This window comes from Atractosteus spatula, chromosome 22, assembly GCF_055471065.1.
Source record: "Atractosteus spatula isolate fAtrSpa1 chromosome 22, fAtrSpa1.hap1, whole genome shotgun sequence".
Taxonomy (NCBI): domain Eukaryota; kingdom Metazoa; phylum Chordata; class Actinopteri; order Semionotiformes; family Lepisosteidae; genus Atractosteus; species Atractosteus spatula.
In genome coordinates this window covers 3,497,729-3,917,735 of record NC_142727.1, presented here as the reverse complement: position 1 = coordinate 3,917,735, position 420,007 = coordinate 3,497,729, and the positions used below count along the sequence as shown (strand labels likewise).

At 49.6% G+C, this 420,007-nt stretch overlaps 10 protein-coding genes and 2 long non-coding RNA genes across 15 annotated transcripts; 6 read left to right on the top strand and 6 right to left on the bottom strand.

Moving 5' to 3' along the window:
- Positions 1 to 1,839: 1,839 nt before the first annotated feature.
- On the bottom strand, positions 1,840 to 8,898 carry tifa (TRAF interacting protein with forkhead associated domain). The gene is made up of 2 exons (XM_088939938.1): positions 8,441 to 8,898; positions 1,840 to 4,280 (listed from the first exon to the last, which is right to left on the bottom strand). The coding sequence occupies exon 2, from the start codon at positions 4,260 to 4,262 to the stop codon at positions 3,678 to 3,680; it is 585 nt and encodes a 194-aa protein (XP_088796064.1). The 5' UTR covers positions 4,263 to 4,280; positions 8,441 to 8,898; the 3' UTR covers positions 1,840 to 3,677.
- Positions 8,899 to 12,944: 4,046 nt separating this feature from the next.
- alpk1 (alpha kinase 1) lies at positions 12,945 to 33,304 on the top strand. The gene is made up of 14 exons (XM_088939932.1): positions 12,945 to 12,978; positions 15,496 to 15,740; positions 18,114 to 18,268; positions 18,424 to 18,622; positions 19,044 to 19,103; positions 20,003 to 20,089; positions 21,369 to 21,445; positions 21,755 to 21,850; positions 23,000 to 23,104; positions 25,150 to 27,325; positions 29,191 to 29,338; positions 30,377 to 30,539; positions 31,692 to 31,878; positions 32,681 to 33,304. Exons 2-14 carry the CDS (start codon positions 15,614 to 15,616, stop codon positions 32,866 to 32,868), a joined length of 3,768 nt encoding a protein of 1,255 aa, XP_088796058.1. The 5' UTR covers positions 12,945 to 12,978; positions 15,496 to 15,613; the 3' UTR covers positions 32,869 to 33,304.
- A 611-nt stretch (positions 33,305 to 33,915) lies between these two features.
- Positions 33,916 to 55,503, top strand: pnkp (polynucleotide kinase 3'-phosphatase). Of its 2 annotated transcripts, none has more exons than XM_088939933.1 (18): positions 33,916 to 34,297; positions 36,267 to 36,393; positions 39,097 to 39,143; positions 39,884 to 40,126; positions 41,552 to 41,836; positions 42,860 to 42,939; positions 44,275 to 44,332; positions 46,035 to 46,142; positions 46,794 to 46,865; positions 48,178 to 48,226; positions 48,799 to 48,869; positions 49,166 to 49,258; positions 50,421 to 50,517; positions 50,961 to 51,022; positions 51,992 to 52,101; positions 53,050 to 53,137; positions 55,038 to 55,105; positions 55,264 to 55,503. In XM_088939933.1, exons 2-18 carry the CDS (start codon positions 36,267 to 36,269, stop codon positions 55,382 to 55,384), a joined length of 1,779 nt encoding a protein of 592 aa, XP_088796059.1. In that variant the 5' UTR covers positions 33,916 to 34,297; the 3' UTR covers positions 55,385 to 55,503. The 2 variants fall into 2 exon arrangements, with proteins under 2 accessions (XP_088796059.1, XP_088796060.1); XM_088939934.1 differs by lacking the exon at positions 33,916 to 34,297 and adding an exon at positions 34,768 to 35,199.
- A 2,327-nt stretch (positions 55,504 to 57,830) lies between these two features.
- On the top strand, positions 57,831 to 71,932 carry LOC148816638 (E3 ubiquitin/ISG15 ligase TRIM25-like). 2 transcript variants are annotated; one of them, XM_088939935.1, is made up of 10 exons: positions 57,831 to 57,901; positions 61,318 to 61,398; positions 61,884 to 62,466; positions 63,825 to 63,920; positions 64,832 to 65,065; positions 66,224 to 66,383; positions 66,789 to 66,845; positions 68,157 to 68,213; positions 69,674 to 69,748; positions 70,584 to 71,932. In XM_088939935.1, exons 3-10 carry the CDS (start codon positions 61,945 to 61,947, stop codon positions 71,117 to 71,119), a joined length of 1,737 nt encoding a protein of 578 aa, XP_088796061.1. In that variant the 5' UTR covers positions 57,831 to 57,901; positions 61,318 to 61,398; positions 61,884 to 61,944; the 3' UTR covers positions 71,120 to 71,932. The 2 variants fall into 2 exon arrangements, with proteins under 2 accessions (XP_088796061.1, XP_088796062.1); XM_088939936.1 differs by lacking the exons at positions 57,831 to 57,901; positions 61,318 to 61,398 and having other exon boundaries at positions 61,825 to 62,466.
- A 1,775-nt stretch (positions 71,933 to 73,707) lies between these two features.
- LOC148816637 (uncharacterized) lies at positions 73,708 to 83,971 on the top strand. Its single transcript, XM_088939930.1, has 4 exons — positions 73,708 to 73,867; positions 75,466 to 75,576; positions 76,453 to 76,501; positions 82,802 to 83,971. The coding sequence occupies exons 1-4, from the start codon at positions 73,814 to 73,816 to the stop codon at positions 82,927 to 82,929; spliced, it is 342 nt and encodes a 113-aa protein (XP_088796056.1). The 5' UTR covers positions 73,708 to 73,813; the 3' UTR covers positions 82,930 to 83,971.
- A 971-nt stretch (positions 83,972 to 84,942) lies between these two features.
- On the bottom strand, positions 84,943 to 249,362 carry dscaml1 (DS cell adhesion molecule like 1). Its single transcript, XM_088939931.1, has 33 exons — positions 249,175 to 249,362; positions 230,491 to 230,808; positions 218,438 to 218,584; positions 139,811 to 139,957; positions 139,006 to 139,284; positions 136,143 to 136,418; positions 135,419 to 135,715; positions 131,876 to 132,148; positions 130,239 to 130,517; positions 129,158 to 129,277; positions 128,683 to 128,859; positions 124,882 to 125,081; positions 124,104 to 124,200; positions 122,022 to 122,150; positions 121,033 to 121,200; positions 120,380 to 120,450; positions 118,839 to 119,079; positions 116,370 to 116,516; positions 114,936 to 115,091; positions 106,784 to 106,923; positions 104,121 to 104,274; positions 100,845 to 100,962; positions 99,306 to 99,469; positions 99,052 to 99,150; positions 97,950 to 98,138; positions 96,009 to 96,296; positions 94,402 to 94,557; positions 93,642 to 93,672; positions 92,659 to 92,777; positions 92,256 to 92,408; positions 90,857 to 91,051; positions 89,775 to 90,086; positions 84,943 to 88,111 (listed from the first exon to the last, which is right to left on the bottom strand). The coding sequence occupies exons 1-33, from the start codon at positions 249,215 to 249,217 to the stop codon at positions 87,654 to 87,656; spliced, it is 6,141 nt and encodes a 2,046-aa protein (XP_088796057.1). The 5' UTR covers positions 249,218 to 249,362; the 3' UTR covers positions 84,943 to 87,653.
- Positions 249,363 to 253,060: 3,698 nt separating this feature from the next.
- LOC148816635 (uncharacterized) lies at positions 253,061 to 254,941 on the top strand. The gene is made up of 3 exons (XR_016094688.1): positions 253,061 to 253,349; positions 253,443 to 253,546; positions 253,855 to 254,941. It is a non-coding gene; the product is annotated as an uncharacterized LOC148816635 (long non-coding RNA).
- Positions 254,942 to 277,278: 22,337 nt separating this feature from the next.
- LOC148816634 (uncharacterized) lies at positions 277,279 to 279,372 on the bottom strand. The gene is made up of 3 exons (XR_016094668.1): positions 279,327 to 279,372; positions 277,731 to 277,766; positions 277,279 to 277,366 (listed from the first exon to the last, which is right to left on the bottom strand). It is a non-coding gene; the product is annotated as an uncharacterized LOC148816634 (long non-coding RNA).
- Positions 279,373 to 285,266: 5,894 nt separating this feature from the next.
- fxyd6 (FXYD domain containing ion transport regulator 6) lies at positions 285,267 to 312,348 on the bottom strand. Of its 2 annotated transcripts, none has more exons than XM_088939539.1 (9): positions 311,832 to 312,348; positions 299,401 to 299,454; positions 297,216 to 297,239; positions 294,847 to 294,882; positions 294,075 to 294,149; positions 292,549 to 292,585; positions 291,570 to 291,619; positions 290,718 to 290,760; positions 285,267 to 288,954 (listed from the first exon to the last, which is right to left on the bottom strand). In XM_088939539.1, the coding sequence occupies exons 2-8, from the start codon at positions 299,447 to 299,449 to the stop codon at positions 290,732 to 290,734; spliced, it is 300 nt and encodes a 99-aa protein (XP_088795665.1). In that variant the 5' UTR covers positions 299,450 to 299,454; positions 311,832 to 312,348; the 3' UTR covers positions 285,267 to 288,954; positions 290,718 to 290,731. The 2 variants fall into 2 exon arrangements, with proteins under 2 accessions (XP_088795665.1, XP_088795666.1); XM_088939540.1 differs by lacking the exon at positions 311,832 to 312,348 and adding an exon at positions 311,125 to 311,144.
- Positions 312,349 to 316,740: 4,392 nt separating this feature from the next.
- Positions 316,741 to 346,875, bottom strand: tmprss13a (transmembrane serine protease 13a). Its single transcript, XM_088939537.1, has 13 exons — positions 345,542 to 346,875; positions 337,812 to 337,977; positions 336,910 to 337,023; positions 335,632 to 335,766; positions 333,296 to 333,422; positions 330,237 to 330,332; positions 329,595 to 329,638; positions 328,499 to 328,661; positions 327,349 to 327,527; positions 324,165 to 324,263; positions 323,286 to 323,428; positions 319,693 to 319,845; positions 316,741 to 318,835 (listed from the first exon to the last, which is right to left on the bottom strand). The coding sequence occupies exons 1-13, from the start codon at positions 345,557 to 345,559 to the stop codon at positions 318,821 to 318,823; spliced, it is 1,452 nt and encodes a 483-aa protein (XP_088795663.1). The 5' UTR covers positions 345,560 to 346,875; the 3' UTR covers positions 316,741 to 318,820.
- Positions 346,876 to 371,283: 24,408 nt separating this feature from the next.
- Positions 371,284 to 383,127, top strand: il10ra (interleukin 10 receptor, alpha). Its single transcript, XM_088940138.1, has 7 exons — positions 371,284 to 371,647; positions 376,067 to 376,187; positions 377,004 to 377,188; positions 378,016 to 378,176; positions 379,027 to 379,174; positions 379,890 to 380,005; positions 380,555 to 383,127. The coding sequence occupies exons 1-7, from the start codon at positions 371,584 to 371,586 to the stop codon at positions 381,467 to 381,469; spliced, it is 1,710 nt and encodes a 569-aa protein (XP_088796264.1). The 5' UTR covers positions 371,284 to 371,583; the 3' UTR covers positions 381,470 to 383,127.
- Positions 383,128 to 405,027: 21,900 nt separating this feature from the next.
- On the bottom strand, positions 405,028 to 413,894 carry LOC148816630 (uncharacterized). Its single transcript, XM_088940137.1, has 6 exons — positions 413,884 to 413,894; positions 410,412 to 410,578; positions 409,928 to 409,966; positions 408,962 to 409,078; positions 407,993 to 408,017; positions 405,028 to 407,201 (listed from the first exon to the last, which is right to left on the bottom strand). The coding sequence occupies exons 1-6, from the start codon at positions 413,892 to 413,894 to the stop codon at positions 407,132 to 407,134; spliced, it is 429 nt and encodes a 142-aa protein (XP_088796263.1). The 3' UTR covers positions 405,028 to 407,131.
- Positions 413,895 to 420,007: the final 6,113 nt, after the last annotated feature.

Below are 420,007 nucleotides of genomic sequence, written 5' to 3'. Positions count from 1 at the left end.
GGGACAGGTGACCTCTCCCCTCTTCCTGTCCCCCTGTCTCTGTCAGAGGAGGGACAGGTGACCTCCCCCTCTTCCTGTCCCCCTGTCTCTGTCAGAGGAGGGACATGTGACCTCCCCCTCTTCCTGTCCCCCTGTCTCTGTCAGAGGAGGGACAGGTGACTTGGCATCCTAATGGCGTCCTAAACAAAAGAAAGATTCATTTTTCATTTTTCTTTGAATGAAGGCCAACAGCTCTCAGGTTTCCTTCTCTGCAGTTTCTTGTGCTTCAGCTCTTTGTAGGTATTCTCTGCAGGTACTTCGGATTTGTCCACAAAGTAGGATCCTTTTATCTCTTTACGTTTCAACCGGGGACCTCGGGCATGGTCCTGTTTCTCAGCTGCCTGTGTGTACTGCAGCTCTGCCCTTTCAGAATGCCTGACCGCTTGGAAGCTTCCCAGATCAAGCTCTACTCATGACTCGCTGGAAACTCCAGCCTGATTCCCTGCAGCTGGAAACTCCCTGGTTCTTTCCAGGTTTTTCCACACAGTCAGTAACAGCTCCAGCTTTATTCTGCTGGTCAGGTGCCACAAGCGGACTCTTCAGTAATGTCCTGTCGAGCAGTTTCCCTACAATTTTACCAAGCATGTATAAGCTGAGGTCCCAGTTTCTTGTATGTCTCAAGACTGGAGATCAACCTCTTCTAACTCAGCAAAGCCTCCTTGCCATCCACCAGGCTGAGCTCTTTGATTCTCGTTTGCCTTCCTCCCTTCCTCTTCTTCAGCCTGTGGGCACTTTCATCGGTCGTTCCTTTCAGAACACCAATTGTGCCGACTCGATCCGGAAGTTTATTTTTGTGTGATGAAACAGATGCAAGTGCGAGATGCAAAATTCAAGCCATCTTACTCATGCAGATAGTTCAGTTGAGCCGTTACTCAACCACCCCGCTGGGAAGAGTCATCTACCACTCTTTATGTTAAGTAGCTTTTCCTATTCTCCATTCTAAATTTGAGTATACTACCTCTTAGTAGCTTATACACCTGAATCAAGTCTCTTTCCAAATCTCATTTGGTGCATATATCAATATATACATCACAATTCTCCAAGACCAGGAATCACTCATAATGATATAACATAATATCCTTATTATATACAGTATTCAGACCAAACCTGAGAGCAGTATTGTGAACTACATTTCCCAGAAGACCATGGGGGCACGAACTCCTGAACCTGGAGTCTGTGCTGTATGTTCTCCCTGTGTTCACGTGGGTTTCCTCTGGGTGTTTCCATTTCCTCCCACAGTCCAGACATACGGGTAGGTTAACTGGCTTCTGGGAGAACTGGCCCCCTGTCTGTGAGCCCCGCGATGGGCAGGACAGAGCGGATCCTGCTTTTTTTTTTTATCTGCTTGCTGGGATAGGCTCTAGCTCCAGCAACTACAAGGCAAGGGCAGAAGGGTGCACAAATATTTGACAGAAGTCAAATCTGAGGACTCTGCTTGAGTGCTTAGTGAATTCATATCCCCAGTTTACAAGCTGGTATTAAAATACTAATAACTCCTTTCATGAGCTGCGCATGACAGGCCAGTAGCCCTACTGGACAAAACCAGCACAGTGAACTGACTTACAGCATGCTATTCCTGTTCAGTATTAAAACTGTGAATTTGCAGCACTTACAGGGGATGCATTTTGCATGATGTTCACTATTTTTTTAAAATATCCTTATAAGAGTGTCAGACAGCTTCTCTTCAGTGCAAACTTTACAAACGGCCCCTTTGCCCTTGGCTTCTAAGGTTATTTTATTCCTTGTTACACAACCGACTGCACAGACCAGCAAAAAAGCACTCACTCGAACACTCCTCTCCATCTATAAAAATCTTTAATGATGAGGATTTCTGAGAGCCCATTCAAAAGAAAGAATTTCCGGATCGCAGTTGACCTCAAACTGTACTGTCCGAGGACACCCGATTCATTTCACAGTCTGTATAAAAATAGTAAATAAAACGTACATACTGCACAAGAGATATACAATCGAGAAAGTATGTACAGTATACATTAGCATTCCTGTAATCAGAAAACTGTCAGCAGAGACGGGGATCACGTTGAATACTTTTTCGTATTCACTGCTTAACACGCTGAAGAAAACTACATTTCAGCATGAAATACACGTTGGGTTGTGGTCACGTAACCTTTGAATTGACTTCCAGTTTAAACAGGAACTTGCCTAATACACTGGATGATCAGTGGTTCTTTCATTGTAGATATTTTTAGCCTTTACTTGGCTATTTTTTCCCCCGGAGGAACAGGGAAGCACAAGAACCAACAGTCTCACTTCATCCCACTGGAACTGTTCGGTTTTTGTTCAGAGAATCTCTTTTACAGGTTCAGACCAGACGGTCCATACCACAATACTGTTCGCTACACTGTAACTCTTTCATTCCGTCGTAGGAGATCGTTAACGCCAATTTTCCCCAATGTTTGTTTAAAGCTCATTTCAACAAATGAAAGTCAACAGTCTGAAACTCAGTACAGCAATACAATCGGATTAATATTTTACAGCAGAAAAATACAGAAAGTTACAGTAACAGCCATAGCTGTATTTTTAGGGCGTTCAAAATCTCACATAACATACTGTGATACAAGACAGTGTAAAAAAAAAAATGTTTGGAATAGCGAAAGATTGTAAAATATTATAAATACTGACGATTTCAATAAAAACAACTTGTCACGAAAGAATTTGAAACAGTGGCTGGATTGCTCCAGTTCTGAATGCTCCTTTCATTTTCTTGTGGCATTTACGGGCCTTGACCAAACTTGGTTTCATCATTTCAGCATCACTTTGTCGAGTTTTGCTCATTTTGAAAACAAAAGAAAACAGGCCAGCACATCCCTATTACACGTCTCTTCCAAGAAAATGGTTTTGAAACGGCGATGATCTCTCCCTGTTGATCGAGTCACAGCCACAGGCGTACCAGTCTGTTTTAACAATATTTTTACACAATGTTAGTCTTCGCTACAAAATACAGGTGCCGCTATAAAAATTATTCTAACAAAAAGCTCTGCTCTAAGAAAAAGTGATCCTCCCTTCTGGTCCTACAAAGTCAAGTAAAAGGAAGACCAGAAAACCTTCTAATGACTCAACTGAATCTCTTATTAACACGGTGGTGCAGTGGTGAGCATTGCTACCTCACAGCGCTGGGGCCCTGGGTTCAATTCCTGCAGTGCTGTCTGTGTGGAGTTTGCATGTTCTCCCTCCGAGTTCACACGGGTTTCCTCCAGGTGCTCCGGTTTCGTCCTGAAGTCTCAAAACATGCCAGTGGGTTAACTGGCTTCTGGGAAAAGTGGCCCTGGTGTGTGTGTGTGTGTGTGTGAGTCTGTGTGTAATGCGATGGACTGGCGTCCCGTCCAGGGCGTACCCTGCCTTGTGCCTGCTGCATGCTGGGATAGGCTCCAGCTCCCCAACGCAATTGTTTTAATTTACAACCATTTCCAAGATCGTAGGTTGTGAACTGGTTGAGACTCCTCTAAGCTCTGTGGCCTCCTGGGAACAGAAGAGAGGATGGATGACTTTTGTGCGTGCGTGCGTGCGTGCCCTGTGATGGACTAGCCCTGGTGTGCGTGTGCGTGTGCGTGTGCGTGTGCGTGTGCGTGTGTTTTAAATCTAACTCACAGTCGTTCGGCCCCGCACAGTCATTCAAGCTCTCATTTAATGAGCATCCTCTCGTCGTTCTCCAGGGGCCCCTGCAGGGAGACGCTTGCTGCGACCGCACACTCTTGGCTGTGGAAGCCGCTGTCGACAACGGGGCTCCCGCAGGGCACGCCCTCGCCGACCTCCTGGCAGGGGGGCGCCGGGCAGGGCTCGAACACGATCTCGAAGCTGTCCCGGGACTCCCCGGGTTCCTTGAGGATCAGGAGCTGGAAGTCCGAGAACCTGACCAGGGCCTTCTCGGGCAGCTCCACCTTGTGGAGATGCTGCAGCGCCAGGCCGTTGACCGCCATGCTGCCCCTCTTGCTGACGTGCTTGATTTCGAAGCACAGCTCGGAGCGGTCGAAGGACCGGAAGGCCTGGAGGGCAAACTGGGAGCGGGAGACGCGGGCGTCGTAGAACGCGACGTCGCAGGCCTTGGCGTCGCGGCCGAACAGCACGGTGCCCTCCGCCCGGTACCTCAGCTTCCTGTGGAACTGCAGGTGGCGGAACACGTCCTTGGCGCTCTGGTGGGGGTGGTAAACCTGGATGCGCAGGCAGGTGAGGGTCTCCTCGGTCTCGGCGTCCTCGAAGCTCGCCATTTCCCCAGGATTAAAAACCTTGAAGGAAAGAGGGGGGCGATCGGTGAGCCACAGCCAACCATCCACAACAACCAACAGCTAAGACATGTGAACTACACAGGAGTATTCAGACCAAAAATCCTTAGAGGAACATATTATTATTATTGTTGTTGTTCTTATTATGATAATAATATCCAATCTAAAATATTTAATATAATATCCAATATATAGTGTTTTTCCAGACACTCCAATCAAAGCATTTTACAGGAAATGGGGAATCCCACCGCCACCACCAATGTCCCACAACAGAGTGATGAAGCCAGTTCAGAGAGGGGGATTATGAGGAGGCCATGACTGGTAGAGACTTGTGGGAAATTTGGCCAGGACACCGGGGTAACACCCCTACTCTTTTCGAGAAACACCCTGGGGTTTTTAATGACCACAGAGAGTCAGGACCTCGGTTTAACATCTTATATGAAGGGTGGTTCCATTTTTATTAAAGTCTAGTGTCACCATCACTATAGTGGGGGGATTAGAACCCACAGGGAGAGCGCCCCCTCTGGATAAATGCATTAGTAGATTTACAACAGCACCTCCATGTGGCGGGATTGTGAACTACTTTCCTGATAATCGGTTTGTGAAACTAAGCTTTTACTTGTGGTTCTTTTAACTGGTGGACACTTCTCATCCAAAGCAGGTTACATTTGTACCCCTTTATATAGATGAGCATGGTACTGAAGCAATCTGAAAGGAGTACCCAGCGGCACATGTTCTCAGTTCAAGTGCTGAGCCTTACTATACACTCTGCTCCACAGAGCTACCTTCAGACTGCATCTAAACCCAACTGGTTAACATGAACCACTATCCAATACTAACAAGAGCAGTTTAGCGAGTCCCTTCTGCCACTAGAGGACCTCATAAGACCTGTAATGAGTTCATTTGGAGATAAAGCCACTAATTGTTTTAGTGAATAATGGACTCATTTTCACATGAGTGTAATTAGTTGCTGTGTATATAATTATGTGTCAGTGAGCAAAGAGATAGACAGTGTGGGCTGCAGATGTTTGGATCTGGGTTCTGGGTGCCTGAATTAGTTCAAAATGTTAGCGGTACCCATGCTAATGCAGTTTAGTTGCATTTGTGAAGAAGACCTTTCGGAAAGTATTTTAAAGGCATCAAAAATGTCTTCTATTTTGTGAGCATTTCATGTGCGAAGATCCCTGAGATTTTAAGAGTGAGATCTTTCACACTTAGTTAAAGATTGTTTGCTCCTGCCAAGTTGGAGAACAAGACATGCAAACCTCTTGTTTTGCAATGCTGCACTATTCTTCCAGGTCGCTCTCCAGCGTCACGAGAGGCTCAGAGTGTACAGCAAGTCTAAGCCTCACTTCCAGGAATCCAGACTCTACACGGACAGTTCAAAGATAAGAAGACAATAAAAGTTCGCTGGTCACAGACACGCAAATGTCACTTTCGGTTTCGGGAAAGACAAGTTTGAGCGCATTGTATTCCACGAAGAATTTCCAGCTTTGATCATTTGTGAACCTAAGTTCTACTTTAATGGATGAAAGCTGTTCTTGTAAAACTTGGCCCTACAAAGATACTCTTGCCCCTTCATCCAGGTGAGGGCTGAGAGAGAGGCTTTCCATCTGCGCCTGTAAACTACCTTTCTCATGCTAAATTGCTCACTCCTTGCCTTTAACGCTGTACCACAATGCTACAGTCGAGAACACAGCTCTCGGCAATCTGCAGAAAAGACCCCAGCCATCCATGCTAAATGTCGCAAAGTCTAAAGCAGAAAACCACTGTAATTCCTAGCTGAAGACAGGAAAAGAAATGCGGAAAATGCAATCTGGAATAGCAGTTTTCTTAAATGGACACATCAAGAAAAATAAGACTGAAAGTTGGGATGTTTCTGTAATGTGGCTTCAGAAGAAAATTATACTCTTTTTTTTTTACTATTAAAGTTTGGAAATTTCCCCCTAGGCCTTTTTGAAATTGTAGACCTTTGACCATCGTGAAGACAATCAAATGTAGAAGCATAGCAGAACTGAAAAAGCAAAAGCAGTGCTTATTGGTACTAAATACCGTAGACATGAATCTGCCCCCAGCCCTGCTGAACAGCTGGAGTGTCGCAGGAGGGGAGAAATGACTGATCCGACAACTGACTGGCAACCTTGTGATACTGATCTTCCTGCTTGTGCATGATCAGGATTACAACTCTGCACTTAGGTGACAACTGTTATTTTTCCAATGGATTTGGACCCTAAGAGAAGCCCTGAAGGACCTTTCAGTCACCTCAGGGTGGGTGCCGTCCGAAGCCGTCCGAAGCCTGTTAAGACTGCAGGCAAGCAGCCAGGAAATCCCCAATCAGACCTGACAGCAGAGAGGTGAATTTTCCTTGTGCACAATGGGAGCTCCACAACCAGGAACCTCAAAGACTGGGAACAAGTGCCTGGTATTAAATACACGGTCAGTGGGGGGTGGCTGCCTGGCTAACTACTGCCTACTACTGCTTACTACTTACCTGTTGTACTACTACAACTCAGCCAGCACCCATATCACCCTGCAGCTCCCAGCCCCCCTGGAGCTCAGCAGGGGTGACCCTGGCCAGTACCTGGATGGGAGACTCCTGGGAAAGCTAAGGCTGCTCCTGGAAGAGGTGTTAGTGGGGCCAGTAGGGGGCGCTCACCCTGCAGTCTGTGTGGGTCCTAATGCCCCAGTATAGTGACGGGGACACTATACTGTAGATAGGTGCCATCCTTTAGATGGGACGTAAAACCAAGGTCCTGACTCTCTGCGGTCATTAAAAATCCCAGGGTGTTTCTCGAAAAGACTAGGGGTGTTACCCTGGGGTCCTGACCAAATTCCCCCCTGGCCTTTCCCAGTCATGGCCTCCTAATAATCCCCATCTCTGAGCTGGCTGCACACTGGTGGAGGGGATCTCCAGATCTTTCATCTAAAACAGCCATTTTAGACAGCAGCTATTTATGTATTCTTATCCAGTTTCTACCGGCTTTCATCTACATGTTCTGGTATTGTGACCCACTCATTTTTTTATCTTCTAAATTTTATCTTCTAAAGGTTCAGGTAGTGTTAGCATACAGGAGAGTACAGTAGCTTCATATAGTTTGAGGCAAAGGCACGAATGAGACTAGTACAAGGGTAATCCAGATAAATGAATATCATAGTGAGCAATCATAAGATAGTCAATTGTAATCAATCAATAAATCAATATCAATGATTGAATAATCTTATGGCACATGTACCCCAATCCTTCAGTCCCTTTACAAATCTATAAAGAAAGGAAAAACCTACAATCAAATATATCATCTTACATATCAAACACGAAATTTGCATGTCCTTTAAGACTAGTGTGTGGGAGTATTTTTATAGTAGGGGATACACCGTTTAACTCGTTACAGAGTCGAGCTCTCCAGCTACAGGAGGCCCGGCCTTTGGACATAGCGGAGTTCGCCGCAGTGCTGGGCGTGGCGACCCGTGTCCGCCGCTCGCTCTGAGGGAAGAGCTGCACCGGTCACTAATACTTGAGCGCACACACAGGCGAAGAAGGTCACGAACATCCGTCCGTGGCTCGAAAACTGCGTGGCGACATACAGTAACAAAGGTCTTGCCACAAGCAACCCCGGTAGCGTCAGTGTATTGGACAACACGCCCGTTATTCTGCACCGGTACCGGTATGTGTGCGTCATGAGTTTAAAGTAACAGACAGGGCTTCGTTCTCCGCAGGGTCTGCATCCGGTGGGGGCAGCTTTGCAAATCCTGTTCCTCAACTTAAATCTCGTCGCTATCTCATCTGTTAAGTGTCTACACCCCGAGCGTCTTTTCCAAATGCAAACTTCAAACTCGGTTTGCGGTCTTCTGTACCGGGAATAACCGGTATTAATTCTCCTCCATGGATAGAAACAGAGCTCAGATTCGTCTGTAGCTCCCATTCCACCAGAAATTTAGCCCAATAAGCAGCGGAGAGGGATCCACCAGTAAAAAGAGTCATTAGTTTCAAAAACATATGTGATAAGAAGCACGGACACTTTAGAGAAAGTTGAGGACAACTACTGTACATTGCATCGTCCGCGCTTCCTCGTTTATTTTCCCATTTTTCAGTTTCATTTTAAGACCAAACTTTTATTGTAGTCGCTCTTGAACTCAAAAACTTATAAGAAAAAAAAATAAGTTACCTTAAAACTGTGCGTCTGCTTCACGCCTTGGCCGATTCCAGAAACAATCCTTTGCAGAAGACAAACGAAAAGCTAACGAAGTTTAAAGGGTCGTCACTGCTCACAGACGCTACTATCTTATCTCTATAAACAAGGAACACTGAAGAAGCGCCCCCGGAGTGATACTTATCCTTCAGGCGTGCGGGAGGGGTGCACGCCGGGCTTTGTAGTGAACTGAACGTGCGATACAGTCGAGTTCGCGGAGCAGAAGCCAAATTCCTACAATTCCCAGAAGGCAGTTGGGCCCCTGTAATTGCAGCCGGTTTCCTTCGGGGAAGTTCCGAAACGGGGCAATTCCCCGTCTATAGATGTCACTCGGGTAATTCACCACGGTAAAGTGGACGCTTTTAGCTTCAGGGTCAAGCCTATAAATTGTTAATCCAGTAAGCCACTAAAACGTTACATATATATATATCAGGAAGTTTTTTAATGCGATTCATTTCCTGGCGTGAGTGTCGTATGCTTTGCCTGTCTGTGATCATTTCTCAAACCATGTACTGGGAAAAGGGGTGGCGGTTTGAAACACAGGGGGACATAAAGCGACATCGTTTGAAATATAAACGACCTCTATTCTACGATCATGCCCTGCTGTGCTTTATTTTTTTGCAAATGATCTCACAGCACAGAGAGACACGCCCTACCCTCGCAATAACCCGCTGCTCTCGGGGATGTTACAGTAGTGATGTGTAATCCACGACAGGATATATCCAGCACAGTGCCTGTACGAAAGCATGCTCCTTCTTGAAACCTCTCGCATCCTGGAGTTTCAGTGCCTCCAGAGTTTCGCGTATTTCAATGAGCATTTTCTGTGTCACGCCGTACTGCACACATTTAAGGGGGGGCCGGAAAATCTTATTGAGGAAACACATTTTAAAATACAAAACTGAAATATCAGAATTGTGTACTAGTCCCCGCCTCCCTGAGTTAATTCAGGGTGTAGTCTCCTTCGGCAGCAGTTACAGCTGCGAGTCTGGAGATAAGATCACTTTATTAACCCTATACAATTTCTTGCATTAGGAATTGTCTTTTCGCAGACCCCAGCTTGCTCTCCATGAGACACAGACAGGGAGAGAGAAGCTGGGGGTCAGAGCGCAGGGTCAGCCATTTATACGGCACCCCTGGAGCAGCTGGGGTTAAGGGCCTTGCTCAGGGGCCCAACAGAGTAGAATTCCTCTGCCAGCCATGGGATTTGAACCGGCAACCCCCCAGCCACAGGCACAGATCCTCAGCCACAGAGCCACTGCAAATAGAGGGAGAGGGTGGAAGAAAGAGGTAAATATTAAACCAGAGCAGTAGGTAAAATTCGAGGCATGAGAGTTCTAGAGTAGAGAAGTGCATTGTTCGTGTACACTGGTATTCCTGTTCGCGCCGATCTCTAAACGCAGGCACAATACAGCAGGCGACACATCACAACAGACAACACCACACAATGTAGACAGTATATTACAGACATAATAAATCATAACAACCAGAACAATAAATACTGTATGTTGTGGAGAACAATAAAAATGTGGTAGTTAAAAGCAAGAAATATGTGTTCGTCCGTGCAAAAAGTGCATAGGGAAGAGGTGCATTGAGTTCTGAGGTATTGCATTACTATTAAGAAGCTAATAACACAGCAATCTATATAACACAGAACCTTAAAACAACAACACATATACCACTCACACTACATACAAAACTATGCTTTTCAGAAGTCTTCCTTCTACAGACCCAAACGTCCTGCTAGCCCAAATCACTGTGCAGGAAGCCTGTCCTAAATCAAGGAATCTGACCCAAGACTACATCTGCCTTCCTGCAACATGGATGTCCAAAAGTGAATGGGAATCTGTCTTCCTATTCTAGAGGTGCGCCGCTAAATTAGGAGAGCACGATTTTAGCTTGAGGATTCCACAATCAAGGAAATTAGAATTCCCTTATATCTCTATATCTACATATCTCCCTTGCTCTAGAAGAAGGTTCAGGTTACTTAGCCGGAATCTGGTCTCCCAAACCGATCAGAACAGGGTCTTCTCGCAGGGCACAGGCTCAGAGGAAGAGGAGGGTGACAGTGACACTCCTGTTTCTGTCTCCTTCTGTTCACTCCTGGTCTTTTCTGTTGGTTTTTTTTTTACACTGTGTTCCTGTGTTGAAACATCTAATGACGTCTCTAGAAGTTCATTAACTAAAGTAAACCAGAAAAAAAATATCTTTGATCGTTTGTGTTTACCAATTTCACAACCACAGCTATAGATGGCAGACACATCAAATGACACCTATTGTTTTTGAGTTTTCTGTGTTACACACACCTTCATTTTCTCACCTCTTTATCCAGTACAGGGTTGCAGGGGAGCTGTAGCCTATCCCAGCAAGCAATGGGGACAAGGCAGGACACACCCTGGATGGGACACCAGTCCATCACAGGGCACACACACACTCACACCATGGTAAATTTTCCCAGAAGCCAATTAACCCACTAGCATGTCTTTGGACTGTGAGAGGAAACTGGAGCACCCGGAGGAAACCCACACAAACACAAAAGAGAACATGCAAACTCCACACAGACAGCACCCCAGGGACTGGACCCAGGGCCCCGACGCTGTAAGGCAGCAGTGCTCCCCAGTGTACCACACTGTCAAATAATCCAAATTGTAAATACATTTAATAATTTAAAGAAGTTCCAAATAACATAATATAACAATACAAATGATTATTATAGTATTTTTATACAGCCAAGCAATTAATGCTGTCTTCGCACTGCCCTGGGTTCAGTTTCTGTTTTCATCTGAAACCTCGTTGTGCTAAAACACAAAGGTTAGATGTGTCCTGTGATGGACTGGTGTCCCGCCCCTGGTGTATCCTGCCTTGCCCCATTGCTTTCTGGGATAGATCCGGGCTCTCCTGTGACCCTGTACTGGATAAAGTTGTAAGGAAATGCCTGGGAAATGTCCTTTCATTCGAGCACTTGATGGCACCTGGATGGTGGATAATTTGTTGCCCCTTCCTGTAGAGTGCCAATTACCAGAATACACCACCACAATACAGAATGTCTTAATCAACAGATCTCCAGAACCTGCAGTTTAACTATCAGGATAAACACTGCGAAATTGTCTATTAACCAGAGACTTTTATTGCAGCCACATTTCGAACTGTGATCCACGGTGCAGTTATGATTTTTCCTGGAGTCACTCCACAGAAGTGATAATATAAACTGTATACGATTTTCAAATTGTGAAAGAAATCATTCTTTCCGTATTTGTTAATGAATGTAGAGGTAGTAGCAACAGGACACAGGACAGGGCTTCTGTTTAGAACCACGACAAGAGCCTGAACAGAAAATAAAGCCAAATTCTAAAAGACAAATCGCACAGGTCTGAATACATGGTCATATTCCAACACTGGAGCTGGAACAGAGTGTGGAAAACGCGGTCGGTTTCATCATTCCGTGACCTCGTGAGTCCACCAGCTGACTCGTCGCGGGGGGAAATCACAGCTGTGTTTAAATTTGGAATGATCTACAGCGCAATAGTCAATGTTTGTTGGCTCAGCATGTTAAATTATGTCAAGTCTGAGAATGAATATCACTATGGTTTTGTTCAAATATTACTGGATGATATTCAAATCATTTACCGTCTTGTAATATCTATTGTACTGTGCGCGTCCCGAAAGAATCATCCTTGTACTTGTACAGTACACACAGTATGACAAATAAACTCCGTTAGCTTTCAAAATATCGAGCACAATCATTACAACTAAAAGTAACTCGAATGAGGGGGTCCTAACTGAATGTATTCTGAACACCGTACTTTCAATCTAAACAGTAGGCTTACAACAAAGACTTTATTTTTTTTTAAAATGAAAACGGTGCTACTTCCCTGCGCTTGAAAGAGTGGTACCGTTATTACCAGGCCTCTCTTTAAACTTAAAAGGCGAGAGAGAACAGTTCAAACCGCCATCGACCGTCCTTCTTCGATCTTAGTATTTTCATACGATTCAACCGGGCGGGGGGTGACGTTCATTAGCGTGACAAGAACTCATCAGAATCCCAAGCAGAATTTGTGTGCATTTATACAGGTTTTGTCAGGTTCGAGTTTCACACCTGCAGTAAAAAAAAACCAACTGAATTCTGATTCTAGACGAATTAATCTGTTCTCAGAGGATCGGAAGGAGGAGACGGGCCGTGCGAGCACGCAAACTATTATTTTTGTTATTTACAAATTATTTACGACTAAGTTACTTTGTACAGTACATCATTCTTCGCACGATTCCTTTTGAACGAATCATACCGAAAAGATACGGCTCCAGATTTTTCACTCTAAAGGGGCCTGATCACTTATTTACCTGTATCGGATTTTGTTGGGTAAAAGGATTTTTAATTATTAATGAACAAGACGAGAAAACCGCAGGAGCTCTCTCCTCCCTGCGCACAGGTGCGGTCCCGTCAGTCCCTCCAGGCTCCAGACACTCCACAGGAAGTCCCGCCTAACCAGGAAGAAGAGTCACCTTGCGAGCCGAGCCGGGTGAGTTGAAGGGAACTTAAGTTTTGTTTTTTAAAACTACTTGCAAATACGGTACCTGGACGTAAATACGACTTGAAACTCGTGTACGGAGAACGAATCTGAAACGAAACGTGCGTATCTGTAACAAAATAGGAGTTTAAAACGCTGACCAGAATCTATGAATACCTAGGTAACTTATTCGATATAAGGTCAAATCATGCATCTTATTTCGGGTTTATGTGTGGCGAATGAGGACTTCTGTTGTTATTTGTTGTACGATGATTAGGTGTCGAAGAATGCCACGGGTTATTTAGCCAAGAAGTTGAAATAACTCGTTTAAACTCGTGTCCGAGTTAAGTTAATCCAGAACTGAGGAAACTACACATTGTGCAAGAGTATAGCTGCCCCCGCGAGTTAAATCATTCTGTTTAACCGATGCTGTTTTGTTTTTAAACAATAGGGTACATTTGTTTCGGATTGTGCCTTTGAATCCACTTATTTTCCTTTTGACGGCTCAGGTGCCGAGAACCTACAGTTCTCAACAGCCGTGCGTTTTTCAAAACGCCCAGCGGTGTCGAAACACCTAACAAAGACACGGCCGAAAACGAGTTAGTTAAATGGTCCGAGCAAAGCTATTTAAACATGGAAAAGCGATACAACCTGCTGGTTTTCATTCCAGCACAAACAGTTACCTTCATGAGACAACTGAAGCCTTACGGGATCGAAGAAGGTGCTTGAATAGAAACTTGGTTTCTAGTCGCAAATTGGGGATTTTATTTAACTTACACTACACAGCGGTTAAAGTTTCAGCATGCTGAAGAGCTGGGAGCAAGCAGTTCACAAGATTCCGATCCTGATGAAGCCGGTGAGGGGTTTGATGGTGGAACTGGGGGAAGAAGAGCCGACAGGCGTGCGAGTCGGACTAGGACTGGGAACCAGTGGGCTGCGGGTTCAGTCTCGTTCGGACAATGAGTTGATAAGTCTCTGTCGCCCACGGCCGTGGATATTTTGGTCTTTGGGAATAATAATAAGAAAAAAACGGAATCGGAAGAAAAGGGGGACTGCACGCATTGACGACGGGCTCAAGGTTTAAAACGGTCTGGAGCGGAGCTCAGTAATTTGTGCGCGCAGGGGAGCCTGACTGTCTCTACAAAAGAAAGCAAAGATTTCCCCTCCAATGAGATTATCTGATGAAAGAGCTGCCTGATCGTGTCTTTGCTGTGATATAAAAGCAGGAGATGTCCAAAGCAGATTTATATAGTTTTTCAGTACATCCTCAATGTCTATGTATTGCACTACTAGATCGATTGGTCTGTCATGTAACCAGTAGATGGCGCTATTGCATTACTTCTGGGTTGGTAAAGCATTTTTTTTGTATGCTGTGAAATGCTCAGCTCTGTCAAATGGCTTATGGGATAAAAAAGCTTGAATTGAATTGTTTCGGGACTGGGGCCGCACGGTGGCACAGCGGTGAGCTTTGCTGCCTCGCAGAGCTGGGGCCCCGGGTTCAACTCCTGGGGTGCTGTCTGTGCGGAGTCTGCATGCTCTCCCCGTGTCCACATATGTTCGTAGGATCCCTTCACTTCCACATCCGCCCGGAGCTGCAGGGGAGATCCCAGCAAGCAAGGGTCCACCTTGGGCCGGATATCGGTCCGCCCCAGGACACACAAGACACAAACACACACGCTTGCATAAGGGCCCAATTTCTTTAACCCACCGGCGTGTTTTTGGGCTGTGGGAGGAATCGGAGTACCCGGAGGATGCAGATGGCAGGTATGGAATTCAACCCGGGGGCCCCCAGAGAACCCTGTGCGTCCTTGAGCCTCATAATTACACAATTCATTAACATTCGGCTTCCATAGAACAATTAGCAACATCTCAGAAGGCGCACGTTGGTGATTTTGTAAGCGTGGAGGCCTGGCGCCGTGTTGCTGGCGTGACATTCTGTTGGATTGTTTCCGGTCATGTTCGTGCACTACGGTGCGCACTTTTTCACACAGCCGTGCAAGGCTGCTTTTTTGTTTTTTCCCTGTGGCCGTGGAAAATGAAAACCGCCTTCCAAAGTTAATGATAATGATAATAATGATAATGTTTCTTTATTGGCCCTACACAATTTCTTGCATTAGGAATTTGTCTTTTCGCAGACCCTAGCTTGCTCTTCGTGAGACACAGACAGGGAGAGAGAAGCTGGGGGTCAGAGCGCAGGGTCAGCCATTTATACAGCACCCCCTGGAGCAGTTGGGGTTAAGGGCCTTGCTCAGGGGCCCAACGGAGTAGGATTCCTCTGCCGGCTGTGGGATTTGAACCGGCAACCTTCCAGCCACAGAGCCACCGCTCCGCCCAGGTCTGCAGTGCGGCATGGGGTGAATTTACACCCCTCCCATCTGCGAGATGCCAGTGTCTCTCTTGGCGGTGATGTGCGTCTGTCTTTGTTGCATTATTGCCGTGTTGGACTCTACTCTTGAACAAACAAAGCTTGAATTGAATCGTTTTGGGCCTCGTGATCTTCTTAGTTTACATTTTTCTGTTCTTTTCCAGATACTGCATCCTCCCTGCCCCCGGTGATCGCCACTGCTGGGGCCTCTTGCTCGTGGGAAAAGCCCACAGTGTAGCGCTATCTTCTCCAGTGAGCACCCGGTGCGTCACTATTGACACTATGGATCTGGACAAGGACATGAATAGCCAGGAGGTGGTTGCGATGCTGGAGGAATGCAGACAGGCTACACTGGCCGGACCAGCTGAAGTGTCCGAGGACGTCCAGGAGCTGTGTCAGAGGTGTCAAGGTGGGATTCAGAAGAAGCCGATTTAAGTGCAGTAGAACCAGGTTCTCCTGTACTCCCATGGCTGTTAACCTGCTTAATTTGGACAACTGAACTAAAACAACAATTTGGATTAATAATAATAATAATTACTTATACTTATATAGCGCTTTTCTGGACACTCCACTCAAAGTGCTTTACAGGTCATGGGGATCCCCTCCACCCCCACCAGTGTGCAGCCCCACCTGGATGATGCTCCAGTCCTCTCCCCCCACACACCAGCTCTCAGTGGGGAGGAGAGCAGAGAGTAATGAAGCCAATTTATAGATGGGGATTATTAGGAGGCCATGATTGGTAAGGACCAATGGGAAATTTGGCCAGGACGCCGGGGTTACACCCCTACTCTTTTTGAGAAACGCCCTGGGATTTTTAATGACCACAGAGAGTCAGGACCTCGGTTTTACGTCTCATCCGAAGGACGGCACCTGTTTACAGTATAGTGTCCCCATCACTATACTGGGGCATTAGGACCCACATGGACCGCAGGGTGAGCGCCCCCTGCTGGCCCCACTAACACCTCTTCCAGCAGCAATAATATATTGTTATATATTTTACTCTAGTTTTTCATTATATACACATCTAATGTATCAATCTCGCACAATGACCACAATTTCATGTCTTTTTTCAAATTTGCAAGGGTTACCTAAAGCTGCTAACTTTTCTAATTTCATGCGCGTACTGTAGTTGTATTGTCCCGCTGGTAGTTGGTGTTGGGCTGCGGAGAGCAGGTGTTTCTGTTGTGAAGGGTTGTAATCAAATACATCTCTCTCAGGCGGCAGGGCAGTTCCAGTATTGTATACTGGACCTGCTGATTCTCAGTCTGGTCATTAACGCTGCACTTGCATGGACCGGCCTGCATTCCAGGCCTTTGGTTACGGCCCGGTCAGCCACTGTTGCTCTAATTTCAGATCATGGCGTGCCATTGGTGTTTATCTCACCAAGATGCTGTCCAGACCCCGGCGAATTGGGAACAGACCCAGGAAATCATTCATTCCTGCTGCAGTCTCACTCTAAAACAGTGCAAAAGAACTCTAAACTCCTGTAACACTGCGCTACTGTCTGCTTTGGTGGTGACGCTTGTCCGCCTTTTGTTGTATTGTTGTGTTTGACCCTGCCGAAAAACAAAAACGTACACAGTACACAGTACAACAGACAACACCGCGCGACGCAGACAACAGGAACGATACGTGTGTTGTGGAAAAATAAGGATGTAGTCTTGACATTTGCCAAACCGCTTTCTACCGTACGGTGTCGCGGGAAGCCGGAGCCTGCCCAGCAAGCAACAACCACAAGGCAGGGTACACCCTGGATGGGACGCCAGTCCATCGCAGGGCCCGTGCAAGCCGATCATACATGGGGACAATTTGGAGGCCACGGTAAAGACAGAGGGGGGAAATTTGGCCTGGACACTGGGATAAGTCCCTACTTTTATCGAGAAATGCCCGGGGATCTTTAATGACCACTGAGACTCGGGACCTCGGTTTAACGTCTCATCTGAAAGACGATGCCTACTACAGTATAGTCCCCGTCACTATACTGGGGCATTAGGACCCACACAGGGTGATCGCCCCCTACTGGCCCCACTAACACCTCTTCCAGCAGCAGCCTCAGCTTTCCCAGGAGTCTCCCATCCAGGTACTGGCCAGGCTCACGCCTGCTGAGCTCCAGTGGGGCTGCCAGCTGGGTGCTGCAGGGCGATATGGCTTAAATATGTAATTGTGAGACCAAAACATGGTAGACCATGCACAAAGTGCACAGTGCAGAAGTGTATTGAGTCTGAGGCCCTGCAGTTAGCGGTTGAGGATGTGTACTGTTGGGTAGCAGCTGTTCTTGAGTCTAGTGGCCCTTGCTTTAATGGTGTGTTACCGCCTGCCAGAGGGTATGGGGGAGGACAGTTTGTGGCTGGGATCCTGAGTGATGGATGGGGATTTATTGTGACAGCAGATGGTGTGAATCTCGCCGATTGGTAGTAACTCACATCCTGTAATCCTCTGCTGTTGCCACCACCCTCTGTAGTGCGTCTCTGTCACGCGTGGTGGTACTGCTGCACCACACAGTGAGGACACTGTCTATGGTGCTGCGGTAAAAGCATCATTTTTCGCAGAGAGTGCCAACAGGCAAGTGCAAGAGTATGGCCACTCCTCCTTCCTCAGTAGCTCCTCCCCCTGTCAGCCTGGCAGAGCCCGCAGTCTGACGAGAAACGCCCTGGCGCTGCCTTGGGCGTCCTGCTCCTCCGAGCGATGTTGTCGCCCCCTTGTGGTTCCAGTCCGAACTTCAGGGGGCCGGCCTGCCGCAGCTGGTCGTCCTGGTCCCATCGGCAAGCCTTCTCTCCCGCAGGCTCTCTCCCAGCCGACCTGAGGACTCTGCTTCAGGAGGCGGGGGAAATGAAGTGGCCGTTCGTGCCGGAGAAGTGGCAGTACAAACGGGCCGTTTCTCCGGAAGACAAAACGGACCTCCAAGACCTGATCAGCAAAAACCTTCCAAAGTTACTGGTATGAAACCGTGTGCTTGTGTTTTATCCCTGTCAAATGAAATTAAGAAGTCTCTTGAACATAACTAATGCTAAACTCATTAAATTTGTATTATTTGCTCTAATATATAGACATGAAAGGTGATCTCCTGTTCTCTCTTTCTTCTTCTCTTGCAGAATTATTTGAAAGCTGCCATCGTGGCTGGGGACGCGGTTTCAGCACTCTCCGGTGCCTTCTTGATCGACCGTTTTCTGTACTGGGTAGATGCTTCCCACAAGCTCCTGCAGATAGCCAAAGCCCTGCACAAGCGCTATCCCACAACCCCCATCGCGCCCCAGCTGGTGATCCGGCTGGCCCGGCTGTCCGTCAACACAGGTGACTGTCCGCCTCTTGGCTGACCTCAGTCAGGAGAGCCTGGATTTCGTCGGGACAGATTCCGAGGCGATTTCCATTGGCACTCCCTCTTATTACAGTGCTTAATTGCAGTGCTTAACTGCGGCACTGTGGGTGCCTTGCACAGGAGGCCAACAGCTGTGCCTCACCTGGGGTTTGAACCCGCAAACCCTTTGGGTCAGGTGCTTGTCCCCCCAAACCAAGGGGGATCAAACCAAATGTGATTTTTTAAAAAAATCTTTGTTTTATTGAACGTAACAATGTCTCTTCTTGATTGGGGTATGGTCTGTGTCTGCTGGAAGTGTGATCCTGGGATGTTACTTACAGAATCACTTACAGAAATGTGCTCTATCAAGTGCCTGATGACACAAGATAATCATCACCTTGTTGCCTTTTGCCACAGGCAAATTACAAAAGGCGGAGTTCATATTGAGCAGCCTGATAAATAACAGCGGGGCAACAGGTAAGTGAAAGTTTTGCTATCTGCGTATTTATGAACCGAAACAGAACATGTCTCATTGTCATACACGTTCCAAAGCTAATACCTAGATCTGTTAAAAATACGAACTGAACTGAACAGCCGAGCATTTAAGGAAAGTGTCAGATATTTCCGATCTGTTTAAAATATTTTCCCTTTTCAAAAAGATTAAGAGAGCAAAGACAAGAGGCATAAAAGTGCATAACTGCAGAGCGAGCTCTCGCGATCCTCTTCTGCTCTTCCATCTATCTGTTTTCTAAGCGCATTACCCAGTAGAGGGTCGCGGGGGAGCCGGAGCCTATCCCAGCAAGCAGTGGGCGCATGGCAGGACACACCTTGGATGGGACACCAGTCTGTCACAGGGCACGCGCACACACAGGCACACACACACACACGCAAACACAGGCAGACACACACACACACACACACACACACACACACACACACACACACACAGGGCAGATTTTCCCAGAAGCCAGCTAAACCACCAGCACGTCTTTGGGCTGCGGGAGGAGACTGGGGCAGAGATTATTATGAGGGGGGATTGATTCAAGTATGGGTGGCAGTGGTTAGCGTGGCGGGGGTCAATTCCTAGGGTGCTGTCTGCACGGAGTGTGTACGATCCCCCCGTGTTCGAGTGGGTTTACTCTGGGCGCCCCCCTTTCCTCCCACAGTCCAACTCCGTGTTACGTAAAGCAGTTATCAAACATTTGGATGATTCAGGTGTTCTTTGTCAAAGCCACGTCAATGCAGAGGTCTTCAAAATGGGCAGTAAGACACTGGCTACCCTCGTGTATCTGGGACCCTTCCGACGCCTGCTGGTGTAGAAAGTGTCAAACGTGACGAGATCACTCTGACAGTGGTGTGGTGTGTCTCTGCGGCAGGATGCTGGGTTTACCAGCAGGAGAGTGACCGGACCCTGGTACAGGCCGTCAGCATCCAAATCAGGGGGCAGATTCTGCAGAAACTCGGTGAGCTCTCGAAACCCGGCGTCGTCTTGCGCTGAACGAGCCTGTGTGAGCCTGTGTGATCCAGCGACGTGGCCAGTCGCTGGATCTTGTAGGGCAGGGGTCTCAAACTCCGTTCCCGGAGAGCTCGGCCTAATTATTTAATTAGGTGATTAATAGGGGACTGTAGTTTGGATCACATCACTTTATTGGCCCTATACAATTTCTTGCATTAGGAATTATCTTTTCGCAGACCCCAGCTTGCTCTCCATGAGACACAGACACACAGACAGGGAGAGAGCCTGGGGTCAGAGCACAGGGTCAGCCATTTATACAGCACCCCTGGAGCAGCTGGGGTTAAGGGCCTTGCTCAGGGGCCCAATGGAGTAGGATTCCTCTGCCGGCTGCAGGATTTGAACCGGCAACCTTCCAGCCACAGGCGCAGATCCTGAGCCACAGAGCCACCACTCTGCCCTGAATGGAGAGAACGTCTTGTGTCATCCGCTGTAAAAGGGCTTTAGAATACTGCTTTATGCGTCTAATGTAGGAAGAGGGTTCTAATTGTTTAATTGATAACTCCGACTGGAATAAAAAGCAGAAGATGAGGCCCCCACAGGGGCTGATCTAGAGCTGATCTAGACCCCCTGTTCTAGAGTAGTTATAAGGAAAGACGCAGGATTGCCTGGTTTTTTCAGATGAATTGAAACCTTCTGCATTAACGAGTCAAGGTGAAGTTGAACAGTAATGCTATTCATAATGACAAAAAATTGTTATTCTGCAAGTTGAAAGAAGCACAAAGGTTTTACAAAGAAGTTAGACGTTTTAATGCCAGTTTTTTTTTTGGGGTGGGTGGGCAGGCATATTTTAGAAATTGCCCTGGCTGAACTAGAATTATAAAACCAGTCCAGTTCTTATAGACGCAGTCCCACCAAGCACGAGATTATGCAAACGTGTTTTTCTGTAAGAGTGTAACCAGGCAGCAGGATCTGGAGTGTCAGGTGAAGGGTTGAGCCAGCAGAGGGCAGTGGTGAGACACTCCACAGCCAGAGGGAAAAACCACAGATTCCCAAGGTTACTGGGGAACTGGCCAGTTTAAGTATTTAGGCTCGCGTTTAAGCTTAGTGAGTAAAAGTGTCCTGGTCGACTCAGGTTTGGGTCAGACCCTCACTGTTATACCGGACAGTGAGGATCTGATTTCCAAGAGTCTCCTTGTGGTACGTGGCTCCTCACTGCCCGCCTGAAAAAAAAAATGCAGGACGCTGTTTCACCCTCATTGCCCAAACCATGTTTTCCGATCTTCCAGGACTGTGGCGTGAGGCTGCGGAACTGGTCTGGGCTTCTCTGATCGGATTCTGTGCGCTCCCCCAGCCAGATAAGAAGGTTTAAAAACATATTTTTTTTCTGAATTGAACAGTTCTTCAGGGGTCTTAATCTCAAGAGTTCTTGCAGCGTAAAGTAAGCCTGGATGGAAAAAAAACAACCGGACAGATGATTTCAGGGTAATCTGCTGTAGATGTGTTCCTCTAACGGTGGATGTTAGTGTGCTGGGGTGTTCCAGGAGATGTACTGTATGATACAGGTTGAACAGATGAAATGCACAGTGAATAATGACAGGTGGTTTTGCAGAAGCTTTTATACTGTAATGTGCCAAAGACACTTTCACTAACCCCCTCATCTGGTTTGTTCAAGGGCATTGGAACATCACTGGGGCTGCTGGCCAATATTCTGGCATCAATGAATGATCAGGAGTACGAAGCCTTTAAGACGAGCCCCCATGTTGACTTTGTGAGTCAGCGTCCATCCACTCTTACATGGCAGACGTACTGGATACTGTACTTTGCAGTTCTCTTCCACTGCAGCGTTGTGCACGAACTCACAGCGCACACGCCAATAATCTCGAGCTTTATTAACCAGCCCTGTTTGAGCACTGGCTGAGGGTAAGGCGTTATATCTGTACTAGTCTGATATGTTGGGTTATTGAATTATTTAGAGTATAAACATGACAGGGGTGGCGCATTGCTGCCTTGCGGCGCTGGGGTCCCGGGTTCAGCTCCTGGGGTGCTGTCTGGGTGGAGTTTGCATGTTCTCCCCGAGTTTAAATAGGGTTTCCTCCACAAGTCCAAACAGTCCAAAGACATGCTGGTGGGTTAACTGACTTCTGGGAAATGTGGGCCTGGTGCGTGTATCTGTGTCTGTGACGGTCCTGTGATGGACTGGTGCATAAAGCAGTTAGAAAATGGGCTGGTAATATGTATTACATACAGTTTACTATACTGAGTTTCAGGGTCAAATCTATAAAAGTGTTTCCCATGTCATATTCAAAGCCTGGTGACCCACGCACTTGTTGGCTTGTGTTCCAGCCAGTCCCTCAGTTCCACCATCAAACCCCTCACCAGCTTCATCAGAATCAGACTCATGTGAACTGCTTGCTCCCAGCTCTTCAGCATGCTGAAACTTTAACCACTGTGTTGTGTAAGTGAAATAAAATCCCCAGCTAGAAACAAAATGTCAAACTATTCAGTTGAACCAACTTCTCTGATCCAGTAAGGCTTCGGTTGTCTCGGGAAGGTAATGATTTGCACTGCAATGGAAACTCACAGGTGTGTGAGGCACCAGAACCAGGATTTTTGAAAACGGATGAGTGGTGGATAGATGCTTGGCAGATACGCCAGCGGTCAGAGCAAACCCTGTGAGACGTACCCCCCAGGAGCCGTGAAAATGAGACCCCGCCGCTGACATTTCACGGTGACGCGGGCAGCTGTGTTGCCGTAAAAAAAAAAAAATTAAGCAACTACACAATCATAGCGAAGATCGATTCCAATGTTTTGTCATGCCACTTCTGGCGAAATGTAAGAAAATCGGGCAGTAGAATTCAGTTTGCAGTATCAGGGGGTGTGATCGATTGTAACTGTCTGCGGGTTTTGTCTTCCCCAGAGCTGTCTGAAAGAGCTGGGCCACCGGCTGCTCTCGGCCGCTGAAGCCGCCCGGCGGGCCGTGGTGTGCAGCCGCTTCTCCCCGCTGTTTGTCCTGACGAACGCGGTGGGTGGCCGTCCCCCCCCGACAGCGCCTCTGACCACAGGTCGCCCCCCCCCCCCTGGGAAGCCGTAATGCCAGCAGCCACGTCACCCTGCAGCTCCCAGCTGGCAGCCCCCCTGGAGCTCAGCAGGTGTGAGCCTGGCCAGTACCTGGATGGGAGACTCCTGGGAAAGCTGAGGTTGCTGCTGGAAGAGGTGTTAGTGGGGCCAGTAGGGGGCGCTCACCCTGCGGTCTGTGTGGGTCCTAATGCCCCAGTATAGTGATGGGGACACTAGACTGTAAACAGGCGCCGTCCTTCAGATGAGACGTAAAACTGAGGTCCTGACTCTCTGTGGTCATTAAAAACCCCAGGGTATTTCTCGAAAAGAGTAGGGGTGTTACCCCGGTGTCCTGGCCAAATTCCCCCCTGGCCTTTACCAGTCATGGCCTCCTAATAATCCCCATCTCTGAACTGGCTTCATCCCTCTGCTCTCCTCCCCACTGAGAGGACTGGAGCATCATCCAGGTGGGGCCGCACACTGTCCAGAAAAGCACTATATAAGTGCGAGGAATTATTATTAATAAAAAAGCTGAACATTTACACTGGCTCTCACCATCACGGGTGCAACACCAGGCCGATCTTATCGAAGAGCAACTGTAAGGAAGAAACCACACCAACTAGTAATTTCCCGACATCTGCTAAATGTCAGTTAGCTGTAACAAAGAACATGCTTGTTGCAGAACATGGACCCCTGCTGGCCCCACTAACGCCTCTTCCAGCAGCAGCCTCAGCTTTCCCAGGAGTCTCCCCTCCAGGTACTGGCCAGGCTCACACCTGCTGGGCTCCAGTGGGGTCACCAGTTGCAGGGTGATACAGCCGCTGGCCGACAGGAGGGGGTGAGAAAACCCCCTGCTGAGAAACTCGAAATCCCCCTTTTCAGAATCCGAGCTAAGGTTGGCAGTGACTTTGTTTTAGCACACAAGGTTGTTATGAGGTCAGTGCTTCTACACGTTTTGTAATCGAGTTCGTTTGGGGCTCCTTTGAAAGCAGCTTTGGGCTGTGAGGCCCGGCCTCCTTTAAGCTGTTGATAACAAACTCGTGTATCAGCACTCACGGCTCACCCCCTTCATAAATAACGCTGTTTTCATCGGAGATTAACTTTGCTTCTTTCTGCTGAATTGGCCGCAAACGTCATATCTGACGGATAGATAAGACTTTATTGATCGCAAAGAGAAATTGAGGTGTTACAGCAGCCCAGCCCAAGACAAGCAAAAAAAACAAAAAACAAAAAACAGACATCAGAAGAGACGAAAAATTAAAATACGTACAGCAATCCAAAATTCCATCCAGGAATTTCCATCCAGGAAATATACAACACCGGGAGTCTGAAAAAAGCCACCAAAATTGTGTCTGACCCCACTCACCCCAGTCACTTGTTTGTTCCCCTACCGTCTGGCAGAAGGTTCCGGTCACTCCAGTCGCACACAACTAGACTCCAAAATAGCTTCTTCCCCAGAGCTGTCAAGCCCCCACTCCCTCCTACCATATTATGATCTCTCCTCTCTTCTTCCTGTACCCACAACGACTGTACTCCTACACCACTACACACACATGTAAGCCGAAATTGTACTGTACGATAGCCCAGTAAAACTGCACCGGTCGTAATAATATTTAACATTTATTAATTAACCATACTATTTTTGCACTGTTCCAAGAATTACCTTGCACCGTTTTTGTCCTGTTATATTTTCTCTGTTTGCGGAATTTTGCACAGTTTTGATTACTTGATTACATGTTATTTGTGTTATGTTATTACATGTCACTGTTATTGCTATTGTGTTACTGTCTATTGTCCTATCTTCTGTCCTATCTATATAAAGCACCTGAGTGACTAATGAGAAACACTTTTCATTATACTATGCACCTGTGTAAGTTTAATGACAAGGAAGTTGAAAGTTAAATATAAAACAAGTAAATAAAAATACAGAGGTGCGTGCAAAATATGCTCGTAGTCACTGTAAAAACAGTAAAATGTGTGCAAGGTTGACAGCGGTTGTCTGTATTGCAGGTGATACAAGGGACATGCCTGTTGTCCTACAGTCTCTCCGAAGACTGCCCGGCCGCAGAGAGGCGGGCCTTTCTGACCCGGGCCAAGGAGGCGTTCGAAATCGGCCTGCTGACCAAGACGGCGGACGACTCCGTCGCCAGCCGGCAGGAGCTGCACACGTTCGTCAAGGCTGCCTTTTGCCTGACGGCCGCCCGCCGGTGGCTGGGGCTGGGAGAGGAGGCCGCGGCGCGGGCGGAGAGGTCGTGCCGGGAGGCCACGGCCCTGCTGTACGCCTACGCGGCGGCGAGGGGCCGGGAGAAAGATGGGCTGTCGCGAGGCGTCATGGGGCTCGTCGGCGGCGTGAAGGCCGCGCTGGGGGTCGCGGGGTTCCCCAAGTCGGACGGGAAGTCGTACGTCCCGGATAGCTACCTGGCGGGGGAGGAGGAGCTGTTAGGGGTCCAGCCGGACGGTTTCCACGGCGTTGTGAGGAGGTACGCCCAGTACCACGCCTCGGTCTGCGAGGCCTTCGAGTCCCCTTGCAGGCACCCCAAAACCGGAACGGGGGCCTCCGGGGGCGCCTGCATTACCGCCCTGAAGACGGCGACCGAGGCCCTGGAGACCGAGTGTGGCCCCGGGGGGCGGCGCGGCGGGGCCGAGGCCAGGCGGAGGGAGTTCGCCAAGACGCGGGGGCGCGGGCACGGGGCGGGCGGCCCGGCCGGCGCGGGCGGGAGCTCGGGGTCCTCCTCCTGGCACGTGGTGTCGGGCACGGGGTCCTCCGGCGGCTGGGAGGACCTGGGCGACGAAGCGCGCGGGACCGTCGGGAGAGACGCCGGGACCCCCGCTCGGGGAGAGGGAGACGCCTGCCGCGGGGGTCCGGGCAGCGGGCCGGACTGGGGCGCCTCGGCCATGCGGGAGCTCCGGCTGGACGGCCCGGGCGACGGGCTGGATCTCGTCCAGCCGGCACGGATGACGACCGCCGCGGCCGGTACGGACTCCCCGGCGTCCGCGTCGGATTCCGCAAGGCCGGGAGCGGCGGGGGCGTCCCCGTTCGGCGCAGACGGGCAGACGTTCGCGGCCGAGGGGAGCGGCGGCGCCCCCGCGTGCCGTGAAGACGCCGAAACTAAGGACCCTTCGCCGGGCGAAACCGATGACGTCTCTCCGCTGCCTCTGGTCTCCCCATCCGAGAGGCCGGATCTCGTGCCCTTCGACGGAGCAGCTGGTTCCAGGCTGCGGGATTTCTACGATATGGATACGGAGGCCGAAACGGCTGACGACCTGATGGATCCCCCCGTTGCCGTCGCTGGGGATGGTGTCAGTCGACCCCGGATTTATTCCCCGGAAGATTGCGCAAGTACCAGGAGGGCGCTGATGCCCTGTGGCGTCCCTGCGTGCCGTGAAGACGCCGAAACCAAGGACCCTTCGCTGGGCGAAACGGATGACGTCTCCCCATCCAAGCGGCCGGATCACGTGCCCTTCGACGGAGCAGCTGGTTCCAGGCTGCGGGATTTCTACGATATGGATACGGAGGCCGAAACGGCTGACGATCTGATGGATCCCCCTGTTGCCGTCGCCAGGGATGGTGTCGGTCGACCCCGGATTTCCTCGAAAGCGGGTGCTGAGCCCCACCGCAGGCCGAGCCCTTCGGGATCGCCCCCGTCGACGGGCACCGGCAGCTCTTTTGAAATGATGGAGAGCGACAGGGAAGGAAGATTCCAGTCGCCCGATCCCCAGGGAGACGCGCGGGCTTCCCGGACGTCCTCGGAGGCGCCGGATGCGGCCGGCAGGGACCGCGCGGGCTCCAGGGGCGCGCTGATGCCCGCCAGCTCCACAGAGGAGCAGCGCTTCTTCGAAGAGGTTACGGAAGAAGGCGGCGGCGAGGAGGGCGAGGGCGAGGGCGAGGAGCAGCTCGCTCTCCTGCTGAGCAGCAGCCACAGCTCCGCCTCATCCGGACGCTCGTTTTTCAGGTCCTCGCAGTACTCCAGCAGCTTCTCCGACGTGGGCAGCCCTTCCCTCCTCAGCTCCAGCGGCGATTCGTTTGTGCTCGTGCCCGGGCTGACGCGGGTGGAAGTCCTGAAGGAGCGCACACTGAGCGAAGACGACTACCGGCGCCTGCTGTCTGGCGTCGGGCACACTTGGCTGCTCAATCGTCTGAAGTACACGGGAGTATTCAAGCCGAAAATGCTCAGAGGAACCCACAGTAAGCTCTGAACGGTGTCCCTTTCGCTTTAATCTGGGGGGGCACAGTGGCGGCAGCGGTTAGCGTTGCTGCCTCGCAGTGCTAGAGCCCTGGGATCAATTCCTGGGGTTGCTCTGGGTGGAGTTTGCATGTTCTCCCTGGGCTCGTGTGGGTTTCCTGCAGGTGCTCCAGTTTCCTCCCACCGTCCCTAGACATGCTGGTGGGTTAATTGGCTTCTGGGAAGACTGGCGCCTTGCTGTGAGTATGTGTCTGTGTGTGTGTCCTGTGGTGGACTGGCGTCCTGTCCAGGGTGTGTGTGTTTGTGTGTTTGTCCTGTGACGGACTGGCGTCCTGTCCAGGGTGTGTGTTTCTGTGTGTGCCCTGTGATGGACTGGCATCCTGTCCAGGGTGTGTGTTTCTGTGTACAGAGATTGTGATGGACTGGCATCCTGTCCAGGGTGTGTGTGTCTGTGTGTGCCCTGTGATGGACTGGCGTCCTGTCCAGGGTGTGTGTGTCTGTGTGTGCCCTGTGATGGACTGGCGTCCTGTCCAGGGCGTATCCTACCTTGTGCCTGTTGCTTGCCGGGATAGACTCTGGCTCCCCTGTGACCCTGTATTAGATAAATGAATGGATGTTTACATCGTAAGTAAATGTACAAAGCTGAATCAATCCCAATTGGATACAGATTCCAGTGGATAATTATGTATATTTGATTACAAGAAATGATGTTAACCAATGTAGTTGTGTTCACAGTATGTCGGTTCCCATGAGGTTCTTAGGTTCGAATAGCTTTTCTGTCAGGAGGTATTGTGAAGTTAAAATCCTGAACTGTCATTAATATGAAGAGTTCAAGAGAGTCATCACTCTCAAATATCAACTAAAGCTTTCATGAGACAGATTGTGCATCAAATTAATATTAAAATAGTGTCAATGAACTGGAACTTGTGTACCTTAATCCATCCATCCATCCATCCATCCATTTCCTAATCGCTATCCAGTTCAGGGTCAGGGGACAGCTGGAGCCTATCCCAGTAAGCAACAGGCACAAGGCAGGACACACCCTGGCCGGGACACCGGTCCATCACAGAGCACACACAGATACAAACACACACACACCAGGGCCAGTCCATCACAGGGCACACACACACACACCAGTGCTAGCCCATCACAGGGCACACACAGATACAAACACACACACACCAGGGCCAGTCCATCACAGGGCACACACACACACCAGTACTAGCCCATCACAGGGCACACACAGATACAAACACACACACACCAGGGCCAGTCCATCACAGGGCACACACACACACACACACACCAGTACTAGCCCATCACAGGGCACACACAGATACAAACACACACACACCAGGGCCAGTCCATCACAGGGCACACACACACACCAGTACTAGCCCATCACAGGGCACACACAGATACAAACACACACACACCAGGGCCAGTCCATCACAGGGCACACACACACACACACCAGTACTAGCCCATCACAGGGCACACACAGAAACAAACACACACACACCAGGGCCAGTCCATCACAGGGCACACACACACCAGTACTAGCCCATCACAGGGCACACACAGATACACACACACACACACACACACACACACACACACACACACACCAGGGCTAGTCCATCACAGGGCTCACACAGACACAAACACACACACTCACACCAGGGCTAGTCCATCTCAGGGCTCACACAGACACAAACACACACACTCACACCAGGGCCAACTTTCTCAGAAGCCAGTTCGCCCACCCGCATGTCTCGGGACTGTGGGAGGAAACCTGTATAATGTGACGGGAGTGTTACACGCTCGGTCTGTAGAGGGCGCTTCACCCGCCTGTGTTTTGCTCCAGACGCACTGCTGCTGAAGTACTCGAAGGCGTCGGACTCGTGGAGCGCCCGGGAAACCCAGGTTCACATCGGCGCCTCCACCGGGAAGAAAGGCAAACAGAGGTCAGCGTTTTGGGTCCAGTTTCTACATCAGGAAGAAGTACTGGGCAGGTAAACCAGTTCGGGCAGTTTCTCTCTGTGCCAGTTGAAGCCTTCCCCATCAGATCTTAGATTGTTCCAGTTATCAAAACGTGGGTGGGTGACACCCAAAAGCAGTAGCAAGAACTCCAGTTCTCCCATAGACACTGAAACACATTTTAATAACGAAGCAGAGACGTCTTTTTCTCTTTCTCTCAATGCTTCATGCGAGCTGTAAAACACTGCCTTTCATGTGCTCCAATATGAGATAAAACTAGTGAAGGTGCACTCGATTACTGAGACGACAGAGGTATGTTTCTAAAGAGAATTGAATGTAAAATTACTATAATATCTGAAAGAAAACAAAAAGCTTTACTTCATTTTTGTAGTGGGGGTTGTAATGTAACTAGTTCAGAGAGCTCCGCGGGTGAGATACTTCGAGATTCCAAAATCACACCAAATCTATCACTTGCATGCGGAGGACAGCCGGGGTCGAGGTATGAGTTTGGTAACTGAGTAGTTAGGCTTTGGAGTTATACCTGAATGGCAAATGTGAAATCTTTATCAAGAAGAGCTTCCTTTCGTTTTATTGACCTTTTGGATGTGCCTGGCAAGTTTCTAAAGAGGCGCAAAGCTCCATTAGATACGTTCTGAGACTTGAGGTTTGTTAATAAGTTTGGTATTGATTGGCCACAGTTACACATTGAGCATTATGTCCAAAAGTCTATTTTAGTCTGTCTTGGCCACAATACGTCTAAAATCCCATTTTTCAGCTCTAATGGAACAGCTCTGAAAAGCGCAACAGTTCTGAAACTGTGGCAACATGTACACCTGCTGTGTGATCTGTCACAGTTTTCTCCTGTATTCGATATTGACCTTTTTCATACCATCATGCGTTTTATATGCCATTTAAAGAAATTGTTTCGCCTGCTGTTCCTGCCGAGATCAACGGAAAATTCTGGATTGCGAAATGCCCCGGGCTCTGCTGGTTTGCGGATTGGGTGTCGGTTGTTACCGCGGCGACAACTCTGCTGGCACAGTCTAACCCCCCTGCGGTTGTTCCCTCTCCAGCTACGTGGGCAAGGAGTATCAGTCTGAGAAAGAGCTGCGTTATCACCTGAATGACGTGGAGCGTCAAATGACCGCACAGTACTACGTCACCGAGTTTAACAAGAAGCTGTACGAGAAGCAGATTCCTATGCAGATCTACTTCATCCCTTCAGAGGTCCTCCTGGTAAGGCTCTTTGTGGAGCAGCTGCAGACGAGAACAGGCCCTTCACAACCCATCCAGCCCCTTTGGGCAGTTAACGGGGAACTGCGACCCTATTTTTATATTAATCTCCATAATCTCCAGTTTATGTCACAGAATATAATTTCCATGTCTGCGCAGCGCCATGTTTTGTGATTCAGAATGAGGCAACATCCGGTGAGGTGAAGCGGACCTGATTACACTGTGAACAAGCAGGCTCGTGAATCCATCTCTTTCAATCCAATAGGAATATTGCTCTCGATTTTGAGACGGTTTCCCAGACAAATACTGCTTACTTGTTATCTCTGCACATGCCGATCACGGTGGGACATTTCTGCGGTTAAATGTCAGCTTGTGCTTATTCGCTCGTCCACCCCATTACATCGGTCAGTACGGGGACTAGTGAGCGGGAAGGGCCGCCTCACGTCACAGTTCTCACAAACTCTCGCTCTCGCCCGTGGTGAGACCAGGGGTTTGTAACAGCATGGTGACTTGCAGTACTTTCACAAAGTTCACCATTTCGTGCTTCATGCGAAATTCGGCCTTTTTTTCTATAGCGTCAACAAATTTGTTACAGAGATTGAATAACTTTCTTAAGAGGACCACTGATAACTGTATTAACATTTCCTCAACTTGATTATAAAAATGTCATTTCTTTCTAACCATGAAATATTTAAATAGTGTTGCAGTTCCCCTTTAATAATAATGATCATGATAATTCTTTCAATTATTGTAGCGTAACACTTTGTTTTTATAAGCTTCGTGGTTTCTAGCCATATAGTTTTCAGCTATGTGGATGCTCTGAAGTGGGCATAAATGTTACCATTTAACAGTTATTAGACTTAAGGTTAAACAAACATCATGACTCCTAAATACTCTGATGCAGTCAGTGCTCAATATGAGGGGCTGATGGATACTTAAAGGGCCAGTTCTTAAGTATTTTGAATTTGAAAAAAATATATAGAAAAATAATAGATACCAGTCTGGAATTAGGCAGGATGAGTGATATGAGCGTGTAATGCAAAAAAAAAACCCCGTTATCTTTATGCTCTTAATTTTTTTCTTGGTTTTTAATGACCATTAAAAAAAGTTTTAAAAATGTGACTGACTTTGAAAATTTCCCTCGTTGGTGCTTAGATTCTCGAAGACAGGCTCATAAAAGGATGCGTGAGCGTGGAGCCGTACATGCTGGGGGACTTCGTTAAGCTAACGAACAACAAGAAGACCGTCGTGAGGGACTACAGAGCCACAGACTACGGAATAGCGTTCGGCCACTTCACCTACGAGTTCTCGGGCCGTACGGAGATCGTGGTTGACCTGCAGGGTGAGTTGGGGGGAAAATGCTGCTCTCGTGTGTTAAAGGAGAACTGTAGCGCTATTTTCATATTTCGGGGTTAGAAAGAATCAGCATTGATGAGGGCATTTCAAACCACAGTACAAGGAAAATGTACACAGTGACTTTTGAAACCCCCTGATTCACATCACAGAATAGACTGAACGTCCACGTCTGGGCAGGGCCATGTTCAGAACGAGGCAACGAAATGTCAAGCGAGATGAAGCTGGTCTTCTGTTCTGTCTTGACAAAATCTATCGTCCATTGGGGCAACCTTGTTGTGAAAGGCGCTATATAAAAATAAATTGAATTGAATTGAAGAGGCCTCACTATTACGCTGCAACCAAGCAGGCTTGTGAATCCATCTCTTTGAATCCAATAGAAAAATCGCTCTCCACTTTGAGGTGGTTTTGTGACAACAACTGCTTAGTTGTTAACTCTGCCTGCAGATCACTTTGGGACATTTCTGGGGTGAAATGTCTGCGGCACGACCTGTACTTATTCGCTCGTCCATCACAGTGCATTAGTCATTTCAGGGACTAGTGAGCAGGAAGGGCCGCCTCGCGTCACAATTCTCACAAACTCTCGCCCGTGGTGAGACCAGCAGTTTGCAACAACACGGCGACTTGCAGTACTTTCACAAAGTTCACGATTTTGTGCCTCATTGGAAAGTTGGCGATTTTGTCCATTACGTCAATGAATTAATTTGTTACCGAGATGTTATCACTGGTCTGAGAAATTGGGGACTGGAGTTCCCCTCTAAAGCCACTTTTTTGTGCGTCTTTTCTTGCAGGCTGGGTTACAGGAAACGGAAAAGGATTGACCTACCTCACAGACCCACAGATTCATTCGCTCAAGAAACCCAAATCGTCCTCGAATTTTTATCAGCAAGGCATAGAGTACTTCCTTCAAGATCAGCATGGAGCCGACTGCAATGAAATCTGCCAGATGCTTTCGCTCGGGAAACTTACAGGGATGTAGGAATCGTCCGAAAACGAGAACTACTCAAGAGAGCAGGCCGTCGGCTCACCTGGCCTGTCAGGGAGCTGTCGGCTTGTTGATTCTAGGATCTCAGCCAGCTGTTTCCTGAAAGAAGCCAGGAGTTTTGGATTTGGCAACTTGTTCCATACTCCCACTACCCTTTGGGTAAAGGAAGTACTTTTGGTCTAAAGAAGTAGTGCCAATTGCTCTGGTTCGTGCTTCAGTGTTGATACCCAAGAAGTCCACTGTCTTGACTCTTGTCAGAAACACTTGAGGAGAGTTTCATCTCTCAGCAGGTTAAACATGTGGAAAACCTGGACACGTTCAGTTCCTGCAGTCCTATACCTCAATTCATGAATGACGCACTTTATACTCAAGCCTTAAACTAAAATGTAATCTCAAAGTCTGTAATGTATCAACTTATGTAAATAACACTGTCCTGTCATGTTTTTATTGTGTTGGGGCCCTGGGTACAAGTGTTGGTTGTGCTGTCTGTGGGGAGTTTGTATGTTCTCTCAGTGTTCAACTCCAGGTGCTCCACTTTACTCCCACAGTCCAAAGACATGCTGGTGGGTTAATTGGTTAATTGGTTAATTGGCCCTGGTGTGAGTGTGTGTGTGTGTCTGTGTGTGCCCTGAAATGGACTGGTGTACTGTCCAGGGTGTATCCTGCCTTGTGCCCGTTGCTTACTGGGAGAGACTCCAGCTCCCCCCTGTGACCCTGTACTGAATAAACATGACATTCAGTAACAGCCTACTGAGCTTCAGACCTCTGCGAAGTTTGGAGCACAAAATTCCAAAGATCCCCAGTTCTGTCAAATGTTCAATAACGCAACCAAAACATGGGATCTGCTGGTGTAGTTCAGCATTTGAAAATAACAGCAGAATAAAATAGTCATTTTGAATAATTATTCAAGTAATGATGCCTCTCCTGAATTAAGTCCAAGTAACAAATACAGTAATTCCTATGGGAAGGACAATGATTTAAACACATAAAACTATATAGTATTCTCTACATATATACATAGTTCAAAATTGAGTAAATGAACTAGTAAATAAGTTAGTTTGCTATTGACAATGACTGTGTGGGTCGATAGCTGCATACCAACGCCAACAGAGGGTCGCCGGAACCATCGTGCGCTGAGCCGAGGGAGGAGAGGGGACAGGTTTCCAGGCGGACCCAGTACAAAGCTGGTAATGGGGGGGGCGTTTCAGTAGCTGTGGAGTACCGATAATTTGTACTCTGGCTTGTTTTTGTCAAAAATGTCTGCGAGTTTAAAACTAAACATATCGAGCAGAATCTGAAGTAGCATTATTGGCTCTCAAAAAGTCGCCGGTAGTACTGCATAAAGCCTGTTGTTGACAATTTTACTCGCCTCAGGGGCGTTTCGCGTTTTTTCGCGCTTTCCCGTGGTAATTGAATTGAAAAGGTGAGTACAGCGCATCGTTACGAGACGTTTCTGACCCAGTTTTGCGGTCAGCGAGTTGACTAAATTACGTGTCGCTAAAAAATATTGCCAGAGGCAAAACGGTTCGTATCGGCTCCTAACATTTCCGACAACTGGGGGCATCGTGAAGATTTCATACATTTCATCTTTGACAAAGAAGAACAGTGATTTTTACTAGAAAAAAATAAATTTGTAGAAATCGTTTTATTGTTAGCAGTAATGGGGAAGGGTGTTTTTAGCGCTGTGCACCCAGATTGCGACTGTGAAAAGTAAGCTACGAATTTTAGAATCGCCAGGTTTACATAAGCAAGCATTCAGGTGCACAATAGTGCAGTTTATCTGGTAAAACACTCGCATACAACGACACGACAGTTGAATAGTTTCGCGGTTCAGGTACATAATGTCAAAATAAAATTATCTGCATCCTGGGGACTCCACATTGCTGGTTTTCGTACTTCTCGAGCGCCTTACGTAAATATTTCATCGAAACGAGTTCTTTCACTTTGATCTCTTAACGTTTTTCGTCTGTAAAACGTAAAATTTAACCGTATGCTTCGAAAAATTGCATTCCCGTAACTTAATATTAACATGAAAGTATTATATTTTAAGTTGTTTCAATTATAAAGGCAACCCTCAAACTACTTAGGAACTGAAGCCAACCATGATAGTTGAATTTAATTTTGTGACTAAGTTAGGGGTTCAGGTTTAGTGAGGGGGACACTATACTGTAATAAAGGCGCCGTCTTTCGGATGACATTTACAACCGGGGTCCCGAGTCCCTGGTTAATAAAAATCCCAGGGTGTTTCTAAAAAAAAGTAGGGACGTCCTGGCAACATTTCCACCTGGTCTTTACCCATCATGAGAGGACTGGAGCATCACCCAGGTAGGGTGACACACTGGTGGTGGTGGAAGGGATCCCCATGACCTGTAAAGAGCTTGTACCGTAGTGTGTAGAAAAGCTCTATATAAGTGTAAGGAATTATAATTGTTATTATTCTTGTTGTTGTTACAAATGGGTGATTAAAAATGGTGAAAATCAGGAAATTAACTGAGTGGTTTAGTCAATACGTAAAATAAATATTCATAATCCCCAATTTATAAGTTGTGTATATATATACCCGAGCACTTGGTATAATTAGAGGCACGTGAATTCTTTGTTCTCCGGCAGAGCTTTGGTGAAAAGAGTAATAATCCAGGCACTTTTGGTTAAACAACTGTTTCTTACAATGGCAAGACACAAGCTTCACTACACACAACAAAACATGAAACCCAGAACAGTACGCTCTGACAAGGGTCAAATACTTAGCTCCAGTCGGGGTTGGTTTGGATGAAGTCGGGGCTCTCGCCCGGCGCAAGCTTCGAGTTCCGACTCCTCTCCTCTCAATATTCTTCTCCTCTTGTTTCTTCTTGTGATCTGAAATTGTGTGTTTCTGAAGTGCTCATTAACAGCCATTAACCCACGACGTGCCTAGGTATACCAAAGTCAACTTAACAATGGCTTCTGAGCAGGGGACCCCCAGATCTCAACAAACATCCTCTCTGCATTGAGGCTGGAAGTGTTTACTCTGCCCAGTGTCACAAACTTCATCTAAAATCTCAGAGACACTTCTCGGTCACCTAAACCTGTAATGATGTGTAAGAAAGGGTACTGGGTACAGCCCGGATGGGACAGCAGCCCATTGCAGGGCAGATGCAGACACAAATATTCACACCAGGGCCGATTTTCCCTGAAGCCAATTCCTTTGGAAGGGAACCGGAGCACCTGGAGAGAAAACCTCATGCAAACCAACAGAGAACATGCAAACTCCACACAGAACAGCACCCCCTTCCTCAGTCCTATCTCTCTGTGGCTCTCCCCATGCACAGATGCCTTGTGTGTTTTTTCACTGTTTCGAGTGCTCTCCCTCTCGGTGGGTTTCGGCCGCTCTCACCCTGTTTCTCCTTTCCCAGATGCTCTGTGAGCTGACCAGTCAGTCCGAGGGCGGCCTGTCTGTCCCGCTGGCTGACGGCCGTGCAGTGATACTGGGCCGCGGGCCAGAATCAGGAGTGTCGGACAAGAAGTGTTCCCGACACCAGGGTGAGTGAAAGCTTCAACTGGGATTGATAGATGGGGGGGGGGACATTGTGGGGTTCTGCAGCACTGATATCCATGTCTCACATTTGGGATAGGGGAGACAGCCTCCCTAGGCTTATATGTTGTAGCTAATTTAGCAGTAAAGTGACTTTTCTTTCCCCATTAATGACTTCCCTATTTAAATCTTCTTTCATTAGAGATAGAACTGTGATCTACAACAGCACATTCTCTAAGTAATACGGCAGCGCACGGAAAGCTCCTGTCTAACTCCGCGTTTTTGTAATGGAGCGTGCAGAGACGTTTTACGGTTTCCTCTTCCTTCCCAAAGCTATCCGTTTGAGGTTTTATCTTTCACCTGTAAGCTTTTTGTGAAGCTGCGTGATGTGGGACGGGCTTGGCTTGTTTCCCCCGGCTCCTGTTGCTTGTGGGAAGAGATCTGGTAAGTTAGTTAAGGTCTGCTGTTGAATTTACCAAGGAGTTCGTTACGATATAGGTGATCTTCTGATTTAACAACCAGATTCCAGAGTGATTTGATCTGTTCTTTCCTGGGCTGTTCTTTCAGTATTTGTTCTGTATGTAACTTCTGTAGTTAAGCAGTTAACGAGCACCTTCTGACTGCCAAGCTTACAAATAAAAGATTTTGAGTCTTGAGTATTTTGTTTTGAAAGATCTGAGCTACAGGTCCGTGCAGGCTACATAGATCTTTAATGTCTTTATTATTAAAGGCCACGGGGTTAATTCTCAGAGCTCTGTGTTGTCATGCCTGCCTCTGCCATATTAAAGTGATTCAAAACCAGGCAGTGTCATTTTCAGTGTATATTAATTCAGTACAATTAGGGGAACACAGGGTGAACATACAAACTCCACACAGACAGCGCCCCAGCATTGCGAGGCAGCAATGATAACCACTCTGCCACCCTGCCATCTCATGTAACATTATTGTGTTCTTAAGACTTGACAGGTTCTAAATAAGACACCATGCTTCCCTACTGACATACATTTCACATACCATCACAGCCCGCCGTTAACACCGGTAAATATTGTAACCATGGCTGGTCTATGGAAATGGACTTTGGACAGCTGTGTCTCGTGTTATGTGTTGCTTCGTTACTCCTATCAGGACGAAATTGGAACGTGTTTAAATGGCAGTGGTGCATTGTGGGATGGGCCATGTCTAGACAGGTAGGAGGAGTGTTGCATGGGCTTGGGTCAGAGGTCAGAGGTCGTGAGTAGTTGGGGTTTGTTGTTAGTCATGCGTAGAAAAGGGACCTCCCTGTTGGGTCTCACAGAGTTGTTGGACTTGTGGTGTTTTACATCCATTGGTGTCACACTGAGTTTCCACTTGCGCGATCAGATCAGATCAAATTAAATCCCGAGGGTACTGAAATACTTGAGGGATATATATTTTATTTCCAGAGTGAAAGATCGCTCACGACCCTGCATTGGAAGAAGGGGCTAGAAAATTGACGGATAATATATTTCCATATGTAAAGCAGAATCCAGTGGGAAATGTCATCTTTAAGAAATGAACACATCTGAGAACACGAAGCCAAGATGGCCTGTCCAGTGATACAAGATCTGTTCTCTTGCCACTTAAGCTAACATAAGCATCACATAATGACACACATCAGGTGTTGATTAATTGGCCTCAAAGGCCACACTGCTGTGTGGGTGCACAAACCTTCACAAACGTTGGTAATTTGGAGTTTTCCTATTAAGAAGGAATAACGCATGTCGACCAGGTTGTAACGTTAACAAGCTGTAACATCAGTACTAACGCCAGCAGTCATATCACCCTGCAACTCTGCACTGGCAGCCCCACTGGAGCACAGCAGGTGTGAGCCTGGCCAGTACCTGGATGGGAGACTCCTGGGAAAGCTGAGGCTGCTGCTGGAAGAGGTGTTAGTGGGGCCAGCAGGTGGCGCTCACCCTGCGGTCTGTGTGGGTCCTAATGCCTCAGTATAGTGACGGGGACACTACACTGTAAACGGGCGCCGTCCTTCGGATGAGACGTAAAACCGAGGCCCTGACTCTCTGTGGTCATTGAAAATCCCAGGGCGTTTCTCGAAAAGAGTAGGGGTGTTACCCCAGTGTCCTGGCCAAATTTCCCATTGGCCCTTACCAATCATGGCCTCCTAATAATCCCCATCTCTGAACTGGCTTCATCACTCTGCTCTCCTCCCCACTGAGAGCTGGTGTGTGGGGAGAGGACTGGAGCATCATCCAGGTGGGGCTGCACACTGGTGGTGGTGGAGGGGATCCCCATGACCTGTAAAGCGCTTTGAGTGGAGTGTCCAGAAAAGAGCTCTAGAAGTGTAAGCAATTATTATTATTATTATTATTATTATTATTATTATTATTATTATTACTGAAGCTGTGCAGATGTAAGGTGTGGAAGTGTGATTCACAGGGCTGTGAGAGTGGCATCTTATTCGCCCATTGCTGCGCTGTGCTGCTCTCTCTTCTGACAGTGCGGTGTAATGTATACCGCTATATAAGCAGCAAAAGTGCTGTTTTTTTTTTCAACCATTCTAGACTAAAAGCAAACAAATAACGTTTGCTTTTAGGATATGGAGTCTCCTTCCAGAATGTAATACAGTGACTGCTCCCTTGTCAAGTTCCAGCTCCTGTTTCTGATATTATCTTGAGGGTGTAGCAGCAGATCCGTTCATCTGTATAAAACCCCGTTTCTTTCTCTGTTTCTAGTGAAGCTGGTGGCCTGTTATGAGGACCGGACTGTCACCGTGACCCAGGTATAGTGTTCCTGAACGTTCAGTAGGCAGAGCACTAGATCCCAGCAGATACAGGTATGTGTGTGAGTCCTGTGAAGGACTGGTGTCCCGTCCAGGGCGTACCCCACCTTGCACCCGTTGCTTGCTGGGATAGACTGTGGCTCCCCTGTGACCCAGAACTGGAAGACGTGGTTAGAAAATGGGTGGATGGTTTAAGCTTTTGTTTCCATTTGTAAAGAAGAATAGGGCAACAGTTAGATCTTTCAGGTTGAACAGTATCACCCTGCAGCTCCCAGCTGGCAGTCCTCCTGGAGCTCAGCAGGTGTGAGCCTGGCCAGTACCTGGATGGGAGACTCCTGGGAAAGCTGAGGCTGCTGCTGGGAGAGGTGTTAGTGGGACCAGTAGGGGGCGCTCACCCTGCAGGCTGTATGGGTCCTAATGCCCCAGTATAGTGACGGGGACACTGTACTGTGAAAAAGACGCCGTCCTTCAGATGAGACGCAAAACTGAGGTCCTGACTTTCTGTGGTCATTAAAAATCCCAGAAAAGAGTAGGGGTGTTACCCCAGTGTCCTGGCCAAATTTCCCCCTGGCCTTTACCAGTCATGGCCTCCTAATAATCCCCATCTCTGAACTGGCGTCATCACTCTGCTCTCCTCCCCACTGAGCGTGCGTGGTGAGTGTACCTATTGGGTCATTTTGTCTTCTTTTCCTGAACTGATTGTCTGCTAGCCGGGCTGACGGATCTCTCTCCCCTCTCAGCTGGGACCCAACCCCTCCTCTCTGGGCTCCGCAGCCCTGGGCAGAGGCCAGTCGGGCTCTTTGACCGAGCGGGACACTCTCTTCCTGGTGAACGGGAGACACCCCTTCAGAGTCTCCTTCTCGGACACCCAGAACGGAAGGAGGTCGGTCCCCACTTCCCCCCCAGCGAAGAGGCAGAGGAAGGCGCCGGCATCGGGTCCCAAACGCAGCATCCTGGACTTTTTCGGCTCTTCTCCTAAACAGGTGCGGTGAGGGAGCTGGGGCCTGCTGTTGTGTGTTACTGAATCAGCGCTGGCGGTGGCTCTGTGGCTCAGGATCTGCGCCTGTGGCCGGGAGGTTGCCGGTTCGAATCCCGCGGCCGGCAGAGGAATCCTACTCCGCTGGGCCCCTGAGCAAGGCCCTGAACCCCAGCTGCTCCAGGGGTGCTGTATAAATGGCTGACCCTGCGCTCTGACCCCCAGCTTCTCTCCCTGTCTGTGTGTCTCATGGAGAGCAAGCTGGGGTCTGCGAAAAGACACATTCCTAATGCAAGAAATTGTAGAGGGCCAGTGATCTGATCTTATGTCAAGGTTGAAAGCCCTGCCACAGTAAATAGAGCTCCTCCCAAAGACACACCCCTTGTCTTGCGTCTCACACCCCAGAGAGGTCTTGTGCCGGAGTTTCTTTGCCAGGTCCTGCAAGGTATATAAAGCCAGTTAACCCACCAGCGTGTCTCTGGACTGCAGGAGGAAACCCACACCAACACAGGGAGAACATACCAGGGCTGGGGAAACTGGGCCTGGTGTCCCTGTGTGGAATGTGAAGGACCTGCAGTGTCCGGAGGGATTGAGCTGGTTGACTAAACTGGCGGTCATTCAGAACAGCTGAGCAAAAGCTTTGGAGTCTTGGAGTTGCAGCTCTCGGGCTGACCTTGCTAAGAGCTTTCCGCTCATGGCAGCACTTTCCCTTGTGGGGCTGGAGGGAGGCTGGAGATGCTGTGGTGAGGGAAGATCAGGGTAGGAGTATAGATCTGTGGAGCTCTCTGTGGTCGGTTCTTGACTAAAACAGCCGCTTCTGCCCCAGGCTGACATTTCTCTGCAGCTGCTCTCCTGTTTCACTTGTGCAAGGTGTTAGAATGATCGGATATCTCCGCCCTGGAGGACACCGTTGCCCTGTGCTGCTGAGCTGATGTCTTTCCCTCCGAGCTCCATGCTGACCTCGCCTTACACCCCAGTGTTCATGAAACACCAGCAGGTTGAGCTCTCTTCTTCTCCGCAGCTCTGGCCAGACCATGACGGAGCTGCTTTTTTTTTTTTGTTTCTGATACCTTCTTCGCTGATGCATAAACATGACGTTTTGTTTTTCCCTGCAATTTTCCTGTTGACTTTATTATCCCAAGTCCCTCCCTTCCAGACCGCCCCTCTTCCCCTCTTCCTGTTCCTGCTGCACCCTTGTGCCAAGATGGCGGGTACCCCTCTCGTTCACTTCTGTACAGGGCTCGCTTCTGCAGAGGCCCCCAGTTCTGTTCGATGCCTTTTCCTGGTACAGGATCTCCCTCTCCCCCTCTTCCGGTCCCAGGTTCGGCACGAGGTCAAAACTCACGCACGGCGGCGTGCAGTCAAGCAGTCGCTCGGCGTCTCTCCCAGTGCGCCGGCGTGCCTGTTCATCTCTTTCCCCTCCCCCCATCAGGCTGGCAGCGGTGCTGTTCAGGTGCCCGCAGGGAAACGGAGGCGCAAGGAGGGCTCTCTGAGCAGGGAGGAGGAGGAGGAGGAGGAGGAGGAGGACAGCGAAGAGCTGGTCATGCAGAAGCTGAGGCAGCTGCAGGAGACGGCCGAGGCCTCCCACGCGGCCACTGGGGTCCCCCAGGCTGCGCCAGGGCAGTCCCCCGGTGTCTCCCCCTGCCCCAGGAGCCGCTGGGAGGAGGTGGGCAAACTCTTGCTGTTCACCTCCGCCGGGGTCCCTGCCAGCGCAAAGGTAAGAGCCCCCCCTCCTTCTTTTATTACAGCGATAATGAAACAGATGTTATTACTTTTCCATCCAATATGCAAAGCTAACTCGAACCCCACCCCTGCCGAAAGACAAACAACCATGAAACAAACCCCCCCCAAAAAAACACAGATGCATACCCACACCCACCCACACAAGACCTCACACTCAAGCTCAACTCTTAAAGTCTCCAGAGCTATACAGTATACAGTAGCTATACAGTTTACAGTATAGTGACGGGGACACTAGACTGTAAACAGGCACCGTCCTTCGGATGAGACGTAAAACCGAGGTCCTGACTCTCTGTGGTCATTAAAAACCCCAGGGTGTTTCTCGAAAAGAGTAGGGGTGTTACCCCAGTGTCCTGGCCAAATTTCCCCCTGGCCTTTACCAGTCATGGCCTCCTAATAATCCCCATCTCTGAACTGGCTTCATCACTCTGCTCTCCTCCCCACTGAGAGCTGGTGTGCGGTGAGTGTTCTGGCGCACTATGGCTGCCATCGCATCATCCAGGTGGGGCTGCACACTGGTGGTGGTTGAGGGGAGTCCCCATTACCTGTAAAGCGCTTTGAGTGGAGTGTCCAGAAAAGCGCTATATAAGTGTAAGCAATTATTATTATAATTATACCTTCATACCCCAGAGCACACATCATGCTTGAGTACATGTACTGTATGTATCCTGTATCTATTCATTGTCATGCACATAAATACACTTGTGCTCAAATAACGTTAGTGTTTCAGTGGAAACACTAAATATATTGTCCATGTCCATGTGCTCAGCTGTGAAAAAGGCTGGTTTAGTAATAAACATGCAGAATCTGTTTTAGTGCTCTTAATTCCTTTCTAGACTTTTACCTGATACACTGAAACCACGTGACCGCAAACAGGACTGTTTGTTTCTTTTTTCGTGAGTTCCCGTGCAACATCCTCGGGTCCCGGGTTCGATTCTGTGTTGTCTGTCTGAGCAGAGCGTCAGTCTAGGGCCGGTCTCTCACTCTTCGCTGTTGCCAGATTGCAGGATTCGACATTGACGGGACCATCATCACCACGAGGTCTGGGAAAGTGTTTCCGACCAGCCCCGATGACTGGAGGTACGATTTCAGATCGGTCTGTATCCGTGTTTGCCTGTGTGTCTCTGTTCTATTCAATTCAATTCAAGGTGCTTTATCAGCATGACCGATGGGTATAATCAGTGTTGCCAAAGCAAATAAAATAATGAAATTCACATGAAACAAAACAAAAAATAAAAGTAATATAAAATCTACAGACATATTACAGACATTTACAACAAAGACATATTATAAAATATTGACATATACTGTAGACAGATGGAGCACTATTGGGAGACAGACTCACTGTTCCTCAGGCTGTGACAGGAGATCACATACTGGGCTGCGCCAGTTCCACTAAGTTCCCTCCTCCCTCTCCCAGTAGGATTGGGACCCGTTGTGATTCTGGCAGGTGTGGGAACTCTGGGACTAGATTTCAAATGCCAAGGAAACGTATCGGTAACACGAGCCAACTTTATTTACCAATTATTGCTACAGACTGTACGACCCTCTACCATCTGGAAAACGGTACCGGAGCATCCGGGCCCGGACTACCAGCCTCAGAGACAGTGTGTACCCCCGCACTATCAAACTGTTCAACTCCCAGCCTCTCTCACCTGTGATCTGAACCTCACAGTGCCTTCTTTCTTACCAAAAACACACATTGAAATCTACCTCTACCCTACATGTCAAAAAGCTCACTCCCCATAATTTCTATCCCCTTATTTCATTCTGTTGATGCATATTTTTGCACATAATCTGTTACCTTTTTGTTGTTTTGCACATTGCCTGTTGCTGTTTTTGCACATTGTCTGTTGTTGTTTTTTGCACACTGCCTGTTGTCTCTGTCTTTCTTTTGTTATACAATTGTACTGTTGTTGTTGTTGTTTTTTTCTTGTACTACTTATCGTCCGAGAGCTAGCTAAATAGCATTTCGTTATACCATATACCTGTACATGAGTATAATGACAATAAACTTGAACTTGAACTTAATTAGAATCCTCTCCGAACGGCTGCACAAGATTTTCTTTTGTCGTGTTTGTTTCCTGGTTGGGTTTTAGCTGGTGAAGTGTCTGGGCAGGCGAGACCCTTTGCAGCTGAAATGTTGCGTTTTCTCTCCCTTTCAGCCTGGCATCAACCTTCACCTGTTTCTCTGCAGCCCGTGCATGCTGACGCAGCTCCCTGTTCCCATCATTCCCACGCTAAGGCGCTGCTAAGCTCATGGGAATTATGTCCCACAAAAGGGCATGGAAATGCGACAATAATTATTGCAGATATTATGTTGGAAAACCCATGGAATTCTGCTTTAGCTGGCGTTCATGAGCACCCACTGTGCCTCTCCTAGCGCTGAAGCCTGTTGGTTTGTGTTTTTGTTAGGGTTCTGTACCCCGAGGTCCCGCCCAGACTGACACGCCTCCTGAAGGAAGGGTACAAGGTGAGAGCTCTGCCCCGGGGGCACGGTCTCGCTCTCTAAGCTCTGTCCCGGCCCTGTGGGAACCCTCTCCCTGCAGAGCCGGCAGTGCAGACAAAACCCACTGCGTCCTGGGCTCCAGCGCTGACGTTTTCAGGAGTCCCAGATGGACGTTTTGCTTGTGGGTAATTTCGTGCATGCTTTCGGTGACGTTCGCACAAAGGCACGCTGTGCGTCTAGCCTGGTGGTTTCAAGTGAACATTCGCTGCAAGTCATTGTAAGAAAGTGTAACGGTCAGTATACGGAGTGGTGGCTCTGTGGCTAAGGATCTGCGCCTGTGGCTGGAAGGTTGCCGGTTCAAATCCCATGGCCGGCAGAGGAATCCTACTCCGTTGAGCCCCCTGAGCAAGGCCCTGAACCCCAGCTGTTCCAGGGGCGCCGTATAAATGGCTGACCCAAAGCTTCTCTCCCTGTCTGTGTGTCTCATGGAGAGCAAGCTGGGGTTCCAAATTCCTCATGCAAGAAATTGTATAGGGTTAATAATAAAGTGATGTTATATGCCTTTGAGGCAGTAACTGCAGGAAAGCAGTGATCAGTTTGAACTCTACGGACTCTGTGTGTATCATCTAAGACAGTTCCCTGCTGCCATGCAGATCCCCTGCCTGTTATTGGGTTGTCAGCCTGTGCTGGGGTACGGTCATGCTGCATGTGGAAGTGTTGCCTGTAAAGGCAGATGGGATCAGAGCCCCTGCTACAGAGGCGAAGCAATTATCGGGCCTGAATTTCAGCTGAAGTTAAGGCACCATGCAGCAGCATGAGAGGAAGGCAAGGTTTTTCTCTCCTTTGTCTTTCACTGCCTGTTTTCCCTGGCGGAGAACCCGGTATCGGATGTTACAATCCTCATTCCCACACAACCCCCTCTTCCCAGCAGCTGGATATCTTTCCTTTCTGTTAGCAAAATCTTCATTTGTAGCCGCCCGTGGTCTGTGCATCATCTCAAAATCGAAAGGACGTGTCGTTCAGAAAAGCGTTTTAAACACGAACACCTTTTTACAGATGCGAGATCATGGATGCTTTGAGTAAGCACTGGGCTACACAGAAAGTGCAGACGCAAGGTTACAGGTGTTATAATGGCAATAATTGTCAGATTATCACGGAGTTATATACAAGATGTATAAAAATACAGCCCTTCGCCCAAAAGGTATGGGAGCATTTTCTCCACCGCCAGCAGACAAGTGTTTCCATAAACCACGAAACTCATTCTGCTGCTGCTGCTTCCTGTATCAGCGATCGCGACGGGCGAGCCGTTTCCAGAGACGCCTGCTGGATCTAGAATCAGGAGCCTCCTACAGGGAGAGCAATGATAGCCCTGTGTTAAGTAAAACCGGTTCACACCTCAGGTATGCTGTAGTTGACTGTAGTTCAGTGAGTTCCTCCTTTGCCTCGCTTACTTTATGAAATGTAAAAATGTCATATGAAATTAAAGCAAGTGTGATAGGTTAAGACTTAAGGGCCATTGAGAACAAGTCAACCAGTTTAAACCATCAGCCGAGGGAGTGATCAGGAAGAGTATTCCAGAGACGAAGGCCTGAAGTGCTCGGACCGTCGATGTGTATGATCAGTAGAGGGGGGGTTTGAGAACAGTCCAGCTTGTTCCCCGCGGCCTCCTGGGTTGCGATGCGAGCGAGTTACTCCGTGTCTGCCTTCCTGCCCCTCTCTCTGCCAGGTGGTGTTCTTCACCAACCAGCTGGGGATTGCCCGGGGGAAGCTCAGGCCCGAGGTGTTCAAGGCCAAGGTGGAGGCTGTGGTCAAGGAGCTGGGCCTCCCCGTGCAGGTGGGCTAAACGCTCGGATTCCAGTTCTCAACACCTTCCAAAGTCATATTATTATTGTCAGCATTCCTTGCTTTTCTGGACACTCCACTCCAAAGCACTTGACAGGTAATGGGGATCCCCTCCACCACCACCACCAGTTTGTAAAAACCCTAGGGTGCTTCACGAAAAGAGTTACCCCAGTGTCCTAGCCAAATTTCCCCCTGGACTTTATCCATCATGGCCTCCTAATAACCCCCCTCTCTGAACTGGCTTCATCACTCTGCTCTCCTCCCCACTGAGAGCTGGTGTGTGGGGAGAGGACTGGAGCATCATCCAGGTGGGGCTGCACACTGGTGGGGGTGGAGGGGATCCCCATGACCTGTAAAGAGCTCTGAGTGGAGAGTCCAGAGACACGCTCTAGAAGTCACTGCCAGAGAGGCAAAACATGAAAGTGCCGATTCCACGTGCTAAAACAAGTGGCCGTTCCAAATCGGATATACTGCAGCGGAAGTTGCCGAGTTCACGATGTCGCCTGCTGCCTCCAAGTCCTGGAACGGATCGAGCTGCCCTGCAGCGGGACAGCAGGAGAGTCGTTTCCATCCACCCTCCGTGTCCTGCCACCTCCTTCAGGCATCCCTCCGGCACCCATGGGCCTGTTGTCCCGTTTTCCAGGTTTTCGTGGCGACGGGATCGGGGATCTTCAGGAAACCGGTGCTGGGAATGTGGGATCACCTCTGTGGAAAGGTGAGGATGCGGCCGACCGGAATGGGAGTCAGGGTGTCAGTAGCCTGAGTCAGCTCGTGTTTAGGTTCAGGTATTCTCCCCTAGATTTGGGTGTCTGGACGTGTGGTCATGGATTCATGGTGTGACCTGTTTCCTCTTGCCGTCGCATTTTACAGGCCGTCGCATTTTACTGATGGTGTCACAGAAACATTTCATGTGTCATTCTTTAACATACCTTGGTATTTAACTTCCAGAAGGCATGATCATCTCAAACAGTCTAGCACATACGCTGTGAAACTAGACCGGCCCGTATGAGAGTAGTTTCTGTGCAGATTTCTGAAATCGATGTATTATGAAGTATGCGAAGGAACAGGTCTTTTATGGGGTACCTCGATTTTGAGTTACTCGATCATTAGACACTGAAGTTTTCTGCGCTTGGATGCATTTCAGCGTAACATTTTAGCAGCATGCCTGGACCGGGACTGACTTGTGTCCAGCATCCCTACGAGCTCTCAACCTGTCATTCAAACCAGGCGTCAGTTAGGCCTCGAGTTGTTCTGTCAGGCTCCCGATCTCTTTCCCAATCGCTGTGATCAGTTCCCTTATTTGAGTCAGACCACTGAATCGTTGCTCTGTCATTAGAGCTTCTCTCCGTTGTTCGCCTTTCTCTTACTCAAAACACAAATATTTCTGTTCTCTTCCGTCTCTTATTCCCTGGAGCAACAATTCAGAACAATCGTTTCCGTTGAGATTTTTTTTTTCTCTTTTCTTTCTAGTTTGGCGCGTGAGAGAACTTTTTTCCCTGGTTTTTATTTTCCTTTCACAGCACCGACTCGCCAGCCTGTTACTCTTCTGTATTTCGGCTGGGAGGCGTCTGCCCTACTTTTGTGTGTGCAGCTTGCTATTGCAGTAATATCTTAATAATATAATAATCTTATCAATAATATTAATATTATATCAGATCATACTATATTCTAATTAGATTAGTATAATTAGATAATTAGATTGTAATTATATATTATAATATATATGTGATATATTATAATATTATATATGATATATTATATATTATAATATATATTATATGTAATTCGATTATACTATATAATATTATATATTATACTTAATAATATATAAAAGTGCTCTGAGTCTTGCACCTGGGCTTCGGCATCTTCTTCTGCTGCAGATTCCTAACTCCTGCAGTATTAAACACCCAACAAACCGAATACGAGAAGAAGGTATTGAGTCCTTTTGCTTATTAGTGCCCTGTTATTAAGGACCTCATCAAGAGGGTGACTGTTCTCTAACCAGTGGGCTGTCTCCGTCTGCTCAGGCTAACGATGGCGTCACAGTGGACGTGTCCCAGAGCTTTTACGTTGGGGGTGAGTCTGATCGCAGTGCCGCTGTCTGCCTGTACCTGTGTGCGTCTGCACATGCATGTCTGTCTGTGTGATGGCAGGTCTCTACACTCTCATGTCTGTGTGTGTGATGGCAGGTCTCTACACTCTCATGTCTGTGTGTGTGATGGCAGGTCTCTTCACTCTCATGTCTGTCTGTGTGATGGCAGGTCTCTACACTCTCATGTCTGTCTGTGTGATGGCAGGTCTCTACACTCTCATGTCTGTCTGTGTGATGGCAGGTCTCTACACTCTCATGTCTGTGTGTGTGATGGCAGGTCTCTACACTCTCATGTCTGTCTGTGTGATGACAGGTCTCTACACTCTCATGTTGGACTGTTTTATTGAAACAGTGACTATGAGGTGCACAGAGTGTTGTCTCCTCCTTGCTTGCCCATCCTGTCTTTTTTTCTCCTGTGCCTGAGGGCAGCATTCATGCTCTTTGGTCTGTTCTTAACCTGTGTGTCTGCGTTGTACGGGGCTAATGTTCATTCAAGCCGTCCATCTCTTCAGATTTGCTAGTAGCTTCAGGTATTTTACCCCCTGTGCTTTCTCAGACGCAGCAGGCCGGCCAGCCAACTGGGCTCCTGACAGGAAGAAGAAAGATTTCTCCTGCAGCGACAGACTGGTGAGGCTGTTTTTGTGTCGATCTCCTGCGAGGCCGAGCCCTGCAACCTTTCTTCAGCCCCTCTTCTTGGCTCAGGGATCGCCTCTCTCCGGCTGCTGTCCATTTTGATTTCCACATGTTGAGATTGTGAGCTGCAGAAAGAAACTAGACTGAACGGGTGGGGGGGGGGAGGGGACATTATTTCCCCTGACGATGCAGTTGAAGTGCGGAGCTGTCAGTGTAAAAAACGGATGGATGATTGGACCTAAAATGTACGGAGTGTATTTTAACACCTCAACATATTTTTTGTGTGAAAGTTTGCTCTCAATGCAGGACTGCGGTTTCATACACCAGAGGAGTTCTTCCTAGGATGGAAGAGCGCCCCTTTCAGTTTACCTGCATTTGACCCAGTAAGGAACAGTACTAACCGTGTCTGTCTGTCTCCCTGGATGTTTTGTTTTGTGTGTCTGGAGTTTGTCATTGCTTAATGTACAGGAAACAGAGGGGTCGTGAGTAGGAGATAAGGAGTGAGTGCTCCGATGCGGGTCATGTAATTAGTGGTGTCTGTTTTAGGACACTTCCTCATTTTCATCAGTAGTCTAGATGCTGGTACAGCTGGCGAACCAGTCAGGGTCTCAGATGATGCCTTAGCAAACACTGTAGAAGCAGCAAAACATTTCAAAAGGTTTTACCTAAGCCTGGACAAACAGGACCGCAGCTCCTTGCAGATGAAGTTGAATGTAGTTACGTATCGGAAAGATATGTTAATGTAGACATTTACCTCTTCTAGCTAACATTCAAGCTAATGGAATTTGTGCTATATGAATAGAATTTTATTGGAAAATTGTGCAATGCAGTATTGTATTAGAGTATTATTCAGAGTACTGTGTCCGGTTTTGGTCACCAAAATACAAAAAAAAAAGATATTGCTGCTCTAGAATCTGTTTGGGTGTGTCCTGGGCTTAAAGGAATACCTTACACTGCCAGACTAGAATCTAGACTAGAAGACTAGAAAAGACCTGAGTCTTGAACAGAGAGGACTATGAAGGTACCTCATTCAAGTATCCAGATTCCTCAGATTGCAGTAGTGTTCAATTTGTTACACTAGTGACACAAGTGGGAACTTTGTGGAAGTGCATTTGAAACTGAGAACAGGAGTGAACCCTTTCCACAAAGAGGGGTGGGAGTGTGGAACAAGCTGCCGAGAGCCTTGTTGTTAAAGCTTGTACTCAAGTACAGCTTCGTTCAAGACACGGCTGAATGGGATCCTCCACAGTCGGGACAGGAGGCACCACTTTACCCAGACGGTGGCGGGGGCGTGGAACAAGCTGCCCAGCCATGTTGCTGGTGCCGGTCCCCTGGCTTCTTTCAAGAAGCTCCTGGAAGAGATGCTTGAACCTGTGGCTGCTGAAAAAAGAAATCACTGAGCTAGGTGGCTCAGCGGTCAACACTGCTGTACTCTGTGTCAGTCAATGTGTTGCCATGAGCTCCCCTGTCCCTCTGTGTGTGGTAGTGCAGTGTGAAATTATTCTTTGGTCATGAGTGTTTTATTATCCCCTCCCCCCCCCCCAGAGGAAGTGCGACCCCGGTGCCCCTCTGTTCAGCCCCCCTGACGCCTCCCTGACCTCCACAAAGCAGGAAGTCATCGTCGCCGTGGGTTACCCTGCCTGTGAGTCTGCACGCTCTGTACTGCTCGCGGTGTCTTTAATCCGCAGATCAGCTCTGGGCAGAGCTCTTCTAGAGAGGACTGGCCCGGCAAGGAGAGAAAGCTCAGGGGGGCAAGACTGAATGCGAGAGAGGGAGAGACCGACGGGGACACAGCTCGATGAGAGACGGAGATAAACAAGTCTCATGGAATGAATTTTAATTCCTTGTTCATTTTCATGAATTTGAATAATGGAGTAACTAAGGAAATAGTTACCGGGCACATTTTTAAAAGTCCAAGTGACATTCGATGTAGCAGTGAGTTGCACATTTGACATACGTTTCTGTCTTTGTGAAGGACAAACTACAGTAATCAAGCGTTGCTCAATCATGCTTAATTCGTTTCCTCCCTTCTTTTTGCTCTCTGTCCGTCCGCCTCTCTCTCTCTCTCTCTCTCTTCCTCTCCAGCTGGGAAATCCACCTTCTTCCAGAGCCGGATCGTCCCCCAGGGCTACGCCTACGTCAACAGGGTGAGCGGAGGGGGCCGCGAAACTGTGTCGGTGCCGCGTCCGCCCCCAGGGGGTGTGTACGGACCTCCTGCCTCTCCCCAGGCGAAACGTCCCGTCATTCGCCCTGTCCGCAAACCGCTCGAAGAGACGCCGTTCGTCAGTAACACCAGGGTTCTCAGCCGTACATCAGTGTAGTTTGTGGCACTGTGCTGCCTGGCTTGATTTGGCGGAGAGTTGGAGCTTGGATCCTGTCTCAAGGTCGGATTGACCAGGAATTTGGGTTCCCGATGAGCAGGTGGCATCGTTACGCCGGGCAGAATTCATGAGCCGCGCCTTCTCCAAGATATCGGCAAAAGATTTTAGCCCAGTGATGCCAACCCTGCCGAAAACCCAAACACAGACGCGCCAGGGCATTAAAAGGTCACCGGCTTAACGATCTGCGTTGTCAGCTGGTCCCGACGGCCATCCTTACCTGATCATTCGACGTTTGAAGCTTGAAGTTTGTCTGATGCACCAGCGCAACGAAATGCTTCTTCGCACGTACGCTCGGGTACCAAGACGTTCAAGGAGCCACCCGAAACATAAACGCAGAACAGCAGCAGCAGGAGGTTAAATTAGCGTGCAGCTCAGACAGGCAGTGCGGGAAGAGAAAAAAGCTTCGTGCCAGTCGGCGGTAGGGGTAGAGTTCGGTAATCCGACAGCCTGCGGGAAGGAGCTGCCTCCGAATCTGACGCAGGAGACTACAGAGGCTCAGGCCCCTTCGGGATGGGGGCCCCTCGTTGTTTCTTGATGGGAGGGGAGAGGGCAGTGAGAGTGCTTGGGGAGTCCGACGGCTTCATTCACGCTGATGCAGCCAGCGGGGCGACAAAATTTCCGCCTCTTTGCGTAACCGGCTCAGCGATCCGCGATGCCGGTCGGTCCCAGTAGCCGTCCTGACCTGCTCTTCCCACGCGAGAGACTAAAGAGGTTCTCTGTCCCCTCTCCTTGCAGGACACCCTGGGCTCCTGGCAGCACTGCGTCTCTGCCTGCGAGGGCGCCCTCCGCCAGGGCCGCAGCGTCGCCGTGGACAACACCAACCCCGACCCCGAGTCGCGCAAACGGTGACGTCCGCGAGCGTCTCCCGCAGGCCGCCCGGCTCGCTGCCCGACGCCCTCTCGCCATCTCTCCCGCCTCCCTGTTCTCTCTCTCTATCTCCTGGCCGTCTCTGGGCCACGCTTGGGGGAGGGGGGCCCAGACCCTGCGCCCTTATTTCCACGTGGGGTGCAGCTTTCCAGTTTTCTGGAAATTCAGATGCAGTCCTGAGGGGTCCTTTCCTGCTTTCAGTAAAATCCTACCTAAGAACTACTACAGTTAAAGCTCCGGAAAGATATTTTTTTGGTTTATCCAATCCAGCCATTTTCTAACTGCTTCATCCGGTACAAGGTCACAGGGGAGCCGGAGTCTATCCCAGCAAGCAGCGGGCACGAGGCAGGGTACACCCTGGATGGGACACCAGTCCATAGCAGGACACACACAGATACACTAGGGCCAGTTTTACCAGAAGCCAGTTAACCCACCGGTCACTGGACTGTGGGAGGGAACTGGAGCACCTGAAGGAAACGCACTTCAACATGGGAGAACATGCAGACTCCACACAGACAGCACCCTGGCAGTCGAACCCAGGGCCCCACTGCTCAGAGGCAGCAATGCGCACCACTGTGCCACTGTGCTGTCCCTCTCTGTTTAATGTGGTGTCAATGATGTAATGTAACAAGATCACTATGTTTCTTTTTAATGTTATGTGGCATAACTAGACATGTGTTGATTAAAATGATGTCTTGTGAAACACGCTGTAGAAGTGACTTTGTGACAAAAGCAGTTAAGATACTAAAGCAGATGCCTTGACAAATTAAAGCACTGTCTTCCCTCTTTCTCTGCTCCTCACATGCAGACGTGTATTTCTACACCTGCTCGTGCTTGTTCCCTCCCGTCACTGTCTTAATCTCTTTCCTCCCCTGTTCTTGTTCTCGTCCGCTTGTGTTCTCATCCCTTTTCCTCTCGCCCCGCAGGTATATCGATGTGGCCCAGAGAGCGGGCGTCCCCTGTCGCTGCTTCCTCTTCACTGCATCGCTGGAGCAAGCAAAGCACAACAACAGGGTCGGTATCCCGAGGTCAGAGGTCGGGCTGCTCTGCGCCCGGCAGACACGTTCGCCTCAGGCCTGCCCCCCTCCGCCATCCACCCATTTTCTCACCATTTTATCTAGAACTAGGTCACAGGGGAGCCAGAGCCTTTCTCAGCAAGCAGCGGGCTCAAGGCAGGGTACGCCCTGGGCAGGACACCAGTCCATCGCGGGCCACACACAAATACAGCACAGTCTCGATTATCCGACAGTCCGTTTTATCCGACATAGCAATCAACATGCGATGCGCTACGTGCTGTATGCGCGCGCATGCATGATATTTTGCCCAATCCCATGCTGCTTTGTCAGATAGTGCCATTGACGTAGCTTCGCCTGTTCGTCTGCGCTCGTATATGTCATTTTATTATTTGAGGAGAAACATGACAGGTGCAAAGAGAAATAAAGTGATCTGTAGATACCAGGATCGAACACAGAAATTCGATTCAGCAGATGATAACGATCGTCAGAGTGAGGCGCCTCCATGTTAGGAGGTCAATGAGGAGGAACAGGTAGTGTCACCCAGCTTGCTACACGGAGCCGGTGTTATGGGTGCGCGCAGGATCGCTTCAGCCCGTGAGATCCAGAGCATGTCTGTGCGTGACGAGAACAGGCAGCACTTATCGGTGCTGTGGTCTGCCAGACAATTTCAAATTTGAGGATAAAAACGGGGGGTTCAGACAGCCAATGTGATTGGTGCAGGAGCCCTATTTCTCCATGGCTTCAATGCAGCGCGTGGCTTCTAGAATTATATGTAACATTAAATCACGACCGGTCTTGCCATGCGGTTTGGTGGACACAGAGGCATGGAGTCACAAACCTACACAGAGGTGGCATGTAAATGCTTTCTCCAGAATCATTCGAATATTTTTTGTCTCCGTTGACACCAGGATCCCAGTCTTCACCTGTCCTTGAGGTGCGCTGGGGTGCTCTCTGTTGCAGAATCACGCAGGGCCCTTTTAGGAAATGACCTTGCTTGCTTTTGCGTCTCTTTTCCCTCCGGCCCATCAGACTTGATCATACGTCACCTCCTTTTTTAGTGACAGTCGATGTTTTGGCCCAGAGAGAAAAGAAAAGCTCTGACAGACAGAGCAGGACAGCGCAGGGCTGCTCCTGATCCGGGTGATCCCGGTGATCCGAGTGTGGTCAGTGTTTTCTTTTTTCATTGGTCTTCAGTAGTGGAGAGTCTCAGTCTGAGATCATCGAGTTTGTTGTCGAGGGATCGGACATTGGCGAGTAAAATGGTTGGTAAAGGATGTTTGTTCTGTTCGGTCTCTAGTCTTGTTTGTTTGACCCTCTACCATCTGGAAAACGGTACCGGAGCATCCGGGCCCGGACTACCAGCCTCAGAGACAGTTTTTACCCCCGCACTATCAAACTGTTCAACTCCCAGCCTCTCTCACCCGTGATCTGAACCTCACAGTGCCTTCTTTCTTACCAAAAACTCAAACACACATTGAAATCTACCTCTACCCTACATGTCAAAAAGCTCACTCCCCATAATTTCTATATTTCATTCTGCTGATGCATATTTTTGCACATCTGATTTTGTTTTTGTCACATAACCTGTTACCTTTCTGTTGTTTTGCACACTGCCTGTTGTCTCTGTCTTTCCTTTGTTATGCAATTGTATTGTTGTTGTTGTTTTTTCTTTGTACTCCTTATCGTCCGAGAGCTAGCTAAATAGCATTGCGTTATACCATATACCTGTATATGAGTATAATGACAATAAACTTGAACTTGAACTTGACTTGACTTGAGACTGTGTGCCATCTTGCAATGTAGCTCTGTGGCCAAATTTCACATTTCAAATGAACAGTCAGGAAGTTGCTGCGTCTCGTATGAATGCCTTCTGGCCAATTTCTCCCCCTTTCTCACAGATCCGGGAGATGAATCCCTCTGGGAATACTCACGCCGCGGTCAACGACGTGGTTTTCAACAGCTACAAGTGAGTTTCTGCGTCTGTCCCCCTCCGCCGGTCCTAGCGTCTCCCTGTACCGTATGTGCTGGTACAAGTGAGTTTCTGCGTCTGTCCTCCTCCGCCGGTCCTAGCGTCTCCCTGTACTGTATGTGCTGGGATTAACCACGCTCTCTCTCCCCTCCCAGGAGCAAGTTTGTTGCTCCCACGCTCTCCGAGGGCTTCTCCGAGATCCTGCAGGTCCATTTCGTACCGAACTTCCCAGACGAGCAGTCGGAGGCGCTGTACAAGCAGTTCTCTGAAGGGTGATGGGGTCCTCCTCCCTCCAGTCACTACACGTTTTAGGTAGATTTTTAGCGTCCGCACTTAACAATGTCTGATATTTACTAAACACATTTTTTTTGTTCATTAAAGTCAATAAATCTCAACTTCACGCTGTTATTTTGTTCCCTATGATGAATGAACAGTAGCGCGACTTAGTACAAGGATGTTGGTGTGGAGATCTGGGTTGGGCTGGGGGAGCTGGGAAGACTGGTCTGATCAGAGCAGCTAGGGGCCGTGAGCTGCTGGGCCGGCGTCGGTCACAATGGAGGCAGTGTCTGCTCAGAGCAGCACTTGGCTGCCAGGAAATACTGCAAAACCAGTCCAGCTGCCTTCAGATTGCATTTCATGCCAACAGACACCTCCAGAGGCTGGGGGGGGGTGAAGTGATGAGCACTGCTGCCTCTGAGCTCTGGGACCCTGTGTTCAGTTATAGACCCTGAGGTACTGTCTGTGTGGAGTTTGCATGTTCCCCCATGTTTAAGTGAGTTTCCTCCAGGTGCTTCAGGTTTCCTCCCACAGCCCAGAGACATGCTAGCAGGTTAATTGGCTTCTGGGAAAATTGTCCCTCGTGTGAGTGGATGTGTGTGTGGCCCTGTGATGGACTGGCGTCCCCTCCAGGGTGTACACTGCCTGGCTTTGCAGGGATAGGCTCCGTCTCCCCCGGAACCTTGAATTGGGCAAAGCGGTTAGAAATCAGAGGAACCCTGCACGTCACCGCAGAGGGGTACAGCCCAGGGATACCCCCAGTGGGATACCACCAGCTGTGCCTCCTCTGGGTTTGAGCTCGGTGGCAGGAGCAGGAGACTTGGAGAGGGCCAGAGGGACTGAACCGGACGCCAGAGACCCTCCAGAGAAGCCATACGTGACAGATGGATGATGATGATGAAGACGGAGAAGAGTGATGTAAGATGCGTCTCCTTCAGCCCTGCTCCCTGCTGTGGCTGTGAATCAGTCGGTTAGGCCTGGGGTCCTGGGGGTGACAGTCCGACCTCCACGCACTTAAGAAACTTCAGCAGAGCGAGCGGGACATGTGCTCATTCATCAAAGAACGCGGAGTGGCGTTGAAGGGGAAAAGAAAAACAGTTTTCATTAACCACAGGGGCGAAGTTCGTTAAGGGTAACCAGCTTTTCTTGCTCATAAAAAAAAAAACTCAATACAGAAAATAAAACTTTTAGAAATGAGTTGAATAAAAATCATTTCAAAAGCTGGAATTGGGAGTTTTATGCTCGCACCAAACGTAATCACCATGATGTTTAGTCTCATTAATAATAATTCCTTTTCTGGGGGTTATTTATATATAAATTAAGGTTGATATATAAAATATTCCTCTCGCCTCTCTGTAAATAAATCCTCACTCAATAATTTAGTTCCTATTATTGTGAGTAAGTGTGGGTGCATTTTATGTACTCTAAATGTGTTGTGTTTCCAGACAGTGGACTCAATATGCAGCGACCCAGTGAGATTCATTTGGAAACGAAGGTACGCAAGAGTATAACAAGAGCTGTTGCTGGAGCAAATGGTAGAATTCAATTGACCATTTTTAGCAAAGAATACTGAAAGAGTCCTGAAAACATCCAATGCTAAATTACAAGATTAGTTATGCAAAGGCAGCACAAAAAGTGCGGGACCTCGCTTCCAAAGGTATCAGTTTATTTAATAATCATAATAATTCCTCACACTTCTAGAGCTCTTTTCTGGACTCTCCATTCAAAGCTCTTTACAGGTCATGGAGATCCCCTCCATCCCCACCAGTGTGCAGCCCCACCTGGATGATGCTCCAGTCCTCTCTCCACACACCAGCTCTCAGTGGGGAGGAGAGCAGAGTGATGAAGCCAGTTCAGAGATGGGGATTATTAGGAGGCCATGACTGGTAAAGGCCAGGGGGAAATTTGGCCAGGACGCCAGGGTTACACCCCTACTCTTTTCGAGTAGTATTTCTGCTACTGACTGGTGTGAAGTTCAGGCTTGATGCTTTACAGCAGATGATATTGCTGGAGCTCCCAGACTCACCCTTCGCCTTCCAGCTGTGGCCCTCTCAGTCCGGGGCTCCAGAACGGATCTTGGCCCGTTCAAGTGTTCGCGGGCACAGCGAATTTAACTGCAGCAGCCGACAGGCGGGGTTTCTCTGCGGTCCAGACGGTGACTCTCAGCAGTCTTTTCGAGACCGCCTGGAAACTGGTTCGATTTCCCCAGGTCGTAAAAGCAACAGCTTGAAATGAAAATGCAGTACGGTTAAGATTTTTCACGGCAGTCATCGTGCTGGTTCAGTTCACATGTGAGCTGTGGAGAGATTGTAGGCAGACTTCTGTGATGCTTTTTACTCGCTCCGGGAGCTGGGATTGGCCAGTTCACCGTGTTCTTTTCTTGGTTGTGAGCAGGCAGGCCAGATTGGCAACGCAGCCATAGCATGAAGAAACAGAACCAGTTAGAGCAGCAACCAGGGCCAGTGGACTTTACCAATGCAGTAAACGCAGAAGACAATCTGAATCATCGATACACAGGTGAGTGGAAGTGTGGAAGTGTGCACGTTAGCGGACCTCGCTAGAGATCAAGAGAGGGAGAGTTTGTCTTTGTGGTGCCCATATTGTCCTGATGAGCACATAGTGGAATCCACATCAACGCCCAGAGCCCTGCATCTGTGACTTCCTGAAGCTCAGAATCATCCGTGTGATCTGTCTGATCTGTGGATCTGTTTTGATCAATTTCATTGGGCGGAGCGGTGGCTCTGTGGCTCAGGATCTGCGCCTGTGGCTGGGAGGTTGCCGGTTCGAATCCCGCGGCCGGCAGAGGAATCCGAATCCGTTGGGCCCCTGAGCGAGGCCCTGAACCCCAGCTGCTCCAGGGGCACCGTATAAATGGCTGACCCTGCGCTCTGACCCCAGGCTCTCTCCCTGTCTGTGTGTCTCCTGGAGAGCAAGCTGGGGTCTGTGAAAAGACAAATTCCTAATGCAAGAAATTGTATAGGGCCAATAAAGTGATCTGATCATGTGACCAGCGAGCAGAAATGGCAGTCCTGACTTTCAGTTCCCATGGCCAGGCCCCCCTCTTTTCATGGGACGAGCTGGGATGAGGTGCTCAGGCCCGTGAACATGCCTGTCCCGGCTCTAAGAAAAGAATGAGACAGTGTCCCACAACAGGGTGCACCCACAGGTGCTGCAGACAGCGCGTCATGGGTGCACAGATCGTATTAGTTCCAGTCCTATGGGCCTGTGACTTTCACAGGAGACCCCGACTTGATAAACCAGCGTTCATCAGCACAGTGAATTTACCTGCGCCATAGCTGTTCAATTAAACATCCAATCTCCTGCTACCATTATCAAAATACTCGTTTTCCTAAAGTAAAAACCTTTGTGAATACGTTGCCCTTATAAAGGATACTTTGATGTTCAATACATATATTACACGCATATATCATAAGTTATTTCAAGTAGGGGGCTGCGTCAGCATGCAAAGACTGCAAAGCAACAGGTAGCGGTTTTATTCCATCGTGAAAAGAAAGGAAGCAAGGTTTCGGCTGCGGAGCCTTCTTCAGGTGCATCACAAGTTATACTTTAGATGCTAGAGGGCTCAGTCTTAAAAGTCCTTTCGCAGATCTTTTGATCATTGTGTGGTAGGATTGAAGCAAAAAATCCACACAAAAGGTTATCCATCCCTGCTGTAGAGGGACGTTAGAGAGTGAGGGGGGTCAGGTTGTGGGCTGGAGTGCTGGGTCAGTCAACGAGCACCTGCCTGTGGAATGTGTAGGACCTGCATTGTCAGGAGGCTTTTAGCAGGTTGACTAAATGAGACTAAATTGGCTACAATTCAGAACACCTGAGCAAAAGATTTGGCGTCTCTTGATTTGAGGTGGTTCTGCAGCTCTTGGGTTGACCTGATGGCAGTACTTTCCCCGTGTGGGGCTGGAAGACATTGGTGATGCTGTTGTGAGGAAAGATCAAAGTAACTGCAGGGTAAGAATATCATTCTATGTTGTGGCATTTGTAGTTAACACAAGCTGTGATGTCAGACAGTTGTGTGTGTTGACAGACAAGCTCGATCCTAAAAAGTAGGTTCTGAGCTCTAAATTGAGGAGTTACTGAGGACTAGTCTCATCTCTCGTTAATCTCCCGCAGCTGTTTCGATGACGCACAGATCAGATCGGAGATTTTAGTTTAGATCTGAGGTGGGTGATAACGTACGGGGACTTGCTGGTCTAAAACCGAACTTTATATTGAACTACGCAAAAGAAAAAAAATGCATCTGATTTCCTCTGTGTTTTTTAATCGTCAAAGCTGAATCGGCTTTTTTAAGGGTCGTAATTAAATGAGTAATCAGTGATGTAGTTTTAGATTGAATTCTGTTTTGTGTGTTGTACTTTCTGTAATGCCTAAATGTTTTAGGAATTTGTAAAATCCTTAAATTTGCTGTTATTGGTAAAGACCATATTACCCCCCCCCCCATTTCCTTGGCTTATTTTCCTCTTTGTTTCTCTAACCTTTGCCGTTTGCTACTTAAACGGATTTCTGAGATTTTAATACCTCTGCAGCGCACCGGTGCCTGTAAAACTTAAGATGTCTTTGGATATTTCATCCGTCCACTTTCTGTTTTATCCAGTACAGGGCAACTGGGGGGCAGGAGTCTAGCCCAGCATGCATTGGGCACAAGGCAGGGTACACCCTGGATGGGACGCCAGTCCATCATGGGGCAGATGAAATGCTAACCACTGTCTCACCTGGTTTTGGATAATACTGGTGCTAATTAGCTCATCCCTTTTTTTTCCTTGTGAGGATATTAGCGTTCCAGCTGTTATTTTAAGTCCAGACTCTTTAAACTTCCTTAGATCTCCATTAGGCATTTGAGCCTGTAAAATATGACATTTTACTCCTTCTGTTGGTGAGTTTCTCCATAGTGCGAGGTACTGGCCCCTCTGCTGTTCTGTGCTAAAAGTATTTCCATGTTTGTGCATTTAAAAGTGCAAACCAGAGGCTCCCCTTTACACAAAGGGTGGCGGGAGTGTGGAACAAGCTACCCTGCCATGTTGTGGAAGCCAGTACCTTCACATCTTTCAGGACAAGTTTGTCCATTGACTGCCATCTACTTGTCGGGCTAGTTGGTAGAAGGACCAAGGGACATGATGATGATGATGGCTTACACTTATATAGCTTTTTTACAGTATACCTTTGTACAGTATGATATCTTTTTTACAATGCCCCATCACTGTACTGGGGCATTAGGACCCGCACAGACCGCAGGGTGAGCGCCCCCTGCTGGCCCCACTAACACCTCTTCCAGCAGCAGCCTCAGCTTTCCCAGGAGTCTCCCATCCAGGTACTGGCCAGGCTCACCCCTGCTGAGCTCCAGTGGGGCTGCCACCTGGGAGCTGCAGGGTGGTCTGGCTGCTGGCATAGAGGCCTCCTCATTAACAGCGCGATGTTACTGTCTCGTGCTTAGTCAGTTACTCCAGCCCCATGGTCTGAATGGCCCATCCCGTGCAGCCTGAGCTCAATTCTGCCCCCCGTCTTTTAGAAAGATTACCTCTTCCGGATTCCTCTCCCCTTCCTCCCCCTCTCCGCCTGGAAAAGCGCCCCCGAGGCGGTCTTCCCCATCTCGGGAACGTCGCCCGACCGGTCCGGGCGCATGCCGCTGGCGTGAAGTCGGGGAATCTCGCTTCCCCGGGGAGGCTGGGCGAAGAATGGCATTGGAGTTCGCCGTTGGGGAATTTCCTCGGAGCCCCTCCCGAGCTTGGCTTCTGCCCCTGCTCCGAATTCCTAATGCGCTGAAGCGGTCTGAAAGGCTGTCGGGCCAGTTTGAAGACCCCGTCTCCACCCCCTCTCTCTCTCTCTCTCTCTCTCTCTCTCTCTCTCTCTCTCTCTCTCTCTCTCTCTCTCTCTCTCTCTCTCTCTCTCTCTCTCTCTCTGCTGGGCCTCCTGCCCTTCAGCCCAGCCCGGTGTATCTTGTCGCGAGTGCTGCAGTGCACCTGGGCGCAGCTGGCCGTGTGCTCCGAGACCAAGACATTAAGGTAGGGTGACCGTATTTTGGGGTTTTTTTTTAACTAAACATTTTGAAATATAAGGAGACAAGAGAAACAGTGTTACTTGTCATGGCCACACACGCCCTTTTCAAGCTACGCTGCGTACGCTGTTCAAAACACCCACCGGTAATGCGTGGAACGAACGAACGGACAGGCACAAACATATTTCTATGTTTGTTGACGCAAAATCCTGGCCAATTTTTGGGGAATTTTATCGATCCCGGTTGGACGGATATTTCAGGTCTCAAATAGAGGACGTGTCCGGGGAGAAAGGGGAGGTCCGGTCACCCTAATTAAGGAAACCCCCAAAACAGCAGCTTAAATACAGGTCAGCACGAGCAGTGGGCAAAAAACAGAACGGTGGCAGAGGCAGAATTGAATAATCTTGACATCTTGCAGGAGGAAACTGTGAATCTGTAAGTACATGCCTTTCTGCTCTTTATTCCCTTTATTTTGGCTTTTTTTTCCCCCAGCAAGAGCGCCTGACCCCTGCCTGACCCCTGCCTGACCCCTGACCCCTCACTCGCCAGCGCCATGGCCTCGGGCGGCTGGGGGGAGGAGCAGTTCTCCTGCTCGGTGTGCCTGGAGCTCCTCCGCGATCCCGTGACCATCCCCTGCGGGCACAGCTACTGCCGGGGCTGCATCGAGCGCCACTGGGACGGGGGCGCGGCGGCGGGCGTCTACAGCTGCCCGCAGTGCCGGCAGACCTTCTCCCCGCGGCCCGTGGTGGGCCGGAACACCCTGCTGGTGGAGGTGGTGGAGAGGCTGAAGGAGTGGGGTCCTCCTCCTCCTCCTCCTCTTCCTCCCGCCGGGCCCGGCACCGTGCTGTGTGACGTCTGCCCCCGGGACAAGCTCCCGGCGGTGCGGTCCTGCCTGGTGTGTGTGGCCTCCTACTGCCAGGCCCACCTCCAGGCCCACCGCAGCTCCCCGGCCCTGCGGCAACACCGCACCGCGCCGCCCGGCGGGCAGCCGGACCAGCCGGAGCAGCAGAGCCCTGATCAGAGGCGGCGCGGGCACCGCGCGGTCTCGGCCGCTACGGGGAGGGCGGAGAAGCAGGTGAGAGGGGCCGGGGCCGGTCTCGTCCGAGACGCTCTCTTTCGGCTGGTCGCCATCCCTGGACGACTGGGGTCTGTTTGATGGGGATTATATGGAGAGCGGCGCTTTTTTAGAATTGATTCAAAGTAGTAAGAGAGGGTGCGAGGGTGGGGTGGGGTGGGGTAAGAAATTAAAAAGCATCTTTCTAACGTGGATCTGTCGTAAAGACAACAGATGTCCGGGTGCTGTATTAGAGAATGCTATTGGCAGGTTTCGCAGCTCCTTGGGGGATAGGGACGAGTAATGGGTTAATTCCAGGCTGAAAAGAGGAGAAAGGAAACGTTGCGTTTCCTTTCTCCTCTTTTCAGCCTCGAATTAACCCTTTAACTACGCAGCCTTAAAAAATGCCATCTCATATCCACGTGAAGCTTATTGTATCAACACTGATTTACTTGTAGGGCTGATCTTGATTCGTTTCTGAATTTGCGCCAGGTCAGCTGGCACACAAGCTGTCTGATGGGCTTCAGACCCCAGTACCCAGTTCTGAAAATCTGTTCTCTCTTTGTTCAGAGGTCCTGCGGTACCCCACTTTTAAAGCAAGGACCACTAGACTCGAGAACAGCTTCTATCCCACTGCAGTACGAATCCTCAACAGCCAACTGCAGGGTTTCAGACTCAATACACAGCTTCACTATGCACTTTTTGCATAGTCTACCATGGTTTTTTTTTCTACTACGTATTTAATAATAAAATTGTAAGGAATTATTACTATAGCTCTGTTCTGGACACTGCACTCAAAGCTCTTTACAGGTGATGGGGATCCCCTCCACCCCCACCAGTGTGCAGCCCCACCTGGATGATGCTCCAGTCTTCTCCCCACACACCAGCTCTCAGTGGGGAGGAGAGCAGAGTGATGAAGCCAGTTCAGAGAGGGGGATTATTAGGAGGCCATGATTGGGGAAAGACCAGGGGGAAGGTTGGTCAGGACACTGGGGTAACACCCCGACTTTTTTTGAGCAACGCCCTGGGATTTATAATGACCACAGAGAGTCAGGACCTTGGTTTTATGTCTCATGCTTTTTGCAGTATAGTGTCTCCGCCCTGGACATATCTGTTGTTCTGGTTGTATTATTTATGTTTGCAATGTACCGTCTGCATTGTGCGGTGTTGTCTGCGCGTGTCCCGAGGGATCAGCGCGGTTAAGAATTCCACTGCCTGTGTACAACTGGCAATGGACTCCTCTACTCCGATGGTGCAAAGGCGTGGGCTGCCCTAGGGGCCCGGACACGGCGCTGTCTAATATGTGTATGTAGCAGCTGCACACTGCCTTTCCAGAGGGGCTCGGCTCAGGCGTGTCCCCACGTCTCCCCTGTCCGCAGGAGCAGCTCAGGGCAGCGCAGGAGGAGACCCGGACGGCGATCCGGCGCGGAGAGGGCGAGCTGTGGGAGCTGAGGCGAGCCGCGAGAACGCACAAGGTGAGCGCTCGGAAACGTGCATAATCCGACCCATTTTTTTTGGAAGCTTTTTCCTCACTTGTGGCTCCTGCGTACCGCAAATCGCCCACGTTTCCTGCAGGCGACTCCTCCCCCTATCACTGAGTACCTCTCAGCTACACCAGGACTCGGTGTCCTGCTGGGCTCTTCTGGCAGGCATGATGAGCCTTTTCCTCATGTGAGAGGGAGATGGAGGTGTCCATTGCTGCCAAATGTCTGTTAAATCAGACAACGATCTTTTTCAGCCCCCCCCCTTTCAGTAATAATTAACTTTATTTTATATAGCGCCTTTAAAGGTGGCTTCTCAAAGTGCTTTACAGGATGACAACAACAATAAATAAAAAGAATACACAAGATAAAACACAATTACAACATACAGAGGAGACCGTGGATGGTGGTAGTAAGAGAAGCAGAGGGGTGAAGAATGGAACCAGTTCAGTAAAGGCTCTTCTGAAGAGTCTGGATTTGAAGGAGTTTAGAGAAGGTGACTCTCTGATATCCTTGGGGAGAGAGTGCCAGAGCCTGGGGGCATAACAGGAGAAGGCCCTGTCACCCATACAGTGCAGACGGGCTTGGGGGACAGTAAGGAGAGCAGAGTTAGAAGAGTGAAGGTTGCAAGGTGGGGAGTAGGGTGATAATAGTTCAGACAGGTACTGAGGTGCCAAGCCATGCAGAGCCTTATAGGTGAGCATGAGGATTTTAAAGTCCACGGAATTTGACAGGAAGCCAGTGCAGGGACTCCAGGATAGGAGTAAGTTCTCTAATGCAACAGCCAAGACGCTTTAGACCTGAAGCCAGCAGGAAGTGTCGTATTCGGACTAAAGTACCCAGTTCCTCCAGCTGTCAAGCCTGTAGATTCTGCCATGGTGATCGCGGTCTGTCCTCTCGATCAGAGCTCTTCTCGCGCAGCCCGGGAACAGAGCGGGGAGGTCTTCGAGGAGCTGATCGGTCTCTTCCAGAGCGCCCGTCTGAAGGTGGACGAGCTCCTCGTGGGGCACGAGGAAGACGCTGCCGGCCTAACGGAGGCCCTCATCCAGCGCCTGGAGCAGAAGGTCTGCGAGCTTCAGAGGAGAGAGGCGGAGATGGAGCGGCTCTCTCATACAGAGGATCACAGCCGTTTTCTGCAGGTACTGGACCTTCACTCAATGAACATGCTTGCCCTTCTCCCTTTATAATAATAATAATAATTGCTTACACTTACTGTATATAGCGCTTTTCTGGACACTCCACTCAAAGCGCTTTACAGGTCATGGGGATCCCCTCCACCATCGCCAATGTGCAGCCCCACCTGGATGATGCAACGGCAGCCATAGTGCGCCAGAACGCTCCCCACACACCAGCTCTCAGTGGGGAGGAGAGCAGAGTGATGAAGCCAGTTCAGAGAGGGGGGGTTATTAGGAGGCCATGATTGGTAAGGGCCAATGGGAAATTTGGCCAGGACGCCGGGGTTACACCCCTACTCTTTTCGAGAAACGCCCAGGGATTTTTAATCTAATTTAATTTTTAATCTTTATATGAGCTGGATCTTGAAAACGTAATTGCAACAGCATTCCTGTCTTATTTCTGTCCACAGTATATCCTTGTTTCCCCCCCCCCAATGAGTTATACTTGGAATCGTCCTGCCGTGTGGATTGTGACTAAGTCACTACAGCGAAGATGTGCCATCAGATCGCCAGCCTGTCCTAGAAATAAACTCTTATGGTGCCGATAATGAGGCTGAGTCAACAAGAGGCTCTTGTGAGGGCGGGGGGGCAGTGCAGGAGGGGGTTATAGTTGTATAAAGCAAAGTTGGAGCCCCCCCCCCACCCAGATTCAGGATTTGCGTCATGAGAGCATTTCTTAAATGCGACCAGCTTCGTAAGCGAGATGCTGGGGGGGGAGCTCAGTAGTTTCAGTACAAGGGGAGCAAAGGGAAGGGATTTAGTTATCGGTACCTCTTAAATTTCCACTTTTGTGCGTTTGTAGTCCGAATAAAGAAGAAGAAAGCGAGCTGTAACATTACCTCCCACACAGCTCTAAAACCTGTCCAGCTCAGCACGCCTGTTTTTTTTTTTTCCATCCCTCTGACCTTAATTCCGTCCTTAAACTAAGGTTTTTTTGATAAGGTCATCTTGATCAGTTGCAGCTTGAGAAATCCCTCTAATACGGTACCTTCACGGAGATTTCCCGAACGATCCTGGGGCCCTGGGCCGCTGAGCGACCGGTTTAGCACAAGCCCGAGCCGAGCCCTGTGGTTTCACTGGGAGGGGGGGGGAAAAACCCACTCTCTCTTTCTCTCCCTCCAGAACTTCCACACTCTCTGCGCTCCCCTGCAGCCTGCGGATCTTCCCGGCATCGTCCCGGGTCCCGACCTGTCCTTCACGGCGGTGAGGAGAGCGGTCTCCGGTCTCCGGGAGAGGGTGGTTGAGGTCTGCAATGAGGAATTGGCCAAGATCTCCGAGACAGGTGACCCAGAGCCGTTCGGGACTGAATTTCTCCCCCTCTTTTGCAGTAAAAGGGACATTTCTATTGGTGGAGAACCTTTTTGTTATGTGATTTAGATGTAAAAGGCAGCCGGTTTTGGAACATTATGAGAGATGTCCAGGCTCAGATTTCTGCTTTGGCATCTGAAATTCTGAATCGTGCTGCTCCGTTAGTTGGCATTACTCTAAATGAATAAGAAGAAAACCACAGAGGAGGTCTGCTTTTCGTTGCTCTCGCTGTGGGCATGCTTTTCCGCATGTTGAGTACAGCACGCCTGATTTATAATCCCAGTTGACTTCGGTTTTTTTTTTTTTTCAAACTTGCAGAGAAATGATCTTTCCCTGGAAAAATGCTAAGGTTGTCGGTAAATCTTGTCTTTTCATCTAGTGAAGCAGACGACGGTTTATACCCTGAGCCCTGGGGACACGGACGTGTGTGCAAATGGTAGGACTTCCGGTTTGAGTTATTTCTTCCTGCAGGAAATCTGTATTTTTTTTTTAAAAAAGTTCTGTTCACATCCAGTTCGAAGGTGCAGTTTTCCTGCCGATTCATTGAACCGTAATGAAAAGACCTGATCCGCAGGAGGTAGGAATGGTAACAGTGGAACTCAAAAATGTGAGTTCCGTTCTGCCGCTCTCTTCAGCCTGGGTTCAAGGTTTCACTTTAGAAATATCTTGTTCAACTAACAAGCTTTATTAAACTGCAACATTTTGTTCCTAAAAATGACCGTTTAACAGAAAGCGTTATATCTACTGTTTTCATAATGGGTATCATGATCCTACTACATATACTACAGTGTAATAAAAACATCTGTAATCAAAGATTCCTTCAGTACCACACGGGGAACTGGACTATTAAACAACACTACAATTTTACAGCCTTTCAGGAAATCCTGAATGCCATTTCACACAATCTTTCATTTTCAAACCGCTTACGAGCACTTAATTTCTTCATTACTTCTAAAACGATCGTCTAGTTTTAATGATCTGTGAATTCATGGCGGATTTCAAACGCTGTTATACTGATGAGCCCGTAGATGACATGGCAAGAACGTTTTTTTTTTCCTTGAATCGGGAGTGTCGGAGCTCGAAAAGCACAGCTGCAAGGTTTTTTTTTTTCCCCTTCCATCGCAAAACCGAAACGCATCTGAAACGAGACCTGTTAAAGGTGAGCAGTGGGGGAATTGGAGAAAACTGCTCGACTCTCTTTCTCTCTCTCTGAAGCACAAAGGTGGGTCTGATGGAGAAGCATCACAGGGGGCGTCAAAGGATTCAAGGTTTCCAGAGTCGGAAAATCTGGAACTTCACACCCCTGGGTTGTTAAAGCAGAATCGCACAAAGTGTAATGGACCGCAGAGATGTGTCGAAATGCCTGCTGATTAATATGTACTGTGCCTTGTGCGCAGGAGGAGGCTAGTTGGTGACCTCTGGTGGTCAGCATGTGAATTACCAATTGGGTCTAGCAGTGGGGAGGGATTGTGTCTTTTTCTGTGCAATTAGAAGCTCATTCTCTGTTCCTAGTGAATTCCCTCCCATTCCTGGAGAGGTTCCTGAGGGTGTTTTCAATATTAATGGTGCTTTACACCCCTTCTGTTCCAAATCGCTTGTGTCCTTGAACTCCATTCTGTTGCCTGGTCATAGTGTACAGAAGGTGACAGTTCAGGGCCCTGTTGACCACTTTAGGATAGACCTGTCACTACAGGACAGTCCTGGGAGTTGAATCCCAGCTCCTTCCTTCTGCTTTTTCCCCTCACAGGGGCCTGTGATCCAGCTGGGACTGTGGACTCCGGAGCCTCGGCTACCTGCACGCCAGGTGACTTTTTCCCCAAATCCTCGCTGAGTACATACGAGCCTCCCAGTTTCCAAAAATCGGCTGCAGTTCGCTCGTGACTTGTCAGCGGGGTTTTGGAGGCCAAAAAAGGGCTTTTCACTGAAGAGGCTTGGGTGATGGGAAGGAAGTGTGGTTGCAGTAGGTAAAGACGGGCACAGGCTCCTGCCCAAGCCTGTTCACAGAGGGGTTTTGTGGCATGACGCGGGGGCGTGTTGAGCGCGGAGGCGTTGTCTCTGTAACCATGGCTGATCGGGGATGAGACGCACTGAACGCCTGCAGCTTCCAACGGCAGTCCCAGAGGGGTCCGCAACCAAGCGGTTTCTCCCTCATTTTTTTTCTTTTCTTTTTGTCTGTCCCGCTGCGCGTCTCCGCCGGGACAGACTGACCCTTTTTCAAGTTCTATATTTGGCCCTTAGCGCTGCATTTTTCTCTCTTCCTGTTTTTCGTGTTGTTTTCGGGGCGTCAAGTTATACCGGTGCTCCTCGTGAAATCTCGCTGGACTGCGCCCTATGCTATCACTAACTGTGGCTGAAAAGCTGATCAACACATTTGTGTTCTCTCGAATTGACTACTGTAATGCTCTACTCGCTGGGGTATCTAAATCTACTCTGAACAAACTGCAGTATGTCCAAAACTCAGCAGCCAGGACCCTGACCAGGTCTAGTGCAAGTGACCACATTACTCCTATCCTGGAGTCCCTGCACTGGCTTCCGGTCAAATTCCATGTAGACTTTAAAATCCTCATGCTCACCTATAAGGCTCTGCATGGCTTGGCACCTCAGTACCTGTCTGAACTATTATCACCCTACTCCCCACCTCGCAACCTTCGCTCTTCTAACTATGGTCTCCTTACTGTCCCCCAAGCCCGTCTACACTGTATGGGTGACAGGGCCTTCTCCTGCTGCGCCCCCAAGCTCTGGAACTCTCTGTCCAAGGATATCAGAGAGTCACCTTCTCTAAACTCCTTCAAATCCAGACTCAAAACCCTCTTCTTCAGAAGAGCCTTTACTGAACTGGTTCCATTCTTCACCCCTCTGCTTCTCTTACTACCACCATCCACGGTCTCCTCTCTATATTGTAATTGTGTTTTCATCTTGTGTATTCTTTTTATTTATTGTTGTTATCATTCTGTAAAGCTCTTTGAGAAGCCACCTTTAAAGGCACTATATAAAATAGTTTATTATTATTACCTTTGAATAATCAAAACCAAGTAATAGCCTAATGAAAACTGAGACCACAGGGGAATAAATCTGATGGGTTCCATCATTTGGCAGCCTCCTAAGATCTTTTACTACTTCTGATCTGATTCGGATCAGATTTAGTTTTTAGCTCTACAGGGAGCTCAGGTGGAGTCTTGGTGACTGGAGAAGACAGATGGACTCCTTTGCGTGTCTGAATCGAGACATCGGTGCTCTTATCTGCTAATGCCCGTTTCTTTTTAGTATCCCCAGCGGAGGAGGACGCACTGTGCGGTTTGAAACTTCAGGAGCCCAGAACCAGAGAAGAGTTATTAAAATGTGAGTCTGTTTCTGCTGGAATTTGGGCTATTCTAGAAATGATACTCAAACAGCAAAGTGGCGTTGTGGTGAGCACTGCTGCCTCGCAGCGCTGGGGCCCTGGGTTCAGTTCCTGGGGTGCTGTCTGTGTGGAGTCTGCGTGTTCTTCCCATGTGCTAGTAGGTTAATTGGCTTCTGGGAAAGTTGGCCCTGGTATGAGTGTGTGTGTGACCTGCGACGGACTGGCACCCTGTCCAGGGGGTACCCTCCCTTATGCCCGTTGAATGCTGGGATAAATAATCCTTATGCTTATATAACACTTCCCATCACCTGTGGATCCCCTGCACCCCACCTGGATGATGCTCCAGTCCTCTCCCCACACACCAGCTCTCAGTGGGGAGGAGAGCAGAGTGATGAAGCCAGTTCAGAGATAGGGATTATTAGGAGGCCATGACTGGTGAAGGCCAGGGGGGAATTTGGCCAGGACACCGGGGTAACACCCCTACCCCTTGCATTGCCTAGTGGTTTGAAAATGGATAGTGTATATCCGTACGCTATACTGCATGTACAACCTTCCTTTACTGGTGTAAATATAAGCTTTCTTTAATGCAAGCTCACTGTGTACGTGAATTAATTGGATCGACGTTAATCTAGCTTTTAGTTTTTTAGTTTCAGAAGTGAATCCAGGCACACCCTGCTGGGTTGCAGGTACAATGAATCCAGTCAGAGCAGGGACTGCATGGTCTGTGGTCTTTCACAATGGGCTCCTGTCCAGGGCCCGTTCCAGCGCAGCCGGGCCGCGGATCGGGAAGAAGTCTCTCCCGTCCCGGCTCACCCAGGTTTTCTTTCCGGACAGACGCCTGCCCCCTGTCGCTGGATCCGGACACCGCCTTCAGACACCTGGGCCTGGCGGAGGGCGACCGCAGGGGCAGGCTGAGGCGCGAGGCCCAGCCCCACCCCGAGCACCCGGACCGCTTCGACTACTGGCGCCAGGTGCTGTGCCGGCAGGGCCTGGCCGGGGGGCGCCACTACTGGGAGGTGGAGTGGACCGGGCCCAAGGTCTCCATCGGGGCGTGCTACCGGGGGATGGGCAGAAAGGGGGCCGGGCCCCAGAGCCGGCTGGGCCACAACGACAGGTCCTGGAGCTTGTACTGCTCGGGCTCCGGCTGCTCCCTCTGGCACGACGGGAAGGAGACGGCGGGCGGCCGCGCCGGGGGCCCCCGGGTGGGCGTCTTTCTGGATCACGGGGCGGGGGTCCTGGCGTTCTATGGCGTCGCGGAGGGCGTGACGCTGCTGCACAAAGTCCGGGCCGCGTTCGCCGAGCCCCTGTACCCCGGGTTCCGGTTGGGCTCCACTGTGGGCTCCAGCGTGAGCCTTTGCCCGCTGGACTAGGCCCCCCCCCCCCCCCCCCCCCAAACTGGGGATCAAGCTTCCCTGGAGAGTGAATCCGTCCCTCCAGGTGGGATTCCGGAGAATCGGCACGACTCATCCCATCCGGGCGCAGCCTAGGCTTGCGAGACGTTCTTTTCGGCACTTTTTCGTGACGGGGGTCTGCTCGGCAAAGCTCCAGTCGCGCTGTCTTGCTGCCGTTTCCCGCGTGCGCCTTTCACGAGCTTTTATTCTAGATACTTGAAAGCCACTCACTCTTGCTCTTGCGCCGGATGTCACTGTAGCTCTTCTGTACTTGTGCTCTCCTTTTCGTCCTCCATTCTAATGATTTTCGGAGAGATGATGAGAGAGATTCCGCCTTTTTTGTATCTGTACTTGCCTGGTGGGTTTCATACGAATCCGTGCTGTGGGTAGCCTGTGGTTGTGGTAAAGGAATCTCTACACAATCAGCTTTGTGCTTCTGTGGGGATTCTGAATTATGCGTAGGTTAAACTAAAGGCTCCGTACACTATACTGCATGTACAACCTTCCTTTTACTGGCATAAATATAAGCTTTCTTTAATGCGAGCTCACTGTGTACATGAATTAATTGGATCGACGTTAATCTAACAAATCTTGATTCATGTACACTCGCTGTATTCCACCTGCAATGGAGCTGACATGTCCGTGCTAGCAGAGATTGTTATGGAGAATTTGAATGTGATCAGATGGTGTGATGAAGGACTATATTCTGATTTTGTTTTTGTTTTTTTTATGGATGTGATTTTTAATGCATGCCCAATAAGGAATAATAAAGGTTTTCTGGTGTTGAAGGATTGTTCGCGTGGCCTGCGTGTTGCTGTTTATTATTAATATTCATCCGACAACATCAAAGGGTGGGTCTTTATTGAAGTGGGTCGTTAATGGAGAAATTAGGGGGATTGCGTGCGAGAGCTCTGAAATGCGGATGAAAATGGGTTCGCAGCTGAGAGAGGATTTGCGTGGTGTAGCCCCGATGTCTAAGTTTGGTGTCCCCTTGGAGTCTGGTCTCTCCACACAGGTGTCGCCCTCTGTGTGGATGCTCTTCGCCGCCTCAGTACTGAGCTCTCAAGTCTGTCCGCGGGAGAGGCGGAGAGGTCTACGCCAGCCCTGCACCGGTGAGGTGAGAGAGGTCTACCACCATTCGTTGACGGTATACAAAAAAAAACGTTACAGATTTCGAACTGAGCACAAAATGGCGAACACTGCGAAAGTACTGGAAAAGTGCGAAAGTCGACCGTGTTTTTGCAAACTGCGGGGCTCGCCGTGGAACGAGGGCAAGAGTCCCCACAGATAATTACGTGAAGCGGCCCTTCCTGCTCACTAGTCACCGTAGTGATGGACGAGTGGGGGAAAAAGCACAGGTTGTGCAGCCTGACGTTTGCATGCAGAGTTGACAAGTAAGTAGTGTTTGTCTGGAAAACCGCCTCCAAGTGGAGAGCAATATTTCCACTGGATTAAAAGAGATGGATTCACAAGCCTGCTTGCTTACAGGGTCCTAGGACTGCTCACTGCACGTTTGGTGCCTTCTTCTGAATCGCAAAATGGGATCTAATGGGACGATTGATTGAAATTTGATTTAAGGTCTAGAAAGTGGCAAAAGAGCTGAATATTTTGACGACTCGGAGATCCCTTCCAACTGGGAAGACCCCTGGAGTCACTGGACCGGGCCTCTCCTGGACCAAGGTAACGAACCCCTGGAGTCACTGGAGCGGGCCTCTCCTGGACCAGGGTTACAGAACCCTGGAGTCACTGGACCGGGGTTACAGACCCCTGGAGTCACTGGACCGGGCCTCTCCGGGACCAGGGTAACGAACCCCTGGAGTCACTGGAGCGGGCCTCTCCGGGACCGGGGTTACGGACCCCTGGAGTCACTGGACCGGGGTTACAGACCCCTGGAGTCACTGGAGCGGGCCTCTCCGGGACCGGGGATACGGACCCCTGGAGTCACTGGACCGGGCCTCTCCGGGACCGGGGATACGGACCCCTGGAGTCACTGGACCGGGGTTACAGACCCCTGGAGTCACTGGAGCGGGCCTCTCCGGGACCGGGGATACGGACCCCTGGAGTCACTGGAGCGGGCCTCTCCTGGACCAAGGTTACGGACCCCTGGAGTCACTGGAGCGGGCCTCTCCAGGACCGGGGTTACAGACCCCTGGAGTCACTGGAGCGGGCCTCTCCGGGACCGGGGTTACAGACCCCTGTTTTAAGCCAGTTGGAGTACAGTTGATCCGGCTCCTTCCAGCCTGTCTGCAGGTCTAACAGAAGAGCCGCCGCTCACGGACAGCTCAGTCCAGTCCGTCTGCCAGCCACGAGCTATAGGTGTGTCACCGAGTCGTCCGGCTGTTGAACAGGGAGGCAGCGTGTGGCGCGACAGCTGCTAGGTTACAAGAGGTGGAGTACTGTGGGATTAGCAACGCCAGAACTGAGTCAACGACTACGCAGGAGTGCTGCTCTATTCTGGGGCCGCAAAGCTGATTTGCAGGAATTAACCTGGCGTGGGCGTGCTTCAGTCTGCACCAGCTTGTGACTCTCTCTCTCTCTCTCTCTCTCCCCCCCTCCTCCACCTGCCCACGTCGGCTTCCCCTCACCCTGCTGCGCGAGGCTCCTCTCCTCTCCTCTCCCGTTCCTGGATCTGCGGGATCGCTGCTTGGCTGCTGTCCGTCCAGGTGCGTCAGGATGCTGGCCACGATGCTGACCGTGATGTACTTCATGGTGCGAGCGGCGGAGCAGGTGAGGCCCTCGACGAAGCACGGCGACGCTCTCCTGAGGTCTGGCAGGGTAAACTCCTTCAGCATCGAAGAGGGGAAAAAAAAAAACAGTAAGATTTTAGGCCTTCTTAAAAGTCATCACTGATGGAGAGAGGCTCCATCTAATGTGATCAGAATGAGATCATTCTCTGCGGGACGGGGAAAAGACTGGAGTGTCTCAGTTTTCACGATGGCTTGCTCTCGTTTGCTGATCGGAAACGATGTCCCCCCCCGTGCCCTGCTCTCCTGGAAAGCAACGTGCAGGAGATCCAGGAAGATCTTGATACCTTTGCTGCCTGAGGGATGAGACCGGGATGATGGAGATAAGGCAGATTTTGGATGTGGGCGTTAGAATTCGATCGCGTCGCCGTGATAAACAGGTCGGGTCCAGACCAGAGCCACACGACACTGCAGGCTGGGGTTGATGGTGGCTTCTGTAGTGTTTATCGGACTAGACCGCCCCCCACCTGATCACCCCTAATGAGGAGGATCCACAGGGCTCATGGGGAGGCAGGGGGGGCTGGAGCTACTGGGGTACATAGAGAACCTCACTCGGGGTCAAACAGCAGCACCTGCAGTGAGTAATCGACCCCACACCTCCTCCTCCTCCTCCTCCTCATCATCATAACAATAATTGCTTACACCTGCATAGTGCTGTTCTGCACGCTCCACTCAGAGCTCTTTTCAGGTCATGGGGATGGCTCACCAGTCTGCTCACTCGGTGCCTCTCTGCTGTGTTTCTCTGTTGCTGTTCCACGTGCTGCAGCTGTGGGCGTCCTCTCTGCAGGACACGATGGCCACTCTGTGTGCCCGTGCGGCCGGCCGCAGTGCGATAGCCCACACCTCAGTAGAGGGAGACCCGTTGAGATGGTGGAGCGGTGGCTCTGTGGCTCAGGATCTGCCCCTGTGGCTGGGAGGTTGCCGGTTCAAATCCTAAAGCAGAGGAATCCTACTCCGTTGGGCCCCTGAGTGAGGCCCTTAACCCCAACTGCTCCAGGGGCGCTATAAAATAGCTGAACCTGCGCTCTGACCCCCAGCTTCTCTCCCTGTCTGTGTGTCTCATGGAGAGCAAGCTGGGGTCTGCGAAAAGACAAATTCCTCATGCAAGAAATTGTATAGGGCTAATAAAGTGATGTTGTTGTTGTTGTTATTATTTGATGTACCTGGGAGTCGTCCCAAAGTAAACTGTACCAGAACTGTTGTCTGCACAATCCCTGAAGCAGTTACTAATGCCCTGGGTACAACGTGCAGCTCCTTGGGTCTCTTAACTAAATTCACGTCTCCAGGTCCAGCTCCCCTCTCTTGCTGCCAGCAGCTCTCCGTGCAGAAGGACGTACACAGCCGGAATTCGCCCTTTTCCTTTAGACCCTAGAGCCCCTGTTCCCACTTTATGTAGCGAAATCGGACGCGAGATGTGAAACCGTACTGCTGTACGAGGGACCCTGGCTGTCGGGGTCCCGGAAACGAAGCTTGCAGAAGCTGCTGATTTTTTTTAAATTTTGCAACATGAACTCTGATGGACTCCGGGCTCTTCTGCCATCCCGCTAACCCCCCCCCCACCTCTGTCTCTCTGGTTCCCAGGTGGGCTCGGGGTGGCTCCGCCCGGACCCTCTGCCCTACATGGTGTACCAGCCGCTGCCCTGGCAGGTCCAGTACGTGTCGCAGAACCGCCGCGGGAGCCGCGTGGACGAGGTCAGGACCGCCGCCGCGCTCTGGGCCGCCGCCGCGCTCTGGGCCGCCGCTCTGGGCCGCGCCGCTCTGGGCCGCGCCCTGGGCCGCGCCCTGGGCCGCGCCGCCCTGGGCCTCCGCCCTGGGCCTCCGCTCTGGGCCTCCGCTGTCGCCTGCCGCTCTGGGCCTCCGCTCTGGGCCTCACCGCTCTGGGCCTCCGCTCTGGGCCTCGCCGCTCGGGGCCGCGCTCTGGGCCGCGCTCTGGGCCGCGCTCTGGGCCGCGCTCTGGGCCTCCGCTCTGGGCCGCGCTCTGGGCCGCGCTCTGGGCCGCGCTCTGGGCCTCCGCTCTGGGCCTCCGCTCTGGGCCTCCGCTCTGGGCCTCCGCTCGGGGCCGCGCTCTGGGCCTCCGCTCGGGGCCGCGCTCTGGGCCGCGCTCTGGGCCTCCGCTCGGGGCCTCGCTGTCGCCGGCCGCTCTGGGCCTCCGCTCTGGGCCTCGCTGTCGCCGGCCGCTCTGGGCCTCCGCTCTGGGCCTCCGCTCTGGGCCTCGCTGTCGCCTGCCGCTCTGGGCCTACGCTCTGGGCCTACGCTCTGGGCCTACGCTCTGGGCCTACGCTCTGGGCCTACGCTCTGGGCCTACGCTCTGGGCCTCGCTGTCGCCTGCCGCTCTGGGCCTACGCTCTGGGCCGCGCCGCTCTGGGCCGCGCCGCTCTGGGCCGCGCCGCTCTGGGCCTCCGCTCGGGGCCTCCGCTCGGGGCCTCCGCTCGGGGCCTCGCTCTGGGCCTCGCTGTCGCCTGCCGCTCTGGGCCTCCGCTCTGGGCCTCCGCTCTGGGCCTCCGCTCTGGGCCTCGCTCTGGGCCGCGCTCTCGCCCGCCGCTCACGCCCTGTCTCCTCTCCCTCCAGAGAGAAGGCGGCTCGCAGAGGGACCCTGCCCCCGGCGGGCACCGGAAGGGTAAGTTCCAGAAAAACACAACCCCCCGCCCTCCCCTCTAGAGATTGCATCCTCTGTGGAGCGGTTTGTGCGATAGGCAAACTGGAGAGGATCCAGTGTTTTTGGAATGCTGGCTTTAATGTGTGGAATAAGTCGTTTTTCAAAGCACTTCATTATGATGGGGGTTTGTGCAATAGGGCGGTACTCGTTCAGGCATGTGGGGGCTGATTTTTTCGGTACTGGCACGATGGTGGTCGTCTTGAAGCAGCTAGGTACAGTGGCCTGGGCCAAGGACAGGTTAAAGATCAGCCATCTGCCAGGCACATGTTCTGAGTACCAGGCCAGGGATACCATCAGGTCCAGCAGCTGTCTGTGTGTTCACTCTACTTGGTGATTTCCACACATCTAGCTTGGACAGTGTGGGGGGTGGGGTGGCAGGGGAGTCGGTGGTCCAGGTGGCTGGTTCAGGGTTTTGAGCTTCGAAGCGTGCGTAGAAGGTGTGGAGCTTGTTTGGAAGAGAGGGGTCAGTAGCGCTTACAGGGCTTGTTTTGCTCCTGTAGCTTGAGATTGTATTTATGTCTTGCCACATGCGTTGGTGTTGTAGTGGTGTTCTATCTGGGATTTGTACTGTTTCTTGGCAGATTTTATGCCAGCTCTTAATTTTTTCCTAGCCCCTCTCAGTTCTTCCTCATTAGCCAGCAGCCATATCACCCTGCAACTCCCAGCTGGCAGCCCCACTGGAGCTCAGCAGGTGTGAGCCTGGCCAGTACCTGGATGGGAGACTCCTGGGAAAGCTGAGGCTGCTGCTGGAAGAGGTGTTAGTGGGGCCAGCAGGGGGCGCTCACCCTGCGGTCTGTGTGGGTCCTAATGCCCCAGTATAGTGACGGGGACACTGCACTGTAAACAGGCGCCGTCCTTCGGATGAGACGTAAAACCGAGGTCCTGACTCTCTGTGGTCATTAAAAATCCCAGGGCGTTTCTCGAAAAGAGTAGGGGTGTAGCCCCGGTGTCCTGGCCAAATTTCCCATTGGCCCTTACCAATCATGGCCTCCTAATAATCCCCCTCTATGAATTGGCTTCATCACTCTGCTCTCCTCCCCACTGAGAGCTGGTGTGTGGGGAGCGTTCTGGTGCACTATGGCTGCCGTCGCATCCTCCAGGTGGGGCTGCACACTGGTGGGGGTGGAGGGGAGTCCCCATTACCTGTAAAGCGCTTTGAGTGGAGTGTCCAGAAAAGCGCTATATAAGTGTAAGCAATTATTATTATTATTAATTACCAGATTTGAAGGCTGCATCACGGGCTTCGAGCAGGGAGCGGATCTCAGTGTTCATCCAAGGTTTTTGATTCGGGAGTTTGCGTATCTTTTTAACGCTCACATTTGCTGATGTAGCTGGCGACTGCTGATGCATGCATGTCAATATCGGTGTGGGATCCGTGGGAGGCTGCATCTTTGAACACACTCCAGTCTGTGCACTCAAAACAGTCCTGAAGCATTGATTCTGCCTCTTTGGTCCATGTTTTTACAGTTTTAACTGGAGCCTTGGTGCGTTTGAGAAGTCATCTGTAGGCTGGGAGTAGGAACAGGGAGATGTGGTCAGATTGCCCAAGAGGGGGGTGAGGTACTGCTTTGTAAGCACCAGGTACATTAGTATAAACAAGGTCAAGTGTGTTGTTTCCCCTGGTGGGGCAGTCAACGTGTTGGTTGTAGCTAGGCAGGACTGATTTCAGATTTCCCTGGTTAAAATCGCCTGCAATAATAAAAACACCATCAGGGTGTGCTGATTCTTGTTTACCAATAGCTTTGGATAGCGTTTTGACTGCTTCCTTAGCATTAGCGTTAGGAGGTATGTATACAGCGGTAATAATGACCGACGTGAATTCCCTAGGTAGGTAGAAGGGTCGGCATTTTACCATTAAATATTCTAAGTCGGGTGAGCAGTGGATCAGCGCTGTTAATTGTAATAGGTGGGGAACTGGGGGAAATCCGATTGGCGTCAGTATGCTCTCCACACACAGAGGGCTGTAAAGAAGGCCGCGTGCATTATGGGAAGTGTGGCTCACTGTGAGTTTGCACTTCTTCCACCTGGGAGACGCCTGAGTCCCCAGGTGTGACAGCAGCAGACTCCGAAAATCTTTGACCCCCCCCTCCCCCTGCAATCTCTCTCTCAGACAATGTAAAGCAACACTCGTATCTCCTGTAACACTCCTGTACTGCCCTCTCTGTCGGCGATGTTGGTCTTCCTGGTCGTCTTCTGCCAGGGGAGAAGAAAGCTCGAGCTGTATAAATAAAGAGGAGATGGGTGTCGCCGCATCCCTACCGAACATTGCTCTCGCAGTTAAAATAACGTCCAACTTTTAAAAGCCCCCATCAGTGTGAGTGATGGGGTAGAGTTCAGGAATCTGACGGCTGATCCCTTGATCCCACACGCGGGCACACTCTCAAGAGCGCACCCGGAGGACGTGGGACGGGCATTCGAAGACCGACCGTATTTTTTTCAGCTGTCGGAGGAAGTAAAGGGGCCGTTGAGCCTTCTTCGAAGCTCCAGTTGCATGCTGGGACCACGCTCAATCATTAGCGAAGAAGGTGAAGCTGCTCACCCTCTCTACACCATTGAGGGGGGTAGGGGTGTGGTCCCCACCCTGCTTTCTCATGTGCCCTTGAGTTCAGTATTGTAAGCATGAGCCCCTAAAAAAAGAGTGCCCACCTTACTGGGACACCCCTTTGTGGGTGGGGAAAATAGACACCAGAGGGGGGTGGTCAGTCACTAAGGTGAATTTTTGACCATAGAGGTAGTAATGGTGGTATCCATAACACCCCACACCAGGCTCAGAGCTTCACGGTCAATTTGAGCATAACCATGTTCTGCTTTTTGTCAAAGAGGCGGGGGCTGGTCTTTCAGTGCCGTCTCTAAGCTGATGCGACAGTCCGGCAGGGATACCGTCCTGCGGAGCGTCGCATGTCGGTCCGATGGGCAGAGAGCCCCAAGTTGTCCCATCGGAGTGATGGGGGCTTTCTTTTCGTTTCTCGGAAAGCTGTTTCGCTTCTTTCAGACCAGTTCCAACTAACTCCCGTTTGGAGAAGAGCGTTCGGGGGGGGATGAAGAACTGGTGACAGGTTCGGTAAACTGGCGGGTCTGTGTCATACGTGTGTCATTGGAAGGACTAGTTACTTGGCGGATGTTTATCACTTCACCATTCTTTTGCGTGTACGCGCCCGCGCATTGATCTCACGGTTAGTGATGAGTCGGAGAAAGTTCTCGCGAAAGGCGCGTTAACGGGCGCCCTGTCTCTTACGGTTTGTTTGTTGTTGTTTTTTTTTTGCGTAGTTCTGTAAGTGAATAAACAGAAATTGGCGACGAGGATGTTCCTCAAGCCGTCGGTGATGAAAGGACGCATCAGTCTTGCTGTATGAAAGAAAGAAACAGACCAGAGATGGTGAAGAGAAACGTGAGTCACTGTCGCGGATTTCGCGCTTAATTGCAAGGGAGTGTGAACAGTGATTATTTACCCGAATAAAAATGATAATGGCGGGTCGTATTTGGAATGAATAGTAATGAATTTGCTGACTTGAACGAGGATTGAGCTATATGTAGTGAAAGGGCGGGACATTAGTGCGAGGCTGACGACGGGAAACCGCTTGTCGGGTAGTTTGCGAACCCCGCCAAAAACCCTCCGAAAAGACCGTTATAGAAATTTTGGATGCCCTGCATAATCATTTAAACCCAAACCATTGTTCCTACTTGGGGAATATGGGTTTCATGAGCGAAACCAGTCACACAATGAAAGCGTATGGGGAAAATTTCGCCGAGTTGCGCAGATTTATCGGAGCGTTGTCGGTTTGGCGCCGGGCTGGAGCACTTACATAGGCTTTAAATAGTGCAATTTCGGTGGAAACGGTAAAAGAAGCATCTGAATGGCAGAGTGTAATGCACATACGATTTTCTGTTAAGGTTACTGGGAAAAGGCGGCCTTAGTGTCGCTGTGGCAAGTGCTGTCATGACCGCGGCGAGCGTTGGTTTAAACACGCCGAGAAAGGGTGTAGAGCAGCTACAGACAAAAGGAAAAAAACCTCTGAAGTACAAAAAGTGACCGAAGTTGAACAAGACTCATCAGTAAGTGATGCAAACTCGGCTGAGGGTGATCTGGGATCCTTGGAACTGTATAGCATTGGGGAGGAGGATGGGAGAAAAATCTGGACCGTAAAAGTCAAAATGGAGCTGGTCGCAGGGTCAGCTCGTTTAGTGATTTCTAAGGCGGATTACAAAAGACTGTTTGAAAAGCTGCCATTGGAACAAGCATCACTAAAGCTTAAAACTTACACTGGTGAGACTGTGCCCTTTCCTGGAAAAATTGAAGGTAGCCTACATCGGAAAAACACACAAGATAGGCCTTTTTGTGCGGGCAAAATAGGGTCTGTAGTGTTACGTTGTGAGTGGTTGATTCAGTCGTTTGATTGGAGCTCCATCTAGGCACTGAATATTGGGTCTTAGAGCAACAAACCCCCTGAACAGAGACGTTTGCAATTACTGGCTGATGCAGAGATGTGTTTAAGGAAGGCATTGGAACCTTGAAGGGTATTAAGGCAATAACTGAAGTTAATGAGAGGGTTCGTCCCACCTTTCACAAGGCAGGTCCTGTACCTTGTGCAGTTTGTCCCAAGCTGGAGGCACAATCACAACATTTAGAGAAAGGGGGCATCTTGTCTGAAATTGAAAGGAGTGACTGGGCGACTCCACTAGTTCCAATCCCAAAGAGAGGAAAGGCTGGTGTCTTTTGTGGAGTTTTTAATGATGCCAGAAATCCTGTACTTTACAGTGTTCATTACACTTGTAGAGAAGGTGTTTTAGTGGCATTAGCAGAGGGTAGTGGTTCTCCAAGTTTGAAATATGCCTAGGCATATCTTCAAATGGAGATTAAAGAATCATCAAATAAATATTTGACAATGAATACTCACAGAGGCCTGTTTCGATACAGTCACCTAATTTTGGGGGTGCCATCAGCCCCAGCTATATGGCAGAGGGGAATTCCAGGTACACAGAGTTATCTGAATGATATTATTGTGATGGGCAAACATGATAGAGAATACTTGGAAAATTTAGAGAGAGCACTTGCCAGGCTCAGAGAGTGTGGATTGTGAGAGAATAAGACCACGTGCAAATTTCATAAAAAGTGAAGTCTCATATTGTGGTCACAGGAAAAGTGGAAGCAGCATTGAGAGCACCAGAGCCGCAAAAGGTTCGATCTTACAACTGCAGTCATACCTGGGGTTGGTCAACTATTATCACAAGTTTCACAGAACCTGCCAACAGCTGCACCTTGGGTATCGGTAAATACAACTGACCAGATGCACTGTAGGTTGTACAGAACACTGACACGTTGAAGACTCTTTCTTCCACCGTATTGGTCACTGTAGAGTATAAATGCACTGATTGTGCGTAGCGGTTTACAACAGGATGTGTATAAAATATCACCACACTGCAGTATTTAGTCAGTGCACATTGTCCACACCCTAAATTGAGACATCTGACAACCAGCGGTTCTCCGTCTTCATCTCAAAGCCTGATAAAACAGATTGCCGTCATCTGAGCTAGAATGACGATGCTAATTGGATTGCTGAGTCTCCATCCTTAATCCCTAATTCCCAGCCCTTGTGTCCCAGCCTGGACCGATGCCTCCTGGGATTTCCTTGCTGTGCTGTCGTGTCAAGTGTAGTGCCGCTCTGCACAAGTATAGTGGCATCTAAGGGGTGTGAGGCAGCCTTGTTATGCCGGTTATTTTTTTCAAAGAAGGAAGTTTTCAGGACGCTCTCAAGTAACGAGAGATGTACCAGATAAAAACCAATGGAAAAGCACTCTGGGACTTCGGATGTGTCAGTGCAGGGTTTAGCAAGAGGCTGGAGTTCCTTGCACTCGCTGCCTCAGGTGAGCTGGAAGTCAGAGGTGGTCTTGTAAGTGATCTTGCTGCCCCATTATTGTGGTTATTAGGAAAAATAGTTGCTGTAGTTAAACCAGAGAAGAAAAAACAGTCTTGGAAAGGTCCTTCATGGTTACCAGTGCTTTTGAGCAAAGCTTACTGGTATGGGTGGCCAAGGATTCATGTATCTGCCATTCTCGCTGTCATTGTCTCATGGTGCGTCTCTGATCTTCATTCGCACTCAGTCTGCCAGCGTCCGTGTGCCTCACTTTCACACCTGATGGAGTGTCTTTGAAGCAAGCTGCAGAATTGGTTTTCAAACGCAGGCTACTGCTGCGCCCCATTTTCATTTGCAACCTGTCCCCCTCCCAGTCCTTGCTATGATGTCTCTCTCTTCTCTCCCGCAGGCTCCGGCAGCCGGCAGAACGGACAGTGGCACGCGGGGGCCCCCGCTTCGCCGGAGAAGGCGGCCGTCACCATCCAGACGCAGTACCGGAAGTACCAGCAGAGGAAGCAGCACAAGGATGGGAAATAGGCCCGGCGTCAGGCGCTGCGCCGATGTGTCCTGGCAGAGCACGCCCGTTTCCATCGTGGGTCCGCTCGCCTGTCCGCCACAGTCGCAAGAGCTTTGAGCAAATATTCCCCATCACAGGACATCCGCCCCACACAAGCACCAGTTTCCCCCCCAGTCAGTCGCACCCATACTTGGCTACCGGGGTTACCAGCATTCTCCCATTCTGAGGCGTGGAGCCAAATCACGCCTGCGCGTCCTTGATGATCCACAGACTGACCACCCTGATCCCCTGCACATAGCTGCAGACACACTGCACTGTACAGCAGACTCGCAACTTGTGCTCTCAACTCGCATGGTTGGCTCCGGAAAACAAAAAAAAGTGTGTGTTGGGGGGGTTCTAATCTCTGAAAGATGTATTAAGCATGCCTACCAGAGCTAGTTAGTGACCCTGTACCCTCATCTTACTTACTGTAATTTACTGTTATGTAATATCTTGTGTTACCATAAGAGATTAATGGGGGGGAGGTTATAAACTAGGGTAAAATTGAACTAGACAGTATGTGAATTTGGCCCTAGTGCTGTTCAGAATCCCTCACCCCAGCGTAAGCTGCGAGTCAGCTGTGTGTACCACATGGCAGCAGTGTGCATTTCGCCACCCAGTTGACTTGCTCCGCAGCTCTCTACCAGTGGCTGGAGCAGACGGCCTGCCATCAGCCTGTCTGCTGGAACATGCTGAAGGGGCCTGGTGTACCATGAGCTTTCTGCCTCAGCGTGGGCTTTGCTCCCCTCGGCTGTGACGCCCGGTAAGTCAGGTCCCGCCACATCATCGCAGGAGCATTGTTTTCCCCACAGGCGAAGGGCAGTGATGCTCCCTGGCTAGAGTCCAGTGCACACGCTAGTTAGAGCGAGACTGTGGGAAGAATACGCACACGCTGCACTGCTTGATCACCGGTCCAGAAGCTTTCACTCTGATGGACTCATTTCAGGTATTGAAACGTTGTCACTGGGGAAAGGGCTTTCTCTCCTGATGTACTGTATTGTATACATAGTAAAAATTACCAACTAACTTCAGTCTGAACCAGTCTTTTTTTTCTCCCCAACAGTGGGAAGTTACAGTAGATGGAGTGGTGATGTTATAGTTGGTTTGTTGTTTTTTTTTTTGCCATGGGTGCTGATTTTCACAATTAAGCATACCCCTGTGTTCTGTGACTAGATGAGTATGCCAAAATAATAGGAACAGCTGAAATTGGTTTCACTGTATCAGTCATTGTTAAACAGACGACTGAAAAAGTGGATCATCATGACATAAGCTCAGTGGCTAGAGGGTGGCGTGACTGCACATTGGTGTCTCGCAGCGCAGGGGCCCTGGGTTCAATCTGAGGTGCTGTCTGTGTGGAGTCTGCATGTTCTCCCCATGTGCACTTGGGTTTCCTCCAGGAGCTGCACAAAATGTTGTCTTTTGTAAACGCAGAATGAATATTCCATTAATATATTAGCAATTTCCAGAGACTCGATGTTTTGCCTTTTTTCTAGGCTCTAGATTCAAGTCTCACACACACATTTTATGCATATTGAATGTCATTTGCTTACATGACCTAGTTATGCAAAAAAATGTGTAATGGTTTTGTTTTTCAAAACGATGTGTAAATAATTATCGAGCTGGTTCTTGTATAAAGCCAAAGTATCAGTTCAGTCACAAGGCTGGGTAGCCTGTTCCACTCTCCCACCACTCTTTGTGTCCTGATTGCAGGATCTCATTCAGCTGTCTTGAGAGAAGCGAAAACAGCGGCTTCAACACATGGCTGAGCAGCATGTCCCACACCCCTGTCACCCTTTGTGGGGGAAAAAGGTGCCTCCTGTTCTCGGTTTTAAATGCACTCCCACTGTTTCCACCTGTGTTCTTTGCGTCAAAATTTCTCCCACACAGATCTGTGCTGGACAAACACTTTTAAATTCCCTCACCCATTCCCCACTCCCTTCCCATTCCTGTTCATTTTCCCATGCGGATGATCACAAAACTGGACACTGCGCTCATAGAAAGATAGCCTTTATTGCACAAGGTGTTGATTACTCTTTTTTTTGTTTTGTTTGGTTTTATAGAAAATGTCTCATTAAACACAAGCATTTGCAAATAGAAGCAACTTTTCAAGAAGAGTCAGGAATCCTTTCTGTTAAGCAAAAGTTTTAAGAGCATGCACCGCCTCTTCAATGAGAGAATCCCAAAGAAAGTCAACAGAAATTCCCAAAAGTTAAAAACGATCAACAACACAAAAATAACTGTGAAAAAAACAGAATAAAAAAATTCAACAGAAAAATCTTTTAAGAAAAAGGAAAGTTAAAAGCCAAATCTTAGAATTTTTTAAATTTACTTAGATGGCATTACTTGCCTCTTTCATAAAGCAAGGTTAATGTCTTAATTTCCCCCCCGTTATTTAACTTACAACAACAAAGCTTTTTGTGCCCTGGATAATTCTGAAGATGACGAAAATAGTTATTATTTATACAAAAGAGATTCGTATATACAAGAGATTGTTTTGTAGTTTATAAACGATGGTGGGAGGGGCTGCAAGGGCAGGAAGTGAAGGGGGTGGGTGTGGTCTGATGATGGGGGGAGGGGCTAAGTCAGGGGAGGAGTTTCCTGACTCCTCCTGCACTCTTTTTTTGCACGACAGGTTGGAGTTAAGGAGTCCCTGATTGCAACTGGCTAAACTGGCCTTTACGAGGCCGTGACCTCCCCTGCACCCCAGGAGTTGAACGGCCTGTACTGTGCTGTCTCGTAGGGGGGACGTGACCTCTGCAGTGCTACGTCTCGGGTTCCAGAGGTCCTGTGACCTTCACTAGGCCGGGGGGCAGTGATTCCACTGGCAGTTCAGAATGGGTGTAGGTCAAACGGACAGAGCTTCCAAGTCTAATAAGCAATGTTCCAGTTTCTGGAAGGGATTAGAAATAATTATGCATTTTGGCAGTAAAAGGTTTATATAGCTATAAAAAATAAGGTGAACTTTTTTCATATTGTTATGAAAATGTTAAATACCATGTATATTATAGTATTTCTGTAGTGTCAAAAATATGCCATCCATAGCACTATTAAAAAAAGTCAAGCTTCTAGCTTGCTTACTACCAGTGAGCAATCCAGGTGTTGCTTAGCTGATTGCAAGACCGAACACAGGATCTCAGCAGTGTAGTCTGGGGAAAAAAACACTAATTTACAGTTAGGGAGGGTACTGGCTTACAGCACGTTCCATGGGGAATCCTACAAATACATGTCAATTGGGTTGTGGTGGGAAGAAACAATGTTCTGTGTGATCATCAAAGCCAAAGATGGTCTTGTCTTTCTCCAAGCCCTGCAAAGTGAACCAGTTCTGTGTTCTAATTGTTAGCTTAGGCCTGGATATAGGTATAACAATCTGTACGCATATAAACATATATATAAAATATACATGTATCTGAATATAACAATCTATACATGCATAAACATGTATATAATCTACAGATGCATACACATGTATATCAATATCGCAGTCTATACATGTGTTGTTATAATCGGTATGGGCATGTACAGTATGTAAAAAATCACACGTGTACATGAATATAACAATTGCGCTTACACACGTAGACGATCCCCATCAGGCTTGTGATCAACTCCAAACGGACAAGTAGACCGTGCTGAATTCCAGGGGCTTTGGGGACAGGTCCTAGGCGCTAGATTTCTTCTCTCGCTCCCTCCTCTGGGTTCCCTGAAACTTGACCTGAGGATGGGGGGGTCAGGAGGCAGCAGGGTAACACAAAAACTAGAGAGGCTACTACACAGCACGTCTCTGAGGGAGACTCTGCCGTGCGATCACAGTGTGCAGATTGAGCGATGACGGGAAGGATGGGGGGGGGGTGAAGCTGCTTTTAATGGAGCTTTTGAGCAGCTGGGTCCGTATGTAATGTGCTTCAATATCTCAAGCGGTAGAGCAAACCTTAAAGAAAACAACTGATCATAGACAACAGTTCTTACTTGTCTGCCCTGTGCTTTACTCTCAGCGTCAGTGTTCCTGAGGAGAGCAGCAATCCGACCTTGGGTTTCCAGAGTCACATGACACACTCTCGCTCCATTACGCTTGTGTTTAGTATCCTTTCAGATACAATGCAAACCCTAACTGCTCCCTTAATGTCATGATAAAATGGGAATGGGAGTTATGAATGTTTAAATTAGTTAAAAAAAACCTCAGAGGGGTTCTTTGATTGCCTGTGTGTACAAACACATATATATCTATATATATGAATCAGAATTTGGAGGTTGGGTTAACTCCAAGTAGTGCACGTGTTTCATAAAAAAAATAATGAAACAATTCATATCTCATCCATTTCAAATACATTTGTTTTCTTCCCATTATAAAACAATACTTCAGATTATAGAGTGGGGAGAAAAGCCACTAAACTCCAACATGGCTGTTTAAGATGAAGTCCTTGAAACAGTTTTCCACATATTGCTGCAAGAGAGCAGAAGAGATAAGGGACCTCATATTCCACTGGGTCCAAGCTCCCCCGAGATTCATACACTAGGACGTGGGTACAGTTTCCCATCACGGAAAATTAGGAGTGATTCATTTCTAATGAAGAAAGAGGGTAGCTAGGGGGTTTGCATGTTTTTCAGAGGGAGGTGACAAAGGTGAGAGAGTGGAGGAGTCTTGGTGTAAAAGATGACACCAGTGGCGTAGATCATAGCAATGTCTGAAGATTACACCAGTAGTAGTCGCCTACACTAGTGTATAAGACTTGGAATACGCTCCGGCTCCTTGCTTCTGCAGTCTGCCCAAGCCAGCTGAGTTGCCCTCTAATAAGGAGTCTCTAGAACCACCTATTTTGGCGGCAGCGGTGGGATTGGTGCCGGACGCACTGGCTGATGCAGCCGCGGCAGCGGCGCTGGTACTGGCCGCCGCCGAGCCTGGCATGGTGAGAGTCCTCTGGGGCAGCGTGGCTGTGCCCGAGCTCCCTCCCATGCCCACCCCAGGATGGGCCAGGGTAAGCGCTTGCTTGCTACTGCTGCCTGGGTCCAAAGTCATGTGACGTGCGGCCTGCGTGTGATAGGCCCTTGCCGCCAGGCTGCGGATGGAGGCCTCGCGGGGCGGCACCACGGGGCAGGGGTCATGCAGCTCCGGCTGCTTGCGGAAGAAGGGGTCCGTCTTCATGTAGAGGGGGAGGTTGCAGTAATCGCCTGGAGGACAGGAGAGGGGACAAAAGAGAAAGTGAATCGCAAAACAGATGCAAACAAAAGACAGTCCCGGGCTGGTTCGTAAATGTGTGATAGCCATTCTTAAGGACAAAAGCCTGATTTATATATAAACAGACACATGGCACAGCAACCCACTATCATTACTTTTACGGTATAATTTGGGATATTGAAACAGTCTTTTTAAACATCAACCATCCACTCTACAGCTGCTTCTTACTGATAAAGAACACAGTGAATGTGTAAAAAAAAAAGGCCATAAACCCGACAGGACAGACCAAGCACAGGGCCCTGTGTGTAGTGTGAAGCTCCCTGAAGCGATGCAGAATGGCAGACAGTGCTTTCTGTGTCAGCACGGGGACTGAACATGCCCATTTTTTTGACAAGATGAAATTCTCGCCGATTAGTTTGAATAAGTTTATAGCATTCTTGTCATATTTATACAGTCTATAATGTGTAACACGAACACTCTTACCAGTCATTTTGTATCATTTAAAACCTGTTTGCTACTGTTATTTGCAGAATATAAGAAATATATAGAAAAAATGTATTGTGTAATTTACAAGCAGAAAAATCAATATTACCTTCAGTAAAACAAAACCACTATTGTAATAGAAATAATAAAACAATTGATATGATGCCTAGAAACATCTCTTTACAAACAAAATACCTTTAAAAACCAAATACAAGTGGAAAACTAGAAGCTTAAAGCAATATCCAACATAACCACTGATGGCAACAAAAAACAAAATAATGTACATTTTCTAGCAGTTAATTCAGTGACTGGTCTTGGGTGGATGTCACTTGCACCTCACTCTTGAAAGAGAAGGTCAGTGTCATGTGATCTCTGAATGCTGGCACAGAGACACATTCTCAGTTATCTAACATCAGGGGCCTTTATAGTAACTGCTTTCTATGTTATCAATACATTTTTTAAATCAATTCTATAGCATACTGGAAGCCACTGCAGCGAAGCCAACCTTTGCTTTTTTGCCATTAGACCTCTAGCAGCTGCGTTCTATACAAGCTGCAGACATGACAGAGCGTGAATCCTCAGCAACCAACCTCAGCACTGCCACCGTCCAGTCACGGTAGAACACAGATGAGATCTCACTTTCTGCTCCCAGACAAGGCAAGAAATTATCTGATTTTAGCAATATTGCTCTTGATGAGAGACCTTAATGTAAGATCGAAGTCTGAGGTCCGAGTCGGATGAAGTCCCATCATTTCTCTGTTTGGGTTTCACATTTACAGTTTCCCCAGATCTATTACAGTTGCTGACATGATGTGAACGAGCTCACACTTGTATCTGGTCATGCTTTCATTGCAGAAACATTTAAACGCTCCTACTAGTAGTAACAGCAAGAGACTCAAATCTAGGCTGGAGGAAGCAGCATTGGTGCCACCTGGTTTAACACGCATCCCATCTTTGGGAATAATCTCATGCATAACAGTGATTTCTGAAGAGACGTTATTTTAGTTCACTGTTGGTGAACCACATGACGAACGCATACTCCCAATACTAATAAAAATGCCAAATGCCATTATCGGGTAATAAGCACTCCCGCTAATGGAATTCTGGAACGAGTGACAGCAGCTCCGTGACGAGGTCATCTGACGAGCTTCACAGACCGGGGGCGGCACTCACTCTTGTTGGCGCGGTGGGGGATGGGCACGGCCACGTTCTTCCCGCGGTCGTAGTCCTGCGGCTTGGGCGGCGAGGCGGTGAAGCGGCAGATGCCCGGCTCGGAGGGCGTGCTCATGGAGGTCATGCTGTCCGCGTTCTCGTTGGTGCCCGTGGTCATCTGGTCGGAGGAGCTGTCGGAGATGAAGCACTCGGTGATCTCGAACTTGGCGTGCTGCAGCTGCTCCTCCAGCTTGGCGTGCTCGTAGGCGCGGGCCAGCTCCTCGTAGGTGGAGGACGCGCTCTCCGTGGACACCATGCTGTTCCGGCCCTTGTCTGCAGGGGGCGACACGGAGACAAGGCGCAGGGCATGAGGAGAGGTGCTGAGAAAGATGGCGAGTGGCGGAGTGCTTGTGTAGGGTTCTGGGTTCATCATACGTTTCAGCAGCACCACCACCTTGTAGCCTGATCTTGTCAGGTCTCGGAAGAGTATCCGAGCTGGTCCTGGTCAGTGCTCAGAGGGCAGTGTAAGGTTTCATCTGTGTGTGTGGAAGGGCTCCTTCTGAATTGGCTCTTTGCATGCAGCAGGAGGGAGACACATCTGCTGAAAATGCACATGAGATCCAAGTGTGAGATGTGAGATCAGTCTGTTTAAGAAATGTCAGTGTTGCCTATATGGAAATTTAAAATTTAAAAAGAGCTGGGGCCCTGGGTTCAATTCCTGGAGTGCTGTCTGTGTGGAGTTTGTATGTTCTCTCCAAGTTCACTTGGGTTTCCTCCGGGTGCTCCTGTTTCCTCCCACAGTCCAAAGACATGCTGGGGCGGTTAACTGGCTTCTCAGAAAATGACCTTTGTGTGTGTGTGTGTGTCTGTCTGTGTGTGCCCTGCAGAGGACTGGCACTCTGTCCAGGGTGTGTCCTGCCTTGTGCCTGTTGCTTGCTGGGATAGACTCCAGCCCTCCCGCCACCCTGAATTGGATAAAGTGGTTAGATAATGGATGGATGAAATGGAGGAAGTTCATGACCGCTGCCAGTCTGACGTCTGTTTTCACAATGCAGGGAAATTCTACGTGAGGATACCGAGGGCATCGGGGCGGCGACGGGCACCTGTGTCCTGGGACAGGCTGGCGCTGTAGCTGTCGCTCTCGGTGACGGTGATGCCGTGCTGCGAGCCCACGGTGCGCCAGTCGGAGGTGAGGGTGCGAGCCGGCGTGGAGGCCTGGCACTTGGTCAGCGTCCACTGGCTGGAGTAGCGGTTGCGGGTGCTGTGGGCGGACTTCACGCTCTTACGGGAGACCGGATCTGGGAGAGGGAGAGGGAAGCAGGCGGCATATTGACAAATCCCGTTTCAGCGCACCGGGAGCGGGGCAGTGTGGCATGCTGGGCAGGGCTCCGGCCCTCCTGTTGGCAGGCTAGGGGTTGAAATCGGTGCTGATTAAGACGCACTTCTTCGTGGAGTTTACTCACTACTGCATCCTCTCTCCAGGGGAGGATCGCAGCTCTCTGTCTCAGGCCTGAGGAGCTCACACACTCGGGCCCAGATCCCCGCGAGCGACTGGGGCTGCTGCTCAACAGGCCTGTAGCCAGCGAGCTGGTCCACACGGGGATATACTGTAATAAGAGGGGCAGGAGACAAACTCTATAATAGAGAATCTCAATGAAAGAAGTCTGTCCTCTAAGACCGGTCACTGTGGGTTTTTCAGCACAGGAGAAATATGTTTGGACCTTTTACACTTGGTCAGCACTTGATTAAAAAACTAGTTTCTGAAGTCATTTCTTGGGTGATCAAGCTAGCAAAACATTGCAGGAGTCTAGGCCTGAGGAGACGACAGCATGGGCTAATTTCTCAACATCAGTTAGAGAAAGAATTGGTCTTAAAAAGGTTGTTTCCTAAATGGAAGAAGGATGTGTGGCAGGTTTTGCAGACATGTTTCGAAAGATGGGTACGAGTCAGAAAAGTACCCCACACAAGTTTTCACAAGTTTTTCACAGAATTTGAGGGGAAAATTTATGCATCACTGAGTTTTAGACGGTCCAACATCACCTCGGTCTTATTGCTGTTAACCTAACCGAATCCTGAGTCACCCACAACTAGAAATCTTAGACATACAGAGTGAACACTAGGATTGGGGGAAGTACGCAGGCAGATCACAAAGGTAGGGCTGGGGAAGCTCTACTAAAAGCTGTGGAGTGGGGATTCCCAGGAACAAAAACTTGCTCCGTCTTTAATTTATCATTCAACCTGTTGCACCTCCCCTCCCGCCCGTGTCTAGGGGTCACCCTGAACGCTTAGCCTTCAGTTTTGTAACCTAGTTTTCATTTAACATTTTTGGCATTATTGTTATTAACATCGTCATCATTATTATTATTTTCTGTTTATTGTACTTCCTTCCATATTTAATTTGTAGAGAGTGCCCTGAGAATGCCCTGGATCGAGAGGCGCTGTACAAGGCTTGAGACCGATGGCATGAAGTCGATGGAGTGGCCGCGGTGCGGTCGTACTCACTGGTGCCGGGCCGGATGTCCGACATGTCGATCAGGGGGCCGGTGTTCTGGATGAGGGCGGGGTGGTGCAGAGACACGCCCGTGCAGAAGCTCTGAGGGTTCACCGATTGGCTGAACTCGGTGTCCGTCACGGGGATGGTGGCTTTGTCTTCACCTGTCAGCGTCGGGGGACGGGGAACAGTGTTAGAGAGCGGGATTGGCTTGGCGTGTGGAAATGCGCACAATGGTATGGACACAGAGGGAAAGCAGGACCTTACTGCTCTTGAAGAGCAGCCCTACAAACACCGAAGCAACTTATAGACATATCAGCTGGCCGGCAGATTCCCACAGATCAGTCAGATTCCTGAGACATCGACAGACGGGCGAATGGACACATGACCAGCTCTCAGGACGGACAGACTTACCCAGCTGTTTGATGCCCTCCTTGTCCTCGATCAGCAGCTGCACGCGGGGGATGTCGATGTGAAGCCTGGGGCCCTGGGGGGGCCCCTTCACTGGCGTGTCGAAACTGCGGTTATTCTTACTGCTCCAGGGAGGGAGAGAGAGGAAGGCGGAGACATAAGAATTTTTCACCACAGGTGATAAAAAGCCCCAGGGGTGGAGACAGGGCGTGTTATTGGGAAGATCTGTCCTATCCTCAGTGCAACATGGAAGGTTATAATAGCAAAATAAGTTTCCTGTGTAGCCAGGCTTCTCCACAGTTAGGACTGCCAGTGTTCCACTACACTTGAGTTATACATTTCTGTACTCATTCAGTCAACTGCTTAACAAGACTGATCACAGTGACCTTGCTTCCTGCTTTCTCAACGCACTGCACACGAGGTGAACGGGTCAGCCACTTCAGAGCTTGTACAAGCCACATGCTGTTTTTTCTGCTGATTCCTCAGTGCTGCTGAGCTCCAGGATTAACACCAGGCATGTCCGCAGGCAGAACTACTGGAGTGACCGCTTCCCCTGACCAAGGCGGAAGGGCTCTGAATTCCTTTCTCCTTGGACAGCTACAAAAACATTTCAGCTTGCTTGCACATTGTCGCCTGTGCGTGAATCAGTTTTGCGACAGTGAAAAGCAATCCATTAAAGGTTAATTACAATTTTAACGGCAAGTCTGAAAGAACTGACTGCGCCAGTGGCGTGATGGTTTAAGTGACTGACTTATAAGCGCGAGGTCGGGTGTTCAAATCCAGCTAGCGCCACGAGTTTTGTAACCTCAATTTTGTGATTTTTGTGTTTTTGTGAATTTTGTGATTTTTGTGAGCTCGCAGAAAAGACATTTCATTGCCAGCAACTACTGCTGCACGCTGTATTGTTGTGCATTTGATAAATAAACTTTGATTTGATTTAGAAAGCTGGCATTTACAACCAGTGATCATAAGACAATATACCTTACCTAATCAGCATTTCAGCCAGGCTTTTAGCATCTGAAAAGGAAAATAACAACAGCATATAATAATGCAAGTAAAATGCATTACACATAACACTGTAGGAAGACTGAGGGTCCAGTGAGAAACAGTGTGACACAGTACTGCTGTGCACAGCTGACTCCAAGGAAAGTGTGTTGGGAACTGTCACCCAAAATTGTCTCTAATGCCAAAGGTTTGGCTGACTGTGTCTTGTTATTGCACAGTATTCATTGTGTGACTGGGTTGTGGAGCTTCACCTGCATTACACTGCATTGTAATGTTTTAATGCTCTACTTCCTGCTATAATATGGTGTGCTGTGCTGTAAGTGAGTGGAAAGGTGGTGCAGTGGTCAGCTCTGAGGCCCTGGGTTCAATTCCTGCGGTGCTGTCTGTGTGGAGTTCACATGTTCTCCAGTCCTCCAGCTGCTCCAGTTTCCTCCCACAGTCCTAACTCATGCTGATAAGTTAACTGGCTTCTGGGAAAACCGGCCCTGGTGTGAGTGAGTGAGTGTGTGTGTGTGTGTGTGTGTGTCTGTGTGTGCTCTGCGATGGACTGGTGTCACATCCAGGGTGTATCTTTGTGCTCCACTGCTTGCTGGGATAGGCTCTGGCATACTGGATAATGTGGCTACAGAACAGGTGGAGATGGATGTACTAAATTCTTACTATGCCCTGATTACGAACTGCTGTCACAGACAAAATCCCCTCATTGTGAACTGTGCTACAGTGTGCAAGTCCCTCTCTCACCCCTCAGCCTCTTCAGCCTCTTCTCCTTGCGCTTCTTGCGGATGATGAAGAGCAGGGCCACGCCCAGCGTGACCAGGATGACGGGGCAGGCGATGCTGAACAGCTTCTTCACATCGTCCCCCTCCCCCCGGGCCGACTTGATCGGGGGGATGGTACCTGGAGAGGGGGGCAGAGGAGAAAGGGATGGCAATGGAAACACATGTTGCACAGCCACACTGGGGACAACCGGACTGCAGTGTTGCCAGACTGTGGCCCCTGTAGCACCTGTAGGGCCAGTGCCTAGTGCCGATCTGAGCTGTCCTCAAGACGCTGGGCTCGACCATGAGGCACTGCCCTACTCTGCCGTACAGTATTATACTCTTTAATACGTTCAGATTTCTGTCCCACCCAACGGTGTGGTTCCCTATACAGAAGGGTAGAATCGGCTTGAAAAGGTTCTTGTTGTGGTTTGATTAGACAGATTTATAACACCTCTTTACATACGAACTGATCTCAAGGCTGCATTTTACAGAAGTCAGAAATGTGGTATTGACAAGCTTGTAATACAAGACACTACGCCATTACATATGATGGGATTTTTCTGTTGCCCTTTCACGCCTGGTATGACATTTTGATAAGTGCTTTTGCAGGTTCATCACTTGACATGGGTTGCCCTGCACGGTTCGGGCACCATATTTTGTCATCTAATGTGCTCTTGTTGGATAATGTCCATTAACATGCACAATTCCTTTGAAGGATGACAGGGAATGAGAAAAGGGGTTCAAAGGTCAAACAGCCACTCAGTGGGAAGGTTAAATCAGGGGAACCAAATTCCTGACCTCGAATTATATTCGCCTTAAGAACAGGGAAAGGCTTCAGCTTGTCCAATTCATTTCAGTTATGCAAATTAAGTGCTCAGGTGGAAAGGAAACCAGAAAGCCTCCAGCTGTCCAGGACTGGAGCTGTGGTTTAAGTACAGATATTTGTCTAATGGTTGCCATATGAGGTTAGATGTCTTGTGATGGCAGCAGTTTGCAGAGCTGAGTCTGACCTGTCTCACTTCTGCTCTGGCCTGCGCTGTCGGCGGGTGAAAGTGACCTAGAGACTGTGCTCTTACTGACATTTCTCAACACATGCTGACTGTCAGGGTTTCCAGACTTGGCGCATTTGCAAATTCTTCAAACCGACAACAGGAAAGAGAATCTTGTGCAAAAACAACACAGGATATATATCAAAGCAATGGGTGCAGGCATACAGCTCACAGTGTAAGTGTTTAGTGTTTTCGGTTGTGGGATGTGGAACTGCAAGTCTGGGTAGTGTGATGGGTGGCACGGTGGTGCGGTGGTTAGTGCTACTGCCCTGCAGCACTGCTTTCTGTGTGGAGGGTGTGTGTTCTCCCCGTGTCTGCACAGGTTTCCACCCAGAGTCCAAAGACATGCTGGGCGGTTAAATGTCTTCTGGGAAACACAGCCCTGCTGTGAGTGCGTGTGTCCAGCAATGGACTGGCGTCCCATCCAGCGTGTATCCTGCCTTGTGCCTGCTGCTTGCTGGGACAGGCTCCAGCCCCCCCTCGACGCTGTACTGGACCAAGTGAATGGAAGACGGATGGAAGCTGGGTGGTTACTCACTTCCATCGTAGTCCAGCGTGGCAAACTGGGAGGTTTCATTGCCACAGCCAGCACTGTTGCAGGCCTTCATCTTGAGCTCGTACCAGGTAGCCTCCCGCAGCTCGGCAAGGAAGACGTCGGAGGTGATGTTGGTGCGCAGGGCGTGCCAGGCCCAGGTGCCCTTGGGCCGGAACTCCAGGAGGATGGCGGTGATGGGGCAGCCGCCGCTGCTCCAGCCCTGGAGGTTGAGCCGCGCGTGGGTGGAGTTGATGTGGGTGAAGAGGTGCTGGTCCTTGTTGAACTGAGGCTCTGGGTCACAGACAGCGCAAGGAGAGGCAGCGTCAGTAAATGGGTACTCATACAAGGCAGTGGCTCAGGGGCTGAGGGGCAGTGAGTCAATGCAGGCACACCTAACTTGTGCAGGCTGCCAGGAAAATGCAATGTGAAGTGTCAAAGAGCCACAAGCAATTATTTAAGAATAGTTAGATCAATTATTTTTTCGTACAACCTCCCCCCCCCCCAATTGTGCGTTCTTCACATCTCGTCTCGGAGCCACTAAAACTGACAGTACACGGGAGAGAGTGAGGAAGAGTGGCCAGACAGATCCGCCCACCTTCCAGTCACTCATTGCTTTACCTGTCACAGACGGAACAGTACTGGAGAAGCAGTGCTGACTGGAGGAGAGGCCCCGCACTGACTGGAGTAAAGACTCAGCCCTCACAAATAGCCCCAAACTGACTGGAGGAGGGGAACGTCCCTCACAGAAATGCAAACTTGCAATTGTCTGACAAGCCTCTGCTGTTACTGTCTGTTACTGTTTCACCAAAAGAGCCCTGGCCAACTACTCCTGCCCTCCCCTTGGTAGAGTGCGGCCCCTTGGGAGTCAGAACTGACAGCTGACACTGATTCTGTCACAGTGTGTCAGTGTCAGTGTCTCGGCGAGTGTAACATTGTAGCATATTCATGTATCAGGGTGTCTGGCAGTATATCAGGATGTCTGTCAGTGCGTCTGTCAGTGTGTCAGAGTGTTTTTCAGTATATCAGGGTGTCTGAAAGTGTGTCAGAGTGACTGTCAGTATATCAGGATGTCTGTCAGTATGTCGGGGTGTCATTATATCAGGATGGCTGCCAGTGTGTCATGGTGTCTGTCAGTATATGAGGGTGTCTGTCAGTATATCAGGGTTTCAGCATGTCTGTCAGGTTGTCAGAGTGTATCAGTGAATCATGGTGTCTGTCAGTGTGTAAGAGTGTGTCAAGGGTGTCTTGTCAGTATATCAGGGTGTCTGTCAGTGTGTCAGCTTGTCTATCAGGGTGTTTGTCAGTATATCAGGGTGTGTGTCAGGGTGACTGTCAGTGTGTCAGGGTGTCCGTTAGTGTGTCAGGGGTTTCAGCGTGTCTGTCAGTATATCAAGGTGTCTTGTCAGTATATCAGGGTGTCTCAGTGTGTCATAGTGTTTGAGTGTCAATGTGTCAGAGTGACTCAGTATATCAGGGTGTCTGTCAGTGTGTCAGCTTGTCTATCAGTTTGTCAGGGTGACTGTCAGTGTGTCGGGTGTCTGTCAGAATGTCAGCGTATATCAGTCTGTCAGGGTGCCTGTATATTGGGGTGTCGGTGTGTCTGTCAGTATATCAGTGTTTCAGTGCTTCAGGGTGTCTCTCAGTGTGTCAAAATGTGTCAGTGTGTCAGGGTGCCTGTCAGCATATGAGGGTGTCTTTCAGTGTGTCAGAGTGTGTCAAGGGTGTCTTGTCAGGGTGTCTGTCAGTAGATCGGGGTGTCTGAGTATCTGTCAATGTATCGGTGTTTCGGTGTATCATAGTGTCCGTCAGTACATCAGTGTGTGTATATCAGAGTGCCTGTCAATCTATGGGTGTGTCTGTATATCAGGATGTGTTGCATTTTATGGTGCCAGTGGCTCTGATTAAAATCACTTAGTATACAGATGTGCGGGAGACAACCATCACCTCGGCCGTGGGTCTTGGCCTCAATGATCTCGCTGATGCGGCCAGCGCCCACGCTGTTCTTGGCAGCCAGCTTGACCTTGTACCAGGTGCCACAGCGCAGGTTGTCGAGCTTGAAGGAGCGCTCTGTGGAGCTGATGAAGACGTCCTTCCACTCCTCCGTGTTGTCAACAGAGTACTGCAATACAAAGCCTAGAGAAAAACTAGAGCTTCAGTATGGCCTGTTACACACACACACACACACAAACACACAGCACACCGCTGCTGCTGGAGAGACACACAGGGTTACACACTAACAGGTCAGAATGGCCTGAAGACGGCCATGACATGTGGACAACACTGGCGTCCTCATCAAACCTCTGGTCGAGCACATGTTCTCTGTGGACGGGGGCCTGGTCACCCTGAAAGACACCCCTCCCATCCACATGGAGTAAAGTGTACTGCAGTCTGACTGTGGGTTCCTGCTCTGTGGAGTTCTCAGCGGACAGTTTTTGATGTCTTCTCGCCTGTTTCACCTTGCAGATGTTAGAATGATCAGGTATCACGGTCCTAGAGGACACTGTTCCTCCCACTGTTGCCGTGTGCTGCTGATGTCTTTCCCTCTGAGCTCCATTCTGACCTCACCTTACACACCAGTGTTCATGAAACACCAGCAGGTTTTCATCACTGAATCTCCTGCCAAAAGTGCCCCAACATGTTTTGCAATAGTCAGTACAGTGCTGTTGTTTCCGAGTAGCTGAGGCGCTAGATTCTCTGGTGGACACTAGATGGAGGTGTTGCACTAGAGTTAGCATTTATTACTCTGTTCTAATTCACACAGGCCACTGTGATCTCCCTATTTTACAGCCTGTTCGCCATTCAGCCTGTCAGACTAAAACAGTCAACTGGACACACTCAGTGAGAGGGCTGGCAGTCGAACACGTCAATGCAAGTCGGACAGATGCAATCAGGCAAGTCATAGACAGAGGCAGAGAGACTGTACCTCTGACAAGGACTCCAACATTATCTGCTGGGGTCAAAGCTTGCCGGCTCACTGTGACTCGTCACATACAGGCTAGACAATCAGACACACGGGCAGTCAGACAGACGGGCAGAGAGACTGTACCTCTGATGGAGCTGCCCCCATTGTCTCCAGGGATCCAAGCCAGGGTGATGGAGGAGGTGGAGGTGGTGGAGACAGTGAGCCGAGGCTGGTCTGGAGGCACTGTGAAGACACAGACCCTTGTCACAGGTCACCCTGGTACTGTTGGGCTTGCATGTCTGCAAATTCAGTGTGCCCTCCTATGGTTATCCAGGCTTCCAGTGTGCGTTGTGCGCTTCACTCAAATGACAGCATGACAGTAGGGCGAGGTGCGTTACCTTGTACCAGCAGGTTGACGATGATGGTGTCGAAGCCCAGCGTGTTGGTGGCCGTGCAGGTGTAGTACCCAGAATCCTCTGCCTTGACAGCGCGCAAGACCAGCGTGCCATTGGCCAGAATGAGGCGGTGCCCGTCCACAGTCACAGGAATGGCCAGGTCCTCACTGCAGTGACACGTCAACAAGACAGCGTGGGTAAGTGGCTGGGCGCTGGGCACAATGCCTCACAGAAGTGTGGAAAAGCCACACAAAAGGACACCAGGACAGATCATTACAATATTACTCTTCTCTTGTATTACCACAACCCTTCAAATTATCCACACAGCAAGCCCTTTGTCTTCCAGCACCAGCACTGATGGGGGGGGTAACGATGTGACCCTCACAGGCAAGGCTGAGCAGCTTACAGGCACCCCAAAAGTCAGAGGGCTAGCAGCAGAGAAATCACTTGTCCGAACCTGCGCATACACCCAGTAGCGATATGATATTCTGTCGGTGACTATGTATGGATAGAAGACATCTATCACCCTCAGAAGAGACCTTGCTCTGGTTCCTTGTGGATTTCGGACAAACGCTTAAAAAGCTGCTGCAGAGTTTGAAGGAACTGAACGTTCGGGCTCCTGACCCGAGAGAAGTACTATCACCCTCTACACCTCCACACTACACACTGCTGGTGGGCTCTGGGCCTCTCCCAGGTCCCAGGGGACCCCAGGGACTCAGAACTGGGGGACCAGGCAGTACGTTACTGCCGCATGGCCATTGAACCACAAATTACTGTACATTCTTTTCAGCAAAAAAACGCTGTTATTACAGCACAAGCACAGACTCGAGATTACTGTATCTGAAATTTTTTAAAACGTTTTTTTAAAAAATCGATGTAGTCAAAGAAAACTGTGCCTTTTTTCTCACAAATACACTTGCTCTTTATTTCATTTGTCTGCATAAAAAACGTACTGTTTAAATAAAATTCGCGAAAGTACACAAAACACAAACCACCCATCGCAAACGGCTGATCTGCCCCTACAGGTTACCGCTGCTATTTCTGTATTTTACAGCTATGTCAATATTTATCTTTACCTTCTTCACTATTTCTGCATTTCCCCCATTACTGCAGGGAAAATCCGGTCTTTCCGACTTACCTGAAGCGTATTCTGTCAGTTAACTCCGAAGTCCGTCAAGCTGTTGTTTTTAAGTGTTTAATCTATTGTGATTGCCTGTCTCTTTTGACTGTTTCATTGGATGACAAGGTGAAAAGTGTGTATGTATATGAATCTATATTATAGAAACCAAAGACTCTTCTCATCTTCTCCTCCTTCCTGTACGTGTTGTTGTTAGCGGTCCGCCTGCACCCACGTTATGGCTTTGGCAGAACTGGGCCAGGGTGCACAGGACCCGGTGACGATGGTGATCCCACTGCAGGGCGCAGGAAACGAGAGGGGGGAGGCGAGGGAGGGCAGAATGCAGGGAGAGGACAGGAGCCAGACGGAGAATTTGGGAGCACACGGAGAAGAGGAGGACTAGCGATGAAGAGAGAGGCACTGACCTGTCTTTGGTCCACTTGATGGTAGGGGCGGGCTCCCCTACGGAGGTGCAGGACAGGCGCACGTCCCTCATCCAAGGAGTGGTCACTGTGCCCCCGAACGAGATGATCTTCGCTGGGGCTGAGGCACCAAACCCAGGAGAAAGAGACACAGGACCGAAATGAAAAGCAGTTTGGTGGATTACATACTGCCTGTCAAAGTGCAGTCACACTATGCGTCAGAGGCAGCTGTTCTAAATTTAATCCGCTCATTAGTCCCAGCCAATCCATGTAGAACCGCACACATTACTGGCACACCACGCCCGAAGCTGGTAACTAGTGTTTGCTAGTTGCATAGCGCTATAGGACAACTCTAACCAACAGCGCTGGTTCGTTATGGTTAAACATCGCCCTCTAGAACTACTGTCCCTACGTGTCCCAGCTCGCTCACTTCCTAGGCTCCTCAACGCTCCCAGGACGTCACACTGTGCGTTGGCAGCCCCTCGTCTCTGGAATGACTCCTGCCCTCGTCAGAAACACCCCCTCTGCTCACGTTTACAAATCTCGCCTCAAGACTGACTTCCAATAGCTTTTAATTCTTTTAATTTGGTCTTTATGCATTTGCTCAATTATTCTTTTTCTGCTACTGTACATTTGTTATGTCTAGTTTATGTAAAATGCTTTGAGAACGTTCTGATTGAAAATAAGTGAGAATAAGACTGATCTATCAATCGATTTATTCTAGCTTTGCAGATATATGGATATTTGCAACAGGATTCAACACACCATCTAGTTTTTTTAGAGATGGGAAATATTTAAACAAATTACTGTGTTACCGTGCCACAAAATGGTGTTATGGGAGAAATGTGTAATTGTGCAGAAAGCTTAAATATGCCAGACGTTTGCTTAGGTAGGAATGGAAAAGGAATATGCAGTCACAACCGGTAAAATGCACTGGAGGTTTCCTAACAGGCCTAATTAAAATGTCAGGAAAAAACAGAAATCAGCTGCACAAGAGATCTTGAAAAAAACGGCCAGAGGAGGCCAAGATGAGAGAAACAACATTAATTAAGACATTTTCAAGGAGAGCAGCATCTCCCAGCTTTTTTAATTACATGCGAGATCTGGTGAGGAAAAAAATACAGAAATAATTTGGTTGTTTGTGTGTGATTTTAGTGAAATGCTCACTAAATGCAAGGTTTTCAGTCTCCTACATAATCGATTTACAAGCAAACATGCAAAACACACACTCAGTTGCACTCTACACTAACACACATGTAGAGACCAAACATAACCACGGACTAACACAAACATGGGCCTTTGTCATAGGCCATAGGCTTCTCCCCCTAAGTAATAAGCAGTAACCAGATATGCTGAGGCAGCCACAATCTAATCAGAAGAGTAAGCACACATCTTGTGATATCACACATAGACTCACATACAGCCTCACACAGATGCACACTGACTCACACAGAAGCGCACAGATGTGCACTGTCACACGCAGCCTCACTGAGGAAGCCACTATCTGACCGGGAGAGTAAGCACACCTCTCATGATATCACGCACACACGCAGACTCACACAGATGCACACTGACGTGCACTGTCGCACGCAAAAGCGCATAGACGCGTGCAGCCTCACTGAGGTAGGCGCTATCTGGGCAGGAGAGTAAGCACACATCTTGTGATATCATGCACAGACACACACAGACTCACACAGACGTGCACTGTTGCACGCAGACTCGCACGGCCTCACACAGACTCACTGAGGTAGCCACTATCTGATATATTAATGGTGCTCTCTCTGTTACTACTCCTGCCTGCTCAATGAAGTATTGAGTGGGCCTGCCTGACAGAGGCTCTTTTACAGCTCGTTATTAACTTCAGAGAAAAGAACGCTATCTGTATTGTGCTCTCTCTCCATGGGCAATCCACAAGATATTGATCCAGTCCTTTCCCCTCTCTCAAATACCTTGTCTGTTGGTGAAGACATTTCTTGTCTCGACTTGGAAGGAGGCTGGTTAATTTGGCCGACCCAGCTCAAGTGAAATAATTAACAGTGGCCCCTTCCCTACAGCAAAGCCCGCTGTCAATTGAACACTGACAAAGGCTGTTCGAGAGGAGCGGCGGCGAGGAGACGAGAGAGGAGGAAGAACGGCGAGTGGGGAGACGGGGATGGAGAGAGGCAAACGGACGAGGGGGAATAGAGAGCAGAGGGGAAAAGAGAGAGTGCAGAGCAGGGAGACAGAGAGGGGCGGATCCACACAGCAGCCATCACTAGATTCCAGAGAGCGGTCCTGCGGTCCTGACCCAGCCTCCGCACAAACACAAAGGCAGTCTTGATCAGCAAGACAACGCGATGAGAGGAGGAAGGTCTCCAGGACGGAGGACAGACCGAGGGACCCAGTAAAGAGAGAACGACAGTGAAGATGAACGCGGTCAGAAACCAATTCGTGGAGACAGCACCAGCGGAGAGGTGTGTCCTTGCTTCACTGTCCTGACCCTGCGCTCATGGGATAGCCTCCTCAATGGCACAGGTCACTGACAGAAGAGGAGCCGTAGAAACGAGTGAAGGGAACTGGTTTAATCTACAGTATCTTGGAGATGCACGCCAGCCCATTCAACCACAGGCCCTGAGCAGCCTGGGCTCAGGGTCCCGGAGGGGAAGGTACTGTAGGGTGCAGCACACAGCCGACGCAATGTCCTTTCACAGCTGACAGATTGAGGGCTGGGGTCCAGCTGGTGCTGCGCAGGCCAATGTGCCCGCTGGTTCTCAGTCTGAGTCCTTCATGTGAGCGAGGAGGAGGGGAATACCTCGAGATCTGATGAAGTCAGACCTCAGAAGCTCAGCACAGCCGGGTCTGATCTGTACCAGCGCCGGAGATATCAATTCCCCAGCACGCTGCCAGAGGGCGCTTGAGGCAGAAAGTGGGAGACTCCAACAGGAGCCCTGTCCACATTCTGGAAATTGCACGGTAGTTTTTTTCCCCAAAATCAATAGTCTTGTAATATACTTGCATAACTTCACCCACCCTACCTTAAATTGGGCTACTACCCTGTCTCCTTCCCCACACCTGTTTTCCCTTAAATAATGTGTGAAAAACAACTGAAAATATTTGTATTTACATGCATTTAAGTTTTTAAAACTTTTAAAACAAAAAAAGTTGACTCAGAGGCAAGTAAGAGCTGATTCCGAGGACGAAAGACAAGCCCCAGGACCTGGAGGGTAATGCTTGGATTTTGGGAATCATTTCCGCACGGTGTGAGGCAGGATGTGGTTTCAGGCCTCCCCGGGGACTCACCCTTCCCAGCAGGCTCCACGGTGACCTTCTCACTGATGTTGCCACGGCCAGCGGAGGTGACCGCGGCCGCCCAGATGAGGTACTGCTGGCCTCGGGTCAGATGGGCTATCCGGTAGAACAGCTGCTCGGGGCTGGATTCGTACTCGCTGGGGGCCTGCAGGAGACACACAGACACAAGGATGACCAGGGATATACACACCTGAGCACCCGGAGACACACAGACTCAAGAGCTAGACACACTGGAGCACCCAGAGACACACAGACACAAGAGATATACACACTGGAGCACCCAGAGACACACAGACACAAGAGATAGACACACTGGAGCACCCTGAGACACACAGACACAAGAGATAGACACACTGGAGCACCCTGAGACACACAGACACAAGAGATAGACACACTGGAGCACCCAGAGACACACAGACACAAGAGATAGACACACTGGAGCACCCAGAGACACACAGACACAAGAGATAGACACACTGGAGCACCCTGAGACACACAGACACAAGAGATATACACACTGGAGCACCCAGAGACACACAGACACAAGAGATAGACACACTGGAGCACCCAGAGACACACAGACACAAGAGATATACACACTGGAGCACCCAGAGACACACAGACACGAGAGATAGACACACTGGAGCACCCAGAGACACACAGACACGAGAGATAGACACACTGGAGCACCCAGAGACACACAGACACGAGAGATATAAACAGGAACTGCAGCATGTTCCATGATCTCTGTCAGCATATTCTATTGCCAGCAGCTACTGTATATCAATCTGCAACTCAGCACTGGCAGCCCCCCTGGAGCTCAGCAGTGTGAGCCTGGCCAGTACCTGGAGTGGAGACTCCTGGGAAAGCTAAGGCTGCTGCTGGAAGAGGTGTTAGTGGGGCCAGTAGGGGGCACTCACCCTGCGGTCTGTGTGGGTCCTAATGCCCCAGTACAGTGATGGGGCATTGTAAAAAAAATATCATACTGTACAAAGGTATACTGTAAAAAAATAAACTCTGACTCTCCTGACTCTCTACGGTCATTAAAAATCCCAGGGTGTTTCTCAAAAAGAGTAGGGGTGTTACCCTGGTGTCCTGGCCAAATTTCCCCCTGGCCTTTCCCAGTCATGGCCTCCTAAGAACCCCCATCTCTGAACTGCCTCATCACTCTGCTCTCCTCCCCACTGAGAGCTGGTGTGTTGGGAGAGGAGTGGAGCATCATCCAGGTGGGGCTGCACACTGGGGGTGGTGGAGGGGATCCCGGTTACCTGTAAAGAGCTCTGAGTGGTGTCCAGAACAGCGCTATAGAAGTGTGAGGATATTATTATGATTATTATTATAATGCTCGACTCGCCAGATTAGCTTCTCTGCATTTGACTCATTTGATCTCTCGGGCCATCTGCCCCCCGGTCACTGCAGTCAGAGCACCAGCCAGCCCCGTGGATTTCAGGAACTGCATGCCCTGTGTGTATGGTGTGTAGTGTGTGGTGTATGTGGTGTGTATTGTGTGTGTGTTTGGTGTGTGTGGTGTTTGCGACGTGTGTGTGGAGAGTGTATTGCGTGTGGGGTGTGCGGTGTGTGTGTGCGTGTGTGTGTGGAGTGTGCGGTGTGTGCGTGTGTGTGTGTGGAGTGTGCGGTGTGTGTGTGTGGAGAGTGCGGTGTGTGGTGTGTGTGGAGAGTGTATTGCGTGTGGAGTGTGCGGTGTGTGTGTGTGGAGAGTGCGGTGTGTGGTGTGTGTGGAGAGTGTATTGCGTGTGGAGTGTGCGGTGTGTGTGTGCGGTGTGTGCGTGTGTGTGAGTGTAATTCACACCCTCTCTGATCTCACTGCTGTTCCTCAGCCTCCCTGATGAACAGATGAGGTTGTCGTGGCAACATGATCAGACACAGATATGCAAATGAGCTTGAGAGGAGACTCACAGAAACACTATACACACACACAACTGGATACGCACACTCAGAAGAGAGCACACACACACACAGATAACACAACATGCACTATGGCACAGTGGGGCCAGTGTGCAGGCCTCTCTGGTCCTGAGGCGGTGATTTACTGGGGACACGTGTGCACAGAGGCCGGGGGGCCAGGGAGGCTTCACCGGTTGAATTAAGGTGCGACGTCCGGAAGGCTCCTGCAGCACAGGCCCCCCCGTCCCCATACTGGGAGACCGGACTGGAATTTCTGCTATGGGGGGGGGGGGGGGAGAGCGCCACCTACTGGCAGCCTGGAGTTATTGGAAAGCCTCAATGCCGAACATGCCCAGTTCACTATATTGGGGCATTAGGACCCACACAGCCCGCTGGGTGAGCGCCCCCTACTAGTCCCACTAACACCTCTTCCAGCAGCAGCCTCAGCTTTCCCAGGAGTCTCCCATCCAGGTGCTGGCCAGGCTCACACTGCTGAGCTCCAGTGGGGCTGCCAGTGCTGAGCTGGAGAATGGCACAGAGAAGAAGCCAGGACGAGCTCAGCTGCGCCCACATGGTGCCCCCGTACACCCTCACTCTCTGCAGATGCACCCTGGCTATAGCCACACACACAGGCCATGAGCAATGTGGACACACGAAGGCACAGGCTTACAGAATTGCACTTAAAAGGTAATCACATCCAGGAGCTCTGCTCCAGAGAGGACCAGCTGCTAGGATGCCCTGTGACTTACAGGCTGCCCGGAGCCGGGGCTGGAGCAGAAGATGGTGTATTTGAGGATGATGCCGTTGGGTTTGGTCGGGGGCAGCCAGGACACCACCACGCTGCTGGCAGACGAGGGCACAGCCTTGATCCCAGCTGGCGGCCCTGGATCTGAAATACAGACAGACAGACAGGTTAGGCTCCCGCCAACAGCGTCAGTTTCCCACAATTCCTCACCAGAAACTTCGGTCAACTGACTTTTCACGCAATGACACTTGAACACATTACTCACAGAACATTTCCTAAGGCCCTACTGTATATGGAGGCATAGCATATAACCCACAGCCAGTTCGTCTTCACCTGGACACATCCGTAACTCAGGTCGAGCCCTAACCCAAACCACACAGAGGGCACCCATCCTCTGAACCGAACCCTGTGCCCCAGAACACCTGGCAGGCCAATTTTGTTTGGTCTCAGAAGCTGGGTGTTTGTGGACCAGCAGGTGGCGCTCATCCTCCCAGGACTTGAATCACTAAACCAGGGCTAGATTCTTGCAGAGAAACACGGTGTTGACGGTACCGTCATTCGGATGAGAGTTCAAACCAAGGCCAGGCCTCAAGTACTGAACCGATAAAAGAGAAGATGGCACTGTGGCCAGCCCGCTGTGGGTTCGCCTAGTACGGCCTCCCTGAATTGCCAACTTACGTCAGGAGGTAAAACTCTGCCAGGAGAGGTCTGCACTTCAGCGGCAGATGAAGTACTGCAGGTCTCCTTCCTACATGTTAGTGCTTAAGGACAATTTGGGTTTGCGATGCAAGAAATGGTTTTTCTTTTGCAGTGCTGCCACTCCGTGTCTTCCACTGATTCGTACAGAAAACAAGATACATACTGTACATATAATTGTGCGTTTACTCTGCAGCTTCGCTCTTAGGATAAAACAGTGCTGTACACTCAACGGCAGAGATCAGATTGAAAGTAAACACTGTTCCCCAGTCATAATCCCTCTATTAAATACTGTGGATGTGCTCCCCTTGTTAGAAGAACTACAGAGCAATCACTATACCAGGTCTGACATGGTTTGTCTTGATTTCAGCCTTGACATCAACAAAAGCTGAAATTCCAACAAGGCGTGTGTAGACTTTGTCGTGCAAAAAACTGCGCCATATTGACGGAAAGCACACAGCTCAGTTCGGCTTAGTGGAGCCGAGAGCACTTTGTTCTGCGCAGCTCAGGGTGAAGCAGCACCACCGCAGCACGACTCTCCTCCCCATGTGCTGCTCGGACTGGACAGAGGAGGGCAGCAACATCTCAGCTGGAACTTGTACTGTCCTCCTCCAGCCTGAGGCTCAGGGCAGCCCGAGCGGCAGGGGGCTGGGGGTTTGCCCCGGGCCGGTGAGGAGGGCGGATGTGGGATGTGTAGGGGCAGGGTGCCGAAGTGAGCAGCGCTCTTCCTGGAGCCGACGCCCAGAGCTGAAACGCTCTCCACAGCAGGCACTCTGCAAGGGGCAGAGGGAGGGATCGGGAGCTGAAACTCCAGCCTTCGCTCCATCCCTCCTGACAGCAAAGCCACGCGGTCGCTTCACACTCCTATCGCGAGGTTTGTCTAAATTCCCAGGTCCCATCACTGTCCTCATGTCCATCCAGGACTCTGTCGGACTGCAGTGAAGAGCCCCAGTCTGGGATCTGAACTTGTGTCCGGACAGCGATGGGCTGGGATATTCGGCCCTTCTGACAGTAACCCCTGCATGCTCTCGAGCGTACAGTCACTGAGCCCGAGCGGCCATGATCTGGAAACTGCTCCCGCCGCAAAGCAGGAGCGGGAAAGTCTGTTTGGCGAGATGGACACAGCCCGATGGGTCCTTCCTGAAAACCCCAGGGCCAGGGGGAAGACCCAGGACTGAGGGGGGAATGACCTGCTAGCCAGTTTCTGTCTGCTCAAAGCCTGGACAGACACGCACTGCACGTGCATTTCTTACGTTAGGCACTGCCTCCCACCAGAGAGCAAAATCCTCTCCATCTTTTTCAAAAAGTAGATTATTTTCATAGGACACAGGATATAGGATCAGGATAGAAACCACCCGTCTCTGGTTGGTTTGGGGCCTGATTTCGCAATAGGCCTCACATCCCACTGTCCTGCTTAACACAGCGCCCAGCAACCTAATTGCAACACACGTGGACACACTGGTCAGTACACACACACAAACTACAGTGCAGACACACTCACACGGTACTGCTGTAACGCTATTAGTATTTGCTACACCTACTGATACCCCGTCTATAAAAAATACACCAGTCTTTGAGGAGAGAGAGAGTGGACACTGATCTCGTCCCGGTGCTGTGTCAGAGACAGGGACTAGAGGACAGCCAGGAGAGGGGACAGAGCAGGGACAGAGGGACGAGGAATGACTGAGTGAAGGGGGTCAGTAATTCTCCACCACAGACAGTTATTATTATTGCAGCTTTAGCGCTGTGACAGGGAATCTGCGAATCTGGAGCAGAAAGGATATTTAAGGCTCTAGCAGGAGGGGTTTGGATGGAGTTTAGGGAAAAATACATCATCATCATTATTATAGTTTAATCCCGCAGGGCTGTAATCTGCAGCCTGGGCACCTGTCACCAGGCAGGCGGCGAAGCTGTCTAATCCATACCCCACAGCGAGGATACCATACACTGCTCTACTGCACTGGGCTGGACAGGCTCTCAGCTGAAGCCTGAGCATGTAGGGGGGGAGGGGGGTCTCAGGTGCCCCCTAGACCTACTGGCAGGTCAGAGCTCAAGGGTAACTGTCAAGTATATAGGTGCGGGGGTGAGGGGCTCGTTAGCTCATAATAATAATAATAATAATAATTCCCTACACTTATACAGCACTTTTCTGGACACTCCACTCCAATCGCTTTACAGGTAATGTGTGACCCCCAGGTATGGATGATGCCACGGCAGCCAAAGTACGCCAGTCCTCTCCCCACACACCAGCTCTCAGTGGGGAGGAGAGCAGAGTGATGAAGCCAGTTCAGAGAGGGGGATTATTAGGAGGCCATGACTGGGAAAGGCCAGGGGGAAATTTAGCCAGGACACCAAGGTAACACCCCTACTTGTTTCCCTACTTGGAAACGCCCTGGGATTTTTAATGACCACAGAGAGTCAGGACCTCAGTTTTACATCTTATCTGAAGGACGGCGCCCTTTGTTTATTGTCCTGTGCCCCCATCACTATACTGGGGCATTAGGACCCACACAGCCTGCAGGGTGAGCGCCCCCTACTGGCCCCACTAACACCTCTTCCAGCGGCAGCCTTAGCTTTCCCAGGAGTCCCCCCTCCAGGTACTGGCCAGGCTCACACCTGCTGGGCTCCAGTGGGGCCGGGAGCTGTGGAGATATATACCTGCGGAGGTATATACCTGATTTACCTACCAGCTAGGTAGCTTGGTGTGAGTGTGTTTGTCTGTGTGTGTCCTGCAAAGGACTAGTGTCCTGTCCAGGGTGTACCCTGCCTTGGGCTCGTTGGATGCTGGGATAGTCTCTGGCTCCCCTGCAACCTCATACTGGATAATGAGGTTAGAAAATGGATGGAGTTTCGAGTTTGAACCTCAAACCGTTGACTGGCAGACATGGCAATCTGCAGAGTGTGTCCTTCTCATTGCAAGGACCAGAGATCAGTTCTTAAAAGGCTGGACTAAAACTAACTTGTGGAGCATGGCTCTCTCCCAGCTGGTCATGATCGCTGCACTTGCAAGAAGTTCAGGTTTATTTGTCATTCCAGCCATATACAAGTATACAGTGGAACGAAATATCGTTCCTCCTGGTCCACAGTGCAATTCCAGATAAGACACTGACACAGACAAAGTAGACAGGACTAATAATACCAATATTAATAAATGCAAACTAAGGAACAGAGGCAGTGTACACAGGATATGTACATAGTGCAATCTAACTGTTACAGAATAGTACAAAAGATACATCACACAATATACACTAAACACTGGGGGAGTTTAAACCTTGTTTCTGGAACTGGAGTGGGTACAAGGAGGTACCAGGGCCTGACAGAGAAGCCTGACAGCCTGAGGGAAAAAGCTGTTCCAGAATCTGGTGGAGCTGGCCCGTACACTGCGATATCTTTTTCCAGATGGCAGGAGGGCAAAGAATTTATGGGAGGGCTCATCTACTATACTGTTCCTCCAAATCCCCCATTTTGGAGGGGTATTTAAAAGGTGACATGGAGACAATCAAAGCAGAATGACCTAATGGGAAACCAGAGACGCTACACCAGGACATGAGAGTCTGCAGACTCTGGGCTCCTAGGACTGTCACCTATCGGCGTAGCGTTGGTCAGGAAACACATGCTAAATCTCCTACACTGGCAGGCAGAAGGAACTGAATCCTTATAGTCGTGAAGAAAGACTATTAGGAGAGGGTCTGATCCCAGCTCCGAAATTCCTCAAAGGCACTGACAGTCATCCCAGCGGACTTCTTCAGAGCAAAGAGTGAAACTCGAACCAAGGGGCACCAGTGGAAACGTGGTGGAAGATCTAAGATCTTATTTCTCTCCACAGTGAATGGCTTGACTGCAATATGCGAGACATATCTGCACATTTTAAAATTCTCCAAAGGTGGAACACAGAATGCACTTTGCAAAAAAAAAGACACACATATCAACACTCTGGAGTGCAGATATTAACATCTTATCTTCTCCTTTGGGTTGGAAATTGACAAATGATCCGCAGAGAATTGGCTCTAAACTCAGAGTAGTTCCCTCTCTATCTGCTATCATACAGCACAGTTGACGTCTACTCTCTGCATCACATCTAGCTTTACAGACTGCAAAACCTACTAGATAGATGGATATCACCCTGCAGCAGAACAAGAACCACAACAACCAGAAAAGACAAATGAAATCCTAGAGGCTGTGCCTTTCACTTGGGAGAGGATTTGCAGAAACCGTCTCCAATCACCCCTCCATATGTTAGCAGGGCGCTGAGAGGGGAGAGATGTCATGTTCGCTGTGTGTTGTGTGGAGACCAGCCTGCCTCCGGACACGCTGACAACACACATCACTGAGGCCCTGCGCTGACACAACTGGACTGGGAGAGGGAGGGGCAGAGAGAGAGAGGGGAGAAAAGTGTCGGAGTGAGGGGGGGGGAGGACACATCAAGTGAGAGCACGCTTCCGAGAGGCAGAGAGAGAAGACCGGGGGGGGGGGGACGAGGCAGGAGACCGTGAAATGGTTAAATACGGGAAGGAGGCAGAGCAAGAGATGGCAGAGAGAGTCACAAAGGCGGAGAGGAGGAACACAAAAAAGAGCGGGCCAAACCGATAATAAACCGGAATCCGCAACCCCGAGCGACAGTGGCTTCTAGATCCAGCAGGAGAGAGAGCGTCTTAATCTCACGGTGCAGTCCATAATTAACATGATTAACATTTTAATTTTATACGACTCTCCGGAAGAGCCAGGGAGAGCCAGGGAAGAAGCCACACACACACACACACTTGCAGAGAAAGTGACTCTGTGTGTGTGTGTGTGTGTGTGTGTGTGTGTGTGTGTGTGTGGCCTTTTGAGCAATGCCAGGGCAGCAGGTGTGGGCACACCTTGAGCTAGCCACTGTCTCGATCGCATCAAGCCCTCAGGGTCCGTACACCTGAATTCTGCTATTTCATACACTTTCCAGAGCTCAGGGGAGTGATTTTGTTGAAGGGACCAGTCTGAGACTGGTAGAATCTCGCAGGTACGGATGTTGCCAAGGGGAGGACACAGAGACCAGATCCTACAGGACACGCAGCAGCTTGCAGGCTGGTGGCCAGACGTGTGCAACCTGTGATAGCGGAGCTGGAACACATGACAGTGTGATACAGCCAGCAGCAATATCATAGGTATGAGCCTGGCCAGTACCTGTCCCAGTCAATAGCGTTAGTAAGACCAGTAAGGGGCGCTCATCCTGCGGTCTGTGTGGGTCCTAATGCCCCAGTATAGTGACGGGGACACTAGACTGTAAACAGGCGCCGTCCTTCGGATGAGACGTAAAACTGAGGTCCTGACCCTCTGTGGTCATTAAAAATCCCAGAGTGTTTCTCGAAACAAGTAGAGGTGTTACCCCGGTGTCCTGGCCAAATTCCCCCCTGGCCTTTCCCCAGTCATGGCCTCTTAATAATCCCCATCTCTGAACTGGCTTCATCACTCTGCTCTCCTCCCCACTGAGAGCTGGTGTGTGGGGAGAGGACTGGAGCATCATCCAGGTGGGGCTGCACACTGGTGGGGGTGGAGGGGATCCCCATGACCTGTAAAGAGCTTCGAGTGGAGCGTCCAGAACAGAGCTATAGAAGTGTGAGGGTTATTGATATTCTTTATCTACAATACAGGCAACGTGTATCATGACTACTTTATCATGAGGCAAGCGTGCAAGTGTTTCAGAGCGCGCGTCATGGCCAGCGTTTCTTGTTCCGATGCCCCATCTGCAGCCCCTTCCCCCATTCCCTTTTCTCTGAGGCCAGGAGACACAGATACAACCCTAATCCAAACCTCAACAGTGTAAGCACAAATTAATTCTCTTTAATCCATGAAGAATTAATCCCTTCTTGTATAGGCGGTAAGCTGTGTGAGACCCCCCTTCGGCCATAAGCGCAAGCTTCTTAATTCTCATTAACACTGTTAATGGCACATCAGCCCACAAATAAGCTTTAATCACCCTCCTCCCCTGACCGCCCCCCTCTCCCTCCCTCAGCAGCTCGCCCAGGGGCACGAGCCTTTGTTCAGATCCCACTTCCACCTCCTCCTTCCTCTCCTCTCTCACTGCTCTGCTGCTGCAACTGCATATACAGCCCCAGTACCTACCCTCTCCCCTCCCTACAGCCCCAGTACCTACCCTCTCTCCTCTCTACAGCCCCAGTACCTGCCCTCTCTCCTCTCTACAGCCCCAGTACCTACCCTCTCCCCTCCCTACAGCCCCACTACCTACCCTCTCCCCTCCCTACAGCCCCAGTACCTACCCTCTCTCCTCTCTACAGCCCCAGTACCTGCCCTCTCTCCTCTCTACAGCCCCAGTACCTACCCTCTCCCCTCCCTACAGCCCCACTACCTACCCTCTCCCCTCCCTACAGCCCCACTACCTGCCCTCTCTCCTCTCTACAGCCCCAGTACCTGCCCTCTCTCCTCTCTACAGCCCCACTACCTACCCTCTCCCCTCCCTACAGCCCCACTACCTACCCTCTCCCCTCCCTACAGCCCCAGTACCTGCCCTCTCTCCTCTCTACAGCCCCAGTATCTTCCCTCTCCCCTCCCTACAGCCCCAGTACCTACCCTCTCTCCTCTCTACAGCCCCAGTACCTACCCTCTCTCCTCCCTACAGTCCCAGTACCTGCCCTCTCTCCTCTCTACAGCCCCAGTACCTGCCCTCTCTCCTCTCTACAGCCCCAGTATCTTCCCTCTCCCCTCCCTACAGCCCCAGTACCTACCCTCTCCCCTCTCTACAGCCCCAGTACCTACCCTCTCTCCTCCCTACAGCCCCACTACCTACCCTCTCCCCTCCCTACAGCCCTAGTACCTACCCTCTCTCCTCTCTACAGCCCCAGTACCTGCCCTCTCTCCTCTCTACAGCCCCAGTATCTTCCCTCTCCCCTCCCTACAGCCCCAGTACCTACCCTCTCCCCTCCCTACAGCCCCACTACCTACCCTCTCCCCTCCCTACAGCCCTAGTACCTACCCTCTCTCCTCTCTACAGCCCCAGTACCTGCCCTCTCTCCTCTCTACAGCCCCAGTATCTTCCCTCTCCCCTCCCTACAGCCCCAGTACCTACCCTCTCCCCTCTCTACAGCCCCAGTACCTACCCTCTCTCCTCCCTACAGCCCCACTACCTACCCTCTCCCCTCCCTACAGCCCTAGTACCTACCCTCTCTCCTCTCTACAGCCCCAGTACCTGCCCTCTCTCCTCTCTACAGCCCCAGTATCTTCCCTCTCCCCTCCCTACAGCCCCAGTACCTACCCTCTCCCCTCTCTACAGCCCCAGTACCTACCCTCTCTCCTCCCTACAGTCCCAGTACCTACCCTCTCCCCTCCCTACAGCCCCAGTACCTACCCTCTCCCCTCTCTACAGCCCCAGTACCTACCCTCTCCATTTACCGTTTGTATAGTGTCATTGGGTTTGAAAGGCGCTATATTGACAAGTGATTTTTACGAAAGCACAAGCGTGTACTCACTGTCCTCCTTGGTCTGGACGTTCAGCATGCGGCTCCTGACCCCGTCGCCGGCCTGCGTGTACGCCAGCACCTGCACGCTGTAGTTGGTGAATTTCTCCAGCCCCTTCAGCTCCACCCTCTCTCGTGTCGTTGTGATGTTCTGCATCTCTCCCCACTCTACGGGAGTGAGAGAGACATGAAGAGAAAGAGATTGCCTGCAGGTGCGGACAGTACAGATCTGTCACACGCGCTTGGTCCCGATTCTTAAAAAACGCACACTGAAGAACATGTCCACACACACAGAGCTCTGGAAGCTTTTCAGCACACAGAGGTCTACATGGCGGATCGGACACAGATGCAGCTAAGAGGCAGAGAAACAGCAGTACTGCACAGTGAATCTCAAACAAGCTGACACTAGGGTAGGTCAGCCATGCTGAGACAGGCACTACCCCCAGATGGAAACATAAAAGCAGCATAAGAAAAGTTAAAGAAACGAGATTGGGACACTCTCGTCTTGGCAACACCTTGAGTTACTGCACCATACTGACACACCAGACATGGGATCATACTGTCTCAGACTGACACACGGTAAGGCCACTACTACAATCTATACTATACTATAATCTAAACTATACTACTATAATCTACTAGTGTAGATTTACACAGTAAATCTACATTGAACAAACTGCAGTATGTCCAAAATTTGGCAGCAAGAATCCTGACCAGGTCTAGTGCAAGTGTTCACATTACTCCTGTCCTGGAGTCTTTGCACTGGCTTCCTGTCAAATTCCGTGTAGACTTTAAAATCCTCATGCTCACCTATAAGGCTCTGCATGGCTTGGCACCTCAGTACCTGTCTGAACTATTATCGCCCTACTCCCCACCTCGCAACCTTCACTCTTCTAATTCTGCCCTCCTTACTGTCCCCCAAGCCTGTCTTCATTCTATGGGTGACAGGGCCTTCTCCTGCTGCGCCCCCAAGATCTGGAACTCTCTCCCCAAGGATTTTAGAGAGTCACCTTCTCTAAACTCCTTCAAATCCAGACTCAAAACCCTCTTCTTCAGAAGAGCCTTTACTGAACTGGTTCCATTCTTCACCCCTCTGCTCCTACTATACTTAGTGCCACCATCCATGGTCTCCTCCGTGTATTGTAATTGTGTATTCTTGTTATTTATTGTTGTTGTCATTCTTTAAAGCGCTTCGAGAAGCCACCTTTAAAGGCGCTATATAAAATAAAGTTTATAAAATATAGTTATTATTATTACTACTAGTAAGACTCTGGCAGACCCCCCACCCCACACAATCACACACAGGAACAGGCTGAAGTCAAGAAAACACAGACTGACACGGTTGGCAGCCCACACGGACGCAGTGCAGTGACCTGCACACGCGCATGCCCGGAGCCAGGGGCTCGGCGCGGGCAGACGGACGCAGGGAAGGGCGAGGGCACCCACCTCCGTCCGGGAAGATCGACCAGTAGATGATGCGGTACCCTTTCAGCACGCCGTTCAGCGTGATGCGGGGGGGCTCGGACCACGACAGCACGGCCACGTCGGAGGTGATGGACATCACGCGCACGTTCTCCGGGGGCTGGCTGGGCACTGCCACGGGCAGGGGAGGAGGGAGAGGAACGTTAGTTCGGCGCCGCAGGCGGAGAAGAGGCGCGATTCGAGTCGTGAGCTGTACCGGCTGCGAAGGAAGACAGGACATCGGGGACACTGGGGCTGTGGGTACCCCCCGCGGTGGGGGGAGGGGAGCAAAAACTAAACACAAATGCAAGTCCGAAAGAAACGGGGGATTTACTGCATATGTAGGCGGGAGAAAATGGGTGAGATTAGGGTCTGACCTCCTTCTGAGCTTCTGTTTGAAACCCAGTGTTCCACACCTGTCTATGGCAAGAGGTTTAAAAAGCCAAAGACGTGTGTCTGACGGACAGCTGAACTCGAAGCTGGGAAAAGTAACAAGTGGGAAAGAACGAGAAGAGAGGGGGAGAAGGGCCAGGGTGAAGAAGAGCATTATGGGATTGTGCAGCCAAACTGGCATCTTGGGAAGAAAGGAATTCGAGGTGCTGCTTTAGGGAAGCATGTTTGCTTAATCTCCCTGTGTTTCTTGCAGTGCAGCAGAATGCACATCTCTGCCGCAGCCCCGCCATGGATACCCGCTCTTTCGCCTTTGTAGAATGGATGTCTCTCCGCCGTGAGATTTACTCATTTCCACCTCCCCCAAACCATCAGGCAACGTTTCACCTCAAAGAAGACCTTGCTTCTTAAGAAGGCAGCACAGTATCTTAGCCTTGGCAGAAGTTAGGGGTTCTGAGTTACTACACAATTTACCGGAAGCAACTGTGTCTTTTGTCTAGGGGCTTGCTTGGTTAGTTCGCTTAGGGTGTCAGAAAGGAGGCCGCTACAGCTGGACTCGGAGCTGGTGAGCTCTAAACTACAGGCCCTCGCCCTTGGCTCACTCAGCCACCCAGCCTCGCCCAGACGTAGCTGAGCCAGTATCCATTTCCCACGATGCCAAGGCTGGAAGGGGCAGTGGCGTCGGCTCAGGTCAAGTTCTGCTCCTGGGGGTGGCTTACGTCCACTGCTCGTGGACACAGCGCGGGGGAGAGAGAGGCGGACTGGCGCAACAGTGCTCAGCTGCAGCTAACAACTGCGGAAGAGGAATGACGGTGTTTATTGAGGAGACCGGTGGGGCTGAGCTCTGCAGACCCCCAGACAGCCTTTACACTAACTGCCACTTAGGTAACATCATTACCAGCCTGCTGCAGCAGAATCTAATTGATTACTGTTTGCAGACCCTGTAGCCATGAGAGAGGAGGGAGGGGGGGGGAGAGGGAGGAAGGGAGCGAGGTAAGGAAAGAGGGAGGGAACAGACAGGGATACACGGAGCAGGCAGGGCGGAGACGGAGGAGACGGACAAGAGGACACTGCGGATGGGGAGGAAGCGAGCGGGAGAGAGGGGGGAGAGTGGGAAGAGAATGCTATCCCAGCTGTGTTTAACTGCAGCTGGAAGAGCAGGAACGAGAAGACACACTAATGATGACTATCATCTCTATCGCTGTCATCACTGTTATTATTCCTATTCTCATCACGAGCGGCAAACAGTAGGATCTCATTGTGCTCCGGCTTCCTTTAGGTCTTTACGGTATTTCTGGTGATTAGTTATGGGATATGAAGGGTAGGAGGAGGAAGCAGTCATGACAGAGAGCGCGGCAGATCGGTCATACAGAAATAAGCACTGGGGAGAGGGCAGAGTGGGCAGGCGTTTGGGGCTTTATGACAGTAATGGGACTCTCTCACCCCGGTTGTGACACTTTAATGAGAGGGCTAATTAGGGCTGAAGGATGGAGGAGGAGCTGAGTGGATGAGTGTTGGTTTGTGATTGCAGTTGTGTGTCCTGATGGATCAATTAGGGAGCAGCACAGCGCCCCCCATCACAGAGAAGGGTGCAATACACTGTAAGCTGAACCTCACACACTGCACTTCATACACACAACTCATTGAAGTACAGTGTGAAGTGAGAACCAGTGTGCAGTGAGGATCGGTGTGCAGTGTGGCAGTGTGTTTGGGACCAGTGTGCAGTGTGAATTTAGGACCAGTGTGCAGTGTGTTCGGGACCATTGTGCAGTGAGGATTGGTGTGCAGTGTGTTCAGGACCAGTGTGCAGTGAGGATCGGTGTGCAGTGTGGCAGTGTGTTTGGGACCAGTGTGCAGTGTGAATTTAGGACCAGTGTGCAGTGTGTTCAGGACCAGTGTGCAGTGAGGATTGGTGTGCAGTGTGGCAGTGTGTTCAGGACCAGTGTGCAGTGTGTTCAGGACCAGTGTGCAGTGAGGATTGGTGTGCAGTGTGGCAGTGTGTTCAGGACCAGTGTGCAGTGCTCTCTCAGGCTCAGGGATCATGTCAAGTCTGCTGTGCCTCACCGTCCTCCAGCGTAGTGCAGTTGATCTCGGTGCTGGAGGGCCCGGTGCCGGCTCGGTTCAGCGCCTGCACCACCACTCCGTACTGGGCAAACTTCTTCAGGTTGTCCAGGGTGTACACCTCGCTGTCGCCCGTCGCCTTCATGTTGGAGATGGTGTACTGTCCGTTGCTGCCGGGTCCGTTCTCCCGGTATCCGATCTGGTAGCCCCGGATCACCCCATTCTGAAGCTCCTTCTTTGGGGCCTGGGAGAGGGAGGGAAGGAGAGGAGAAAGCCTGTTGGAGGGGATCCACTGGGATTTCACTGGCTGTGCTTGCCCACACTGTAAGGTTTGGGCAGAATGACTCCCAGCTTTGAGGAGTGAGAGAGTGGACACTGAACTAGTCTCAGTGCTGCGTAAGAGACAGGGGTGCCCACAGAGACTAGAGGACAGCCGGGAGAGGGAACACGCTGTATGGTTCGGGCAAAATGACTCAAGCAGCGTGATGCCTCACTGCTCCTAATATTCAACCAGCACAAAACACAACAAAACCATTCACGGTAAAAAAAAAACATATTTAAAGCTGAATTCAGTTACTTCTGCATGTGTTGTACGATTGCGACTTGTAACAGTTTAAGCAGTTTAACATCACTGTAAGATAAATACACTGCATAGCCGCTGCAAAGAGGTGCAAGCTTGAGATGACGTCTCTCCATGTCTTTTATATCGCCCCCCCCGGCCAAATCTTGACACAGTTAGTCTGCGCTGGGAAGGTGGGTTCAGACAAGACAGCAGCTCTTGCCTGAACTACATTCCCCAGAATTCCACCCCGTCACCTCACCAGATGGAAGAAGATCACTGGCAGGGTGACAATTCAAAAACCAAGGATGCTGAGGCTTCCAGCTGGTTCCACACCTGCTGTCTGGAGAGAGTGGGGCCGCTATATTGCATGGCTTCACTGCACCTGACTGATGGGTCCATGGAAATTTGCGTTGTTTGGGAAGATGTATATGTAAGAGTTATGTACTATATATGTACTAAAGAGCATTATTTTTAAAGAGCACTATTTCCACCTTATTTCTACTGATGCAGCACACAGAATCACTCCCACTGTGGGTGTGTCTGATACAGTATCACTTCCACAATGGGTGTGTCTTATTCAGTGACACATCCACTGTGGGTGTGTCTCACCCAGTGACACACCCACTGCAGGTGTGTCTGATAGTGTCACACCCACTGCAGGTGTGTCTGATAGTGTCATACCCACTGTGGGTGTGTCTGATACAGTGTCAAACTCACTGTGGGTGTGTCTGATACAGTATCACTCCCACAGTGGGTGTGTCTGATACAGTATCACTCCCACTGTGGGTGTGTCTGATACAGTATCACTCCCCCTGTGGGTGTGTCTGATACAGTATCACTCCCACCGTGGGTGTGTCTGATACAGTATCACTCCCCCTGTGGGTGTGTCTGATAGTGTCCTCTGAGACCGACCCATTTAAACAGGTGTGTCACAGGTCTGACAGCAGGCCTAATGCGAAGGGGTGCAAGAACAGGGGCTCACCTTCCAGGTGACCCGGATGCTCTGGGAGGTCATTGGCTGCAGAGTGACGTCCAGCGGAGGCCCGTCGGGTGCTGTAAGGTAGGAGACAGGTATCGGGGGCGTCAGTCAGTCCCGGTGAGAACAGCGCTGATCCAGTGACATCTGTCAGCTCATCCTGTCTCACACTTTGGTTCAGTTTGCTTGTCTCCCTTACCGATAACAAAAAAATCGCCCAGAACAAATCTTACCAGAAGCCGAAATTTAAGATGAAAAATTCACCTTTAGGAGGCATGTCTCTTCACAAAGGGGGTGGGAGTGTGGCACAAGCTATTGAGTCATGCCATGGAGACTTATATGATTGGCTGGATGTGATCCTCCAATCAGAAGAGCGGGTGCTTCTTTACCAAATAGTGGTGGGAGCCTGGAACAAGCTGCCCAGTCATGCTGTTGAAGCTGGTACGCTGGTTTCTTCCACAAAATGGCTTCATGAGAGATCCTTCGATCAGGACAGGAGGCGCTACTTTACGCAGAGGGCAGCGGGAGTAGGGAACAAGCCTACTTGCCATGTCGTTGAAGCCGACACCCTGGTGTCTTCAGAAATGGCTGGATGAGATCCTGGGATTAGTTTACCAACGACCGAGCGGGTGGGCGGACAGGAGGGGGGTGCCACCTACCTGCCTCCTCGGTGCTGATGGTCAGCTCCTTGCTGGCCTCGCTGCGGCCGATCTTGTTGAAGGAGTACATGCGGATGCTGTAGACCCGCGCCGGGTGCAGCTCCACGATGTTGGCCTGGTTGATGGTGGGGGAGATGTTCCGGGTGGTGTGCTTGAACTCCCACGAGTCTGCGGGAGAGAGAGAGTGAGAGAGAGGCGAAGGAATGAGTCGGGGAAGGAGGCCCCCTGGGACACGCGGAGGGCGGAGGAAGACCAGGGCAGGGGACAGGGGGGCTGCTCAGTGCAGTGTTAATACAGCCCCAGTGTGCTCAGGGCAGTGTTGATACAGCCCCAGTGTGCTCAGGGCAGTGTTAATACAGCCCCAGTGTGCTCAGGGCAGTGTTAATACAGCCCCAGTGTGCTCAGGGCAGTGTTGACACAGCCCCAGTGTGCTCAGGGCAGTGTTAATACAGCCCCAGTGTGCTCAGGGCAGTGTTGACACAGCCCCAGTGTGCTCAGGGCAGTGTTAATACAGCCCCAGTGTGCTCAGGGCAGTGTTGACACAGCCCCAGTGTGCTCAGTGCAGTGTTAATACAGTTCCAGTGTGCTCAGGGCAGTGTTAATACAGCCCCAGTGTGCTCAGGGCAGTGTTGATACAGCCCCAGTGTGCTCAGTGCAGTGTTAATACAGCCCCAGTGTGCTCAGGGCAGTGTTAATACAGCCCCAGTGTGCTCAGGGCATTGTTAATACAGTCCCAGTGTGCTCAGGGAATTGTTGATACAGCCCCAGTGTGCTCAGGGCAGTGTTAACACAGCCCCAGTGTGCTCAGGGCAGTGTTAACACAGCCCCAGTGTGCTCAGGGCGGTGCTGACACAGCCCCAGTGTGCTCAGGGCAGTGTTAAGCCCCAGTGTGCTCAGGGCAGTGCTGACACAGCCCCAGTGTGCTCAGGGCAGTGTTAAGCCCCAGTGTGACGGCGCAGGGCAGTGTGAGGACTGCTGTCCCGCTGTACCTGACTTGTTCTTGTACTCGATGTCGAAGCTGGTGATGATGCTGTTGCCGTCGAAGCGCTGGGTCCAGCGCAGGTTCATGCTGCGGGCCTTCACCTCCTTCACCTCCAGCTCGGGGGGGTCGGGGGGCTCTGGGAGGGAGAGCACTCACTCAGCACTGGACACACCTGGACAATACTCACCCACCCGTGTCGTTGATAAGTCATTTGCAGTTTTGGTTGACAAAATGTGCCTTTTGGGTCGATGGGAAATAACTTATTGTAAGCTGATTATTTCAGAGTGACATCAGTATTGTCTCCAGACAAACTACAACATCAATCCCTAAATTACAGCTTTATAGTCATAATAATAGTGAGTTCTTCTCTATTGTATTTTATTCTCTTCCTAACTGCCACCCAGCAAATGAGAAAGTATACTAACTTTCATGCTGGGGAAAAAAACAGCACCTACAAAAGGAAATAATTATAACACACAGGGTCTTGTCTGTGTGCGCAGGAGTAACAAAGAGGACACAGGCTCGTACATCTCCAAACAGCTGTGTAAGGTGACTGGCTCCATGTGACAGTAAGAGATTCAGCTGTTCACAAGAGCACAAACCCAGAAGCAGTAAGAAGAGAAGAAATTCTACATGGAAAGGTTGTTAAAGCACAGATCTGTGGCTGGACTATTTTTTTTTTTTCAGATTAAAAAACTCAAATGTCCAATTGATTTCCTGAAAAAGACTGAATTTGATTGTCCAGGTCCTGTTTTTCGTGTGGCCTTTCATGTGTGATGGTGGTCAGGGGTATTGTCCAGTGTCCACAGTGTCCAGTGTCTGTGCTGGGCTGGTGGTCAGGGGGTATTGTCCAGTGTCCACAGTGTCCAGTGTCTGTGCTGGGCTGGTGGTCGGGGGTATTGTCCAGTGTCTGTGCTAGGCTGGTGGTCAGGTGTACTGTCAGTGTCTGTGCTGGGCTGGTGGTCAGGGGTATTGTCCAGTGTCTGTGCTGGGGTGGTGGTCAGGGGTATTGTCAGTGTCTGTGCTGGGCTGGTGGTCGGGGGTATTGTCAGTGTCTGTGCTGGGCAGGTGGTCGGGGGTATTGTCCAGTGTCTGTGCTGGGGTGGTGGTCAGGGGTATTGTCAGTGTCTGTGCTGGGGTGGTGGTCAGGGATATTGTCCAGTGTCTGTGCTGGGGTGGTGGTCAGGGATATTGTCCAGTGTCTGTGCTGGGCTGGTGGTAGGGGGTATTGTCCAGTGTCTGTGCTGGGCTGGTGGTAGGGGGTATTGTCCAGTGTCCACAGTGTCCAGTGTCTGTGCTGGGCAGGTGGTCAGGGGTACTGTCAGTGTCTGTGCTGGGCTGGTGGTCGGGAGTATTGTCCAGTGTCTGTGCTGGGGTGGTGGTCAGGGGTATTGTCCAGTGTCTGTGCTGGGGTGGTGGTCAGGGGTATTGTCAGTGTCTGTGCTGGGCTGGTGGTCAGGGGTATTGTCAGTGTCTGTGCTGGGGTGGTGGTCAGGGGTACTGTCAGTGTCTGTGCTGGGGTGGTGGTCAGGGGTATTGTCCAGTGTCTGTGCTGGGGTGGTGGTCGGGGGTATTGTCCAGTGTCTGTGCTGGGGTGGTGGTCAGGGGTATTGTCAGTGTCTGTGCTGGGGTGGTGGTCGAGGGTATTGTCCAGTGTCTGTGCTGGGGTGGTGGTCAGGGGTATTGTCAGTGTCTGTGCTGGGCTGGTGGTCAGGGGTATTGTCCAGTGTCTGTGCTGGGCAGGTGGTCAGGGGTATTGTCCAGTGTCTGTGCTGGGATGGTGGTCAGGGGTATTGTCCAGTGTCTGTGCTGGGCAGGTGGTCGGGGGTATTGTCCAGTGTCTGTGCTGGGGTGGTGGTCAGGGGTATTGTCCAGTGTCTGTGGTGGGGTGGTGGTCGGGGGTATTGTCCAGTGTCTGTGCTGGGCTGGTGGTCAGGGGTACTGTCAGTGTCTGTGCTGGGGTGGTGGTCGGGGGTATTGTCCAGTGTCCACAGTGTCCAGTGTCTGTGCTGGGCTGGTGGTCAGTGGTATTGTCCAGTGTCTGTGCTGGGCTGGTGGTCAGTGGTCAGTGGTCAGTGGTCAATGATACCTTGCACAGTGAGCTGGATGAGGCCACGGCTTTCGCCGTAGGAATTGATTGCATGGCAGGAGAAGAAGACCGAGTCACTGCGGTCTGCTGGAATCAGCTGGAGGAAACAGAGCAGGAATCACAGTTAGAGAAGCAGAACACCTTCTACAGTACAGTAGCGTCACACTGATGCACACTGCCCTACTGTGCTGAACTGTCACATTGAAGCACACTGCCAGATACAGACACAGTGACACACTGTACTGTACAATATAGACACAGAGACATGCTGTGCTGTACAATACAATAGACACAGTGACACGCTGTACTGTACAATACAGAAACAGTGACAGGCTTTACTGTACTGTATAATACAGACAATGAGACATGCTGTACTGTACAATACAGACATAGTGACACTGTACAGTATAATACAATGAGACACGCTGTACTGTATAATATAGACACTGACACTGTACAATACAGAGACACACTGTACTGTACAATACTGACAACGTGACACACTGTACTGTACAATATAGACACTGACACTGTACAATACAGACACAGAGACACGCTATACTATACAATACAATACAGACAGTGACACACTGTACTGTACACTCCAGACACAGTGACACTGTACAATACAATCCAGACCAAGAGACACGCTGTACTGTACAATACAATAGAGACAGAGACACACTGTACTGTACAATACAATCCAGACCCAGAGACACACTGTACTGGACCATACAGACAGAGACACGCTGTACTGTACCCTACAGACACAGCTGACCTTGAGCGTGGAGACGACCTCTTCGGCGTTGTCCTTGGTGGTGATGGAGTAGCGGGTGTTGCGGTCGGTGTCGATGACGGTGTCCCCCTTCTCCCAGCGGATGATGATGGGCCGCTCGCCCCTCGCCATGCACTCCAGCTCCTTCTGCTGGCCCTTGATGGCGATGGTGGTGTTGGGGTGAGAGGTGATCATGGCGGGGACTGTCGGGGGGGGCGAAGGAGACACAGTTTGCGTTAGGGTGCAAAACACAAAAGGATGCGTCCCTTCAAACATGCGAACACTTTAGCAGCTAGCACATGAGCTAGTGTTGAGACAGAGGCATCACCATACGAAAGGGTACGAGAGAGAGAGAGGGCCATCGGGCCCATTGGTGCTCGTGATCCAAAGATCTCCTCCGGCGGGCCAGTGCGCTCCACACACCAACAACTCTCCGTGTAAACTGTACAATAGTGTGTACTCAGACGTAAAAACACTCCTCCCATCATTTTCACTGGCGTCCTGTCGCTTGTGCTTCCCTGAAATTCGGAAGAGTTTCTGCTGACGCCTTTAAGGATTTGGAATGCTTGAATCTGGCCCCAATCCTCCCCAGTTGATACCTTCGAGTGCCAGTGAAAATTATGTGGAAACTGCGTGAAAACCTACAGCTTTTCTTTACACACCGAGTTGCGGGAGCATGGAACAAGTGAGAAAGGCCAATGAGCCAGACATTTTTTCAGAAAGAGCTGGGTGCGATCCTGCGATCAATTAACTAATCAACTACCAAACAGGCTGGAGGGACTGACTAGCTTCCTGTGGTTTGTCACTGGCTTGTCTTTATGTGTGTAAGAAAACATGCATCTGTTGCAAAGCACATGTAGCGGAAAATGTGCTAAGTTGCTAATTTGGCTCCTGTTCTGGCCATTCACCCTCCGCTCTCTCTCCCTCACTCTCGTAAATCACCTCCCATCTCTGCCAGGTAAACAAGACAGCCCCCCAGCCCCCTCCTCCCTCTCTCCCTCTCGCTCATCGATCCATGTGGGGGTTCCGCTCTTTTGTTTTCATCATTTATTCATCTTGCTCTCTCCCTCAGGTCTCCCGCGTGCGGAGAAGAGACAATTCAGAGAGGCAGAGGAGAGGAACGCTTCAATCAATAAGACTAACACAGGCTAACATTCCTCTCCTCGCCAGAGAGAGAGAGAGATGGAGAAACAGTGAGACTCCAGGTGAACTGGAGACGGACACTCAGGAAGACAGCGAAATGAGCAGACAGTAGCTGCAGGGAGGGGAGAAAGGGCGAGAGTAAATGGACAAAGGAGAAATGGACTGAGACAGAAGTAGCTGTGTAGTCACTTCTTTCTTATTCACACTGCTGTGCTCCATGTTCTAATTGCTTCTTCAAGCACAGGGTCACTGGAGCCTATCCCAGCAAGCCATGGGCGCAAGGCAGGGTGCAGCCAGGACCCAGCCCATCGCAGACACACACATGCAGAGATCAACGAGGTCGTCTGTGTCTGTCTGAAACAGGGCTGCACTTTGCCCCTTTTGGAGGAATAAAAGAGCAGAGGGCACTCTGATTTGCGACAGTAGTGCACAGTCATCTCCTTTAACACCCAAGCTGTCTGCGACCAAAATGAGACACAGGCAGGTCCTGTAATAATCAGTCCTGATCCCCAGAGACCTCAAACTCTGCCACATTTCTGTTTCAGAATACATTTCTAATGAATGTTTTTCAGTTTTCAAATTCCAAGCCATAGATATTTCATCTTTTGGACAAATTCCAAATTATTTTGTTCAGGAGCATAGGAGCTGTTTCAAAGAAGATAAAAAGAGAATAAGGTCCATCTTTTTCATTTTTAATAACTACTGTGTATCATGTAGAGGGCTGTGAGGGAGCTGGAGTCTATCCCAGAAAGCAAGGCAGGATACACCCTGGACGGGACGCTAGTCCATCCCAGGGCAGACAGGACACCCCGTTAGGTCTTCCCATTCCCCTCCTTTAAACAGGTAACATCAATCATAAGTGAATACATATGTGTGGGTAGTTTAAAGTACTATGAAAACAGTAATAGAGCAAATACAGTACTGTACACAATACAAAACAGATCAAATGAAATTGAATGATAATAAAATGCAGGGAACACGATGCACAGCTCTCACAAACAGCCTTCTCTCTGTCTCTAACTGCACGAATCGAAGATTCATTCTTGCCATACAAACACGCCAAACTGGTCACCGATATCCTACCTCTAAACTTCAAAATCTCAGTTTTTAACTCCAAATCAGGGAACTGTTCTTGACTTGTCTTTCCCCTCCGTGCTTGTTTTCAGTTGTCGAGCCATACTGAGGGAGATGCCGTGCGATATGGAAAGCGCTGGCCTGCTACAGGCTCTGTGACTAGTTCCCAAAGCGTAGCTCGGGTCTGCACCATACCACATTTGAATTGCCTTCATTTCCTGCATCGTTTTTCATTTTTCATTTATTTTTTCGGCGCTGACCGCATGTACACAAATCCACGTCAATATTTTTAGTGTAAAACGCGAGCCTACTGGACACGTGCTGGATTTCGTATGGATCACAGGCGGCGAGGACTTGACTGCAGTAGATCATGCAGGTCAGTGAGGATTTTAAGAGGTTTAGAAGACAAAAGCCCCCGGAGTCACCTAATTAATCACACAGAGCCCCCCCTGCACTGATCCCGAGTGCTCTGGCCCACACACTCACAGACTCTTTCAGTCTCGCAACTCTCTCACACTGTCTCTCCCTGTCCGAGACTGTCTTTCAGTCTCACAACTCTCTCACGCTGTCTCTCCCTGTCTGAGACTGTCTTTCAGTCTCGCAACTCTCTCACGCTGTCTCTCCCTGTCCGAGACTGTCTTTCAGTCTCACAACTCTCTCACACTGTCTCTCCCTGTCCGAGACTGTCTTTCAGTCTCACAACTCTCTCACACTGTCTCTCCCTGTCCGAGACTGTCTTTCAGTCTCACAACTCTCTCTCCCTTCCTCCTGCCCTCCTCCTCCTTCATCTGCCTCTCCTCTTGCCTGCGGACCAGCGTGGGAAGAGCGCAGGGTGCTTCGGGGTGCGGAGGAGTGTGTGTGTGTGTGCAGAGAACCATCTCAGATTACAGGACGAGAGGGAGCAGGCTGTTTGGGGTCTGAGGTGGAGTGAATACATGTGGATGTGTGGGAGTGAGGGGTGTGAGCGCATGTGGGAGTGCGAGAGTGAGGAGGAGTGTGAGAGTGTGATGTGTGTATGGGAGAGTGAAGGAGTGTTTCAGAGCGTGTGGGAGAGTGAAGGAGTGTTTCAGAGCGTGTGGGAGAGTGAGGGAGTGTTTCAGAGCGTGTGGGAGAGTGAAGGTGTGTTTCAGAGCGTGTGGGAGAGTGAGGGAGTGTTTCAGAGCGTGCGGGAGAGTGAGGGAGTGTTTCAGAGCGTGCGGGAGAGTGAGGGAGTGTTTCAGAGCGTGTGGGAGAGTGAAGGAGTGTTTCAGAGCGTGTGGGAGAGTGAAGGAGTGTTTCAGAGCGTGTGGGAGAGTGAAGGTGTGTTTCAGAGCGTGCGGGAGAGTGAAGGAGTGTTTCAGAGCGTGTGGGAGAGTGAAGGTGTGTTTCAGGGTGCACAGAAGAGTAAATTTATGTTTCAGAGTGTCTTGTAAGTGAGAATTGTACTTGAGGTGATGGACTGTGCAATATTAATACAAACACTGGATGTGGCCTCAGTCTTGATGGCCAGGAGAACAACTGTTGGTGATATGAGACTCTAGTGGGAAGGCTGAGTGCTGGAAGGCAGAGGAGCCCGTCCGCGGTGGGGGGGGTGTCGATGGTACTCACTCTTGACCGTGAGGAACATGCTCTTGCTGATGTCCGTGCCAACTCCGTTGCTGGCCTGGCACAGGTAGTAGCCGATGTCTTCCTCCAGCACGTGGCGAATGAGCAGGGAGCCGTTGGCCAGGATCTGGATCCGGCCCGTCAGGGGAACAGGGTGGTACTGCTGAGGATTCCCACTGCCTGCGGGAGCAGGAGAGGGGAAGGGGGGGTGAGAGGGAGGCCCGGGTCCAGATACGCAACGGACACGCGACAGAGGAGGGAGACGGGTACAGAACAACGGGCAGTGAGAGGCAAGGTAGTGGGGGAAAGAAGAGAGAGATGCAAAGGCATTGGAAAAGTACGGACAGAGGGATAAAAACCCGTTCGGATGAGCTAAGCAAAGGAGTCAGAAAGTGTGGAAGGTGGGGAGGGAGGGAGAGCTCAGGGGCATGGGAGTCAAAAAGCGGGTGAGCCAGTGGACGGGGCCCAGGAGGGTCACCTTTGGCGTGTTTCCACATGACTTCGGGAGGAGGGTAGCCGTCCACAGAGCAGTTCAGGACACCAGCTTTGCCATAGATCCCATCTTGGTTGTTGGGCTGCACTACAAACCGGGGTGGCACTGCAGAGACACCACAAGGCACAGAGGGAGAGAGTGAGAGACTGGCTCCGTCCTCGGCACCCTCCCTACCCATTCCACTCCCTTTCTTGTTCCAGCTTCCTGGTCTTCTCCATCTGTCTCCTTGCCCTAACTACACCCATTCTTGTCCCCACTGCTCCAAGCTGCCAGAGGTTCCAATCAATCCCTCTGCCTGGCTCTCCTGACCACACAGCAAACGATGGCAGGTCCCCCACAGTCCCTCTCCCTACATTGAGAGACGGCAGGTCCCCCACAGTCCCTCTCCCTACATTGAGAGACGGCAGGTCCCCCACAATCCCTCTCCCTACACTGACAGAGGGCAGGTCCCCCACAGTCCCTCTCCCCACACTGAGAGACGGCAGGTCCCCCACAGTCCCTCTCCCCACACTGAGAGACGGCAGGTCCCCCACAGTCCCTCTCCCCACACTGACAGACGGCAGGTCCCCCACAGTCCCTCTCCCTACACTGAGAGCTAGCAGGTCCCCCACAGTCCCTCTCCCCACACTGACAGACGGCAGGTCCCCCACAGTCCCTCTCCCTACACTGAGAGCTAGCAGGTCCCCCACAGTCCCTCTCCCCACACTGACAGAGGGCAGGTCCCCCACAGTCCCTCTCCCCACACTGACAGACGGCAGGTCCCCCACAGTCCCTCTCCCCACACTGAGAGACGGCAGGTCCCCCACAATCCCTCTCCCTACACTGACAGACGGCAGGTCCCCCACAGTCCCTCTCCCCACACTGACAGAGGGCAGGTCCCCCACAGTCCCTCTCCCCACACTGACAGACGGCAGGTCCCCCACAGTCCCTCTCCCCACACTGAGAGACGGCAGGTCCCCCACAGTCCCTCTCCCCACACTGAGAGACGGCAGGTCCCCCACAGTCCCTCTCCCCACACTGAGAGACGGCAGGTCCCCCACAGTCCCTCTCCCTCGGCTCCGCTCACCTCGCACTATGAGCTGTCTCTCGCGGCTGACCGTCGCCGCGTCGTTGCTGGCGATGCAGGTGTAGTTGCCGTTGTGCTTGAGCGACACGCTGGAGATCTGCAGGGAGCTCATGAACTCCTTGGTCTCGATGGTGACCCCCGACCCCGACATGATGACCTGGCCGTCTTTGCGCCAGGTGATGCGGATGGGCATGTCGCCCGAGGAGACCACACAGGGGATGTACAGCAGCTGGCCGATGGAGGCGGGGGGGAACTCGAAGGGCTGGATCAGGGGAGGCACTGCAAGGCAGAGAAGGAGAAACGGAGGAAGGCGGGGTGCAGGGGGATCAGAGCAGAGGGAAAGGGGGGTGCAAGAAGGAAGTGGAAGATAATAATTGGGAGAGAGACAGAGGGCGAGCTCTTAATCAAGTTTTACTGTTGTGTGGAATACTCCCCATGCCCCTCTCACTTCATATGGCTTCACACATGTTTAATAATCCATGAATGTCATTTAAAACCCACATGTGACCAACGCATGGAGACACGTCTACAATAGTCTATAATGCAGGATATCTTGTCACGGAAAATCGGAAATGGATCAAGCTGCTGTGCAAGGGGAGCCCCAGCTTCCAATAAATCAGCCAGTCAGTCACAGATAACGGGGCTGCGCTCCTCTGTGCACGCTGGGCCATAGTCTGGCCCCATTCATAACTCTCTTAATTAGAGGTAGCTGTAGCTGGCGGCTGAGATAATGGTATTTCCGTGAACACGGCGTAGCACAACACAGACAGCAGGGAGGCTTGACAGGGGTTTGAGCGCCCAGTGAAGACATCGGGGGAATTTAATGTGGGGCCTTGCTGTAATTCATCTAATTAAAGAAGATCCGTGACAAGACCAGGCCAGGGCATGACGCTATACCGCACACTAGACCTGGAGACAAGCACGCAAGCACAGACGCTGCAACAGACCGATCTGCACACACTCACACATCGGGACACACCGCACGACCAGGTCAACAATCTTCGACTACACATTTTGTTCTTTTCTTGGCGCAGAATCTGAATGAGGTGGATGTGGCAGGGTCCTAAGGCTGGGGTTGATCTAGGGTAGTGCACACACACACTGGGGGGGGGTTCTGATTGCTAACAGGCCGGGCCAAGGAACAGCCGTGACGCAGTGGTGGACTCTCCACCTTTGCGTTAGATGAGCAGGGAGAGCTGGGGCACTGTCTTTCCCGTGTAGCTCTGCCCTCTCTGGACAGATGACCACAGCAATGCACGCATGGACAGCTGAAGGATGTCAGCCCCTGGCAGACGTTTCACTCCCCAACCAGTGTCACGACCATCGAATGGTCGGGTGGTACCACCCCGCCAACGAGTGTGCCACACCGCACCCATTCCAGTCCACAGGTCTTCAGAGGGCGGCTGGGGAGGTGATGGGAGGCGCTGTACCTTTGGGGGCACAGCCAGGGAGGTGACGGGAGGCGCCGTGCCTTTGGGGTACGGCTGGGGAGGTGACGGGGGGCGCTGTATCTTTGGGGTAGGGCTGGGGAGGTGACAGTGACGGGGGGTGCTCTACCTTTGGGCGGCTGGGGAGGTGACGGTGACGGAGGGTGCTCTACTTTTGGGTGGCTGGGGAGGTGACAGGAGGCACTGTACCTTTGACGGTGACGTGGACACTCTGGCTGATGGAGAGCTGAGGCTGGATGAGGACGCTGCAGAGGTACTCCCCCTCGTCCATTCCCTTCTGCACATCCATCAGCTTGAGCGTGCCGTTGTCGTACACCATCTGCCGGTGATTGTCGGGCAAGAGCAGCGAGTCCTTGTACCACTTGATGGAGTAGTAGGGGTAGCCAATCACGCGGCAGTTGATGAAGGTGTCCCTCCCGGCCACCGCCGTGATGTTGCGCATCGCTCGGATGCTGGGCGGACCTGCAGAGAGAGAGAGGGAGGGGGCAGAGAGAGACAGAGAGGGACAGGGAGAGTTAGAGGAGGGGAGAGAGGACAGCAGTAGGTGGAGGGACAGTGAAGAGAGGAAAAGCAGAGGAGGGTGGAAGGAAGAGAGTGGGGACAGGGATGAGGAAGGTCGGGGTAAGAGGCAGAGCGAAGCAGGGAGAAGGATGTTAGGATGCCCTGGCGCCTAGCCGCCTGCTCAGGCTGTGATTGCAAGGGGTTGTGGGTATGGTACCGAGTGTCTTAGGGTTATGTTTAAACTTCCACGGGTTCGGTGTTTCTTTGCCAACAACAGTCCCCTCTCCTGAATGCAATTAGCAGTCATTGTGCCTTCACTAGATCAAAATGTGGCACTCCACCTGGGCATCACGGGACTTTACCAACAAGCACCTCATCACACGCCCAACCCAACAACCTGCCAGCTTTCACCATCCAAGACAGGTCCACTCTAAACTGCTCTAGGACTGGTCCAGGTATTGCCAGCCTCTACAGATGGGGAATCAGTGCAGCCATCTTTAATGCTGTGGGATGACGCAGACTATACAGCCCCTCCTTGCTGCCCAATTCACAGACTCAGTGGGGAACCACGCACCATCAACACAGCCAGAGCTATCGCTGGGCTCGGGGAGTTTGCATGGGCTAAATACTTGTAAATATCTCAGCTCGGTTGAAAAGAGCATGGTCAGGGTGTCTCCTTCAACAACAGGCAGAAAATATAAGTGCAACCCCATGCCCTCATATCAGTAAACCACCGAACTGAGAAGAAGGGGTGCTGGGGTCACTGATCGGCAAACTGCAAACAGTGCTTGAGGGATCCACAAGGCACAACACTCAGCAGCCGAGTGTGAAGTGAAAAGCAGAGTATTAGGGTTTTAACTGGGAGATCAGAAACAGAATCAGCCTAAGGCAAGGTTAAAAGGACACCAAACATCAAAAATGCAGAACACTAGTTATGTTGTGCTCAGGACAGTAAGCTGAGATATGAAAAAACTCTTCAGCTGCTTTGCTGCATCCTAACTTGACAGGATGCATTAGAGACACTGTGGGCCAGTCAGTGTTACACTGCTCACCCTGAGAAGCTCTCTTTAACTTCCCTCCTACTGCGATCTCCTCGCTGCGGGACAATCTTGCTTCCTTTTTTATAAAATCTCACCAATCTGTAAGGATTTTGGACACGCCAATCTCCGTGTTGTTCAGGTCATGGCTGCCTCTTGTCTCAGGTACTCTGAATGTCCTGGAATGAAGACTTGCATCTTCACAGGACCAAATCTAGTCTTTCTTGACTTCCCCAGCAAATGCTACAGTAAAAACTGTTGGTAAAACACATTCTTGTACTGGATCATTAGAGTCTGATGATAATAGGTCACCGCATGCTGGCGCGGTGGTTGGCAGTGCTGGGGTGCTGTCTGTGTGGAGTTTGTATGTTCTCTCCATTCTTAAACATGTTCCAGAAGTCCAAAGACTTGAACTGGCTTCTGTGAAAATTGGCCCTGGTGTGTGTGCCCCGAGATGGACTGGTGTCCTATCCAGGGTGTACCCTGCCTTGTGCCCACTGCTTGCTGGGCCAGACTCCTGATCCCCTGCAACCCTATACTGGATCCAGCAGTTAGAAAACGGACGGATGGTTTGATAACTTGTTCTCATAGTTTTTGGGTGCTGCTGATCACATTCTGACCCGCATGGCTTCCCGTTACTAGTGTGCATGGTGACGAAGACAGAAAAAAGAAAGAAAGAATGTCCTCTTTGCATCTGTTATCAAACCACCCATCTTTCTTCCGAGGTGCTAGTTCAAACGAGATCCAATGCCATGCATGCATGCCTGTGATGGGGTCGGTCCGAGAGTGTGTGTGTCATGTGTGTATGTTAGTTTCACATTCCCCAGTCTCTGCGCCTCCCAGTGTCTCTTTGACACGAAGGCTTTCACAGTGACACATGCTGTACGGCCCCCTCTCACTTGTAGCCTTTCCTACAGAATGTGCTTATATGACGCACTACCACAGAAACCCAGAGGACATGGAACGATCCCGTAACGATACCAATTCCTCTCAATGTGAAAATGTGAAAAGGAGACGTTCCCAACTGATCCGTTTTTAGAAAAACATCCACATCTGTGTCGTTCCTCTGCGATCAGAGGGAGCCAGGAAGCATTGGTGCAAGCTCGGTAAGAGCTCACAAAGATCCTGACGTGCTCCGCGCGCCGACGCTAAGAGCTCCTAATCGTGTGGGCAACGCTCCTGCCCCAGTCAAGCCAGTCGGACGTGTCAGAGCTGAGCTGGCATTGCCGAGGGTCGGCCGCGATGGGGCTCTCCCTGTCACCGCGGCCTGCCCGTCTCCCCCGCCCCCTCATCGCGGAGACAGCGATATTACTGCCACTGTCACTTCCGCTGAGCCTCACGCAGGCAGACAGCTGCTCTCCGCGACGGCCGGCCCCAGACACGCGGCCCCTCCCGCGAAGTCGTGCCGCGCTGAATCTGCGCTGCCAGTGCCATGGGGGGGCTCTGACCGCGTTGTCCAAAGCGACAAAGGGGGGGCGACTGCCACCCTCGCCCGCCAGCTTCGAGCTCCTCCAGCTTTAGCGGAGCTGCAGTTTGGGGGAACCCTGTCAGTGACGGAGGGGGCCCAGGCTGGAACCGGTGACCCTTCCTGAGTGGAGGCCTTAGCTGGCTGAGCTCTCCCCCTGCGATCAGCTCCTCCTGAGCGAGTGCCGAGGGAGGGCAGGAGGCGGCCGGCGCTGTCACAGGAAGTGTGGGCACGAGAGGACGTGAGCTACAGCCCCAGAGGGAAGGAGGAGATCCGGATTAAGAGCAAGGGAGGAGCAGAGGAAGACTTGGGAAGCGGGAGTCCAGAGAGGTGCAGCAAGAGGAAGAGACAGTGGTGCAGAGACAGGGTGAGGACATTATGGACTTCAAACTTCACAACAGAGAGGGACAGACAGAGAGTGCAAGGAAGAGAAAGAGGGAGCTATGCGGTAGGAACGGCACAGAGAGACACAGCCAGAGAGCCGAGAGTGTGAAAGGCGACGTGACGTCCAAAGAGAGACAGAAACAGTGAAAAATGAAGGATTATAAACACAGGGAGGAGGCAGAGCACGAGAAACGAGGGTGAGACGCAGAGAGACAGGAGAGGTGAGGTGGAATTACAGAGGGCAGCGGGAACTGCAGGTGCTGACGATGGCGAGGAGGGCGATGAAGACGGCCACGACAGCAACAGATTCCTTTCCTATTCTGATATTGAAAAGTAGACAGGCACCTCTTACGTTTATGCGCGCTTGGTATTCGGCGCTGCCGGCGGAGTTGCGGGCGACGCATCGGTACACGCCGCCGTCGCGGATCTGCGGGCTGCTGACGTTCATGTGGCTCACGGTGCTGCCGTCCGACAGGGTGTACTGGTTGCTGCGGTGGCCGCTGTCGCGGGTGATGGGCTCGTCGTCCAGGGTCCAGGTGACGGTGGGCGGGGGGGCGCCCTTGGCGGCGCACATCAGCGAGAACTGCTCCCCGGGGGCCACCACCCGCTCGCTGAAGGACGACACGATCCGGGGCGTCCCGTCTGGGGGGGACAGGGAGAGGAGATAGAGGGAGGACAGGGGGGGGGGGGAAGGGAGTTTAGAGAGAGTGTGGGGGACAGGGAGAGGAAGGGGACAGGAAATAGGAAGGGGACCCAGAGGCAGGAGGGAAGAGAGTTGAAAAAGGGAAAGAGGAAAGAGGGAAAATAAGCAAAGACGGAAAAGTAGGAGTTAATACAGGAGTGAATAACTGAGTGGGAGGTGCAAAGGGAGATGTAGGAACTACAGAAACTCAATATTTCCAGCACTCCCTTATCACTGATCACTGCCAGAACACGTCGGCCCTCTTTGCCCTGTCCTGTCACCCAAATCTCTCCCTCTGTATCCCACCGCTGCCACCATCGTCCACAGCTCCTCTCCCCCCGTCATCAAGCGTGTGCCCCCCTCCTCCCTGCGCCCCCATTCCCTCACCCTCCAGCAGGATGATGGAGAAGTCCTGAGCCGTCTGGCCCTTGCGGGTGGCGAAGCACTGGTAGGCACCGGAGTGGCTCTTCTGCGCGGAGTTGATGAGCAGCGTCTCGTTGTTGATGCCCCGGATCGAGATGTGGTCGTCAGGGACGACCAGCTCGGTGTTGCGGTACCACTGCACAGTGTAGTGAGGCGAGCCCTGGACCGCGCAAGTCAGGATCACCGTGTTGCTGATGCCTGTCTTGAGGTTCTTTGGCGTCAGGGTCACTCTCAGAGGGTCTGCGGGAGGCAGGAACACCAGAGATTGGGAAGTCACGCATGGGGACAGCTCCAGAGACACATCTACAGCCAACAGTTTGGCCCAGTTCTCAAAAAAGCATTCAGAAAAAACTAAAAACGTGTGATTTCCACAGTCGACATGCCTAGGCCCTTCCGATCTATTCATTTCACAGGTGAAACAGGAAAAAGAATGTCATGAGTCGAGGAGACTGACAGGTTGGTTGCAGTCTTGCTTTAAAAAAAGGTGTATACTGTAATCTCAGCAGTTTTGCGAAAAGCATATTTGTCATATGTGCCATTAATTGATTTCAGAAAAAAAACAGTGGTCACTGGATCATTAGAGTCTGATGATTACAGGTCACAGCATAGTGGCACAGTGCTGTCTTGCAGTGCTGGGGCCCCGAGTTCAATTCCTGGGGTGCTGTGTGCGGCTGCAACCCTATACTGGATCCAGCAGTTAGAAAACGGATGGATGGTTTGATAACTTGTTCGCATAGTTTTTGGGTGCTGCTGATCACATTCTGACCTGCATGGCTTCCAGCTAGTGTGCATGGAGACGAAGACAGAAAAAAGAAAGAATGGCCTCTTTGCATCTGTTATCAAACCATCCATCTTTCAAGTGTTAAGTTCAATTTATAATGTAATAATTTTGTGAGCAGCTAAGCGCTTCTTTGTGGATGTGCGACTTTGGATCAGCGTGAGGCTGTCCATCTTCTGTTCCCCTTGTTTGAACTAGAGTTCCAATATCTGTGTGAGTGTGTTTTCATGGGGTTGCGTGTCCAGTGACTGTGTATAGTTAGGGGTTTGTGCCAGTGAAGGTGTGTGTGCCAGACTGTGTACACCAGTGTGAGTGTGTGCTAGTCTGTGTGTACACCAGTGTGAGTGTGTGCCAGTGAGTGAGAGAGAGAGAGTGTGTGTGTGTGGACTTAAATGTCAGTGAGCAATAAGGCAGCTGGTGCTGTGTGCTGGGGGCTGTGTGCTGTCCCCTCTCTCGGTGCGGTGTCAGACCGAGTGTGCGCGCGCAGAGATGATGTGCCCAGTGGGCAGGCTCCCTCTCTCCTTCTCTCCCTCGCTCTCCCCTGCATGGTGCTGGCCTGTCAGCCTGTCTGTCTCTGGCTGTGAGGAAGGCTCGCTGTGACAGAGCTGTCAGAGGCAGACATCACACCATCACACAGGGTGAAACCGACCTGGTCTCTCTCTGCCTCCCTCGCGATGCTTTCTCTCCCCATTCCCTCCCTCTGTTCCCCTCCCTCCTGCGTCTGTCCCCCTCCCCTCACCTCGTCTTCGAGGCTCAGTTACACAGACTGTTGTCATGTCCGGAGTGCGCGCTGTCTGCTGGCCCGGGCTAACATGAGTGAGCAGCAGGGAATCGCTGTCACAACCGCATCCCGGCACCCAGAGAGCCAGACAGGACACCGCTGTCACCTCGTATCAGGGCGCGGGCCAGCGTGTGTGTATGTGTGTGTGTGTGTGTGTGTTGCATGCTCTTGGAATGCAAAATTTAAAAGACAACCCAGCCATTATGCAGAGAGCACAAGTCAGAGACTGCACACCCATCTCGCCACCTCCACACTGGAGCTCAGCAGCACGGTAACAAAAGGTAGAGGGGATTCTGAAGAGCTGAACCGGGTACGTTATCACACAGTGCTACAATACAGCAAGGCAGCAGCCTGCAAAGTCTCTTCATTACTCATGGGCTGAAACCGAAGGGTCCAGACCTTCCTGCAGCCCTGTATTGGATCAAACAGAAAAAAATGGGTGGTGTAGATGGGTGGTGGTGTAGATGGGGGGTGTGGATGGGTGAGGGTGTAGATGGGTGGGGGTGTAGATGGGCACTGTGGATGGATGGGTGGTGTAGATGGGTGGGGGTGTAGATGGGTGGGCATGTAGATGGGAGGGTGGTGTGGATGGGTGGTATAGATGGGTGGTGTGGATGGGTAGTGTAGATGGGTGCTGTGGATGGGAGGGTGGTGTGGATGGGTGGTATAGATGGGTGGTGTGGATGGGTAGTGTAGATGGGTGGTGTGGATGGGTGGTATAGATGGGTGGTGTGGATGGGTGGTATAGATGGGTGGTGTGGATGGGTAGTGTAGATGGGTGCTGTGGATGGGTGGTATAGATGGGTGGTGTGGATGGGTGGTATAGATGGGTGGTGTGGATGGGTAGTGTAGATGGGTGCTGTGGATGGGTGGTGTGGATGGGTGGACGGACCTCAGTCCAGTCATGTATTGCTTCTGTTGTTTAATCAGTAGTAGAAAATGGACTTTGACGATGAAAGTTTAAAGCCTTTAAAGTTTAAAGATGAAAGTAACGCGCCGGATCGCTGTTTAGCTTCTGGCGTGCACTCTGTTCCACATCTCTCTCGTACGGCCGTGGGCGGAGAAAGTGTGAGAAAGTGCGACGTTTAGCCATCAGCTCGACCGGAGCATGGGGGTTTGCTGGGGCACTGTCCCACGGAAACGCGCCGTGACAGTGAGAAGATGGGGATCCCCTGGCAGGGCGGCAACACAGTGAGCCACAGAGACACGGGGGGATGTGGCAAAAGAGCAAGAGGGGGACCCGGATCGGCCGGTTGGGTGTCTCTCACCTATGACATTGAGGTGACCCCTGACCTCGGCTGACCCGAAGCTGTTGGTGACCTCGCAGATGTAGTTGCCGCTGTCCTCTGGCCTCAGGTCGCTGACGGTCAGCCCAGACAGGCGGCGCGTCCAGCGGGAGTCCGCCGGCAGGGGCCGCCCGTCCTTCAGCCAGCGGATGGCGGGGTTGGGGTATCCGGAGGCGATGCAGGGCAGCTCCACGCTGAGCCCTGCCCACACCTCTCCTGACTGGAATCGATCCAGGATGCTGGGAGGGTTCTCCATGGGGTCTGAGGGAGAAGCAGGGAAAGAGAGGATCTGTTTTCTCAAGGCACCTCACCCATGTGTGTAACCACTAGCAAACTAGAAAGGATCTCCAGCAGTTCACTGAAAGGAGGGAATCCGCCCCTCAACAACATGGAACGTAGCTGGTTCCAGACCCCCACCACCCTTAGCGTAAAGAAGGGCCTCCCCTTCGTAGATTTAAAAACCACTTACTTGGTTTACTCAAAGCCGTTGACGGTTTTGAAGACTTGATTTGAGTGCCTTCACAGTCTACACAGACCAGTTTTACTGGCCTGTCAGTGTGGGGAGCACAGACAGAGGGCTGCATTCTTACCCAGCACAGACAGACAGAGGGCTGCATTCTTACCCAGCACAGACAGACAGGGGGCTGTGTTCTTACCCAGCACAGACAGACAGACAGAGGACTGTGTTCTTACCCAGCACAGACAGACAGACAGAGGACTGTGTTCTTACCCAGCACAGACAGACAGACAGAGAGCTGTGTTCTTACCAAGAGGGCTGTGTTCTTACCCAGCACAGACAGCCGCGCCCCATTGCTCTGCCTGGTCTCCCCACTGTATTTGTGCTTGGTGATGCAGCGGTAGGTGGACAGGGCATCCTCCTTCTGGACATCCGATATGTACAGAGCTCCATAGGAAGTAATAAAAAACCTATTGCCTGAAAGACAGAGAGGTGGGGAGAGGCCAGGTTACTCCACTGGCTGGTACGCCCCTCCGCAGCAGAGAAACTCAAGCCTGCAGGTTCCTGTTCACATTGGACCGATCAAAACGCAATCACAACAGTGGACTGGAATCCTCTATGGGTCCCTTCTCGAACCCTGCGTCATCTACCGCACGTGGGGCTGTGTATCCGAGGAAGGGCTTTCGAATTGCCCTCACGCAGCCTCTGGGCATCCCACCCCTCGAACCGACGGACAGCACTGACAGGATGTTTTTAGGACCCGCTCACGAGTGTGGACAGACAGCGAGAGGCCTATTACTCGCCTGAGAGTAACTCAGGAACCAATCAGAAGACCTTAATGGCCTTCCACCACTGTACCCCAGTGAGAGCTCACTATGTTTATCATCATGTCTGCTTGAGAAGGTTCATGAAATTATGTGTCTGCAGGAGTACAAATGTAAATGTGCACACACAGAAGTGTAGGTTTCATATACGCTGTATATAAGGACATACAGAAGTGTAGGTTCTATAAACACTGTATATATAGACTGTATACACACTGAATATAAGGACAAGCAGAAGTGTGTATATAAGGACACAGAGAAGTGTGTGCGTACAGTATATACACTGTATACAAGGACATGGACATGGAGAAGAGTGTGGACATGTACAGTATAAGAACAAGCAGAAGTGTGTGTATATAAACTTTAAATAAGGACACACAGGAGTGTGTGTATTTACACACTGTATATGAGGACATGGAGAAGTGTGTGGACATGTACAGTACAAGCAGGAGTGTGTGTATATACTCTATATATAAGGACATGGAGAAGTGTGTGGACATGTACAAGAACAAGCAGGTGTGTGTGTATATACTCTATATATAAGGACATGGAGAAGTGTGTGGACATGTACAGTACAAGCAGGAGTGTGTGTATATACTCTATATATAAGGACATGGAGAAGTGTGTGGACATGTACAAGAACAAGCAGGTGTGTGTGTATATACTCTATATATAAGGACATGGAGAAGTGTGTGGACATGTACAAGAACAAGCAGGAGTGTGTGTGTATATACTCTATATATAAGGACATGGAGAAGTGTGTGGACATGTACAGTACAAGCAGGAGTGTGTGTATATACTCTATATATAAGGACATGGAGAAGTGTGTGGACATGTACAAGAACAAGCAGGTGTGTGTGTATATACTCTATATATAAGGACATGGAGAAGTGTGTGGACATGTACAGTACAAGCAGGAGTGTGTGTGTATATACTCTATATATAAGGACATGGAGAAGTGTGTGGACATGTACAGTGTGTGTAAATGAGTGCACAGGAGCGGCAGGCTGGCCAGCCCAGAACAAGGCCTCTGACAATGATAAATCCACAGGAGATCCCCGCTCTCCCGGGCCTGGGAGTCCCGGAGTGAAGAATGACGATCAATAGATTTTATAGCTGCTGCTCCATCCAATCCAGATTTATTGCGGCAGAGGGACAGGCCCCGGCTCCGGGCAGAGAGGAGCACTTCATCAAACTAACAAGCTCCTTCTTGCTCTCCTGCCTCTCTGGCTGCGCGCTGGGCTGCTGCTCTAAACCGCGCTGCTGATCAATAACCTCTGCGTCTCCCTCTCCGGCTTCCTGGACCCCTCCGCCTCACGCTTTCCAGCCCTGGTCCCAGCTGGTCTTCCATCAGGGCAGCGCAGTGGTGCAGCGGTGAGCGTTGCTGCCTCGCAGCGCTGGGGCCCTGGGTTCGACTCCTGGGGCGCTGTCTGTGTGGAATTGTGGACGTTCTTTCTATTTTCACATGGGCTTCTTCCCACAGTCCAGAGACACAGTGGAGGGTTAACTGGCTTCTGGGTAAACCGGCCCTGGTGTGAGTGTGTGTGTCTGTGTGTATCCTGTGATGGACTAGTGTCCCGTCCAGGGTGTGTGTGTCTGTGTGTATCCTGTGATGGACAGGTGTCCTGTCCAGGGTGTGTGTGTCTGTTCTGTGTCCTGTGACGGACTGGTGTCCCGTCCAGGGTGTGTGTATATCTGTGTGTGTCTTGTGACGGACTGGTGTCCTGTCCAGGGTGTGTGTGTGTGTCCTGTGATGGACTGGTGTCCCGTCCAGGGTGTGTGTGTGTCCTGTGATGGACTGGTGTCCCGTCCAGGGTCTGTGTGTGTGTCCTGTGATGGACTGGTGTTCTGTCCAGGGTGTGTGTGTGTCCTGTGACGGACTGGTGTCCCCTCCAGGGTCTGTGTGTGTGTCCTGTGATGGACTGGTGTCCCCTCCAGGGTCTGTGTGTGTGTCCTGTGACGGACTGGTGACTGGTGACTGGCATGATAAACACTCATTCGCTGTTACACGTGGATCTGGTCGCCTTCATCAATTCCCACACTAGTATTATGCTGCTGCCATCACTACAGCACTTCTTATGCTGTTGAAACTCCCAAGTGCCATGCTGTACAGCCCCTTCCGTACTGGAAATACAGCTTTTGATATACGCCCATGCTCAAATGCACCAATACAGTTTTATCTGGAAATCTGGGCACTCAGAACAGACCTTTTAAATTCTGGAAAATGAAAACCAGACACTGAAATTCAGAAATTCAGAGACCGGACGACTACATTTCATATCCTGTGAAAGGGACGTGTCTTGTACTTGGACGTGTTTTGTTGAGGATCTGCGAAACGACCACACCAGTAAAAAGTCTGCAAGATTAGATGTACTGTACACCATTTAGAAATACACACCGAGTTCTCCTCACCTCACTCGTCCGATCAAATGGCGATTCGGGTGAACATACAGTAGGTCTTTTCCCTGTTCCCTGTTTTACAATTTATGGTAAAAGGAGATCGCTCCTTTGATAGACGGATTTCATTTCAGGCTCTCTCCTACCATTTACTGTGCGTATTCCACCTGTCCACACCTCTCCGCCCTGCGTTTGGACACGCTCTCACCCTCTCCACCCTCTGATCCCCTGCGTGCCGTACGCCGGCCCCCGTCCCCTCACACCTGAAGGAGGAGCAGCAGCCGAAACCCTCTGCCTCTCCCTGCTTTTCAGTGTCGAATTGACCTTTACTTGTTCCTGTGCGACCGGTGCTCCGGCCGAGAAACTCGAAGGATTGAAATCTTGGGCGCTCTGCGCACGCTCCCAGCCGCACCGTTCGCTGAGGCCCAGCTGTCTCTAACCCTTGACCCTTGACCCCTGACCCAGCAGCTGTGTGGAAATCCTCAGCCCCAGGGTTAAGCAGGGAGGCAGGCCGCGCGGCGCGAGTCACGCCAATCCTCTCCTGACAGCTCTAGCAGAAGCCGCGCGCAAACACACATTGCATTCACCCCACGCCAGTTCAGAGGCTCGTTTCTCTTCTTGCTCCACTTTTTTTTTCTCTCCCTTAATTTCCCACCAGAGAGAGAGAGAGAGAGAGAGAGAGAGAGAAAGAGAGAGGACTCTCGCTGGGTAAAGAGACGCGCAGCGTGTAATTTAGAAGTCAGGAGCGTTCAGCCTTCGAATTAAAGTCTTACAGGATAATGTACACTTTACGAATTACCTAGCCAACACAGGTACGCCGCTGTCATAACATCGCAGCCTGCGCCCCCCCTGGCAGCTCTCCCCCAGGGAGGGAGCGGGAAGGGGAGCGATCGTACACGCCGAGCGACGGAGGAGGAAAGCAGAGAGGGAGACAGCAACATCGGCAGAGGGAGGAGGAGGAAAAAATAACCAGGAACAGAGAAGCGCCGCCCTGCTCGGAGAAGGATCTCAAGGTCACGCTGCAGGAATGCCAAGTCCCGGGACGACGGTCCCACACATAACTCCCATAAGAAAACAGCCATCTCCTCCTGCTTCTCTCCCCCCGACTGTGCTCTCCTTGCCTCTCTCCTTCTGGGTGGACTCTCTCACCTGCCTCCGGCTCCCCTGTCGTACACCCGCCCCCTCCTTCAGTCAGCAGTGTCAATAAGGAGTCTCACCCCGCCGCTCCGAGCGGGCAGAGCGCCGGGGACGCGAGGAGTCGCAGCGCGGCCCAGCGGAGGTCTGAGCCGGGAGACACTGGGATGAAAACAGCCCCTTCCGAAGGACAGTGAAGGAGACGAGGTGCTTCGCCCTCGGTGACCCCAAGTCGTGCAACAGTCATACGGGGAGTCCAGCCGTGCTCACTCTGTGGCATCGCCAGGAATGGGGGGTTTAGGAGTGACCACTGCAGTCACGGCCCAGTGGCTACTGCTGACGAGGTCATCCCTGAGGTGTCACGTACGACAGCAGGTGCCCGTTCAGAACTCCCTCAAGCCAGATCAGGAGAAACGACCCCCAGGCAACAGCCAGATGTCTACAGCCGCCCCCCCCCCCAGCAGTGGTTAGGGCTCTGGCCTCAGCACTGGAAGGTCGGGGGTTCCCGTCCCAGGTGACCCTGCTGCTGCCGTTGCCCCCGGAGCGAGGGGATCTGCCGAGGGGATCGTGGCACCAGCTGGTCTGGCCGGCGCAGGTGTGTGGACTCCGCGCCAGGCCACAGAAGCAGGTGTGTGGCCTTCGATCGCGGCCGGACGCTCAAGTTCTGCGGAGATTGGATCCATCACGCGGAAAGGGTGAATGCATTAGCCCGGCGGCTCCCGTGAGCTTATTTACTGACACACAGATGTAGGGCGAAGGCAGCTACGACAACAACACATGATTCTTTCATATTTAGCTGTCACGCTGTTTGGGGCGGGGGGGGGGATATTAGCGGGAGTTCATTCGGGGCCAGAGGAGGCAGAGCCCTGCGGAGAAAGGAGCTGTGTCTGGGCTGTGGCTCCACTCCAGACCTGTTTGAGCGGTTACAAGACAGCGCAGTGATTTCTCCCCTGTTTCACCCACCACGCCGACATTCCCAACACCGGTTTTCTTCTGAATTAAACATTGGGAACGTTTCTCTCGCTCGTGTTCAGCGATGTAACGACCAGCCGCGTGGCAGACTGTGTTAAATATTCATCTGCTCTCCCTTGCTCTGCGTAGACAATGTGTTTTTCTTTCTTACTGTATGTCGGACTATGCACGTATTCAGAATGAGAGGGGAAAGAGGATCTATGCACACACAGAAATGACTCCTTTTTAAGGTCTCTGCTCTCTCTCTCTTTTTCTGCCCCTCTGCAATTCACACCTGCAATCTCCACACTAACAAGCTGAGAGCAATAGTTTGGCCAGAATACTTGAACACCATCAGCACCAACTTGCTCGAGTCAGATCTCCTGTTCTGCCCTGCGCCTCAGCCTTCCTATTTCCCAGAACAACAAAGAATGTCCCGGGCGACCCCAGGACCAGATGTCAGGCGTTGTCTCTCAGGCTGTTCCAGGCAGCCAGTTTCTCTCTCCCAGTTTTCACGGAGCGCGGAGCCTGCTGCAAGCACAGACCCTTTGTCTGGGTGAATAAACACTCTCCATCTCTACATGCATTTCCTCAAGTTCAAGTCCCAGTATTGGTGCTGGCTGACAACTTGAATAGGCATTCAAATACGCAAGACAACTCTCACCTTCTCTCCACACTGTCCCTCACTCCCTCTTTCCCATCCTCACCCCCTCTCCCATCCTCACTCCTTCTCCACACTGTCCCTCACCCCCTCTCTCCCATCCTCACCCCCTCTCCCATCCTCACTCCTTCTCCACACTGTCCCTCACCCCCTCTCTCCCATCCTCACTCCTTCTCCACACTGTCCCTCACCCCCTCTCTCCCATCCTCACTCCTTCTCCACACTGTCCCTCACCCCCTCTCTCCCATCCTCACTCCTTCTCCACACTGTCCCTCACCCCCTCTCTCCCATCCTCACCCCCTCTCTCCCATCCTCACTCCTTCTCCACACTGTCCCTCACCCCCTCTCTCCCATCCTCACCCCCTTTCCCATCCTCACTCCCTCTCTCTATCTCTCCCCCATCCTCACCCCCTCACTCCATATATCTCCCATCCTCACTCCCTCTCTCCATCTCTCTCCCATCCTCACCCCCTCATTCCATATATATCCCATCCTCACTCCCTCTCTCCATCTCTCTCCCATCCTCACCCCCTCACTCCATATATCTCCCATCCTCACTCCCTCTCTCCCTTCCACTCTCAGATTCTCTCCCCCTGTTGATTGATGGCTCTGACTCTGTGCTGCAAGAGGCCTTCCTCTATAATGGGATACAAATTATTCATTTGTGTGTGTGCAGCTGGCAGGCAGGACGAGGCAGGCCCTAACCTCCCAGCTGTCACTGCCACACACCCCCTGCACACGCTGGAGAGAGGCTGTAATTAGATGTAGAGAGAGGGAGAGAAGCAGAGGGAGGAAGGGAGAGGAAGACAGTGAAGCTAGAGCTAGAGACACTTTGAAGAAATGGGAAATTAGGAGGATGCAGAAGAGGAAGAGAAGAATGAAACAGAAACAAACATCTTTCAGCAGAAAAAACAAACAATTGTAGGAAAAAGAACTGAGAAAATGAGTAGAATGAAATTGGGGAAAAAAAAGAAAATGTCTGAAAGAAAAGGGAAGCTGAATTTTAGCCAGCAGCTAGATCACCCTGCAGCTCCCAGCTGGCAGCCCCACTGGAGCTCAGCAGGTGTGAGCCTGGCCAGTACCTGGGTGGGAGACTCCTGGGAAAGCTAAGGCTGCTGCTGGAAGAGCTGTTAGTGGTGCCAGTAGGGGGCGCTCACCCTGTGGTCTGTCTGGGTCCTAACGGCCCAGTATAGTGACGGGGACACCATATTGTACAAAGGCGCCGTCCTTCGGATGAGATGTAAAACCGAGGTCCTGACTCTCTGCGGTCATTAAAACTCCTAGAGCATTTCTCGGAAAGAGTAGGGGTGTTACCCCAGTGTCCTGGCCAAAATTCCTCCCTTTACCCAGTCATGGCCTCCTAATAAACCCAATCTATAAACTGGTTTCATCACTCTGCTCTCCTCCCCACTGAGAGCTGGTATGTGGGGAGAGTACTGGAGCATCATCCAGGTGGGGCTGCACACTGGTGGGGGTGGAGGGGTTCCTGGTTACCTGTAAAGAGCTTTGAGTGGAGTGTCCAGAAAAGAGCTATAGAAGTGTGAGGAAGTATTATCATTATTAGTAGAGTAGTAGTAAAAGTTGTGGATACCAGGAGCCTATCCCAGAAGCACAAGAAAGACAAGACAAAACTACTCTTTGGAGAGAGCACCAGTTCCACCAGGAGAGGCACTGGCAGTTCAGAGACAATGAACCCCAACAGCCTGTCTGCAGAACCCAAGCAGGAGCAGGAGACCCAAGTAGGAAACGAATATTCATGGGGAGAACATGCGAACTGCACCCAGGAGGCGCTACAGCCCAACACTGCAACCAGGAACTAAAAGCTGTGAGGTAGCGGCGCTAACCAATACGCCATGTTGCCATGCAAAATCAACGCAGGGAGAATGAAAGATAACTGTAAGGGTCTAAGAGGAAGAAAGACTGTGTGCTAGCAAGTGTTGTGGACTTTTCAGTGAGGAACGAGATGATGGATCCCTCCTCTCTCTGAAACGGAGAGAGGAGGGTGGAGAAAAAAAGAAGGAGATTGGGGTGTTTCTGCTAGAATAATGTCAAGGATGCCTAATAAGATCTGAGGGTGTGTTGTACAAGATGACACACACACACAAACACGCTTCACACTTCACAGCAGCTTGGATGACAAAACGCGGAGCAGCTGTGATTATAACAGCTCTGCCAGGGTCCAGAATCCAGCCTGTACAGCCCTGCAGGTGCAGCTCAATTGTACAGGAAGATGAGAGCACTTGAGCCCAGGAAAATTGGACACTACAGAAACCGCAAGATTTCACAACTCGCAATCAGTTGACCACAATAAGTCTGCTGATTCTACTCTTTCTCGTTTCTCTGTCTGCAGTTCTTTGGAAAATACAGCACAGCTGCTCAACAGCTCCCTAACACATAGGACACCCTCCAGAGTTATTCATATCCCTGAAGAGGAAGGAACAAAAAGCATCATATAACAGATTTACTGACTGGATTATGGGTCTTTATGAAAAAAGTAAAAACATTTAATGCAGTAAAAGTCAAGGTTTGCATGCCTTCTCACCTCTGTAGTTAGTATTTTGTAAATCCTCCCCTGGCAGGGATTACACCAACAAGATTCCTGTATTGCTGTGAGGATCTGGCACTGCTGAGCACAGTTCTGACCATTCCTCCCGGCAGATCTGCACTAGATCCTTCAGACCCTTGGATTTCTGTCTGCTTGGATTAAGTTCTGAAGAGTGGGATGGTCAGTTAACCATTTTTATGTCACTTTGGACGTGTGACTTGGATCACTGTCATGCTCAAATGTCCATTTCCGGCCAAACTTGAGCATATTGGCAGAAATAACCAAGTGTTTAGCCAAAAAGTCCCAGAACAGGTTGGAGTTCACGATTCCCCCTATTTTAATAAGGATTAAAAGAACAGGAATCCTAGATTAAAACATAATACATCCCAAAACCCCCACTGGTCACGTTTCATACTAGGCCTGATGTTTTTTCAACACGAGTTCACCTTTTTTTACACCAAACCTCACGCTGAAAGCATGGTCTAAAGCACAGACCACAGGTTTGCCCTCCGAATAGGCTTCTTCCCGTCGAACTGATCAGGAAAGCCACACTCACGTGGTCAGCTTTTGCTCTGCGTTATCCACACTTGGTATCCTGAAGATACCTTCAGTGTTTTAATAACATCGATAATACTGGGGCCCTACAGGGGGAAGTGCTAGATTCTGCTTTCTGTCTTCAGAGAGCTCTCTGATGCTAAGCACGTCTCTACTACTGAGTGTCATCTGTGTGTTGCCTCCTTTAATATTCCCATTTAATATTCTTCAAAATGTGTCCCTCCTGTTTTCATGGAATTCATAGTGTTTTCTGGAATTCAGCTCATCATGACAAACATGGTATTATCCTGCACCACATGTGGTATACCTCTACGACCCGCTACTGGACAAAGCGGTTAGCAAGGGGAGGGACGGAGCCACTGCGACACTGTGATGTGTCCCACGCCAGGGGAAGACTGAGACGAGGGCGGACAGGCCAGCGAGGAAGAAGCGAAAAGGGGAGGACGGAACGGAAGAAGATATTGCTGTGGAAAGCAGCACCGGGCCCGGCGGTGACAGGGCTGGCGTCTTGAAGCCCTGCCGTGGGAAACGTCTTCCCCGCGCCGATTATTTATTGATGCTCTGCGCCTCGCTCGCTCGCTGCCTCGCTGTTGCTAGGGCCGCCCGCGGCCTCCTGCACGGCACGTGACTGCAGTCACATGACAGGATGTGTGTGTGCGCTAGAGAGAGAGAGAGACGGACGGACGGACAGCGCCGTGGCCGTCGGATAGCGGAGCAGAGCTGGCACGCAAGCACGGCAGGACCCAGGATAGGACCTCGGGGAAAAAATTCCGTACGGATTCACCACGGTACTCTTTGTTCTGGGGACTCTGTGCTGCTACTTTCTCGGCTTTCTCACACGTGCACGCCCTGGGAAGCCTGTACAGTGACACAGTGACAGGTGTGCACCTGGTTCTCCAACATCTCCCGAAATCCGGACACCTGTGTCCGCGAGCAGCCCTGTGTCTTGTTTCGTCTATCATGCATCGCCCAACTCTTCCCCTTCGGAACAGCCACCGTTGCAGTGAGCATTTGGAAAAGACTGCTAGTTAGAAAGAGCAAGAGAAAAAGAGAGGCGGTGTAGCCAGAGAGAGCGACTCCCTGAAGCCAGCGGGACTGAAGCACTTGGCACCCAGGTAGCGAGCTTCCTTACAACAAGAGAGATGTGAGAGATGACACAGAGGGAGAGAGGGATGAGAGAGCTTACAGAGAGAGGAGAGGGATGAGAGAGCTAACAGAGAGAGAGAAGAGAGAGGAGAGGGGGATGAGAGAGCTAATAGAGAGAGGGAAGAGAGAGGAGAGGGATAAGAGAGCTAACAGAGAGAGGAGAGGGGGATGAGAGCTTACAGAGAGAGGATAAGGATGAGAGGAGAGAGGGATGAGAGCTAACAGAGAGCAGGAAGAGGAGAGAGGGATGAGAGCTAACAGAGAGAGGGATGAGAGGAGAGAGGGAAGAGAGCTAACAGAGAGGGATGAGAGCTTACAGAGGGAGGGAAGAGAGAGGAGAGGGGGATGAGAGAGCTAACAGAGGAGTGCAGGGAGAGAGGGAAGAGAGAGGAAACAGAAGGAGAAAAGGACGCGAGAGAGAAGCGAGGAGAAAATGGGAGAGATCAAGCAGCAGGGAGCTGTCACTGAGCAAAAGACTTTATGCTTCAGAGCTGTGACAGAGAGAGAACAAACATCCTCAGTCCCCCCTCTCTCTGCTTCTGTCTTTGAGTCTCCAGCCTCCCCCCCCTCTCTCACACACTACTGTACCGCTGTACCATTCCCAGCACCACTAACTCAGGCTGCGCACACAGGGGTGCCTCAGGCGCTTCTGGATTCTAAAACAAAGGCACATTTGGACTGTAAAAAAACATCAGCACATTAACATCTTACCACAAATTATTCAGGCACGTCTTCACGAGGACACTAGCGAACACCCACAGGAATGAAAGCCTGTACTTCCGACAGACGCCACCGAAAAACAATACATGAAGTGTTGATTCGCCTGAAACTGGCGCACCGCCCTGCTGCCGATACTTTCCACCGAACCGGATGAGCACCCGAGTGCACACACAACCCCCCCACCCCCCACCCCATCCCACCCGGAGCTCACGTCCCCGTCTGAGCGCCCACACACTCGCACACGGGAGAGGCGACAGGCCAGCGGGGCTGAGCGCTGGGCTCGGAGGAGGCCGCGCCGCCCGAGCCTCTCTCTAACGAGCTCGCTGGCTGTCAGGCCCTGCCTGTGACAAACACTACAAAGGCGCGCCTCTCTCTGTGCCCTTCTCTCATCTCCACACTCCTCCTCCAGCTGGGGGCCTGTCCCTCTCGTCTCCCCCGCACCTCTCCGATCGCCTTCTCTCGTTCGCTCTCCCCTCCGCTGCCCCGGGCCGCCTGAACCGCGAGCTCGGTGTACCTGCCCGGGCCTGGAGACTCTCCCTCTCCGCAGGGAGAGGAAGAGGCAGGATTCCCACACCCCTGTCCTCGGACACAGGGTGGAGATGTCCAGTCGGACGGCTCCTCTTCATTTCACGCGCGCACAGAAGCACACAGACCCCTGACTACAACACTCCTGCATCGGCACTTGGGTGTTTTCTGTGTTGCAAATTGTACTGGGCAATTTTAACCTGGCAACGGGGTTCCACAGGGGCCAGAAGAACCAACAGCCAATACATCACCATTAAATCCTCCAGGATGTGACAGTAGTTTCCCAGTCACACTCCAGCAAATGGGGAATACCATTCACAGCCCCCCGGCTGAGAATATCGGAGCCAGGATCTCCAGACACAAGTTCGGAAGAAGTCTCATGGAAGGAAATTCAAGGCCAATCAATTCAATGTTGGTGAGAAATATATATGGCAGATTTGTGGACTATCCTGGGAGTAACCTCGGTGTCTGTACACGAGCGAGGAGACGTGGATCTCATTAGGAGCCACGAGAGTGCAAGCTCCATTTCTCAAGTCTGACGCAGCCAAAACCAGAGAGCAGCTGAACAGGAGCAACACTCAGCTCCAGTGCTTTACGGTCAGGCGTGTGCAGGGGGCTACTGAACACCGCGAATGCATCTGCAAACGGGGGAGTACAGCCGTGTCGTCCCCTCGCAGCCCTAACCACCCAATTACACCCCGACTACCCCTCCAGGGTAAGGCAACCTTAAACAGGGACATGAATTCATCCTCCATCTTCTAACTGCCTCATCCAATTCAGGGTCGCGCAGGAGCCTGAGCCTATCCCAGCAAGCAGTGGACACGCGACAGGATATAGTCCCTTGCAGGGTAGACAGACACGCACACACTCATACCAGAGACAATAATCCCAGAAGCCAACTAACCACCGGCATGTTTTTGCACCTGGAGACACTGGCAAACACTGGGAGAACATGCAAACTCCACACAGATTGTACCCCAGGTCCGGAATTGAACCCAAGGCCCCAGTGCTGTGAGGCAGCAATACTCACCACTGAGCCACCCCTGAAATGACTTTTGTTTATAATATTATTATATGTGAAATATTAAAACCTGATCAGCACAGTGACGTGGGTGTGTATGTGTGTGGGAGGAGAGGGAGGTTTTGTTGCTGCAAACTTTTATTTATTTAAGTGTCGTGGGATGGAAAAGGCTGAGGAACACTGATCTAGATCAATCAGTTTTACTGCTGTGACAAGCAAAGTTGTGGAAACGATAGAGCCAGATTACAAGAATATTAACAATGCAAAAGGCAAGCGAAGAGACAGCCACAATGTTCCAGGAAGTGAAGAGCTTGTGTAACTTGCTGGAATTCTTTGAACAAACTACCAGAAGAGTAGGAAACACTAAATCACACAATGGTATATTTAGACTTTCAGAAACCTACAACATCCTAGTCCCTCACAAAAGGCCGATTCTCAAATTAAAGGTCCAGAAATGCTGTAATAGGTGGCAGTAGTCAGCATTTGCACTGCTGGGGCCCTGGGTTCAAGTCCTGGGGTGCTGTCTGGATGGAGTTTGCATGTTCTCCCTGTGTTCATGTGGGTTTCCTCCGGGTGATCCAGTTTCCTCCCACAGTCACTACACAGTGCCCTGTGATGAACTGGCGTCCCGTCCAGGGGGTACCCGTCCTTGTGTCCGCTGCCTGCTGGGATAGGCTCCAGATCCCTGTGTTGGATGAAGTGGTAATAAAGTGGATGGGTGTTCGACTGGGGAGCTGTGTTATAGCGTGTGTGGGCTGCAATGAGGAATTCCACAGTGGGAAGAAGCAGCAGAAATGACGGATGCTGATGCTGTACTGTGGGCGAGCACACCTGAAGAACGGCCTAAAACGTTGTTTCTGTTCCGCAGCGAGGAAGTAACCTCTCCTCGTTCCTGTGTCAGGAACAGGCCATGCCTGGGAGGGAGACAGTTAGATCTCCCTGCCAATGAAAGCCCAGCTGTGAGATCTTCCTCGGGGAGCCCGGTCAGCCGGAATGAAGACCCAGGTGCTCCGTCTTTTCAACAGGACAGTTCGTTCTCACTACCCAGAACAGAACCCATCACTATGTGGCGATTTATTGTCAGGTATTTTCAATCCTGAGAAGTGTGGAACAAGTTAACCCAAGGTTATTCCTCAAGATCAGGCGTGATCAAAGGGTCCAAGGGTACAAACGGAGAAGATGATCAGGAGCTTTCAGGACAGAAAACGGGAGCCGCTTCTTAATCCGGGGAGTTTCGAGGGTCTTGAACTCCTTAGTCGTGACATTAAAGCGGACTTTGTAGATTGTGTAAGAAACGGCTTATTTGGAGTTCTGGGCCATTCGAGGAAAGATGGCAGGGAATGTCAGCCTGTGTTTTTAATAATTCAATTCCATCAAAAATGAAAAGATCCGCTTTCATCAAAGTGCATGTGCAGACAGCCCGGCCTGTTTTCGAGGCGGAAAGCGAACACTAACTGCACAGCTCCACGAGCGAATATTAGAAAGGCGTTTACACAATACTGTACAACGTTCACTACGCACACAACCATACAAATGAACATTTCGAACCGTGCCAGTGGCACAAAGAGAGCAAGACGCACAACACAACAAAGGCACGAGCCGAGCAGGAAGAGCCGCAATCCGGCAGCGCAATTGAAGGCGGATTCAGGAGGGCTCCCTTCGTAATTAAGAGGCAGCAGAACGAGCTGACAGCTGTGATCACGCGCCTCACTCAAAGGGCCTGGGTCGGACACGGGGAAGGGGGAGATAAGACATGCCGAAATGCACAGGGGGATTTCCACGGTCAGATAAGAAAGCCGTACTGGCCCCCTTGCTGGTGTGATCTGAGCAGCGTGCGTGGGAGGTTAGAGCCGGCCCCCCGGCTCTCCGGCTGGTCGTGATGGCTGCAGCCCCCTGCAGGCCCAGAAGAAGGCCGAGGAGTCCCAGCGGCGTGCGAAGACACACCGGGGCACCCTGGGGCGCCACGCCCAAGCCGGCGATCCCCCCACACCAGCGCTCAGCACGCCGCCGGCCGAGAGGGACCCCACAATTCAGAGCGCGGCCCAGAGGAGCTGCAGGACGCTGTGACCCAGAGCGAAGTGAGGAAGCGACTGGTTCAAGCCAGGCGAGACTCTCTTGCCCCTTGGGAGGAACGCGAAGGAAACTTTATTCTACTGAAAACAATTCAGATTTTTACTAACAATAGAAATTGCTGAGGATTGGGCTGGGGAGACCATTCTGAAGGTGATGACGGCAAACCCGAAGCCCGAAAATATTCCATTGTAGTTGGCTAAAAAATTCTATCCTAAGTTACTCTTCCGATATGGCAGCAAGATTAAGAGCGTTTCACAGTGATCTGTTCATACCCTCGTTGCAGACTGAGCCGGAGCTGAAGCCAGAGCTCCGAAGTTGCTGTCTGCCACGCCAGCAGCGAGATCTGGGTCGCTCAGTCCACCAGGAACAAACGAGAGGAGGCCATCTTGCCCATCTGGTGGCAGGGGCTCCAGTGTCAGGTCATACTAGTCATACTGCCAACTCACTTCACGCATTCAGACAGCTGGGCAGGCCAGGGGGAACACAACTCTCCTGGTCTCACACACACTCTCTCACACACTCACAAACACTCACTTCACTCACTCTCACACACACTCATACCCACACACTCTCAAGACACACTCACTCACACATACACACTCTCACACACACTCAAGACACACTCACTCACACATACGCTCATTCTCACACACACACACTCTCACACACATTCACTCTCACTCACACACACACACACACACACACACACACACACACACACACACTCTCACTCACAGCCCTGCAGCCCGGAGTGAACACAGCCTGTCCTCCCTGCTCCTGGGACCAGGGGGATTATTAATACCTGCCTTCCTGAGCAGCCGTGTCAATGACAAACAGCAACATTCAGCAGCAGTAACGCCACCCGTCTCGCCACATGACGAATCCATCACACACGCGTGTGCACAGGTACACTGCACAGCCCCCCTGCCACACAGCGCAGGGCCATGCGATTTCAGCTCTCCGGACGCAGTCTGCAGGTTTTAGGAACTGAAGGAGGGCAGCTGTATTAAAACGAGATACCCTGATACAGTGACACAAAGCCGAGTATCAGAGGGAGCAGACACAAGCACATTCGTACCCGGGAGCTTGATTTCAGGTTATTTATACCTACGGCTAGATCCTGTATGGGAAAACTGAATGATTCTGCTGTTTCGAGCGTACACATTTCAATATGGTCCCATTTATATTGATTTATTTCTGTCACTACCCAACTGGATACCTTCCGATGAGCAGTCGGAGTAAATTTCCACTCCCCACATTTACTGTCGATCCCTTGCTGTACAAGTCACAGAGCCGCGCAAAGCCACTTTCTACAAAATAAAAGGCAGACGCTACGTTTAAAAATAAATCACAACGAAAAGAAGAAAACCAAAGATGGAGCCTTTCGTGCGAGGGGCTTTAAATGCCCAGTAACTCAGTTTTCAATATGCTCCTCTTGCACTGATGTATCACTATTTCGGAGAGACCATAAAGAAAATTCCCCATGATTAACAGCCTCGTAGCCAAGTGATATAAATTTTTATCATTAGTTGGCATTATGGCTGTAACAAAAACGTTCTGCATGAAGGTTTCCAACATAATTACATTTCAGAGGTTTGCAAATAATGACATAACCTGCTCACCTAGCTGGGAGATGATTCATATCCAATAACAAAACACTATTAGCGGGAAATTAGTCTCTGTCTCGGGCGCAGGGGGGAAAGATGGAGTGACCTGCCACACTGGGCAGGGACAGGGAGAGACAGGAGGAGACGGGGCAGAGGCAGGGATGACAAGGGAGAGAGGCAGAGAGACAGGCAGGGTAGGAGCTGTACTGCTCATGGCCATCCTGTCCTCGGACCAGGGCTGCTGCTCCTCGTACTGCCACCCCTGCCAACCTTAGAGCCACTGCTGCATCCACAGCTGCTACCACCCTGGCTGCTCCGCTGATCCTGCTGCATCTCTTCCTGCAACTACTGCTGCCAACGCTGCTCATCGTTCCGCTGCTCTGCTCTTCTCCGTACCTTTGCTGCTGCTATTATTACTCCTGCCGCTGCCAGTGCTGCCAGGCTGCTGTTCTGTTGCTGTCACTTTCCCTCCTCCTGCTAGCGCCACTGCTACTTTTACTGCACCTACAGGCTCTGCTGCTACAATCACTGCTCCTTTTACTGCACCTACAGGCTCTGTTGCTACAATCACTGCTCCTTTTACTGCACCTACAGGCTCTGTTGCTACAATCACTGCTACTTTTACTGCACCTACAGGCTCCGCTGCTGCTACAATCACTGCTCCTTTTACTGCACCTACAGGCTCTGTTGCTACAATCACTGCTACTTTTACTGCACCTACAGGCTCCGCTGCTGCTACAATCACTGCTCCTTTTACTGCACCTACAGGCTCCTCTGTTGCTACAATCACTGCTCCTTTTACTGCACCTACAGGCTCCGCTGCTGCTACAATCACTGCTCCTTTTACTGCACCTACAGGCTCTGTTGCTACTACAATCACTGCTCCTTTTACTGCACCTACAGGCTCTGTTGCTACAATCACTGCTACTTTTACTGCACCTACAGGCTCCGCTGCTGCTACAATCACTGCTCCTTTTACTGCACCTACAGGCTCTGTTGCTACAATCACTGCTACTTTTACTGCACCTACAGGCTCTGCTGCTACAATCACTGCTCCTTTTACTGCACCTACAGGCTCCGCTGCTGCTACAATCACTGCTCCTTTTACTGCACCTACAGGCTCTGCTGCTGCTACAATCACTGCTACTGCCTATATGACTACAGCTTGCTTTAAAACCGGTCCGATTACTGCTCCTGTGGGCTCTATTATTGCTACAATCACAATACTATTGCTCCTACTGTCTACATTACTTCAGCTTTCCTCTGGGTATATTACTGTGATCATTGCTGTAATTGTTTATTAATTGGTAATTAATTGTAATTACCAGCACTGCTACCTCTTTTACTGCTTTTAGTTACAACAGTCCTTCCAGATAATCCTCTGACTGTTCCTTTAAGTGCTACTTCTACTGTTACTGCTGGTCTTCATCAAACTGTTTTCAGCAAAATGACAGATGTGTGGTTGAAAGTATTAACTCTACTGTTTCATAATTAGTTCAAATTAGTTCACCTACAGGCTCTGTTGCTACAATCACTGCTACTTTTACTGCACCTACAGGCTCCGCTGCTGCTACAATCACTGCTCCTTTTACTGCACCTACAGGCTCTGTTGCTACAATCACTGCTCCTTTTACTGCACCTACAGGCTCCGCTGCTGCTACAATCACTGCTCCTTTTACTGCACCTACAGGCTCTGCTGCTGCTACAATCACTGCTACTTTTACTGTACCTACAGGCTCCGCTGCTGCTACAATCACTGCTCCTTTTACTGCACCTACAGGCTCCGCTGCTGCTACAATCACTGCTACTTTTACTGCACCTACAGGCTCCGCTGCTGCTACAATCACTGCTCCTTTTACTGCACCTACAGGCTCTGTTGCTACAATCACTGCTCCTTTTACTGCACCTACAGGCTCTGTTGCTACAATCACTGCTACTTTTACTGCACCTACAGGCTCCGCTGCTGCTACAATCACTGCTCCTTTTACTGCACCTACAGGCTCCGCTGCTGCTACAATCACTGCTACTTTTACTGCACCTACAGGCTCCGCTGCTGCTACAATCACTGCTCCTTTTACTGCACCTACAGGCTCTGTTGCTACAATCACTGCTACTTTTACTGCACCTACAGGCTCCGCTACTGCTACAATCACTGCTACTTTTACTGCACCTACAGGCTCTGCTGCTGCTTCAATCACTGCTCCTTTTACTGCACCTACAGGCTCCGCTGCTACAATCACTGCTACTTTTACTGCACCTACAGGCTCCGCTGCTGCTACAATCACTGCTCCTTTTACTGCACCTACAGGCTCCTCTGTTGCTACAATCACTGCTCCTTTTACTGCACCTACAGGCTCCGCTGCTGCTACAATCACTGCTCCTTTTACTGCACCTACAGGCTCTGTTGCTACTACAATCACTGCTCCTTTTACTGCACCTACAGGCTCTGTTGCTACAATCACTGCTACTTTTACTGCACCTACAGGCTCCGCTGCTGCTACAATCACTGCTCCTTTTACTGCACCTACAGGCTCTGTTGCTACAATCACTGCTACTTTTACTGCACCTACAGGCTCCGCTGCTGCTACAATCACTGCTCCTTTTACTGCACCTACAGGCTCCTCTGTTGCTACAATCACTGCTCCTTTTACTGCACCTACAGGCTCCGCTGCTGCTACAATCACTGCTCCTTTTACTGCACCTACAGGCTCTGTTGCTACTACAATCACTGCTCCTTTTACTGCACCTACAGGCTCTGTTGCTACAATCACTGCTACTTTTACTGCACCTACAGGCTCCGCTGCTGCTACAATCACTGCTCCTTTTACTGCACCTACAGGCTCTGTTGCTACAATCACTGCTACTTTTACTGCACCTACAGGCTCTGCTGCTACAATCACTGCTCCTTTTACTGCACCTACAGGCTCCGCTGCTGCTACAATCACTGCTCCTTTTACTGCACCTACAGGCTCTGCTGCTGCTACAATCACTGCTACTGCCTATATGACTACAGCTTGCTTTAAAACCGGTCCGATTACTGCTCCTGTGGGCTCTATTATTGCTACAATCACAATACTATTGCTCCTACTGTCTACATTACTTCAGCTTTCCTCTGGGTATATTACTGTGATCATTGCTGTAATTGTTTATTAATTGGTAATTAATTGTAATTACCAGCACTGCTACCTCTTTTACTGCTTTTATTTACAACAGTCCTTCCAGATAATCCTCTGACTGTTCCTTTAAGTGCTACTTCTACTGTTACTGCTGGTCTTCATCAAACTGTTTTCAGCAAAATGACAGATGTGTGGTTGAAAGTATTAACTCTACTGTTTCATAATTAGTTCAAATTAGTTCACCTACAGGCTCTGTTGCTACAATCACTGCTACTTTTACTGCACCTACAGGCTCCGCTGCTGCTACAATCACTGCTCCTTTTACTGCACCTACAGGCTCTGTTGCTACAATCACTGCTCCTTTTACTGCACCTACAGGCTCCGCTGCTGCTACAATCACTGCTCCTTTTACTGCACCTACAGGCTCTGCTGCTGCTACAATCACTGCTACTTTTACTGTACCTACAGGCTCCGCTGCTGCTACAATCACTGCTCCTTTTACTGCACCTACAGGCTCCGCTGCTGCTACAATCACTGCTACTTTTACTGCACCTACAGGCTCCGCTGCTGCTACAATCACTGCTCCTTTTACTGCACCTACAGGCTCTGTTGCTACAATCACTGCTCCTTTTACTGCACCTACAGGCTCTGTTGCTACAATCACTGCTACTTTTACTGCACCTACAGGCTCCGCTGCTGCTACAATCACTGCTCCTTTTACTGCACCTACAGGCTCCGCTGCTGCTACAATCACTGCTACTTTTACTGCACCTACAGGCTCCGCTGCTGCTACAATCACTGCTCCTTTTACTGCACCTACAGGCTCTGTTGCTACAATCACTGCTACTTTTACTGCACCTACAGGCTCCGCTACTGCTACAATCACTGCTACTTTTACTGCACCTACAGGCTCTGCTGCTGCTTCAATCACTGCTCCTTTTACTGCACCTACAGGCTCCGCTGCTGCTACAATCACTGCTACTTTTACTGCACCTACAGGCTCCGCTGCTGCTACAATCACTGCTACTTTTACTGCACCTACAGGCTCTGCTGCTACAATCACTGCTCCTTTTACTGCACCTACAGGCTCCGCTGCTGCTACAATCACTGCTACTTTTACTGCACCTACAGGCTCCGCTGCTGCTACAATCACTGCTACTGCCTATATGACTACAGCTTGCTTTAAAACCGGTCCGATTACTGCTCCTGTGGGCTCTATTATTGCTACAATCACAATACTATTGCTCCTACTGTCTACATTACTTCAGCTTTCCTCTGGGTATATTACTGTGATCATTGCTGTAATTGTTTATTAATTGGTAATTAATTGTAATTACCAGCACTGCTACCTCTTTTACTGCTTTTAGTTACAACAGTCCTTCCAGATAATCCTCTGACTGTTCCTTTAAGTGCTACTTCTACTGTTACTGCTGGTCTTCATCAAACTGTTTTCAGCAAAATGACAGATGTGTGGTTGAAAGTATTAACTCTACTGTTTCATAATTAGTTCAAATGCACAGCAACATACTGGTCATAAAACATTAATCTGGAGCAATCTGCCATCTTCTCCGTTTCCATCTACTGCTTGATTTGCCGATATACTATGTATTACAAAGACTGATATTTTTCATTATTTTCCATTGAGAGACAAAAAAATACTGGTACACTGCTGTGTTGGCAGCACAGTCATGTAGAGGACAGCCTTGCAGAGCTGGGACTGCCTTCTGGGAAAACTGGCCCTGGTGTGAGTGTGTGTCTGTGTCTGTGTGAGCCCTGTGCAGGACTGGTGTCCCGTCCAGGGTGTATCCTGCCTTGTGCCCATTGCTTGCTGGGATAGACTCCAGCTCCTCCGCGACCCTGATTTGAATAAAGTAAGAAAATGAATGGATGCATGGATGGAGGGATGGAGGTGCGTTGTTGCCGCCTGCCAACCGAAGTTACTGGAGAGTTTCAACAAAAAGCTGTGAAGCTGCTCTCTCTACAGAACAGGCTGCACACCTCGGGTCTGAGGGAGTGTATCAGCACCACGGTCAGAGCTGTCCGAGCCCAGGGCAGGGAGCTGTCTTCAGCACCGCAGAGCACCGAGCGAGCTCACCACACACCTCAGACCAGACCCTGACAGCGCAGCACAGCTGCAGTGCGATCCAGCAGAGCTGGAACGGACGAAGTCATGCGTGTCACAATACGCTGCAGTATAGTAAAAGCCCAGCTACACAGCACCTCAAGAAAAGTACTGAAGAAAAACGACCACGCAGCTCAGCCACTATGCCGAACACTGCCTTCATCGGGACGATGCAGCCCTCACAGTGTCTGTGTCGACTGGAAGACAACAGGTAACAGAACTGAACCAAGTGCAGAGCAGTCGGGGTACACAGACGCCCACACACCGCACAATCCAGTTGCAACAGAGAGCCAAAGCCGCCCAGGCAGACCCTCACACCCATTTGGTAGAGGGGGGCAGGGTGGGACAGCAGGGAAAAGGGGGGAAAAACCAAAGCCAGGCCTGGATAACAGCCCCCCCCCCCCCCCCCCACCCACACACACCCACCCACGGCACGCCCTTCCGCGTGACCCTCCTGCACCCCCAATCCTGCAGCGCTCTCCCGCTCGCCTCCTGCGCCGGGCGCTCTCTTAACGAGCAGGGCTCCCTGCCAGCTGCAAGGGGGACACCGAGAGTTCACCGCGCGCAGCGCCGCGTCCCCCGTGCCTCTGCCTATTTATTTTATAATTACCACAGGGCCATTACAACCATTTAGAGGCAACACGCAGGCCTTAAAAGCAATTTCATTTAAATCCCCAGCAAGCTGCATTAGTGAGCCACAACAGCTATCATCTTGCAGAAATTAATAACGCTGGCAGCCGCGCGCGGGAACAATGCTGAGGATGGGGGTGGGGGGAGGAGGGGAGAGCAGGGGTGGGGTGCTTCCGAACGGCTCAGGCCCTCTGCCAAAACCCCTCTTCCTTTAAGGCAGCCACACAATAGGCTCTGAAATTAAGACGCTGTGTAAATTGTATAATTGAAATCAATGCAAACCTCTTTTTTGCTCTCTTCTTTTCTCAGAGGCTGTTCCGCACATGCAGGGGAGTCGGTTTAATCAGCATCACAATGAAAAGGCCACTGTCTGACACCAGTCTCTTTCCAACTACAAGGTTCCTGTTCAGTGACCTTCTCTGTCTCTCTCTTTGCGTATACATGCAATTACACCCAACAGACGCAAATGATAAGCCCACCTCTCGGCTGAATGGAGAGCAGGACGAGCTGTACAATCGAACAGTGTGCAGCCTCAGAGAAGGGCCAGGCCGCGTGCGTGAGGAGGGCGCAGAGCTGCTCGGGCACTGCACAGCTGGGCGGCACCCCCCTCGCCGCCCAGCCAGCTGGCACCCCTGCATGGGGCGGCGCAGACTAGCGCGGCTCCATCCCGCCTTTCCACAGCCTGGAGCTCAGCGTTTCCGGGCCGTTCCGGAAGGAAGGAAAAAGGCACGCCCGGCTCCTCACTCCCACCTGCCCGGCCCCCTCCACTCCATCTTCACCTTCCTCCTGCCAGCTTAATTCCCACCTCCTCTCCCTCTCCTTCCTCTCCTTAACCTCTCCTCCCTCTCTTCCTCACAGCTCTCCCTCTCTTCCTCCTCCCTCTCTCCCCCTCCTCCCCTCTCTCCCTGTCTTCCTCCTCTCCCTCTCCTCCCTCACAGCTCTCTCCTCTCCCTCTCCTCCCTCACAGCTCTCCCTCTCTTCCTCCTCTCCCTCGTCTGTCTCTCTCCCTCCTCCCCTCTCTCCCTGTCTTCCTCCTCTCCCTCACAGCTCTCTCCTCTCCCTCTCTTCCTCCTCTCCCTCTCCTCCCTCACAGCTCTCTCCTCTCCCTCTCTTCCTCCTCTCCCTCTCCTCCCTCACAGCTCTCTCCTCTCCCTCTCTTCCTCCTCTCCCTCTCCTCCCTCACAGCTCTCCCTCTCTTCCTCCTCTCCCTCCTCTGTCTCTCTCCCTCCTCCCCTCTCTCCCTGTCTTCCTCCTCTCCCTCCTCTCTCTCTCTGAAAGCTCATTATGGGTCTCGAACAGGAGCGTTCAGATGTTCAGGTCTGAGGAGTAGGGCTCTGCAGGACTAATGTGCTCATTAAAAAAGCATGCTTCACCATCAAATGCCAACTGCTAGGATTTTGCTTGCATTTCTTTTTTTTCCCACAAATCCCCCCTCCCACCACCACACACACACACCTCCTGCCTCACTCCTCCCCGTCCTGCTGTCTCCTTAGGAAAGGCTACACCAACACCTACCCCCTCCCCAAAAAAATAAAGAGGAGACAAAGAACAAGCCTCTTTCCACACAGCCCTGCTCCGCCAGGACTACCAACCTAATTAGATGTGATTATAAATATTCAAGGAGGCAGAACGTGTAGGAATGACAGTAGGGTTCATAAAATATCCATGTGGACTCTCTCCACGCTGTAGTTGTGTCTCAGAACAAACAGATTCACCGGGAACGTCATCTTTCTCTGCAGATAAGCAGGCAGTTCGGATTCTTCACCTTTCCTCTGCGCGAGACCAGAGCTTTCTGAACATCCCGGGGCTTCTCGGTCACCGCGAGTTGAGCTGAGCTCTTTATTATTCACCAACAATCCGTAAATGAAGGAAACTGAAAGTCTGAAACCACTGGGCTGCAATTAAAGGGCAAGGGGTGCTTGTCCCTTATTGCAGTGTCCACTGGCGCTCGTTTTTGTCAGTCGTGCAGCCCGGATTCAGTCCAGATGGGCAGTAGGAAAAAGTTCTGCGTAATAAAGGCCATCGCCACAGGGTCAGTCTTTACCAAACGAACAGACTGAATCTGACCATCGGTTTAAAGCTGGTGACAGGTGACAGCTGAAACACTGGCATGTGTGTTTATGCAGACGTTCTGGGGATGCCCAAGGCCAGGCTGTGGCAAACATCGCCGGACGCCCTGGGACGCCAACACAAGACATAACTGCCTGCTGAACGCTGCAGGCACACAATACTCACACAACTGAGGACACACGATAACCACAATAGAGAGAGATACTCACACAACTGAGGGCGCACGTCTGATAACCTTGTCACGATAGAGAGCAATACTCACACAACTGAGTGTGCACACCTGATAACCTCGTCATGATGGAGACCGATACCCACACAACTGAGGACACACGTCTGATAACCTCGTCACAACAGAGACCGATACCCACACAACTGAGGGTGCACGTATGATAACCTCATCACGACAGAGACCAATACTCCCACAATGCACATCTGACGAGGTGTTGTTAATAAAGTTGGTTCAATGGTGTTGCGTACACCGCAGGACGCTGCGAATCTTCCTCTCAAGGGCATCCCTGGCATCAGTCAGGGGCAGGAGACCAACACCGCAAGACGTGTAGCCCGGATTGTGTGGCCTTGGGTGTTTTGGAAGAAACAGCCACCCACTCCTGCCGATGACACACGCACTGCGGTCGGCCCACGTTTTCAGCAGAGAAAACCTCTGAGGGGACCCGACTCGCATGCAGTATGTGTAACCCACAGAAGTCATTGACCAAGTCAACCCAATGGATTCTTTAGAATCAACAGTGAAACACGAAGCTGTGGACAGAAATGGAAACTAAGTGGAAGAGCTTAATTTAAAACTAAGAGCAGGAAAATCTTCTTTACAGTTGTTCAATGGATGTGGAAGACTGGAACACACGACATCGTCAAAGCCAGCATCCTCTCAGCTGGATAACATCCTCAAGTCACTCAGTCATGTTATGAAGTCATATTTGCATGTTATCTTATGTACCTTAATTGTGGTTTGTGCAGGATAATAATCAAGGTTGACTGTCAGACCACGTCTACACAAAGACTAGTCCTTATAAAACCACTTCTGGCATTAATATGGACGCCAAACTACTGTGGGGGCAGAGCATTCGAGTTTGAATAAGCTTGTTGCCTTATTTATGGAAAAAAAAACATAAAAATCTTTACATTCTAAGGTTTATTATTATGGCTGAACTTCTACTGAGGAATCAATCAAAGCAGGGCACACTTCTGTGTTCCCTCCGTGTTTCCGATAGCAGTTCTACAGAAACGAGGGGCTGAACGTCACAGATGAGCCCGATTTTTTATCGTCCGCACTGCGCCCCATATTTAGCTCCAACTTAACAACTTGCAAATAGGCTTCTGCCGGTATGTCATCACTTTTAAGCGCTTAGAATACCGAAATTCCTCTTGTCCCGACTTATTCGATCTACCGCAAGGCCTCTTCGAAAAGTCGATGATTCTTTCTGAAAAACCGGGAAACGCGGCTCAAGTGATCTGTGTGCCAGAATAAAGCCCCAGCTTCTGTACACCCCTATGGTTGTCTTCTGATTCAACACTCTGTATGTGTGTGTGTGCCTGTGTCACTGTGTGTCCTGTTATGGCGTCCTGTATGTACCCTGTACCCTGCCTTGAGCCCGGTGCTCAGTAGGATAGACTCCCAGGCACACTGTTAGATAATGAGTGGAAGGACACAGTCGATATTTCCCATCCCTGTCTAATGTGGTAATTATGTTCCATTAAATATGACATCAAATGAATTGGTCTGAATCTGCCATTACATTTTTCTGTAGAGAATGTAGTCAGTGGTACCTCCAGATACCCTGGTATTGAGATTCACTCTTCTTTACATGCCATGACAGTAAGTAACCTTAATCACATTTTTGAGTAGCTAGGGACTAACGTGAACAGATGGACTCAGTTCCCCCAGTTCACTTCAAACTTGCATCTCCACAATAAAAAAAAAGTAATATGCTCTTCTGTTTTTAATTCTAGGATTCTGCCTTATGCCCCCTTAGGCAGTTGTGAAAGAGCGCATTCCAGATTTGATAAATTCCTACAGAAAAGGAAGTGACTGGGAATTATATCCTCCACTCTACAAGTGTGAAAGGACTGAGAGGGACTTGGGTTTCCTAGAGCTTTTATGTTTTTGTTTTGCTTTCACCCTGAAGGTCCTGTGTCCTGCTCTCAACTTGAAGAAACTGTGGTATCTCCAGATCGACTTCGAGATCTGACGGACACTGGACTACCTCTTATGATATTGTAGATTGCCTCATTTCCAATTGTTCATAAACTTCTTAAAGGCAAATTCCCAGTGAAAAAACAGGCATTTGAAAATAATGGTGGGAGAATAAAATATCAACAAGGCTGTAGCACTGGCTGCCACCCCCCCCGGCAATTAGTGTAAAATGATGAAAAATGCCTGACACACACAATATTTACAAAAGATTTACACAGGGAAGATGTCCTTTGAGTGAGACCAGCTGAGCAGAGGTCATCAGGACAGTGCTGTGATGTGATTTGTTGCGGCCTTGAATAGTCTCTAGGTCCTTCCAAGTAGCCAGCCAGCAGTTAGATCACCCTGCAGCTCCCAGCTGGCAGCCCCACTGGAGCTCAGCAGGTGTGAGCCTGGCCAGTACCTGGATGGGAGACTCCTGGGAAAGCTGAGGCTGCTGCTGGAAGAGATGTTAGTGGGGCCAGTAGGGGGCGCTCACCCTGCGGTCTGTGTGGGTCCTAATGCCCCAGTATAGTGACAGAGACACTACACTGTAAAAAGGCACCGTCCTTCAGATGAGACGTAAAACCGAGGTCCTGACTCTCTGTGGTCATTAAAAATCCCAGGGCGTTTCTCAAAAAGAGTAGGGGTGTTACCCCAGTGTCCTGGTCAAATCCCCCCCCCGGCCTTTACCCATCATGGCCTTCAAATAATCCCCCTCTCTGAACTGGTTTCATCACTCTGCTCTCCTCCCCACTGAGAGCTGGTGTGTGGGGAGAGGACTGGAGCATCATCCAGGTGGGGCTGCACACTGGTGGGGGTGGAGGGGATCCCCATGACCTGTAAAGAGCTTTGAGCGGAGTGTGCAGAAAAGCACTACAGAAGTGTGAGGAATTATTATTATGAATTACTAAGTATCTATAGCCCCTGCAGGCTGTCCACATCAACCGGATTTTAGGGTATGGGCCTGTGTTAGGATTAAGGTCACAGCTGTGACTGGCACTACAGAAAGGATTAGGATTGATCTACGGCAAGGGGCACTGCTGTGAGAGGTGGAGACATGTAGGACACTCCAGGTAATCCGGAAGTGTGTTCGGGTGACCAATCAGAAGACGAGCCTGTGTGCACCAGTGTCGGTGGGGTGATTCATTCACACAGGGTCACACAGAGCAGTGCTTACAGCCTAGGCACTGAAGCACAACAGCGTCACTGTTCCACCCACAGCCCGAAGTTAATCAATACAGCAGCTGGATCATAGGCCGCTGGTAATTAAGTGTAATTGGTATAGCCTGGTGCCCAGACAGGGCTGCTACGTGTGAGTGCACAGACGATGTGACAGTGTGTTTACTAATGCTTGTCTATGTGTGTGCAGAGAATCTCTGTCTCTGTACAGGAGTGTAAGCCATCCTGTAATCCCAGGAAAATTAAAACAAATATCTCATCCATATTTAAATGTGTATGCCTCAATGCTAGAAGCTTGGGGAATAAAATGCAAGACGTCAATGCTACTGCACTCACAGGAAAGGATGGCAGTGCAGGCAGATTGAAACATGGTCAGGCGAGGGGTGTGCTGTAAATGTAACGCATGTAAAATGAATGCTTGAATGTTTCTTCAGAAGGGGTGGTTTTGGTGTCACAGGACACAAGACACACACACCCTGGACAGGACACCTGTCCATCACAGGACACAGACACACACACCCTGGACAGGACACCAGTCCATCACAGGACACACACACAGACACACACACCCTGGACAGGACACCTGTCCATCACAGGACACACACACACCCTGGACAGGACACCAGTCCATCACAGGACACACACACAGACACACACACCCTGGACAGGACACCAGTCCATCACAGGACACACACACAGACACACACACCCTGGACAGGACACCAGTCCATCACAGGACACACACGCACACACACCAGGGCCAGTTTTCACAAAGCTAATTAACCCACCAGCGTGTCTTTGGACTGCGAGAGGAACCTGAGAGGTGACACACGCTGAGCTGTAGTGCACTGTGTGTCGGTCATGCTGCTGGCTGAGTTCTCTGCAGGAAGATACTGTCCCCTGAGTTCCACTGCACCCTCGCGGACGGACACACGAGACCCCGGCCCGCCCGCCCTCGCAGGAGTGAAGTCTGCTGCGCTTCGTGCTTCGTGTTCAGGCGGCGCTCTGGCCAGACGGATGCGCCTCTGCTCCTCCCCCACCCCTCTCAGGCGCTGGGTCATGTGTGCCGGCCCCTGGGCTGCTCGGCGATGCGTGGCGGGATGTACAGATGTAGTCGCCACATCTCGATAACCTTCAGAACAAATCCCCGATATTGCTCACACTGAGCTGCACAACGAGGTTATGTGCTGCGGGAGGGAGGGAGGGAGGGAGAGCAGCTCGGGTCCTGCGCCGGCACCTCCACAGCTCCTCTCAGCGCAAGCAGAGCAGACTCGGCTCGTTAGTGCTTTATAACACAGGTAATAAACCCAAGCGCGAGAATCACAAAGTCCTGCAGGCTGAAACACAACCCTGGGGTCACGCAAACCCTACCTCAGCACTTAGAAAGCAACACCAGCAGGACAGCAACAACAACAACAATTTGTGTTCTTTCCTGAGTGCTGTGAGTGTGGACCCAGCACTGCTGTACCAATACGGTCTGTGTGTGATAGCTGCAGAAGCAATTTTTATAATTACGTTATGGTAATTTTATTAGTGGAGTGCAGAAACCGCTTAGTGGCTGCAGAATGGCTTCGAGATAAATATCCCCGCTGCTGCTGAAAACGAATTGTTTTTATTAGTAGCGGGTCGTGTCTGGATAGTGCCCATTCAAATCCGGCCCGCGTCTGTGCCCGTGCCAGGGATCTGGAAAAGCCCCATCTGTTTCTGTGTGTGTGTGTGGGCGTGAGAGTGAATCTGTGCGTTCGTGCACGCGCGTGTTCATGTCACCGCAGGAACCATGAGCTTTCTTTCATTCTCGATTTTACGTCGTTTAAGACGTTCTGCGTGCAAACCTCTCAGCTGTGTGCTTCTCCTGCCATTTGCTCGAACCTTTCACTCCCCCTGAAACGAGGCAGTCGGGCGCTGAGCTGCTCGGAGCTCCAAAACAAACCCCCCAAAAAATGGAAATGAATCTCTCTTTCGTCTGAACAGAGGTGACGAATACGTTTTCATCCTCAGTCTGCTTCGATCTGACCACTTGTTCCATGTCACGGTGTATACAAAATGGATCGTGGAAGAACAGGAGACAGGCAAGGTGACGGTGTTTTCTGGTGAACTCAGAGAAGGCGTGATTGCGCCGGGCCTCTGCCATCTGTTCTGGGAACTGCGGAGTCGAGGGCAGCGCAGGGGAGGAGAGCCACAGCCCTCCATTATTTACAAGCTGCCCGAGTTTTACTCTGTGACATCTCAAAGCGCAGGAGTTCAGGCTCTGCTATGAGGGACCTGAGTGCACATTAAGCCCACGTTAAGAAATAAATAATAAATCAAGACAGCTCTGTTTGTGCACCGTGAAAAGGGAACAACACGCCACCCAATTTAGGAGGCAGAAATAAAGAGCTGCAGTCTCTGTCTCTCTCTCCGAACAATCCAGTGCATCGGATTCCCCTGGAGTGCAGGGCATTAACATAACCATAAATCAACATAATCAGGAGCCAGGCTTCTGTGTGTCTGCGGCACGCAGTGAGCGCAGTGGAGGGGGGGAGCGAGCTCAGAGCTGTCCCTGGTCCTGACAGGCCAGGCTGGAGGGAGAGGGGGCATCGCCAGCGGCAGCAGGGAAGGGCTTTCTTCAGCCCCTCGCCACCCCCCGCGCCCTTCCCTCCTAGCTCCCGATCCCCTGCTCCTCTCGTTTTCCCCTCTTTTCTCCGTTCCTCGCATGTACTCGTCACTCGTGAGCGTGTGTCCCCCATTCATCAATTTCCCTACGGGATTAATAAAGTATTATCTATCTATCATTCCCGGAGGTTGACGGAAACAGCTGACCTCCATTGGCAGGGAAGCAGTTGGGAGGGACTCACTGAGCCACTGGCCCAGCCAAGGGACCTGATTAAGACACACACACACACACACACACACACAGAGTCATGTTCACATAATGCCCCCTGCCTCTGTCGACATGCTCTCTAGTGTACATCCTTGTCAAAGCTGCACGGGAACGCTGAGCGACCATGCGGATCTGTCTGGGGATTACTGCCGCTTCAGGTGCTGACATGGAGTGGTTATGAGAGCCTCCTCTACGCTCAAAATGCTCTCCTTCCTAATTTTCTGTTGATCACACAGTGCTCTGCAATGTCCAGCCCATAGGTACAGAGTCCTGCCAAATCGCACAGAACATCCCAACCCAATTTGTGCAGCGGTTCTTCTGTGAAGTACAGCATAAGCATCAGCATTCTGCAAGAGCATCTGTGCCAGATCCTGCTTGCTGACCAAGACCGAGCTCCGAAATCTGCTGCTCTATCCCGTCTGTACTCCCTCTTTGGAGACAGCAGCTCATTTTACAAGGCTCTGCCTCTGTGCTGCACTTCTGCATTATTCTTGCCTTGCTTACTTTTACATATTTTTGCACATTTTAAACATTTGATTGCAGTCTTTTCTGGGTTAAAGCTTATAAACTCCTGCTCACAGACTGAACACCATCTCTGCTCCCCTCCACACCTTCACTTCCTGTCCTCTCAGCACTCCTGCTCACAGACTGAACACCAGCTCTGCTCCCCTCCACACCTTCACTTCCTGTCCTCTCAGCACTCCTGCTCACAGACTGAACACCAGCTCTGCTCCCCTCCACACCTTCACTTCCTGTCCTCTCAGCACTCCTGCTCACAGACTGAACACCAGCTCTGCTCCCCTCCACACCTTCACTTCCTGTCCTCTCAGCACTCCTGCTCACAGACTGAACACCAGCTCTGCTCCCCTCCACACCTTCACTTCCTGTCCTCTCAGCACTCCTGCTCACAGACTGAACACCAGCTCTGCTCCCCTCCACACCTTCACTTCCTGTCCTCTCAGCACTCCTGCTCACAGACTGAACACCAGCTCTGCTCCCCTCCACACCTTTTTAGAAAGTTTAGAACATATTAAATGTATTCAATATGCCATATATATACTCACATCCGGTATAACACATAAGACAGGATAACAGCACATACACACCTGGGCTACTATGTACACATTCACTGTAAGCCAAATGTATTTTAACATGGCTCCTGGCTGTTTCAGATGTCAGTGTCACAAGACACCTCCCCCCCCACCCCGCCACTCCTCTCTGAACACTTAGCCCTCATCCCCCCACGCCCCTCCCAGACCGATGGCAAGGGAGCGAGAGAGAGAGAGACAGCGCTGTGTATGTCATAGCTGTGCATCTCCAATAATGCTGTCCCCTGGCTGTAACCCACATTAGCCACATTAACTGCCGCGGCTGGTCCCTTTCCATTAGGCGGCTGGTGTGCGCTCTCTGAGGGTGATCTGCCACGACGAGCCTGTCTGGTAATGGAAACGCCAAACACGCGGCTAACCCGAGTGGAAGCCCACCACTGCGCCCACACAGCAGCCCACTGTCCATGATATAGCCAGCAGCCTGCGCCGCAAAGCTTCTGTCATCCTGATCGGCAGCAAAAACGACCTCAGAAAGCAACTGCAAAGTGGAAATGGGGAAATAAGGCAAGTTTCTTAAAACAGCAGCGATTTTTACTGGGGGCTTGAAAAGATCCATCCAATCATTCATTTTCTAAGCACGTCGTTCAATTCAGGATCTGTGGGGGAGCTGATACCTATCCCAGCAAGCAACAGGTGCAAGGCAGGATACAGCCTGGATGGGACGCCAGTCCTGCACAGGGCACACACAGACACACACTCACACCAGGGCCAGTTTTCCCAGAAGCTAATTAACCCACCAGCATGTCTCTGGACTGTGTGGAAACTGAAGCACCTGGAGAAAACCCATACAAACACAACAGACAGCACTGCATCACCGCGCCACTCCTTAAGAACAGAATCCTTGTTGAGAAATGAAACGGGACAGAGAGCGACGCGCGTGTTCAGCGATGTGGCTGAAGGCTGAACTGGGCTACACCAACTGGAAAACCACCTCTCGGCGTGCTCTTTCGGGAGCTGCTCCTGGGAGGATCGTGACACACTGTCGCTCAAGTGCGGGATATCCAAATCCGATTAGGGGTCATGAAAGGGGGAGAAAAATCATGCTTTCTGAAGAAAGGCACCGTTTCTCAAGATGAGCCTGATGCTTCCTACTAAGAGGAAGAGCTTCTATAAGGGCAGTGAGGAGGAGGGGAAGAGATGAATGCTGGGAAAGGGGAACTTCCTATCCTTAAGAATATAAGAGAGGTCGCAAAGGAGAAGAGACCATTTGTTCCTCCTGGCCGATTTCGCATCATGAGGGAATCTACATTTCTGTCTGGTCTATACACTTCAGCTGTCCCTGAGAGGCTTCTGTAGGGAGCAGCCATTTTGGCTCTACAGAAAATCAGGAGTAGCCATTTTGGCTCTGAAGGAAACCAGGAGTATGCATTCAGTCAAATGAAGACTGACAGCCTAACTGAATACAGGTGGAAGCAAAGTGAAGTGAACGTAGCCAATAAAGAAAACAAAAACAAAACCTGATAGAAACAGAGCAGGACCGTGTCTTTGAGAGAAAAGTCTAGTGGAAAATCAGACAGAAAACAACGACTAGCTAGTAAAGGATTAATATTTAAGCATTTTGGTTTCAAGCATTATCCAAGTGAAGCTACAGATTGGTGGTGGTGGAGGGGAGTCCCCTGCACAGCACCTGTACAGCAGTTTGCATGGAGTGTCCAGAAATGTGTTGTATAAGTGGAAGGAATTATTATACTTGTTGTTGTTAAGCATTTGGGTAGCTTGTACCACACTCCCACCACAATTTGTGCAAAGACGTGCTTCCTGTTCTCGGCTTAGACTCTTACTATTGTGTGCGTGACTTTGTGTTTCATTGTTCACTCTGAAGCAGTCTGCTGGGTTGAAAAGTGCCTTTCAGATACCCATATGAATTTAGCCAGATATGTTTTGAGTGGTGATCCTCTCTTTGTTTTACAGAAACTTAATACATGTCAGACCTTGAGTTGCTCTAATAAATGTGAATTACACTGTACCATGTATGTTATTTTGTCTGAATATTCTTATGAATGCACAGTTTGACTTACTATGACATGCATTCAAAGCAAGACCAAGCACAAAATTGAGCAGACTCAAATACAGCAATATTAACGGTAACACAGCTTTGTGCAACACAAGGGCCTCTGAGCCAAACAGCCATAAAGAGAGCTGATCGCAGAAGGACTAAGAAAAACTGGGTTATTCCACTTCGACAGGGGCTGGTCATCCTCGCAAGACTGAACTCTGGGTTATTTATGTTATTTTTGATACGATCTTTATTCTAACCTTCAAAACGATTTCACATATTTAAAGTGAAGTTTTATTTTCTTGTTTTCTTATGATTCTAGAGATGAAACTTCAGCAATTTGATTATATCATACTGTTACGAATGCAAGAAGAGATTTCCTCAGAGATTCTTGTGTTTTAATAGAAAACATCATACACAATGCTGAAAAAATACAGGAGGAAATGTAATTATTTTTTTAATAACAATCCAGCACGACATCATTAAAGATGACTTCATGTGTTTCTTGTGTTTAGTTTGCAATTATGCTCATCTGCTTCTTTCGGAATGTTTTTTTAAAATAATTTTTCATCCCGTTCAGCTGCTGTAATTTGAAAGGCGGGGAAGGTGAACTGTATTAAAACAACTGTGAGGACTGTGGGGGTGCTTGCACTGTTCTCACCCTTCCTACGCGAGTGTGAGCGTCCCGGTCACTAACTCGCGTACTAAAGCATGCGACCTGCTGCAGGCAGGTGGCCAGAAAGCTCTTGGAAAAGCCCCTCATGCAAAGTCAGGAGCCAAAGGTAATCTTCGAAGGTTGACTGAGAACTGGTTAATGAACAGGAAACAGCACAACCTCTAATTGGGCAGATGCATACAGAGGTGTACTGCAGGGACCAGTTTTAGGTCCACCGCTCTTTCGGATCTACATGATTTATATTCTGTTTATGTTAGCGGACCTGCCAGGCTTGCAGGAGGAATGAAACAGACGAGGTGTCAGAAAAAAGACTTAGAGAACATCAAGTGCCAAGCAGATGCTGAAATGAAACCTGACCATATGGCCATCTTGTCCCCATCCGGACTGGTACATAAACTGCAGTTAACAGCACTTTTTACATCACCATAAACAAAATGTGTGTAGTCATTTCTCAAAGTATGGCAAATATAAATGATCTCCAATATCCTCTAAATACAAACATAAAGTATGTCTTCACAGCAACGATACTATTATGTAATAAACAAATCAATAGCATGATACCTACAACAGAGCTTCAGAGAGAAACTGCACAACAGGTGTTTTATAAATATTTTTTTACTAGCAAAATCCAAACACCATGGACTTTATATCACAAGACACAAAACCACCTAAGCTTTTCAACGGCATGTTTCAGAACCGGATACAACAGCAAAGAGCAAATGAATCTTTGCAAAGGCACATGTTTCTAGCATGTCTATTCCAGGAGCTACAAAGGACATAGATAATTTATTAATTCTCCAGTGATATACAATCGCAAAAATAAACATTTACCAAAATACATAAAAACTGTTGTCTCTTACCTTGAAAAAAGTTAATTTGGAGACAAACACTAACCCGCATCTACTAAGGAAATAAACTAAACAAAAATGGCTACCGAAGGCCCCTTTATTTTTTTAAATAGACCGGGTATGGGAAAAGCTGATCTAATAGGTAGAAATAGCTGTCATTCAGCTAATTCTGACCAATCGGAGACTTAGGGAAGAGCAGGGACAAAAGGTTTGGCGTTTCCACCCAGCTAGCTACAGTGACATCACACCACAGCACGTTCAGCCTGCAGCATGCCAGGAAGAAATTCCTCTGGCAGGTGGTCAATATTTGACACCCGGATCACAGCAAATCATTCTACAATCTTCTTTAGAAATATTAGCACAGCAGTGGCTCCTGGCGGCATGGTGGTGCCGTGGCTAGCACTGCGGCCTCACTGAGCTGGGGGCCTGGGTTTGATTCATGGGGTGCTGTCTGGGTGGAGTCTGTATGTTCTCCCCATGTTCATTTGGGTTTCCTCTGGGAGCTCCAGTTTCCTCTCACAGTCCAAAGACATACTGGTGGGTTAACTGCCTTCTGGTAAAACTGGTGTGGCCCTGGTGTGAGTGTGTGTCTGTGTCTGTGTGAGCCCTGTGCAGGACTGGCGTCCTGTCCAGGGTGTATCCTGCCTTGCGCCTGCTGTTTGCTGGGATAGACTCCAGCTCCTCCGCGACCCTGATTTGAATAAAGTAAGAAAATGAATGGATGCATTGATGGAGGGATGGAGGTGTGCTGTTGCCGCCTGCCAACCGAAGTTACTGGAGAGTTTCAACAAAAAGCTGTGAAGCTGCTCTCTCTACAGAACGGGCTCCACACCTCGGGTCTGAGGGAGTGTATCAGCACCACGGTCAGAGCTGTCTGAGCCCAGGGCAGGGAGCTGTCTTCAGCACTGCAGAGCACCGAGCGAGCTCCGATCGCGGCTCACCAGACACAGCTGCTTGCTGGGGTAGAGTCCTGCTCCCCCGCGACCCTAAACTGGGAGAAGGGGTCAGAAAACTAATGGACGCATGGATGGCTTCTAGTATATTATCAGCGCTAGAGGAAGTGGAAGTGAAAAGGTAGTCATGACAGCAGTGCCCGCAGTGTGACTGTATGAGGAGAAGGAGGTCTGTGTGTCCCAGCACTGCCTCTCTCTCAGCAGCAGCGTGACAGGGAGAGCCAGGCTCTATTCACTCACAGTCTGGCTCAATTGTCAATTCACTGCCGAGACCGTGGGCTGGGCTGCTCTCCCCGCTGACACCATGCGCTCTCGCTGGCCTGCCTGATCGGCGCCACCGTGCCCTCCGCCAACACGGGCCCTCCCAGCCCCCGTCACGCCTCGGAGCACGCCGGCCCTTCGAGGAGACGGCCGCAGCCACCGCCCTCGGCTCTGGAGGACAGCGGCTGGCAGGCGGCGGACCGAGAGGAAGTGAAAAACACAACTCAGCTCCTTGAGCTTCCACCCCACATTCAGATCTCCCCTGCCAATGAGGGATGAGGAATGAAAGCACTCGGAGATCTCAAGTCTAGAGCCACGCCTGGGCTGTTCTGTGGGGTGAAGGGTCTCGTGCCTCAGGGGTCTCTGCACATCAATGTCAATCAAGGGCACAACAAACAAACCCCATCTTCCTCAAAATAGAAGCCTGGCCATACGTTTTCACTGCTTCGACACAAACCCCAAACCCCACTCCTGATAACAACCTCTCTCCCCGCACAGCGACACACTGTTATACACCTAAACAAAACCCATCTGAGAAAGTGCAACCCTATTATTTGGTTAGCGAAACCATTACTCACCAGGTGAGCACCCTCTACATGTCTGAGGCCCTACGAGGCTCCCTACAGTGGCAGGAGCATTGCAGTGATAAAACCTCCATACAACAACCTATCACAGGTACGTATTCTGTCCTTCTCCTAGATGTGCTTGACAGTGGCAGCACACTGCAGGGCACTGTGGGAAGGGATTGAGCAATGCATGATGGTCCTGATACTGCAGGGCACTGTGGGAAGGGAGAGAGCAATGCATGATGGTCCTGATACTGCAGGGCACTGTGGGAAGGGAGAGAGCAATGCATGGAGGTCCGTGCAAGTGGTGCACGCTTGGTGCAGTTCTCACTTCCTGTCCCTCTAGCTTTATCCTTGTCTCACTTTTTCTTCTTCTCTGCCTCTCCACTATTTAATACTAATTCTGCTCCATGGTAGTATGATAACTGAGCAGAATGAACTTCTTACTTCCTGTTTCCCTATTTGAAAAGCAGCTACGAATGAAAGTGCTCAAACCCAGGGTCTGCTTTTCTATGACAGTATGTGTACCACTAATAGCAAGATTACAGCAACAACTAATATTTCACTTCAGTTATCAACAATAACAACATCTGGGAGATTTGCATGAAGTTACTGATATTCAGAGAGTGTTCTACATAAGAGGAAGCTGAAGGTTAAACCGCAGCACCACTCCTGCCTCATTTACTTAAACTGTCATTTTTCCAGGCTGGAGAAGTTCCAGTACTGCCCCAGGATACACCCTGCACCCATACAGTCCTCACTGGGGAAGTATAGGTACAGGACTATTATACATACAGGCCTATACAAGATACAGGCAGTATTCTAAATACAGTAAGTGGGAATTATAGGTACAGCACTGTACAGTACAGGCTGTATTCTAGATACAGTAAGTGGGAATTATAGATACAGCACTGTACAGTACAGGCTATATTCAAACTAAAACACAATGGAAAAACTTTGAAAATACCCAAGCCTAATCTTAATCTGATTAATCACAAACCAGAGGCATGATATTTCCGTTGAGCGTTATCGAGAATGTCTCACTTGCTGTGCTGTGTTTAACGTAGAAAGTGATCAACGGGGCTTTAGTATACTAAAATAAAAGGGTTCAGTGGGGAAACATTAAAAATACATAGACTAAGGTGCCCTCTATATTGTAGACCAGAATCTCTTGCAAAGGGGGACTGGCAATGAGGTTAACTTTCATTCTAGAGGCCCCAGTAACCTGAAGTGTGGGCATTTGTCAAGTCTTGTAAGTGACTCGTTGGCATTCTGGTACATTAAGCCATGTTAAAAGTTTTAGGCTGTCCCAAGTGGTGTACAGGAAGAATTTTAGTAAAGACACTCTTGACATGTTTATTTTCTCTTTGTCCCCTGTGCTGTGGGAACGGTTATTAACACAAAGCATTTGACATCTGTGACAGGGTTACAAGACTTGACATAACCACATACTGGATTTATTTTGTTCTGGTCTTGCTAGAGCAAATGCAAAATGTTATTCTTAAATTATCAAATGATTATACTCAGAGTGTTATTATGTTAACTATGTTCTACATTGACATGAAGCAGAAAGCTCTAGGCATGTACTGTAGGTACCTGCACAGCTCCTGTGTTCATTTTCTAGAGTGTGATGTGCTCTCGCTGGTTAGTGACCACCTCGCTTCGCAGGTTAATGTTGTTAATGCTGAGAAGAGATGGATGAATGCAACAGCCCACAAATGTAGTCAAAATCACTAAACAGCCACCAACGATAAAAGAAGTAATTGGTTTTCTGACTGTATCCCTCCCAAACAAAAAATTAAGCCTCACAACGCCCCACTGAACAATATGGGCATTATACAAACATCAAATCAATGTACTTTTACCATTAGCAGTGGTATTATATATCCTGATCTGTAAGGGATAAGGGATTATTGATACAGGGGCATTTTATATGTACCAGTAGGTGGCTGCTATAAATGTGCTAGTAATGAGTGGTGTTATACAACTGGTTTTCAGTGGAGGCTATTCTATATTTTGGGCAGGTTTAGTGTATTACTGCAGAACTGATAAAGCAGCACAATAAACCACACTGACATTCAGCTATGAATCGCGCTGAGCTCAGGTGGTATTTATGAGACAGGCTGTCCTCAGCACACAGAAGCCTTGTGCTCCCAGCCTGATTGAAAACAACAGGTGCCCAGAAGAATTTCCATATGCACTAAGCGCCATCTTCAGAGATTTCGTCCGCGGCAGGGGTGTCAGCGCTGGGGAGGGGTGCGCGGTTCGACAGCGCAGTCGGACATGTGATCTGGCCTGCGCAGGCACCCCCCCCCAGTAGCACTGTCAGAACTTGGGACGCCCCCTGTCTCTCCCCCGCGTAGCCGTCACCTACTCCCTTACAAACACGCATCAGAAATCAGAACCTGGCTCTTTTCATTTAACTGTCTTTACCACTGTAAATCCGTGATGACTGGGCTGTACTACCCTGATGCACGCTTGCTACAACACATCACTTCTTCACTGGAATGATTATAGGTGAGTGCAGTAAAAACAGTCTGTGATGCTGACTGCAAAAACACTAAGCTATACTAAAGATTCACATGCCAGCAGATTCAGAGAGCTTCTGTCTCTGATTCAGCTGTCAGATTACTTTACTGTACCCCTACCACAGACTCACACCAATGGGGTGTTTCTGTCTTCTCACACTGCTTGTCTGAGCTGTATTTAACCTGTATTGTATTTCACTTATTGTTGTTGCTGCTGTTCTGTATTCATGTTTTGGCGTTTCATTAACGTCTTTGTGTCGGAGCGGACATGTCAATAAGCGTTTCATCGCACTGGTGCAAATGACAAATACACTGAACTGATCTGAAGAGCTTGATCTCATTATGATTTCTCAGAGCAAACCCTGTAACCGGTGGGGCGTTCCTACTGTGTTACAGTCTCGTGCACTGCAGCCCAGTGAAAGCACAGGGGGAGAGATAAGGGGATGCTGAATGAAAGCGTGATAAGTTTGAGCAAAGCCCAGGATAAGCTGAAAGAGCGGAACGGTCATGCAAATCACACCCTTGCGTGACCTCCCAGCCGCTCGCTTGTTCTGATCTTATCTGCCCCTCGCAAAGACGGGAGCTGCTCCTCCAGGAGACTCTCTCCCTGCTAATCCCCCTCTCGGCGCCTCCCGCAGGGCACAGGGGCCGCGGGGTCAAGCCGGATTACACGGCCGCACTGTCCCTGCCTCTCCAGGAGCACACAGGGAGGGAGGAGAGAGGGAGAAACACAACACAAACCGCAACGCTACAGAACCCTCAACAGGCAATACTCACTAGCTGAGCATCTGGACCAGAAAGAAACAGACCACAGTGTCCACAGCCTGGCCAGAGAAACTGGACACAGGCAGACCAGGCTCAGTGTCCACAGCCTGGCCAGAGAAACTGGACACAGGCAGACCAGGCTCAGTGTCCACAGGCTGGCCAGAGAAACTGGACACAGGCAGACCAGGCTCAGTGTCCACAGCCTGGCCAGAGAAACTGGACACAGGCAGACCAGGCTCAGTGTCCACAGCCTGGCCAGAGAAACTGGACACAGGCAGACCAGGCTCAGTGTCCACTGCCTGGCCAGAGAAACTGGACACAGTCAGGCCAGGCTGTCCAGAGAGGAAAGGTTAGTGTCCACAGTCTGGCCATAGAAACTGGACACAGGCAGACCAGGCTGTCCAGAATGGACAGGCTCAGTGTCCACAGCCTGGCCATAGAAACTGGACACAGTCAGACCAGGCTGTCCAGAGAGGACAGGCTCAGTGTCCACAGCCTGGTCATAGAAACTGGACACAGGCAGAGCTGGCTGTCCAGAGAAGACAGGCTCAGTGACCAAAGTCTGGCCATAGAAACTGGACACAGGCAGAGCTGGCTGTCCAGAGGGGACAGGCTGTGCTTCCACTGCCAGTGGGGAGAAATAGAGACAAAGATGCACTTCCTACTGCACTGTGAGAAATACTCTGGGATCAAACAAACATCCTTCCTCAAATTAACAAATCTAATTCCAGAATTCCCACTCCTGCCAGAATCAGAACAGCTCCCAATCCTACTGGAAGAAAGGGGGAGGGAACTCAGTTGAACTGGCATCCCGGTATGTGATCTCCAGTCACAGCCTGAGGAGCAGTGAGCCTGTCTCTCAATAATGCTAATGTGTTGTATGTTGCATGTACATGTCCTATGATGTATTTGTAGTATAAATGTATGTAGACGTTGTATTGATTGTGTATGCTTTGGTAACACTGTCATTTAACTGTCCTGTCAATAAATCTGTTTGAACTTGATAAGAGGAGAGAGGGAGAGAGTGAAGGAGGGAGGAGATGAAGAAGGAGAGGGGAAGAGGGGGAGGCCGGGAGAGGTGGAGAGGAAGAAAGAGGGGGAGAGAGTAGAAGAAGGAAAGAGAGAGAGGGGAGGAAGAGGTGGGGAGATTTCCACACTGCCAGCACAGCCTGTTCCACAATCATCACCAGACAAATCCTCCTTCAGCCAAACTGGACAAGAAAAGCCAGAGGAAAAAGGGAAAAGCCATCTTATCCAAATCCAATTGTGGTTGTGAAGGAGAGCTTGTAATTGTCTGAGCGCCGTGTAAATTACTCCTAAGAGGGGTTTAGCTCCACAGCTGGTCTAGAATGCAATCGCTCCTAAATGCAATTCAGCAGCTTTTCCATCAGGATATTTCCTGTGATTCTTTGAAAGTTCAATTACAGATGTTAAACCCTGTCCTATTAATTAGGGCAGCCCGGAAGAGAACAGATGTGTTTATTCCTCCTACAACACTTCCACGTTCCGTTGTGTGAACGTCAGCTTCTGGCAGCGTCTGTGTCTGGCCCTGCACAATGGACAAGGCCAGGCTGTGCCGAACACCGCCGTGCTGGAGCGCCTCCAGAAGAGAGACAGAGCAGAAGCAAGCTCACAGAGACTCAGCGCCTCTCCTCTAGCTCTTCATCTCTGCGGTGATGGGTAACCCCCTGTGACAGGGCCAATTAGGGAGTGTGAAAGGCAGAGAGCAGGGGGAGGGGGTTGGGCGTAATCAGATGATTCTTTGCTGTACTGATGCCTGGCTGTAGACAAGACAGAAACTGGCACAGTGAGCCAGCTGTCTGTCACCACTGTCGCTGCGTTGCCTCTCTCCCCTGTCAAACACTCTGACTCATACAGTGCTGTACGGCTCTTCATTGACACACACTGTACTGATCCTCACTGACACAGTGCACTGATCCTCTAACACTCACTGTACTGATTCTCATTAACACTCACTGTACTGATTCTCACTGACACACTGTACTGATTCTCATTAACACTCACTGTACTGATTCTCACTGACACACTGTACTGTACAGATTCTCATTAACACTCACTGTACTGATTCTCACTGACACACTGTACTGTACAGATTCTCATTAACACTCACTGTACTGATCCTCATTCACCAGTGTACTGATTCTCATTGATTCACTGTACTGTACTGATTCTCATTAACACTCACTGTACTGATCCTCATTGACACAGTGTACTGATTCTCATTGATACACTGTACTGTACTGATTCTCATTAACAATCACTGTGCTGTACTAATTCTCACTGACATACTGTACCGATTCTGACACACTGTACCAATTCTTACTGACTCAATGTTCTGCACTGCTCTGACAGTGTACAGTACAGTGACAAGTTTTAATCTACTGCCGTTACTGATACACACCATACTGCACTGCACTGCTTTTGCCTTTTCCCTGTGTTTTATATGACACTGCACTTAAACCCCCTCAAATATGTGGCAATCCCCAAGGATGAGATTTCTGCTGCTCAGGGAGCACATTAATGTTCCCGTCACTCTTTCCACAGTACACGGTACCCAACCCCTCTTTAAGAGCTTTTCCAGGAACATTCAAGACGAACTAACAGAACTGTTTCACAATCATTTCTCTTCCAGGACATGTCATAACTAATAAAAAGGACATATCTATTTCTGAGAGGCTGGCGATCGGGCAAATACCAGTAATAAGGTCATGAATAAACTCTTGGGTTTTTTTGTCTTCTGTCTCGCACAGAGTTTTATACAGGACAAATTTGTTTTCCTTTTGTCATTTTACGAGCGTTGCCCAGCTCAGGGAAAAAAGTTCAGCAAGCTAACAGCACACAGCAAAACCCAGAAACCCGGGACCTGGGCGTGTGTGACCTCGGCTCTGACAGCCTCTGCCTCCAGCAGCGCGCTCTGCTGCCAGCAGGATCAGGCAGGAGAGAGGAAATGAGCGCTGTAGTGCTGCAATACTGCTCTGCTCTTACTGCAGTCCGCCAGGTACGGTCTCTCCTGTTGCGGCCGATCCGTAGCTGACACAAGACTCCGACATCGTGCCACAGGTGGCCGGCCGTGTTTGAGCAAGGGTAAGCGAGCAGGCGTGTGTGTGTGTGTGTTAAGTGATTTTTTCCCCCCTTTACATACCTTTTTAACTGAGAGAAAAGCCCAGAGCAGCACTTAGAGGCCTCGGCAAGGGCTGTGCATTATTTATTAGCACACAAGTGGAACATTTATTTATTGCCGCGAAGTGCTCACCTCCCCAGCCTGGCCGAGCTTCACGCCAGACACGGGGAGAGTTTTAATGCACGTTTAGTCACTGCTGTCCCCTGGTGCGCAACACGCAAAGAACACGCGAAAGCTCGCGTGCTACAAGAGTGCGGAGAGCGAGGGGAAAGCCAGGCCTCGGCCGCGGTGCTCTTGAAGGCTTGCCTCAGACAAACAGCACCTACCCTGTGTCACCTGACGGGGAGCTTCGTACATTCTGGTGCCTCAACGCTCGGGTCCCAGGGCAGCAGAGAGTCTGCCCTCAACCCCAGCCACCGACACCACCACATACGGGCCCAGACACGTCAAAGGAAATGTTCCCTGCCTCAGGAAACCTCCCTTCATACCGAGTCTCCCAGTGCCATCACCAGAGCCAGCTAGCAATGCGCTCAGAAGAAAAAAAAAGGACGCACTAGAAAGTAATGACATTGAGCGACTTCAGCAGATCCGTTTAACACTCTCTCGCGGTGTCTGTGTGACTGATCCCTGCAGTGTTTAAGAGGATTAGCAGCAGAGCCCTTGTGCGCCTCATCCTGCACTTCCCAGACGCACAAGCACAGTGGCGACCGCCCCCACCCCGGACTGGACACCTCTCTCTTCACACGCGAGCGCCGGGCGGGTACGAGGGAGAAAGGAGGAAGAATGGAACGGTCCGGCTCCGCTTCTACGGGTGAAGGTATAATTCAAGTCACCAAATCCGATGGCGTGTCCGCAAGAAGCCCTGGCCTGAACTAGGGCTGGGCGATATGGCCAAAAACATTATCACGATAAAAATGTTCATATCAGTCGATATCGATAATTATCACGATAAATGTCAAATCATTATTTCTTTCAAGTTTAAAGGCAGATTGTTTCTCCTGAGTGAAAGTTGAAGAAACCAGTCAGTTAACTGGTAAATTAAACAACTCTTTATTTTAAGAACACAACAAACACTTGCCAAACAGCAGAAACATTAAACAAATCTGTTAGCTGCCCGGTCTGCAACACGCACGTGCACTCGCGCAGTATTTTGTCTCCTGCTGCAGTCTAACGCCATCGCTACACTCCTGGCGCTGAGGACAAGAGCAACAGTTCCCACCGACGAGATCACCCAGTACAACCACTGTGAAAGCGATGTCTACACCTCTCGGGTGATTCATGGTTGGCCAGCAGCACTCATTAACCTTCTTGTTAATCACGTCACCTTAAAAAGACATGAAAGACGACCGAGGCCGCTGCCAGCGTCGACCAGTTATCACTTTTTAAATGCAAGGTGTCAGGACAAGGCTTTCCCCAAAAACACTTCCTGAGGTTTCTTTTGCTCCTGACAGCCGTGAGGGTCTTACGAGAGAGGACCTCTGGCGGCTTCAGCCTTCAGCCGGTGACTCCAGGTGCAGGCAGCTCGGCGATCTTCCTCGTGGGAACGCGAGGAATGCCTTTCTCGGAATGGGGACTGACTAACGCACTGCTACACAGGCGCGCAGCGAGGAAGGGGTCGGGGCAGATCTGCTGGCCACGTGCACCTCATGTTTCTTGACTTGTCTGGCAGGGTGTGAGTGCTCTCCGCTGGCAGCGTGACCTGGGGGGGGGCAGGTCCTGCTTGGCCCAGTGCTCTCCACACAGCTGCCCTGGGAGCTGCAGAGCAGAGCTGGTGCAGAGCAGGGTCCCCAGCTCTCCGCGCTGCTGGTGACCAGACCCGCAAAACACCTCCTGCCTCAGCGGCTTTTAATGGCGCAGAGACTACACCTCCTACATGTTCTCTGCCATGCCTTCTATAACCACTAGCAGGTTTCCTGGGCTGTCCCTTCCTCGCAGTAAACTTCCTCATAGGAAGCAATCACTGTTACTGCGATGATGCCGATGAGAATCTCCGGGACCCCTCTGCCAGAGGTAAAAGCTGAGCAGGTCACAGATCATGGGACCCGCCAGAGGGCTGGACTCTGCATGACCAGTTTCAAAGCTGACACCCTCCTGCACAGCTACGACACCAGTGCAGTCACGTAGTTCGTAGCTAACTGGGCCGAGGACCTTGAGCTGGCTAGCTTGCTCCATTCTCCCGCACCCCTTGATGTAATGACTGACATGTGCCTTTTCCTTTATTTTACCAAGGAGCTGAATTAAGAATAAATGCTCATGTATAGTGGCAAAGAAAGACAGTTCCACAGCTGGACTGATACAACAGTCTAATCCAGGGTTTGAACTTGTGGCCCTCGAGTCTGGAGGCCGGAGCCCTAACCACTATGCTAACTGCTGCTGCAGAGTTGCACCTCATGCGTGGATTTTGCAAATAAAACAGCACTGTGAGATGTTCTTTTGTTCCAACAGAAATCTCCCAGTTTTTCTTTAATCTGAATAGTCAGTTAAAAAAAGGGGTTCTTAAAAAAGCCGGTTTGCATAGCATTCGACCCAAATGACCAGAATGTTATATAAACACCCTTTTATATGACAACACGCTAAAACCAGTGATTTCTTGCACCGGGTCACCAGTCTGACAGTCACAGCCAGGAAAGAAGATCTGTACAGGGTTAATTTCCAGACAGGTAGAGAGATGGAGGGGGGGATGGGCAGGCATATTTCCCTTAACGAGCATGTGGCTAATGCCATCTGTTGGCATGGACTAAATTAATTAGCTGAACTCATTACAATTTTGTAGGAGCCAGGAGCTGGTATTAGAGTCTGCAGCGGCCAGAGGAGCCCTTTCTCTCTCGTTATCTGTGCGTCTCGTCTACCTCGCCCTCAATACTGCCTCCCTGCCTCCACCCCGATCTCCGCATCACACGCAGAGTCACAGGGCACCGACGGTGGTGGGAGGAAAAAACTAATCAGCCGGAGAAAATTAAAAAAACAACATGAAACTAATTAAGACGACATCCTTTTACCGCTAAATCCACTGTTGCTACTATAGCTGTATCTGTACAACAGCTGTAACACCTGGTGCACCACTGTGACTGCTCCTCGAACTCTGAGCTTTGATCATGCTTCCGGGAAAAAGTATGTTTTGGAAAATGGGGCTCTTCTCCCTTTTTTTTTTCCCCGAGTGCTCGTCCGCCGTGATGAGGCACAATGTCGCTCGGATGAACACGAAGCGTCCTGCCATCGCCGTCGATAGCTCTCGTTACCCAGTGAAGGAAAACCGCCCAGACAGACAGAGATGGGGGGAGAATGGAGATCGATGGAGGCGGAACAAGTCCGTGCTGTTTGATTTCTCTTCAGTAAATAGAGGGTGTGCTCCCACACCCCCTCCCCCCCTGCACTTACAAATCTAGGGCACAGGCGCGGGTGAGAGCCCTGGGACACAGAGCCGTCTGCTTTTGTACAAGCAGCGTGTCTCTCGGTAGCCCTCGTAATTCGGCTGTGACACAGCTACAGCTGTGGTAAGTACTTGAAATGACAAAAGGAACTCCCGCCGCTACCTTAGCCACTGTGTCGACTGCAGTATTAGACAGCTCCTCATAACAGCCTGAACGAAAGAGGGACAAAAACACCAAGCTGGTCACGCACCTGTAAACGACAGCCTGTCTCTGAGAGCTGACTAAGGAAGCACGAGTTAGCTTAAGAACTGCAAATTCGAAGGAAAGTCAGATTTATCCTGCCCTTTAAACACATTTTACAGCAAGTGATTCAAATGACGACGGCCATGTTAAAAGGGAACTGCAACGCGAATCTCTGCATGAAATTTCAAGTTATTAAAACTCGGTAACAAAATAAATTCCTTGACAGAATATAAACATTTGACAAATATTCCGAATGAAGCACAAAATGGTGAACTTTGTGAAAGTACTGTGAGTTGCCATGTTGTCGCAAACCCCTGGTCTCTCCACAGGCTAGAGCGAGAGCGGCCCTTCCTGCTCACTTGGAGTTACACATTGATGATGGTGGAGTTCCCATTACCTGTAATGCGCTTTAAATCATAATCAGAATAATAATAATAATAATAATAATAATAATAATAATAAACTGTACATTTATTATTGTAACACCTTCACACCTGAATGCCTACGCATGCTGACGCAGCTCCCCACCTGAACTACCATAGACTGTACATACTGTACAGCATGCATGCACATCAGAGTGGAAGTTCCCATCACATGCAACGCAACAAGAAAATGCCTCATCCTTCCCACCCTTGAAGTGAGAGTATTTCTGAGTGCCAGACGACGCCTGTCCTCCATTACCGGAATGTGCTAGTGAAAACACTTGATATGAAATGAATGGATGAGGCAGGAACCTCATCTGGTTACTACAAGATCAAGGTGCCTCCATGCTTTAGGCAGAATCGGAAAGTATAAATCACATTTGAAGGGATAAAAACCCTTTAAAACCCATCTTATGGAGGGCCACTGGGAAGGATAGGATGGTCATGAAGAAGCTGAGATATGTCATGTGGCACAAAAGTGCACATAAGCCAGTATTTACACACACACTGGAGGTCTAATGCTCTTGGGGTGCTTCTTTTAATATGACAAGGCACCAGACTGCTCCAGTTGCTCATGATAAGTTGACACCAGAGAGGACAGAAAGCACAGCTTTATTACAAACTCTTTCCTGAGCTTCTCTAGTTTAATGCTGTAACACTATTAATAGAGCTACTACTGCAGCAGCATCTACTACTGAAACAGCGTCTGTTGCTGCTGTTGTACCTACAGCTATAACTACTGCTGCTGTTACACCTACTGCTACAGCTGCTGCTACTGTTACAGCTATTAATACAGCTGCTGTTACTGGTGCAGCTACTGCTGCTACACCTATTGTTGCTGCTGGTACAGCTACTGCTGCTGGTACTGTCACAGCTATTAATAAAGCTGCTGCTGCTGTTATAGCTACTGCTACAACTGCTGGTGCTATTGTTAGATACTGCAATAACTACTGCAGCTGCTGTTGGTACAGCTACAGCTACAACTGCTGCTGTTACAGCCACTGCTACAATCACTGCTGCTGTCACAGCTACAACTACAACTACTGCTGCTGCTGTTACAGCTACTGCTCCAATTACTGCTGCTGTTACAGCTACAACTACAACTACTGCTGCTCCTGTTACAGCTACAGCTACAACTGCTGCTGTTAGAGCCACTGCTCTAATTACTGCTGGTGTTAGAGCTACAACTACAACTACTGCTGCTGCTGCTGCTGTTACAGCTACTGTTCCAATTACTGCTGCTGTCACAGCTACAACTACAACTACTACTGCTGTTACAGCCACTGCTACAATCACTCCTGCTGTCACAGCTACAACTACAACTTCTACTGCTGCTGTTACAGCCACTGCTGCTGTTACAGCTACAACTACAACTACTGCTGCTGTCACAGCTACTGCTACAACTATTGCTGCTGCTGTTGGTATAACTATAGTTACAACTTCTGCTGTTGTTACAGCTACAGCTACTGCTATAAATCTTACAGCTTCTGCTACAACTACAATTGCTGCTGTTAGAGCTACTGCTACAATTCCTGCAGCTGTTATAGCTACTACTACAACTACTGCTGTTACAGCTACAGCTCCAACTACTGCTGCTGCTGTTGGTAAAGCTACTGCTATAATTTTCACAGAGAGCCACAGCAAATCTGCAGCAAACCCTCAAATGTCACAGCATATAAAATGTAAAAATCACTTGCTATATCAATTTTATAAGTGAGTGTGAGGCTTATGCTTCCATGACTCATATTCCTTGTTGAGAAGCAATGGTCAGTTCATTTAAATTCCTCTCTCCAAGCATAGTACACATAGGGCATTATATTATGGGTATATTTTACTCATTCATAAGTATGATAAGGAAGTCATGTACGACAGATACTGTGTGAATAAAGTTACTTTTTAGGGACTGCAGCCACTTCAGCACTTCTATTTTAATCGAAGCAGTGGCCATGAAGACTCACAGTAAGCAGTGCAGGTATCTGAAATGCTGCGCTGTTTCCCTTCATGTCAGAAGGGGGATATTTTGAGCACCAGGAGACAGGACTCAGCAGCAGGGATGTGATGATCCCAGTGAACGGACTTTGGAAGTCGGTCCCCATTGACTGTGCTTCTCTCTGCATGGCTAAGAACTAAGAACTTCCAGCCTTGCAGTACAGTGTGTCACCTTTGACTATCAGTACTCAGAAATCCACACAAAAAACTTTGGCTTTACTCAGATTAATTATATGCAAATGCTTTTATATGTATAGTTTGAATTGTAGTACTGCTCTGTCAGTCTGGGCACTGCTGTCATGCTGAACACTGCTCTCACACTGGACACTGCTCTGGCACTCTGAACACTGCTCTGTCACTGGACACTGCTGTCATGCTGAACACTGTTCTGTCATTCTGAACACTGCTCTGTCACACTGGTCACTGCTGTCATGCTGAACACTGCTCTGTTACACTGGACACTGCTGTCATGCTGAACACTGCTCTGTTACTCTGGACACTGCTGTCATGCTGAACACTGCTCTGTTACTCTGGACACTGCTGTCATGCTGAACACTGCTGTCACTCTGGACACTGCTGTCATGCTGAACACTGCTCTGTCACACTGGACACTGCTCTGTTACTTTGGACACCGCTGTCACTCTGGACACTGCTCTGTCACTGGACACTGCTGTCACGCTGAACACTGCTCTGTCACTGAACACTGCTCTCACTCTGGACACTGCTCTGTCACTCCAAACACTGCTCTCCCTGTCCCCCTCTGCCTCCTTGGCTCTGTGTTTCTCACCCTGTGTCCTTTCTCCGTGCCCCCTCTCCTTTCCCTTCCTCCCTCTCTCTGTTTCCCTCCCGTCCCTCAGAGTCTCTCCCTCCCTCTCCGGATGAGAGCAGCACGCGGGCCAGAGCTCTCCCTGTCCGGTCCCATCCATCTCCGAGGACAGCTGGGTCCCCACCTCCCCGCGAGCGCTTTAATTATTTACGCCGCGCCGTATTGGAATATTAATGCTAAAAGCAGGCTGCAGCCGGCACCGCTGATTAAATTAGCTGCTGCCGTGAAGCACGAGGCCCACAGAAGAGGGGACCGGGGGGGGAGAGAGGCAGCCATTAAAAAGCCCAAAATTAGTGAAGCAAAAATGCGACTGGCTGCATCCATTAAGGCCCATCAGCAGGGGCTACCCAGCCCCCTGTCCTCTCCCTCCGCGGACTCTTTAAGGGGGTAAAAGCTGTGGTGGCTTTGAGAAACCACTAAAATCCCCAACATTAAAAGAGAAGCTGCAGAGAGCTGCGAGTGCTGGCTCAGGGATTTTTGTCTGTGTGTGTATATATATATTTTTTTATGTTGTGTTTTTTACCGCGTATAAAATTGTGGAGAGTGCTCGCTCAATTTTTAAAACGCGCACACACAGCACAGGGACAGACCCCCCCCCCCCCCACCTCCCACCACCACCACCTCCTCTGCTCTAACCTCAGACAGCCCTACAGACAATTCGGTTTGTTCTGATTTGATTCCGACGAGGGCAAGGCTCCAAAATCCCAGCCTGAGTGTGTATCCTCCTCGGCTGGCACGAAAACTGGGCCGTGCTGAAGAATTTCGAAACCCTTCTACTGCAGCCGCTTCCAGCGTGAGCAGACAGCAGTCCTGGCCCCTCGATCTTACAGACCCGAATCGCAACTTAAGAGGGGAACCGCGGCCCCAGTCACTCAGACAGGTTATTAAATTCATTGCCCCTACAGAATAAAACTGCGACACGATTCAGCCCTTCCTGCTCACTAGTCACCGTACTGAATAACATACTGTGATGGCCGAGTGAATAAGTACAGGTCGTGCAGCAGACATTTCACCGCAGAAATGTACTACTGTATAAGTAATATTTGTCAGCAAAACCATCTCGAAGTCGAGAGCAATATTTCTACTGGATTAAAAAAGCTGGATTCACAAGCCTGCTTGTTTACAGTGTCACAGGGCCACTTCACCTCACCGGAAGTTTTATTGCCTCGTTCTGAATCACAGAACACAACGCCGCGCGGACCTGGAAATTTCGGCCATTTTGTGATGTAAGTTGGAGGTTATACAAGTTACTGTGAACATTTTACTTTCATTGTGGTTTGCAATGCACCCATCAATGTGTGCATATTACCGTGGACAATGGCCTCTTTCAGATCAGGACCATTCCTTAAAAAAAATATACGCAGCTTAATCAGCCAAGGCTCTCCAATCAAACGATCGAATGGTTTAATCGAGCACCAGTCCCGCTCTAAACGCCGACCCGCGGGAAGGAGAGGAGTGAGAGAGGGGGCTGCACAATATGCTGTAGGGCTCAGCTGTCTGCTCTGCAAAGCCCTGACACATTAGCGGGCAGCCTGTAATTAATCTGGGGCTGTGCGTGCACGTGTGTGTGGCCCTTAAACCAGTCCAGGAGCAGCAGGAACACAAACAGCCCGTCACCGAGCTGTGCTGGATAGCTGCAAACTCTGAAAGAGCCCCAGCACAAGCAATACCAATCGCGTCTGACTAATTTATTTGGCTGGCTGACGCATTTATCCACATCGATGTGCATTTGAACTCTCGCACATCTCACTGGAGAAACTCGGGTGTTGCTCAAGGGGGCCAACTGCTGTGTCTCACCCAGGATTCAAACCTGCAACCTTCCAGTCATGAGTCCACGGTCTTTCTGTCACCGCTGTCACAGGCGTCACCAGGAATCGTACGCAGTAAGCACACCTCACTGTCCATTTTAAAAATCCAACACTGCTAATACCAACAGGGAAGTACAGTACAGAGGGCGCCGCCGACAGAGGAAGAGAGTGCAGCCACAGACCCTCGGAGAAAGTCTCCCAGGGGCAGTTATGTCAGGGCAGGGTGCGTTCGCAGACGGAAAGCAAAATACAGGCCAGTGCTGCGGTTTCCCCCTTGTTCCCTGGTGGCAGTTTCAGTCAGCTGTGAGAGACAGGGGTCAGAGCTGTAGCTTCAGTGCTGAAGCTGAGCTACAGCTAAGAGCAGCACTTGTGTTAAGCCCTCTGTGGTTAGCTCTGCCGGCCAGAATTAACACACTAAAGAGCTTCGGCGGCGGGCGTGAACGCTGAGATCAGGCCTGTGGTCTGTAAGCTTGAAACCACAGTCGACCTGCCTCCCTCATCTTGCTGTCCTCGGTGTCTGTGGCTCTCCACGGTGGAAGAGGCGCATTAGAGCCGAGTCCTGGATTGTCACACAGCTCCAAGCGGCTTATTGATCTTAACAGCAGCTGGAGAGCATATCAGAAAGATGTCATATCTGATATAGATTATCGCTGTGATCCCTGAGTTTTCACGGTCGTTTGCAGCATTTCTTCTCATGGCATTAATCTGCTTGTCTGGATGAATGTGGCATTACGTTAGTAACAACACTTCAAAAACACCCCCACTCCAGCGTCCTGGATGCCCTTGTCTTCTAATCAACAAGGTATGGATAAGAAGGAAGAACGAGACAGAGGAGGGTCCTGCCATACTGAACTGGCTTCTACACTGAGTAGGCTGGAGCAAAACACCAAGCACAAACAAGAGCACGCACTAACACTACAGGGTCTGGTAGCGTGGCCTTCAAGAGCACGCAGTGCCAGACAGACAGGTCATATGAAAGTCAACAGATGCACTGTGGAATAATTCCACTGTTTGTGTGCGCTTATTTCGATATAACAACACAGTTACCGAGCTAAAGGAAGCTTGAGGTCACAACCTAAAATGACCTGGAAGAAAATGCTCTCCGAGAACCCTCTGAAGCCAGGAAGGAAGCAGGATCACAAGGAATGTGGCTACAATTCCAAGCACCGAGGAATTCAATTTTTACTATATTCATACAAAGGCATATCTAAATAACGTTTGCTTGCGTGTGATGGTGAATGCTCTCACACAACACAAACACGGGCTGTGGGGATCTGGTGTAGTCTGTCCAGCCATGGGGTCAAGGCCCTGACTTGTTTCAAGAAACAGCTGGATGAGACACTACATCTATTACCCACTAACTACCAAACAGTCTAGTTGGGCCCAATGGCCTCTTCTTCTCTGTAACCTTTCTTGTTATCTAATGTTCATCTTAAGTGCTTAAGTTTTTACTTAAGATAAGTGCTTGTTATGTTCACTCATCTTAAGTTCCAATAGTAAATAAGAAATTAAGAACAGAAGACGCATCTTTGCACAAAGGGGAGGTGGGGGAGTGGAACAAGTTTCCCAGCCTCACTGTAGAAGGCGATGCCCTGACTAATTTCAAGAAACAGCTGGAATGAGATTCTCCATTCAGAACAGGAGGCTCATCTTTACACAAAGGGGAGGTGGGAGTGTGGAACAAGTTTCCCAACCAATGCAGTAGAAGCCGATGCCCTGACTAGTTTCAAGAAAAGGCAAGGTGAGATCACACTACAAAACAGGCTCGATGGGCTGAATGGCCGTCTCTCGTTTGTAACCATTAACCGTGTTGTTAATCTGGATGCTCCACATTTGCGCGTCGCCTGCACAATATCTAGAGACTCCATGAGCTCTGTATTGAAGCCATAACTTGTAGATCAGGAGACGACCAGCACTCCGCGAGCCACTCGCACAGTCACCAGGAAAAAGGCCCCCAGTTCAACTCTGGGACACACCTGGGGCGCCGCGGACACACACAATGAGCTGGAGCTGCTGAGTGCACTCCGCGGGCAGGACTCATCCACAGACTCGCAGCGCGTGTCACACGCCTGACCTACATTCCCCAAGCACGGATCACGGCGTACACAAACAGAGCGCGAGGGCATTGCACATGTAACGCAGACGGCCCACCTGCGCGATCCACTCCTCAACAGCCCAACCGTATCCGCAGCAAGGATCTGCTGCTGGCCCTCCTCACCTGCTCTAGAAAGACCGGTCTCTCAGTCTGCAAGAATAGGGATTTAGAGCCACAATAGGTCATGATTTGATTAGCACACTACTGTTCCTTTTGCTATTTGCTATTTACATTTTATCACATTTTCACTCAGGTGTATATTCTGTTGTGTTGTCTGTAGTTCCATCATGTGTTCTGATTGGTGGATCCAACCAGAACTCCCTTCTTCACTGCAGAATCCATTTTATCACCAGTCCTTCGGTCTTCTCACTCTGCTGAAGGCCAGCTCTACACAGAGAGAGAGAGTCTTCTCACTCTGCTGAAGGCCAGCTCTACACAGAGAGTCTTCTCACTCTGCTGAAGACCAGCTCTACACAGAGAGTCTTCTCACTCTGCTGAAGGCCAGCTCTACACAGAGAGAGAGAGTCTTCTCACTCTGCTGAAGGCCAGCTCTACAGAGAGTCTTCTCACTCTGCTGAAGGCCAGCTCTACACAGAGAGTCTTCTCACTCTGCTGAAGACCAGCTCTACACAGAGAGAGAGAGTCTTCTCACTCTGCTGAAGACCATGCTCCTACAGTGAGAGACAGTCTTCTCACTCTGTACAAGTGAAATTATTGATTTTCTTTTTGAGGTAACCCCCAGGCAAAGGATACCTCTCTCTGCTGTGTTTGATGTATGTATTACATACATCAACAGAAAAGGTTCCCTCTGATGTAGCCTCGGTTTACAGTGTAGTGTGAATTAGTGTGAGCTAAGTGTCCAGCGTGAACTGGCCGGGCGGCATTTCTTTTTAAAATCCACAACATGATATCTCGGCATCTCTGAAACGTCCAGGGAGAAGGTTCCGAATGAAGACGTCGCCACACAAGGTCTCTGTCAGAAGGCCGGAGTAATGGAGCTCAAATCATGTGAGCTCCGAAATCGCCACGCGTGTGTCTGCTGAATAATACTGTCAAGGGCAAGCTGCAGAGGCCGGTCCGGAGCGCGCCCTCGGAGCGCGAGGAGGGACAGAGTGGCTTTGAAGAGTAAGGAAACGGAGAAGACTGGAGGGACGCTGCGCTCTTACACTGCGATTCCAGGAGCAGCAGAAATGCAGATGGAGAGGGGGGTGGGGCTGTGCAGTTTGGCACAGGCTTCGGAGAGACAGCTGGGCACCTCTGTGTGAGGATGGTCTCTCTCTCTCACACACACACACACACACACACACACACACACACACACACACAGCAACACCCAGCTCTTCACACAAACATCGTGCTACTCATCTAATGTCATCGATTCATTCTATTAGCTACTTTTTCTGACCTTGGCACTTTCAGGATGTTTTATTTTTTTGGAATGTGAATAATATCTGAAGCAGAGAAGGGAACGGCAGACCCTTTGTTTTTGTGAGGTGCCTAAATGCCCCCCCACGCCAGCGGGGAAAGAGTTAAGACACTCGAAGTAAAAAAAAGCTGGGAGACAATGAGTCCGGGGGCCCCAGCCCACCCGGGGGACAGATCACTGCAAACACGGCCCGTGTGAGATCACGTCGTGAGGGCGCAGGGCCAGGATGGGATGGAGAGAGAGAGAGTGGGAAGAGAAGGAGAGAGAGAGAGAGGCAGTGATCCACGACGTTGAGCAGACAAGACTAACAGGGTATAAAACACAAAGAGCAAAGCAGAGAGCGCTGTCTTTACACTGCTGCCAGCCGGCTCTAAAGCCACACGCCCGCTGCCTGGCCTGGCACACACAGGGAATAATATCCTGGGCGCGGGGGACTCGTCACGCAGAACCACTTCTGGAGGATGGATTCATCCCTGATGTAGCATCGGACCTGCCTGTCTAGAGAGGCTATGCTGCTGCGGCAGCGACAGCAGGCAGACTGTAGGGGGCGCAGCAGCTGACTGCTGGACTCCGAGCAGGTGGATTTCTGGCCCCAGTCGCACTGTACGCTCCCAGCTCCCTTTATTTCTGTACTTTTTGCTGTTTTTCTTTCCTCCGATCCTCTATCCTTTCCTCCTCTCCTTGTGCATTCACGGCTGACATAAGGGCATCCTCCCATTTGGAAGCCTTCACTCCCTCCTTCCCGGTTTTCACCTCCTCCTCCCAGCCTCAGCTACTCTCTCTCTCTGCCTCTCGTTCCTCCCTCGCGCCCCTGCCCTGCTCCTGGCTGCTCGCTGTGCTCGGTATCTGCTCAATGAAGTGACAGTTCTGTGTTTCTAAACAGCTCAGAAAGAGGGAGGGCCGGGGGACGGGTGCGATGATTTCGAGTGATTCCTCCTCTGAAAGACAGGAACTGATGGATGGGAATGTCTGTCAAGCCCTCAAGGGGCATGTGAGAGTGTGTGTATGAGAATGTACTGTATATGTGTGTAAGTGTGTCTGCATACAGCGCATTTGTGTCAGCACTTTTGTGTGTCTACACATGTGTGTGTGCGAGAGCGTGTGTGCACATGTATATGTATGCAGGAGCGCTTGTGCGTGTGTGAGCATATCTGAGAGCCTCTTGCATTAATGTTGGGGAAAAAAAACACTCGTCTGCTATTTGCCCCTGTATGGGTCTTGACAGCACCTGATTTGTATCCTGATTGTCAGATCTCAGAGGCTGAGCCTTAGCAGCGCTGGGATGGGAGAAAGGAAATCCAGGTTGCTGCTGTGGTGTTGGTAGACCAGTAGATGGCGTTCTTCCCTCTGGTCCAGAACTTCCAAACCTATGCCCCAGTAGTAGTGCTGTAAGAGGATCTTTCTGATGGCAGTACTTGGAAAGGCAGGGATGACATAACCACAATACCTCTCTCCTCACTGATTTCTCACTCCTCCTCGTGATCCACCCTCTCTCCTCACTGATTTCTCACTCCTCCTCGTGATCTCTCCTCACTGATTTCTCACTCCTGCCCTTTCTCCACACGATATCTAACTCCTCATGAACTGCCCTGTTTCCCCACTGATTTCTCATTATCATGATCTGCTGTTGCAGAATGAACACCACACATCTCCCAGGTGAGCAGATGAGGAGAGCATTCTGGGATGTGTGAAGTGTTCAGGAGTTCTTTGTCATGACAAGCACATAGAAATGTACTTGATTTACAGTTTACATATATAACATGACTCGCACATGGCTTGCACAAGAAAGGTTATGGGCACTTTTCTCAGATTGCACAAGCAAATCTAAATTACTTTGGATGAAAACATCAGTCAAATTAATCAATAATAACTAACAATAATCCATACATATTGTATAATAACACCTGGATGAATGCTACTGTACAATACCCTGTCATGGGGGTATAGAATGCCCACTATACAATGCAGCTGTAGATCTATATTAACACTCCTATGGCATTCCACACATGACACAGTACTGAACTGATAAAATCACCTGAACAGGACAGTAACACAACACAATAAGCCAGTGCCCAGCAGCAATAAGGGACTTCCCCAGCCCAGATCGGTAACAGTTTATGAAAATGAGTGCTGGGGGGATCACTGAGGGAGGGGCTTCTCTGCAGCTGTGTGGTTTAACGGCTTCTTTTCATGCAAAATTCACTCCAACTGGCACCAGGGCAAACAGCAAACACGCTCATCTTTGTTACATTATTAATGGTAGCTTTAGAACTAACAGCTGTGACAGGAGAAAATTTCTAAAACCTAGTCTAATCTTGTGTCTTACTACAAAAAATACTGTTTTGCCTGGTGACGTTATTGTTATTTAGTAGGGGGTGCCTTAAGCATGCCTCACGCAGATGCTTGGTTAGTGTGGTTAGTGTGTCTGTTGTTCCTGAAACGTTTTAAATGTGCTAAGCTCAGTAACGGATTGCATCGCCGTTTCATTACTGGTCAATACTGTGTCATCTGAACTGTATTCAAAATACGTGTTCTAGCACTAAAAGCACAGCAGAACGACTTGTAGCAGTGAGAACAGAGAAGCACAAGCAGTGCTTGCAGTGACTGTAATTTCACTTACAGCACTAGAAGTAGCTGGTGTAACAGCAGCTGTGTAGTAGATACAGTAGGACCAGTAGCAGCAGTGAGAGCAGTAGCAGTAGAGGCAGTGTTAGTTACAGTGATAGTATTAGTAGTGTTAACAGTAACAGTAGCTGTGTACTGGATACAGTAAGATCAGGGGCAGCAGTGAGAGCAGTAGCAGTAGAAGCAGTGTTAGTTGCAGTGATAGTATTAGTAGTGTTAATAGAAACAGTAGCTGTGTAGTAGAAACAGTAAGATGAGTAGCAGCAGTGATGGTAATAGCAGTATAAGCAGTATTAGAGGCAGTGATAGTATCAGCAGTGTTAACAGTAACAGCAGCAGTGTACTGGATACAGTAGGACCAGTATCAGCAGTGAGAGCAGTAGCAGTAGAAGCAGTGTTAGTTGCAGTGATAGTATTAGTAGTTTAATAGGAACAGTAAGATCAGTAGCAGCAGTGACAGTAATAGCAGTATAAGCAGTATTAGAGGCAATGATAGTATCAGAAGTGTTAATAGTAACATTAGCTGTGTACTGGATACAGTAGGCTAGTAGCAGCAGTGACAGTAGCAGCAGTGTTAGTTGCAGTGATAGTATTAGTACTGTTAATAATAAAAGGAGGAGTGGACTAGATAAATTAGAGCCAGTAGCAGCAGTGAAAGTAGAAGTAGTATTAGAAGCAGTATCATATGCTGTAAAAGCAGCAGCTCTAGAAGGAATATTACAGTGATAGTATTAGTAGTGTTAATAGTAACAGTAGCAGTGTAGTAGATACAGTAGGACCAGTATCAGCAGTGAGAGCAGTAGCAATAAAAGCAGTAAACATCGCAGTGATAGTATCAGCAGTGTTAACAGTAACAGCAGCTGTGTACTGGATACAGTACAGTAGGACCAGTAGCAGCAGTGACAGCAGTAGCAGTAGAAGCAGTGTTAGTTGCAGTGATAGTATTAGTAGTTTAATAGGAACAGTAAGATCAGTACCAGCAGTGACGGTAATAGCAGTATAAGCAGTATTAGAGGCAGTGATAGTATCAGCAGTGTTAATAGTAACAGTAGTTGTGTAGTAGATACAGTAGGACCACCAGCAGCAGAAACAGTAGAAGCAGTATTAATTGCTGTAGTAGTATTAGTACTCTTAATAGGAACAGTAGCTGTGTACTGGATACAGTAGGACTAGTAGCAGCAGTGACAACAGTAGCAGTAGAAGCAGTGTTAGTGGCAGTGATAGTATCAGTAGTGTTAATAGTAACAGTAGCTGTATACTGGATACAGCAGTAGCATTAGAAGCTGTATCACTCGCAGTGGTAGTATTAGTCACGTTAACAGCCTCCGTACGATGAGATCTTACGGGTTTGGCCTGAAGATGTGAGCCGTCCCCGAGGACCACGAAGTGGATCTACAGCGAGACAGAACGATTACTGCGCGGCCCAGATGAAGAGAAAGGTGGCGTCCGAAGGGAGGGCCGGCTCGGCGTTCACCGCATCACTGTCACTCACGCGGCCAGGCATCTGACAGTCCACTGAGCGAGAGGCGTGACGGGGACAGAGCCCCCCCCGGGAGACGGGCGCAGCTGCAGCAAGCCCACGGATGATGAAGGGTTAATCCCCCCCACCCCACCGATGATGACGGAGGCCGTTTGGCAAATAATGGGGGTGGACTGGCCAGGGTGTTCAAGGGGACGTGCCCCTGCTAAAATCCAGCATGTGCACCCCCGCGCAGCACTCTGTTTGTCTGAGCCATTTTACTTCCTTTATTAAAGGTAAAAAGCAGGCAGAGCCGAGCAGGAATCTCGAGGAGGCCCTGGAGAATATGTATCAAGGCTACGCCAGATTTCAACTGAAATGTATATGAGATTCAAATTACTTTCCCTCTCTCTCCCGCTCGCTCCCTCTCCCTCTCCCTCACTCTCAGCCTTGTGGGAATTTTGGCCAGATTAGCTACCTTCTCTCCGACATGCGGAGAATTTCTCTCTCTTCTTCCACTCCCAAGTAAACACAGATGTAGGGAGCAAAAGGGAGGCGCTCTGCCGCGTGCAGACACGCATCCGCTAAAAATAATAACGATGATTTAAGAGAAATAAGCAGATGAAAAACTCTCTACACTAACCAATATATACGGCCGCATGGTGGGGCAGCTGTGAGCACTGCTGCCTTGCAGCACTGGGGCCCCTGGGTGCAATTCCCGGGGTGCTGTCTGTGTGGAGTTTGCATGTTCTCCCCGTGTTTGCGTGAGTTTCCTCCTGGTGCTCCGGTTTCCTCCCACAGTGCAAAGACATGCTGGTGGGTGAACTGGCTTCTGGGAAAACAGGCCCTGGTGTGAGTGGGTGTGTCTGTGTCTGTTGTGCCCTGTGATGGACTGGCGTCCCGTCCAGGGTGTGCCCCGCCTTGCGCCCCGCTGTTTGCCGAGAAAGCCTCCGGCTCCCCCGCGACCCCTTTTTGGATGCAGCGGTAAGACAGCGGCTGGACGGCTGGACTAACCAAGTATAAAGGTTGACAGACAGCCTTCGGTCTCCTGGGCAATGGGTTCACGGCCCCAGCGAGGCAGCGCAGCCCGTTTCAGCAGCGTCTTTCACAAAGGGGACAAGCGCCCCGCCAGCCGCCGCCCGCTCTCCTCCTAAAGACCCGAGAGGCCGAGAGGGATCTCGCTCGCACCCTTCCCGCTGCCCCTCGGAGCTTGCTCTCCATTCCCGCTGGTGCCCGTGCGCCGAGCCGGACCGCAGGACCGCGGCAGAAGCCCTCTCCAGCCCCCCCTCCATCGCTCGGCGCCCCTTGCCCACAGACAAGCCAGACGGCCCAGCCCTCAGCTGCGACTGTTCTTACGCTTTTATGTTCAGGAGCAAAAGCAGAACAGCAGAAACTATGGGCTATTCTCCAGGAAAAACAGCACCCCATAAGGACTGTATTCAGGAATGCTGATGGAGGAGTTAGTGTGACGGGGGCAGCTCTCCCCGCCTCTGCCGGGTTTCGAACCCGAGAGCGCTGCAAAGCTCCTGCCTAGAGAGCGGACAGCTCTGCTGCGCCAGATCCTCGGCCGCGGCGAGTTTCACAGGGTCTGGATTTCCGAGGGGGTGACGTCACCTCTGTAACCCGCTCAAGCGCACTGAGCCGCTCCCACACGTGCCCGAAGACGTTCCGCCTTAACCTGCCGCAGGATGAGGAGGTCAGGACGCCCCCAAGCAGAGAGAGGAGCAAACCCAGGCGAAGCTGCACGGGGGGAGCAGGGATGCAGAAAGACAAAGGGAAACGAGAGACAGAGGCTAAGTCAGGTGTCTGGAGCTCTGCGGGAAGTGACATCACGGGGGGAGGGGCCTTAGGCCTCCTCACCCCAGCCCAAACCTTTGCGTAATTCTCATCTAGTCATTATGCGCTGAAAGAGACGAGCTCTTAACATGACGTCCAATTTCCTGTTTCTCCTAACTGGCACCCCAAAATGTGTTCTGAATGAAGCAGGGCCCTGATGAACAGTTCTCCAAGCGCTCAACCCACTTGTTCCCCTGCAATTGAATTTTAGAGATACAGACAAGACGAGGCTGTTGAGCCTGTCTGTGCCCATTTGTCTTCTATTGTTCAACTCGACTCCAGTTTTCAGCAAAACAGACGAAGTGATGCAGCTGCTTCGTGTACTTCAGACAAGTGAACGCACAGGGCATCTTAAAACACCACGTTTACCACATTCGAAACTGGGATACAACAAAGACTCACGCCAAAATGCAGTTTTACAGAGTGGGATGTTACAAGTGGAGGTTGAACCCTGAGAGCCACATGGAAGCTGGCAGATCTCAGAACCAACAAAGAAGGTGCTTTCACAGCATCCCAGTGAACCAGCCTTCCCAGCACGCCTGAGCAGCATGGAGAAAACTCCTCTATCACCTTCCTTAATATTCTAATATCCTTTCTTGATATGAGCACAAGACACAAGCAGAAACCCTGTTTTATGTTGCTTCTCAAATCTTAAAGGACCCTGTGAGCAGGCTGCAAGGATTTCGGAATTGTGCTTGCAAAATGGGGTCCCAAACACTGTCAGGTGTTTTTGCAGGAAACCTGTGGAATGTTTTTGAGTGGGGTGCCCTCTGTGTAGGTGCTCAAACAGCTCAGAGTCTGTCAGCAGAGACAGGTCACAGAAGCATGAATAAACAAAGGAAGAGACAATGACTCAATGGTGGGATGAGTCATTCATAACAGTGCAGTGCAAATGTAAAACTAGTCTTTTTTTAATTTTTCCTTACTTTAACTTGCAAACTTCAAAAACTACCCTCTTATAGAAGACTTTCAACCTTCTAGTCCTGTGACTTCTAAATACAGAACTACACCACAATCATAGATGTTTTTTTATATATACGGCATGTGTGTGTATAACAGCAAAATAAAATTTAACAAACGATTCCTCAGACTTGAGGAAACAGCCTGATATCCCATGATAAAAAGAGTGCTGAAAAAACATCTTCCAAGGAAAGAACAAGATGTTTTTCTCCACAAAATTTGATCTGCCTTAGGCTCTTCTGCATCAATCTCCTCCAAAAAAGATGCATACATACACAAATAAATGTACATAAACCCAAGCATGTACACGCCAATAAACAAAAGCACACAATTATTTCTGTTTAGTGGTGTGGTTAATAATTACACATGCACCAATAAGCAGGAGTGCAAACACACACAATTCACAATGGCAAACACAAGGGCACACACTTCCACACTGGTAATTACAAGTGCACATGCAATCATTCCACAGCTCCCACACCTCCTGACAGAACCGGGACCAGTCCACAGCAGACTCACTGACAGAACCGGGACCAGCCCACGGCAGACCCGCTAACAGGAAAAGCACACAATTATTTCTTTGCTTCTCTTTAGTGGTATGCTTAATAATTACACATACAGTAAACAGGAGTGCAAACACACACAATTCACAGTAGCAAACACAACGGCACACACTTTCACACTGGTAATTACAAGTGCACATGCAATCATTAATACTGACAAGCACAAACACAACAGCAAACACAAGTACTTGCATATGTGTGCACAATCATTCACACTTGCAAACACTAGTGCTTGTATATCTGTGCACACTCACATCCACAAACACTAGTGCTTGTACACTTGCACACACTCATTCGCACACAAACACTAGTGTGCACACACATACAGAAACCAACAAACAGTGGGTGACTCGTTCATTCACAATAAAAAAACATACACGCACTCGATCAAACACCAGAACACTCACTCGACCACTCTGGCAAACACAAGTGCACTCATTCACACTGGAAAACACCGGGGCACAGACTCGATCACACTGGCACACACAAACACTTATTCACACTGGCAAACACAAGCACAAAGACAAATCCAAGCTCTAATATATTCACTCACATTTATGTAAGCTCACTGTTGTCTCTCTGGGGAAGTTACACTGACTTGCATTTCAGCATTTTTTCTGTACCCCCCAGCCATTTAAACTCCACCAGGTTTAGAATTAGTAAGAAAGACAGTAAGGGGATTTATTTCAATCCAAGCTATTCTGAATATTTACCAAGAAATCATATTCCTGAGTTTGTGATTTCCTTTACCCTAGTAAGAGTTTTATCCTTAAAAAAATCATAAGCATAACGTCGGTAGGCAGGCAGTGCGGTTGCGGAAAGGTTAGCATTGAGTCCATTTCTAACCACTTTAGCCAATACAAGGTCCTGGTAGAACGCAGATTACATAGCGGAGGTTATTTAAGGGAGTGCTATGTGATTAGTTTCCACTTACGAATACCTATCCATAAAAAACTGTGCAATTCTTATGTTTTTAAATCACACAATCTTGATTACACTGGCAAACACAAGAGCACACACTCGGTTACACAGGCAAACACAAGAACACACACTTGATCACACTGGAAAACAAAAGAGCACACACTCAATCACACCAGCAAACACCAAGTACACACTCGATCACACCAGAAAACACAAGAGCACAAACTCGATCACGTTGGCAAATACAAGAGGACACACTCCATCACACCAGAAAACACAAACACACTTACACCGGTAAGGCTGGATTTGCTTAACTCAAGTGTCACACAATTTGTATACTTCAGGGATACTGGGTCACTAGGTCCAGACACAGCTTCTAATAGGCACAGAAGTGTTGCGGGGAAGCAGCCCAGTTTCAGCCATCCCACGATCACAACCGTGCAAACACAGGAGCCACCGCGCGTCCAGAGACCAAGCAGGGGCCTCGGCGCTGTGCGAGAGCAGGCGCTGGAGTTTCTGATGTTGATGGAACGATCCGTCCCCTGACGGACCGGGAATGTGGAGACAGCTAGATTAAGGGTTCCTTAAAGCCTGGGTCGAAGTATTATACACAGCAGATTGATTAGGCATTAATAATGCATTGAAGGGGCATCATTCTCGCTTCTGTATTTAATCAGCAGGCAATAAACCCCTGACACACAGGAGCACATTTGTCACTGGGAAAAAGGAGCACCTGCGTGGGCTCTCTGCTTGATTAGCTGCTATCGAGAGAGAAATGATGAGGGAAAAAAGACACTGTACTTGATCAATACTGGTATAAATGGACACCAAACTGACACCCCATGTCTTCTTTACGCATAATGAAGAAGTGAGGAATCATTGGTAATTAGATCTGGTTTCCACCTCCTCTTTCCTCTCTCCTCTGAGCAGGCTTTGATGTCTCTGGGTTAACACCACTGGCACTGACCGTAGTGGGGAGAATCGTGAGCCCAGAGCTTCACTAACCCAGCACCTTATAGTAACAAGAGTTACACACGGAGGTTTCAACCCAGAAGAAAATAAGAAAAAGAGAAAGAGCAGAGAGAAAAATAAGCCATCCTGCACGACATGCTTTTAAAAGTCAACATGCATTTTATAAACTGGCCTTTTAAAAAAATGCCTACAGGCAATTAACACTGCTCCTGCACTATAGGGCCTTACAAAAGGACTCAGCTTGATACCTGGAAGCAGCCGTTCATATTTTTTTACATTCACAACCTAAGCTGCACATTCGGAGCACAAAAACAAGAACCAAGAGGTAAACAGAAAATATGAAAGGAAATTAAAAAGCCAGGATTGCATAATTGGTCAAAGCCTTCACTATGGCAAACCTAAATTAATTTAGGCCTGGCAAATCCCCTTAACGAGCCACACAACTAGACTTCTGGTCTGTGTGCAATATAATAGTGGTCCACATGATTCCCGAACAATATAAAAACCTCTATAATATAATATAATTTAAAAAAAGATCTTTAATATCACTCTGAGCGTGGCCAAGTCCAATCATTAAGAAGTGGAAGGAGCCCAGTCACTGTCGAGATCAGGCTGTCCCTCCGAACTGAGCAGCCGGGGAGGGAGGAGAGTATCACCCTGAGGCTGACAGTGACCCTGAAACAGTTCCAGAGCTCAGCGGCTGAGATCAGAGAAAACGTCCACGAGTCAACAACATTCCTGTGTTGTCTCCACAGAGATGCCGGTCCGTCCATCCGTGCATTTGCTAACCTCTCCATCCAATTCAGGGTCACAGGGGAGCCAGAGCCCATCCTGAGAAGCAACGGGCTCAAGGCAGGGTACACCCTGGACAGGACGCCAGTCCATCACAGGACACACACAGACACAGACTCTCACACCAGGGGCCGGTTTTCCCAGGAGCCAATGAACCCACCAGCATGTCTTTGGACTGTGGGAGGAAACTGGAGCTCCCAGAGGGAGACCCATGTGAACACGGGGAGAACATGCAGACTCCACACAGACAGCACCCCCTTGAATTGAACCCAGGGCCCCAGCTCTGTGAGGCAGCAATGCTCACCATGGCTCCACTGTGCCGCAAACGTGTGACTGAACATTCTGAGGTCAGACTAGACAAATTCACAATTTGTGGGTCTTGCAAAGTAAAACAGATGCAAAGCATTACATCTGACACCAAACAGCACAGAGTACCACACTCTGACACTGACACCCCTGCACAGAGTACCACACAGTCACTCCCCAGCACAGAATAACACACTGATACAGGCAGCCCGTCACAGAGTACCACACCCTGACATTGATGCTCTGGCAGAGTACCACATCCTGACACTGACGCTCCGGCACAGAGTACCACACTCTGACACCAACACCCCTGCACAGAGTACCACACAGTCACTCCCCAGCCCAGAATAGCACACCGATACAGGCAACGATACCGACATCCCTGCACAGAGTACCACACTCCGACACTCACGCCCTGGCGCAGACTAGGCGTGCCGCACCAGCCTCGTTATCTCTGTGCCCTGGGCTCCTGGCACTAGCGAGGGCTGCAGTAAGCAGCATCACGCACTGCAGCCAGCAAGTGAGCACATTAAAATTTAACTACTTCAGAAAAAAAAAATCTGAAACGTTTCCCTCCACCAAATTAATTCTGCTTCTCTTTATGCAAATGGCCTGGCCTAACTAGCTCTGCCGGCCTGATTGGGGCTCTATTGATATTCTCCTCGCAGAGTGAAGTGCACCTCCACTCCCCTCGCTCTCCCCCCCCTCTCCTTCTCCTCCTTTCCTCGTCTTCCTCCTGCTCCCACTCTTCCCAAGAGCCAGGGAACAGAGAGCAGTCCTTCCGATTTCCCTTGCCTCTGGGAGGGTTATCGAGGCAGAATACGTCATCGGCGACAGCAGCCTTTTTTTACATGGGAAAATCGCACTCGGGTTCTCTTCCGCCGAGCGGTCAGCTGCTGCGACTTGCCCGGAGCGCGATTCTCCGGCATCGCGCGGAGCGAGGAGGCTGCGGAGAGGCCTCACTCGGAGCCCAGCGTGCCCTCTGTCCTGGCCGGTACCGCCGCCACCTGGCTCTGAACGGCACAGGATCCTGCAGCACATTCTGCTCGGTTTTCATCCCCCCTCTCTCTCCCCCTCTCCCTCTCCGAATCCCAGGAAGGCTTTAACGCCCAGTGCACAATTCATCTGGCACGGCCTCAGGGCGAGCGGGCACAGCTGGAGAAGAAATGCTCCTTGTCCCACTATCGGGCTTTGAATCCACCCCCCCCCCCACCCCTCTTCTTCTCCAGCATAATAAACCCGATTTACAAAAAAAAGTAACAAACAAAAACGGGAGGGAAAAGCCAACTCCTGTTAGAAGGCCTTTGTTTCAGGCTGCCCGAAACGCCCCCAGAAACACAAGAGATGGAGCCGCTCGAGCAGGATGCCTGGGTCTTATATGAGCAGTTTTGGAAATCGGGCTGCGACAGCACACAGACACAGGTCTCTGATTAGGAGCCCTGCCCTCTCCCAGCAAGCACAGCTGTGAGGTTGTTAAAGAGGAGACTGCACCGGCTCTGCGGTGTTCAGCCTAGACCGCCTGAACGCAGCAATAACAAATCTGACCCGGGTGTGTGTGTATGTGGTCTCAGCTCACTCTGAGCCGGGCGTGTGTGTGTTAAGTGAGTGTGTGTGTGCAGTCTCAGCTCACTCTGTGGCGGGCGTGTGTGTAGTGTGAGTGTGTGTGCAGTACCGGCTCACTCTGACCCAGACGTGTGTGTGTATTAAGTGAGTGTGTGCAGTCTCAGCTTACTCTGAGCCGGGCGTGTGTGTGTTAAGTGAGTGTGTGCAGTCTCAGCTCACTCTGAGCCGGACGTGTGTGTGTTACGTGAGTGTGTGCAGTCTCAGCTCACTCTGAGTCGGACGTGTGTGTGTTAAGTGAGTGTGTGCAGTCTCAGCTCACTCTGACCCGGGCATGTGTGTGTGTGCGTGCAGCGTCCTCACTCCTACAGACAGAGCACCATTGTGCGTCTGCTTCACAGGGCCACAGATCTGCATTTACAACGTTTTCTTTTGTAGAGTGCAAACTGTTTTGAGCAAAGAACAGCAGATGACAAATCTGCTCGGGATTCAGTTAAACAGTTAATCAATGCAACGCCTTTCCAAATGCAATGCTTATTACATGTACCTTTTCAAACAGCCTGTATCTAATTGTAGAAGTATAGAAAGACTGCAGTCACTTCTGATTTTAAAGGCCTTATTACAAATAATACACCATTCTAAACAACATATTTCTTTACAAGTACAGCTCCTTTCTTTCAAATACTGCCGTTAGAAACCTGGGGACAGATGGATTCAGCAGTAGAAAGGAGTATATCTCATCTGCTCAAACACACTCTGATTGCACTGTAGCACAGCACAGGACAGCAATGCAGTTCTGCACTGGTCTATGGGGAAAAGGGGACGTCCACAGTGGAGTAAAAGAGCACTGAGAACACACTCTTGCAACAGGACTACAAGTCACAAAGCAACGACCCAGTCAGGTGATAGGGGTCACTGTCCGGAAAAGAAATCAAACTTTCCAAAACACTTCTTGCAAGAGGTAGGATATTTCTTAGATATCATTTATTATTCGAGGTTGTGTATCTTTCCAATTCTTCTGTGTTAATTAACATATTAATCCAGGTGTGTCTGGTCCAAAGTCAAAAGCCTCTGTCCTATAATTGCGTTCCCTGGGCCTCTTGCAAAAGAGAGATGCTAATCTAAACGGAGCCTGCTGGGGAAGTAAAGGGCAAACCTGTGAATGATTGGCCAGGTGTGGGGTTGATCTGCTCCACTAGCGCCATAGACAAGCCCAGGCCTGACTGAGCTCACCCTCTGTATCGGGAGCACACAGGCCAGTGACTGGAGAGAGCCCTGGCGCGCCGACGGCCCCAGCAACGTCGGGACACGCCAGGACAAGAGACAGGCCGTGCCCGGGTACCTACTGAGCTGCCCATGTGGCACGCACAGCACACCTTCTCTCACAAAGCAGTTCTGGCCACGCTCACCCGCTCTACCGGATACGATCACGCGCTCCCTCCCCGCCGTCCATGCTGGTGATTCTAATAACCGATTACATGACGGGAATAAGGGATTATTCGGCGTTATTTGGAGCCCGAACGGGACATGAATTTCCCCGCCATGGTCTTCCGACCTCAGGGCGCTACTGAGGAGGGGACAGGTTCTTACGAAGACAAGCCGCGTGTTAAGAGAGTGAGGACTGCCCAGGGACGCGCAGACCCAGGGCTCGCGGCTGTCCCTCTGACAGATCCGCACAGCACTTCCGCGACACGCTTCTCCGCGCTGCGACTCGCCCTGCGTCGGAGCACACTACACCTTGCTCATACCCCGTCAGGTGGCTACAGGTGAGGACTCGCAGATTCACAGGGTCAGCTAGACAGCAGTGAACTGACAGCACGGCCTTTCACAGCCAACGCCTGCATTTCCCCTCAGGGTCATCATGATGGGAAACGGGCCAACCCACCAGAGTCCCACCAACCCATCAGAGTCCATTCAACAAATCAGAGTCCCCATCAAACTATCAGTCCCATCAACCCACCAGAGTCTAATGAACCCATTAAGTCCAATCACCACATCAGAATCTCCCACCAACCCACCAGTCCCACCAACCCATCCAAGTCTAACTACCTCACCTGCATGACCAGTCCTCACCGGAAAGTGCCCAGTGTGCCGGCCTCAGCCCTGTGGCTGCCTGCCTGCCTGCCTGCCCATCTCTCACGCAGCCTGTCCAAGCCTCACCCCTCCCCCTCCCCTGGGGCAGAATCATTAGCTGCCGCAGAAAGACAGATTCGGCGATGTTGTGTACACAGCCGTAGTCAAAACCACGTTCACTGCCTTCTTCTAACAAATCACCCTCTCTCTCCTTCTGTCTCCTTCATAAACTAGGCTAACACTGTGTCACTTAAACAACCGGGACTGAATTCACATTCACGTGCTTGACATTTAATTAGCATCATCAAAAAGTATTTAGGTGCTGAGCAGCTCGCGGTCCCTGACAACACAGATTTTCAGTTCACTCTGCCTAAACATATAGCACAGGCAGGGGACCACCAGGGCAAGGATAATGGGGGGGGGGGGCAACAGGGAGGGGGGCTGGGAGAAACAGGACACTTTTTCACTGTTTTCAGGTTTTTTTCGGATTAGATCCTTCCCCTTATAAAACGATCACACAAAACAAATTACAGATTAAATTCACATATACGGCATCAGAAAAAGGTCTGTGCTTCCTGCTGATTTTTATCCATCCATCCAACTTCTTACACACACAACTCACATCAGCGCCAGTTTTCCCAGAAGCCAGTTAGCACACCAGCATGTCTCTGGACTGCGGGAGCAAACCGGAGCTCCCAGAGGAAACCACAGTGAAAACGGGGAGACTCCACACGGACAGCAGCCCAGGACCTGAACCCGGGGCCCCAGCGCTGCAAGGTACCGATGCTGACCTCTGTGCCCCCGTGCCACCCCTTGGAATGGAAAACTGCATTCGTTCTTCTGTTGTTTGTCATGTTGGTGACATCTGAAGTCGGCCTGTGGTATATACTGTATTTTCCCCAGTAAGTGCATTTTGATTTACATACAGGAACATAACCCCACCGAGAACAGATCAATGGGAGTGCAGATGGTTGACTTCAGCTTAAAAATTCCAATTCCACCCGGGGCGATTAATAACATCGTCCACGGCCGAAAGGCAGAGACGCTGTGTTGTGTACCGGTGGTTCCGAAAGCGAGCCCAGAGGCACACCTCTGCCTCGTGCTGAAGTTTGGCAGTGAAATTAGACAGAGGCAGAACGCCTATAAACCAGGAAGCTATTACCAGGTCACTAGATAAACCTGCACAGACGGTCTGTCTTTGAAACCGCTAGACCTGCTAAAATATCTGCAAGCAGAAGGTGTTGTTCCAAAAACTGCCGCACGTGAGGAGACAAGAGTTACTGCAGAGAAAGGATTAAACTGATCCTGACAGCTTTTTTCCCATCCTTTCTCCCCTTCCCTGTTTTCTCAGTGAAAAACAGAAAAGGGAAGTTTCTGCATCCTTGCCTTCACGCACACACACACACTCCTGTGCCCCTGTGCCTCGCCTGTGTGTGATGTAACCCCCTCCCCCCGGTATCTAATCTGAATGTGATCTGAATCTCGGGAGCAGCAATCACTGAGACGTGCTCACACCTTCTCCATTACACTCTTTTTTTATTAGTTGCTATGGCAATGAGATAAAATTCACACCGCGTTGTACCCCAGAGAGGGATGAGGAGACCGATACGCAACTGTCTCTACAACACACACAATATACACACACTGTCTCTGCAAAACACACACATACACACGTACACAAACACTGTCAGTGCAACACACACACATACACACATGCACTGTCTCTGTAACACACACACTTACACGCACACAGTCTCTGCAACACACACATACACACATGCACTGTCTCTATAACACACACACTTACACTTGCACACACAGTCTACAACACACACACATACACACACAAACTGTCTCTGCTACACACACACTTCCACACAGTCTCTGCAACACACACACACACTGTCCCTGCAACACACACACATCTACACACACACACACTCTCTGCAACACACACACATACACAAACTGTCTCTGCAATACACACATTTCCAGTCTTCATACATACACACGCAGTCTCTGAAACACACATGTACACACACAGTCTCTGAAACACACGTCTTCCAAGACAGAGTAACATCTTCGTATATACCCAGATATTTATAGGAAGTAACTATACTGTACTTTCCACTGAACTTCACACTCACCAACACAGGGTCAGACACCCACACACACTGCCCTCCCAGTCACAACACCACACAGCTTCACACTCCCAGCAATTGAAGTGGAAGAGAAGAACATGAAACTCGGCTCAAACACAGCCCTGTTCACCTCCTCAAACACACAAACACCTCACTCAATAAGTTCACATGTCCACGCACACCTGGGGCCTGGCCCACAGCCGCGAAATACTCGAAAAACACACGAGAACAGCGTACCGGCTCGCAGGAGGTTTCTTGTGGGGGCGCCAGCATGTTTAAAAACTGCCAGATTTCGGTTATTGATTTCAATTACTCATTCTCTTGCGCTCTTCATTGACGGCCACCCTGCTAACACACTGTAGCGTAATTCGGGGAAGAGGTATCCGTAGCGGCTTGATCCATTCCAGGTCTTGCCAGCTGCAGACGGGCACAATGCCAGAAGATTTGATTCAGATGAGGGTAACAGGCTCGTAACGTCCAGCGCCTTGTGATGGCTTATAAATGACATCCATCGGCCTGTAAAAACAGACACAAACCAAACTGCTCTCCGGCGCTTGAACCCTGTCGTTAATCAGCCTCTTCATTGGGTCTTTCTTCGCCCGATCCTCTTGATGTCTAATGGGCCCGAGAATGATCTAGGCCCAAACTTCCCGGGAATGACACGACCCACGGCCACCAGCTCTCGGGATCTCCGTCACAGCCACACACACGGGCTTACGCACCCACCAAACGTCACGCGTGCCGACAGTGGGCTTCATCCCTCTGCTCTCCTCCCCACTGAGAGCTGGTGTGTGGGGGGAGAGGACTGGAGCATCATCCAGGTGGGGCTGCATGACCTGTAAAGAGCTCTGAGTGGAGTGTCCAGAAAAGGGCTATAGAAGTGTAAGAAATTATGAATTATTATTATTAATTAGTTCCACTCTTCCACCGGGTCAGACACCCACTCATACTCGCACTCCGCACCCTTTGAGCGCGCCTGAACGCCTGAACGCCGGGCCGGGCGCCGGGGATCACAGCTCCGCAGTGAGGAGGAGCAGGAGGAGGAGGAGGAGGAGGAGGCTTCAGCACGTGCCCGGGCGCAGACTCTTACTCGCACTTCCGCTTGGCTTGCGAGGACAAGGGCTGCCTGTGTTTGGCGCTGCAGACAGAGCTCAGACCGGGACAGCCAAGCCAAGCTGAGACAGCTGGGCCGAGAGAGAGCGATGAGCACAGACACCCATCTGGTGCTCAAAGCTTTACAGTGTTCCTGGTACTGGCCCTGCTTTTGTGAAGTCTTCTATGCTTTACTGTGCTTTACTTCACCATACCCTGATGACAGGGCTGTCTGCTCCAGTCCTGCTGAGCTCTCCAAGCCCAACTTCCTTTCCACTCAGGGTTTGTGTGCAGCTTCCTTCACAGGCTGAAATAAAGCCAGCGTTCAGTTTCCAGCTCCCTGGTAGGCTTCGGCACAGTGGCATTGCTGCCTAACAACACTGGGGGGGAAGGTCCTGGGTTCAGTTCCTGGGGTGCTGTCTATGTGGAGTTTGCATGTTCTCCCCGTGTTCAAGTGGGTTTTCTCCAGGTGCTCCGGTGAAGTCCAAAGCCATGCTAGTGGGTTAAGACTGTGTGAGTGTGTGTGTGTGGTTGTGCCCTGTGATGGACTGGTGTCCTGTCCAGGGTGTACCCTGCCTTGTGCTCGTTGCTTGCTGGGATAGACTCCTCTGTGATCCTGAACTGAATAAGGCGGTTAAAAAATGGATGGATGGAAAGCTTCAGACTCTTGGAGGAGCAATACAGAGATGCCTTTGTGTGTTGTCGAACTTTGGTCTGGGCTTTGGGTACCGAGAGTAAGTGTTGCCAAGAAGTGCACTTTGACCTTTTCAAAGAACGACATCACATCCCCCCGCTTGACATCACGAGGTAACTCCACTGCCAAGCCGCCCCCCCCCCCCCCCCCCCCAAAATAAAGAACAGGGCAACTCGGTGGGGCGAGTGTCAAGGGAGAGATTAAGGAAGGGGAGGACCGAAGGAGAAAGAAATACAGCGAGGAAGAGGAAGACGTGAAGCGAGATGAGGAGAGAGAGGAGACGAAAATGCAGATAAGGGACAGAGGGATGAGCACAGCAGAGAGGAAACCAGTTAACGAGCGCAAAAAAAACGAAAGAGCAAGGCTTGAATACCACCACTGTTAATGAACCGGCCTAGTTCGCCTGCAGTCAAGAAGTGGAGCCCCGATGAAGGCAGCTTCAGTGCGGGCTCAAGAGAGGAGGTGCCAGCAGCTCCGCCACACTGACGACTACCGACAGACACACACCCCCCCCTCCCGATCGCAGGTCCGGGCACAGCAGCCCCTGCGATGTGCAGGAGACTGAGGGAGCACACTGCCCTGGAGCCTGAGAGTGCGAGAGAAGTAAAGACAGAGAGAGAGGCAGAGAAGCCAGAGGGTGCTGATAACAAGAATGTCAGCCTCTGACTACACCCCCCAGTCCGTGGTCTTCAGGAAAGGAGAGAGAAGAGGAAACAAGGGCAGAGTGAGCGACTCGATTTAATCGATGTGCCCTACTGCGCGGGGCAGGGCCGATCAGCGTGACAGAGCTGTCTGTGCGCTGTACATGCCACATGCACACGCTGTCAGCTCTGGAGCGATAGATAAGATGAGCCCGGCGGCCTCCCTCAAAGGCTTTGGCAAGCTTTCTAATGTCCTGACCGATCGCCTGTCCAGATCAACATGCAGGAACACTGAATCTAGGACACAAAATGTGCTAGATAACAACAACAACAAGAATCTGCCCCGCCAACATACTGTATGTCACAGCTCCTTCTGTGCAGAAACACCTGCGACATCCTCAGCGCGTGTGCCCCACACAGGGCAGAGCGCCAGGAGGCTCACCCCATGAGTCAGAGGCACAGCTAGGGCTCGAACCAGGAACATCAGTGACGCAGGCTACAGATTCCATCAAGATCCAGCTGGACAAACACCGAGCAACTCTCCCACGCTGGTGACACCTGCTCACCGTCCGCCAACGCCTCTGTGGCGTAGCCGACAGACTCGCAGTGTCTGTCCTGCCAGAGGTCTAGAAAAACAGCGCACCCCAGAGAGCGAGATTTTGCTAAAGGAGAAAGGAGGAAGTGGGGGGGAAGGGAGAGAGTTGCAGACTGCTAAAGAAGTCACGGACTCCTGGCTGGGGAAACTGACACCGAGCTCACTGACCGCCCCACCAGCCTGCATGACGAGAGGTCCCCCAGCTGTTAATGAACATGATGGCGGTGGGGGGTCTGCAGACACTGGCCTGAGCTCCCACATACCCTCCTCCCTGCCCCAGGACCAAACCGGATCACAGCCAGGAATCCCAGCAGCTCTCTCTACAGCCGGGCTCTCTGCCCAACGTCTAACACACACCGAGAGAGAGATTCCGCACAAAACCTCCGCAGGTGTGCATTACAGCCCGAACCCTGAAACGCACAACTGTCTGGACTGTGCTACCCGGACAGATATCTCACAGGAACTGCCTCTCAGGGTTACGGCATCTTTAGAGGAGAAAGCAGTCTTTATAAATTAGGGGAGCGATTCTTAATTAGCATTAATTCATCAGAGGTCTGTTTAGAGAGCTCTGCTTCCTCGCCTCCTTGGGAAAGTGCCGGGGCTAATTCACAGCCGCAGAGCCCACTCCCTCGCACAGGGCCCAGTCTGCCAGGCACCTGCGGCTGGCTGGAGAGGCAGAGGCACACACCTGGCGCGCGACCTCACCACGCGGGCAAGGAGAGAGAGAGGGAGGGAGCTGGAGCGAGCTGGGGGAACGGGAGGAGAGGCGAGAGCGACAGAAACAAAAGGAGGATGACGAGCACTGACTGGGGAAAGAGGAGGAGGGGGGAGAGGGAGAGGGAATCGCGGGAGGCAGCGATCGGATCACTTCAGAAAGGAGAAGCGGAAGCGAGCGACAGAGCAGGAGAGGCAGGCCCGAGGACAATCACGTGGAAAATGGGGACAGGGCGGAAAAGAGGAGGAGGAAAAAACAGAAAAGACCACAGAAAAGGAGATACGAAAGGGTCTGACGGTGTCCAAGGATGGCAGCATTAACATTCCAGTCTTCCCATTAACAAGTGTGCAGCTCACAGACTCCTGGGACAGTGCGACGGCCACATCACCGCACAGATGACAGAGACACAGGGGCCCCGTATACGACCTGAACAGCCGGTCGGCCAATGAGCCTCACTGAACCAAATGAGATACCCACGGCAATCTTATCCACGGGGTCGTTCAGAGACCTGCAGAATGCAGGAATAAGGTCATCTGAAAAGGTGAAGGTGACGAAGCTGATCTGATGGGGATCTTTCTTTATGATGCGTCATGTATTTCGCCCCTGAGCTGTATAGTGTACATACAGACATATCCCATTGAACGAGTGGGAATGGCACTGTGTCCACTGCTGAAACCCTGACTGTTTTTACTGAGGCCTTGATGGATTCGCAGGCCCAGGATACTGGAGTCGCCTGGGGTCTGCGTTTGCTCCTACTCATACGTGTTGTTAGGACCCTGCACCCGCACACGGGGGAGAGCGAAGAGCCAAGGGCCCCACCCACCTTCCAGCCAATCGCCTTTGAACACGTCCCCGGCAGCACAGAGCAGATCGGAAGAGAGGCGCCTCCCTCACTGACAGCCAGCGCCACGAGCCTGCAAGCACCCAGGCAGCCACAGGGGGGCGCTGCATCACCAAGAGACCAGGGAGTCGTGGCTGAATAACCCCCATCACAGCCCACTGTGAGCCTCTGCCAGGCTCGAACCCGTGATCGCCAAGCTCAGCCTGCTCGAGCGAGCCTCTTTACCATGGCTGCTCGGACGGCCTCCCACACTTTCTGCTTGCCACTGCTGAATGCTCAAGCCTCCTAGCTCTAATCTGGCAGGTTCTGTACTACATAACTAAACATCAATGCGTACGAACACACACACCCCCAAACGCACCAGAAGGTTGCTCTGTGTTGGTAAGGCAAAAACAAGCTTCTGAACGCCTCTTCAGATATCAGCCACGGTACAATTTTTCAGGGGAAGCAGCTCACAGCAGTTTGAGATGTTTCATGCTCTTGGATAAAATTACACTTAATACTAATTTCGTATACTTACAGAGCGCTTTTCTGGACACTCCACTCAAAGCTCTTTACAGGTCATGGGGATCCGCTCCACCACCCCCAGTGTGCAGCCCCACCTGGATGATGCTCCAGTACTCTCACCACACACCAGCTCTCAGTGGGGAGGAGAGCAAAGTGATGAAGCCAGTTCAGAGATGGGGATTATTAGGAGGCGATGACTGGCCTTTTTACAGTATAGTGTCCCCATCACTATACTGGGACATTAGGATCCACAGAGACCGCAGGCTGAGCACCCCCTACTGGCCCCACTAACACCTCTTCCAGCAGCAACCTCAGCTTTCCCAGGAGTCTCCCATCCAGGCACTGGCCAGGCTCACACCTGCTGAGCTCCAGTGGGGCTGCCAGCTGGGAGTTATAGGGTGATATGGCTGCTGGCTGTACTTCTAACCTTATTTTGATTAAAGCTGCACATAGACACACAGCATAGAATGAAACGGCATTCCCTATAAAAGCAAGTTTGGGTTTTTCTTTAATCAGTACAAACTGTGCTCCAGCCCAAAGCTTGTAAAACCTGAAACGGATCAAAATGCTGTGCAACGGATGCACAGATCTGACCGGCTTCTGTCAGATTTTATTTTTGCATTTATAGAAAATGTTCAATCTACAGTCTCATATACAGTACAAGGAGAGAAATGCAGCAACTGCGCGAACTGCGCTGAGATCCGCCTGCTTGTGGTCCTCCTTTGTCAACATGCTGCCCATGCTGGGGCCAGCGACCGTGCAGACTGCATCAGCATCAATTCCGAATGAGGCCTAGGAAACCTGGGACCACACAAAGGTTCCTTCAGCGTGTGACGAGGGCACCACTCCCTGCCCCTGCCAGGGTTCGAACCCAGTCTCTCGAGGGCCCTGAGCTTGCAAACACCTTCCCCTTGCCTGAGCTTGCCTTCCCCACTGGCCCCAGACACCAGATCTGCCTGTGCAGATCTCTACACTGTCCGGATTTCAGAGGGGGGTGACGTCCCTTGTGTTACTGCAAGGGCCCCAGAGTGAAAACCCCCTTTTCACAGCCGCGGAGAGACATCAAGAGGACCCCACGCAACACGCTCAACTTCACAATGGGGGGAGGCAAACTGGACAACATCAAAATCAACTCAGAGCTACAGAAAAAGTCCAATTTCCTGACCAATTGCGGAATGCGCAAAAGGTTTCACCTCTAAAACAAGATCACCGTCCGCTGCAATGTCAGACCCTCTGAGAAACACAGACTTCTGAATGACCAAAGACCCTCAAACCCAGCTCACAGCAATTAATTCACTAATCCGGTTCCAAAAAGCAGGAAAAAACAGATTCAGGTTCATTATCCAGCCTCTTCCATGTCAAACCTTTGTACATCTTTTTAGCAATGACACTGTTTTGTCAAGATCGTTCCTGGTCCAGACTAACATCAGCACACCAGAAGCACACCAGAAGAGTCAGCATGTCACCTCTTATATCTGCCCGGGGGCTTGATCTCCACATTGGCACAAGATCTCTGCTCAGTCACTTCCCGTTTCAATCCACTCGAGACAACTGTCCCCAGCGAGCCAGCAAGGATGAACCACTTTTCTCCGCCGCTTAGCGAGGAAATCCAAACCTTGACCGATTCTGCACAGCAAGTGCAAAGCACGCCAGGTCTGTGACATTAGATGACACCCGTGCAGATCTGGACCGAGTTTCTCCCGATCGGCACACTTTCCCATTTCTCCAACGCTGCGTAATGCTGATCCTCTGCTGTACACATCCTCGGCCTCTCAAACCCCCCGCAAGGCCAGCTCCGCGTGCCCGCCTGAGAGACCCCTGTGCGCCGACTACCGAAGACTGACAGACTGGCTGCCCATCCGGCCAAATGACTGACCGACCGACAGACCAACCCAGCAGCTGACAGACTGCCAGAGCGCCCGTCTGCGGCTACCGACCGGCAGATCGACTGCTTCCCGCGCGAGCGGGCCACCTCACCGCTGGTGAACGGACACGCCGGTCGTCACGGTCACTCCCACCGGCCAACACGACTGGGGAAACGGCTACAGCCCGGGGGCAGAGCGCTCCTTCTCTCGGGAGAATTTCGGAAGATCACCTCTTGCTCGCATAGCAACCCGCCCAGCTCCCCTCAATCCTTGCATGCGCACAAATGCATCGGCGCCTCCCAAAATACGAGCACACTTCCACAGAGGCGATTCTCACGTTTCGGCCATCCCCGCGTGTGAAAACTGGAGAATGCGCCACCGTTTCCAACTCGACACGCCCACCCCCCCCATCTCGGCCAGAGAAAGAGAGAGGAAGCCAGGGTCCTACCTGGGACGATGGAGACAGTGTCTTTCTCCCAGGACACTACGCTAATGTATTCCTGCACGGCAGAAAGAATGAGGCACTTGAAGACGGCCACGTTGCCCCGCGTGGCCCGCTGGTCGTCCACCCGCACTGTGTAGGGCTCCCTGAAAACTGTAGAGAGAGAGAGAAGACACACCCGTCACGCAGGCCCAGCTCCAAGACAGACACATGGCAAGCTGCTGCAGATCCCATCAAAGCCCTCATCCATCAGAAAGGGGCCACCATTACCTGCAGGTCATTTTCCATCTGCACACATACTCCCCCCCCCCCCCACACACACACACACTTCATTTCGAAGAACTGTCACTGAGGCGCGATGCCAAACAAACTCGTGGACACAAGGGTGCGTGTCCATCCATCCATCTTCTAAACCTGGGAGTCTATCCCAGCGAGCATCGGGCACAAGGCGGGGTACCCCCTGGGTGGGACGCCAGTCCATCGCAGGGCGAACACAGACACCAGGGCCAGGTTTCCCAGAGGCCCATAAACCTCCCAGTTTGTCTTTGGACTGTGGGACAAAACCAGAGCTCCCGGAGCAAACCCACACAAAGGAGGAGAACATGCAAACTCCACACAGACAGCACCCCAGGAATGGATCCCAGGGCCCCAGCACAGCGAGGCATTAATGCTCACCACCGCGCCACTGTGCTGCCCAGGTACATGCCTTGATAAGAACATATATCAAGCACAGCCTCGTGCTCACAAATGTCAGTAGGACTTTAAATATCACCTCTGCTGTGACGTGCGCAGTTTGAGTGAATGGAAATGATGTTGAAAGCATCGCTGATAATCTCCCTGCTGCAGAAATGGGGTGATTTTGGATCTCTGGAGACAGGCGTTTTGGGCTTGTTTTGAGATCAGTCTAAATTTCACCACAGGGCACAATTTCACCAGGAGGGCAGATAAATAGACACCCTTTAGTGGTTTCTGACAGAAGCTGATTTTACAGAGGGAACGACAAACCTCAGCAGCTGGCAGGGCTTAGAATATGCATCATTAGTAAACACTTTCCCTGGTCAAAACTATGAAATGGTTTATCAGACTGATCAGATAAGAAGGAAGATGGAGGGTTAAGAAAAAAAAACAAAAGCAAGAGAAGACATCTGTATGAATGCAAGGCTAAATGCTAGCACAGACTGCCACCTAACCACTTCAAAAGCCTGGAAATTAATCCTGAGCTAAAAATACTCACAAAATGTGCTTTCATATTATAGTGGGACTTAATTTCATGCCATTTCCTTAATTAAGATACAGTGTTTTTGTCATTAGACAAAACAAGCATGCTTTACTTTATTCAGAAGAAGATGGATGGCATTTGCCCAAAAGTAGCTACTGTGGTTTGCTGTGCACTGCTGTGATGCTGATGCAAGTCTGAACCAGCGCAAGAGTGAAGGCCTGTGTGTCACCAGGCCGGGGGCTCAGTTATTGACCCTTGCCACCAGTTTCCGTCCTGCGAACTGCCCTTTCCTGCTCTGAATCAGCTGCTGCTCACTCAGAATGTGAAATTCCGCACAAACGCACACTTCAGCAAGGGAAATTCAAAATAGCTGTACAGTAAAGATTAATACATTCAACTTAAAAATAACTAAATCATCTCATACATAATTATACAGATAGGAGTTAAGTTTACAAAAGCAAAGGTATTGTTTCCTACGCCTGCATTATTTTCTCTTCAGCAAGTACAAAATACATGATATAGATGATCATAGTGTGAGCTACACAGACTAAGAATCACTCACACAGGCATACAGATGAGCACAGATGGATGAATGATAAACATCCCCTTAGTTTCAATAACCAACTCAGGGTCACAGTCTCCCAGAGCTTATCCCAGGAAGCAGTGGGCACAAGGCAGGATACACACTGGACAGGATGCCAGTTCATCGCAGGGCACACACAGACACAGACACACACTCACACCAGGGCCAATTCACCCAGAATCCAATTATCCCACCAGACCATGGGAGGAAACCAGAGCACCTGGACGAAACTCATGCGAACATGGGGAGAACATACAGACTCCACACAGACAGCACCCCAGGAATTGAACCCAGGGCCCCAGCACTGCGAGACAGCAATGCCAACCACCCAGCCCTGAGTGATCAACAGTACTGCATAAAAAATGACAATATCATTACAAAAAAAAAATATATAAAACCACCTTATTATACCGTACACACTCTCGTCACTAGTAAGTTAAATGCACCAATATTTCTTACAAAATTGCGGGTGGGAATGCGTTTTACTCCTGTGTTTTTGAATTGGCTCTGAACAATGGGGCTGAGACATCACAACTCGGCATAACCAGAGTGGCTGACAAAAACGCGGTCAGCCTGAGTGGATTAAACACACAGCCCGAGAGAGAGCACACAGTGCCCTTTGTACAGATCAGCGGAGAGCCGCTCTCTGGCCTGTGAAGCCGTCACAAACATTACAGCCCTCCTGTGCCTGGCCACAAGAGCAGGCAGAATAAATACACGCTCTGTCGATCGGCGTGATTCCATCTCTGGGATCGTTTTGCCAAACTGACTTTGCCATTTTAATTCCCAGGAACGAAACGGCTCTAAAGGGAGAGTGTTTGCAAGCGAGCCGACAGGCCCAACGACACCGACGCCACTTTACTCCACACAAGCACAGAGACGTGGGTGCCCACAGACGGCAATCTGACTCAGGAAGGTGTTCTTGGTAATGATGAAGCAGCGCTGCTGGCTCATCAGGGGCTAGGCACACGCGCACACGCACACACACGCGCGCACACACACACACACACACACACACACACACACACACACACACACACACACCAGGCACGAAAGGCAATAATCCAAACTGTGCCGAAAGGGGAATTAATCCAGTCATTAATAAAGCCCTGTGCCGGGTGGGAAAAGTCACCTTCTTGAACTGGGAGCACATCTGTAGAAGATAATATCCTCGTTGCATAGAAAATCACGGCAGTGCAGTCTGTCCCACCTTAACGGAGCACCACTGTCTGACAGCAGACAGCTCACCGTCTCATTCGTATAATGTACTACATTTAAACGGCAAGAGGGCCTTTTCATAGATTAGCAATTCACTTTTACACTTTGTCAATATACTGCAAAATTACACTAGTTTACTTTTATCACAGCCGTTGCTCCTGTAATAGTTTATGCTTTAGAAAATGTGGCTTTGCAATCATATTTTATCCCTTTGTATGAGAAGCCCTGTAATGCTACTGTATGACCATAAGTCACTTTTCCTGCCAAATGTTGCGGTCTGAGCATCAAAAGAAATGTATCTTTCCGCATTTAATGTATGTTTCAGAGAAAAACAGATTTGATTAGATGTTTTTGGCATTATTCTGATAACTTTACCATGACAGACCCACTACTGACTTTGATTGTTATATTAGTGAGAGGTGATTTAACTTGTTGAACGTCAAAACGTGCTAACACCAACGCACAAAGGCATATTTTTCCTTCCTTTTCTTTCTTTCACAGTGTCCCAGTGGCCTAATGGATAAGGCACTGGCCTCCTAAACCAGGGATTGTGGGTTCAAGTCCCATCTAGGGTGGGTTATAAAGGGTTAATTGTAAAGGGTTAATAAAGTGATATTATTCTTCTTCCTCTTTATACACGACAGTATTCACAGCAGGCTAGTTATTAGCACCTGTGCCCGGTCTGAGTGGTAGAATTAACCTGCGAGGGGGATACTGACAGACTGCCGACAGAGCAGGTAACCTCCCTCATTTCTAACCCCCATATTAGACGACTCTGTCAGTCCAGTAATTACTGTTCATCCCCCCCCCCGCAGGGACACACAGACCCCACCTTGCTCTGCCAGTACCGCTAGCACGATTCACACTGTGCAGGCTGCTGCTAAAATCAATATACCCGCGCACAGACAGACCCCTGAGAGAACAGGTGTTTGTTCAGAGATCACCAGGACACAGACGGGGGCCCTTGCTCAGGTCTCATCTAATGACACATCTGGCCTCTGGAGTTCCCTTCACCCGTAACCCTGACTCTCGCTTCTGTCTGGCAGAAGCCACTCTCGACTTCGTTTATTTGTTAATAGGCGTACTGTTGACCTTGCCTATAAACCTGTCAGCGCGGGAGAGCGCCGGACCCCCTTTTATAAATCATATCCGTCGCCCTGGCCTCCCACCTGCGTGCTGGCCGAGGCCCGACTGCCTAGCCTCCAGGTTTCTTCGCGGGGGTTAAATTCGCGGCACTTGATAATTATCCCCGGCTTTCGGCTGTTGTTATTAGCGATATGCCAAATTGATAATTACCTGAGAACAGAGAAAGGCGACTGTTTATATAGACATTGTACTGGGCCGTGCTCGTACGCGCGGTCATTAGCATGCGGCGGACGCTCGGATATCGTCTCTCGTTGCTAAGAGACCGGCAAAAACACGCTCGGGCTCTCCAGTTTCAACCACCGGTCTGTGTCACTGTAATTTAAATAATTTACACCGGCGAAACCGAATACATTATTCACTTACACGGGAGGAAACTCGACAGCGTTTGCGTTAACAGGCCGCGGTACCCCACCCGAAACAGGTTCCTCCGGGAAAGGGCTGCGTAGCGCAGACCCGCAAGAGTCCGGGCGAGTAAAACTCGCTGCTCCCGGGCCTGGGTGGGTAGGTGGAGGGGGGGACTGTGGTATCGGTACCTTGTCAGATTAAATGTTTCACTGTACGGCGGTGGAAAATGCGCCAAACTCGAGTCTCGGGGCGCGCTCCCTCACGTCGAGCTCCTCTTCCTGCACTTCCAGAAGTTTCTCCGAAAACCCGCGTTACGTGCCCGAAGTACGCATGCGTCGTGCCCCCTCCCCCTCCCCGACGTACCCACGTCGATGACGTCACCCCCCCTCCAGGTGAGCGACCTCAGGTCAATTAGCTCCAAACTCGGACATCGCAGTGACCGTGAGGGTCGGGTGGTTTTGAAAAAGACAATTGTTTCTCTGCCCCGGATGAGCTGCCTCGGAGCTCTTAACTCTGATAAAGATGATGGAGCCAAGCGCCAAAGGTTTAAGTTACAATATTGAAACAAGCGATACAAGGACCACACAAACAAGTCAAATAAGCCAGCAGCCATGTCACCCTGCAACTCAGCACTGGCAGCCCCACTGGAGCTCAGCAGGTGTGAGCCTGGTCAGTACCTGGATGGGAGACTCCTGGGAAAGCTGAGGTTGCTGCTGGAAGAGGTGTTAGTGGGGCCAGCAGGGGGTGCTCACCCTGTGGTCTGTGTGGGTCTTAATGCCCCAGTATAGTGATGGGGACACTACACTGTAAACAGGTGCCGTCCTTCAGATGAGATGTAAAACCGAGGTCCTGACTCTCTGTGGTCATTAAAAATCCCAGGGTGTTTCTCGAAAAGAGTAGGGGTGTTGTCCCCTCTGAGACGTGAGGGAGCGCACCCCGAGACTCGAGTTTGGTGCATTTTCCACCGCCGTACAGTGAAACATTTAGTGTCCTGGCCAAATTTCCCATTGGCCCATACCAGGCATGGCCTCCTAATAACCCCCATCTCTGAACTGGCCTCATCACTCTGCTCTCCTCCCCACTGAGAGCTGGTGTGTGGGGAGAGGACTGGAGCATCATCCAGGTGGGGCTGCACACTGGTGGGGGTGGAGGGGATCCCCAAGACCTGTAGAGAGCTTTGAGTGTCCAGAAAAGCGCTATATAAGTGTGAGGAATTATTATTATTATTATTATTATATTAAGCCGTTCAACATGCTGTAAGACACGTTTGCCGAAAGGAATAAAATAAATCAAGCTCAACCGTAACACGTTACGGTTCATTCTGGAGTTTTTTTTTATTTTACGAGACGCTGTTCAGGATTACAGCGTTACTCGTGTATGTTGGCGAGCTTTGTGAAGGGTGATGTCCTTCCTCAAAAGCCGCCTTCAGCTGAAAGCCCCGTTGCAAGCGATGGCGGGTTTGTCCGCTGCTTGCAAGGCGGTCAGTGTACCTCACGTCTTCCAACAGAAGCTCAACCCGAGACTGGTCGCGGTACTGGGAGACCGATGTCCCCTCCTTCCGCTTCACGTGGGCTATACTGTATATAAAAAAAAATGAATGACCCTACAGCCTAATTAGTTTGGAAAGAGGACTGAAAGGCGACTTCCTAATTTGTGAAAGCACAGAAAAGACGATTTGGGCGGGTTTTTTTTTTTAGTTAAGGCCCCTTCCCGGACCCAGGCCGCCGGCGAGCGCCGGACTTGGCGGGCGGGAGAGCAGGGGGGGTAACTCCGCCCGAGGGAAGAGAAGGAAAGCGGTCCAGAACGGGAGCCGAGACAAAGGGAGTTGTATTTACTGAGCCAGAATAACAATACAATTATAGGTTGTGGTCGAACGACAACCGCCGCTCCGAGTCACTGTGCTTTTGTTTTGTCAGCAGTGCCTGCACGACACGCACACAACACGCGCGGCTTAATCACAGGCATTAGCGGCGAGGCGCCTCCCTCGCCTGTCACCGGCGCGGCCGAGCCCACCCCCACGGGACACGGAGACCTTAACTGGGAGAGTGATACTGCTCCGCCAGGGCCGAGCGTGTGTGAACGCGCCTTTAACGTGCGTTTCGGCCCGCCTGCGGTGATCTGCCCCCCCCCCCCACAACCCCCACACACGCCGTCGCGTCGCCCCGGTGTGGAAGGCGCTCTCCAGGTGCCGGGTCTTTCTGGAACAGTTTTCGGTCCGGATTATTTCCCCGGGCGAAGCCGGCCAGCGTGTGTACGTGTGTGCTGTTCGGCAGACTGCGGTAACAGCTGTTGACATTGTGGATTGCGCGGGTCACTCATATGAAGGAGAGAGGGAGGGAGTGTATGGAAATATTTTGTATGGATATGTCTTTGGTGTAAATGTCTGTAGATTTTAATTTACTTTTATTTTTTGTTTTGTTTCATGTTAATTTCATTATTGGCAACACTGATTGTGCCCATCGGTCGTGCTAATAAAGCACCTTGAATTGAATTGAATTGGGGGGGGTGAGGGATCGTTTTTCTGTTAATGACTGAGTGTAAACGGTGAGCAGCACCCCCATGTTGGGACACACGATCAAGCTCAGCCGCCGCGCCTGGCTCAGGTATGCCTGACCACCTGCTGTTTACACCCGTTACCACGGCGACCAGCCAGGGACCGAGCACACTGCCTGCGCATGTGTCACCTGTCCGTAACAATGTAGGACAATGTCACCCCCTCCTGTGATAATCCATTCGTCCATTTTCTGTCCGCTTCATTCAGTAGAGGGTCACGGGGGAGCCGGAGCCTATCCCAGCAAGCAACGGGCGCACGGCGGGCTACACCCTGGACAGGACGCCAGTCCATCACAGGGCACAGACACTCATTCCAGGACCAGTTTTCCCCAGAAGCCAATTAACCCACCAGCATGTCTTTGGACTGTGGGACGAAACCCACAAGAACAAGGGGAGAACGTGCAAACTCCACACAGACAGCCCCCCAGGAATTGAACCCAGGGCCCCAGCGCTTGCGAGGCGGGCAGTACTAGCCACTGCGCCACCCTGCTGCCTGCTCCTATAATAACAACAAGCCCTGACCTCTGTTTTCACAATGATGGCATGAATACCAGATGACCTGATGGCCTTACCTAGCACTAAAGCCTGTCTCCTACTGGCACCCACTCTGCCTGAGCCCAGGGTGCTGTGCGGTGCGGCACCCTGGTACTTTCCAGCCGAGAGGTGGGTGTACCTGTGTAAGAGTGTGGCCCCCCCCGGGCATCGTTCTGCGCAGTGCTGGCGCTGTGTGAGAGACCACTGCCCCTGCAGCTGGCAGGGCCAGTCCAGCTACAAGCAGGGCGACAGAGAGACCCGGCTGCAAATCTGGGGTTGGGCGAGCAAGAGGCCGTTCCAGACCGAATCGCCATTGCTTGTGCGAGGGCAGAATAGAGTGACTGAGGTCATGCCCCCACAACGGCACCCAACACGAAACCGTGGGCACAAACACAGCCGTGGTAGAGAGCTCAAGCTTGTGCATGTGGCAGGGGATGACAGGTGTTCACACCAAAGGTAAATATTTCTACCTCCTTACTGTACAATGGGACAGTTGCTTTGGGGGCATGCGCCTTGTGACAGTGCAATAAGGGCATTGTCGCAGTGCTGGGGCCCTGAGGTTAATGCCCGGGGTGATATCTGCATGGAGTTTGCATGTTCCTCTGGGTGCTCTGGTTTCCTCCCACAGTCCAAAGACATGCTGAAGGGTTAATCGGCTTCTGGGCAAATTGGCCCTGGTGTGAGTGCGTGTGTGTGTGTGTCTGTGTGTGTCCTGTGATGGGCTGGTGTCCTGACCAGGGTGTGTGTGTCTGTGTACACTGTGATGGGCTGGTGTGCTATCCAGGGTGTGTGTGTGTGTGTCCTGTGATGCACAGGTGTCCTGTCCAGGGTGTGTGTGTGTGTGTCCTGTGATGCACAGGTGTCCTGTCCAGGGTGTGTGTGTCCTGTGATGGACAGGTGTCCTGTCCAGGGTGTGTCTGTGTGTGTCCTGTGATTGACTGGTGTCCTGTCCAGGGTGTGTGTGTGTCCTGTGATGGACTGGTGTCCTGTCCAGGGTGTGTGTGTCCTGTGATGGACAGGTGTCCTGTCCAGGGTGTGTCTGTGTGTGTCCTGTGATGGACTGGTGTCCTGTCCAGGGTGTGTGTGTCCTGTGATGGACAGGTGTCCTGTCCAGGGTGTGTCTGTGTGTGTCCTGTGATGGACAGGTGTCCTGTCCAGGGTGTGTCTGTGTGTGTCCTGTGATTGACTGGTGTCCTGTCCAGGGGTGTGTGTGTGCATTTTAAAATCTTGCATTTAAAGGTAAATGTCAAACAGAATGATGGTATTTGTTAGTTATTGCCGTCTGCTGAATATCCACCGAGCGAATAACCAGAAGAAGGGGGAAACATCTTTTTTCCTCTGCTTTTCACCGTGGAATGAATCTCTGACCGTCAGCAACTCAAGACTCTTGAGCTTGTCTTTATACACACGAAATAAACGTTCCTTTAGAGGAAGAAATGGTGAAATAGGGAGGATGAGTTAATTAGATCATGCTCGTGACATTCAATAGCAGATAAGATAGAGGGAAGACCATATGGTAACCGAACGACTCAAGACAAGACAAGGACTGTTTGTAAATTAAGACTTAAATGAGAATTTACTGTAATTTAAATAATACATACGATGAGACAGCCAAAGCACTTCACAGAGGGAAACTAGTTTCTACTGCTTTATATATATAAAAGCAAAGGGCTGTAAGAGAGCTGGACTCTCCAAAGGATTGGGAGAAAAGAGACTGTTATAAGAGATAATAACAGAAAGTGTGGACAGAGCAGTGGTCCTTGCCAAACAAATGTTATTAGAAAGGTGTCCTTTGGCCTCCAAGCTGTAAGCTTTCAGACTCAAAAAGCAAATAACAGAATCCTGTATTCTGACAATATAGGACAGGCAGAGCAAATTCTGACAGGGGAGACATACTGTAACGTACTTCAGAAATGTTATTAGCAATTGTACAGCACGCATAATGAATACAGTGTATAGAGTGTGTATATTTTCAAACAACTAAATTTTATCTAAAGAGAATCAAAATAAATGTCGTGCCAATAAATGAAAAAAAATCATAAGTGCTGTTAAACAGCTCAAAACAGGTGGCTAAACCAGTGAGGTTCCGAAGGGGTTTGGTTGGGCTTAAGCCAGTGGAGACTGGGTACCTACCTGGATCAATTCAGCCCTTACAGTTTTTCAGAAACAAGGCAAACATTCCACCCAAAGGTCCTGCAGACCTTTTAAATGGAGGTTACAAAATACCGATTGTGATCATAGCTGGCAGATTAGCAAGCATTGTCCTGACGAACGGGATCAAATATCAAAAAGACAATTACCTGCTCACGGCCGACACTCTATATGATGAATTATTCAGTCAAAACAATAAACTGTAACCCTAACTCTTTAACTCTTGACGAAGAAAAGGCATTTGACAGGGTGTAAGGGCCTTGAAAATTCAAAACATGTAGACTGTTCGGTTCTCGTAAAAAGTTTACTTTTTGGCTATAGACAATGTACAGTCGAGCAAATGCACAACTTCAGGTTAATGGAACACTGAAAATTTTAGTTTATATAGACAAGTATATATACTGTTTTCACCGATTTACACTTTGAGTATAGACAAGCTTCTCTCCCTGTCTGTGTGTCTGTGTCTCAAGGAGAGCAAGCTGGGGTCTGCGAAAAGACAATCCCTAATGCAAGAAATTATATAGGGCTAATAAAGTGATCCTGTCTTATCTTATTAGCACAAGGTATAAATAAGAATGAGGTATACAGAAGGAGTTCTTCTGGCTGTAGAATCACCCAAGCCAGCTCTGTATGCAGACAATGTCATTAAATATAGTTTAAATTGAAATGCATTCCTGGCCTTAAGGATAAAATCACAGAATGAAGCATCTTCAAGAATCTCAACTATACAAAGGAAAATCAGACGTTATGGTTGTCAAAGGACCAATCACTGGAGATTAAAAGCAAACTAACAACGAAATCAGGATAAAAACCACTTAGGTACTACAGTACTCACACACTCGGTAAACCCAAGTGCAACGATGAGCTAGAACATCAAAGCGTGACCTTACAGGATACCTCTCCCGCTCTCCGGAAGGGCTACGCGATCGAACATACTTTCAAGAGTATTGTTCCAGTTTCGGGAACTAGCCTGTTCCTGTAAAGTTTAAATCTCGTGACGGACTTCTCAGCTAGGGTCGTAAGGGAAGGAAGAGACCCACAGAGGCAAGAAAACGCAAAATATTCAGAAGTCTACAAAGGAAAAGGGAGGTTTTGCTCGCCCAGATTTGCAGAACTACTATTTTGTCTCTAATATTATGGCTCAGTCTAATAGTGTAGACCATAATGACCTGACTGAGTGATGCCTCTCTGCAAAACTGAACAAGTGAAGGAAAGGATATGTTTCTCAAAACAGTGCCCTTTCGGACATAATTTAATGCATTAAGAGAATAATTCCTGGGTTCTTAATGAAATTACCACTGGAAAAGGATCTGTAATTTGGGAAAGAGGGAAAGATTTAGGATCCTGACTTTAGACTTAATCAACTAGATGGATGTTTAATGGGGCAACGAGAGAATTAAGCTCATAGAGTCAGTTAATTGATAAGCGTGGTCCGTTTTGAGCTTTCGGCCATGGATCTGGTTTTCCTCATTCAGTCCTATACAGACACTTTCAGAAGTTCTCTTAAAGAGAATCTGAGCGAGAGATAACCATGGAAGATACTGGTCCCCTAGTACAGTACATGACACAAGTTAACAAGTTAACAGCACAAGAGTATAGATGAGAGACTGAGACTGGCACTTACACAGCAATGAGGAAGGAGAAGATATGGACCTATGCCTACATAAAACAAACTCACCTTTATAAGTTCCAATCAGCTGTTTTAAAATCCTACAGTTATAGGTCAAGTTCAATAGATACCTTAGGAAAATTTGCTGGAAGAATTGTGAGCCAGATCATGTGCGAATCTTGTCATGCGAGGTTAGAATAACTTCAGCTGGGAAAGAATTACCGAGGACGTTTCTGGTTAACATCAAGGAAGTCCTACGCACCCTGCTCCTGGGTCAAGTATTGTTAGAAGCGTGGTCTCAAGCAGAGGTATTCTTGTTTAGAACTGAAAACAAATCACTAGAAACTGGTTGAGACCAGCTAGATCAAGTGTTCAAACGTGGGAGGTATCAATGAATGAGCTTAAATATCCAGCCGTCCTTTCCTGGAGGGTACCCACGTGAACACACTAGTGGGTGACACAGGGAGAACATGCAAACTCCACACGGACAGCATCCCCCAGGAACTGAACTCAAGGCCCCAGCGCTGCGAGGCGACAACGCCAACCACTGCGCCACCCTGTTGCCCGCAAACGGGATCAATGGCATCGCTCAGGTCAGAGATGGCACGAGCACACAGATTGTGTGCTCGTGCACCAGTGTCCGTGGTGGCACGTGGAGGGCGGGCACCTCGCCCGCGGCACGACCGACGGCGGCCTCCCACCTGCTTTGACGTGGATGCTGGGGCTGCGGATCTTGCCCGCGCTGTTCTCGGCGGTGCAGAAGTAGTCGTTGTCGTGGATGAAGCTGTTGAAGGCGGAGGGCAGGAAGGGGTACAGCTGCAGCGTGCCGTTGGCGTGCACGTGGCGGATGTGCGGCACATCGTAGATGTCGTCGCCCGTGGCCAGGTACCAGCGCAGGGCCGCGGCCGGAGACCCCCCGGCCGGGCAGGGGAGCGACACCCCCACCGAGTTGGAGAAGGTCACCTGCTGGAGCGTGGCGTTCACAAAGTACAGCCGGGTCCCCGCATCCTCACTGCGCACTGCAAGGGAAACCCCGGCGGGGACAGGCCGTTAGCAGCGCGCCCACGGCACAGGCAGGAGCACTATCGTCACTATGATGCACTGCAGCCATGCTTTCAATCAGAGGGGAGCTACACTGTTTTTTCATATTTTGGGGTGAGAAAGAATCAGCATTGATGAGCGCATCGCAAACCACGATGAAAGCAAAATGTACACGGTCACGTGTACAACCTCCAATTTACATCTCAAATTTGACAAGCTTTTCCAGGTCTGCTATTCAGAATGAGGCAACAAAACCTCGTGGCGTTTTGCGGCCTCACTATTGCACTGTTAACAAGCAGGCTTGTGAATCCATTGTTTTTAATCCCTTAGAAATATTGCTCTCGATTTTGAGACGGTTTTGCTGACAAATACCACTTGCTTATTCTCTCTCCATGCAGATCACGTTTGTGGGGAAATGTCTGCTGCACAACCTGTACGTACTCGCTCGTCCATCCCAGTACATCAGTCGGTACAGGGACTAGTGAGCAGGAAGGGCCGCCTCACGTCACTTACAGCATTGTCACCGATTTCACGATTCTGTGCTGAATTCAAAATTTGGAAAATGTTTCTCTACTGTCAATGAATTTATTCTGTGCTGAGATTTAATAACCGGTCTGAACAACTGGGACTGCAGCTCCCCTTCAAAGGAAAAGGTCAGACGTATTCCCCGCTGAAAGGAGAGACTCAATGTTGGGCTGGGGAGCCTTCTTCAGGTGTGGCTCCACAGCCGACACATTGAGTCTCTTTCCTTTTCCTCTCAGCAGAGAATAAACCTGTCCCTTCTCCTCTGTAGCCCACGCATGCTGACGCAGCCACCTGCTCCCCCTTCTCCATGCATCAAATTAGATTAGATTAACTTTATTGTCCACTAAAAGTGGAATAAAAACATACAAGGACAACACATCAGACATAAAAAGCGTACATTCCCAGATAACATCAAACTAATCATACTGCAAACACCTGCCACAAACAAATAAAATATCATTAACAGCTGGCATTCAGTACTTGTATGGAGTATGGGATAAAGGACCTTTTACACACTTTTCTAACAGCTCTGCCTTCTACACTTAGGTGTAAAATCAGTTCTTTTGTTTTAGGCACGTCCCTTTCCAAGCGGCTTGGCTGGCACCAGTTTCAAAACACATTCATCAATCGCAAGAACGCAGAGCTCGGCGACATCACCCCAGTAGCCCCTCGCAATGCAAAACTCAGTAACCGCGTGACATCCTCTCTGAAATCTAAAATAACTCGAAAAATACCGGGCTGTCAACCTAGCCTGGAGTTAGCATGTTTCCATGCTATGAACAGTGGTCATTCTGATCTGTTTTGTAAATTGAATGTGCAGGCTTTTTTCACTCTTATGGACCGAGCTCTCATAAGACACTGCCTTTTCTTGCATCTTCTTGGAAGCATTTGCCTTTTTTTACATTTTAACTTTTTTTTAAATTAGTCTCGTGTGCACGCACTTAGTACGGGACAGTAACCTAATGTTTATGTGCTGGCTAATGACTGTAACACTATAGAGGGACACTCTGGCATTGAGATTAGCATTGCTGCTCTGCAGTGGTGGAGCCCTAGATCAGTTCCTGGGGTGCTGTCTGTGTGGAGTTTGCATGTTCTCCCTATGTTCACATGGGTTCCCTCTGGGCGCTCTGGTTTTCCTGAGCGTGGCCCTCATGTGAGTGTGTCCTGCCCAGGGTGTATCCTGCCTTGTGCCCATTGCTTTCTGGGATAGGCTCCGACTCTCCGCCACTCTGTACTGAATGAAGCTGTAAGAAATACTGTTAATGAGCATGTTACTGAAATAGTTGACAAGGAATGTCATTATTTTCAAACATAGGTGCCTTTCAGTGCTGTATTGAGTTCTGTGCTGTCTGAGGGAACATTTTGGAGTTCAGCAATCAGAGATTACAACACGTACGGTCAAGGGAATTTATCTTCTGCTATACGAGTTTTCAACGTACGAGCCAGGAAGATGCGTTTCATCTGTCCTTTTCAAGGAAGGAACTGTGCCCGTATCATGAAGAAGTACTGTATTTGTAAAAGCCACAGCAGTAAAAGATACAGCAAAACATCAACTGGAAAAGCAACAGAGTCAGGTCTTGTGCTGAGATTTGTATTGTTGTGTTGGCCAGTGATGGTAGTATTCAATGCAGCTGCAGGTGTGAAAAGCACAAAAGAGCATTAACACTGTGACAACTTTAGTAATAACACTATGAGCAGTGGTATAAGTTGCAGCAAACGTAGCTGATTGGTATTGGTTCTGGTTGTTTTAGAAGTAGTTTTAATAGGTACAGTAGTTAGAGTAAGAGGATTAGGGCTAATAGTAGCAGTTATAGTAAGACAACACAAAATAATTAGCATTAATCAATGCAAATTAATATTAATGCTGTTAATGGCACTATCAAGAGCATCAGCTGTAACAGCAGAAGTAATAGCATTGGCATAAAGTGCACAAAAACACTGCCTTACAACAGGTATTGATATTGTTAGATCTTGTGATGATAGTAGTAGCAGAAATGTCAACAAGATCATCGTCATTTAAGATTCATAATACTCATAGTCATCAATCTTGCTACCACGAGGTTAGAGACTTTCTCTTGTCTTCAGGACTTCTTTAAGTAGCCACACTTTCCCCATTTATGTGCGACGGTAGTGTCTGCAGCCCTGCTGTCTCTTAGGCACCTCCCAGTGCCTCCACAGACATCTGGGAATCCCCCTACGCCAAAAGGCCAGCCTCCTGCCCTGGGAGCATTCAACATTGTGGCAAATTCTCGGGGACTGACCTCATCATATTGGGCTGCAGGCACCCATGAGCCTCTACATGAGTCCACATATTTGTGTATTTCACAGATGTTATTGGACTACTCTGAAAATCAATAACCACACATTCCAAATGAGAACAATGATAATCAAACCCTTCCCTATCGGTATTCACCTCCCACAGCAAAATATCAGAAGATCTAACGTCGCCGGACATCATCGAACATTTCATGTTTTTCCTTTCCCCCAGTTCTCCAAGCATTCTGGATGATCTGAGAGGTCACTGCGACTGCGACAGTATTTTGTTATTGGTATGTATAAAGAGGAACGAGCGCTTGTCCGGGGCTCCTGACTCCTGCCATTCAGCAGCTGGGGGTTTCTAAAGACAGGACACGAGCCCAGAGAAGGTTGGCACTGCTGGTGAAGACGGTCAACATGTTGGCTCCCTGTCTGCCCTTGAGAAGATTAGGCCCCGAAATGAGGCCGGCTATCAGACTAGCAGGAATCACCTTCGGAAGAAATGGAGCAAAATTAAACAAGGAGTGCATTGGTTATTGCCTCCTCCACACAATGTCTCCCTTTTGAGTTCCATGACACCCAGAAAAAATATGTCAAAGTCTCAGGAATAAAAAACAAACCCAACCCTGGCCTGGTTTAAAAACCGAAAGAATGGAGATTAGGGATTGAGCCTTGCTGGGTTATAGGAAGAGCTTTTTGCCAATAGAAAATGGAGGTTATGTTATGTGATTGGAATTTGTATGACAGACGCAGAGATCTAAATCCATATAAGCTCCTTTAACATTTAACATAGAGTCTTTCTGCCTTAATACTGCGTTTCATAAAAGTGTCTCCAAATCGCGGTCAGATTAAATGCGGGCAGGGAGAGGAGGAGGAGGGGGGGCGGGTCATCGCATCACTGCCCCAGAGACTCGGCTCAAAGTCGGGGGCGCCGGCCTCTTTTCAAAAGCAGGTTCCGGTCCCCGTCTCGCGGAGAGCCTCGGGGCGGCTCAAGGTGTGCCGGAGACACCGCCGTCCTGAGTGCTCCAGGGTGTCCAGATGGCTGGACGCTCTCGTTCCAACTGTGCGTCCTGCTGGCCCCGGGGGGCACGAGCGCGCACAAAACCGGCCCGCTCCCGCGACCAACTGGCCCACCTCCCACCCCTCTCGGCGCTCAGAGGCTGGCGGAAAACTCCGTGAAGATAGGTGGCTAGCAGAAGCCGTGGCCCAGTTGCTAGCAGGGATCAAGCCTGCCCTTTGCTGTGACAGCGAATCGTCCCCCCGATAAGACCCAGAGCTGCCCGTCTCTCTTGACCCAGACCTCTCATTAATCTCCCCTTTGTCTGCGCTTCAAGAGTGCTGTGTGGCCGACCTTCTGCTTAACACAAACTAACCCAGCTGCTTGAGTGGTGTAGACGTCCGATGTCTCCTGCGGCTCTGCAGGCCCGCTACAGTGTGCGCGGGGGTTGTGCTGTGTCATTCTGTTTACTTCCTCTGCGCCTAAGGCTCTGACTTCCACTGTTCCACCGTGCAGCGCAAGTAGAACTGTCATTCGGGTGGGTGGCGTGGGCTTTCCAGAGGGGCTGTCTGGGTGGAGTCTGCATGTTCTCCCCGTGTTCTCATGAGTTTCCTCCAGGTGCTCCAGTTTCCTCTTACAGTCCAAAGACTGGCCCTGGTGTGAGTGTGTATGTGCGTCCTGTGTCCATTTTCTAACTGTTTTATCCAGGACAGGGTCACCGGAGGGATCGTAGCCCATCCCAGCAAGCAGCAGGCACAAGCTGGGGTACACCTTGGAGAGGGCGCCAGTCTACCACAGGGCAGACACAGACACACACACACACACTCTGGACAGGGCGCCAGTCCATCACAGGGCACACACACACACTCACACACTCACACCAGGGCCAGTTTTCCCAGAAGCCAATTAGCCCACCAGCTTGTCTTTGGACTGTGAGAGGAAACCCACACTAACCTGGGAAGAACACGCAGACTCCATACAGACAGCCCCCCCAGGAACTGAACCCAGGGCCCCAGCGCTGCGAGGCAGCAGTGCTCACCACCGCGCCACTGTGCTGCCCACTAACGATAGTTCATTTTAAGATCATTAACTCGAAACATACTGTCTCCACACCAATGGAAGATGAGATTCAGAACCTCCAGCAGAGCATCTTAAAGTCTGTCTCCTGTCTGTGCATGCCCATTAGATAAAACCGATGTGTTCAGCCAACGCACAGCAAATGTGCACAATGGCACCTGAAAGGCTCACTACGCAGGGAACTTCTCTATCTGACAACAGCCCTCGACCTGTATCTGAAATCTTTGCTTCAGAGGAACTCGGCCACTGTCGGATTGATTGGAGAGTGGAAGTGAAATGATTTTTCGGGTAGTGTTTCCTACCAGAGGGACAGAAAGACCTAGATTGAGGCGATTGCAGGTGAAACCCTGCGAGAATCGTTACTGATTAATCAGCACTGAAAGGAAATTGAGCCCAGCACATCCATCGCACCAGACAGGCAAGGAAGTTTGCTCATCCCCAAGAATACAGGTTTAACCTTTTTCTACGCACTTGTTTGTTTTACTGGAATCTTGATGGTATAATTGAAGTAACATGAGGAAGAGCACAGAGCAATCAATGTGCTACTCTCTACTCTCTCTTTCATGCAGGTCTACAAAGCTCAACAGATTGCAGGAGAGTGCACATTTACACTAGGCACACAGGTGGTGAAGGTGGCACAGTGGGTAACACTGCCACCTCCCAGTGCTGGGGCCCCGGGTTTGATTCCTACGGTAGCCTGTTCCACACTTCCACAACTCTTTGTGTAAAGAGGTGCCTCTTGTTTTGCTGTGTAGTTCCAACTTGTGTCCTATGGTTGTGTCCTCTGGAAGCTTGTTCCCTACTCCCACAATCCTTTGTGTGGAGTTTGCATGCTCTCCCCCAATTCCCAGAGGGTTTCCAGCAGCAGCCTCAGCTTTCCCAGGAGTCTCCCATCCAGGTACTGGCCAGGCTCACATCTGCTGAGCTCCAGTGGGGCTGCCAGCTGGGAGTTGTGGAGTGTTATAGCTGCTGGCTCTCTTTGTCTAACCAGTAGTTGTACTGGAGAATACTGGTCTCCCCTCCTCCCTGCTGTGGGTCACTGGCACACTTCCACAATCCATAAAGCTCCCATAACAAAGATTGCTATATCCATAATCTCCCAGCAGGAGTGGCTTTCTCCTCATCCCAGTCTTATCCTGGATCACGAGCCCACAGGCAGAGCGAGGGGGGGGGACTAGAAGGCTTTTCTGAGGCCTGTCCAATGCCCACAAGGCAGCCTTGGTCTACCAGTGTGCCACCAACACACTGATCGGAAGTGCATAACTGTGTGTGTGTGTGTGCATGACTGTGTGTGTGCATGACTGTGCTTGTGTGTGCATGACTGTGCGTGTGTGTGCAAGACGGTGTGTGTGCAAGACGGTGTGTGTGTGCGCATGACTCTGTGTGTGTGCATGACTGTGCTTGTGTGTGCATGACTGTGCTTGTGTGTGCATGACTGTGTGTGTGAGCATGACTGTGCTTGTGTGTGCATGACTGTGTGTGTGTGCATGACTGTGTGTGTGTGCATGACTCTGTGTGTGTGTGTGCATGACTCTGCTTGTGTGTGCATGACTGTGTGTGTGTCCATGACTCTGCTTGTGTGTACATGACTGTGTGTGTGTGCATGACTCTGCTTGTGTGTGCATGACTGTGTGTGTGTGCATGACTGTGTGTGTGCATGACTGTGCTTGTGTATGCATGACTGTGTGTGTGTGCATGACTGTGTGTGTTGTGTGCATGACTGTGTGTGTGTGCGTGACTCTGCTTGTGTGTGCATGACTCTGCTTGTGTGTGCATGACTGTGCTTGTGTGTGCATGACTGTGTGTGTGTGCATGACTCTGCTTGTGTGTGCAGATTTGCACCCATTGGAAGAATTCTACACTTTGTGTAAAAAAAAACGTGTTTGTATGTGACCGTAGGAGGAAACCAGAGCACCTGGAGAAAAGCCACGTGAACACAGAACATACAGACTCCACACAGACAGCGCCCCAGGAATCGGACCCTGAACCCCAGCACCGTGAGGCAGCAATGCTGACCACTGAGCCACCAGGCAGCTGCTTGCTGAATATGCGTTATGAAATAACAAGGAACTATAGTTTTACAGCCAGGAAACAAACAGAACAGAGAACATTTTCATGGCATTAATACGGATACTGCAGGAAGAGCCCTAGATTATACACAACCAAAAAATAACACCTTTTTATTGTGATCAGCTCCTCCCCTCAGCCTCTACCCAGCAGTCCATCAGTTAAGCAGAATGTGCAGGAAATATAGTGTCATTCTGTGGCGCTGTATTGTGTGTCCAGGTGAATCCCGTGGCGCGGTCTTTGTGCGCGCGTGGAAATGCAGATTGTGCGTCTGCGACTCTCTGCCAAGTAATCTTTTCTTCACTAGCTTCTCTAGAAGTTCTCTCCTGACGTTTGGCTCGAGATCGACTTGTCGGCAAATCTAACCAAGGAAGTTTGAGTGTGTGTGTCTGTGTGTGCCCTGAGATGGGCTGGCGTCCCATCCAGGGTGTATCCTGCCTTGTGCCCATTGCATGCTGGGATAGGCTCCAGCTCTCCCGCAGTTGTGAAGTGGAGAAAGTGATGAGAACAGGGATGGATGGAGAAATTGAATCCTTGCCCGTTGGTAGCCTTACTGTGGCATGGCCTGTGCGTGTTGACGTTGCGCATTGTTCTCAACCTGTGATCCACAATTCCAAAGCTCTCCTTGCGTGAACATCCAGTACATGAACGCTGATTGTGAAAATCCCTGCGTGGTTATGCATGGCTGTGCAGACATGCCATTCCGTTTTTTCCGCGAGGAAATGTTTGGATCTGTACAAGGGCAGCCTTGTAATAGCACTGCGCTGTTTGGGATTTAAGTGCAGCAGAAAACAAGGTTACTTACTCATTTATGAAGTGTAATAAAAGAGCCTGATGTTTGTTCAGCTATGTCAATTTGTCAGTGATTCCTCAGCTACGTTCATTGCACACTTGTTTGTCCCAGCAACTGGGAGCTCAGATATTATAGCTTATTTGCTCACTTAAGATACTGGGTATTCTGCTACTTCGAACTATTAACACTGACAAATATGTTTCCCAGGGCATAAGATCACCCAGTGAGAACATGCTTTTTGGAGCGATCCATGTTGTGCACGAGAAAATAAAAGCTCACCTCTCAGTTTGTGCTACACTACACAGGGCTGAAATATGCACTGGAGCGCTGAATTTTCATTTGAAATCCCTCTGCACACCACAGCTGACTGGTCCCCGTCACAACCTTCCCTAACGTTATCAATGTCCCGAGCAGTGACATCGCCCAGGAGGAACGTGTGTATAGGAGTGTTTGTGGAGCAGTTCTGCGTACGAAACTGTGGCTTAACCCTCTGGGCTCCGTGCGGACCCCCTGGCTGGAGGACGAGGGGGTCAGGACCCCCGCTACAGAGAGAGGAGTGACCCCCGGGGCAGAGGGGGAGGAGTGGGGTTACCCAGGCAGGAGGGAGGCCCGGGGAGGTGCTTCCGAGCCCAGGTGGCGGGGGGGGGGGGTGAGGGAGGCCTCAGTGGCCCCTCCGAGAGCTCCCTTTGGTTCACGAGATCTGCTCGCTCCGCCCGCAAAGCGGTCCCGCAATTCAGTCCGCTGGCAGACCGAATCCAAAACGCCGCGCGACGGTGTACCAGAGGAGTTCCTGAACCGCCCACCTCCACCGCCGGGCAGAGCCTCAAGACCTCAAGCCCAGCTCCTCGAGCCGCAGCCGGGTCTTAGGGAACCAGCCTCAGGTCCCGGGGGCTCCAAATGACACCCCCGCCAAGATCAAGAGTATTTCGTAGGGGGGGGGAGGGCAGAGAAGGCACCCCCAGAGAGGTTCCGTGCGCCGAAGCCGAATTAAAAAGGGATTTGGACGCCTGTGCGCCGCTAATGAAACGCAGAATGAAACAACCCAATTTCCCTTTGTTCTAAAAACAGCCGGCGGTGTGGCAAAGCCCTGGAAGTCCTTCGGCGCGCTCTGCGTCTTCTGCATATGCCAGGCAAAAAAAAAGCCCCTGTAATGCATCGCAATTCAAATGCACGTTGCTGTGGTTTATTTTCCCCCTGCAGCCTGGGTGTGAATTTATGCATGTGCGCCTGCTACAGCGCGGCTCCTCGCAGCTCCGACATTTGCACATTCCATTCGACATGAAGTGGGTTATGAATATGTATGCTCCCGTGCATTGACTATGCATGGCTAGCGTGCATAATGCGGTTGTCTTTCGCCTCTCATCTTGACACACTGCTTCCTACTGGAGAGCAGATCGAGAAATACAAATCAAGAATGCAGCAGAGTCTTTCCTGCGCTCTTGTGGCGTTCCTGCGCTTCGGAAGGGGAACGGACACTGTTTCTTGCCAGTCCTGTTCCTGGGCCCTAGTGTCTATCCCAGCCGAACCCTTGGTTCCTTAATCGAGCCGGTAATTGATTTGACTTGCTTCCAGGGATGGTCGGAGACTTCCAAGTTGTCCGCGAAAATCCTCCTGCAAAAACCTTTTCCCGGCCCTGAACGGAGCAGAATGCACCCCAGCGAGAGGTCTTCAGCACGGACGGTGAAACGCAAGCCAGAGGACGCAAGCGCCGGGCTGCGCGGGGAAGGGCGTTCGACGCCGAGAACGGGGCACGCCTCTTTACGCCGAGGGTGGCGGGAGTAGGGACCAAGCCGCCCTGCCGTGCCGCTGAAGCGTCTTTAAAGAAACGGCCGGATCAGGTCCTTTGGATCAACGAGGTCGCTGGGGCAACCCACCGGGTCAGAAGACCCCGAGTGTGTCCTGCTGTTGGTGGTCTCCAGTTCTACCCACGCTGACCTCAAACGCAAGAGTGAGAACATCACGCCACGGGCTGGTAGAGTCGAATCCCAGGCCTGTTCCTTTAACCCGACTCCCAGATCAGCAGGGTGGTGGGCCTGACGCTGTTAGCGGACGCTTCTGCCCGGCTCCCGCCACAGGCGCTGCGCTGGGCTGAGACACAGCCCGTGACATTGTCCCAGAGCCATGCTGACAGTCCGTCCAGCCCTTTCCAGGTGTGCGTAGGCCCGGGGCACTTTCACTCCGAATTGTGCAGAAAGAGGGGTGAACGCCACTTGAACGAGGTCGATCGACATGCTGCACTTTAAACTCTTCTAACGCTCAACCACCATCACTCCGATCCTTCTGGTGTCTGGAACAGCCACTAGACAGCGTGTGATCAGTGATTTGGAGTCGATCGCCAGCACGTCGTTTCAGCTCGTTTTTCATTCCTCACTAGTGTCTCCCTCCTCCGTAGGCCCTAACGACACTGGACCTTTCTCGGGGTTTAAGGGGTGTAAGTCCAGCTGGATTGAAAGATCTAACAATAACGTCAACAGTGACGACAGACGGAACAGAGGCCTCAACGTGTACAGAGCGATCGCTGCAGGCACCTACAAGGTGACGTTTCGATCTGCACACTGACACACCGCTGCTTGGGGATCGACTGCTCCCTCACACCGCCCTCCCCAGGTCTCTCAAGGCTTCTGCTCTGCTCACCTGCTACTGCTCAGGCATGGGAGTCCTCAGGCACACAGGCCGCACCACGTTAAAGCTACCAGGGCGCCAGGATTCGGTTGATCCACCCAAACACTTCCTAACGCCGTTCTCCCATTCAGGATCGCGGGGGAGCCGAAGCCTATCCCAGCAAGCAATGGGCACAAGACAGGATACACCCTGGAAAGGACGCCAGCCCATCACAGGGCCACATACTGACACAGACACACGCACTCACACCAGCATGTCTTCGGACTGTGGGGGGGATACGTGAGATCTTGTAGGAAACCCACATGAGCACAGGGAGAACATGCAAACTCCACACAGACAGCGCCCCAGGAATTGAACCCAGAGCCCTAGCCAGCACTGCAAGGTTGCAGGACCACACTACCTACGATCTGGGGGTATAGCCCACCACATACACAGCTTTTCTCGCAACTAAATGACACCATTGTTTCCACCTGTATGCCCCGAGATGATGTGTTTTCGCTCTGTCTGTATAGCTTCTTTAGAGTGGAGTCTGGGATGCTCAACAGAGTCCCAACAGATGCTCGTGCGAGTGTGTGCTTCAGGGGCTGGCTTTCTAATCAGAGAAGCAGTTTGCCATTCCAGTGGTTTTTTCCCCCTTAATTTTCTGCAATGTCAGTGAAAACTCCGCTATTTCAGGATTCACTGGGGACCCTCTTTTTTTCCCCCGCATCAGAGGAGGGAATTTTTTAGCTGAGCTGAATATCAAATTTCTGGATTACCATCTCCATTAGGGCTGGATCTCTGACACCTCCTGTCTCTCTCCCTGCCGCGCCAGGTGACAACAACAAAACCGAGAGGAGAGGTCCCCTGCCCTCCTCTGACTCCTCTTACTCCATTTCTTCACCTTGCCCTCGCTCCTCTTCATCATTCCACTCCATTATCCTCTATCTCTCCCCCCCTGTGTCTCGGGCAGATTTGTGACCTGGCCTCTCTTTCCCCTTCGCTTTCTCATTACTATTTCATTTTATGATGCTTCTTTTAGCTAAACCGATTTACCTACGGCTGTGCCGCACCAGCGGACATGAACCCGCAAACCCCCCCCCCCCCGTCGCCAGTCCACAGCCCTGATCAAAACTCCATACCGCCTCTCACCCAGTACCTCCCCATCTCGGAGACACAAGCTGGCAAGATTTGCTCAATAACTGGGGAAGACTCCTTATGTCTTTCTTCAAGAATGGCTGCAGTTTCTAGTCCTGTGACCTCAATGGCAATCGACCCGTCGCGGAGTCTTAGAAGCACAACTCAACTGAGCCCGTGAACTTTTGGACGCTACACACTGCACTGTATGGTGCCTCGCAGTATCTAGGGGTATTAGAAGGGTTACAAACTATAGAGGAAGCTGATTGGATCCTCTTGCTTGCTGTTAGTAGCTAAACAGCACCACATGTCAGGGATATAACTAGCTATTGTAGTGAGAGCATGGTGTAGGGCATTTTTTTAAAATGGAAATTTAGTTTTAAAATGTTTATATTTTGACAAATGCCATTGTCTTTGTCATGGGGGATTAAACAGAGCCACATAAGACTCTATTGCTGCTCATAATGGCTCCTGAGAAACAGGTAGGATCTGACTTTTTCTCTGTCTAAATAGTTGTAGAAGACAAACAGATATAGAACGGGAGTCCATTTACACATCCCAGTGTTTGGTGACTCCTCACCTGGCATGGAGTCTTAGTGAGTCTCCCATAAGAAAGCTTCCTCTCGTTACAAAACACCAGCTGCAGTTAATATAATAAGCCACACGTCAGCTTAGTGGAGTTGGTCCGCATAGTGCCTAGCAGAGCTGCCTCGCAGCGCTGGGGCCCTGGGTTCGATTTCTGGGGTGCTGTCTGGGTGGAGTTTGCATGTTCTCCCCGGGTTCGCCTGGGTTTTCTCCCACAGTCCGAAGACATGCCAGTAGGTTAACTGGCTGCTGGGAAAATTGGCCCTGGTGTGTGTGTGCAAACTCCACACAGACAGCACCCCAGGAACTGAAACCAGGGCGCTGAGCCAGGTGTTAAATTCAAGCGTGAGGTTGTGCAAACTGGTCGTCTAAAGTAAAAAAAGGTCAGACCAGAGCCTCCTGGGACAGGAGCACTATCTGATATATGTTGTGTTAAACAGACTAGACACCACACCCCACCCTGATGGGACACCAGTCCTTCCAGCTTGGGGGTAGGGGCAGGAGCCACTGGGGTATGGAACCTCACTCGGGGTCCAACAGCAGTGTCCCGAACCCGCAACCCGGCAGCCCTGAGTGAACCTTTCCTCCTTCACCCAACGCGTGAAGCGGTTTCGCTTTGATCGCTGAGGGTCCCCGTCACGAGTCGCCCCGATCGGTTATCGGTCGTTTCGCACGGACGTCGCTCCTCCACGACTGACGCGAACTACGTTCCTCGCACGTCACACCGACCCGCTCTTGCGTCGCTCCAGCCGCGAGTTCGGCGGTGGTGACGTCACCCCACGGTCGCCGGCTCCGAGGCGATCTCCAGGCGAGCGGGGCTGCCGCATGTGTGTTATCCTTTAACCCTTTCAGCCTGGCTGCGGAATCGGGTGCTGGCGCACAGCTAAGTGCGGCTCGCAAGAAGCAGCGTGTTACTGCGAGTCTCGCTGTGAAAACACACTTCCGGCCCAAAGCACATCAGATCTATTTACAGGACTAACAGCACACCTGTCGTGTCTATTTTGATGTATGTCTTTATAAGCGATACATACTTTCTGTGCGTGTACCCGCGTGCCGGGACCGCAGCTCAATCTAATTAGCCCTTACGGATCTGAACTCTCCTTTACAAGTCGTTTGTCTCTATAGAGCCAACTTCTAGGTCTCTTTATTTACGGACGCAGCCAGATCTCTTAGCGGGGCCCCCTGTATTGCTAACGCTGTAGATCTCACGCTTATCGCACGTCTCGGTAACACTTCGATCCGCGGGAGGGATGAAGCCATGTGATGCCTGTTCGATAAAATGCCAGCGCACTTGCTATAAAAACGATTTTTCGCGGCTTTGTTGCCATTACGAGTGTTAAGTCTCATCTTGTGCTGAAGTTATATATATATATAACATTACTCGAAATGAAAATATAATGAGTAGCCTTTATTTTATATAGCGCCTTTCACGCCGTTGACCTGACATCGGAACTGCCATTGACCCTCCAAAGGCTGTTGAGCCAAAGACCCGGAACTTTCCACTGACGGGACACACGGGCGAACCTTTACTGCTGTCCTTGTAGTGAGCGTCTCAGGAATAGCGGAGCTGCTTGGTTTACTTTTTCAGGACAGAAATATGAGGTCTCCCTTTAACTGGGGTGTTTCCCCACAGTCCTATGTCATGCTGGGGTGTTAATTTGGTTCTGGGTAACTGGCCCTTGTGTGTCTGTGTGTGTCCTGTGACCGACTGGTGTCCCGTCCAGGGTGTGTGTGTGTGTGTCTGTGTGTGTCCTGTGACGGACAGAAGTCACGTCCAGAGTGTGTGTGTGTCCTGTGAGGACTGGTGTCCCGTCCAGGGTCTGTGTGTCTGTGTGTGTCCTGTGACGGACTGGTGTCCCGTCCATGGCGTGTGTGTCTGTGTCCTGTGACGGACTGGTGTCCCGTCCATGGCGTGTGTGTCTGTGCCCTGTGGGGGACTGGTGTCCCGTCCATGGCGTGTGTGTCTGTGCCCTGTGGGGGACTGGTGTCCCGTCCATGGCGTGTGTGTCTGTGTCCTGTGGGGGACTGGTGTCCCGTCCATGGCGTGTGTGTCTGTGCCCTGTGGGGGACTGGTGTCCCGTCCATGGCGTGTGTGTCTGTGCCCTGTGGGGGACTGGTGTCCCGTCCATGGCGTGTGTGTCTGTGTCCTGTGGGGGACTGGTGTCCCGTCCATGGCGTGTGTGTCTGTGCCCTGTCTGTCTTGCGCCCGTTGCCCGCCGGTTTCGGCTCCGGCTCCCCCGCGACCCTGAACCTGAACCGGATGAAGCGCTTTAGAAAACGGGCGGGTCGATAACATGAGAGCCGCCAAGCCGCGCCCAGCGTCCTGCCACGCAAACCTCGCCTTCACCCCTTTCCCCCGAACAGCAGCGCGAAACCACCCGGCGCCTTGCTGTGTTTCACCTGGGTCACACGCACGGTCACCTAGATACGTCAGGTGGCCACGAAGCCCCCCTGATATAATCCGCGGAGAGAGTTCCGCGGGGGGCGTGGATCTCTTGAAGCCGCCAGAGGGGGGCTGTTTGTCAGGTTGTTTGAAAAAAAAAGATCGGACGCTCAATCCGGACATCCTGAGCCTCCTCCCGGAATATAAAACTTGTTTTTTTTTTCCTGTCTTGGAGAAGAATCTCCCTGGGACAGAGCCCCTGTCTCCAAGGAGGAGATAAAAAAATACGAGGAAAATCCCGACAAGAGAAGGTGAGTGATTAATCCCTCTCTGGCTGTAGGTACCCCCTTATTATAATTATTATTAATAATAATAATAATAATAATAATAATAATGATTATGCATATTGAAGCCCCGTAGTTGGGACAGATGGACAGACAGCGCAGTGCCGCTCTCGTTTGCAGAGACTGAAGAAAACCTCACACGCGGACTGCCACGGACCCACACGCAGAACCGAGAGAGCGAAGAGGTCACGGCTGCCGGAGCACCCCCCCCCACCCCCCGTGCGCCGTACCGGGTCTGCCCCCCCACGAACCCGTGCAGCTCCACGGCCATGATCAACGGCGCCCCGTAACTGTCTCCTCCTGTTTCCAAACCACAACGCGATATTTATTCATCGGCCGACAGAGGATGTGTCACTTGCGCGGGGCCATACACGCCAGATCGAGGTGTTTATCTCGCGGTCTAATCCTGTGGTGACAAATAAAAACGAGATCAAAATCAAGGCGCATATTTGAACAGCGAGAGAGAGAGAGAGAGAGAGGGAGGGAGGGATGGGACTTTTTAAAAATACTGTACACGGACCCTTCTGGCCGCTGACCTGGTTTACTTCTGTTTTGGTGCGGGGGGGGGGTGTCTTCGCTAATTACGCAGCTGGGATGTTCTGGCGAGGACGAGGGGAAAATGCCCAGAAACCCATCTTGCAGATTCTGCGTGGAGAGGGGGTGTCAGCTCAATATTGACACCGACGCTCCTGACGACGCTGAAGAGTGTCCAACAGCGGGAGCAATCCGTCCGAATTGAAAACACCCTTTGGAGTTTGGAATTTGGTTTTATTGAGCTTTGTTTTGGGGGAAAAACTGGTTTTTGGCTGACAGCCGACGAACGCCTATTTTTTTTTTATTTCTGGATTTTGAATAGGACACAATTATAGCTAACCGACGTATAATATTATTGTCCTCTTTTAATATTTCGAAAAAAGCATCACCGTTGTCGTTTAAGGACATTATTCTGATTTTTTTTTTTTAGTTTGTTTGGAATCGTAACGACATTGTCGCGGCTAGCCGCTGCCCAAACCAACCCCTCTCCTTTCCAAGGATTTCAATTCCCAATTTAATTCAGGCAAACTGTTCGCGAAATCCGCTCAAGCCGGGATAAGATCGCGGCCGGCTCGCACGAATTTGAGCGATCTGACGGCCGGCGATCCCTGAAAAAAAAACCCCCCACCCACACACACCCACCCCAAAAACAAATATTGGCTTGCCCTCAAAACCCCGAAAATACTCGTCACGCTCATACGTTCGCACTCCCACGCAGATTTTGCAGAAACCAAATCTAGATACCGTCAAAACGGCGCGCCTGCTATATTAAGGACAAAAATCAGTGACCTGTCATGTACAGGCTGTAGTACGGTAATCGTTAGTTTTATTTTGTATTAACCATCGCCAGCCGACTTAATCGAATTCAGCCCGGTGTTAACCAAAAAAAAAAAGATTAGGGTCCTTTCATAATACTGATAAAGAAGGGCATAATTTCCTTGTTTTTTTTAAAAAAAAATGTCGAAATTCGATCTAATGTTCGGATGTATATTTGCGAAAGAATAATTCAGCAAACGCCCGCTTAATTAATGTCAATACAAGGACGACCCCTCGGTCTGACAAAGGGGTCTCGGTCGCCCTCCGGCCTTTAGAGATCAGGTCCACTCGCGGACTTGTCCGAACGTGTCCCGGCTCCCACCTGTGATTTTACCCCCCCCAAAGCTTATATTTCGTTCGAAATGTCGTTTTTTATCTCTCTCTACACCATTTCCCCTCGCCGAGCAGTAGCGCGCAGGCAGGACGCGATCGGCTTCACCGCGGTAATAATTCTCAACTTGAGGACCGGCATCGGGAACAGTTTGTTGTGGGTTTTTTTTTTAAATAAAACGACAAAGTGCGAAGAAATGTGCCGTGCGCCGCGGGTCTCCGTGGAAATGCTCGCTCGGAAAACACGCAGTCCCAAGAGAGACGCGGCTGAGATCAATTTTTAATGGCATTTTTTTTTTAAGGCAGAACGCTGAGGAACCCGGAGCAGCGGTCTCGTTTCAAAACGGATATCGACATTTTTTAAGGGGGAAAAAAAAAAAAACCGGCAGAAAAACGCCCGGCCACACTTGAAGGACGCCGCGTTTAAAAGTTTGCTGCCCTGTTATCGACGTTAAAATAACAACCCCTCCCCCCCCCCTTTAAGACTCGATACTCCACTTATATCCTCTCCCCACCACAGCGAAAAACACCCATTACATCTCGTAAACACTGCCGGGGAACCACAAATAAATTTGAAAAAATAAAAACGAGCCGGCAAAATCAGATTCGGCTTTTCGTTCGCACACAGTGAGCTCAGACCCCACCGTCAAATTCGGCCCGGGGGGGGGGGGCAAAGGCGAACTCGGGGTGGGCACTGACGGCTGAGGTCGGCGGGACTGGATTCGAGCGCGCTACCGACCTCCGGAGAGGCGCACAGTCCGAGGCGAAGCTCCCTGCCAATCAGCCCCGTTTCGTGCTTGCGGTGTGTTTTGAACGGGGCGCTCCTCGGGGCCAGAGGTGACGAGCTCGGGTCCGGTTGGGTTTATTTTAAATTGTGTGTTTTTTTCCCGGGGGGGGGGGTCACTTTTAGGCCGATCGGAATCCTTTGCAGGACGGCGTGGCTGCAGAATGAAGAGGGGCGAGAGAACTCGGCGTGTCCTATCGTTTACATCTCTCTCTCCTCCCCCTTTGTTATTTTACTGAAGACAGAGGAAAAAAAAAAGATGAAATTAGGCAGCAGGGGGGAAAAAAAGCGCAACCGTTCTGGCGCCTATTCTCCGCTCCGTGCACACACAGCGGCAGTTTGTGCGGCGCTTGTCGGGTTGTGTGCTCAGCCCCGAATGTGCACACGCACGCACGACAGCAGAAAGAAGACGCACTGATTTCAGCGGCGGATCTTTCTTTTTTTTAAAAAAAAAAAATATATCGGGGGAAAAAAATAAAACGAACTCACACTTCTCTGCCCCCGGTTTGCGAGAGACAGGCTGCAGAATTACCCGATTGTAACGGGAGCTTTCGAGCGCAATGTTGTGTGTATGTGTGTGTGTGTGTGTTTTTGCTCCGTGGAGAGCTCTTGTCCTGTTTTCGCGTTCTGAACCTGTTCGGAACTCCGTGTCAGGCGAACGCCAGCCCTGTCATCGCTCGAAAGGAATACGAGGAAACGAGCGTGTACCAAAATCAAGAAATGCACAATTTCATGCGCCCTGCCTCGTTCTTAATTGGCCCCATTCGCACTTCTTAAAAATAAATATTATTGCAGCAGTAATAATAATAATAATTATTATTAATAATTATTATTATCTACACTGTTATCTCAGGTAAAACCGGTCGCACCGTGAGCACTCCCTTATTTTCTTTAAAAAAAAATATTCTTTAATTTTTTTTTAATTCTTCAACGATGACGATTCCGGGCGATAATGAGAAGGCTAGCGCTAACGAGATAATAGGAGCGACAACCACCCCCCGAGTCCACATTCGGCTTCGTTAGTTCAGCGCAGTTTTGACGGTATCGATGACAAGATCGTCTTGTGGCTCTCCGGAGGAGAGAGAGAAAAAATACCCCAACAAAGTACCACTTACCTTCTCGTAAAGAATACAGCAGGAAAAAAGTTACCAGCCACATGCCATAAATAGCAGGTGTATTTCTCAGGAATGTTGTGCAAAGCCGACAGGAGACGCGCAGTGATCGGCCCGGCGCAGCTCCTAGCTGGAGTGGTGACGATGATCCCCGGCGATCTCTCCAGCCCCCGTCCCCGGCTCGCCAGCGCCGAGGTGCGGGGGCTCGCCGGCCCCGCCCCCGCCCCGCCCCCGCCCGCTGCCGTCATCCCCGCCGGCCCCGCCCCCGCCCCGCCGTCATCCCCCCCCGGCCCCGCCCCCGCTATTCTAATAAGCCACCGGCGGAGGGGAGCTGCGCAGGGCAGGAGCGAGCGGGCGAGGAGAGAGAGAGAGAGAGGGGAGGAAGAGGAGGAGGAGTGCCGGATTTCAAGATAACGGCGCACGGCGAGAACCGAGAAACCATGCTGCACCCTCCCGTACCAGAGTGCTTTCTCGCCCTCTCCTTACTCCGGCCAGGTGCGTTTTCACCTCCTCCTCCTCCCCAACTCAAGGCAAGGTGGGCAGACACTCCCTGCGCGCCTGTCGCCGCGGGAATACAACTTTCGTGGGCTCCTTGCCCCGGCTCGTAGCGGCTCCCCGCCGCCTGTCCGGCTCCGGCGCCCAGGTGAGTCGGGAGGAGGCGGCGGCCGGCCTCTCTCACCTGTGTGCGGCGGTGGGAAGGCTGCGACGCGGACTGGACTGGACTGGACTGGACTGGTTGTATCCCCGGCGTTGGGGGGGATCTCCTGCAGCCCCCGAGCGGAGACGGGCTGCGTGGGGCGCCGGGGAGCCCACGGAAGACCGCGCGGCGCCCGTCTCCTCCACGGCACGCCTCTGGCAGATCGGGCAAAATGAAAAAGTGTGGCTTTAATATGAATTATGATGGTGATTATTATTACTGCTGTTGTCGTTACTGCTGGTGTAACAAGCGCACGTCTGCAGCACGTTACCTATCGCCGCTCGCGTCTGCGGTACTGAGAGTGAAGACTCGCCCCGGTGTGTGTTTCACGGAGAGCCGGCGCTGCGCTGTGCTTTCCGGGAGGGGAACGGCGCACCGGGCGCCTGGAAATAAGTTCTCGGACCGGATCACGGCTTTCCGCCTGACGGAGCAGCGGGGAGGAGGCGCGACCCGGACTGTCAAAGCTGGAGCCGGGAGATCAGACACTCGTCCAAGAAGCGCTCTCCGCCGGCGGAGCGGAGACCGCGGCACGGAGCGCCACCGGCGGGGACGTTAGTTCCCCCACAGTCCGGGCTGGGGCGGATGAAGGTTTTAAGGTTTTATTACGAAAACGCCTCGAATCCAAAAGCCCGAAATGCCACATTTCGTTGACGCGGTACGGCGCGGTGTGCCCGGCGCGTCCCCGGTCACCCTTGGAGAACTGTAGCGACGGTCGCGATGACCGGTTCGGTTACCGTCCTTGAAGAGGCACAGAAAACAGACTCCCCGTGGTTTGTGAAGACGGGGGCAGCGCGGATCCAGTCGTTTCTGTTTTGTTTTGAGCCTCGCGCGAGAACGTTTCACCTCTGGTGGTCGGACTGACGGGGGTGTGAAAGAGCCCGAGCTCGCGGCAGGGCGGCCGTCTCCGCGTGCCAAGAGCGGGCTCGGGCGGCGCGCGAGGAGGCGGGCGGCGCAGCCGGTCCTGTCGGCACCGCGGGAGGCCCGGGCTAGACCCGCACCGCTGCCGGTCTCGGCAGAGCCGAGCTGCGTTTTCTCGCGGCTGTGCGGCTTAAAAGGACACGAATGGATCCCACCCGTCCATTTTTCTATCCGCTTCCCCCCCCCCCCCCCAACTCCTCACGGGCAGCTGCCCATCAGGGCGCCGCCGGCCCGCCCGTGTTACAGCTCCCAGGGCAGAAATAACCCTAGACACCAGCAGGCCCCGGGTGGATAGTTATCCTGGACATTTAAAAGGGATAGAATCCAGGGGTGATCTTAATGAAATCGGGGCCCCCGGGGGATTTCAGTCATGTGCCCCCAGATCCCGTTGCCCCGAATTTGTTTTCATCAGGAGAAATCCCGACTGAGGTTATATGTGTTCAGACATTGTTTCAGTTTTTTCATGCATTACAAGCAACGTGATGAGTAGTCAGTGGGATTTTAACATGGCTTAGAGAGATGGCTCACAGCCCTGTGCCCAAACACACAGGGAAAGGAGACAAGTCACAGCCCTGTGCCCAAACACACAGGGAAAGGAGACAAGTCACAGCCCTGTGCCCAAACACACAGGGAAAGGAGACAAGTCACAGCCCTGTGCCCAAACACACAGGGAAAGGAGACAAGTCACAGCCCTGTGCCCAAACACACAGGGAAAGAAGACACATCACCAATATGTGCCTATACAGTATATACACAGAGAGAAAGGAGACAAATATCAGAGATGTGTTCCCATAGCAATGAGAGAAAGGAGACAAATCAGAGATATTTGCCTAAACAGAGCGAGAAAGGAGACAAAATCACAGCCATTTGCCCATGCAGAGACAGAAAGGAGACAGAATTACAGCCATGTTCCCAATCGCAGAGAAAGGAGACAAATCACAGCCATGTGCCTAAACACAGAGAGAGAAAGGAGACACATCACGAATATGTGCCTATACAGTATATACACAGAGAGAAAGGAGACAAATATCAGAGATGTGTTCCCATAGCAATGAGAGAAAGGAAATGCATCACAAGCATGTGTCCAAACACAGAGAAGAAAGGAGACAATTCACAGCCATGTGCCTAAACACAGAGAGAAAGGAGACAAATATCAGAGGTACGCGCCCATAACAGTGAGAGAAAGGAGACAAATATCAGAGATATGTGCCTAAACAGAGAGATCTTAAGAAGACAAAAGCCGGCCTGCCCACTGTCACACACACACTGGTGCCACACTCAGGAGACAGATGCCAGTCCTGGAAGTATCCCGCCTCTGCCTGTCCCCATTCCCCCTCTGTCGTTTTCCCCAGGAGGCCCTCCTGTGGGAAGCCTGTCTCGGGTCTATAATCTGGGTCCGGCAGGGCGAAAGACAAGTGGCAGTCGGTCTCAGTCCTCGGTATTTAGGCTGCTCCCAGTCTGCTTCAGGATCTGCCCAGCTGGGTGGGGACCCGGTCAGAAACGGCACGACGGACTTTCCTGGTGCGAGCCGCTCACAGTGTCTGTGTTCCGAGGAGCTCGTTAAAGCAGTGAAACTAGTCTAGGGGACAGATTTGTCTTCCCTTTGCTGAACACAGGGGGCAGCGCTGTGGTGCAGCAGTTAGCGTTGCTTCCTTGAGGCGCTGGGGGCCCCTGGGTTCAATTTGGCCCCCGGGGTGCTGTCTGTGGGGAGTTTGCATGTTCTCCCCCCTGTTTTTGTGGGTTCCTTTGGGGTGCCCTGGTGTCCGCCCACTCCTGCCCGCTGCTGCTGAGGTGCTGTCCGTGTGGAGTTTGCATGTTCTCCCCGTGTTCTTCCAGCTGCCCCAGTTTCCTCCAGCAATCTAAGGACGTGCTGGTAGGTGAGTTGGCTTTTGGGAGAATGGGCTCTGGTGTGTGTGTTTGTGATTGTGTGTGCCCTGTGATGGACTGGTGTCCTGTCCAGGGTGTGTGTGTCTGTGTGTGTACTGTGTGTGTCTCTGGGTGTGTCCTGTGATGGACTGGCGTCCTGTCCAGGGTGTGTGTGTGTCCTGTGATGGACTGGCGTCCTGTCCAGGGTGAGTGTGTGTGTCCTGTGATGGACTGGTGTCCTGTCCAGGGTGTGTGTGTGTCCTGTGATGGACTGGCTTCCTGTCCAGGGTGAGTGTGTGTGTCCTGTGATGGACTGGTGTCCTGTCCAGGGTGAGTGTGTGTGTCCTGTGATGGACTGGCGTCCTGTCCAGGGTGTGTGTGTGTGTCCTGTGATGGTACACCCTGTCCAGGGTGAGTGTGTGTGTCCTGTGATGGACTGGCGTCCTGTCCAGGGTGTGTGTGTGTGTCCTGTGATGGACTGGCGTCCTGTCCAGGGTGTGTGTGTGTCCTGTGATGGACTGGCGTCCTGTCCAGGGTGTGGGTGTGTCCTGTGATGGTACACCCTGTCCAGGGTGAATTCAGATAAACCAGTCAGGAAATGAATGGATGGACAGAGTGATTCCTAAACGGAAGCCGGTGATGATTCGGACGACTCCGCCAGAGCACAGAAAGACACAGAGGTGTTCAGCCCTGTGAGGTGAGGAGAGAGGGTTCCTATCGTCTCGCCGCCGGAGACCACTGGAGCCGAATGTGTGTGTGTGTACCTTCTCTGACTCTTTCTTTGCTTCAGCACAGTATCTGGGGTGACAGGTGGATCCCCGAAAAGCAGCAACACCTTTTCACCACCTCTTGACTGCCCGCGCGGACTGCCGTTGCTCGCGCTGCTGGTCTCCAGTAAGTTGTATTTGCCACACAACTTGGGTCTCACACCGGCGTCACGGACACCCCGACTCGGAAAAGCTGATTTCAGGGAGGGGGGGTGTCGAAACGTGCGGACTGGGTGCTGGGTCCCCCTTAAAATAAATCACAGCTATAGAATTAAATAATTCGCTGATAGAAGATACTATAATATACTATGCTATATACTATATAGTATACTATAATATATATCATACAATAATATGATATAGAATATATACTATAAATGCTATACCTCACCAGTCCGGTTGAATAATCTCACTTTCTTTGCAAACTCCCTGCAGAGAAATACGGGCGAAGTCAGCGCGTCGGCGCCTGGAGCACCGCGGCGTGACACCACAGCAGGAGAGATACGCTCTAGAACAGGCGCCACCGTTCTAGAACAGGGACAGGGATTCTAGAACACATCTTCCCACAGGACGAGGGGAATCTCAGTTCTAGAACAGAGAGCTACGGTACCTAAGGCATCGCTTTGTAGGACCCCGGTATCTCCTCAGGACCCATGTTATCCGATACGCCGTTACGCCATTAACGTGCTCATTATGTGCTGTCATTAACACGGCCAGACGCGCTGATGTCGGGCTGCTTATCTTCCTAATTTGAACTTTTTTTCTAAAAAAAAACCTCCCCTAGAGGTGTCACGTTCGTACAAGATATGCCTTCTACCGCGTCTTGAACGGCTTATCCAAGTATTAAAAAAGACTTAAGCTTAATAAATATCGAGCTGTACTTGGGAAACCAGCGCAGACGGTAAGGGATGTTGTAAAACCCGAGGAAAATGACAGCGGGTCAGTACGGGGGACTGATCACACGCTGAGCTCTTGCGCCACCCGGCGTTTAGCTTGTGAATTACAACGTGCCGACAGAGGCGCAGTCTGTGTTCAAGCAGCTCGGCTCACAGAGCCGTCGACAGGCCTCTTCACACTCTCCCGAGGAGCGAAGAGCGAAGAGTTTTCGTGTTTCTACCCGGGGAGCCTGTCTGATATCTAACAAGTATAGCATAGCCAAGCACACAGGGCTCCCCGATGATGCTCGGCTCCTCGCGCTGAGATAGAAACGCCAGGGAGGAGGAGAGGAAACACGGAGACCCAGGCCTCCAGCCAGACGAACACACACACACTGTCGGCAGACGTGTTACCGCCCAAGGCTAGCGGTAAGGATTTACTGAGGATCCGCGCTTGAGCTCCGCAGCAGAGCCCTTCTCACACGCGTGTGCTCTGCACCAGTGTGCACTGTCGGCAGCACGCCTCTCACACTCACCGCAGAGGCCCCGGTCCAGCCTGAAGGGACAGACCTTCAGGCCTCCAAGATCTCCTTGGGCAGTGCCTTTGTTCACAAATAGAATACACAAAACCCATCCATCCATTTTCTAACCCCTCCCTCCAATTGAGGCTGGCGGGGGAGGAAGCTGGAGCCTATCCCAGCAAGCAGTGGGGGCGAGGCGGGGTACCCCCTGGATGGGACGCCAGTCCACCACAGGACACACACACACACTCACACCAGGTTCCGTTATCCCGGAAGTGAATTGACCTTTGATGCTTTTTAAGCGTTCAGACTGTGGAGAGGAGACCGGAACACCTGGAGAAATCGCAGGCAAAAACCACAGAGAGAACATGCAAACTCCACACAGACAGCACCCCAGGAATTGAACCCACTAACCCAGTGCTAGAAGCCAGCAATGCTAAACACGGCACGAGTGTGCCACCCAGTACACAAAATATATAAGTTAGAAATGTGATATTAGTAGTCTCAGACAGATGTCAGATTTAGATCGAGTTTGTATCTTATGAAATTGAAATTGAAACATGATATTGTGGGGGGCTGGTTAGCACTGCTCCCCGGGTTCGATTCCTGGGCGTGCCGAAGCTGTCCCCAGCGCCGAGTGGGTGTAGAAGAGTCTCTTGCTAGGACTGGCTCAAGAATTTAAGTTCACCACAGCCAGTATCGCCCCTGGGTTCACATGAAAGCTCCTTCCTTTAAGGCTTTCGGTCAAAAAATAAAGCATTGTGTTTGCCTGGCCAGGAGCAGCATGGTGGCGCACAGCGGTCAGCACTGCTGCCTCACAATGCAGGGTTCCTGGCTGCAATTCCCGGGATGCTGTCTGGGTGGAGTTTGCATGTTCTCCCCATGTTTGCATGGGTTTCCTCTGTGGTTTCCTCCCACAGAACAGAGACATGCCGATGGCTTAACTGGCTTCTGGGAAAGCTGGCCCTGGCGTTGGTGTGTTTGTGTCTGTGTGTGCCCTGTGACGGACCGACTGGTGTCCTGTCCAAGGTGTATCCTGCCTTGCGCCTGTTGCTCGCTGGGATAGACTCCGGCTCCCCACTGCGATCCTGAACTGGAAGAAGTGGTTAGAAAATGGACAGATGGATTAAAGATTCCCCTGCCTCCTCTATGTTCTCACCTGATCTGTTACAACAAAACAATTCAATCCAACAGGCACCCAATTCAATTTCTGCACCTAGGGCTGTAACCCAATCTCTTCCTCACCTAAAGGTCCGCTCACATGGGGGGTGGGAAAAAGAAAATTGATAAGTTAGAGGAAAAAGTTGCACCCTGCCTGTTGAATTTTGCCAGGAGCTGCAATTCCTGCCCCGCTGTTGAGATTTTATCTCCGTGAGGGAGGCTGACGCTGTGGCTGTTATCAGGGAGATCTGCTGTGCACAGCAGGCACGCAGGCCGTGGGACAGTGTCAGAGCCCAGTCCCCACCCTGTCACTCCTGTTTCTGCTGCGGGTCACAGCTCACCCGCATGGGAAGGAGCTCTGAGGTCTCGTCTCACAGCCTGCTGGAGCTGAGAGTGAAGGTGTTAAGGACAAATCTACAGACCAACCTGTCGGGGACGTAGCTCAGTGGCAGAGCGCATGCTTTGCACGTGTGAGGCCCCGGGTTCAATCCCTGCTGTTTAGACACAGGTGTTCGTGGGCAGAGCGGTGGCTCTGTGCCTCAGGATCTGGACCTGTGGCTGGAAGGTTGCCAGTTCAAATCCTGTGGCTGGCAGAGGAATCCTACTCTGTTGGGCCCCTGAGCAAGGCCCTGAACCCCAGCTGCTCCAGGGGTGCTATATAAATGGCTGCCCCTGTGCTCTGACCCCAGGCTCTCTCTCCCTGTCTGTGTGTCTCATGGAGAGCAAGCTGGGGTATGCAAAAAGACAAATTCCTAATGCAAGAAATTGTATAGGGTTAATAAAGCTTTTTCTGCACCATTTTTTGATCACAAAAAAAGAAAGAAAGGAACCACCTGAGAGCAAGATCTAAAGGGTGTGAGCTGTGTTTCCACCGGGTGATGACACTCGTGAGACATATCGCAGGCCGATCAGAACAGGAAACAGGAAGCAGTGAAAAAGCATTCCCATCAGCCCCTTCACTGAATGTGTCTTCCTTTCAAACACGACTAAACGGTTTTAAACAATGAAACATTTTAAACGGTCCGAGATAACCTAACCTCCGTTTTCTAATATGGTTAAAAATCCATTTTCAGCCATTTTCCCAGGACATGCTCTAACTGCTTCAACCAGTTCAGGATCACCGGGGGGAGGCTGGAGCCTATCCCAGCAAGCAAGGAGAGTGAGGCGGGCTACCCCCTGGATGGGACACCAGTCCGTCGCAGCTCACACACAGCTCACAGAGAGAGCTGATTAGCCCAGAAACCAATTAGCCCAGCAGCGTGTGTGTGGGACTGTGGGAAGCAACCCAGGGGAACTCGAGGGGAGCAGACAGACTCCACACAGACAGCACCCCAGGAAACGGATCCCAGCTCCGCCACTGCGCCACCGGGCGGCCGGAGAGCGACACCAACAGGGTGGGACAGGCAGTTCAGTCTCGACAATGTTAAACGCTTTGGCAAAAGGTGACCTTATTTTTCCCAGGAATCGCTACTTCCCTCAATAGTTTTAACGCCTGTTCAGGCAGAACTACGGACGGCGGGGTCGGTGAGGTGGAGAAGGGAAACCGCGAATTGGCTCCACAGTAGCGCACCGGCGATACGGTCCCCCACCGGCGTGACTTCGGCAGGGAACAGTATGCGTGTGGGGGAGCTGCCGGGATGCGAGCTGACAGGTTCTGTGGCTTCGCTGTAATCACTTATTTATTTACGGCTAATTAGCAGAAGGGGGCTGCGACTGGGAGGGAGAGGATGATTAATGCCGTGTGTCAGCCCGCAGCACAAACACGGCGGGCCGCGCATGAGCGGGGGGGGGGAGCCCAGCCGGCACACCGCTGCCCCCCGCTGGCTGACGGAGGAACTGCAGAGCGCCGCGCACGCCGGACCGCAGACCACGACCTAAAGGCGATCTCTGCTGTACACACCTGTGCGCGCCTCGGAGCTAATACCGGCCTGCCGCCTGAACCCTTTTCTGCTTCAAGATAATGTATCTTTCTCAGGGAGAAAGCAGAAGCTGATTCCCCTCTGAAAAGTAAAAAGGAAGATTAAAAACTCCTGAAAGTAAAAGCAGAACGCCGGAACGCGGATAATAATAGATTTCAGGATTTTCTTACACTGTTGTAGTTTTAGGCAGTTCTGTATCGTTTTCTTAAATACAATAGCAACACATCTAGGGACATGAACCACCACATTGTTCGCTATATATTATAAAGTTATATTATATTATAAACTATTTTAAATCACTCCCCCGGAGAATAAGCTATTCGTTTTCCTGATGAACACGTTTCCCTGCCAGGTTACTGTGAAACGTGTTTGTTGAGTGAGTGGTTTACGGTTGGAGATATTTCTGATATGAAAATACAATTAAAAGTTATTATTATCTTTTCATTGCGTGGTTTCTTTTCTTTGTAATTACGTAGCATTTTCTTTCAAGTAGAAATAAAATAGTATTATAGAACAGTATAGTATAAAAATGGACAGGAAGTGTTAGCATTTTAAAATACGAAAACCTCTTCGGTTTTTGCCGGCGTGTTTAACTTTCTGCAGTTTGCTTTTTGTTGCTTTAGCCTTCAGATTCTGGAATAAAAATACATTCACGTAAAGTAAATCTCTCCCCCAGCTAACGTGCTTTCGCCCTTACGCCTGGGTTTAGCTATTTACAGAAGATGTTTGTACCTGGTAGCATACAAAGCAACATCGCATGCTTACAACGCACAATTCGCCGGATATCAGTGATATAGTTTATGCTTTGTTCGGGCTCCACGTTTGTACGGTTTTGTGGGCGTAGGTAATGTTAATGATAACGTAAAAAGGGTCAAAATCGAGATTGTGTTGAATATAGGACAATTAACCGGCGTCCCCCAATCTTCACCCCTCCTGTCCGCAAGTGAAACTAAATCTGATTCATTCGCCTGTACTGAGGCGGGTCGACAGATACAAGCATGTGCCTGCTGTTGTCTTAGCTGTCCGTGGTCGCGTACAGAAACACCACCGCCTGAGCTACTCATACTCCACGTCATCGACGCGTGTGCGCTCTCTGCTGCCCCCCAGCGGCCACAAGCCCGAATGTCAATGAAGTCAGGCGCTTGCCTCCGAAGCGTAACACACAACACCAAAACATGAGAGCACAAACAGCCTACACAACACAAACAAAAATAAGCACACGAACGAAAAAGAGCACCCCCATAAAAAAACGTGTTCAGAGCGGAAATGGGGGCCCGCAACGGATATGTCGTGTGCTGTAAGGAGACGGGGAGGTTACAGGCCGGCGTGAGGTAAAGTTTAATTTACCATATTAAAGGTGAATATAAATACGTGTTAATACGGAAATAATGTTCAAAAGTAGTAAGGATCCCCATAATTTAATTCAAAACGCTACGGAGTTCATATGTGCTTGACTCAATTAAAATACTAAAGGGAACGTATATATATGAGCTTCTCGTAGGAACAGTTGTGGACAGGGCGGAGGACTTTAATAACATTTTGCTTTGACCTCAGCGTGGGCAGAACGAACGGTTTTCACCAGGTCAGCCCCCCACAGAACATCCTCCTGTCGCGGGGGTTTGTGAAGGTGGGAGCAAATGCGCGGAAAGGTCTCGTCAAACACTCAACACGCGCACTGGACCCAGCGCTCCCTCTGGCCGAACAGCAGGCGTCATGTCTGTGGTGAGAACCCGTTTTAAACACATTTTTGTGCACTCATTTTTGTTTGTGCACTGAATTTTGTGCTGTTGCTTTCTTGTTTGTGCACTCGTTTTGGTGTTGTGTAGGGTTTTTTTGTGCAGTCTGTTTTGGTTTGTGCCCTCGTTTTGGTGTTGTGTAGGTTTTTTGTGCAGTCTTTTTGGTTTGTGCTCTCGTTTTGGTGTTGTGTAGGTTTTTGTGCAGTCTTTTTTGGTTTGTGCACTCGTTTTGGTGTTGTGTAGGTTTTTTGTGCAGTCTTTTTTGGTTTGTGCACTCGTTTTGGTGTTGTGTAGGTTTTTTTGTGTAGTCCCTTTTGGTTTGTGCACTCGTTTTGGTGTTGTGTAGGTTTTTTTGTGTAGTCCCTTTTGGTTTGTGCACTCGTTTTGGTGTTGTGTAGGTTTTTTTGTGCAGTCTTTTTTGGTTTGTGCACTCGTTTTGGTGTTGTGTAGGTTTTTTTGTGCAGTCTTTTTTGGTTTGTGCACTCGTTTTGGTGTTGTGTAGGTTTTTTTGTGCAGTCTTTTTTGGTTTGTGCACTCGTTTTGGTGTTGTGTAGGTTTTTGTGCAGTCTTTTTGGTTTGTGCTCTCGTTTTGGTGTTGTGTAGGTTTTTTTGTGCAGTCCTTTTTGGTTTGTGCACTCATTTGTGTTTCTGTTGTCGATTTTTGTTTGTGTTGTGTCTTTTCTTTTGTTCGTGCCCTCATGTTTGTGTGTCGTCGGCTCAGTTTATAGAACTCAAGTTGAATGCGCGAGGAACAGGTAGAGGTTTATTCCCTGAAGGAAAGAGACGAAAAGAGGTCCGTTTCAGCTGCGCAGCCTTTTCTTTCAGTATGGAACAAACGTTCCCCCGTTCCCTTTCAATTTACAGAAGGCGCAATGCACATATCTCTCTAAATCGATGATAAAAAACATAAATATACTCTAAAAATAAACGTATTTGGCTGCTGAGTCTGAAATTGCTTCGGCATGCTGGGCTGAATCGAAACTAAGGGTCCGTGTGCCCTGCTGTGTGATCCCCACTGAGGTCTGTGCTTCTGGAATTAGTAACATATTAACGTGTGTGGTCCTTCAGCCAGCTCGGATTGAGGAGCAAGAGGCACGAACAGGCCGGACCCGACGGGAGGGTTAAGAAAATACACCGCCGTCAGGCCTAGCAGGGCTGCGAGTCAAGCGCTCGGCTCTCGAGTCCTCAGTGCGGAGCGCCCTCTAGCGGACAGCGAGGGACACGCAGTCAAGACGCGGCTCATCCTCTTGACGCACAAAGAGGCGGAGTTGGAGAAGCGTAAAAGTTTTAATCCATTAACAGAAGAGCGTTACCCGACAAGCAGTTTTGACCCAGAGTTGTAAAACCTGCACACCACACTCGGTTGAAGTTGACTTAAGGTGATTTCACCCGAAAGATGATAATCATGTTACAATACAAACGTTCGAGGCGGCCATCAAGACTGGTACAATAATCAAGACACGTGAGCAAATGGCCAAATCTTTTTTTTTCGATTTCGATTAAGGTCCGCCGACGTTCATTCACTCAAGAGAAGGTGAGAGGATCTGAAATGCACAGCTTGAGTACCGGCACACAGCGGAGGAGATCCGATAGGAAGTGAAAAGGGATAAACATTGCTATAGGAGTGCAAGTCGACCGGCGGAGACATAGCTGGCGATATCCAGGCGTCAGCTGGCTGTACCATCAGCGGCAGGCTCCTGGGGAGGTAATTAAGCGAATTAGTGGGTATAGCGGTACTTGAATAACGCAGACTTTCGAAACAATTGTAGATGTCTTGCATAACAGCAACAGGGGTGGCTCTGTGGCCGGGAGGTTGCCGGTTCGTATCCCACTGCCGGCATCCTACTCCGTTGGGCCCCTGAGCAAGGCCCTGAACAATAGCTGCCCCTGCGCTCTGACCCCCAGCTTCTCTCTCCCTGTCTGTGTGTCTCATGGAGAGCGAGCTGGGGTCTGTGAAAAGACACATTCCTCATGCAAGAAATTGGAGAGGGCCGATAAAGTGATCTTATCTAATAACATAAAAAACGTAGTATTTTCACACTTTTATTGCGGTAACGTGTTGTACCTACAGTAATAGTTCTAAAATGAAATGCGTTTAGAATCGGCGCCATCAGATGGCCTGCGATTTTTTTTAAATACTTCTTTAATAACACTTAAACCTCTCGGTTTTACTGAAACTTTTCAGTTTTAAGTCGCCGGAATTCAAAAAGGCCAGCAAACAGTATTCTGTGTATTACGTGAGGAAACACTTTCTATGCTGTTGCTTGACGTTTGGACCTCTCTGAGCACGACCCTGACACTGTGCGCTGTTGCCGGCTGTTTTCCGTCACAGTTCCGTTTAGCCGTGTCGGCGGAACAATATCGGATAAAACAAACCGACCTAAGGGAAAAAAAACCTGTTTGTTAACAGGTGCGTCGTTTAAACATGAAGGATTTTTTTTTTCTCCAAAAAAATCATAATCCTAGAATGCAAAGCCTACTCACCTTCAGAGTTCATCCGTGTTGACAGCCCTGCCGAGGAAAACGGAAAACACGCGTCTTGAGAAGTCCGGTCATGTTCAAGATGCACAGTACCGTTCGTACCAGTTTTTTCATGTTTTATCGTATTATAAGGCCATTATCATGCAATAGATCTGAATTCCACTACACTGCTGTATGAAGTGGTTTGATAAAGGACACGATCCAGCCCCCATGCGCTGCAGCCTGCTGTATGATCACTCGCCAACTAGAACAGGGACCCTGCGAAACGAGATAAACTACTAATGGCGACATTGAACAACAGATGCTTGCCACCTGATCTTTTGGAGCGGGGGTCGTGACAGTTCCGGGCTGTAACAGGGCTACAAGGCAGGGAAATGAAGATCCTAAAATCTTCAGGAATATTTAAAGAACGTTTAAGGTCAAGGAGATGCGTTTTAACAGGGGATCCCCTGATTATAGTGGGGAAACGGGCTGTCTCGCCCTCATTACTCCCTGCTCTTGTTGTTATCATCCATGAATGTGGGTTTGTGACAGCAGAGTCGCATGAAAGACTTTCATGGAGTTCAATCCCACCTTCCCACAATTCCCTTCAGTGTCAGCCCCCACAGAGTCGGACATTCACAGACATGGGAGGGAGGTTGTTGTACATTCCCACACCTCTGTGCCCCAACGGGTGTCCCCTCTCACTTGCTCCTGAGCTGCGGGTGTGCCCCTGGCTTCCCCGCTGAGCCCTGAGGCCTCGGGCTCCTGGCAGGGTTTTGAATTCGAGGCGTTTGTGCAAAAATGCCAGGAGAAGAGGTGACGTTAGGCCTCAGCCTCGGCTGTCCCAAGCTCAGGAAGGGTGTCTGACTTCTTTTAGGGTGTTCTCTGGTTCCCCCCTCTGTCCAGGGGGAGGACAGTCCCTACCTATCTGGGCCTCGGTGTAACAGCGAGCTCTAAGGAAGGCATCAGGCTCGCCCCCCATCCCCTGCGTGTGTACGCCCCTACTCCTGCGGCCACTCCTCTGGCATTACCTTTTCCGACTGCTGCCTCCGCAACTGAGCCTTTTACCTGCAGGAACAACACAGAAGGGTCAGGAGACAGACAGACAGACAGACGCTCTCGTCTTTGCCCCTGGGGGCGGCTGGCAGGCGCCGGCGGGAGGTCCGCTGTGCTCATCTCCATTCTGCTCTCGTGTTTCCACACAGCGGCGGTTCTGCTTCACGGCTTGTCTGGAGTGCGGATGGCACAGCAGACTGAGGGCTGTAGCAGTGACCCTCCTTCATCCTGGCAGGCACAGGCCTAATGTGCCATGATCAAAAACATTAGTCTACTGTCTATTGGATACTACAGCCCTGCGGACTGTGTCTGTTGGATACTACAGCCCTGCGGACTGTGTCTATAGGATACTACAGCCCTGCGGACTGTGTCTCTAGGATACTACAGCCCTGCGGACTGTATTATCTAGTGTTACCCACCCCCATGTGTCACCCCAGCTGTGCGAGTGATGTGCTGATGACGAGTTTCGTTTTTCAGCAGCTTGTCCTGTGTTTGAAGCCTGTCTATACAATTGGCTTTCAGTGCGGCTGGTGCATATTGGTGTGGTAAAATTCTACCTGCGTCCCTTGGAGGCCAGGATATGACTACAAAATCAGCACACTAAGGCAGATCCTGTACTCTTTGTCCTTTCCTGCTGCTGTCATGTTGGCGGACTCTCGCCCTGGCTGCTGCTGGAGCCCCGGCGGCCGCACGGCGGGCCTGGCGCAGACTTACTGAAGAGGATGGCGATGCCCAGGCAGAATGCCACCGCCGCGAAGATGAGCCCCCCCCTGCGGATCAGCTCGTAATCTGGGCAGAGAGAAAAGGCGGGGTGGGGGGGGGTTAGACTCCCAGGCTGCACCTGGGCAGGGCCGACACCTTTATATTCTCGCCTCTCTGAAACCACCTGGGCAGGCTGGCACTGCCCTTTTGCTTGAATATAGGAGTTGCAGACCTGGGGGTTCATGCTAAATTTAGAGAGACGGCCATATCACCCTGCAACTCCCAGCTGGCAGCCCTGCTGGAGCTCAGCAGGTGTGAGCCTGGCCAGTACCTGGAGGGGAGACTCCTGGGAAAGCTGAGGCTGCTGCTGTTGTGAGCCCTGATGACTGGTTAGAGTCTTCCTGTGGAACCACAATGGATATTTCATTCAGTCATTTCATTCTGAAGTGTCTCATGCTCCAGAACCTCCCTAGCAGATGTTGCAATCACTGAGCACAGAGTGAAAAGGAGTCCTCGTTTGTAAGTTGGACCTGTAAGAAGTTCTACAAGTACCTGTATAGTTCAGACCCTTTTGTTCTCCACACAAGACTCCGATCCCTCTAATTTTGAGTAAAGACTTAGACTGTCTTTACTTGTGATTGTGATTGCGGTTGTAGGAGATTGTCGAGACACCTTCTATCTGATGGCCAGATCTATTGCTATATCGAACAATAAGTTTAGTTGAGTAAGTGATTCCGAGCAGCCTAGAAATATGTCAACGAAACCGGGCAAAGAAGATGGATCAAACTGGAAAGATCATCTGTTGCAGATCCACTGGATAGACGATGAAAGTGATCACTGCATACAGATAAAGAATTTCCAGTTCCCTCCTCTAACGTCAAACCTGAAGATGGTATCAAACCTTTCATGAAACATCTTTACGATCTATGAGCTTGTTTAACGGTGATCACATGAAAAAATGAAGAGGGAATTAAATTTATTATTTCCACAAAGCTATAGGCTGACAATGTGGCTTATTTGAATAAGAATAAGAAGTAATCCCTATACAAGATTGACTAGCCCATCTCAGACCTTTACCACAGTACATCACAGACAGCCTATAGTGGGCTTCTTTACTGCTGGGCACAAGTGTCCGAACACTTGCGGGTCGTTTTGTGCTACGGGCTGTCGGAAGTTGTGACAGGTGATAACATTGAAGGCCATTACCGTAGGTGAAGGGATCCAGCTCCATCTTGGTTTTATCTGAGGATGGGGAAAAAAAAGCAGCAATAAGGAAAGAGGAGAGTGAAAAAGCATCGGATCAGCCTTTTCGCTCAAGAGGATGAGCTCTCGTTGCCAAAGCGTCGGAGGAAATGTGGACTTGCACTTGTCAAAGCAACAATCCACAAAGTTAGGATCTTTCCTGTAGCAGCGGCATAGATATTTTGTTAAAAACAAACTACATAGATCCATTTGTTCTGCTGATTTGTATTTTCGTCAAAGGGGGTGATCAGCAGTGGATCTACTGGGAAAGTCCCAGGCTGGAAGCTGTGCTCTGTGACTCAGGCTGTGCATCAGGTTTCAGATGTTGTCTTGTGGGATGCTTTCCCTTTCCTCTCATAGACCATAGACAAGCCTGTGTCTGATCGCTGGTCTCTGAGCCCCGGAAAAGCCTGTGTCTCCTCGCTGGTCTCTGAGCCCTGGACAAGCCTGTGTCTGATCTCTGGTCTCTGAGCCCTGGACAAGCCTGTGTCTGATCTCTGGTCTCTGAGCCCTGGACAAGCCTGTGTCTGATCACTGTCTCTGAGCCCTGGACAAGCCTGTGTCTGATCGCTGGTCTCTGAGCCCTGGACAAGCCTGTGTCTGATCGCTGGTCTCTGAGCCCTGGACAAGCCTGTGTCTGATCGCTGGTCTCTGAGCCCTGGACAAGCCTGTGTCTGATCGCTGGTCTCTGAGCCCTGGAAAAGCCTGTGTCTGATCTCTGGTCTCTGAGCCCTGGGCAAGCTAGTATTTCGAATGTAAGCATCATCCATCTGTTGTGTAACTGCTTCATCCAATTCAGGGTCATGGGGGAGCCAGAGTCTATCCCAGCAAGCAATGGGCACAAGGTGGGGTACACCCTGGACAGGACACCAGTCCATCTCAGGGCACACACTGACACCAACACACACACACTCACACCAGAGCTGCTTTTCCCAGAAGCCAAATAACCCACTAGCTTGACTCTGGACTGTGGGAGGAAACCAGAGCCCCATGAACATGAGGAGAACATGCAAACTCCATACAGACAGCCCCCTGGGAATTGAACCCAGGGCCCCAGCGCTGTGAGGAAGCAGTGCACGACAGGGTCTTCCATAAACATCATCCGAATCACAAATTATTATTGTTAAATGAGTTAACACAACAAAACCTGTTTTATTCCCGTTCCTACCTCTCACTCTCCTCCATAGAATCATCCTTCACCCCCATGTCCATGTGCACACAATTCCAGAGCCCGACACTACTTACAATAAACATTTTCTACACAGCAATACCATAGCGAAACGCCACAAACACCAAGCTATCTAATAAGCTAATACCATAGTATATGGGTAGCTTGTATGCAGGGTGATGAACTGTAGTTGCTCCTGTCCCTGCATGTTAACACGCCAGGTAGGCATTTACATTTTTTTTGCCAAACTGATTACATGCAATGGGGTGAAGTTCCAATATCCCGTCTCTACTGGAAGGGCTTTTCCTGTTTTGACTTTTAAGTGTAATTAACATTCAGTAAGGTAGGTAGGCTTGGCTCTCCTGGTTTGACGTATTCCTCTAACTTTTGTGTTTCAAGTCTAGTCCTTCACGTCTTGAGATCTCCCCCCCGAAAGGGGACAGATCACCAATTGACAGGTTGGAACAGAGTTTGCACGCTGTGGTCCGAATGCTACAAACGCAGAACTCTCCACTGCCAGAGAGTGGAGCGCTTTTTCACGCCAGGCGACTAGATCCATTTTCTCCCAGGATCTGTCTCTCTCTCTCTGTGTGGTTTGAAAGTTCAGCTGCGTTGCAGAAATATTTCTAAGAACAACAGCTCGGGAGTGAGAAAGAGCAGAGGAGAGAACGCGAGGAGTTGGAGAGACGGGACGGAGGCGCGATTGCCCGGGGGCAGGCTGGGAGACCTACCTGCGCTCATGGTGTCTCTGCCGCTCCGCGCCGTGCTCTGAGTGGGACTGCAGCCTCTCCCAGCGCACGGGGGCGTCTCGGAGGCAGGTCCCGACGGGGGTCAGCGCACAGGCACGCCTGCTGCTGCTGCTGCTGCTGCTGCTCTTCCAGGACCTGGGGCCAGCCTGGGGGGACAACACGCGCACGCACTCTCTCTCTCTCTCTCTCTCTCGAACCGCACGCGCCCCTCTCTTCAGCCTGGCCTGGGGCAAGGGCAGAGTTCCAGGAACTCCTGAGCCATTGCTTCAAAGCTCAAATACAGCAGGTCCCCCATAGGGGGGGTCACTGTATGCGCCTTCCAGCTCATACCTGTGCTGTTGTTTTATTTCCCCCTGTGTTGCATTGGTAGAGCAGAGATCTCGCTTTGCCCCGTGATGTAAAAGCTGGTCTGGGAGTATAGGATTTTGTCTGCCGGCACAATCTTCCTGTGTGAAAGGCGTGCCGTGCTGACACCTGTTATTGTCACAAAGGAATCAGGCTGAGACTGTTGTCCCACATATATGGGAGCCTGTAGGAAGGATCAAAAGGTTAACCCTCTCTATATATAGATCCGGAAACATGTGCTTCTCCGAATGCCGTGCCATTCCCTGTGCTTAAAGCACGCTGGTGAACAATGGCAAGGAGATCAGACCGGTCCGATCACAGGGAAACACCCTCCTTTACAAAATAGCCCTGCTTTCAGATGTTCACTGAAAGATGATTCATCTGTAAAGATGGGTTTGTTGCCGATTGGTGATCAGCAAGGGGGCTGTCCTGATGTCCGCAGGTTTTTTGATCATGGTTCCAGGATCTTAGCACCCCCACCCATGGCTGATCGGCATAGAACACTTTGTAGAGTGTTCAGCTCGAACATACGAGCACTGTCAGTGAGAAGGGATGACGGAGAATCCCCTGTTTAAAAATTCACGTCTCACGACACACTAAGGCACACAATCTGTTGGAGGTCACGTGGTCGGAGAGGAATTAGCTCAGGAAGGATGAGCCGGGAGACAGACAGCAGATATGGGCTTTGGGAGTAGAATTCCCTAACGGGACAGCAGTGTGGCTCGGTGGTTAGGAGCTCTGAACTTGTGAGCGGGAGGTTGCAGGTTCAGATCCCAGGGGAGAGCTGTTGTACCAGTGAACCCAAAACTTCACCTGAATGGTTCTAGTTTAATGCTCAGCTGTATCGAGAGGAGCAGATGTCAGTTGCTTTGGATAAACTTGTCCATGAAAATAGCAGCTTCTGTTTCACCCAATAAATTAGCAATAGGGGTCCCTTATCTGGACGTTTGTAACACCTTTGAGTTTTCATGAAAAACAAAATGAATTTCAGGCCCCTGGATTCTTTGCCACCAGGAATGCAGAGTTCATGCCCTAAAGAGGTCCTGTTGATGCAACGCTCCATGGAAAGATCCAGAAGAGAGTCACAGGATTTGGAAACTGTGGATTTTATGGGCTGGGTGACAGAGCAAAGTGCTGTTAGTTCTAGGCCGGTGAGCGGTTAAGATTTAATCAGCTTTGTGAGTAGAGTATGTCTGAAGGTGAAGTGCAGGTTATTGTATTTTTACTGATGCCTGTGGAAAAACAACTCTGATAACAAAACCCCCACCAGGTCTCCGGAGGAGTGCTGAATTCACAACGATGAGGTGATAACAATCGCGTGATTTTAGGCGGACCGTACTGGAAGTCATCCGAGTTCTGCAGGACAATGAAAGGCCAGGGAAAATGTGGTGATGCCAGACGTCGGAGCCCAGTTTGACGTGGTTTTGAAATACGGTTATTATGAAAAGCCCCTGGATGTGCTGAGCAGAGACGCTCTCATTCCCCAAGACCCTGACATTCCTGAATGTTTTTATACCATAGACACAGCCATGAGGAGCGCACTACATGACTGAAGATGTGAGGAAAGTGTGGGGGGGCACATTGGTGCCCTGGTGAGCATTAGTGTTTTGCACTGCTGTGGCCCTGGGTTCAATTCCTGGGGTAGCTGTCTGTGTGGAGTTTGCATGTTCTCCCAGTGTTCATGTGGGTGTCCTCCGGGTGCTCCAGTTTCCTCCCACAGTCACTATGCAGTGCCCTGTGATGGACTGGCGTCCCGTCCAGGGGGTACCAGGCCTTGTGTCCATTGCTTACTGGGATAGACTCCAGATCCCTGTGTTGGATAAAGTGGTATTTAAGGGGAGTCAGGACCTCAGATTTACTTCTTATCCAATGGAAGGCGCCTTTTTACAGTATAGTGTCCCCGTCACTATACTGGGGCATTAGGACCCACACAGATTGCAGGGTGAGGGCCTCCTACTGGCCCCACTAACACTTCTTCCAGCAGCAGCCTTAGCTTTCCCAGGAGTCTCCCATCCAGGTACTGGCCAGGCTCACACCAGCTGTGAGCTGCAGGGTGATATGGTTGCTGGCTATATATCTGTCCATTATCTGCCTTTTTCCAGTTGTGAAAATGGTTGGGAAAGTTGGGAAAATGTTCATCTTTTCCAGGTCAGAGTGGACAGCAGCTCAGCCAATTTGAGAAAAGATACAGAAGTGCAAGAGCTCTTGCCCTGTGTGAGGGGGGGTTAAGGAGAATGGAGGATGGAGACCCTGTTGGTAAGCAGAGGGTTGCAGGTTCAAATCCCAAGTGAGACACAGCTGTTGTACCTTTGAACAAGATACCTCACCTGCTTGTTCCAGTGAATTATTCCATTTATGTGTAGTTTGTATATTAATCGTTCCAATTATATACAGTGGTGTGAAAAAGTGTTTGCCCCCTTCCTGATATCTTATTTTTTTTGCATGTTTGTCACACTGAAATGTTTCAGATCATCAAACAAATTGAAATATTAGACAAAGATAACACAAGTAAACACAAAATGCAGTTTTTAAATGAAGGTTTTTATTATTAAGGGAAAAAAAAACAAACAAACCTACATGGCCCTGTGTGGAAAAAGTGATTGCCCCCTAAACCTAATAACTGGTTGGGCCACCCTTAGCAGCAACAACTGCAATCAAGCATTTGTGATAACTGGCAATGAGTCTATTACAGCGCTGTGGAGGAATTTTGGCGCACTCATCTTTGCAGAATTGTTGTAATTCAGCCACATTGGAGGGTTTTCGAGCCTTAACCGCTTTTTTAAGGTCATGCCACAACATCTCAATCGGATTCAGGTCAGGACTTTGACTAGGCCACTCCAAAGTCTTCATTTTGTTTTTTTTAAGCCATTCAGAGGTGGACTTGCTGGTGTGTTTTGGATCATTGTCCTGCTGCAGAACCCAAGTGCGCTTCAGCTTGAGGTCACGAACAGATGGCCGGACATTCTCCTTCAGGATTTTTTGGTAGACAGCAGAATTCATGGTTCCATTTACCACAGCAAGTCTTCCAGGTCCTGAAGCAGCAAAACAGCCCCAGACCATCACACTACCACCACCATATTTTACTGTTGGTATGATGTTCCTTTTCTGAAATGCTGTGCTACTTTTACACCAGATGTAATGGGACACACACCTTCCAAAAAGTTCAACTTTTGTCTCGTCAGTCCACAGAGTATTTTCCAAAAAGTCTTGGGGATCATCAAGATGTTTTCTGGCAAAACTGAAACGAGCCTTTATGTTCTTTTTGCTCAGCAGTGGTTTTCGTCTTGGAACTCTGCCATGCAGGCCATTTTTGCCCAGTCTCTTTCTTATGGTGGAGTCATGAACACTGACCTTAACTGAGGCAAGTGAAGCCTGTAGTTCTTTGGATGTTGTTGTGGGGTTTTTTGTGACCTCTTGGATGAGTCGTCGCTGCGCTCTTGGGGTAATTTTGGTCGGCCGGCCACTCCTGGGAAGGTTCACCACTGCTCCATGTTTTCGCCATTTGTGGATAATGGCTCTCACTGTGGTTCGCTGGAGTCCCAAAGCTTTAGAAATGGCTTTATAACCTTTTCCAGACTGATAAATCTCAATTACTCTGTTTCTCATTTGTTCCTGAATTTGTTTGGACCGCAGCATGATGTCTAGCTTTTGAGGATCTTTTGGTCTACTTCACTTTGTCAGGCAGGTCCTATTTAAGTGATTTCTTGATTGAGAACAGGTGTGGCAGTAATCAGGCCTGGGTGTGGCTAGAGAAATTGAACTCAGCTTTCCAAAGATGTGATAAACCACAGTTGATTTATGTTTTAACGGGGGGGGCAATCACTTTTTCACACAGGGCCATGTAGGTTTGGATTTTTTTTTCCCTTAATAATAAAAACCTTCATTTAAAAACTGCATTTTGTGTTTACTTGTGTTATCTTTGTCTAATATTTCAATTTGTTTGATGATCTGAAACATTTCAGTGTGACAAACATGCTAAAAAATAAGAAATCAGGAAGGGGGCAAACACTTTTTCACACCACTGTATATATATGGGTGTGTTAAAATTTCTCTTCTCTGTTGTTCTGAGCTGAATCCTGTCCCTGCGACCTTGTTCAGCTCCCATCCCCACAGTGCGCTGCACTGAACACCCAGGCGGTTAATTATTGATGGCTTTGCTAACGGGTAACCCGTGAGACCCCAGGAGAGGCAGATTAATCAGTGTTGTCATGTTCTGTGCCGATTTCCCCTTGACTGCCACATTTTCTAGAGACGCAGCCCTGGTCCTGACTCGGCAGCTGCGATCTAATCCGCTAACCTGGCCCCAGCTCACCTGGTCAGGTGCAATTTCCCCTGAATCCCCCCAGTGAGGATCAAAGGAAGAGAGGTGTCTCTTTGGGCTACACTATGTGGCATATTCCTTATTTGGAATGGTTTGGAATGGTTTTTTATTGCATGCGATGTTTTATTATGCGTGGGAATGTTTTCCTTTCTGAGATGTTGTTATGGAAATAAAGTATATGTTGTAGAAAAAAAAATGCCTTATTTCGCTGGATATTGCGAGTGGTTTACCCTGTTGGCTTGGAGTTTAGGGGTTACAAGAATACAAGATACCATATGCCTTCCAAGGCAGTTCAAGCACACACACACACACACACACACACACACACACACACACACACACACACACACACACACACACACACACAGTACAAGGAACACTGTCACAGGGGTCGTTTCTAAATTGCTCGTGTTCTTTCTAACAACGAGCTCAATTAGTTTCAGGTGTAGGGCTGCCTGATGCGGTTCCCTGACATCGCTGTAGCTGTGAAAAACATCGTTGTTACTGCCCAGGGCTCTCCGCTAAGTCTGATCGAGTGCTTGGGTTTATTCTATGGGGAGAGCCCGTGCTTGGAAGACTGCTAGAAGTGTCTTATTTGCTCCTCTTCTTGTTCCTGATACCAAGTAAAAAGGTGACTACAGCAGAACGTCGGTTTTGTCCTCACTGATAAGTCCCGTTTCTCTTCTTTCTGCTACACGGGAGAGGGAGAAAAAACAGCTATTTTGCTCTTTAACAGCCAATTTGGGAGACGGTGTATTGTGAGTTCTGTTATTTGATAAGATCAGATCACTTTGGTGGCCCTATACAATTTCTTGCATTAGGAATTCATCTTTTCGCAGACCCCAGCTTGCTCTCCATGAGACACACAGACAGGGAGAGAGAAGCTGGGGGTCAGAGCGCAGGGTCAGCCATTGTACAGCGCCCCTGGAGCAGCTGGGGTTAAGGGCCTTGCTCAGGGGCCCAACAGAGTAGGATTCCTCTGCTGGCCGCGGGATTTGAACCGGCAACCAGCCACAGGCGCAGAGCCTGAGCCACCGTTCCATTTGTGTTCCTTTACAGGTCTGCTGGCCATCATTCTGTAAGAAACCTGTTGTTGGTTTATTTTTGGTCTGAACGTCTTTCTCCCTTTTTGTAACACAGAATTAGACAATGGGTCCCAGGCCTGCTCGGCCCATGGCAAACGTGAGCCCCTGAGAGTAATCCCAGTGTCCCCTGCTGTCTAGAAGGGAGCCAACCGATCCCTGTTTGAAATATGAAAAGCCGATGAGAATGAAAGCACTAATATATATATATATGCATTCTAATTACAGGGAGGACTCAGGGCCCCAGGTAAACAGAATCAAACCTCAAAGCCCATCGCCCGCATGCCTGCAGAGGAACTTATTGCAGTATCAAAGTGGTCGCCTGAGCAAAAGTGAGATTCCAGACAAATCCTTGTTCCTGCAGAGATTGCTCGCCAGCGGGCACGGCCGAAAGGTCAGAGCCCGGGCGCTGTCCCGGGCCCTTAAGAGTAATTTGTTCTGTTCTGAACTTGTAGGTACTTATACGTGACAAACAGCGACAAGGAACAGCGATTGAATTAAGTTGCCTGGGGGGAGAAAGAGAGAGAGAGAGACAGGCGCCAAATGCTACATGAGCAGTGGGCACTCATGGTTACTGCCCAATCATTAACTTCCTCAGCCAGGCACACCGCACTCACCAGGCTCAGTGTGCAGAAATAATGAGAGCACCCTTTGTGCTGTTCATCCTGTGCGTTTTCATTTATTTGCTGCACATGGTCACACGGTACAAGTCACACAGTACAAAAAATGTGTTTTCCTGGGCATATACTGTGGTACTTACAAATATGGAACGGTTACTGTCAATTCTACATGGCTACAGAAAATCTCCTATCCCTCTTCTCCATCCAGTCCTGCGAAAGTGCTTCTCAGTCTTCCTGCCCAGATGATCTCTGTTAAAGGAGGTGAACAATGTTAAGATCGTTTCGCAAGAGGAGGGCTACAGTTGGTTTAGAGAGGACAAACGCTGCTCTCTTTCGCCCAGGCAGAGTAACTCCCAGCATAGCGCTCACGGCAGGAGGCGGAAAAAACACAGTTTCAGTCAGACGCTTTTGGAAAATGGGCCGGAGTCTAATCCAGACTTAAAATTGGAGCAAACTCTGCATTAAAGCAGTACATTTCTTTGTGCTGGTACAGTATCGAAAAGGGGAACTGCGGGCCCCGTTTCTCAGAGCGGTTATTAAACGAGAAGAAATAATTGCACAGGTTCACACATTTCAGTGCAAAATAGTGAACTTCGTGAAAGTCCCGTAAGTCGTCGGAGGCTGACAAGAAACCACTAGTCGCACTAGAGGCGAGAGCGAGATTCTGCGGATTCTGACGTGAAGCAGCCCTTCCTGCTCACTAGTCACTGTAATGAGAAACATGGTCTCCTAGCAATGTTGATTATTATGAGTGTGCTTGTGTCGGCTGGCGGGTTGCTCTTTTTTTTGCAATGCTTTTAAAAGTATCTAAAGACCACGTCGCCTTGTACTGTATGTGTCGGTTTCGTGAAAATATTTACTATTAATATAGGAGTGAAATTCTCTTGGACTGAAACATGTTTACAATGTAGAAGGGCTGCTTTTTGTTGCCTTGATCAGAATCGCAGAACACACCCTGCGCATACATGGAAACCTTGCCTGTTTTGTGGTGTAAATTGGAGGTTGTACTGTACAGTGCCTTGCGAAAGTATTCGGCCCCCTTGAACTTTTCAACCTTTTGCCACATTTCAGGCTTCAAACATAAAGATATAAATTTTTTATTTTATGTGAAGAATCACCAACAAGTGGGACACAATTGTGAAGTGGAACGAAATCTATTGGATTTTTGAAACTTTTTTAACTAATAAAAAAATGAAAAGTGGGGCGTGCAAAATTATTCGGCCCCTTTACTTTCAGTGCAGCAAACTCACTCCAGAAGTTCAGCGAGGATCTCTGAATGATCCAATGTTGTCCTAAATGACTGATGGTGATAAATAGAATCCACCTGTGTGTAATCAAGTCTCTGTATAAATGCATCTGCTCTGTGATAGTCTCAAGGTTCTGTTGAAAGCGCAGAGAGCATCATGAAGACCAAGGAACACACCAGGCAGGTCCGTAATACTGTTGTGGAGAAGTTTAAAGCCGGATTTGGATACAAAAAGATTTCCCAAGCTTCAAACATCCCAAGGAGCACTGTGCAAGCGATCATCTTGAAATGGAAGGAGTATCAGACCACTGCAAATCTACCAAGACCTGGCCGTCCCTCTAAACTTTCAGCTCAGACAAGGAGAAGACTGATCAGAGATGCAGCCAAGAGGCCCATGATCACTCTGGATGAACTGCAGAGAACTACAGCTGAGGTGGGAGAGTCTGTCCATAGGACAACAATCAGTCTTACACTGCACAAATCTGGCCTTTATGGAAGAGTGGCAAGAAGAAAGCCATTTCTCAAAGATATCCATAAAAAGTCTCGTCTAAAGTTTGCCACAAGCCACCTGGGAGACACCCCAAACATGTGGAAGAAGGTGCTCTGGTCAGATGAAACCAAAATCGAACTTTTTGGCCACAATGCAAAACGATATGTTTGGCGTAAAAGCAACACAGCTCATCACCCTCAACACACCATCCCCACTGTCAAACATGGTGGTGGCAGCATCATGGTTTGGGCCTGCTTTTCTTCAGCAGGGACAGGGAAGATGGTTAAAATTGAGGGGAAGATGGATGCAGCCAAATACAGGACCATTCTGGATGAAAACCTGTTGGAGTCTGCAAAAGACCTGAAACTGGGACGGAGATTTATCTTCCAACAAGACAATGATCCCAAACATACAGCAAAATCTACAAAGGAATGGTTCACAAATAAACGTATCCAGGTGTTTGAATGGCCAAGTCAAAGTCCAGACCTGAATCCAATCGAGAATCTGTGGAAAGAGCTGAAAACTGCTGTTCACAAACGCTCTCCATCCAACCTCACTGAGCTCGAGCTGTTTTGCAAGGAAGAATGGGCAAGAATTTCAGTCTCTCGATGTGCAAAACTGATAGAGACATACCCCAAGCGACTTGCAGCTGTAATCGCAGCAAAAGGTGGCTCTACAAAGTATTAATGCAAGGGGGCCGAATAATTTTGCACGCCCCACTTTTCATTTTTTTATTAGTTAAAAAAGTTTCAAAAATCCAATAGATTTCGTTCCACTTCACAATTGTGTCCCACTTGTTGGTGATTCTTCACATAAAATAAAAAATTTATATCTTTATGTTTGAAGCCTGAAATGTGGCAAAAGGTTGAAAAGTTCAAGGGGGCCGAATACTTTCGCAAGGCACTGTACGTGCACGTTACCAGGTACTTGGTAGTTTCGTTGTGCTTTGAAACGGACTCATCACGGCTGATTCATTATAACCCCGAAAGGTAAAAATAACCTCACAGTTCCCCTTTGCCATATCAGTTTAGCGCTTGTTATGTATTCAGGGAAAGCACATACCTTTTTCTTCCCACATGTCTTGATCCTGTTACCTGAAGGAGACATTTGCAAAACAGAAAGTTACTCTGTCTTCAGCTGTTCACTGAGGCTCTTGGGTCAAATTTAAAGTGACCGGGTGCTGAACCTCCTCTCGGAGAGGGTGATGAAGTAGGTCCTGTCTTAAGGATGAAAATGCTTTGAGATCTTTCTGCTTGAAAAGTCTAAAATGCAGTGCCCTCCACACGGCAAGCCCTGGGACCGTGAAGTCAAAAATTATGCTATTTCTGCTGTATACTGAGATGAAAAGTTGAATATGAGGCAGGATGTCACCTTTGTTTCTGGGTATCGCTGCACTTGTATTCTTTAGTGTTTTTGAATAAGACCACTCTTTGTGTTCCTTGTAGCTCCCCTTTAAGTGAGCCTAGGTATGGAGGGAACGTTAAGTTAATTACAGTGGATCTGAAACTTCGTATTTTGGTTGCATAGCCTTTGCACGCAATAACTGCATCAGGTCTGTGACCCAGGGCTCCTCCCTGGCAGAACGCAGAGCGTACAGTGGTCAAAAAACATTCAGATGCGTTCTTCTGCACTGAAACACCTTGAATTCTGGAATTAATTCTTAAACTTTTGGAGTGGAGAATTAGCAGTGGAGTGGAGATTTGTGGCTCTGTGGCTGAGGATCTGCGCCCGTGGCCGGAAGGTTGCTGGTTCGAATCCCGCGGCCGGCAGAGGAATCCTATTACGTTGGGCCCCTGAGCAAGGCCCTTAACCCCAGCTGCTCCAGGGGTGCTGTATAAATGGCCGACCCTGCGCTCTGACCCTAAGCTTCTCTCTACCTGTCTGTGTGTCTCATGGAGAGCAAGCTGGGGTCTGCGAAAAGGCAAATTCCTAATGCAAGAAATTGTATAGGGCCAATAAAGTGATCTGATCTTATCTATAAGCAGAAGCGTGCAGCTTGTAAAGCCTGAAACGGACCAGCGGCGGAATGGGATTCTGACTTCCATTCCAGATCTGGCCTTCTAGAGGCCTGCTCTTACCGGGCTGGGTCCGGGCCACGACTTACCGAGGAGCAGAATCACCGAGAGGAACACGATGACCCCGGCGAAGACCAGACCCCCAGTCCGCAGAGTCTCGTAGTCTGGGAATGCACAGCAGAGATGCCCGAGGTGGGTTCATTACTGACAGAGAAGCCATCACCCCAACTCCAAACCTGACAGTCGGACGCAGTGATCAGCGACATTCACACCCAAAGTAAAATGAAGTTGTCATTTGTTCGTTCAGTGCTGTCTAACATAAACGCGAACAGCAGCTAAGGGCAGTGCATTTTGGAGAGGAGCTAACTGCTGAGGGATTGTTTTGCAGCAACTGGTCAGGTGATGGAGAGCAGCAGCTCATGCCCCCCAGGGGACTCTGGGAAATGCGGTCCTGGTGGGGCTGTGCTCTCTCGGCACATTAGGAAAGCACTTGAGCTGCTATGTTAGGGAAGGTCTGATCATGCACAACCGCTTTGCAGGTTGTGACCGAGAGCTCATCCTCTCCATCCTGCTGGGAATCCACGCTGTGGTCACACTCACCGTAAAAAAAGTCGCTGTCGTCATAGCTTGCAGGTGCTGGAAAGAGAAAACTGGGAGTGAGTGCTGATTGCTGACAGATTCTACGGGAAAATGTGCTCACCGATCACCACTCTGACGCACTCACATGCAGACAGTGTACATTAAAGTGTAAGGAAAAAAAATTGTATTAAAATAATGACATTTAAATCTCTGTTTTATTGTTAATTCATCCATCCATTTTCTAACTGCTTACGAGTCCCAGCATGCAATGGGCACAAGGCAGGGTACACCCTCGACAGGACGCCAGTCCAACACAGGGCACACACAGACACACACACACCAGGGCCAATTATCCCAGAAGTCAATTGACCCCCCCAGCATGTCTTCAGACTGTGGGAGGAAACTGGAGCACCTGGAAGAAATCCACATAAACACAGAGAGAACATGCAAACTCCACCCAGACAGCACCCCAAGAATGGAACCCAGGACCTCAGCAATGCGGACAACTTTGCTATTGTGCCGCCATTTTTTCTTAATGTGTGGTTGCATTTGCAGTTGTTTGTGTTTTAAATTGACTGTTCACTACTGCCATTTTATGTCTGGCATTGAATGTTGTTGTTAAGGGACAGCTAAAATAGCCATGTTGTGTAAGAGTGTGTGTGTGCCTAAGCACATGCACAAGAATGCTGTTTTGAGAGCATTGTGATGTCACTTCCTCTGGGTAGCCCCACTCCAACCATTACCAACACCCTGTATTTTTGCTATCGCTAAAACACTGGACAGACCTGACCCTGGCATTTGACTGATCGTTTTAAGAGGCTGCCTTTAAGTTCTGACTAACATAACGAGACTACTATAGATCAGACGGTTGCTAAAGATGTCCTACTGATCAGCACAAGAGCAGAGCTGATCAGTATTATTATTTAATGTAAAACATAGTGAAAGCAAGGGAGAGCTGACGTAAAAATCAGGGTTTCTCAACCACTGTGTCTTCTGGCATTCCTTTCAACTGAGCTCTTGATCAGTAATGCTTATTCAGCCCTTACTTGAGCAAACTGCTTGATTTTAACGGGTTTCTGCACTCCAGATATGTCTGGCAAATAATTTGCCGAATTAACCAAATATGATGCCGGGTGACTCCCAGAGCAGGGTTGGGAAACCTTGATAAGGCCGAGGCATGCAGGAACTCAAGAGGCCTTCTGTTTTGCAAACTTGAATAACACTAATGTCACCTTGCTGTCATGAAGCAAAAGCTGAATTTTAGCAGGAGAAAGTTTTCTCATTTGAGGGGGCAGAGGGGATGCTGCGGCATGCCAAACGGGCTCCTGTTGTTTGGCGAGTTTGAGATCCTAATCAAAACTGAAGGATTTCCGCAGCTTTGTTGGCAAAAATTCCCCAGGCGCTGAACCATAAACACATAGCTGTAACTTTTTACAGGATCACACACCCACGGAGTCAAAGGGCTATACTGCCACCTGGAGCAAACCACCGACATCAAATCGCAGGGTTCACACCGGCTGTATCACTTTGCAGGACACGGGAGGCCAAGCAGGTGTTGTTTCGAGCTTCGTGGTTTCTTCAGTGTGCGTGTGTGGGAGGGAGGGTGAATGTACTCACTGGTCTTGGCTGGCCTGTCCATCTCTCTGGGCGCACGAAAGCTGAGCCTCTTTCTCCTGACTGGGCTGCGAAGGGGAGAGGAACGCAGAGATAGAGACCGGTCTTTGCACGGCGTACCTCTCAAGCTGTGCGTTCAAACTATTTCGATCCCCGTGTTTCGGATCACCAGTTTGGGAAACACGATGAGAAGCACGCGCCGTTTGTGCAATTCTGCTTGGCAGCGATAGGTTTCTGTGGCATGCAATAACTCAATCTGAAACCCTGGGAAAAATATAGGATAGAAGCAAAGAAATATACTATTTCCTGTAGAAACGAAATTAAAGTTATATTCTGATCTAGTGCACCACATGGTGTAACAAAATGTGCAGCAGGGTCATAGAGGGAGTGTACTTTGGGCCTAGAGTTTCGAGAAGCCTCTACCGTCTTTGGCCCCGTCTCTTAAAAAAATGGTAGTTTCTTTTTGGCAGGAGAACTACATGTCCCAAGATGCCTAGGGGGGGAAATGGCCTGCTCATTTCCTGTCTAAAGAGTCTCAGCTGTGAGGGATTAGCCTCCTTCTTGCCGGCTTTAAAAGGATGTGGTTAAGGTTAGTTTGGGTTTTTTGTTTGAAGAGGACCAGGGAGTCAGACTGGGTTTTGGTGATGGCTTGGTTTGGGTTCTAGAAAGGACAAAGTGAGTAATACTGAAGTTCAGTAGTTCTGCTAAGGATTCTGTTTTTTTAATACCATTCCTCCTAAAAAGAGGGAGTTTGACTATGTTGTGGGATACTGTTTTCGTAAAAGACTCGAGGATAAAGTAAAGTAAAAGCTGTAGCTTTTATGTGGTAGGAAAATGTTGTGATCCTGGTTGGCTGTAACCTGAGACCATCGCAATGGGGAGTGGAAGAAACCAAATTTGCTTTCAAACCCTGGTCATCTGTTTTCTGACATTGCTTGGAGTTGCGAAGTGAAATATCTGATGTCGTATATTCTGCCATGGTGGAAGGCTGTGGGTGTTAAAGTCTTAAATGGAGAGTAGCTGCAGATTCTCTGCTCTTCCTGAGTCGGAGACTGTGAGTGAAAGCACTAAAAACATGGGTGACAAACTTCTCTGTGTGCATACAGTACTGTAACCTTGCATCTTTTAAATAATATAAAAATAAACTGATACTATACTCCAGTGGTCTGTCACCCTGGTCCCAGAGAGGCCCGGTCCAGTGACTCCAGGGATCTGTCACCCTGGTCCAGTGACTCCAGGGGTCTGTCGCCCCCGTCCCAGAGATTCTTACAGGTCACATAACTCGAAGGTTTGGCAACACATGTGAGCTATTAATAAACCAAGCAAGTGATCTGTACATGGAAGTCTGGTCCTTGAGGGCTGAAGAGCGCTTAGGTTTTGTCCTAAATGAGCTCCAAGTTACTTAATTTAACGCATCCCCTTGAACAGCTGATTGGTCACGATGGAGTTGTTCTTTAGAAACAACACCAGAGCAGTTGTCATTGACTGCACTGATTGCAATTCTTCCCCAAATCAGACAAGTTTCAAAAAGCATATATACAGTATGTTTTCTCATATCAAAATATTCTGGGGCTGGAGAAACACTATTCATGATTTACTGGACATTTAGCAGTATCAGGTGACCCCCCCCCCCCCCCCCCCCCCGTTAAACTCAGGGTTTACGGTACATGCGAATAGTCCAGGCTGTTCTACAATTACTGTAGCAATTGTGTTCCTCATTCAAATCCTTCCTCTGGTGTTGAACGATCGTTTACCAGCAAGCACACTGTCCCATTTGTTACTGCCAAAGCAGATGTGCTGAATGACAACCAGTGTTCACTGACTGGTGTATAGTGCCACCTCATGCCCAAGATTTGCTCTCGACTGGTGGGCACATGGATTGTGTGAGGTGTTTGAATGTCTTTGGGGGAAAAAATCCAAACAGTGCTTTTGTCTCAATATTCCCAGCTGAGTGGAACACAATTTGGTATTAATACTTGGTGAGAAAGCAATCGGAGCTATCCACTTTTTCCGTTATGATTTTGCAGTTGGAACACTGAATTCATACACGCGTGCAGCCTGCCAACCCAGGCATTCAAAGTCATTGGAGTGGAGCTTGGCTGTAGACAGGTCTGAAAGCTACTTATTTATGAATGTAAATATAAACATAGAAGTGTCTGTGACTGCAATCCAACACTGTAGACTGGTAGAACAGATATAGAGATTTACAGCAGTGTAAACTGCATGCTGCAGTTCCTTTGTAGTCCACTAGATAGCAGTACACCCACAGTTTTAGCAAAACATACACAAGAAGAGATACAACAGGAATATTCTGTAGTATGCAGACTAGGTAGCCGCATACAAGATACTAGACTAGTGTACTCTAGTGTATAAACTAATTATGACTGGAGAGAAAGAGGTTAAAGGAGAGGAGAGACCACTTGACTCCCCTGGCTTGTTTGATCACTGGTTTGGAACATGCTACACCCATTCTTCGATTTCTGAACTCCTTTATCTTGACTATTGACCTAACTATCGGGATCAAACGGTAGCGTTCCTGCCTTGAGGTTTTGACGTCCCCATTTACGAATTTTTACTTTCCGTTCTGTTTTTCGAATTCTGCTCGTAAATCAAAGTCGCGCTCACCCCTGCTGGAGCGCTGCAGAGCGAGTTAACGTTGCCATTGGCAGCTGGCCACATTTCCACTCACCTGTCAGTCAATGCCGATTGCCATGGATATGCAATCATACAGGAGACCTCTACCACCTGGGAGCAAATAATGACTCTGCCCGCCTCAGGTGGTTCAGGCTACTTCAGGTCCACCCTGGCTATGCTCTGCACTATGATATGGTGTTCAGCTCTGAGCCTCTCAAAGGGTTTCTCTGATTCCTGTGTTCCCAGCCTTGTGCTTCTGTTGAATTGCCATCTTCGCTTAATTCTTAATTACGCCTTTTGGATTTCCTCAGTCCTTTGCTACTGCGTTTACTGCCGGCTATAAACTTTGCTTTTTTTCCCCAACTCCTGGAACAAATGAACTGTTGGTTATCTTCACCAATGGTTATGAGAATGGGCACACAGGCAAACAGACTGTGCTAGAAATAACAGGCAAAGGTGTTAAGTGTTAAGGGTTCCTTCTCTGATCTAGCCATGTGATTTATACAGCTGCCATTCAAATCTTTAGTATCGGTTGGAAATCATGCAAATTGATATGGAAGCCGTACAGAATTCCCCTTAGGATGTGGTTAGCAGTGCCAAAACTAGAAAACGAGCCTCAGAGCTCACAGTCTGGGATTAATCATGGGGGACGTGAATATCCGTGCAGTGTAAGTGACCCTGCCGAATTTCAGGGTACTACACTCACAATTGATATATCTAGTAATAGTTTTATCATTTTAGCAACATTTTTTTGCTGCGTTGGTGAAGTTGGTAATATTCCTCTGTTTACAACTGGTGAGCAATATGTGGAAGTGGATTGGGCAATATATCTATAATTGTGTAATATACCGTATATTTACACTTGTGTAATATGCTTGTGGATTGTGCAATGTCTATACTGTACGATACATTTTCTTTGTGCACTGTACATTCTGGTTTATTTTGTATTGTGTGAAATTCTTTATATTACATTTTTTATTGCACTTCATACTGGCTGTATTTATTGTATTATTGCGTTGAATTGTGCTGTGTTGACTGTGCTATTGCATTGCAATTTCCCTCATGGGATTAATCAAGTATCTATCTACCTAATAATGTCCTCAAGAGGTTGATCGCTGTAATGAGATATCTCTGCCCTGTTCATGAGACTTGCCAGACAAAAAAAAGCCCCTTTTGATTTAGTTTTTTTCCTTTATCGCCTAGCCAAGGTTTAAAGTCGAGGATCATATTCAGGTTATCTAAACAGTAAAAACTAAGAATAGACTGATTAGTGCACAATGTTGTAAATAAAATCTCCAATCATTCCCTTGGTTTCAGTGATGGTCACAGCAGCTGTGTAAGCATACAGTATGCTATAAGCTGCTATAACCTTGTGTGCTTCTCTGCAGAGCTGTACAGCAGATTCTGCTCCTTAATCTTCCACTTCTTACTTTGCTTTTTGCCCTAATTGCCTCCAGAAGTGAATGATTTTAACTACGGAGAGCCCCATCGGCTTCACAGTTGTGTTTAGGGTTAAGTCCTGCGCCTCCAAGTAGACGGATGTTTTTAGTGACATCTGACCAAGGGTTTTGCACGTGAAAGCAAGACGATTTATCCTGCGCCCTCTTCAAAGTTTGGAGATGAGCTAGCTGAAGGTTAGGGGCTTTGCTTCCAAAAACCAACTTTGACAAGACACCACAGCTCATCTTCAACGACCATCTTCTTTTGCTGTTGTGGGTAGGAGCAGGCACTATTCTCTCAGTGCCCACAGTGTTCCTGGTCTAATTATTAACACTGACCTCTGCTCACTCCTCAATGTCACCCATTCAAATCCTCCTGAGAGGAGGGATTAAGGATCTCATTCTCTGTGTCTGTCCTCTGTGTTGCTGATGTACGCGAGAGGAGAGGGTCATGTTAGTCTCTCTGTCTTCCATCCGTTTTCTAACCACTTTGTGTGGGGAGGCTGAAGCCTATCCCAGCAAGCAATGGGTCACACCCTAGGCGGGACACCAGTCCATCACAGGACACAGAGACAGACACTCGCACCAGTGCCAAATTTCCCAAAAGCCAATTAACCCACCAGCCTGGCTTTGGACTGTGTGAGGAAACTGGAGCACCTGCTGGAGACTCGCAAGAACACGGGGAGAACATGCAAACTCCACCCAGACAGCACCTCAGTTCGAACCCAGGGCCCCAGCGCTGGTGCGGCAGTAATGCTAACCACTGCGTCACCATGCCCCCCCGTCTTGTTAAATTTAAAGTGAAAATAATAATGTCCCAAATTCATATGCTTCGGAACAAAGAGCATGATATTCCAGCCATAGCTGGGAAAGTGGACAGCAAAAAAAAAAACAACAGATCATCCAAGCTGAGCGATCGCGATTCCCCCGAAAACAAGTCGTGCTCACCGTCTCTCGCTTTTCGCCTGCTCCTCTTCACTTGTGAATCCCGGGGCGTCCGGTCGGCGCTGTGGCGAGTTTCTCCGAGCTCATCGAAACCAAGACGAGCTACCCCGCCCCTCCAATCAATTTTATTGTACAATAAAGTTTAACCTTCGACTAGACGGCTGATTAAAAGGGGGGCTGGCGTGACCTTTGGAGTCAAGCAAATCGGGCTCGTTAAAAAAACGACGCCGAATCAAACGATTTCTGGATGAAAACCCCGTCTTGACACGCATTTCAGAGGGGAGTGAGCTCTGACCTTAGTGCGCATGGAAACGGCGCCCACTTGGCTTTTCTGTTTTACATGAAAAGAACAGTTTTTCCTTAGTTTTCCTGCTACACATCCCCAGGGCGATCCTAGTGGCGCATGTCTAATCCCTGGGAAATTACGCGCACATTTGAGTAGCGGAATAATGCACAAATTGAAATGCGAATCTCACACCAGATCTTGAAAGATTTTCATCTTATTTTTGGGCTTCCATTGGAGCTGTGTGGCTTAACTGGGGCAATCCCCCCAGACTCGGATTAAAACCTCCCCTAGTCTTATTTCTTCCCGAGTAAAAGGATTCGGTTTTTAAAACGTTTCTCGCACGACAACCCGTTTTTTGAAGGATTGTGGTATTCACTTATTTAGAGTGAAAGTTCTTCAAAATGCAAAAAAAAAATAAATGAAAACGCGATGGTTCCAGAGCTCAGCTTTTGTGTATCAGCGCTTTGAGTATAAACGTGAGAAATTACTTGCCGTGGATAAGGCGTTCCAGTATCTCTGAAGAGTACCGCGTATGCTTGAATTCACACTGCACTCGGAAGGTTTAAAAATCGATTAAAAGCGTAAGAGCGAGACAATGGTAATAAAATGAGACGGAAATAATGGCCCAGGAAGCGAGGATGTGGTTATATTTCTTTATTGTTTGTGAAAATCACACAAACGGATACAACAGTCTTCCAAAACAGCAGCACACCTGACATTGTGTATGTTCTGATCTTCACTACCGTCATTAATGATTAAAAGAGACCGGCGAGATTCTAGCTGATTCAAATGACATGATCTATACGTAACAGCCGTTTATTTTTCTCGTTTTATTGTTGTCTTTTTTTTTTTCCTCCTTGCGTGGTAAATAGCGACCTGTGGTCTCTCACACTCCGGCATGGCCTGGCGCGCACGCACACGTACAAGCATTGGCGCGCACGCACACGCCGGGCCGTGACGTCACGGCGGCGCTGGGATGAGCCGGCCGACATGTTCGTGAACGACGCCGCCAAGGACTGTAAATTTGTCAGCAGGGGCGCAGGGAGAAATGGGCAAAACCAGGGCTTCACTACTGGTCCTGCAGAACCAGAGGCAGGGGATTGGTTACTGGGCAGACGCAGATATTCTAACTTCACGAGGAGTAAAGACACCCAAGTAGCAGATGGTTGGGGGAATGTCTTGAGTATTTTTGGAAGAATAAGTTCTGTCTTAACCTGCTTGGTTAAGGGGTGCCTCCCTGGGTTTGCACCCCTGTTCAGAGAGGGGAGATCACCAGAAAGTAACTGCAAGGACGGAGATGGGCTAGAGGCAGGATACATCAGGTGGAAAGACCGTTGTGTGTGCGAGATGGATATATACAGTCAAACTGGTCCTGGTGTGTGTGCGTGTGGCCCTGTGATGGACTGGCGTCCCATCCAGGGTGTACCCCGCCTTGTGCCCGTTGCTTGCTGGGATAGTCTCCAGCTCCCCCCGCGATCCTGATCTGGGAAAAGCAGTCAGAAAACGAATGGATCGCTGAATATGTATATACAGCCACCATCTGTAATGATTCTTATTCAGAACTGCAGGGAGAGATTGGCTCTTTATCGTCATCCCTCCCAAGCTTCAGTTAAGAACTTCCATTTGCCTTTTTTTTTCTATTTTCAGATTGGATCTTGGCATTCGTGGGGCAGTTTCCTCAAACCTCATACCACGCCAAAACATTTCACGGTTTTGTGCTCGATTTGGAATGTGTCAGATCCATCCATGAATTTGTTCTGCAACTGGGGATTTAATTACTGGTCTGAGAAACTGGGACTGCAGGGGGGCTGTCCTCTCCTGTTCTTTCACAAAACTGCGCCTACCACCGCGGTTTCTATAAACGCCGTACGTAAACCACCCTCCTGAATGGCGGTGAAGCACAGCAAGCTAAGAAGTATCAGGAAACCCCCCCCCCCGATCAGACTCAGGTACTGGTTTGGGTTTGGTGTGGGTTGTCCCAGTAAGGACCATTACAGACGTTTTCCACAGGTCTGAATACGATACATGAGATCCAAGCCAGCAGATACAAGGGTCTGTCTCATCGCAGGTGTGTTCACTCTACAGTAGCAGCTCATTCTAAAATAGCAGGGATGGGTGTGGTAGGGGTAGGGGGGGGTAGCCTTTCCGGTGAAGGAGCAGGAAGTTGTAGAATTAAAAATAAGTAAGTGATCCTTGCACTTTTCTGGACACTCTGTTTAAAGCACGTTATTCTCCTCCACCAACACCATTGCGTGGGAGAATGTGACAGCTCTTTGTAGTAGGACTGTGATTGTTTGGTTTTAATGCATGGCTGTCTAGGTATTGTTTAATAATAATTCCCTACACTTATATACTGTAGCTCTTTTCTGGACACTCCACTCAAAGCTCTTGACAGGTCATGGGGATCCCCTCCACCCCCACCAGTGTGCAGCCCCACCTGGATGATGCTCCAGTCCTCTCCCCACACACCAGCTCTCAGTGGGGAGGAGAGCAGAGTGATGAAGCCAGTTCAGAGATGGGGATTATTAGGAGGCCATGACTGGTAAAGGCCAGGGGGAAATTTGGCCAGGACACCGGGGTAACACCCCTACTCTTTTCGAGAAACACCCTGGGATTTTTAATGACCACAGAGAGTCAGGACCTCGGTTTACGTCTTATCTGAAGTATAGCACCCTTTTTACAGTATAGTGTCCCCGTCACTATACTGGGGCATTAGGACCCACACAGACCGCAGGGTGAGCGCCCCCTACTGGCCCCACTAACATCTCTTCCAGCAGCAGCCTCAGCTTTCCCAGGAGTCTCCCATCCAGGTACTGGCCAGGCTCACACCTGCTGAGCTCCAGTGGGGCTGCCAGCTGGGAGCTGCAGGGTGATATTATCAGTATGAACGTTAATTAGCTCTTGGCATTACAGCACTGAGAGACAGAACTGTCTGAAGGACTCTCTCTTTTTACCCTTTTCTGGGATAGATACGCTTTTATCTGTGCTATTAAGTAAAAATACCCTTATTTCATCCCGGAATATTACTTGTATTTAAAGTGAGATATGTATCTCGAGGCAGAGGGTTGGGGAGTGAGGAGGCAGAGTCGGAACGTCTCTCAGACAGCGGGGGGCCAACAGTGATGGCTGTTAACCAGTGCCCTCTGTGGCGGTGACAGTCAGCTGCTTAAATCTTGGCACACAAGTGAGATGGATGTCTCAAGCAGGCATTTGGGGAAACTGGAGGTGGCAGGTAAATGTGTCAGATTGCCAGACCCAGTTGGCCCTTAGCTCTAAAAGTCCCCAAGATGGGTTCTTCTAGTCACACAGAGCAGGATCTGTTACAAGAAGGTTAAATATCGGGTACCACTGTAATTTTATAGGGGTGTGTATACATAACCCTGCTACAATAAAATGAGCACCCTCCCCCCGAAAAAATAATTAAAGGAATTGATCGATCAATATCAGCCTTCCAGACGAAAGTCTGTGTGAGGCCACGCTGATGTGGTTGTGACTGTTCTACTTTGTGCTCGGTGTTGTACCGCGGTGAATATGGCAGGGCTCTGTCTATACGCACACGTAAACATCTATCTGGATATCTATAAATATACTGTACACTCAGGAAGGAGTAGGACGACAGTAACGGGAACGATCAGGAGGAAGTAAAGGCTTCCTGGGCAGGTTCAGAAGAACGGGACAGCTCAATTATGACTGGCGCGACTGGAATATCTGACCGCGTTGAACGGCGGTGCTGTGATGATCATCCCTTGATAAGCTGGAGTGCTGGGACGACGACTCCCCCTGCAGCTGCTCTCGTGTTCGATTTTTCATCTCGCGTTAGTTGTGGCGCTTTTCGAAATTGCATTCAACGTGGTCTTGGATAACGCGTGACCCTGTAGCGTCTCGAAAACAACGCCAAGGGCCCATAAGTCAGTGCACAGCCCCTCTCCTGGGGTCTTTTATGGGCTGAGGGGCACTGTGGTATACCGGTACAAATTGGGACTGTCCCTCCCCCCCTGAACTGAAGCTTCAAGGAAAACCCAAACAAGAGACGGAGCCTCGGAGCCCCCCCAAAGTCGGTTACACACCACGACAGGCACAGAATCACGAATGGGGTTAACACTTCTAGATGGACGGGACAGTGTCACAGCTCACAGAACGGCGCACGACGGGACAGGACGTATTTACAGGACGGCCCCAAGGCTGCACACGCACAACCCCTCTGGCCCTGACATACACCCCCCAAACCCCCCCCCCCCCCCCCCTCCTCTCTCGCTCTCTCAGGAAAGTCGGCATCTCAGCGTCAGTTGTCTCGCAGGTCAGTGGCAGCTCTGTGGCAGGATTCACCCTGGGGAGAAGAGACGGAGGTATCAGAGGAGGCTTCTAAACTTTCTCGCCCTGGGCGGACAGCACGTGGTTCAGGAAAGGGGGGGGCCCCTGTCGTTAGTGGGCTGAGGGCAGAGCTCCCCCGTGTGGCCGTGCCTGATTGGCTGTCAGTTCCCAGCGACACTGAGGACTGAGGACCAGCTTGACTTGGGGATTTATGTCCTTGGTCCTGGGATATCGGTTTCTGTTTGCTGTTTAGAAAGAGAGAGAGCCTGTATTATCCCTGGGTAGGGGAGGAGGGAAGATGTTTTACAGCAGCAGTGTTGGTGTACAGACAGAAGGAGGAAAAAAAAGGTCATAGAAGGTCAAGTGTTAAGTAAGGATCTGGCTACAGGTGTGAATGAGAATTTGAATCTGTTGGTTTTGGAGCTGGGGAGTCCGTATCTGTGTTCTGATGGGAGTAACTGGAAGTTATTAAAACAGGGGAGTGTGAGGGATCGTCGCAGATGGATGTCGCTTTACGCGAAACACGTGAAGGGTAGATAGAGGAGAGGGCTGGGAGATCAGCACCAGTGACCCGCTGACATGTGTCCACAAGGCTGGAGTTTCCTGGCTGAAAGTCTGGTTTCCGCTGGGGAATGAGCTGCTGCCCAGTCACCTGACCGGTTGCAGGTAGCTGATTGGCCAGGTGCCTCTTCAAAGAAACAGAAACAGGAAGAGGAAGCTTCCAGGGCGTCAGTCGGGGGGGGGGGGGGGAGTGGATACCTGTGGCTGGACCCTGTGTGCACCACTCACCAGAGGAGAAGCACTGACCACCTCCTGAGGAAACTGAGTTGTGAAGTTTTTGTTCAGAGTCTTGGAGCGAGAGAAGAGTCTGAGAGACTGCTTTGGCAAGGACTTGGTTTGGTTTATGGCCGACAAGCAGTGTAGCTGTTAGGATCTGCGAGACGTTGAGGCAGGAGCTCAAGGGAGAGCTTCGGCTTTTGTTTTATTGGCTGAGTTCTGGGGTTTTGTTTAAAATAAGTGTTTTGAAAACCTTAACAGTTGTGTGGTGTGTTTGCTGGCCCAGACCTGCCCGTTTGCTAAGATACTGTTATGATGTCCATGGGAGTGTCACAAGTGGGATTTAAACTAACATAAATTGAGTGCTACAGATATGTATTTTTTAGTTATGGGGCTCGAAAGGCTTCCATACAGCAGATGCTTAAAATCTGTACTTATAATCTATGACTCTACTCTGTATCTTCTAGCTCATATTTCTTTCCCATTCATTGCAGTGTTCTGTCTCAATCCCTTAAAGTATATATATTCTTACAGTCATAAAACAGTTATTGTATGTAGCATATCTGCTGATGGTTTCAGTGTAAACTTTCAAAGCAGTTATGTGCTTTAGCAAATTATCTAACTGAGACGTTAGAGACGAGTTTAACTGCGTTTTGGTGGCAAAAGGCTTTTCCATACATTTTTGGTGTTAAAATGCCAACAGCACCTTTTGTGTTAATTTTAAACTTGGTGTTACATCTGGACATAACAGAAACCTAAGGCTTGTCTCTGGGTTTCACTGGTACTCTTGTCATCTGTACTGGGGGAGAAGAGACTCTTTGCAATAAATTGACTTAGCTGGTTCTTGGGCCCTGACATTCTGGTCTTATTAGAGAAAACACTCATCCTTTTAGACAGCAGGTAATGACAGATCCCCTAACACTCAAACTCCACCCCTCCCCGAATTGCTGACCAAGGAGACGTTGACTCATGGTGACAAGCGTCTGATTGTGTTAGTCTTACCCAGGAGAATCTCTTCAGTTCTCGGTTTTGGGAGCTTCTTTGGCTGCAAAGAAGAAAAGAGAGAGGGATATTAGTATTTTGGAGCACACTATGAAAACTGCCAATCGCAGATCAGCGTTTATCGAAACCGATCGACGCTAAGATCCTGCGTTTTGTGTGAGCTATCGTCCAGTCGCTGTGATCTAGGACGACAAGCCATACAGCCATCAGAGACCACTATGTATGACCGATTTCATTCATCACAGCGAGATGTACTTTAATAATGTGGAAATCTTGATGAACATCCAATGGCATTCACCATCGCCTCCATATCGTAAGTGTACGCGCACCAGTACGCTCACCACACACACCAGCTCTCAGTGGGGAGGAGAGCAGAGTGATGACGCCAGTTCAGAACGTGGTTAAACTTCTACTGTTAGCAATTCACCAATTGTGCAACAAGTGTCTTCTACAGATGCACTGATCTGTGGTGCCCATGTTCATGTTTGTTGTTTAACTTGTCTTGAGCCTCCAGCTCAGGCTGCTCATCAATCCACTACCTCCACCTCTCTTGCCATGTAATAATACGCAACATTGTATAGATCTCTGTACGGATCATCTGGTCTTGTATGTAGATAATGTTTCTCGATCCTGGCTCACCTGCTCTTTCAGATTATTTTGGTGCTCCAGGAGGAGTCAAAATCAATGCAAACCTAGAGACAACGTGCAAACTCCACTCAGAGGAGAATAATTCAGGGCCGGGTGACTCTGCAGCAAGCATTTAACACTGCTGGTCTCTGTAAACCACTGTGGATAAAAGCATCTGGTCATTGTTTGTGCAAAGCAAGCCTCACGCTGCGTGACGCCTCTTACCCTTGGAGGCGATGAGAGTCTCCCCCTGGGCCTCCTCGTCCCCAGGAGCCCTACAGGAACCAAAAAGTGGGGGTCAGAGGGCTCCCATCAGCACCCCTCATTCCACAGCACTATTCCAGTTATCGATGATGATGTGCTGATTCACCATGTAGGTGAGGTCAGTGAGTATCTGCCTGTACCTGTATGTGTACTGTATCCAACCAGGCTTCCAAACAAGTTCCTTTGTAATAAAATAGACTTAAAATAGTTACGTATCCATTTACGTAGAACAAGTGTTAGTTGTCAGGAATAATAGAAAAGAATTATTTCTGTCGTTGGCAACAACCCGTCACCTGATTCAGATCTTTTTTTATCAATTTTAATTTGTCTGGGTTGTAAGATTTTAAGTGGGGGAAAATGTGGGTCTGCTTATTGCCAAGGACACTAACCGAGCCCTGATAGAAATATAGTGCAGTATTGTACTGGTGTATAACTGTGATAGTACAACCTGAGCTGTGCTGGTATTATGCAGGGGAGCTAAGACCTGTCATGCAGACTGCTCCTGTTCATTTATATTATAATTTTAATACAATTAAAATATAGGGAAATGAGTTTCCCATGTATCCCAAAATGGCCACTATACTCATTTTTTTCCCCCCCTCAAAATGTAAATGGCATTGCTTAGGATTAAGTCATTAATGCCGAATTTTGGCAGGATGTCATTCCTGGCACAATCGGATTCAATTTAGCCGGTTCATGGGCCTAATAGTCATGGGCAACATTCCATGAACATCTGAAAATCCTTTCAAACTCTTCTTTTTCACAACCAGAACCTGGCCAATGAGAGGTTTGGCTCTCGGCTTGGCTCAGCAGAAGCTGTCGACATGAAGTTCGGATCATTTGCGCGTCAATACCAAAAAAGTTGGGGGGGGGGGGGGAAGAAGATGAAAACTCTGTACAATGTGCAGGGAAGCCACAACACGGAAATAATGAACGTTACCTGGGCTTCTGATTGAAACTGCAGCGGCATCGCCTGCCTGTCAGGAGATAGAAACGGTCAGGCTCTTGCAGTTGTCGAACGTTTGTCTTTTTTCCCCCCACAAAGCGCTCAAGTGAAATGGCCGTTGGTGGCGCGCTCCGTCTCCCGACGGACGTCTTGAGCAACCCAGGCTTACTCGAGAGAGGAAGGCCCTCTCCGCGTCATACAAATGAAAGAAGATCTTCTGACCACTCTTTGCCCGTTAAGGAGGGAACAGGAAGACGAGCATTTAGAGAATCGCGTAAACATGCCGGTTTCCATGACAACTGATGGCACGCCTCTCAGATGGGACGCTGTTGCCCGTTAGAGACAGGAGCCTGATTTCTGCTCCACAGTCAATGGCCTCTCTATGATCTGCTGAGTTTTGGCAAGTAAGGCTGGCGCGAAACTCAGTTCAAACCCCTGGGCACCAGTTGTTTGAACCCTGCATGCGGTAAGCTTGGTTTTGCCTCCGGTGAACACGTACTCCACGCTAACCTGGTAAAACCAAGGAATGTTCCTGCAAGGATGTTCAGATCTGATGTTGGGAAGTCGTCCATCTGTTTTCTAACTGCTGGTTTCGACTCCGGGTAGCAAGGCATCTCGGCATGCAATGGGCACGAGGCACAGTACACCCAGGGCAGTATGCCAGGCCATCACAGGGCACACACAACAGACTCAAACCAGGGTCAATTGTCCCAGCAGCCAATTAAACTACCAGTATATCTTTGGGCTGGGAGACGAATACATAGGGGAAACGCCTGTGAAGATGGGGAGAACATGCAGAGAGCACCCCGTGTATCCATCCGAGGGCCCCAGTTCTGTGAGGCAGCAATGCCAGCCACTGTGTCACCACGGTGCCCATACAGTACCGAAACTGTCGGGTGGCTTAAATCAAAAAATGAATTGTGCAGTGAGCTATCAAATGCTAAATCTGAGTTCCCTACGGACATAACGTCAAAATGAAACCAGCTGAACTGTGCATTGCAGGGCGAGATCATATGATCTTATCACTTCTCATCAGATGGTCAGTAGTTTGAACGTGCTGAAATAGAGACTGGGTCTGTGGTCCTCACGCTCAAAGAATAACATGTTCCTGCACTCTCCTAGTCTGGAAACACTCCAAGACCAAGACAGATCCAGCCAAAAGTGTGAACAAGAGAGTTCAGGAATGTTGGTCTTGAATCTATTTATACATTGTTGGGCCGGCTACTGAATTCATGTCTGATTTAGATAGTTGTGGAGTTGATGAGGGTACAAAATGATATTGAGATACAAGTCGGGTCAGGGACAATGGTTTGGAACGATGAGGTTGTGCTAAAGTTGACTGTGCGTGAGACTGAGCTACACGCTCCACTGGATTGAGATTTGGGGATTGTTGGGACAAAGGAAAAAGGTGGAACCGAATCTCAAGAGCATCACGCCAGTTGTCTATGGACTGCCAGGTACAAAGTCGACAAGTTCACTTGGGCCTGTGCGAGTGGTTCTGCTTGCATGGATGTACTCACTCAGGATTAGGAGGATGCCCAGGGTGAAGAGCACCACTGCAAACACCAGCCCTCCAATCCTCAGGCTTTCGTAGTCTAGGAAGAGAGAGGAATATTGACAAATTTGCTTCGGACAGCCTTAGATTCTAAACATCCTGGAATACAAACATAGAGATGACTGATAGTACAGACAGGATGGACTTGGCCTTAATAAAAAAAAAAATAGGAAGAAGAAACCAGAAATTCCTATCGTGACTGCAATGGAAACATCAAAGTTATTCCCCTTTTGTAATGAAACTCTATAATGCTCGTACAAAAAAAAATCAATCTGTCAATAATAATTCACATATCAATATAAGTAGTTAAAGACGGGAAGCACACAGAACTGAACAGGGTTAGAGAAAAGGTCAACTTGGGCTAGTTAAAAGAGAAACGGGTAAAAGTCGATACGATCGAGATAAGCACTCCTTTCTTAAGAATGAACTCTGACATGATTTCCAAGATGACACCCCTATGCAGCCAAAAACTGCATCATCCCTGTGACACCCCAGTGATGGAGACCACCTGCTAAATTGCTGAAATGACTGCTAAATTGGGAAAGTTTGGATAGCCTGGTTTGGATAGGAAATGGGGGATGAGCAGCCCAGGAAATGGGAAAACAAAGGGTCAATGACGGGAGTCTGTGTCCATCTTGCACACCAGAACTCTACTTACTAATCCATGGCACCTCCACTTGACTGTTTCAGCCTGCTCATACACACATGTTCCCCACATTTCCAGATGGTCTCCTTACCGTACTCAAAGGGGCTGAGCTCTTTCACTTTGTCATCTGTACAACAGAGAAAAACAGGGGTTAGACCTGAGATCTAAGTATTACAAGGGCCAACTATTTACGGTATGTCTAGACTGGTAGGCACTGTTTCGACAGTCTTTGATTTCAGGTATGCACAACAGTGTTTCTTGGTTTAATTAACATCTTAACCAGCTGTTTTGTAGGAAGAAACAAACTTATTTGGTACATTGGCAAGCATGAGTTAAGAAGTTCAGGTGGGGAGCTGCGTCAGCATGCGTAGGACAGGTGGAGGTTTATTCCCCGCTGAAAGGAAAAGAGACATGAAGTTTCAGGTGTGGAGCCTTCTACAGGTGTCACACAGCCGAAATGTTGTCAGTTTTTTTTCCTTTAAGTACGATTTAAGACTCCATGATATTGATCTCCAGGTGATAAGTTAGTGGATAGGCATGATATAGATACATGGTGTAAATTCTTGTGCATAATTGTTCCCTTATTTAAGAAAGGGCAGTGTGGTGGCTCTGTGGCTAAGGATCTGTCATTGTGTCTTTAATGCACTTTTTAATTGAAAGTCACACTGTACTCATTTTAATAAGTCATAATATTTTTTTCTGTTGCAGTTTCGACTATTGGGTACAATGGCACCTTTAATGGTAGAATTTAAATCAAATGCTAATTTATTGCTGTTCCATGTATTATACAAGACAAACATGTTGGTTTGTTGCTTTTGTGCCAAATTGAAGAATACTATTTCCAGGCTGGACTTTGGGTTTTGAGACTCCATTTCTGGACAAGCTAAGCTTGCAGTCTTTTAAAAGGCTCGAAAGCAGAGCGAACAGGCTTATAAATCTGGATCCTCTTGTTATTTTTAAACTCCTTGCTTTCTGAAAGGAGAGTGGATTTTGAATATTACAAGGTTAGGAATAATTTGGCAATGTTTCAAATGATGGGTTTTATCACGGCTATTCTGGGTGAGCTGCTGCTGCACCTGTGATTTAAATTATACTTTTTTTTTGTAGCTGCATTGCTAATTGGACAAGGAGGTGTTAATTAGCATGGCTGTATAATTGAGATTTTTGGGTTGTGTATATGTATAAAGTTTTTATAGTTGACTGATTTAAAATGGGGGGGGGGGGGGGGAAAGCTCTTTTAGGTGCACAACATTTCACATTTGAATTAATATTGGTGCAAATTAACAATTAATGCACCTTAAACCTAGCAACTACATCCTGACAACAGACATTTTAATTACCATTTCGTTTTCAAGAGCTTACTGCATACTTGCATAGATTCCTGCAAGCTTTAGAACGGAAGTAGACTGCATTGCCTTCCTCTCCTTGTCTAACAACAATAACTTCACTAATTTCTGATTATCAGAAGCTTAGCTAAGGCTGGAACTGGTCGTCAGAGGAACGACCAGGGAAAAGCAGATTGCAACTGAACATCTGGTGGTGAATCACTAGGTGGAGCTATTCCCTCCAGAGGTGTTTGTTGCTACAACTCTCTGGTCAAAATCCCTCTCGAGGTTTGATTGCAGAAGGGGGCTGCACATCAGTGGTGAATGAAGTGGGTCCCCTTGCATAAATACTGGATTTTGTAACCTTTTGGGATGCATTCACTATACACATGCAAAATTTCGCTCTGATCAAACAAAAGTTGTTTTTAATGTGTTCCTGGAAAATGCCACCTTAAAATAGTCTGTTAAGTCTATTCTTAGGGCTGCATGATGGTGCGGTAGTTAGCATTGCTACCTTGTAGTAGCAATGGGTTGAATTCCTAGGGTGCTACAGTATCTGGGTGGAGTTTGCATGTTCTCCCCATGTATGTGAGTTTTTTCCTCCTGGTGCTCCGGTTTTCTCTCCCAGTCCAAAGACATGCTGGTGGGTTGATTACCTTCTGGGAAAATTGGCCCTGGTGTGCGAGTGTGTGCCCCGTGATGGACTGGGTGTCCTGGGTGTGTCCTGCCTTGAGCCTGTTGCTTTCTGGGATTGACTCGGGCTCCCCCAAGACCCTGACCTGGATGAATGGATGGAAGTTATTCTTTCAACCTCATTTTCTTTCTCTGGGCTCGTTTTTCTGTTTTTGCAAAGGAACAAGGACGGGCTTATTTTAATGCTGTAAAGAGAAGAAGAGAAACGCAACATTTCGGCTGTGGAGCCTTCGGGTGTGGCGTCCTCTCAAACCCACCTGAGGAAGGCTCCACAGGCGAAATGTTGCGTTTCTCTTCTTCTCTTTACAGCATTAAAATAAGCCCGTCCTTGTTCCTTTGCCGCCTGCGCATGCTGACGCGGCTCCCTAGCTTGAACTAGGTTTTCGGTTCTTGTTCGAAATCGTGAACGGGATTCGGGGCCCCAAGATCGCAGGCGCCTCACCTGTAGTACTGGAGTCCGCCCCCGCTGCAATCAGGAGAAACACAACGTTAGACCGGGCCTGACACGCCCCCAGCAGGGGCTCCCAGCATGTCCTTCCCCACTGAGAGGGGAAGCTAGGCTTTCCCTGCGCGAGCTGCAATCGCCATCCTACACCGCTGAGAGCGGAATAACACCCAGAGAGCAAGAGCAGGGCTCCCTGAGAACTGAGAAGGCATATCCGTTTGGCAGAGGGTTATATCCTATTTTATGCTATAATTGGAAAAGCACAATGTCAGGGCCATACTATGTCTGTCTGTAAATGTACAAGTCTGCCCTAAAGGGAAACGAGCATGTTCAGGATGAAATTGCTCTGGGTTTGCTTGAAGTGGATAAAATGAGGATCTAATGCCTGTTTACATGGGTGTTCCTCTGGGTGTTCTGATTTCCTCCCACAGTCCAAAGACATGCCGGTGGGTTAATGGGCCCCTGGTGCGAGTGCGTGTCCTGTGATGGACTGGCGTCCCATCCTTGGTGTACCCTGCCTTGTGCCCATTGCTTGCTGTGATAGATTTCGGCTCCCCTCGGAAACCTGAATTGGATGGAGTGGCTGGAAAACGGCAGGCTGGATAACGACATCCGGTGTGTTAAAAGTAAACGAATGCGGCGAGTTAAACTAACAACACATTTTTGGGCTACGCTGCCAAGCCATGCCCACAACTGCGCATCGCCAACGAATTCTGCTAACACGAGCCCTTCGGCATAAACATGTTTGCTGATTTTTCTGCAGGCAATCTGTTTTTGGGGCTTCGAAGTAACGTTAAGCGCATCCGTGCCGGTTGCCTCGAATGAATCATCCAGCTCGTGACGCCGACTTCGAAAAGAAGAAACAGCCAGGCGCAACACGCGCTAAAGGCTCTTGCGGTTTTGGTTAACGTTTTGTTTAACCGGCTTAATCTTCAGTTCACTTTCTGTGTGATCTGGCTCTCTTGGCATCGAACGGGCACGGAGTCCCGTTCGTCAGGGTACTAAGAGCAACGTTTAGGGCCCTGGTGGAGGGGGGGGGTCTGAGGTCTGCCGGTCTGTCTTCCCTCCCGGGGATAAGTCATGAGAGTCGGGCGTTCGATGAGGAGGGAGTCCGTTGAGTACATGGGTTCAGTACGGGTATCCACGCTGTAGTGGCCTTCATTGCCCGTGTGATGGATTTCTTACTGATCTGCGTACAAAAACCTTCCATTTCCTCCCTCTCCTTCATGCCTGGAGGGAACTGGGGCATGAAGAGACGATGGCGTCTCACCACCCCCCCTCCCGCCATCGTCTCTTCATGCCCCAGTTCCCTCTAGGCTCCCTCGCCTCAGACTCTCAGCCTGAGAGAGCGAGCGAGACGGGGAGAGAGAGGAGGGCCACTCTGCTAACGAAGAGCTAGTCTTCCACAGCAGGCTGGGAAAAGGGTTTTGTTTTTTTGCATTCTCCTTTCAAGAACAGTTGGGGGGTCTTTTTTCCCCCCACTCTAAGAAAACAGATGACCTAGATTGATTGATCGTACTCTACGTGCAGATCACTGCCTGCAACTCTTGTTTCCAGCAGGGCTTTGCGTTTTCCAGCACGGCCACTGAACTCAGTCCCAGGGGGCATTTGGACTTTGCTGCCCTACTCTCTAATGCCCGGGGGAACTGCGCAGAGGGAGCCCCACAGCTTACAGGTGGATGAGTCTGGAGAACTCCCCACCTCCTCTCCTGCAGGCTTCCTTCACGATCCCAACACGAGCACTTTCATCCCAGGCTCCCATTGGATTATGTGTTGATCCAAGGACAGACACTGACAAAGGAATGTGCGTGCGCGCGCACACATGCACACAGTGACAAAATAATGCACACACAAACATGCACGCACAGGCAACCTAATTCACACATACACGCATAAAGTGACAAAATAATACACACACACATTGACACACTAACGTGCACACACACATGCACATACACACACATATAGAATAGACATAACGAGCCCTGGGTTTACCATACTACGTTGACCCACTTAAACTAACCCACTCTCCACCAACCCCCTCTCGCCACAGCCAGATTAGTGCATTACTACAACATCTGCGCACACATGTCTTCTCCCACACATACAGACAGACAGCACGCACACACATGCACACTCGGGCTGGGGGAGAAGGGGGGGTGGGGGGGTCGTCGGTAGTTACCAGCCACGTAGACGAGCACAGAGCAGAGGAAGAGCAGGACCGTTTCCATGGCAACTGGAGAGGGGAGAGAGAGCGATACAAGAGTTAGCGGAGCAGAGAAAGATGGGGTGTTGACGACGAGCAGAGGCAGGCACACACAGGGTGGGCGCGTAGATGCCACAGACTCAATGGGTAAGCTCATAGGTTTCCAGCCGTTTGGCAGGTTGCCGGTCCTGTACAGGTGTATTTTGACTTTGTTCTAGCAGCAAATTAATGTTTTAAGTGAGTTACAAAACCGGAAAGGGGACACAGTCTCCTAGTTTGAATTACAAGTCAATGTCCAACACAGATAAAGGATCTATCGCTATACGTTCAGCACTTGGATAATGACAGTCTTGAATGACTTGATACTGATATATTTCTCATGAGCTATCATTGAATGGCTTTTTGAAATAAAGCCTGTTAAGGCTATTCTTAGTGCAGCACAGTGGTTAGCATTTCTGCCTCCCAGTGCTGTGTTCGATTCCTGGGGTGCTGTCTGGGTGGAGTTTGCATGTTCTCATGTTCAAGTGGGTTTCCTCCAGGTGCTCCAGTTTCCTCTCATAGTCCAGAAAAATACTGGTGGGTTAATTGGCTTATGGGAAAAGTGTGTGTGTGTTGCTTGCTGGGATAGACTCCAGCTCCCCTGAAGCAATAGTGGACTGGATAAAGTGATTAGAAAATGGACGGATGTAAATATTCTATAACTACCCAATAACTGCTGGCTGGGTCACCAATGTGGAAGTTAAAGGGGTATCGGCACAGGTGGATAAGCCTTCCCAAAATATCCCAGCTCTGCATCCCTTGTCCTGGGCCACCAAGTCATGCGGAATTTACCAGCAGCTTCAAATTAAGGTGAAGAGATCTGGGAACCCTGACGAGCTCAGTGAATAGAGTAATTGAAGTGTTCGATCCAGTCAGGTGCGTGGCTGCTGGAATGAGAAGCACGTACCCCCTGTGGCTGCAGGAGACTGGGACAGAGGTTTCCCAGTCCTGTACCTGGTGACCCGCACACAGATGTTCCAGCTGAGCCCTCAGGTCCGCTAGCTGAAGGGGGAGCCGCGGCGCTAGTTTTACATTTCGGGGGTCAGAAAGAATTGGCATGGGCGCGTGCATTTCAAACCGCGGCAAAGGTGAAATGTGCACAGTAGACCTTCGGTTTCCATCCCAAAATAAGATGAAATTTCTAAACTGTCTGTGTGGAGTTTGTATGTTCTCCCCATATTTGCATGGGTTTCCTCTCTCACTGCAGTGGAATGTGTGCTGCACAACCTGTACTTATTCGCTCATCCATTACAGTGCATTAGTCAGTACAGTGACTAGTGAGCAGGAAGGGCTGCCTCCCGTCACAATTCTCACGAGCTCTCGCTCTCGACCGTGGTGAGACCTGGGGTTTGAAGCAGGACTGAGACACCATGTCGCAGTTTCCTGGCTCTCTTCCTACCTCAGCTCACGTGCAAGGAGGGTTGGTTTACACTTAATTGAGCAATTTGAACCTTTTCTCACCCCAGAATGCACTGATGTCAAACAGCTTCTCATATCCTCCTCGTGACTTAACCCTGAGTAATAGTTTAGATACAAAACAACACCCCCCACCCCACCTTGAAATGTAAACTACTTTGTATGCAACTACTTTTTTATATACAAGGATTTATATATGCAATATTTTTAGTTGATTTGACGTAATATCTTGGCATGGAGGTTTTTTTTTTAACCGTTTTCCAACAAGAAGACGTAAACGGCAGAAAGCAGCTTTGGTTTTCAAAATACCCTGCTTTAATTGCATCTTTGTTGACATGTTCAGTGACACGCCGTCTGTAATTTGGTTCGCTAAACTGTTGGCACGACACTTAGCTCTGGAAGTCACTGGCTTTCAGCCATAGTCATGGAGGACTCTGGGCTGTTAATGACTTCAATGAGCTGGCTCTTGGCTCGCTCTGACTTATTCAGGTGATTCCAGCTCTCGGGCAACTGGAGATAGTTCAGCTCAGTGCTGAATTATCTAATTGTCCGTTTCAAGTTGGGGGGGGAGAAAATGAAAACATCAGGACCAGGCTTGGTAACCACTGCTCAAGAGAACTCTTCCCGTCATTACAAACTGGTAACGCAGAGATACAAGTAATTATGAGACTGAAGAATAACATAGGTTGAGTGTTATTTGAATAGTCTTGCTCGAGTGCAGCATACATTCAAGATAAAAACAGATTTTAAAAGATCGGCACAGTGGTTAGCAGCGCCGGGTTCAATTCCTGGGGTGCTGTCTGTGGGGGAGTTTGCATGTTCTCCCCAAGATTGTGTGGGTTTCTTCCAGGTGCTCTGGTTTCCTCCCACAGTCTAAAGACATGCTGGTGGGTTAATTGGCTTCTGGGAAGATGTGTGCGTGTCCTGTGATGGCCAGTTGTGATTGGGATAAAAAATGGAAAGCAGACTGAAGGAATAAGGCAGAACTTACAAGTGCTCAAGTGGTTAAGAGAGATTCAGACTCAAGAGAAGAGGGGTGGCTATATTTGAGCAATATCATGTTAAGGGCTAGAAATAATTCCTCCCTATAAAACAATTAAGTCCAAGTCTAAGAACGCGTGACCTAAATTGTTTAACGGAGACATAAAGAAAAAAAATCGGACGAGAGTGCTCTACAGACTACTTAATAGGCTCTGAGATTTGAAACTAGAAAATGAGTATACAAGCTCCAGGCACAGCTGGAAAAAAATACACTATAGAGACAGAAAAGCCGTTGAGTACCACAACAGTAAGGGAACTGGGACAACTAAGTATTTTATGAGAGAGTATGGGTATAAGAGATAGTAAAGATAATAAATGTAATATTTATTATTGCAGGACTTTTACTGTACATTTTGGGTGGTTTTAGCTGGATGGACATATGGAGATTCTAGAGGACCTGAGATAGCTAAGATATATCACTAGACACTGAAGTGTCTCCATCATAATCGGGGACAGGAGCGATGACTGTATTTCATTGAGCCTTATCAACGATATTTCACCTTGAACTTGGACTTTATTGCCATATGTAATGTGTACTGGTACAATGGAATTCTTACTGACAGAAAGTCTCTCGATTTGTTAAAGAAGTGTAAAAAAACACCAAGTGCAGACAGTGCACCAAGACAATTTACAAACAAACAGTAGACAATGTACAAGTAAACAGTTTGAATGTAAACAATACAGATGTGTAAACAATGACTGGAGATGTGCAATAAATAAGAAATCATAATGAGGTAGATGGTGATGGTGTAGGTGTGGTCCGAGGGGGATGGCTAAATGTGTTCACCAATCGCACTGCTTGTGGGTAGAAGCTGTTGAGGAATCTGGTGTGCTTTTGTATCTCTGAAGGAATACAAGTCACCTCTCGCTTACAATAGGAGCAGAGCTCACAGACTGGAGAACTGCAGCTGTAAGAACTATTCAGAAAAGGAAATTAGAGCACAAACACACATTTCACTGGGGACAACAACAGCCGGGGATTGATTGCTTTGTGGATGCTTGGGGAAAAATGGTGAGAAACGTTTGGTTAAAGGGGAACTGCAATCCCACTTTCTCAGACTGGTTACTAAATATCGGTACCAAAATAAACTCATCAACTGTCTCACAAAAGTTTACACATTCCGAATGAAGCACAAAATCGTGAATTTTGTGAAAGTACTGTAACTCATCACCCTGTGGTCTGTGTGGGTCCTAATGTCCTGGTTTAGTGACGGGGACACTACACTGTAGTGGGCGCCGTCTTTTGAATGAGACGTTAAACCGAGGTCCTGACTCTTGGTGGTCGTTAAAGATCCCGGGCATTTCTCGATAAGAGTAGGGAGTTATCCCGGTGTCCAGGCTAAATATTCCCCCTCTGTTTTTACCGTGGCCTCAAATTGTCCCCATGTATGATCGGCTTGCACTTGTCCTGTGATGGACTGGTGTCCCATCCAGGGCGTACCCTGCCTCGTGCTCGTTGCTTGCTGGGTAGGCTCCAGTTTCCCGCGACACCATATGGTAGAAAGCAGTTTGACATGACCATCAGTTAGAGCACAGCCCAGTCAGGACTATATTCCCCAGAAGCCTCTGGGGGGAAGGAGCTGCTGTTCTGTCACCTGAACAGTTACTCAAAGGCAGTTGGTCAGGTGATGGAAAGGGAAGCAGCAGCTCCTCCCCCACCCCCAGAGGCTTCTGGGAAATGTAGTCCTGATAAGGCTGGACTCTCCCAACATCACAGGAAGATTCACAGATGAAAATGTCCTTTTGGGGGAAAAACTCAAGGAAGTGCCATACGGAGATCTCAATAGCATTGTGCAGAGTCATATTTGTCATGGTTGTGGGTAGAGTCGCACTCCTTCGCACATTGAAATGCTTCTGATGTGGTTTGGACACACGTTTTTAAACTTCAAATTGTACAGTTAATCACAGCCTGTACCAATCACCTAATGAGCACATAATTTGGAGGATAACGAGACTCTGATGCAGTTTTTTTCTTAAGGTAGAAAAAGCAAAAGTTCTTGGAGGAAACATCTATTACTCTCCCTCTGCTGTGACGCCCTTTGTAACACAGAGCACTTTACAGAATTACACACCAGCCTGCCGTATAGCAACAGGTGAGCTCTTGGGCTCAGAGGAGAGGAAAACTAAAACCCCCCAGTGGGAGCACAGAAACCTCTGGGGGTCCCAGCGCTAATGGTTACCCCCCCCCTTTAATTCTGCTAAAAATACGCCTGCCGGGACGCCTGCTTATGTAGGCTATGCCACATAAAACAAACAGAGACAGGGCGAAGCAACTCTTTGCAGTGATCTGGACTCTTTGCGAGTTGGATCTAGTGGGAACAGACCTTCAGTGGCTCTGTGCAGCGTGGGCACACCATTGCGAGATTGAAAGCACACTGCTGTGAGTTACATGAGAAAATCTGAATGGCTCTAAATATATACAGTACCACATCTTCATACAGGCTCTGCATTTCCGCGCAGGGAACTGTCCATAGAAACCTTCCTTCCCAAAGCTCCTGGAGAGACCGGAATTAGTGCGATTTGTGTTGTGAGCTTCAGGAGATGTCCAGTGCTTTCAAAAAGCTCCCGAGCTCTGGTGAGGCCCTGCTGTTATCAAGAGATGACTAGGAAGATCTACAAGTTCAGGTTTCATTCACACTGTGGGTGACAGACAGCCATGAGATTTGCAATGAACATAAGAATCCAATACTAATACTTCCTTATATTTATATAGTGTTTTTCTGGACATTCCACTCAAAGCTCACAACTGGCACTGGAGCTCAGCAGGTGTGAGCCTGGCCAGTACCTGGATGGGAGACTCCTGGGAAAGCTGAGGCTGCTGCTGGAAGAGGTGTTAGTGGGGCCAGCAGGGGGCGCTCACCCTGTGGTCCATGTGGGTCCTAATGCCCCAGTATAGTGACGGGGACGCTATACTGTAAACGGGTGCCGTCCTTTGGATGAGACGTAAAACCGAGGTCCTGACTCTCTGGGGTCATTAAAAAACCAAGTACTGACCACGGCTGTGTCGCTGGCGGCGATGGACAGCTCTGCGTCACCGAAGCAGCGCGTCTTCACCTCCGCAGCCTTTTTTCCCCCCATTTCGTTATCTGAGTTTCCAAAAACAATGCCCGCTTTCTGCCTGTATTTAAAATGCAGGCTCTGGGAAGCAGAGCCATGCATAAATAATTGAAGATAATTGGATGTTTGATGAATTATGAATCGTCAGCAGAAGGCAGGGGCTTGAACAAAGCTCATGTGTGTCTTGCGAATGCTCCGCTTGCAGTGGTGAAGCTTTCAGTTTTTAAAGTGTGTGTGTGGGGAACTTTCAGTGAAATTGAAGTACAAGAGAATTCTCCAAAGACAGAAAAAAGGCTCTGTGTGTATTTTTATCTTTCATTTATGCAAATGATTCAACAGCTTCCTAATTCCCTAGAGTTAACTTTTTTGGTAATCTCAGATTTGCACATGATTGCCTACCAGTGTAAGAATACTAATTTGGAGAAAAAAAATTGGAAGCCTCCACATCTATACCTGTGCTCGGGGTTTAGAAGAGAACTATTAAAGTGCTATTCTTTTTATTTATGAATTGTTGGCAGAGTGTTTTCCTTTCCATCTTAACAAGTTGTTTTTTCTCTGAATGCAGCAATCAGCCACTTTGTCTCTGTGATTTAATAACCTAGGAACGGTCACAAACTAGAGGCCATAGAGCTCCTTTAACCCATTTGGTAGTTAGGAGCGAACTGAAAAAAGCCATTGGCTTCAACAACAAGGCTGTTCCACACTCCTGCCACCCTCTGTGTAAAGACGCACCTCCTGGCCTGACTGGCGAATTTGATCTTGTTCCAGACTGGCTCATCGGAGATTGAGCTCACTGGCACCCACTAGGATTCGTTGGGAGAGCAAACTTATGCTTCTTTCCCGACATATCTTGAAATCACCTGTTGCCTGAACACTAGGAAATACTGTCACTATTTATCAGTAGTTTTAGTAAGCACTAAGGTGAAGAGTAGGCACTGACCCTGCAGTAGCAATGTCATTGCTGACAAACTGAAACTCTGGCTTCAGCGAGACAAAACCTCCTGTGATCTCCACTTGCTCATAATAAAATTTAATAGGATCTACAGCAGATCCCTCTTTTAGACCGGCATGCAGATATCCACACGCATTTTCTGTCAAAATTGTCCTTAAGGCACCCTTCAGCAGCTTCAACTGACCAGGACAGGTCAGAGACAGCTCAGCAATCATTTAATTAACGCCACACCCCTCCTCTTTTACTGACGCCATCACTCGCACACCTTTGAAAACGGAAATTTAGATCACGGTTTTCTGCCAGCGTGATGACAAATTTATATGCTGAGATCCTAAAGAACCCACCTGTAACCCACCTTCTATGCCAGATCACCAGTAAAAGGACAAAACAATCACAGTTGCTCTGAACACAAGTGGGATAGGTCAACAGGGAGTTAGCTGTGTAGGGCCACAGCATGTAGCTTTTGTGGGATTGAGAAGTGTACTGTAGCTCTCCCTGCCCCTGCTGGGATTCAAACCCGGTCTCTTGTGGGATCTGAGCACGCAAACGCAGCACCCCTCCCTAGACAGCAAACAATGGCGCCATGCCCACAGACCAGATTCTTTGTCGTAGCAGAGCTCTGCGCTGTCTGTATTTCAGAGGGGGGTGCCCCAGTGCACAGTGCCCAAGAGCAGAGCCCTGTGCCATGGTGCCCCAGTGCACAGTGCCAGAGTGCAGAGCCCTGTGACATGGTGCCCCAGTGCACAGTGCCCAAGAGCAGAGCCCTGTGCCATGGTGCCCCAGTGCACAGTGCCAGAGTGCAGAGCCCTGTGACATGGTGCCCCAGTGCACAGTGCCCAAGAGCAGAGCCCTGTGACGTGGTGCCCCAGTGCACAGTGCCAGAGCGCAGAGCTCTGTGACATGGTGCCCCAGTGCACAGTGCCCAAGAGCAGAGCCCTGTGCCATGGTGCCCCAGTGCACAGTGCCAGAGTGCAGAGCCCTGTGACATGGTGCCCCAGTGCACAGTGCCCAAGAGCAGAGCCCTGTGACATGGTGCCCCAGTGCACAGTGCCCAAGAGCAGAGCTCTGTTACATGGTGCCCCAGTGCACAGTGCCAGAGCGCAGAGCCCTGTGACATGGTGCCCCAGTGCACGGTGCCCCAGTGCCCCAGTGCACAGTGCCCAAGAGCAGAGCCCTGTGACATGGTGCCCCAGTGCACAGTGCCCAAGAGCAGAGCCCTGTGACGTGGTGCCCCAGTGCACAGTGCCAGAGCGCAGAGCCCTATGTCATGGTGCCCCAGTGCACGGTGCCCCAGTGCACAGTGCCCAAGAGCAGAGCCCTGTGACATGGTGCCCCAGTGCACAGTGCCAGAGTGCAGAGCCCTGTGAGGTGGTGCCCCAGTGCACAGTGCCAGAGCGCAGAGCCCTGTGACATGGTGCCCCAGTGCACGGTGCCCCAGTGCACAGTGCCCAAGAGCAGAGCCCTGTGACGTGGTGCCCCAGTGCACAGTGCCAGAGCGCAGAGCCCTGTGACATGGTGCCCCAGTGCACGGTGCCCCAGTGCCCCAGTGCACAGTGCCCAAGAGCAGAGCCCTGTGACATGGTGCCCCAGTGCACAGTGCCCAAGAGCAGAGCCCTGTGACGTGGTGCCCCAGTGCACAGTGCCAGAGTGCAGAGCCCTGTGAGGTGGTGCCCCAGTGCACAGTGCCAGAGCGCAGAGCCCTGTGACATGGTGCCCCAGTGCACGGTGCCCCAGTGCCCCAGTGCACAGTGCCCAAGAGCAGAGCCCTGTGACATGGTGCCCCAGTGCACAGTGCCCAAGAGCAGAGCCCTGTGACGTGGTGCCCCAGTGCACAGTGCCAGAGCGCAGAGCCCTGTGACATGGTGCCCCAGTGCACGGTGCCCCAGTGCCCCAGTGCACAGTGCCCAAGAGCAGAGCCCTGTGACATGGTGCCCCAGTGCACAGTGCCCAAGAGCAGAGCCCTGTGACGTGGTGCCCCAGTGCACAGTGCCAGAGCGCAGAGCTCTGTGACGTGGTGCCCCAGTGCACAGTGCCAGAGCGCAGAGCCCTGTGACATGGTGCCCCAGTGCACAGTGCCCCAGTGCACAGTGCCCAAGAGCCGAGCCCTGTGACATGGTGCTCCAGTGCACAGTGCCAGAATGCAGAGCTCTGTTACATGGTGCCCCAGTGCACAGTGCCAGAGCGCAGAGCCCTATGTCATGGTGCCCCAGTGCATGGTGCCCCAGTGCCCCAGTGCACAGTGCCCAAGAGCAGAGCCCTGTGACATGGTGCCCCAGTGCACAGTGCCAGAGTGCAGAGCCCTGTGAGGTGGTGCCCCAGTGCACAGTGCCAGAGCGCAGAGCCCTGTTACATGGTGTCCCCCTTGAAAAACAGAGCCGTTGGACCATCGGGAGACAAACGCTTCAATTTTCATGACGCCGATTTCAGGGATGAGGTGGCAGGAGGCACTGTGCCGCTGTCAGAGACACAATCTGGCAGCTTTATTCCCAGGTGATGCCATCTGGCATTTCTAGTGCAGCAGAGCTAAGGGACAGTATTTGGCAGGGGACACGGCTTCACAGAGCCCTCCCCGCATGGGACAGGCCGTGGCTGGCTGGTGCCGTTCTCCGGCTTCTTTATCGGGGATATAGCAGACCCTGTTCCGTTTTTTCGTCGCCGACAACTGCTCCCCCTCCCCAACCCGCCTAATCCCGTGGCTTCGCGGTCACGGGAATTGGGTGCCGTTAATCCCCGTCCATCAGGAAGCCGTCCCCTCCGAGCCCAGCAGCTCGGGGAGGAAACTCCGGGAGCAATCGGGGGAGGCTGTGGGCATCCCCGCTAGGAGAGCCGGGGCGGGATCGCAGCGGGAGATACGAGCCGCGTCTGTTTCACACACAGACACGCACCGGGAAGAGCTCGTACCCTTTGCCGGTCCAATTCTGGTCTCCTGTCTGTCCCCCGAACCTGTCTGCACTCCGCGGCCATCTTGCACCCCCAGAACTCTGGGATATCGGAGTCATCTTCCCTGAGCGCTTTCAGATCAAGACTCAAACCCTTCTTCTTTAGAAGAGCTTTAATTGATCTGGTCCTGTGCTTCCCTACTGTATTCCAAACCCGCTTCCGCTATCTCCTCCCACGGTGTGTTTCGGTTGTTATCCTGTAAAGAGCTTTAAGGAGCCACTTTTGATGGCGCTATATAAAAATGTAAATATCAAGTGTATTACTGTTGTGGCGGTTTGTTGAAACGTTGGAGCCGCTGGGCGTCCGTTCATTTCAGTCTCGGCTCCTTATTTATCTGGTTGGGGTTCTACTTACAGTATCGCCCCGGGGAGCAGAATAAACACTGTAAACGTACTGTACGTGAAGGGTACACACGGTATGATTTTAAGTGGAAATGTAGCTATATCCAAGTCCTGCTTCCTCTAAGACGGTTACAAGACGTGTTTGTTCTATTTTCTCTGTTATTCTCTGATTGCAATCGGTAAAGTCCTGGAATACGACAGCCCAGCCAGCGCCCGGCGTGTGCCGGTGTTGAGGGACTTTTGAAAAAGTAAACTAGATGGGGTTTTTTTTATCACTACCCCTCCCGTCTCCTCCCCCCCCTTCCTCGTTTCTCTCTCGGCCGATCTGCCCTCCCGTCCGCCCGTTAACCGCACAAACAGGCGAGCCCGTCTTGAATCTGGGGCAGGGTCTCGCCAGACGGGGCCAAGTGCGTCACCATGCCAACCGCGCAGTGGGCCCGGACGGGCACGAGGGGGGAAGGAAGCCACTTGGTCCCCCTCTTCCCGGAGTAGCAGCCGGGGGTCGCCATGGCAACCGGCGCCGTCAGGTGACTCTGCCATGAAAAGTACCAAAAGGGCCGAGTCGTGGAGGCGCTGGGGGTCGTACGGGGCCCGATACCTGGTTAAGGGATGAGATACAAGACGGGAAACCACGCGTGTCGACTCCCTTTACATTATCACAGACCGCTAAACCGTGACCCACATACCGTACCCCAGCCCACGGGCAACGGGCTTCTCTTGGGCAGCGTGTCGCTGATCGCTCGACCACGCAAGCAAGAGCCGTGTTTTTTTTTTTTGCGTGTTTTGGCCAGCCTGTTCGATATGAACGTTTGCGATCGCTTTCTCTCAGAACTGCGTCTCGCAGCGACACTAAACAGTTGCCTTTCCTCGGCGCCTCTTGACGGACGGGCGGTCGAGGCACAGAAAGCAAACGGAGAATCCTAGAGAACTGTCCACCCGTGTTTTTGTTTTTTTGCGTTGCCGATTTTGACGTCTGTTGGGGTTTTTTTTTTTTAGATAAAACTGAATATTATAACCGCCACTCCCTCTTTTGCCCGTGCTGTCTTGGCGTGATTTACGCAGCCCGGATACCCAAAGATTTTACGTGCCGAGCCGGTGAGAGAGGCTCCTTCGTGTTCGCGTCGTGCGAGGAGCTCAGTGGGACCGAGCTCGGAGGGGGGGGGAAACCAAAAACAACAGCACAGTCTAATTCCATCGCGGACCGCTCCGTGGAGTCCACATGCGTGGACATGTGCTGGGGAAAAAAAGGCGATAATTTCCTGTTTATTTTACGAGGTTCCTAATCCATGCTGTTGCTGTCTTTCACTATTAATGTTGTAGACATTTGCCAACCCCATTTACAGGACAGTGGTCTCGGGGCGCAGGCGATCTAGGCGTTGTTTACTGTACTGGTTCCGGGACCGGTACTGGTACCACACGGCCACCGCAAATAGAAGAAGCGTGATAATTTAACACACAGCACAGCGTCTCAATGATTAAACGTCCGTCTACGTGTGCGACGCGTGGGGGGCGTGTACGCCCGGACACCCGCGGTCCGCCACGGTACCTCCCTGCCTCCCAGCTCGCTGTGCTCGATTTCGCGAGGAGCGCGGAAAAATAGCCTCCGATCCAGCACTTTCCAGACAACAGAGGATGGCTCCCCCCCCCCCTCCTCCTCCTCCTCCCCAGACCCCCTCCCCTCCTGTCCAACCTGTGGATTTTCTCCCGATAATCCGCTGCTGTTCCGACACCCGCGCCGCGAAAATAAAACAAGAAGCGATGCGTTGTTTCTTGTTTCCGAACAAGACTCGGATGTTTTGACCAACTGTAATAATAATAACCCATATTATTATTATTATTATTATTATTATTATTATTATTATTATTATGAGTGTTATTATTGATACAAGGCACAAAGGCTATAATAATAACAACCTTTCTTCCGTCTCTGTGCTTGTCTTCTCCCCTCCCGTGGAAACTGTCGTGCGTGTAACTGCGTGGTGGCGGACTCTGTCGCGCCCCGTCTGTGGCGATGCCCCGGCGCGCCACCGCGACGCCAGGCAGCCGAAGAGGGCACACCCTGGCGTCGCAAAACACGGCGGCGAGGCGACACGCAGCAGCAGTGACCGGAGACACACACACACACACACACACACACACACACACACGCCGGAGCCACCTGCTCGTCCCACGCGAGAAAATTGAGCGGACAAAAAAACAAACAAACAAACCCAACCTTCAGGAAACGGCCAAGTGGAGCGTCGTGGAAACGGCTGCACCCCGCGTGGAAGAAAATTGGAATTGGGCTCAGACTGGGCTACTTCTCCCGCTCTTAGTTATTTCGTAGTAAACAAACCACCCTGTGTGCAATTTCCCACTGATAATCATTGAAAATCATCAACCGGCCAATTAGACCCCATAAACCGGATTACCACAGATTTCCCCCCCTGTAGTCCGCATTCCTCCCGCTCCGGCAGACGGATTAACACCGCTGCTCTTTTCCTCAGTTTATTTTGCACGCAGTTGAAAACAAAGGGGGGAAAAAAAACAAGCAAAATAAAACCAATTGACGGACCGTTGGTATGTACCTTCGCCCTGGTTACAATGAAGCAGCACGGCAGACGTCAAACTTACTGTCTTACCTTAATTATTCCGTATCTAAGCGACCTCTGGCAGAGCGAAGAGAAAAAACCGTTAGCCGCTATTGTTGTCTCGGCAAGGAAGGATTTCGGCTACTTTATATTTCTTTTCTTCGTATTTTCCCTCCCCCTGTAATATTTGGATATTTAAACAGATCTTCTCCCCGCCGGTCTGCTGCTCATTGAGCGGATTCTGGTTGCGGTCGAGGCGGAACACGGCGGAGAAGAGTCTCAGTTTGTTGGTCGCGGCGTTAAATCGCTTCTCCGATGATTTTCCGAAAGGTTTGTCTCTCTCTCTCTCTTCTCTCTCTCCCTCCCTCCCTCTCTCTGCTCTGTCTTCCTCACACGCCCCACGCAGTTGACTGAGCGCGACTGACAGTCTGGCGAGGCGGTGGGCTCGGGTTAGGGGAGGGAGGCGGGAGATATTTCTTTATAAGAAGGATAATAATAATAATTATTAATAATAATGACAGTCCAGAGGAGGAAGCAGCCCCGTTCATTCAACAGATAACCCAGCCCTGACCGCCAGGCTGAAGCCTGCTCTGGGCTGTAGAGAGCGTTAGGGACTGTGAGGAGTCTGGCAACACTCGTTTTTCACCCCGGTTTGTAGTTCTGGGTACAGTCCTGTGTCCAGTTTCCATTTTTTTAAATTCTACGTACACTCCTGTGTCCAGTATCCAGGTTGTCAGCACTGGTTTCAATCCAGTATCCGCAATCTGGGTACTGGAGTGCAAATTGCCCCTGAATAGAGAGAGACAGGCGCAGATTGCGCTCGAAAAACGAGACAGTTCAGCCACGATGGACTGAAATTGATTTTTTTTTTCGGATCGGGAGAAGACAAGGGAAATGACAATGGGAGGAGAAGGGGGTGGTGTGTGTGTGTGTGTGTGTCAGTAGAAAAAGAAAGATGACTCCGCTTCAGTTGTAGTGTAATGCACAAGGGCCGGCGACAGGCGTGTCGCGATGTTCAGCAACGGCGCTTTGCGATTACAGCCCGGGAGAGGCAAGTGTCCATCCCACAGGAGATACCGGCTGGAGAGCGACCGTTTTTAAACGAGGCGCATTGTTTTGGGAACCTCCTAGGAAATTCCCAGAGCTAAAAGCCGAGAAACAAAAGACAGTTCAGAAGGATATTTTTCGTCTGCTGACGGAAAGTCACACAGCGGTAGAGAGGAAAAGGCTGAACCCAGCTGCTGGTGACCTACAACATAACGGTGTACGTGCTTCATTGAGGCAGCATCTTACAATTAGCCCAATATCATCACCAATTCACATCGCATAGGTGCTGTGGAGATTATGTATTGATTTTTTTATCAGATAGTTTTTGAGATAAAGGTTACCACAGCAGTTCAGCAGAGTGGCTCAGTGGTGAGCATTGCTGCCTCACAGCGCTGGGGCCCTGGGTTCAATTCCTGGGGTGCTGTCTGTGTGGAGTTTGCATGTTCTCCCTCGGTCTGTGTGGGTTTCCTCTGGTTTCCTCTTACGGTCTGAAGGCATGCTGGTGGGTTAATTGGCTTCTGGGAAAATTGACCCCGGTGTTTGTGTGTGTGTTTGATGTGATGGACTGGTGTCCCATCCAGGGTGTATCCCGCCTTGTGCTTGTTGCTTGCTGGGATAGAGTTCAGCTTCCCCACAGTTGAGCTGGAAGGAGCAGTTAGAAAATGGATGGATTGCCACAGTACTTGTTAGGCCTCTAACAACAAGGAAATACTCGAGCTGTCATGTTCCTGACTTGCTCCGCAGGAAATCTGCCAGTGTCCATCTATACCAGGGCTGGCCAGTCTTGATCCTTCATTCCAACTCAGTCCTTAACCAGCTCCACCGGCTCCTTATGGGCTTAATGGGAACAGTTTGACAGTTTCTTCCAGTGTCTCGGGTACTAAGAAGAGACAACCTACAGATGCATCAGTTTCCCCCAACCAGGATGAGCCACCTCTGATGAGCAGACACTGCAGAGACTAGGAGAGTAAACAACACATCGCCCACTGTGGATAACCTGTGGATCCTGGAGACCAGCTAACTGGTCCTTAATTGTTTCCCTCCCCCATAATCAAGCAGGTGAATCAAGCTGTTAGGAGAGAGAGAGACAGATGTTGATTAACTGGACACCCGAGCGCTTTATCTCTGGTGGAGGTCACCCCTTTGCATAATACACTCCAGAATTAATTAACAATTGGTCACCTCTTCTAGAACCATGCAGACTCCATTGTTTCCCCAAGAGTTGTTAGTGCTAAGCAGTTTTGTCACTGAGCACTTATGGTTCAGAACGTGCCTTGGCCTCTTTTAAGAAATGGCTGATTGAGTTCCCTGGCTCGATCAGCTATTAACTAACGGAGCTGCAGTTCACTTGAAATGTAGCTGAAGCAAATATTTCCAGCTGTTGCTTCAGTTTTTCGTCAGATCCTGATATTCAGCCATCCATCCAGTTTCTAACTACGCTATCCAGTTCATGGTCACAGGGGAGCCGGAGTCTATCCCAGCAAGCAACGGGTGCAAGGCCAGCTACACCCAGGATGGGACAACAGTCCATCACAGGGCACAGACAGACAGACAGAAATTTGTGATTTGTAATGGTTTAAAATGCAACGGCAGGCAAGCATGTGAAACCGTAACACGTTTCTTTTTCATGTGTGCAGTACACTTCACTTTTTCACAATTTTTGTTTTACTAGAACCCAGGAAAATCCTGGTGTCTTGGAAACGAACTACCAGCACGGTATCACAAAAAAGAGCAGCAGGAGTGTTTTAAAAATGAATCTGTTGGGTTTTTTTTCAACCATTGTACAAAGTAAAGATGAGTCTCCGAAGCACACACCATATTTTAATCACGATAAAAGAACAATCCGTTTTCTAAACTGCTTTATCCAGGACAGGGTTGTGGGGAGCCTACTGTATCTCAACAAGCACACACACACACACACACACACACACACACACACACACACCAGGGCTGATTTTCCCAGAAGCCACTTAACCTACCAGCATGCCTTTGGGCTGTGAAACTGGAGCATCCGGAGGAAACCAACTTGAACAGAGGGAGAACATGCAAACTCCACACAGACAGCACCCCGGGAATTGAGCCAGGGTCCCAGTGCTAAGAGGCAGCAACGCTCACCACTGCTGCCCATGAAAGCACAAGTGAGATCTAATTATATCAGTGCAGTTTTTAGGGGGAGGCTGTATCCTTCCTTCCTCGTGCGTCAGATAAACGTAGAGGTGGCTGTAAAAACAAGGTTTTGGCTAAGGACTCTAAGCATAGCAAATTGTCGATAAAACCGTGTAATAGGGTAGGAGATTGCACGTACTTCAGCTCTAGTAATCGCACTTTGGTAGGCAGAATTTTAGTCTGTTGAGAGGAAAGCAATTCTGTCGGTAATTAAATGCATCTCATATGCTTTACACAGTTAAATAGATTATGATACATTTGAAGCCAGGATTTGCATATAGCAGGGAAACAGGTTTGAGCTTTGTTCTGGGGAAGAATTATGTCTCTTTTGCGTGATTCTCGCAGGCTGTCTTAAAGGGGAACCACTGTCCCAGTTTCTCAGACCGGTTTAATCTCAGTAACGGAAATTAATTCCTTGATGGCATCGCAAAATTGACCGCATTCAGATCAGTCTTGAACTTTGTACTTCTGAATACTGTATCTTGTACTGAAAGTTCACAAGTTTGCGAGAACTGGGACGTGAGGCGGCCCTTCCTGCTCACTAGTCACCGTAGTGACTAATGCACTGTGATGGACAAGTGAATAAGTACAAGTTGTGCAGCAGACATTTCAATGCAGTGTGAGAGGAAACCTATGCAAATATGGGGAGAACATACAAACTCCACACAGACAGCACCCCAGGGATTGAACCCAGAGCCCCAGCGCTGCTGCTGAGCAGCAATGCTCACCACTGTGCCACTGTGCTGCCTGGGTATTAGATGTCTTCTCTGTGAGGTCACTGAAGTATTCATGAAGTGGACAGCAGAAAATGTGGATCCAGATCCCCCCTTTTCTGTTAATGGGTGGGCCAGTAGGTGGTGCTCTTCTGGTTGGGTCTAGACTTTCAAATCTGCTTTATTGACTGGCTAGAGTGTGCTTTAGGAAGTGTTGTCCTTGGATGAGATGTTAAGGTCCTGACTATGTGGTTGTTTAAAGAGGAGGTGGCACTATTCTGAACACTAGGGATCTCGGCATATTAGCTAAAGTTTACTCAGGGATTGAACAATTTTGTCTTCATAGGTTTCCCTTTAATTCAACTAATAAAGCACTTTGTCACTCCACCCCCTGATCGGCTGCATACTGGGGCTGCTGTGTTACCCCAGTGGATGCTTTCATGGTGTATTAAGTGCGTTTTCTCCTACAGAATAAGCATCTGGATTCCTTCCAGATGAAAAATGCTTTTTTTGCAGGGTGATGCAGCCAGCAGCTGTATCACTCTGGAACTCACAACTGGCAGCCCCACTGGAGCTCAGCAGGCGTGAGCCTGGCCAGTACCTGGATGGGAGACTCCTGGGAAAGCTAAGGTTGCTGCTGGAAGAGGTGTTAGTGGAGCCAGTAGGGGGCGCTCACCCTGCAGTTTGTGTGGGTCCTAATGCCCCAGTATAGCAACGGGGACACTACACTGTAAAAAGGTGTTGTCCTTCAGATGAGATGTAAAACTGAGATCCTGACTCTCTGTGGTCATTAAAAATCTCAGGGCGTTTCTCGGAAAAAGTAGGGGTGTAACCCCGGTGTCCTGGCCAAATTTCCCCCTGGCCTTTACCAATCATGGCCTCCTAATCCCCATCTCTGAACTGGCTTCATCACTCTGCTCTCCTCCCCACTGAGAGCTGGTGTGTGGGGAGAGGACTGGAGGGGATGGTGGAGGGGATCCCCATGACCTGTAAAGAGCTTTTAAGTAGAGTGTCCAGAAAAGAGCTACAGTATATACTGTAAGTGTATTTATTATTATTTTATAAATGCAAGGAGCTTTTGACATATAAGCGACTGGTTTGCTCCAAGTACAACAATACAGTGGATTGCAAGGGTGAAGGTGACTGTTCCCACTCTGTAAACGAACGGTAGAAGACAGGCTGGTGTTTCAGAATAAAGCTCCAGACGGGTTCGTGCTGTGAAGTGCAGCAGGGTTTGTACACGTGGCTTCACCTGGTATTTCCAAATCCTGCTGTTCCCAAGCAATTTCCTCGAACTCGTACTCTTAACAGTCCTCTTTTATTTTCCAGCTGAGATGATGCCGTTTCGAATGCCCAGTAAGATGCAGGCAATACTGTCGAGTTTCCCTTTCCAGCTCCTTGAGATTGGGTCACACTGGCAGATGGCTGCTGACAGGTTTTTATGGGGGGGGGGGGGGAAGAGAGAAGGGGGTGTGAACTTGTTTCACTAATCACTAGACATCAGTGACGGAACAGGGCTAAAGCGACAGTCTTAAGTGTAGAACAGCTGAATAAAATGACACTGGGTTGAGCTGTAATGCACCATCCTAACCCTTAGGGTTTCAAGGAGTTAAACTCATGCATGAGGCTAATTGCAAATCGCAAAGCAGATGTTTGAAAATCCATCAGTTTAGAGACTCAGGGGAAATCCTTAATGGAGTAACAGATGCCAATGCTCTTAGCATGATCTCTGTTCCCCTACCGCGCATCTCTTTAGTGGTTAAAGGAAATGGTTAAACTCAAAAGCGATTGGGGTGACGATGGCTTCTCCTTGAAGCTAAATGGTTTGAAAACTAAGGAGCTGATCGCAGACTTTAGGAAAAATGTAACTATCCCTCTGAAATTGATGCTCAGTCTGTAGAGTGCGTGGGACCGGCTATAGACAAAAGCCTGAGATGGGGCACATCTTGTGACCCCCTTTACTGAAAACAAAATCAGTTTTTTTTTTTCCCTGAGGAGGCTCAGCGATTTGTAAGGTAGATGATAAAACTCTTTTTTTCGCTTGTTATTTTTGAAAGCGGCTTAACACATGCTGTCTCGCTCGTCGGCGTGGCAGCATCAGCGCTGTTAACTGAAATAGGTGGGGAAGGTGGCAGGATAATTGGGGGAAATCCGATTGGCGTCAGTATGCTCTCCACACACAGAGGGCTGTAAAGAAGGCCGCGTGCATTATGGGAAGTGTGGCTCACTGTGAGTTTGCACTTCTTCCACCTGGGAGACGCCTGAATCCCCAGGTGTGACAGCAGCAGACTCCGAAAATCTTTGACCCCCCCCCTCCCCCTGCAATCTCTCTCTCAGACAATGTAAAGCAACACTCATATCTCCTGTAACACTCCTGTACTGCCCTCTCTGTCGGCGATGTTGGTCTTCCTGGTCGTCTTCTCCCAGGGGAGAAGAAAGCTCGAGCTGTATAAATAAAGAGGAGATGGGTGTCGCCGCATCCCTACCGAACATTGCTCTCGCAGCGCGGAGTACCAGATCCGGAGTGGTCAGGCCTCCGGCCCTGCCGAACTCCCTCTAGATCTGGAATCCCAGGAGGAGCGCTGCTGTCGCGCTCTTGAGCAAAGCGCAGTACTCCACCGATTTATTCCAGAAGAAAGGCCCGGCAGTATGGGTGAAGTGATGTTTGTTCACTTTCACAACTACATAAACAAAACCCCAGTGAGAGACGGGGGCTGCCGCTAGTGCATCTTCTGTTATTCTAGCGATGGACTCATCACTAACTTTCAGATCAATGCTCACACACACACCACAGGAACAGCGACGCGATGAACCTCCGCCCGTCCTGGTTGTACTGGAAGGTGCCGTGAAACAGATTTCCCACCCCCCCCCAGGGGAGAATAAAGCTGTAATGAAAAGGAAAGTGCTTGGGAACAGCTGCCGGCCGCCGGTCACACAGTTGACTGTCCCCAGGATAGCACCCAGAGGTTACAGTGAGGCAGAGGCAGGTGTGCCGTTTCCGAAGCCCCGTTCACGTGCACTTCGAGGGCATCGGATATCCGGAAGAGCGATTGAGTTCTGGAAGACATGAGCGTGGGCAGTCCCTCTCCCCCGTGCGGTGTCGGTCGAGTGCTGTTAAGGCTTCTCTAACTGTGGAGGAAGACAACAGGAGAAACGCGTTAGCCCCAGCTGGGTCTCTTCATCGCCACAGGCCGATGGCTGGTGGAATTTGCCATCAGTTCAGCAAGAGCACGGATGAGACATCCATCCAACGAGAATTGAAACAGGGCAGCAGACAGACAAACCTCATTACGTGCATTTGTAGAGAACTTTCCACGTAGCAGCGTAAAGTGTACAATGGGAGGCGGAGTTGGACAGGGATGCGGGGTTCATATGGCAGTGGGGAAGAAGCTGAGGTTTAATGGGGAGCTCCTTGAGACTGGAGGGAGGGAGAAGCTGAAAGAGGACGAGCTGGGCAAGGGGGGGTCTGAGATGATTTTCTCGGCATGGCTGGAGGTGGGGCGCGAGTAGAGAGATCAGATCACTTTTATTGGCCCTATAGCATTTCTTGCATTAGGGATTTGTCTTTTCGCAGACCCCAGCTTGCTCTCCGTGAGACACACAGACAGGGAGAGAGAAGCTGGGGGTCAGAGCGGAGGGTCAGCCATTTATACAGCACCCCTGGAGTAGTGGGGGTTAAGGGCCTCGCTCAGGGGCCCAACAGAGTAGGATTCCTCTGCCTGCCGCGGGATTTGAACCGGCAACCTCCCAGCCACAGGCGCAGATCCTCAGCCACAGAGCCACCACACCACCCTGTTTTTTTTAAGGGCTATATAAGTATAAGAAATTAATTATTATTATATGGCAGTGTACTGTACTGTACTGAAACCGAGCTGGACAGGCGATCCTGGTCCAGGAGCAAGGCGGCTGGTCGGAGTTGAGCAGGAGGAGGGGGTGAGAGTCCCCACTGAGCGGGGAGGGAGGGAGGGGGAGAGGGAAGGGCTCACCTCCATGTGGGCGTAGACCCAGGGCAACAGCTGGGTGACGTTGCTGTAGACGCCGGGTTTATTTCTGCGGGCACAGCCCACGCCCCAGCTGGTCACCCCGGCCAAGAACCACCGGTCCTGCCCCTGGCACACCAGGGGCCCCCCGCTGTCCCCCTGCCGGGAACAAAAAAGAGAGGCCCTTTTACTCCAGCTCTCTTCTCGGTATCCATTCATCCAGCTTCTTACTGCTTTATCCAGTTCAGGGCCACAGGGGAGCCAGAGCCTATCCCAGCAAGCACTGGGCAGAAGGCAGGGTACACCCTGGACGGGACGCCAGTCCATCGCCGGGCACACACGGACACAGACATCCTGCCAATGAACCCACCAGCTTGTCTTTGGACTGTGGGAGGAAACCCATGCAAATTTGGGAAGAACATGCAGACTCCACACACACAGCACCCCAGGAATTGAACCCAGAGCCCCCAGTTTATAAGATAAGATCTTTATTGGCCCCTATACAATTTCTTGCATTAGGAATTTCTTTTCGCAGACCCCAGCTTGCTCTCCATGAGACACACAGACAGGGAGAGAGAAGCTGGGGGTCAGACCGCAGGGTCAGCCATTTATACAGTGCCCCTGGAGCAGTGGGGGTTAAGAGCCTTGCTCAGGGGCCCAACGGAGTAGGATTCCTCCGCCGGCCACTTTTGGCCACTGCTGTTTGTCATATATAATCCACCCATTGCAAAGAAATCAAATTTCACTAGCACAGCGAAGCAGCCCAGCGCCGGGTTTTGCATGCAGGTAGAAAAACCTAAAGTATGAATTTAAATATTCTCTAAGAGCTGCGCTGTAAACCCACAGTTATGTTTTTTTTTCCCCCACAGCCGAGTGAGACAGCGACGACCGGATTAACAACTACAGCCTCACGGCTCAGCTACAAATATACACAGGGGTCGCTAGCAGCACGTCGAGTCTTTCCCCTCCGCTCCTCAGAGCGCTTTATTTTCTCTCGCTCTCAGACGCGTCCTTAAAAATAAACGCTCTTCTTTTTTTTCCTTTTTCTTTCCTCTGACAGAGGGGACTTTTCTAACACCCGCTCTCCCGAGCGCAGTTAAGAAGCCCGACCAAAGGTGCACGATTTCAAATTGAAGGAGCAGGCGGCGTGATGAAATCTACATCCCCTGAAATCCTTGGCTTGCTCCGAATGTCCCTTGGTGGCTTCCATAACAGGGAGCCATCTTGGCTCAAGCCCTGACCGTGATTCAGTCCTGAGCCAAAATGGCTGCTGAGGCGTCCACCAATTGAAACCAGGTGTGTGGTGTTAAGTCAAATCACACCTGGGCTTTATTGGACGAAGGAGGCTTTCTAGAGTTGGAGGGAGTGCTGAATCAGAAGAAAGGAGAAGGGAAAAAAAAAAAAGCTGTCTGTGCTTCTGAGACGTTTTCCACTTTTCAAGGTAAAGGATTTGTCTCACAATAGATAGGAATTGCTCAACTGGTGTTATGGAAGACCTCCGAATGAAGGTTTGGAATGAAAGCTCTGAGTCTGTCTGGAATAGGGCATAAGGTTAGACTGCTCATCTGAATCGCACAGAACTCGAAGTGCTATCTGAGAGCTGGGCTTCAGTTGTCCAATGTCCTTGATCTTTTTGCTTCCAATGATGTATTCTTACTCAAACCTTCATTTTTGTGGAGTATGGCCACTTTGTGATTGTGACTGGAGCTGCTACCATTACAGTTCCTCTCTTGCGCCCTGTTGTAAGAATCTAGAAACTCTGCCTGTCGTCTGAGGAGAAAGAACGAGGCCATTGCTACAGTAGTAATCTCGGCAAGTTTCCAAGTGCGTGTGTGACCCAGGTGTCCTGTTATTTCACTTGGGGCAATCCGAAATCTCAGATTTCGGGGAAAATGGTGTAATCGTGTTCCTGGGGAGCCGGTTCATTGCATTCTGTCAACCGTGAGCCCCAACTACGTGACGTTTGTCCCGTTTTGGATTGAGACGCGAGCTCCGATTATGACCGGGAGGAGTTTTGATACTGTATAGAGGGATGCAACTTCCTCATTTGCCCCAGACGTGCATTTCTAGAATTTCTTTTAAAAAAATGTAAGTAATCTCTGAAATGCGCGATCTCATCTTGCAGTTTCACCTGGAACAGGTGCAGGCACTGGGCCCGAGTAGGGTGGGTGGCGATCGCGCGGAACTGCTGGTAGAAAACTCGTACTGCTGTCGCGAGAGTCGAATACCCAGTCCTGGAGATCCGGCCACAGTAAGATCTTTGGCGGCTGGGTTACCCGTGTCCCCAGGTCGTGAATCTGCACAGAGCATCTTTTGCTCTGTGAGCTGGGCGTGATTTATCACGAGCAGGATTAGATCAGGCATTTGTACTGCCAGCGTTCAATTATATCCAGAGGGGCACTCATGAGTTTGCTCACGGTGGTGATGGATCAAAAGGCAATAAAAAGCCATTTTATCGGCCGAGCTGTTTTGGTAATCCTCCTTTCCGCTCTGTGTGCAGGGCGCGATGGCGGCTGTACTCAATGGAGTTCGTAATGGAGGTCCAGGAGGGATGATCGCAACCACGTTCACTCAGACTCGTCTGTCGGTAATCGGCAATCACTCCTGCTGTCATTTCCCCTCCTGAACCCCTATAAATATGACATGATCCCCTTCTCTCCCTCGGATTTATATCCTGCATCCCTCCTCCACCTCTGCAGCTGCCCCTGGGTCACCCCTCTCTCTCTCTCTCTCTGCAGGGGGGGTCCTATCCTCCTCGTCCTCTGGCCAGGAGGTCAGCCCTCAGCCAAGAGGGTTAAGCCACCTTTTCACTGAGCATTCCTATAATCCTTTCAGGACACTTAATTCTTGGGTGGTGTTATCCCCGGTGAACCGTGCAATACATTCTGAACGGTCCTGCGCTGTGTTGGCAGATCTGTGAACATCTGTCGTCTTGGGCGAGATGCCTGTACCGTGACTAACTTCCTCCCGTGCAGACGGGTGCTCGTTCGGGCGGTCTGAGTGGAGTGGAGTCCAGGAGAGATCCTTCACACGAGTTGTGTGCGTCAGGGAGAACGTCAAGGTTTCAGAGCAGAAGCGCGAGTCCATCTGAATTTAACGCTTGGATGTTAAAACGACGCATAGAGGGGGAGCACGAGTCAAGCGTTTGAAGTCAGAAAAGAATCTAAAGACAGAAACGGCTGTGAAATCGTATAAAGACATCGAGGTGCCAGCGCAGGTGGGGGTCCTCAAGAACTAAGCCCTGTTCTGGACCTGGGGTGTTGTCTGTGTGGAGTTTGCATGTTCTCCCCATGATCCCACAGGGTTCTTCCAGGTGCTCTGGTTTCCCTACAGTCCAAATGCATACTTGGAGATAAATTGGGTTCTGGGAAAACTGGCCCTGGTGTGTGGGTGTGCCCTGCAATGGACTGGTGTCCCATCCAGGGTGTACCCTGCCCTGTGTCCCATTGCTTGCTGGGATGGCTCCCCCAGGGCCCAGTACAGGAGAAAGTGGCTAGAAAATGAATGGATAGAAATGGACACCATGGAACCAGACGGAGCATCGGGAGGAGAGAAACGTGCGTCTTGTAACAAGCGGGGAACAAAGCTGTCCTGCTCACCTGGCAGGAGTCGACTCCACCATTGAGGTTCCCTGCGCACATCATGCTCTGGGTGAGCATGCCGTTGTAGATGGTGGGCCTGTTGCAGGTGGAGAAGTCAATGATGCTCACTGACGCCTCCATCAGTTTGGTGGAGCCCTGGGCTGGAGAAGAGCACACGCGCTGAGTCAGTCTCCATCTGACTCGCAACTCTGTCCTTCTGTGATGGATCCCCCTGTATTTGGTAGCCGAGCGTGGGGGATCTGCACACAATGACGCCCTTTTTAACCTGAATTTGGCCCTGGCCCAGGCCAGGGTTGTTTCTGCTGACCTTGTGAACCTAACACTGGTCCCTCTCCTGAGAACCTCTCGCCATCTTGCCCCCTAGGACGAGTGGTAAGGAACAACTAGTACTGGTGGAATTTTCCTCCAACTGGTCGATCCTGTTTGGCCAAGTCTGCTCTACCGTCTTGGTGACCTTTACTGGAATGACTATCATCCTCACTGTGAGTCCATTCTGACCCGGAGCCTCACTGTGAGACTTGGAACCACCAACCTCACCGTGAGGCCTCTCTGACCCGGAGCCGCGCCTCGAGACTCAAAACTTAACCCGACGTGCTCACTGCTGCTGAAAGCCCTTCCCCTGCCTGAGTTGATCTGTCAGGGAAACCGGCTCCCAGCAGGTGATGCCAGTCCGCGAATAACCTTGTGCACATTCGGAATAGCCTTTTCTCCCGGTTTCTGGAGTGTCTTGACGTCGCCCCCTGGAGACCTGACTTCAGCTGTGAGGCTCCAGATGCTCTGTTACACCCTGTTCACCACCCCCGTCTCCTGCTTTTACTTTTTACTTCTCTAGCTGCCCCCTTCCCCCCCTCCTTCCACCCAGCACGGTGCTCTTACCTGCCCCCTCCTGCAGTGTCCCGAATCCAGTGATCCAGCACACTGTGTTTTTAGCGATCACCTGGTTGACCGTTGGCAGACAGACGGGCTGGACATTGGCTGAAATCAAAACGCAGGGAGGGTTACAAAGTCGGCCAGCCATTTGGCCCTTCCACCTTGCCCAGGTGCGAATTGAGCTAAGCAGCTTGTTCCATACTCCCACCCTGCTTTGTGTAAAGTGCCTCCTGTTCCCTGTTTTAAATGGATTCCCTATAGCTGTTTTTATTCTTTTTTTTTATTGTACCGATTTCAGTAACTGTCCCTTCTTATTTTTCTTGAGTAACCGAAACGAAAGATCATCGCACATTAACAGTGCATCAGTTCATTTTAATTGAAATCTTAAGCCACTTTAATATAGTTTAAAGTGCATGTCTTAACACTGGCTTTTTGATATTCTTCCAACATATTCTAGAAGATGCAAATGGTTCAACACAACCGCGGGCGTCTCTTTCAGTAATAAAATAACGTCAAGTTTAGCGTTTCCAATCTTTCATTTGTGGTTTGTTTTTGCTAGTGGCAGCTGTAGTCTGCCAGATGTTCCTGCAGACCTGATGTCTTTTTGAATTTGCTTTGTAGCTTCCACGGTGTTTACTCACTCTCCTCCTTTGGCACTGTCTGTAAACTTGAGTAGTTCTTTCTGAAGGGAGATTTAATTTCCCAAAATGAGTTTGCCTAGTCCAGTACCGAATGCACATCTCTGCACAAAGCAGAAATGAGCTGCCTTCTGTTCCCATGTTCCACTGGAATTGATCATTAAAGGAAGCCCTAGTACAGTAATGACGATCTTAGAAGTGGTGTTCTTATATTTACTCGATGAAATTTGGTCTATTGGTTCTGCAGAGAAATAAATATAGATGTTGTATTCGCTTGGGAGTGTTTACAGTATAAGTTTTTGAGAAATGTTGGGCTAGTTTAGGCAAGGAGGCCGATTGCAGTGCAAACGTCTGGCTGCATTTTTTGTGATCAGATGTGAAACTTATGAGACGGGGAAATGAAATGGAAATTAGCTGTCTCTTTGTTCAGTATTAACATCCATCCATCCATTTTCTAACCACTTGATCCAGCAAAGGGTTGAGTGGGGAGGCGGAGCCTATCCCAGCAAGCAATGGGTCCAAGGCAGGGTACACCCTGGATGGGACGCCACTCCATCACAGGACACGCACAGATACACGCACACACTAGGGTCAATTTTTCCAGAAGCCAGTATGTCCCTCAACTACTGCAGGAAACGAGAGCACCTAGAGAGAACCATGGTCACGCAAGAAGGGCATGCAAACTCCACACAGACAGCATCCCCAGGAATTGAACCCAGGGCCCCAGCAATCCTAACTGCTGCACTGCCTCCCATTTAAAGGAAAAATGTTTTTTTTTTAAACGATTGGGGAAAAAAATGGGCTGCAGCGTCTCCTACACACGACCTCGCCCAACACTGTCGTAACAATTCAAGAGGATCAGTGACGGCTCAGTTTTCACGCGCCATTCAGAATGTCTGATTCACTATGAAAGCTTTCAGCCGGATCTATTATCATTGTTAAAATATGCGTGCAGCATTTTATTTGCTAAACGCTTAAGCTTTACTGCCTTTCTCTCTCTCTCTCTCCACTGGCAGGGTACAGTCTGTTAACACTGCTTGCTGCGCGAAAAACGCATTTCAGTGGAAGTGGTTCTATGACCCCATCAATCACGGAAAACTGCCCCATTTGTGCTGAGAGTTATTCTCGGAGTAAATATGTCGTCGAGGCGCGGATGATTTATGCTTGATAGCCTTGCGGGTTAGCAGATTGTCAATTTGGCCTTAATCAAATTGTTATTTTTTTTTTAATAGTTATTTTTGAGCTTTGAGCTCTCGTTTTAAACGGCATTCGAGTGGGCGCAAACCTGTTGACATGGCTTTTGCAAATGAAATAAAATCGATTTTCACAGAGGCCTTTTGGTTTGTTGTAATAATCGCAGCCCTCCCTCCCTCCTGTGAACTGTCATCGCGCAATGAGAGTAGCATGATCTCAGGGCCAATCTCCCATGTTTAAGGGCTCAGGGAACTTGTGGAAGGCCTCCAGTAGAAATGGGAATCTGTTCGAGAAGATTGGATGGGAAACGGATGATGACAAAATAGGAAAAAGTCATGTGCCAAGACCCCCTCATAGCTGATGTATTAACGCCAAGCGCATGGTTTCCCAACACTGGAAGACTGTGCTTCTCATCAGGGGGTCTTTAAAGCAAGCTGTCCTAATCATGTTAAATCAAAGTAGTCTGCTCCCATTTAGGAAGAAGGGAAATAGCAATTTCAAGCTCGCCTTAATGTAGCAGAGCTTTGCTGAGGGCTGCTGTAGGACACCAAGCTCCAGCTGCAGCAATTGGAGCTCCAGGGAATAAGCTGCAGATGTCAGCCAATAGTGTCGCAGGGGACGGGAGTGGTCTTGTGGGTAAATTGTTAATGGGAACGGTCCGGTTTTCGTTCTCCATTCATTCGTTTTCGAACTGCTTCATCCGACCTGGGGTCTTTGGCTTTGGACTGTGGGAGGAAACCGGAGGATCTCCACAGGAACAGAGGGAGAACATGCAAACTCCACACGTACAGCCCCCCCAGGAACTGAACCCCAGGGCCCCAGCGCTGCGAGGTAGCAGTGCTCACCACCGCGCCACCCCTTCCTTCCATCGTTGTTGGTAGGAACATTGTCGATCAAAAGTGACAATTTGCTCAGAATCGGCATCCATCTTTTAACTGCTTTATCCAGCACAGGAATACAGTGCGAATCCTGGGCACAAGGCAGGATACACCCTGGCCGGGATGCCAGTCCATAACAGGGCCCATCACAGACACAAACGGTGCCAATATTCCCAGAAGCACCAAGAGGAAACCAACAAGGGGACAACATGCAAACTCCACCCAGACAGCACCCCATGAATTGAACCCATGGCCCTGGTGCTGCTACCCCTTGCACCACCTTTGCTTTAGTTATAAATCCATATGAAGCGCCCACAAGCCTAGAATAGTCGTTTTGGACAGGGATGCCCCAAGATGTGGCGGTGGGGAGGCAAGTCTGCGGGTGGCAGTTTGCGAGATCGGGAGAAGTTGGAAGCGAGGGCAGCTGAGCAAAAGCGTAGGAAGTCGGACAGCCACCACCCCTACTCCCCCCGCACCCACCGGTGAAGCTGACGGACGTCTTGAGGAGCAGCAGCGCGATGTCGTTGGTGTGGGACGTCTCGTCGTAGGCCTCGTGCAGGATGATCTTCTGCACGAAGGAAGGGGCCGGGAGCTTCAGCTGGGACACCAGGCCCGTGTAGACGCGCCAGTAGCTGGGGTTCTGGTAGTTGGGGGAGGAGCTGGGGGGAGAGGGTATATACTGCTGACTCCTCTATGTATTTACAGACTGGGTAACAACCGGCTGCTGCTTCCTGACTCTGATTCCTGCAGTGTGTCGTATAGGACAGCGTGCAGATCTGCCTATTGTATAGTTCATCACACAGCCTGTGTCTCTCCTCATGATTATGCCAGTAGATCTCCATCCATCTATGTTCTCACCACTTTATCTGGGACAGGGTCGCAGAGGAGCCGGAGTCTATCCCAGTAAGCAACAAGAGCAAGGCAGGATACACCCTGGATGGGATGCTAGCCCACCGCTGGGCACGCACACGCACACGCACACGCACACGCACACGCACACACGCACACACGCACACACGCACACACACACACACACACACACACACCAGTGAGTCAATTATCCCAGAAGCCAATTAACCCACCCGTGTATCTTTGGACTGTGGGAGGAGACCCATGTGAACACGGGGAAAACATGCAAACTCCCCCCAGACAGCACCCCCAGGAATTGCACCCAGGGCCCCAGTGCTGAGAGGCTGCAATGCTCACCACTGCACTACTATGCTGCCCTGGTTCAATTCATCTTAAAAAGAGCAGCTTGTAGATTTTTGGCATGCATCTCTCACGAGCAAGACATAATTATGAATATTAATTAACTCCATTTCACAATGCTGGAAAGCAAAGAAAACTAAACGGACTTGTACTTTTTTCTTCATGTGAAAGTTAGCAGCCACGGATGGCTGTTTTATGTTTATTAGGGCAGATCAGCATGGCATAGTTAACTTTGATGAGAGAAACAAGTGTGCATCTTACAAAGAAGCCCTTTCAGAGCTTTGGTGTCGGACCAGCGAGCAGTTGCTGGGAATGGTGGGAATGTGAATGATTAATCTCTTGTCAGTGGCGTGAGAGCGACAGGTAGAGGAATGTGGGGCAAACGCAACTACTGGGCAGAGATTGGCCGCTGTTTTCTCACCTGGGGAAGCAGTGAGCCGCTGTGACTACAAAGTCTGGGGAGACCAGGGACCCCCCACAGGTGGGGAAGCCGTTGAAATGCAGGCTGACCTGCCAGGGCCAGCTTCCCGCACTGGCCTCGGTCCCGCCGACAATCCTGCTGGCGGTTTGGCGGTTCCCACAGTCTGAGGAGGGGGAGAGGGGCAGATGAGAGAAAGAAATTAGGGGGCAGGGTAGAGATGAGAGACCCAGGACCCAGAGAGCCAGTGGGGGGGGGGGGGGGAATAGGAGTGGTAGAGCAGGTGAGGAAAGATACAGAATAGAGCATGAAGAGCTCAGCCTGCAAGAGAATCCCAGGCGGCATCTCAGTACAGTTTTGTGCGAGATGCATACATCTTTCTATATTTGTATATGTGATTGTTCTTAGAAACTCGAGGAATGTTTATGAGCAGATTTATTTGATGTTTAGGATATGTATTGATGCTACAGCTTTGATATCCTCTTCGAGTGAATATTTTAAATCGAGAAGCTCACTTAAATTCTCATGTGCTTCTGCTGTCAGAGATTGGTTTTCTTCACTCTCGCAGCGGGACACCCTATAACGTTACTGCTACTGCCCAAAATCAAATGTTGGGTTTCACTGGATCGGGGGGGGAGACCGGTCCTGCTGTGCTGGGCTGTTTGCAGATTTCCTAGGTCTCCAAAAAAGCACTAGCAGCTTAAGAGCTGGAAGAAGCTGTTAGATTGGTCCTGTTAAGCCAGGGATGAGCTGGTTAAGAGCTGAGCTGGCCTCCCAGGACCAGGATTGCTCATCCCTCCAGTCCATTGTAATTCCTATGCAACTGTTAAGCAGCAAGACTCTCCTGCTATGACCCATGACTGGGACACTTCAGGAACCTGCTGTGCGCACAGGAGCACAAGTAGTATTTGGAGGAATGGTGCAGCTCCCCTTTTCAACACTGCAGGCTCATAGGAGCCTGATGCTACTCTGTCTGGCTTAACCCTTCCCAGCCCTGCTAACACTGCAGTGCAGTCCTGCTTAGGGAGCCTCGTTTTTAGAGATAGATGGGTGGCGTGAGATATGTGCACAGTACCAAGGTAAAGAACAAAGATTCTACCTATGCACTTCAGAGAAACAATCTTCTTTCCTGGACAGGAGGCACTACAGCATGAAAGGAGAATACTGTCAGTACACATTCTTGCAATAGAACACCTGCCCACGCACGTATTTATAAAATAACACCTTTGTGCTTCGTGGAAATACCAGCCACCCCTCCTGATGTGTTTGTGTCTGCTCTCGTTTGTGCTTGGTGTTGTGCCTCACAGTCGTAGATCTCTCCAAGGCTGCTTTTTTTTTCATGCATTAAGGCTCACGTGCAAATGTAGCATTCTTTCCATTCCTGTCAGTATTAATTAAATATATAACCACTGTACAGCAGAACACCCCTCTTCTGAGGACCTTGGAGTGCCCTCCATTGTTTTTAGCTAGAATTTCAGCACGCCTTCAACATACCCTGCATCGGGGCGGAAATTCACTGCTGCAGAAATAAGCACTACCTGCAGAAGAAGGGCTTATTCCCGTTTCATAAATGGGGCTTTATGACGTGCAATCTGGCCAAAGAACAGCCATCAGGTCAGTTCCTGACCCAAGAGGAAAGCAGTGCCCAGAGTGTATAGTGAACGATGATGGAGACCGTTCTAGAATAAAATGACTTTCTACGAGGGGTCACACTCTCAAATCTGGGGTTAACCCATCCTACCTGGAGTCCACTTGACCCTGGATGTAATTAGAGGGTAAGGATGTAACGGAGAGGCCATTTGATGTCCAACCGTTCAGCTCCCCAGTGCTGGAAGATCTGTGAAAGTTCAGGACCACGAATATGTTAGAAATTACCCAGAGTCAGCATATCCCACAATCCCACAGGTGTCTGCTCTTGGCAACCGCTGTCTGCAATTGTCTCGTCAGCAGCGCAGTCATGCAAATATTGAGATTCCGTCGCCTGTTTATAACCCCCCTGCTCGTGTCTTAAAGAAAGCATGTTGCTGATGCTTGCTCTCTGGTTTTTTTTCTTTTGTGCTGTAATCTAGGGTCTCCACAGGATTTGGGGCTCCTGACTCGCTGCCCCAGTGTGTGGCGCTGAGCATGTCTTCAGGCTGCAGAACCGGTAAGATACTGTTTTTGTCTTTAAACAAACTGGAGAGCTAGCGCACTCAGTACTGCCGTGCAGCAAGTCCCTGACATTTACGGAGAAAATGCTTTGATTTACTGTTAGTTTTGCTTATGGTATTTTTGACTGATACACCGATTTAAGGCAGTGTAGTTCCACTTGTACTGTAACTGTATTCTAATTAATGTCATGCATACGCCAGATTTCTGGTTTTATTTTTACAATGCATGACTCCAAGCGGGGTCGTGCAGTGGCTACCATGATTGCGTTGCAGTGGTGAGGCCCCGTGTTCAATCACTGGGGTGCTGTCTGTGTGGAGTTCGCATGTTCCCTTCAGGTTTGGATGGGTTTGTTCCCAGAGTCCAAAGACATGGTAGTAGGTTAATTGGCTTCTGGGAAAACGGACTCTGGAGTGAGTGTTTGTGTCTGTGATGTGCCCTCTGATGGACTGGCATCCCATCCAGGGTGTCTCCTGTCTTGTGCCCAGGAATCACACGGTGATGTTGTACTTGGATAAAGCAGTTAGAAGATGAAAGGACGGATGATTGTAAACAAATTGTCTCTCCAGTATTGGCTTGTGATTGGGGATTGATTGCTGTTTCCTTAATTTTGTACTACTGAGGCTTGAAAACTGATAACACACCCCTTGCCAGAGAAAGACAACACTGTGCATGACGTAGTTTTAGCAGAGAATAGGCAGAAGTTGTTGATCAACAAACCTGATATTGTTCCAACTGCACGTAACGCAATGTGGAATGTTGTGGCCAGACTACTAACACGACTCTTCCAGCTGTCCTTCGAGACTGGGTTAATTCACACTTTCTGGAAAACTGTGAATATAGCTCCCATTCAATTAAATGGAAGACAGAACTGAGCCCATTACCAATGGAAAATACTCAGTTCTTTTACTTATGAAGAGACAGTAATTAGCACTAAACTAGAGGCTTATCTGTGTGGTAAGAGTATTCTAGGAGATAGTAAATATGTCTTTAGACAATACACTTATTGATTAATTCACCTGTCAGAGTGTTTTGAACAAGCCACAGCAGAAATGGATTCAAACAGAGCATATGATTTAGGAATGTAAGATTTGAAGATAAGGTTTGGCACAGCTAGTTAATCTGCTGTGCATTTTTGGATTTTCATAAAGCTAATAACCTACCTGTTAGAACAGATCTAGATTTGTTGAATCGGGTGCAGAATATTTTGTCCATTGCGTTTTGCGATGGTATGGACTTGCCATTTCTTGTATTTTGCAAATGAAAAGACGCGGTGTTTCAGTTCCTTTTATTAAAATAACTACATTACAGTTCCCTTGACTGGCAACTATTGGACTGGGGTATCATTTTGAGCCCTCTTGAGCAGCCCAGTTTAATTGAAGTGTTTTAAAACGTAGTCCTGATTCGTGTGATAATTAAACATCGTAAATGTTTAATTATCTAAATTACATTTAAATTATTATATAAATGATTATATAAATTATCTAATTATTTAAATAACTAAACATCGTAAATGTGCTGAATGGAATAATACAGTTACAGCTGTATTGGTCAACCCTTAATGAGTAGGACATATGCCAAAAAAGGAGTCTGGGTATTGGCAGTAATGGACACTGTTAATATGATCTAGTTTCCTTGTCAAGTGGCGTGAATATGCAAAGCCATTCAAATGCTAAAAAGAAGGTATATCAAAGATAATCTCCCTGAAGCCATGACCCCAAACTCCCAGCTGCTGTACATTTTAATGATCAACATCTGAATTGACAGTAGATGGGCAAACATCTCACAGAGGCTATGCGACTAGTTTTTAAATACTGAAGCCTAGGGACTTTGGAAATTGGATTCCTGAGTTCAGTTACGTTCTGTAGGTTGTAGGTTTTCCTTCACATCTAAGCTGATTGTGAGAAATGTTCCTCTTCGTTAATATTATCAACAGCACATCCAGCTGGGTGTGTCTTGGAGGGTCCGATTATGTATAAGTCTTGCTGTGTCGATCAAAGAGCCCTGTCTGAGCTCGTGATTTGTCCGCCCAAAGTGAAGGCCGAAGAACTGGACCGGCTAATCGTGCCGGTCGGAAATAGAGACATATTTGCCAAGCTGATTTTAATATACTGTGCCGCAGCAGTTAGAGTCCTGGACTTGTAACTTGTTGTGGGTTTTTTACCCAGGAGAGATGGTGTGGTCTCACCTATGAGCAAGCTACTGCCCCCAGATTCCTCTACTAAAGTATCCGGCTGAGCTGGGTGCAAATCAAACTTGCTGTGGACAAAATTGTCTACCAGATAAATAAGTGATGGCACATTGGCTATCCTCACAGGACTGGGGCCCTGTGTCCAGTTCCTGGGGTGCGCGGTCTGTGTGGAGTTTGCATGTTCTCCCCATGTTTGCGTGGGTTTCCTCCTGGTGCTCTGTTTCCCCCCCCCACCAGTCTAAAGACGTGCTGGTAGATAAATTGGTTTCTGGGTAAATTGGCCCTGGGGGAGTGTTTGTGTCGGTGTGTGCGCCCTGCGATGGACTGGTGTCCTGCCCAGGGTGTACCCTGCCTTGCGCCCTGTTGTTTGCTGGGGTAGGCTCTGCAGTCCCGAACTGGGGGAAAATGAAAAACACTGACTGATTTAAACTGGAGCTGAGCAGACGTTAAGGAACTGTTACCCCTTGAAGCTCAGCTGCCTGCAGGTCTTGTCCGCAAAAGACTGAGTCCAGCCCTCCGCACACACAGGCAGAAAATCCTTCATTTTGTTGGTCTTGATCTGCAGGGTGCTGTTGTCCAGGAACCTCACTGTACCAGGAACACAGGAAAGCAGAGAGATTGGAATCCAGGAAACAAGTATTTCCTGATTTCTAATGGGACTCTTAATTAGGCTAATTTAATACTTTAATTAAACTGACTGGGCGTTAGACCCTTTTGAAACACTACTTCCTATGACATATAAAAATGTTGGACAGGATAAGAAATCCCATTAACCCATGGTCATAATGGATTTCAGAACTCCTTATGAAGTATGATTTAAGCGAGCACCAGTTTGCTGTGGAGGGAGACACAGTAGTGGTGAGCATTGCTGTCTTACAGCATTGGGGTCCTGGGTTCAGTTCTGGGCTTGGGGTGCTGTCTGTGGGGAGTTTGCATGTTCCCCCCCCCCAATTTCAGTCGGGTTTCCTCCGGTTGTTCTGGTTTCTACCCGCAGTCCAAAAACATGCTGGTGGGTTATTTAGCTTTTGTAAAAACCGGTCCTGGTGTGTGGGTGTGTGGGTGTGGGTGTGGGTGTGGGTGTGGGTGTGGGTGTGAGTGTGAGTGTGAGTGTGAGTGTGGGTGTGGGTGTGGGTGTGAGTGTGAGTGTGAGTGTGAGTGTGAGTGTGAGTGTGGGTGTGGGTGTGGGTGTGGGTGTGAGTGTGAGTGTGGGTGTGAGTGTGGGTGTGAGTGTGGGTGTGAGTGTGAGTGTGAGTGTGAGTGTGAGTGTGAGTGTGGGTGTGGGTGTGGGTGTGGGTGTGAGTGTGAGTGTGAGTGTGAGTGTGAGTGTGAGTGTGGGTGTGGGTGTGGGTGTGGGTGTGGGTGTGGGTGTGGGTGTGGGTGTGGGTGTGGGCCCTGTGATGGACTGGCATCCCATCCAGGATGTATCCTGCCCTGTATCCGTTGTTTGCTGAGGCACCGACTCCCCCCGCAACCCTGAGTTGGATAAAAACGTTAGAAAATAGAAATTTGGCTTGAGAACGCTTCTTAGAAAGGACCAGCGAAGGAAAAGGACAGCACTCTCAACCCAGCCTGTCGCCAGATTTCTTTTTTTAACTAAGCGCTCTCAGCTCAGTAGTGCGTTTCTATTGCTGTGTGTGTATGGGGGGGGGAAAGACATAGTCTTGGCAGTAATGCTCCAGACCACACAACAGGCATCGTGCCTATACACGCCCTGGCCCTTGCAGACGATCTCTGAGAAGGGCTCTTAATCGGGCCGGTCCCGGAGCTCGGTTCTTGCTGTTCAAAGCGCAGGAAATGATCCCACTGGTCTGTACAGCCAGGTGTCTCGTGAGCCAGGTAGCAGGAGCCATCACCTCTAAAGCAATGCAGGGCATCATGGGATCATGGGGGGGGGGCTGGCTGTCATACAGTAAAATAGAGACGCAAACGCAGCAGTGCCGTCATGAGCGTCTTGGGTTACTTTGAGCCAGCGTTGTGGAAGAACAGGCTGGGGCAGCTGTATGAGGGCTAACGGGTTTATTGTCCTTTGCGTTTACAGGGGGGCCTGCTCGGCAGGGAGCAGGAAAATAGCTGAGAGAGAGAGAGAAGGTCCTGAGGCTCACTGACGCCAAACGCCCACAGCACAGCATAACTAATCAACCGATTCACAGGCCAGATAGCACTGCTTTACCCACTGGGACACGCACACAGATACAGCACAGACTGGACCCTAACAAGACAATACTCACTAGCTGAGTACCTGACCAGGGTGAGAGACAGCAATGAGAAACAGAGCCTGACAACGTACAGGCTCACTGAGCACAGCCTGGACATAGGAACTGGACACAGACGGATCTGGCTGTCCAGAGGGGACAAGTTCAGTGAACATAGCCTGGATATAGGAACTGGACACAGGCGGATCTGGCTGTCCAGTGCGCATGAGCAGATCAATGTGAAGTTATGGGCTGCAGTGATCAGTGTAGTGTTCAGTGTGCATAAGCAGATCAACGTGAAGTTCTGGGCTGCAGTGATCAGTGTAGGGTTCAGTGTGCATGAGCATATCAACGTGGAGTTCTGGGCTGCAGTGATCAGTGTAGTGTAGTGTTCAGTGTGCATTAGCAGATCAACGTGGAGTTCTGAGCTGCAGTGCTCAGTGTAGTGTTCAGTGTGCATGAGCAGATCAACGTGGAGTTCTGGGCTGCAGTGATCAGTGTAGTGTTCAGTGCACTTGAGCATATCAACGTGGAGTTCTGGGATGCAGTGATCAGTGTAGAATTCAGTGTGCAGTGCAGTGTCAACACTGATGTGCGGGTCTTACCACAGCCAGTCTCATCGCTGCCCAGAGTGCAGTCCTTTCTGCCATCGCAGTACACCGTAGAGGGAGGACAGCTGTCCGTCCTCGTCCCAATCTGCCCGTTGCTCGAATCCGTGAGCAGGCCGGATCCGTAACGCACTGCAAGGGGGAGACACAGAGGAGCCTGAAAAACAGCAGCAGCTTCATCTCTTCCTCTGGGTCACCCACTGTCTGTGATGGAAGGCTTAGACTTAAACTACTCTGAACATCTGCCTTCATTGGCCAGCTGGCCAACTCCCCGGGCATCTGATTGGCCCAGAGCTGGACTGGACAGCCCTCAGTACAGCAGCAGTCAGGTGCATTAAGGGGGGGGGCTGTGTTAGTGGTTTCCTAGACAGTAGAGAGATTGGCCAGGATAGGAGTGTCTGTTCACCTCCTGGGCTTTAACATCAGCCACCTCTGACAGCATCAGCAGTGCTAGTCCTAACACCAGTACAGGTCTGCAAAGTGAGAAAGAGATAACAGAGGCTTGCTGGGGCTTTGTGATGGATTGGGTGTAGAAAAGAAAGATGGGTCCAGAATGAATTTAGCACTTGTTTTCTATAGTAGGTATTCCCGGGTTAATTCTGATCTACAGAGTAGTAGATAAGTGTTGTTAACTTTGTCGGAACTGGGCGTCAGTAGTGCAACTGGAAGGTTGTGCATGGGGGGGCCAGTTTAATGTGCTAGGTGTCCCGTGAAGAAAAGGATGATTTTAAATGGAGGGGAAAGGAGTTTCCACAATAGTCACCTATCCCACACTGCCTCCCTCCCTCTCTCCCAGCTCTGATCTCTATCCCACACTGCCTCCCTCCCTCTCTCCCAGCTCTGATCTCTATCCCACACTGCCTCTCTCCCAGCTCGGATCTCTATCCCACACTGCCTCTCTCCCAGCTCTGATCTCTATCCCACACTGCCTCTCTCCCAGCTCGGATCTCTATCCCACACTGCCTCCCTCCCTCTCTCCCAGCTCTGATCTCTATCCCACACTGCCTGCCTCCCTCCCAGCTCGGATCTCTATCCCACACTGCCTCCCTCCCTCTCTCACCTCTGACCTCTATCCCACACTGCCTCCCTCCCTCTCTCCCAGCTCTGACCTCTATCCCACACTGCCTCTCTCCCAGCTCGGATCTCTGTCCCACACTGCCTCCCCCCCTCTCTCACCTCTGACCTCTATCCCACACTGCCTCTCTGTACTTGACCGGTTCTCCAAGGTCCTCCCTCAGCCCCACTCTCTTCCTCTCCTGCCAGCCCCGCTCTTACCTCCCAGCCAGATGGCGATGGCAATAATCGCTAGCAGGATCACGATGCTCCCAGAGCCCCCGAAGCACCGGGCGTTTCTGTTACAGGACAGACCGCTCTTCCCCTGGGGCGGCGCTGTGGAGACAGGAGGGGCCGGGGTGAGTCACTGGCCCGGCACACGGCACAGATGTCAAAAACCGGGACTCCAACTTTAAACCCGAGTAAAAGTATTTTGAGATATTTAAAGTATAATACCATAATGGAGGAGGATTCATTTCTCAAATGATTACCTTGAGCACGAATCTCTTCCACCAAGCTTGTATTTGCAACACAGAAGGTGTGTGTCTGCAAATTACTAATATAATTGAATTTTCCAAACTGTACTGGAGGAGTGTAGACTCTCAAGTTTCATCAAGAGCACTTCCATCAGTGACGGGCTTTTGAGAGACTTGACCTGGGATAGAGATCCATCCATCCGTTTTCTAGCAGCTTCAGCCAGTTCAGGATCACAGGGGGGAGCTGGAGCCTATCCCAGCACGAGGCAGGATACGCCCTGGATGGGACACCAGTCCACCACAGGACACACGGAGACAAAGACACACACACACACAATGGCCAGAAGCCAGTTAGCCCACTAGAGTCTTTTGGACTGCGGGAAGTAACCGGAGCACCCGGGGGGAAAGTCACACGAACCGGGGGAGAACGTGCAAACTCCACCCCAACAGCACTGCGCCACGGTGCTGCCAGCAAATGCAAGTCTCGGGGGTTCCCAATAATTTGGCCAGTGGCAGTCCTACATTGTGCAACTGAAGCCACTGCACCGAATTAGCTACCAGCTTCCAGTACGGCCCTCCCGGTCGCGCTCCCCATGCTAGGCTGTATTACGCTGGCTGATTGCGGCCGGCGGTTAACGGGGCGCTCACAGGCACTCGGCTGTGCGACGTGGGGCGCCGGCGTCACCGGTACCGGCTGGGGGATGTAGTACGGCTGCAGAGGGGGAGCCCCGCCTCCATACGGTATCTCCTCGTAGGGGGGGCAGGCCCCGGTGGGCGGCACCGCGATGGTGTAATACGGAGGAGGGGGCTCGTTCTGCAGGGGGAGAGAGAGAGAGATGAGATGAGATGAGTGAGAGAGCAGCAGCAGCCGGCGCCCCGAGATTCCTGAAACACCCAACAAGGACCCAGGCAGAGGTTCAATAAATACACTCCTCACACTTACAGAGTGCCACGTTGATACTCTCTCAAAGCGCTTTACAGGTCATGGGGATCCCCTCCACCCCCACCAGTGTGCAGCCCCACCTGGATGATGCTCCAGTCCTCTCCCCACACACCAGCTCTCAGTGGGGAGGAGAGCAGAGTGATGAAGCCAGTTCAGAGATGGGGATTATTAGGAGGCCATGACTGGTAAAGACCAGGGGGAAATTTGGCCAGGACACCGGGGTAACACCCCTACTCTTTTCGAGAAATGCTTATAAGTGAGACTGATAGTTTTGAAACCCCCCAAAATGTGAACATTTGAATAGCTTTTAGTTAGTTTTAGAGAGCTGAAACTAAGCAGAAAATAAGATGAGTAGCACACTTAAGGGACTGAAGTGCTGAATTTTCCCATGGCTGGTCAAAAACGCCAGATCCAGATTTTCTGATGAGTGGCTTTAGTGAAATACATGAAGCACCAGCTGGGATGTCTTTGTCCCCTTGCTTTCACAGTTTTCCGCACCAAATGCTGCACGTGTTTTGCTGTTTGGGCTAGAGCAAGGTGTGCTAAGGTGCCAAAAAGAAGACTCCACAGAATGTGGGCATGTATTTACTTTGGATTTGGATTTCTTACAAATCAGCAAGTGATTGAGCTGGTCTGAAGACCTGGAGCTTGTCGTATGTTGTGCAGTTATGTCTGTTTTTTAACAGAAGAAAAGTTACCAACTTGAAGAGGCCCATCGAGCTCATTTTGGTAGTTAGGGGTTAAATAATCACAGGATCATGCAGCAATAATCTGGTCAAAATATAATAACATTTCTTATAACAGTGAACTTAATACTCGAAGGCAGGCGATGTCACAACCTCCCCGTCACTTATGAGGAATGAACCAGGGAGGCAGAAAAAGGGTGAAGTTGTGGAGCAGGAAGGGACACTAGAAACCGATGAGCGCACCTAACATAACACCTTTATCTGTGAGAAGAAGGGGAGGAGTCTGCATACACTTCCTCATTCTCCCCGTGTGCAGTCACAGGGTTTGTAGGCGTGAAAAACAGTCAATGATTCCAAAGTCAGGTAGGTGTAACAGACATAATTGGCCATTCTAATAATGTAATTAGATAATTATAAAATGACACGGCATTCTAATTTAAAACAAGACAACACCTGACGTGAAAGACACCTGGGAGAGTCGGGGTTGGGCATCACAACAGTCCCTGGTGACAATGCAGAAAAAGAGCTTACTAGCTCAGTGAGTGCAACTCGGGGAAACTCACTATGTCCCACACTGACAGAGCAGGCCAGAAAATGCACAGTGCTACCCCTGGCTATCTGTGATGGGGACACACAGTCACACAAGAGTTGGAGCTCACATCCAGCCATGATGCTGTGCCAGCTGTTTCACTGGTCCCCTTCCAGAAGACATTCGCTGCAATACAGCGCGAGCAGCTGAGCAAGATTGTCTTAAATCTCACTTGCAGTGCCTTTTCCTGTCCTGACACTGTGAAGTGATCTACAGTTTAGCCAGAGAGACACTGTTGTGGCTTTGTTGGGGCCGAGGCATGGACACACATCACAGCAGTTGAGACTTTTTAAGGATTTGTGAGAAGTGTAGCATTCAGTACTTCATACGGATGACCCAGTGATTGAAGTAACAGATAGATCCCCCCTGCAATGCGTTCTTCAGGCAGTCTAGAATAAGACGTTCAAAATGTTTCCGTGTTTATCTGATAATCTAGGTGTTTATCATTTAAGCACGTTGTGAGTTTGGAACGCATTCTCCCCGATGGCTAACAGACTTCGCCAGACTGGTTTCGCCACATTGTGGAACTTGCTGGGCTGCTTCCGAGATGACATCTACAGCTGATCTAGCAGATCGTTGAGAGAATTCTGGGAACCGTGCGCCGGGCACACTGGGTACGGAGCCACGCAGCCTTCTCTCGCCCTTCTCCTGTTTCTTCATTCTCTTTGGCCACGATATAACCGCTGGGAACTGTGCAAAAGGCTGGCTCGGAGAACAGGTTCACTGGCGGGGCTGAATCTGAGAGAATTTACTTTCTCTTCCGCACTGCTGAAGGTAAAACACTCATGATGAGGTCAGCAGGATGTCCCTTATGCATTGATTGAGGCAGTTGGCTACTACCAATGGACTGCAGTGTAGCATAGGGGCATCTTTAACATTGAGTAAAATAGGGCCTCCCATTCCTGGGCCTGGAGACCCCCACTTTTGCTGGTTCGTGTCCCAGATGAGCTCTAAGATTATTAATTAAATAACTGAACCCTCAATAGACCCAATAACAGGCTTATTTCACACTCTTTCGGTGTTTTCACTTCCTAAATGCGTAGCCGGTGGCCTCTTTTAACTTTGGTCCAGGGACTGGAATTCTCCAGCCTTTAAGTGGGACCAAATGACCCTGCGACACATCTGGCCAGGCGACAGGTTGGTTAGATTAAGGGCTCAGGAGCAGGGAGGACCACCAGACCACCAGGAGGGTGTGTCTGGGGGGGGGTGCTAGGATTGGCTCCCAGAATTGAAACTCTGTCATCAGGATGAGGAGGAGAATGGAGAAGGAATTTGTAGTGGTCATGGGAAAGCATAAGAAAGGCCTGCCAATGATCGCTGCCCAGCAGGGCAAACGTATAGCGAAGTCATACAAGGTTGTAGTGTGTGAAACCGCAGGATCAATGTAGTACACGGTGTTTGTCGAAAAGAGTAGGGGTGTTACCCCAGTGTCCTGGCCAAATTTCCCTCTGGCCTTTCCCAATCATGGCCTCCTAATAACCCCCATCTCTGAATTGGCTTCATCACCCTGCTCTCCTCCCCACTGAGAGCTGGTGTGTGGGGGGAGAGGACTGGAGCATCAGCCAGGTGGGGCTGCACACTGGTGGTGACTGTGGGATTCCCCCTGACCTGTAAAGAGCTCTGAGGGGAGTGTCCAGAGAAGCGCTATAGCAGTGTAAGCCATTATTGTGGATTACTCTTATCACAGGCACATCTGCCACGTTAAGCTTTCATGACCATAAAAAGGGTCCGCGATCATTTGGGCTGCTGCTCTTGTCTAAAGAGAGAAATCCAAGAGCAGAGTTGACAGTATCCAGGTTGCTGAGACCGAGAATCCTGGTGAGCGCAGTCTGCTTTCTTTTTTCCCTTCATGGCGTCAGGGAGAGTACGAGCTCTCGCCATACTAGGAGGTGACCGACGCGGCCCTTGCAGGAGTCCTGTGGCCTCCCTTCTTTGAGAGCTGCAAAGAATACGCGATAGCGTGACGCAATCCGCTCATTTACAAAAGCGAGCGGGGTTAAGACGCGAGTGGATATCCCGAAACCATGGTTCTTTGACGTTTGCAGTCGAGATCGGGTGTCGGATCCCAGCCCACCGTTCAGATTTCCTGAGTTTATAAGGCCTGTCGCTTGAAAAGCTGGTTTGTGCTGGAACGCTTTTCTCAGAAACTCCGAAGAGAAGCGTGTGTTTCCTTCCCAAAATCCTCTGTACAAGGGTCAGTGCACCTGAACATCCAGCCAGCCAGCCATTTTCTAACCACTTTTTATCCAGGACAGGCGCCTATCCCAGCAAGCAACAGGCACAAAGCAGGATACGCCCTGGACAGGACGCCAGTCTATCGCAGGGCACACACAGACACCAACACCCACCCCCCATAAGAGCCAAGTTTCCCAGAAACCGATTGATTACCCTACCAGCATGTCTTTGGACTATGGGAAGAAGCCCATGTGAACGCGGGGAGAACATGCAAACTCCACCCAGACAGCACCCCAGAAATCGAACCCAGGGCCCCAGCCCTGCGCGGCCGCAATGCTCACCACTGCACCACCCCGCGGCCCTCGTGCCTAATCGTCTTTACCGCGCGCGCAGACTGCGAGAAAATAACAAGAAGAATGGGGGGGAAAAAAAGTCACCTGACTGTGCTGATACTCTCAGAAATGAAAGAAGGTTCCAGGAAAAAGCACTACAGTTTCCTACCTGGGGTCTCAGACTCCGTCCGTGGACGGCCTGGTGTCTTCTGCTTTTTGTTTTAACCTGAGTGGTCAATCAAACAATTACCCTACATTATTTTCTCAATTAGACGATTAGTCATTTACAGTCGATTACACGCAGAAGACGTTCAGCCCATTAAAGGCACAGTGAGCAGAGAGTGACAGTTAAGTCACCTTGGCGGTCTGGTTGACGGTATTATGCAGCCAATTAAATAATCAGGCCAGCTCCATAACTGACATAGACTGGAAGACACTGGACTGTCCAGGAACGGAGTTTGGGACCCCTAGCCCTGATGCATAGCTGGTAGAGATTCAGATCTATGGTTTTTACATACTGTATTTCACATATTCGGATATCTGCCACAGTCGCGGTGTGGCAGACCTACGTAGAACTGCCAGCAAATCCCACCATTCCAAGATATATACCGAGATAGATCTATTACACGTGCCCTGAGGTTTTAATTGTGCCAGCCTGCGGCACTATTAAAATACCCCAGCCTTTTTAACGAACATGGTGAACACAGATGGGCTCTAGAGGAGCCCTTGGACAGTGAAGCACCAGGCCCCAAGCAGCATTTGATCTGAGCGATACAAAAGGATCCTTCCCCAGTTTGCATGAATCGACATTCGACAGTCAAAATGTCCTGCCGCAAATCGCAACTGGACTTGAGAACAAAACCAAATCTTTCGGCAAACAGGCTAACACTTCGAAGGCGCTGCCGTTATTAAAGTATTGAAAAGGTGTGCCGCAGTCTTCGTCTTTGTAAAATGAGGGCCTCTTTCCTACATGCATGAAGAATGAATTTTGAGAAGTATTCTCTTCCTAGTGTGTTTGACAGCTGAAGATCAGTGAAAAATGAAGTCTTCAGCAAAGTGACAGATTCTTAATCTAGTCTTAGTTTGCTTTTTATCATAAGCAGCATAACATAAAATGTCTTATAAAGTTTTGGCACAGTACGTATATTTACCACAAGTAGTTACTATAAGTGGGTGTACTGTATTTACTATATGTATAGTTTAGTACATATACCACAGTTCTGCTCTCTTTTTGCTGTGATTGCTTGTGGTATATTCTTGGCTTGTGTAACATATTGTGTGATATCAAGGTATGCTGTAATGATGCTTTTTCAGAATGATTTGTTACGGTTTATGTTACTGGCACAGTGCATCGCAGTCAGGGCATATCAGAAGCACGGAGTCCAGGACAGGAGCTCGCTAGGCCCCTGATAAAAGGGCTCATTCGCCTTTGTGATCGTTTAATCGCGATCTGTTCTGAAGCAGGGACCATCACTCAATTCAAACCATCCATTTTCTAAGCACCCTACCCAATACTGGGAACCAGCAAGCAATGGGAGCCAGGCAGGGTACAGCCCGGACGGGACGCCACCCCTTCACACACGCATGCACGCACACACCAGGGCCAATTTTCCCAGAAGCCAATTAACAGCCTTGTTTATGTCTTGGATCTGTGGGAGGAAACCCATGAGGACTCAGGGAGAACATGCAAACTCCACACAGACAGCAGGCATTGAACCCAGAGCCCCAGCGCTGCGAGGCAGCAATGCTCACCGCTGTGCCACTATGTTGCCCTGAGCCATCAACCACGATCATAACATTAGCATGATCTATACCAGAGTTCAGCAACTAGTTTCCTTTCCACTGTTAATCTTAACTGCCCAGTCTTGTTCATTATTTGTATAAGGGCACTTGTTGTTTTGGGACTTAATTAGTTGCTAATATCTACAGGAATCCAGTGCTTAATGACCACGAGATGCCCCCGGGCCAGAGTGAAGAGGACACAATTTGCAAATCCGTGCAGTGTAGTGGTGGTCAATTGTGTGATTGTGATTGTGGTGAACATCACAAATCTAGGTGTCAAAACAATCGTGTGGATTGTATTGTCCTCACAGTCTCCATCTCTGATCAGATCAGGAGCACGAGCTGTGCTCACGGTGCTCTGTATCGGGACAGGGTCCGTGTTTGGGGACTAAATGCGTCAGTGTGCCGTCAGACTTTCAGGTGACAAAATGCCACAGTCGATCAAAACACATTCCAGAGCAGCAGGAACACGTGATCCCCAAGCTAGGAAATCAAAGCATTTTAATCAAGTGGACTCATCCACGTAGAAGTGCTTAAATGCGCCGATCTCCGGTTCACAATATGGGCTCTGAGATTGTTATTCGGTGCCGTTCGTGAAAAAACAGACTAGAAGCACAACTTATTTTTGTTCTTCCCACCCGATTCGGAACAGACGGGTGTGTACTTTTTTTTGCTCCCTGGGTTACAGCTACAAACGGACCGCACACCGAGGAAGAATGAGGAAGAGTAGGCAGGTTCCTCCAACCTGCTCATCTTTCCACCCCTCTGTCTTCTCACACATCATGGGCTACACCTGTGCACGGATTGCAGAAGTGTATTGCCTGCCAAAGGCATTGCATGCCTGCAATCCCCCAGTAGGCCACAGGGGGCGCTGTGTAGCTATGAGTTGAGAGAGCACTGACTGACTAAATGCTACACTTCCCTGTAGTGATCAGGTAGTGACCACTACCTGAGGAATTCTAGTCACCGTCGGCTAGTGACATGGCCAAGCTGGAACCTGCGATCACAGGGCTCAAAAACACAGTTAATGTACCACAAAGCAAAGCAAATCTCAGAATTGTTGACTCCTTAAATAACACCATTTACCACCTCACACAACAAAAAAAGATGAGCGACGATTCATACGCTATTACAAATGTTAATTTCTGAAGCTGAGTAGGACTCTGTGAGTGATATTACTTGGTTATAATCACCCAATAACCATCTGTAAAAAGCCAAACAGGATGTGTTTTACAGTCATACACAGTCTCCTAACTTACCAACACATGAGTACAGATAGTCAAATCATATTTACATATATCTTGTCAGGAGAGATTACAGTTCCTTTGTAACCTTTTTTTTTTCAAAGGTATTTTTAAAGCTTTATATGGAGCCTGTCAAACCAAAACATGAAATAGAATGTATTATTGAAAATAAATCACACACAAATCCTATTCTAAAATCTAATAAAACAAACAACAGTAGCTAAACTTTTAAAAGTTTGTCTAAATCTTCCAAAACATAATTTTTTGTAAGCAACACCACTTTTAAGTATTATGTCTGTACGACAGTGTCATGTTGCAGTTGCAGGTTTAAAACGCGGTCAGCTGAGTATCTGTACTTCAGTGAAGTGGAGTTTCTTGAGTGTTTATAGCAGTTCTTACTAGTGTTTTTCTCTCTTGCTGTGAATGTACACCCCAGTTACTGTGTAGTGTGTTTTGTCCGTAGATCTTCATGGCTTAAGGTCATTACGACACTAATGACCTTAGTGGAAGACACTGTGGTTCATAAGATTACAAAAAAACTCCATTATAGTAATTCTTCCAAAATGATTCCCTTGGGATAGCACCGAAAGAAAGGCTGTATAGCCAAGAAACTTGCTGGGTACATACCGGTTTGTAGGTTGCCATTGAGTTAAGCTCTGATTTGTTTGATGTTTGAATATGTTAATCCCTGAGAAGCATTAAAGACATGCTGATCCTGAGTTAAACTCTTTCTGTATAATTTCTCCTGATACTGTGCGTCAGTACCAGAGCCCCAGAGGTCCCTCCTTTCCCCAGACAGGTTAGACCTGTGACTCTCTCTCGGTGCCACTGTCAGACACACCCCTGTCACACCTGTTCCTCAGCTGTTGTCTGACACAGGGTAGTGCGGAGAGGGGTGCCATTCCGGCTCGAATTCAAAGGAGCCGGAGCCAACATGGAGGCCAGGGAAAGGAAGTTTCCTTCGTGTTCTTGCTTGAAATTAGAAACTACCTTCACCTTCCCACAGCTTGGTTGCCCTGCCTTTGTTAAACAAACACACAAACACAGATCCTTCTTAAGCCTCAGGGCCTCTGCAGTTCAAAGATTTTTCCACACTGGCAGAACTTTTAATTAGTCACGTTCAAAGAAACATGCTGAAATGGCAAAAGAGACAACTGTCGCTTTATATACGCTTTTTAGGATAACAAGGCATTTAATGACTATTATTATTATTGTAATAAGTGCCTTGTGGCAACCTTGTTGTGAAAGGCGCTATATAAAAATAAATTGAATTGAATTATTATTATTATTATTATTATTAAGGTCACCCTTCTTGATTCAGTGCTGGGAGAATCCTCTCCAAGAGTCTGATGAAATGCTGTCTTCTCCCTTTTTTGCCATCAATCATAAAGTTGATCTTCTTTTGGCTGCGTTTTGCTCTCTCTTGTGCTTATCCCTCGTGGGTCCAGCAATGGCCTGTTTGCTTAAACCAGGCGCCTTTCGAAAACCTCACCCATCCTCTTTCCAGAGCCCGATCACAAAGATTCTGTAATTACACATCCTCTCGCTAGATTCACAAAGATCCGAATGAACAGCAAACAGCATGAGGCCATGTGGAACATCTAGCCCAGCCGGTAGTTGTATTTGTATTATAACCAATATGATTACTTCATGGTTGTGATCTCTGTTGTGGAAAGCACAAATAGTACCATTTACCCTGAGCCCCACAATTAAATCATTGTGCTTTGAGTCAGATCCCCTCTTTGTCTTCTGTGTTCAAGACTAAAATGAGCACGAACGTTGAATCTGCCTGCTCTTCTCTGCACTGGTTTTAGAGCAGTAGTATCCATTCTGTCACTTGCTGACCGATTTCTATACAAGATTCACAAGGAGGTCTTGTCACATAAAACCATCTCAATGGCAAATTCTGGCCTTTTTAACTAACGCTCTTGTGTCTGGCAGTGCTTCCCACACTGTCTGGTAAACACCTTTCTTATCAGAAGTAGATTTACAAGCTCAAGGCGTTTCATTTCCCATAAACATAACCCTGAATAGGTTTCTGCTACCTGCATTGAGGGTTATCTGCAGGCTGTTTGTTAAAGACTGGAATGTTATCATGTTCATTTTCCCCATTCTTTCTTGACACTGGTTGCTCGCTGGGGAGTTTCAGGACTTTGCCAGTTGAGACCAGATCTTGACACGGATCTGACGCGGTCAACCACTAAAAATGTTGCTCCAGCTTAATCTGTCCTCACTGGTTTCGATCCGGTAACCAGCTCTCTTTTCATTATCTCAGATATCTAGCACCTGTAGTTAAAGATCTAGTAACTTTAGCACAGTAACTTGTTCTAAGCGGATGCTGGCTAGTCTGTAGGTTCCTACTGCTATGCAGATAATCCTTTATTTGAATTACCATCTCCATAACCTCATATGGTACTGGAGTCTTGTTGGTCTTTATTTTCTTGGTTTGGTTAGGTCACTTTCTTATGGATGTGTTCCATCAATAGATATTGACTCTGTGTATTGCCCAGGGGTATTAATCCTCTGCACATCACAGCTGAGCTTGTGCTGCCCTCAGGTCACAATCTTACTCACTAGCTCTTTGTAAATTTCCGGGGTCCTATGTGTGCCTCTCAAGATTTCCTTAGTTTAGCTCCATTCAGATATAAGCAGTTTGATCTGAACTAGCCCACCAACACCATGTAAAAATATATTGGCCCACCAACACCACGTAAGAATATACTAGCCCACCAACACCACGTAAGAATATACTAGCCCACCAACACCACATACAGTAAGAATATGCTAGCCCACCAACACCACATACAGTAAGAATATGCTAGCCCACCAACACCAAGTAAGAATATACTTACCCACCAACACCACATACAGTAAGAATATACTGGCCCACTAACACCACATAAAGTAAGAATATACTAGCCCACCAACACCACATCAGAATATACTAGCCCTCCAACACCATGTAAGAATATACTAGCCCACCAACACCACATACTGTAAGAATATACTAGCCCACCAACACCACGTAAGAACATACTAGCCCACCAACACCACATCAGAATATACTAGCCCACCAACATCACGTAAGAACATACTAGCCCACCAACACCACATACAGTAAGAATATACTAGCCCACCAACACCACGTAAGAATATACTAGCCCACCAACACCACATACAGTAAGAATATACTAGCCCACCAACACCACATACAGTAAGAATATAGTGGGCTGTACTGTGACACAGATTCCGTGCCAGAGACTGGTAAGACGAGGAGTCCAGTGTTATAAAACAACAGGAAAGACGTCATTAACTCAGTCACGGTCATTACCTTGAGGTGTTTTGTGTAGGTCACGTACTGTAGGTGAAGAAAACAGGAAGTAAACAGAGAAAACCTGTCAATCAGCTTCTGCCTTTCCTGACTGCCTTTGCTCTTAATAGGTGTTAAATGGACTAAGAACCAAACTTCCTTTATTGACCCAGATGGGAGAAATTTGCTTTGCAGGCAGGTGAACGATACGTTAACAAATAAGAACCTTACAAGAATAAGATGAGAGAAAAAAAACTTAAATACAAGTAATGCAGACTGTACAGTATGTCTAGAAGATCAATTGATTTGAGGTTACTCAGAAAAACAAAATAGCCACACAGCCCATTGTTCTTGTTTTGGTCATTTAGAAGCAAAGTTCAGAAAGAAAGAAAAGCAGAAAGAAAGAAAAGCAGAAAGAAAGCAAAGTTCAGGAAATTTCATCCAGCAGCTGTTCGGAGCCCCGAGTTTAGATCACTGCAATGAAATGGTCACGTTAAAGCCCCTCCATAGACTCACGTTTAACCATCGCCACCTGGTGGCCGACGTTGGGAAATATCACCTTCTACTGTAAATTCTTCTCTAGGCGCGGTTCAGTTTCCTTTCTAAAATCTCAATAGCACAGCAGGGTTTTAAGTTTCAGTTTAATATGCAAAAATTCTCTGATATGCCAATACTAAACGGAATGGTAACTGTGTTTCTGTAAAAGATAAACATACAGAAATTGATTTTGAGTCACAATTACATCTAATTATTTTTAGATGTTTTATTAGGGATTTAAACATGCTGCATATATATGTAAGCAATTCAAAAGTTAGCAGCTTAAGTAAACAATTTCTGAAAAAAACATAAAGAAGTTGAGTCATCCATCGATCAATTTATATGTGTGATACGGAAGATAGTGTACATAATTGATGAAAAAATCAATAAAGCAAAAGTACTAATCAGCTCTCCAAATTAAGCAGGTTAATGGCTGTGGGAATAAGGCAGAACTTGGTTCTGTTGCACTTGACTCTAGGCAGTATAAATCGATTCCCTGATGGAAGGATCTCTGTGTAAGGGCTGGTGGTGACAGTCAGCGATTAGATTGGCCTGCCGCCCTGTTTGTTTGCTGTAGATGTGACCAGCAGCTGTAGCCATTGTGAGCCGGTAATGTTGCCGGCCGCCTTCACGATCCTGCTCAGTCTGGTTTTGTGTGTGTTCAGGTTACCAAACCAGACAACCGCAGTGAATGGTGGGTCAGACTCAAAGAAAGATCTGTAGAATAAAGGCTTTGTTGTGGGACACGCATTAACAGAGCAGAGTTTTCTGACAAAGAACAATTGCTCTTGGCTCTTCTTACATATGACATCAGTATTTTCCTACAAGATTAGCTGCTATCAACAGTAGTGCCACGAACTCTGTAACTGCTGACAATTTCAGTTTCTTGCTCCTCAGTGACTGTCAGCTTTGCAGCTGGTGGATGCTTTCTCGGATCAATGACCATATCTTCGGTTCTCGACAGATTCTTAAATTAAAAAGAGTTCTGAGGCCATTTGAAGCCATAATCCACCGCAGGCCCGAGATCAACGACGCTGTCTCATGCGTGCCCGCAGTGAGTGAGGCGTTAAATTTTACTTCTAGTAATACTGTAGTAATAATAATAATAATTATTATTATTATTAATACTTCCTTACACTTCTAGAGCTCTTTTCTGGAAACTCCACTCAAAGCTCTTTACAGTGTGCAGCCCCACCTGGATGATGCTCCAGTCCTCTCCCCACACACCAGCTCTCAGTGGGGAGGAGAGCAGAGTGATGAAGCCAGTTCAGAGATGGGGATTATTAGGAGGACATGATTGGTAAAGGCTAGGGGGAAATTTGGCCAGGACACCGGGGTAACACCCCGACTGTTTTTGAGAAACACTCTGGGATTTTTAATGCCCACAGAGAGTCAGGACCTCGGTTTTAAGTCTCATCCGTAGGACAGCGCCTTTTTTACATTATAGTGTCCCCATCACTATACTGGGGCATTAGGACCCACACAGACCACAGGGTGAGCGCCCCCTACTGGCCCCACTAACACCTCTTCCAGGAGCAACCTCAGCTTTCCCAGGAGTCTTCCATTCAGGTACTGGCCAGGCCCACACCTGCTGAGCTCCAGGGGGGCTGCCAGCTGGGAGCTGCAGGCTGATATGGCTGCTGGCAGTATGACTTCTGTCAAAAGTCCTGCTGTTTCTTTTTTTATTGTACCAAACGTGCCCGAATGAGGACGCGACACACTGTCCTCAACCTCAGGGCACGGGGCTCCTGCCAGCGAGAAACATCATTCGTGCCGAGAGCAAATGTTTAAGAAAGACTTCAAACAGAGAGTTGAAACAGTTGAGCCATAATAATGAGCTGGTCATCAAAGCCCCTGTTGGACCAAAAGCCAGTAGGCACAGGAGCCCCCAGCATTGAGAGTCCCTGCACTATATAAATTCATGTCACTACAGCTGGTGCTACTGGCCGATCTCATTGTAATGAGACAGTAGTGCTGCCAAATTTGATATTTTGATCACAGGAGGTTTGTTTTGCACAGACTCCAGTGCGGTGCCCATATTAGGACACTCCTCCTCCCTCTTCCAAGACTTCATGCGCTACCCCACTCCTGTCAGCTGAAGGCAGGAGGCTGGCTGCCAACTCCATACAGTCGCGGAGCAAATTGACACCTCTTTTTCCTCTGTGTCGCCGGTCCCACAGTCCACCACAAGAGGGAGCAGTCTCATTGCCGTTTGGGTTGCTCCGGAAGCAGCTCGGATTGGCCACGGTTTGTTCTAACGGACGCATCCCAGGTCATGGACTGGTGTCTGGAAGGAGGTGGGGGAACTCTGAGCCCACATGGTCAGCAGTTGCTGGACAAGATTATATTGTCAACCTGTACAGAGCTCTGCAGCAAACTGTGTTATTAAAGATTGCTGTAGCAAATAACATAACATCTCTTTTTTGGCCCTATACAATTTCTTGCATTAGGAATTTCTTTTCGCAGACCCCAGCTTGCTCTCCATGAGACACACAGACAGGGAGAGAAGCTGGGGGTCAGAGCGCAGGGTCAGCCATTGTACAGCGCCCCTGGAGCAGCTGGGGTTCAGGGCCTTGCTCAGGGGCCCAGTGGAGTAGGATTCCTCTGCCGGCTGCGGGATTTGAATCGGCAACCTCCCAGCCACAGGGGCAGATCCTGAGCCACAGAGCCGCCCCAGTGGTTGGTTTGGTTGGTTGGTTGACACCTTGACAGCCTCGCTTGGGCTCAAGAGGAAGAACCCGATCTTTTCTGACCATGGACAGGGTGCGAGCTGAGGTTTCAGTGGACGAGGGCCATAGAGTCCGGGCACTGTTCTTAAAAGTTAAAAAAAAAATACGGACAAAAAACGTTCTTAAAAAGTCCAACAACAACGAAAAACATTAGTGCGGCAGCCATCCGCACCAGAATGTGTGGAAAGACCTCTGTGAAAAATCAGAAATCTGAAGTCCCTTACGGAACTTTATCCCTGCAGTCCTGTGTGTAATTTTCATTTTACACACATCCCTTAGTCTGCCACAGTTTCTCATTTTTGGGTTTTCTCCTGCCAGGATTTACTGCGCTCTCCTTTGCTTTCCACCGTTGTCCGCAAGAGGAAACGTTTCGAAAGGAAAAAGAACAAGTTCTGCCCTGTCCATAAAAGTAGCCGTCCGGTACGTGCAGCCGGACAGTTGACCCCCTCACTCCTCCCCCAGCAGGGCCCTGCCGTAGGGTCTCGACGTCTGCAGTTTGTTCTGGGGCGGAGGAAGAGCAGAGCAGGATGAAACCGAGCTGGAGGCTGGTTAGCGCAGCTTTCCCGCTAGCGGTGCAACAGATCAGACTCTGGCTAGTGAGTGAGCCTCTTCCGGCCCCGCTAGCCCCTACCCAGCATCCACAGCTCAGCCTGGTCTCGTTTCCTGTGCTGAAACAAACACCCTGTGTCGTTCTGGGTCGGGGGCGTTTGGAAAAGACAGGCTGGAGATGACTGTACAGGCCCCCTGACGGTTTTATTGCCTGTTTCATTACTATGGGGCATTAAAGGCAGGGCTCTGTTTACTCACTGACCTGTAAATATTTGTTAATAGTACAGAGGTGGCAAGGATGAAATGAGTTTTAATTTGACACGAAAGAGGCCGTTTTCCTGAGATAACACCCAGGAAGGCACACACAAGGTTTTTCCCTTCTAGTGCTCCAAACCCAAGCAGTTTCCCAGGAAGGTTTTGTATTGTGTACATTGTACATTATTACCACAGACGAGCATTTAGAAGCGATCATTGTATACAGTGTATGTGTACTATGCAAAATATTTCCACGTACAGCACAATGACTATTTTTGATAAAGTTATCCCGGCCTTTAATCCATCCATCCATTTTCAGAGTTGTGAGGGAGCCGGAGCCTATCCCAGCATGCAACAGGTGCAAGGCAGGGCACACTCTGGATGGGACACAAACACACACACTCACACCAGGGCTAATTTTCCCAGAAGCAAATTCACCTACCTTGGTTGGTTTTTGGATTGTGGGAGGAAACCAGAGCACCTGGAGGAAACCCACATGTACACGGGGAGAACATGCAAACTCCACACAGACAGATCTGGGATCAAACCCAGGACCCCAGCGCTGTGAGGCAGCATTGCTAACCATTGCGCCATTGTGCTGCCTCTTGTCTTTCAATCATCCCCAACACGAAAATACAACAGGTGTGTAAATTTAGAAGGCACTCAGGTCGGGTCCTTCAATAGTGTAACTCATGGTGTGTTGTATAATTATTTATTGTTAGTATTTGTCTGGGCACAATCATTATCTTGTTGTTCATTGCAACAGTTCAAATGGGTTTTCGGAATCTTGTCTTTCAGTTGCCCAGACCTCCTCTCCGTCTCTGTTATGTGCGATAGAACGGACAGGACTGATTGCTGACTAGTTGGATGTGTTGGGTTTTATTTCTCTGAGCAAAACCTTGAAAAAGGTGCCGATCAGTCACAGCTCTTACACCAGGAAGTGTGAAAACTGTGGATATAGCATATTAAAAGAAGAATGATATCAGATGTTTTCTGAACATTTGAACAGAACTTTATAATAAACAGGCCTGGCTTGTTTCTACAGTTAACCTACATTACCAAGACATTTAGAATCAGGAAACAATCCTTCCAGTTTTTAACATCTTGTGATCACATTTTGGCTTATGTCTGCATTTCCAAAACCCTTATATTATTAGGTCCCTTGTCCTCTTTGAAGCGTTCTGAGTTCCTTTTCTTCACCACAGTCATGCTTTCTGGCTAAGAGGTAATAACTCGGATTATAATTCTAGGAAAGTAGAGCCAACACATGTCAGATGACACAGAGAGGAGGGAGCTTCCCATTCGAACAGACGCAGATCCCTATTAGAATAAAGCCGCATTTAAAACCGGGGTTTAGGCAAGCTGGGACACAACACAAGGCACAAAACTGAGCCGCCTCAAACACAAAAGCAGTAGCAGCTTGTCCCCGAACCTCAGGTCAGTCAGTTGTGGTGCTGGCTGTGTGACTGTCACACCGGTTTGCTCAGTAAGGAAAAATCTGTTGGTATTAAACCAGTCAGATCAAGGCATTGCATGTCTCTGCTATAACTAACTGCAGTGAGTGTGTAATCTGGAATAGCTTGCAGGTTTATAGGTTGTGCCCACAGAAGCCCTCATATAAGTCTGTGAACTAATTAATCAATAGAAAAAAAGTAGCATTTACTGTATCTGTAGGCCTGAGATTGTTACTCTGCCTTAAGTCCACAGCACCTTTTAAAGCAGCCTCATTCAACTGGTCTTTTCCCGATGTAGCAGTTCAGTGCTCTCACAGTTACAGGGTATTCCTTTCTCTCTGGAAGTGGGGGTAAAGCATTCAGAAATGCGAATGGGTGGGAGCTGCTGCTTGGTTTATAAAAGGAGGGCAGATCAAATTTTGCTCCATTACATTTTCGCCCCATATACTGTATGAAAAACCAGGTGCATGTGCTCTGCATGCTGTGTGAGAAAGCATTGTGGAGACGTGTCTGTGGGTATTGAACGTGTAGGAGGGCAGTAGGCAGAGGTAGTGTCAATGCAGGAAGAGACTGAGGTTTGACTCTTGGCTCGTCCGTTAGCGAAAGCCTGTTGCCCTTTTAAGGGCAATCATCCATCAGATCTTTTAACCTCTTTATAGAGCTGCAGGGGAACAGGAGTCCATCCCAGCGAGCAACGGGCACAAGGCAGGATACACCTTGGACGGGATGCCAGTCCGACACAGGTCACACACAGACACACACACTCACATCAGGGACAATTATCCCAGGACCCCGAGGAAACCCATGTGAACACAGGGAGAACATGCAAACTCCACACAGACAGCACGCCAAGTTCAGGATTGAATAGGGCCCCATAAGCACATAAGATCCGAAGGTCTTGCCCAGCTGTGGAAGTTGGAAACAGACCAAACTGCAGTCATGCGCTGGTATAATCGTGCCTGATGCCATACGAGCAATCGAGAAAGTGGCACCCTTGCGAAAAGATTATGACACAATGCTTCTGGTATTGTGGTATGGCGCGTGACTACTAAATGCAGAGGATTTCAGGAAGGAAATTCTAGAGAACTCCAAGTTGCCGAAGACTCACTCTGTTTGGCAGATCGCAGCTGGATTCCGGGAGTCAGCACGACCTGTTCTTGAGCTTCTGAAACTGAGCGAGACTGCTACCTTATTAGCAGTAAGCAACTGCAGCAGAAAGCCCAGAATCGATCGATTGATTCATCGATCAGTCATTAATCAAGCACATAAATAGTGCACTAAAAACGGCTACACGATAACCAATAAAACCACACATCTAATCAAGAAAAGCAAGAATAGGTAAAGAATTTAAGGCTGTGTTAAGTTTTGACGGCTCGATTTGAAAACACGCGCGGAGGGGGGGCTCCTGATGAGGCGGGGGGAGTGACGAGGGGCCGCTGCTGAACACGATCCGTCCCCTAGCGTACGATGTGAAGACCTGGGAGCGTTGAGGAGCCTAGAGCCAGCGAGCAGGGCCGCACAGGGATGGAATAATAATAATAATTTGAGTGGGGATCGGAGCTCTTGAAGGAGACGCACAACGCCGGACAGCTCGCTGAGAGAATTTTAAAGTCTGTCCTCTAACAGACTGGGAGTCAGTGTGGGTTTTTCAGCCCAGGAGAAATATATACAAACCTTTTCAGGTGGCTTTGGTCAGCCCACGAGCAGTGCAGAGAGAAAGCTCTTACTGAGCAGATCACTTTCTCTATGATGCGCGACGAAATCACCCAACATAATCACGTTGTGCCGGTTTCTAAATAAGCTGGATAAGAAATCGCTGGACCCTGTCATAGAAGTGGAAGCGAAGCCGAGCGTTTAAGGTCGGCTGAATGTAACTCAAAGGCCAAGGTTCTGTACAGGTGAAGCAGCGAGCCATAGATCAGGCTGTGGAAATCACATCATCTTGTTTATGTGCGAAGCCCATCTGTCTCCTTTTCTGTTCCTTTTTCTTCCAAGCCTGCTTCTTTCTTATACTCGCTGGGCTCATCCATTTTCTGTTTCCGTTCATACACAGGCAAGGGGTTTCACATCTGTTTGTAGAGGCCGCGGTCGGGAGAGCTGTTTTCTCTCTGGAGAATTACACTTCATTGTCCCAGAACAGAAAAAAGCCTCCAGCCCACTTCAGCTCTTCATTTAGGTTCGGACGTCTGGCTCTCAGCTGTTGGGGGCTGACCCCAGTGCTGTTGAGCTCTTTGGTTCTGTTTCCTGTAGAATAAGATGCATTAAGTTTCCCTTTTCAGATCTGCCTTGATACCCTGACGCATGTAGCTCCTAAACGTGTAACTTCTGAATCTGGCGCACATAGCGTTTTAAACAAAGGTTCGGGAGGTCAGACCCTGATCTCACCCACTTCCACCTCCACCCCTTCTTCACCCTTGGGAAACTCCGTGGCTCATCTGTCTTTTAAGTGGAGGGAAAGGGGGGTCTGCATGGAGGCTGAGCCAGGGGAGTTACCCCCGGTAGATCTCAGGATTTGAGTCGCCTCTTCTCCCTCTATCTTAGTGTGTGGCCGGACTAGTGAGACGTCATCATTGATCAGCGGTAGGGTATCTGATCATTCGATCTTCCGCCCCTCGCCTTACTTCTCGAAATGTTCGAAAAGTGTGTCTGTAGAAGGCTTTGCGGATATTGGATCTGCCTGAAAGTCAGCCTCCTCAGGTTCGGTTTCTCACAGTCCTAAGTCGTTTCGGCAAATGGTGACGATTAGGTCAGTCAAAGACGTTTTGGCCCTGTATGTGAAAGAGAGAGAGTCTTTATTATCCCTGGGGGGGGGCATCTGACATGTTTGCATAGAAGGTCAAGTGTCAAGTAAGGATCTGGCTACAGGTATGAATGAGAACTTGAATCTGTTGGTTTTGGAGCTGGGGAGTCGGTATCTGTATTCTGATGGGACTAACTGGAAATTATTAAAACAGGGGAGTGTGAAGGATCGTCACAGATGGATGTCGCTTTCATTCAAAACACGTGAATGGTAGAGGAGAGGGCTGGGAGATCAGCACCAGTGACCCTCTGACATGTGTCCACAAGGCTGCCCAGTTTATTCTTGCCTCTCAGGTTCAGGTGACCAAACCAGCTGATCAGAGTAATAAAAGGTGGAACAGATTCAAGGAAGGAACAAAATCAACACTGAATAGTCGACCTTAAAATACTTCCTTAAGAAACAAAGACGCTGTTGCCCGTTTCTGAGGGTCAGGTCAGTATTGGCTTCAGAATTTAGCTCGGAGTCCAGAACAGTCCCCAAGAGCTTGTATTGTCCTACTCTCTCCAGTGAATCTCCCCCGATGTAGGTTAGGGTGGGAGTGGGGGGGTGTTTCCTGAGCTCAATTATCATCTTATCATATTATGTCTGTGTGCGCAACATTCGAAAGACTTGATTTTGGAATCTTATCCCGTGTTTGCTTGAGAATTCTCTGGCTTCAGGGACACTACTGGGAAGTTTATTCTGGACGCTCAATTACAGAACTTGTGTTTAAGCAAAACCACAACAACAACAACAACAACAAAACCCAACTTTATCAGCACAGCTAACCCAATAAAGTCACAGAGACGCCCGCAATGTACAGTATGTACTGTCACAGTGCCCCACAGATGAATGTGTTCCCCCGAAGGACAAGGAACAAAAAATACAAATGTAACAAAATAGAGCTTTGGGTTGGTTAGTGTCGCATTTGAAAACAGTTCTAAAAATGTGAACGATTGCAATCAGAATGGCCCGGCACGGAGCAAAGTCATATTTGTTTTCCCAGAAAACACGCCAGTCGCCTTCATTCGTATCTCTAAGCGCAAAACACAATCCAGCAAAACTAAAGGTACAATAACATTCGGCTCTATCGAAATGTATTGGTAGCCTCTGGAACTCTGGAAGTGAGTGTTTCCTGTTTCCCTGGGGGTATAAAAGGAGGTAACACACAGGAGACATCCAGTAATTTTTTTTTTAATTTTTATTTATGCTTAACAAAAGAACAAACATTACAATACAAACAAGAGTACATATAACAATTCCAAACAAAAATATCGTCAGGGGTACATACTACTACATCAATTCAAGTTATGAAAAAAGATTAAACAAATTAAATAAAAATAATGTCCGCAGCGCTTTCATATTTTTGCATTTCGAAATAGTCTGCAAATACCCCTTTACTTCCATTTTAAAATGCTCAAACACAGGGTACCTCCCAGACCACTTCATTTTATGTATGTGATAACGTGCCAATATAATAATTAAATTTATTACAAAAGAAATTTTTATATTGTTTTCACTGGGGCTGAAACTTAACATAATATCTTTTTCAACAAAACAAATATCAATATTCGTCTCTTCTTTTATATAATTCTGCAACTTAGTCCAGAACATTTTTACCCTGGGACATAACCAAAACAAATGCTGAATAGTTTCAGGGCTATTGTCACAAAAAACACATTTGGCATCTATATTAATTTTAAATCGTTGGGTAACAAGAGTTTTAACTGGGTAAATTCGATGAATTATTTTGTATGAAACCACCTTAATTTTTTTGGTTATACAATATTTATTGGGCATCATCCACATTTTTCTCCAATCAATGCGCTTTCCAAATGCGGAATTCCAATATATTGTAGTCGCAAGTAAATTATCATTTTTTAACAGGGATCTCAAAAAGACATTCAGTAATAGCAGACAGGATCATGATTAGCACCAGAGAGCTCTCTGAAGACTGTCATTGTCTTGTCACTTGTCTATTGATTGCCACTGTAGTGTCCGTTATCAAGAATTTTAAGGCTACTGCTTAATAAATATTGAAAGGTTTTTAAAGGAGAAGTGCTGTATGCTTGTTGAGAGCCGGACACTGTCAGGCGTTGTGCGGTCTCGTCCCATGACGAGGTGAAAGAGGAAGAGAAAAACACCGATTCTAGTCTAGCCAAAACTCCGAGCTCAGTCGGAGCTCTGAAAGCGAGTTTGTGTTTTTTCATCCGGAGTTGATAGCTAGACATGCGTCTCATTTATTTTGTAGGTTTGCATGTGTTACGTGGGGGGAAAAAATAAGAAAATTGGGCTTGTGGTTGTGTGAATAAAATTGCAATACGTGCAAATTAAGTTGAAACAGTGTGATTGTGTGAATCAAGTTGTAACTGTGCCCGTTTGTGTGAATAAAGTATCGGTGTGAATAAAGTAACTGTGGTTGTGTGAATAAAGTTAGAACTGTGGTTGTGTGAATAAAGTTAGAACTGTGCGTGGTTGTGCGAATAAAGTTGTGACTGTGCGTGTTTGTGTGAATAAAGTAAGTGTAGGCGAGGGTTGTGTGACTCAAGTTGTAACTCTGTGAGTGTGTTTGCGTGAAGACAGCTGCAATAGTGTGAGTGTTTTTGTGCAGGAAGTTGTGACTGTGTCTTTGTGTGACTGAATAAGGCTGTAGCTGTGCTCTCATGGTTTGTGTGAAAGTGTGCGTGCGAGTGGGAAAATGCGTGTCAATGCGTTGCAGTTGTGCAGTTGTGGTACGTGCGACGGTGAGGGAGAAACCGTTTAACACTTCGATAAAAAAAAAACCCTTTAGCAAGAGCAGAATTTTAGGTTTTGCTTTCAATGTGTCTGAGGGGACTCTGTGAGCCAAACCACAAGCTTCAGATGTGTGAAGACCGAACTTAGCAGTATAAAAGAACACCTGGCTGAGTAGCTTCACCCGCTCAACAAGTTACCGTTTTACAGATGTTCAAAAGCTCTTTATTTGCTTTCTGTCTTTAATGCCTTCCCCGGGGTAAAAAAATCCAATAGTAAAAAAAAAATACTGCAAGTTACAATATGTTCAACCAAAGTGAAAATCTAACACTCGCTTTGCACCCGAAAATATTATTCAATCATAGGTAGAAAACCAAGACCCTCAGTTACATCCTGTGCTTGATTTGTCTCTGTAGAAGGTGTTTGCAAGATGTGTTTCGGTGTGGGGCTGTTTGTAAGACGGGTATGGTTCTGAACAGGACAGGGGAATGTTGTGATTTGTAGGGGAATGTAGGGGATTTTGGTTAAAAGCAGCTTTGAATAATGCACAATACCTTAGACCGGTGGAGAATTTCCTGCACGGGGGCCTATTCCAACACGAGGCGAGTCCTGGTACTGATATTAGACGTGTGTCATGATTTTCCACACTCACACACCCTGGACGGGGTTATAGTACTGAGCCAGTGAATGAAATCCAAGCTCAGTTAAGCAGAGGGACCAGGTGCTAGACTGATCTCACTCCGGAACCAAACACAGAAGCATAAGTGCAGCAGGCACAAGCTTGACACACACAGGCCTTGTGATACAATACTAGTGGTAATGATAGCAATTATTATTATTAACATGGGGCCCTGGGTTCAATTTCTGGGGTGCTGTCTGAATGGAGTTTGCATGTTCTCCCTGTGTTCATGTGTTTGGGTTTCCTCCCACAGTCCAAAGCCATGCTGGTAGTTTAATTGGCTTCTGGGAAAACTGGTCCTGGTGTGAGTGTGCGTGTGCGAGTCTGTGTCCTGTGATGGACTGGTGTCCTGTCCAGGGTGTGTCTATGTGTCCTGTGATGGACTGGTGTCCCGTCCAGGGTGTACCTCTCCTTGTGCCCATAGCTTGCTGGGATAGACTCCCCCCGAGATCCTGTACTGAAAAAAAGCAGTTTTGAAAATGGATGGATGGATTTTGCAACATTATGCAGACTCCACAGATCCATGTAGTTCAGGTGGGTAGCTGCGTCAGCATGCGTAGGCTGCAAAGTAGTTGTTAGGACCCTACACGTGCACAGAGAGGCTGGCGAAGAGACAAAGAGGAGAAATAGGGTCTCTCATGTATTCTACCCATTTCTTCCATAGTTTAATGTCTGCGATCCTGGGCGTTGCTGGTTGGAAAAGCATTCACAGTGTTAGATAACACCTCCAGCAGGAACACACTGCAGTGCTATAAATACAGTACCAGGGCCTCTTCAGGCTAACCGCAGTGCCCCTGATCTTCGAAGGCACAGGCCTTCGGGAAGCATCTGTTTCCTGTAGAATACAGGAAGCACCATCTGTGACAGCTGGTCACCAAAGCCAATATCGCTCTTCAGGGGGTATCTCCAGGGGGGGACACAGCGGGCAGACCTCGGCAGTGTGCTGTGTGTTGCGAGATAGTCACGTCCAGCGTGCATTGCTTTGCATGCAGTAATATTCCTAGTTGTGTCTACAGTCATGTATCCCAGAGCACACAGGGTGATCTAGGGATACAGACACCTTTATTTGCCAAGTGGCGCAAATCGCGCGTGGAATTTGTCAATATTGCATTGCCTACACTATTCGAACAAGGATGTCAGCTTGCCCTGTTTGTTTAAACAGTCCACTCCATATTTCCATTTCCTAACTTCTTCTCCCAATTCAGAGTCGCCGGAGCCTATCCCAGCATGCAAAGGGCATAAGGCAGGGTACACCCTGGATGGGACGCCAGTTCATCTCAGGTCACACGCAGAGGCACAGACACACCCACTCACACCAGGGCCAATTATCCCCAGCAGCTAGTTGATGTACCGTTAACGTACATCGGTATATTTTTGGACTGTGGGGGAGAGCATGCAAACTCCACACAGACAGCACTCCAGGTCTGGAATTGAACCCGGGGCCCCAGCACTGCAAGGCAGCACTGCTAACAACTGTGCCACCGTGCTGTCTGATCATAAGCCCATACATGAAAACGGCATTGCATGCATTACAGTTACTGAGTCTGTATTACTACAACATTAGAGCTGTTTCTGAAAATGACTAGTTTTATAGATGTATAGCATCTGCCAGATGTAAGGAGCTATATCTAATGATAAAACTGTTGAACAGCATGACACTTGCACTGCCTGTTAGGCTGAAGGCAAGAGGTACATACACAGAACCGAAGCCAGTACGGATTGTGCTTTAAGACCAGCTGGGTGAGACTGGTCAGTATCCCTCCTGAACTTCCCAGTGTCAGCCAGTGTCCCTCCCGAATCTTCGGAGCGATCTCCGCTAAGGGCCCCTTCAGAGGGGATGTGGAGTTGAAAACGCAGCCGGGGGAGCAGGGCCCTGGTCGGTGCACGTCGATGCTGGTGGAGGTGAGGAGCCCACAGCTCTGCGGTCTCGGCTGAAAGCTATCACCTCTGGGGCTGGCGCCTGCGAAGGAGGAAGTGGTCTGTTGTTGACTGCAGCACTGCGCTGTGTGAAGCAGCTCGAATGACTAACCGTCCACAAAATAGTTAAATGTCACTTGTGCTCGTTGGTAGAGCCCTCTGCTAAAGCCTGGAACTTCAGTAACGAGACGGTGTTTAATTATTATTAATGATATTTTTCCCTCCATCCTAAAGACAGAGCAGGTGAGGACTGTGCACGGCATTTCCTAGGATAGAGGAGACGGAGCCCACTTGAACGTTTCTAGTTTAGAAGGATTACAGCTATCGGATGATGTTATTTGTTTGAGGAGCTCCTTGTGCTGCAGTTTCATGAAAGGTCATGGTCTCCTGCCCCCACCCTCTCTGCTCTCCCTCAGTCTGTGGAGCCCTCGTCTTCCTCTCTGCTCTCCCTCAGTCTGTGGAGCCCTCGTCTTCCTCTCTGCTCTCCCTCAGTCTGTGGAGCCCTCCTCTTCCTCTTTGCTCTCCCTCAGTCAGTGGAGCCCTCGTCTCCCTCTCTGCTCTCCCTCAGTCTGTGGAGCCCTCGTCTTCCTCTCTGCTCTCCCTCAGTCAGTGGAGCCCTCCTCTTCCTCTCTGCTCTCCCTCAGTCAGTGGAGCCCTCGTCTTCCTCTCTGCTCTCCCTCAGTCTGTGGAGCCCTCGTCTCCCTCTCTGCTCTACCTCAGTGAAGCCCTCCTCTTCCTCTCTGCTCTCCCTCAGTCAGTGGAGCCCTCGTCTTCCTCTCTGCTCTTCCTCAGTCTGTGGAGCCCTCGTCTTCCTCTCTGCTCTCCCTCAGTCAGTGAAGCCCTCCTCTTCCTCTCTGCTCTCCCTCAGTCAGTGGAGCCCTCGTCTTCCTCTCTGCTCTCCCTCAGTCAGTGGAGCCCTCGTCTTCCTCTCTGCTCTCCCTCAGTCTGTGGAGCCCTCGTCTTCCTCTCTGCTCTCCCTCAGTCTGTGGAGCCCTCGTCTCCCTCTCTGCTCTACCTCAGTGAAGCCCTCCTCTTCCTCTCTGCTCTCCCTCAGTCAGTGGAGCCCTCGTCTTCCTCTCTGCTCTTCCTCAGTCTGTGGAGCCCTCGTCTTCCTCTCTGCTCTCCCTCAGTCAGTGAAGCCCTCCTCTTCCTCTCTGCTCTCCCTCAGTCAGTGGAGCCCTCGTCTTCCTCTCTGCTCTCCCTCAGTCAGTGGAGCCCTCCTCTTCCCCTCTAGTCTGCCTTGGCCCCTGGAGGTCTTCATGTGTATTTTATTTCTCGATGGGCCGAATGAGCTCTTTTCATTTGAAACCGCTCTAAATAAATGTGAGAAAGCTGTGTTGATTTTATTTTGGGGGCTCGTGGCAGTTCCATCTCCTTTTCAACAAAGTTTTTTCGCTTCCCGCACCTGGGTGTCACCCGACAGTAGTAACCTTACCTTGACAAGGACTCATGAAAGTGATATGGCACATCTTGCCCATCTGCTGTCTCCATCTACCAGCCTGACTTCGCACGATGTCTTCAGACATTTTCTCGCCATGCCTTTTATTGTTGTTGCAAAAAAAACCTTTCACAAAGGTCACAGCAGATACCGGTTAAATCACTTCATTCAGCAGTTAGGCATCATTACTAACTTTGAGGTCAGGTTAGACAGCATATAAAAAAAAAACAGGAACTGCAACACGCCTGTTCAGCATTTAGGAGGGTAAAAAGGAATAATACAGATTTATTCAAGAGTACTTTTCAAGGAATTTTGGGTGCTGGGTGAAAGAAAAAAAAGCCGTCTTTGTTCTTTGTTTTATGAAAGAAATACGCACATGTGAATGGTTTGCTAGTTCTCTCGTGACAGTGACAAAGAATACAGACGCAGATGCATGTCACTCTCCAGACAGGACAAGCTATTGCAAGCGGATTCATTCTGGGTTTAAAAGATTTCAGTGAGCCACACTGACTTCTAACCTGGAGCAGAGAAAATCACAGGTGGACTTATAAGATGAGATCACTTTATTGGCCCCTATACAATTTTCTTGCATTAGGGATTTGTCTTTTTGCAGACCCCAGCTTGCTCTCCATGAGACACACAGACAGGGAGAGAGAAGCTGGGGGTCAGAGCGCAGGGTCAGCCATTGTACAGCGCCCCTGGAGCAGCTGGGGTTAAGGGCCTTGCTCAGGGGCCCCATTGGAGTAGGATTCCTCTGCCGGCCGCAGGATTTGAACTGGCAACCCTTTAGCCACAGGCACAGATCCGTTCCTAGGCAAAGACCTGGAAGGCATTCTCAATTCAACACAGGGGACATCTTCAAGATCAGCAGCATCTCTTACTGAATAAAAAAGAATATGATTAGGACTATTCAGGACAGAAATCAGGAGGCAGTTCTCTCGCAGAGGATCACAGGAGTTTGGAACAACCTCCCCAGTCACATTGTTGAGTCTGGCTGATGGGTACAATGACCAGCTTTCATTTGAAAACTTTATTTGAATAAACTGACCTAGTTTTTTACACATTGAGAGCCAATTCAGTTACTTGGTTTATGCAGTTTAAGAGTTAAGGAGGCCTGTTATATAAGGCCACAATTTAAACATCCAATGTATGATTTCTGTCCTCTGTCCCTGAGTGATCCAACCACAGTCCATGGTCATATGACTGAATGACATTTTTACTCACAATCCAAGCCATGCTTTTAGGTTCTTTTCATGGAGAGATAAAGAAATGGACCCCTGATTTTTACATCCTTTTTTTGGCAATACAAAAGTCTGTCCATCCATTTTCAAACCCCTTTATCCAATTCGGGATCGCTGGGGAGCCAAAGCCTATCCCAGCAAGCAACGGGCACAGGGCAGGATACACCCTGGATGGGACGCCAGTCCATCACAGGACACACACAGAGACAGACACCAGGGCCAATTTTCCCAGAAGCCAGTTAACCTACCACTATGTCTTTGGACTGGGGGAGGGAAACCTAAATGAACACGAGGAGAACACGCAAACTCCACCCAGACAGTTCCCCAGGAATTGAACCCAGGGCCCCGGGGCTGCTAGACACTAACCACTGAACCGCCCTGCCACCCAATCCACAAATCCTGCAACAAAATATATGATGTCAGCTATATTACATCAAGTCTGTCAGATCAGACAGTAGAAATCAGTAAAGCAGTAGACATTTGCTTCAGTAATGAAACATGGAATCCATAATGTGAGAAAGGATTGCATGCATCTTATTATGGCAAGACCTTAATAAAGCCTCCCCTCTGCCTTCAGTACCCTAATGATTGAGTGTTTAAGGATGTTGCAAATTTCACTATTACTCAGAGCATGACATTGTTTTCTGTGCCCTTTAAATTGTACCAGTTCCTTTTTTCAGTTTAACACAAAGAGCACTGAGCACTCTTGAAGTTATACAGCAAACAAACCAAAGTCTTTTCGCTTTCACATTTATTTTGAATAAATGTCACCAGTGTAGGATGGGGATACAGATGTCTTAAAGGGACACGATCACAGCTGTTAAGCCTCAGCTTTCCTAGGAGGTCTCCCATCCAGGTACTGGCCAGGCTCATACCTGCTGAGCTCAGCAGATATAACCATCTCTCCTTCCGCTGCACTTTCAGAAACAAGTCACGAACATCAAGGCTGGAGGTCATGTAGCTGTGCTGGAAAAGCACATACACCAGCCAGCTATATTCTAAAGACGTCTATAACCTTGTGCAGCTGGGGCAGGTGTGCTGGGTTACGCAGGGGATGAGGTGGAAAACGAATCCCGTTTGATGAAGCACATAGGGTCCTGGTGAAGTTTCTAGGTTCGAGCGGAGCGGCACATACTGAATTAAAGGCCATGGACAAACAGGAGCTCTGAGCTGGTGCCTTATTTTTTTAGTTTCTTCAGTCTTGCTTGCTAGAATTCTGTGTTTTACCAAGAAGAAGAGTTTAGTTCCTTTAATCTCTACCTTTAATGCTCTACTCGCAGGGGTATCAAAATCTACTCTGAACAAACTGCAGTATGTCCAAAATTCAGCAGCCAGAATCCTGACCAGGTCTAGTGCAAGTGATCACATTACTCCTGTCCTGGAGTCCTTGCACTGGCTTCCGGTCAAATTCCGAGCATCATCCAGGTGGGGCTGCACACTGGTGGGGGTGGAGGGGATCCCCATGACCTGTCAAGAGCTCTGAGTGGAGTGTCCAGAAAAGTGTAAGCAATTATTAAAAAGCAAACATTGGGGTAGAACTACACCTTTCACATTTCTGTTTCCCCATTGAACATTGGGTGAGATGAGATGGGAAGGTCTCAGAGACCAGAGATCAGACACAGGCCTGTCCAGGGCTCAGAGACCAGAGATCAGACACGGGCCTGTCCAGGGCTCAGAGACCAGCGTTCAGACACGGGCCTGTCCAGGGCTCAGAGACCAGAGATCAGACACAAGCTTGACCAGGGCTCCTCATCCAGGGCTCAGAGACCACAGATCATATACAGGCTTGTCCAGGGCTCATAGACCAGCGATCAGACACAGGCTTGTCCAGGGCTCAGAGACAAGAGATCAGACACAGACTCGTCCAGGGCTCAGAGACCAGCGATCAGACACAGGCTTGTCCAGGTCTCAGAGACCAGCAATCAGACACAAGGTTGTCCAGGGCACAGAGACCAGCGATCAGACACAGGCTCGTCCAGGGCTCCGAGACCAGAGATCAGACACAGGCTTGTCCAGGGCTCAGAGACAAGAGATCAGACACAGACTCGTCCAGGGCTCAGAGACCAGCGATCAGACACAGGCTTGTCCAGGGCTCAGAGACCAGCAATCAGACACAAGGTTGTCCAGGGCACAGAGACCAGCGATCAGACACAGGCTCGTCCAGGGCTCCGAGACCAGAGATCAGACACAAGGTTGTTCAGGGCTCAGAGACCAGCGATCAGACACAGGCTTGTCCAGGGCTCCGAGACCAGAGATCAGACACAGGCTCGTCCAGGGCTCCGAGACCAGAGATCAGACACAAGGTTGTTCAGGGCTCAGAAACCAGAGATCAGACACAGGCTCGTCCAGGGCTCCGAGACCAGCGATCAGACACAGGCTCGTCCAAGCTCAGAAACCAGAGATCTTTGGACTCATGACTGGCGGTTTGTGGGTTTGAGACACTGCTGTTGTGAAGTTCTGTACCCCTGTGGATCCACCTGTATAAGTGGGGATCATCATCGCTGGGGGGGGGGGGGAGGTGATCCCTGTGAGGGTCTGGTGTCCCATCCGGAGAAGGGGGTCCTGAGCCCTCTAGTCCGCTTAACACTACAGAAACCAGAATCTGCTTTGGCCCAGTATGGCTCTGATCAGGACTTTTATACATGTGTTATTAACCGTAATAATCAATTAAAACCAATTACAGAGTAATTAACTCAGCGGCAGAGAACGAGAAACATTAGCGGGAATGCCATTTTCAGAATGAAGGTGCTGGGATGTTTCAGTATCCGCCACAGCGCAGATGCCTTTGTAACCACAAGCCAGTTTTCATTCTGAGTGAGTGGCTTGTGTGTTTTGTACACATGCCCTGTAAACAGCAGACCGACTTCTGCCTTGGTCTCAGGAATGCTTGGGAGAAGTGGTAACCATCAGAATGACTTCTCCATTAATTTTCGAAAGCGCTTAATCCAGTGTAAGGCCGTGCACGGGACAGCTGCGAGTGTATCCTGGGAAGCGACGGGCGCAAGGCAGGCTACAGCCTGGGTGGGACACGAAGGCGGTTAGCAAATGGATGTGTTGTGGGAAATTCTTCATCAGAGGAGCAGTCCTGTGCAGATTCAGTTTTGCTGAGCTCGATAAGGACGACAACAACACGCCGGGTCTGCCCCTCGGAGCAGACACATTGCAAGGGGTTCCCAGCTCCGATAAAGGATCAGAATGAAGTTGGTTTCACAATCCGAGGTGCTCGTCCTGTTCTCTGTTATGTAATGACGTCTTGTCCTGCTCTAGGTTCTGTCCTTTGATACGCCTGCTTATTCTGTTTATGGTTTGATTGTGGGTGTTGTTCCTGTCTTTAGTCGTGTTGCGTTCCGTTGCCGGAGCTGCTGAAGCAAGTCGGCCTCATTGCATCTCTGCGGAACTGTTGTCGAAGGCTAAATTTACAGGCCCGAGCGGCACCTTCCACAATGTGGTTAAGTGGTAATGTTACGATGCTGGGTATGTGCGATACTTACTGTACGTGTCCCACTTTCAGATACAGTAGGCGTACAGATTTAACAGAGCTTTGTTAAGTCTCCAGCTACGTGAGAGCGAGGCTTTGATCTGCCTTGTTTTGGGAGACAACGATTTAATTTGGGGAATTAGGAGCTCTGGCTGGAGCAAATGACTGTAACCCTTCCAACCTTAAAGGATGGGAGCCTCTGCTTTCCGACGTGGAGAGGCTGACTGCCAGCTCTGCTGCCTCCTTTCCTTCCTTTAAATCGAGCCTGGCTGAGCGTCACCAGTTTTTTTTTCTCGATGGGTGGCCTTCAGGTGGGTGCGTGTTAAGTCGAATGTGTCTGGAGTTGCACCGGGCTCGTTAACCAGGCCCTTGGTCAGAATGGTCTTGTCTCTGCAGCTGATACTCACAACTGTGTCCGCCCTGAACCTGACAGGATGTCACCTGGAGGTGCAGTCAGCGGTTTCAGTGTGATCAGATGCCGTTTTTGCTATGGAAGCCGGGAGGACACCATTGTGTGTGTCTGGACTGTAATAAGACTGATGGCAAACAGTATTATTGTGGCTCTCTTGTTAGTTTCGTAAAACCAGTGCTGTAAATCTGCCATATAATGTGTTTCTTTTCCTCTTTTAAGATCCTCTTTCAAGGACTGCTTGTTGTAAAACTACTTGCAGGAGTCTATGAAGTGACACTCATGGGGTTACATTATGTTCAGAACTTGTCACCTAGAATCGCTGCGTAGGCTTTATAGTTTGTCGTTAACGTGTAATGCGCCTTCTCTGTATAACACATCGATTTCAGATGAACGCTTTTAAAGACACTCTGTAAGAGAACTTACTGCAGATTTCTTTGGGTTGACTTTTTACATTTTTTGAATTGAGTTTTGCAGACTCCAGGGAAGAACAGATTCTGCAGGTCTTTGGCTTGATGTTTATGATCAGATTCATTGCTACATATTCTTTTCCATTGTGTAAATGGAAAGCAGCCATATCACCCTGGAACTCACAAGTGGCAACCCCCTGAAGCTCAGCAGGTGTGAGTCTGGCCAGTACCTGGATGGGAGACCTCCTGGGAAAAACTAAGGTTGCTGCTGGAAGAGGTGTTAGTGGGGCCAGTAGGGGGCGCTCACCCTGCGGTCCATGTGGGTCCTAATGCCCCAGTGTAGTGACGGGGACACTATACTGTAAACAGGCGCCGTCCTTCAGATGAGACGTAAAACTGAGGTCCTGACTCTCTGTGGTCATTAAAAATCCCAGGGTGTTTCTCGAAAAGAGTAGGGGTGTAACCCTGGTGTCCTGGCCAAATTTCCCATTGGCCTTTATCAATCATGGCCTCCTAACAATCCCCCTCTATGAATTGGCTTCATTACTCTGCTCTCCTCCCCACTGATAGCTGATGTGTGGTGAGCGTTCTGGCGCACTGTGGATGCTGCACACTGGTGGTGGTGGAGGGGATCCCCATTACCTGTAAAGCGCTTTGAGTGGAGTGTCCAGAAAAGCGCTATATACTGTAAGTGTAAGCAATTATTATTATTATTATTATTATTATAAATGGGCTGTTGTTTTATTCTTGATCTCACACTGTAAAACATTACTGGTGCAAGAATAATGTTTCTTTATTTTTTAAAGTTAGGCTTGCCAATTATATTATAGATAACGAGTGGCTCCATCGACACACTCAATTATGAAGGCAACTCATCATTTGATCCCTGTTTTCCTAAGAGCCTTTCACTGAGACCTGCATCTCTCCTCTGCTGTCTCCCTTACTTCTGCTGTTTGCCCTGTGGGATCAAAGGCACAACAGTGCAGCACGTTTGATTGTAAAAATTCAAAAAAAGGTGGGATTCGAAATGCCTTGGCTTTTGGCTCTGTGGGTTTACAGAGTGTGTGCAGTCTCTGTACATGATTCATATTGACATTGTCTGATTGTGTGGTTTTTTACAGTGAGTAAACATTGTCATGAGGAACAGACTGTGTACACTCATTGCATAGTCTGTTTACAGTGTGTGTGTCCAGAGTGTATATAGCCTGTGTGTTTACAGTGAGTGAAGAGTCTGTTTACAGTGTGTGTGTCCACAGTGTACTGTATATAGCCTGTGTGTTTACAGTGAGTGAAGAGTCTGTTTACAGTGTGTGTGTCCACAGTGTATATAGCCTGTGTGTTTACAGTGAGTGAAGAGTCTGTTTACAGTGTGTGTGTCCACAGTGTATGTAGTCTGTGTGTGTACAGTGTGCGTCCACAGTGTATGTAGCCTGTGTGTACAGTGAGTGTATAGCCTGTGCGTTTCCAGTGTGTATACAGTACTGTGTGTGAGTACAGGAGCCAGTTTACAGTGCGTGTACAGTGCGTGTACAGTGTGTGTACAGTGCGTGGGTATATATTACTACATTTTAAGAAAATGACCCCCACAGTGATAGGAACTGCTGACAAACAGTTGATATGGGGATGTCCCTGTGATAGTTGAGTGTTTTTTCTAAGCTGATATCTGCTTTTAAATCTGGAACTGAAAAAAAATTCTGAGACTGTTTTCAACCTAAGCAGAACCTTGCGTTGGTACAGTATTGTCTTAAAGGCAAACAGAACGAGTGTCAATACAAAGTGCTCACAGAGAAGAATACAAATGTGTGTGTACAGTTTGTGTGCAATGTAGCGACCTTGTGTGTACCGTGTGTGTGCGTGTACTATACCCTGTGTGGACTGTGTGTGGATGTACTGCACCCTGTTTGTACAGTGTGAGTGCATGTACTGTATCCTGTGTGTACAGAGTGTGTTTGTACTGTACCCTGTGTGGACCGAGTGTGTTTTTTGTGTGTGAATGTACTGTACCCTATGTGTACAGTGTGTGTGCATATACTGTATGCTGTGTGTACAGAGTGTGTTTGTACTGTACCCTGTGAGTACAGTGCATGTATGTAACTGTGTATACACTGTGTGTGTGTGTACCTTGTTGTTATAGTGTGTTCTCCCTGTGGGTATGTGCAGTGTGAATCAGATTCTGTACAGCCTGCTGCACAGCAAGTGTCAAGTGCATGTGCCTCAGAACACTCTGAGTGTGAAGAGAAAAATAAAGAAACATTTCTTCTTCTCAGTAGGCAGTTTGAAAGAAATCCGCCTGATGCGCAGGAATTACCCACTCGAGTCAATAAATGTCCCCGGACAACGCAGCAGCCGAAGAGAAGGAAGTGAGAGCACGGGCTGATGACGCGTCGTGTAGCTGCGGAACACCCACGCAGGAACAAGAGAGCGAGACGCGCTCTTGGTGTGTCAGTGTACAGTACGAGAGAGCAGAGAGGGCGGACGAGTCAGTCCCTCTCCCCGCCAGACCAGAGGGACTCTCAGAGGAGTACAGCCGTTCAGAATCCCTGGACTTTCTAAGCAATCAGACAGGCCTGTCTTTAAATCTGCGAGCTCTTTGTCTTTTCCCCGGAGTCTAGGAGTCGCGTTTAACTCTTAACGGGAGTCTGTTTTTCCATTTGAAATTGCCGGGGAGAACAGTTTTCAGGACTTTGGAGTACTGGCTGGAGCCTTGCGGACCTCTTCCGCTCTGAAAACGATGCCTGTTTTATAAGGACGATGGCGCACTGGGGCTTGATACGGACGGTTCTCAGTGCTGTGGGACTGTGGCTGTGTGTGTCAGGTAAGACTCTTCTTAGCGATTTACATTCAGCAAGCAGATCCTGTGCTTTCCTGTCGACCGGTCTGGTATTCTCCTCTTATTTATCATCCATCTCTTGTCGGTAGCCAGGTTTCTCTGGCAAGTGCGTTGTCTATTGTGCGAGAGGCCACCCAAATCCAAGCCTTTATATCGCCCTGGATGAGAGCCTGCAGAATTAAGCAGACTGAGAACCAGGACTGGCTGATTCAAGATGGATTGTGTTGGGAGTCCCAAAGCATGGATCTCTGGTATTAGATACGAGTAAGGAAAACTCTTCCAAGGGCGGAGACCACCATATTGAAGATCAGAATGCATGCACAGTTTCTTAACCCTGGCACCTGGTATTTTTGTGCTCATGTGGGTGTTCAGTATGGAGACACAGGACTGTTTTGTAAGAGTGTGAACGGTCGCTCACCTGGAATGCCTCAGTATGTTAACGAAGGTATTTCCTTGTCCAGACTACTGTACTTGTTAGGATCTGTGCCTGTGTATTATACTCTAAAATAGGGGCTGCTGTGTTGTACCCGTTTATAAGCTGCATTGAAATTCTGCGGTGTGCTGTGACGCTTGGGAGATGCGATTGTGATCTTTGTTTGTATTTTTTTAATACAAAAATGCTCCCGCTTAAAGTCGGTTTGAGAAGCCGGTCGCTCCACCTGAACTAAAAATGACAACGCTTGCAAGCCTTGGTACACTTGTAAGGGCTTGCCACCTGCGAGATTCGGTCCGTGGGCTGATGAACACGACCGCTCAGCTCCTGAACTCCGCGGAGTCAACACGCTCGGATAGGTAGTGAAAATGTTCGCTCCCTCATTCCGGCGCGAACTGTTCAAACCTGTCCTGAGCACGAACTGGCTTTAATTGATTTAAGTTGCGCTCAACTTGGGCAGCTTTTCATACTGTTTTTTTTTGGTTCACTGCCCACACACACCGACGACAACAACAACAACAACAACAACAACAACAGTTTTGAAAACATGCACGACTGGGCCCAGTGACGACTCAGCCGAATGAAAGCTGCCTCACCTTAAACATCCAAATCAATCTTCCTAATCTGTTTAGAGAACAAGCGCCGGTCCTTCCCGTCTCTCAGAAATACTTTAAAAAAACGGTCATTTCGCGCAAGCATGCGCGGGGTGAGAAACGTTTGCACTTCGTAGACGTGTTACACAGATTAAAAAAACAACCGGCCTTCTTGCCTGAATTGCAGCGAGCGTCCGGCGCTATCCCTTAAGCGTAAACGCTTAGAAAAGTTTCACAGCCCGAAACGCGTTTGTGTTTAAGTCTGCGGCGCACAATTTAAGGCACTCGGGCGCTACGGGAAGGTGTTTATAAAGGGCTGCACCCCGGGAGCCCACTGGGCGGAAAAAAAACAACAGGTGGTTCAGTGAAACTGCTGTCCCGTTAGGCCGAAGTGCCCATTCGGGTGAGCGGCGGCATGCTGCGAGGAAACATGCCGTACTGCCGCTGGTGCTGCTGCTGCTGTTGTTGTCAAGAGCGGAGCGCCCAGTTTCCTTCCCTCACGTCAGCGGAACCACAGAGGAAGAAGAGAAGCGACAAGATGGAGGAAGGCGCGGCGCACGTTAAGACAGATTGAAGGGGGGAGGACCGACACCCCAGGACTATATTGCCCTGGGGGCGTGTTTATGCGGTGTTCAGGTATGGTGCGATTTGGCTCTGAACCCGCTTGGCCCCTCCGGACCTGTAAGAGGAGGAGGGGGCTGGACCCCCCCAGCAGAGTAAGAAGCGACCGGGGGGGGGGCAGTTGCACGTCTGGGGTTGCTCCTGGTGTGTTCCAGCTTTCGGGAAAGCGGTTGCTAGGGTTGAGTATGAGTTAGCACAGCTGGTGCGAAATTTCGCCCCGACTTGGGGTATGGGCTCTGTTTGGAGTCGCTAGCTAGGGGCTATAGCAGAGTGGACAGGAGGACTGGCCCGTCCCGCCCGCCCTGCAGAAATGCTGTTTTTTTGGGGGGGTATTCTCGCAGAAATCCCCCGAAGGCAGTAAATAACTAGACCGGTTTTCCATAGACGCAGCGGTCGCGTTGATATTGTAACGCAACGGGGGTTACAACCTTGCCGCATTAGGTCGGCCCCCCACCGTCGGGGGCTCGAACCCGGGACTCCCGCGTCATTCAGTAGGGACCCAGCCCGGTGAGCCAAAGAGATCTCTCCACAGCCCAGGGGCTGTGGTCCTGCTATCACAGGTGACGTCACCTGCTCTGGTACGCCGGCTCTTACACAGTACCTGTAGGCCGTAAGCGTTACAATATCAATTGCGACTGTAAGTCGTCTGACGCTTGCGGTGGAGAGCAAATGTCAGCTGTAAAAAAAAAAGGGTGCGTGTGTGGGGGTGGTATATTTGTCATCCGTGTTGAAATTCAAAGTTAAAAGCGGGGTGTCCACTTTTGGCCAAGTATCCGGAAAACACTCCTCCGCAACACGAGTGAAGTCCGCTCGTTAGTCACCCTGCCCTGTCGTATCCGGGCCCTGTGCACTCGCCCTCCTTCACAGCTGCAGCTGTTGGTAAAGATGTCGTTCTGGATTATCGTGTAGTTCCCCCAAACCGAGTCACAGCCCGGCTAAAGAGAGGCAGGGGTAGATGGGCGAGACGCCGGGTCTATGTGATCACCGTCAAATGCCTAACCAAGCGTATTTTAAACTCCCATCGCTTCAAGTCACCTGACGTGACCCTGCCGAATGAAAATGTTTGCGCCAGGTCTTTGGGTATTACGGAATCTTTCCTTCCAGTAGTCATTCGGGGTGTCCGTCCCATATTCCACTAAAGCGAGTTTCCCCAGTAACAGGTATCGGTATGCTCTGAAGCAAGGAAACCCATTGTCAATGTTTGTGTGTGTGTTTTTATCTTGCTAAACGAAACCTCGCCTACATCCGCTCGCTGCAAAACTCTCATAACGTCTCATAACTCAAAAAGCTTTGAATAACCAGCGCAGGAAACGAGGAACGTGTGCGCGCTTGAGAATAAAGGAAAATAACGCGTGTGGCATTAGTAATTGTGTCCGATCCCGGAGCTGTCATAACTAGAATGCAGCAATCACGTATCTATATTGGTGCAATCGGCTGCTGTTATTCATTCCGGGCGTCAAACCCTTTCTGGCCGTTCACGTCGATTCAAATTGGGCCAATTCTGGAGGTGCCGAATTCCGTTTCGGTCTGTAATATCCGGAGGGAAAACGAAACAGACGGTGTCGAAACGGGTCTGAGAATCAACATTTCACTGAGGACAAACCACTACTATTTCTGGACTTTTGCCTCGTTTATAATGTCCTGGCTGACGCCGGTTTTGCGACGCGCTACGCCGGACTCAACGGGCACAGGAGGAGGCGTTACAGGATTAAGCCTCGTCGCGTTTCACGGTCCGCTAACCTTTTGCGTGTTTGTTTTCCATTTCCTCTCCGTGGGGAGAGGGGAGACCGTGTCTGAATCTCCCCTTTTCTTGGTATGGATATCGGTACGTGGTTCTCGTTCCGCAAACGTTTCTGAACTCCGTTGCCTTATCTGCAAGAAAAGGTGAGGAGCGCACAGGCAGGGAAATACCCGCCTCCCTCCCCTCAGAAAAAAACGGAAGAAGAAAAAAATTTGCTGGAAAGAACGCAGAGATATTAGAGGCGTGTGAAAAGCAGAAACACTTCGAAGCAGCGAAACCGGATTCCTCTTGTCGGTTTGAACGACGTTTGCATGATACTCTTAAGGTCGTTGTTTTTTTTTTCAAACAATAAATCGTTAAATAATGTAATTTGATCGGAAGCTTGTTTCACCAATGACAAAGAGGAATTGGGTTCTCTGGCCACCAGCGCGACTGTTATCACACAGGAAGTTCTTCTTCAGCAAAAAACAAAAGTCAACAGGTGGAAATTAGGTGGAAGCGCATTTAGAACTGATAACAAGAAGCACGTCGTTACACAAAGGGTGGTGGGAGTGTGGAACAAACTGCCCAACTCTGTTATTAAAGCAAAAAAAGAAGGCAGGATGAGATCCTTCAGTCAGGACAGGAGGCATTACTTTACACAAAGGGTTGCGGGGGTGTGGAACAAGCTACCCAGCCATATTGTTGAAGCGGATACCCTGGCTTTCTAGAAACAGCTGGATGAGATCCTGGGATCAATTAACTATTAATTGCCTTACGGGCCAGACTGGCCGAAGAGCCCCTCATTTGTTATTGTTCTTGTGGTCTTTAAAACTTAACTGAGTCCTGTACCAGCTCTGTGCATACAATTGGTCATAGGTGGTGCTGCTCAGAAGACCCATTCCAAAGTCAGTAACAGCATTAATGACCATAAAAACCGCATCCAGCAGCCTGTCATTGAACTAGGGCCCTGATAAAGGTCTCTTGGCTCTCTACTCAGTCTCTACCCTGTTGACTCTCTCTCTTTCTCACCCCAGGCCAGGATCTCCCAGCCCCGGTCAAAGTGGGCGTCGTTGCCGAGGATGCCAGTCTGGAGGTCTACTGGAGCCCCCCTGAAGGACCCCCACAGCCCACCTACTACCAAGTCCAGTATAAGAAGTATGTCCCCATCAGAAAGAACAAACCTATCTGGGGGTGGTCCGGATTAAGATGTAGACAATTAACACACAATAATCTTAACACATTAAGATGTGACAAGGATTGTGTTCCCAGAAAAAAAAAAACAGGCTACTTTTTTAAGCATATTGAATTATTTTCGCAGAAAGCAAATTTCCCTGAGCTCCAGACCACAGAATATGCACCAGTAACAGCAGAGGAAGCGTCACACATCACACATCTATCACACATCTGCCTTGTGTCAGCTGATTTCATCAGTCCGCTGCTTTTTACTGCCTCTCGGCGTGTTCGGGGAGTCTTTGTTCTGTGGACGTCGTCTGTCAGTCCGTCACAGGACACACACACCCTGGATGGGATGCCAGTCCATCACAGGCCACACACACACACACACACATTGGACAGGACGCCAGTCCATCACAGGACACACACACACACACACACACATCAAGGCCAGTTTTCCCAGAAGCCAATTGTCTGTTTGGACTGTGGGAGGAAACCAGTGCACCCAGACAGAACCCAGGCGAATCTTGGGGAAAACATGCAGACTCCACACAGACAGCACCCGATAAATTGAACCCAGGGCCCCAGCACTACAAGGCAGCAATGTAAACCTCCTGTGCCTGTGGATTGCTGGCTCCCCCATGACCCTATATTGGATGAAGCAGTTAGAAAATGGATGGATGTTTGTTAATCACCTAACAAAACATCACCTAACAAAACATCACCTAACATCACCTAACATCACCTAACATCACCTAACATCACCTAACAGTGTGTGTGTGTTTTTTTGATGTGCAGGTATTCCAAACAAAATCCCAGCCCAGACTGGGTGCTGGTGGAGGATTGTAATGGGACGACTGTAACGCGGTGCGATCTGTCTGACCTCATCACAGATCGCAAACATAAATATCTGGCCCGGGTTCGACTGGTCACTGAGCACGGCACCTCCAACTGGACCATGAAGCGGTTCTCTCCATCGGATGGTAAGTCTGGGCTTTTTGGCACCGACGCTGCAGTGGGTCAAACACGGGGGATTCTGTCCCCACCCACTAACCCTAGGCACGAACCCATGTCTGGGCCGTGGCCTTGAGATCGCACACGTCAAAACGGGGGTGGTGTCACAAGGCCTCTTGAGCACAGAGCTCTGAACCTGCTATCCCCGGTGAACACGTGGATGCACGTCTTTACACAAAGGGTGGTGGGAGCGTGGAACAAACTGCCCAGCCCTGTTATGAAAGCAAAAAAAAAAACAAGGCCGGATGAGATCCTTCCGTCAGGACAGGAGGCGTAACTTTACACAAAGGGCTGCGGGGGTGGGGAACAAGCTACCCACCCATGTTGCTGGGGCTGGAGGCCGCTGATTTTTGTCATAAAATCTTTGTGACCCGGACCCTCCTCCGGGTTCTGCCGTAAAAAAACTGTCCGCATGTCAGATTCTACGCGTGCTTTTAAATTCCGTGTCAGACGTGCGGAATGTGTTCCAAAAGAGGTTCCAGAAAAGCGCAGGTCGGGCTGTACAGAGTTATCCCCATCCACAGACGCCAGCCTCGCGGTTCTGAATGTGTTGACCTTTCAGGCTCTGGCTCTCCAGTTTTCTCACTTCCCGTATTAACTTCCAGACACCTGGTGGGAGACTGTCTTCAGCAGAACCCCCCCCAACAGCCTTTATATTGTCTTCAGAACGTGGGAGATGTCTTCTGAAAGGGAGGAGACAGCGCTCGGTCGTCAAAGTCGCCCTCCGCCCTCCCTTCCCTCACCTCTTGACCTCAAGTTTCACTCGGACTCTCTCCCCTGTCTGTTTTCTCCCCAGAACGGTCACTGGTGCTGCTCCCACCACGTCTGGCTCTGTCCTTGGGCGCCACGGGCCTGCGGGTGTCCTTCCTGAAGAAGCCCCAGCTGGAGAAGGTCTTCGCCGGGACCTTCGGCCTGAAATACACCATCTACGTGCGGGAGGGGGGGCACGCTGACCAGGTAGGATCATACCTGCTCGCAGAGCGCTTCCAAGGAGCTGGGATTTTGGGAATAGCAGGGGGAGTGTCAGCATTAGAGTCAGTCAGGGCCGGATGCTGGTGTTCTCAGGCCCGGGGCACTTTCACTCAGAAAGAGGGGTGAACGCCACTTGAATGACGTCGATCGACAGGATGCACTTTAAACTCTTCTAACGCTCAACCACCATCACTTCTCATCCTTCTGGTGTCTGGAACAGCCGCTAGAGAGCGTCTGATTAGTGATTTGAAGCACCTAGAGTCGCAAGCCTGTTGTTTCAGCTCGTACGTTTGTTCGTCACTAGTGTTTCCCTCCTTCGTGGGCCCTAAACATTTTGTGGACCCTAGGCACTGTGCCTGATGGGAAATCTGGCACTGGAGTCAGTGTCAGTATGAGAGTTAATATCAGTATGAGAGTCAGTATTGGTGTCTGTGCTGGTGTCAGTATCAGTATGAGAGTCAGTATTGGTGTCTGTGCTGGTGTCAGTATCAGTATGAGAGTCAATATCAGTGTGAGAGTCAGTATTGGTGTCTGTGCTGGTGTCAGTATCAGTATGAGAGTCAGTATTGGTGTCTGTACTGGTGTCAGTGTTAGTATGAGAGTCAGTGTCAGTGTCAATATTAGAGTCAGTATTGGTGTCAGTATTAGAGTCAGTCTCTCTATTAGCACTCTCAGTATGAGAGTCAGTATCAGTGTTAGTATTGATCTCAATGCTTTTAAGGGGATAACTATTAACCGTCACTGTGGGCATCAGTGTCAAAGTCAGCGTGTCCTCTCTGCCCTGGAAACCTGCTCTGGCCATGAGTATTGAATCACACTGTGATCTTGGTTGCAGACCAGCTATGTTCTGCCAGAGGACAAGAACCAGTGGCAGTTGGAGTTTCTGCAGAAGGGGCAGATGTACTGCATCAGTGCCAAGGTGGAGAGTGTCTCAGGAAACACAGCCAGCGCCAACTCTGAGGAACAGTGCGTTCTGGTTGCAGGTACGGCTATGTCAGCGCCTGTAGGTCTTCTCCTGTCGTTCTTTGGAGGGAGTCTGGAACATGGTGCCCAGCCATGTTGATCAAGCCCATACCCTGGCTTCTTTTAAAGAAGAGATCCTCCAAGCAGAACAGGAGGCACTTCTTTACCCAGAGGGTGGTGGGAGTAGGGCACAAGCTGGCCCAGCCATGTCGCTGAAGCCTGGTTTCTTTCAAGAAACAGTTGGGTGAAATGATGGGATCCGTTAGCGACTGACTACCAAGCGGGAATGGACTGCACCAACAGTGCAACACGAATCAGGGGCCGCCACTTCTGCGAAAGTGTTTTTAAAACTGAGAGCAGGAAGGGACCGCTTTACACTGAGGGTTGTGGGAGTGTGGGGCGAGTTCCCCATTCACGTTCAGGAAACGGCTGGATGAGATCCTCCTATTGGAACAGGAGGCACGGCTTTTACACAGAGGGTGGCGGGAGTGTGCAACCAGCTGCCCAGTCATGTCATTGAAGCCGATACCTTGGTTTCTGTGAAGAAAAGGCTGGCTAAGATCGGATCAGTTGACTCCTAACAACCAAACCAGACGGGCTTCTGGGAACTGTGTTGTATGTTTCTCTCTCTCCGTGACTGTTTCACTCTGCGCGTCCATCTCTGCCCGTGAGGCAGGTCTCTGCCTCTCTCTGCATTTCGCGTCTGCATCTCTCACCCTGTGTTTCTGTTTCCAGGGACGCCCTGGGTCCTGATCCTCATGGTTGTGGGGTGTTTGGCAGGAGTGCTGGCTTTCTCCTTCCTGCTGTTGTGCTGGTTTCTGCGGCGACCGGCTATCCTGCCCCGGACACTGGTGAGTGTCGTCCGCAGAGCTGGCTGCCGGCCCTGTCCTCTCGGGTCGGGCGTGGACGGTCCGAGCAGCAGGCAAAACCACAGAGAGGCGGAACGAAAAGCAAAGACAGCAGTTCGGGGGTGGGGCAGATGAGGGTTTCACGGACGGTACAAACCGTTTATGCAGCTCTTTCCTCCATTTGTAGCTGCAGTGCCTGTTTTGGTGTGGCCTGCGGGGAAGTGCTCAGCAGGTCTGTCTCTGTAGGGCCCAGATTTGTGAAACAGGTGGAAATAAGGTGGAAGCGCATTTAGAACCGCTAATGAGCAGCACCTCTTTACGCAAAGGGTGGTGGGAGTGTGGAACAAACTGCCCCGCCCTGTTATGAAAGCAAAAAAACAAACAAACAGTAGGGCCCAGAGAAAGGAGGAAGCCAAAATAAAATTCTCCCAAATTTTCCAGGCCCGTTCGGACGAATTCCCCCAAAAGGCTCGACCCGTGTCCTGCGTTTGTTTTTGGCGGCATGCGGTGGGCGGGAACGGCGCGTTGACGTTTTGTTTCTGTCTCCCTCAGAAATCCCTGGGCAGCAGCTGGCAGCCCCTGAGAGTGGGGGCGGTCCCCGTGGAGACGGTGACTTCCCCCTGGCGCCCCGTCTGGTTCCTGGAGGGCAGGAAGGAGGAGAAGGCGGAGGATGAGAGGCGGGGCAGCGTGGATAGCGGCGTGAGCCTGGAGCGGCGCCCCCCGCAGGCCGGCGGTGGCACTGCGGGCGGAGAGGCGGGGAAGTACGGGGGAGAGACCGCCCTGGGGCTGGAGCTCGGCGCGGGGGAGGACAGCGGCTGCGGGAGCCTGGGGCGGCGGGACAGCAGGGGCAGCGAAGAGCTCCCCCTGCTGGAGGAGAGGAGCTACGCAGGCGGGCGGCAGAAGGAGGACAGCGGCGTGAGTTTGGGGTCTCAGTATCGGGGGACAGACAGCGTCGGCGACGCGGACGGAGGAGAGGGGTGCACCTTGCAAGAAGTGCTCGTGACTGATGGCTACCGGAGCCAGATCCCCGCTTCTCGGGGGGCAGCTGCTGGTGCAGGGGGGGCCGACAGCCCTGTGGGCTACAGGCCCAGCTTTCCGGGCTGCGCGTGTGCGGGCCAGGGGGCGTGCGTCTGGTGCCGTGCCAGAGACGAGCAGGAGTGGAAAAGCGCCCCGCCGGACCCCCTAACGGGGCAGATCCCCGCCCTAGACTGCAAAGAAGCCGCGCCCCCGGAGGGGCCATCGCTCGCCTGCTTCCCGGACGGCTACTTCAGGAAGACCGCCCTCCAGGCCGGCGAGCGGGGCCATGCGAAGGCGCCCCAGCCCCCGCTGGCGGACCTCCTCCTCTCCTTCGAGGTGGCCCCGCTCCTGATCCCTGCTCCGCAGCTCCCCCTGGTGGACGCGCCGCAGGAGCGCCGGCCCCACCCCTTCGTCCCGTCGCTGGGCGACGTGGAGCTGGGCGGCACCTGAGACCCGACGCCCGGCGTTGAGACGGGAAGCTGGGAAGAGACGCCCAGGCCAGCAGGAGCCTACGCCCTTCGGGGATGCCAGGACAGGGACTTTGGCCACCTTGGTGGGCGGCCGGACTGATCCGGCTCTGACTGTACAAGCTGGAGCTCAAAGAGGGCAGGAGGAGGAGGAGGAGGAGGAGGAGGAAGAGCCAGGCTGGGCAAAAGAAGCTAGCACAGACCTAACAACTGACAAGAATGTGTGGGGATTTGTAACTGAAAGGGCTGATGGGAGTGGGGGGGAAGTGACAGGTGCGCTTTACGCAAAGGGTGGTGGGAGTAGGGAATAAGCTACCTAGCCATGTCGTTGAAGACTGGCTTCCTTCAATAAACCCGCTGAATGTGCTCAATTAGCTTAGTGAGCTACGACTACAACGATAGATGAGCCCCAAGAACTTTGGTGTTTACTTTCATTTGTGAGGAGAGACCATCTTGTGAATCGAAGCCGGTGTTTACAGGGTCTTGCTCACTAGCCTCAGACTGTGGACTTTATAGCGAATTCACCACAAATGCACTCTCTCGTGGGTAGCTCGTGCTGGCTTCAGGTGGGTCAGTAATGTGGGGGTCCCAAAAGCAGTTCTAGTTTTCACTGGCTAAGAGGGTCAAATTTCCCTGAACAGACGATTGACCTTTGCAAATTTTACCGTGGTCATTAGTCACTTCTGAAAACACCCCGAATCCCTGAAATGAAGGGGTTCCCCCTCTTTCAGAGGCTGAATACGTCCACCCTAGGCTAACGGCTGTGAAATTTCTGCCCCTGTGTTTGTAGAAGTCTGGTTGTTTCACTGTGATAGTGAAACGGTTCATCCTCTCCATCTCCACCGGTATACACTTATAGCACTAGATGCCCTGCTATTGTCGTTTCCTTGGTACAGTATCAACTTGAAAGTAGGGATACAATAATCGTCTTAAAAGTATGTACTGAGCGACTGCAAAAAAGGCAGTAGCAGATTTGCAATTGGAGATATATAGATTGGCATTTGGTAGTGGGGAGCTGGAGTCTATACCAGCAGGCAACAGGTGCAAGGCAGGATACACCCTGGATAGGACGCCAGTCCATCACAGGGCGGACAGATTCAAACACAGACATGGGCACACACACACACACTCACACCAGGCCATTTCACCTACCAGTGTGTCTTTGGACACCCACACAAACCTGGGGAGAACATGCAAACTCCACGCAGACAGCACCTTTGGTCCAGAACTGACTCCAGGGCTCCTGCGCTGCGAGAGAGCAAAGCTAACCACTGAGCCTGCGTGCTGCCCGTTTAACGAGGTTCAAATCGAAATTTCAGGCACAACTGTATGGTTAACGTATATGTCAGTACACGCCTTTGGAAGTATAAATTGCATCTGGTTGGAATTTTTATTTTCAAGCGTGTTTTGGGGAGAGATCACGCCCTGGGTGGGGATTCTGACAGGACGTCTGTCAGAGTCACGGTCCCTGTGGAGCCGAGAGTTTCTGTAAGCTGAAACGATGGCTCGCAATTTTGCACATTCGTTTAAAGACTTTGTCTTGTTCATCTTTGCCTTTGTTTATATTTCCACATCACTCGTTATTTATTTGAATTGTGTACAGAGAGATCGTTTATTTATTAATAAAGTTTAACTACTATATTCACAGTCTCTTGTGGGAGTCATTGTGTGTGTTATATATATATAACTATTGCTGATGCGTCGTTGTCTCGCACAGGAGAAGGGCAGATGAGCCAGAGAATCCTCAGTAACGAGAACCCTGCGTGCCCGAGTCTGTCTGGAGTCTTTCGACACTCCTGCGTCATTGTAGTTCCCTGACTTTACCACGTTACATCATGGGCAGAGTGTCAGTCAGTATCCTCCCCGTGGAACAGGGCCAGGACAGGAAGCGAGCCTCCGTCGGCTGTCGTTTGCAGGGGAGGAAAATTCAACAGCACTGCCTGCACAGTGGACGAATCCACTCCAGTTGTAGGACTAGAAATTGAGCCAGGATTACCTCGAATAATGCCAGTCCGGTCAACCTGTTGTGACACCACGATGAAGAGGAAGATCAGGCTCATCCCTGAGCATCCCACTCAGATCTGCCTCTGCATCTCCGGCTCTCAGTCTTGGCGCCTCATGGCTCAACCTGTGTACTTACCTCCCATGTCCTGTGTTTTGCTTTGGCTTCTCCCTGTTTTCCCGGATTTTGCTCCCCTGACCTTCGTTCTCCTTGCTCCTGCGTTCTTGAACCTACCTGGTTTCCTCCACTGCTTGTTTTCGGGGTACAGTTTCGGGTTGCGATTTTGGCCGGCCTGCCTGCGTTAGCTACTTGCTGGTGGCCCGATTTGGAATCCAGCCTCCAGTCTCTGACTGCTGCGCTTCACTCGCACAGCCGCGTTACAGTACTTGGTGGGGGTGGAGGGGATCCCCGTGACCTGTAAAGAGCTTTGAGTGGAGTGTCCAGAACAGAGCTATAGAAGTATTATTAGAAATATCATCACTCTGCTCTCCCCCCCACTGAGAGCTGGTGTGTAGTGAGCGTTCTGGCGCACTATGGCTGCCGTCGCATCATCCAGGTGGGGCTGCACACTGGTGGGGGTGGAGGGGATCCCCATTACCTGTAAAGCACTTTGAGTGGAGTGTCCAGAAAAGCGCTATATAAGTGTGAGGAATTCTTCTTATTATTATTATTAAATGTAAGCTACAGTAAAAAATGCAACCTTAATTCTGACACTGGGAAAATTCTACCAGTGATGCAGACGTGTCAGAAGAGTGAAACGCGTGGTAAATAACGTAGGAGAGGTGTAAAGAAGCAGATCGCAGGGGCTGTTTCGTTGCTGGGAAGTGTTCACAGCAACGAGAGAGAGAGAGAGAGATCACCGCGGGCTGTGTCGAGGGATTGGTCTAGCAGAGACACCGAACACAGACCGGTGGGCACAGAGGGGTCTGGAGCTCTGGAAGAGAAGGGACATGGAGATCGAGGTCGACGGGGAGGGCAGAAGGGATTTTATCTCAGCCGAGCGCGAAGGCATGAGAAATATGACTCCGGGTTCGAGAACCGAGAGAAGTTTTGAGACAGGATTTAGACACGCGGGCTGACTTGGCCCGAGGAGATCACAGCCCCCCCGCAGTTGTGCTACAGCATTCCAGTTTGAGAGAAGGGCTGCGCTTTGTCTTTCGGAAGAGGGCGAGCGAGGTCTTTTGCAGGCTTCCCCGGAATTCGAATTTCGGCTAGGAGATTCAATTTGGCAGCGAGGTGTGAGAACTCTGGTTCGGGTGAATTCTAGTTCCGCGTGCCGTGCTGCTGTTGGTTAAGGCTGCAGGAGGACGCCAGCGAGCCCTGCGTCGCAACAGGGGAGTCTGAGAAACAAGCGAATGGGAGCTCACTCAAAGTCATCTCTTCAGGACAAAATGGCCTCCAGAGGTCCGGGACGGACCCTCGTGCACTTACATCACTGCTCCCTGTCTGTCGAGAAGCACTGAAACCCCTCAGCCTTGTGCAATCGCCGAGCGCTGCATGAACGCCACACAGACCGCTCCTAGCAGCTTTACTGTTGTGTGATTCCCAGTCCCTTTAAATACAGGTGTCTGCCACGTGGAAAAACAGTCAGATGGAGCTGCTTACACCAGACTGGGAGAGCAGTGAATGGGTATCTGTGATGTGGCAAACTGTTAGGCAGAAAAGGAGACTCAAATGTGGAGTCCTGACCTGTGTACATGGACTGATTCCAACGCTGATAATCAGACTAGAGCTGACACAGTGTATGTGAATCATCATGTGTCAGTGTGCATCTGTGGTACAGTGAGTGTCCCCAGTTCCTGTTTGTGGTACAGTGAGTGTCTGTGGTACAGTGTCTGTGGTCCAGTAAGTGTCTGTGGTACAGTGAGTGTCCCCAGTTCCTGTTTGTGGTACAGTAAGTGTCCCCAGTGTCTTTGGTACAGTGAGTGTCTGTGGTACAGTGAGTGTCCCCAGTGCCTGTGTCTGTGGTACAGTGAGTGTCTGTGGTACAGTGAGTGTCCCCAGTGCCTGTGTCTGTGGTACAGTGAGTGTTCCCAGTGCCTGTGTCTGTGGTACAGTGAGTGTCCCCAGTGCCTGTGTCTGTGGTACATTGTCTGTGGTACAGTAAGTGTCCCCAGTGTCTGTGGTACAGTGTCTGTGGTACAGTAACTGTCCCCAGTGTCTGTGGTACAGTAAGTGTCTGTGGTACAGTGAGTGTCCCCAGTGTCTGTGTCTGTGGTACAGTGAGTGTCCCCAGTGCCTGTGTCTGTGGTACAGTGTCTGTGTCTGTGGTACAGTGAGTGTCCCCAGTGCCTGTGTCTGTGGTACATTGTCTGTGGTACAGTAAGTGTCCCCAGTGTCTGTGGTACAGTGTCTGTGGTACAGTAACTGTCCCCAGTGTCTGTGGTCCAGTAAGTGTCTGTGGTACAGTGTCTGTAGTCTTGTTTTTACATTGTAGTGTCATCCCGCCTGTGTCTGGTCAACAGAAAGCCAGCAGCTGTTACAAGCATCTCTTCTAACGTCCTGTTTGCTGCATGACAGGGCTTTATCGACAGCCGAGCGCACAGAAGAGTTAATACAAGTCTAAGCAAGCAGATTAATTAACGGCATCAGTAATTCATTTTCCAGGCTCGTGTTTCCTTCTCAAATCCCGAAGAGCGCCGTCTTTTGCTCCTGGTGAGTTCTTCACCGCAGCATAACTGTTCAGCCTGAACTGCAGCCGTTTGGAGCACCCTGAGGCGGTGTCAACTCCACGTCCCACCTGTGTCTGTTCACAAAGTGATCACCCAGCCCGGGGCTCGTAAGGCAGAAATAACAGCAGGTAAGTTTAAGGAGGAGCTGTGTTTGGAAGATTAAGGGGCGAGTATTTTGTATAGACCTAAAACCAAACACAAGATAAATGTCGAAACAAGCGAACAGGTCAACTAAATCGTGGATTAGTGCTGGAGATGTAGAGCCGTGGAGAAAACCAGCAGATACCCCTCCAGAACCAGAACTCAGAACCGCAGGTCTGTGTTCCGAGCCGGTCGGCGATCCGTGATTTAAATGTTTTTTATTTTTTCTATGTATCCAGTTTCATTTTAATCTCATGACTCCTGTGCCGTTCGCCACCTCATCCCTTCTGTCCTAATTTGCTCAGCCTGCCGATCTCAACCTGGTGGTGAGCACACGTGATGGTTTGGTAGCCGGTGCAAATTAGGATGATGCCTTAATCGAGACACGTCGCGGGTGTTCAACTCGGGGAAAACATCAAAATGGGCAGGTAAAAGAGAAGCAGATGGGACCTTCTTCCATTTTGCACATGCATTAGAGGAATGTTGCCTTCTCGGAACCCTACGCGGTAATTTAACCAGTGCTGGTCTCAAATTTACTAAAAGCTAACGGCTCTTATTTCCGCGTTAGTGTAGCAGCGCTTTAGGGTCACTTTAAAATCCCGGTCTGGATCAGAGTCTCAGTGGATTCTGGAGCCTGAAGCAGTAGCTGAACTGAACTTGAACTTTATTGCCATATGTAACCGGTGCTGGTACAATGGAATTCTTACTGACAGAAAGTCTCTCGATTGTAAAACAAGTGTAAAAAACAAAACAAAGTGCAGACAGTGCATCAAGACAATATACAAACAAACAGTAGACCATGTACAAGTAAACACGTAGACAGTTTGAATGTAAACAATACAGACGTGTAAACAATGACTGGAGATGTGCAATAGATAAGAAATCATAATGAGGTAGATGGTGATGGTGTGGTCCGAGGGGGATGGCTAAATGTGTTCGCCAGTCGCACTGCTTGTGGGTAGAAGCTATTGAGGAATCTGGTGGTCAGTGTCCGTATGCTCTTGTATCTCTTGCCTGAGGGCAGTGGGGTGAAGAGCTCATGCCCGGGGTGGTGACTGTCCTCTGTGATGGCCAGAATTCGACCACAGCAGCGGTCCTCATAGAGCTGTTTAATCTCGGTGAGACCGCAGCCGATGATCTTCTGGGCCACATTGACCATTCTCTGCAGTGCTTTCCTCTCTTGCGAAGAGGTGTTGCCGTACCACATGGCGATCCCATTGGTGAGGATGCTATCGATGGTGCAGAGGTAGAAGTTCACCAACACATGTATTGGCATCCCCCATCGCTTGAGGCACCTCAAGAAATAAAGGCGCTGCTGAGCCTTCTTCATGATAGAGTCAGTGTTCACAGTCCAGGTTAGATCTTTAGAGATGTGAATTCCCAAAAACCTAAAGCTGGTGACTGTTTCCACTTCCGTTCCATCAATACTGAGTGGGCTGTGAGTGTGTGGCCTGTGTCTCCGAAAGTCCACTATTAGCTCTTTCGTTTTCTTTACGTTCAAGTCCAGGTTATTGCTATGACACCACCTAAGCAGCTGTGCGACTTCATCCCTGTAAGTGGACTCGTCATCATCACTGATCAGTCCTATTATAGTGGTGTCATCTGCAAACTTAATGATGCGGTTGTTGCTGTGTCTTGCTGTGTGAACAGGGAGTACAACTGATGGTAGTTGATGCTGCTGCTCATACCTGATGCTGATGGTATGTTGCGGATTAATGCGTTTTCGGCGGCCCACTTTTTCGCAGTTTGACGTGGTTATAAGATTTTTAAAGCTGTGCTGTAAACGCCTTCCTTCACAACATTGCCAAAACAAAAGCGTGCTGGAAAAACCTTTTTTTTTGTTTTGGAGTCGGCTTTACATCTTAAACGATATCTTTCTGCAGCGTCTTTGGAGTGTTGTTCGACGAGGCGCTGTCCCCGATCCAAGGAAGATTTTGTAGGTCACCATTCAGTCGCTAGTCCCCGCAGAAATGATCTCATTCCGCTTCGCTCCATTAAACAGGTGAAGTTAAAACAAGTCATTTAGGACTAAACATCTCAGTCATGGGTGTGTCAAACTTCCTGTTAAAAGAGGAGGTGGTGTCTTCAGGATTTTGTTCAACTGTAAGCCTTCAGACAATTCTTAAATAGAGGCATAGTCAGTTCAGCCAGTGCACTGTGCACTTCGAGACCCGAAGAAGGCTCCACAGCCGAAACGTTGTGTTTCTTTTCTTCTCTTTTCAGCAGGGAATAAACCTTTACTTGTTCCATAGGCAGCAGAGGTCCAGTAGGAGGATTCTTAAGGTCTTGCACAGCTGAGACCTGAAAACATTCACTTCATTCAAATGCGTTGTCTATGAAGCCTGAGAGTCTGGTTAGGGCTATTACAGGTAGGCGGTTAATTATTTAATGAGACCCTGTGCAGGGCTTGTCTGTGACATGGCTTGGGGGGGGGTGTTCCGGTTGTGGGGGACCCCTACACACCTGCTGGTTTTCATTGCAGCTGAGCTCTTCACTGAAATTAGCTGAGCCAACCCCTTCGCTCAGTTCAAACCCGAGTTCTAACTACAAGTTGTTGGTGTTTTTTTCCCCTTTTAGACCTGGAGATCTGAAGTTACTTAAAGGCAATGTGCCACATGTTTAGGAATTGAAAACTGAGTTTATATTAAACTTATTAATAACTGGACCGGGCCATTCTGGGACCGAGGTTACAGACCCCTGGACTCACTGGACCGGGCCTCTCCGGGACTGGGGTCAGAGACTGGAGAAACCAGTACTTTGTAAAAAAGCCCCAGGGAATCTCCAGCAACCCAGGATGACCCTCCTCACTCTCTGTCTCATCAGAGAGATCGGTTTTCAAGAACTGAAAACTGTAGGTGAGATGTAGAAGAATGCAGTGAATAAGAACAATTCATCATTTCCCTGAAGCTTTTACCAGCAACAACAAACCAATATCGAGGAGAAAGCTGGTCCTCACCAGATCGCCGCTGCATACAGTACAGTTACTTACTGAAGCGTGTTGCATGTCAATGACAGCACAAGGGGATTCATCAGCTCAGTTTGGAAATGTGGAGGCTGACAGGATTTAAGGTTCGCAGTGGAGAAGACTGGAGAACTACTGGGGTGCCCCAACACAAACGAACCCTAAAGCTCTCTGACTCGGACGTGCAGATCTGTATCCCACTGAGATATACTGTATATATATAATAATCATTCCTGAACTGGAGCCAGTTCCAGGGAACTATATATCTGATCCGTTTCATGTGCTGCGTTCTGCCTCTGCTCTGAGGAGTTCCAAAGAGTTTTAAATATAAAAGGGAAGTTCAAGTTAAATTAGTGTCCGCAGAAAACGCCCACATCCATGTAATATTCTGTTGGTTGTATCTTAAGCTGGCACAGCGCAATGCCTGTTTTCTTTAAGAGTTCAAAACTCCCATCACTTAGACCACGTTCATACAGTATGTGCCCGGATACAGCGTTGAACCCGGTCCATCGCGTAATAAGGAACTGATTTTCACAATGAGGCCTTTTGCTGCGATGTGTGGCCACTTATTTTTATATGAGGTTCTGTGGGCCTACGCGTTCTTGGAAAAAGAAATGGAAATGAAGTGAATAATCGGGTCGGTTTTGAACAACAACTAAAAAAAAAAAGGACTGAGAGTCACATTTTCCCCTCCGCGTATTTTTAGCCATTAAATTGAACCGGCGTTCGCCGAATGTCCACTTGCGCGCTGGGTTTCGACTGTAAAAGGGCTCTGAATTCTTCGAAACGAGCCGCGGTGCAGATGCAGATAAGCCGACTTCCCCCACACGTTCATCTGTAAATATAAATCCTGAGTCAAAACGTTGCGGGTACTGAGAGGAAGACCTCTCAGATAAGGGCTTTCACCACCGAGAGGCTGCACTCTCACCAATTCATATTGAAAACCTTATAAAAAAGGTTATTTTTATGTATTTATTTTTGCCAGGGATAGAGACCATTTACTATAAAGACGTCCGAGCTTGTATAGTTAACAGAGCTCGGCTTCACAGAAATGAACAGAAACTGGTTCCGCAGATAAGGAAATTCTTCACCCTCTCTTTCCGTTTGTGTGTGTGTGTTACTTACTGTACCTACTACAGTGGAGAACTGTTAAGTGATTAACATACAGTAGCTTTTTTTTTTACCTTGTTTACAGGATCGATATCCACTTTTCAGGACAGTTTGTTCCTGGAAGGGTCCCCTGCCTTTAATACACCTCCATACAGTATGAACCAGCCTGGAGAAAGAGAGAAGTATTTCAGACAGCTGGCAGATGGGATTTTAGAAGGGTCTACTTTTCCCAGTTGGTCGTCTCATTATACAGAGTGTGCACTCAGCCTCCAAACACAAGGGACGTTGGGCTGTCCTCTGCTTTGAAAACCTGGCCGGCAGGCTGTGTCATCTGGAGATCCTTTGATGTAATCAAACTGACACATCTTAACATGTCTCACCCTGTGTACGGGTGTATGCGTCATCGATGCTTTGCCAAAGTGACATTTTCTTATTTTTTTTTCCACCTTTTATGCTTTATTTTTCAAGCAGGTGACTCCCCTCACACCTGAACGGAACGTTTTTTAGTTTCGGTTCAAAATCCGCGAAGGCATTGATTTGATAACACTTCCTCAGACTTCTAGAGCGCTTTTCTGTACACTGTGCTCAAGACTCTTTACAGGTCATGGGGATCCCCTCCACCCCCACCAGTGTGCAGCCCCACCTGGATGATGCTCCAGTCCTCTCCCCACACACCAGCTCTCAGTGGGGAGGAGAGCAGAGTGATGAAGCCAGTTCAGAGATGGGGATTATTAGGAGGCCATAACTGGGAAAGGCCAGGGGGAAATTTGGCCAAGACACTGGGGTAACACCTCTACTCTTTTCGAGAAACAGCGTTTTAATGACCACAGAGAATCAGGACCTCGGTTTTATGTTTTACGGATCGCGCCTTTGTACAGTGTAGTGTTCCTGTCACTATACTGGGGCATTAGGCCCCACACAGACCGCAGGGTGAGCGCCCCCTACTGGCCCCACTAACACCTCTTCCAGCAGCAGCCTCAGCTTTCCCAGGAGTCTCCCATCCAGGTACTGGCCATGCTCACACCTGCTGAGCTTAGACTTAATCTAGAGGGGTTCGGAACCTCAGAAACGATAGGAGTCAGACTAGAGTGAAGACGTTTTCCGCACAAACGAAGGCTGAATGCCGATATGCGTTCATGCTTGCAATAAAAAGAAACCAAAACGACTGTGCGTGCTGTCCTTTCCATCATTTTTTAATAGTTCTTGTCATCCGAGGATCTTGCACCTATTATAAATAACTTGGTGGGGGTGGAGGGGATCCCCATTTCCTGTAAAGAGCTTTGAGTGGAGTGTCCAGGAAAGCGCTATAGAAGTGTAAGGAATTATTATTAGTATTATTATTATAAATAAGAATATCCAGGTTTGCAGAGAGAGATTTAACGGCAGGTTGTATTACATTCTGTTTTATTCATCTCTTCTTTGACCCCTATAGGCATTGTTTAAGAGTCAAATACTTGGTAGCAGTCTGGGGGTTTTGTGGTGAATAGAACGTTAGGCCTCTGAAACGCCATGCCTGTAAACCTGTAAATACAGAAACTTGTGCGTTGTTTGTATCGTTGTAGTTCATTAACAGTTGTTTAACCAAGTGTGCCTGGATTATTACCGTTTTCATCAAAGCTGTGCCAGAGAATAACAAATTCACACGCCTCTAATTAACCAACCGCTCGGGTATATTCTGGAAAAATCGCTTACAAATTGGGGGTTTTGAATATTGTTTTTTACTGACTCAACCTCTTGCTCAATTCCTGATATTCACTGTTTTGGGGAAACTCCCCATTTGTAACAATGCTGTACAATTCTGTGAAGGTCTAGGGGTGGACTTGATTATGTGTTAATTTGGCTATTCACAATGGTTCTGTGCACCAAAGCTTTGCCAATGTCAGTTTGGATGCGTATATTGGGATATATAATTTGGCATGGCTTGAAGCATGCTTAGAACTCATACGGATCTAAATCGCCGTCTCAGGCAGGCTGGGAGTATCGCTAAGGACACAAGTCACCCTGTTTTCTCATTTTTCTCCCTCCTTCCTTCTGCTAAGCGTTATAGGAGCATCAAGACACGAACCTCCCAATTCAGAAGGAGTTTCTTCCCACGAACTGTCAGACAGGGAGCGCTACAGGAGGTCATTCTTGCCTTCTGCCATAAGACTGTACAACCCTTCCACTGTGTGTCTGGGCAGGGGCAACATTGACATCGACCTGTTTTTGGACTAAACATTAAACTCTCTGCTTACATCTGTTCTTTTTTCCTGTTTACAACTGGTTTTTGTGCCATATACAGTATGCTAGGGATTTGTGCAATGTATTGAGAATGTGCAATCGACGTTTTGTGTACTGTACTTTCGGGTATATTTTGTACTGCGAGCAACTGTAATATAATCCATTTTTTTACTTTTTACTGCGCTTCTCACTGACTGTATTATTGGATCATTTTGAGAAAATTGTCATGTTGTGGAAGTTTGTGTGTTTTCTTTTATTTGTATGAGAGAGAGGTTAAAGAGAAAAAAAGTTTTGGTGTGGTGTTGACTGGGCTAAGCTGCTGTTGATCTGCAATTTCCCTCACGGGTTCAATAAAGTATGTATTACTGAACCCCTACCACTGGCTCACACTGATGTGTTTTTTTAACCTTCATGTTATTTAACTTGTTGCTGCTGTTGTTCTGTGTGTGTGCTTTTGGCGTCTCCTTAATGTCTTTGTTTCGGAGCTCGCGTGCAGATAAGCATTTCATAGCCCAATCAACTGAACTGAAGCAAAGGTCAGCTCTTCCAGGAGAGCAGGAACGAGAGAGAATGTCCGACAAATGGAACAGGATCGACTAGATCTTGTATGATATCTGTGGAAAAGGGATGGCAAAACAGTTTTTAAAAGGATTCTGCATGCGGAATGGGACAGATTGATCTCACGAGTGAGAATATCAAAGGCTATACAGTATAACACTGAGGCAAATGGTTTCCTAAACCAGTTCAGAAAGATATCCAGAGGGAAAAAGATACTTTATAAAATACCACAGTGGGACCCGGTTAAAGAAAATGACTATAATGCACTGCAATGGATCTTTTCCGAATCTTAACTGCAAACGCACAGCAAAGGATGACGCAGTTAAAATTTGGAAACGGTCCGTATAATGGAAATAGATGATGCAATTAAAATAATTTTTTTGGGCGCTTGTTCGACAACTTCCTTGTGTTTGTGTGCGTTTCCTCTGGGTGACTGCGGTTTCCTCCCGCCCTCCGAAGACACAGGGGTAGATAAACTGGCCCTGGTGTGTGTGTGTGTGTGTCCGTCCGTCCTGTGACGGACAGGTATCCTGTCCAGGGTGTGTGTGTCTTGTGATGGACTGGTGTCCTGTCCAGGGTGTGTCCTGCCTTGTGCCTGTTGCTTGCTGGGATAGACTCTGACTCCTCTATGACCCTGTACTGGATAAAGTAGCTATAAAATTCATGTCTGTTTTTTTTTCTAGGTGATTTCTCACAACATTTGTTCTGTATCTAACATTTATAGCTAAGCACTTTGGACTGCAATGCTTACAAATAAAAGATTGAGTCCCGAGTGCTTTGTTTTGAAAGCTCTTTGCCACAGGTAAGTGTAGGCTGCAGTTTTACATTTCTTTATTATTGACGATCCCGCCTGTGGCTTCATTCTCGGAGCTCCGTAATTTTCATACTTGCTTCTGAAAAGATTCAAATGAGTAAATACCAGACAGTGTCCTTTTTTTCCTGTGCCTGTTCATTCAAGTCATCTTGGCTGAAGGTCACCAGTCATTCACAATAAACCCAGAAACCGGCCGCATCCGAATGAAACCCACGTGAGCACAAGGAGAACATCCAAACTCCACACAGACAGTACGGTAGCAGTGCTCACCACTCCACCACCATGTTGCCCTATACTGAAAAATAGGAATCGGATTATACCCCAAATGCCCTGTCCTATCATTACTGTTATTTTGATGTAAATGAAATGAGTGCAAAACAAATGTTTTGAAGAATAATTGCTGTCAGACTCAGCACATCCGCCTGTGCCCCAGAATTGGAAGAAGCAGTTCTGAAATGGAGGGATTGCTTTCCTCTGGCATCAGTTTGCTGCTGGTGTGCATCCTGACTTGGTGTCTGATTAGATGAGGAGTCAGGCTGACTACAGAAAGGACAGGACCTTGGGATTTTGCCTCTTAAAAGAAAATGTCACAGTGGTTATTTTTGGGAGGGGTGTCTAAGTTTCTGTTTGCATGGAATGCTTGCAAAAGTGTTGCAGAAGTAAAGTTTTGCAGTTGGCCTTTCATGCGTGTCCTACCGAGAAAATCAAGTAATGATCTTCATCATTGTTCAGATTCAACAAGGATTGATGAACCTTTTTAGTCCTGATCAGGGAAGAGGAGGAGATCTGATCCGAGTATTGACAGCCCTCAAAGACACTGACAGTGTCAACCCACCAGTTTTCAGAGCTAACAATGAGCCAGACCCTGCATTAAGATCCACGAGCCCCTCTTTACACAAAGGGTTGTGGAAGTGTGGAACAAAACCATGTTTTTTTTTTTCCAGAAAGGACTTGGTGAGATCCTTGGAGCAAATCGCTACCAAATACCAGACGGGCTCGAGGGTCTGAATGACTCTTTTTATCTTTTATATAACCCGTCTTATGTTTGTGTAGCAACAGGAAAAAATGACGCAGCAGACGAACAAACGTGGTTACTGTTCCGATGCGCGTGCTTAAAACGAAAAATTCGATCTGGAGAAAACAAAAATGAATGAACGGGCTCGTCATGGAAACATGTCGTCACCATCGTCACCGAGATTCAAGCAGAAATCATCTTCGGATGCAGAAAACACAAACCTCTGTGCGAAATTTCTTAGTCACCCCTAAGAGAAGACCACAGCCAGGCTTAATCAGCCTCAGCCGGCACTCCTGATGTCATTTCCTTACCCGGGCCTGATAAATTCAACTCGTGATCCCCTCCTCTCCCTCACGTGCATCTCCTGGTTGCCCCCTCCACCCCCATCTCCACCTCTGCAGCTGCCCCTGGGTCACCCCTCACTCTATGGGGGGGGGGATTTTGGGATCCCCACGTCAGCTGGAGGTGTACTTCAAGTGTCCCCCTGAAGAAGAAGCAGGGATTAACCCTTGACCTGTGTCTTTGCAGCCTACTGCTTGAACTCTGTCGGCACAAGAAGGGTCTGGGCTTGCTGGTCCGACTGTCCGACTGGGAGAGGCCCGAGTGACGCCGTGTCTTGCATCGCTACCGAGCGGAGTGGTGGCTCAGGATCTGCGCCTGTGGCCGGAAGGTTGCCGGTTCAAATCCCGCAGCCGGCAGAGGAATCCTACTGCTCCAGGGGCGCTTTATAAATGGCTGACCCTGCGCCCTGACCCCAAGCTTCTCTCTCCCTGTCTGTGTGTCTCACGGACAGCAAGCTGGGGTCTGCGAAAAGACAAATTCCTAATGCAAGAACTTGTATAGGGCCAATAAAGTGATGTTATTAATAATAATAATTGCTTACACTTATATAGCGCTTTTCTGGACACCCCACTCAGAGCTCTTTACAGGTCATGGGGATCCCCTCCACCCCCACCAGTGTGCAGCCCCACCTGGATGATGCTCCAGTCCTCTCCCCACACACCAGCTCTCAGTGGGGAGGAGAGCAGAGTGATGAAGCCAGTTCAGAGATGGGGATTATTAGGAGGCCATGATTGGTAAAGGCCAGGGGGAAATTTGGCCAGGACACCGGGGTAACACCCCTACTCTTTTCAAGAAACACCCTGGGATTTTTAATGACCACAGAGAGGACCTCGGTTTTATGTCTCATCTGACGGACAGCGCCTTTGGACAGTATAGTGTCCCCGTCACTATACTGGGGCATTAGGACCCACACAGACCACAGGGTGAGCGCCCCCTACTGGTCCCACTTACACCTCTTCCAGCAGCAACCTAGTTTTTCCCAGGAGTCTCCCATCCAGGTACTGGCCAGGCTCACACCTGCTGAGCTTCAGTGGGGCTGCCAGCTGGGAGTTGCAGGGGGATATGGCTGCTGGCGATGTTATGTTGTGCTTTCCTTCTAAGACCTCACCATCGGCTGCACCTCTGGGTGCTGGGCTGCCGTATAACATCTTTAGAAGCCCATCGCCAAAGGCCTTTGACGGGTGGCTGGTAGAATTCCTCCTTCGTTCGACATCGGGGCAGACGGTTCTCCCGTTCTTCCTGGAACACTCGGGGCTCATCGGCTCCAGGACCCTGTCACGTCCCCGCCAAATTAAAAGGCGGGGGGTTTCTAATTTGGGGGCGCCACAACTCTGGCGCCCCCTGCCTGCGGGGTTGAGGAACGTCGGCGCTTTTGCAGTTCGACAGACGTCTCGGTCTCTTGGAGGTGAATTTTCCTTCTTTCACAGCGTGTAAAGTGCCCCATACGTGCTGGATGGGGCCACTGGCATAAATCCTTTTATTCCGAATGCAGCGCTGTCTCACACCAGTGTCTCAAAGGGTTGCTCCCTACTGTCTGTTCCTTGACCTGCTCTTTACTTGCCCTCATTTGCTTATTTATTTTGGTTGCCCAGTGGTTTTGGTTTTTTTTTCGGAAGGGAAATTCCCTGGGTGGTTCCCAACCTGGGATCTGCATATTCGGAGATCTGGTGCGAAACTGAAAACAAGGAACAGGACTGTTTTTACTCACTGAGGCTTTTCTGCTGGAAACACCACAGTTTTCCCATTTCCTCACAAGCCTGTTAACTGTTTCCTTACTCCTGTTGAGCTACCACACACTCCTCTAAGCATCTGTGTGTCTGTTTAGAGGACAACAATAGTTCCAAATGCACTTTATACTTCACAATTTGCATAGAAAGGAACACATGCTCTTATTATATAGTATACAGTATGTCTGGTAGCACAGCAGCGCAGGGTGAGTCTTGTTGTGTCTCAGTGCTGGGGGCCTGGGTCCAATTCCTGGGGTACTGTCTGTGTGGAGTTTGCATGTTCTCCTTGGGTGGTTCCTCCCACAGTCCTAAGACATACTGGTGAGTTAATTGGCTTCTGGCCCTGGTGCGAGTGCGTGTGTGCCCTGTTGTGAACTGGCGTCCCATCCAGGGTGTATCCTGCCTCGTGCCCGTTGCTTGCTGGGATAGGCTCCGGCTCCCTCCCTCCCTGCAGCCCTGTACTGGATCAAGCAGTGAGCAAATGCAGCATATGGACTGCAGTAAGCCCTGTGTTTGGTAGAAACACGCCTCAGGATATCTTTTTGAACTTTAAAATTAGTAATTTCGATAAAGTCCTGGGGGTTGTAGAAACCCAATAGCGGCAGTTAGGGGGGATGAGACAGCAGATTACATTTCACCTCACACCAGGCCTGACTGCGTCGATAAACCCTGTGATCTAGCTCCCTTCTTGTTTAAAAGAAGGTAGCCTACATCTTACAAGAAAGGAGATCTATCTTCTCTCTGTGGCTTTTCATTGAAACTGAGCGCCTCTCCCACACGGTTGTCGTATTAGTGTTCGGGAGGCGTTTTGGTGGTTTTTTTTTCCAGCAGCGAACTGTGTGAGCGAGCGGCAGAGAAACCTTGTGCCCGTGTGTGTGTGGTGTGTGTGAGAAGATTAAGAGTGGCCAGCGGCACTTATCTGCCCTCTCTGGCTCCCACGTCTGCGTGACGAGGTGGGGGGAGGAAAGCCGAGAGACCCCTGGTGGCCACCCGGATGACCTCCATGAGCACCTTGCCAGGAGCTTGAAAGGCGGCAGCTGTGGGTGCCAGTTGTCCAGCGCGCACAAAACGTTTCCTAGACTTCCTGAAGGGGCAACGCTAATGCCCAAACACAGGAATCGCAAAACAGTGGAGCAGCCAGCACCCAGACTCAGCACAGGGGAGGAGCCCCTGCCTGGCTAGTGTAGGGACATTAAAGGCTGTTAAGGCAGAGCAGTCAATGAATGAGTGAATGAATGAAGGGCAAAGGCAGTAGCAGCTCTGGGAGTGGTGAATGAGTGAATGAATGAAGGGCAAAGGCAGAAGCAGCTCTGGGAGTGGTGAATGAGTGAGTGAATGCAGGGCAAAGGCAGTAGCAGCTCTGGGAGTGGTGAATGAGTGAGTGAATGAAGGGCAAAGGCAGTAGCAGCTCTGAGAGTGGTGAATGAATGAATGAGTGAAACTCAAAGGCAGTAGATGCGGCTCTGGGAGTGGTGAATGAATGAGGGAAGCTCAAAAGTAGTAGATGCAGCTCTGGGAGAGGTGAAGCTCAAAAGCAGTGTGGTGATGAGTGAATGAGTGAAGTATGGAAGCAGTAGATGAAGCTCCGGGGTTAATGAATTGATTGCAATGGCGGTAGACGCAGCTCTGGAGCTCGTGATCTTTGTAACCTAAACACACGCCCATGTTATATCCTCCACCGACCTCTTCACAGGAACAGGGAGTGCACAAAAGGAGAAAGGAAAGTGCATGTAAAACTGAGAATCAGAGACAGGTGAAACAGTAAAACGTTGGTATAAAAAAGAAAAGTTCAACTGATGTTTGAGCTACACTTTAAGGGATTCTGGGAAGGGAGCAATGTGAAGACAGGGGCTTATTGATTTGCAATGCACCCTGGGAACGTTCTTCCACTCGGAATATGACCTCAATGTATTTACACCCACAGATAATGTGGGTGTGCTGGTGTATAGCCTCATGTTTGAGAGCATAACAGCACACCTTCTGAAAAGTGAACTGCTGTACTGCTGTACTGTACAGTAATTCAGTCCTGAGTCTCTTGTCCGCTTGGATAGTGTCAATTTCACGAGTGGGAGACCAGAGCAGAAAAGTTGTCAGTGTCTTGTGCTCTGGTGACCAGCTGGAAGAACAGCACCAGTTTCCAGAAAGCAATGAGGAATCTGAAAGTCACTGAATCTGATCATTATTTAATAATAATAAATAATAATAATTGCTTACACTTATATAGTGTTTTTTTCTGGACACTCCACTCAAAGCTCTTTACAGGTAATGGGGATCCCCTCCACACCCACCAGTGTGCAGCCCCACCTGGATGATGCTCCAGTACTCTCCCCACACACCAGCTCTCAGTGGGGAGGAGAGCAGAGGGATGAAGCCAGTTCAGAGATGGGGATTATTAGGAGGCCATGATTGGTAAAGGCCAGGACACTGGGGCAACACCCCTACTCTTTTCGAGAAACGCCCTGGGATTTTTAATGACCACAGAGAGTCAGGACCTCGGTTTTATGTCTTAACTGAAGGACGGCGCCTTTTTACAGTGCAGTGTCCCCGTCACTATACTGGGGCATTAGGACCCACACAGACCGCAGGGTGAGCGCCACCTGCTGGCCCCACTAACACCTCTTCCAGCAGCAGCCTCAGCTTTCCCAGGAGTCTCCCCTCCAGGTACTGGCCAGGCTCACACCTGCTGAGCTCCAGTGGGGCTGCCAGCTGGGAGCTGCCGGGTGATATGGCTGATATGTCGATATATATTTTCTGAATGCCTGCGAATTCAAACGAAATGCTACCGGGACAGTTTGATTTTGTTTTTGTTCTCCTGTAAAAAGACCAAGTCGCTGAATTTACCTCACACCTGATTTCTTCCAAAACTTCCCTTAAGAGTCCCGCTGCGCAGCAAAAGCCATTTTCTTGCGCGGTGTGGTGATGGACGGAAACCGTTACGATTTCAAACGGTATCCGTGGGAACGGCGGGCCGCCGTTGCTCAGAGAAGTTTCTGGAAGGCTGCGGTGCCCATCTGAAAATCCACCCCGAGGTGTGAAAACGAACTTCCTGTGTCATCAGTCCTGCCAGGTGAGGCAACCGTCGCACAACCCACTCGAGGACTCGAGCTCTGAGGAGAGAGGAGACGTCTTGTCTATTAAAAAGGAGAGACGACACAGCGGCTAATGTCACAGGCATCTCAGGCCTTGCCTTGTCAGATCGTGAGTTGGTGGGACTGGGGAGCGGGCAGATCAGGACAGAGATAGCTCTGCTGTTTACTTCACACCTCAATGTGCTTCAAGAAAGTGAGAAAACAAAGTGCAATTTCTGCCAAACCACAGCAGTGGCCCTGCCCCTGAACTCTCGCTGGGTTAAAAATAGAGCACAGTTGTTATTGAAAGCTTTATTTCCGGGTATACTTCTGATCGGGGCGTGTCTGATGCTTCTGGCTTGTTTTATATCGGATTTCTCCTTGGACAAAAAACAACAACGCGTTCTGCTGCCTTTACGAAAACCAAGACAAGACTTCGCTGATCTGCTCTGATCTTGAAACCCATCCGAATAGTAACAGAGGAGATCTCACTGATCTTGAAATCCCCCAAAATAGTAACAGAGGAGATCTCACTGATCTTGAAATCCACCTGAATAGTAACAGAAGAGACCTCAGTGATCTTGCAATCTACCTGAATAGTAACAGAGGAGACCTTGGTGATCTTGAAATCCACCTGAATATTAACAGAGGAGACCTCAGTGATCTTGCAATCCACCTGAATAGTAACAGAGGAGACCTCAGTGATCTTGCAATCCACCTGAATAGTAACAGAAGAGACCTTAGTGATCTTGCAATCCACCTGAATAGTAACAGAGGAGATCTCACTGATCTTGAAATCCACCTGAATAGTAACAGAGGAGACCTCAGTGATCTTGAAATCCACCTGAATATTAACAGATGAGACCTCGGTGATCTTGAAATCCACCTGAATAGTAACAGAGGAGACCTCAGTGATCTTGAAATCCACCCGAATAGTAACAGAGGAGACCTCAGTGATCTTGAAATCCACCTGAATATTAACAGAGGAGAAACCTCACTGTTCTTGAAATCCCCCAGAATATTAACAGAGTAGAAACCTCACTGTTCTTGAAATCCCCCAGAATATTAGCTAAGGGGGGGAGAGACATTGATGGTGGCCCCTCCCCCAGTGGCTGATTGACAGCTGGTGTGTGCAATGAGACTGGTCAGCCTGTGGCATTGCTGTTAGAGGTCAGCCAGCTGCAGATAGACCGCCCTCCATCTAACAGGTAAGCAAGAGCCCGCCTGCTGCAGGACATCACGAAAGACCAGCAGCAGCAGAGAGAGAGAGCACCTGGAGAACAACACAGCATCTGTCACCCGTCCTTTCACAGCCAGTACTCCAGTACTGTTGCAGTGGGTTGGTGCCCAACCTTGCAGACAGTGTGCGCTAGGCAGGGCACACGAGCATACAGGGCACATTTAAGAGAGGCGCCATTTTACTTAGGCAATAAGTCTTTGGACTGCGGGTGGAAACTGGGGCACCTGGAGAAAAATAATGATTAATAATCCTCACACTTATACAGCGCTTTTCTGGACACTCCACTCAAAGCGCTTTACAGGTCATGGGGATCCCCTCCACCCCCACCAGTGTGCAGCCCCACCTGGAGGATGCTCCAGTCCTCTCCCCACACACCAGCTCTCAGTGGGGAGGAGAGCTGAGTGATGAAGCCAATTCATAGAGGGGGATTATTAGGAGGCCATGACTGGTAAAGGCCGGGAGGAAATTTGGCCAGGACGCCGGGGTAACACCCCTACTCTTTTCGAGAAACACCCTGGGATTTTTAATGACCACAGAGAGTCAGGACCTCGGTTTTACGTCTCATGTGAAGGACGGCGCCTTTTTACAGTAAAGTGTCCCCGTCACTATACTGGGGCATTAGGACCCACACAGACTGCAGGGTGAGTGCCCCCTGCTGGTCCCACTAACACCTCTTCCAGCAGCAACCTTAGCTTTCCCAGGAGTCTCCCATCCAGGTACTGGCCAGGCACTGGCCAGGCTCACACCTGCTGAGCTCCAGTGGGGCTGCCAGCTGGGAGTTGCAGGGGGATATGGCTGCTGGCAATACTGAACGTGCCATGAGAACAGGTTGCACAGTGGTTACTACCGTGAATTTCCCATGTTTAAAGGATGATTTCCCCACTGAATTAACGCATCTTACATTATTTAAGAAAATGTTATAACCACATGTAATGGTTACACATTTGACACTTGTAAGAGGGCAGAGAAGGGTCAGACAAAATGGTGGTTCTTGTCTGAACTACATTTCCCAGGAAGCAGTGGGGGGGATGACCGGCCATCACAGGTCACCTGACCAATTGAGGGAAGGCAATTGGTCAGGGGACAGTTAAAAGCCAGAAAGGAAGGAGTTTGCAGGTGGCTGTTTTTTTCCTCTCTCTTTAATTGAGGGTAAGATGTCAAAACCTCTGTTTTCTGCTGCATCCATGAAAAAATGAAAGAGAAAGGAAGCGTCTGGATGGCTGACTCTGGAGCTTGTGACTTTGAAATGTGAGTTTTTGGAAGAGGTTAAAGAAATATTCCCCTTTGGAGCTGATGATCTGCTAAACTGGCCAGCTTCTTCTAAAGAATGTATTTCTGGAGCTGCCCACTTGTGCATTAGTGGTGTCTGGTGTGTGAGGGTGCTTTGCTGATAATGGGACTTGTGTTTAGGTGTGTTTCCTCTGCCATTCTTGGCTCAATCTGTGTAGCCTTGGTGAATTTCCACACATCTCTGCACTTTGATTAGACCAGGGCATCTTAAACTCCACTGCACATTCTCACTCGCATTGTTAGTCTAATTATTTAATTAGCTGCGTAATTGTAATACAGGGTGATTTATAGCTAATGATACCTTTAAATTAAATGAATGGCTTGCGTAATCAGCTGTAAAAGACTTTAAGAACAAATCCTATGATCTGATTTAGAAAGCGAGGATGTTAATTGTTTAGAATGATGTGCAATGTTTTTTTTATTTTTTGTAATAGCATAATGTGCAATGTTTTTCGTCTCTCTTTTTTTTCATTCTATCTAAATGTAGACAAACTAAATGTAGGAGTGCTGGGTGTCCATAAAAAAATTCCTTCAGGGGACAATAAAATCTCTATCAATCTAATCGAAATTGGCGGATTGAAACACAGACCAGAAAATCTCGTGAAACTGAGTCTGACACCCCCCAGTGTCAAATGTTGTAGGATTAAAAAGAGGTCAAAGAAGAGCAGCAAGAATGATTCCTGGTCTCAGGAGAGTGTTGGTTCTAGTCGGGTTATAGGAACTCAATCTCTTCAGTCTAGAGGGAAGGAGATTGAGAAGGGTTTTGATTAATAAAATCCTAAGGGAAATGTTGTTAACCCCCAAGGACCTAGGAAATAGGGAAATGGGACCACAATTAAGAATCCATTTAGGTCTTCGCAAAGAGTTGAAACCTGCAGCTCCCAGCTGGCAGCCCCACTGGAGCCCAGCAGTGTGAGCCTGGTCAGTATCTGGATAGGAGACTCCTGGGAAAGCTAAGGCTGCTGCTGGAAGAAGTGTTAGTGGGGCCAGTAGGGGGCGCTCACCCTGCGGTCTGTGTGGGTCCTAATGCCCCAGTATAGTGACGGGGACACTACACTGTAAAAAGGCGCCGTCCTTCAGATGAGACGTAAAACTGAGGTCCTGACTCTCTGTGGTCATTAAAATTCCCAGGGTGTTTCACGAAAAGAGCAGGGGTGTCACCCCAGTGTCCTGACCAAATTTCCCCCTGGCCCTTACCAATCATGGCCTCCTAATAATCCCCATCTCTGAACTGGCTTCATCACTCTGCTCTCCTCCCCACTGAGAGCTGGTGTGTGGGGAGAGGACTGGAGCATCATCCAGGTGGGGCTGCACACTGGTAGGGGTGGAGGGGATCCCCATGACCTGTCAAGAGCTTTGAGTGGAGTGTGCAGAAAAACGCTATATAGATGTGAGTAATTTTCTTATTATGAGCAGCAAATAAAAGGGGCTAGTTTTAATAAGGGGGAGGGGAGGAAATGGGAGGAAACTCCGCTCTGACCCCCAGCTTCTCTCCCTGTCTGTGTGTCTCATGGAGATCAAGCTGGGGTCTGCGAAAAGACAAATTCCTGATGCAAGAAATTGTATATGGCCAATAAAGTGATCTGATCTGAAACTGGAAGATCAAAGGTCAGCTTCACCTGCCTTTTGAGAACAGGAGAAATCCTCTGCAGTTTGGGCTGAAAATATTGTCCACACCACTGAAACTCATTTCTCATTGTTCAGGAATTTGGGACTGGGATGCACAAGCTCTCCCAGAGAGGAATAAGTGCTACTGTACATTTAGAACCAGGAACGTTCCTGCTTCAACCTGGGACAAGAGGAAAAACGGGAGACACCTGTGACCTTTTATATTATGGACAACTGATATAAGGAGGTAGTCGTTGTGGGGAAAACACTGGAATTTGCTTAAGAAAAAGGGAAAATAAATATTTGTTCACCAAAGCTGTTAAGCCATTTTTTAAATCAAATTAGCCATCTGGAGAAGGTTTTTTTTTTTTATAAGAACCAACCAACCCCGACATCCCTTTTGCTGTGCTGCCACCTAGTGGCGGACGTTCATATCTCAATGGCGATTGCTCGTTTAAGTTTTCTCTCGGCAAGTTTAGGCCACACACACAGCGCCTTCAAGAAAGGACTGATACTCGGAGAACGGCTGTGGACCACAGGGGCGCCGATACCTTTCTCCTTCTGCCACTCTGTGTTGAGAGTTTGGGGTTTGAGGATGGAGTCATTTTAAAACCACAATACTGTGACGTTTGGCCACGACTGATTTAGTAGCGACGAACGCTGCTAATGAAATAAACTTCGCTTTCAAAGGCGCTATATCCAATAATCATATGTTTGGCATTTGGACATATAATGATGCTGCTTTTCCAGGGGGAAAAAAAAGAATATGCCATTAAAAGAATAAATAACAAACTTTATTGTATATAACACCTCTTAAAAATGGCTTCTCAAAGCAGCTTGCAGACAAAAGTGGCCGATGAGAGGAGACAGCAGGATGACACAGTTACAGTAAGGGTTTGGAATACAGGAGGAGAGCAAAGGAGGAGATGCAGAACCAGTTCAAGAAAGGTCCTTCTGAAGAAAAAGGTTCCGAGTCTTGATTTTGAAAAAGCTCAGGGAAGGTGACTCGGATATCCGTGGGGATAGTTCCAGAGCATAATGGGACATAATGGGAGAAGGCCCTGTCACTCTTAGTGTTGACAGGCTTGGGGGGACAGTAAGGAGACCAGAATTAGAAGAGCGAAGGTTGTGAGGTGGGGAGTAGGGCGATAATAGCTCAGACAGGTACTGAGGTGCAGAGCCTGATAGGTGAGCAGGAGGATTTTGAAGTCGTCACGGAATTTGCCAGGGAGCCAGTGCGAGGACTCCAGGACAGGAGTAATGTGAACACTTGCACTAGACCTGGTCAGGATTCTGGCTGCTGAATTTTGGACATACCTGTACTGGAGTTCGCTCAGTGTGGATTTAGATACCCCAGCGAGTAGGACATTACAGTAATCAATTTGAGAGGAAACAAAAGTGTTGACCAGTTTTTCCAGTAACAGTTAGTGACAACATAGGATGTAGCCTGGCAATATTTCTGGGGTGGAAGAGTGATGTTTTTGTTGCCCATGCGAGTCAAACGTCATGCCTGGATCAAATATCGCCCTCAGGCGCTTCAATTTAGATTGAAATTCAAGTGCAGTTCCATCCACAGATACTAACGGCTACTGCATTGCCTTTCATAGTCACACAAATGGGGATCACCAGAAAAACATGACTGCAGTCTTGTCGCAGGTTAAAAGCTGGAAATTGAGCCGTCCATGTGTTTGTCAGATATGCAAGTGGACAGAACAGACAGAACCACTGCAGTGTCAGATTGATTATGGACATAGATTTGAGTTTCATCAGCTTGGAAATGGTCATTTAGACCATGTGATCCTCATAGCTGCCCACAGGGGAACATGTACCTGCTGAACAGTAGGGAGATCAGTATCAAGCCCTCAGGAACACCAGACTTAACGAACCTGATTTCAGGACTGAACCCACCCCCCCCAAGAGAGACAAAGTGACAGCGATCAGAGACGTAAGACTTGGACCTATTGTATCCTGGTATGCGGTCCAGTGCTCCTTCAAAGACTAGATTTTAGGTGATGTCTTCCTGGCCTAAACATGCGTTTTCAATTCGATCAATTCATTAAATGTGACTCCTTGTTGAATTTGTTCTGTCTTGTTAAATTTATCCTCCTGTGTGGTGGGGGGTGGAGGGAAAAAACTTCTAAAGTTCTAAAGGCCTGGACTAGTAAAAAAAGCAAACAGATTGCTGTCTTAGCAGCAATGCTTTAATCTTGACCCTTACATCTATTGTTTTGCGATGTGATGAAGCCTGTTTTATACAAATAAAGAAGATGCAGGCTATTTCTCTCCTGGTTTCAAAGAAAGAAGGCAGCTGTCACAGGAATTTAATGCGTCAAGTTGCCCAGAAGGCTTCAGCAATGCACGCACACGGTTTTAAGCCTCATAAAATCCCAAATGACTGGAAACCAGGAAGACTTGTGGAGGAGGCTGGAAAAATCCAGAGTTTAAGACTCCGATCTGAGGACTAGAGGGGTAGAAACTGAGTGCATGTAGCTGACGACCAAGAAGAGGCTTGACTTCTCCATCCTTGTCACATCCCTTACATTGTCCGGAGTCATTGCAGGGGTCAGGGGCCAGAGGTCAGAGGGCAGCATAAACAGGTGTTTGACCCCGATGGGTCAAATTGCCTGTAAGGTCACGGATTCCTTTAAAAGATTATCCAGGACTTAACGAGAACAGAAAAAAGAAGAGTCGGGACAGGAAGGCATTTTCCTTTTGGTTTTTCCCCCGAGTGCGAGATGTGTCCGCTGTCCAGCTGGTCCCTCAGGGAGGTGAAAAGGGGGGTCTGGGTAAGAGCAGGGTTGGGGTTCCTGGGAGAACATCACCCCCACTCGTATATCTGTCCTGTCCTCTGCCCTCTCCTCTCCAGTGGGATGGCGCTATTTCTCACTCTTGGCCACAATGGCGCTGACGGAGAAGGGTTTTGGAGCCTTCTTCAATCCTAGATGTCTGTGGGAAGGTACAAAACACGTATGAGATCAATGTTGATATATCGCACTGCCACTGGGCTTATATACAGGGTCCCTACTGGACCAGTACACTCACAGGGTCTGTGAGACAGGGTCACTACTGGACCAGTATGCCCCGACTATATGAGACAGGATCACCACTGGGGCCAGTACACACACAGGGTCACCACTGGACCAGTATGCCCAGGCTGTATGAGACAGGGTCACCACTGGGTCACACCGTACACTCAACCTATGTGAGACAGGATCACTACTGGACCAGTACACGCACAGGGTCACCACTGGGTCACACCGTACACTCAACCTATGTGAGACAGGGTCACTACTGGACCAGTACCCACACAGGGTCACCACTGGGGCCAGTACACCCACCCTGCATGAGACAGGATCACTACTGGGCCAGTACACACACAGGGTCACCACTGGGGCCAGTACACCCAACCTGTATGAGACAGGATTACTACTGGGCCAGTACACACACAGGGTCACCACTGGACCAGTATGCCCAGCCTGTAGAGACAGGGTCACCACTGGGTCACACCGTACACTCAGCCTATGTGAGACAGGGTCACTACTGGGCCAGTACACACACAGGGTCACTAGTAGGCCAGTCCATACAGGCTCTGTAACACAGGGTCACCGCTGAGCCAGTAAATAACCACTTGACCTGCTGGGGTTGGGTGAATCTGAATTTGGCCAGAGTTTGAGAAACTCAGCAGGCCTTGCAGTTTGAGACACGTCTGCGCGCTTGAAGGATGGTCAGGGACTTACTTTAGGGTTATTTTCTTGAAGGATTCTGTAAGAAAAGAAAGAGAACATAATCATCCTTCAGAGCAGAGAACTCGTCCTCTTTGTAGCTGTACACAGCAATGATCCAGTTGACTTTATCATCTCTACTCTATACCCCTCTGATTCTCACTGGGCTCTGATGGACTGTACCATCTCTACTCTACATCCCTCCCAGTCTCACTGGGATCTGATGGACTGTACCATCTGTGTTCTACACTCTTATCCACCTGATCAAACTCCTATAATTGAAGACTGATTTGCTTCTTGAAATTCAATGCCCCCAGCTCAGACGTACACCACACTTTCCGCAGTGCACCCCAGGGGTACACATTCCTGGTGCAGGTGGCCCCCACACCTGCAAGTTTTCATTCATCAGCTGGGTTTCCTTGGTGTGCTTGTTGTACCTGAACGAACAAACGTGCTTGATTGGAATGTTTGCGAGTTATCTGCTCAAAGGACTTGGATTTTATCTTTGATCCGAAATCTAATAGTATTGCTCTTAAGCTGCACCTAGTCTTGCCGGTTCGAATGAATCCTGTAATTAAGTCGGTTCAGGGCACAGCTGGGTAACTGGGAGATGGGCTGGTATTGGAGCAGTGTTCCGCATTGCTGCCTTGCAGAGCTGAGGCCCTGGGTTCACTTCCTGGGGTGCTGTCTGTGTGGGGTTTGCATGTTCTCCACAAGTTTGTCTGCGTTCCCCCCCCAGGTGCTTCAGGTTTCCTGGCATGCTGCTGGGAAAATCTGCCCTGCTGTGAGTGTGTGTGTCTGTGTGTGCCCTGTGATGAACTGGCATCTCATCATGTGTGTATCCTGCCTTGTGCCCACTGCTTTCTGGGACAGGCTCCAGCTCTTCAGTGACCCTGTACTGCATGAAGTGGTTAGACAATGGCTGGATGTTTGGATAAAGGATCAGCAGGGGAAACGAGTCGGGGAGATGGAGAGGGGACTCACTGCGCCGGCAGCAACAGATCTTCTTGCAGCAGTGCTTCAGCAGGCAGACAATCAGCAGGCAGGCCAGGATCGACAGGCCGATGGTGATGCCAATCCCGGCAGGCCCCACGCGATGACCTGAAACGCACACCCGCAGACACTGGTAACTCTCCGTTTTGTTTCCGCCTTGCCATCCCCCTCCAACGCCATCGCTCCCACCCTGCCTGAAGTAGTACTACCGCGAGTGCCTTCTCTCCCAGCGGCCCTTGACCGCAGTTCGCCACTTCCTGTTCTGTCTATACCACGGGGGGTTTCGCTTAAAGTCCCATCATGCCCAGCGCCAGCTGGGGAAAAGCCCAGAGAGAGGCCGGGGTCGTTTAACATCAGATCACAATTGCACCAGAAGTCGTAGATCTGATTGCAGGCCTGGGAATCGGGTGACAAAGGACTGAATATTTAGTCCGCTGAAAGCAGATCCCTTCTTTTTTCCCCATTCCTCATCCTGTGAGCTACACGGTTATGGAAGAAACAAAGCCACGTTCGTTGTCCGATTTGGTGATCTGTTTCATTCAGTGTTATGTAGCCTATGAATGAAAAGAGAGGTAGGGGGGCCTTCGTTAAACGTTTTTGTAATTACCCACAGCTGGCCCTGCCCACTAGTGCCAGCAGGGGCATTTACCATGGCATTGGTAAATTCCCAATGCCATGTAATGACAACACCGTAAGCTTGCAGTTGCTCTTGTCACCCACTGGGTGGCGCTGTTGAGCGGAGCATTTCGGGCACCCCCCCCTTGCAAACAGAGAGCCCTACCCCTCCCAGGCAGCACTTGGCAATGGTGAACTACGCTACAGGGCTCCGCTCTGCGGCCACGTTGCCAACAGCAGCAAACTTTATTTGAACCCGGGCTCGGCTGCTTGGAAGGCAGCACAGGAAGAGCACAGAACGGACAACACGGAGATTATCGGCGGTGTGGAGGGCGTACTCACTCGGGGGAGGGACGGTTGCCATGCCAGCTAGCGGGTTTCCTGCGAAAAAGGAAAGATGTCTAATGAAACAATTAGGAGAGCCAAAGAGACGCCTGCTTTGCCAAAGACCGTGGGGGTAAAAATCGGATCGAGGGTCTGGAAATGTCGGCACTCGCTTGGTTTTGCCTGTCTGATGGAGGGATCCTGTGTTGACCCTTCTCAAGTCCTGTCTCAAATGCAATAGTGCAATAGCTACTTTGATATGTATATTTTCACATGTATTTCAGTGCTATATCTCCCTGCAACACACCGCTGGCAGCCCACTGACGCTCAGAAAGTGTGAGCCTGGATGGGCGACCCTGTGGTCTGTGTGGGTCCTAAAAAAAAAAAACGCGAACCTGACTCTCTGGGGTCATCTGTACCACGGACCGCTGTCTCGCGGGACTTGCTCGGCCGAACAGATCAGCCTGCAGCCTGTCCGTCCTCCACCAGCCGGGCCTCTTACCGATTGTGTTGTCCGTCGTCCTGGAAATCCAGCGGGATAATCCCCCTCTCACTCCCTCATCCTCGCGCCTTGTCCTTCTCTGGCTGTCGGTTCTGAAAATGTGGCGCTTCTCCCTCTGCCTGCTCTCAAATACTCCCGTCCGCTCTCCTCTGTCGTCCTGCGGGTAACTGGATCGACATCATTCTTCAAACCGGTCAGGCCTCATTCCCCCTCTTTTAAAGACTGCGTAGCTGCTGTGACACTTCAACCAGCGCCAAAAAGGTTGCGCTCACCCAAGCCAGCTTCACCGTGTGCTGTCCTTGTGTGGTTTTGGACTGCTTTTCTTACAAGTGTGCAGTGGTGAGCGTTGCTGCCTTGCAGCCCTGGGGCCCCTGGATTTGATTCCTGGAGTGCTGTCTGGGTGGAGTTTGCATGTTCTCCCTGTGTTTGCTTGAGTTTCCTCTGGGTGCTTCATTTTCCTTGCGCAGGCCAAAGACATGCTGGTGGGTTAATTGGCTTCTGGGAGAAGTGTGCGTCTGTGTCTGTATGTGGCCTTGTGATGGACTGGCGTCCCGTCCGGGGTGTATCCTGCCTTGTGCCTGTTGCTTGCTGGGATAGGCCCCAGCTCCCCCAAGACCCTGTACTGGATAAGCAGCTACTGAAAGTGATATGATGTTTATCTTTGGAAGTGACTTTTCGAAAGAAAACCAGAGAGCTGCATCACAAAAACTCAGGGCAACAAAAACAAATCTTTGTTCTTTTTTGCAGGTAGACAATCCTGGGATGGGGGCACAGACAAATCAATCCTGAAAAACCTAAACCGGGAAGAAATCTGATGACAAAAGTGGACATTTCTGTCCATAACCCCAGCCTGCTGTACACAGCGAAGGCTTCTGTCTTAACACCAGAAGGGGTTTGATTTCAGACTTCAGCTGTCTGTTCATCCTGGCTTGTAGTTTATCCCCGACGTCAATAGCACTGTGGCTACAGAGCGGAATGTATTTTTGACAGGTTTCCATCCGCGTTCCTGAACTTGCTGAACTGGTTTTTAAAACCGCCGGTGGGGCCAGCGTTCTTTATCACTTCAATGTTTAAAGACGTCAGGCAGGCATGCTCTGAGCAAGCATTTACTAAAACTGAAGAGGTTAAGCTCAGTCTTCATTACACATGTCCCTGAGCCCTTGAAGGAATCTTATTCTACTCAGGATGTCCTGTCTAATGTGTCTACAAGCAGTGCTGCCACTGAGTATCTGATGTGATCAACACGGGCAATCAAAAGGGATTTGTTAAAGTCTAGATCCTGCTTTTGCAGCAATAAAAATGTGACTGTAGCCCGAAAGGTGACTGTTTTCTGGCCGGGGAGCCTTCTGAAATTAATTAAGCACGCCCACTCTGAACGGAAAGCAAGCTCAAGGCCGATGGCTGGTAGCTGGACCTGTATCTGGGGCGGTGTGGGGTGAGAGGGTTGGCTTGGTTTCTGGGGACCCCACCCCCACTGGGCTGGATCTGAGATCCCCCAGGGGTCTCCTGTGAATGGAACAAGCAGACATGCATACAAAAAAGAAATGCATTGTGGGGCTGACAGTACGTCCTCCTTATGGTCTCACGCTTTGCTACAACAGCACCGGGCCTGGTGAAATTTACACTAGCACAGCATGGTAAAGGCAGTGTTAAAAGTGGAGCAGACAGTCACAGCCAAGTAGAAGCATTGTCTTCACTAGGCTGCAAAGGTGCAATGAAATGTCTTCACATTTCACAATGACTCACAATGGTTCTAAGCTGTGCATAGTCTCTACACTGTGACCTTGTGTTAGAGTAGCCATTCTCCCACATACTCAGTGATCACATTATATATATATATAAATAATGATATAGGTGAGCTTTAAATAGAAGGGCTTTGTTCATGGTCACAGGTAGGTATAGGTGTTGATGCTCTTGTTTGCTGAGCCCGTCGGGGAGGGGGATACTGCAAGCAGATTTCTGCTGATCGAGCGCCTGTCTGTCACTCCCTGCGGTGGAGCTGAGCAGAGGCGGGTGTGCAGGACCTGATGGTGTCTGATAAGAGCAGGTAAGCAAGCAAGTGCATTATATTGTAAATTATGCAAAGGAAATTTCCTTTGACTGTTTCCTTTGATCAAATCGTGCAACGGGCTTGTACCATCGCTTTGATCCTGATTCGTGAGTAATGCTGCCTCCTCCTGATAGAAATAGTGATTTAAAAAAAAAAGGACGAATCTGCAGAAAAAAAAATGGCACAGTTTAAACTCATTGGGTGTATTTATCACTGCAGCCACAGCTGTTCCTGCGCACTTGAAGTTAAAGAGCTGCTGTCCAGTGGAAATGAATTAGAAACACTTTCGACTTCACTTGCAACCAAGCCTGGCCAGTACCTGGAGGGGAGACTCCTGGGAAAGCTGAGGCTGCTGCTGGAAGAGGTGTTAGTGGGGCCAGTAGGGGGCGCTCACCCTGCAGTCTGTGTGGGTCCTAATGCCCCAGTATAGTGACAGGGCGCCGTCCTTCAGATGAGACATAAAACCGAGGTCCTGACTCTCTGGGGTCATTAAAAATCCCAGGACGTTTCTTGAAAAGAGTTGGGATGTTACCCCCACACTAGAGCATCATCCAGGTGGGGCTGCACACTGGTGGGGGTGGAGGGGATCCCCATGACCTGTAAAGAGGTTTGAGTGGAGTGTCCAGAAGAGAGCTATAAGTGTAAGGATGTATTATACATTATTATTATAACTTTATTAGAATGTATTGAACTTGATCAACATTACACTATTAAACAATCCTTAATCAGGGACATACTGTACAACACTGAATCAGGTGTTTAATAGGAACCAGATGTTTCTGTGGCTTTTATCAGCTTGCAAAATATGCCAATATTGATACCGAACCCCTAAACCTTAATTAATATCCTGACGAAGGCTGTGCTGTGTCGAAGCATGGACAGAGTTTAATTCAGAACTACATTGGGCTGGAAAGCATGCATCCTGCTTTTTTTAATTCAGCAGTTGTGGATTCTAGACATATCTGGGCAGAGCACCTGCATTGCTAAGAGCTGGGCTTCCTGCATGCAAACCCGTGAGCTCTTTGTATTTATTTTTAGACCAGTGAGGTAGACAAGGGGTGGAGGGGCTGCTCATTTGATCTCTGCCTCGGGGTGTGAGTGCCTTCGTTTTGTCTCGGTCCGTCACTGGCGGAACCTGACTAGCGAGTCAATAGAGCCGCAGGGGACAGCCAATGAGAGACGGGCTCAGAGGAGAACCGGGCCACAGCATTTTCCTGCCAGGACACTGGAATCTGATTGGCTGCCAACCGTGTTTGTCATTGAAAAGCAAAATAAGCTCCTCCCCTTTAACCCCCAGCTAGGACCAGTAGGACGTCTCTCTCTTGAGAGGGGAGGGACTTCCTGTTTTGTTCCATCAAGGAAATGTCATGATGGTTTTTTTTTCCATGCAAATCTAGGCACAGACGTTGATTCACTGCTTACCTTCCATCCATCCACCCATTTTCTATCCACTTTATCCAGTACAGGGTCACAGTGTGCTTCAGCCTATCCCAGCAAGCAACAGGCACAAGGCAGGATATACCCTGAATGGGACACAAGACACAGACACACTCAATTATCCCAATATGTCCCAACTGACCTACAAGCATGTTTTTAGACTTTAGGGGGAAACCCACATGAATATGAAGAGAACATGCAAACTCCACACAGACAGCACCCCAGGAATCGAACCCAGGGGCCCACTGCTGCAAGGCAACAATGCTGACCACTGCACCACCATGCCACCTTTTATCTGAGCTCAATGATTGTTCATTAGGTCCGCAATCTCTATCTGAGAGATGTTGTGTCTCAGTGGCTCACCTGAACTCGATGATTGTTGATTTGGTCCAATGTCATATTTGTGGGGTGTGTTGTATGGTGCCTCTGTTTCCTCCCGCAACCCAAAGACACACTAGTGGGTTAATTCCCTTCTGGGAAAATTGGTCCTGGTGTGAGTGTGTGCCTGTGTGTCCTTGTGACTTTCACTTGCTTTTTTAGTGCAAGGGTCTCCATTTAAAGCATCAAATTAGTGAACAATTATCGCACAGGGCCTCTCTAAAATAAGCCAAAGACACACTGAGCTGTTGTGCTTTTGTTTTTGTGGTCCTTTCAGGATGCGCTGTCAACTCGCATCGAAGCAATTGAATTTCCCGTCAAGAAAGTGGCAATCTTCTCCTCTGGGGGAAACAGCCTGTTATTTAATCTAGAAACAACAGAGGGAGATGTATCCCCTGAAACCCATCACAGTGCGTTTTCTGGTGCCTTGTTGTGATGGAGATTGAGAGAGCAGCTGATCTGAATTGTTGCGAGATGCTGGCATTTGTAAGAAAATCAGCACAGATACAAACAAGGGGGGAGCGCCTCAGCCCACCTAGAGAATTGGTCCCAGGATCTCATCCGGCTGTTTTCCATAGCTCGTTCCATGCCCCCACCACCCTTTGTGTAAAGGAGAGCCTCCTGTTCTCGGTTTGCAATGTATTTCCAATCGTTTCCCCTTACGCCTTCTGGTACGTGTTTACAGCCCTCATTCTGAAGAAATCCAGCCAGCATCCTCCATACAAAGCAGAGAGAACAAACGAACTAATAACGCTTTTTCGTCTTGAAGCAATTATTGAAAAAAGCGTTTCTCGTGAGTCTCTCAGGTGCAGTATATGACTAGAACAGCAGACAAGACCATCGCCAGAAATACAATAACAGTGTGAACAACAGTGTGGTGCCAGTGCAAAATTGTCAAAAACTGTGCCAATACGCAAACAGAGAAAACAGTGCAAAAATAATACACCAATTAATAAATAGTACAACTGTTTATTATCGACATGTCAGTCCTTCTCCCCCCCCAGTTCTGTCTAACTCTCATTAAAATTGTTCTTTTTATTAATCATGGGTTTGCCCTCGTTTTGGGTGTATTTAAAGGCTGACTTTTTGCTGTCTTAGAAGCACATGGGGGTTTCGTTTACTGTAACTCCACAGAACACGAGCAGACAAAAGCGAACCAGAATATTAACTCTTTGATCTTTTGTCATTCCAGTCGTGAGAGTTTCCGGTTGCTGCCTTTTGTGGTGTACGTGTGCTTCCGAGACAATTGACCATAATTTCCCTCTCCAGACTTACAGTAAATGAGCTTATTTTATTTTCCGGTCACGCCAGGTCGCTGACAGTAACTTCACCTTCTTATGGCTGGAGTGTCGCAACCCTTGTGAGCTTTTTCCGGACTTAATGCAATGCCACCCAGATAAGGTGACTTAACTCCACCTGCGTAGCAGTTTAGGAGCTGCTGTGCAGAAGAGCCATCAGCGTCTTAACTTCACGGGGCTTGTAAAAACAAAATGGCCAGCAGGAATTTGGCCAAGCAGATGCTGCTGGGTTGCATACCAGGGTCATGTGATCCAGTGAAAGGCTTGATTACGAGGCTGAGCCTCGAGCAGACCGGACATCGCTGGTTTGTGTCCTTCGATAATCGGTCGGCACTCCTGCCCGGGCAGAAAGGGCTGCGGTTGGGCACGTGTTGGCCGGCTGGGCATCTGGGAGCTGGCGGCGTGATCAGTGAAAAGCACATCACGCCTCCAGTCAATGGTAACGGTCCTGTAGGGGATCTGAGAAGCCTGGGTTGGGCAAACCACAGACATCTAGTAATAATAATAACTCCTCACATCTATATAGTGCTTTTCTGGACACTCCATGTAAAGGTTACAGATTACATTACATTACGGGTCATGGGGATCCCCTCCACCCCCACCAGTGTGCAACCCCACCTGGATGATGCTCCCATCCTCTCCCCACACACCAGCTCTCAGAGGGGAGGAGAGCAGAATGATGAAGCCAGTTCAGAGATGGGGATTATTAGGAGGCCATGACTGGTAAGGGCCAATCATGGCCAGGACACTGGGGTAACACCCCTACTCTTTTTGAGAAACGCCCTGGGATTTTTAATGACCACAGAGAGTCAGGACCTCGGTTTTACGTCTCATCCGAAGGACGGCACCTGTTTTACAGTACAGTGTCCCCGTCACTATACTGGGGCATCAGGACCCACATGGACCGCAGGGTGAGCGCCCCCTACTGGCACCACTAACACCTCTTCCAGCAGCAGCCTCAGCTTTCCCAGGAGTCTCCCATCCAGGTACTGGCCAGGCTCACACCTGCTGAGCTCCAGTGGGGCTGCCAGCTGGGAGCTGGGAGCTGCAGGGTGACGTGGCTGCAGGTAAACGATGCTGAATGATGGACTGGGGCGTATTTTGCGACCCCGGATGGCGTGAAGCTCGCCAATGGCGGCGTCAGAGCTTCAGAGTCTTCCTTCTCAGGGGGCGACCATGCCTGCTGTTTAAATTTCCGTCAGGGAATGCGAGAGAAAAGAGAGCCCTGAACATAGCGGTGTAAGAGGAAGTAGGAGTATTATCTGAACAAGTGGCGGGGTTTTCCCCAGTCCTTTGATGTGAGCCGACGGAGTAGCTGGTGCATACCAGAGCAAGAAGGAAGGTCACGAACCGGAATGGAGGCGATCCTCCTCCCCTCTTTGAAAGGAACGCGTGGTAGAGAGGTGCAGTCAGGTCAACTGCGTGTCAGGGCTCAGCTCGGCTCCAGAGCAAGGCCTTCCTGTTCTCTGCCCCTTTGCCACTGCTGTGTCCCCTCTCTCTGTCTGAATCCGTCTCTTCCCTCTGCGGTCCTCCCCACAGACCATCTGCTGCCCCACATGTAGGTCTTTCTGTCTCAAATGCTTCTTTGGTTTTGACCACTCCCTCTCCAGACGGAGAGCCCACCTGCAAGGGATGCACACTCGAGCTGCCGGCTGGACTTGGAATAAAATCCGACTGCAGTGGGGAAAGGACGATTAACTGCCGGTCCGATCGATTGATCAATCCCTTGTCGGGCCGATTAGTCTCTCAGGATGAAAACGTCGGCTCCGATCGGTTCTCCCCCTTCTCCCCTCCTTCCTCTTTTTCTCTGCTTCCGCCCTATCCCCCGCTCTGACGCCTCTGCACCCTAAAAATCCTCTTTCTAATCTTCTTCGTCATCCTCTTTGCTTCTTGATAAACGTCCACAGCTGTGGAGGCCCTGAATCTTTGCTATAGTACCACCGAGGCGTCAAGAAGTGCCCTGCATGCGGAGCTGCTTGTCTGTGGAAAGAGTTATTTGTGCCCACAGTGGCATTTATTTTTGTTTGTGCCCAATGATCAGCAGAATCCCTTTCTACTGGCAATAAAAGAGGGGAGTTTGAGAGCCTCTGGAAAAGGAGAACGTTCTGAGAGGCCACGGAGACTTAGTGGGTTTCTGTGACGCTTTGCCAGATGGTTTGTTTTCCAATTTATTTATCCCCCGCATCGTTCGGATGACCCTGCTTTGGAATCTCGGGATTATTCAGCGTATGGTTCCCAGTGAGGGGCCTCATGTGGCAGAGCTGTCTTCTCCGTGCCTGCCACGAGAGTTAGTGTGGATTGGAGGAGAGACGGGTCCATCGCTGATGTCACTGTTGCTCTGAATGCTGATTGGCCCCTGACCAACCAATCCTGGGGGGGGGGGGGGGCTCAACCAGGAGTGCACCGTGCCTGGGGAAAGCCCATTAGAAAGTGACACAGCCATTTCTCCAATCCATCCATCTTCTTACCACTTCAGTTCAGGCTCGCAGGGGAGCAGGAGTCTATCCCAGCAAGCAAAGGGCTCAAGGCAGGATACCCCTTGGAAGGGACGCCAGTCAATCACTCGGCACTCAAATACACACTCACACCAGGGCCAATTTTCCCAGAAGTCAATTTACCCACCAGCATGTGTTTGCGCTGTGGGAGCCCTCGGAGGAAGCCCATGTGAACATGGGGAGAACATGCAAACTCCACACAGACAGCACCCCAGGGTCAACCAGCACTGTAAGGCAGCAATGTTCACCACTGCGTCTCCATGCCACCCAGTATGTGCTAAAATGAGGTCAAAATCTGTCAAGTTTAGATTTTTTTTTTATATTGATGATACCAAATATTTAGCAAAACACAACCAGGTATAAACCAAGCACTGGCTACCTTGTCCCACTGCTGCTGATGATGTTATAACATAGATGTAGCAAAACATTTCCACCCGAAATCAGACAGGACTGAACGCATGCGGACTGGCTCTCCTGATCAACTCCACATGGGTGTTGCCTTTCCTGGAGCGAATTCAGCTCCAACGACAGAGCAGGAAGTCGTGTGCTCAAAGTTGTGAAAATAATGTCAGATCTCTCTCAATCTGCCAAAAAAGGAGATAATGCTTTTGACTTTTCAAAATTATTGATTCTTAATCAGAGCTTGCTGTTGCATCCAAAATGTTATCAAATGAGCTACAATTTGCCCCAAACTCACAATTTTTAGTATTAAATATTTTAATATATATTTTAATATAATATTTTAATTTAAGTATTTTAGTACTTAATTATATTAGTATATAAATATTGCTCCTTACTTTCAAGCCTTAGAATGCATTTCTCACTCCTGTCTATATCAGTGAATCATTTAAGGCAGAAGAGAGGGGTTTATTCTACCCATTCTGCTTATTTGTTAGTTAAGTAGCTAAACATGAGTAGCTTTCTACAGTTTTATAATTGTATGCCTTGGCAGAGACTTGGTGGTCTATTTCAGGCTAGACATGAGTTGTAACCCAATTTAGAGAACAGTTTTCCTCCATTAGTCTTCATATGACAAAAGTAACACTATTAATAGTCTATGAATTCATTGAACTATTTAATAACCTGGGATCCACACCAGTCCAGATGGGAAGTGTTTATATATTTCGTGGAAGGAAATGTTAGGAGAAAAATATCTCATAGTCACCTGATCCTTCGTCACATTTTGAAATGATGAAATAGTATCGCTGTGACATAAGGCCTCCAGGAACAGCCCAATGACCCAATCCGTGTTTCTTATTTTGAAACATCCTTTCCATTCATTTTCTAACCACTTCATCCAACTCAGGTCTGCGGGAGGGAGCTAAAATCTATCCCAGCAAGCAATGGGTGCAAGGCAGTGTACACCCTGGACAGGACACCAGTCCAGCACAGGACACACACACACACACACACACACACACACACACACACTCCCAGCTGCCAATCAACCCACCAGCAAATCTTTGGACTGTGGGAGGAAACCAGAGCACCCAGAGGAAACCCATTCAAACTTGGCGAGAACATGCAAACTCCACCCAGACAGCACCCTGCGAATCAAACCCAGGACCTCGAAGCCCCAGTGCCACTCACTGCGCCGCAGTGCCTCCAAACAGCGTGAGTCACGATAACAGAAAACAGGTTTGCAGATGAGTCTGCTCCTTTACTTTTCCAGCCTGTCGGTGGTTTCCGAATGCAGGAACCCCATGAACTGATGACTCAACAGCACTCTCAGAAAGGGCGGAACTGGTCTGTTGCACACAGACCGTGGGGTATGGGACATAAGCATGTCGTCACGTGCTTGTCAGATCTGCCTCACAGAGGAATGCGTTTTTTTTTTTCCCCTGTCTGCTTCATAATCCAAAAAACAAAACCCACGGATACCTATTCTAAAAATGCATTCCCTATTTACGCAGACAATACACTCATGCTCTACCTTGC

Excerpts from the sequence above, each read along its gene's own strand:
- LOC148816638 (XM_088939935.1), top strand. The coding sequence starts at position 61,945 with ATGGCCTCGGGCGGCTGGGGGGAGGAGCAGTTCTCCTGCTCGGTGTGC. Across the intron at positions 62,467-63,824 it reads CGGGGAGGGCGGAGAAGCAG|GAGCAGCTCAGGGCAGCGCA; the intron begins GTGAGAGGGGCC and ends CCCTGTCCGCAG. Across the intron at positions 66,846-68,156 it reads CACGGACGTGTGTGCAAATG|GGGCCTGTGATCCAGCTGGG; the intron begins GTAGGACTTCCG and ends TTCCCCTCACAG.
- dscaml1 (XM_088939931.1), bottom strand. The coding sequence starts at position 249,217 with ATGTGGCTGGTAACTTTTTTCCTGCTGTATTCTTTACGAGAAG. Across the intron at positions 128,860-129,157 it reads CATGTGGAAACACGCCAAAG|GCAGTGGGAATCCTCAGCAG; the intron begins GTGACCCTCCTG and ends CTGCTCCCGCAG. Across the intron at positions 99,470-100,844 it reads ATCAAGTGGACCAAAGACAG|TGAGGACCTGGCCATTCCTG; the intron begins GTCAGTGCCTCT and ends GTGTCACTGCAG.
- LOC148816637 (XM_088939930.1), top strand. The coding sequence starts at position 73,814 with ATGCTGGCCACGATGCTGACCGTGATGTACTTCATGGTGCGAGCGGCG. Across the intron at positions 73,868-75,465 it reads TGGTGCGAGCGGCGGAGCAG|GTGGGCTCGGGGTGGCTCCG; the intron begins GTGAGGCCCTCG and ends TCTGGTTCCCAG. Across the intron at positions 76,502-82,801 it reads CCCCGGCGGGCACCGGAAGG|GCTCCGGCAGCCGGCAGAAC; the intron begins GTAAGTTCCAGA and ends TCTCTCCCGCAG.
- tmprss13a (XM_088939537.1), bottom strand. Across the intron at positions 330,333-333,295 it reads AGGCAGCTGAGCTTCAAGGG|ATCTTCCAGCACTGGGGAGC; the intron begins GTAACAGTTCCT and ends GAACTTTCACAG. Across the intron at positions 324,264-327,348 it reads GACGTCCGTCAGCTTCACCG|CCAATGTCCAGCCCGTCTGT; the intron begins GTGGGTGCGGGG and ends TTTTGATTTCAG.
- LOC148816630 (XM_088940137.1), bottom strand. Across the intron at positions 408,018-408,961 it reads GATCTGTTGCTGCCGGCGCA|AATCCTTCAAGAAAATAACC; the intron begins GTGAGTCCCCTC and ends CTTTTCTTACAG. Across the intron at positions 407,202-407,992 it reads TTCAAGAAAATAACCCTAAA|ACATCTAGGATTGAAGAAGG; the intron begins GTAAGTCCCTGA and ends ACCTTCCCACAG.
- il10ra (XM_088940138.1), top strand. The coding sequence starts at position 371,584 with ATGGCGCACTGGGGCTTGATACGGACGGTTCTCAGTGCTGTGGGACTG. Across the intron at positions 379,175-379,889 it reads ACAGTGCGTTCTGGTTGCAG|GGACGCCCTGGGTCCTGATC; the intron begins GTACGGCTATGT and ends TTCTGTTTCCAG. Across the intron at positions 380,006-380,554 it reads CTATCCTGCCCCGGACACTG|AAATCCCTGGGCAGCAGCTG; the intron begins GTGAGTGTCGTC and ends TGTCTCCCTCAG.
- alpk1 (XM_088939932.1), top strand. The coding sequence starts at position 15,614 with ATGGATCTGGACAAGGACATGAATAGCCAGGAGGTGGTTGCGATGCTG. Across the intron at positions 15,741-18,113 it reads GCTGTGTCAGAGGTGTCAAG|GCTCTCTCCCAGCCGACCTG; the intron begins GTGGGATTCAGA and ends TCTCTCCCGCAG. Across the intron at positions 21,446-21,754 it reads TCCCCCAGCCAGATAAGAAG|GGCATTGGAACATCACTGGG; the intron begins GTTTAAAAACAT and ends GGTTTGTTCAAG.
- tifa (XM_088939938.1), bottom strand. The coding sequence starts at position 4,262 with ATGGCGAGCTTCGAGGACGCCGAGACCGAGGAGACCCTCACCTGCCTG.
- fxyd6 (XM_088939539.1), bottom strand. The coding sequence starts at position 299,449 with ATGGAAACGGTCCTGCTCTTCCTCTGCTCTGTGCTCGTCTACGTGGCT. Across the intron at positions 297,240-299,400 it reads TGTGCTCGTCTACGTGGCTG|CGGGGGCGGACTCCAGTACT; the intron begins GTAACTACCGAC and ends TCCTGATTGCAG. Across the intron at positions 291,620-292,548 it reads AGTTTCAATCAGAAGCCCAG|GGCTCCTGGGGACGAGGAGG; the intron begins GTAACGTTCATT and ends TGGTTCCTGTAG.
- pnkp (XM_088939933.1), top strand. The coding sequence starts at position 36,267 with ATGCTCTGTGAGCTGACCAGTCAGTCCGAGGGCGGCCTGTCTGTCCCG. Across the intron at positions 53,138-55,037 it reads AAGCAAAGCACAACAACAGG|ATCCGGGAGATGAATCCCTC; the intron begins GTCGGTATCCCG and ends CCTTTCTCACAG. Across the intron at positions 55,106-55,263 it reads GTGGTTTTCAACAGCTACAA|GAGCAAGTTTGTTGCTCCCA; the intron begins GTGAGTTTCTGC and ends CTCCCCTCCCAG.